At 37.8% G+C, this 576,716-nt stretch overlaps 1 pseudogene; it reads right to left on the bottom strand.

Annotated features, from left to right (window-relative positions):
- Positions 1-171,437: 171,437 nt before the first annotated feature.
- LOC149142204 (glucan endo-1,3-beta-glucosidase 12 pseudogene) lies at positions 171,438-180,856 on the bottom strand (annotated as a pseudogene).
- Positions 180,857-576,716: the final 395,860 nt, after the last annotated feature.

Below are 576,716 nucleotides of genomic sequence, written 5' to 3' on the forward strand. Positions count from 1 at the left end.
ATCTAGTCACATATCACAGTGAGATACTTTCAGACATAGTACGAAATTATCCCACCTATGACAAAGAAATTTATTCCATTGTGCTAGCCTTTTGACAATGGAAGCATTACATTATGGGGAAGGAAATGGTCATCCACATAGACCACAGACCCATGTAGTTGATAAAGACAAAAGGGAAGTTGCAGAATGATCACCATCAGAAATGGTCCACATACCTGAAACAGTTCCATTTTAACATTAAGTACAGGAAGGGAAGCACCAATAATGTTTCAGACTTCCTCGGCCGACTACCAGTCATGGCGTTGACCACTATTCTTGACTCTTGTCGGCACAAGACTGCGGAGTGGATGCATCTTTACAAGAGTGATCCAGAATTCTAAAGCACATACTGGAAAATCCTAGAAGGTAAGCAAGTTCCAAATTTTCACCTCCAATATGCACTGTTATGCCACGTGGGACACATATATGTTCCTTCAAGTGAGCGTGCCAAGATGATTTGGGACGCACACTACAAGAGGGTCACTGCACATTTTGGGGTAGAGAAAATAGTGGCAGTGCTGTAGAAGTATTTTTATTGGTCTAACCTTCGATGAGATGTTTAGAAGTACATCATATCATGAACTATCTATTCATTTCCATTAGTCACAGTGATTAAATTTACTCTTTTCATGTTGTTGATAGAGTCTTAGGTCAAATGTTTATATTTTCAAATAAAATTTGACATCATTCTTGGTTGTCAAATGGTTCCAAGTCATTGTATAGGTGTCATTGCTACTCACTCCACTTATTCAAGGTCACAAACAACCATCATGGTCATTTCATCCTTTCCTATTATAGGTCATCAAATGAGTTAGTTGGTCACCATATAAGTCATGGTCTAGAATATGAATTTGATGGTCATCATTATATTAGTCACCAATATCAATTAGGGAGTCATGTCATTCATTATGGTAAACATCATGGGAGTTAGCAATTAGGGAATAAAGTTTTTCAAAAAAAATCCAAGTACATCTATGTAACATGGATATGTAACCTTCCTATTGAGGAAATAATGCTAGAGTACAAATCACATCATCAAGTCTTTCTGTCAATGTACACAAGATTTCATCCCACTATGAAGCCAAAAATCGAGTTTCTAAGTCATAAAGGAGCATCAAAGCATTTTAAAACTTATTTTCATCCTTCCAAAATCTCCAAGAGCTCCTCTCTACCAATTTGATACTTTCCATAGCCATCAGAATTTCAAATTTCACCATCACTGCTTCTCTCATCTGTTTGTTGCATTTCTGGAGGCAGTTGCTACGCTTTTCATTTGGAGACCAAAGGGAGGGAAAGCGGGTTCAGTTTTCATAACACATGATTCAAAGCCTCTTTATACTAGTAAGTAAAGCTTCACAAACCATCCATGCAGTTTTTTTCCTCAAAAAATTGATTGAAATCTATCCCTAGGGTTTCACTGTGTTTCTATTGTGTTTTCTACTTTCCATGGTATTTTTCTTATTTCGAGAAGAAATCCCCTGTTTTCAAAGCCTGCATACCCTTAACTACCCTAATTAAACACTCCTCATAATTCCACACAATAAAATTCACTCATTTCATCATTTTCCTCCACAAACCTAACTAGTTGTTGCACTTTTGGCTTAGGACTGTGTTTTTCCCTTTTCACCCCTTATTTCTTACTCATGTTGAGAAATTCTAGTTTCATTGTATCCCTAACATGTATCCCTACCCACCATAATTTCCTCAAAATTTTTCCTATCCTCCTCCTCCATTCCATTCTGTCAATTATTTGTGCTTTTAGCCCTATTTTGCAGCTCAAATCCCTTGCTCCTTGATTGAAATTAGAGTTTTCTGTTAAAAATGAAGCCAAAAATGGTGAAGGCCAGTGAAAGGAGGAGGTATAAGGGAGGAGAAATCTAAAGATATGAGCCAACTCATATGCAAGAGGTCAATGTATCAGAATTCATTAGAAAATCATTTGAGTAGGCAGGCTGCCAAGGGTTTTCTCTGAAGGTGCAAGAGGTAGGCTACCACCATGACTAACAAGCCTCTTTGCTACTAATTTCAAGAAGAACAATGCCACTATAGCAGGGATGAACTTTCTAGTGTCAGCAGAGGTCATAGCTTAAAAAACTATTATCCCTAATCAAGGTGAGATTTGGTTTAAGGGGATGGATTTAGACCCAGAGCACTACAAGATGTTTTTGAAACCACAGTACAAGGAGTCTCCTTATCACATTTTGTCTAGCAGGAAATTTTTGGACAAGTACAACACTTTGATGAATATTATCATGAAGTATTTTACTCGTGAGGGAAAATTTAGCAGGTTGTATCAATATCATATCAGGTTATTGATGCATTTCACTTCCATAAAGCCCCTAAACCTACCTAACTATCTGTTTAGAATTTTGGTGAAGATGACTGAGAAGGTGCAATCTAAAGGAAGAGATCATCAATAAAGCCTCTCTCATCTTTCTTTAGTCAAAATAATAGTCCTCCACCAGCTAGCACAAATAAACATGTCTTGGGAAGCTTTCTTGGAGGCAGCTGCTCTCTTTCCTATCTCCAACAGTCAAAGAGTCCAATCACTCCTTCATCATCATATAGACCACAAAGAGTTGAAACATCAAGCAGGGCATCAGTGACAAAAAATCATCCGAGGGAAGAGAATTCAAAGGCATAAAAGAGAGGTAAGAGGTTGGTTTTTACTCTTGAGCTAGAAACAGAGATGCCTAGTCCTAAACCTAGAACTAGGTCTGACGCAAAAAGTATACGTAAGGTGGTTGTCACTGAAGAAGTGCAGATGGAAGTCATGAGAGAGGAATCACCTAGAGATAGAGATGATTCACCCTTGCAACATCATGAAGAGGTACCTCCTAAAATATAGATGGTTGACCATGGAGATAAAGTAGCTTAAGACATAATCAAGGAGAAGGAGGCACCTATTAGGGAGCTAAAAGATGACCTTTCTAAAGCCAATTTCATGGTGGATTTCTTGCAGTAAGAGAATAGAAAATGAAACTAAGCCTAATGCAGCAGATTAAATCACAAGAAGACCCTCCATCATCTAGCAAGGAAGATATTTTCACAGAAAAGGATAAAGGTAATGTAATCATTAATGTGGAGTAGTTGGACGAGGAGAACATCCAGGTATAACCAAGTAGACCAAAAACTAGAGCAATGGCTAGAAAGGAACAACATGTAAAAGGGCCATCTCCTCCTCAAGACAAAAATGGCATAGATGGCACCATAGCTACTGAAATTTAGAAGGAAAAGGAATATTGGCATGACAGAGTAAATGAGCATTTGGAGAAGTTAGTGAAAAATGAAAACATGGATACCACTATGCAAAGAAATATGGCAAGGCACTACTATGCGAGGAACATGGTTTACAAAGTTAGGGTTAGAAAAATGAAGAAGAAGATCATGATAACCCTAAGGAAAATCAAGAAGATGGATAAACTTGATCTTAGCTAAATAATCATTAGCGGTTTGAATGTAGGACAAAGAGCAAAGAAAAGGAGACAAATTTTAAACTTTTGAATTTTTTTGGTGCACAGGCCAATAGCACCCTACAGAAATGCAACGACTAGTTGTTGTTCTTTTTCTCAGAGGGTTAGAATTACTATTTTCAAGCATGTGGAGGTAGTTAAATGCATAAGGGTACGAGAAAAATACTTGAGGATTCTTTAAGAATGATAATTTTTTAGGAAATGATAAAAGAATGCCATTTTTTCACCTTTCTGTCACTTCTCCATGACAGTCGCTACATTTTTGGACACTTAGTTTTGGGATGAACATTGAGGAGGTAAAAATCATGATTTTGGATGACTTAAAGGTCCCAGGGTATAGTAGACATCCTAATATTTCTTTACAATCCTTTAACAAATATTAGGACCTCTTCCAATTCATCTAAATATCAAACTAAAGTTGCTACTCTTTTGTTGAGGAGTTGTTGTGTTTTTGGGTTATTTGTGCGTTTTTGTTCCTTAAACTTTTTCACTGTATTGTAAATGGTAAATGTAAATTAGGTTGATGTAAATAGTTGTTACCTGATTTTACCTAAGGTAAAGGAGTTTGTTAGGGGTTACTAGAGTAAAAAATCTTGTAATTAATGTTTTCAGAGATAATCTCAACCAGTTAGCTAAAAAGGGGAAGTTGTTTTTGATTCCCCTAGGATTTGGTAGTGATAGGATAGCTTCATGAATCAGTTGCTATGGATAAAGATTCAACCACTTAGAGGGGAATTTTGTTTTGTCTTATATATGTATTAAAAAACAAGTTTAAAAGAAAGGTTGGATATTGTAAGCTCACACATTTGAACTACTATACTTAATATTGGTAGAAATAACACATGCAGTTGCAGCTATTTTTATGGGATTCTTGTGATGTGGTTAGTGACACTATTTTTCTCCCATTTTCTTTATGTGTTTGATGATTAAGTAGTTCTAGAAGCCATCCATATTTTTCTTGTGTTAATCTCCTAAGTTTTAAATAGAATACATTGCCTCCTATGTTCTGTTTTGTCTGAGATTGTCACATAAATGTTTTATCCTCTAAGAAAGTGATTCATTACGCTCACTTAACTCCTTCTATATGATTTCCTCCTCACCAAAATATGATGAAAAACTCAATTTGTGTCACTGAATACACCTACCTTGCCTCATTCAATGACTACAACTGATATTTTGACCTACTTGGCCTAGTTCCTAGACCTTGTTTATTATCTAGAAAACCCTAATCAAAACCCTACTGAGCTGATAACTAAATTAAAACCTTAGTATTCTCTAGTCACTTCCATTGTTTGTGAGGAAAATTTAGAGAGAGCCCTATCTAATTTGGTAGGGCTAGCTACCAAGTCCAAAGTTGATACATGGTTACCTCTTTAGTTTCCTTTCTCAGCCTTGGGAAAATTGAGTGTTAACACTGCTTGTGACATTACCAAGCCGACCATAAAGAAGCAAGGCCTCTATACTCCTCTGTCTACTACTAGTTGACTTTGGGAATCCATCTCCATGGATTACATGTCAGGACTTCCTTCTACTAAGCATGGAAATGAATTTTTTTTCGTGGTCGTTGATAGATTCTCTAAGATAGCCATTATGGCGGCCTATAAGAAGAGTATCACAATAGAAGCCACTGCTAAGTTATTTTTTGAACGAGTGTGGGAACATTTTGGTATCCCAAAGTCCATTATATCATATTGGGATAGTAGGTTCCTAAGTACATTTTGGTCAAGTCTTTGGTATATTATGGATACGAAGCTCATTAAATCCATAGCTTTCCACCGCCAAACTGATGGCCAAACAGAGGTCGTCAACCTAATGATCGTACACAAGTTACGTATGTACAACTCAAAGCATCCATGTACATGGGATGAAAGCCTCCCCTATGTCTAGCATAACTGCAACATAGCTCTCCATAGCTCAACTAGACACAACCCCTTTTAGGTGGGGTTGGGATTCTATCCACTATGTCCCATTGATGCGGCCATACATTTGTAGCTACTCAGGCAGATTCGGCTCATGTCCAGTCCGAAGTTAACTGGGCTAATAACTTAATTGAGCACATTAATCACATATTCCAGTAGGTTCATGACATATTGCACAGAGCCAATGCTAAGTACAAGCAGTGTCATGACTAGTATCGGGTGCCACACAAGTTCTAGGTGGGCGACAAAGTTTGGTTACATTTGCAAAAGTAGCGCCTTGCTGGGCCCTACCACAAGATTCACCTGCTCTGATATGGGCCTCACACCATCACAAAGGCTGTAGGGGACAATGATTTCAAGCTCAACATCCCACCATTCCTTGGCTTGCACCCAGTGTTCAATGTGGACTGCCTTCAACCATACTTTCCACCATTACTAGACACATTAGAAATTGCAGAACAACTCACACCAATAGAGTTAAACCAAGACTGCATGGAACATACCATAATTGATCGAATCATGAACATGTAGATCAATAACACTCGCCAACAGAAGATCCAACTATATTGGGTCAACAAAGCTGTCCAACTCTTGCACCAAGGCAAGTGGCTCACTAAGGACCAAGTTTAACCAAAGTTTCCCCATCTCATGGAGGCACTCAACGCAATGGGGACCATTGCTTCCTGAGGGGGGAGGGCTAAACCATGTGGGTCTTGGTGGCCACCCAACTATTCCACTTGGACCGCCATCGTTGTTTCTTTTTAGTTTCCTTAATTGTAGCACAATTTACTATTCTTGGCATTTTTTCAGGTCCTAAACTCCAGGAGCCGTTTTAAAGGACTAAAAGAATTTTTTTTAGGGAAAACAGAGAGGCTAGAAAAATCCCAAAATAATTCATTAATTTATTTTGGCTTCCTATTTGGGATATTCAAAATGAAGTATAATGATAGCCAAACAAAGATTATATGCCAAAGTTACGACCCTAGGAAGTTGATGTACCAATTTACCCAAACGGGGCCGATATATTTGGTGCTTCATCTCCTAGAGTCAGGTTTTTGGATGTTTAGGGTTTTCCATTGTTTTTCAATAATAAAAATTCCTTTGAGCCTCATTGTAACATAGTTCAGAGGCATGTAGCCACCACATCTCTTCTAAGTGATAATCTAGCATCGCCTAAGATATTTTATTTTTATTTTTTTATGTAAGTATATTTCAGTTATGTGATATTAATGAAATGAAGTTTTATTTATGATACATCTATGTGTATATGGGTATTTCTATATTTTGTTACGTTCTTGCATAATTTTAGATCAACTTCACAAAAATGCATGCCCAACCTTCATTTCAAGGCCATTCATTGTTCCTATGAGGATATTTTATCTTGAATTTATAAGGCATAATCTCAGTGTTGACCAAGTACATTTTGTACTTGCATGAAAAGTGTACATTTTCAAGCTAGAGAGGACTAGAGGGCCATTTTTTGTAAACAATAGACAAGCCCTTACATAGGTGTAAGTGATAATGAAGGAGTTTTGTTTTTAGAAAGGAAAAAAGTGGCAATATGACCCTCATGATATAATTTCTAATAAAAGAGAAAAAATTACTTGTGCACCTTATATTCATGAAAGGAGACCAGAAATTAAGAAAATGGAAAATCAAGAAACTTGGCCATGTGGCAAGGTGTAGCAAAGAATGGATATTGAAACCCCTATGGTAAAAGAGAATAGTCTTAAGAGGATTGATCTTGAACAAATAAATGTTGAGATGGAGGATTCCAAATCATAGAAGAGGACTAAAATTCAAATAGAGGATGAAGAAAAAAATGTAAATAGAACTAACAGAAGGACCTTTAAATAAGCTTGGTTTTCAAATGTAGTTGGGAAATACATGGCACACTACATCTTGTTCTATCACCACTTATTTGGAAGTATTCACAATATAAGAGACTCCTTCTTAATTTGAAACTTTGCAAAAGAATTATCAACAAACTAAGGAAAGGAGTTATAAAATGAGAATTAGTATGACATCAAAACATTAAGGCCCTATTGTAGGACACAAAATCTGAGGTGCTATCATTAAGGAAGAATTTAAAATTGGCTAGGACTAAGCACACTAAAACTAATAAGTTACCTCAAGTTGAAAAAGGAAAAAATCTATTAATAGGAGAGTTAGTTGAAAAAAATAAAGAGATTGTTTTTTTGCAGGAACAAGTGTAGATCAGACAATAGTCAATTAAAAATCATGTTTGCACCATTATGGTTCCAACTGAATCAGATAATCCCTTATAGAAATTGACAAAGGTAATGGAAAAGTTCAAAATTTTATAATTTGAACTTAAAAAACCCAAGATGATTTGGATGTTGTAAGGGAGAAGTTGAATGTAAAGGAGAGGCAATTGAACATAGAAAATGAAAACTTAATATTTCTTTAATTGAGGCTAGACAAATTGTTTGGGATGAAATTATTTGAGAAGCTCATTCTATATGGGAATATATTCATATAATTGCACAACATAATATTGTGATAAGAGGATAAAAAGGGAACATTGATCTATGCAAGAAACATGTACAAAAATAAGCACTCAAGACCAAGAAGATAATTAAGTATTTGAATGAAAAATACTTAATGAAATTAAGGGCGGGAGTCATAATCTTTTGGACCAAATGCACTAGTGACATTGTATTTTAACATGTGAGGGCTCAAAAACTTAGGTGAAGGCTCAGAAAATCATGTGAAGGTCAGGACCGCATGATGGGAACTACACCAAAGAATTAATTCCCTGCATCATAATTTTTCATGAAGTGAAAGAAAGTGGTTGGGGATATTGCTGAATCAAATTTTTGTTCCAGATGATAACATTCAAGTTGTCAAATTAAACCTTGGAATTCTGAGGCGGTGAACATTAATGAGGCTAATAACGAGGTGAAAAGATCAAATAAGTCGATACTAGCTGGGGCAAGAGAGGTAGCACATTTGAACCGTCGTATTGAGTTGATCCAAAGGAAGACTGGGTTTTTGTAGAATCAGATTATTTTAGATCAAAAAACCATAATGGCAGATCATGACAAAGTCAAGGTCACAAGAAATGATTATGAAAGAGAGGAAGTGTGAAACACTATAAAATAACACCCAAGGGACGATTAAGGAAAGAATTGATGAAATGAAGTCTTTGAGTAATAGAAGATTAGAGGAGACAAGGGAAGTTTAAGTTGGAACTAGGAGAAGGAGCACAAGAGTGGTGCCAAACCAAAGGCGTATGAAGGATCTCACAGGGGGAGTTGAGGAGAATTGAAAGAGATAGAGAAAATGATGATAGAAGGGGACTTAGGGAGTGGCCATGGAAAGGTGACATTATTATGGAAGAAGAGACTACGTCAAAAGAGCTAAAGGTGACAAATAGAGAAAAGGAGATTTTGTCCATGGGAGGGGGTTAAGTTGCAACGGGTGGCCTAGGGAGGGACCCCTCCGCTCATAGAGATGGTTCTTAGGTGATGCTATAATATCAACAATATTTGTAATGTCACACCCCTTAAAGGACGGATTTGTCAGTCCATATGGTAGAACTGTGTCGGGACAGTTCCCACTCTAAGAGATGTGGTAGTAGGACGAGATTATTCCATGTTTCTTAATGGAAGGATAGGGGGACCTTACCCCTAATTGTTACTTGAAATTAGGTAGAATTACTATTTTTAAGGTTGAAGGAGTTGGAATCACATTGAGGAAATGGGATGTCTGGTTGAAAAAGTATGAGCCACCCCACCCTACTAACCCTTAGAGTATCTTGAAGAAGGAAACAAGACCCGATATTTTCCACTGCCTGCCAAAGGAAGGAGCATGTACAATACAAAGAAAAGAGAAATTTTCATGGATAGGCATGGGAGCCAAACGTGGAGCAATAGTGGTGGTCATGTTTATCTTTTGGAGAGTACCGCTCTAGGGAGGGGGGATGTGGGTAACCCCTCCTAGTATGTTCAAAGAGATATAAGACAACTAGGACCTTTGTTTACCCGTGCGCCTACTATACCAGGAGAAAGAAGACAATCTCAGTAAGGATGAGGGTTCTAGATCCATGGGGATAGAAGAAAGATTGAGTGGTGCGAGGATGAGCCACACTTTTGTTTTATTGTGTAATAGTGCAACGACTTTTTTTTTAATGTTTTGTCTTCTCTTCAAGGTATGTTCTCATTGGCTTGATCTCACCATATAACTAGGAATATGAATTTTGTAATGTTTAGCTTAAACATTGTCCTAATGATGTGTTGCAAAAGACTTGATTTGAAAATTTTGGAAAGGTTCTATAGTTTCTCTCTCTAAGGGTAGAGAACCTCCATGGGTGATGGGTGAAGGCCCCCAATATATTTTCATGTACTCTATGTATATTTCCATGTTAATATAATGTGAATCTTTGTCAACAAAAAAACATAGTGCCCTAATGGGCCTCAGTGTTGTGGTGTAACAATGCCCTAATGGTCCTCAGTTCTTTGGCTTGACATCAACCTATTTGTGCCTTCTTATCTGTGATATGAGAAAATTATGACAGAGATATGAAGGAAATATGATAATCCTTATGACAGAGATATCATGATAGACTTATGACTATTCCACCACATTTTTATTATTAATGTTCTCTATACATAATTTCTTATGATGATATGGGGTGAATGCAATCTGAAAATTTTGAAAATGTTTTAAAACGCAATCATATACAAGAGAGACTTCTAGCCCTAAGAAAAGTAACAATGTTAGTACTCTATTTATTAGTAAATATATAACATTGTAAAAGTGTGTAAAATAGTAAAATAAATAATCTACAATTTGAATAAATCAAATTGGCGAAGAAATGAAGCTTGGGCATGCATTTTAGTGAAGTAAGGCAATTTTGTTCTGCTTCACAAAAATGCACATCTAACCTTCATTTCAAGGCCAAATTTATTGATTGAAAATGGAGAGTATTTATTTCCTCATAAGTAACATTAATACAATTAAATATTTTTAGTTTTTCACATATATATTTATTTTGTTCAAGAATACTCCAAATTGCATGGATTTCAAAGGGTAAAAGGCAGGGCTTGTGTGCCTCAAATAAATGCACACCAGGACCTATAATTAATTAGCAATGATATAATGATCATTCCATCCTATGGGTATGAGAAATTGTACCTCAGCCTTGTGGTAACAATGCCCAAATGGGGCTCAATCTTTTGGTGTAATAACAACCTAATGGGCATCAATTTTTGGGCATGAAAATAGCCTCTTTGGTCCTTCTTATCTGTGATATGAGAAAATATTATGACAGAGATATGAAGCAGATATGTTGAGCCCTATGATAGAGATATCATGACAGGCCTATAAATGTTCCACTGCATTTTTATTGCTAATGTTATCTGTGCATAATTGCTTAAGATGATATGGGGCGAATGCAATGTGAAAATGTTGAAAATGTTTTATAATGAAATTAACTACAACAAATACTTATGTCGCTAATAAAATTTACACTATTACTACTCTACTGTTTAGTAAAGATATAACAATGTAAAAGTGTTTAAAATAATAAACTAAACAACCTACAATTTGAATCAATCAAATTGGCCAAGAAATGAATCTTGGGTGTGCATTTTAGTGAAGCAAGGAAATTTCAACTTGCTTCAAAAAAATGCACACCCAACCTTCATTTCAAGGCCAAATTGAATGATTAAACTTGGAGAGTATTTATTTACTAATAAATAACAATAATACAATTAAATTTTTATTTTTTTAAATATACATTTATGTTGTCCAAGAATAATCCAAATGGCATGGATTTCATAGGGTGAAAGGTAGGGTTTGTCTGCCTCAAATAAATGCACATCAAGAGTTGTAATTAATTGGCAGTGATAGAATGATCATTCCATCCTATGGCTACGAAAAATTATGCCTCTATCTTGTGGTGTAACAACCCCCTAATGGGGCTCGGTCTTGTGGTGTAACAATGCCCTAATGGGCCTCAATTCTTGGGTATGACATTGGCATCTTTGGGCCTTCTTATTTGTGATATGATAAAATATTATGAAAAGCATATGAAGGAGATATGTTGAGTCCTATGATAGAGATGTCATGACAGACCTATGATTTCTTTGCTATATTTTTATTGTTAATGTTCTCTATACATAATTTCTTATGATGATATAGGGTGAATGCAATGTGAAAATGTTTTAAAATGCAATTATCTACAATAAATATTTCTATCCCTAAGAAAATTAACACTATTACTACTCTAATTGTTAGTAGAGATATAACAATTTAAAAGTGTGTAAAATAGTAAAATAAATAATCAACAACTTGAATCATTCAAATTGGCCAAGAAATGAAGCTTGGGCATGCATTTTAGTGAAGCAAGGCAATTTTGGCCAGATTCACAAAAAAACACTTCCAATCTTCATTTCAAGGACAAATTGAATGATTCAACTTAGAGAGTATTTTTTACTCATAAGTAACATTAATAAAATTAATTTTTTTTAAATTTTCACACATATATTTTTTGTTCAAGAATACTCCAAATGGCATGGATTTCATAGGGTAAAAGGCATGGTTTGTGTGCCTCAAATAATTTCATACTAGGAGTTGTACTAAATTGGAAGTGATATAATGATCATTCCATCTTATGGGTCTACGAAATTGTACATCAGCCTTGTGGTGTAACAATGCCCTAATGAGCCTCGATTTTGTGGTGTAACAACGCCCTAATGTGCCTTAGTTCTTAAACATGAGAATGGCATCCTTGGGCCTTCCTATTTGTGATAAAATCACATTTCCCTAATGGGCCTCAATATTTTGGTGTAATAGTGCCCTATTCGGCCTCAATTTTTGGGTATGACAGTGGCCTCCTTGGGCCTTCTTATCTGTTATATGAAAAAATATTATGACAAATATATGAAGGGGGTATGTCGAGTCCTATGAAAAAAATATCATGAGATACCTAGGACTATTCCACTGCATTGTTATTGCTATTTTTTTCCCTACATAATTTCTTATGATGATATTGGGTGAATGTAATATGAAAATGTTTTAAAATGCAAGTATCTACATTAGAGACTTCTAACCGTAATAAAATTAATAATATTACTACTCTACTAGTTAATGGTTAATGGCTAATTATAGGTCACCTATAGATGGTAATGAACCTATTTTCTCTATTGAAATTATGGATAGGTTTGTAATTTTAGTTTCTTTGGTTCTATTTGGATTTTAAAGTGATTGCTGAGTTGATTTGTCTTGTCAAAAAATCAAAAATGATTTGTCCCTCTAATCCTCTTGTTTTTGTTTTCCTAGGTGGTGGTAGTCTTAATTCTACCAATACTTTGGGGCCTTGGATTTTGGAAATTCCTAGATACAATCATGCCATGACTAACTATCCTCCTCCTAGAGTGCATGAGTTAAGGAAGGAGAATAAACAACTAGAGATTCAATTGGAAGGCATGCATAAGACCATGGTCTACATTATTCCATAGATGGAATCCCAAATGAAGAATAATGAAGAGTTGGAAGGGTAAATAATTCAAGGATCCTAGTTATTTAATGCAAGGTGTCGTAGTCAAAGGCTACTTTTTACTTTTCCTACAAAAAAAACCAATCTATATCTATATATATATATATATATATATATATATGGTTTAAATTCCTATTTATAAAATTTTTGGACCCACTTTTATATATTTTAAGTTTGCACTTTTAAGGATGAAAGGTTAGGATTGTATACAATATATAAATAATTTTTTTGAAAAGGGACTATTATATAAAAACATTCCTACTTCCTACATCCAATCCCATAAGCTTTACATATCAATCCTTTCACATCACTTACAAAATCGTTTCTAAAGAGAATAAGAAAGGTTTGTTTAGACTCATTATGTCCCTAAATTATGAAATTCCTCCGCCAGTAGTGAATTATCCAATGACCTTATTTTCTGAAGTTGCATAACATGTATTAGTTATAATTTTTCTCTTTTAGGAGAATATGATACTAGGATAGTAAATTCCATAGGGTTTTTGAGTTTGCTTCTACAACCAAATATTGTTTTGGATATCCCTTCTTACCTACCCAAGTCTATCAATTTTCAATTTGAGAACTACCATATTTTTGGCATTTTTAGATATCCATCTCTCTTCTTATATATGTTTTTATATGTACATTATGATAAGTTTCTCCATCTAGGTTTGAATATGTGGGATTCAAAGAATAAAATGAAATCTATGATTGAATGGACTAGTTTTGTTAGAAAGAAGGGAAACAATGCGGCATTTCTTATTATTTGTTATCATTCATGGCCACTATATATACTATTTTGAACAATCAATCGCTTCCAAGGATTTTTCCTGGAGCAAAAGAGTTGTTACATCTCATCAAGGACACCAAAGTAGGGGACTGGTATATTTTTGAAGATTATATTAAGATAAGACTGTATGGGGCTAAAGTCCCACCATATCATTTGCCAATATTTTTGCCTATGAAGATATTTTCTCTTGAATTTATAAGCGAGAGTCTAAATGTTGACCATGTTCATTTTGTTCATGCACATAAAGGGTATATTTTTAAGTTAGAAAGTACTATTGGGCCATTCATCATGAATAGTAGACAAGAGCTCCTGTAAGTTGAAGAAATGATGAAGGATTTTGGCTTTGATCAAGTAGAGAAGTGGAAATGTAACCCTCATAATATAATTTCAAATAAAATAGGGGATATAAGTTCTACAACTTATATTCATGAAAGCAAGCCAGAACTTGAGAAAATGGAAAATCAAGAAACATGTCTGATTCAAAGTCATTCCTCCAGCTTGGATCCCATCCACATCACATCAAAAACATGACAAACTTGTAGCATTACAATACTTGCTTCAAATCCAAATCTCATAGCAACATTATCTCCTTACAATTCAACATAATCCAACCCCTGATTACTTAGATGAGTGGTCATTTTATAGGGAGATGAAGGAGTTTTTGTCATAAATGGTGGCATTGAATGGCCTTCCATACTTAGAATTAGTTCTATGGAGGAAGGGATGAGAGGATAGGATGCATCTTAAATCATTCCTCATCCATTTTCGAGCTCATAGGAGTTGATAAGTGACGAAACCTTCTAGATGACTCCAAGAGATAAGAACATTCCCCAAACCCTATGTGAATTTCACTCAAACTCCCCCAACGTAGGTGAAAGGAAGCCTAAGTGCTCTACAGAGCACCCTAGCATGGACTTGACTGCTCTGTAATGCACTCTTACATGGGCCTACTTGCGTTGGTCCCTCTAGAGGTTATTTCTGGATGTCTTCAAGTCATGAAACTATCTCGGAAGGAGGCATTCAAAGGGGTGAATTGTTTAGGTCATGTAGCAACTAAAATTAGGGTTTAATGAGCCCTAAAACACTGATCTAGATGATGGGATTGATGTTCCCAAATGGATCTGTAACATTGTCTAGGGAACAAAATGTAGTAAAGAATAGATTTTCAAACCCTTGTAGTGAGGGAGAAAAGCTCGAAGAGAAATATACCTAAACAAATTGATGTTGAGATAGAAGACTAGAAATTGCAAAATAGAGAAAAGATTCAAAGAGAAGAAAAAGTAGAGGTACAAGCTAAATTAACAAAAGGACCCTCAAATCAACTAGGTTTTCAAATGCAGTTGGGAAAGCTTGAGTGCTCTACCTCCTCCCTTTTTTTCTGATTTGGTAGTATTCTCAATTGAAGAAACTCCCTCCACGAGAAAAGTGTTACGAAATAATAATCAACGGATTGGAGAAATAATTCATATGGTGAGAAGCAACATGGCGACTTAGGTAGAAGCACAAGAAACTCCAACTTTTCAAACAAGACTACTCTCTTCTATGGATTTATAAAGGCACCAATTAAAATTGTCCCTCATGAATCCACCTGTTCAATATCTTCCTTGAGGACCTGATTTTAAAACATTAGATCTATCCATAAATGTAGCTAACATCCCGCTTCCTGACAAGATTAATTTGCATAAATAAGTAGGGAAAATGATTTGTAGTTGCCTAATAAAAATAAATTTGAAAATAAGTAAAGCAGAAATTTTTTTGGAGAAAGTTTCAAATCAGCTCAAGTAAGAAAAGGAAAATTCTAGAGCACTACATGAGGACTATAAGAAGCTAGTTGTTAAATTGGGAATAGATCTAGAAGACATCAAAGCTATCAAAAACTTGTTGCAAACCACAAAGTATGAGATGTAGTCATTAAGGAGGAAGCTTAAAATTCCTGGGATTGAGCATGCTCAAATGAATGAACTAGCTCAGGTTGATAAAGAGAAGGAAGTGGTGATGAGAGTGTTAGTGAATAGAAACAAATAAAATTTTATTTGTAGAAACAAGTGCAGGGCCTAAACCAATGAATCGAAAGCCATTTTTGCACTATTGTGGTCCCAAGTAAGTTGAATGGCCCCTTAGATAAGCTTACTAAAGTTATGGCATAACTCAAAATTTCAGAGGTCGAACTAAAGAAAATTTAGGACAACTTAACTCAGGAGCAACTTGATATCAAGGAGAGGTAGCTAAATACAACAAAATAAAATAATGGTCAGTTGAACACCAAGAACAACGAAGCACAAGATGAGATCAAGGATTTAAAAACCAAATTGAAGGGCGATATCTCTATAATTGAAGCTAGAAAAATTGTTTGGGATGATATCATTCAGGAGGTCCATTCTAAATGGGAGTCTATTCATATGATTGCTCAACATAAGATTATTATGAATGGGTGTCAATCAAGCATTGATGCATGCAAGAAAACCATATATAAAGGAGCAGTGAAGGATAAAAGGATGATCAAATATTTAAATGGGAAATCTTCAACTCAACTAAGGGAATTAGATATCAGAGACAAAGCTAGAGTAATTATGGAAATAGGTAAAATTAATGAGAAAAAAATACTTCGCATTCAGGGTGAGAATAGATTAAAGGAGGTTCAAAAGTCAGTTCTTTGTTTGATTCCATATTTAACTAGAGGACTATATATGGTATATTAGTTGTTGGGACTAATAAGGAAATCTATTAGGTCCCTATAATACTAGGGATTACCCCATTACTATTGTATTTGTATCCCTTATTAATATTTTTGTGCCCCTATTGTTGCCATATTGTTACTATTGTGCCCCATAGAATCCCTCTATTGTTATTTTTGTGCCTTTATATTATTATTGTTAGGTCGGCTGGGTTATATTGTGACTCCTTAGAATCTTATATATAGAAAGGAGGTTTTTTCATTTGAATCATCAAGGAACCATTCATTTGTGTAATGTAAAGGAGGTTTCCCCCTTGAAGAGGCTGAATTATAAGGCATTGATCTATCTTTTCTATCTTTTTGTGAGCTAGTTTCATAACATTTGGAATCAAAGCCTTTGGATTCTAGGGTTCCGCTACTCCAAATAGGTCATCGTGGCATTTTCACTATAAATTTTTCTTCTGCAATGTTTCAGAAGAGAAAAAAAACCAATTTGAGATGGAATCACACTGAACCTCCGGTCCAAATTTCAAAGCTTTTCGAGCTATATTTGCGGAGATATGATCTGAGCAAGTTGGTCTTTTTGTAGACTCCTAAATTACATTCCGAACAGGTGACCCGGGGAAAATCATCATAACTTTCTCTCTGAGCATTGAATTGAAATTTAGTAAGAAGCTACAAAAAGACAACGAATTGTAGTTTCATGTGTATATTTTTTAGAGCCAAAGGTCAAAACATGGACACATGGCAAGTCGTACAATTTAGCTCTACTGAACTAGTCTATAATTAGGTCACTGTGGGAGATTTGGCATAACTCTTCCTTGGAGAATCCAATTTGGATCAGACTAGTGGCATTAGAAAGAGGACACATAGGGCTACTACAGATCACAATTTCAAAGCTGTGTGATCCGAAATTACAAAGATACATCAGAGGCAATATCGAGCTCCTACAAAGTGAAAAAAAGTGCGTAGATTTTTTTAAATTCTTGCTTAAGCTTGGTTTGAAAAATTATTTTGAAGGAATTCAAAGGGCATAGTAGAGAATTATTATTGGTAACTAATGCCTTGAGGAATGAAAATGCAAACACCTAATAAGCAACCTAAAATCTCTTGCATGACTCATGAAGAAGAGGAAGAAATGCTACATGATATATCAGAATTACAAGACCAAGTGCAACAAATGTCACTCTCACAAAAGCTAATAGAAGATAATATAAATGGTGTGGAAGCTAAGATGAATGGCATGGAAGCTAATATGGACAATTTGAAGATATATTTGAACACAAATTTGAAGATAGGCATGGCAGATTTGAAGACAGATTTGACAAATTTTCTACAAGAAATACTCACTAATGGTGAAAGGGTAGTAAAAGAAACTCATGATGCAAAAAAAAGGAATGTTAATCTTGATTTCATAGACTCTAATGTTGGATTGAAGACCCACCATATTCCAAAAATCGATATGAGGAAGTTTGATGGCAAGGATCCCGCAACATGGATATTACAGATGGAGCAATTTTTCGATCTCAATAATGTGCAAAACACACAAAATGTATGTATTGCAACTTTATATTTGGAACCAAATCAGTTTGTATGGTATCAATGGATTTGCTCTCATAAACAAATTATCACTTGGGAAATTTTTAAGGAATAATTGACAGCACACTATGAGGATACAAAAAGCAACACTTTTTTTAGCCAATTGATAAGTCTCAAACAAAAGGGTTCAATAATGGAGCACATTGAGGAGTTCCAAAAATTGAACATAAGGGTAAAAAATATTCTAGAGGAGCATAGGATTGATGTGTTCATAGGGACATTAAAGGATAATATCCAACATGATGTTCTCCTTTGGGAACCTGATCCATTAGAGAAGGCATTCAGGTTAGCAAGAAAAATGGAAAGCAAAATTATGGCAACCAGGAAGCATACCACTCACAACTATAAAGATGGAAGTGTTGTTGCCCCTAGTCTTCCAAAACCTATAAGGTTAACACCACAAAAATTCAAAGAAAAAAGAGCAAAAGGGCTTTGTTGCAGTTGTGATAGCAAATACACTAAAGGTCATAAGTGTGTTGAGAAAAAATTATTCTACATAGATTGTGAAGAGGAAGAAGAAAAGGAGCAAGAAAGGTAAAAGGAAGAGGATATACTCCAGGAAAAAAGCCTAGATAAAGAAGAAATGAATCCGACCATATCTTGTAATGCATTGGCTGGAATTACCACTCCTCAAAACATCAAGATAGAAGGACAAATCAAGAAGAAAAAGGTAATAGTGTTGATTGATTCAGGAAGTACCCACAATTTTATTCATTGTAAGGTCACAAAAGAATTGAATTGCTTCCTATATCCAACACCAGAGTGTCAAGTGATGGTTGCAAATTGAGGAAAAATAAATTGCTTTGGAAAGTTCCATAATATCAAGCTATCCATGGGAGAATATGTATTGACTAGCTCAATGCTTTCCATTCCAATGGGAGGTGATGATGTTGTACTAGGAGTCCAATGGCTACAATCCTTGGGTACAATAGCTTTTAATTTCCAAGAAATTTTCATGAAATTGTCTGTGGAAGGAAAGGAATTTAAATTAAGGGGTATTGCATGGAATCCGGGAAAGATAATCATCTCTAATGGTATGACAAAGCTTCTAAAAAAGGAACAAAGAGGTGTAATTGCACAATTATGTTTGCTAGATGTTTCCACATCGAAATCATGTATTTCTCCAGATCTCCAAAATGTCTTGGACAATCATTACAAGGTATTTGAGACTCCCAAAGGTCTCCCACCTATTCGTGATCATAATCATGCTATTCATTTGATTCTAGGAAGTGTTCCTCCAAACATCAGGCTGTACAGATATCCCTATGCCCAAAAGAGTGAAATTGAACGTATGGTTGTATAAATGCTAGAGGTTGGTATAATTCAACCTAATCAAAGTTCTTTCTCTGCTCCAATAGTATTGGTGCACAAGAAGGATGGATCATGGTGCATGTGTTTGGATTATAGGGAGCTCAAAAAGCTCACTATTAAAGATAAGTTTCCCATTACTGTCATTAATGAATTACTAGATGAGTTGTATGGATCAATTTACTTCACCAAGTTGGATCTTCATTCAGGATATCATCAATTCAAAATAAAGACTGAAGACATTCTGAAAACAACATTTAGAACTCATGAGGGTCATTATGAATTTTTGGTCATGCCTTTTGGCCTTACCAGTGCACCTTCTACATTTCAAGGTTTGATGAATTCCATTTTCAAACCCTTCCTTAGAAAATTTGTGTTAGTATTTTTTGATGATATACTAATCTATATCAAGTCTTGGAAGGATCGTGTTGAACATGTTGATAGGGTGCTACAACTATTAGAGGAGAAACAATTATATGCAAAAAGATCCAAATGTTTCTTTGGACTACAAGAGGTGGAATATCTAGGTCATATTGTATCTCATGAAGGAGTTAAGGTAGACCCTAGAAAAATTAAAGCCATTAAGGAATGGAAAATCCCCACATCCATAAAGCATCTGTGAGGATTTCTTGCATTGATAGGGTATTATCGCAAGTTTGTTAAGAATTATGGGAGAATAGCAACACCTCTAACAAAATTATTGAAGAAAGATGCATTTTCATGGACTCCAGAAGCAACAAAGGCCTTCGAACATCTTAAAGAGGCAATGTGCCAAGCACCGGGCTTAGCTGCACTAGACTTCAAAAAAACCTTTATTGTGGAATGTGATTCTTCAGGAAATGGAATTGGTGTTGTTTTAATGCAAGATGAAAGACCCATTGCTTTTGAAAGTCGTCCAATCAAGGGAAAGTTTTTACACAAAGCTATTTATGAGAAGGAAATGTTGGCAATACTACATGCACTTAAAAAATGGTGACCTTACCTAATGGGAAGATAATTCAAGGTAAAAAAGGATCATGATAGCCTTAAATACTTTTTAGAACAAATATTATCCTCTAAAGAGCAACAAAAGTGGGTCACAAAGACGTTGGGTTATGACTTTGAAATCATCTACAAAAAAGGGAAGCAAAATGTGGTGGTATATGCACTCTCAAGAAAGGATGAGGATGTGGAAGCATTATTGTGCGCCATTTCTATTATCCAACCAGATTGGATAAACGAAGCAAGGGAGGAATGGAAGAATGATGAAGAAGTGTGGGCACTTATTCGAAAGTTACAACAAGATTCCAGTACATCTGATACATTTATTTGGAAAAATGATTCGTTATGGTACAAAGATCGATTATACCTCTATAAGAATTCCCAACTCAAGCAAAAGATTCTTATGGAATTGCACACTTCTCCCTTATGAGGGCACTCATGATTTTTAAAAACTTACCACAAGGTTAAGAAGGAATTTCTTTGGAATGGCCTTAAATCAGATATTCAAAATTTTGTGGCAGAATGTTTGGTTTGCCAACAAAATAAAGTTGAAACAATTAAGACCCCGGGTCTATTACAACCTTTATCCATTCCAAGCCAACGTTGGGAGGAGGTTTCAATGGATTTTATCACAGGTTTACCCAAGTCTGAGGGAAAGAGTGTGATCATGGTGGTAGTTGACAGACTTACCAAGTATGCACACTTTTGTGCATTATCACATCCATTGAAAGCCAGTACAGTTTCTACTGCATTATGGAAACAATTCAAAAGCTACATGGAAACCCAAATATTATTGTAAGTGACAGAGATCCCATTTTCACTGGAAATTTTTGGACAAAATTATTTTCTTGTCTCGGTACTCAGTTAGCTCATAGCTCATCTTATCATCCTCAATCTGATTGGCAAACTAAGATAGTAAACAAATGTTTGGAAGGATATATTTGTTGCTTTGTATCTGATAAATAGACACAATGGGTCAAATGGTTGCCTCTGGCTGAATGGTGGTATAACACTTCGTTCCATACAGCAACAAAAATGACCCCATTTATGGCACTTTATGGATATCAGCCACCATCCATCACATCATATTTAAAAGAAAATTCCAAGGTTCAAGCAGTGGAGCATCACATCGAGCATCAACAACAAGTCCTCCAACTCTTAAAGGATAACCTCGTGTTGGCACAGAATAGAATGAAACAACAGGTAGATCAACATCACAATGAAAGACGTTTTGATGTAGGTGATTGGGTATTCCTATGGCTACAACCATATAAACAAATGTCCCTCAAGCAAGCTAAGAAGGATAATAAATTATCACCAAAGTATTATGGTCTATACAAGGTGTTGCAAAAAATTGGTACTATGGCATACAAATTAGAGCTTCCTGCAGCTTCTCGAGTGCACCCGTTTTTCCATGTTTCATGTTTAAAGAAGGTTATACATGACAAGCTCCCAGTTCAAACAATATTGCCAGAACTTGACGAGGAAGGAAAAATTATATTGGAGCCAGAAGCAGTCACAGAAACAAGAAATCGAAGAAGTGGTTTTAGTTAATCATTTTTCTATGTATGTAGCAAGAATTTTTAAGTCCACACCATCACGTTTGTTAACAACCTCTATCCCTAATAGCGAAGCCAATGCCTCTTTCTCCCCTTCAATTTCATGTGCCTAGATATATGAAAAAAAAAATTATTTTTAAATTTTGGAATTAAAAAAAAAATGAAAAGAAACTAAAACTAAAAATCAAAGAAAGAATTTAAATAATTACATCTATAAAATTAAAAATGACATACCCTATTTTGTCCACTGTCTACTCCATTCCCTCTGCTCGACATTCAGAGGTTGGGTTAGAAAATCCTGTCCGTGGAGGCAAGCCAAGAGAGATAATGTGCAAGGAAGGAGATCAAATAATATGCAAGGAAGGAAAAGAGTGCACATGAAGGGAAATAATTTGATCCAAGGCAACCAATTCAACCATCACATACACATAATTTGCCGCAATTTTCAGCAAATATTTATAATAATAAAACCATTCTGCATAAATACATGAATAAATATCTTGCAATTTAACCCTTAATCCACCCTTTTTTCACAAAACCAACAATTCCTTACTTTGTAGCTCAAATTTCTAGACCAAAAAGGGAGAAAAATAAAAATACCATGTAAGCTCCGTCTGAATCCTGAATTTTACTCTTTAGCTCCAATTTTTGGACCAAAAAGGGAGAAAAATAAAAATATCATGTAAACTCCATCTAAATCCTTAATATCCTTTAAAATCCACTGAAGGTCATCAAAATTCATGAATTTGTTTTACAATATTCGAGCGGCCACCATGAATATAAGAAAAAGAAGGAAATATCGAAACTATCCATCCACAACAAAACAGGTGGACTTTGAAGTTCCCGAATTGAGACCTAGGTGACAAACGTAGGAGCCTATTCTTTTCTTTCGTGACTTCGTGGCTATCAATAGTGAAAAAAATTGTCATAGGAGAAAAAAAGAGTCTGATTTTTTTTTTTTGGTTCAAGAGTTGTAAGGTAATTAACTTTTAAGTTTTGGCCCACGTGAATTTTAAAATTTTGACTATCCCATCGATGAATATTTTTATTCTCCAATCATTGACTTTAGCGGTGACCCAAGTCAAATAATGTGATCATGTAAGGGTGTCAAAGTCGGCGAAAATGGTGTCTAGTCTAGTCCCCTCAAGTTAATTTTTTCCATAAAAAAGTAGACATATAAATGTTACAAGAATATAATATTATGTTCAAATAAAATAAAAGGTCAATAGAACACATTCAATAGAATAACCATAATTGCAATAATCTACTACATTCACTATAGAGTAATTTAATTAGCTCTAAAATGATTGCGTAAAATAAGTTATAAATAAGGAATGAAACAAAATTGATATACACACTAGTGGTAAAGTGTGTTACATCGGGAAAAATGCTAATCTCAATTAATATATATGTTGTAAGGACAAATTCTACTCTATTCAAAATATCGTCTACCAATAATTCTTCCCCTACACTTATTGTTTTCATTACTGATAATCGAATTTGTTTGGTGTATTAATTTTTTTTCCTTGTTTACAATATTGAGAGGAGGTCATCGACATATGACATGGGTGATATAGAGCTACTAAATCACAGAGAGGAAAGTGGGTCGAAAAAGATATGCTAATGGAATCTGCATATACAATATAGGTAAAAAGACAAAGAAACCTCATCCAAAGGAGGAAGGTCTTTATGATTTCACAAATACTACAACATAGGAAAGATAAATTGATTTTTTTTTCCATAAGGCCTTTCACATCAAACTTATTGTTTGAAAATTCACACGAATGGTGATTAAACGTGATTCTATCATCAAGGGAAATGTTTGAAAATTAGGGTGGCCATGTGGGATAGGGATGTTGGATACTTTTCTTGTCAAAATTTTGGCTTGATGTATATACATAGGGTCACAAAATTATTTTTATTTTTCAAATCCAAATTAACATGATATCAATATGTCAAATATATGACAAAATTGAAGTTTTGTGCTGAATAACATATTCATTGAGTTGATATAATTGGTGTACTAAGCATTATTGGCTATGTTGTGTATTACAAGAGCCATTTGAGGCCATGGTAACAAACCATGTCATATCCAATGAGGATAGAATGAATGATGTGGGACATCAGGTACTCAAATTTTCACTTAACTTAGGAAAAAATGATATAATGGAATTGTGTGATACGCCCATCTATTTTCATGATATTATTAAAATTTATAGTGTATTATCCAATATTGACAAAAATATTGAGACACACAAATATTTCCTTTTACCCTATGAAATCCATGCAATTTGGAGTATTCGTGAACAAAAATCATTCAGTTTTCCTTGAAATGAAGGTTGGGTGTGATATTTGTGAAGCAAGCAAAAATTTCCTCGCTTCACAAAAATGCACACACTGGATTTATTTATTGGCCAATCTAATTTATTCAAATGGTAGATTTTTTAGTTTATTATTTTAAACACTTTTACATTGTTATATATTTACTAATGAGTAGAGTAGTAATAATGTTAATTTTATTAGGGCTAGAAGTCTCTGTTGTAGATAATTGCATTTTAAAAAAAAAATCAACATTTTCACATTGCATTCACCCCATATAATCATAAGAAATTATGTACAGAGAACAAACATTAGCAATAAAAATGGAATGAAATAGTCATACGTTTGTGATGATATCTCTATCATATGCTTTTCATGATATCTTTGTCTTAGGGCTCAACATATCTCCCTCATATCTTTGTCATAATATTCTCTCATATCACAGATAAGACGGCTCAAAAATAGCTGCTATCATACCCAATAATTGAGGCTCATTATGGCATTGTTACACCATTAGACTAAGGCCCATTACAACGTTGTTATACGACAAGACTGAGGCCTAATAGGGTGTTGTTACACCACAATACTGAGGCCCATTAGGGTGATATTACACCACAAGATTGAGGTACAATTTCTCAGACCCATATGATGGAATGATCATTATTTCACTACTAGTTAATTACATGTCCTAGTGTGAATTTATTTGAGGCACACAAACCTTGCATTTTACCCTATGAAATCCATGCCATTTGGAGTATTCTTGGACAACATAAATATATATGTGAAAAAATAAAAATATTTCATTTTATTAATGTTACTTATGAGTAACAAAATACTCTCTAAGTTGAATCATTCAATTTGGCGTTGAAATTAAGGTTGGGTGTGATTTTTTTTGAAGTAGGCCAGAACTTCCTTACTTCACTAAAATTCACACCTATGCTTCATTTGTTGGCCAATCCGATTGATTCAAAATGTAGATTGTCTAGTTTATTATTTTAAAGACTTTTACACTGTCATATATTTATAACGAGTAGAGCAGTAACAATTTTCATTTTCCTAGATCTAGAAATATTTGCTATGGATAATTTCATTTAAAAAAAAATTGACCTTCTCACATTGCATTCACCCCATATAATAATAATAAATTATGTACATAGAACATTAACAATAACAATGCAGTGGAACAATCATAGGTTTATCATGATATCTCTGTCATATGTTTGTCATGAGATCTTTATCATAGGGATCAATATCTCCTTCATATTTCTATCATAATCCTTTCTCATATCATAGATAAGAAGGCCCAAATAGGCCACTGCCATACCCAATAACTAAGGCCCATTAGGGCTTTGTTACACCATGAGATTGAGGCCAATTATGACACTATTACACCTCAATACTGAGGTCCATTAGGCCATTGTTACAACACAAGACTAAGGTACAATTTCACAGACCCATAGGTTGTGGTGATCATTATATAATTTCCATTAATTACATGTCCTGGTGTGCATTTATTTGAGGCCCATAAACCCTGCCTTTTACCATGTGAAATCCATGCCATTTGGAGTATTCTTGAACAAAAAAGATATATATGTGAAAAAGAATATTGAATTTTATTAATCTTACTTATGAGTAAAAAATACTCTCCAAGTTGAATCGTTCAATTCGGCCTTGAAATGAGGGTTGGAAATGTTTTTTTGTGAAGCACGCCAAAATTGCCTTGCTTCACATAAATCCACTATCAAGCTTCATTTATTGGCCAATTTGATTGATTCAAATGGCAGATTGTTTATTTAATTATTTTAAACACTTTTTCATTGTTACAACATTCTATGTTTTGATTCAACTTGGCTTATGTGAAAGTTGTGTATAAGTGGGAAATGTAGTTATATATGATCTTTGTCAGACATGATGTAAGATTATATTTTAAGGTTAGGTATTGTCTAATCATGTCCCATTTAAAATTTCATTACCAAGAGTGTAATTGGTTTGGCCTGGGAGTGCATAATTGTTCCCACTTGAACATTGGCAGATATGATGAATTGCCACATTGACAAACTTGGATAAAAGCCTTTCCATGATGCCTTTTAGTTCAAACTTATATGTTTAAAATGCACAAGAATTGTGATTAAATTTGATTCTTTTATCAAAGGAAATGTTTTAAAATTAGGATGGCCATGTGGGATAGGGACGTTGGATACTATTCTTGTCAAAACTTTGGCTTGATGTATATACTTAGGTTCGCAATTTTTTTTTTCAACTCCAAATTAACATGATATCAATATTTAAAATATATGACTAAAGTGAAGTTTTTTGTTGGATAACATATTCATTGAAATGATATAATTGTTTTACTAAACATTTTTAGTATGTTGTATATTATAAGAGCTAGACGAGGCCATGTCAACAGATTGTGTCATATCAAATGTGGACACAATGGATGGTGTGGGACATTAGGTACTCATATTTTCACCTAACGTAGGAGAAATTGATATAATGGCATTTTATGATATTATTAAAATTTATAGTGTATTATCCAATATTGACAAAAATTAATGCATGTTGTTGATTATTTTAAATGGAGATTGGAGCAAATGTAGAGATTGAATCTTCAACTATAAAAATAAAAAGATATGTACATGGATGTGAACATAAAATTGTTAAATCACATAGAAAACACTAGGTGTTAGAGGATATGACAATGGATCTTGAAGACATAAGAAATGATTGCACTGAACAAGTGGTTGGTTAGGACTATAATACAAGGGATGAATACTTTGAGGTAATTGTTGTTTTAGGATATTCTATATGTCGAAATAAACAATTTAAACGAGTGATTGTACAAAGGAATTACATAGATGATGAGATTCGAGTGGGTAGTATGCCTCCTACCATTGATTTGAATTCAATAGGATTTTTGGTAAGGAATTTCACAATTTGATTTAAATAATAAGTATTCTTCTTTTAAACATTGTTTTATATTATTTAAATAATTAATTTTTTTCTTAGTGATTACTTTTAGGATAAATTTTTTGGTTTAAAGTTTCTTGGAGCACCAAATTCCAACCTAGAGTCTGATAATCATTTATCTAATGATACATATAACAAAAATATGTTCCCATATACCACTTTGGAAGACGAGGAGTTGATGAAAACATGTAACATAACAAGAACAAATTTAAAGATTCATTATTTGCGTAAAGACAAGGGAAGGTGGAATACATACTCTATGAGAATGAATGTGAAGGAGATGAAGACTTTCCCTTGAGATTGCGATCAATTTACAAAATACATTTGATTTTAGACTATATTGCGCTTGTTCCAATGATCAACAACTAACTAGAGTGTATGAGGTGTTTTAGGTTTGGGGATACAACTACATGATACGACCCTCCAATATTCATGAAGTGAATCTATGCCTCTTTATTTTACAAAATGTCCATGTGGGATATAAACATGGAAACAATTCAAAACAAACCACTAGGAGATTAATTCCATATGATGGTCCATCATATTACAACGATGAATGGAGAAGGCTAGCAGAATATAAGCCTAATATGTCAGTATATGGTCTAAATTCGAATATGTATACAAATCGTCTTCAATTGGAAAGTTGAAAATAAATGAATAGATGTCATGTTATGTATATAGATGGAAATGTATACAAACACAAAAATATTGCAGGGTTTATAAATAATAGTAAGGGAACGGCCCCTATTGTAAGACCGAATTGTCAATTTATTGAGGTTATAAATGATAAAGCTGGAGATATGGAAAGAGAGATTGATAGATTGATAATGGTTGAGTCTATTATGGACCTTATCTTTGAGGATGAGTTATTGATTAATTACCACGTCTTTAAATGCATTCATGTAAGAAAGAAAAGGGAAGAAAAAGGTCTCGCTAAGGATGTTCTAAAGAGAAAAAACCAAAGAACAATCAATGAGTGTGGACTAACATTTTATAAAACTATGTTGTCAAAATTGTGTTTTATTTTAAATTATTATATAAAAAAGGTTGTTTATAAAATGATGTTCCATTATTCAATTGATATATATATATATATATATATATATATATATATATATATATATATATATATATATATATATATATATATATATATATATATGTGTGTGTGTGTGTGTGTGTGTGTGTGTGTTCATATATTTTATACTTTTATTTGTTAAGACATATTTCATTATATTTCTTTGAAATTGATACATTCATGAATTATCCAATTGTTTCCTAACATTAAATAATTATTGTGTTTGTTGATAGCTAGAAGATATTGTTGATACACCTACGAATACCCAAGATCAAACTAGGTTATTAATATTTGGATGGGATGATCCAAACCATCCTTCAAACCATACCAGGGTGAGAAGGGAAAGATTGAAGAGAACACTACCCGTTGAGAAATTTGAAGAGCTTATGAGATTATCAATACGTTGATGACATTCCACCTCACCTTAATGATGGTGATGATAGTGAAAATGCTATGCATGAATAAGGATTGAATGAAATTCTTACAGGTTTCCTTGGGTATGGAAATAATGATGACAATAATGATCATATGGTTGACAATAACGATGATATCAAGGGAAATTACCACCAACATAATCTTGATGATAACAACCTAAAAGACTCAATCAAGTAAGCAACTAAGACACTTGTGTTTAGATCAAATGAAAGTAGAACCTCAAAAGTTTCATGAACATTAATATTATTAGAAATCAGGTCACAATTTGGTTGGTCAGAGAAATGATTCACTACCCTACTTAAGTGAGTTGAAATATATTTCTTACTTTTCATTGTCAATTGGTGTACATAATTCGTAAACATTCATCAACTTCATTTATATTTCTTTAAGGGGATTTTAAAACCATATATTGTATATAAACAATCCTAGTATAGATTGACATATCAAACATGTTCGTCATAAGTTAAACATTCAATATATTTAAGCTCCAATAATCTTATAGGGCACTAAAAACTAAAATATTCCCTTAAGAGAATGTGTTGCCATCAAGTTGCAGAGAAGTGCATCAATTGTTTCTTGAGTTGGAGATTGAATACAAACAAATTCATTCATGTAAAAATTATTGCATTTTATACATAAATGAATATCCAGACAAGGTAGAATGCCTTGTATGCAAGGAGAAGAGATATCGTACAAATGTATAAGGTCCTATAGTTCCAATGAAGGTTTTATGTCACATGCCAATTATACCTAGAATTGAAGAAATGTTTCATTTCAAATAACTTACAAAATTGATGGACTAACATGAAAAGAAGAAGAATAAAAATGGATTCATGTGAATTTCATCAGAATCCAAAGCAATGAAACACATAGAGGAAAAATGGGTAAGATAATTCAAAGATGAACTCCATAGTATTAGGTTTGGTCCTTCAATTGATGGAGTGTGCCCATCTTCTTTCCTGAGCTCAAATTATATTTTTTTTTTTCCAGTTGGATTGATAGTATAAAATATTCCCCATGGATGAGTGATAGAAAGGAGCACATTATGTTGACTATCATGCTTCTAGGAAAACATGAAGTAAATAGAATGGAAGTTTATCTTGCTCTTTTTATTAATGATATGTAACTGTTGTGGAAAGGAATAAGAATGTATGACATATCATGTCGTGTGTCAAATAGTTCCTTCATGTTGTATGGTGTGCTATGTTGGACTATTCATGATTTCCCATGATTTAGTGTCTGTTCTGGTAAGATAAAATATTTACCTATTTACACATAATTTATTTTCATTCCAGCTTCATACTTATGTTTATACTATTTTATTATGTTATTAACATTATTTATTGAATTGTAGGGCTTCAAAAAAAGGGGATATTTGCATGTTCATGATGTGCAAAAAAAATTTAAAGGCATTATTCTAAAGATATATGTAAATTTATTTATTCAAACTATAGGGTTTTTCTACCACTATATCATAAGTTTAGAAATCACCAAAAGAATCAATTTGATGGAAAAGTTGAAGGTAAAGGCCCTACCCTGATTATGGGTTTTGGTGATTGTCTTAATAAGTATGAAGATGTTGAATCAAAAGCTTGGGAGGATTTTTTTGATCTAGGTGATTCAATTGAAGAACCAGAACAAGTTGTAGTTAATATACCAGAAGGAATGAAAAGGAATTCCATATTTTATGAGCTCCATTACTAGAAGGATCTATTAATAGCTCACCTATTAGATACTATGCACAAAATAAAAAATGTCATAGATTCTATATTTCAACATATATCAAGAAAATAGAAAGGAAACTTTCCATAAAGGAGAGATGTTTCTCTTTCACATACCCAATTTGATAGAATACATTTGTGGAAAATTAGGGAAAATGAAACATATGCAGAAGCTCCATGGATTTTCAAAAAAAAAAGGGGGGCTAGACCAACTAAAAAATGTAGTCCATTCAACAAGGACACCTACTAGCTATGGTTCATCATTGGAAAAATCCTTTACATTTGTTGGACATCTGACAAGATTTAAAACACACGATTTTCACAATTTCATGAAGGAATTATCATCATTTAACTTTTACTAGCAACATTGATTAAGTGGAAAATGTATTCTGATATTCTGTTGTGTGAGAAAAATTACTAATGACCTTTGATAAATTTGTTTGATAGCATATCATGCCATTGGAAATTGAGGGGGAATTCATGTCTTACCATTGACTTAAGGAATGTCATAAGTCGATTTTCAACATTTGCAAGGTATGTGATATGAAATGTTCACGTGTGAGAGACATAGAGATATTATATTTCCTTTTAGATTTTGATTAAAGGTTCATACTAATTTTCTATTCTTAATTAGGTGGGTGACCTCCAAGGAAATCCACGAATATGAAGTGCCAAAATGGTGGAAGGGAATTTCAAAAATTGCATGTGCATTTGAGAAGGAGCTCCCTACAAGTCCACTTACTTATACACCTAGTCGATGACATTGAATTTATGGGTGTCTTATCAACAAGTTGGATGTTTTTCTTTGAGAGGTATATGAAAACTCTAAAAATACATGTCTGACAAAAGGCACATTTTGAGGGTTGCATGGCTGAAGGGTATGTATTGAATGAATCATTTTTCTTCCTATGTGAATTCCTTGGTAAGTATTTTGAGTATGGGCCACTCTTTAGAGATTAAGAACAAGCATACACTATTATTGATGGAGAAAACCCACAATCTAATGGTGTTGAATTAGAAATTAGTAAGTAATATCATGATCGGTGTGGTTGTTTTCCTTGCAATCATTAATTTACTCTATAATTTATTTGTCAAATATACAACATGACATTTGGAGTTTGAAATAAGCATGTTGACATGTAATAGGTGCATATCAAAGTGTTATATTTGACAAGTTCATTTTGTACCACATGGACTTTATGGACAAATGGATTGATTTATATGATAAAAAGAGAGAAGAAGTGTTAGAACCAAGGAGACAATTTAATATATTGAACCCAAGTAATACTCCACTTCCCACTAATCTACTTGGGGAATGGGGAAAAGATTGCAAACTACAATGGGTTACTGAAAAAATTTAAAATCAAATAGAAGATGCAAGAATAGATTCAAACATAAATGAAGATGAAATCAACACATGTAGAGGATGTGAAAGAAAGGTAAAGTTGGAATCTTATAAAATGTTCTTTCTTTACAATTTTGACACTATTAAATATCTTAATATTCGTCATTATATTTGTTTTCACTGAAATAAATGGTCTTTCATAGGCGAGGAAATATCTTGCAATGTGGGCATATGGTCGACATTATCCTGTAGAAAGTGTATATGTAAAGATAAAATCCTTTGATTGTGGAATCATGGTTTATTTCAAGGAATCTAGTCAAGCAAGCTCAAAATATAAGAACATTATCGAAGGGAATCTACAATATGTTGGGAAAATCCAATAAATTATTGAGTTGGATTACTGCTCTTTTAAATGTTGTATTTTTAAGTGTAGATGCTATGAATAATTTACAGGACACAGAGACATGATACCCATAGTGGATTGTTTTCTATAGATTCCTCAAGATTCCTGCCAAAGGAAAAGGAGGCTTATGTTCTACCAATTCATTGTGAGAAGGTATTTCTTTAACTCTAACAAGAAGAGATAATGATCCTTAATCTATTAATTCATAGTTTATTTATATATATATATATATATCTAGAGAGAGAGAGAGAGAGAGAGAGAGAGAGAGAGATGTGTGTGTGTGTGTGTTTATTAAACAATAAAATTGTTATAACATAGGTCTAATATATGTATGTCATTCATGTGTAGGTATTTTTTTTTATATTTTGGACCCGAAATGGATATTTGTCATACATTATGATCCAATATTAAGGTAAGTATTTGACTGTGCATTAGTGGATATTAAGTAGAACAATGATCGCCAATAAAATGATAAAGATGAATTAGAGAACATCGAAGAAAGGGACATCCATGATGATGTTGAAGATGGTTATGTTTAGGCATGAGAACACAACAATCAAGAGTTAGATGATGTTATAGAAGACAACAATATGGATGGTATGGAAAATGATGATCCAAATAGATCTAGTAACAATATATATAGTCCATAGTCAAATTTCAATGATGATGAATATGATGAGGTCGAGATGAGGATGCTCATAATATTAAATACTTGAAATAACATGTGAACATTGACAATGATGCAATGAATGACATTGTTGCAGAAAATAATGTTAATGGACAAGACTTTCAAATTTTCATAATTATTTGTAATCCATGTTTAAAAAATGATGATTTTTGTGGTGCAAACTTTGAAATGCTTTAGTATTATTTGTGTTGATACAAATTACCTATTGCAATATCCTTAAAGTGTTCAATATTTGGTATGAATTAATTGTTGGCAAAACACACAAGATTACTTGGATAAGGGTTAGCATGGTTAGTGGTCATTTATTGGTTGACAATGGTTTAGAGGTGTTGTTAGCTTATTGGTTAGACTCAGATTGAACTAGGATGAAGAGCCTATTGAATAACAATACATTAAATATGAAACTTTTAAAAGATATAATTACTTATATCGTATATGTAAAACAACATAAATCTAAATCATTAGGCTACATGCATGCAAAATTTGTTCATTAATTTATATTATAAAACAAATTGAAATGTTTCACTAAGCCTAAGAAAATTTATTTTCTATGGAAAAATTACAAACATTTAATTGTATTAATGTTCTTTATGAGTAAAAAAATACTCTGCAAGTTGAATCATTCAATTTGGCCTTGTAATGAAGGTTGGGCGTGCATTTTTGTCGAGGAGCCCAAAATTTCCTTGCTTCACTAAAATGCATGCCCATGCTTCATTTCGTGGCCAATATGGTTGATTCAAATTGTACATTATTTATTTACTAACTAAGTAAAGACATAATGTCTTTTTCTTGATACTTTGGAATGCTAGAGTTGGAGTTGATAATTCATTGAGACATGAAGCCCTTAATTTTGTACTATTTTGTCAGTCTTAGAAGGATATTTTTTTTGGTGATACAAGGATATGTGGATTATATTCCTTGTGATGTTGATAAATAAAATATTATTATGCAACTATTTTGTTTTGATGCTACTAAATTTGTATCTCATGTAAGTTTTTATGCAATTTTCTTATTAATATAAAAAAACCATGTTGGAGAAGAATGGAGAGACCTTTCTAGGAATCTCACATCTCTGCCTGATTAATTGATTCAATGACAATCCCCTAGGCATAAGATAGGATTTTTTGTACTATTTTGGTTAAAAATTATACCTCCAACTCTAGCAACCCCCAGATTTCATTTTGAGGCACCTATGGTATTTTTTTCCATATGATGCACTAAGCATATTGTAGATTTGTTCTACTATGGAAAGAAGACATATTTTGTTTTTCAAATAGAAACTTATTACATTCCACAACACCAATTTCTCGGTTTAGTAAGATATCAACTTATAAAGGTCCATTACATTATCCAAAAATAAAAGAGTAACTAGATCTCTATGAGACCACAACCATATACAAAATCCATGGAGACATAAATGTAAGTCCTAAAAAAAGTCTAGAAATTTATTAAAAAATGCACGTTAACAGAAGATATAATGATATATAATGCATGTTAACATAAAATAATGATATATATAGTACTTTTTAAAATGTGTCTATGTAGATAGAACACCTAGAAATTGCTATTTTAAAACTCGAGCATGCTTGGGAGGATTCTGCAAACCCTCCTCTTCAAAAGAAGAGTGTCTCTTTCCTTCTGTGGACAACTGTGATTGTTCAAGAACTATAACAAACACATCCTTGGATCGTTGCTGGAGTTTTCGAATTTTCCTTTCATAATATTCTTTCATATCGACTTTTTCTTGTCTTAGCCTATTGAATAAATTTACATTCTTCTTATATTTATGTTGGTTCTCAGTTACATTCCTTTTGATATTTCCTTTGTATATTTCAGTTGATATCTACATTTGGCCAAGTCACTAGTGAGTTGTTGTACTTTATCTTCAATCTCTTTTTCCCTTGATTGTTGTTGATTTCCTAATTTCTTGATTGTTGTTGTTTTTCCCTCTCTAATTGTTGATGTCAATCAGAAACCTAGGATTTCAAATTTTGTATCTCCATGTCACTTCCCAAATGTTTTGTTTCAGCTGCACATGAGATCATTGTGTAACTTTGAAATTATTTTATCTCTCGTATCTAGCGCCTGCTTCAATGATTAAACAACTGATGGTGAGACATACAAATCACCCACAAATTTGATGGCGGAGATAGTGGTCTCTAAAACCTTCACTCATGATTTTAGCTTGTATTTCTCCATGTCCTTTGAAGGCATTTGTTTTATTCCTATATCCTACCTTGTAACTGTTGGCCCTCAGTTTTGGTCTATTTTTGCTTAAGGAAACCTACTTAGTCCTTATATTTTCCATCCATTTTCCATCACATCCATATCATTTTAATGTATTTTATGCATATTCAAGTGTTTAATTTTAATTTTGCAATTTCTAGAAGTTTTTATGAAAATTGAGTTTCAAGTGCAATTTTGGACTAAATCAGAAATTCCCGTAATAGCTATGTGATTGACATATTTGCAGGACACTTGGGCTCGAGCTAGATGCATGAATGGAAATCTTGGGAACTAGGACTGAGCTAACTCCACTTGGTTTGGTCAAAACAAGCTTTATTAGGCCCGGTCAAGGCTGGTCAAACATGACTAGTCACCAGAAAATCCCTAGGAAATAGGGCAATTTTGAGATTTTATGGGATTGACCATATTGCTTAGGATGAATTGGATGAGTTCAAATTAGATAGGTGGATATGAGTAGATATTATTGTTATAAATATTATAGATTAGTTTGTTTCATAAACTTCTATTTAAGCCAAGACTTTGAAGGCTTATGAAGGTAATTTATATGTAACTTTTGTATAATTTTATGCTGAGACACTTTGGAGTTTGAAGATAATTTGAAGAACTTGTTTCATTTCAATTTGTTTTTCATGCTTGGTTGATTTACTGAAGTTTTTGTAGCTGATATTTCTTCAAGTGTGCAAGGCAAGGGTGGAGGGCCCCCACACCAAGATAACTGCACTTCTTGGTTCAATTTTCATAGTTTTCATAGATTAGTTCTTGTTTCAAATGTATTTAGATGTGTGATTATTGCTAAATGAATATTGGTTTAATTCTAATCTACATATGAAGGGTCACACAGGAATTTAAGTTAAATTCCCCTTCTATTTGATCTTGAACTAAAACTGAATTTCATTCTCCTTTTCTTATTTGAAGTTATTTATGCATTTCTGGTTTGAAGCAATGGTGATTGTGATATAGTAGGATTGTGAAGAAGGACAATCTGGATCTCCTTAGTTAGGAGCCTCTTCTTTTATATCTTCTGCATCATAAACCATTGTTAATTAGTGCTCTTAGATTTATCTTCATGAAAGTAGTATTGTAGGGAAGGACAACCTGGTTCTCCTAAGTTAGGAGCCTCTTCCCTCATATATTACATAAATGAATTAGAAATTGTTAAAATAGGTTTATATTTGTAATATTTACTTCTTGAAATAATCAAAATTTATCTTCTAAACTTGATTATATTTGATGTCCATATACATTGGATTCGCCTCCAAGTTTTACAAACCCAGATTGATAATTAAATACTTGTGTTAATTTATGTTAATAAATTATCCCAACAGTAACTTTACCCTTACCCTTACCTTTATTTCCACTCTTAGTACTACCTTCTAAAAAATGTCGATATTTTACTATTTGAAGTTTTTTAATCTCCTCTTTTGCCTAGGAAATTTCAAGGTATCTCTCTATCAACGTATTACCTTTCCTATAACAAGTTTTCTCCAACTTAGTCACTCTTTTCTTGTATTCTTCAACCTATGATTCATGATTTTTTTTTTCTCTTGATCTTTAGATTTATTCGCAATTTCATGTTGTAAATATTCAATAATTTTATCTTTTTCATTCAATAACTTGTCTAATTTAGCCTCAGAAGTATCCTAAGTTTCCAATGGAGGTATATTGAGAACTTCTGGTCTTCTTGTCAACTCCTCTTCAAGTTCACTAATTTTTTCATCATATGTAGGCTAGACTTTTTTCAACTTTGCATGTAGTTCATATATATCCCTCATACCATCGTCGCTCATATTGAATACCTTATTACACAGTTCATCAATAATTTTATCCTTGGTGGTTAGGGATTTCACTGATTTTTGTATTTCCTACACAATTGTTGATTCCAATGCTGCAATATTCTTCATGAATTCAACAATATCCTTATCCTTTAGTTCGTACTTTTCCTTCTAGTTGTATATAGAGGAAGAATCCTCCATTTTAACTTGTTTTTAATGGAGCATTCTAACATATACTCAAAAAACAATTCTATTTTTGAAACTGTATGGTGGAATTTTCGCATTTAAACTTGGAGATGAAGATGTTGAATCACCCATAAAAGGGAAATTATATTGAGGTGCCAACTTCTTAGAAATAATTTTGTCTATTACAGAAAAATCATCATTACATATTTCCTTATAATGGTCCATATCTTCTTTCTCCTCATCTTCGTCCACATGCACATGTAAGTCTGCTAGAACACTAGCAACTATATCTTAAGCACAAAAAATTGTATCAACAAATTTTCCCACGCCTTCAACATGTGTCTATTTAGGTTCTTCCTCAATGGCTTTATTTGGTTTTTATTTCCTAATGTAATTTTTAGGACTTATTTCAACATCGGGGTGATACAAACCAATAATTTTCTGCAGTGTTCCCAGGAAACTGAACTTAATCTTATTAATTTTACTTTCTTACAAGGTATAATGTAATTTTTTAGCGAACAGATGAGGGACATCTATGGTTGTGCCTTCAACCCAATGAATATCTAGCCTGATTCAGTCACCAAAAATATCAAGCCTGTGATGATTCATAATTGTCTTTAGGACCACTTGAATTAAGGATTTGAATAGTCCTTGGGGAACATATTGAATTTTTAATCCATTCCTTGGAACATATACTATTTTCCCACATATTTTACTAGACATTTCAATATTTTCTACCTTAGGGGTTTTCATGGAGTTAAATATTTCTCCCCCCCTGCATGGAATTTTTGTTTCTCTTGTAACCATATCAAGATCCAGGTTAATCCTCTACCCCAATATTTTTAATTCCATGACTTTATCATCATAATTTTCTATGGCCTCATCTATCTCATTATTTTGAAATCAAACTATCCAAATATAAAATTATAAACCAGTGCTCTTCTAAGGATATCTAGGATACTCAGTGGACAATTGTTTGTATCTCTCCATGTGTCAGTACACTCTTTGAATTTTTTGACTGTGAACTTCTCTTGGGAACTATGTGTGTCAACTGTTTGCAGGGAAGAGGATGTCATTGTTTTAATTGAGGCCATCGTTGTCTAGGGTCAAGGAGCACTAGCTGATTGCACACTGAATGCAAGAATGCATGCTACATAGATCGTGAGGAATACACACTGAATAAATAGTGAAGAATGCACATTGAATGTAAAAAGGTGTGCCGAATACACCATCAGGAATGCACAAGGAAATGAGTTTTTTTCTAACTTATGGCTTTATTTTTCTGTAAATCACTTTTAGAAATAAAATAAAACTTTATTAAGTGAATGAAATTGTTGATAATATGGTTTAACTTTTCTCCTTTACTCCTATGTTTTCTCAGACACAAAATTAAAAATTCAATTTTAATATCTAGATATAAGATACAATTTATTAAAAATAGCACTTTTAAAAATAGGGTGGTAATATTTTGATGGCATGTAAGATCGTCATCACTTCTTTCTCATAGGTAGAATTGACCAAATTTCCATCATGCAATTTCTTATTCATAAATGATAGTAAATGTCCTTTTTTCATTAAAATAGCACCCAAGCATTTTTATAGTAAATGTCCTAACTAAGTCACTTCACCTAATCTTAAACTTATAACCCTAAAAAATATGTATAATATATGAAATCCCTAAATAGACCCTTGAAACCCTAGGTGTTATCTCTTGATCTATCCCTTGGCAACATTTAAACCTAATTACTATTTAAATTATACGATCATCCAACCTTACTTATAGGGGTCTAACTAAGAAATTACAGGTTTCAACTATTAAAATTCAAGTTTGATTTTTCTTAGTCCATCACCTTGTTCCCAAACATTCTTGGTGTGATTTGAGGCACAAAAACCTTGCCATTTACCCTTTTTTTTTTGTAAGCTTAGGTAGTACTCATTCTATTACTGGATCAAAAGAACATTACATCATTTCAAAAATGTTGCAGCCCGCCCACATGGGGAAACCGGGTGATAGTTCCATATATAGTTTTTGATTGCTGCCCAAAAGTAAAAGTTCCACAGTCTGATAATTTTGGCCAAATAAACAGAGCAATTCTGTGACTTCCTAATATTACTATTCTGCACTACTTTCTTTTCTCTATCTAAGGCATGCAAAAAGCTGTAATAAAAAAAACTACTAGAATTTCTAGACATATCTTAAGTCAAGCAGTGTCCATATCTGGTTGCTGGTCTGCGCCTTTCCCCGCTTCTGGATGGTCTCCCTTCAGCATCTGATGAATTGCATCTAGCTTCTCTTCTTGCTTTGCCATTGCAATTCGAATAAAGCTCAATTCTCTATGTATGTCAAGATTACCTTGGGCTAGATCCACCATCTCCTTCGCCACTTGCTCCAGGGCTTTAGCCAGCAACCCTTTCATTACCCAATAGATATGCAAAGATTGCTTGAATAATGACATTCGCCCCCTGGTATGACCAGGGTCATGAAGCAGAAACTCCCATTCTTCCATTTCCTCTGCAGACTGTTCCTGTAAGGACTCCTCTTCTAAATACTGCATGATTCTTCTCACAGCTGGATTGGAGTTTCGTTGGTAAGCCCTTTCAGCCCTTCGAATCCTATGATTCACAGTTCTCTTTGCTTTTTTGTCCTTATTCTGGTCATGCCTGGAGTGTTCGCCCTCTTCCTGCATCTTCTTATTCTGATCTCGGCCTCTTCTCTGCTTCGAGTCTTCTCCTCTGCCAGGGGTCCTTCCTCGTTTTCTCATACCGTAGCGGCGAACTTTCACCTCCTGCGAAGCAGGGCGGTTCTCTTCCATTTGCGGATGTTCATCATCAGTCAGTCTATCTTGGGGGTAGGGTCTCTCATTCCCCTCACCAGGGGCCAATTCCTCTTCCGAATCATCCTCAATGTCCCAAACCTTGAACGGTTGATCCTCAGTCAGAATCCCTTTTCCCTTCCGACTCTTTTCCTCCACCGCTGCATCATACTGCTCCGCTGCCCCTCTACATTTCTGCCTGGTTTCCATGTTACCCTTCGCTCTGGCGCAAAGGGATACTTGGTGCCCACAGGTTTTATCTTTTTGCTGCTGTCTCTCAACTGTAATCTCTAAGCCTCTCCAAATTGGGAAACAGCTGAATAAGCGTTCTTCCCTCTTACTTTGGATATATATCCTTTTCCTGTCCGCGTGGTACCTGCTTGGTTCAACTTGCGTCTGCTGCCGATAACTTTCTGGTATGTCGTTGCCTTCAGCCATCATTCCTTTATTAATTTCCTCTGTCATGAGGTCTGACAGACCGCTCTCATCTCCTCTAATGGCTCGAGCATTGATTGCTTCGTCTCGGTTGTATCCTCGGCCGTTCTCCACTCCGGCGTCGCTGTACTTCCTTGTAACTTATGATCATATCCCCTGTAATCTATCATAATATCCTTGTCCTGACTCGCTTGAGCCGTGTCCTTAATTCGGGACCTCCGCCTCCTCTTATTGGTCCAACTCATTGATCCGAGTGTTTCCATTTGTGTCTTGATCATGATCAGCATGTATGATATCCGCCGGCTCCTCCCATTCCTTATTCTCAGCCATGGCTCTCCACTGATTGTCAACCTTACTACCGCGCCCTCTGCATCCCCAATTGGCCAACCAGTCCGCGGCCTGATTCCCTTTCCTCTGAACATGGTTTATGATTTTATATTCAATTCTTTTAAAAATGTCTGCAATTTCCTGTACAATGCCCGCAGTCTGCCAACTGTTAGTGACTTTCTCCCAACCTCGACCATTGCTGAGCTTCTTCAGCATGTCCACCGTAATCTGCGAGTCTCCCGTGATTTCTAGATTGGTGTACCCATTTCTTACCGCAATTCGTAATCCTTGATGGAGAGCCCAGAATTCTACTTCGTTATTTGTCATTTCTCCTCCCCAGTCTGCGAAAATCCATCTTACCTGATTGTTGTTATCCCTGAAGATGCCACCAAAACCCGCTTCGCCCGGGTTCCCCTTCGATGCCCCGTCAAAGTTAAGCTTAACGAAGTTATCTCTAGGGTAACTGAATTTATCCGGACTTTGAATCCTCATACCATCCCGGGAAGTGAGCTTATGATGGACCATCTCGAATTTTAAGTTTAATTTGCTCAGGATTCCTTGCTCCATCTGGTCTGCCTTCCAATCCTCTCCATCCCACTTTTCTACCAATATTGTTTCCCGCATTAACTCGACTGCTCGAGCCCAAATTGTCTCCGGTTCCTTTGCAGAATTCTGGAAAATCCTACGATTTCTCTCCTTCCAGACCATCCAGAGTATAAATCCTAGTATGAGATTCCACGCCCTTTTTACTACTTTACATTGAAAAGCTTCCTTACTCCACTGAAAAACCAATTCATTGAATTCCCTTAGAGCTAATCCGGATTTGCTAAATGTTCGTTTGGTATCTGTCCACAGTTTCTTAGCAAATGGGCAGTGGATCAGCAAATGATCTCTGGTCTCCCCATCATTGTTACACAAGTAGCATTTCGATGGGCCATTGAAGCCTTTTTTCTGGATACGATCCCAGGTTAGGATCTTATTCTTAGAGGCTAGCCAGATGAATATGGACACTTTTGGCCACCAATTACCTTCCCATATTATTTTCCAATCCAAATTCCCTTCACCTCTATTTTGTGTATCAGTTAGGTAATAGGCCTCCTTGGTTGTGAACAAGCCTTTCATGGAATTCCCCCACCTAAGGATATCTTTGCCATCGCGAGCTCTGATTTTCCTAGATTCAATTTCTTTCCTGTAAGCTTCTTGAAGGTCCTGGTTGAGCTCTCGATCCCACTCCATCGGGTCAAACCAAACTCTCCAGCCTTCTTCCACTTCATTTGCCTTCCAGTAGTCTCTTACACAGGTTTTGTCTCCTTCAATTCGGTCCCGAATCTGATGGAGGTTCTGAATTCTGATCATTCTCTCTTTCTGTTGCCACCTGTCTTCCCAAAAATTGGCCTCCTCTCCACCCCGAATCTCCCAGAAGGTATGTTTTTCAACCAGATCCCTGTTCTGTCGGGCTAAGTCCCAAATTGTAGAGCCTTTGGGAGTTTCCTTCTGTCTTAAGATCTCCACTGGAGAGTCAGGCACTCTGTATTTTGTCTTCCATATGGTTTTCCAAAGATCATTTCCCCCCCTAAGCCACCGCCACCACAGTTTGGCGCCCAATACTCTGTTCAGAATTTCAGGGTCCCTCAGCCCCAATCCTCCTTTCTCCTTTCTATCCGTTAGCTGACTCCATGAGACTAAAGCCCATTTTTTCTTTTGATCAGACCCTCTCCATATGAAATTCCTTATGATTTCTCTGATCTTTGTACACACCCCTAAAGGGGCAGCCATAATCGATAAGGGGTAGATAGGGATGGCTTGGAGGACCGATTTTGCCAAAACTATTCTGCCAGCAATGTTTAAAACCCTAAAGGCCCAATTTGCAACCTTGTTGCTCAGTTTATCCAGGACACCTTGCCAATTTTTCATCCTTTTAGAGGTAAAGTCCAATACATTGCCTAAGTATTTCGTCGGTAATTCACCTCTCTTAAAACCCAAAAGTCTTATGAGATGGGTCTTCACCTGATCCACTGTGTTGAATATGAAGATGCAAGATTCTATTGATTTCCAAACCAGAAGCCTCCGCAAACAGATCCAAAATTTTCCTGAGATGCCTTACTTCTTTGACCGTTGGTTCTCCAAAAAGCATAATATCATCAACAAATTGCTGATGAGTTAGAGGTAGGTTATTTCCCCATAGTTTGAGGCCTTTTAATCTGTTTGCTTCTCTTTCCTGTTTGATGAAGCGACCCAGTCCTTCAGCAGCTAGAATGAACAGAAATGGGGATAATGGGTCTCCCTGTCTAATTCCCCTAGAAGCGTTGAAAGTCTTCGTAGGGGTTCCATTGACAAGAATAGAAAAGTTTGGAGAGGAAATCAGACTGTGGATCCATGCGATCCACCTCCTGTTAAAACCAAAGCTTTCCAGGACTTTTTCCAAATACCTCCAGTTTAATCTATCATAAGCCTTTGACAAATCTAATTTTATCATCATTCCTTTTTGCTTTTTTACTTTGAGGGAGTGAATAACTTCCTGAGTTACCACCAGACCATCAAGAATCTGTCTGCCCTCCACAAAACCTGTTTGTTCAGCTGAAATTAACTTTTCTAGGAGGGGTTTTAATCTCTTGGCGATCAGGGATGTTATGATCTTGTAAATGACATTACACAACGCTATAGGTCTAAAGCCATTGGCATCGTCTAAGTTGTCGCCTTTAGGAATTAAAGCATAAAAAGTAGAGTTAATGGCAGGCCATACCTTTTGGTACATCCTTGATTCTTCGACCAGATCAAGAATCTCTTTCCCCAAGAAGTGCCACCCTGCCTGGTAGAAATCCACCGTAAATCCATCTGGTCCCGGGGCAGTACCTTTCTTCATTGCTTTCACAGTTTCCTCAACCTCTTCTAAAGTCACAGCTCTCATCAGCGCCTTATTTTGGTCTTCAGAGACTAAGCTTGGAATGGCTGAACAGATCTCCTGAATTGCTCTCGTTCTATCAGCTTGAGGTTCAGTTAGAATTTCCTTGTGGTGGTCCACTAGGACTTGTTCAATCTCAGCTTGCTCCAACACCCTATTCCCATTCTTGTCTTTGATGGAAAGAATCCTATTTCCCTGTCTATGTTTGATCATGGCCTGATGGAAAAATTTAGTATTTCTTTCCCCCTCCCTCAACCACTTTATCCTTGATTTTTGTTGCCACAACACTTCCTCCTGCTTCCTTCTTTCTTCCAATCTGCCAAGAAGTACCCCTTCTTTGTTAATGCTTTCCTCTGTTCTGCCTTCCAGTATCATCTTTAGCTGAAGAGACTCCATTTCCCCTTCTAGTTTCTGCTTATCTTCCAGAATGTTACCAAACTCCTCCTTGTTCCATTTTTTAATTCTCCCTTTCAGCTCTTTAGTTTTAATTGGAACGTGTGCATTTTCCCTTTGCCCTGCACATTACATTGTCTCCACCACTCTTCGAATTTCTTAATGAATTCTGGGTCTCTCAACTAGAAGGCTTCAAGGCGAAAGGGTATCTTTCCAAGATTCCTTTTAATATCTACCTCTAGTCTGATCGGCCAGTGATCAGACCCCATGGATGGTATAATCTTGGCTTCGATGAAGACATCCTTATTCATGACAGCTTCTGAAACAAGGAACCTATCAAGCCTTGAGGCAATTTGGTTTCTACCCCCCCTCCTGTTGTTCCAGGTATAGACCCCATTAATAGTCTGCATATCTACTAATCTTAAATCCTCTATCATTTCATTGAATCGATCCATGAAGTGGTCCATCCTCCTTACCCCTCCTTTTTTCTCTTCTAAGGATCTGATTAAATTAAAGTCACCCCCTATGATCCAAGCAGCTTCAGGATAAAGTCTACGGATGCTTTTCATACTGTTAATAAAACTCTCCTTTTCCCCTGGGGAGGGGGGGCCGTAGACCCCTGAGATGACAACCCGTTCCTTAGTACCCACTATCCTACCCAGGCCCTTGAGGACTCTGCTCATGCTGGTCCAACTATCTAAGATGATCTCATTAGGATTCCACAGAATTGCAATGCCCCCTACAGAGCCGATAACATCTTGCCCTATCACTTCATATGGCAGTCTATTTTTGTCAAGTATTCCTTCAAGTTGCTGGACCGGGATTTTAGTCTCTTGTAAAATCATTATGCTAGGTTTCTCTTTTTTCAACTTTTCTTTCATATACCTTTGTTTTCCCTTGCTGTTCAAACCCCTAATATTCCAGCTTATAACAATCATTTAAAACTTTTGGAAGGAGGGGAAAAATACCTCTGACAGAGGTATCACTTTTCCTGAGTTTATCAACGTTTCTCCCACTGTCTGGATTGTTTCATTCATCGTCTTCCTACCTCTTTTCCTACTATTTTTGCCAGAGCTGCCCATTCCCGTCTGTTCATTCCCCTGTTCGCTCCCTACCATTACCTGTTTATCCAAGTTCTCCCCTTTTTTCTCCTTATACTTCTGGAATACCTCCTTATATAACTGTTTCTGCTTTTCAGGTATGAATCGATTGTCAAGATATTTCCACTCCTGGATTAACCTTTTCATGATTCTCTCCTCTTCAACCTCGCCTTCAGCTTGATTTTCCACCTCCATCTGAGATTGCATTGTTGTCTCCTCCACCTTATCTTTCGGTCCCTCTCCACTGATTTTTCCTGGGTTCTCTTCTTTACCTCTATCCTCCCCGGCGATTTCCATCAGAGAATTTCCAGGGTCTTCATCGTCCTCTAGATTTATTTCATAATCCTCGTTTTCGCTCTGCAACACCTGAAACTTGTTTTGACTGGTTGTATGACTAGGTTTCCCCTGTGGTTGGGTTTTTGGTCCCCCTTTATTTTGTCGCCTTTTCCTTGTAACCTGCTGAAAACCCCTCTCTGTTTCCTCCATTTTCTCTGCATTTCTCTGATTATCCGTCTGGCTTTTCTTTGAATCCTCCTCCTTATTCAGCGGGCACTGCCTATACAGGTGACCATATTCATGGCAGTTGCGACATCTAAAAGGGATGTGCTCGTAGTCTATTAACTGTTTCCAGACTTCATCATGATACTCCAGCTCAATGCTTTCTGGGAGGGGCTCTGCCAAGTTCATGTAAACACAGATCCTCGCGTAAGCATTATATTTGCCTCGTTTTGTAGCCTCTGCAATTTTAACAAAGCTCCCAATTGAGTCACCTATTCCTTCCAAAATTTCAGGATCCCAAAACTCGTCAGGAAGCCCAAACAGTCTAACCCAGACTGGGGCATCCAGCAGTTTTTCCTTTTCTGGGCTATATCTTTCCTCCCAGTATTTCATGAATAGTCCTGCATTGTTCATGAAATACGGCCCTTCTTCAAAGATCCTATTCTTGTCCTCAAGATTCGTGAAAATAGCTGTGAAGAAACCCTGAGCTCCCAGTTTTAAGTCTACATGTCCCCTCGGTCTCCACCTTTGGTCTATCCATCTGTATAACTCCTTCTCTGAAGGCCAGTACCCTATGAATTTACATATCAGGGCATGGTCTTTCATGTAACAGTTGTATTCCTCCAGTTTATTGTTTGGAATGACATATCGTGGTTGCTTTTGTGCCCTAGGTAGGCATTTTCCTCTCATCCGTTTCTGCCACAGATTGCCCATTACTGGGCCATAGTTTTCCTTCTGGTTATGCTGTGCTCCATCTGCGTTGGTCTCCCCCGTTACCACATTTTTGAAGGAGGGGATCTCTCCCCCCCCCTTCAACCCTTCCATTTCCTCTCAGAGCTTGCCGTTAGGTTTTAACCCTAGCTCTGCCAATGAGAAAAATCCGATAACTGAAAGGCCGTTTCAGCGAAATACGCCTTCCTAGCCTATCGTCTTCAGCCTACCTCTTGCTATCTCCTGCATATGCCTCCTGTCAGCCCTGTCTGCGCGCGTTGTCTGCAAACCCTCGTTAAGTTTTCGCCATTTACCCTTTTAAATCCATGCAATTTGGAGTATTTTTAAACAACAAAAACATATATGTGAAAATTACAAAATATTTAATTTTATTATTATTACCTATGAGTAAAAAAATACTCTCCAAGTTGAATCATTCAATTTGGACTTGAAACAAAAGATGGGTATGCATTTTTTTGAGGTAGGCCAAAATTACCTTGCTTCACTAAAATTCCACCCATGCTTCATTTATTTTCCAATATGATTGATGCAAATTATAGATTGTTTATTTAAATATTTTACACACTTTCGCATTGTTATATCTTTACTTAGACTTCAATTCCAAACAAGAAATAAGAAATAGTCCTATTTGTCTCCATTCTCCTTACCTATTTATCTTCAAACCCTAACTAGGCCACTTGACCTAATATTAAACTTAAAACCTTACAAAACATGTACAACATAGAAAAACATTAAAATAGGCTTTGCAAACCCTACATTCTATCTCTTTATTTATCCCTTAGAAACATTTAAACCTAATTGCTCCTAAAGTAAGGTCATCCAAACTTACATATAAAATTTCAACTAAGAAACTACAAGTTTCAACTATTAAAATACAAGCTTGATTTTTACTAGTCAGTCACCTTGTTCCCAAATATTCCTGGTGTGCATTTATTTGATGCACAGAAGCCTTGCCTTTTACCCTTTGAAATCCATGGCATTTGGAGTATTATTGAACAACATAAATATATATATGAAAAATAAAAAATTATTAATTATATTAATGTTACTTATGAGTAAAAAAATACTCTCCAAGTTGAATCCTTCAATTTGGCCTTAAAATGAAAGTTGGTTGTGCATTTTTGTGAAGTAGGCCAAAATTGCCTTGCTTCACTAAAATGCACACCCAGGCTTCATTTATTGGCCAATCTGATAGATTCAAACTGTGTATTTCTTATTTAATGATTTTAAACACTTTTGAATTGTTACAACATTCAAAGTTTTTCTTCGACTTGCCTTATATGAATGTTGTGTATAAATGGGAAATATAGTTATGTAGGATATTTTTCAGATATAATGCAAGGTTATATCCTAAGGTTAGGAATTGTCCCATTATGTCCCATTTCAAATATCATTACCAAGAGTGTAATTGGTTTGACCTAGGAGTGCATATTTGTTCTGACTGTGATCATTGCCAAATATGATTAATTGTTATTCCGACAGACTTGGATTTCAGTGTATAACATTTCCTTTATGGAATTTCTATGCTATGTTGCATAAAATGGTTTTATATTTAGGTTGGAATGATAATTATCGAACAACCAATTATGTACAGGTCCTAGTGTGCATATTCTTGCACAACAAAAATTTATAAGTGAAAATTTAATGTTAATTATGAGTAAAAAAGTAGTCTCAAAATTGAATAATTCGATTTGTCCTTGAAATGAAGGGTAGGCATGCATTTTTGTGAAACATGGAAAAATTGCTTTGCTTCACTAAAATTCACACCCATACTTCTTTTTTTGGCCAATTTTATTGATTCAATTTGTAGAATGTTTAGTTAATTATTTTACATACTTTTGAATTATGATATGTTTACTTTGACCCTTAAATAATTATGCTTTAAATTTCATTCAACATTCTAAGTTTTGCTTCAACTTACATTATGTGAAAGTTGTGTATAGATTTTTCTTCAGCTTATTACTGGGAAGAGCAATTGTCCTTTTAATTTAGAGCAATAGTTCTAACTCTTCACATTAATTGTCAATTCGAGTAGGTTTTGTTATTGCAAGGTTATTACACAAGATATAAGTAAAGGAAAATGATGACTAGTGCTACTAAATCTCAAAATCAGTTATTGTAATCACACTCTCAGAAACAACATTCTCGCTATTGCAATCTCAAACCTTGTTCACACTCTCAATAAATAAACACACAATGTAGAATAAAACCACTCTTTCACATTGTTAGGTTCCTATACTACTAGTGTAGCCCATTATTGTTATTGTTGTGCCCATGTAGTCCCCACATTTTTATTATTGTGCCCCATAGAATCCCACTATTATTATTGTTTTACCCTTACATTATTATTGTTATGTAGGCTCTAATTATAATTTGACCCCTTAGACTCCTATATATAGAAAGGAGGTCTTGTCATTTGTAGCATCCAAGAATTGTTCACTTATGTAATGTAAATGAGGATTCCCCTCAAACAGGATAATTTTTAAGTCGTTGATCTATCTTTTTGTGAGCTGGTTGCATAACATTTGTTATCAGAGCTTTGGATTTTAGGGTTTTGCTGCTGCAAATAGGTCATCGTGAAATTTTCACTATAAATTTTTTCTGCGAAGTTTAAGAAGATGTAATGTTTACTACGAGGAATTGAAATCCTAATGAAATTTGTGTAAAAATTTAAGATTGGTTCATTATAGTTTCAGAGATATTATCCAAAGAAGTTAGGGTTTTTGCATGCTCTAGAATTTATTTTCAAATAGGTGACCTTGGGAAAATATTCATATCTTCCTCTATGAGCATCACATTGAATTTAGTAAAAAGTGGTAAAAAGAGAACTTTAGTACCTTGTGTATCATTTTCATGGCTGAAGGTTAAAACAATGAAACTTGACACTCCATACAAGTTCACTGTATTGAACTAGTTCATAATCAGGCCATCGTGGGAGATTGGACATAACTTTATCTTGAAGAATCCAAATTTGGTTTGACCTATGGCATTGGAAAGAAGACTCAGACACTACCACAAGACTATATTTAAGAACTTGGAGATCCAAATTATAGAGATACAACAAATTCAATACCAAGCTCCCACAAAGCAAGAAAAATGTGTGTATTATTTTAAAATTTGTATAAGTTTTGTTTGAAAAGTCAGTTTGAAGTGATTCGAGGGGCATAGTGAAGCATAAATATAACTATTTTATTCCAAAAAGACTCGAATAAAGAAAATGAAAACACCTAGTAAGCAACCATAAAGCTCTACTATGATGGATGACGAAGAGGAATCAATGTGACATGATATATCAAAATTATGAGACGAAGTGCAACAAATTTCACTCTTGCAAAGAGTAATAAAAAATGAAAATGAAGCTAATATGGATGGTTTAAATAATGGTTTAACATAAGACATGGAAGGTTTAAAAGAAAACATGGAAGGTGTTATCACTCAAATTTTCCTTGAAGTTGTCAGAAGAAGGAAAGGTGTCCAAGGTAAACACAAACCAACGTTTAGGTACAGAATCTAGCAAATTTGTACTCAGAGAGGGCTCTCTCTTTATGATTTAGCTTTGTTTATAGGATATTAGGCTAGTTATGAAATCTTGGGGGTTTTTATTTTGTTTGGTTGTGGAATTCAAGAGCAAATGGATAAAACGAAGTATCTCAGGCCATTGAGCTATGGAATCAACTGAGGTTGGCTTAATTGGATCATTTTGATTCAAAAAAGGAGGGCTTCACAGGGCAAGATAGCTAAACAAGGGACAAATGGTAACTTGAAAGGGTGAAATGGTCTTGAAAGGAAGGAAGGGAAATTAAGAATCCTTCAACAGAGTTTCAAGATGAGGGAAAGTGGGTGATCATTAACAAAAAGCAATTAAGAATTTCTCGCTAAATGGCCACAATGATAAACTAAGAAGTAGGGAGCAATTAAGAATTCCATACCTATGATAGCTTAGAAGAAACATAAAGAATATAAACGATTTTAAAGACAGAATGCAGTAAACCATTTTCTAAAATATACATTTTCGTTTATTATTCAGATATGAAACACATATGAAATATTTAAACTAGAAAACAGTAAAAACATAAGATATAGAATACTTATTTGTCCATTGTTTGACACATGAATCCTGTAAAAGTCCTTTTCTTTATTACTTCTTCCAGCCAGCCATACAAAAGTCGTTCAACAACACTTCTGTTCCAAAATAATGAGTCTACAGCAATGTCTAACAATCCACCCTCAGTACTCCGAATGAGGAAGTACTTATACAAAAATTTACAAAAAAATATCTCCTAACTGAGAGAGATATATTCTAGGAAGACTAACTATATTTTACATAAAAGTAGAGACATATGGTATCGAAGATAGAAACTAAAAGTGAAATGCTGGGTTGCTGTCCCTGTTTTTGTTGAATGAGCTGGAGGTAGGCCCTATGATTGTGCATCTTGTTGTCCTGCTCGAAATTCTGTGCTGGCTGATTGCCTTTCATATTTTTACTAATACTATTTTACTTGCTTTGATACTCTTTACCTGCTCTATTGTCATTCACCTTCTTTTACCAAAATTGACTATGGTAAATACTTCAATTTTACTTTTTACCAAGGTAAATCATAAAATGTTTGTCATATCTATCCACCAATCATCCCTTGGTATCCTAGTCCTTGTTAGCTTTCTATAGATTTCATCGGCCTCTGTGTATTTTACAAAATTTGGCTATACAAGAAACAAATGTTTCAATTCATGCTCAACATAAAAGAGGTTCTCCAAACTGTCATAAAGAACTCTGCCTGTAAGTAATGCTTTGGGTGCAGATGAACTAGCAGAGGAACTCACTTGGTTGTTTGCATACTAATTCAATTTTTTGATATAATCCTCATGTCTCATTAACTTATCATTGATAGCTAAAGGACTTGGAAGTCCTTTACTCTGTAAACTGTCAAACTTTTCCATAAATTCATCTATGTCTTCTTGCATGTTTTGACATTTTCTTTCCAAGTTCTGCACTAGATTTCTTTTTGTCAATACTTTCTTGATTTCTAGGATAGTTCTAGTTCTATCCTCAATATTCAGCTGTTCCAATTGGTGCCTATTTCTGCTGTTTAGAAAGTTTATCAACCTGATAGCTTCTTCAGGCTTTCCTCCTAGCTCTTCCTTCATTTTTTGAATCTCTGTAAGAGCAACTTTGACTAAGTAAATTTGTTCAAAAATAATCTGAATTGATGACCAAACATCATTGATTGATTGAGTGATGTTGGTCCATAGAATTTTCCTAATATCTGTTAAAGGCTTTTCAAAGGTGAGATCCTTTTCCAGTGTTTTTACTTGTTGAGTCAAGCCTTTGTTTTTCCTCACTTCTTCAGCAAAATTGATTTTAGACACATCATACTTTTGTTCCAAGGTGAGAAATTTCTCCATTACCTTTTGCAATTCAGAAACTTGGAGTTTCATTTCCTCCATAGACTTTATCAATTCTTCAGTGCTCTGCCCTGAAGTTCCCACCTATGATGTAATTGTACCTGTACCTATTGCTTCAATAGTCTCAACTGTTTCCAGAGGGACATTTGGTGCAAGAGTTGTTGCAAGTCTAGAAGGGACTGTCGTGGAAAACACTGGTACTACATTTTGAGGCTGAGAGGTCAACTCACTTTGACTGCTTTGTAGTGTTTTCTCTAGTTCCTACTCTGTCTCCCTTAATTTCTCATTTAGCTTGAGGACTAAGTCCATAAGCTCTTCCTCATTCTTCTTTTCAATTACTTGTGCAGTCTATGGATGCATAAGTGGTGGAAACTTTAACTACTTTCTCAAGGCAGCTATGTCTTCATTTCTTTTCTTTATCAGGGCCTCTACAACTTTAACATCCTTTGGGTTATGACCCAATCAAATAATCAAATCCTCTAGTGATTTGATTCTATTTTCCTTTGCCTATGAGGAGGATCTTTCTAACTGTAATTGAGTCGTGGTATTGTTCAGTGAATTCTCCAATTTGTGTGCCATCATGGTCTTGCTTGTCGATGTGGAATAAACCATTCCCCCTATCTGCTTATGCAATTCTATTTGATCTATGGGGTGAATGTCTTTGACAAGGATCTCAAAATCAGTTTTGAGGTAGTCTGCAAGGGTTTGGGGATATTGTACTTTAGGCTTTAAAAAGATCATGTGCATTTTTCCTTCCTTTGATGTCATAAGATGACATCAACCTAGTTTGATTGGTAGGAGCCATCTTCAAATATTGAGTGTAAGTTTGGGCCTTTAGCTGTTCATTTTTTGCCTTTATTTCCTTGAATTTTTCTTTGATGTCTAAGATCTTGTTAGATGAAGACCTGAAAGATAAAACTTCAGTGATTTTCTATCTTTCAATCTCCTATCTTTGTGAGCTATAAGGTGTCCCACCTACTAGGCATGTATGCTGACTGTCTCCACCTTCTTTCCTCAAAATCCCTGTTGTTTCTTCAAAAAATTCCTCTTCTAAGTGTGGATTTAGCCTATGCCTCTTAGCACCAGGCGAGTCTAAAGGACAACTAGTAGGGGTAGCTACTTCCCTATCTCTTTTCAAGCTCTTTTCCTCATTCTGGGGAGTTTACAAAATTGGGGGATCTCCCATGTTAACTTGAGCTGGATTGGTCGGTGGCTAAGCCTGTTCTTCAGATATTTTAGGCTGCTTTGACATGTCTAATTGCCCTACTGTTGGAGTACTGGTTCCTTGTTCTTTTCCCTGTGATGGTTCTGTAAGGGGTGCACTAGCTTCCTGTGAGTGCCTCTAAGAAGCATCTGCTATAGAGGCACTAGTTCCTGGTGTGGGCTTCTGAGAAGTCCCAATCGGTATGTCAGGCGGAAAGAGTCGATTGTGCGGACACAACCAACCTCCCTAGGAGCCTAAGACTCTCTAGTGACAAACAAGACAAACAAGAGCAATCCTTCTCTAAACATGCATTTACTATATAAGAAATCAAGTGTTTAGATCCTACCTGTAATCCAACGTTGTTGTAGCAGTCCAGCTCCGCTGATCTGGATGAGCTCCTCCTTCACTTTGAAAACTGCATCCACTAACAATCAAACGATTAAATAGCACTTGAAAATCTCATAGAATAAAACATATTTAACACATAGACCAAGGAGTACATGAAACAACTCATAAATAACAAGTTGTTGAGAAGAATGGACTCATTTGCATTAATAGGTAACAAAAGGAACAAATACAACCTGAGCCTTGGTGTTGTGCAAGTCCCTCCCAGGGTCCATCAAGAGTTCTCCTTTACTTTGACAAAGCTCACCCACTTCCAAATAGAACAAGCAAAGATGGCAATCTCTCCTCACAAGCTTCTAAATGGGAGTCCTAATTCCAGCAGCATCTACCCATAGAAATGTATAGCTTCCAACCTCCTCTCCTTCTGGCCCAATGGCTGTATTTAGAGTGCTCAAGAGGAAGTTAATCAGGTCCACCATCAATGGGATAATCCCCTCTTTGGATGGGATAGCTCCCTTATTGATGGGATAAGTTCCTCTTTGGTAGGGGTGCATGAACCATCTAGAGGCGCTCAATACACGTCGAACAACCTTCTAGAATGCTCTAGAAATGACCACAAGTAACTTTTTAAAGATGAAACTTGCGCATTTTGACCTTTATAGGGGGACGCACCTGCCCCTTTACATACAGAGCGTCCAAAGACGCAGCTTTTGTGAACATTGGGTGCGTACCTGCAGGTAAGGTTGAGAGAACCTGCGTACCCAGAGATAAATACATTTATAAAGACTTTCTCTCTTTTTGGAGTTTGACATGGAGAGCAGAGGTATAAGACTTGCCTAAGAGGATAGCATGACTGTTGATAGAGCCATACTAACTGTAAATAGTCATGGTGACATTTTTTAGTGTAACAGATTGCCCCCTAAAGTGCGAAGCCTGTAATAGATTAGGGTTTTGTATCATCTAGGAAGGGTGAAGTGCTTTATCATTTCAAGGATTATCTTGTGGAGAGCCTGGTCAGAACCTGCAATTTTCAACACAAAATACATGTATAAGATTATATCATCACTGAGGTAGGCATTCCCATACTCAGATCAAAACTTTAACTAACAGACTAACTACTCTGATACAAGAATGATCTTGTAGTACATCATAATCATAGACTTTTGTAGACACAATATGGGCGCAGCCATCTGTTTATGATTAGTCTACTTAAATAATGAATACAAAACTCCTCGCAGCCTGGATGGTGGAAACTAGATCCAGGGTCTTCATTTCCGCTTCCCGAATTGGTACGATTCTAGCCATGCGAATAAATGAGTTGATGTCGAACATGGTAGAAACCACTTGATTAGCAGTCGATGATGTAAACTGTTAACAAGTGTGAGAGAGACCACCAGTAATGTCAATGGTTCTCAAAGTACCTAGTACAATCCATGAGATGTGAATGAATGAGTTGATGTCGAACATTTCACGGAATCCTTCGATCGAAAGTCAATGATGAAAACTGATGTCAAAGGCGAGAAACCTGCCATTGATGCATGCAGACTTCAAGGTACTGACGATTTCTAAGTCATCTTTCTAGATAATGTGTTGATGTCGATAGAAAGCGACCCGTTGCAAGCAAGCCCACAACACGAAATCATTGTTCAAGTTGAAGAAATGTTGCTGTAAGGACTGACTCGGGGATGGTCAAATGGATGACAAGTATTTTGCAGATGAAAGTTTTGCTTGCAGACCTCTTGAACACATAACGACACAACATATGGCTTGGTGATAAACGACTCAAAGTTAATCCCCGGAACCCGGTTGAAGTCTTTCAAAGTGGTTTTGATCAACTGTGAGGTAAAGGATTTCCCAACCCAGGTGAATGAAAAGTGTCGTGTTCAAGAGTGGTAATAAAGTTTCTTCTGAGACAAAAGATAACAAATAGGCTCATTCTTCTCTCTTTTCCCCCACCATTTCTGGCAAGTACCTCTTTATTTTTAACAAGCTTGAGGAGGATAACATATGCTTGATTATAAGCTCATCCTTCGGACGAGTCCAACCTAGTTTTGATTCGAACCCTAGGAAGGAGTGGTTCGTTCCTGTTTGTAATTGAACAGGTCCTTTACTGTGAAATGTTTAACGAGCCCAGTATAGGAGAAACTCGGCGTTTTTCAATTTTAGAGAGTCTGAAAAACTTAAGAAGACTCCAAGTTGAACTTTTTCGTAGATTTGTGTCCCTCAAGCCCGGAAAAGTATAAAATAATACCTGGGGGAACCGCTTGATCTTGCGACCAAGGAGTACTTTCATAATTAGTGCCACTGACCTGAAAAGTAAAAAGCGATCAAAGACACGTCGTTTTATTTCCGTATCGAGTTTGAAACGACAAAAACCCGGCAATCGTTTCCTGATTTTACGGTCAGAAAAGAGCTATAAGGGGACCGTCTTTTAGTTCCGTTTTAACGAGTGTAAAAGAAACGCTCGGCAATATTTTCATATTTTAGGAGTTAGAAAAGGGCTTAAAAGATGACTCTGATATTTTGGTTCGTGAAAAATGTCAATTTTCCCTCTAAATCCCTTTGTCCTGCACAAAAACGACACATTACTCATACCTGTTTAAGATAGGCAAAAATGCATTGAAAAATATCCTTCCAAGGTGAAAAATAAACAAACCTAGCATTCATTCATCCAAAAAACCTATAAAAAGACTTTTTACCATGTCATTTTTACCATTTTACTGTTGAGGTTGAAAAAAGGGCTTTTGGCAAGAAACTTCCGTGGTCGCTGCGGAGAATCCGACCGTCAGAATCGAACGCCGTCTCTTCCAGGTATTTCACAACATCCTCCTCTTCAATTTCATCTGATTAAAAGTTTGTTTTAGGTTTTAGTTTTGATTTTTGGGGGGTTTTGGGTTTCAAAGTTCGCTCTGCGGGGTACGCAGGTGCCCTTAGGGTGACCTGCGTCCCCCGACTTTTTCCTGTACAGGAAAAAGGTCGGGGGACGCAGCCCACCTTCAGGCCAGCTGCGTCCCGACGCTCTGTGTCCTAAACGCGGGGTGCGTCCCCCGCGAAAGGCGGAATTTGAAACCCCAAACTCCACCAACAACCATTTAAATTTTCCCAAATCAATTCTAATCATTGTTTCTTGGTGTGTAGGGCACTCACCATGTTGGATTGGAGAAAAAGAGAGCACGAGGATGTTGATTTAGCCGCAATTAATCATCAACCTTCCATTGATGCCATAAAAGCATGCGGACTATATAAATACTGGGCCATACCTGGCATGAGGGCTCAGGTGAGATTCTTGGAGTGGCTGGTTGAGAGATGGAACATTCATGAGCAATGCTTTTACATCGGAGGGCACCAGCTCGAGATAGAGCCCTCTGACATATACTTTCTCACTGGCTTGCCAAATAGAGGCGAGCAACTCAATCTAGCCGGGACTAGGCCGGGTGGCCAATCCCTTGCTAGTCTCCGGGCAGATTGGTGCACACCCAATGCACACCATGCGAAAGGCGTAGAAATCAAACACATCTCTCTGTGTGAAATTAAGGTTATAGCTTTCACGGTTACCAGAATTTGCGGCGCAGCCGCTTTACATATTGCCACCGGGTCCCAAATGCGGATGGCGATTGACTGTTTCCAAGGCACCATTTTCAACTGGTGTGATGCTGTGTCGGCCAATATGAAGGGCCAACTGACTAGGGCAAAGAACGGACAACTGAAGACCTTTGGATATGGGCCTCTAGTTGTGAGCTTTGCCTTAGAGAGAGTTCCGATGCTGATCCCTCAGCAACTCACTGTTGAAGTCTTGGGTCCTCGGGAGCCAAAACTGATACGATGGGTTACGGTGATGGCCCGGCATCCTGACGAGGGCACGGCGGTTGTTCGATTCCCTGATAGTTACTTTCACTGGTTAGAGGACCAGGTTTTTTCGATCCAGGACTTTTCGTATGCCGGAGTAGATTTTCGAGGTGATCCGGACATGGTTCTTCCACAGGGAGAACAATGGGATGACAGAGGTACTTTATTTTTCACACGTTTTCAAATTATATATATTTTTTTGTTTTTTATATATATCGTCTCAAAACTGACAGTAAAAATTTTCAAAATGCAGATGTTGGTCCACGGCGCCCAGCCAACCTCCGGCCTTTTGAGAGGAGACATCCAGTTGCACCGGTACCGGCTCCACAGGACGCGGCTGCAGAGTCACTAGCCGAGTTGGAGCAGGATCTAGAGCGTCTGACGGTGGATATACCTGAGACTACCATAGATGATATTCCTATCAGACTTCAGCGCTATGTAGTCGCAGTCCCTGGACCGTTTAGGAGGTTTCTGTGTAAGGTAGCCCGTGCAGTGGTGTCGTATAGGGAGCACCACCAATGATTGGCTAGTCACTTTTGTAGACACATATGACATTTTTGGCTTTTTGTACTTACCATTTTTGCCGATCATAAGGTGTTTTTCAACCTATGATCGAAGACGATGTATATTTTTTGACACACTCCTATCTATATATATATCACTATTACCGGCTTATCTTGTTTAACATATGTGATGAAATGTTTTTAAATTTACTTGCATGATTATCGTAAATGTCTGTCCAACATTCGAGAAGCAATTGCATCTGCTAATGTATTTAAAGACCTTGGAATATGTTGATATTCAATGTAATCAAATTCACGTTCCAAGAGACGCACTCTCAAAAACAACCTTAATAACACAGGATTTCTAATGGCATATACTCTATTAAGCTGTAATACAACAAGTTCAGAATCTAACCTCACTATCAAACGTCGAATTCCAAATGAAATAGATTCGGATAATAATTCAACCACTGCACTGTATTCTGCAATGTTGTTCGTTGTTTGACCGAGGCTTACCCCATGCATAGAAACTAACTCGTCAGAGGGCGAATAGATAACCCAAGCTGCGGAAGAGATATTCCGTGTACTACGACAAGCACCATCAGCAAATCCAATGTATGTTTGGAGAGGCGTCGACATCTGCAATATCAAGAGTAAAACCAAGATAAGCCAGAATAACGACGAAAAACACACTCTCTAAGCTAAGCACACTAACTAAGCTAACAAACACACTAGCTAGAAAGAAAACCTAACCTAACTAAAAATTCTCCATACCCACCATTTAAGCATAATACCTCTTTAGGTAAAGTCCATTTCTGGGTTTACCCAAAGAGTCCCCATCAAAATCTACCAGCTCATAAGCCCCTTTTGCTAGCTTTCGCTTTACAATGTAGGGTCCATGCCACATAGGAACAAAGTTTCCAGCACCTAGCTTATCGTTAGCTTGATCATATAATAGAACTAGGTCTCCCTCCGAAAAACTTCGAGGGGTCACATTTCTATCATACTGAGCTTTCATTCGCTTCGCGTGAGTCTCGATTGCCAATGCAGCGTCACGTCGAGTCTCATCTAATTTAGCTAAGTATAATAAACGTTTCTCCTCTTCGGAAGTAGCTGGAAGTAATTCGACAGCCATTTGAAGTGATGGGATTTCGCATTCAATGGGTAACACAGCTTCCAAGCCATAAACTAGCTGGAGAGGAGTGAACCCTGTTGAAGTTTTCACTGAGGTTCGATATGCCCATAGCGCTGAAAATAACATGTTGTGCCAATTCGACCGATGAATACCAATGGTTCGTCGGATCATGATAACCAGAACTTTGTTGATAGACTCAACCAAACCGTTGGCTTGCGGATAATAAGGAGTAGAGCTATCATGGCGCAAACCAAGCTGGCTTGTAAGCTTAGTCATCATGATGTTTCGAAAATGGCTCCCATGGTCAGTAATGATTGCTTGTGGGACACCAAACCTAGTTATAATATGATTGAATACGAAAACTGCAGCTGTTTTGCCGCTTGCGTCGAATGTAGGCATCGCCTCGGCCCATTTAGTAAAATAATCAACCGCGAGGATGATATACGCATGCCCCCCGGCCGAGTGAGGGTTACAAGTAATAAAATCGATACCCCATTTGGCGAATGGACCAACGGCAATTATAGGGTGGAGAGGAGCAGGTGGTGCGCGCATCTTGCGATCAAACACTTGACAGTTGTGGCACTTCCGGACTCTAATGATACAATCTTTAAACATAGATGGCCAGAAGTAGCCAGCGCGCAACACCTTCTGAGCTGTGGCATACCCAGACATATGACCGCCACATGCTCCAGAGTGACAATCATTCAAAACCCTCTCAGCCTCTTCGTGAGTTAAACAACGTCGAAAAACTAAGTCTGCCCCCCGGCGATAGAGTGTATCTCCAATAATTTTGTATTGCTGGGATTGAAACCGAATTTTTCGACGTTCGGACTTTGAAGCTTCAGGCCGAAAGGTTTGGGTTTGGAGATAGATGATGATATCCCCGTACCACGGATCTACAGTACTGATAAGAAACAAAGATTCGTCCGCAATGGACTCCTCTGCCACAGTTTCTGTGTCAGCACGCGGGAAATCACACATCAATTCCGCAAAAACCAAGGATTTCTTAGACTTGGACTTCTCGAACTCCAAGTCGAACTCTTGCAAGATAACGATCCATTTAGAGTGCTTGCCCCCCAGCAGTTGTTTTGTCAAAATGTAGATCATAGGGTTGCAATCCGAAATGACTGTAGTTTTACGGAGAAGAATGTAGTGACGAAAACGCTGGACAGCTTGAACGGCTGCCAGGGCCAATTTCTCCACATGCGAATATTTTAGCTCAGTGGGATTTAAGGTCCTACTAAGATAATATATCACATGTTCCGCTCCGTATTCATCTTCTTGAACTAACACCATTCCAATAGTGGAATGCGAAGCTGCGAGGTATAAGAAGTAGTCCTGGTTGTAGTTGGGAGGATGCAACAACGGCGCATGGGTCAACGCGTGTTTAAGTGCATCAAAAGATTGTTGGGCAATCTCATCCCAAAAGAATTGAGCATTCTGTTTCAACAACCGTGTAAAACCTTTAGTGACCTCGGCGTAGTTTGGAATGAATCGGCGTAAAAAGTTCGCTTTCCCTTGCAAACTTTGGAGTTGGCGCAAACTTGAAGGAGGAGGCAATTTGATGATAGCTTCGACCTTCGAGGGATCGACGCGAATGCCGGCTTTTGAAACAACAAATCCCAGCAATCGACCCGTCTCTATACAGAAAACACACTTGTGGGGATTCAACCGAATTCGATAATGCCTACACCTCATAAAGATTGCTCGTAAGTGGACAAGGTGATCAGCTCGATGTAAAGAATGAGCAGGCAAATCATCGAGGTACGGTTGCACAATGTGCTTGATGTCATGAAATGCATAAGACATCGCCCGTTGAAAAGTGGCCCCGGCATTCTTAAGCCCAAAAGGTAATTTACAATAAGCAAATGTCCCCCATGGACAAATGAATGTCGTTTTTGGTTGGTCGGCAGGTAGAATATTGATTTGATTATAGCCCGAAAAACCATCCATAAAGGAAAACATTTCACTTCCGGCACAATCATCAATAATTTGATCGATATAAGGCGTAGGATAGTTGTCTTTTGGACAAGCTCGATTTATATCCCTATAATCGATACAGATTCTTATTGTTCCTTGTTTCTTGTTGACCGGAACAATATTCGATACCCAATCCGTTAACGGGATCGGATAAATGAAACCTGCTTTCAACAGCTTCTCGACTTCTGCTTTAATCGCAGCCGCTTTCCGAGGGTGAATCTGACGCAACTGTTGCCGGACGGGTTTAGCATCCGGGTAGGTCTTGATTTCATGAACAACAATGGCAGGGTCGATTCCCAGCATTTCCTCGTAAGACCAGGCAAACACATCGCGGAATTCTTGGAATAGGGCCTTGTAAGTTTGGATTTCATCTTCTGTACATGCGGCACCTATATGAATGTTCTCCTCAATTCCGGGCTTCACTGAAATATCAATGGGAATAGTACGAGAAATATTCCCTAAATTCAACTCTGAATCAGAATGTTTCGTTGGATTCTGAGCGTCTTTGACATATTCAGCGGTAAAGATAGATGAAAAATCATTTTCAAAAGCATCATCCTTAGGTAAAAACGAAGATCTGTGATGGAGATCTTCCCATGGTAGATCGTCTACACTTAGGATTTTACGAAGTTGCTCGTCAGATGACACGACTTCGGGAAACGCTAGCCGTTCTAAGGTTGAGGTGAAAAGTGATTCTTCACTGACCACATTCATTTGGTCGATGTGGGTTGAACGCGAGTCGGTAAAAGACATGACAGCTTCATAAGCAATTTCATATGGACTCAAAGGCATAGCATCACCGAATGAGTCTATCTCAGATTCAGATGGGACAATCCAAGGATCATCGTAAATAATGTTTTTTGATGTAATCATATGAATTGATGCAAATGAAGGGTCTGCGTTGATTGGAGGGAAAGGAAAAGTTCCCAGTAAACCGGAATCTTTAACTAAACCTACGCCAACGTCCCTATAAGGGATTGTCGTCTTACCGACATGCTGGATACTCTCTGAAGAGGCTGGGTCGGATGAAAAGTATGACAGCTGATCAATGGTCACGATCTTACCGTTATATGGAAACTTTATTACTCTGAAGACCGATGAGACGACTGATGTCATAGCATATGACCAACTTCGACCCAAAAGAAGGTTGTAGTCTAGAGGGGCATCAACCACCTCCACATCCAGACTAACGGTTTTGCCTTCTACCCCTATAGGTAATTCCTGTAGAATACCAAACGGACGGAACCCATGGCCATCAAAGGCCTTAAGGATGGTCGGGGATTGGTTCAACGAAGGAGAACCAAGCGATCTCCAACATCGAATTGACATAATACACGTAGAAGCTCCCTCATCAATCACAGTCCGATGAATAGGCCTGTTTTTGACTATCACTGGAATTTGGAAAGCCATTTGATGGGGAAGACGTGGTGTACTATTTTCTAGATCGAAGATTATCAGGTTCGGGTCCTGAACATCAACAGCTCCGATAGCCGACAAAAGTAATTTTCGTTGTGCTGGGCATGATTGCAGCACTTCTAAAGCCGACATTGATGAGGGTGAAACAGCTAAGCCCTCAACAATGTTTTAATTCTGGGCCGCTCTCGCATGTGGATTGAAAGCAGACCTTCGAAGTACACCCTTGGCGGGCGGTTTAATTACTAAGTCTGGATTAGGTTTTTCGATCTGTAGTGGATCGGAACCAGGAGCTGAAGTTGATGGGTTAGAGTGAGAAGATTCTGCTTCCTTACCATCAACAGGATTCTTACTACCATAATCTTGCGATCGAGTCGCAATCCTCACATGAGACATCATCAAAATGGGTTCTTCACTGGCATTCGAGGAAGAACCTATCATCTTATTCTCCTGCTCCGGGAATGGATTTTTTAACACAGCAGGAGTGGGAGAACCTTTGACTATTTTCACAACCTCGGCCCGATGAGGGCAATCTCTCGTAAAATGATCCTCTTCACAAATAAGACAAGGATATCGAGGTTTGCGCTTTTCGTCATTGGTTTCCGACTTTTCTGTTTTCTCCTTCGGAGCCTTGTCTGCTTTAGCCTTCTTCTTTCCTTTCTTCTTTCCACCGTTTTTTGATTTGGCCGTAGATGACTCTACAGCGTGAATATCGGCGGTAAGTTCAGGAGAAGACTCTCCTGTCGGGGAATCAGGCAAAGTGATTATAGGAGTAGTTGAAGCCTTGGAAGACTTCTTCTTGCTCTTTGTATTCACGATACCAATCATACCATCAGCGGCATGAGATCCCGAAGGAGCAGCAACGATTTGATTCGATTTTGGAAGATCCGGAATCTTCTCGTGTAACGTACCCGACTGAGTGTAAACTAAGTCAAGGTATTGCGCCTGAGCAATGACTTGCTCCTCAGTAACTACTCCGGCCTTAGCTACATCTTCAGTAATCTTCGGTAATAATGATTTAACAAACCATTCAGCTAAGATTTGGTCCGGGATAAAAACTTTCACTAACCTTCTTCGACGTCTCCACTCATGAATGTGATCAGAAATATACGTGGACGTCGATTGTTTTAGTGAAGTTAATAACTCCGTGCCGTTATCGTATCTGACCGGCAACTGAAAGTGAGTTAAGAACGAGGTAGCTAACTGGCTAAAATTGTAAAAAGAGGCCCGTGGTAACTCAATGTACCACTTGGCCGCGAGACCAATGAGTGTACGCTGGAAAAGACGTAAGCGGATCGAATCATCCGAGATAGAATTTGAAGCACACCAGAGGTGGTAAGTCATCACATGATTGGACGGATCCTCTCCTGACTTACCTTCGAACTTGGGTATATCACTGGGCAACTTATTTGGCATTGGCGGCCAGAACTGAAGATATTGAATTGGATCATTCGTTAGGCGCGTCAAGTCTGGTAAATCCAAAGTTGCGATAAACGGTAACTGCCGGTTGGGATCTCTAAAACTCTGGGTCACAAGACCAGTCCCAGGAGGAGGATATCCAGGATAACTAGGAACAGGAGTCGCATTTGGGATATTATATCCTCCTGGAAAACCAGGATTAACCGGACCGTACTGGGGTTGTTGATAAGTGTACCCAGGATACGGTTGATACTGGTAAACTGGTTGTTGGAAAGCTTGCCCAGGTTGGTACTGTCCCTGGTACGGTTGGTGAACAAATTGAGGTTGAGTAGTGACAACCGTACTTATACCAGGCTGACCTGTAGGCATCTGGACCGTGGTTTGAATCGTAGATCCAGACAACGGTAAAGATGTCTGAGGAGTGGTTACAGAGACAGTAGAAACCGGAGTTGTCGATACTCCAGAAGTAAGTGCGACAGATGTAGCGGTAGTTGCAGCAGCCGTTTGAGATGGAGTACTAGGTGCAATTGGTGGCTGAGTAACTACTGAAGTTACAGAAGTTTGAACATTTGACTGGACAGGTTGCGGTTGCTGGGGTGGACCAGAAACTACGGGTTGTCCAGCTTGAGGTACCAACTGTAAACTTGGCTGCAACACCTGTTGACCCTGTGATGGATCCCACACTAACATTCCGGGGTATTGACCCGTAACAGGTTGAGGATACTGAGATCCATAACCAGATTGAGGATAGGATTGATAATTGTAAGGTATAGTTCCCATACTTGGAACATATCACTGACCTTGAGGCGGTTGATAACCTTGACTCGAGTATTGACCTTGAGGTTGATAACCTTGAGGTAAATACGGGTACTGGGGTTCACCTTGACCTTGAGGTTGATACCCTTGGGGTTGATACCCTTGAGGTTGCCATCCTTGAGGTAAATATTGATACTGAGGTTGACCCTGGGGTACATATTGAGGCTAGGGTTGACCTTGAGGCATGTATTGCACCATGGGTACATACTGACCTTGAGGTTGCCCCCCAGACACGAATGGTGTACCTTGAGGTTGCCCCCCAGGCGTTAACTGAGGCTGCCCCCCAGGCGGTAATTGGCCACCTTGAGGTTGGGAAACGGGAACTGAACCTGACATCATGTAAATGTCACCTACACCCAATGGTATATTACCACTGTTTCCAGCTAATAACCCATGATCAACGGGTTGAGGAGATGCCCCCGCAAAGGTACCAGAAAGTGATTGATACCCGGTGGGAACAGAAGGACCGCCGTGTAAAAAAGATTCAGGACTTTGAGTAAACACGGACGACTGACCAGACATATTTACAGGAGTATAAATACCTCCAGGTGGAAATGGAGTACGAGGTGTAGAAAAACCTACCCCTGAGTTGTCTAACAAATTGGTTAACGAAAGGTACCAAGTAGTACTCCTAGGAGGACTGTAAAAGATAGATTCACGCTCCCTGAGTTCAATAGTAAGTTGATCTTCAAGGTTAGAGACGCCTATTTCTTCCTCTGGAGCAAGTTCTTCTATAGCAATCAAACCAATAGGAAGATTTTCGGTGATAACTCGTTCTATTCTCGGTGAATCTGGAACATTAGAAGTTGGAGTAACAGGTTCAGATATTTCAAGTTCTTCGCCTGTATCACTAGCAGACAAAAAACTACCAACAAGCTCAGAAACTGTAACAGCTTCGGGATTATAACCTATCTCTAAGCCTTGGTAATCTGAATGGAATACCAAGGAAGATTCTCCTTCTTCAGGTGAACCTACTCTACTGCCACTAGGAGGAGTTACAAGGACCTTTAAACCTTCTAGATTACCAGGTTCGTCTCGAGGAGGTGATCCCCTAAGTTTACGGGATCTTCTCAACAATTCGGCCACAGAAACAACTTCAGGAGACTGGCCCCGAAGTCTACGGGACTGTCTCGGTAATTCTGCCACAGCTAAAAACTTTTAACTACTACACACGAAAACAAAGTAAAATCTCAAATCAAACCACCTAAAGTCTCTAAAGAACCAAAAAAATTTGAATCACACGCCTAAAGAATATAGGGCGTTAAACCAAGCACAAACAGTAGCCTTCCAGACTGAAAGCGCTAGTTGGTGATGAAACCCAACATCGTCGGATTCAGTACAGAAGTGGCGGGTGGAACAGTTACCCCGGCAACCTGCTTAATGAATAGACCGGCACAAGTTCCTCCACTTTAACCGTCTCGAGTGAAGTGAACCCCCCGGAAAATCCAAGTGAGTCTAGCCGACGTCTGCTCCAGGTACAGTGGGATCTTCCCTCCACCGTCACCTCGGTAGAATCCTAAAGATAATGGTCACTAAGGTTACCAACCGCAACAAATGCACCTGGGGGAACAGTCTACACTCCGACAGCACGCAAGGGCAGAGTATCAAGCTCAATCCCCTTGTCGGTTCCTTGACAATAATCCAAGGTTTACCGACAAGTGACCCCTGGCTCCTCGACAATGGTTAATCAGAGGTTTACCATTTGTAATACGTGCGTGTCTGGCGTCGTTCCCAACGAGGGGCGATTGATCCCCTCACTTGTTCGGACACGAGCTCGTGCTTCTCCTTTAAGAGGAGCTTTCCCAGAGTACAAATGAGACAATTGGATTTATTCTATCACAAGATAAGCTACTTGTTTGGTTTTGTTGTCTTGGAGAGTTAATTACTCACCTACACCAAGACACTAGCCTGATCTAAATTGGTGTTTCAGAGCCCTAGTAAATAAAAGTTACTACGTCGATTTTACTTTAAGCGTTAATTTTATGGTTTTTCTTAAAGACAAAAGGTAGCGGAAGTGAAACCAATGGTGTGTAGACTCGACTCAAACCACTACAAAGATGATCCTAAGATGATTTATGCTACTTTCCTTTTTTCAATGAAATTCTTAACTAAGAGAGTTGAGAGATGCAAATTTTATAGAAAACAACTTTCTTAGTAAAGACAATCAAAGAAACAATTCTCTCTATCTTTCCAAGCATACAAACATGACCACTCTTTACATGCACGAAAAACTCTTTTTCTTTCAAAATTCTTCAAAGCTACTTGAAACAAAACTTTTCAAAGGAGATGTTTTTGTATTTTCTCTTTTTAAATAAAGCATATAAATCTATTTTAAAGAAAATCAATCTTAAAAGCTATAAAATCTATGAAAACTTGACTCTCAAGCAAATCAAAAGAAATTTACTCTAAGCAAACCCAACGAGGAAAAAGCCTACAAAGATGATTCTAGGTTGTTTTACTTGACCAAAATCAAATCAAGGACCAGCTAATGCAGAATCAAAAGACTAGTCAAAATAAAACTCAAATCTTTTTGTTCTTTTTGTAAAATGGAATTCAATACTCAATCAACAAGCACTTCGAAATTTGCCAAAGAGACAACTAAATGGTAAGTTGCTCTCACAGGTAGACTTTATGACAGGTCTGACTTCTAAGAAGGCTGACAAAACCAGAGAGATCTAAGGCTTGACAACTTCTACCGTCAAAGTCACTACAAGACCTACTCAAAAATCAAACCCTAGGGCTTAAACTTCTATGAAATCCACTAAAACACAATGCTATCGAAACAAGTTCAGGTGAAGATCTTTGACAAGAGACTAATGAATCTGGGCAGTAAAAACTGAGAAAAAGCAAAATCTAGGAGAAAAAATGCAAAAAATGGAATTTTCTCAAATTTTAGCAGGGGACGCAGGCAACCCGTTAAAACAGGTGCGGGCCCGCTCTGTGCACACAGCGACAGTGCGTCCAGGGACGCACTGTGCAATACTCAGAGGGTGCGTCCTACTGGAAAATTCAAGAAAAACTAAAATGAATCTAACCCTAAGCTAACCCACCCAAAAACAAAGTCACAGAGCCAAAAACCAGAAAAATAAATCAATTTTCTCAGAGCAAAGTTCATACAAAGGAAAAGACTTTCACATCAATGGAGTCCCCAGCGGAGTCGCCAATTTGTCAGGCGGAAAGATTCGATTGTGCGGACACAACCAACCTCCCTAGGATCCTAAGACTCTCTAGTGACAAACAAGACAAACAAGAGCAATCCTTCTCTAAACATGCATTTACTATATAAGAAATCAAGTGTTTAGATCCTACCTGTAATCCAACGTTGTTGTAGCAGTCCAGCTCCGCTGATCCGGATGAGCTCCTCCTTCACTTTGAAACCTGCATCCACTAACAATCAAACGATTAAATAGCACTTGAAAATCTCATAGAATAAAACATATTTAACACATAGACCAAGGAGTACATGAAACAACTCATAAATAACAAGTTGTTGAGAAGAATGGACTCATTTGCATTAATAGGTAACAAAAGGAACAAATACAACCTGAGCCTTGGTGTTGTGCAAGTCCCTCCCAGGGTCCATCAAGAGTTCTCCTTTACTTTGACAAAGCTCACCCACTTCCAAATAGAACAAGCAAAGATGGAAATCTCTCCTCACAAGCTTCTAAATGGGAGTCCTAATTCCAGCAGCATCTACCCATAGAAATGTATAGCTTCCAACCTCCTCTCCTTCTGGCCCAATGGCTGTATTTATAGTGCTCAAGAGGAAGTTAACCAGGTCCACCATCAATGGGATAATCCCCTCTTTGGATGGGATAGCTCCCTTATTGATGGGATAAGTTCCTCTTTGGTAGGGGTGCATGAACCATCTGGAGGCGCTCAATACACGTCGAACAACCTTCTAGAATGCTCTAGAAATGACCACAAGTAACTTTTTAAAGATGAAACTTGCGAATTTTGACCTTTACAGGGGGACGCACCTGCCCCTTTACATACAGAGCGTCCAAAGACGCAGCTTTTGTGAACATTGGGTGCGTACCCGCAGGTAAGGTTGAGAGAACCTGCGTACCCAGAGATAAATACATTTATAAAGACTTTCTCTCTTTTTGGAGTTTGACATGGAGAGCAGAGGTATAAGACTTGCCTAAGAGGATAGCATGACTGTTGATAGAGCCATACTAACTGTAAATAGTCATGGTGACATTTTTTAGTGTAACACGGTACCTGTTCAAAAGAGTCCAGGTCAAGTCTCTTTTCTAGGTCTCTCATCACAATATCTACATTGACTTGATCACTATCCATCTCAGCAAGAGTTCCTTCCCTCTATTCATCCATATTGGCATATTGCTCAATTTCAGGGATTCTTTGATGAAAATATGGTGATAACCTATATTTCATTCTCTTATCACAAATGAAGCTATGTGGGTCATATCTCCAACCAAAAATTTTATTTAATTTCATGTGTTCTAGGATTTCTTCTGCTGCTTTGCCTACTTCTCTATTGTTGCAGACAAATGGGCCTAGGTGATCCTTAATTCTCAACTGTGCTTTCTTCTTGGCCTTGGTAAAGTGAATCTGATCTGAGTTTATCATTTGTCTATAATACTCCAATGCAAACAACCTCATAGGAACATATTTTGGTAGTTTGAATGGAGGAAGTTCACAACCATATATCTTGATCTCTATGTGATTCTGGTACAAGTACCAGTCACCTACCTTGTACTGTTTGGATAGCTAAAGGATTCTTTTGATTTCATCACTAATCCTAGGAGGAGGATTTCCTGTCAGCATGGTGGTCACTGGGTGGACAAACTGGTCAATGAATTCATTGTATGAATAAGGGCAAGCAAATGAATGGTGGAAAATAGAAGTCCAAAAAATGATTGATCTAGGATTACCCTTTGTATCAAGTTTATTTACAGAAAATGGGAACTTGTCAGACTGATAGTAGAGGATAAGGTGATAGATGAATGTGGAGTACTTGAATACTTTCTCATTTTCCAACCTCATGAACTGGTCATGGATTTTCTCAGCAATGAATGCAGCATAATTGTACTTGACAACAGGGGGCTGACCAGGGGTAAAGATGGACATCAAAACTAGGGTCAATTCATCTACATATTCACTAGTATTGAATCCCATGACTGCAGCTATCATATCAACTATAGTTTTTCCTGTCTCTATGAAGAAAGATAAGAAATAAGGTGGAGGATTTTTGAGTTGATGCTCCTTATCCACAAAATTCTGACAAAGGCGACTGTGTTCAGACTGGGTCAATTTAGATGATTTTTCTACAAAATCTCCAAGGGAAATGGGGGTGAGGGTTTGACTGGGATGAAACTGAAGCATCTCATTGATTGAGTCTGCAGTAATTGTGAAGAAGACAGTTTGATTGGGGGACATTATTGCTCTGTGGTTGGGATCATAGTTGGAATGAGACTGATGGATAATGTCAGGCAAAATGCATACAGAGGGGAGAAAATACATTGGAAGATTTGATTCCTAAACTCCTATGGCATCATAGCCATTCATGTGATTGTCCTAGCATTGGCAAAATATTTTCAAGTGGTTTTTATCAATATTCAGGTCTTTTATTTTAAAATCTGCGAGATGGTGGGGGCTAGTAATAGGTGGTACATTGAGGGCCACGAGGGTTTCCATTCTAGTTCTTGTGGATTCAGATAGGAAATTGGGGTTTTTATGTGAAATTGGTGAAACAGAGGGTCTTGAGAAGATTGAAATGTGAATGTAGCAACTGAATTTTTGGTGAAATTCGGGTTTTTCAAGCAAACTACAAAGGAAAGCAAGTATTCACAGGGGTTCTAGACAGAAACTGGTAAATACCTATTTTTTAATGATGCGCGTTGGAATGCAGGTTCACTAGGTGTGAATGGCAGACTCGGAGCGACGTTAACTGCAATTTTGAGGGTGGCTGACGGCTGGGTGTATGAGCTGGTTGACCTCGACGTTCAGTTTTCTGCATGCATGCATTTTTCAAAGATAAGGACAAAAAACTAATTGAATCTGGTTTTTATGCAAAGTCAACTTTTGGCGGGTTCGGGAATTGGATAGGCGGCATCAGCGGGAGAATGATTTGATTTTTTGTCATTAGCAGGAGGCGGTAAGCGGTTTTCATTGCACCGCTAATGGAGGGGAGGCAGTATTTGGGCATGACCGCACGATTCCACACGATTACTGACACGTGGCGATGACACTGTTTAGAAAACCGCTCACCATCGCGCACTAAATTTCAGTCGCGGAAGGCCGTGCGATATGCACGACAACTGTTGGATCTGAGGGGCTTGATCGGATGGCTATCAGGGAGGTGAGGTGGTGGAAGTTTAATGGAGGGTGGGCCCAACATAATTAAAGGTTTTTTAATTACATCATGGATGACAGGATTGGTTATTGAGTTATTAATTAATCCTGGTGACTAATTAATCCTCACTTAATATGGCGGGGTCAAGGTTCTTAATTAGTTATGGTTTAACTAATTAATCCCTTTTATTAATGTTATTATGGTTATATTTAACCGAGGGGCGGGATATATAAGAATTTGGGGATTTTGCATAGTTATAATAATACGGGAATGGGTAACCTTTATAGGGGAATTAAATAATAATAAAATTTAAAGTTAATATGACTTATGGAATGTGAAGTGTGCTAGGTTAAATGTTTCTGAAAATGTATTCATCATACAACATTTATAACTTATGCTAATTGAATATGAGGGTTTTTGTATATGGAGTGTTTTAATTTCCCTAAGTAAAATGGGATTTTACTTAGGAAAATGTTTATTAGGGAAATGAATGACTTATGAAGGGGGGTGAATATTGATGAAGAGCTTTAAGTACTTAGGCATTTATAAATTATTGGGTCGAGGGTCTGATCCCTCCAAAAGTCAGAGAAATGCTCTGAGCCCCTCTAATTTGATAGATACCTTGGCACTTAGGGGAAATTAGTGAAAATTTAGGGGAAATGAGTAGGGAAGTTAATTATTTTTTACTTTTCTTGCTTGATGTGCCTTCCATGTGATGTATGTCTTTGCCTTGTGATGAAAGTGAAAGATTCACACATTTAAACTTGTCATTCTCCACATATTATTCAGCAACCATCATCTACTTACCCTACCTACTTTAACCTAGCATTTTCACTTCTTTATTAGGGTGAACTTAGACTGGCAAACCCTTATCAAACTTTCTTTTCTTTTACATGGTGATGCCTATCTAAGTCTACACTTATTACATCCAAGGGCTCAAATTAAGCTGTTGAGCTCCTTTTTTCACTCTACCTATCTACTTATTTGCCAAGATTAAAATATTTGGTCAAATCTTTATTCTCTACTTCTAAAACATGAAACTGAAATATGAACTAGTCAAGTTTAAACTATTTGACTATTCATGAATTGTGGCATAGGTAACAAACTGCACACAATTTTATTCTTCAAGAGTAAAAAAATAGTGGCATTTACACTTGCACAGTTTCCTGGTCTTTCCTTTTGTGGAGTTCATTTTCTTTCATTTTTTGACCTCTTTTTTTTTTTTTCACCCCTTGATTTTACTTTTAGGGTATACCCTCTTTACATTTTTTTAATTTTTTGATTTTTTACAAATATGGAAAAACTTTGTAACAAGTAAAGGTATGAACATATTACAAAGCTAAACCAAGTCAATCATGATATATGACACCTATTGGTATAGGGGCATAACAGTGGCTCCACTTGGGGATGGGTTTCCCTGGTGGAAAGTCAAGAAAAATAGATTAGTGGCCTCTTAATGACTTTTATTGTACTCTACAATATTCTTTAGCTTGCTGCTTTATTGTATGTATGAAAGTGATACTTTTTAAGCTTAGGGCCTTCTCTTCAGGCTTCAACTCCAAAATCTTAATGTCCAATCAACACTATGACATTACAAAGGATATAATGTGTACTATGAAGAACATGGTAACATTAGTAAGTAGGATCAAAGTCATGCTTTAACATTTGACCATTGACTAGTCCTTCTTCTGCTTCTGTACCATCTAACTTTTTTAGAAAATATGCATTGTTTCCCTTAAAAGCATAGATGATGTATGGTCCTTTCCAAAGGAAGTCAAACTTCCCATGTTTCCCCTTATCCTCTCTTCTGGAATCCCATCTTGACACTTTATCTCTAAGGTAGAAATCTTCTGCCTTGGTTCTTCTGTCAAATATCTTCTTAAGCTTCTCCTGTAAAACTTGGGATCTTTGGTACACCTCCTCTCTGGTCTACTGCAAATTTATAGTCTAGTTTATCCTTCCTTTAATATCATTGGGTTCCACTTGAGATTCTTGGAGTATTTTCATGACAGGAACTGCTAATGATGAAGGAAATACAACCTCCATGCCATATACTAACTCATAAGGACTGGTTCCAATGGATTTTTTGGTTGTAAGCTTGTTTGCCCACAAAGCATTTATCAATTTTTTGTTCCAAGTTTTCTTGTTTTCTTCCAACAGTTTTTTGATGATATTAATGAGACTTTTGTTGGAAGATTCTACCAGTCCATTCCCTTGAGGGTAGTAGGTTGTGGAATGGCCCAGTGTAATGTGATACTTGTTACAGAAACTGACCATTTTATTTGACTTGAAAGCTGCAACATTATTAGTAATGATTTTAGTGGGGCAAACAAATTTGGACAATATATTGGTCTCTAGGAAACCTATGATCATTGTGTCATTGGCTTGTATAGAGGGGATGGCCTCTATCCATTTAGTAAAATAGTCAGTGGCAATGAGTATCCATTTGTGTTGGCTTGAAAAGGGTGGGTGGATTTCTCCAATGAAGTCAAGGCCCCATTGTTGAAAAGGTTTCTCGGTGGAAATGGGTTTTAGGTGTAAAGGTAACAATTTTCTTTTGCCTTCAAAAATTTGACATTTATGGCAAGAAGTTACAAATTTCTTCACATCTACAAACAAGGTTGGCCAATAGAATCCAACCCTTAGGATCTTATCTGCAGTCAACTTCCAATAGAGATGTCCACCATAGTCTCCTGCATGAAATTCTTGGAGAGCCTTATTAGCTTCATCTTTTAATAAACACTTCAATAAAATTCCTTCATGATTTTTCCAAAAAAGACTATTATCTAAGATAAAAAAACTTTGAAGCTTTCATTTTTAAAAGCCTATTCTTGGTTCTGGATAACCCTAAAGGAGCCTGTAGGTTTTGTAAAACATAAATTACATCAGCATACCAAGGTGAGTCTGAAAAGGCCTGGTTGATTTGTGGAGTCGCCATCTCCTGCTCGTTATCTAGTTCATTTATCTTAAGGGCTTGACAATTAGTTTTTTCCATGAGTTTGGCCAATCCCTAACCTTTTATTAGTTTTCTAGGTTTTATCTCTATATCATACTCTAACATGGTAGCAATCCATTTACCTCTTTTTCCATCAATTCCATCCTGAGTTAGGATGTCTTTGGCAACTGCATTAGGCACATAAGCTATCACATGAGAGTATAATATGTAAACTCTGAAGTCTTTAATGGCTTTTACCAGTGCAAAAGCTTGTTTATCCATTATTTTGTATTTTAATCATGCATTTATGAGTGCTTTACTAAAAAAGGCTATAGGTTTTTCACATCCTTGATCATCCTTTTGCAATAAAACTGCAGTTATGGTGTGTTCTAATGCCAAAGAAAAAATGATGAATTCTCTATCAAATTGAGGACTGGTGAGGACTGGTGTTCTGGTTAAGGCCATTTTAATTTCTTCAAATGATTGCTTAGCCTCTACTGTCCATTTGATACTTGAATCCTTTTTTAGCATGCTATTTAGTAATCTATTGAGTTCAGCTAAGTTAGAAATGAATCTTCTTAAAAAAATTATCTTTCCTAGGAAAGCTTGAAGTTCTTTAATACTTATGGGATGAGGTATCTGTAGAATAGCTTTGATCCTGGAAGGGTCAATTCAAATTCCATCTTTGGAAATGATGTGACCTAGAAGTTTACCTTCCTCTAGGCCGAAGAAGGAAATCTTTGGATTCAAAGAAATGCCATATTTTCTGCATTTTAAAAAGACTTTCCTGAGATGGTCCAAATGTTGTTGATCTGATTTAGAAAAGACAGTTAAATCATCCAGATATATAACAAGAAAATCATGAATTTCTTTGGCAAAGGTAATGTCCATTGCCCTTTGGAAGGTTGCTTTTGTGTTTTTTAGTCCAAATGGAATTTTGATGTACAAAAGGGTGCCCCATGGTGTTGTAAAAGTAGTTTTCTCTTGGTCATCAGGATGAACCAAGATTTGGTTATATCCTAAAATTCATCTAAAAGTGAAATTCTAGAAGAACCCACTACCCTTTGCAAAATATGATCCATTTTGGGTAAAGGATAATTATCTTTAAGAGAGACCTTATTTACATTTCTCAGATCAACACATAACCTTATTTCCCCAGTTTTCTTCCTAGTAGCTACCAAGTTATATACCCACTCTGAAAATCTAATAGGGGCAATAATCCCTGCTTCATACATACGTTTGATTTCTTTTTCAATTAATGGTAATAATACATGGTTGATTCTTCTGAGTTTTTGTTTAAAGGGCTTTTGATTTTCTTTCAGAGGTATTGAGTGTTGAATAATAGAGGTGTCATAGGATTTCAAATCTTCATAACTCTAGGCAAAGACATCTTGGGATTCCCTCATAAGTTCAACATACTTTAGCTTCTGATCAGGAGGTAAATATTTTGACAATTTTATCATTTTTGGATTGTCCTAAGTTCCCAAGTTGTATTCTTCAATATCTGCTTTTAATGGTTCCATTTTAGGTTTCTTGGGAATGTCATTGGAATCAAACAGATCTTCTAGGGGAGTCAATCCTTTGGGTAGATGATTTTCCTTTAGATGATAAACTCTGTTTCTTCTTCAATTATCTCATCTAGGTCCATTTTTTTCAGGTCTTGACTTCTTTTTGTGTGAATTTTGTGGGATGCATTGTTGGGTGTGGAGCCTGATTATCTTCTATATTCAAAGGTATCGCCACATAGGACCCCAGTTCGAAATGGGGGCGGCAACACCGCCCGTAAAATATTCGCTGCAGGGGGGGTCCAGGGGGGGTCCAGGGGGAGCTCTAATTCTCGGATGAACTCTGGGTCTTGGACTAGGTCAATTAACTCAGAATTAGATGAAGTCCTAAACAAAGAGGTTTCAAAATATTTGTTAAAGGGTTGGTCTTCGAGGTAAATCCATCTAACATGATAGGATGAAGATCTAAAGGTGGGTCGAGGACTAACATAATTTTCTTGTCTCCTAAGAATTCTAGGGATCATATTGGGGTTCTCAAACACTTGTGGTGGATTGCAATCAGGATTTGCTCTAGTCTAACGAGTGCTTTCTGAAGCCAGGTTTTTGGTTTTTGTTTTTGATTTTCTTAACTGATATCAAAACAGCTTCTATGACTTCTTGAAGATGCTTTATATTTAGGGTTTAAACTTTCTTAAAGATTTGTTTTGACTGAAGAATTGTCTTCCCCAGTATAGTCAGCACTATGTTATCACTCAGATTTTCCTTGAAGTTGTCAAAATAAGGAAAGGGGTCTGAGGTAACCATAAACCAACTTTTAAGTATAGAATCTAGCCAATCTGTACTCAGAGAGGGCTCTCTATTTATGATTTAGCTTTGTTTATAGGATATTAGGCTAGTTATGAAAGCTTGGGGGTTTTGATTTTGTTTTGTGGTGGAATTCATGAGTAGATGGATAGAACAAAGTATCTCAGACCATTGGGCTATGGATTCAACTGAGAATGGATTAACTAGATTAGTTTGATTCAACAAAGGAGGGCTTCATAGGGAAAGATAGCTAAACAAAGGACAAATGGTAACTTGAAAGGGTGAAATGGTCTTGAAAGGAACGAAGGGAAATTAAGAATCCTTTAACAGAGTTTCAAGATGAGGGAAAGTGGGTGATCATTAACAAAAAGCAATTAAGAATTTCTCGTTAAATGGCCACAATGATAAACTAAGAAGTAGGGAGCAATTAAGAATTCCATACCTATGATAGCTTAGAAACAAAAATAAAGAAAATAAACGATTTTAAAGACAGAATGTAGTAAAGCATTTTCTGAAATATACTTTTTCATTTATTATTCAGTTATGAAACACATATGAAATACTTAAACTGGAAAATAGTAAAAACATAAGATATAGAATACTTATTTGTCCATTGTTTGACACATGAATCCTGTAAAAGTCCTTTTCATTATTACTTCTTCCAGCCAGCCATACAAAAGTTGTTCAACAACACTTCTATTCCAAAATAATGAGTCTACAAAAATGTCTAAGAATCCACCCTCAATACTCCGAATGAGGAAGTACTTATACAAAAATTTACAACAAAATATCTCCTAACATAGATATATTCTAGGAAGACTAACTATATTTTACATAAAAGTAGAGACAGATGGTCTTGAAGATAGAAACTAAAAGTGAACTGCAGGGTTGCTATCCCTATTTTTGTTGAATGAGCTGGAGGTAGGCCCTATGATTGTGCATCTTGTTGTCCTGCTCATAATTTTGTGCTGGCTGATTTCCTTTCATCTTTTTACTAATACTTTTTTACCTATTCTAATACTATTTACCTGCTTTATCCTCATTCACCTTCTTTTACCAAAATTGACTATGGTAAATACTTCAATTTTACTTGTTACCAAGGTAAATCATAAAATGTCTATCATATTTGTCCACAAATCATCCCTTGGTATCTTGGTCCTTGTTAGCTTTCTATAGATTTCATCAACCTCTGTGTATTTTAAAGAATTTCACTGTACAAGAAACAAGTGTTTCAATTCATGCTCAACATAAAAGAGGTTATCCAAACTTTCATAGAGAACTCTGCCTATAGGTAATGCTTTGGGTGTAGATGAACTAACAGAGGAATGGCTTGGTTGTTTGCATACTGATTCAATTTGTCGATATAATCCTCATGCCTCATTAACTTATCATTGATAACTAAAGGACTTGGAAGTCCTTTACTCTGTAAATTGCCAAACTTTTCCATAAATTCATCTATGTCTTCTTGCATGTTCTGACATTTTCTTTCTAGGTTTTGCATTAGAGTTGTTTTTGCCAATACTTTCTTGATTTCTAGGATAGTTCCAGCTCTATCCTCAATATTTAGCTGTTCCAATTGGTGCCTATTTCTGTTGTTCAAAAAGTTTATCAACTTGATAGCTTCTTCAGGCTTTCCTCCTAGCTCTTCCTTGGTTTTTTGAATCTCTTGAAGAGAAAATTTGACTAAGTCAATTTGTTAAAAAATGATCTGAATTGATGACCAAACATCATTGATTGATTGAGTGATGTTGGTCCATAGAATTTTCCTAATATCTGTTAAATGCTTTTCAAAGGTGAGATCCTTTTCTAGTGTTTTTACTTGTTGAGACAAGCCTTTGTTTTTCCTCACTTCTTCAGCAAAATTGATTTTAGACACATCATACTTTTGTTCCAAGGTAATGAATTTCTTCTTTACCTTTTGCAATTCAGAAACTTTGAGTTTCATTTCCTCCATAGACTTGATCAATTTTTCAATGCTCTGCCCTGAAGTTCCCACCTGTGATGTACCTGTACCTGTTGCTTCAATAGTCTCAATTGTTTCTAGAGGGACATTTGGTGCAAGAGCTGTTGCAAGTGTAGAAGGGACTATCATGGAAACCACTAGTATTACATTTTGAGGTTGAGAGGTCAACTCACTCTACCTGCTTTGTAGTGTTTTCTCTAGTTCCTGCTCTATCTCCCTTAATTGCTCATTTAGCTTGAGGATTAAGTCCATAAGCTCTTCTTTATTCTTCTTTTCAATTACTTCTGCAGTCTGTGGATGCATAATTAGTGGCAACTTTAACTGCTTTCTCAATGCAGCTATGTCTTCATTTTTCTTCTTTATCAGGGCCTCTCTAGCTTTAACATCCTTTGGGTTATGACCCAATCCAATAATCAAATCCTCCAATGATTTGATTCTGTTGTCCTTTGCCTGTGAGGAGGCTCTTTCTACTATAATTAAGTCGTGGTATTGTTCAGTGAATTCTCCAATCTGTGTTCCATCATGGCCTTGCTTGTCAATGTTGAATAAACCATTTCCCCTGTCTACTTATGCAATTCTATTTGATCTATGGGGTGAATGTCTTTGGCTAAGACCTCAAAATCAGTTTTGAGGTAGTCTGCAAGGGTTTGGGGCTGCTATACTTTAGGCTTTAAAAATCTCATCTACATTTTGCCTTCCTTGATGTCATAAGCTGACATCAACCTAGTTTGATTGGTAGGAACCATCTTCAAATATTGAGTGTAAGTTTGGGCCTTTAGCTGTTCATTTTTTGCCTTTATTTCCTTGAATTTTTCTTTGATGTCTAAGGTCTTGTTAGATGAAGACCTGAAAGATGAAACTTCAGCACTTTGTTGTCTTTCAAGCTCCTGTCTTTGTGAGCTAGAAGGTGTCCCACCTACTGGGAATGTATGTTGATTGTCTCCACCTTCTTTCTTAAAAATCCCTGTTGTTTCTTCAAAAAATTCCTCTTCTGAGTGTGGATTTAGCCTATGCCTCTTAGCACTAGGCTTGTCTGAAGGACCACTAGCAGGGATAGCTACTTCCCTGCCTCTTTTTAAGCTCTTTTCCTCATTCAGAGGAGTTTACAAAACTGGGGGATCTCTGATATTAACTTGAGCTGGATTGGTCTGTGGTTGAGCCTGCTCTTCAGGGATTTCAAGATGCTTTGACATGTCTGATTGTTCTGCTGCTGGAGTACTGGTTCCTTCTTCTTTTCCCTATGATGGTTCTATAAGGGGTGCACTAGTTTCCTGTGAGTGCCTTTGAGAAGTATCTACTATAGAGGCACTAGTTCCTGGTGTTGGCTTCTGAGAAGTCCCAACTGGTACCTGTTCAAAAGAGTCCAGGTCAAGTCTCTTTTCTAGGTCTTTCATCACATTATCTACATTGACCTGATCACTATCCATATCAACAAGAGTTCCTTCCCTCCATTCATCCATATTGGCATATTTCTCAATTTTAGGGATTCTGTGATGAAAATATGGTGATAACCTATTTTTCATTCTCCTATCACAAATGAAGCTATGTGGGTCATATCTCCAACCAAAACTTTTATTTAATTTCATGTGTTCTAGGATTTCTTCTGCTGCTTTGCCTGCTTCTCTATTTTTGTAGACAAATGGACCTAGGTGATCCTTAATTCTCAACTGTGCTTTCTTCTTAGCCTTGGTAAAGTGAATATGATCTGAGTTTATCATTTGTCTATAATACTCCATTGCAAAAAACCTCATAGGAACATATTTTGGTAGTTTGAATGGAGGAAGTTCACAACCATATATCTTGATCTTTGTGTGATTCTGGTACAACTACCAGTCACCTACCTTGTATTGTTTGGATATCTGAAGGATTATTTTGGTTTCATCACTAATCCTAGGAGGAGGATTTCCTGTCAGCATGGTGGTCACTGGGTGGACAAACTGGTCAATGAATTCATTGTATGAATAAGGGAAAGCAAATGAATGGTGGAAAATAGAAATCCAAAAAATGATTTATTTGGGATTACCCTTTGTATCAAGTTTATTTACAGAAAATGGGAACTTGTCAGACTGATAGTAGAGGATAAGGTGATAAATGAATGTGGAATACTTGAATACTTTCTCATTTTCCAGCCTCGTGAATTGGTCATGGATTTTCTCAGTAACGAATGCAGCATAATTGTACTCGATAGCATGGGGTTGATCAGGGGTAAAGATGGACATCAAAACTAGGGTCAATTCATCTACATATTCACTAGTATCGAATCCCATGACTACAACTATCATATCAACTATATTTTTTCCTATATTTGTGAAGAAAGCTGAGAAATAAGGAGGAGGATTTTTGGGTTGATGCTCCTTATCCACAAAAGTATGCCAAAGGCGACTGAGTTCAAACTGGGTCAATTTAGATGATTTTTCTAGAAAATATCCAAGGGAAGTGGGGGTGAGGGTTTGAATGGGATGAAACTGAAGCATCTCATTGATTAAGTCTATAGTAATTGTGAAGAGGACAGTTTGGTTGCGGGACATTACTGCTCTGTGGTTGGGATCATAGTTGGCATGACATTGATGGATAAAGTCAGGGAAAATGCATACAAAGGGGAGAAAATACATTGGGAGATTTGATTCCCAAATTCCAATGGCAAAATAGCCATTCATGTGATTGTCTTGGCATTGGAAAAATACTTTCAGGTGGTCTTTATCAGTATTCAGGTCTTTTATTTTAAAATCTTTATCTGTGAGGGGCTAAAAATCTAAATCATGGTGGGGGTAGTAATACGTGCTACATTGCGGGCCATGGGGGTTTCCATTCCAGTTCTTGTGGATTTAGATAGGAAATTAGGGTTTTTGTGTGAATTTTGTGAAACAGAGGGTCTTGGGAAACTTGAATTGTGAATGTAGCAACCGAATTTTTGGTGAAATTTGGGTTTTTCAAGCTAATTACAGAGGAAACAAAGTATTCACAGGGTTTCTGGACGAAAACTGGTAAATACCTATTTTTTAATGATGAGCGTTGGAATGCAAGTTCACTGGGTGCGAATGGTGGACTCAGAGTGACGTCGACTACAATTTTGAGGGTGGCTGATGGCTGGATGTACGACCTAGTCAACCTCGACGTTCAGGTTGCTTCATGCATGTGTTTTTCAGAAATAAGGACAAAAAACTGATTGAATCTATTTTTTATGCAAAGTCAACTTTTGGCGGGTTTGAGAATTGGACAAGTGGCGCCAGCAGGAGAATTATTTGATGTTTTTTCGTTAGCGGGAGGCGGTAGGTGGATTCCATTGCACCGCTAATGGAGGGGAGGCGGTATTTGGGCACAAATTTGTGATTCCACACGATGAGTGACGTGTGGCGATGGCACTATTCAGAAAATTACTCACCATCGTGCGCTAAAGTTCGGTCGCAGAAGGCCGTGTGACATGTGCGACAACCGTCGGATCTGAGGGGCTTGATCGAACGAATATCGAGTAGGTGAGGTGGCGGAAGTTTAATGGAGGGTGGGCCCAACATAATTAAAGGTTTTTTAATTACATCGGGGATGACGGTATTGGTTTTTGAGTTATTAATTAATCCTCACTTAATATGGCGGGGTTGGGGTTCTTAATTAGTTACACTTTAACTAATTAATCCCATTTATTAATGTTATTATGGTTATATTTAACCATGGGGCGGGATATATAAGAATTTGGGGATTTTGCATAGTTATAATAATACGGGAATGGGTAACCTTTATAGGGGAATTAAATAATAATACAAGTTAAAGTTAATATGACTTATGGAATGTGAAGTGCGCTAGGTTAAATGTTTCTGAAAATGTATTCATCATACAACATTTATAACTTAGGCTAATTGAATATGAGGGTTTTTGTATATGAAGTGTTTTAATTTCCCTAATAAAAGAGGATTTTACTTAGGAAAAGGTTTATTAGGGAAATGAATGACTTATGAAGGGGGGTGAATATTGATGAAGGGTTCTAAGTACTTAGTCATTTATAAATTATTGGGCTGAGGGTCAGATCCCTCCCAAAGTTAGAGAAATGCTCTGAGCCCCTGTAATTTATCAATAGAACTTATCCTTCTTCTAGCGCTCAGGATCCTCCTTGGTTCAGATCTAGCTATGCACCATAAACCAATGACCAGTATTCTATATCTTGCTCTTCATAACATATTCAATCCTTGAGTCAATACCTTTGCCTAATGATCTCCTTCCCCTTTTATAGTCTTAGGCCTTACTGACTACCATGTTCCAAAACCATAGATAATCAATACCATGGACCCATCACTTCAGACGAGATACCATGGTCCAAAACCATAGGTCCAAATACCAAGGACTAACTGCCATGGACCGAAAAATAAGTTTTCCCACATGTACGCATTTTTTCTTGCATGAAAGTGTGTGCATACATATATTCACCTTTTGATCATTGATCCGGCATGTATACATGACTTGGTTAAGAGGAACCTGCATATATCTCTTTTTCTTTCATTCTGAGAGCCTGAACTGTGATTTGTCATTTGAGTGAGTTGCCATCAAGGACAACACCTATGTCATAGCGCCAAACCTGTGTCATAATGCCAACAATCTCCCCCTTTGGACCTGATGGCAACCCCAAGTCAGTCAAGGTCATTCTCCCCCTTTGAAATCAAGGGCAAAGGGTTACGCTCCCCTTGAGTACATGCCTTTGCTCTGTTCTGCTGTCCATGCTCCCCTTGACTGTAGGAAAGGTCTGCAAGAAGATGTTATACAAGAAGAAACATGACTTTATACATCATAAATGACCTTCCTATCACCAAATACTCATACATACATCCATCTTCCAACCATGTGGGGATATACCAATATTGACTCATGATAAAACAAGAACATTACATCATCCATCCCAGGCATAGTGGGGAAACCAAGATAAGTTGTTACATGACCTTGATAATAAAGGAAATACATGACATAGAGACTAAATATTTAAGACAAGACTATGATATTCATCAGCAACTAGCATCATTTTTCAATCATCATACAGACCAAAAACCATGATCTCCCTCTGCACCTGTTCCACTTGAAATAAAAACAGCTGTGAAATTGAACCAAGATCTTCTAAGATAATGCCAACAATGCATTATTAGAAGTATATGATCCCCCTAAACCTATGCCAGATGGTCTCTGTCACACACATTTCAGACTCTTTTCATCTTGAGTCTCGCCCCACTAATTTTCTTCAAACCAACATATACGTTACTGTATCCACAGAAACCTGTGTATGTACATGGATATGCTTCATGAAACTTCCGTACAACCATTGTTCTCTGAAACAAATAATTTCAACAGCAAGATGATGCATCAACTAATCCTAGCTTTTGTCTAAGATATTCAAACGTCTCCTTGGGCAGGGGTTTGGTGAGTATATCAACAACTTGTTCTTTGGAGGGGACATACTCCAATTTGACCTTTTGTTCAAGCACTTGTTCCTGGAGAAAATGATATTTGATAGGTATGTGCTTGGTCTTTGAATGCATGACTGGCTTCTTTGAAATACTGATTGCACTTGTATTATCACAAAAAATGGAGATAGGTGGAGTACAAGTGATTTGAATGTCTTGTAATGTTTGCATCATCCAAAGGAGTTGTGTGCAGCAAGATGCAGCAGCCACACACTCTACTTCAGCTATAGATAACGCAATTGAAATTTGTTTCTTGAGGAACCAAGATACTAATATGGAACCCATAAAGAATGCACCACCACTAGTGATTTTTCTATCATCCACGCTTCCTGCCCGATCTGCATTTTTATATGCATGAAGTGTGAGATATGTATCTCTAGAATACCATAAGCCATAGTTTTGAGTTCCTTGAAGATACTTGAAAATTCTCTTAACTGTCTGAAGATGAGTTTCCTTTGGATTTGTCTGAAATCTTCCAGCTATTCCCACAGCATGCATGATGTTTGGTCGGGTACCTGTTAGATAGATTAGACTACCAATCATGGATCTATAGGTTGGTTGATGTACTACTATTGATTCATCATCTGCACTAAGGTTGCATCCTGTTACCATAGGGGTACATACTAGTTTCGAATCCTCCATCCCATATTTCTTCAAGATCTGCTTGAGGTACTTGATTTGTGATAGAAAAATACCGTCTTTGTTTTTTTGGACTTGTAAACCAAGAAAACATGTGAGCTCACCAAGCAGGGACATTTCAAATTCTTTTTGCATCACCAAGGCAAAGTTTTAACTCATGTCTTCTTCATTGCTACCAAAGATGATATCATCAACATACACAACAAGTATTAGCAACTTATCATTGTAAATTTTTATATATAGATTGCTATCTGTTGATCCTTTTGTAAAACCTTGTTGATGGAGGTACTTATCCAAACGATAATACCAAGACATTGGAGCCTGTTTAAGGCCGTAGAGAGCCTTTTTGAGTCTGCATACAAGTTTTGGATCATTTCCAAGGATAAACCCATCTGGTTGCTCAATATACACTTCTTCTTCCAAGTCTCCATTCATAAAGGTAGATTTCACGTCCCTTTGATATACTTTGAACTTCTGAAAGCTATAAAGAGAAAGAAACATTCTTATCGCTTCAAGTCTATACCTTCTTGTTGAGCATACCCTTTACAAACAAGTCTGGCCTTGTTTCTGATAACATCTCCATTTTCATTCAGCTTGTTTTTGAATATCCATTTTGTCCCTATGACATTCTTGTCATTTGGTCTAGGAACCAACTCCCAAGTGTTATTCTTTTCAATCTGCTCAAGTTCTTCATTCATGGCCTTGACCCATCATTCATCTTTGCATGTTTCACTTATATTTTATGGTTCAATGGAGGAGAGTAATGCTAGATAGCTTGAAGCTTTTGAAATAGATCTTCTTGTTTGAACACCTACCTCTTTCTGCCCCAAAATTTGAGTTTTTGGATGATTCTCCTGGACGTACCTGGATGGAGTCTTTTCTTCTACCCTTGTCATTAGTCCTTTTGATGTAACATTTTCTTCGAAAATTTTTGAAGTATTTTACCGTAGGAGTCTTACCATACCAGAGTTCATGAGGAGTTTGAGTGTTGTTCACCCAGACGTTTGTCTTGTTGAGAATAGTAATGGTAGAAAATGTAGCTTCACCCCAGAAGGTTGCAGGAGTTCCAGACTCATCAAGCATATCATGAGCCATTTGTTGAACCATTATGTTCATCCTTTCTACTACTCCATTTTGCTAAGGAGTCCTTGGAGTAGAGAACTCCCTTCTTATTCCATGTTCTTCACAAAAATCGAAAAATTCATACGAGGTAAATTCCCCTCCTCGATCAGACCTGAGGCATTTGATTTTGTGATCTAATTCGTTTTCAACCAAGGCTTTGAATGCTTTGAACTTTTAGAAATCTTTGCCTTTATACTTCAAAAGTACTATCCAACACATCCTATAAAAGTCGTCAATGAACAATATGAAGTATTCTTCTCCTCGAGGTGACATTTTCCTAGATGGACCACATACATCTGTATGGATAAGTTCAAGTGGCTTACTTGATGATCCTTCCTTCTTAGGGAAATTAGTTCTGTTTTGCTTACCAAACTGACATGATTTGCATATTGTATTGTCTGGAATTCTAATGTCAGGGAGATCACGAACCGCCTGATATTTGCATGCTTTCCTTATCTGAGAGAATATTAGATGCCCCATTCTTTTGTGCCATAGCTAGTGTTCATCATTATTGCTTAGATAGCATTGTTGTTGTCCTCCCTTGAGTATGTATAAGTTATTTGGAGTTCTTATGCCTTTGATCATTGTTTCTCCTGTATCAAGCTCACAAACAATACATCCATTTGATCGGAATATTACCTCATTTCCTTGATCAAACATTTGACTGACACTCAATAGATTATGCTTTAAGCCATCAACATACATAACATTTCCAACTTTGACCTTTTCTTTCAAAAGAACAAAACCTTTACCTTTTATGAGTGCAGGGGTGTCATTTCCAAATGAGACCTTCCTTTCCTTTTCTAAGGCACTATATAACTGAAGTTTTTCTTTATCACCTCTCATATGTTTTGAGCATCCATTTTCGATGTACCATTGATTTTCCTGCCCTTCCGCATATAAGGCTATACCACATCTTTCTGGTTGCGGTTCTTTCTTTCTCCATGTTTTGGGACTCAATGAAGCTTGCTCCTTCTGAGTTATTTGCCGAAACCTACTCCTGCATTCATAATCTTCATGACCGAAGTTGTTACAAATAGAACATTCTATTTCATTTTCAAGAGCAGAAAAGTTATTGTAGGTCCTTTTCATGATCCCAGTCATACTCCTTTGTTTTTGATATTCTCTAGTCATGATGGTCTTGTAGGCAACACATTGAGCAGCTTTGTGTCCAAAGTTATGACAAGAGAAACATTGGCCATTGAAGAAATTCCGGCTATTATCAAACCTATCGACCAAATGATTGTAGTTTCCATTGAAATTCATTCTTGAGGCAAATTGAGAATGATTTACCTGTGGTTTTGTAGCTTCTATTCATCCTTGAAGTAGATTTCCCTCGATTTACTTGGTGATCTATGTTCATTCTTGAAGTAAATTGTCCCTGATTTACCTGGTGATCTGCATTGTGCCTTTTCTGTCGATTGTCAACCTGTTCACTTCTCCTTGCTGCTTCAAGATAACTTTTGGAGGCAGATGGCTTCTGTGCTTGAGATGCTTCTTCAGTATATCCAAGACCTGTCTTGATTAGAGGAGAATGCTGCACTTTGATAATCTCATCTAAAGTTTCAGATCCTTTAGCAAATCTAAGATTAAAAGCTTTTGTTTTCTCAATATCTTTTCTAAGTCCCACAATTTCACATTCTAACTTTTCATTATGTTTTTCCCTTTCAGCAAGTTGGAATGTCAGAGTATCTATAATCATATTCTTTTCTTCTAAAAAAATTTTATGTTTAGAAATTTCTTCATAAAAAGCTTCTTCATCTATAGCATCCAAGAAATCATGATCTTCAAAAGCCATCAAAATTCTATAATCATTACCTTGTTCATCTTCATTACTATTTGAAAATCCATCGCTGTCTTCATGTGTATAATAGCTCTTCTTACCTACATTCTGTTTTATGTTCCATCTAACTAGTTCCTTTCCTTTGTCAAGCTTATCTTTATGAGGACACTTGGCTGCATAGTGACCGACTCTTCCACAAGCAAAACATTTAAAAGGTAGTTTACCTCTGAATCCTCCAAAACCCCGTTGAAGGTTCTTGACAAAGTTTGATTCTTCCTCTCCTTTTGAAATATGTCCTGACTCATTGTATTCTCCTCTTCCTGAGGCTTCGAATGCAGATTATATCATGTCTGATGGTCCCCCTTTTCTCATTTCAAAAGCAGTTAGGATTCCGTGCAGCTGTGACATGGTAATGCTCTGTAGATTCTGCTTTTCTTCTATGGCAGAAACTTTTGATTCAAACTTAGAAGACAAATATCTTAGAACCTTTTCAACCAAAGTAACTTCTTTTATCTCTTCACCCAAGTTTTTCATACGAGTAACAATCTCATCTATACGTAAAAAATAATTAGCCACACTTTCATCATTGTGCATTCTGATATTTTCATATTGAATTTTGAGATTTTGTAGTTTTGCACGTTTTACTTGATCAGCTCCTTCATAGCTCAGAACGATCTTCTCCCATATTTCTTTTGTGGTTTTGAGTTGCATAACCTTGACGAATTCTGATTGAGATAAACTCCCGAATAGAGTATTGAAAGCCTTTGCATTTGTTTCATACTGCTTCTTACCAGCCGTATCTGTAGGAGTAGCTGATGGAAATGTGTAACCTGTTTCCACGATATCCCAAACTTCTGTACTAAGAGATTGAAGATAGGTCATGATTCTTACCTTCCAATAAATGAAGTTGCTTCCATCAAATATAGGTGGCCTAATAGATGCCTCATTTTCATAGTTTCTCATGATGATAGATCTTCCTTCAAGTGATCAAGATTCTTCTAAAAGGCCTACTCTGATACCAATTGTTGGAAATAATACTGAGTGGGGGGGGGTGAATGAGTGTTATCAAGTCAATTATTTTTTCATTTCATATTCAGATTTGTATACGCTACTTCAGTTAGTGAAAACTGTGTATAACCTGTAGACTTATAATTTAATTTATTCTTCAGATGTTGATCATTAATCTGTGTATTAGAACTTGTTGAAGCCCTAAAAATCAGGTCGACAACAAGGGGGATACCCGCTCGGTCCGGACCTTGGTTGACAACTCCTTATCCGTTTGGTATAGCGGTCTGACTGGGGATAATGGGACCAGTTTCCCAATCTATGAGTGTGTGTGTGTAGAATTGGATGTTGCTGATCTAACAGTTCCTATCTAAGATATTCTAATTCAAACTTTAATCCAATTCTATGATATTGTAATCTAATAAACAACACATCTAAATCTATACTAACTCGGGATGTAATTATTCTATTATGCGATCTAAAGAGATTTCAAATAACAACTGGTAATAAAGATCACTCAGCGATTATAAGAAAGGAAATCAATCAAGATGAACCACTTTGCATAAAAAGTTAAACGAAACAGTTGTGAAAAGCATATCGCATAATGAGCTATTTATACATTAGGTATAAATAAATAGCTATCACCGTACAAAAGTGCCAAATGATAACTCAAGCATTCATGCAATAATACATAAACAACTAAAAATTGTATATCACTTTAACATATAAGCAGAAATGGTCAAGAGATAAAAGTACCATTTATGACTAGTCCTACTCATAAGCTTCAAGCAACAATGATTTATCTCTCCTTGCTCTAACATCCACTAAGAGTACAGAAGTGCAACGTCAGTAGCAGATATCAAATGCAAACATCAACAAATCTTGATCCATTCATTCACCAAAACCTCCTCTGAGGGTGCAAAAGTGCATGTTCTGAGGACATGCTTTTGATAAATTTCTGGACCCTTATCTAAATGCATGAGAAGGGTTTAAATACTACTAACTAAATAACTTAATTACATAGATTCAGGATACGGTTTAAATGACCGCCCCTTTTATAAGAAAAACTATTTCTAAAAATTAAATTTAATATCTAACTATTTCCGCATTTTCTCCTTAATGTTGCGAGCATTCAATATTTGCCTGGGTAGAGTCGGCTGACTGTCTTCCGCTTTTGGTTGGGCTAAGAAAATAGAAATGGTAAGAGCTGGCACCATTTTTTCAGCAAAATCGATGATATACTTGATAGTCATCCTCTGGCTATGTGGATTTACTATGTATGCCCAATAATAATCCAAGTTCCACTTGGTTAATCCTCGAATTGCTTCTGCCTTTTCTTTCAGCTTTATGTTTCCAATTTGTTCTTTACCATTGCTTTCTTGCGTTTTCCGGGCTTACAAGTGACTGAGAAGTTAAAGGCTTTGCTTTTTGATCAATTTTCTCAGCGATGCGTGATTAGCACTAGGTGCTAATCGCGCATCGGAAACTTCCTCTGTTCTTTGATCTAGGCCTCTCTAATGTGTTTTTCACCTTTAGCTCCTTTTCCTTCACCGGGTATAAGCTTCAAAATTTGTAAACATACTGCTTTCGTGAGCTTCTGACCTTGAGCATTAAATCTCCTGTTGATATCAGCATTGTTCAACTACTCATTCAACCATGGCTGTGAATGAAAGATCAGTAATGGATAACTCAACAGCGCTCTGTGAATCTGCGGCTCTGTTGCATGCGGTATCCGCTTATGAGGGCATCTCTTCTCTATCTCTGAGCATTGGAGTTTTACCCTTTTCCTTCATGGCTTCCTGCACATTGTTTTTGTGTTACTTCTGTTTTTCGTTCCTTCAGTTCACACAGTGTTGTGGGGAAAAGTATCCGACTCGGAATGACCCTATCCCTACTCTAAGGGCGATAGTTCCTTAGCAACAACTGAAAGTAAAGCTTTGATATTTTCCTTTATGAAAGTACAGAGAAGGAAGAAAAGATTGACCAACCGATATCCTTCTCTTTTGTCGATCTTGTCTTCTCTCTTCGTCCCTTGCTCCCAGCTCCTTGTTCCCTTGCCGGCCCAGCTACACAAAGATCCTGCACAAACAAGAGAGGGAAACTACAAGAAACATGTACTCATAACTGATGCATGGATTAGAATGAATCAAATATACAGATAAAAACAATACATCATTGCAATACAAGTATATAGGAGAACATCAAAGCTTTATTGATAGAAGAAAAAGGTTCTGAGAAGGTTACAACCATAAATGGCTCCAATCCAGCAGCACCTCCCCAGCAGCAAGAAATCTCCTCTTCCCCTCTATAAAAGCAATCACCCAATAGCTCTAACTATAAACCAACAACACTTCCTTGCTTTGCACAAAATTCCAGCCTCCTTAGACCTCATAGAAGAGCTCTATATATAGGATAGAAGAAGAAAGGATGAGTCAGCTTGAGACTGACATAAAGCTGCCTTGTGTCCTTTCCCTCTTCAGTTAATCTTCAGTTCTTAAGTCCACTTGGAGATCCTTGCTTACACATGGAGATCAAGTACCTCTTACTCATCACAGGGCGAATCCCTTGAACCAAGTGTCAGTTTGGAAGCTTCCTGGGCAATTGACACCTTGCAGAATGACTGTGCCACTTGGCCAATCTCGCCCAGCGCAGGTAGCCTTCATTGGAGTTGACTTTCAGCACAGGTACAAGGAGGAGCAGTTGACATTCAGTGCAGTTGCTCAGTGGAGCAGCTGACATGATCCAAAAAATAGCCTGTTTTTGAGTGTTTTCAGGTGGAGAACTGATGGGAAGTGCTGTGGTTTGCTGACCTTGTTCTTCTAGGGCTAAGAACAACATGTTTAGGGACTGAGGATCCCTGTAATTATTGACATTTCATGCTCCATGCTGCGAGGCACAAAAATGTCTATAACAGTTGCCCCCTAAAGTATGAGGCCGTTTATCGGGTGAAATGCTTTATCTAGAGGGTCCGAAGTTCATTCCAGTGCTGAGGAGGCGCCCTGTAATACAATACAATACAATACATTATTTTTCATTTTGTTTTCATGATCTAGCTGAGGCGGGCATTCCCATGCTCAGCTTTATAAATACATTTTGGTACATAGAACAGACGATCGTCTGATGGTAGACTGATAATTCTCTGCTGAAATTATCATCCTTTGAATAGGATGATCATCTGCTGCAATGATGTACATGACAAATGCTTTTATATTTCCTGAATATATATCGCAGCCCGGATGGATGAAACTAGATCCGGGGTCTTCAAACTCGTTCGATGTTCACTCTAAGTACAAGTCGATCCATGTGAGAATTGCGCTGAAGTCGAACATGGAAAGACATTGCTTGATTACCGGTCAATGATGAAAACCGTTAACAAGCGCGAGAGGAATCACCGATAATGATAATGACCCTGAAGGTACTGCAGTACAATTCACGTGGCGTGAATGAAGGACTTGGCGTCGAACGCCACGCAAAATCTTCTGGTCGAAGGTCATTGGTGTATACCTGTCGCCGGAAGTGAGAAACTTGCCATTGAGGCATGCAAGCTTCAAAGTACTGATGGGGTTGTTCCTAGATCAACTTCTTGGATAATGAGCTGAAGTCGACAAGAAGCGATCTGTCAAAGGAGGGCCTTAATGAATCCCACATCAATGACACGGAACGGAGCTAATGATTTTAGTGGAGGTGAAAACAAACTGTGACATATGATTCAGGGTGGCGATCATGAATGGATGAAGGATAATGTATGGCAGTGGATGGGACACGGTCGACACTTTCAGAATGACCTCTCTTGAACATATAACGACACTGATGCGATGGATCGGTAGCATTACCCCAAATGTGGATGGTTTGGCGAGGACCATGGTGATGAGACCGGTGAATGAAACAACCCAACCCGGTGTGGTACGGAGGAAAAGTGTCATGTTCAAGAGCGACTTGCTACCATTAAACTTTGATGTTCTCCCAATTTTTCCCCAGTCATTTCTGACCAGTACCTCTTTATTTTTGTCAAGCTTGAGGAGGATAACATATGCTTGTTCTATAACCTGCCCTTCGGGCAAGCCCATTGCTATGATTTAACGAGTTTAGCGATAGGGAAACTCGTTCTCGTCTAAAGACAAGTTTGTCGCTATTTAATCATTTTAACGAGTCTAACGACAAGGAAAACTCGGTCCTTTTCATTTTTAGGGAGTCTGAAAAGGTACAGAAATTTAACTCCACAATTCCTTTTTCGTCATCTAATCCCTTAAGTCCGAAAAAGTATAAAACAATACAGAAGGGATGAATTTTCGATTGTTTTAACGAGCCGAACAAAACAAGCGCTCGATCTTTTTGTGCAATAATCCCTCAGGTCCAAAAAGATTAAAATTTAGAGGAGGGATAGCTCTTCCTGTCGTTTAACGAGCTGGAAGGCCAAAACTCGGCAAACTTTTCATATTTTACGAGTCAGTGAAAAGAGCTCAAAGAAGACTCGTCTTTTGAGGAACGAGTGATAAACAGGGATAGCAACTGATTCCAGGTACAGGTTGGAATTTTCCAATCACGGCAGTGTCACGAGGATGGCTAGGTGAAATCACTCTTCGCAGCTGTTTCTCAAAAGAGGTAAACACACAAATGGAGGTGAATGATCGGCCAAATGAAAAGTGGAGGTGACGGTGCACAAACACGACCAAGGCTCTTATGGCTGATGAATTTACGATCTCAAAAGGTTATTTACCGGTTCATTTTTTCTGAATGAGCTTGAACTCTGAAGGGAAGCCTGCTCATAAACTTATGTTTATTTTTTAACGAGCATGAACTATGCGCTAAAACTGCTCGGATCTTGCGTTTATTTTTTAACGAGCATGAACTATGTGCTAAAACTGCTCGATATACCAGTCATCGAATAAGAACGCCTCCTGTGAGATAGCTATTTTTTTTTTAAAGAGCTTTACCTCACGAAGCTATGCTCCAATTTTGGCAAGTTTTTACCTTTGCCCCACAGACTTTCTTCATGCAAGGTCGGAATCGGCTAATCCTACGAGTTTAAAGGGTTAGACCTACAGGTTTAAAGGGAGGACCTAAAAATTTAAAAAAATAAATAGTCGTCCCTCGCTCACATTCCAAAAGTTTGCATGCCCCCAGGTATAAAGTATAATTTCGAGATACCGCCATCTCTTACTTATTATCCGAAGAGGGTTCTATTTGCTGCCGCAAATCAATCTCTTTCTTCGGCGATGTCTATCATTGGGACTTACTCAAAGATGGTTACCCTCTGTCACAACAATATAATCCCCTTCTTTGGAGGCTGCCCCTACTTATCCTTCAAAACATTTGTTTTAATGGGTGAGGCTTGCTTTTCCCCAAAGATGGTTACTACTTGTTGCAATAAGGGAATTCCTACTTGGGCAGTACCCACCTATTTAGACAAAGGTGAATGACTCTTTTGCCAAACACATAACTTTAACAAAAGAATACTATTCCAGAACAACCCCTCTTCCACCGCCGGACGGGGTACGGACTAGTCATATTCTTCTGCGGAGATTCTACCTTATACCCAGGGTTTCTTCTGCCCGAAGCAAACCAGGGTGCATGCCCCCTGGGTTCCAGTCTTTCTTTCCGAATCACTCGCACTCATCGGGAAGGAGGACTGGGGGTGGAGGCGAATCTTGAGTGAACAGACCATTTAGGAATGGTATTTGACTATTTGCGATGCGAGATCCCGGAAACGAAGGTTGGTCTACGAGCTTGACCACCCTTCCTTCATGTGGAAAACACATTACTCTAAAGAGTGAGGAGACTATCGCTCCCATGCAATAAATATAGTCACTTCCAAGGAGTAGGTTATAATCCAAGGGTCCCTGGACGACCATCACGTTCATATTAACGGTCTTCCCTTTCAATGTAACAGGTACATTGGGGAGGATTCCTAATGGTCGACTGGTTCCTTTATCAAAACCTGAGAGATTTCTTAGCTCAGGTAAAAGCGCCGGGGAACCCAGTGCTTTCCAAGCAACAGAGGAAAGGATACTCACAGACGCCCCCTCATCAATGATAGTACCAGCCATAATCATTCTATAGATCTGGACAATGATTCTGAATGGTATACTGGCTGGTAGCCGGGGTCTGCCTAGTTGATTCCAATCAAAGGATACAACCAGGTTGCTTGGTGGTGGGACCGAATATACGGCCGGGTATGACCCTGATGATGTTCCTTCCTGCGATAAAGGAATGGGCGCATTGCCCTGACGCTCATCAGAGTCGGTGCTAATGAAAAGAACCTGGATGGTGTCATCCTTATTCTCTTCAGTGAGGGTGTCGCATGAAGATGACTCTTCGGCGACGGTGTCATTCGAAGATGGGTCTTCAATGACAGAGTCATTGGACGATGAAACCTCTGAAGGAAGAACCGGGTCAACTGCCGTATCAACCTTTAGACTTTCGTCTGGTCTGGATTCAGTAGGTTCATTCTCAATGACCGACACTTCAGCTGACCACTTGAGCGGGTCAGCTGGATTTTCAACTATCAAGGGATTAGGCGCGAGTTTTTGGTATCCAGGAGGAAGTCGTAACGGTGAAACCGGACGATCTTCCAAAACTCTCTTTGCCTCATCTAATAATGGACATTTGTGGATGGCATGCTCGCCTTCACACAATACACAGGGTGATCTTGGTCTCCCTCTTCGTCCTTCACTCTTGCTAGTTGACGGACTGCAATCAACATGACTATCAGAGGTTGATGCTGCCGGATTGTGCAACCTTGGGGACCAGTCTCTTAGTATCCGGGGAATACAAGGACAATCACGATGGAAGTGGGTCCCTTTGCAAATGACACATGGCGATTTAGGCCCGGTCGGTGCAGTGTGTGGGTTTTTGTCAGCTGTCTTCTGCTTGCCCCCAGTCACCTTCGCCATAGGCTCCTTCTGCTTCTTTTCTTTCTTCTTCTTTTCCTTCTTCTCCTTGGGAGGTTGACTTTTGCCAGCTCTACCTTGCGAAGATGAAGGATCAGAGGAAGTATTGTAAGAAGTGGAAGGCTGGTGGGTAGTTCTAGACTGTTCTGACTGTTGATTCGACTGCTCAGGATTAGTGGCGATCTGGACTACATTAGTTGAAAAGAGCCATACAGGTAGGCCAATTGTCAATCCTGGAAGTGACAATGTTGCCATATGAGGTGCACCAACATCTCCCCAAGAGGAGAAGGGATTTGGACTTCCGCCAAGGTTGCTTCCTTGGTTGGTGGGCTCCATACTTTTCAACTGAAAGATCAACGTGGGAATAACAGGTGATTATGTTCCGATTAAAATAAATTTTATTAACGACGCTTTTAGACACAAACTTGCTTTTTCATGTTTTAAGAGTCGAGAAAAAGCTAAAGATGACTCTAGTCGCCTTCGATGTATTAACGAGCCCGAAGTGACAAATGCTCGGATGGACTTTTTCAGTTATAGAGTTTGAAAAAGGCCAAAAGAAACTGCTCTGGAGATCTAGGCAGAGGGTGTGCCAAACCTTTCGTGAAACCACAGAATACGTTTTACGGTACGGGTGGTCGATCTTCGTGAATGCTGTGTTCACTGCATCGCGATCAGTAGGGCGGTCGACACGGCTTCCTATGGATAAAGGATAATTGCCTATAGGGGTCTCCCAATATACGCGACGGTACGCGGGAGCACAAGTCCGTATTAGTGCCACCGACTCTCAGGAGGAATCACCCACCTTCGTAGAGATCGACAGTCACTATGTTTAACGACGCCGGAACACGTCTCTACCTAGACCTCTAAATGTTTGCGTTATGTTACAAAGCGTTGTTATGTAAATTGGATTTATTTTAATGTTGATCTTGCTTAGCAGTTTGCCTTTAAGGATCACCACGAGATGTATATATACAACTTCCTAAATGAAATCTAAGATGAGAAGCAAAACTTTTCAATCTTTCAACTTTGAAAACCTTAATCTACTGAGGGAAAAGAGGATATCAACTTTTCTCACAGATCATAGAACACACACTAAATGCACTTTTCTTAAATCGTCAAGCACACAGTCAAATGCAAAATGCACAATGCAGATATTTCTTTTCTTTTTCCTTAATGTTGATGTAAGACAGAAAGGAAACTGTTGTATAACTTTGAATCTAATTTCAAGCGAAAATAAACAAGCTTGTCCAAAATCAAAAGACACCTTAAGATCGACTTGTTTAGACACTGGAAATGTATAGATTCAAACCATAAAATGAAAAACAAACAAGCTCAAACAGCCATGAACAGTAATAAAACTAGCTCTTAAGATCACAAAGACACTTTTACAGTTCAGGATCTAAGAGGCCACAGCTATACTAGTTTGCTTTTCACAATGGGAAACTCTAACTGAAGCAAGAAATACTGAAAGAACAATCACAGTTTCATCACACAACTGAGGCGGAATAATGTCAAGGAAAGTTGGTTTACAGCAAGTACAATGACAAGCAATCAGCAGCAAAATAGCAGTGAAAACAGGGCTAAGACACAGTGGGAAACCTCAGGAAGACATAGCCTAACTGGATCAGCGCAGGCTCTGGTCTGTCAAATTGACTCTCAGCGCAGTTCCCGAAGGGAGTACCTGCGCTGGAATGCAGACTGCCTGTGGACAGCCTGCACTGAGACACGAGAGTTGCATTTACAAGGATTTCCGGGTCATAAAAAGCTCAAAAATTCACTGTTTTTGCTGAAATAAAAATCTATAGGTCAAGTACAAGCTAAGGGATGATCAAGAGGATGAAAAGCTATCACAAAGAGTACAAGAGTCTTTTGTAGATCAGCTCTTCAAATCATGAATCTGCTCAGACAATGAGCAAGAGTAGCAGCCCCTCTACTTCGCTTTTGATATAGTCAAAAGCTTTTCGATTTGGTACTCCTTTCTCCAGGAAATGAATAGCAAAGATACTACAAACACCAACAAGATACTAGGCTCCCCAGCTGAGTCGCCAGTTTGTTGTGGGGAAAAGTATCCGACTCGGAATGACCCTATCCCTACTCTAAGGGCGATAGTTCCTTAGCAACAACTGAAAGTAAAGCTTTGATATTTTCCTTTATGAAAGTACAGAGAAGGAAGAAAAGATTGACCAACCGATATCCTTCGCTTTTGTCGATCTTGTCTTCTCTCTTCGTCCCTTGCTCCCAGCTCCTTGTTCCCTTGCCGGCCCAGCTACACAAAGATCCTGCACAAACAAGAGAGGGAAACTACAAGAAACATGTACTCATAACTGATGCATGGATTAGAATGAATCAAATATACAGATAAAAACAATACATCATTGCAATACAAGTATATAGGAGAACATCAAAGCTTTATTGATAGAAGAAAAAGGTTCTGAGAAGGTTACAACCATAAATGGCTCCAATCCAGCAGCACCTCCCCAGCAGCAAGAAATCTCCTCTTCCCCTCTATAAAAGCAATCACCCAATAGCTCTAACTATAAACCAACAGCACTTCCTTGCTTTGCACAAAATTCCAGCCTCCTTAGACCTCATAGAAGAGCTCTATATATAGGATAGAAGAAGAAAGGATGAGTCAGCTTGAGACTGACATAAAGCTGCCTTGTGTCCTTTCCCTCTTCAGTTAATCTTCAGTTCTTAAGTCCACTTGGAGATCCTTGCTTACACATGGAGATCAAGTACCTCTTACTCATCACAGGGCGAATCCCTTGAACCAAGTGTCAGTTTGGAAGCTTCCTGGGAAATTGACACCTTGCAGAATGACTGTGCCACTTGGCCAATCTCGCCCAGCGCAGGTAGCCTTCATTGGAGTTGACTTTCAGCACAGGTACAAGGAGGAGCAGTTGACATTCAGCGCAGTTGCTCAGTGGAGCAGCTGACATGATCCAAAAAATAGCCTGTTTTTGAGTGTTTTCAGGTGGAGAACTGATGGGAAGTGCTGTGGTTTGCTGACCTTGTTCTTCTAGGGGTAAGAACAACATGTTTAGGGACTGAGGATCCCTGTAATTATTGACATTTCATGCTCCATGCTGCGAGGCACAAAAATGTCTATAACACACAGGAGGAGAGAGTAATGATAATAAAAATTGACAAGAAAGCTTTAAGCTCTATGTATGTACAAAAACATGCCACCTGACATGAACTGACTCTTCGAAAAACACAAAACCTTCTTTCATTAACAACTGGCGTATCATTCATTAATTATCATTAAAGCGCATATCCAGTTCTTGGTTTATGGAAAGCTTTTCTTGAATGTTGAGCTGGGGAAAATCTGCGATGGAATGTTTTTGCGATTCGCATCACAACATCGCATATCGCATTATCACATTACCACAAATTTCATTAAGATGTGTTATCGCAGGGTTGCTCGATCGCGTTATCGCAAAATCGTGGATCACAGTATCGCGCTATCGCAAAATCGCAGATCGTTACAATCGTTAAATGGTTATGTGTTTTTCATGTGACATTGCGATATGCGATATCCGCTATCGCATATCGGATATCGGCTATTTTTTAAAGTTTTCCAATGTGAGCGTTTCTTAATGCATGCGATGCGATGGAATTCGTGTCGTGCTTTTGTAGTTTATCATTTTTACTCATAAGGAAATTTCCTATCATTCTTTGCGCGATGCGATGTTTTCTTAAGGAGTAAAATACATGAGCCTTAATTGAATTTTTTGAATTTTTTACTAAGGATCCCCACTTATCTAGTGTTATTGCTAATACTAAATAAGGAGGGGGGTTGTTATTGGCCAAAACAATTAACAATTCACTTGGAAGAACCAGTTATCTCTGCTTTTCTATTGAATTTTTTCAAACTTCCAAAACAAAAAAATTTTCAGAAAATTAAACTTTGTTATGGAAAGATAGAGTACATTACGCTCTAAACCGTCAATGATATCTTGTTTCAACCATTTTCTACTTTGACTATTTTCTTCCTCAGGCTAGTCCTTGTATTTACATCAGCCATTACTTGGTCTTGTAAAGATAAAACAAAGTCTCCTCTGTAAACTAGTTTTAAATATGCTCATTTGTCGTAGGTAGAGCCTCTACTGCCAGCAGGCGTTTATAGCCTCAACAGGGTTACCTGTTACCCAGCAATGATCCTATATCCTACTTAAGGTGGCCTACAACTTTCAAAGAAGAATCCATATCCACACTTATTGCTTTGATTTTCTTTTTATTCTTAAAGAACAATGTCTTGGTTTGGTAGCCAAATTATGACACAGTCATTCACTTGATTTATAACTTTGTTGAACAAGCTGGCTCATGATGAGACCCCTTGTCTTTTGATTGCAACAATCTTGAGTAATTTCCCTATTGTGGTGTACAGTATTGGCAAAGTCAGCAAGTTATAATATCTGTGATAATGATAAGCCGGCTCATGATGAGACCTCCTATTCTTCAAGATAAAGTGTATCCTTCTTGGGTTATTCCTCTAAAAGTTGCGATTTCCTTAACAGGGAGGAAGTCATTGTTTCCTTAAGATAGCTCTGGACGACAATAATAGAGTTTTTGGAAACAGCTGTTCTACAGAGAATCTTTATTTTGTTATTGATACCTTTCATTGTACTAAGATAAAACAATTTCTTCACTAAAGGTTGCTTTCATTAGATTTTTTGAAGTTGAAAATAGTATCATATCTAAGCTAAAGTTTTTAACTATATCTATCAATAATAAAGATCATTTTTCCAAAAGATTTCCTATTTATACAAGCGAAAAGTTCAAAATCTGAAAGAGAATTGGTGTCTTTTTCGTAAATGCCTAATGTAACCACTCACAACTGGTTTTATTATGAAAAAGAAAAACAACTATTCTACAAAAATAGAAGAATAATCTTCTATGGAAAATATTTCTTGAGAATTTGTCCATTAACAGGCAAAGGATCCCTCTTACCTACTAAATCTTGTAACACAAATGTTGATAGACCTACGACTTCTACAATCTGAAAAGGACCAAGCCACATCCTTTGAAATTTTGTATGTTTGCCCTTTTCTTCATGAGCCTTGTCCCACTTTAAAACTAAATCTCCCATCTGAAAATCTTTTCTGGTCATTATGTTCGAATCAAAAGAGGATTTTACTAGTGCTTGATAATGAGCATGCGTTTTCCTAGCTTGTTCTCGCTGTTCTTCTAATTTAATTATTTCCATTTGTCTTAGTTGTAAGGAGGAAGTGGGTACTTCATCAATGTATTGTACTAAAGACAAAGATGGAATTGCTAAGTGAGTCGGAAGAACCACTTCTTTCCCATAAACTAAATTAAAGGGATAAGTGTCGATAGAAGCTTTTTGCGTTATCCGATCTTCCCATAAAGCATATATCAAAACCTTGTGCCAATTTTTATGATTTTGATCAATTGTTCTTTTAATAATCCTGATTAGGTTTTTATTTGTTGACTCTGCTAACCCATTACCTTGTGGGTAGTAATTGGCTGAATATTTAAGTTTGAATCCTCTTTTAAGTGCAAATTCAGTCATTGCATTTCCAGAAAAGTATGATGCATTATCAAACATTAAAGCGAATGGCAATCCAAACTTGGTGATTATAAATTGACCGCTTTGAAAATAGTGTAAGCCTGTTTCTCCACATCTGAATAATTTAGTTCAACACCCTGTAAATTTGAGCTAAAAAACGCAATTGGAGCTTCCGCTTTTTCTTGATTTGCTTGAGTTAGAATTGCAGCATATGACTTATATGAGGCAAGTGTGTATAAAATAAAAGGCTCTGAAAAATTGGGATTTGCTAAAGATGGAGCATTAATAATAGCTTGTTTGATCAGGTTGAATGCTTCATGTTCATCCTGACCCCATTTAAAATTTGAATTCTTTTTAATCATGGTTTGCAAAGGAGACATGATTCGTGAAAAATTTGGAATGAATCTCTTTACAAAATTGATCTGACCAAGGAAAGATTGCATGGATTTTTTGTTATGAGGTAGGGATATTTCATAAATTTCTTTGATTCTGTCAGGATCAATGTGAATACCGGATTTTGACACTATGAATCCTAGAGGTTTCCCTTCACTTAGTGTGAAAAAATATTTCTTTGGGTTAAGTGAAATTCCATACCTTAAACATCGTTGAAAGATTTGTTTCAAGTCTTTGAGATGGTTGCTTCGCTTCTTCGAGTACACTATTATATCATCCAAATAAATTACTACAGATTTATTGACTAAACCTTTGAATGCGATGTCCATGGCTCTCTGAAATGTGACACCAGCATTAATCAAACCAAATGGCATCTTTCGATATGCATATGTGCCCCATTTAGTTCTGAATGTGGTTTTCAACTGATCATCAGGATGTACCAACACTTGATTGTATCCTGAAAATCCATCCAAGAAAGACATTAATTCTGAGCCCGCCACTGCCTGCAGTATCTGTTCCATAGGTGGTAGAGGAAAATTATCTTTTTGACAGGCTTTGTTAATGTTCCGAAAGTCAATGCAAATCCTAATATCTCCGTTTTTCTTTCTAACAGGTACCATATTGGAGACCCATTTGGAATGTCTGACAAGAAAGATTATCCTGGCTTTCAATAACTTATTGAGCTAAGTTTGTATCTGATTTTCTAAATTGGGGTGGATCTTTCTCAGCTTTTGTTGGACAGGTTTTTCATTATCGATCATGGGAATAGTATGTTGGATGATGGAAGTGTTGTATGTTTTCAGCTCATCATAGTTCTAGGGAAAAACATTTTTATATTGTCTCAAAAGACGAATATACGCTAGTTTCTCTTCAGGGGCTAGGTCGAGGCCTAGATTAATGTTCTGTGGTTTAGCATCGGTCCCTAGGTTTACTAATTCATAGTTCAAGGTTGAAATTTGGAGTTTTGAATTGGTAGACCTATTAAACTGATCTTTCAAATCGTACAAGTCTTCTAACTTGACCACCGACTTGGGTATAGCATTATTAGTGCTATTTTGTTGCAATTGTCGATCGTGCTGGTCTTCATCAATTATTTGATTGGAGTAGGATCCTTCAAACATGAGGAAATTTACGATATCAAGATCGTCATTGAATACCCTCCAATTTGTGATGTTGTCAGGAATGGACGGTCTAAAGATTAATTCTATTGAGATTCTATCTTGACTAAAATCTTCGGACGAAATAAGTTTAGAAGCTACATTAGCCAAAAGGTCTGCACTTGCGTTTTGGAGCCTGGGGATTGAAGAAATATTAAACACTATGAAATGCTCAGTCAGATCTTGTACTAAGGATTGGTAGTGTTTTAAATAACCTGATAAGAAATGTATAGTGTTATGTGCCTGTTTAACCACAATCTCAGAGTCTCCAAAAAACTTGAAGATACTTGACATCTAACCCGATTGCTTTGTACAGGCCTTGAACCAAAGCCTCGTATTCTGTTGTATTGTTTATGCAATCGAATTCGAGTCTGCATGTGAGCATGATTTTATCTCCTTCTGGACTAATCAGAACACATCTTGCTCCTGCTCCTTCGTTAGATCTAGAACCATGAAAAAATAATTTCCAAAACAAAGATTTATTTACAAGTTTATCTAAAAAATTGATACATTTCAAACTATCAGTTCGAGAAGAATTTTCGACTTGGGATAAAACAGAGTGTTCTAAATAGGGTGACGCATGAGCATTAAAATTGCCGAGGAAAGAATCTACCGAGTAATTACCAATAATGTTGTTGTTATACGCTACTGGTTCATTTTCTCCCTCTAACTCCGTTACTATGTACTTCTAGTGTAGCTCTCGTTCAACTTTTATTTGATTTGGTTTACCGTTGTAGGGCAGCCACATGTGCAACCATTCAGTTTCGAAGTATCCATGGAGTTTTTCTGACCAATCCCTGCTAAGAATTAAGCCATAGAATTCTGGGATATCAGCAACTAGAATGTCAATAACCTGACATACCTTCTGGTTGGATGACAACCTTATGGTTACTTGATTTAGTTCGCCAATCACTTCGACTTGAGATCAATCTAGCTGAACTATGCGCACTGCGGATTTCTTTGGTTGAACATTTAACTTGGCACATATAAATTTGGGTAAAATATTCGATGAAGCACCGGAATCTACCAAACAAGTGTGCACATTTTTATTGAATATTTCATAAGGAGAAACGAGGGAGTGTGAGATCTTGATCTTCCTCTAATTAGGGTGATGTTATTTGGATCAATATTATTGATCGCGTTAGTTGGAGGTCTTCCCATGTTATGGGAAGCTTGAGAAAGTACAGCGGCAGGCAAAGGTGCAACTGGCACAGCATGTAATTATTTCATCATTATCTTCTGCTGATGTTTCAACTTGCTCAGTTCGTAAAGGGTGATGTTAGCCCTAGTCTTCTTCATGTCTTCAATAATATTGTACTCCATTTCATCCGACACTATCAGTGTTTTAGATGGAGTCATTTCATCTGTTTGGACTGGGCTGGTTTGAGTCACTTTAGATATCATTTTCTTTGTCGCGACTTTATCCTTTATTGCAGAGCTTGCGCTCTTCGGCTTAGGGATAGTTTGGGGAGGATCAAGCTGATTTTTTCTTCGTGTGCTAACTGGAAATACTTCTTGATCTTCTTCTTGTGGGAGGATGAAATCCCACATTCCTTGTAATTCCACAATTTCTTCGTCATCAGTCTGCCCTTCAGTGGCAATTTCCTCTTCTTCTTCCTCGGATTCAACATTTGAAATGGCATTGGGTGGCTTTGCATCTGTTGGAGGACCTCTTTTAAAAACTCTGTAGGGCTTTTTTGAAGAAGTTTCTGCTACTTGCTTTTTTATGTCGACCATTTCATTAGACATGGTCTTTAGAACTTTCTGCAATCCTTCCAAATCAAATGGATCTTTTGCTTGTTTATTCTTGGAGTCTTCCTTGAAGGTGACTTTTTTGGATTTACGTTCCTCTATCGCGGATCTCTTTTCCAGGGCTATTATTCGTTTCTCTACTGCTATCGCTTCTTTCATGTTATCAGTTAAGGTTTTTTATTGGCCCTGTCCACGAAGATTGCTATGTTCAATGGTAGAGCGGTGATATACCATTCACATCGTACTTCTTTGCTGGGTTGGGAAGCAGTAGGAATTTTGTTGAAATGTAGATTGAAATCCTTGATAGGCTCTCTAGTTTCAGCTTTAAGATTGGATACGTCATTGATTAACGTTTCCGTAGACCTGTCATCACCAAACTTGGTTAGGAATTGGTCTTGGAAGATGTCCCAACTTGTGATGGATCCGGAGGGTAATGAAAAGTACCATGACCCGGCTATTCCTTGCAGTGTATAAGGAAAAAGCCGAACAACAACATCTTCATTAGTAACCCCATTGAGATTAATGGAAAGCATGAAGTTGTTTATGTGCTCTTTTGCTAGCATGCCTGCCTTGGGATTGAATTTAGGCAACCATTTCTCAGGATGGGCCAGTATTTGACTCAAGGGTGCAGGCATTAAGACTACCCCAAGGTTATTCCATGGAGACTGGGCCATTGTTGAACTGCTAACAGAGGAAAGTGCAGAATATGATACCTGCGGCTGGGAGGATGAGGATACTACGATTGTAGATGATTGAAGAGGGGTTGTGGGGGTTCCAGTGGACGAATGGACGATGATCTGGAGTGGAGGTGTGGATGGTTGACTCCGTGGTGAAGTAGTTGAGATGGACGATGTTGACAAAAGAGTCTCATTGTCAGACTCTTTAGGTGATTTCCTCGCTCTTTTCCTAGTGCGAAGAGGTAATTCAGTTGGCTGGATGCCAAACTTTTCACTCTTTAGCCTGGTCAGGGGATGAGCAGGGTTGTACTGTGAAGTCACGCTGCCTTGACATTTATCAGACCTCTGAGGAGAAATGGAAAATTGTTGAAGTTTGTGAATCAGGGATTTGACTTTAGGAAGTTCTATGGTAGGTTGTTCTGAAATATCAGGGTGTGTAGCAGCGGTTGATACTCAAGCGACTTCTGACTCTGGATTTTAAATGTAATGGAGAAGTTAGGGGAGATGATGAGGGTGATTTACTCTCAGAATGGTATTCAGATTTGGATTTACTTGCCATTCATAGTTCAACCCTCCTTCTAGCGCTAAATATGTTGAAGCCCTGAAAATCGGGTCGACAACAAAGGGGATACCCGCCCGGTCCGGACCTTGGTTGACAGCTCCTTATCCGTTTGGTATAGCGGGTCCGACTAGGGATAATGGGGCCAGTTTCCCAGTCTATGAGTGTGTGTGTGTAGAATTTGATGTTGATGATCTAACAGTTCCTATCTAAGATATTCTATTTCAAACTTTAATCTAATTCTATGCTATTGTAATCTAATAAACAACACATCTAAATCTATACTAACCCAGGATGTAATTCTTCTATTATGCGATCTAAAGAGATTTCAAATAACAACTGGTAATAAAGATGACTCAGCGATTATAAGAAAGGAAATCAATAAAGATGAACCACTTCGCATAAAAAGTTAAACGAAATAGTTGTGAAAAGCATATCGCATAATGAGCTATTTATACATTAGGCATAAATAAATAGCTATCACCGTACAAAAGTGCCAAATGATAACTCAAGCATTCATGCAATAATACATAAACAACTAAAAATTGTATATCACTTTAACATATAAGCAAAAATGGTCAAGAGATAAAAGTACCATTTATGACTAGTCCTACTCGTAAGCTTCAAGCAACAATGATTTATCTCTCCTTGCTCTAACATCCACTAAGAGTACAGAAGTGCAACATCATTAGTAGATATCAAATGCAAACATCAACAAATCTTGATCCATTCATTCATCAAAACCTCCTTTGAGGATGCAAAAGTGCATGTTCTGAGGACAAGTTTTTGATAAATTTTTGGACCCTTCTCTAAATGCATGAGAAGGGTTTAAATACTACTAACTAAATAACTTAATTACACAGATTCAGGATACGGTTTAAATGACCTCCCTTTTTCTAAGCAAAACTATTTCAAAAAATTAAATTTAATATCTAACTATTTCCGCATTCGCTCCTTAATGTTGCGAGCATTCAATATTTGCCTGGGTAGAGTCGGCTGACTGTCTTCCGCTTTTGGTTGAGCTAAGCAAACAGAAATGGTAAGAGATGGCACCATTTTTTCAGCAAAATCCATGATATACTTGAGAGTCATCCTCTAGCTATGTGGATTTACTGTGTATGCCCAGTAATAATCCAAGTTCCACTTGGTTAATCCTCGAATTGCTTCTGCCTTTTCTTTCAGCTTTATGTTTCCAATTTGTTCTTTACCATTGCCTTCTTGCGTTTTCCGGGCTTACAAGTGACTGAGCAGTTAGAGGCTTTGCTTTTTGATCAATTTTCTCAGCGATGCGCGATTAGTGCCTACATCGGAAACTACCTCCATTCTTTGATCTGGGCCTCTCTGATGCGTTTTTTGCCTTTAGCGCATTTTCCTTCATAAGCTTCAAAATTTGTAAACATACTGCTTTCGTGAGCTTCTGACCTTGAGCGTTAAATCGCCTGTTGATATCAGCATTGTTCAACTACTCATTCAACCATGGCTGTGAATGAAAGATCTGTAATGGATAGCTCAGCAACTCTATGTGAATCTGCGGCTCTGTTGCATGCGGTATTCGTTTATGAGGCATAGAAAATTTTAGGGGCGAATGTTCGCCCTTTGGCGAAATTAAGGGGTTTTAAATTTTTAGTGGGTGAATATTTTGTATCATAGTACATTTTTACAAATCACCTCAAATAGCCCACCTTATTTTAAGGGAGAGGGTAAAAAAGGTAAATTTAGCCCTTGAAATTAGGAGTTACAACCTTCCATTCACCCATTTTCAAGAATAGGTTTTATTTAAGTGAATCCTATGGGCCAAAGGCCCAAATACCATATTTATAAAAGAGGTATGGTAAATTAATAAAAATATAAATAAATGAGAGGTATGGTAAATAAATAAAACATTTTTTATATTTACTCCATAAGTCACCTTATATACATGCAAGGGTGTAAACAAATAAAAATATAATTAAAGTGGAGGGATGGTAAATAAATAAAACCTCCTTTTATATTTAGTCCATAACCCTCATTCTATTTATGAAGGCTCAAGAAAGTGGTTTTATTTAAGTGAATCCTATGGGCCAAATACCATATTTGTAAAAGAGGTATGGTAAATTAATAAAAATACAAATAAATGAGAGGTATGGTAAACGAATAAAACATTTTTTTATATTTACTCCATAAGTCACCTTATATTTACGAACACTCAAAAAATGCATTATATTATGTGCAAAATACTATGGGACAAATACCATGGACTAGATTGTTATTAATACCATGCAAAAAAACGTTATTAACCCTAATATTAGTATTAATAAGAATAAAAATGGCACATGGTAATGACCCATGGTATTCACCAAAATGGCACATGGTATTGACCCATGGTATTCACCTGGAATGTAGCCTATTTAAATGGGGGAATTAAACCAGCATAGATCCATCTTTACTCTGGATCTACTAACCCTCAAGATGCAAACTAGCATAGAGTGAAAAAATATTTGATCCGATCAAGAGTTAAAATGGATGTTGTAATATAATGTATGTTAAACATTTTAGCTTGGTTAAAACATAAAATAAAATAAAAATCAACTATTAATTTTATTCATTTTTATAAATTACTAATAGTAATTTTTAAGCTCCAGGTTTATGATAACCCATGGTATTGACCCATGGTATTCATGTGAGCATAGACTATTTAAAGGGGAAATTCTGTTATCTTAGATCCATCTTAATTCTGGGTCTACCAAGTGCTCAGAGGGATAAATAGATTTCATCCCCCTAAGAGTGGTAGATGTGGAGTTGAGATGAATATAGGTTGGTTTTTATGATAATGAAGATATTAAATGGACTTAGGAAATTATATTGTAAAAACATCTTAAGGTGAATGGTTAAAGCATAGACATTGGACAAGTGTATTTGTATACTTCTATTTTAAACTGAAACAAATCCAGGGCTAAAAGGAATGGATTGATTGCACTAGTCATCCTTCTATAACTTTCCAAAATATGCTAGAGTAAATAGATTGTAATTTTGGTAATTTTTCTAATTGCAAACGGGAACATACTTGTGTATTGGCAGAGTGGTTACGAGGTCCCTAGAAGTGATGAATTTGATTTTTTCTTGGTTTTATATATAGTATTAGGTTTTTTCTCATGCTTTCTGTGAATGGCACGGGTGAATTTTATCCTACACCCACTAGGTTATCAATATGTAATTTCTCTAATTTTGATTTCAAAAAATATTTTAAAAAAATGCAACGATTTCATTTGTGTATTCAATAAACACAAGATTTTATAATTGAGTAAAATATTCGCCACGTCTGGTGAGAGATTCGCCAAAAAATTATATATACATATCATATTATTGATAAAATCGCCTTCCATTTTTCCTATATACCATGGAGATTCGCCCATTTATTATATATGTAAATTTAGGGGGGTTTCTTAAAATTTTCCCTATTATGAGGGCATCTCTTCTCTGTCTCTGAGCATTGGATTTTTACCCTTTTCCTTCATGGCTTCCTACACATTGTTTTTTTGTTACTTTTGTTTTTCGTTCCCGCAGTTCACACATGAGGAGAGAGTAATGATAATAAAAATTGACAAGAAAGCTTTAAGCTCTATGGATGTACAAAAACATGCCACCTGACGTGAACTGACTCTTCGAAAAACACAAAACCATCTTTCATTAACAACTGGCGTATCATTCATTAATTATCATTAAAGAGTGTATCCAGTTCTTGGTTTATGGAAAGCTTTTCTTGAATGTTGAGCCGGGGAAAATCTGCGATGGAATGTTTCTGCGATTCGCATCGCAACATCGCATATCGCATTATCGCATTACCGCAAATTTCATTAAGATGTGTTATTGCAGGGTTTATCGATCGCGCTATCACAAAACTATGGATGACAGTATCGTGCTATCGCAAAATCACAGATTGTTACAATCGTTAAACGGTTATGTGTTTTTCATGTGACATTGCGATATGCCATATCCGCTATCGCATATTGGATATCAGTGATTTTTTAAAGTTTTCCAATGTGAGCGTTTCTTAATGCATGCGATGCGATGGAATTTGCGTCGCACTTTCGCAGTTTATCATTTTTACTCATAAGGAAATGTCCTATCATTCTTTGCACGATGCGATCTTTTCTTAAGGAGTAAAATACATGAGCCTTAATTGAATTTTTTGAATTTTTTACTAAGGGTCCCCACTTATCTAGTGTTATTGCTACTACTAAATAAGGAGGGGGGTTTTTGGTGGCCACAACAGAACCATATAAATAGTAACCAAGAACAGAAAAATAGACCAAACAATCACACACAAGAACACAAGATATAAGGTCGAAACCCAATGTGCGTGAAAATCACCCGCTGCAATTCGTCTCTATCTTCTTTCAATTAGAAACTTATTTTTACAATGTTTCTATATTGATGCAGTCTTATACCAGTACGCAGGCTTCTACCTGTAGAAGGCTACAACCTTCTCTCATTCTCCAGCTTCTCCGCGAAGGGAGCTACAACCCCCTTAGCTCTTGTACTAGCTGAGGTACTAGTACGTAGGTGCTGACCTATAGAAGGATGCAACCTTCTCTTTTCTTCTAGGGACCACATTTCATAAATTTTCACACTAGATCCATGAATAAAATTAATCAAACATCAAATATATCTGCATCAACCAATCTCCTTTTCTCTAATCAAATCTGAATCAAACAATTACTTCTCTGAAAGCTCTAACTAGAATATAGTAATTGTAACCAGAAACCAATCCTAAAACCAGAACACTGCAGCAATAAGTAGAAGTAGCTAAAACATATTTCATAAGACATACGCTACTTCAATATGTAGAACCTGCATGCATATGCTTCTGTAATAAGGCCAACAAGCATATACGCTATTTTGAATCACTGAACCAGCATGTACACGCGCCTTTGCTTTGCTGAACCTGTGTATAGATCTATAAAAGATAATTTACCCTGTTCACTTATTCATACATCAGTTATACCCAGATTATCAGATTTATAGATCAAGTCATGCGCCAAATATAACAGATCAAAATCACACAAAGATACTACTATTCAAGCCTTAACATCTTGACCCATCAATAAAACTTATCCTTCTTCTAGCGCTTAGGTTCCTCCTTGGTTCAGATCCAGCTACACCATAACCCAATGACCAGTTATCTAGATCTTGCTCTTCATAAGATATTCAATCCTTAAGTCAATTCCTTTGCCTAATGATCTCCTTCCCCTTTTATAGTCTTAGGCCTTGCTCACTACCATGGTCCAGAACCATAGAGAATCAATACCATGGACCCATCACTTCGGACGAGATACCATGGTCCAAAAACCAAGGACTAACTACCATGGACCGAAAAATAAGTTTTCCCACATATACACACTTTTTCTTGCATGAAAATGTGTGCATACGTATACGCACCTTTTGATCATTGATCCCACGTGTATACACGACTTGGTTAAGAGGAACCTGCGTATATCTCTTTTTCTTTCATTCTGAGAGCTTGAACTGTGATTTGTCATTTGAGTGAGTTGCCATCAAGGACAACACCTGTGTCATAGCACCAAACCTATGTCATAATGCCAACATATATAACAAGACAAAACCCTTAAGAAATAAGAAATGAATCTAACCATATCTTGTAATGCATTGGCAGGAATTGCCACTCCTCAAACTCTCAAGATAGAAGGACATATCAATAAGAAAAACGTAATAGTGTTGATTGATTTAGGTAGTACCCATAATTTTATTCATTGTAAGATAACCAAGGAATTGAATTTCTTCCTATAACCAACACCAGAGTGTCAAGTGCTGGTTGTAAATGGAGGAACTATAAATTTCTCTAGAAAGTGCCATAATATCAAGCTAACCATCGGGGAATATGTATTAAATAGTCCAATGCTTTCCATTCCAATGGGCGGTGTTGATGTTGTACTAGGAGTTCAATGGTTACAATCTTTCGGTAAAATAACTTATATTTTTCAAGATATTTTCTTGAAATTTTTTTGGGAAGGAAAGGAAGTTGAATTAATGGGTATCATAAGGAAACCAAGAAATATAATGAACTCTAATGACATGAAAAATATTCTAAATAAAGAACAATGGGGCGTAATTTCACAATTATGCTTTGTAGAGATTCAAACATTGAAATAATCTATTTCTTCAGATCTCCAAAAAGTCTTGGACAATCATTCCAAAGCATTTGAGACTTCCAAAGGCCTCTCACCTATTCGTGATCATGATCATAATATTCATTTGGTTCTAGGAAGATTTCCTCCAAACATCAAGCCTTATAGATATCCCTATTCCCAAAAGAGTGAAATTGAACGTAAAGTTGTAGAAATGCTAGAGGCCAGTATAATTCAACCTAGTCAAATTTCTTTCTCTTCTTCAGTAGTATTGATGCATAATAAGGATGGATCATGGTGCATGTATCCAGATTATAAGGATTTCAACAAGCTCATCATTAAAGATAAATTTCCCATTCATTTCATTAATCAATGGTTGGATGAATTACATGGATCAATTTACTTCACCAAGTTGGATCTTCGTTCATGATATCATCAAATTAGAATGAAGATTGAAGATATTAAGAAAACAACATTTAGAACTCATGAGGGTCATTACGAACTTTTGGTCACACCTTTTGGCCTTACTAATCCACCTTCTACATTTCAAGGTTTGATGAATTCCATTTTCAAACCCTTCCTTTGAAAATTTGTGTTAGTATTTTTTGATGATATACTAATATACAACAAGTCTTTTAAGGATAATGTTGAACATGTTGATAGAGTGCTAAAACTATTGGAGGAGAAACAATTGTATGAAAAAACCTTCAAATGTTTCTTTGGATTATATGAAGTGGAATATCTAGGTCATATTGTATCTCATGATGATGTTAAAGTAGACCCTAACAAAATTAAATCCATTAAAGAATGGAAAATCCCCACAATCATAGAGCATCTTCGAGGATTTCTTAGGTTGATAGGGTATTATCGCAAGTTTGTTAATAATTATGGGAGAATAACAACACCTATAACAACATTACTGAAGAAAGATGATTTTTCTTGGACTCTAGAACCAACTAAGGCCTTTGAACATCTTAAAGAGGCAATGTTCCAAGTAATAGTCTTAGCTACACCAGACTTCACAAAAACTTTATTGTGGAATGTGATTCATCAGGAAATGGAATTGGTGTTGTTTTAATGAAATAAATAAGACCCATTGGTTTTGAAAGTCGTCCAATCAAAGGAAATTATTTTCACAAACCTTTTTATGAGAAGGAAATGTTGGAAATACTACATGCACTAAAGTAATGACAACCTTACCTAATTCGAAGACACTTCAAGGTAAAAAAATATGATGATAGTCTTAAATAATTTTTGGAACAAAGATTAGCTACACAAGAGCAAAAAAAGTGGGTCACAAAGATGTTGGGTTATGACTTTCAAATCATCAATTAAAAAAGTGAAGAAAATTGTTGTTGCAGATGCACTATCAAGAAAAGATGAGGATTTGGAAGGATGGATTTGTGCCATTTATATTATCCAACAAGATTTGATAATCAAATCAAGGGATGAACGGAAGAATGACGAAGAAATGTGGATACTCATTCAAAAGTTTCAGCAAGATCCCAATATATATAATACATTTAGCTGGAAAAGTGGTTCATTATGGTACAAATATTTTTTATATATTTGTACTAATTCCTAAATACAAAAAAAACATTCTTTTTGAATTGCACCCCTCTCCCTTAGGAAGGCACTTAGGATTTTTAAAAAATTACCACATGGTGAAGAAGGAATTTTTTTGGGAGGGCCTTAAAGCTGATATTCAAAACTTTGTGGAAAAATGTTTGGTTTTCCAACAAAATAAAGTTGAGACAGTTAAGACCCCTAGTCTGTTACAATCTTTAGCCATTCCAAGTCAACGTTGGGAGGAGATTTCAATGGATTTTATCACAGGTTTACGCAATTCCAAAGGAAAGAGTGTTATCATGGTGGTAATCAATAGACTTGCCAAGTATGCACTTTTTTGTGCATTATCTCATCCATTTAAAGCCAGTACATTTGATACTACATTTATGGAAACAATTCAAAATCTACATGGCAAGACAAAGATTATTTTAAGTGACAAAGATCACATTGTCACTGGAAATTTTTGGATGTAATTATTTTCTTATCTAGGTACTCAATTAGCTCATAGCTCATCTTATCATACTCAATCTTATGGGAAAATTGAGATAGTGAAGAAATGTTTGGAAGGATATATTTGTTGCTTTGTATCTAATAAACAAACACAATGGGTCAAGTGGTTACCTTTGGCTGAATGGTGGTATAGCACTTCCTTCCATACTGTAGCAAAACTGATCCTATTTATGGCCCTTTATTGATATCATCCACCATCCATCGCATCATATTTAAGATAAAATTATAAGGTTCAAGAAGTGGAAGATCACATCGAGCATCAACAACAAGTTCTCCAACTCTTAAAGGATAACCTCACTTTGGTGCAGAATTGAATGAAACAACAGGGATATCAACATCGCAACGAAAGGAGTTTTGATGTATATGATTGTGTATTTTTACAACTACAACCATACAAACAAATGTCCCTCAAACAAGTTAATAAGGATAATAAATTATCACCAAAGTATTATGGTCCTTAGAAGGTGTTGCAAAAGACTGGTACTATGGCATACAAATTGGAGCTTCTTGCATCTTCCCGAGTGCACCTAGTTTTCCATGTTTCATACTTAAATAAGGTTATAGGTGACAAGATCCCAGTTCAAACAATATTTCCAAAACTTGACGAGGAAGGAAAAATCATGTTGGAACCTAAAGCAGCCATAAAAGCAAGCCAAAATTTCCTTGCTTCACTAAACTGCACACCACGCTTCATTTATTGGCCAATCTGATTGATTCAAATTGTATATTGTTTATTTAATGATTTTAAACACTATTGATGATCTAGGTGGATATTAGTGGCCACCCACCTATTCCATTAGACCTCCTAGTCAGTTACATCTATTTCCTTGTTCATTTCAACATTTACCATTTTTAGCAGTTTTTCAGGTCTTGAATTTCCGGAGTAGTTTTGACCCCCTAAATGGTGTTTTTTTTTGGGTTTGCGATAGGCCCATAAACATAGGTAGGGGACTGTGGAAAAACTTGTAGTACTCAATGAGACCTTTCAAACAAGGTATCATACACAACAAACATATATAATATGACAAAGTTATGACCTGGGGAAGTTGGAGGCCCAACTAACCCCAACGAGGCCCATAAACTCTTCGTGTTACATCTCCTGGGGTTAGGGTTTTAGTTGTTTAGGGTTTATCATGTTTTCCAATAATAAATAGGCTCTTGAGCCTCATTGTAACATAGTTCAGAGGCATTCTTATTTCCATTCTGTTTGTAAGCATATTTCAGTATTTGATATTAATGAAATGAAGTGTTACTTCTGCTACATCTTTGTACTTATGGTCATATTATCTGTAAATTGTTTCATTCTTGTTTAAATTCATATCATTTGAATTGTTATAAAATTCTAAGTTTTTCTTAATCTTACCTTATAATAAAGGCTTTTATAAGGGGGAAACATTGTTATGTAGGATATTTGTCAGACATGATGCAAGGTTATATCTTAAGGTTAGGAATTGTCCAATTATGTCCCATTTAAAATTTCATTACCAAGAGTGTAATTTATTTGGCCTAGGAGTACATATTTGTTCTGACTGTGATCGTTTCCAGATATTATCAATTTCTATTCTGACATACTTGGATTTCAGTGTATAACATTTCCTTTATGTAATTACTATGCTATGTTTCATAAAATAGTTTTATATTTAGGCTAGAATAATCAGTATCACAAAACAAATTAAGTACATGTCTTGGTGTGCATATTCTTGCAAAACAGAAATTTATAAGTGAAAAATTAATGTTAATTATGAATAAAAAAGTAGTCTCAGAGTTAATTATAGATTGTTTAGTTAATTATTTTACATACTTTTGAATTACGATATGTTTACTTTGAACTTAAATAATTCTTCTTTAAATTTCATACAACATTCTAAGTTTTGCTTCAATGTGCATTATGTGGAAGTTGTGTATAACTTTTTTTCAGCTTGTTGTTGGGAAGAACAATTGTCCTTTTAATTTAGAGCAATAGTTTAAACTCTTCACATTAATTGTCAATTCGGGTAGGTTTTGTTATTGCAAGGATATTACACAAGATATATGTAAAGGAAAATGATGACTAGTGCTAATGAATATCAAACTCAATTATTGTAATCACACTCTCAACAAATCAACATTCTGGCTGTTGCACTCTCAAACCTTGTTCACTCTCTCAAGAAATAAATAAACAATGCAAAATAAAACCACTCTGTCACTCTTATTTAGAAAAGAAGACCAATTTTCGAAACCATTCTCTCAAAAAATGTCAAAACACACATTCAAATGAAATGAACAAACCATCAAACTATAACAAGATTTAAATAACTTTCACAATAACAAAGGGATTGGTGCAGGACCTATGTTGTTACACAATACAATGGTTAAAATGATGAAATCATTAAAGTATGAAAAATAATAATAATAATAGTAACAATACAGAACACACAAACTCTCCAATAGAAATGTATGGCACCACCAATGATTGATATTGTATTAATGAAACATACAAAATTACAATGCTGGTGCTCTCCCCCTCTATCATCATCTATCTTTTTCTATATGTCTATCATGCACATGTAGAGAGTACACCTCTTTATAATTTTATATTGCAATGATAAGATCATCATGAGAATATTTTGATTCTCATGTGATATAATTGAGAATACACATTAACATTTTGAAAAAAATTTCCAAGGTTAGGAAAATTTTGTAACAAATTTTCCAAATTACAATAATTATCAATATAAAATCCTAACTATTTCCACTGTGCTATCCATAAACTTCTCATTTGATAGTTTAACTATATTTTCACCAGATATTTTCCAAATTGATGTTCATAACTAATTGAAGGAGGTCAACGCGTATGAAATAGATCTTCATGTGTAACAAAATGCTCAATGAGTCCTTGTCCTATCCTTGGCAAGGAAAAACTGGCAAGTGTAATCTTGCAACATCATCTCAACATATCATAAACCCTATAACAACCAAATTGTAAGTTTACAAGAAAAATATCCTAAAACAATAGTTCGCATTCCAAATTAATAGTAGAATTGGATCATAAGGATGACATATTAAAAGGGACATACCGAAGTTGATAATGGTTTTTACAGTGGTAGAGTATGGTCTCGAGAAAAAAAATGGTAAAGAAAAAGTAGGAAAGTGAGTGCAAAAAGATTCCAATTTCACATCCCAATATCTCTCCGCAACTTAAGTATCTGCATGTCCATATTTGCATGATTCCATGTCCCAACATATCCATCCCGCTCTACTTCAACTATTAGTTCTTATGTAACAACAACATCTTCAAAACATTATTGTGGAAAAATGGTTTGGAATTATTCATATTGCTCTCGAAATTGAATACAAACCGAAATAATGGTTGGCCTTTGATAACCTGCTTCCTCTAGAACTTCTTTACATCCATCATGAAATATAATTGAGATTACTTCCACCACTTCAACCAGGGTTTCTAATCCATTTTTTTTTTCTAGACTGAAGTTTCCCTTCAACCATGGTAATTTGTTTCCTTAAACTATCATTTCCTCCCTTCAATTTATTAATTTACTGAACAAGGAGGTAAATTTTAGATTTACCTGGTAATGAGACATCTTCTTGTTCCTTTTTGACCTCCTCCTATTTCTATTTTTTCTCATATTCCTTTGATTTAGGTGGAACAACATGAACTTCAAGTTCTAGAGTATGTTGTTTTACAAATCATTCTTCTTTATTTCCATTCTATTGTCCCTCAGACTCCTTAGGTGGAACAACATGAACTTCAGGTTCCAGGGTATTTTGTTTTACAAATTATTCTTCTTTATTTTCATTATGTTGTCCCTCGAAATCCATTGGTTCTACTATATCAGTACATTCCTCATATATTGGGGTAGCTGACGGTGTAACAATTACCTTTACTCTCTTCTTGGGATTATTTCCACCCAATCACTTCTTCAATTTTCTTCTTTTCACCATGGTTTATGCATGAGTATATTTTTTAGATGCTTTCTTAGATTCCCAAGACATTTCTATTTTAGGAACCCCTACTTTAGTTGATGTTGTTCTAGGTGACCTTGTTTCAACAGTCTCTGCTTCATACCCTTCTTCCTGAATAGGGAATCAATGATAACTATCCCCAGATTGTCTAATGGATATATCTACATGTTCTTTAGTGCATGCTATTTTTTCTTTAACGTATGAACCAGCAAACGTTCTTATGGAACTCCATCTCTTAGGGTTTCTGCAAAGGGGTCTAGGAGGTGTAACCACACTTCTTTGTCTAGGAAGTGTAGGTACTCTAATTTTTCTGGGAGATGAAATTACTCTATCTTTTGTTGTTGTTTCAACACTTATCTCTCATTCTTCACCTTCTAGCTTCTTCACTTTTCTCTTTTTCACCTCGGTTTGTACAAGAGTAGATATTTCAAATACTTGCTTAGATTCCTTGGGCATTTCTATTTTAGGAATTCCTACTTTAGCTGATGTTGTTCCAAGTACTTTTGTTCCAATAGTCTCTACCTTGGGCCCTTCTTCCTTAATAGGGTATCCATGATAACTATCCTCATATTATCCACTAGAAATATCCATGGGTTCTTTAGTGCATGTTATTTTTCCTTCAGCTGATGTACCAATAGACATTCTTATGGAACTTTATCTCTTACTATTTCTGTGGCGGGGTCTATGAGGTGTAATTGCTCTTCTTTGTCTAGGAAGTTTAGATGTTTTACTTTGTCTAGGGGTGTAACTTCTCTATATTCTAGTGTTGTTTCAACACTTACCTCTTGTTCTTCACTTTCTGGCTTCTTCAATTTCCTCTTTTTCACCACAGTTTGTACAAGAGTAGATTTTTTAGATACTTCCTTATATTTCCGAGCATTTCTATTAAAGGAATCACTACTTTAGCTAACTTTATTCCAGGTGCCCTTGTTTCAATAGTCCCTGCCTTAGGCCCATCTTCCTCAATAGGGAATCCATGATAACTATCCTCAAATTTTCAATTGGATATATCCATAGGTTCTTTAGTGCATGATTTTTTTCCTTTAACAGATGTACCAACATATGTCCTTAGGGAAATCTATATCTTATTGTTTTTGTGACGAGGTATAAGAGGTGTAACTACTCTTTTTTGTCTAGGAAGAGTAGCTACTCTACTTTGTCTGGGAAGTGTAACTTCTCTATCTCCTTTTGTTGTTTCAACACTTACCTCTTTTTCTTCACTTTCACTTTCCTTTGTTTCAGTGGCTAGTGCATGTGAATTTTCCAATAAACTAGTCTATGTGCTTCCCTACTATTGCAGTGAATGAATTATGATCAAATTGATGAGAGAATGGTTGGTTAAGAAACTCTTTGGATGTTTCTATACACACCGCCTCTTCCATAGTTGTAAATATTTTAGAAAATGATAGGGAAATTTTATCAGTTGTCCATTATGAAGATGTGTCAATAACTAAAAATTGTAATTAAATATTATCCCAAAACATCCCTCACAAGTAATTAACTTCTAAATAAATAAATCCACATCATCCCAAGGGTGAGGAATGGATGTTCTGTCAATACCTCTCCCCTTACTCCTTACTTCCTCTCCTCAGAATAAAAATGTTTCCCTATCTATTGGAACTACTATTTTCTTAGAAAACCAAGGATCCCTTGTCTAAGATAAACCTGTCACGCTAGAAACAATGTCCTCTATAATAAAAATTATAAATCCTCTAACCCCTGAATTTTTCTCCTACAGATCCCGTGTGAATTCCATATCAATCTGTTCACTGAAATTGTGTAACTTCTGAAAGTAGAATAACCACCCTACATTCCTAAATATTTTTAGGGATTCTGGATGGTGTAGCAACCAATCAATGGAGCATGGTTCATGATGAACTACCACTCCTCCAATGGTTGTTTGAGGTAATGTTACTGCTCAGAGCTACTCAGAGATTGTTACAGGGTGACACTTGGTCAATACAAACACTTGGGTAGAGAATACCAGTCGAATAAAATTTGGCAATGGGTAGGGAATAATTAAGGTTACCCTTTCAATGAATTCAACCTTTCAATGATAAACGACAACTACTAGTAATTATTTCCAATTAGTCACATTAATTTTCACAAATGATAGCAACAGTAGGGGTGGAAGTGGGTAATTATTGATTTAGGATACGTGTTTTGTGCATCCACCAGATTGTAATTACCAAATTTGGCTTATTATACACTCCTCCCCCCAACTTAATTAAAAAAGTCGTCCTTAACAAGTATAATAGAAAAATTCATATCCAATGCCATAATGAGGAAAAAAATACAATGTTACATAGGAAGCTACAAAGGAATATAAAATGGACGCTAAAAATAATGCCATAACCAGGAGAAAAATAGGATAATAGGATGTTACACAGGAAGTTATACATGGAACTACATTGAGAGCTAAAGACGAGGCTAAACTGGGTAATAGATATGGGACTAAATGTCATCGACTTTCATTTCACCTGTCTATGATCGACATAAAAAATCCCAAATTTAGCACCACCCTAATAAGGAGCACAATTTTTTTCAAAAAGGTGGCGAAAAGTACACTAAAACAGTCAGTGGAAGCAAAAAAGGGAGCTAAAGAGGAAGTTAATCACAAGGATTTTTTGTAGTGATAGAGGAAAAAATTAAATATTGATTGGAAAGAAACTCACATTAGGATTCCTTAGATCATACTCTTCCCATTTTAGGGGTCCCTCATGATCTATATGTCTTTCAGTTATAGGTACCTAGTTTCCCCCCCCAAAAAAGTAGTCCTTGAAAAGGTGGTGGAGGTTATTTACCTAATATACTTCTATAGTAATACAATATGGTAGAATCAAGAGATAAATTTCTCTATGAAGTTAGGAAAATTTTCGAGCGATGGGAGTTCTTATAATGGTCTGTAAACTGATGTGGATATTTCATTGGACAAAGTTTCACAATAGATAAAATAAACTAAAATCTATACTGTGAGGGTTAAATTTCTTTAAATTCCAGATCTTTTAACGATTGATTTTTTTTCTTATGCGTGAAATATATCTATGTAAAATGTACGGAATAAAAAATACAATTACACACCATCCATAATGAACACAAATATTTTCTTTGGGAAATCCTTATAGGATAAAACCTAGCTAAAAGGTAAGGCTACTCTACTCTCTTTTGTTTGGTATGGAAATAATGCAAGTATAAAGGCAAAGGCACTCTTTGTGGAGTGACCTTAGACTTGTGGCTTGTTAGGCTTCTATTGAACACTATATCCCTCTATTTTTATGTCTAAATTTCTCTTCTCTACTATGAAATGAGATGCACAAGTGTAGAATGGAATCCCTGCTCCACCTAGTGACTTGATATATAACATAGCTTAATAGCCAATTAGGGGTTAGATTTGATTTATTTAAATCTCAAACATAGTTAAAAATTTGACCCTTATGGAGTCTTATTCATAGTCCATCTGTGTCTAATCCTTTTTTCATGAGTAATTGGGAATAATATGGCACCCTCTTGAACCATGGTGGTCAAACTGTAAAGTCAACTTTCAAGAGGTATACCTTTGTCATATGAACTTTGTTTAATGTATTTTTTTCACTATTGAAAAGGTATTTGAGTGTAGAGTAACACCAAGAGATCTTGAAAAAATGACAGCTATTGGATCCCCCAATTTTTTTTTGAAATTCCTCAAAATGTCCCTAGAAGGTTCTTGACCCCAATTCTCCAAACTAGAACCTACTAGTGAGAATGTCCCTACAAGTTGATTCCTTTAGTTTTTCCACTATAAAAGCATTGATATAGATGAAAAATAATGTAATGATATGATTCATGTCATGTATATTTACTCTTGTGGTAGATATGAGGGGTTCATAATGGGTTGGAAAAGAAGATCAATTTCTCTCATCGATAGTTGATCATTTAACTTAGGCTTGGGACTTTCTCTCTTCTCTCAAGAAATAGGAGTGGAAATTCAGGTTCCAAATGTCTACAATACTTATATCATCAAAACGACCTTCTATGAATCCTTTTTATATTCGGATTGGATGTTTCAAGGTAATATAACTTTAGGAAGGATATTAATTTTTCTTGGATGGCCTCAAAACTTCGGAATCCTTTTTCTCATGTGCATCCATTAACATACTACTTTGACAAAAAATTTGACCATATAGATTTATTCAATGTTGATCCTATCAAACAAAAATGAAATTGGAGGATCAAAATAATGAGGAATGATCGATATGCAAAACATTTAGACACATTTTTTGTATCTAAGTTTCTACTTGCAAAGGAGGAGAATTTGATCACTTCCAAATACTATTGGAGACAAAAACTATTATCAAAATAATTTCTACTATTAATTAATCTTAGTTAATTGGCCAAAGAATATTTTCTAAGTTTGGTTTAAGAACATTCGAAACCTTATGATGGGTGGTGGCCTGGATGCAAGTGTAATGGACAATCGTTCAAATCCAGAAATGATTTCTGCAAGTTCAGGTGGAACTTCTACTTGGATTTCCTTTGGAGTCTCAGTCATCTACCTCCAAACTTGGCTATTCTTCTAAATTAGCAGAACTGCTTAATTTTAACCGCAATATGACAAACCTTTCAATTGCCACGGAATAAAAAGAATTCAAACTTTTTGGTTAATTCCTTATCGCGTCTGCTTTTTCCTTAAACATTATCACACTAACTCTCCACCATTGATCTTACCATTCAATTCGACGATTGTTGGATCACTTTCTCAACAAAACTAATCGACGATCCTCCACTGTTAATCAAAGCACACTTGATCCAACGATTAACAACGATATCTGAAAGAGATCTTGTGCAATGTTTACCCACCTGATAAAGTGATTTTCTCTCTCCAACCGAGTGCTATGTGTCAGTCGATAAATGGAATTTCAAAAGATAGCTTACCACTTTTTCTTCACCCGATAAACAAATTTATTGATAAAATTGTTTTTCTTCCTTGACTAACGCGCAAGCTTATTGGCACACGATGATCGTTAGATCTATTGGATCTGTAGATCAAACGGTTCTAGACTCCTTTGGTTAACACGATTTTGTCAAGTTTTCTTTCTCCGTTCTTCCAAACTTAACACCTCTGCTACATTTAACTTGTCTCAAACCATATTCTCTACTGTTTTTAATTATAACCAAATTATTTCAAAACATAGAAAACGAAAGATTGGTGATGCAATACGGATTTTACATACTCTAATTCAGAAGTCAAACATGAAATCAATAGAACTTAGAGATATTTCGAAGGAATAAAATGCCTCCAGGATTGACCAATTATACACAAATACATCGAGATACAGTTTTTGTAACTTAATCTTATACTACCTTATCAAGCCAAATCAGTCAAAATCCCTTTACAATCATTCAAAACTTACATAAATACCATTTGATTCTAACAATCAGATTCTTAATCCATGGATCGAATTTTCCTAATTTTATACAATATGTAATCTAGTTGATATTCTCCTTGAGAATCTCAACTGAATATAAACATCTTGAATTAATTATAAAATCGCTCAATCCCTAAATCCTAGCTCAATATCCTATCTAGAAAACTTTGTAAATTGACAGCTAAAGGATCCCACTCCTTTGCTTATAATTTTTTTTTGTATTTTTGGAATAAATTCAAAGCCTTTTGTCTTCAAGCCTCATTCTCCTGCATTAGACTCCTAAGGAGAAAACTCTTCATGGGCTCCTGTCCATGAGCTCTTCTATAAAATTGCCTAACTTCTGTAGCATGGCATCTATCATCCAAGTAGCTTCAGCAATTGGTTGATCCTTCCATTTGACCAAATACTGAAAATACTCCCGTACTCTTGTCTTCTTCAACAATTTCTTATCCAAAATCCTCTCTGGATTCAATTCCTTTGCTATAGGTAACTGTTTTACTCAATCAATCTCTTGTTCTTCTTCGTCCTCTATTGTATCATTTGCATTTCCACTTTCATACCTATACAAATCAGTAACATTGAAAATTGGAGGTATTCCAATATCAGGGGGTAATTCAATTTCATATGCACTTGCAGAAAATTTCCTCAAGACTCTTCATGGTCCAATTTTCTTAAACTTTATCTTGTTATACTCCCTTTTTGGAAATATTTCCTTCCTTAGATGTGCTAAAACCAAATCTCCAAATTCAAAATTAACTTCTCTCTTCTTCAAATTTGCTCTGCTCTTGTATTTTATGTTGCTATCCTATAATTGTTGTTTTACATGTTCATGTATTACTTAAGCTTTTGTAGAAAAATATTCTCCTTTAGCACTTCTCATTTAATCTTTTCCCCAGTCTCTCAATTCATACACTCCCCTTGGGTGCATTCCATAAACTATACGACATGGACTCTGCCCTGCACTCCTATTAGGAGAATCATTATAAGCATATTCTGCCTATGCCAATACTTGAACCCACTATTTTGTATGTTCACCGGCAAGACTTCTCAAAAGATTACCAAAGTTTTTGTTTACAACTTTAGTTCGTCCATTAGTATGATGATGATAAGCAGAACTAAAACTTAATTTAATTCTAAGCTTCTTCCACAATGTCCTCCAGAAATGTCCAACAAATCTGGTGTCTCTGTCTGAAACTATGCTCTTAGGTAACCTATGTAATCTTACAATCTCTTTAAAAAATAGATTTGCAATGTGAGTAGCATTACTGGTTTTATAACATGGACTAAAATGTGCCATTTTTGAAAATCTGTCAACCACAACATAAACTGAATCATGTCCCCTTTGAGTTTTTGGTAAACCCAAAACAAATTCCATACTTAACATATCCCAAGGCCTATCTAGAATAGGTAATGGAACATACAAACCTATGTTTTGGCTCCTTCCCTTTGCATACTGACATACTTTACAATTTTTCACATACTTTTCCACTTTAGCTCTCAGCTTTGGCCAGAAATAAAACTGGTTCAACTACTCATAAGTCTTGTCTGCACCAAAATGCCCTCCCAGTCCACCATTATGTTTCTCCTAAATCAAATTTTCTCTCATAGAACAATTTGGTATGCACAGCTGATTTCTTTTAAACTACAGTCCCTCTTGCAGGAAATAATCCAGCCACTTGCTTCTATCTAACATAACAGGATTTCTACAAGCTTGAAATCCCTCTTTAAATTCTAGATCTTTCTCATATAACACTTTAAGAAAATCAAAACCCCACGCTTGAATTTGACTTTTTTGAACTACAATGCTTTTTCTACTTAAGGCATCTACTACTTTGATTGATTGACCAGTTATATGTTTTAACACAAAATTAAAACTTTGAAGGAATTCTACCCATTTTGCATGCTTCTCATTAAGTTTCAGTTGTTGCATAATGTACTGCAATGCATGGTTATCTGAATATAGTATGAACTCCTTGGACATCAAGCAATGTCTCCACTTCTTCAAAGACTACACCACTTCATAAAACTCCTTATCATAAGAAGAGTATTTCTTCTTTGACTCATTCAACTTTTCATTAAAATAAGCAACAGTCTTGTCCTCTTGACTCAAAACAACTCCAATGGCTTCTCTATTGGCATCACACTTCACTTGAAAAGGTTTATTAAAATCAGGAAAAATCAAAATAGGCTTCTCAGTAATCTTCCTCTTCAATAGCTAGAAGTTCTTTTCTACTTCAACAGTCCATTTAAATGGTTGTCTGTCCTTCTTTATTGTGTCAATAATTGAAGCATTGATCTTACTAAAATTCCTTATGAATTTCCTATAAAAACTAGCAAGATCGTGAAAAATTCTTACCTCAGAGACACTTCTTGGTGAAGGCCACTCTATGATTTCTTTTATCTTCTCTAGATCCATCATTAATCCATCAACAGAAATAACAAATCCCAAATACACCAACTCCTCCTTCATGAATGAACATGTCTTTAAATTTAACAGTAACTTCTCTTGTTGTAGCCTCTGCAAGACATAATTCAGATGCCTCACGTGTTCCTCTTTTGATCTGCTATAAACTAATATATCATCCAGATATACTATTACAAATTTACTAATAAATTCTCTCAAAAATCCATTCATGAGTCTTATAAATGTACTAGGGGCATTCGACAATCCAAAAGGCATTACCATCCATTCATACAATCCTTCATTGGTCTTAAAAGAATTTTTCCACTCATCTCCCTCTCTAATTCTGATTTGACTATAACCACTTTTTAAATCTAACTTTGTAAAATATCTAGCTCCACTCAAACAATCCATAAAATCTTTGATTCTAGGTAAAGGAAATCTGTACTTGATTTTTATCTTATTGATTGCTCTTGAATCAGTGCACATTCTCCAACCTCCATCTTTCTTTGGGCTCAACACTCTTGGCACTGTACAAGGACTCAAACTCTCTCTAATCAGTCCCTTGTCTAACAGTTCCTAAACCTGTTTCATGATCTCTTCATTCTCTGTGGGAGTCATCCTGTAAGCTGCTTTATTAGGTGGATTTTCTCCTGGAATAAAATCTATGTGATGACTGATTTTTCTAATGGGTGGTAACTCATCGGGAAAATCATCTACAATGATATCACAATAACTATCCAGCATCTCTTGAATTTCAATTAGTAAATCAAAAACTCTTGTGGAAGTAATTATTAACTTGGGTTTGCAAACCAATGCAAAACTTACCTCATCTTCTTCCATCTACTCCAGTAACTCCTTTCCACTTAGAAAAAGGGTCTTTGAATCAGTTTTCTTTGATGTATCCTCTTCTTCCATTGGCAGCAATGTATGATTAACACCATCTTTGCTAAATGTGTATGTGTTCTTCTTTCCATCATGCATAACTCCTCTTTCATACTACCAAGGTCTACCCAAAAATATATGACACACATCCATAGGAATCACATCGCACAGGATTTTGTCTCTGTATTTATCCAACTGCAACTCCACGTCACATTGCTCATTTACTACCAACTGATATCCACCACTTCTGAGGAGACCAAATTATCTATAATACCATTGTCTATTATCATCTGACAACACTTCCCTTGAACCTTACACACAGTCCTAAACAAGGTTTTTCTTTGTGCTGGTTCAACACTTTCCTTAGCTAGTTTTAACAAAAAATAATTGATTACAAAAGATTCCCCTTTCTCTGGTACATTCTCTTCTTCTATTACCTTTGTTGTTTCCTCTTCAGTTTTTGCAACAATTTCATTCCTCTGATTCATTCCTATATTTTCTGGGCACTCATAAGCTCTGTGTCCCATCCTGTTACATATGTAACATATGATTTCTCTTCCTCTACCTCTGCCTCCTCTTCCTCTGTAAAAACTCCCTCTACCACTTGCATCACCTCCTGTGAATGCATGCTAACTTAAGCTGCTGCTAGCTCCATCTCTAGGTGTTGTAGATCTTCCTCTACCACCTTGACTTCCCCTTCCTCGGAAAGTACCTCTATTTCTAGCATACTTCTTCCTCATGAGTTTTTCTTCAACCTTCAATACCATCTAATAAGCCTCTTCTACTATTTTAGGAGACAGTACGCTTATCTCATCTTGGATCTCAATTCTGAGACCATTCACATATCTTGCAACCTTCTCATCTGTATCTTGGATTTGTCCTGCTCTTATACTCACTTTGTAGAATTCCTCTATGTATTCCTTTACTATCGTAGACCTCTGTCTAAGATTCTGCATCTATCTAAATAATATTTACTGATAATCACTTGGAAAAACTTACTTTTCAGTTTTTCCATCATCCTGTCCCAATTCTTAATTTGTTTTTTTCCAAGTCTTCTTCTTTCTGCCTGCACTCCATCCCACCAAAGTGTTGCATTCCTTTTTAGTTTTGTGACAACAAACTTCACCTTCTTTCCTTCTTTTGTTTCTTCATAATCGAAGAATTTCTCCATGTCATTTATCCAGTCTATTAATTCCTCGGGGCTTAAGCTTCCTATGTAGATTGAAACTTCAAGTCTAGGATTAGATGTGGATCTCAATACTGACTTAAAGAATCTCATTTCAGGAGTTACATCTGCAGGTTCTTCTTCTTCTGAAACTTTAGCTTCAGGTTCACTGGCATCTCCAACATCTGCATCTCTTCCTATTTCCATTGCTTCCAATCTAGCTTGCATCTGTTGCATAGCTTCCAACACTTTAGAATTTGCAATGGGTCTTCCTCTTCTTCGACCACCATCTCTTCCTCCAACTCTAAAAGCCATGTTGGATTTCTTTTCCTGATCCTTGAGACCCTGTTCAGTGTCAGTAGGCTACTCTGATACCACAAATGGTGGCCTGGGTGGAGGTGTAATGGACAATCGTTCAAATCCAGAAATTATTTTTGCAAGTTTAGGTGGAACTTCTTCTTGTATTTCCTTTGGAGTCTCAGTCATCTACCTCCAAACTTGGATATTCTTCTAAATTAGTAGAACTGCTTAATTTTAACCTCAATATGACAAACCTTTCAATTGCCACGGAATCAAAAGAATTCAAACTTTTTGGTTAATTCCTTATCGCGTCCACTTTTTCCTTAAACATTATCACACTAACTCTCCACCATTGATCTTACCTTTCAATCTGATGGTTGTTGGTTCACCCACTCAACAAAACTAATCGGAGATCCTCCACCGTTAATCAATGCACACTTGATCCAATGGTTAACAACGATATCAAATGGAGATATTGCATGAAGTTTACCCACTCGATAAAGTGGTTTTCTCTCTCCACCCGAGTGCTACGTGTCGGTCGAGAAATGGAATCACTTGGAATTTCGAAAGACATCTTACCACTTTTTCTTCACTCCATAAAAATCTTTACTAATAAAACCACTTTTCTTCCTTGACTAATGCACGAGCTTATTGGCAAGTGATGACCATTAGATCTATTGGATCTATAGACCAGATGGTTCTAGACTCCTTTGGTTCACACGATTTTGTCAGGTTTTCTTTCTCTGGTCTGCCAAACTTAATACCTCCGCTACATTTAACTTATCTCAAACCATATTCTGCACTGTTTTTAATCATAACCAAATTATTTCAAAACACAGAAAACGCAAGATTGGTGATGCAATACGGATTTTACATACTCTAATTCAAAAGTCAAATAGGAAATCAACAGAACTTAGAGATATTTAGAAGGAATAAAATGCCTCTGGGATTGACCAATTATACACAAATACATCGAGATACAGTTTTTGTAACTTAATCTTATACTACCTTATCAAGCCAAATCAGTCAAAATCCCTTTACAATCATTCAAAACTTACATAAATACCATTTCATGCTAACAATCAGATTCTTAATTCATGGATCGAATTTTCCTAATTTTAGACAATATGTAATCTGGTTGATATTCTCCTTGAGAATATCAACTGAATCTAGACATCTTGAATTAATTATAAAATCACTCAATCCCTAAATCTCAGCTCAATATCCTATCTAGAAAACTTTGTAAATTGACAGCTAAAGGATCCCACTCCTTTGCTTATAAACGTTTTTTGTATTTTTGGAATAAATTCAAAGCCTTTTGTCTTCAAGCCTCATTCTCCTACATCAATGGGTTCCAAAGAGAATATATTGACCTCCAATTTGCTGCCAACTTGAAGAGTCTTAAGAAAGTATTGATACTTTGGTCACAATTAAAAAACATAAATATGGTAAGGCACCTTTTGAGATGGAAATAAATCTTGAGGCATTGTGTATAAAGGAGTTTATGGGTTTTCTAAATGAGAAAACAAGATTAGATAGTGTTACCTTTAGAATAAAGTAGGAATATCCTTGCAAAAACAAAACACATTGTTAACGGCTAAAATTCACACTCTTTTGCCATAGTAGGGATATGAGAACACAAAATCCTTTCACATTTTGTTAATTCTAGGATAACAACGACACCATGCAAGAAGTATAAAGCACTGAAGGGACCTTGGCCACACATTTGAGGATATTGCCAAGGATGGCCTTAATGATTTTGAGTATATTTACAAGGATGAAAGTTTGACCACCATAGTTGAGGTTAATAGGATGACTTCTTACGTTTTGAGATTTACTAATAATGAAGATAACATCAAGTTAATGGAAGAAGTATATATGAAATAATTATAGCTTGTTATATGTGTTAGGATAGGTTGAGTACCTTCCAAACTTGAATTTATAATAAAATTCAATTAGTTATATTCAATGAGGTGATCCTTCTTTTCATGTTCGAAGGGTCTATTCATCTTTTCGTTCTCCAACTTTATTTATCTACATTTATATTTACAGGAAAAAATATTGAAGGATTATGTCCAACATCCCCCCCAACCCACAAAGTCGAAGGGGTGTTTGTAACCCCAAGCATCATTCTAATTTTTTCAAAATTTTCTCTTCCAATTGCTTCCTTGAAGATGTCTACAATTTGCCCATTAATGGAACACTGTATTAAATGAATAGTCTTGGTCTCTATAATATCAAATCAAATGATAATTTTTGTTGATGTGTTTGGTTCAATGATGGAATTTAGGAATTTTTTCCAACATGATTGTAAAAGTACTGTCAATGAGGAGGGGAGTAGATTCATTTGTTTCTCATGCAAATCTTCAAGTGTTTTCCTGAGACACACAATATCCTTTGTTTCTTCTACAACTATCACATATTTTTTCTCTGTTGTTAAATATGTCCAGACTAACTATTTGCATGACATCTGAGGAACAAATATTAATCCATGAGTCACGTGATAGCTTGGAGTTATCACTCCATTTTCTTTGTCTCTATCAGTCTAACTCTTAATATCTAATCAAACTAAATTCACCCACCTGTGAATATTTTATTCCAAAGTCTCGATTTCCTTTCAAGTAATTCAAATCACTTTTTGTATCAGACCAATTTCTTCCAAAAAAAATTGAAATATATAGTCTGGTAGTTGTGAGGTAGACGAGATATCCCACAAGCTCTCTATACCTTGTTGCATACTTAAATTCACTCCCTTCTTTTGATGTGAGCTTTAGGTTATTTTCCATCAGAGTATATCAAGGTTTTCATTTGGTCATGGCAATCATGTTCATTAATACTCCAATGTAATTTTTGGAGAGGAATATATACTTTGTATGTTGAGTCACTTCAACACCGAAGTAGTAGTGAAAGCGTCTGCAAATATGTCATAGTAAATCCCTTATTCAACTCTTTCTTTAACGATGAAATATAATTTTTTGGTGTTCCCTATTATTAATAAATCATCTGCATATATCAAAATATATACAACAAGTTTCATCAAATTTCTTGAAAAACAAAGTTTCATCATCGAGATTAGAGAGTTTGAAAATCAATTGTAGAAGATTCTTAGCTAAAATTTCATACCAGCCTTAAAGTTCTTGTTTTAGGCCATATAAGGATTTGATAAGTTTACATACTTTTTTTTCTTTTCCCTTTAATACAAAACATTCTATTTGATACATGAAGACATTCTCTTTCAAGTCTCCATTCAAGAAAGAAATCTTCACATCCATTTGATTAAATTTCCATCGATTTAGAGCTACCAAGGGAAAGAGTCTCTAGATGGTGGCCCATTTTGATGTGGGGTTAAAATTTTCTTCATAATCAACACCCTATCTTTGTGCAAATACTTTTTCCAATATATTTGTTTTGTGCTTCTCAAGGGAACCATATGATTTGTAGTTGTTCTTGTAGACCCACTTGTAGCTAATTGGTTTGGTTCTGAATGGAGAGTCCACCAACTTCCATGTTTCATTTTTTATGGGAGCATTATACTCCCTATGTATTTATTATTTCCATTCATCATGGGAAACAACTTATTTAAACGAATTTGGTTCAAAGTTAGTAGATAATTTTAAGTCATGGTCATATGAAACATCCATATAACCTACATCACCTCCATCTTGTTTGGTGGATGTTCTAGTGCTTTTCCTTTCGGCCTCATTAACATGAACATTTTCAAGTTATTTGGTGAGCCATTTTGGAGGAAATTTTTAAGATGATCCAAGTTGATTCACATATTGAGATGGGGTTCCATCAAGGTTAAACCTTCCAATCCTCTCAATCACATCACTCAAAGGGTCTTCTTGATCTGAAGAAGTGGTTGGAACTTCATGAACGATCGATAATGTTTCAAAAGGAGATTCCTTAAAGTGATACAAGATAGTGATCCCCCCTTCATGATGTGGAGTCTCATTATCAGCTTCATGATATATTTTTGCATGGTTGAATCTATCCAAGTGATTAAGTTTCCACCATATAGTGTTGTCAATCTTGGAAGATTCAAGAAAAAATGCATTTGTAGAAAGAAGAAACTTCTTTTTTACCTCATTGTAGAGACAATATGCAATGGTGATATTTGAATACCCCAAGAAGATTCACTTTCCAGTCCTTACATAAATATTTCTTCTTTGTTCCTTAGGAATCAAGGCATAATAGGTGGAACCAAATACCCTAAGTTGTCTTACCGAAATAATGTGACCATACCACATTTCATAAGGAGTTTATTTCAGAGTATTGGGCATGCGTTATATTATTTGTAAGACTATCCACATGCACTATAAAATGCATGATGTGTAACAGGGGGCAAAAATTCCCCTAGAAAAAAGTATTTGTCTAGGTTTTTTTTTTCATTTGGTTTTGGAAATTTTGGATGCAAGGTTTTTTTAAAAGTGATTTTATGGTGAAGTGTTTTTTCCCATGGTTTTGGATATATATATATATATATTAATCCCAAAAGAACATAATAGCCTGCTTAACACATAACTATTAGTAAACCTTTGGGGGTCTACAACCCATCCTCCTCTTTGTAAACTAGGTCACAACGAGTTGGGGAGTGGGGGGTGGTTTGAACCTTGGATATCTTAGTATTCATAGAATTCATATTACTTCAATCACTAATTAAGTTCCCACCCAAGGACCATGGTTTTATAGTTTTGGTTGAGGAACTACAATTGTATTCTAATCCATGGTAAATGGATTGGTGCAGTTCATGGATGCCATGAGATATATATGTTGTATTCTAACACTATAAATACTCTCTCTCTCTCTCTCTCTCTCTCTCTCTCTCTCTCTCTATATATATATATATATATATATATATATTAAAAAAATATTGTTGGTTTTCTTGGTTTTAGGTTTCTAGGATAAAATATATGTTTATGTGTGTGCTTTCCCTTACATATTTCTATTTTATTAATAATATGTTTGCATCAATTAATTGTGTAGGGTTAAAACTGAAATTTGGTATCAAATAAATTTAAGTTTCAAGGGGAGACCTTTGTGTCCAAGGGGCTTGACTTATTCCTATGGTAGACCATGTTATAATGGGAGATCTGGGGAAGGTATTCTTATGGTGAAAGGAACTGGTCAGAAGTTCAAACATACAGGTCTAAAAATTCAATGGGCACAGTCTTGAGCTATGAAATTTCAAAATGGAATATTTTTTGGTGGATGGAGATTAGTGGATCACAATGAATCTGAGTTTTGCATTGATGGGGACATCAACAAAAGACTGGACCAAGTTGGACTGAAAGGAAAAGAGTACAATACAATTGTTTCTCTTAGATTTAGTATTACTAAATATTTCAGGAGAAGCTACAAAAAAGGATTTGTGGGAAAAACTATGTGCTTTGTAGAAGGAAATTCTAATTGGTTTATGTGTTTTGATTTCTATGAACATTGTTTATATGGGAAGAAAAATTGGGTAAGATTCTCTTATTTTCTATGAGGTCAGATGAAATATTATAGTTGGTGCATAGTGATTTTTTTGGACTTATGTTGGTTCCATCATTGGGTAAATATTTGTACCATTTCTAATTTGTAGATGAATTCTAGGTAAATCTGTGTGTAGTACAAAAGGCAAAAGAATACTCTATACACACATCGACAGAATAGAGTTGTAGAGTTGTAGAAAGGATGAATATGACAATGATGTGGAAAGCAAGGAGCATGCTTAGGTTCACAAAGTTAGGACACAAATTCTAGAAGTGGACATTACAATTTATTTGATAAATAGATCACCCTCATTAGCATTTGTTGGCATTATGATATACGTGTTGCCCTTGATGGCAACTCACTCAGAGGTATGATATAGGTGGCAACTCAATTAGATGACAGATCATAGTACAACAGGCCAAGAGAGAGGTATACATAGGTTAACCTTGATGAAAGTGCGTATACACGTGGATGAGCTTAACAAAAGACACGTATACATACACACGCAGGTTCACAGAAGGAAAAGTGCGTACATGTCGGAAAACTAAGGTTTGGTCCGTGGTATTTGGTCCATGATATTTTGGTATTGGTCCATGGTATTTGGTCCAAAGTGTTGACCCCAGGTATTGGGTCCAAGGTATTAGTTCTACATGGTTTTGGACCATGGTATTGAGAGAAGCCTAAACCTATATAAGGAGAACATAATCAGGCCAAGGGGAATAGAGGTGTGATGAATATTTGATGAAGGGTCTGAGATCTAGTATATTGGTTATGGGTTTGTGATCTGAATCAAGGAGGCTCCTATGTGGTTGATAAAGGTTGATGGACTGAGATCTTGAAGACTAAAATGTATTATCATTATATGGTATGATCATGAGTAGATCTGAGTACTGACGCACATTTTATCCTTTATATCTTATTGTTTGGGTACATCTGAGGTTGTAAATTGTAGAAAACGTAAAAGTAATTATCTTTAGATCTGTACGCAGGTTCTCTCTGGTGAAAGGGTGTATACACGCCGGTTTGACACAGTCAAGTAGTGTATACATTATGAGATTTGATGTTTCAGGTTGTTGTTGGTTCTAGTGGTTGAGTTATAGGCTCTGGTCTATGTTCTGGTAACTGTGTTTTGATGACGAGGTTTTAGTGATTCAGTATTGGGTGATTCAGAGATTGATGATGCAGGTATAGTTGATGATTGTATTACAGTGGTGATTGTTTTGTATTTATTGATCCAGTCTAAAAATTCATGAAACGTGGTCCCTGGATGAAAAAGAGAAGGTTGTAACCTTCTATAGGCCAGCACCTACGAACTAGTACATCAGCTAGTACAAGGGCTAAGGGGGTTGTAGCTCCCTTCCAAGAGAGTTTGGAAAACGAGAGAAGGTTGTAGCTTTCTACAAGTAGCAACCTGCGTACTGGTATATGACAGCACTAGTACAGAATCATTGTAGAAAGAAGTTTCTAATTAAAGGAAGATAGAGACGAATTGCAACAAGTGGTTTTCACCCACATTGGGTTTCCACCTTACATGATGGTGTTCATGTGTGCTACTTATGTGTGATGATCTGTTCTATTTTATTGCTCCTGTTTACTGTTCATATGGTTAATAATGTTTTGATGCACTCATGAAGGATCGACTAACTGAATCATAAGTTTACTAGATATACACTTGTTTCATTACACACAGTTGCATATACACGCGGGTTGACTTAACTGAAGTAGCATATGTGAATCTTAATATGGAAATGAAAAAGTTATATTGATTTGAATACTGATTCACCCCCCCCCCCTCAGTATTATTTCCAACAATTGGTATCAGAGCAGGCCCTTCAGAAGAAGCTTGATCGCTTGAAGGAAGATCCATCATAATGGGTAGTCAAGAAAGAGAGGCATCCATCAGGCCACCAATCTTTGATGGGAGCAACTTTGTCCACTGGAAGATAAGAACCACAACATATCTGCAGTCGCTTGGAATGAATGTTTGGGGAATCGTGGAAGGAGGATACACATATCCATCAACAATTCCTACAGATACAGCAGAGAGAAAGCAATATGAACATAATGCCAAAGCGGTTACTGTCTTATTGGGAAGTTTGTCACAATCAGAATTTGTCAAGGTCATGTAGTTCAAATCAGCCAAAGAAATATGGGACAAAATAATTCTAAGCTACGAAGGAGATGAACAGGTAAAATGAGCAAAGCTTCAAACCCTCAGAATACAGTATGAAAATCTTAAGATGCATAGTAATGAAAGCATAGCTAATTACTTCCTGTGTATAAATGAGATTGTCAATTGTATGAGGAATATAGGTGAAGAATTTAAGGAAGTTTTCTTAGTTGAAAAGATTTTAAGATCCCTGTCTGCTAAATTTTATTCCAAAGTGTCTGCCATAGAAGAAAAGAAGGATCTGCAGAAAATCACTATGATGCAGCTTCACAGAATCTTAACTGCTTATGAGATGAGAAAAGGAGGACCATCAGATATGAGAGAAGCCGCATTCGAAGCATCAACAAATGAATCAGGATACATTTCAGAAGGAGAAGATGAGGTAAATTTTGTCAAGAATCTTGAACAGGGATCTGGAAGGTTCAAAGGTAAGCTACCTTTCAAATGCTTTTCATGTGGTAGAGTTGGTCACTACGCTGCTAGATGCCCTCATAATAAAGGAAAGATGTCTAAAGAAGGTAATAGAAGTTATTATACCCATGTTAAAAGTAATGACTCATTCAATAGTGATGAAGACATTAGACTTCTCATGGCACATGAAAATAAGGATGTAGAAACAAAAGAAGTTACCAGATTAAAGGAACAATTGGAGTCAGTAACCAGAGTAAGGGAGCAATTGCAGGATGTAGTAAAAGATTAGAGCATAACAATTCAAAGACTTGAATCAAAGATCCTCTCTCTAAAAGAAGATCTTAAAGAATCAAAGAAGCAGAATAGAGGAGCTCTTGAAGAACAAGAACATGAAGTGATCGAATTAAGGCAACAAGTGGAAGAAGGAAGAAAAATTGAAGAAAACATAAGGAAGAAGTATCTGGAAAAGGAAGAACAACATCAGGTTGAGGTAAATATCTTAAAAAGTAAATTAGAAGGAAAGGATAAACTTTTACGATTTCAAGATAGTACTAAGATTTTGGATGAAATTCTTGTCAGTCAAAGATCCCCTACTATCAAAACTGGTCTTGGCTTTTATTAATCTGTTGAAGGTGAATCTAGCTCACAAGGTGAGGCAAGAAACTCTAATGAGAATTCTAAAATTCTCAACAAGGAGATGAGAGGACAACCTCCTCAACAGCCAAGGAAAGAAAATCCTCAAAGAAAATCCTTTACTCCTAACTATGAAAGTGATAGACGATTATTCCCTGCATTGAATAATGTTGAATGTTATGTATGTCATAATCTTGGACATGTTGCAGCCAGATGCAGAAGTAGAATGGTTCAAGACTGTCACACAAGGTCATCACATTCCAGGTACTTCAAAGGATATTGTTTTGCTTGCAATATGTTTGGCCACAAAGCAATTGATTGCAGTTGAAGGAACATGAAACATGTAAGATGTTATGGATGTAACAAATTTGGACATAAAGCAAGGGAATGTAGGAGTAAAATTCAAACTCCAAAGCAAGAGGATTATACATCATCACAATTCCAGGAATTGAAGAAAACAGAATTAGAGACAGAAAGGTGTGACATAACTCAGTTAGCTGACATAACAAACACAGGGGAAACTAAAAGTGTAGACCTTCAGTATTCCATCTTGCATACACTAATATAATGAAGATAAGTCATGTATATACATGAGCTAGAGGCTGCAGAGTCACGTATATGGAGCTCAGAAGAAAAAGGCAGCAAAACAGACTCAGGAAATGGTTCAGTCATGGTACATGATGGTTGGCACAGGCTCAGGGGGAGAATATACTTCAAATAATGCATTGTTGGCATTATGGTTAGAAGCCATTGGTGATGATGCTTATGTGGCTAAATGATACATCTTTCTGGTTGATCAAAAGAATGGTATTGCAGGTTATAGGACTGGATGCTGATGCTTATGGTGCAGATCATATATGGTGTATGATGGTGGCTAATGATTATCATGGTCTTGAATGGATTGCTGGTCTTTGTTATAAAGACCTTGCATGTGCTGAGGGGGAGCATGGATGGATTGGTACATCTTGGCATATAAAAAGGGGGAGCTCAATCAGAGATTTGAACAGGTACTTAGGGGGAGTATGGATAACAGAAGGTATATCAAGGAAGAGAACAACTTGGTCTACCCTTTGCCCTTGATGTCAAAGGGGGAGAGTCACTTGGTGTGGTGGTTGCCATCAAGTCCAAAGGGGGAGATTGTTGGAATTATGATACAGGTGTTGTCCTTGATGGAAACTCACTCAGAGGTATGATACAGGTGGCAACTCAATCAGATGACATATCATAGTATAGCACATCAAGAGAGAGGCATACGTAGGTTAACCTTGATGAATGTGCATATACACACAGATGAGCTTAACAAAAGATGCGTATATGTACACACATAGGTTCATAGAAGGAAAGGCACATACATGTCGAAAAACTAAGTTTTGGTCCATAGTATTTGGTCCATGGTATTCTAGTATTGGTCCATGGTATTTGGTCCGAAGTGTTGACCCTAGGTATTGGGTCCAAGGTGTTGGTTCTACATGGTTTTGGACCATGGTATTGAGAGAGCCTAAACCTATATAAGGAGAACATCATTAGGCCAAGGGGAATAGAGGTGTGATGAATATTTGATGAAGGGTGTGAGATCTAGTATACTGGTTATGGGTTTGTGATCTGAATCAAGGAGCCTCCTATGCGGTTGATAAAGGTTGATGGACTGGGATCTTGAAGACTAACATGTATTGTCATTATATGGTATGATCATGAGTAGATCTGAGTACTGATGCACGTTTTATCCTTTATATCTTATTGTCTGGGTACATCTCAAGTTGGAAATTGCAGCGAAGGTAAAAGTAATTATCTTTAGATCTGTACGCGGGTTCTCTCTGGTGAAAGGGCGTATACATGCCAGTTTGACACATTCAAGTAGAGTATACATTATGAGATTTGATGTTTCAGGTTGTTTTTGGTTCTAATGATTGAGTTTTGGGCTCTAGTCTGTGTTATGGTAACTGTGTTTTGATGACAGGGTTTCAGTGATTCAGAGATTGATGATGCAGGTATAGTTGATGATTGTATTACAGTGGTGATTGTTTTGTATTTATGGATCCAGTCTGAAAATTTATGAAACGTGGTCCCTGGAAGAAAAAGAGAAGGTTGTAACCTTCTATAGGCCAGCACCTACGTACTAGTACATTGGCTAGTACAAGAGCTAAGGGGGTTGTAGCTCCCTTATAGGAGAGTGCAGAAAACGAGAGAAGGTTGTAGCTTTCTACAGGTAGCAGCCTGCGTACTGGCATATGTATAGAATCAAAAAGAAGTTTCTAATTAAAGGAAGATATAGATGAATCGCAGCAGGTGGTTTTCACCCACATTGGGTTTCCACCTTACATCATGGTGTTCATGTGTGCTACTTGTGGGTGATGATCTGTTCTATTTTACTTCTCTTGTTTACTATTCATATGGTTATTAATGTTCTGATGCACTCATGAAGGATCAACTAACTGAATCATAAGTTTACTGGATATACGCTTGTTTCATTACACACAGTTGCATATACACGCAGTTTGAGTTAACTGAAGTAATGTATGTGAATCTTAATATGGAAATGAAAAAGTTATATTGATTTGATAATACTGATTCACCCCCCCCCTCTCAGTATTATTTCCAACAGCATTGGATGAAAGGACTCCACATGAAGCATTGATTGGTAGAAAACATTATCTTCTTAGTGTATTTGTGATTCTATGTACAGCTTCCAAAGGATAATATGAGTAAGTTGGATAATAAATAAAAAAGTGTACCTTTATTGGTTAAAAAGTTGGTTTGGAAAGTTATAAGCTTTGGAACTCAAAAACTAAGAAGGTTGTGTATACTTGAGATTTGGTATTTAGATAATTCAAATATGTTTTCAAAAAAAACTTCGTACCAAGCTATAAATATGTAGAAAATATAGTGTTTTAATTAAAGGATGATGAATCAAACTCTACAAAAGAACATGAATTAGAAGAAGAGCCACAAAATTTGGCACTGAGGAGATTTTTTCGAGAAAGAAGGTGGCAATAAAGGTATACTCCACCTAATTTTTGTTCAAAATTTTCTTTGTTTAATTATCCTAGAATTCTTAGGGAGGTAGTGGATTTAAAGGATGAAAAAATGTAGAAAAAGGCCATGGTTGAAGAAATGACATCCTTGGACAAGAATGTAGCTTGGGGTCTAGTAGAGTTGCCAACTAGAAGAGATCACACTAGTAACAAATTGGCATTTAAAAAGACATTGAATGCAAAAGGTAGAGTGGAGAAATATAAAGCTCAATTAGTAGCAAAGGGTTGTTCCCAGGTAGATGGAATTGACATTGGTGATTTTCTTTCTCTTATTTCCAAGTTAACTTCTATTAGGTCTATTTTATATATTTATGTTTCTTTTGATATTGAAGTAGAACATATGGACACAAAGGAAACAATCCTACATGGGGATATAGAAGAGTAAATCTACATGAAATATCTAAAATACTTTGTTGTGAAAGGAAAGAAAGAGCTAGTATGTAGGCTGAAAAAATATCTATATGGGTTGAAGTGATCACCAAGGATGTGGTACAAAAAGATTGAAACTTATATACTTGGACATGGCTTCACAAGGAGAAACGTAGATCAATGAATATATTACAAATTATTTCATGATCTTGTTATTTATTTGGTCTTGATTGTAAATGATATGTTGTTGATTGTAAATCATAGGGAAACCATTTAGTAAGCGAAAAATAAATTGTCCTCTAAATCTGACATGAAGTAAATCGGTCCTAAAATTTTTATCTTGGGCATGGAAAATAAAAGAGATAAGGAAAACATGAAACTATAGTTAAGTTAGAGGAAGTATGTAGAGACTATTTTGAAGGTTTAATATGAACAAATGTAAAGAGGTAAATGTTCCTATTTTTGTAGGTGTAAAATTATCTACAAATTAGCTTCTCAAGACACAGAAAGAGGAAGAGGACATGCCCCATGTTCCATATGCTAGTGTACTTGTAGGCTTGATGTATGCAATGGTTGGTACTAGAGAAAAAATTGCATATGCACTAGGAGTATTTAGTAGATTTATGAAAAAACTAGGGAAGGAGCATTGTGAATCACTAAAGAGGGTTCTCAAGTTTTTGAATGGAACTACTAGATATGGTTTGTGCTATCAAGAAAGACTAGGATGTGATATAGTTTTGGACATACATGGCTTTGTTGATGAAGAATAGGTTGTGTTGGCATTATGGCTAAGTGTTGTCCTTGATGGAAATCCACTTGATAAATATCTTCTTGATTTCGTCTTTGCTATAATATGATGGTCACGGAACTAATGTAGATATCATGAATGTTGTTACAGGTATTTCAGAAATGAGGATTATGTTGGAAACCTTAGTACAAGTCTCACTTGAGAAAGATTGGGAATTGTGAAGCTTGAAAAGTATACACTACCCCTGTGAGGAAGAGTCACGTACATGCATAGGTTTTGTGAACAAAGATCGTGTACATAATTCGAACCATAGAAAACTAGATAGAAGGGGCTACTACGATGGTAATTTTCCATAGTAATTGTGGCAGAAATGTCCATCAATGAATACTAGCAACTTTACCAAAGGATTTTCCTAAGGTATTGGCAAAGGAAAATGATATATAATGATATGAATATTAAGGAGATAAGTGTGCAATGAAATATATTATTTGTGTGATCTTATTTGAAACAGGCATGCATCAGGGAGCAAGGAGAAGACTCAGATATGATAGATCTGAAAGTGTATTGAATACTAATGAATATACTTGATTAATCTGTTTATGTTTGTGAGATCTATCACGTATACATTCTAAGTAGAATTTGATCAAGGTTTGAATTGCTTCTTGATAATGATAGTTGATGATGTCTGTTCTATTTGCTATTGTCTATCAATGATGCTACAAAGTGTTGATCTATGATTAGTTGCTACTGTGACTCGGTATGTTAGTAATTCAGTGGGTGATGCAGTGATTTAGTTTCAACATTTAGTGAATTGAGATATGTATGCAGGTGTCATACATAATAAGAACATATATATGTAGGTATACTTCAGAACAATCACATATATATTATGAAGTTAATAATGATCAGGGTTTGCAGTGACAACACAATGTTTTTGTATTGGCTATATAGTATCAAATAGTGTGATTAATGAGTGAATGGTTGGATGTTTGACATGTGACAATATTATTTGGTATTGCATTGGTTGAGATTTTTTTCAATGATTGGTTTTCTTCATTATTCACTGGCTTGACGTTTCCGTGATTCAATTGGTTTATAGTGCTTCAGTGATTCAAATTTTGAGATTCAGTATTTTAGTTTGGCATATTGAGTTGGGCTTATTTTTGGTGTGTGTCTAGTGTGAAAATTTGATGAAATGTGGTATGTATGTTTTAATGATTGATTGACAGGTAGATCTAGTGTGAAACATTATGAAACATGGTCCACAAGGTGTTGAGGGTTGCAACATTTAGTGAGGGGGTAGGAGCTCTCTTCTGGTAGGAGTTGTTAAACGAGATTAGGGGGTTGTATCTCTCTTCCAGTAGGGGCTGGAAAATGAGTGGAGGTTTTAGCCTCTTGTAGGTGGGTGCCTGCATGTTTTTAAGAGTTTTCACTAGTACAAGATGTGAAACAAAATTTCTTTATATAATAAGAAAGATGAAAAATATGACAAAAAACATGGTATTCTCCCACATTGGTTTTCCACTTAAAATCCAAACGTTTATATGTGTTGATTTGTTTCTTATGTGCTATGATTTATCTATTATTTACTGCATAATGGATTGGTAATGAACTAATAATGCATTGATTAAGTTAAACATATGATGAAATTTCTTAAAACTAAGAAATATGAACATACATGGTTTTCATTAACTGAAGTCGCATACACAAATGGGCTGCATGAGTAACAATAACATACATAATTCTAAATGTGAAATTGGAAGTTAAACTGAATTTATAAATATTGATTCACCCCCCCAATATTTTTCCTGACAATTGGTATCATAGAAGGTCCCTCAAAAGAAGCTTGATCACTTAAAGGGAGATATGTCAAGATGAGCAATCAAGAGAGAGTGTCTTCTAACAATCCATCTTTGTTTATTGGAACTAAATTTATGTTTTGGAAATTTAGAATGATATCATATTTGCAGGCACTAGGAGCTGATGTATGGGATATTTTTGAATGTGGATATCAATACCGAACGTCCATCCCCTCAGATGATGGAGGAAAGAAACAATATGAGATAATGCAAAGGCTATAAATGTTATCTTGGGAGGTTTGGCTGAATCTAAGTTTGTGAAAGTCATGTAGTTGAGCACTACAAGGGCAATATAGGATAATATTATTCAAATCTATGATGGTGACTCTAAGGTTAAATGTGCTAAAATTCAAACATGTAGAATTGAATATGTCTCTTAGAATGCATAATGATGAAACCATTGCAACATTTTTTCTTAGAGTAGACACACAATGAAAGGTATTGGTTATGAAATAAAGGATACTTGTGTTGTTGAAAATATTTTGAGATCACTAACCCCAAAGGTTGATTCCAAATTCTCCGCCATTGAATATATGCAGGATTTGAAGAATCTCAACATAGAACAAATCCATGGGATATTGACAGCTGATAAGATGAGAAAAGGGGATATGTCAGATGCTATAGAAGCAACATTCAAAGCCACAAAAAAAGGGAAAGAAAAGGAAGTTCCTAAATATACAAGTTACGTTCAGATGAAGAAGAAGTGATTTTTATGAAGAAGATCCAAGTAGGAACTAGTAGGTTCAAAGGTAAGGTTCCTTTCAAATGCTTTTCCTATGGAAGAGTCTGTCATTATGATGTTAAGTGTACTTATAAATAAACTCACGAAAAATTAAAGAGTGTTTTAAAGAATAATGTCAAAAGAGGTTTTACTAGAAAGAGGCATTTTTATACTCATGAAGATAGTGAATTTTCTTCGAATAATGAGGATGACGATTCAAATCAAGATTTTCAATTACTTATGGAACTCAAAGAATAATGTGTATATGAGTGTGATTATGATGACTTTATGGATGCTCTAGAATAAATTAATAGACTCAGGGTCATAAACAACAACCAAGAGAAGGAAATTGATATGTATAAAGAAAATAACCTAGCTAAAGATATGTTTGGAGAGGCTAAATTAGTAGAAGAAACATTGAAGAAACAAGTCCAAGAAAGAGAAAAACATTGTGAAAATTTAGAACTTGAAGTTGTGGGTCTAGTAAAGGAACTTGAGAAAACAAAGGCTCTAAATATTATATTTTCTAAAGGAACTGAAACTTTAGAGGAGATCATTAAAGTTCAGTGTTCTCCACTAATTAAGAAAGGTCTTGGATAGAGCTCAAATCAAAATGGTGAAACATAATAACCTATAAAATATTTTGAAACAACTACAAAAAGCTATGTTAATGTTGTAATAGGAAGCAATCATCAAAATAATAAGACTCAACAAAAGAATGAAGGGTCAAACTATACTTAGGAAAAACAACCTTTCCATGAACAAAGGGCAAGCTACTAAAAAAGGTATTAGACTCCCACATATTTGTACTTCAATGGTCAAAGATTCACTTATAACAACTTTGGTCTCAACGTAGTGTATTTTGTTGCTTATAAAATGATTATGATTGGAGAAGCAAGAAAACAACATAATGCAAACAAGTCAAAGAAGTATCCTTATAATGCTTTCTCACTGCTTCAGAATGAAGTTGAATGTCCTATTTGCAATAAATTTGTTCATGAAGAAACTGAATGCAGAAGAAGGATGAATTGAACTTATCAACACGAGTAGAAGGCAAAACTTCCCAAGGTATGGAAAAAGAAAATTACTTCCTCTGAAATTCTTGGTCTAGCCTTGTATACAGGAGATCAAGAGAATATATGGTACATTGACAACGGTTGTTCAAAACATAAAAAGTTACAAAGATAATTCTTTTTCTTTCAATGAAATTAAGAAAGAAAATAATCTGACTATTGAGTCCCGATTTTTTCCATTTTTTATAATGTTCTAAGGCCTTGCTCCCCCCTATTTTGAACTCTTTTTGACCCTTCATGACTCTCCTTTTTCCATATCCTATGTGTTTTGACTAAATTGGTGTTGTGGGCTTTAAGATATGAAAATTACTCTAAAAAGTATCATTTCACTTTATTCTTGAGTATTTATGAAGTTAAATGATACCTAATCAAATTATCTACAACTTCAAGAGTGTTGACCGAATCCTATGCAGATCAACTATCTTCTGAAGCAGTTCTATGATTTCCTGCAGATAGGTCATGATTTCCTGCAGATTCATAGTTTTCCTATAGATATGTTGATTTCCTGTAATCGCTCTGATTTCCTGCAGCCATCTCGATGGTTGAGTATGTTCCGATTAGCCTCAAAGAGAACAGAAACATGATTTTTCAAGAAATCCATCTACATGGATGTTTTCCTATTGGCTGCCTCAAAATTGCCACCGAAACCACCCAAATCTTCAGACCTCTCATGGACGGCCATAGTGGGAAACAACCTCAGCAACCCAACGAGATCAGTTTGATCCATGCTTTCAGTCATGGATCAAACTCAGTATGCTTATTTTTATTGTCTTTTCCAGCTATTATTAGCAGATAGTTGCAGTATTTTAGTTTTCCTAATTCGGACAAGTTTATGCCTCTGTATTTGTATAAACACTTTTATGTTTCATTTGTACATGGAGGTTGATATACCAGACTTTGATACTACTATAATACTCATGTAAATTAATACAAATTTCATGTCTAGTTGATCTTGTTGTGCAAAATCCTTTAGCAGTTAAAGGAGTTATAAGGGAGGTCCCCCTTTACTCACAATTCCCATAGTTGTAGATTGCATTCTTGTAATTATTTTCATGAGTTGATCAAGTTATTACACAACTTTTGATTCCTCTTTTCTATTTTTTAGCAATACATGTGTGATGATTAAACGGTAAAACTTATGTGCTGAATATATTTGGAGTATTTGAGTAGGATTTAATCTTACATTTCAAATTGCTGAATTGATTTAATTGCTGTTTGATTAATCTATTATCTTTTTCTAATCAACATCAACAATTCTCAGAGCTTTAGAGGGATGATTAAATCCGCTCCATAGCCTTTGCTACTAAGTGATGATGGGAAAAAGGGATATATATAAGTTGTGTGTGTATGTGATTTTATTTAGGAAAACACTTAATGTATTAGCCTGCAAATATTTTTTGCAACATCTCACAAGGTTACCTACCCTTGGTTGATAATTTATGTCTGTCAAATTATAAGTCTATAATTTTCCCAAACATTTTGGAGTCATTTTGAGGGAGGTGCTAAGGTATGATACTAAAAGTATTTTAGTATGATTTCTTTTTGTTTTAGCCTTTCAGGACCGGGGGAGTCAAAGTGGTAAGATATGGGGTAAGGCCTACTCACCTGAAGAGATCATAATTCGCCAAAGCCATGCCCTGATTGTTTGCTAAGCAGAAGTTTTGATTTTTCTTTTTTAAATATGGGCCAATATAAATTAGTATTTTTAGTGGTGGTGTGAGCACCACTTCATTCACTAATAAACTGGTAGGGAAAAAGAAGTTTGTAAAGAACATGGGGGAATCTAAACCAAGGAATGGCAGTTCTGAATAGGGATCAACTGTTGGTACTAAGCAAATCAATACTCCACAATAGAGAAGAGTCCTTTTGACAAAGAATCCTCTATTTTTTCTCATCAATAATATCCTCTTATTAGGGGGACATCATCTTTTCTTAGTGGTCATCCTGAAGAGGAATTACTCTTCAACCCTATTCAAGAACTAGAGTTCCCGGCAGTTGACTCAGAAGGATCTATAGTTTACCATGGTCTGACTCCCTTTTCATTCAATATGGATCATTTAGAGGGTACTGGTAATGCAAGTGGGGAACATTAGAGGAAGGAAGAGGAACCATTTACGTTCTAATTTCTTATCAAATATTCTGCTAGGACACTCAGATGAAAAGAATTCCCCCCTTTTCTTTGCCTAATTTTCGTTGTACCTCTAGTGAAGATCTCAATGCTTTCTTATTTGAATTTGATGTATTGTGTAGGAGCTATGATTATTCTTCAAATGCTCAAAAGTTGAAGTTGTTTCCTGCCACATTAAAATATGCAGCTCTGAGATGGTTCATGGGAGTAACTGTAAATTCCATTTCGACATGGGATGACATGAAGAAGTTGTTCCTAAAAATGTGCCAGGATTATTGTAAAACCAAAGACATTAGGGAAGAAATATTTGGCATGATCCAGAAAGAGGAAGAAATCCTCGAAGACTTCCTAGAAAGATTCCAGTATAATTTGCAAAGATCCAAACTGAACCAGCTGAATAAGGAAACCCAGAGAACAATCCTACTAAGAGCCATAAGATCAGAATCTCTCAAAGTTTTGAACTTTATGGGAGAAGGTGATGTATCAAAATTAAGTTATGATGATGTGTGTGAGTTGTGCAAATGATACTCGAGGGGAAATTATAAGTTTGGAAAAGGATCAAGAGATACGTCTTCCCAATTCACTAAATCAGTCGTTGGGGTTGGAGTAACCAATGCTAAAATGGGAAACTTATATGAAATTTTTAAAACTAATATTCTTAACTCTTTGTCTTCACAGATAGATTTTTTTAGGCTAAGAAGAAGTAGGAGGAAGTGCATAAAGCATTGGTTGTGTTTTTCTCCAAGTGTAGAAAAAAACATCCCTTGAGGGAGTGTCCTGCAGACAATATAGAGGTATGTCGAATTTGTGAGGATGATCATTCTACTGATCAGTGTCCTTCTCTTCCATAAGTTAAAGCAACATAGCTAGTAGATTAGGAAGTTGTCAATGCACTCTATGCAATGACACCTCAAAATCCATGGTAGCCATGTCCTACATGTATGTCACAACAACATTCTCAATTTCCCTATGCCCAAAATCAAATGTGGAACATTCCAATGCCCTAGTAGCCCTAGCCTCCACAACAACATTGGTAGGGGTTTTTTCCTTACCCTACTACACTAAATTATCCCCCTCAAAACTTTTATTCACCACAACCCATGCCACAACAAATGGTTCAGCCACAACAACAACAACTTTAGTTGCCTACCCCACCAAATCAACCACGACCCACACAACTTCCTGCCCAACCAGTAACCAAACCCAACAATAAATTCATCCAATCTACTCACAATATTGGAGTGGCTAGCTATCCCACTTTTCCTACCTATTGTATTGCACCACAACCTCTACAAGAATTTTTTTTTCTTGTGCTGCAGAAATTTCTTGTGTCGCTACAGAAAATCAAACTTAGATCATGAAAAGTGGTGACTCAGCCTAGAAAATTTGAAGAGATTATAGAGGAAGACACTCTGGATACACCTGAAGTAGAAAACACACCAGAATCAACACAACAAACCGTTCCAAATTCATAAGAACCTTCATCGTCTCATACTGTCCAACCTTCTTTTCTTTAGAGGTTGGAGATGAAAAGAAACCATCCTAAGTTTGATCTTGTATCTAAAATGAGAAATGTATGCATTAAGATCCCATTACAGCAAGAAATTAAGGATATCCCTATTTATACCAAAATAATGAGGGAGCTATGTACCAAGAAACTAGGGAGACAAAAGAAGGAACCTTCTACAATTTAAGTAGGTGTAAAACTTGCAAGTCTTATGTCCACTGGATTTGTTACTGAGAAATATGCAAACCCTGGAATCCCTGTGGTTACCACATTTATCAATGGGTATCTGATAAGAAACACTCTAATCAATTTAGGTGCAACCATCAACTTCATCTCACATAGGATCCTTTGAATTAATTCCTACTCCTACCATGTTAGAATTAGCAGATAGCTCTAAGGTAAAGGCATAGAGTGTATTAGAAGACATTGTCATTTCACTGGATTCCTAGGAGTACCCTGCAGATTTCTATGTTCTTCAACCTAAGGCCAACTTGGTATGGTGTTACACAACATTTTTTACCGTCCCTGTACTCCCTGACTACGATCCTAGAGGACCTCTACAGTGTACCCGAAATGATTTCCCATCATGAAGAAACTCCTAGTATGTCCCTCTTCATGAGAAGAATAATTCCCCTTTGCATCATTTCCCAAGCATCTTCTTTCCATCCCAATTTACAAGACTGGAACTACTGACTAGTTTTCTCCTCACGCTGATTTACATATGTTAAAACTAGCCCTCGTGTCAATCGGATTGACTGAGCCCTTTTCCAGTCACCCCGGTCCTCTTTTGGAAGGTTTTTTTAGTAAGGAGCCAAAGATTTCATGTCTAGAAGCTTCGTAATGAAATTCTGGTAGATGGTTGGGCCAGATAGAGCTGAGGTAATCAATTTGGGCTCCTTTCCCCTATTAGGATGGAACAAACTCAAGAGATAAGACCTTCTCCCATGATGAGAGGAACCATCTCCCATCCATCCAAGCTATATAAACCTCTCTTTTTCCCAAGCAAAAGCTAGTTGGAGTTTTGGAGCAAGTGTGAATAATTAACAAGTTATTTATAAATTATAGCTTTCTCGTGTGTGTTTGAGGGAGAATAGTGTGATTTTGGTTTGGTTTGAGACTAGAGGGAAAGAGTCCTTAAGCTTCCATTTGTTGGGGCTATCCATGAAGTGCTAGCAGAAGTGTGGGAACTTGGATACATTGGAGGAGACCAACAATATCAAGGCACTAGTTGTAATCTCTTTTTTATTTATATTAATGCAACAATCGATTGATTTCTTGCATGAAGTGTCATTTTACATCTTTATGGCTTAATGTTCCTTGACCTATTTAGTAGGTTGAATACAATATTGCATGCTGTCACATTTTTTGTTGTTGTTGTTTTCTTGTTCAAGGTATTAGAAGGAAGGAAATGGAAGATAGTTGGAGTGAGGAAATAGGACCACCACCAAGTGGATATTATTCTAAGTGGTAGGCCCTCTTAATTGATTCTAGCTTAAGGAAATTTTCCATAAATTGTTTGATTCTGGGTAAACCTGCTCGCTCAGGCTAGAGGAATTGTTTGTGTCTGCACTGAGAATTTACCTACACCACAAATTGGTGACTCGACTGGGGAGCCAATCCTTCTGTTTGATTGATTGCCATTTTATGGTTTTGTGTGAACTTTTATATTATCAACGCTTTCCTTTAGTGTTCTCTGCTTTTCCTATTTTACTACTGTAAGCCTGAAATTTACAGTGCCAAGTCTGGTCTTAGCCTTTGAAAATTTTTATTTTTTTCCTTCAATCCTTGGTCAGCACATTTATTTTTCTGGTAGTTGCGTCGATCTAATTGTGCTAACCCCCTTTTGGCGCCTATTGTCAGTTAGACAGTAGCATCGATTTCTGTAGGTGAATATCAATGTTTCCCCTAAATCTCAACTAGTGTGTCTCACCCTCTTGATTTCTGCCTCTTAGCTTGTTCTGACTGTGTTCTCCCTGACTGGAAAGCTTCATTTAGCTTGGTTTGTGTGTTTGTTTGGTTTAGCCCATCCTCTGACATGTTAAGTCTGGCCCTATGTGAAGTTATTTTTTATTTTTTTCTTTGAATCCCTTGATCAATGGTACTTGTAGCCTGGCCAATCATGTCGATTAACCCATCAGTGCTAGTTGTAGTCTGGTCAGTCATGTCGGTCGTGCCGATCAATGCTAGTTGTCAGTTAGGTAGTCGTGTTGGCCTCTGAGTTAAGAAAAGATCATAATTTTATCCCATTCCAGTGCCAGTGTGTCTTGACCCTCAGGCTCTCTTCTTTTGCCTAGAAGTGACTAGGATGCTTTGTTTTATGGTTTTGATTGATTGATTGGCTTGAAGTTTCATTGCTTGATTTTTTGAGTTTGTTGGATGGCTTCTATGACCCTAGGGCATCTAGGTCAATTAATGTTCATATGTTTGCTTACTCATTATGTCAAGTTTCTGATTGGCTACTTCATTTAAGCCATCTTTCAGTCGCAAAATCTTCATTGCTTCATTTTCAATTGAATGAGTGAAAGAGTCTCATTTGTTCTATTATTTTGAGTGTCTCTTTCCTCTTTCTGAGCATAGATTACATTGGTTGGTTTGTCGATTGAATCATTTGTGTGTTTGGTTTGTGTGATTCAGGTAAGAAGTTTCTTTTAGTTTCATTTATCATGTTTTGGATTTGATCGATGCTTGTTGATTCAGAATTGTGAAAATTTTCATTAAAGTGCTTTATGTGAAAGATTCATTTTGCATTTTATGAAAAGAAGAACATCATTCTAGTTTACTTAAGCAAAAATATTGCATTAGTAGTGTCATTGAGAAGCTAGAATTGTATCATCATAGGATTTGGAAATGAAATGAACCTTCTTTTGTTGTTAAGGAAATATTACATGCATTTAGGACATGTATTAGTGAAATATTTCATTCTTTTATTGTTGCATTGATTGTGTGCTCTCTATCCCTGAACTAGTGTTAACTTTCATTGAAGAAAGATTTATTTTCTCATACAGCTACATATAGGAGTTTTCAGATGACAATGGTAGGGCCTTGAAATTGAAACCTAATTCAAGATCAACCGTTAAAATTTATTGAATTAACCTAAGGAAGCATTGAAAGTTAACACTCACATTTAGTGGTCTAGGCTAGAGACGTGTTTCGACATCCTTAAACCTAGAAGCTATCATTCGTTCTGGAATTAGATAGCGCTATTACAGACTTGTGCTCCTCATACCATTGTGTATATAAAGGGAGACCCCACTAAGTTTGCGATCCTTTATCTATTGGAAGCCGAGTCTACCACCTTGTAAATGTGATACACCAAACTTCGGGAGATTTCCTACCCATACTTCTCGGTTTGCCAGTAGGTATTCTATAGTTCATGGTTACCTAGTAATCCTTTATGCCTAGAGTACCCTGAGTAGTCATTTTTTATCTTTATTGACTCTTTAAATTTGAAAATATCATCGAGCACTTGTCATTTCAAGCTCATTAATTTCAAAAGAGACTAGAGTCGCCTTTCGTCCTTTTCTCGACTCTTAAAATATGAAAAGGAAAAGCTTTGTTTTAGTTTCTTAAAATTAACTGCCCACAAAATATTCTTGGTTAAAGTTATCTTCCTTAGTGTTTCTTTAAAAGTTGATTCCAATGGCAACATTCCAGAGTCTACCAGTCAAGAATTCCCCTTGGATGGGAATCTGTTTTTCCTACTTTGGGAAATGTTGGTGCTCCTTATATGGCAATGTTGTCCCTCCCTAGGTTAACCATTGGTTTACCTATCTGGTTATTTTTTACCTCGGTGGTCTCAAGTGTCCTGACCCCTACCCAACCATCTCCTTCATTTGAACCACATCATGTTGATTCTAAGGTTGACCTCTCACCTTCTTCCCTTATTTCTTCACCCTCCTCTTCGACTTCACCTAGTGAAAGTTTCAAATCCAGTAACCAAGAGGCTAAGAATAAGAATACAAAGACGAAGAAGAAAAAGACAGATAAGCGAGAGGCCAACCCTACAGTTGTTACTCCAAATGCACCTCCCATAGAAAAACCTTTCGATCCTCCACGAAAGGTAAAATTCCCTTGCAGACTATGTAAGGGAGACCATCTCCTTTGATATTGTCCTGACATTCCCAGAGTCTTAGAGGTATTTTCTCAAGGCTTGAATCGACCATCCCCATCGACCTATGGAGATCATGTCGATGCTACACCCTCGGCTAGCGATGGTAAGAAGAAAGGGAAGATTAGATTCCCCTGTAAGTTATGTGAAGGAGAGCATCTTCTTCACCTTTGTCCTCTTATGGATAAAGCTTCCAAAGTTTTGGAAAACCTTACAGCTCCTGAACCCCAACTTCATGTTGGTTATCAAAGGCTTTCTTCTAATCCTCTCCTAGTTGGTAAAGATATTAACTTGGATTCATCTCTTTCTTATCCTACTCTTCCTAAGCATAACTCTCTTGAGTCTATTGCTGAGCAACCATTGGTCAAAAAGAGTGTTGACTTGGCTCTACCTTAAGTTGTTCACTCTATTCTCGAAGAGAGTGGTGATCATACTGCTCATGTTCTTCTCATCTCCTTAGATTATCATGAGTTGAAGAGTGACCCTCCCATCTCAGTTGTTCAAGAGAGTCCTTCTCTTATTCCTGTAGAGCATGGAGGAAATCATATGATACCCCACCAAGTAGTTTTGTCCTTTCTTTTGATTGGAGTAAATTGACTTCTTTCTACCTTCCATCTTATGTGCCTTTCTAAATCACAGTACAATCCTATAATATGGTAGTACATGGCACTATATTAGTTGAAGGCGTGCCTGTTAGTTCTACTACTTGCCAAGCTTTGGGTTCCCCACAACTTATGCTTGTTACCCAGAATCTGTTGGCTTTCGACAAAGGAACCAGTCAACCCATAGGGATCCTTCCAATGTTCCCTATTACTTTGGGAGGAAATACCATTATAGACATGATCATAGTCCAAGATCCCTTAGATTTAAATCTTCTCCTTGGACGTGACTATGTTTATGTCATGGGAGCTCTTGTTTCTTCACTTTTCCATGTGGTTTGTTTTATGCGTGAAGGGGGAATTGTGACTACTGATCAATTGTCATTCATTGGTCACCAAGCACCTCCTTTGCAACCATCGTCCCCTATCATATCTTGTTTACAAGCAGTACCTTCCCCACCATAGGTCAATTATGTGGCTACCCGTTCCGTCTCTGCATTTGCTAATGATCACATAAATGGTATTTTACATTATGTACTGGGGGCATTAGAACCCAATCTGCCTTTAGTACCAAATGACATGTATTCCTCCCAGAGCATGGTTCTTCCATCTACTGAAGACCTCCTGGGAGCCATGTTCTCTTATGGGTCATGAAATGACATTGTGAGGATAGTTCTTGGTCTTGTGTGAACCTCATTAAAAAATGAGACAAGGAATATGAGGATAGTTCCTGGTCTTGTGTCAACCTCGTTAAAAGATGAAACAAAGTGTTGGAGCATGGTTCCTGGTCTTGTGTTAAGATCCTTAAAAAATGAAACAAGGAGTCCCAAGGATAGTTCTTTTATTGTGTCAACTGCATTAAAAAATGAAACAACTCCCTTTTCCAACTCGAGTCTTTGATTAAGATCTCGTACAATCCCAATCGAGTCTTTCCTAGATCTCAAAAGTGAACCCTCATTTCATCCACCTAGTTGAATGAAATGAAGCTTTGCGGGCATGTACTTTGAATTGAGTCATTATGCTGGGGTATGCAAACTTAACTCAAGCATAGTTTTACGTTTCATGTTTGTGTAAACACAAAACAAAATTCAAGCAGAGTTCTCCATGGTTCAAGATTGTGTAAAAATGAACCCACGCCCGATTTGCACCTCGTGGTTGTCATTTTTTAACAGCTACTCTCTACTAAATGAGTGTTGGTTCTTTCATTTCATCGCCAACATCTCTTTGGCCAATCATATGCTTTCACTTTGTTGTTTTTCCTTTCCTGAGGGACTATAGTGATGAGTGGTTTTATTAGCTAGCCTCTTGACCATTACATGCTTTGAGCAATTCCACCATTGCGAGAACTAGTTGCTGCCCTTTATACCACTTGTTCCTCCGGGACGAGTCACCTTTAAGCTCTTTTTTGACTCGTAAAAGGTGAAAATATTGTCGAGTATTTTTTCCCTTTTTGATCCGTAAAATATAATGAAAATGGGTGGTCCGCTTTCAAGCTCTTTTCCGACTCTTAAAACATGAAAATATTGCTAAGCCCTTATTGTTTTGAACTTGTTAAAGGTTTTCAAACATCGTTTACCCCTTTTTCGAGCTAGGATGCACTATTTATGAAAAAGGTACTGTTGAGCCTCAAAATTACTCTTTCCCTAGAAACTATTGTCATTCCTTTTCTTTTTTTTTTCCATAAGAAAGATGCATTCTCATCACTAATAAATGGTATACACTGTCTTTAGGAGGACATTTAGTGATTTATATGTTATGCTTTTTTATTTTTTGCTATTTGAATAAATTTTTGTGTATTATCTATGGAACGCATCCTATTCTGCAGCTAACCAACTTTTCGCAGCTACCTCCATGCTCTAACAGGTTCAAGGTGTCAGAAGGAGAAACTAGCCACATGGGCAACTTTGAAATCATCATGGCATGGACCCTATCCTATTCATTCAACCTAGGTCAATAAAGAAGATGGCATAAGACTACGGTCAATGGATAAGTGAGAAACAAGGAAACCGAGGATAATAGGACCCTGTTTCGTGGTTAATTAATGCGTTTCACAGTGATGGGAAGCATTATCCGGAGCAACTACCTGTACCTACGGGCTCCAACAACCACCTATACAAACGAATCCAATAGCCACCATGTCTTGGATTTATTTCTCCAACAGCCGAGAAAGAAATTCCGCATATTTGTCTTCTACATGTTTGGTTGTAGCATGCTTTTCTCCACAAACAGTTATATGATTTTTCTTATAAATACCTGTGTAAGGGACCAAAGAATTTAGTAATAGTTTTAATGTGAAATCGAAGTTCTATACTCTGTAATTTTTGGGCGTTCTGTCCCTGTTTTAATATGAGAAGACCACATGTTTTTATGAACATTTGAAGGAGTTTTCTTGGAGTTGATTGAGCAAGCGTAGCCTAATCAGTTGCAGAGGGCCTCTCCATTGAAGAAGGTTTCATTTTATTTATTTTTCTTCTTCTTGTTAACTGTGAATTCATCATTTTCTTTCTAAAACAGTGTTTATAATCATTTTCTTACTAACAGTGTTCATAATGTAATTTCTATCATTTTCTTACTAACAATGTTTATAATTTAGAGCAGTTTCCATTAGCTTGATTTCATTTTAGTTCTTATTAGTAGTTAGAAGATAGAACTCAATAGTGTAATCCTGTTTCTTCAATTAAAAACTAACCTTGTTTTAGGATGAGAGTGTTAGAGCCTAGATTGACCTCAGGCTGAAGGGAGGCAATTCTAGGGTAACCATAAACCATGCTTAACCTGGTAGCTAACCCTACCAGGTCGGGAGAGAGCTCTCTCCTTGTCAATCTCAGTCAAGATGACTGCAAATATGGATTTTAGGCTCGATATAGTAGCTCTAGGGTTTTTTTTTTGTTTTTGTTGGGTTTTGTTGCTGAATCAAATGGAGCAGGCAGCTTTGGGTCTGAGAAATCAAGTCAGGAATGCAGGGTGTTCTATGGGGCAAGGTAGGTAGGTGTTTTTGCACTTGGAATTGAGTGAGATGAGAGATATAAGACTGTTGAGGAGCTGAGGAGGGTATGCAAAGATCATGTATTCTCTTCAAACTGTAGAAAACATCAAAAACTAAATGGTTTCCCAAGGTAGAGCATTGTAACCAATGTATTCAACCTATCTATATTGATATTATTTAGCTAGAAGAATGAATAATATTGTGGCACACATAACACATGAGAAAAAATAATAATAGAAGAAGGAACTATGCAAAAACACTTTACCACAAGTATCCCAAAAAAATAGTTGCAAGTCCTGGCTTATTTCCTTACCAAACTGTTGTAAAGATGTACAATGTAGCTCAGAGCATCCAAGAGAGTCCAACCTTTGCTAATGACTAAAAAAATACATAATATAGACATCAAACCACCTATTCTATCCATCAGGGGTCAAATCCAAGAGATAAGGAACAAGAATATAGGCAGTGGAACAACTTGCCTCTATAAGCATGGAAACTGATTTCTCAAAATGATGAATCTACCCTCTAATGTCATTTTAAAATTACATTTACATAGCATAGCATCATTTACAATCATAAATTCATCCATGAAGAGGGAAAAAGTCAACTTGCAGAGAAACTAGGCGAAAACTGGATTTTTGGGCAAACTGGCTCTATGCATAGCGCCACTGGCTAGGTGCGTAGTGCCACTTCATAGCCACTTTTGGAGGCCTTCCCTTAACCAAATTGAGCCCAAGATAGCTCGTTGGAAAGGTCTTCCTATCCAATTTCTGGAACATCTTGAATTTTTGAATTTGGAGGCAATTTTCCCCCTCAAAAGTGACATATCCCAAGGCTTCTTCTGTGTGTCTAAAAAGAGGCAGAGAGGTCTTTGTTTGATAGTTTTTTGACCTTTTGGTGGCCAAGTTTTGCTCCAAAATTACTGAAATTTTCTAGGTTTTATTTTCTCATCATGCTGAATTTCGATATGTAAGCCATTTCTCCAAAAAGTCCTCCAGTGAAAAGCGTAGCACTGGTGGCGCTACGCACCTAGGGAAATTTTATGTGTTGGAAAATTTCAAAATTTCAAAATGACAAAAACTTATCAAAACTTGCCCAGATTTGGCACAAGGCACCACCATTAGTTGCTTTGATGGGCTAGTGAGGCTTCAGCCAAGATTTTCAACTTTTCTTGCTCCTTTTTGCTCCTTAAGGCCTTCCTCAACCTAGCCTTAAGCTTCTTGATTCTCGTATTGCAAATTTTGTTTTCGAGTCATATAATGATATGACATGTGCCGGAGCATTCTATTTTCCTTATTGGCCTTGTTGATCAGTATCTCAAGATGGATTTTTACCCTCTCAAGCTAAGTTTCCTGGTCATGTTCAATCTCTTTCTCAATGGAAGTCAAAGTGACATGGTCCTCTTTGTCATTTTGCTTCTTCAGTTTCAACATTTCAAGCTCCATTAGGCTTTGCTTATCCTCCAAATGTTTGTTCTCTTTCTTGTTCATCATCTATATCATCCTTGTGCATCTTCTCTTTGCCTTTTCTTTGCTGCTTATGTCTCTCCATGGAACTATCACTGAGTGTCTCTTCCTCATAGTCATATTCATTGTCTCTTTCCATTGTTTTCCCTTGGTTTTAAAAAATGTGATTATATATGAATGGTTTGTGGATAATACTATGGAATGGGATGAAGGAATGGAATGGGCAGATTGTATGGGGAGGGGTGTGGAAATGTATGTATGAACATGTTTTAGGGAGTTGAATAGGGTTTAGGGAGTGAGTAGGATAAAGTATGTAGGGTTTGGGAAATTTGTATGTGGGAATGGGATTTGGGGAAAATATATGAGGGAATGGGGTTTAGGAAATTTATATGAGGGAATGGGGTTTAGAGAACAACAAATGGATGAGATAGGAAAGTAATAAATGAGTGAGCTTTTAAATTTATGAGACAATTTAGTGAAAACTAAGGTTTTGACTTCATGAGTGAAATAGTCACCAAATATTTATGCAAAAACCATTTTCAACAAGAAAGGTAAATTTACTTACTTGCAAAGAGGTAACATGGAAAATTTTAGGCAAATTGGAGTGACTTGAAACGATTTGGGGCTTGGCTGCCAGGTGCGTAGCGCCAGTGAAAATTAACAAAGGAAAACCTTGCAAGATGCGTAGCGCCTTTTTACAGGACATTTTTGAAGGTCTTACATGTGTCAAAATTGGGCTTGTGATAGCTCAATGGAAAACTTGTCAAGTCTAATTTCCAGAACATCTTGAAGTTTTCAATTTGGAGTTCATTTTCCCTGTCAAAAGTCAAATATCCCAAGACTGGTCAAAATGTGCAGAATGAGGCTGCCTAAATGCAGAGTGCTATTGCAGTTAACTTTTGAAGGTATTCCTCAACTCCAAATTGATATCATGATAGTTCACTGGAAATATATTTGTGTCTACTTATTAGTTTACTAAACAAGCAAGTCACATTCCATCTAGGAGAAAAATTGATTTTACCAAGGTCATTCCAGAGGTGCAACAACCCTCTTGAGGCAAATGATGTTTTCGACATTTCTCCCAAACCATGAAACCTGTGTAAAAACTAAAAGAGGCTTTTCTTCTTGGGTCAATGTTGGACAAAAAACTCTCTCACTTTTTTCAAATTCATATTTTCTTGCTCAGAAACATAGTTTGAAGAAAAACCGTCCCTTATGTGTGGTGAATGGCTTGTTCCTTGGAATGATTTCGTGACAAATGATGGAGACCTAATGTTTGATGATATGAAATGGCCTCATACCTTCTGATATCCCTTATGCCTCCTCTGCTCAGGTATCTCTGATCCCATAGCTAACTCTAGCTCAGTGAGAGAGGAATTTAGGGTTTTAGTGCTTGTTTGTCTTTTGCTTTTGCAGGTGAATTGGTGCTTATAATGACTTGATTTTTTGAAGTGGTAGGTGCTTGGAAACATCATTATATGCTTAGGAGTAGCATTCATTATTGGCCACCTCATGCCCTTGCTGATCATTATTGGCATGTCATCATCAAATTTTGACCATGGTAGGACCCTAAATCCTAATGAGACCAAACCCTATGTAATTGATGGAATGAACTGCAAAATGAACATGAATCATGACTGAAAAGTATGGAAGTAGATCAGAAAATACATACCATGAGGGAAAAACTGAGGCAAACCCTAGCATCAGTGGATCCATGACCTATTGGAATGCAACCTCATCAAAATGAGACTCCTACTATGAAATGCAAAAGAGCAGATTTTGATCACTGATGGCAGTGTGAAGACACTGACACTAACATTGGCTCCATTGGGGATGGTAGCTCCTTTGGAGGTGCCAAGAACACCATAGAACAAGCAACCTTATCCATTGGGCATGGAGTCAAAAACTCAAACTGAAATTACATGACTGAACACTGATGACTCAAAGGAACAAACTGACTTGAAACTGACTCAATACTAAAAAACAACTGAAAAACTGGAAGATATGCTCAAAATGGAGCTTCTTCAATAAAACCTACTCTAACTATTCCATTCATCACCTGATCAAGTGAAATGAAACAACCAATGCAACCAAGTAAGTATTCTGGCTACTATTTGAATTCTCCGCAAGTGCTTCCTTATGAACAAGAAGAGAGAACTACTGAAAGGAAACTCCCATGAAAAATTGTAAATAGATCTGTTCAATAATATGGATTCTCTATCTGACTCTGAAAATACTGCATAAGGATCTTGAAATTCATGTGCATTGGGAATTAACTCATCCAATTGATTACTTTGCTTCTCCTCATACCATGAATGCAAACTTTCATCTAAGCTTTGTGACAAGACGCCTATTGAAAATGATAAAGAAACCAACTATTGCATCAAGTTTGTATCAATATTTGTTTCAAGCTCACAACTAGCTAATGGAGAAGGACTTTGACTGTATACATCATCCAACACATCAGCTATTGGATCATGAAAAACTTGAAAAGACAGTTGCAACCCATTTTCTATTGGTTCTAATGAGATTGCATGATTTTCTACAAGTTGTTCATCCTTTATTAAAGATGTACTATGCAAATTTCCCTTCAAAAACTGAAATGATTCAAAACAGAATGTTATAGAATCATCTTGCATCATTTGATCATATGTTCCAACTTCCAAGTATTCATCTGCAACCTGACATTCAATGGCATTCAGAGGCTGCAAATCTGGATATGAGAAGTCTTGAACAAGGATTTCATTGCCCTCTAGATGGTCCATATCAAAACTTATCGACAGTTGATTTCTAATTGCATGAAAGTTGTTTCTGATGAACTGAAACGAAGAAAAACAAAAAGGAAAATATCCTTCACTTACTTCAACATTTTCTGCACTTTCCTCCTCACTTCCATAGCTGATATGCAACGGTTGATCATTGTATTCAAGCTGAAAGTGAACTTCCTCCTTCCACAATCTAGCTGCTGATTTGTCGGCAAGACTAGCTTATGTTTGGAGAACATAATCATCATCATACTGATCAAACTTAGGGAAATCATCAATATAAAAAACATCATCAAGCATACATGTCATATCAATAGATCTCTCTTCTCCAGGTTGATCTATAGAACAATCATTATTAGATCTGTGACAACTGGGATAAGAAAGAGCAAAAAGCCTAATACTGACATCCTTTTCATCAAATTCAAAAAGGTCAAGAAAAGACTCAAAATTCAGTACATGTCTCTCAGCAATGATGTTGTCACATTCACCATCAAATCTTGGTAGATATAGGTAATGATTTTTAGGGAAAGCATGGAATATAGGAGGTAAAATGAGAGGCTTGTATGTATCTGGAATTTTACAAGGTGTAGGGGAATATACAAAAGATGTAGAATCAGTCTTGGTCTCTTGAGGCTCATCAGTTTGAAGACGGTCATCATATGATTCGGAAGAAGGGTCTTGATCAAGATCAAAGGCATGCAAACATTTTGTATTCATAATCTTCAAGGGGAAAGAATCAAATGCAGGTCTAGGATCTTTTCTCAAATACAGTATACTTTGTAAATATTTCTTCACATTCTCGGGAAACGAGAAGAAATAATTTATAACAATGAATACAATGTCTTGGATGAAATTCCAACTTAAATACCTGATCTTTCCATATTGTCCTTCCATATTTTTGCTGGTCAGGTTCATCCTCCAGTGGAGTCCTTGGATCTGTTCTCGAAACTTATTTCGAGTCGCCAAGTGAATGATTTCAGCCTTTTGGTGTCTGATCATTGTCCACCATCAACAATTAGATCTAAACTTGATACATTTTACTGAGGAACGTAAAACTATGTTCCTCAGTATGGTCGCCACTATGTTAGAGTCTAGTCACAGAATCCTTCATAACAGAAGCAATAGAGCTATTGAGACAAGGAGAAAGATGGTTTAAAAACAAGGAATTTCAAGGCGAATCTTGGAAAGTGATCCTTAGAAACCCAGGTATGGATGTTACAGTATTTAGGAAGGGAATTCCTATTTCAGCACTCAAGAACAAACGGGGTAATATGTTGTTGATATTGCAAAAATTCATTACATGTGAAAGAATATTTGGGTTTATGTATGTTTACCATATACGCTTATTAATTAATTTCATAGAAAATGGAACCATCAACCTTTACTTCTTCCTTCTAAACAATCTAAGAAGTATGGCTACAAATGTCCAAAAGAAAATTTAATCCATAGAAACAACTATGTATCATCGTTGATTAGTGAAAATACTAGTTGAATTCCATTTGAAAAGTATAGGGGATACCTGGGAAGATTTCTTGGTAAGAAATTTTTTCTAGGATGATCCAGAGTCACTTGAGGAGAGTCATGTTAAGAAAAATAGGAGGATAAATATCATAATTAACATTCAAAACAAATCTGGAACCTCCTCACAAAAGAATGATGCAGAGACAACTTCTAAACCAGAGCTTAGAAAGCAGACTAAACAGAAAGGAAAAATGAAAGAGAGAGCTGAAGAAATCAATGAAGACATTCTTGAACCTTCATCACCACAAGAAGATGAATAGTAACTCTGCAAAAGACTAACCAAGATTAGGGAGAAAATCAAGAAAAGGAAGGAGATAGGGAAGAGGAAGAAGGAAACAAGAGAGGAAACTATAAGCTTCCAAAACTTGAGAAGGAGCTTTACACTCTGATGTAAGGTGAGGAATGTAACATCAAAAGGAGCCCAATTCATAAACTTAGAGCAAGAAACCCCAGTTCAATCTCCTGACAGTATTCCACCTGAACATAGTCCACAAAACTCTCCTCCACAGAATTTTGAAGGCAGCCCAAGCAGAGCTTCTCCTAGAATAGATCCAGTACAGCAACAAGTCTATGACTACATAGAGTCATTAGAGAGGAAGAATACCTCAATTGATCCAAGATCCTCAACCAATCTAGAGCAACCTGTCAATCCACAATAACCTCTAACTAGCTCTCTCAAACAAGAAATCTTTGAGTTAGAGATTTTGAACATGCATATTCAAAAACAAAATGAAACCTTGAGGGAATAGAACAATCTGGATAAAGCCATTCATGACAACACAATGCTGCACCTAGGATTATGGTACAAGAAAAATAGCAAGATGAAGAGGAGAAATAGGAATTTGAGTAGAACACTTATCAACCTCAAATACAGACTTCTTATGAAGAAGGCCAGGATGGCAGTCAGTGCAAGGAGAAGTAAGAAAAGGAAGTTGGATGTGCTGGTAGAAGTGTCAGAATAGATGCAATAGGAGAAAGAAGTTCACATTTTTGAAAATTGCATGGGGACATGCAATTATTTTGTAGTGGGGGTATGTTAACCCTCAAAGTTACTCTTTCCCCAACAACTCTTCTTATTCTTTTTCTTTGTTTTTCCATAAGAAAGATGTATTCTCATCATTAATAATTGGTATGTATTGTCTTGAGGAGGACATTTAGTGATTTACATGCTACACCTTTTATGTTTCGCTGTTTGAATAATTTTTTGTATATTAGCTACGAAAATTAGCCTATTTTACAGCTAACCAGTTGTTCTGCAACTATCTCCATGCTCTAATAGGTTCCAGGTGTTAGAAGGAGAAACTAGCCACATGGGTAGCTTTGAAATCATCATGACATGGACCTTGTCCTATTCATTCAGCCCAGGTCAACAAAGAAGATGGCATAAGACTACAGTCAATGGATAAGTCAAACACAAAGAGACCGAGGGTAACAGGACTCTGTTTCATGGTTAATTAATGCATTTCACAGTGATGGAAAGCGTTATCTAGAGCAACTACCTATACCTATGGACTCCAACAGCCACCTGTACAAACGAATCCAATAGCCACCATGTATTAGATTTATTTCTCCAATAGACAAGGAACAAATTCCGCATATCTGTCTTCTACGTGTTTGGTTGTAGCATGCCTTTGTCCACAAACAGTTATATGATTTTTCTTATAAATACCTATGTAAGGGACCGAAGAATTTAGTAATAGTTTTAATGTGAAATCGAAGTTTTAGACTATGTAATTTTTGGGCGTTTTGTGTCCCTATTTTAATATGAGAAGACCACATGTCTTTATGAACAATTGAAGGAGTTTTCTTGGAGTTGATTGAGCAAGCGTAGCCTAATCAGTTGCGGAGTGCCCCTGCACTGAAGAAGGTTTCATTTTATTTATTTTTCTTCTTGTTAACTATGAATTCATCATTTTCTTTCTAAAATAGTGTTTATAATAATTTTCTTACTAACAGTGTTTATAATGCAATTTCTATCATTTTCTTACTAACATTGTTTATAATTTAGAGCAGTTTCCATTAGCTTGATTTCTTTTTTGTTCTTATCAGTAGTTAGAAGATAGAACTCAATAGTGTAATATTGTTTCTTCAGTTAAAAACTAACCTTGTTTTAGGATGAGAGTAGGATTAAAGAATGATAAGGACACATTGTTGGATAGTTTACTTCATTCACTGTTTTGCTAGTTTAAATTCTCAATTAAACTGATTAGTGTCATTTACTGTCTTTTCCATTTCATTTTTACTTTAAAATACTAACTCATAGTGTTAATGAATGTTTATGGAAAACCCTTCAAGTTGATAATTCATCCTTAATTAAGTGGTTGAACATTTCATCTATGCAATGAGTTATTTCTGTATCTTCGTATTTGCTTTCTCTTAGATTAATGAAGTACATAATTACTTAAAGTTCATCCCAATGAGACTTTCTCCAAAAATTGAGAGGCAGAGTAACCAAGTATTTCATTTAGTTTTATTTCTATAATTAGTTAGACATCAATTGAAAATTTCACTTTCAATTTTAATTCATTATTTGGAAATAATGGTAAAATAAGAATAGAAGCTTTGTTTTCATTTCTTTCTTAGCTCTGTTTTCACTTTTAGATTTTGAGCAGTCTTTAACAAAGTTAGATTTAATTTTGATAATTTACATTGTAAATCATTAGGAATTAAAAGACCAAAAACCCCTAAAACAACATAAAACATAAAAACAACGAAGTAAGAAGGGTTGGCTAGCACAAACAGTGCACTACACTTCATCAGTTTACGATACCTGGATTCATAATTTATGTAGAGAAATTTAGGACACTAAATTGACCAAATAGGTACTCCTTGAATGAAATGGTTAATCAGTTCTCTTGAGTATTTTTTTTTACCTTTTCGAGATCGAGAGACACAAATGTACGAAAAGGGACCATGTAGAGTTTTCTTTTCCATGTTTTTTTCAAACTCTCTAAACATGAAAATGATACCCAGTTACCCATTTTTTGGACTTGTTAAAACATTAAACGACATTGGATTCGTCGCCATGGTGAATGTGAGTTTCTCCTTCCTAGGGCTCATTAAACTTGATAGGTCGGATTCGTCCGAAGGATGAACTTACAGTTCAAGCATATGATATCCCCTTCAAGCTTGTGATAAAAAATAATTGGGTTACCTTCCAGAAATGGTGGGATGAAATTTGGAAATTCTATCAATCGTGTCGGCAACTCACTCTTGAACATGACACTTTCAGCTTTGTGTCGGGTTGGGATATCCTCCTTTTTATTTGACCTTCCTAGGTTGGGTCACTAATTTTATGCCTTCCATTTTATCTCTGCCACGTCATCATGACCACTGATCCTCTAGATCCAAAAGTTGCCAAACTCTGGAATTGTGTCACCGATACGTTCAAGAGTTAGTCCTTCTGCAGTTACACTTACTCCTGATTTTGATTCTTTATATCATATGAAATTGTTTGCATCCCTTTGTCTCATGTCGATGATGTGGGATACATTATGGCCCTCCTTCGACACGATTGCTTCTTTTTGACTTCAGGTCATTATCCAAGAAGCTAGCCGAGAGACTTCCTTCCAGCAACTTAGAGCTTGCATGCCCTAATGGCAAGTTCTTTGCACTCGATGACAAGTTCACATTATTAGATTTTGATCGAGTGATTTCATAGGTGTTCGACATCAGTTCCTTTATTCACATTCTGTGAACTGTGCTACCACTACCTTGAGAGCCATTTTCATTATTGGTGGTTTCCCTTGCACTTGTTAACGGTTCACATCATTGATCAGTAATCAAGCGACTTCCTAGCATGTTCGACTTCAACACATTCATTCACATGTTAGGATTTGTACTTTGATCGGGTCGTTTGGAGCGCAAGACCCTGGGCTAAAATTACACAAGTCCAGGATGCGAGGCGATGTGACATGATCATGTTGATATACATGTCTCTTTTAGATGGATGGCTGTGACCATACCTTGGTTTCATTATGATCCTTTCTATTGGATGGTTGTGCCCATACCTTAGATCCATTTACATGATCATTCTCTGTATGGCTATTTCCATACCACGATTCATGTATCATTATTTAGAGTTTTTAGTGATGTATATGTATCTATGATTTCTTGTAGGTTTTATGATGATGGACTCAAGTTCCTCGCTTCTGCTTATAAAGCATTTCTCCCCTCACTCTAGTTCGACCTTCATGTTGTAGGGGGCATCTATTACAGAACATTTTTTCAGCGTCTCTATACTCCCCATCTATGATCCTGGAGGACCTCTACAATGTACCTGACATGCTTTCCCATCATGAAGAAACTCCGAGTATGTCCCTCTTCATGAGTAGAATAATTTCCCTTTGCATCATTTCCCAAGTAGCTTCCTTCTATCCCAGTTTACAAGATCGATGCTACTAACTAGTTTTCTCCTCATGCCAATTTACAGAGGTTAAAACTAGCCCTCGTATCGATCAGATCGACTGAGCCCTTTTCCAGTCGTGCTAATCCTCTTTTGGAAGCTTTTTTAAAGAAGGAGCCAAAGTTTCCATGTCTAGAAGCTTCGTAAAGGAAGTCTGGTAGATGGTTGGGCCAGATAGAGCCGCGAAAATCAGTTTGGGCTCCTTTCCCCTATTAGTATGGAACAACCTCAAGAGATAATACCTTCTCCCATGATGAGAGGAACCATCTCTCATCCATCCAAGCTATATAAGCTTCTCTTTTTCCCAAGAATAAGCTAGTTGGAGTTTTGAAGCAAGTGTGAATAAACAGTAAGTCATTTATAGGTTATAGCCTTATAATGTGTGTTTGAGGGAGAATAGTGTGATTTTGGTTTGGTTTGAGACTAGAGGAAAAGAGGCCTTAAAATTCCATTTGTTGGGGCTATCCATGAAGTGCTAGCAGAAGTGTGGGAACCCAGATACGTCGAAGGAGACCAGCAACGTCAAGGCACCAGTTGTAATCTCTTTTTGATTTATATTAATGCACCTATTGATTGATTTCCTACATGAAGTGTCATTTTACATCCTTATGGCTTAATGTTATTTGACCTATTAAGTAGGTTGAATAAAATATTGTATGCTGTCACATTTGTTGTTTCTAATTTTAGACTTCTGTAATCCATATTAATAATAACAAAATATTTCAGAAAAAATCACATAGGAGTAATATCGTTGACGTGTTCCAAACCAACCAGTGTTGTTCATCTTTAGGACAAGATGATGAATCAGATCCAGGCAATGAAATAAATATATGAAGAGAGCAGCTAACTAATCGTTAGAAAAAACAACTAGTTTGACTAAGAATAATTAATTAATTATTTATTATTATTTTTTTTTTTTTTTAAGGTTCTTACCGAGATAAAATAAATAATTTTAAAATGCTATAATAAGAATATATATATATATATATATATATATATATAGATATATGTATGTATGTATGTATATATATGAATATAAAATATTTTGGAAAGTTTGAATTTTGAATAACATCAAATTAAATATATTTATATTATAAAAATTAATATTACTAAGGAGGTACTATTAGTGATTCGTATTTTAATAAATAAATGAACCAAGAGGGCAAAAGAAAAAAGGAAAAACTTTAGGAAGGAAACGGAAATAGGACCACCACCAAGTGGAATAGCATTCTAAGAGGTAGGCCCTCTTAATAGATTCTAGCTTAAGGAGATTTTCCATAGATTATTTATTTGTGGCTAGACCCACTCTCTCGGGCTAGAGGAATTGTTTGTGCCTGCACTAAGAATTTATTTGCACCATAGTGGGCATCCTTTGATCTAGGGGAGACCTTGGTTGGCTACGGCTAATGCCTACATAGGGTGTCGGTCTAGAAACATGACCATCGCTCAGGGGGCTAAAACTAAACACATCAAACTATACCCCCATCCCAAACCCATCCTAAAATCAGAAAATACCTATTGGTATGATGAAGAGCATAATTCAGAAGTTATTCACCCAGAATGGATAATAGCCCAAGCCATGAGCCTTAAGGAAAATTTAGAGGAAAATCTGATAAATTTTCATATTTCTAATTTTGATTTTTCACAACATTTAGAGGGATAGTCTTGTCCTAATATAGATATCATTACTAACATGCAGAACCCTTATAAATATAATACAACAGTTGAATTACATTCATCCCTATTATCTACATTTCCTACGTATTCAATGACTGAATATGAAGGTAAGGTAATTAAAATTTCTTCTGAAAAAACCCTAAATATCAATTCTTCCTTGACTCCTAAATAGGAGGAGAAATTAATTTAGACATTGAATGAATTTTCAGATACATGTGCTTGGGAATACATAGACATGAGGGGTATTCACCTAGATACATGCATCCATCATATCAACATAGAGGGAAATTCCAAGCCTATAAGACAACCACAAAGAAGAATGAACCCTACTTTAAGAGCAATTGTAAAAAATGAGTTGTAGAAATTGTTAAATGTAGGATTCATTTATCCTATTTCAGACAACCATTGGGTATCCCCACTGGTTATCATCCCTAAAAAGAATGGTAAATGGAAAATGTGTGTGTATTATAGGGAACTAAACAAAGTTACATTAAAACACCACTTTCCCTTGCCTTTTATAGACCAAGTGCTGGACACTTTAGCAGGGAAGAAGTATTTTTCTTTCCTAGATGGGTTCAATGGGTAACCCAAATTAGGATAGCCATAGAGGATCGGGAGATTAAAAGGGAGTTCGAAGTTTCCTTGGACATGCAGGCTACTACAGAAGGATTTTTTAGAAATTTACAAAGGTAGCATTACCATTGTTTAAATTATTGACCAAACAATCTGAATTTCATTGGAGTGATAAGTGTCAAGCTGCATTTGATATAGTCAAGGAAAAAAATTCTTTAGAACCTGTCTTGAGAGGTCTATATTGGAAATTACCCTTTCATATTTCAACTGGTGCCTATGATTTAGCTATAGGAGTAGTATTGGGCCAAAAGGAAAATCTCGTAACCCATGCTATATATTTTGTTAGTAAAAATTTAACTCTTGCAGAACTGAATTACACCGTAATTGAAAAAGAGTTCCTTGCTGTAATTTAAGCTATTAATAAGTTTAGAAATTACATCACTAGTTATGAAGTTTTTGTACATATTGATCATTCTTCTATTTGATATCTCATGAAAAAGAAAATCACTAAGGGAAATATTACTAAGTGGATTTTTCTGTTGCAGGAATTTGATATCACGGTATTGGACAGGCTGGGAAAAGAAACCAGGTAGCTGATTTCCTATCTAGGCTCAACCATGCAGGTGAGGATATTCCTATTAATGATAAATTTCTTGATGAGAATTTGTTTGATATTTCTATCAAAACACCTTGGTTCGCAGACATGGCCAATTATCTTGCTACAGGAAAGTTACCACCCTACTTCTCATCTAGTCTAAAAAAGAGAATTATTAGGAAAAGTGTTGATTACTCTTAGATAAAAGGAGACCTATTTTGTACTAAACCTAACTTGATTATTCACAGGTGTGTTAGAGAGAATTATATATATGATATCTTAAGAGCTTGTCACAATGAACCATGTGGAGGACATTTTGTAGATAAGCGGACAACCAATAAGATCCTCCGCATAGGTTACTATTGGACAAGTATTTTTAAAGATGCAAAGGAGTATGTTCGTAAATGTGACGATTGCTAGAGGATAGGGTGACCTATTCAAACTGATGAAATGCCTTTGCAGCCACAATTTCCCTTAGAACCATTCGAGAGGTGGGCTCTTGATTTTGTAGGGCCCATCAATCCTATGTCCAAAGGTAAGAAGTATATTTTAGTTTGTACAGATTATGTTACGAAGTGGATGGAAGCAAGGGCACTACCTAGAGAAACAAAGTGGTATAATTTCCTTTTTCTGATATTTTTTTGAGATTTGGGGTACGAAGGGAAATTGTTATTGACCAGAGTACTCAGTTTGTGTCAAAGCTTGTGTATGGAATTGTACAGAAATATCAGATTACTCATCATAAATCCACCCCTTACCATCCACAGGCCAATGGGCAGGTGGAATCAACAAATAAGGTGTTCGAAATAATCCTGACTAAGAAAGTGCAATTACATAAGAAGGATTGGTCTAATCGACTTTTTGATGCATTATGTGCCTACAAGATCACATGGAGAAACACCATTGGCTTCTCTTTGTATGATTTGGTGTATGGAAACCAAGTTTTACTGTTGATTGAATTTCAGATCAAAACTTTTAAGATGGTAGTAGATTTGGTCATAAACCTCGATGAAGCACAACGATAGAGAATCCTACATCTTAATGAGTTGGATGATATTAGGCGAGATGATTTTCAACATACGAATCTAATCCAACAACAAGCTAGATGGCATGACATATACATTAAGAAAAAGCAGTTCAAAGAGGGAGAGTGGGCATTGTTGTTTGATTCAAAATTTAAGAATTTTAAAGGGAAATTTAACACACATTGGCTTAGCCCCTATGAAATTGAAAAAGTTTTTGATAATGGATATTTCTAGGTCAAAAAAATTGATGATGGAAATGTTACCTTCTTAGTGAATGGGCACAGACTCAAACTATGTCAGAAGCCCTAATCTAAGGAGGAATTTGTGGAAGAAATTGCCAAGAAGAAAGAGCTGGAAATGGTGGAGAAGGGAATCATTCCTTTCACTACCTCTTCTTTATTTTCTTCCATAATAATCTAAGCTCAATGTGTTCCTTATTGTGCTCAGTAAACCATGAAAGGAATGTCTATTCATTATAGGTTTATTCCTTTTTCTAGACCCAATAGACTAATTACAGAAAAATAGCACCCTTGGAGTCTTCTTTTTTAGTATTTCAGACTTTTTAAAATTTAAATATGGCAAGCATGAATTGCCCTGAGCTCGTTAAAATCACAGGATAGTAGATCCTTTGGATCCTCGAAATAAATTTTTCCTTTCAATTAATTTTTTATTTACTCGTGTTGGACTAATGTGGGATCTCTTAAGGCCCTCCTTCCAACAATCTTGGCCCATCGACATTAGAAAATTATATGGGTTCAATATTAGAGACTTTTGATGCCTTGAAGCTTGTATAGCTCAATGATAGGCTATCTCGTCAACAACAATGGTGACTCATCATGGCTCCTTGAGTGTTGGATCCTATAGGGGGATCGAAAATAACTCATACATTCACATTAATAGGATGCATCAAAGGTATTGTTGTAGCATTTTTTGGTTTTGGTAATGTTAGCACTCAGAATTAACCTCAAGGCTGAGAAGACAAAATTCTGAGGTAACCATAGACAAAGCTTCGATCTGGCATCTAGCCCTACCAGACCAGAGAGGGCTCTCCCTTTGCCAACACAACGTGGCTACAATAAATGAAATCTTAAGCTAGCTATGGCGTGCGGGTATTTGTTTGAAAGTTTTTGGGTCGAAAACATCAAGAGAAAGGACCATTTGGGATATGGATTTGATTCCAGTTTTTTCCAGAAAACTAGGGGCAAAGTAAGTGTAATGTTCAGCCAAATCAAAGATTGTGAATGTAAGAAGAATAGGGGAGAAAGCCTGCTGCCCTGCAGGCATGAAATAGGGGATGGATCTACAGCAGCAACTTTAGATGAAAGAGAAGCATATGGTTACTCAATAGAGCATCTATCATGGGATGGATTCTGAAAAGATAACCACACACTTAACAACCTAATCATTATGAAAGGAGCATCATGGTATTGATGGATTTCAAACATTTCACTTAGAGAATGTTGTAACACAAAATCGCAAAAAAGACATAATGTGTAAATGAATTTACGAGGAAAACATATTGGACATTTAAGGACCGTGATGGATGCTAGGCTTAAAGGGTAAAAACTGCTTAATTAAAATGATATTCAACAAAACTTTATACAATCCAAAAGGCTCTTCCTTTTGCAAAAATCGAACCTCTATCTTTTAAAAATAATCCTATATATACTAAATCACAAATCTATTTTTTATTTCCTCAACATAGGAAATAAAAATTAAAATAAAAAATACAATTAATAATAAAATCCTATCATAAAACAATATTAAAACTAAACAAAATTGAATAAAACTCGCGTGAATTGTGGCAAATAGAGTTGCTTTGAAAACCAAAATCAATGAATTTTGGCCAAGATTTGCTTCCTTTAAGGGTGGAATTCCACAAAATCTACCATTTCACTGCCACCTTGCACTTGCCTGCATGAATTTTGGAGTTAGTTGATCAGCCTGTTGTTCTTGTTCTCCTAGAAAATGAAACTGAATATCTTCTTACTGATTTTGTAACCATTTGACAAACTGTTTTCACTTTTTCACTAGATGCTTTTGAAAATCTAGAAATGTTGGATTTTGAACATGATTCTCATCAACTGTTGAAAATATTGGGAATCAACTCCTAACTGACAAATATTATGCCCCCTGATCGCCATTTCTACCTCATTGTCCTCTCGATGAGCTTCCCAATACTTCATTTTAACTATAACCACCTGCTAAGGAAACAACAACATTAAGCGCATCGCCACTATCACTCTCAATCCAATCCAAGCCTTCTGCTTGTTACCAGTTCCCGTGCAGTCAAAATTTCCACTGCAGTCTCTACTCACTGAACCAGAACCAGCACCCTTAAATACCACTAGTCAAATACGATGAGTTCTCATATAAACTTTCCTGGATGCTACCACAAAATCACAAAAACTCCAGTCCAACCAAGTGGGACAATAGAAGTTGTTGTTCAAATAACATGTGGCTTTGTAATATTTTCAATTTCTACAACATTAGAACTTGTAAGTTCTATCCGTTTTTGTAAACGATGGGCGATGCATCCCAATGTTGAGTCCTATGTGCAGCGCCAAAGTGCTACACACAGCGCCATAGTCCAGAAGTGCAGTGCCACAACCAGAAGCGCAGTGCCACACTCTAGATTGGCTTGGCTTTCGATTTTTTACTTGTGTGTGTTGTTGTTGTGGTTGTAGGGGCGCGTGGAGTTTGAAGCTGAGTGTTTGAAATCATGAAGTTTGTAGTAGGCCAAATTTCATAATAGTAGGAACTTTAAAGGTGACTATGTTTGCTATAGTTGAAACAAGAACAATTTTTGAAAATGAGGTTACGCCCACAACAGTTGCTATGAGCTCTTTAGAGCCTCCCTTGGAGGGCCACCTTGTTTCAGTCACCATTATACTCTAAGTGACCTAAAGTTAATGGCTTCTAAAGAAAAGAAGAGAGCATCAAGTTGTGCATCAAACATATTAGTATACACAAGACCCATGTTTTGGTTAATGACACCATCATTAGGTCTGAACAAAGAATAGTCCAGGGACACCTTGCGAGGGGAATCTCTGTAGGCATAGTAGGGATTTGATCATAAAGGGAGATTGTGTGTGAGCAAGAAACTACAACAAGGGGCTAAGGAAAAATGCATATTTACTGTCAAATGCCCCTGTAGAGGGTGGAAATGATCTGGAAAGTATACTAAGTGCATGGGTGCTAGAAACCTTAATTTTTTTTTGGTCAAGTCTGGCTTTTTTTAGAGATGTCTGTACATTGCGCATTGCAGGAATGACAAGGGATGTAACATTAATTGTGCTCTCAGTCACTTCGGTTCCTACAACTATATATTTTATCATGGTGGCAGGGTAGTATGGCAATAGATTGTTAGTAACCCATGTGTCTGTCGTGCTCTAATACTGTGAAAATCCAAGCAAATCTAAATTGGGTATCCCAATAATGAGCTCAATGCCAGTGTGGGAAAACTTTTGAAGGACCTACACATTGGAGTCATAGATTATTATGTTTTTGAGAGCTATTGACTTCACTAGTTGGGCTACTTTATCTGGGGTTGGAAGGTCATCGCCTTCTCACCCATAGCAAACTCCCACCGTGCTTCCTCTTGTCAACCCTGCAAATGCCGAAGTTCGAGTAGCATACTCTGAAGCAGATAATGGTTCAACTGATAACTTTTACAACAAGCACAACTGACCAAAAGGAACATATGCAGGTAAATTGGGCACTTTGTACCATTGTATATATTCTTCTTTTCTTGATTCCTTGTTTTCATTTGATTTCTTCTTGATAACCTCAGAGGAGATTTTATCTACATCGAGAGATGGTTTGAAGGTTACTCCATCTGCCCCTTCATGGATTTCAAGAGCTTGTAGCGATGATGTTTCTTTTAAAATCAAATTAGAATCATCCTCTTTCAAAGAAGCATTTGCATCTTCCCTTCGTTGTCTGAACCAATCAAGTTGTTTCTGGACACCTAAGAGGAGCACGGATCTAGAGTCTCTCAAAAGAGTTTTGAACAGGACCTAGACCCAGTACCAATTGTTCACCTTCATTTTGCATTGCCTTTTGCAACCTTGGTTCCTCCATATTTGATCTATTAGCAACATGGAAATAGACCTCTAATGCTCTGTTCTCTCCTTCTCTATCACAATCCAGCCATGCTACTCATTATTTCTTGATGAGATATTAAAAAATGTTTATGATAGCCTTTATGGTTGATAAACATTCAAATGTTGTGCAACATAATTACTTTCATGAAACTGACATAATTCTCATCCACTGGTAACCCCGCAACACTGAAGCAACCTTGTGTTATAGACATATTTGGGCACTTCAACCCCAATATTATATGTCGATAAACTAGGGCTCTTCAACCCCTAAAAGATTTGTTTCATACCCAAAAAGAACATGGTCATCTAATTACATCATTCCCCAAAAGTTCCACCCGAAAAACCATCCAGAAATGGCCTAAATTGGACCATACTAACTACTACATTGGCCAGGTGCGATGCATACTGAGTGGTACACTACTCAGGTGCAATTCACACTGATTAGGCCTTCTATAGGGTGCGATGGGTGAGGATGGACAATGTCCGAGACAGTTTGCTAAGTGGATGCTCATGGGATCTTCTAGAAACTTCTCCTATGACACTTGCCTCTCTGAATTCACCCAGGGATGAGTAAGAGATCCAAGAAATCTCCAAGTGGAACCAAATGCAACAAGTGGAATGACACTAATAAAAAAACTAGGGATGACTCACACCCTTCCACACATCTATAAATGGATCCCTCATCTAAGAGATCTAGAGGTTGGAATATTGTAAGTTGCAAGGAAGTGCTAATAGTTTGTATTTGAGGAAAGAGAATTGTATTGTTGGTGTGATATTGCTATTTCATGAGGTGAAGAGGGATTGATGCTGGGAGGATGATGTCGGATCAGACAACTGGGTTGTAATTCTCCCTTCTATTTAATAAAGTTCTTAAAGTTTTCTTCCATATAATTTTGTACTTGTGAATGTTATCATTTGTGAATGCCATTGTATGCTCATTATGTATCTGATTTTGTAATGATTATGATATAATAGATCAAGATTCTTTGATAGTTCTTTGTTACTGTGTTTCTACAGGTACTCTCCAAGCAGGATAAGTACAGGGAGGAGTTGCAAGCTCTGTCAATGGGAGAGAGATCAAGCAAGGAGTTAAGCAGAAGTTCCAGGTTGGTTACTTTGTCTTTCTCTTATCTATTATGCATAGAAGAAATCATGAATTGCTTTAAACTGTTGTTTCTAGGGTAGCTGCCAAACCTAGAGGGCTAGTCGATCGAAAAGACACTAGTTTTCCCAGAAACAAAATGGCTAATCATACGCTTCCACTAGGTTGTTTACCATTTTGAGGAACAGTTGTGACGAGTGGCCTTGTTAGCCAACCTCCTCCTAGAAACGACCATGTTTTGAGAAGTTCCAAGCTTACCCGGAACCAATTTCTACCCTGAACACCACTCATTCCTCAAAATTGAGTCTCCTTTAAACCCTTTTCAGACTCGTTAAATATGAAAATATTGTCGAGCAATTGGCCTTTCCATCTCATTAAAGTGATTGGAAGTGCCAACTCTCTGGTATATTTTAATATTTTTCGGACCCGAGGGATTATCTCACGAAAAAGTTCGAGCGCTTGTCTTTTTCAGCTCGTTAAAGTGATAGAAAAAGTCATCCCTTTTGTATTATTTTATCCTTTTTCAGACTTAAGGGATTAACATATGAAAAAGAACTTCTGGAGTTTTCTTTTCATACCTTTTCAAACTCTCTAAACATGAAAAGGATCGAGTTATCCTTGTCGTTAAACTCGTTAAAACAATAGTGACAAACTTGTCCATTCTAGATGAGGCAGAGTCCCCTTTTCATCCCTTTTCAAAATCTCTAAACATGAAAAGGACCAAGTTATCTTTTTCATTAAACTCGCTAAAACAATAGAAACAAACTTGTCCATTCTAGACAAGACCGAGTTTCACTGTCACTAAACTCGTTAAAACACAGCGACAGGTTTACTTGAAGGGAAAATTATAGAACAAGCATATGTTATCCTCCTCAAGCTTGAAAAAAATAAAGAGGTACTGGTCAGCAATGACTGGGGAAAAAGGGAAGAAAACTTGAAGAAATTTATGGTAGCAGGTCGCTCTTGAACATAATACTTTCACTCCATTACCATTATTGAGTCGGGTTGGGTTATTCTGTTCACTAGTCATCTCACCATTGGTCTTTCACACCATCCATCTTTTGGGGTTAACACTACCAATCCATCTCAGTGTCACCGACATGTTCAAGAGAAGTCATTCCGTTGAGAAACCACAAACCCAGTTAATGCCTCATCCAATGCAATACCTTCAACCTTCATTTTTCATGACCGCTATTCCTGAACCTTGTGTCGTCAGATCGTTTTCACCTCCAAAAAAATCATTTTCTTTGTTTCGTGTCGTAGATGTGGGATATATTAAGGCCCTCCTACGATGAGTCACTTCTTGTTGACATCAACTCATTATCCAAGAAGTTGACTTAGAAACACCCCTTTTAGTACTTCGAAGCTTGCATGCCTCAATGGAAAGTTTCTCACTTCTAGCGATAGGTTGACATTAATGGCCTTCGACTGAAAGATTTTGCGTGGTGTTCAACATTGGATCATATATTCACACCACATGAATTGTACTGTAGTACCTTGAGGGTCATTATCATTATCGATGATTCCTCTCGCACCTGTTAACAGCTCACATTATTGGCTGGTAATCAGGCGATGTCTTTCCATGTTCGACTTCAGAACATCTCTTCACATGGATCAACTTGTACATCGGGTGAAGATTGAATGAGTTTGAAGACCCTAGATATAGTTTCATCCATCCAAGCTGTGATATATTTAGGGATATAAAAAACATCAAATGTACAAGAACACTGCACAGATGGTCATCCGGACCAAGGACGATGCCTCTACCTCTAAAAAATCACCAGTCTGCATATGCAGACGACTATCTATTCTATGTACATGAAATGAATTTATAAAGTTGAGCATGGGAATGCCCGCCTTAGCTAGATCATGAAAATTATATTATGATGATGTATTGTATTGTATCTTATACAGGTCACCTTCCAGTTCGAAACCTCGGATCGTCATGATAAAGCATTTCAGCCACATCAATATTTACGACTTCATGATTTAGGGGGCAACTGTTATAGAGATATTTGGGCATTTCAACCCCAATCTTATATGTCTATAAACTAGGGCTCTTCAAACCCTAAAAGAGTTGTTTCATACCCTAAAAGGACATGGTCATTTGATTACATCATTCCCCAAAAGTTCCACCTGAAAAACCATCCAGAAATGGCCTAAATTGGACCATACTGACTGCTACACTGGCCAGGTGTGATGCATACTGAGTGGTACACTGCTCAGGTGTGATGGATACTGATTAGGCCTTCTATAGGGTGTGATGGGCGAGGATGGACAAATGTCTGAGACAGTTTGCTAAGTGGATGCTCATCGGATCTTCTAGAAACTTCTCCTATGACACTTTCCTCTCTAAATTCGCCCAGGGATGAGTAAGAGATCCAAGAAATCTCCAAGTGGAACCAAATGCAACAAGTAGAATGAGACTAATAAAAAACCCAGAGATGGCCCACACCCTTGCACACATTTATAAATGGATCCCTCATCTAAGAGATCTAGAGGCTGGAATATTATAAATTGCAAGGAAGTGTTGATAGTTTGTATTTGAGGAAATAGCATTGTATTGTTGGTGTGATATTGCTATTTCATGAGGTTAAGATGGATTGATGCTGGGAGGATGATGCTGGATTAGAAAACTGGGTTGTAATTCTCCCTTCTATTTAATAAAGCTCTTCAAGTTTTCTTCCATATAATTGTGTACTTGTGAATGTTATCATTTGTGAATGCCATTGTATGCTCATTATGTATCTGATTCTGTAATGATTATGATATAATAAATCAAGATGCTTTGACGGTTCTTTGTTACTGTGTTTCTACATGTACTCTCCAAGTGGGATAAGTACGGGGAGGAGTTGCAAGATCTGTCAAGGGGGAGAGAGATAAAGCAAGGAGTTAAGTGGAAGTTCTAGGTTGGTTCCTTTGTCTTTCTCTTATCTATTATGCATAGAAGAAATCATGAATTGCTTTAAACTGTTGTTTCTAAGGTAGCTGCCAAACCTAGAGGGCTAGTCGATCGAAAAGGCACTAGTTTTCCCATAATCACCTTGATCATCTTCTTTGCACCGCAAGCCCTTCTGTATATAGTTTCAAAAGCATTTCTAGGTGAGATATTATCACTACAGACAAATACTTTGTTGCTGCTCAATTTAAACAACAGTTGTTTGGGACAACAGTTGTCTCATCAAATGAGTATCCATCTTCATTTGACCACATCTTCTGATCCAAGAACCTATTTTTGGAGTGTGATATACTGTTGCAAAGATATTTCCGAGATGCTTCTAATGGACACACTTATGACATGTTTTGTGTTGAAGATCATGTGCAAAACATATAATAAAACCAAACCTAGTAAGAGGTCCATTTTGATCATTGAAGGAAGGCTAAAGGACTGACTCTAATAGTGGCGCCATCGGGGATGGCAGCTCCTTGAAGGTGCCAAGAACTGTAGATATCTGGGAACTTTATATTAGTTCCACATACATTAGGAAATACGGTCAAACAACTGCAAACCCAAAACAACTTATACCAATCCATAAAACATACACATACTGCAAACTGTACATAGACAAATACCAAAAACTGAAATGATGCCTTGGGCAGCTTATTTATTTACAAATCTGCCCTACGCTGATGCAAAATTGATAGATCAAGTAATGTTGTAATGCCAGACCAACCAATCAAGTAACTGTGACAAGGATGTTGTTTAGAAGTGCTTGAACCAGGACACAAATGTAAATGCTGACAACCATCCATGCACAAACTGAATTTGGCTGTGTGGAAGACAATCAGACTTATCATTCAAACTAAAAAAATACTCCATATATGCCACAATAAGATCAAAGAAACAGACTATGTTTGCCTCCATAACTCCTCAACACAGACCTCCAAATGCAAACTATCAATGCAAACATCCACTTACAACCCTATCATTTCTTGTTTTGAAGGAGGGAGAGTTTCCAAGAACTTTTTGGGATCCCGAAATTCATGTGATTTAATTTGAACATCCAATAGTTCAATTTCCTTTTCTAATCTTTTAGAAACTAAACCAAGAAAACAATATTTACTTTCAGGTGTGAGTCAGATAGATTTCAAACTAAGAAACACTGATTTTGAAAAATTCTGATCAATCTGAAATTTTGCTAACTCATCCCTTAAAGTCAATAACATTTCACTAGATAACGGATTTGCCACATACCCTGTCATCGATGATTACCATCAACGTAGTGAAATCTAGATTGTTGGTAGTGAAGTCGAAGCTTAAGATCTTGAATAATTGAGTCATCAGGTAGATGATTTTAGCCTTCATATGTGTCTGATTGTTGTCCACCATCAGCAACCAGATCTGCAACTTGAACAATATTTCCCAGAGAAGCTCTGTCACCTCGTCCCCGACAATGGCGCCAATATGTTAGCACTTAGAATTAACCTCAAGGCTAAGAAGAGGCAATTCTGAGGTAACCACAGTCCAAGCTTCAATCTGGCATCTAGCCCTGCCAGACTAGAGAGGGCTCTCTCTTTGCCAACACAACGTGGCTGCAATAAATGAAATCTTAGCCTAGCTATGGAGTACGGGGATTTGTTTGAAAATTTTTGGGTCAAAAACAGCAAGAGAAAGGACCATTTGATCTATGGAGTTGATGCCAGTTTCTGCTAGCAAATTAGGAGCAAAGTAAGTTCAATGTTCAACCAGATCAAAGATTGTGAATGTAAGAAGAATAGGGGAGAAAGCCCGCTGCCCTGCAGGCATCAAAAAATGGATGGATCTGCAACAACAACTTTAGACGAAAGAGAAGCACAAGGTTACTCAACAGAGCATCTATCATGGGATGGATTCTAAAAATATAACCACACATTTAACAACATAATCATTATGAAAGGAGCATCATGGTATTGAAGGATTCCAAACATTTCACTTAGAGAATGTTGTAACAAAAAATAGCAGAAAATACATAATGTGTAAATGAATTTATGAGAAAAACATACTGGATATTTAAGCATCGTGATGGATCCTGGGCTTAAAGGGAAAAAATTGCTTTATTAAAATGATATTCAACAAAACTTTACACAGTCCAAATGCCTCTTCATTTTGCAAAAATTGAACCTCTATCTTTTAAAAATAATCCTATATATACTAAATTACAAATCTATTTTTTATTTCCTCAACATAGGAAATAAAAAATAAAATAAAAAATACAATTAATAATAAAATGCTATCATAAAACAATATTAAAACTAAACAATATTAAATAAAACTCTCGTGAACTATGGCAAATAGAGTTGTTTTGAAAACCAAAATCAGTGAACTTTGGTCAAGATCTACTTCCTTTAAGGGTGGAATTCCACAAAATCTGCCCTTCGACTGCCACCTTGCACCTCCCTGCACGAATTTTGGAGTTAGTTGATCAGCCTGTTGTTCTTATTCCCCCAGAAAATGGAACTGAAGATCTTCCTGCCAATTTTGTAACCATTTGACAAGCTATTTTCACTTTTTCACTAGATGCTTTTGAAAATCTAGAAATGTTGGATTTTGAACATGATTCTTATCGATTGTTGAAAATATTGGGAATCAACTCCTAACTGACAAATATTATGCCACTTGATCACCATTTCCACCTCACTGTCCTATAGATGAGCTTCCTAGGACTTCATTTAAGTATAACCACCTACTGAGGCAATAACAACATTAAGCCAAAATTAAGTGCAGTGCCACTATCACTCTCAATCCAATCCAAGCCTTCTACTTGTTAATAGTTCTCGTGCAATCAAAATTGCCACTGCAGTCTCTACTCGTTGAACCAGAACCAACATCCTCCAATCCCACTAGTCGAATATGACGAGTTCTCATATAAACTTTCCTAAATGCTACCACAAAATCGTAGAAACTCCACTCCAACCAAGTGGGACAATAGAAGTTGTTGTTCAAATAACATGTGGCTCTGCAATATTTTCAATTTCTATTGCATCAACACTTGTAAATTCTATCTGTTTTTGTATATGATGGGCGATGCCTCCCAATGCTGAGTAAAAGTAGGATGAGAGGGTTTACATATGGGCACCATTTTGATTTTTACATTTTGAAAACCCACTTTTCCAATGTTCTTTGCCTTTTTGAAAACCTTGTTTTTAATGCTTGATTCACTTTTGCTTTTGTAGGTGGATTAGCTCATGCTGACTTGATCTTTTGCAGTGTTTGTAGCTAGGCGGTATGGATTGATGCTTAGGAGTAGATAGGAATCAATATTACATATAGGAACATGAAATTACATCAGAGATGACAATAAAAACAAAATAATCTGTTTTCACCTCAAAGCATGTTTTGAGGTGAAAATTACATTAAGCTTTGAAAAGAATAACCTTTGACTTTCTAGATACTATGATTGAGTTTATTTGGCATCCTAATGTCTTTGTTGATCTTTATTGGAATTTAACATCAAATTTGACTATGTGGAAACCATAAAACCTAATGGGACGAAACCCTATGACCTAATGAAATGAAACTGCAGAATGAAAATGAACCATGACTGAAGACTATAGAAAAATGGATAAGCAAGTATATTTCATGAGGGAAAATTAAAGTGACCTCAACCATCAGTGGATCCATGACCTAATGGAGTGATTAAAATTTATAGTATGGGACTCTTACTATGCAAATGCAAAAGAGAAGATTTTGATCACTGATGTCAGTATGACAAGACTGACACTAACAGGTAAGTTAGAATCAATTAGCCAAAAAATGAAAATATTTTTCAAAAAAATGTTAAGTTAGGATATGGACAAAAAGAATATCGAATAAAAATGTGAGGAAATATTTTGATAAATATGTCCATATCAAAGAAAATGTTAGGATAGATGCCCTAAAAAATGAAGGCAAAAATAAAATGTTAGGTTAGAGAGAAAAGAAAAAAGTAATGAACTTTGAAAGTGTGCAAGTCCAAGTGCCACTACTTTTTACTTTATTATGAAAAATAATGTTTGTGTGCAGCTTGTCATAAATGCCACAACCCATGACAGTCAAATAGTTTAATATTGACTAGTTCATGCTTTAAATTTCATGTTTATGGTTAGAGAATAAAGATCTAGCCAAACTGTTTAATCTTGACAGATCAGTAATTAGTTAGAGAATAATAAAGAGCTCATCAGTTTAATATGAGCCTTTGGATGTTATCAGGTTAGAATTAGATAGTTTGCTTTTCAAAAGAAAAAGGAAATAAAGGGTCTGCTAGCCTAAATGCACCCAATTAAGTGAAGAAAAAAGGTTAGGGTAAGTAAAGGGTAGGTAGAAGAAAAGTTGCAGAAGTACAATGTTGATTAAGACATAAACACATTTATCATGCTTGATCATGTGTTGCAGTGTGCAGGAGCATTTATGAAGGTGAAAAGATGTTCACAAATTGATTTGGTTAACTTCTCCTCATTTCATTTCACCCTCCACTACATACTTATTAATTTCCTCATTTTCCCACATTTCTTGTTAAAATACCCTTTTCCCTTCATTTTCACCCTTTCCCTTGGTTTCACACCTTTCGTAGCAATATACCCTCCAGAGGTCATTTTTACCCAAAAACCCCTTTTTCCTAGTGTGAAACCCTTTCCCCTTGGAAAAAATCACTTTCCCCTTGTAATTTCCCTAAAAACCCATAAATATCCCTTATCTTAACTTTTGTTCCCCCCTTCACTTTATTTAACTTTAACTTCACCATACCCATAAAACCCCTTCTAACCCAAGTTTTATTAAAACCTCGCATTACTTAACAAACCTCTGCAAATTACCTTTTTCCTGATATAAGAACTCTTTTAACCCACCACCCTTGGTGTGGCTAAATAAACTCCACGATCGTTAACCTTGGTCCCACTCCATAAACCCGTGCATTATGTTTTAAGCCGCATATGCTTAAAGCCGTCTTATATCGTAAAATAATTACAAATACTTTGTAATTAACCCCTGGGCCCCACTAATCTCAGCGGTTGTTCCCTACGTGCATCTCCACCACGTGATAGACATCAGATCATCCGCTTCCAAATCCAACGACCCACAGTAATATCGTACGCTCCCTATCTCTGACCTTTACCCACCCGAGAGTACACGAAATTCGTGGTTTTGATTGGGCCCCTTGTGGTTATGTGGCAGGCCCACATTAACTCCCATGCCCTCAAAGAAAAACCACCCCATGGCCAAAAGCAGTGCGATGAGCCTCCGAAACCACTCCTCGTGTACGATAAAACCATTCACTGTTCACTTACCCCTTCCGCGCCAAATTTAAAAGGTTTCCCGTTTAAACGCTAAAACCCTCACTTTTGCTCTTTTCACCTGTTTACATAGTAAAACCTATTTAACCCTTCCTACGCCACCCTAAGCCTCTCCAACCTATTTTGACCTCCAATTATTGTCCAAATGCTGCCAGGAATTTGTCCATACACTATCCTATTCCCTGAAGCCATTACGACCCTCTCTGTCCGCCTGTGTTTTTTTAAATAATTGTTGTGTTTTGCAAACGATCATATAAAACTTGTTTGTTCCAGATTCACAAGGAAACGAATTAACCTTTATACAGTTATAGAACAATTATCATTTACACAGAGTAGAATTCATTTACACAATAATATTTAAAACAAAGAAGAAGTCCTTTAACAATGTAAACTTTGAAACGTGAACTGATACTGTTACCTGTTTTGTAGAGATAACAAAAAAGTGACCCGATTTTGAAAAGGGGTGATGCAGAACACACATGTTTTTTTTAGAGCATAGTTTTTGGCACTTTAATTTTTTTTCTGTACATTGCGTTTTAGAATGGTAGTGATTTTCATGCTGGTTTAAAAAAGTGGTTATTCTGCATCAGACCCTTTTTTTAAAAGACCTATTTTTTTACTTTAAATTTTCTAATGTATGAAATGTAAATAATTATTCATAAATTTAATAATTTTGGAAGTGGCTTTCTTCTTCATATTTTCTAGTTTTTATTTATTTATTTATTTTTAATTTTTTTTGCAGTGGGGTTTTTAGTGATTTGCATATTTAAAGAAGAAAGTCGATATTTTGCATTTTCGATATTCTACATATTTATACATCGTTAATTAAATTTTCAATCCACATGAAATAATTGTCTCTAAAAAAAATATATAAAAATATATATAAAAAATAAAAAATGTTAAAAAAAAATTATCTCATAAACCATAAAAGAATTTGGAGAAAAATAATATAATATATATATATATATATATATATATATATATATATATATATATGTAATTAAGTAAGTAAATATTGAGAAATTAAAAAAAAATATATTAGCAAAAACTAGGAAAAAAAATTAAAAAACTAGTAAAATTAATATTAAAAAAAAAAACAAAAAATGTAAAAAAAAATTATCTCACAAACCATAAAAGACTTTGGAAAAAAAAAACAAAATATAAATAAATATATATATATATATATATATATATATATATATATATATATATCTGATGATGATGATGATGATGATGATGATGATGATGATGATGATAATGGTGGTGGTGGTTAACGTCCGTTGAGACCAAATTGGTCTATCAGACCTACAATGTTCTTAGTTTTTAATTATTTGGCTCCTCGTCTTTCTTGGCGAGATTGGCGTTGTAGCTTTCTTTTTTTTCTCTACGATCTTCCAATTTCCTTTATCTTGCATCTCTTTCATCTCTTCTGGTTCTTGGGACATTGGTGTCTTAGCTTCGTGATCTATTGTGTTCGTCCTTTTGAAGATAGTCGGACAAGAAGTTTGGTCTAGGAGATCTACTTTGCTGTTAAATGAAGATTTATTTTGTGTGGTATTCGAATCCTCATAGCTGCTAATTTGTTGGGCGAGGCTTTCTCCCTACTTATCTTGAGAGTTGTTTCTTTCTTGCCCGATTTCTTGTGATTCAGAGTTTTCTCTAGAGTATTCTTCTTTGATGACAGTGTAGTGTTCTTTTTGTGTTCCTTCCCACCATGTAGATCTGTGGTGGTTTTTTCTAGCAGAATTTTTCTGGGAGGCTTTTGGGAAATTTTTGGCTAGATGGTCTGTCGCAAAGCAAGATCGACATCTAAAGAGGACACTTTCATAATCGAGTTTCTGGTTCCACACATAGTCTTTACTTGTTAGGTTTATTTCAGCTAGGAATCCGGCGCTGAAGTCCATTTCCACACAAATGCGTGCATAGGTGGTTCTGGCATACTCCTCTGTTTCTGGGCACCTGCAGTAAAATTTCCCAATTGCATTTCCAATGGCTTTTAGCGAGGAGAGATTCCAGAGATGCAAGGGTAGGCTTGGCAATCTCGCCCAAACTGGTGTTGAGGTTATGACTGCTGTAGAGGGATCGAATAATGGGTTCCATGGCTTCATGAATAGGCCTGATTTTTCCCAAAACCAAGGGCCGAAATCTAGAACACATTGTCTGCTTTCCGGATTTTCAAAATCTACTATAAAGAAACCCCTATCACAGGGGTAGATATTAATTTCATCAGAAATGACAGGCTTCCATACCTTTGAGATCCAATTGTGGAGAGCTGTCAGCCGCGGCAAAAAACCATTGAATCGGCAGATTAGGGCACTTTTGGAAAACTTCAAAGCCTCATCGAGTGAGGCTTGGACCACCTGGACAGTTGGAGCTGGGGCTTCACTGACGATATGGGCAGGAGCTTGCCCTCTAGAAGCGGATGAGCCAGTAGCTATTTTCGCGAAGCTGAGAGCCATATTTTACTTGCTCGTAGACCCCAGCCGCAGAGAAATAAGGCAGAAGATAAGATTAGATCTAGATCTAGCCGCAGAAGATTAGATCTAGAACCTAGCCGCCTAGATCTAGATCTAGCCGCAGAAGATTAGATCTAGAACACAAAATGTGCAAATAAACTTATTCACTCAAAATTTCAGATGCCGGTGATCTCACCTAAACAGTCAGTGCGGATCAGAATTATTAAGAACCAGATGCCCACTTAATGGATCAGGGTTACGAAGCGACACCACTATCAACTGCAGCAGCCGCAGCCGCACCCAGATTAGCAGCCGCAGTGCCGCACCCAGAATCGAACCGCAGTGTCGCAGAACCTATTACCCATGCGGTGAAGAGCCGCAGAACCTATTACCCACGCGGTGAAGAGCCGCAGAACCAATTATATATATATATATATATATATATATATATATATATATATATATATAAGTAAAAATAGAGAAATAAAAAAAAACATTAGAAAAAACTGGGAAAAAAATAAAAAAATAAAAATAAAAACAAACTAGTTTAAAAAAAATAGAAAATTAACGAAAAGAATTAAAAAACTAGTAAAATTAATATTAAGAAAAACAAAAATAAATTTAAATTATAAAAAAAAATACTTATTTTTTTATTAAAAAAAGAAAAAATGCAATTATTTTTTTATTAAACATACATATTTTTTATTAAAAAATGTTTTTATTAAATATTTATTAATAATTTAAAAAAAATTATTAAACATTTTTTTTTTAAATTCATTAAACAATTTTAATAAAAATTATTAAATTTTAATTTATTAAACAATTTTAATAAAAATTATATTACTAAAAAAATTTATTAAAAAATTTTAATAAAAATTAAATTTTTATTTTTTTTAATTTTGTTTTTATTAAAAATAAAATTTAAAAAAAAATTTGGCCCCCAGCCGCGCCACCACCGGGTGGCGGGTGGGTCATAGGAGGATTCCCAGAATCGCCCCACGGCCGGCCGAGAATCTGTGTGCCACGGCCCTCCTGCCGCCCGGTGGTGGCGCGGCCGGGGACCAAGGGTTTGCGTGCAGGCCCTGGCGCCTGGCCGCGCCACCATCGGGCGGTGGGAGGGCCGTGGGGCAATTACAAGAATCGCCCCACGGCCCTCCTGCCACCTAGTGGTGGCGCGACCGGGGGCCAAGTGTCTGTGTGTAGGCCCTGGGCCCCTGGCCATGCCACCATTGGGCGGCGGTAGGGTCATGGGGCGATTCCCCGAATCGCCCCATGGCTCTCCAGCCACCCGGTGGTGGCGCAGGCGGGGGCCGAGGGGCTGCGTGCAGGGCCTTGGCCCCCGGCCGCGCCACCACCGGGCGACAGGAGGGCCGTGGGGTGATTCCAGGAATTGCCCCACGGCCCTCCCGCTGCCTGATGGTGGCGCGGCCGAGGGCCAATTTTTTTTTAATAAAAACAAAATTTATAAAAAAGAAAAAATTAAAATTATTTTTTATTAAAATATTTTAATAAATTTTTTTAATAATTTAATTTTTATTAAATTGTTTAATAAATTAAAATTGAATAATTTTTATAAAAATTGTTTAATGATTTTTTTTTCAAATAAAAAAAATTACGTTTAAAAAAAATATATATTTAAATTTCTGTTTGTTTGTTTTTAAATAACTAATGTAAATTTAATAAAAAAAATATTTATTTTTTTATTTTTTTAAATCAAAAACACATTTTTTTTGTAAGTTGAAAATGTTTTAAATTATTTTTTTTTAATTGGAAAAGACCTATATTTTTTAAATTTCGATATTTTTTTAGTTTTTTTTTTTTTTCTAATAATTTGAGCTTATTTTTGACTTTTCAGTTTTTTCTAAATGCTTTTAATATTAATTTTACTAGTTTTTAATTTTATATTCTTTTGTTAATTTTCTATTTTTGTTTAATCTAGTATGTTTTTATTTTATTTTTTATTTTTTGCTAGTTTTTGTTAATGATTTTTTTAATCTTTCTATTTTTAATTAGTTAATTATATATATATATTTTAAATTTTTATGGTTTCTAAAACAATTTTTTTTTAGCATTTATTTATTTATTTTTTGTCTCATATATATATATATATATATATGTATTTTTACATTTATTTTTTTAAGTAATCATCATTTTAATATTAATTTCACTAGTTTTTATTTATTTTTGTCAATTTTCCATTTTTTTTTTTTAAATCTAGTTTGTTTTAAATTTTAAATTTTTATTTTTTTATTTTTTTGTTAATGTTTTTTTAATTTTTCTATTTTTACCTACTTAATTTTATAGTTTTTTTTAATGTGTTTTTTTTTTCTTTTCCCAAATTTTTTTATGGTTTACATATTTGTTTTTTTTTTCCATTTTTTTTTAAATGTTTTTTTACTATTTATTTGTTTAGTTTTTTAATTCTTATTTTTTATAGGTTAATTTTATTTTATTTTATTTATTTATTTATTTATTTTATGATTGGTTTTTATTTTTGATGTTTGATTTTTTTTTTGTTTTTTTTTTTTATTTTTTTTTATTTTTTTTTTATTTTTTTAGTATATATTTTTATTTATGTTTTGTTTTTTTTTGTGTGTTTTTTCGTTGTTTTAATTTTAATTTTAATTTTTATTATTATTATTTTTTGAAATTTTAATGTTTTTCGGAGTCATGATAAAATATTTTATGCTATTATTTCGAAATGTTGAAATTTCACTCTTGAAAAAAAAATTGTTACCCCAGCATCAACACTTTTCGTTTTGAGGGTGTTTTTTGGACAATTTTTGCACAAAAAATTGGTTTTCACTGCCATTTTTACAACATGTTGAAAATTTACCCTAGAAAAAAAAAGGTGTTATTCCAGCATCAACACTTTTCATTTTTAGCACTGCTTTTGATGTTTTTTTTTGGGTTTTTTGGCGAGAGTTCCCGTTTTGAGTTTATAGTTCCCATTTCAAAGTTTACATTGTTGTTTACACAGAAACAGTAAATGTTAAACAGATAAGGCAGATAAAAACATACAGTTAAAAGACAAATAGATGAAATATACAAAAAGATGATCAATATCAAATTACCATATGCTAAAGACATGTAAAAAACTAAATGATTTACTATTGAAATACACAGTAAAATCTTGAAATGTAAAACAAAAGTAAAAACCATAGTAAAGGATATTGACACGTTAACAAAGTCAAAGAGTATCAAATGAAAGTGTATCAGATGAAAGGTCGTAAGTAAAAATGGCATCCAGCGTGAAGACCAAACAACCAAGTAGCTTAAAGGGAAAAAGATCAAATACCAAAGCCAACATAACCTAAATAACAGGGACAACAAGTAGCAGTTCAATAGTTGTCTCTATCTTCTTGCATGAAGATATTTCCTTTTCCTTGAATAAATCTATTTTTGTAAGAATAGTTTAGGATATTTTCTTAGTTCTATTGTTGTATAAATAACTCTCCTCACAAGTTATTATGGTTTCATCATTGAACCAAGTTCACCATTGAACCAGGTTGACCATTGAACAAGAGTTGCACTCTTTATGAAGAATCTGTAAAAATTTGATGTACTTAGCTTTTCTAGACCCTTAATACAAAGAAAAGGATTTTGAATTCAGTTTTACATAATTTGTGCTTCCTGTAATTTTTTCAAGTGTTACACATTATGTTTTTCTTCATATTCTTATGTCTTACAGAGATACCTAGGTAGGAATAATTGTGTCTCAATATATTCCTATAAGCTTTTGAAGTGATAATCTATAAATAGAAGGGATTAATGAACTGTCTGTTTGATTAATTCCCTATGAATCAATAAATCATCAACATATTGTTGTAATCATAAGCATATTCTCTTGAACCTTCTGAACATCGGTCAGAGGTTTTCATACTTATGAATATCTAATTTTCTGTCTGAAAATTGTGATAATCATATTATTATTTTTTGTGCTCACCACTATTCAAGCTTTATCACTGTGTGAAATTTTATAGCAGCCCTCTCTTTTGGGATTAATATTATTCAAAAGGTTAGGAATTATAGTATTACATCTGTTTCATTCATTGGTCTTTCAAATTAAAACAAAAAAACCCCAAAACAATTATCTTAGATGCTCTAGCTTGATAGCTGACCATTATCAACTCAGAGGTACAACATCAGTCTAGCGTCATTTCCAGGGAATTGAATTCCATTAAGTTTTCTTGGAACAACGATTTTCATTCTATTCCTTTAAGGTGATTAAAGGTCTAGAAAGGTTAAAATCTTTCACCTGGCGACTTCACTAGCCCAAACTAGCACCTTTTAAGCACACCATATCTCATTTAGAATCTGACTTAGTTAATCCTCTGTCAGATCCTGAAAAACTTCTAAGAAAATCTAGTTCTAAAAGGAGAAATCAACCATCTTCTTCTTCCTCTTCAGCCTTGCAGTCTGAAGAGTTAGCATCATTTGATCCTTTTAGTAATATTCCATCTGATCCTAATTTGACACAAATACCTCCTAGGTTTTCTGAACTATTAGATAGGGGAGTTGATTTAGATTCAACTTTCCTCATTCATTCTTTTCAAAAGCATCTAGAACCCCCATTACCACCAGGATCATCTAAAACTGAGTTTGACTTGGGTGTTCATTTACCTGAATAGAAACCCACAAATTTCATATCCCCTACCACTTATTCATTCCCTTCCACTTCTGAACAACTTCAAGAGACCATCTCTGTATATACAAATCCACTCTTTGAAACAAAAGAGGATATTCATTAACAGGTCCAAAAGTTAGTTCTTAAGACTCCTTTAAAGTTATTCAAGAGATCCCCTCCTTCTTCACCTCCACATAGTCACACACCCCCTCAATCACCTTCTTCTTTCTCTTATTCATCTTCTTATTTTTCATCATCTTCTTCTTCATCCATACAAACACCTCATACACCAACTTCTACTATGGCATTCCAACCTATTGTATAGGCTAGATATGCAGCTTTAGTCTTACTTGCTAACCTCAATGCATTCCTAGCTAGATACTTGAAATACCTTCCTAGGTATAATGCAGAAGTTGGTCCCACTTCTAAGGACCATCTTCAAGCTTTTCTAGACTTTGTAGACAACATGAATATCAAACAAGAAAATGTTTACATGAGATTGTTTGTATAGTCACTTGAAGGAAATGTAAGGATCTGGTTTAGGGAGTTACATGTAAATTCCATTAGAAATTGGGAAGAGCTTACAAACATATTTAAAAGTGAAGAAAGATCCTCTTTACTTTCTGACTGAGTTTGAAGAACTTAAGACAAGGTTTGGTGAACCTGTATCAGATTTTATCAAAAGTTTCGATAAACTTTATCATAAGATTCCCCCTGATTGTAAACCCCATGTAGCAGCAGCTATGTCTAGGTTTTCTAAAGCCTTTGACGATGATTTTGTTGCAATGCTAAGAGAAATAACTTCAAGAACTCTTGAAGATATGCAAAAAAATGCTATAGAGGTGGAAGAAAATAGGTCTTCTTCAACTTCCTTGAAATTTAAAGAGGAAAAGGCCCAAAGAAAACTAAAATCTATTCAAGAAGCCTCTAGTTCCTCTAGTTCTTCTAATACTAGAACTGAAGATTCTAAAATAGATGAAATAACTTCTCTTCTTAGAAATTTATCTAATAGAATTCCGAAGATTGAGACTCAACCTAGTACAGTTCAACAAATATTTACTAGACCCCAAAATCAAAATCAAGGTCAGTATAGAAGGAATCCACTATTACAAATTCTTCAGAGACCTAGTAATGATCAGCAGGTTCCTACTCCTTTACTGATATATGACCAACAACCCGATGAAAATACTATGACTATTACTGAAGATATTTGTTATGTCCTTATAATACTAGTGATTCCCCCATTACTATTATTGTTCTATCCCTTATTGTTATTTGTGTGCCCCTATTGTCCCCATAGAATCCCTCTACTGTTATTTTTATGCCTTTATATTAATATTGTTAGGTCGGCTTGGTTATATTGTGACCCCTTAGACTCCTAAATATAGAAAGGAGGTTTTGTCATTTGAATCATCCAAGAATTGTTTATTTGTGTAATGTAAAGGAGGCTTCCCCCTCGAAGAGGCTAAATTCTAAGGCGTTGATCTATCTTTTATATCTTTTTGTGAGCTGGTTTCATAACATTTGGTATCAAAGCTTTGGATTTTAGGGTTTCACTGCTCCAAATATGTCATTGTGGAATTTTAACTATAACTTTTTTCTACGATGTTTCAGAAGCTAAAAGGAAAACCCATTTGAGATAAAATCGCGTTGAACCTCACATCAAAATTTCAGATCTTGTCTCACTATATTTGCGGAGATATGATCTAAAGAACTTAGGGTTTGTGAAAGTTCCAGAATTTCATCTAAAATAGGTCATCCTGGAATATTTGCTATAACTCTTTCACTAAAAAGTTGCAGAAGCTAAAAACAAAAACCGTTTGAGAAGAAATCGGTCTCAACCTTGGCTTTGAATTTCATACCCTATGTCCCTATATTTTCGGAGATATAATTTGAGGAAGTTAGGGTTTTTGCAGAACCCCAAATTACATTCCAAATAGGTCACCTTGGGAAAATCATCATAACTTTCGGTCTGAGCATCAGATTGAATTTTAGTCAGAAGTTATAGAAGGATTACAGACTTTAGTTTGCTTGGGTATCATTTTCAGAACCTAAGGTTGAAACAGTGACCCAAGGCACGTTGTACAATTTTGCTCTACTGAACTAGTCAATACTCAGGTCATCATGGGAGATTTGGCATAACTCTTCATTGGAGAATCCAACCTTGATAAAACTTGCACAGTTAGAATGATTACTCAGAGGGTTATCGCAGAAAGAAAGTTATGACCTGGGAGATCCGAAATTACAGAGATACATCAGATTCAATATCGAGCTCCTACAAAGTGAAAAAAAGTGTGTAGTTTTTTATTTTATTTTTGCATAAGGTTGGTTTGAAAAATTAGTTGAAGGAATTCAAAGGGCATAGTGAAGCATTATTATCAGTAATTGATGCCCCAAAGAAAGAAAATGGAAACACCTAGTAAGCAACCTGAAAGCTCTAGCATGGATCATGAGGAAGAGGAAGAAATGCAACATGATATATCAAAATTACCAGACCAAGTGCAACAAATTTCACTCGCTCAAAAAGTAACCGAAAATAAGATGGTTGGTTTAAAGAAAGACGTAGAAGCTAATATGGATGGTTTAAAGAAAGGCATGGAAGCTAAGATGGATGGTTTAAATAAAGGTGTAGAAGCTAAGATGAATGACACGGAAGCTAAGATGGATGGCGTGGAAGCTAAGATGGATGGCATGGAAGCTAAGATGGATAATTTAAAGAAAGGCATGGAAGATTTGAAAATAGATTTGACAAAGTTTCTACAAGAAATGCTTACTAATGGAGAAAGGGTAGTAAAGGAAACGCATGATGAGAACAAAATAAATGTTAATCATGATTTCATAGAATCTAACATTGGATTGAAGAACCACCATGTTCTAAAGATAGATATGAGGAAATTTGATGGAAAGGATCCTGGAACATGGATACTACAGATGGAGTAATTTTTCGATCTCCATAATGTGAAAAACACACAAAAGTTATGCAATGCAACTTTATATTTGGAACTAAATAAGTTTGTATGGTATCGTTAGCTTTGCACTCGTAAACAAATTGTCACTTGGGCTATTTTTACAGATGAAATGATAGCACATTATGAGGATACAAAAAGAAACACTTTTTTTAGCCAATTGATAAATCTCAAACAAAACGGTTCAATGATGGAGCACATTGAGGAATTCCAAAAATTGATCATAAGGGTAAAAGATATTCCAGAGGAGAATAGGATTGATGTGTTCATAGGCAATTTAAAAGGTAACATCCAACACGAGGTTTGCCTTTGGGAAACAGATTCATTGGAGAATGAATTCATGTTGGCAAGATAAATGGAAAGCAAAAATATGGCAACAAGGAAGCCTACCACTCACAATCATAAAGATGGAAGTGTTGCTTCCCCTAGCCATCCACAAGCTACAAGGTTGACACCACAACAATTGGAAGAAAAAAAAGCAAAAGGGCTTTGTTACAGTTGTGATAGAAAATACACTAAAGGTCATAAGTGTGCCAAGAAGAAATTATTTTACATAGATTATGAAGAGGAGGAAGAAAAGGAACAAGAAACATCAAAATAAGAGGATATACACCAGGAACAAACCCTAGAAAGAGAAAAAAATGGATCCGACCATATCTTATAATGCATTGGCTGGAATTATTACTCCTCAAACTATCAAGATAGAAGGGCATATCATGAAGAAAAGGGTAATAGTGTTGATTGATTTGGGAAGTACCCATAATTTTATTCATTGTAAGATAGCTAAGGAATCAAATTTATTCTTATATCTAACACCAAAGTGTCAAGTGATGGTTGCAAGTACAGGAACCATAAATTGCTTAGGAAAGTGCCATAATATCAAGCTATCCATGGGAGAATATGTATTGAATATCCCAATGCTTTCCATTCTAATGGGTGGTGCTGATGTTGTACTAGGAGTCTAATGGCTACAAACCTTGGGTACAATAGCTTTAAATTTTCAAGATCATTTCATAAAATTCTCTTCAGAAGGAAAGGAAGTTGAATTAAGGGGTATCGCAAGGAAAACAGGAAAGATAATCAGCTCTAATAGAATGTCAAAGCTTCTAAAGAAATACCAATGAGGCATAATTTCACAATTATGTTCACTAGAGGTTCCCACATCGAAATCATCCATTTCTCCAGATCTCCAAAAAGTCTTGGACAATCATTCGAAGGTATTTGAGACTTCCAAAGGCCTTCCACCTATTCATGTTCATGATCATGCTATTAATTTGATTCCAGGAAGTGTTCCTCCAAACATCAAGCCTGACAGATATCCCTATGTCCAAAAGAGTGAAATTGAATGTATGGTTGCAGAAATGATAGAGGTCGATGTAATTCAACCTAGTCAAAGTTCTTTCTTTGCTCCAGTAGTATTGGTTCACAAGAAGGATGGATCATGGCACATGTGTCTCGGTTATAGGTAGCTCAACAAGCTCACTATTAGAGATAAATTTCCCATTCTTGTCATTGATGAATTATTGGATGAATTGTATGGATCAATTTACTTCACCATGTTGGATATTTGTTCAAGATATCATCAAATTAGAATGAAAACTAAAGACATTCCAAAAACAAGATTTAGAACTCACAAGGGTCATTATGAATTTTTGGTCATGCCTTTTGGCCTTACTAATGCACCTTCTACATTTCAAGTTTTGATGAATTCCATTTTCAAACCCTTCCTTAGAAAATTTGTGTTAGTACTTTTTGATGATATACTAATCTACAACAAGTCTTGGAAGGATCATGTCCAACATGTTGACATGGTGCTCAAAATATTGGAGGAGAAACAATTATATGCAAAAATATCCAAATGTTTCTTTGGAGTACAAGAGGTGGAATATCTCGGTCATATTGTATCTCATGAAGGTGTTAAGGTAGACCCTAGCAAAATTAAAACCATTAAGGAATTGAAAATTCCCACATCCATAAAGTTGATCTATGAGGATTTCTCGTGTTGGTTGGGTATTATCGCAAGTTTGTAAGAATTGTGGGAGAATAGAAGCACCTCTAACAACATTATTGAAGAAAGATGCATTTCCATGGACTCCAGAAGCAACAAAGGCATTTGAACATCTTAAAGAGGCAATGTTCCAAGCACCAGTCTTAGCTGCACTGGACTTCACAAAAACCTTTATTTTGGAATATGATGCCTCGGGAAATGGAATTGGTGTTGTTTCAATGCAAGAAGAAAGACCCATTGATTTTGAAATTCATCCAATCAAAGGAAAGTATTTAAAAAAAGATATTTATGAGAACGAAATGTTGGCAATACTACATGCACTTAAGAAATAGTTACCCTACCTAATGGGGAGACACTTCAAGGTAAAAATAGATCATGATAGTCTTAAATACTTTTTAGAAAAAACATTATCTTCAGAAGAGCAACAAAAATGGGTCACAAAGAGTTATGACTTTGAAATCATATACAGAAAAGGGACGCAAAATGTTGTGGTAGATGCACTCTCAGGAAAGGATGAGGATGTGGAAGAATTTATTTGCGCCATTTCCATTATCCAGCCAGATTGGATAAACGAAGAAAGGGATGAACGAAAGAATGATGAGGATGTGTGGGTACTCATTCTAAAGATACAACAAGATCCCAGTACATCTGATACATTTAGCTGGAAAAATGATTCACTATGGTACAATGATTGGTTATATCTATGTAATAATTCCCAACTCAAACAAAATATTATTAGGGAATTGCACACATCTCCATGAGGAGGGTACTCAGGATTTCTAAAAACCTACCACAGGGTTAAGAAGGATTTTTTTTGGGATGGCCTTAAATCAGATATTCAAAATTTTATGGTGGAATGTTTGGTCTTCCAACAAAATAAAGTTGAAATAATTAAGACCCCAGGGCTATTACAACCTTTATCCATTCCAAGCCAATGTTGGGAGGAGGTTTTAATGGATTTTATCACAGGTTTACCCAAGTCCAAAGGAAAGAGTGTTATCATGGTGGTAGTTGACAGACTTACCAAGTATGCACACTTTTTTGCATTATTTCATCCATTTAAAGCGAGTACAATTTCTACTACATTTATGGAAACAATTCAAAAGCTACATGGAAACCCAAAGATTATTGTAAGTGACAGAGATTCCATTTTCACTGGAAATTTTTGGACAGAAATATTTTCTTGTATTGGTACTCAGTTAGCTCATAGCTCATCTTATCATCCTCAATCTGATCAGCAAACTAAGATAATAAAAAAATATTTGGAAGGATATCTACGTTTCTTTGTATCTAATAAATAGACATAATGGTTCAAATGGTTGCCTCTAGCTAAATGGTGGAATAACACTTCCTTCCATACTGCAACAAAAATGACCCCATTTATGGCATTTTATGAATATCATCCACCATCCATCACATCATATTTAAGATAAAATTATAAGGTTCAAGCAGTGGAAGATCACATTGAGCATCAACAACAAGTTCTCCAACTCTTAAAGGATAACCTCACCTTGGCACAGAATAGAATGAAACAACAGAAATATCAACATCGCAACGAAAGAAGTTTTGATGTAGGTGCTTGTGTATTCGTAAGGCTACAACCATATAAACAAATGTCCCTCAAGTAAGCTAAGAAGGATAATAAATTATCACCAAAGTATTATGGTCGGTATAAGGTCTTGCAAAATATAGGTACTATGGTATACAAATTGGAGCTTCCTGCAGCTTCCCGAGTGCACTAGTTTTCCATGTTTCATGCTTAAATAAGGTTATAGGTGACAAGCTTCCAGTTCAAACAATATTGCTAGAACTTGATGAGGAAAGAAAAATCATATTGGAACTTGAAGTAATCAAAGAAATAAGAACTTGATAGCTATGAAATCGATCAATTTCAGAGTATCTCATCAAGTGGAAGAACTTACCCGTTGAACATTCCACATGGGAGGATGAGAATTTTATATAGAAGCATCCAAAACTACTCAAGCGTTGAGGAAAACAATTTTTTGAAGGAGAGGGGCATGTTAGGTCCCTATAATACTAGTGATTCCCCCATTACTATTGTTTTTATATCCCTTATTGTTACTGTTGTGCCCCTATTGTCCCCATATTATTATTATTGTGCCCCATAGAATCCCCCTATTGTTATTTTTATGCCTTTATATTATTATTGTTAGGTCGGCTTGGTTATATTATGACCCCTTACACTCCTATATATAGAAATGAGGTTTTGTCATTTTAATCATCCAATAATTGTTCATTTGTGTAACGTAAAGGAGGTTTCCACCTCAAAGAGGCTGAATTATAAGGCGTTGATCTATCTTTTCTATATTTTTGTGAGCTCGTTTCATAACAATATCAATAACATGGATACTTGTTCTAATCAAAAAATTATCATTCCTCTCTCACAACAAAATCTGGTTCAAGAAGGTTAAGGATCCTCACAGGTTTCTAAATGCCATGCCTTCTCTGAATTTTTAATTGCAGAGTTGAACAAGAGATATGATCTTAGGCCTAGACCCATCCCTAGAAAACCTCCTAAGGAGACTCCAATAACTGAACCTCGTACCAAAGATGTTGAAACTAAAACAACTATTATTCGAACATTAAATAAATCATCCTATACTACTCAAAATGATAAAAATGCTTTGACTACATTTAATGTTGAAAAAGAGTTAGAAAGAGTTAAAATCCCAATTCCACTTTCAGAACTTTCCAAAAGTGGTGGGTATAAAAAGAAAGTCTCCAAATGGATACAAAACCTTGGTTGATGCTGAAAGTGATATAATAGTCTGTAAGATGAAAAACCAACAATTGTCTTTGGTCCTAGCTCAGATATGAGAGATGAGATAGTGCCTACTTTCTATGTAACTCTTAAGACAAATGATTCCATGTTATATAATTGTATGCTTGATTCTGTAGCACCACATAACCTCATGCCAAAAACTATCATGGACAATTTGAAACTTGACATAACTAGATCCTATCATGACTTGTACACCTTTGGTTCTAAAAGGGTGCCTTGCTTAAGATTGATTGAGGATTTAGTAGTCACCCTTGCCCAAATTCTAGTGAAAAGTGTAGTGCTTGATATAGTTGTCATGGATATCCCTCCTAAATTTGGAATGCTCCTTTCTAGGTCTTGATGTGCCAAATTAGGGGGAACTCTTCACATGGATATGTCTTATGCCACTATTCCAATTTATGGGGGAGAACAACTAAGGTTATATAGAGAGGTAAGATTTGTGCACACTATTTGCAAAATAGACTAGCTAAGGAACCATCCCATTTACGCAATTGATCAGGATTTTGGTTGCTTTCAACTCTCTTCAAACCAAATACATGAAACTAAAGTTAAAATAGGAGATGTAATTCAAAGTCCTGAACCAAATCAAATTGATGTCTGGAAACTATTTTTTGATGGTTCTTGTACAAAAGATGGAGCAAGAGCTGGGTTAGTTTTAATTTCCTAGAAAAAGAAAATATCACCCAATCATGCAAACTCAACTTCGAAGTTACCAATAATGTGGTTGAATATAAAGCTTTCCTTTTAGGACTCCAATTAGACAAAAGATTAAAGGTTCAAAACTTAAGTGTTTTTACTGATTCAAAACTTATTGTCAAACAAGTGAGAAATATTTGCCAGACTAAGAATCCTAGACTTAGGTCTTATCGAAATGAAGTTTTGGTTTCAGTTGAAAACTTCTTTGATGCTTTTAATTTGACTAATATTCCAAGAAATCTGAATATTCATGTAGATGCCTTAGCTGTTTCTACTAGTTCATTTAAAATTCCTAATCATACCAATGTACTCTATCAAATACAAGTCAAATATAGATCATCCTTCCCAGACAATCTAAAACATTGGCAAATATTTGAAGATGATGAAAATTTGAAATCTTTTCTGTAGGTTATAGATGATTTTTCAGTTCTACAAATTGATGAAGATAGAATAGAAATAAATGAAAATGATACTTCAAATTTCAATTCAAAAATTGTTGATCATGACATTATTCAATTGTCTAACAATTTTATTCCAAAAGACCTCATTCCTTCAAAAAATTTGTTTGATCAAAATGATGTCCTTCGAAACCCTCTATCCATTTCTTCACAAGATGACATAGAAGAAATTAATATTGGAACAAATGATGATATTAAAAACATCAAAATATGTGCATCTCTAGATCTTGAGATCAAAGCTCAATATCTTATGTTACTTCAAACTTATAAGGATGTTTTTGTATGGACATATGCTCATATAAAAACCTATGATACTTCATTAGTATAGCATAAGATTCCTTTAAGCTAGAAGCAGTTTCTTATCAACAGAAACTTAGGAGGATCAATCTAGCTCTTCTGCCAACTGTAGAAAAGGAAATTAAGAAAATTCTAGATGCCCAGATCATTATCCCTATTAGATATTCTAATTCAGTTGCAAATTTAGTTCCTGTTAGAAAGAAGAATGGAGAAATTAGACTCTGTGTGGACTTCAGAAATTTGAAAAATGAATCATCAAAGGATAACTATCCTTTACCCAAAATGGATCAGTGACTTCAAATGGCTTCATGAACACAAAGACTTTCTATGCTTGATGGTTTTTCAGGCTATAATCAGGTAAATGTTGATTCAGTAGACAGAGAGAAGACATCCTTTACTACATCCTAGGGTACATTCATGTATGCTAGGATGCGATTTGGCTTAACCAATGCTAGAGAAACATTTCAAAGAGCTATGGATGTAGCTTTTGTGGGTCAGGTAAATAAATTTATGGTCATTTATCTTGATGACATAATTGTTTTTTCTAAATCTGATCAAAAACATCTAAAGCACTTGATGAAGGTTTTTGATAGGTGTAGAAAATTCGGAATATCGTTGAATCCTAAAAAGTCTTTGTTTTCTATCAGAGAAGGAAAACTATTGGGCCATATAATTTCAAAAGAAGGAGTAGTGATTGATTCCAAGTGTGTGTCTACCATTGAAACATTGACCTTACCTAGAAACAAGAAGGAGATTCAAGCTTTTCTAGGAAAGATTAATTTTTTAAGGAGGTTCATCCCAAATTATGCTGAGATTGTAAAAGATATAACTGACATGCTCTGAAAGGATCATGAAGTTAAATGCACTATCTCTTCTAGGTATGCCTTTGATCATATCAAGAAATTTATCTCTGAAGCTCCCACCTTGGCCAACACTGATTACACTAAACCATTCATTATCTTTTCATTTGCCTCAGAAAGAACCCTTGTTGTTGTTCTACTACAAAAGAATGAAGATTCCCATGACCAACCCATAGCCTTTTTCAGTAAGGTTATGAGAGATGTCGAGCTTAAGTATGACATAATTGAGAAGCAAGTATATGCCCTTATTCAAGCCCCGAAGTCATTCAGGATGTATGTCCTACATTCTCCTATTACTGCTTATGTTCCTAACAGTGCTGTAAAAATTGTTTTAACTCAACCAGACACTGATGGAAAGAGAGGTAGACAGATCACTCAAATACTGGAGTTTGATCTAACTATAAAAACTACAAAGCTAGTAAAAGGCCAAGGGTTAGCTAAACTTATAGATGAATCCAACTGTAAAGTGTTCAGAATCAATTCTGTTTTAGAGGTACAAGGGAAGAATGCACAAGAACCTTCTCAAACTTCAGAAGGGTAGAGTCCACAAGAACCTTCTCAAACTTCAGATAAGAATAATCCACAAGAACCTTCTATCCTTGCAAAAGAGGAGAATCCACAAGAACCTTCCCTTCATCCTGAACAAAAGAATCCATAAGAACCTTTACCTTCAGATCAAATCACCCCTTTACACATTGATGATAATTTTTTGTTGTCAGATTGGTACCAAGACATTGTAAATTTCTTGATCCTTTTTGAATATCTAGCATCATTTTCCAAAAACCAGTGTAAAACACTCAAATTGAAAGAAGTCAAGTACTATATCATAAATGAAAATTTGTATTGGAAAGACCCTTTAAATATTTTGTTCTTATGTTTAACATAATCAAAAACTGAAGGAATAATTGATCACTTTCATATAGGATTTTGTGGAGGACATTATGCTTGGAGAGAAACATCATATAAGATATTAAGGAGAGGATTCTATTGGCCAACATTGTTCTTACAAGTAGGAGCAAAGGTCAGAGGTTGTGTTCCTTGTGAAATGTTTGTTGGTAAGAAAAAATTAGCAGATCTTCCACTGGTTCCATCAGTAGTCTAAGAACCTTTTAGCCAATGGGGATTAGATTTTATTGGAGAGGTTCATCCCACTTCAAGTAATTAGCATAGATGGATCATCACTACAATAGACTACTTCACTAAATGGGTGGAAGCAATTCCAGTGAGAAATGCTACTGATTCAGTAGTAATCAAATTTATTGAAGAGAACATCTTATGTAGATTTGGTTGCCCAACTTAAATTGTCATTGATAATGCAACAACTTTTTCTAGTGTTAAAATGATTGATTTTTTCAAGAAATATCAGATTTTGTTACATCATTCAACTCCATATTACCCACAAGGTAATGGCCTTACTGAATCTTCAAATAAAAGTCTAGTAAAGGTAATAAAAAAGACTAGCATATCATAAAAAGAGCTGGGACTCTCATTTAATTTATGCAGTATGGGAAAACAGAATTACTCCAAATAGATCTACTGGAAAATATCCTTTCCAGTTAGTTTATGGGAAATATGAAATCTTCCCTGCCAATTTGGCCTTCCTTGTTTTAAAATTCTTGTAGGATTCAACATATGAACCTGATGATTTTTCAAGGAGAATAAATCATATTATTGAAATAAATGAAAATAAAAATGAAGTTCAATACAAATTGAAAATGTATCAGAGTAAGATGAAGAGCTTGTTTGAAAGAAGAGCCAGGGAAAGGGACTTCAAGGAAGGTGATCTAGTTCTAAGATGGGATTCTAGGAGAGAAGAAAAGGGAAAACATGGCAAGTTTGACAACCTGTGGTTTGGACCTTTAGCAATTGATGAAGTAAAGGGAAACACCACTTTTGTTCTACAAAATCTTGAGAGGCCATATTCCACTTATCCTGTAAACGGAAGGTTTCTCAAACATTGCATTTAGTACTAAGAAGTTGAAGTAGATTCCATTACTACCATTGTAAAAATGTTGGTTTCTTTTACTTTTCAAGCTGTCGGTGTGTTTTTTAAAGAAAAAGACTCCATAGCTTGAGGAGATGGCACATGGATATGCAAGTTCTCTGCATTCTACAAGAGAAAGCAGTCCCCTGTTGGAGGCAATGTTCTAGCATTTTTTGGTTTTGGTAAGTTAGAATAAAATAGTCAAAAAATGAAAATATTTTTCAAAAAAATGTTAAGCTAGGATATGGACAAAAAGAATACTGAATAAAAATGTTAGGAAATATTTTGATAAATATGTCCATATCAAAGAAAATGTTAGGATAGATTCCGTAGAAAATGAAGTCAAAAATAAAATGTTAGGTTAGAGCGAAAAGAAAAAAGCAATAAACTCTAAAAGTGTGCAATTCCAAGTGCCACTACTTTTTACTTTATTATGAAAAATAATTGTTGTGTGAAACTTTTCGTAAATGCCACAACCCATGATAGTAAAATAGTTTAATCTTGACTAGTTCATACTTTAAATTTCATGTTTATAGTTAGAGAATAAAGATCTAGCTAAACTGTTTAATCTTGGCAGATCAATATTTAGTTAGAGAATAATAAGGAGCTCATCAGTTTAATCTGAGCCCTTGGATGTTATAAGGTTAGAATTAGATAGTTTTCTTTTCAAAAGAAAAAGGAAATAAAGGGTATGCTAGCCTAAATGCACCCAATTAAGTGAAGGCAAAAGGTTAGGGTAAGTAAAGGGTAGGTAGAAGAAAGGTTGCAGAAGTACGAAGTTGATTAAGGCATAAACTCATTTATCGTGCTTGTTCATGTGTTGCAGTGTGCAGGAGTAGTTATGAAGATGAAAATATGTTCACAAGTTGGTTTGGTTAAGTTCCCCTCATTTCATTTCACCCTCCACTACATACTTACTAATTTCCTCTTTTTCCCTCATTTCTTGTTAAAATACCCTTTTCCCTTCATTTTCACCCTTTCCCTTGGTTTCACACATTTTCCTAGCAATTTACCCTCCAGAGGTCATTTCTACCCAAAAACCCCTTTTTCTTATTGTGAAACTCTTTTCCCTTGGAAAAAACCATTTTCCCCTTGTAATTTCCCTAAAAACCCATAAATACCCCTTATCCTAACTTTTATTCCCCCTCCGCTTTATTTATCTTTAACTCCGCCATACCCATAAAACCCCTTTTAACCTAAGTTTTATTAAAACCTCGCATTACGTAACAAACCTTTGCAAATTACCTTTTTCCTGATATAAGAACTCTTTTAACCCACCACCCTTGGTGTGGCTAAATAAAACCTACCACTGTTAACCTTGGTCCCCCTCCATAAACCTATGCATTATGTTTTAACCCGCATATGCTTAAATCCCTCTTATATCGTAAAATAATTACAAATCCTTTGTAATTAACCCCTGGACCCCACTAATCTCAGTACTTGTTCCCTCTGTGCATCTCCACCACACGATAGCCATCAGATCATCGACTCCTAGATCCATTGACCCACAGCAATATCGTGCACTCCCGATCCCCGACTTTTACTCGCCTGAGAGCACGCGAAATTCGTGGTTTTTCTCGAGCTCCTTTTGGTTACATGGCAGTCCCACGTTAACTCGTGTTCCCTTGGAGAAAAACCACCCCACGGACAAAAGTAGTACGATGAGCCTCCGAAACCACTCCCTGCATACGATAAAACCATCCACTGTTCACTTAACCCCTCTATGCCAAATTTAAAAGGTTTCCAGTTTAAACGCCGAAACCCTCACTTTCGCTCTTTTCGCCCATTTACACAGTAAAGCTTGTTTAACTCTTCCTATGCCACCCTCAGCCTCTGCAATCTATTTGACCTATGATTACCATCCAAATGCTACTAGGACTCTGTCCATACACTATCCTGTTCCTTAAAGCCATTACATCCCTCTTTGTCCACCTGTGTTTTTCTTAAGAATTGTTGTGTTTTGCAAGTGATCATATAAGACTTGTTTGTTCTAGATTCATAAGGAAATGAATTCAAAACCCTTTATACAGTTAAAGGAAAATTATCATTTACACAAAGCATAAGTCATTTACACATTAATGGTTAAAACAAAGAAGAAAGCCTTTACACAGAGATAGTAAATGTTAAATAGAGAAGGAAGATAAAGACATACAGTTAAAAGAAAAACATATGAGAATATAAAACTACCATATGCTTTAGACATGTAAAAAACTAAATGATTTACTGTTGAAATACACAGTAAAAACTTGAAATGTACAACAAAAGTAAAAATCATAGTAAAGGATATTGACAGGTCAACAAGGTCAAAGAGTATTAGATGAAAGTGTATCAGATGAAAGGTCATAAGTAAATATGACATCTAGCATGAAGACCAAACAACCAAGAAGCTTAAAGGAAAAAATATCAAAGACCAAAAGCAACAGAATCTAAATAACAGGGACATCAAGCAGCAGTTCAATAGTTGTCTCTATCTTCTTGCATGAAAATGTTTCCTTTTCCTTGAATAAAACTATTTTTGTAAAAACAGTTTAGGATATTTGCTTAGTTCTACTATTGTATAAATAACTCTCCTTATGAGTTATTATAGGTTCATCATTGAACCAGGTTGACCATTGAAAGAGAGTTGCACTCTTGATGAAGAATCTGTAAACATTTTATGTACTTATCTTTTCTGGACCCTTAATACAAAGGAAAGGATTATGAATTCATTTTTACACAGTTTGTGTTTCCTGTAAGTTTTTCTAGTGTTACACATTATGTTTTTCTTCATATTCTTATGTCTTACAGAGATACCTAGGTAGGAATAATTGTGTCTCAATCTATTCGTATAAGCTTCTAAAGTGATAATCTATAAAGAGAAGGGATTAATGAACTGATTGTTTAATTAATTCCCTCTGAATCAATAAATCATCAACATCTTGTGTAAGCATATGCATATTCTCTTGAACCTTCTAAACATTGGTCAAAGGTTTTCATAATTATGAATATCTAATTTTCTATCTAAAAATTGTGATAATCATATTTTTTTTTTGTTTCTCCTCACCACTATTCAAGCTTTATCACTGTGTGAAATTTTATAGTAGCCCTCTGTTTTGGGATTAATATTATTCAAAAGGTTAGGCATTATAGTATTACATCTGTTTCATTCATTGGCCTTCCAAATTAAAACAAAAAACCCCCAAAACAATTATCTTAGATGCTCTGGCTTGATAGCTGACCATTATCAACTCAGAGGTACAACAGGTACCTTGGTCCTCACTTTCATTAGTGGTGATGGGCCTCACTTTGGTTAAAAACTGACCTAGATGGTTGGTATCCTGAGATTACTGTACATTCGACCTCAGCAACTATATCATATGCAGTAAATTGTACAAGAAAAGAGGAGAACATGGTTTCTTGTAGAAGGATTTCGTGCAGAGAGGTTTAGCAGTTGCATTTTCTGTTGAAAAGCAATTATTTTCTGATGAACAAATTTCTAGCAGAACATTTTCTTAAAGAATATGGAAAGTACTAATCATATTCATTATTAGTTTAGGCTACGTAATTGCACGATCTTGCATATGATATGGTTTCGAGGTGGTTTGTGATTCCAAAGTGAGTGCAGTTGTCACCCAAGGTACTCGACCGTTGTAAGGTAAGATCAAGTAGGTACGTTTGGTGTCAGAATAATTAAGGTAAAAAGGCAATGGTACGAAATTTTGAATTGCATGAATACAAGTCATGACCACCCTTGCGGAATAAGGCGGTGATGAGTCGTTGTGTCATAACACGAGTTCCCATTCCCAATTATTATTTCTATTATCTTACCAACATTTATCCCATAGAAAAGATCATGATGGAAATCATGGTCATGTTCCGCGTTGTTCAATGTTGCCTTATTACCCTACACCCTTCCTAAAATAAAAAAATTATTGTTATTATTCGGTTTCAATTATCTCGCTTGGTCTCAAAGGCATATCAATGAACTGATCGAACTTTGCTCTCTCCAATTCCTAGCCTCCACTGAACATGCGGCCCGCGGTCAGATTCGAACCTCAGGGTCCGACACTACTTGACGCTCACCCATAGAGTAAGAAGAGGTTGGAGAAGGCAGGATGGTTTCCTATGTTCTTAAATTTTAGCAGGCATAATTCAAAAGTGATGAAGTATTTTTCTCTAAATTTTAATGGATATAGGGCACAAGTGGGTAACATTAAGTTCAGATTGACGGAGGAACTGGTAGCCCGAGCTTGTGGAATTCTACAAGAATGAGAGCATTAGTTTAAAAACCAATGATTCAAAAAGGATAAGTGTGCACCCTTCCTCAGAAAAGAGCATGCAAACCCAGACTGAAGCGAGGGGATTCTGAAGGATTTTCTTGGAAGTAAGTACTAGTGTCTTTTGTTTCTCTTACAAAAGTATATCACCTGTGAAGGTTGCTTTGCATTAATTTTCCTCTTGCATATTCATCTCCTTGAACATTTCCGAGACATACCCTTGCATTTGCAATATTATCTTAGAATGTCTTTGTTGAAAATGTCTACTTCTGTTAAGGGGAGGGTGTCACATATAGAGACGAACCTCTATCATTATGGTCTTGTCAAAATTATCATGATAGAGGTTTTGAAGAAACAAAATAAAACATGGGAAGACTTTTTAGTGGAAAATTACTTTGTGGTTGATGAGAAAGAGCTCAATTTATAGGAAATCAAAGAGGCGGAACTAGCAGAGAAGCCGAGGAAGAAACCATGGACCTGTGGTTAGCTGATAGAGGAGATTAAGAAAGATGAGGAGCTGGTGGTAATCAAGGAAACTAAAGGGAAGAAGCCTAAGCTATCAAAAGGTACCCCTGCTCTTGCTATTCATTTTACGAGAAGCCAGGAAATGAAGCTAGAGATAAAGGAAACTCTAGAGGAGGAGGTACAACACATTGAAATTAAGAAGAATGGTAAGAAACCCCCAGGCTTGTCTAAGGGGATGAATTAAAGATCGAGTTAGCTATGTTCATTGACAAAGAAGTGTTGGAGACTACATATTTTCAAGATGCACAAGAAAGTGGGGAGAAAATAGTTGAAGGTTAGAGAGAGCGGGAAGAACCAAGTCTGCCTCAGTGCTCTTGAGGGCAACATGGGGATGAGGAAACATCTAAAAAGAAGTAGTCCCAGAAGGATATGGAGGAAGTTACCACCAGTATCACTAAGTCTAAATGGGTTCTTCAAAGGGGAAATGAAACTCTAAAACTTTTGTAGAAAGAACTGGAGGAGTGGAAAGAGAAGGATCAGAAGGCATGCCGAGTCATGAAGAAAAAACAAGTTCATATCAAGCACCTATACAAAAAGAATGAAGAATATTGAGGTAGGGTTCAAATATCTAAGTCCCTCAGGGAGACACTAGATCGCTTAGATAGAGTAGCTACAACATAGGGCACAAAATGAATTTGTCTTCTGATGTGCAATATTTTTGCTTGCATACGAGGCATGAAAGGAGCTAGGTGTGGGGGAGATGTTGAGTCCCTATTTTTTACATTTTCGATAATGTTCTAAGGCCTTTCTCCCCCTATTTTTAACTCTCGTTGACCCTTCATGACTCTCTTTTTTCCATATCCTATGTGTTTTGACCAAAAGGGTGATGCGGGCTTTAAGGTATGCAAGTTAGTTTAAAAAATATCATTTCACTTTATTCTTGAGTACTTTTGAAGTTAAGTGATACCTAATAGAATTATCTACAACTTCAAGGGTATTGACCGAATCCTATGCAGATCAACTTTCTTCCAAAGTAGTTCCGTGATTTCATACAGACAAGCCATGATTTCCTGCAGAGTCACTGATTTCCTGTAGATATGTCAATTTCCGGTAATCGCTTCAATTTCCTACAATGATCTTGATGGTTGGGTATGTTTTGGTCAGCCTCGAACAGAACAAAAACATGGGTTTTGTCGAGAAATTTGTCTACATGGATGTTGTCCTATTGGCTACCTCAAAATTTCCACCAAAGCCACCCAAATATTCAGACCTCTCATGGATGGTTGTAGTGGGAAACAACCTCGGCAACTCAATGAGATTAGTTTGATCCATGCTTTCAGTCATGGATCAAGCTCAGCATGCTTATTTTTATTTTCTTTTCCAGTTATTATTAGTAGATAGTTGCAGTATTTCAATTTCCTAATTTGGGCAAGTTTATGCCTCTGTATTTGTATAAAAAAATTTATGTTTCATTTGTAAAAGTAGGATGATATACCAGAATTTGATACTACTATAATACTAATTCAGATTAATACAAAGTTCATGTTCTGTTGATCTTTTTGTGTAAAATCCTTTAGAAGTTGAATGAGTTGTGAGTAAGGGAGGGCCCCCTTTACTCAAAACTCCCATAGTTGAAGATTGCATTCTTTTAATTATTTTCATGAGTTGATAGAGTTATTACACAACTTTTGATTCCTCTTTTCCAATTTGGAGTAGCACATGTGTTATGATTAAATGGTGAAACTTATGTGATGAATATATTTGGATTATTTGGGTAGGCTTTAATCTTACATTGCAAATAGCTGAATTGATTCAATTGTTGTTTGATTGATCTATTATTTTTTCTGATCAACATCAACAAATTTTCAAAGCTTTAGAGGGATGATTAAATCACTCCATGTCCTTTTCTGCTAAGTGTTGATCGAAAAAATGGATATTGAAGTTGTGTGTATGTGATTTCGTTTAGGAAAACACTTAAAATATTAGCTTGCATATATTTTGTGAAACATCTCGCAAGGTTAGCTACCCCTGGTTGATAATTTATGTATGTCAAATTATAAGTCTATAATTTGCCCAAACAATGACTTTTGGTAGTAATTCACCTGCTACTATTAAAGGAAAAGGATATGTGGTATTAAAAGAAAAGGTCAAGGATGAGAATGTATTATTTGTTGATGGGCTAAGACATAACTTGCTAAGTGTTAGTCAAATGTGTGATCAAGGGCACGGATTTATTTTTAGATCAAATAATTGCATTGTAAGTGTTAGGGTCCTATAAATATAGTGATCAAGGTATGATTATATAGCTATTTATCCCAATGGGATGTTGTAAATTATTTTTAATTTTAATTTTTTTAGTTGTTAAAAAGAAAAATAGAAAAAATAGAAACAACAAGAAAAGAAAAGAAAAAAAGAAAAAATAGAAAAAATAGGAAAAGAAGAAAAGAGAAGAAAAATAGAAAGAAAAATAGATAAAAATAAAGGGGAAAAGAGAAATATAAAAATAAATAAATAAAACAATAAATCCCCAAAGGGCGCTCCAGTTAAAATGTCACCTAAGTTGTTTTTTATCCTTAAATCTTCATTAAATTACCTAAAACATGTTTTAAATGTCAAATAAATGTCAACGGGATGTTTTTTCCTTTCGTAATAAAGTTATGGCACTTTTGGATGAATGAGATGGTCCTTGCCAAAAGCAACAATAGGGAACGATGTTTCAAGCCCCCTTGACCTTTTGAAGGTTAATGCAGTGGGTGGGGGGGGATCCGAAAAGTAGTTTGTTTGAAACTACCATAGACTACGTGGCTACCTGACTGGAATTTTGGGGGCCTCTTCTCCATTACCACTTACTACCTGACTCGCCCCCCCCCCCGCCCACCATCTCCTATTTTTATTTGCCCCCAATCCTGTTAGATCCCACTCCAATCATGCCATTCCACCACACCACTCCTGCTCCACTCATAGCATGCCAACGCATCCACCACCCCATTTCATTTTCCCATGTCACCTCACCCTCTTACGTCACATGACCATTGTCCAAATCTCCCGCCAACAGTCATGTAGACTTTTTTCATTAAACTCCCACAAACATTTAAATTTATTAATTGCGACACTCCAAAAACAATGATTTCACCATTGATATTCTTTCCCTTTTCACTTTAAAAACCTTTCCTTTCCCAACATTTATCCCTTTTCCATTTCATTTTATCAGTGCAGGTTCAGGCTCCGAGATCATTCAGTGCACCAATGCCTTCTCCAATTGGCATGCTCTTTTAGTACCAATTAAGCATAGATCGGGTAATCTCCTTTTGGGTCTTTATACAATCTGACATGTCGTCATATAAGGGAAAAGAGAAAATGGTGGTCGAGAGTCCAGTCCTACCCTATGTTCCCAATTTAAATGAGATGCCTTTAGTTGAAACACAATATAAGATAACATAAACTCAATGTGAATTTGATTTGTATGAACTTCATAATTGGGTGAAACATAAGTACTTAGATAATAGTGATGATTTAAGAATCTAGGAATCATTTCCACCTCAATTTTCCATTCCCTAGAGCCATAGTTTCCCAAAGTTCACTACATGGTGTCATATCAGGTACCTTCCCATCCTGAAAGTGGTAATTTCTCAAGACACTGAAAATCATGTTCTCCATTACCCCAGAAGCTATTTGTCAAGCCCTCTGGATTAATTCTCAGACTTATTTACACATTTTCCACTGATGCACTCATGGAAATATACAAAAATCTTACCTTCCCCTAGCAAGCCCATATTTTTGAATGTTTTCTGCCTAAAAATTTTGAATTGCCAAGAACAAATCCCCCATACTCTGCTTCTATTTTCCCTGAGATGTCAAGACAAGTTATTTTCATGGTTACTTTCTTATTAGGTTATCCCACAGACCAATGGGTAGATGAAGTAGTGTTAGGTTTCTTTTTATTATTTTTAGTTGGTCAGAAGCCATCACTCATTTTCAATTATAGTCAATACTTGTCAGATGTTATTCATGAGCAATTTCTAAAATTTAAGGCTAAAGATGCATTCAAACAGAAATCAATCTTAGTATATTTAATGCTATTTTATCAAGTAGATAGGTGAAATATCCAGTTACAGAAGATGGATGATCAAGGAAGTCCACTATTAGTCATTCACTAGACTTCTTTAGTTAGAAGGAATTCAAAAGATTATTCATTCAAAAATTTTGTAGATTATTTTTTACATACATCCTTGTGTCTTCTTAGCAGTGATATTATACCAAGGATTTCACCAGAGATCAAGAAGGTTTTTCATCTTACAGAACAAGTTAAATTTGGAGACTATTATCTCTACCAAAACTATACAGAGATTTGAATCTATGGGTGTGAGTTTCCTCCCTATAGATTACCAATATTTGTGTCAGTAATGATTTTTGCCTTGGAATACATTAGACATATGTTAAACATGGATGACATACATTTTGTATCAAGTAAAAGGAAGAAACAATTTAAATTGAAGGCACATGTTGGGACTTATATTGTAAATACCAGAGCAACATCAAAGGAAGTGGATGAAATACTAAAGAAAATGAAATTTAAGCTAAGCTTCACATGGTATTATGATCCATTAGGGATAATTTCAAGACTAAGAGTCAAGCAGAAGACCACACCATATGCACATACACCTAGGCCAAAGATAGAGTAGTATGCCAATCAGGAACAATGGATAGAGAACACACTACAGGAGGTTGAAGAGAAAATTGTCAGTCAATCATCTCTACAAACTCCTATTCCAAAGGATAAAGAAATCAAGAGACCAAGGGAAAGTATGTCCCCTATAGATTCAGAAGCTCAAGCTACAGACTTTCATGTTTTCAAGAGAAGAAATAAAGATCCAAAGACCAATACTAAGACTGATACTAGAAGTGATGCTTAGATAATACATATTCAAGAGGAATCCCCATAATAAAAGGGCCAATATGAGCAATCCACAATGGTTTTGACATGTATTCGAACTAATTCATTCCCATATGTTGAGGAGACAACTAAGTCACATAGGCCTTCTACATCTTAGATTGCAGTACAATAGAATATTTTTTCCATATACAGGGAGATCAAGAGAAAGAATGAAGCATTAAAGGATACACCATTTTCTGAGTTTTGGAAGAAAACTTCTACTATTCAACACGGGTTGTTGTCTGCACTTTATACTAAGAAGGGGTAGTTCCAGTTGGCCTTCTTGGAACAAACAATTCCAGTCCACAAAAGTGAAGAAGACTACAAAGCTTCAATTTTTTATTTTGATACCAAAGAGGTCAATGCAATCGATCAAATTGATTTTCATAAACGGGCAGGTGAAATGATCTATTCAACATTGAAAAGTTTAGCCATAGCTGCCTCAAAACTGCAGTCCTCCTTGAATAATATGCATTCACAACTAAAGATAAAGCAAATGTCATATTTGGCTAAATATACTAGAACCAAATCTTTGGAAGTTTAGCATTTAAGCTAGGACATCATCCTAGTAACATCAAAGGAGCTGAGGAGATAATTAAAAATAAAGATGTAGATATTTAAGATCTGAGGAAACAAATCAAGCTTCCAACCACAGAGCACCCTTAGGCCAAATAATTAACTAATTTGGAGATAGAAAAGGAAAAGAAGTTCAAATTAATAGTTGAACATAACGTTCATATTTAAAAAATGGAGGAAGACATGGATACACTGTTAAAAGAGGAGGAATGATTCACAGCTATAGGTACATCAACACAGTAAGAAGTATAGAAAATAACAGATACATTTAGTGCAGATTCTTCTGAAAATCTGGTCAAAACTTTGGGAGAACTATTAATAAAAAATAAGGAGAAATAGAGGTTAATGACAACATTGACATAAATGGAGGAAAAAAAATCAAAGATGATATGCATATCTGGAAGAAGTACAAAGGAATTTCAAATTAACTCAACAAATTGAAAAATATGAGAATGAATCTCTGACAACTCAAATGTTGGTATAGGCCAAGAAAAGTATATGACATAACATCAATGCAAATATTACCTAATTGTGGCCACTGTTTCAAATTATTTTTACGCAGGAGGAGCTAGTAAAAAGGGTGAAAACAATAGTTGAGCAAACAAAAGCTGAAATTGAGCACAGACCAAGGGAATCACACATAATTATTAATATGTTGAACTCCAATACTAGATATGAGTTAGACGATGTCTAGATTCAAGACAAAACATACAAATTTATGGAAGTAAAGAGAGTTCTGACAAAGAAGAACCTCATGATACAACTAGAGAATAAATGCAAAGAATTGGAGTTACAGGTAAAAATATTTAACAAAAAATTAATGTATTGCAAGAGAAAGGAATTCCAGCTCTTAAAGCCTCTAATTGAAAATTGATTCACCAAGGTCAAAGGAACAATAATTGGAGAAGATTTCATGGAAGGACTACAAGATGACCTCTGCATTCAGTGTGAATTCCACCATATATTTCTCAATAAACCAACTTTTCATACATATACAAAAGTAGATGAGAGATTTCAGAACATGGTAAATTTCTCCATTCCTAGTGAAGAGCGGTGGGATAAATTGTTGGAGCTCATTGAATAAAGGTAACATGAAAACTACAAATTAGGGAGCAGGAAAATAGAATAAGCAAAAAAGTAGCTACAGTTAGCAACAATTCTCCTTAAAGTCTGAATAGAACATCAGAAATAGTCCAAATTTCCTGTTACTTAGTTCTATTTTTGAAATATCCACATTAGTTTAGTAGATATTATTTTGAAGTCCAAATTAATTCAAGGCAAACTCTATAAATATTTTGTAAAAATATGTAGAAAGGGTTGGATTATGCAAGAAGGAAATATTTTTTTTGTGATTGTAAGCATTGAAATATATTTTGAAGTAATTGATTCAATAATACACGGGTAGTTTGGTTTCAAGATTCTTGTGTCAAGTAAATGGTGATGTTTCCCTCTTTGTAAATCAATTTTTCTTTCAAGTTTCACATGGATTTCCTTTGTTGATTGTTGCAAGAAGATTAAGAGTTGAATTTACTTATGGTACTCTGCTTTGGCTTGTTTAAACAATCTTAAATGTTTTATTTCTAATATTAAGTATAGAATTCATTTGTGTATTCTCCATATTTAATTGATCCTAATTCTTATTCATCTCATCCACACCACAACAACTCTACGAGATCCAGGAGTTTTCCTACCTCGCCTTGTTTCATCTCCTCTATTTATTCTAATTTATTACTGAAGTTTTTATGATTCCATGCCCAATGAAATTTTCTTTCATTTTACAACCAAAAACTTTAAAATATCCTATCATTTACCTTTCATACCTAGCATAAGATCTAAACACTAAGATTAAAAATCATACGAAGAGATCCCTCTATGAAGATGGAAGGGATAAACCCTAGCTTTAAAAGTGGTTTGTGATTACCTCCATAGTTTCCTTTTCAACCTAGGGAAACTACAAAGTGCTAACATTCTGGTGACCATACTGGGGATCATCCCTGGTAAGTTTGATCTCGAAATCTTAAACCTATTCCATGTGGGTGAAAGTTAGTTAGTATACCTTTAGGCTAAATTCTTCACCCAGAAGTTGTGATTTTACCTAGCTCTGACAAATTCCTTTGGAAATATGGCTCCTAAAAAGATTTATACTAGATCACATCTAGATCCTCATCCTCCTGAAGTTGTGAATGATCCTGAGAGTTTTATTAAGAAAAAGAATGAAAATGTCAAGTAAGAAATAACCCTTTTCTCAGGTCCCACTCACTCCCTGAAAGTTCTCCAACACTTGAGGATATTGATTCTGATCCGTCCTTTGAATTTAGTATTTTTAGAACGAACTTAGAAACGTTTGTCCTAGGAACAATCTTTGATGAATCCATTTTGAAACAATATATCTCAACGCAAAGGCCTATTATTTTATATTACGATAAATACATCGAAAAAAAGTTTGAAAAGCTTGAATATCTAGTAACTCAATTTAATCAGGCTACTCAAAAACCATTCATAGTTCAACAAATTGTTATTTCTTCTTATAATTCATAATTGACTTCCCCTTTGGTTTTCCATTTTTATACTATCCCCATCACATCTCTCATTCATACTCCTTTTATAGAAACTCAACAGGTTACAGTCCCACCTCCTTTATCACCTCTAACAGAAAGCACAACTATAGTTTCATCTTCCTCTCATATTCCAATCATGATAGCTTGTTATGCCACTTTGGTTCTGCAACAACCACTAGATGCTATGCCACTGAATTATTCACAATGTCTACCACAATTCGATGGCACTAGGCCCACTACAACTCAACAGCACATTGATAAGATGAATGATTTTGCAAATCTAGAAGATGTTGATGATGGTGATGTTCGAATAAGGTTGTTTGCTGAGAGTTTGACTGGTGAAGAAAGAAAATTCCATAGGGGATTAATAGCAGGCAATATTTCCAAATTACAACAATTTCATCAATTTTTTCTTTCTCATTGGGAGCCTAAAAAGAACCCACTTCAGATTCTTGCAAAAAATGAAAGTTTAAGAAGAGCTCCATGAGAGTTGGTTCAGTATTATTCATATAGATTTAACAACCTTTATAATTCAATTCCAATAGAAAAAAAAAACCCCTATGGGATTTTCTTTACTTTGATATCCAGATGGTTTTGATGCTCACATGGCCTATCAGTTGAGAGAAAAAAATCAACCACTTTAGAAGAGATGAAAAATAATACTATTAGTGTAGAGGCAAATTTGTTGGCCAAGAAAGAAAAATTGAGCGATGAAAAGAGAGTGACTATTAAAAAAGAACCTTGTTCATCATCACATGTGAAACTAGACACTCTAGTTAAAACTATCGAGGGAATGATTGAAATAATGACCTTGACAGATAAAGGTGCACCTAAAGAACCACAAGGGGGACCTTAGATTAGGAATCAAAATTTTAGAAGAAAACAACCCCAAATTAAATAAAGAGAGCCAAGAAACCTAACAGATCAACAACAAATTAGACCTCCTTTTTAAGAAAATTATGTTGAGGAAGAAAATGAGACAACAGATGATCCAGAAGAGAATCATATCAATCTCTTTGATGAAGGACAAATAGATAATGTTTTCTTGACCAAAGAGGAACAAGATTTGTTCTTATTAACATAACAATATGTAATGTATACAAAATTAGAAGATTACAAAAAGTGCTATCAGAATTCCGTTATGGAAGTACATAAACAATATAATCTGAGAAGTAAGAAAGTTGCAGCAAAACCTCCTAAAAAGATCCAAATTGATACACCTTCCACAAGTCAAGAAAAGGTTGACCCTCCAAAGGAAAACCCTAAAAAAAAGATACAACTTTTAAAGAGGAAGAAAAACCTCACGCTTCTTTTAACATTGAAAATTAATTGTCAAAGATTAGAATTACTATTCCTCTAGTTGAATTAATGAAAAAGGATGTATATAGAGGTCAAGTTATAAAAGCACTAAAGATAGAGGAGGGCAAAAATACTGTAAACATAAGTGATGATCAACCTAGATTGATATTTGGACTAGAATTTCAGGGAAAATCATAAGATGGTAATGTGGCACAATTTTATGTTAGTCTTAATATTCATGATTTCATTTTGCACAATTCCATGTTGTATTCAGGTCCTTCACATAATCTTATTCGCAAAGTGATTATGGAGGAACTCAGATTAGATATAACCAGACCATATAAAGATCTTTTCTCTTTTGATTCTGGTATGCTCCTATACCAATAGGTGTCATATTTCATGATTGACTTGATTAGCTCTGCAATATGTTCATAACCTTTTCTTGTTGCAAAGGTTTTCCATATTTTCAAAAAATCAAAAAATTTAAAAAAATGTAAAGAGGGTATACTCTAAAAGAAAAATCAAAGGGTAAAAAAAAAAAAAAATGGTCAAAAGAAAAAATGAAAAGAAATGAACCCCAAATAAAAAGGACCAGGAAAGTGTGCAAACCCAAATGCCACTACTATTTCATTTTCTGTAAATAAAGCATCATGTATAGCTTATTGAACTTTTTCCTCAATTGATGAATGGCAAAATAGCTTAATCTTGGCCAGTTCATGTTTGAATTTCCTGTTTTATAGATAGAGAATAAAAATCTGTCCAAACTGTTTGATCTTGGCAGATAAGTAGATAGGTAGAAAAGCTAAGGAGCTCAACTGATTAATCTGAGCCCTTGGAAGAAATAAGGGCAGACTTAGATAGGCTTATCATGCAAAGAAAAGAAAATTGATGAGGGTTTGCCAGTCCAAGTGCACCCAAAGAGAAAGAAGAAAAAATGTTAGGTACAATAGGGTGGGTAGGCAGTTTTGGTGTTGCAAAATGCGACTTGTGATTGATTTTGTCTCTCAAAATGTTCATCTTACTGTTATCACAAGTACCATGGCAGATTTCTGGATGCAGATCAAGCGAAGCATGACTAACTCCCCTTCTTACTTTCCCTAATCATTTACTAAATTCCCCGAGAGATATTAGGATCTTCTTGATATCCTGTAAACCACTTATCTCATTCCATTTCATAAATGGCCTAAGTGAATTCCTATTTTACTTAGGGAAATGGCCTCATTTCTTGTATAAATCCCTGTTTTTCCCCTTTTTCCTAAGTTTTGTAACATTATGCTTAGTGCGCATTCACTTTCAAAAGTTTCATATTAACAAATTAACATTTATTATATTAAATCCCTTCTAAATAAACCCCTTTGTGTATTATGTATTTATAATATAATCGTCAAAATGTTAAATATCCCGCCGGGGTTTACTATAACCATAGCACTGTTTTTGTTAGGGATTAATAAGTTCAATTGGAGCTTATTATGAACCCTTTCTGCCACATAAATCATGGAATAATTAACCATCCAGGTTAATTATAACCAAACCCCCAACCAATGATATTGCGCCCAAAAACATTAAAACCATTATATATTATATTGGGCTCCCGCGCATTAAACCACCTTCACCTCCATTGACCACCAACCATCAGATCAATGGCCTCGCATCCGACGGTTCAGATCTATATCGCACCCCCCTCCATCGCTGAAAGTTAACGCTCGGGAAACTGGCAGTTTCGCTCCCATACAGTGGACACACGTCACACTCCTGCTCTGCTTGCAGTCCCCCCGTTCCAAATCGCCCTAGCCCATAAGCGGTGCGGGGTAAACCGCTTACCACCCCCTGCTAAACAACAAGATGTCCCATCGCTCTGACGTCATTCGCCCAATAAGTGCTAAAAGATCCTCGCCAACCTTAATTTCGTTAAAAAATGATGAAATATTATTTTCATTGTAGTTCTCTTTGTTCAAGCTCCTATGCAAAATAATGACTGGAGCCACTGTACCAGCTTTTAAACTGCCACCCGGCCGAAGAGACCATGGCAACACACTCTACAATCCTTCATTCAACATGCAATTACTTAATTTGTCTCCTTAATCCAAGCATTTATCCATTTTACTGGTAACCTTGTAAATTTCAGTTCTTCGCTGAAAAATTCTGCCTATGAAAACCAAATTCAAGTAAAAGCAGTTCGCAGCTGCCATAAAGGGACACCAAAACCACTGTTTAAAGTCTGTCCTTTCCATAGAAAGCCCAAATTCCAGTTTGAATACACAAGAACCAAACATGGAGGCCCCCCCAGCTCTAAACGTTGCACCCATCAATGCTCCCCACAAAGACTTAGATTATCTGCCTCTTGCAGACAAAGATTTTCAAATAAAGGACTTAACCACTGATTATAATCATCTTCAGGCCTTCTACCAAATTAGGGATAGTTATCTAAGCAACTCTAATATTTTTGGACCGTGGGAATCAAACCTTCCCATGTAGTTCCTTCCCTCAGTCCATGTTTTCCCAAACATCATTCACCAATGCTGTGCCAACTATGACCCTATCCATAGAGCAGTTATGTCACCTTCCCAAACTGTCATTTTTTCCATAACTGTTGAATCCACCAATGATATGATACGTTTCCATTCCACTGAGCCCCTTGCTCGTCTTTTCATGGGTTTTTTTACTTGAACAAGCATCTCAATTACCCAAGTCAAAGATAACCCGCATTGCTCAGATGTTCATGATACCAATGCACCAACCTAAAGGCCCTCCTCCTTATCTGTGCGCCTTTTTTACTGAAACTGGTAAACTCATTGTTGACATGATATCCTTGATCTTGGGATTTAGGTCCAGTGAATATGTGGATGATATCAACCTGGTTCTATTATCAACCTTTACTCCAGGACAACCCCCTGCTATCAACTATGACTATGCCACTTTTATTGCCAACAAAATCCATGATCAATTATAAATTTTGATAGAGAAGGAGTCTTCAAATACACATCTTTTATATACCATCTGTTGTTATATTATCAACCAGACAACTTTCCATTTCCCATCAGGAAATTAGACTCAAAATGAAATCAGAGGTCTGTGATATTTTGGAGCTCAGTCTTCCATGATACGTGTGAATCCCCTTATACTTATAGTGAATTCATTGACTTATTTGTACACCCAGCCTCCACTCTATTGATAGGAGCTCCTCCTCCTAGGATCACTGGTGATATGAAGAAGATTCTGCAAATTTCTAAACAGTACAGGATAGGTGACTAGTACCTATACCAAAATTACACAGAGATCAGAATGTATGGGTGTGAACTTTTCCCTTTTAAGTTGCCTAAATATGTGCCCATGAGGTTATTTGCATTAGAATATTTTAGGTAGATCATCAATGCATACTTAACCCACTTTTGTAATGTAAAGAAGAAGGCTCAGCTAAGAATCGAAAACCAGTTAGGCCCTTATGTTATCCATTATAGGGATGCGTGGGAAGATGTTGAAAAGATCTTAGAAGACCACCTTAGATTGAAGAAGATTTTTCAGTGGGTGTAATATGACCCATATAGTTTCATAAGTGACAGAAGGGTAAGAAACAACCTATCAGTGTATATACATCATAGGATCCTAGAAATTGAACAGTATGCAAATCAGGAAGAATGGGTAGAAGGGACCTTAATAGAAGAAATTAGTGAACAGGGAAAGATGGAAAAAGTTATGAAAGATCTTGAAAAAACCCTTGACCTGGACTCTTTTGGATAGGTATCTTTCAAGCTGCCTCAGCAATCAAGAGTTGGAACATCCTCTTCTGGAACTTCTCAACAGCCTGCACAGAAAACCAGTACATCAGTCATAGGGACTTCAAAGGGTAAAGAGGTAGATACCACAGAGCATCCTATAATGACAGATCAACCAGAAATGTCAAAAGAACAGAATCTGGGGCAAATTCCTCCAACCCAAACTACAGCACCAAAAATTCCAGCACTTCAAACTCCTCTAAATGAGGAAAGAAGCAAGAAGAGAGACAAAGAAGAGCCCACACCTATCAGTGGACCTGCTAAACAACCGGAGCAAAGAGACAAAGACTAAATCCTCTGTCATAGGAGGAAATTATTGAAGAAACGACAGATAGTCTAAGAGGTGAGAGGGTAGTCAGCCAATAGACTTCCCCAACGATAGAAACATCAACTAGCTCCCATAGGCAGGAGCTAGAAAGGTAGCACAGTGCAGAGGTGTCGTCCACCAAGCCACAAAGCAAACAAGCCTCATACATTAAGAAAACTTTCACAGAGATAAAGGCCAGGAATGATCCTGTGAGAATTGAAATCTATAATCAATACTTGAAAATGGCCCCCTCAACCCAGCAAATACTGATGTCTGCCTAGGACATTAAAGAACGCAAAATGTTAATGAGTTATTTAAGCCAAAGGTATAGCAACCCTAGTCGGCAGCAGATGACATCAGAACAAACTTGGAGGTCCTAGCCAAAGACATTCATCCACTGGACCAAATTGAACTTCACAAATAGACTGGGGAAATGGTTTATTCCACACTAACTGACAAAGCAATGTTGGTCCACCAGTTACAAAGTTCCTTAGACAACACAACAACTCAGTTGCATTGGGAGAAAGCTTCTTCTCTGACCAAGGATAACATAATCAATTCCTTAGAAGAGATCATCATGGAACTAGGACATGACCCCAAAGATGCTAAAGGCATAAAGGCACTAATCAAGAAGAAGGAAGAGGACATTGCTACCCCGAGGAAACAACTGAAGCTACCTCCTTCAAGGCACCCTCAGACTGCAGAAATCATAGAGCAGAAATTAGAGGAAGACATGATGGACCTACTCAGAAACTCAATGAAAGATTAATTGATAAGTAGGCACTCAAAAAAGCATTAAAAGAGATGCAGGGAGAGTCGACCTCCCAGCCACATGAGGTAATCCCTACAGTCACAACTACAGTCCCCTCAACAATTGGATTAACATTGGCCCCAAATGTCCCAGCAGTCACAACAGAGGTAATCACAGGTACATCATCAGCAGGAGCAGCACTAGACAACAATACTAATATGAGCACAGAAGAATTGATAAAGGCCATGGAAGAGTTGAGACTCCAAGTGTCAGAATTGAAACGAGTGAAAGAGCAATTGGCAAAAGTAGAAAAGAGTTATGATAAATCCAAAATAAGTGTGGTAGAGAAAATAAGAGAGGTTAAAGCATTAGAGAATAAAGTGAGAACATTAGAGAAGGATATCACTATGGATAAGCCTATGGCAGAAATCAAAGGAATTCTTTGGACCAACATCAATCAATCCATAAATAATGTTTGGCCATTTATCCAAGTTATTTATGAGCAGATTGACTTAGTGAATGCAACACATGGAGAAATTCAAAAATAAAGAGCTTTATTAGGACAAATGCCTGATCAAGCCAACCAGCTCATACATTTTTTGAATAACAGAAATAGGGAACAACTGGAACAACTCGGCATCCCAGACAGGACAAGCACGATTTTGGAAATCAAAAGAGTTCTAACCAAAAGAACTTTAATCCAGAATTTGGAAAGAAGATGCCAGGATATGCAAGTAGAAATTATTTCTTTCATGGAAAGGTTTACAATTTTGCAGGATAAAGTGCTAACAAGTATTTTAGGAAATAATGATCGATTAATGAAGCACATTGATTATGTACATAGATTGAACAAATATGCTGCTGATCAAGTTAGTTCATCGACAAGTGCTTCAGGAGTAAAGGCACTCCCCACAGGCCAAGTTCTCTACGATAACTTAGAGAACTTATTTTATATTAAGCATGAGGTAAAAAATATGTTTCATCTCCAGCCTAATTTTTTCAGATATACAGAGACTGATGAAACTCTAAGGAAACTTTAGAAGCATAAATTTCCAAAGCAACAATGGTGGGAAGAAATGTTGGGGATTTTGTAAATTTCTCTTAGGTAAAACATAGATTTTGGGCTATTTTCAATGATAAGATAAGCAGAGATAAATGAGGCTCAAGTGGGTCGAAGTGTATTTGATCAAGTTCCAAGAACATCCGACAAAGATGGAGTAGCCAGCACAGAGTATCAGTGGAAGACAACTATAAACCGACTCGCAGAACCTACCTCCAGTACATCCGATAAAGATGGAACAGCCAGCACAGCATCAGTTTATCCTTTCCCTGTTTTCGAGACTGTTTGTCTCTATCTTTTGTAAAAAAGGGATTAGTCATCACTAGATATTATCTCCATCAGATATTTTGTAAAGATATTTTGTATAAATACCCCCCCAAACGAAGTATTTGGGGTTGGTGGGCATTCCTAGACTCTGTTGTAATACTGAACTTTGGAATAAAGAACTGTTGGAACCATCTGTTGTCTGGCCTACTAGATGAGGAATTGATGCAGAAGACTTGTCACAGAATTCTTGAATCAAACTCCAGATCAATAAGTCCCCTATATCTCATGTTTTACAGTTTTCTTGTTTGCTATATCATCTGTGTTTCATAATCTGAATGGTAAAGAAAAGGATTAATTTAGAATTTGCTTAAACTACACTCTATTTTTAGTCTTTATTATTCTCTGTGTTTTCTTCAAAATTTGTTTAACAGATAATTCTTAATTTCTCCTGTTTATTGATTCTCACATATTGACTATTTGCTAAGGAATTCTTAACTGCTCCTTAACAGTAATCATCCATTTTCCATCTTTCAATATGTTGAAGGATTCTTAACTACCCTTCACCCATTTGAGTCCATTCCATCTGATTTCAGCCTAACTTTGCTCCAGGTTTGACTACCTTGCTTTGTGATACCATCCTCTGTTAAGAAACCAAATCCAGAAAGCCATCCTTCTTTGACTCCATCATGCCTAATGGACTGAACTATTCAGTTTGCCTCACTGTTCTATTGAATTCCACCATCCAAACCAAAACAAAAAACCCTTGAACTTCATAACTAACCTAACATATTTCAAAAAAAGGCTAAATCATAAAGAGATAGCCCTCTCTGGATGCAGATTGGCTAGAATCTGTATCTAAAAGATTGGTCTATGGTTACCTCAGTCGTATTCCCTTTCTTACAACTTTGGGAACAATAGATTCAAATATATTAATATGCTTAGGTTTAATCAAGGATTTACATGTAACCCTTTCCAAAATCCCAACAAAAGTGTAGTCATGGATATTTTTGTGGCTGATATACTTCCTAAATATGGAATTCTATTATCAAAATATTTGGGGGCAAAGTTACAGGGAACCTTTGCAGATGGATGTTACATATGAAACTATTCTCGTTTTCAGACAACAAAGGAGGTTGTACAAGGAGACTCTAATGAAATATATGGTAAGCAGTTAGGACAAACCTCATAATTACCCACTTCATTCTATACGTTCAGACATGGATTATTTCATTTTATATAATGACATATGTTTAGAGGAAGAAGTGTGAAATATGGAAAGTCAATCAAAGAAAACATAGGATGTGAAGTTAAATACTGAAAAGGAAGATGATGATGATGAAAGCCTATGGCATATGGATTTTTATGGAGCAGTCAACAAGGAAGGAGAAGGGGCTGGTGTATGGATCATAGACACAAATTTAAGAAGATCACAGACATATTCCTACAAGCTTGCTTTCCAATGCACCAACAATGTGGCTGAATATGAGGCACTTATTTTGGGGTTGCAGTTATTGAAGAGATCAAGAGCCAAAATAATTTCAATACATGGAGATTCATAACTCATCATAAATCAAATCAAAGGTAAGTATTCAACTAAGCATCCTAGATTAAGGGCATACAAAAATGATGTCTTAGATTTTTTGCAGTTTTTTCCAGAGTATCAGTTGTCTTTGATTCCTAGAAATCAAAATGTGTTTGTTGATGCATTGGATACATCAACAAGCACATATAAAATTCCTTTCCACCCAAATAATAAATATGAGATTTAGGTAAAACATAGACCTTCTAACTTGAATAACATAAGGTATTGACTAGTGTTCGACAATGAAAAATAGTAAGACAACTTTTTGAAATTAAAGGGGGAATTTGAAAATTTGCATATTGATATAGAAAGCATTGTTGAAGATGATGGACAATAAGATAATTTGAATCAAATCAGTGAGAATTTTGATGAACATGAATTAAAGGTTGAAGTCTTGTCATTAAAGGACATTGTAATACCCAGAGGTTTGGTACCACTTGAAGGATTAGTTGATTTTAATGATGTGGCTCAAAAGCCCAAAATTAAACCTGTGGGAGCCAAAGTGGAGGATTGTAATATAGGGACTAAATACCATCCAAATATTGTGAAAATTTCCAAGTATTTACCTCCTGAAGAGAAACATAAATACATTGATTTATTGATAGGATACTATGATGCTTTTGCTTGGGGATACGAAGATTGGAAGGTGTATGATACCGATATTATTCAACATACTATTCCTATCAAAGAGGATTGGAAACCTTTCAAACAGAAGCTAAGGAGAGTGAATCTCATTCCGTTACCTTTAATTTAAAAAGTGGAAAGAAATAATTTTGGTGCTAAGATTATTGTACCTGTTATCACTGAAAATGCTGTAGTTAAAATTTTTTTAGCCTGGCTTAAAGAGTGGGTGTTTTCGCAGCGCCTGAATTCTTTTCAGCAGTTTCGCAGCGCTACCTGTTTGAGTGGTTTCGTAGCGTGCTACGAAACTGGGGATTTGTTCGAGTTTTCATTGAAGGCCCAGACTTCAGGGGTTAAACCTTGTATTCAAATGCATGAGAAGGATGGAAGCGAATGATTAAAGTGAATTATTAACTGGAACTACATCAGCAATATAAATCAAGGTGGTAATGGAGAAGTGGCTCAAGGCTTTGCTGCCTTTTCTAATACACCGGTTGCTTATTCTGTTTCCTCTTAGTCTATCATTTCAATGTTCACATAATGGTTGAAGAATGATTTGTCACCTTAAATACTGGTATTTGTGAGGTCGCTTTGGAGATTACAAATTGGGATGTCATTAATTGTCTTCCAAATGAAAGAGTTCTTTAATTCATGGAGAATTCATTAGAGGGCCAGATGCTGCCAGCAGACTCAAAGCGGTTGTTTGAAAAGCATGTTGTTTCTTTAGTTCCTTTCATTCTAAATCTCATACTGAATGTATTCGTAGACTGGAAAGAAAGGCTATTGAAGGCTTTTACACGAGCATTTGCAGAGTGTAACTCAAGTTCGACAATGAAGCTCTTATACCTCTCGTCAATTGAAAACATGTTTTTTTCATGATGTACGAGATAAGTCTTCTTCTAGTGTTTCTAAGAGAAATGGTCAATTTGTTTCCGAAGCTATTATGGAAGCTGAGGCATGACAAACCCAACGCATCCAATGCTGTATTAAGGGTTCTTCTTCATATTGGTCGTTTTGCTCCTGTAGATTCTATGCTGCTTGCAGAATATACGAAATTACAGCCAGTGTTACAAATAGGCAGCGTTGTGTTTATTTTTGCAGGGGATCACGTTTTTTTTAACTGAGATACACAGCACCTCTTTAATGCACGTTGGTTCATTATTAACGCACATATTGAAGACATGAAAGTGCTCTTTTGAAATGCGGTGATCAATGCCAGGTGTCAAGTAGTTTTATAATATTTTGATTGCTACAAGACCGCCATTATTAGTGGCACAAGAGCTGGTATTAGATTAACTGGTGCCGTTAAAAGATAAGTGCGCATTAAACAAAAACAAAAGAAGGATGATGCCATTCCTAGAAAGAGAGGAAAAATCGTTGTCGTAAAGACAAGGAAGCACATGGCGGAGCTCGAAATAGCAGAATTTCCTTTGTCAAGGTGGATGGTATTATTTAGATATTGTCTTCTACAAACGTGGTAACGTGCCGGTTACATGCTCCAGCTGGCGACCAAGAAATTTCTCAAGCTCCACAGAAGTTTTGGAGTTTAAAGAATTACCAAAGCACAAGTTAAATTCAGAGGGAGATTGTAAATATTTCAAGAACCATGGCTCTCAGAAGATTTGCGCTACATTAGATTACATTTATCACACTGTTGATAAGTATGCTATTAGTTCTACACTCTGTAGCGGAAGTGTTAGGAGGGCGATGTGTATTTTGTGGATCAGGGTGCTCACATTGCATTAGATAATGGAATTGTGCGAGCCACCATATCAAAACCAGCGGGGATAATTACAGGCATACTATTATGGGTAAATCAACTATAATTCAGGAGGACAGCCATTCACAAAAGGTCTCTGAACAGCTGATATCAGCAGTGGTTCCATGCTGGTTAATGACTACTAAAGATCCTAAAAAGTTGTTGAAGGTTTTCGTCAATGCATTGCCACAAATGTCACAGCATCGCAGATTGGCTATCATGAAACATCTGCTAGGGGTTGTAGGTGAAGAAGCAAGTTTGCCTATCCTTCTGTTATTACTAATTGAGATGATGGTTTCAAGAACTTTAATATCCTCTCAGAAAGCACAAAATCTTGAAGGCATACCGTTGGATTCAAAGTGGGAAATTGAGTTTTCTGTACAACTGAGTGGGCAATACACATCTAGAATATGGCTTCCAGCTTTAGTTAAGCCTTTTGCAAGGAGCAAGAACAGATGTATATATTCTGGACCTACTTCAACCAGAGTGCAAAGGAGATGATTCATTTTTATGGACCTTACAAATTGAAGCTACAAGTTTTATTACAAATTACCTGAGAAATTCTGAATTGGCTTTTGAGCTTGAAATTGCACATGATCAGGCAGCTTTGCAGGAAGCACTAGGAGCTCTTATGGAACAAGTAGTCTTACAATTGCAGATTATTGATAGAAAAACTAAAAAACCAATTGTTCCTTCTGGTCTCAAGAATGATGCAAGAGAAGCTGCATATAGTTTATTGAATACTGTCACAAAACTGATGGTTCCATCAGCTTACTCTAAGGGCATCACATCCTTGTTGAAACACTCAGATGCAAATGTCTGCGAAAAGGCACTTCGATTGCTTTGTGAAAATTTGAAAGACAAGGTTGGGCTTGTACAACAGCCGAGAATGAAGAGGAAAATGGTTACCTTGCCAAATGCCCAATGGCATTCTTTAGGTGAGGAAAGTGATGAAGCATTCAAGGAAATGATCATGGAGATTGTTGAGTTACTTAAGAGATCCCCAGAAGATTCCTCTGTGAGAGCAAAAATTGCAGCAGTTGCCACATTAGATGTCCTGGCAAAGAAATTTGTAGGGAACTTTCCCAGTACCTTTAGTGACTGTCTTAGTCCTGTTGTTGCAAATCTCACAGCAAATGATGTAGCCCTTTCCTCAGGTTGCTTGCATTGCATAGCTTCTTTTGTTACTGAACTTGGGCCACAAGCATTGGCTCATCTTCCTCACATTATTAAATATATCCTTAAGAAGACATGGCAGGTTTGCTTGTCTTCATATAAAGAAGCAACAGTGTCTAAGATGGCAGACTTTGAAGGGAACACAGCTTCTGGGGGAGCCTTTTTGATCTCTGTTCTTAGTGTTTTAGAAGCAATTGTGCAGAAGCTGGGCGGGTTTTTGAATCCATACTTGGAAGAAATTGTACTGTTTGAGTTTGTTTTTAGGAAAAGCTATTGACATTAAAGCCTGGTAGCTAAACAGGATTATTTTCAAATTGTTGTTCATTTGTGGGAATGAAGAGACCATTAATAAATGTAGCACAGTGTTAGCAGAAAACCAGTGAGGAGGACTGTGTTTTTAAATCACACAGCAGTTTCGTAGCGCGCTACGAAACTGCTGTAGGTGATGTTTTCAATGCAAAATGAACAGTTTGACCAGGATTGTTAGAGGAGAGACACTTGTACATCAAGGCAGAATACAGCTCATTTGGAGACATGGTATGGTATTTGGTAGCAGCGTTCAAAGTTATTAAAGAGTTGGGAACATACTTCTACACTTTCGGAAAGTGTTGGGAGACAGAGACCGTTTAAATAGGATCACACCTTCTGGTCATTAAATGAGCCATCAGCGCTTTTAAGCATCCTAAATCAGCATCCATTGCACCTGTAGCTCAGCCATATCAGCTTAACTGAAGAAGGACAGCTGTCACAGCATTCAAGAAAGCATCAAGCCTAAGAGGAGAAATGAAAGTAGTGTTTTAGTTTAACTAGGACTTTATGTAATTACATACCAACATGTTTGTAATTAATGCAGTTAGTTAAAGGCATGTAGGAGTAGTTAATAGGAGATTCGAACTCATTCTAGAGGGAGAAAATGTATTCCTATATATGGTGAAAATTAGAATGTAATAGGGGTTGGACTGTATATACAAAAACAGAGTTTTTTTTGAGCATATGTAAAGACTGTTACAGTAATGGTAAAACAGGTTGTTTCTTCTCAAGATTCTCAATGGATCACTGTGTTCAAATGTGATGATGGTTTAGTTTCTTAATGTTCTTTTTACAGCCTTGTTATAGCACAATCCCTCAGAATTCATATTATATGCTCTGACTTCCTGTGTGTTTGGCAAGCTGTGGGTTTTGGTGAAGCATGTTTGAACATCACTCAGAATTCATTTTTAATGCTCTGACTTCCTGTATGTTTAGCAGGCTTTGATTTAGGTAAATTATGTTTGAACATCTGATGATGCAAAGAGCCTTGACTTCCATGAGATGACTGTGATTTTGTTTATTAACTGTGAGAGACTCCATAGCCCAATGAAGACTAATTTGATGTATGTCCAGCCAGCTATATTTTTATAAATGTGTGAAGAGTTAGCCCTCTATTGTTGTGATTAATTTTCTATCAAAAGCCTGTGAGAGAGCCCTCTCTGATTAGGAAGGCTAATTCCTAGTCTAAAGTCTGGTCTGAAACAGTTACATGAAACCTTGCTTGGTTGCAGCCCCTAGTACTGGTTTTGTGATAACAGTACCTTTGAGATTTTCTCAATGGTTATCAAATCTAGTACCTGTGAGGAAAAAGATTGGAGAAATAAGGTTATTTCTGGATTTTCGAAATCTTAATAAAGTTTCTCTTAAATATAATTACCCCTTACCAAAGATGGATCATATTCTATAGAGGGTAGTTGGTTCTAGTATAATTTCATTGCTTGATATTTTTTCAAGTTATAACTAGATTTTAGTGCATCCAGATGATCAAGACACAACAACTTTCACAACACCATGGGAAATTTTCATGTATGTAAATATTACTTTTGGGTTTATGAATGCAGGGGAAACTTTTCAGAGAAATATGGACATTTCTTTTACATATGAAAATGACAGGTTCATTGTGATATATCTGGATGAAATCACAATGTTTACTAAAATAGATGAAGATCATTTGTTTCATTTGAAAATAATTTTTGAGAAATGTAGAAAATTTGATATTTCCTTGTATCCAAAAAAGCCTCTTTTTGGTATGGAATAAGTTAAACTACCAGGTCATATAATTTCCAAAGATGGTATTAGAATTGACCCAAGTAGAATTGAGGCTATCATGAAAATTGATCCCCCAATAAATAAAAAGGAAGTACAATATTTCATTGGTATAATTAATTTTCTGAGGAGGTTTATCCCAAATTTAGTTGAAATATGAAGATTTATTACCAACATGTTAAGAAAGGACTGTGAAATAAAATGGACTGTGCACTATGTCTCAGCTTCCACTCACACAACAATGAATCCTCAAAACTATATCATCACACTCCTTTGTTCCATTAAGCTCACGCTTAGGTCATTCAGTCTTTCTCCATACACATCGTTGCCAACATTAGATTGTTGAACCTCTCCATGATCATTGTGTTAACCTCTCCATGATCTAATAATTGAAATATTTAATTGGGAACCCAATAAACATATCAAAATCTTGACTATTGGCACCCTTCAATGCGTTCACAATGAATACACCTTTGCTACATTAATCACAAAGACCAGATTAACACTCCACTAACACCATGAAAACAGTTCAACCACTAACTCACATTCATTATGTTTTAAGACTAGATCAAACCATAACCATTTAAATTATTCTGTTCAAACCATTGGTAGACATCAAACCATTGGCTTAATGAGAAAATTAGATCCATATGTTGGAGAACAAAAGAAGAAGCTTCAACCAGATCCAAACCTTGGGAAATTCCATTATTTAAGCCCAAGGTATTTCCTTCACACCTGCAGGAAGTGTCACAAGCACAAAACTGTGAGGTTGGGAAGATTGTTGTGGACACAACATAAGAAGACTATGGCAGTAGGTCAGTTCTATTGGGTGACCATGAGAAGACTGCAACAATCTCTGTTATGCTTAAAAACATGAAAACCATATTTCCCAACACTGAAACCTCTTGCACAAAGCCACCTTAAATAATCATGCCAGTAACTTGCTGATCTCTACAACACTTGAATCAAGTCATGCACAAGGTCTCTAACATGTTTCAATCAATGCCAAGTTTACTAAATCCATGGTTGATATCAATTCCAACACCATCATTTCTAACACAAGTGTCATATGTCGTTGGAAATATTCCTAAGAGGACTATCCAACCTAATACTTTTCATGTCCTTTTGAACAAGTTAATTTTAGAAAAAAATCGACATCAAATATAGGTTACTCAGTAAAAACCAAGTTGTTATAAGCTCCCCCTAATCTCGACATCATTTAACATCAATGACTATATTTGACATCAATTGCAACAATTTCCAACTAGATCAACATCCATTTACCTTAGATTATAGCACAATTGTAGTTCCTTAACTATAACTAAAAATCCATGGGAAAAACCACCATCTTACACAAAATTTCTTTTATCAAAATCATGTGCTCAAAAATACCAAAAACATATGCAAAAAAACCACCCAAAAAAAATTTGGTGATGGAAGTGACCTCCCTGTTGTGCATTGTGCATTGCACAACGTATGGAGATATCCATGCAAATAACATAATACATACCCAACATTATCCCACTTTCTATTTTATTTTCACATATGGGGGTGTAAGAGTACATGATCAACAATTTAGGGCAATAATGCACATTGTTTCTCTACACCAATATAACTTCGCAGTGCTCACATATTTTGTTAATGAATGTGCAACATTATTCAAAGTATCGAATTTTCCCAGTAGCACCTTCTTGTCTTAAATGATATCTCCCACCAAGTGATATTATAAATCAATATGCTTTGTCCTTGAATGGTAAGTTTGTCTCTTTTCCAAATATTTCACTCTTACTGTCACAATCTATCTTTACAACTTTTGTACCAACCGAATACTTGAACGCAATCTTTTTAACCATAATGCTTCCTTTCTTGCATGAGTGGTTGGAACTTATTTAGCTTATGCATTTGTTAATTTCACTAAATATTGTCTTTTAATAATCCAACTAATTTCTCTTCCAAATAATTTAAACACGTACCAACTTATAACTCTTCTATGATCTAATCTCCAACCGGTTAGGAAAAATACTGAGAGACGGGGTGAATCGGTGTTTTTACATTCACTTTTACATCCAATTTCAGATTCAAAAGTTTGTACGCTACTTTTATTCATGCAACCCACATGTGTATGTGACTTTAGTGAATGAAAACTGCATATTTCAAATTACTTAATTTTCAAAACTTCCATCAGATGTTTAACTTAATCATTGCATTATTAGTTCATTGGCCTTCTATGCTTGTTCTTTTGCTTCTTGCATGGATGTTGATTCTTATTTTTGTCATTGGTACTAGCTTCTCCAATAGCTTTTTATTTTCTTGTAGATGCTTGAGAACTAGTTTTGAACCTTTCTAATTCCTTCCTTGCAGAAACTGCTTCAGCTTTCAATTTTTGGCACTCATCCTCAAACTCCTTATATTGTTTCGTCATTCCATTTTCATTTTTTCTTCCTCCTTCTAACTGAATTTTTAGATCTGAAATTTATTCCCTGAAGGCACACTCTTTTTCATCAAAAATATGTAGCAATATTCATTGATCCTTATTTTCAATTGTCAATCTTTGGATCTCTACTTCTAGGAAGTTTATCTTTGATTGCTCTTCATCTTTGTTACTGATATCTTTTTGCTATCTCTCAAGATTGATGCTTGATCTATCATTGCTATCACTAGGGATTTCATCTTCTTCTTCTAAGTGATTGGTACTTCCATATTATTCTTATGAGGAGGCTTGATTTACCACTATAATTTATCTATAAAATTTTGTGGATATTCCACTGGACAGTTTGTCACAACAAATTTAATAATATTATGTTAAAACTCTAAAAAGTCTACACTATTATAGTTTATTAAACTTTAAGATCTGTGGATTTAACTGTAATTAGTGCATGCATGTGAATGAAATTATGCATAAAAGTAGAAAATGATAAAATAAGCACACACACACACAAGACACAAGATATGCTCTCTGGGAAACCTTTTCGGGTGAAAACCCAACTGGAAGGTGTGGTCACTTCGCTCTCTTTCTTTGTCTAGAAATATGGCTACAAGTACAAATAAAAAATGCATGTGGCTTTTGGGATGCTACATTGCATAGATCCTCTATGTGTTCTCTACCTCCTATCTCTCCTACCTATATTTTCTCAGTTGTGGAACAAAATTCTCTCGAAAGAATGGAATGCCTCTTCCTCCTAGTGGCCCAATTATAACATAGCCCTATATCCTACTAGTGGTTAAGTTTAACTACATCAACTCTTAAATAGAGTTACAAAATAGACCCTTCTATAGTCTTTTTATCATAAACATGTACCTAGCCCCTTTTCCATAAATAATGGGGCTGACATGGCATCCTCCTGAATTATAGGTGTGAAAACAGGAATGTCAACTTTTAAGTTGCATAACTTTTTCACATGGACTCTGATTGACGCACTTATTGTACTGTTGTAAAGGTATTTGTGTGTAGAATAACATGAAAAGGTGCATGATAAAGAAACAAATTTTTACCAACAAAAAATGTCATATGATGCCTCAAAATGCTCCCTAAAGGTTTCAGACCTCATTTCACCAAACTAGGTCCCGCTAGTAAAAATAGTCCCGTGAGCTGATTCCTCCACTTTTTCCACTCCAAATTGATCAACATGGATGAAAAAAAATATAACGATGTAATTCAGATCACACCTCTCCATTTTGGGAGGCTTTTGGTCCCCAAAATCTTTTACTGAATGAGGTGAGGAAATATTTCCTCCACCTTCTCTCTAGTGTACCTTTTAGCTTTTCGTGGAAGTTTTCCCTTCAACCCAACCTTCCAAAGTTCATGCTACACCTGTCTCATAGTTCTAGACACCTTCTAGAAAATTGTATCTTCTATAAACTTTCCTTGAGTGTCCAGTGCCAAAACCTCCATAGAAGGTAGGACCTATTCCTCTTCCTGATCTAGCATGGAAGGCTTTATCACCCACCTTTTCCAGTATCTCAAAGGGACCATACCATAGATCCTTGATTTTCTTACCAAGCCCGTGAAACCTCTCCTTGTTTAGCTGTAGCCATAATTTGTCTCCCACCTTGAATGATTTATCTGTTCTGTGCTGATCATGCACAACCTTATACTTCTCCTGCAACATCTGTAGTTTTTTTGTATTGTTGGATGGATTTACCTGATATTTTTTATAGTTTTTTCAGCCTTCAAAGCATCTCCTATAAGATATTCCCTCACCCATCCTTTCTTCCCATATGCAATTTTTGGCCAATTTAATGTCTTTAAATTTTCAATCATAAATTGTCAACTAGGGTATGTGTACTAATGATGTAGAGGTGCACTATATGTGCTAGAAGTTATTCCTTATGCCGTTATGTTCTTGTTAGAGTATAAACTTAAGATTAGTATGGAGATGGTGTCATTGATTATCTTAATGTCTCAATCCCTAAAGTTATTAGCTAATTTCTTAAGAGTTATTCTATATTGAGTTAGTTTATGGATGATATGAGAGTGATTCTAAATTCTACTTGTATTAGATTATTTTGGATTTTTTTTTGTCTTAAATCTTTATGTTGCAACTTTGATTTGCTAAGTGCAAGAGAAATTTATTCTATCAAACTGTAAAGAAGTATTGTCTGAATTCAATGGTTAAGGAGAAGAATCTCACACTTTTACTTATTCAATTTCAATCAAACAAGATATTTTGAACAACATCTACACTATGAAGTAAACACAATTGGACTACACTAGATAAAAAGAAAATGAAATAACCATGTTGTACCAGATAAAAACGAATGTAAATAGCATATTAAACTAGGTATAAAGCAGATGGAAGTACTCAAGCATATACCGATTCACTGGCGAACTCATCATATTGCATTTCTCACACAAAAACAGAGTATTCAAGGAATGAAGAGTAATCTAATTGAAATTGGTTAAAGACCTATCACTCATCGTAGGGGGGCCTCCACAGGTCAGTACAAAATCTCCAATCAACGCAGCACATACACACATAAAACCAGTTCTATTGCAAATGAAAATTAGCAAAATGTTTCAAAATTACATCATCTAGCGCGCACCAAATCACAGTGCGGCCATAGTTTTTATAAAATGTCTTTGGCATAACAGTCATGAGCCATTTAAGCCTAAATATATTTATTCTAACTAACTATATCACTAAACCTTTGATTTTCTATTCTGAAAGAAAATCGATAAGGTTTTGATGAAACTCAGATTTTGTTCTCGTGACAATCCTGTGGTTCACTTTGGGGTTTGACCATGATATCCTGCACTCATCTCAATGAGCTGGTTCAAGGGGATAGGAAGGGATCCATGAGGGGACCATTCCTTATCCATCTGTATCCTTTTTTGCTGACATGGAGATTTTGAACCTTGTAAAAAATGGAGACAACTGCAGAAATATGGATTAGCTGCGGAAACAGACCAATTCTGTAGCCAATTGAATTCTTTAACAAAACAATAGGGTATATATTCAAACATGAAGAAGAAGACATATTATTGCTTACCTTTATCAAAACCTTGTGGATATGGCATTATTTAGGTGGTAAATATAGGAAAAGAGAGGAAACATAGGCAAAAAGTGGTGTCATGGTAAGACAATCTTCGGACTCTACATTCCCCCAAGTTGGAGGTTTTGTATGTCCTCATACACTTCATCATTGTCAGTCACTCACGCCTTCTATTCATCGCCTCCAGGTTTCACTATTTTCTTCTTTTTGGCAACTACTATCATCCTAGCTTTTCTCATGAGAATTTTGTATTTTAAGTTGATAATCTCTCTTTGAATTACCATATTTTACTTCTTCATCTTTTGTTCTTTTTATACCACAAGCTCAAATGAAGGATGAGATTGTCACTTTTTGCAATATGGATCTCACTTTGTGCCTTCAATGCTTGATTCTCATTCTTGAGATACATGTTCAATGTTTCTAATTCAAAAATCACTTGCTTTAAAATGTTTGAGGTTGAGTTTTCATGTGGTTCATTTAACTGCTTACTCTCTTCTCCAGGACTCTGAATTGTTTCCTTAGTTGTTGTCTCTTTTCTCTCCAACGAATTTATATAGTCATATATCTCCTGCTGAACAGGGTCACCACCCGAACTATGTATGAAGCTTCTTAGAGGTGAGTTGCAAGGTGGTGGTGATACTCTCGGTGATGACTCTGGTGACCCTTTTGGAGAACTTTCAGGGTTTTGAGTTGGTTCATTCTCAATTGGCTCATTTCCCTCGAGATCCATGTATTCTGTAGCTTTTGATATTGTCTGGTGGACTGTGCTCAAAATTGTGCTCCTCCTCAATCCTGAGGTTTGTAATCCTTGTACTTTTCTTCTTTTAATATCTGATTTTTCTTTTTGAGAAAGGGTCCTAGTTTGTGGTATTTCCTTTTCTCTTTTGCTAACTTTCTTCCTTATAAGATTCCCCTTTCTCATCCTTTGTAATATTTCTACTATGGGCAGCTCTTCTTTTGATAATTCTGGGTAAGTCTGGGTTTGTTGCTCTTTTACCCCTTCTATGGTTCTCTTCCTTCCTCTGAGGGTCCTACTGTTGCTGGCTTTTTTTGGGGATCTTTCTTCAAAATGGTTCTTAACCACGAAACTCTCCCAGCTATCCTCTATACTCCGAAGATGCAACTCAACCAATATCTTTATCAGGCCATGATGATACATGGTGTTTACTATAAACTGAATTCTATTTTAAATGTTTGTCAACGTTTTCTTGAGACTATTTAAGAGAAATTAAGGAAGATTCATCTGGTGATCTTCAAGAAAATGCATCATCATCCTAACATGGTAAAAATACATATACCTAAACATACCCTCACAGGTGAAATTTTTTTGAAGTATAAGCAATAAATTTCTCCATTTTCTCTTAAGGGTTGTGTTGGGAATACCTTTCTTGAAGATAGTGGTGTCCATATTTGGAATTTTGAGGAAGACCTTCCAATATTCTCCATTAATTGCCCTATTCTTGAACCATTTTTCCCTACTTCTTGGTAATTCTGTAGCCTCTGTGATCATGGACTCTGTTATGGTTATCTTAATGTCCTATTTCGACTTTAGTTCCATCAAATGAGCACACAAATTTCTTGGTCGCTTCCTTGTGAAAACCATTGAATTTTTCAATGAAGTGCAACCATTGTTTCTTTTGCAGTAGCTCCTTGGTCTGAGGGTATCCCTCCAAGAATTTCTTCCCTGTTGGCTCAGTTCGAACAATTATCCCCATTATGGAGGATGCTTTGCCTCAAAGACTTGCTACCTTGACAAGACAATGGTGTTGGTATGGTTTTGCTAAGTGGCAGAAGGATGGAGTGGATATGAAAGTTCAGAGGAGTGTAAGAACAGGTGGATTATAATAAGGGTTATAGGAATGAATTGGACTATTAGGTAGATTTAAAATGGTGATTTGGTAATTACTTCAATGGATTTGGAATTAGGATGTGACATGACTTTAAGTGGTAGCTTATGATATTTTGTTAAGTAGACATCACCCTTAAGTTACAATGATTTCATTTTATTTTTTGATAGCACTATGTCTTCTTAGTCATATGCAATATATCAATCCCTCTTGCTAAATTAAAGTAGCACATACCTTTGATCCACTTTTTCTAACCTTGTTTGTTGTTCTGAGATCTCCTACAAGTACTTTGCTTTGTCAGTTGTCCTTCAATTCAAATCACCAATTGTCCTTATAAGCTAAAAACAATTATTAGGCCGAAGAAACTTGTCATAGCCACAGTAACTTGTCCAAGCTGCAGAAAGTTGATGATTTTGTAGATGAGAAAGAAAAATTTTTTAATACAGGAACTTTATTATTTTCTTTTTGAAAGGAAAATTTGGAGTGCCAACAAAAATTGGTTTTCACTCTAAATTTTCCGTATAAACCTACCAACAACATGTTGGTTTTCATGTTTATACTTTATTATTATTATTATTATTATTATTATATTATATGTATATATATGCATATATATACATATAATTTACTTATTATTTTTTATTTTTATTTTTTAGAGAGTAAACTGAGTAAAAATTTCTAAGGTGGAAAAGAAGAAGAATTCTTCTTGATAATTTTCAATTCTAAATTATCTTGGAACATTTTAACAAAGTCCTCTTTTGTCAATGGATTTTGGTACAATCTGAGTCAATGTCCATTTACTAATAGAGGAATTTTCTCTTCATTAATAGTCCTAATTCTATCTGCACCATTGTCAAAAAGACTTTCAACTTCATAAGGTCCAAGCCAGTGGGTTTTGGAATTTCCCTTGAAAATTCTTGAAATTTGAATCAAAGAGTAATGCCCAATCTCCTGGATGAAATTTCCTTTCCTTAATGTACTTATCATTCCATCTACATCTTTATTGTTGAACTAGGCTAGTTCTCTAGAAGGCTTCTTGTATGATTTCATCAATTTCATTTAGTTGTCTCATTCTTTGCTTCTATGCTTATGATAAGTCAAGATCTAACTGGACTGATGTCTTATAGGTCTGGATCTGGAAATCTATTGGAAGTAAGACTTACTTCCCATAAACAAGTTCATAGGGAGTATGTCATGTCATATTTCTTCATGTAGTTCTGTAGGCCCATAAAGTTTCTAGAATCTTTTCCACCCAATCCTTCCTATGTAGATATATAGTCTTGGTAAGGATAGCTTCAATAACATTATTTGTGGACTCAACTTGTCCATTGGCTTGCGGATGGTATGGAGTGGACTTCTAATGTTTGATTTTGTATTGATCCAAAAGCTTCTGCAATAATATGGATGTGAATTGTGTTCCTTGATCTGTTACAATTTCTCTTGGAACACCAAAACAAGTAAAAATATCCTAAAAAAAAATGAAACTACAATAGTTTCAGTAGAAAAAGGAAGAGCTTTAGCTTCTATCCATTGAGTGACATAATTAGTGCATACCAGAATACACTTCTTTTGCTTTGAAGGTGGGTTGATTGTTCCAACAAAATCTAGTGCCCACTTCTCAAATGGTTTGATGAGTACCTATGGTTGCAGTGGCATTTCATTTGAAGGAATGGGTTTTCCCATTCTTTGACAACTGTCACGTCTTTTAACATATTCTTTGGTGTCCCTAAAAATGGAAGGCCAATAATATCCCAAAAGAAAGATTGTGTAAGCAGCCCTTCTGTCAAAAATATGTCCCCCACATGGCTCATCGTGGTAAGATTTAAGTATTTATGGTATTTCATCCTCTAGAACACATATTCTGATGATAAGATGTGGTCCTGTTTTATATAACTCTTCATGTATCCATGAATAAGATGTGCTATTGTGGACTATTCTTCTCTTTTCTCTAGGAGATAAATGAAATGGAATTTTTCCTGTTGAAAAATAGTTAGCAATATTTGCATACCAAGGTGATTTAGTAGATGCTGCAAAAAGATATTCATTAGGAAATCTATCCTCTATGGGTTGATCATTATTTTAATTTTGTATTCTAGATAAAAAGTCAGAAATTGTATTCTATTTGCCTGGCCTATCTAGAATGGTTATGTTGAATTATTGTAACGGTAAGAGCCATCTAGTTATTCTCCCATTATTGACTGGTTTATTCATTAGGTATCTAATGGCAGAATGATCTGTGTCAACAAAAGTTTCATAGCCAGTTATGTAATGTCTGAATTTGTTAATGGCATGAACTACAACTAAAAGATCTTTTTCCAGTCATAATGTAATTTAACTCTACAAGATTTAAATTTTTACTGGTATAATAGATTGCATAAGGAGTAAGATACTTTTGTCCCAACATAGCTCCTAAGACTGAATCTGAAGCATCTGTTGAGATATGGAAAGGCAATGTCCAGTTAGGTCCTTTTAAGGTAGGTGCTTCAGAAAGTATCTTTTTCAAAGTTTCAAAGGCAGCTTGACATTCAAAATACCAATTGAATTCACATTCCTTGGTGAGAAATGTAAAGAGTGGGGATGCAATTTTTGTGAAGTTTTCTATGAATCTTCTATAATATCCAATAAAGCCGAGAAAAATTCTAAGATATTTTTGACAACTTGGCACTGATAACTTAGAAATGACTTCAACTTTAGATGAGTCTACCTTGATTCCATCTCCTGAAATATGATGACCTAAAAAAATTCCTTCATTAAAAATCATGAAACATTTTTCATGGCTTAATGAGAGATTTGTTTCTTCACATATTATTAATATTTTTTCCAAATTTTCTAGTACTTCATTGAAAGAATCTCCATAAACTATGAAATCATCCATGTACACTTCCACACAATCATGAATAAGATAAGAGAAAATTCTTAGGCCTGCTCTTTGGAATCTTGCTAGAGAATTGCATAATCCAAAGGGAAGTACTCGGTAAGAATAAGTTCCCCATGGACAAGTGAACATGGTTTTATCTTGATCTTCAGGGGCTACCTAAATTTGGTTATATCCACTGAACCTGTCCAAGAAGGAAAAATATTTTTTTCCTGCTAATGTGTCTAAGTCCTGATCTAGAAAAGGTAGCGAGAAGTGGTCTTTTAATGTTGATTTATTTAGTTCCCTGTAATCGATGCATACTCTCCATTTTCCATTTTTTTGAAGAACGATTACTAGGTGTGAAAACCACTAACTGTCAGATATTGGATAGATGAAATTTACATTTAACAATTTCTGCAACTCCTCCTTAACAATTTTTTTTTTTTTTAATTTGGGTTCATTCTTTGTTGAGGCTGTCTAACTGATCTTACATTCTATTCATTGTAGATATTATATATGCGAGTTTTAGGATCAATCCCTCTCACGTCAATGTATTCCCATGCAAAAGAAGAATAATGTTTCTGTAAAATTTCTATCAATTGATTCGTTTGCTCTTCTTCCAGGTTTTCATTGACATTCAAGGTTTTTCGTGGAAAGATTTATATCAAGGAATTTCCAATGTTTTCCATGGAGAGAAATGATACTTGTTTAGATGAGAGATACTCATTATGACTATGATCATAATGTGAGGAAGACTCATTATTTTCTAGTAAATTTAGAATTTGGCCTTCCTTGTTTACTTGTTCAGTAGTGAAAATAGGTTGTATATCTTCTTCATCTTCTATCAATTCTTCAGTTTCTGTATCTATTGTTGTTCTTGTAGAAGGATATAATATAAATTTCTTTGTAGAATTTCCATTTGAGATAAACATGTCACCTAATCTACAACCGATGAAAGCATCAACTATAGCTAACCAAGGTCTTCCTAGGATTAATGGATATCCTCCTAAATTAATCTTGGGCGTTAAGACAATGAAATCAACAGGATATTCCCAAGAATCTAAGGATACACAAACAACCTCCAACACACCATCAGGTTTAATCACAGACCTATCTACTAATTGCAATAAGGTTGGTGTGTATTGAAGGTTAGGAAGCTTAAGTGTGTCCATAACATGTTTGCTCATTATGTTTATGATTGTTCCTAGATCAATTAGTGTGTTTGGTATTTTAGTTCCATTGATGTGAATTTACAATGAGGCTTCCTGGATCTAAGTATTTTTGAATTGTCGTCTTCCCCATCATAATGTCTACAATTTTTCTAACTAACTCAATTCTTTTTATGCTTTTTCTTCTTCTCCATGATATTTGTGTACTTAGTTCCTTAATTGATTTTGAAAAAATTAGTATTTATTTTATGGCTTGTACAAATATTTTTCAATTCATCCATCATATTGTAATCAGGTAAGATAATTTGTTTTTCTACTCCTTCAACAATTTTCAACCATTCGGGGAAAGGTGGTGTAATTGATATCGAGGGTTATTCTATAATGGGAGTGTTTATCGGAACTTCTTCTGTTTGTTTATTCCCCTTCTGAGGGAGAGAGGTCTCCCCTTCTTCTGATTCATTTTTGTGTTTCTGAAGACTGGATCTTGTTTCTTGAATGACAATAGGGGATTTTCTTGGTAATACTCTTCCAGACCTTAATTGGACATTATTAAGTCTAGTGGAGTTATTACATAAGTTTGAGGATTCTACCCCTCCATGTTTTACACTGGTTTTTGTGGTATTTTATTATTAGTATTTGGAAGTGGTTGAGTGGGTAATTGATTTAGTTTTTGTGGAAATGGTAGGGAGAGTTGTGGGTTTTGATTTTGAACTGGAATTTGTGGTAATTGGTTAGCTTGGGGAATTTGATTAGATGGTGGTATAAATTGTGGTGGAAGGTAAGATGGCGAGTATTTTTGATACTGATCATAGGATCCATACGAATTTTTCCATCCTTGATTCCAATGTTGTGACTATGGCTGAGCCCAAGTCTGCCAGGCTGAATTCCAATTATTTTGTGAAGACTGGGAAAATTGTTGTAGTCTAAATCCTTGTGATTGATTTGGTTGGGGATTTTTCCAAGGTATTTTGGCTATAAAGTAGAGAGGGTCTATTGGCTATGATATTCCTTCATCGTTAAACACAACCTTGAGACCTAGTAAGGATGGACATTCCTTCGTATCATGATTGTCTGCACATATGACACAAGTTTCTATGGATTGTTAATCTAAGGGACACTCTCTTAGAGTATGTTTCTTTCGAAATTTTGAAAAGAAGATAGATAATGTAACATTTTTAGAATTTTGCTTGTTTTGTATTTAAAGGGTGTCTAATGATCACTTAAACTCCCTAAAATATCTATTTTGAAGGTATCAAGCAAATTTTCTAATTCTTCCCTGCCAACTATCCTAGCTGCATATTTATTAATTCTTGACAAGATAGGGTCTCTAGGACTCCTTCCAACTCGTGCTGTACCCCTTGAGATATGTACACATAAATCACAAATATCTACAAATGGTAGTTGGGAAATATCTCCCTTCCCAGTTAGGTTAAGGAGATCGATCCAATCATCTTTAATAGCTCTGAGTAAGAGGGCTTTTAAGGTTTCTTCATCCAAAGTACCCATTTTTGCTCTTTTAACATTGTAAACAAACTTTTCTACTAAATATTCAAGATTTTCATCTTCTTTTTGTCTCATTTTTAAGACTTCATCTTTAAGGTTACTAGGCAAACAATAATCTCTATATTTACCTAATAAACCCTCTTTCATTTGTCCCCATGTTGTTATAGAATGCACTCCTAGACTCATGAACCATTTAATGTTGAGTCTTTTAATGTAGTAGGGAACAATTTTAACTTTTGAGCATCATGTAGATAGTCATGCGATCTGCATAATACTTAAAATTCTAAGAGAAATGTCTATGGGTCTTCGTTTATTTTTCCGTGGAAATTAGGAAGAATTGAGGGTGATATATTTTTCATTGTGAGGGTTGTATCTTCATCAAGAATAGGAAATCTAGAAGGATCTTGGTTTCCTCTGCCTCTACGCCCTCCTCTATTCCTATCTCCACCTCTACCTCTACCCCTTCCTCCAATCTTATTTTCCTCGCCATGGACATTGTGTACTTCTCCTTCCCCTTCTTCAACCATGATAGATTCTTCAACTAATATAGTGTTCTTCTAATCTTTCTAGTTCCTCTACCAATGGTTGTTCAAAATAAGTTTCGGATTCCTCTTCTTCACTAAGAACTTCTAATTTTTCTCCCAAATTTTTCTCACGAGTGGAGAATACAAAAATTACTCCTATAGTTGGGGATGTAGGATTTTCTTGAATTAAAGCTTTAGTAGAGGATGTGGGTGAATTTCTGGATTGGATTTCTAATTTTGAGATTTCAGGAAGCCTTTGTCAACCTATAAAAGGAATTCGAGATTGAGTAGGTGGTGTGCATTCTCGAAATCTATGTGAAGTGAGTGGAATTGTGGAAATTAAACATTTTCCTCATCCTACAAATATACCTATAGAGTCTTTATCCCTACACATATCATATTTTGAATTTTGAATTTTTAACTTCCATTTGTACTTCCCCGGCAATGATGCCAAAATGTTTGGCCAATTTAATGTCTTTAAATTGTCAATCATAAATTGTCAATCAGTGTACCTGTATTGATGAAGTACAAGTGTACTATATGTGCTAGAATTTATTCCTTATGTCATTATGCTCTTGTTAGGGTCTAAACTTAAGATTAGTATGGAGATGGTGTCATTGATTATATTAATGTCTTAATTCCTAAATTTATCAGCTAATTTCTTAAGAGTTATTCTCTATTGAATTAGTTTATGGATGATATGAGAGTGATTCTAAATTCTACTTGTGTTAGATTATTTTGGATTTTTTTTTTGTCTTGAATATTTATGCTGCAACTCTAATTCACTAAGTGAAAGAGAAATATATTCTATCAAACTGTAAAGAAGTACTGTCTGGATTCAATTGTTAAGGAGTAGACTCTCACACTTTTACTTATTCAATTTCATTCAAACAAGATATTCTAAACAACATCTACATTATGAAGTAAACACAATTGGACTACACTAGATAAAAAGAAAATGAATTAACCATGTTATACCAGATAAAAAGAAATGTAAATAACAAATTAAACTAGGTATAAAGTAGATGGAAGTACTCATTCATATAACGATTCACTGGTGAACTCATCATACTACATTTTTCACACAAAAACAAAGTATTCAAGGAATGAAAAGTAATATAATTGAAATTGGTTAAAGACCTATCACTGGTCGTAGGGGACCCTCCATTTATCAGTCTAAAACCTCCAATCAACACAGTGCATACACACATAAAACCAGTTCTATTGCAAACGTAACTTGGAAAACTGTTTCAAATTACATCATCCGACATGCACCAAATCATTGTGCGGCCATAGTTTTTATAACAAGTCTTTGGCATAACAATCATGAGTAATTTAAGCCTAAATATCTTTATTCTAACTAACTATATCACTGAACCTTCGATTTTCTATTCTAAAATCAAATCGATAAGGTTTCGATGAAACTCAGATTCTGTTTTGACAACAATCCTGTGGTTAACTTTGGGGTTTGATCGTGATATCCTGTGCTCATCTTGATGAACAAGTTCAAGGGGATAGGAATGGATCCACAAGGGGACCATTCATTATCCATCTGTATCCTTCATTGATGACTTGGATCTTCTGAACCTTGCAAACAATGGAGATAGCTGCAGAAATCTAGATTAGCTGCGGAAATAGACCAATTTTGTAGCCAATTGCATTCTTTAACAAAACAATACGATATATAGTCAAACATGAAGAAGAAGACATATTAATGCTTACCTTTATCAAAACCTTGTGTATATGGCATTATTGAGGTGGTAAATATAGGAAAAGAGAGGAAACATAGGGAAAACAGGGTGTCATGGTAAGAAAATCTTTGGACTCTACATGCAATATCCAAAGTGAATGTGGTAAATATAAAAAGCAGGTCTCAAATGGGGACTCTCATTTAGAAGTGTGGACTGCTATTTTATAATAATCTTGTATATATACTAGATCTTCATCCCAAGTATTTGGATGCTTCTAGTCATATCCCCTCAGAAGTTACACCAAAGTTCTGTTGACTACTTCTTTTTTCCTGTCCGTCTATGGATGGAATATTGTAGATATCTTCAACTTTGTGTCCATATTCTCCCACAATGTAGTCTAGAATGCACTAAGAATTCTTTTGTCCCTCTCTAAAATGATGCTGCTTGGTATCCCAAAGTGCGCCCAGACCTATCTAGAGAACAAGTTTTCTACTTCTTATATGCTGATGGTATTTTTACAGAGCATCAAAGCACACATATTTCTGAATTGGTCAACTACCACAAACAAGAAGTCATGTCCCTTCCTGGTTTTGGTAAACCTCCCACAAATTCTATGGAAATTCTTTCCCAAGGATGAGTAAGTACAAGTAAGGGATGACACAGACCATGTTTCCTATTGATAGGCTTGCTAGTACAACAAAGCATGCATCCTCTTATGAACCTAGCTACCTGGTCATGCATATTGGGCCAATACACATACCTATGCAAGTTAGTCATTTTCTTCCCTACACCAAAGTTCCCTACAACCTTGGAGGTGTGAGCCTCTCTAATCAGCTGCAAACACTCAAATTTAGGAACACATACCTTATCCAGCTAGTAGAGCAACCCATACTAGAGATGGTAGTCAATGGTATTGTTGCCATCATGCACATGACTCTAACTATAAAACTGCTGATACACCTCCTTGAATTCCTCATCTTTTGTATGAATCATGGTTGAATGACTAAAAGTTCATAAGAGTCCACAAAGTTATAATATTTTATGTGCATGTCCTTGAAATCATATCAACCAACTTGGTTTTGCTTCCCTTCTTATACTTGATCACCAAATGAAACTGGTGTAAAAACCCCATCCACTTATAATGCCTAGTCTGTTGTAGCTTTCTCTTGGCCTGCAGGCAATGTAATGACTAGCGATCTATGTGAATTATTGTCTCCTTTCCCATTAGATAGTGCTTCCACTTCTTAACAAATTGCACTATGGTATAGATCTCCTTGTCATATGTAGGGTAGTTAAGGACTTCCCCATGAAATACTTTAGAATAGTAGCATATAGGCCTTCCTCCTTGCTTCAAGACGACACCCATAACATACCCACTCACATTTGTCTCCACTTCGAAAGGTCGCTACAAGTTTGGTAATGCCATAACTGGTGCTTGAATATTCTTCTTCTTTAACTCCTCGAAAGCCCTCTGTCGAGATTTTTCCCACTGGAAACTCTTGCCACTTGTTGTTATGGCATGGAGCGGTGCTGCTACCGCTGAAAATGAGGCTATTAAATTCCTCGTGTATTGTGTTGCACCAATGAAACTCCTCACCTTAGAAACATTAGTAGGCACTGACCATTTCATGATGGCCTCTATTTCAGAAGGATATATCTTCAACTCTCTTCCAATGATCACATACCCTAGATAGACCAAGGACTGCTATGAAAACTTGCACTTCTTGAGACTTTCTAGCCATTGGTGCTTCTTTGATGTTTCCAGCACCTACGTCAAATGTGAACTATTCTCCTCCCAAGTAGCACTATATACTGGTATATCTTCCAGATAGACAATAACAAATGAATCTATAAAAGGGTGTAGTATATTATTCATTAATCTCATAAATGTAGATGGTGCATTACATAATTCAAATGGAATAACTAACCGCTCATATAAACATTGCCTAGTTTTGAAGGCAGTCTTCCATGTATCTTCTTCTTTGACTCGAACTTGATGATATCCAAACTTCAAGTCCATCTTGGTGAAATATTTTTCTTGCTGCAAATGATCTAGCAAATCATGTATCTTGGGTAGGGGATATTTGTTCTTCAGCGTGATTTTATTCAACACATTGTAATCCATGCACATCTGCCAAGTCCCATCCTTCTTTAGCATAATGATAATGGGTAACCCACATGCTGATATACTCGATCGAATGACACCCTGTTCCAGCAACCGCTTCAACTGTTTCTTGACCTCACTTTCTTCTATAGCAGACTATCTGTACAATCCAATACTTGGAGATCTCATGCTCCATTTCTCTCTTAGGTGGTAATTGTAGAAATTATGAAAATTCACTACAAATCTCGCTCTTATACCATGTAGAAAATTCTCTACAATTCCAACTCTATAGAAAATCCGCTTGTAGGTTAACCCGATAATGAAATATAAATCAAAGAAAAATACTATAGCCTACTTGTACTATCAAATTTTGCTTTGCAGAAGCTTAAAGATCAAGTTGAACACATATAAATAGAAGAAGAAGAATCAATGCACAATACACATGAAAATACTTTGGGGAAAGCCTCAGCGAAAAACCCCACTATCTGTATTATCATACAAGGTGGAAATACATAGAGATTATGCAAAGCCTTAGCTCTCACAGCTAGCCAGCTCTCAGTATAATCCTCATAGATAATCATAGTCAATCCTGGCTTCTCACAAGACTTCCTCTCTTCCCTCTAACCTCCTATTTCCTTGCATTGTTCCTCTGGGGTGATCTTCTCCAATCAAGTGGAAAACGGATCTCACACCCTTTCAGAACTGCGTAATCCTCAAGGAACTAATTCCTTCTGCATGCATGAGTTTTCTTTATAGGAAAACACATGCAACTGATAGTACACTATCCTTGTCTTTACTCTCAACTGAGTCTTTCTCAGAATATACATGGATGAGTTTCTGATGAGGGAATCTTTATTTAACTAGAGTACACTAGTTGAGTGCATGCATGCATTAACTGACTGTTAACTCACTATTAGTTCCTCAAACAGTTTGGAACTAATTTAACTGGACTTAAGTCAGTGAACTGAGTTAACTGATTACAATTCAAACATAACTCAATCTTATCTCCTTAATTTAAGGCTTATCTCCTTAATTTAATTGATAATTGTTGCATGACTTCATAAAGACTTATAACTTGAATTTATCCAACTAATTAATCCATAATGAATTAATTAATTATTACCAAGTAGCAGGTGAGACTAAATTCGATTTTAATTCACAATTTTAATTCAAGGACAATTAAAATTGGAATTTTTGGATTCTATTTTTATCATTTCTTGTTGCTAGTTTCAACATTTCCTCTCAACAAGAAAGGAATTCAAATCAATATTGGTCGTGAACCTTTGGAATGTTATGAATGCAACACTTCTCTCTAGTGTTTTTTCTCCAGCAACTCCAGAAACAAAAAAAACATTCAACCTGAATTAGTATGATGCATCTGTCATCAAAGTCTCTAACTGCTATTATCTTTGTCAACTGAAAACTTTGCGCTTCTGCCGAATCTGCCTTTCTGCACTATTGTCAATCCTTCTCTACGCTCTTCAATATCATACTACTCCAGCCTCTGCCACTTTGATCTCTGACTGCATCAATCCCACTGATTTCTCCCACTACTATGTACTTTGGGCTCCCATAGCAAGATACAATCCATGAGATAAAACCTCTCAATGGGCCCTGCCCAATTTCAGTCTTCTTGGGACTATCACTTCACATCGCCCCACCTCACACCTAGAGGTATGGATGCATGTGATCCCTTTGCCCACTTGGATCGAAATTTCCCCCTAATGGATGTATCATCATGAGTGGATCTCTTCACTCGGCTTCCTCTCTACTTCTCCAATTGTGGCTCCTCCACAATTGTCTGAGACTTCTTCTGGGACTGCATATTGAGAGGTAATTTACTCTCCCTCTCAACCGCCAAGTCTCTAACATTTTTCTTGCTCCTTAAGGCTTCACATGCATCTTGAACCTCAAGAGAATATAGGTTCTTAACTTGTGAACCAATCGGTTTCACCTGTCTCATGGTGATGTGTCTAAGGAAAACCTTTCCCTTACTAAAGACAACATTGTAGCCTTTGTCCTCCAACATCGCGGCCGATACCAAGTTCATCTTCAGTCCAAGCACATACTTCACATCTATCAAGGTGATAGGATCTCCATGCTCCCTATAAAAAGAAATCATGCCCACTCCTGAAACACTATACCTTTCATCGTCACCCATCTCTATGTGCATCTTGAGGTCTTTCTCCTCCAAGGTACCGAATAACTTTTTATCACCGGCCATGTGGAATGAGGCTCCACTATCAAGATACCAAACACAACCCATCATCGATGACACCATGCATGTGATGAGGGTAAAGTACATTTCGAACTGAGAGGCTAGTGCCTCACCTTTCGATCCTTCTGAGGATCCCTTCTTGGACTTCTTTGATGGGAAATTAGTCACATAATGGCCCATCTCATGACAATTAAAGCATCTCACTTTAGACCTGTCACTCTTCTTCCCTCCATGATAAGAAATCTATCTGGAATGGGAAGCCTTTCCCTTACTTTTCCTTGCCTTACTCGCTAAGGCCAGATTTTCTCCATCATCATCCTTGGATGAAGAACCATCTCGAGTGCTCCTCCTGATCTCCTCCTGCATCAGTTCTGACCATAGTTGTTCCCAATCTGGCAGTTTTTCTCTTCCATTCACAGAGTCCTGGTAGCTATTCCAACTCTTTGGAAGGCTAAGGAGAGTGAGGCTCACCATATCATCATTGGCAATAGTTATTTCCACACTTCTAAGCTCATCTTTGTAGGTGGTGAGCTTGTTCAGATATGTGGAAATAGTATGGCCCTTCTCCATCTTGATTCTTCAAAGCTTATCCTTGAGCGCCAATTTCCCCTGGTCGCTACTGTTCTGGTAGAGGTCCTTCAATGTCTTCCACATTGAGTATGGAGTATCCTTCCCATAGAGACTTGAGATAATATCATCTCGAACTCCCTCAAGGATGATCTATCTTGCCTTCACCACACACTTCTTCCACTCAGCCAACTCTTGTGCATTAGCTGAAGCTACCTTTCGGACATCTTGATCAATGAATTCCTTCAAGCCATTGTCTTCTAATACAACCTCCATTCTATCTTTCCATGCTATGAAATTCGAGCTACCTTCCAAGGTATACTCCAGTCTCAAGCCATAGAACGCCATTGGCCAACCTTGAAGTATGATAAGAATTCGATTTGCACCTACAACCCCAAACTTCAAACTTTGAATTCTCTTCTTTGTATACTATTCACAGCTCCGATAAACATGGCTCTGATACCATGTAGAATTTTCTCTACAAATCCAGCTTTGCAGAAAATCTGCTTGTAGGTTAACCCGATAATGCAATATAAATCAAAGAAAAATACTATAGCCTACTTCTACTATAAAAGTTTTCTTTACAGAAGCTTAAAGATCAAGCTGAACACATATAACTAGAAGAAGAAGAATCAATGCACAATAAACATGAAAATACTTTGGGGAAAGCCTCAGTTAAAACCCCCACCATCTGTATTACCATACAAGGTGGAAATACATAGAGATTATACAAAGCCTTAGCTCTCACAACTAACCATCTCTCAGTACAATCCTCACAGATGCTCACAAGAAATCCTGGCTTCTCACAAGCCTTCCTCTCTTCCCTCCAAGCTCCTATTTCCTTGTGTGGTTCCTCTGGGATGATCTTCTCCAATCAAGTGGAAAACTAATCTCACACACTGATCTCACACCCTGTCAGAACTGCGCAATCCTCAAGGAATTAATTTTTTTTTCATACATGAGTTTTCTTTATAGAAAAACACATGCAACTAATATTACACTCTCCTTGTCTTTAATCTCAATTGGGTCTTTCTCACAATAGACATGCATGAGTTTTTGATGAGGGAATCTTCAGTTAACTGGAGTACACTAGTTGAGTGCATGCATGCACCATCTGACCATTAACTCACCATTAGTTCCTCAAATAGTTTGGAACTAATTTAATTGTACTTAACTCAGCAAATTGAGTTAACTAATTACAACTCAAATATAACTCAATCTTATCTCTTTAATTTAAGGGATAACTCTTGCATGACTTCCGAAAGACTTCTAACTTGAATTTCTCCAACTAATTAATCCATAATGAATTAATTAATTATTTCCAAGTAGCTGGTGAGACTAAATTTGATTTTAATTCACCTTTTTAATTCAAGGACAAATTAAAATTGGAATTTCTAGATTCTATTTTTATAATCTCTTGTTGCTATTTTCAGTAGTAACCCTTTAGGCTCTCGGAACACATCCTCTTATGCATGTAACAACTCCAATTGTTATTTATGTTTCTTAATAGACCTTTTTAGAGATGCCTTACCTCTTATTGACTCCTCTTTAGATTGAAGTTGTATTAAAAACAATCAAACATACTTCTTGTTGGAACTAATCAATTTCCTGGCTTGGTTGGCACTTACCAGTGAAATGTTTGACTTTATTTTATGTTCATTGATGATGAAATATTTTCCATCCATGACGAGCCGATACTGGTTAGCTCTCCTCATGAATATTTCATCACACATGTACATGTATGGACTCCCAAACATGACTCCACATACATCAAGGCAACCACATCTAGATCTACTTCATCAATAAAATTAGCATCGATAGCAAATTTAATTTTGCATTGTCTTTTTACTTTCATCTATGCATCACTATTTACTAATCCCAGTGGATATGGGTTTGGATGATCTTGAACTTCCAGCCCCAACGTCTTGACCAACTCTACTGCAATGAGACTCTCCTGTAATCCTGAAACAAACAGAGCATCAATCTTTATCTTCTTGACCTATATCTTTCTATGGAAGAGTTTGGTCATTCTTTCTCTTCCTGTTGGTGAAGGATAATTAGTTTCACCTCCTTCCTCACTGATGTACAGATGATATTCTCATCCACATCCAAGATAATTTCAACTTGGTTTCTCGAATTAGTGGCCATGTGATTCTTCTTATTATTATAGTTCTTCATGGTCTTTGTGTTTAGCTCTATATGCAACTTCCAACACTTCGCCTCCATATGGTCATCAATGTTGCGGTGGTTGCTAGGATCTTTGAATTAGTTTGTTGTGGCAACCGTCTTTTTATATTTTCCCATTTTTTCTTCTTCTTCCCCCATTTAGAAGCTTCCTCTTTAGAAGTCTCCTATACACAAGGCTTGTCTACCAATTTGGGCTTGAAAAACATCACTTGCTCACATAGATGGTGGTGAGGACCACCAAAATACTTGAGGACTACATCTGGGTTCTTTGGAGATATACCCATTATTATAGCCATCTTTCTAAATTATGTGGTGTACTCCTGCATGCTTTGGCCCAAATTTTACCTACAGTAATGCCACCAGATCCAATTGTCCTCCACGTACCCAATGGGATAAAAATGTGACCTAATGAGGGTTTTGAAATCCTCCCACTTAGTCACTAGAGGTTATCCCTCCAACCTCAGGGTTTTTGTGTCGCTCTTCCACCAAGTCAGTGCATGGCCCTATAATTTCAACTGCACAAATGAGATTTTTGTCCCTTCCTTGATCTGATGGAGGCTGAAATTGTTGGCATTATGATACAAGTGTTGTCCTTGATGGCAACTCACACAGATGATAGATCATAGCGCAGTAGGCCAGTAGAAAAGAGTTGATGATCAGACTACAAAGGATGAAGAAAGAAGAGTATATACGCAGGTTCACTATATACCAAGTCACGTACATACACAGGTTATACGCAAGTTCAATATGTACCAAGTCACATATATACGCAGGTTCGCTATATACCAAGTAGGGTATACGTGTAGGATATACACGGTGGTTCACTATACACAAAGGTGTGTATACACGCGGGATTGCTGATCAAAAGTCGCGTATGCATATGCACGCACTTTCATGCATGGAAAAGGGCGTACATGTGGGAAAGCTTATTTTTGGGTCTGTGGTATTTAGACCTATGGTTTTGGACCTTGGTATTGAGTCCAAAGTGTTGAAACTAAGTATTGGGTCCCTAGTATTGGTTCTAAATGGTTTTGGACCATGGTATTGAGTAAGGCTTAAGACTATAAAAGGAGAAGAACATCATTAGGAAAATGCAATTGAGAAAGTCTTGAATATCTAATGAAGTATGAGATCCAGTATGCAGGTTATGGGTTCATGATGCTTTGCTTGATCTAAGCTAAGGAGGAATCTCAGCGGTTGATGGAGAACAAAGGATAGATCGGGGTCTAATGGCTTGGAATGAATCATCTCCATACAATTTGATCTTGTTTACTCTAGATCTGTATACTAACGCATGTAATGTTTTGTAAATGTTATGATCTAGGTATAACTCAAGTTTGGAATAGCTACAAATCATGAATGAATATTTATAGACTTATACGCTGGTTGACTATGATAAAAGCGTGTACATACGCAGGTTAGATACATCTAAGTAGTGTATACCATATGAGCTACGATCTTTGAAGTTATAGGTGTTTCTGGTTGTTGATGAGTTCTGATGACTATTTACTGGTGTCAATATTCTACATATTCAGATTGGTTGATTATGTTTAGCTTCAGTATTGATGGATGAGATCTATAATGGATCAAGACCAGAATGACTTATCTTTATGTGATCTGATGAACTAGATCTGGTTGCTAACACACATATTATCCTTGTATATGTAATAATCTGAGTATGTATGAAGTCAGGAAGTGCAACAAGTTATAAGTAAGTTATTGATGACATATATGCTGGTTCGCTTTGGTGAAGTTGCGTATACACGCTGGTTCGGCACTTCCAAGTAGCGTATGCACTCTGATGCATGATTTTTGATGATACAGTTGGTTATGAATATTGTTACAGAGTTCTGCTCTGTGTTCTGGTGACTGCATTTTGTTGACAGGGTTTTAGTGATTCAGTGATTGATGATGCTAATGTTGATTGATTGTGTGGTTCAATGATATTGATGGGTCCAGTATGAAAATTTGATGAAACATGGCCTTCAGATTATGGTGTTGTGCTTCAGGAGTATCCAGTCTGAAAATTTATGAAACGTGGTACCTGGAGGAAGAAAGAGAAGGCTATAGCCTTCTATAGGTCGGCACCTACGTACTAGTGCATCAGCTAGTACAAAAGCTAAGGGGGTGGTAGCTCCCTTCCAGTAGCAGCTGGAAAACGAGAAAGGTTGGAACATTTTAGTAGGCTGGCACCCACGTACTAGTAAATGGATTAGCTAGTACAAGAGCTAAGGGGGTGTAGCTCCCTTCCAGGAGAGTCTGGAGAATGAGAGAAGGTTGTAGCCTTCTACAGGTAGAAGCCTGCTTACTAGTATAAGACTACACCAGTATAGAACCAGAACCATTGTAAAAATAAGTTCTTATTAAAATAAGATAGAGATGACTTGCAGCAGGTGGTTTTCACCCACATTGAGTTTCCACCTTATATCATGGTGTTCATGTGTGCTTCTTATGTGTGATTATTTGTTCTATTTTACTGCTCATGTTTACTGTTTATATGGCTAATAATGTTCTGATGCACTCATTAAGGATCAACTAACGGAATCATAAGTTTACTGGATATACGCTTGTTGCACTACAAACAGTTGTGTATACACACGGTTTGCCTTAACTGAAGTAGCGCATATGAATCTTAATATGGAAATGAAAAAGTTATATTGATTTGATAATACTGATTCACCCCCCCCCCCCCCCTCTCAGTATTATTTCCAACAGAAATAAACTTCTATTTGCTGCAACCAATGGTTCAAATTCAAAGCATCGATATTGCTATGGTAAAACTTGATATCGCCTTTTGCTTCCATTTTGAACAAGGCTTGTTTTGCGATGCTCAAATTGGGTTGATATTTTTTGGGTTCTTTCTTCGGCTAGTTCTCCATGTCTTCCTGATCTCTTGATCCCCCTTCTAATTTTTCCTCTACATATGAACCCCCGTCTTCTTCAAATATACCCAACTTATTACTTAGGGTTTCCATTAGAAGTTTTACATTGTGGCTTATATCCGTGATTTGTTGTTCGAGCCACAAAAGCCTTACCTCTACAGGATCATGAGGTTCATTTACATATTCGTCGGCCATGATTAGGGTTTTACGATTTTCAACCCCTTGACTTATATACCCTACAAATATCCACAAATACCCAAAGAAACCTACTCTGATACAAAATGATTTGTAAATTTTCATGGATATTCCACTGGATAGTTTGTCATAATGTATATAATTATATTATGTTAAAAATCTGAAAATTCTACACTATTATAGTTTATTAAACTTTCAGATATGTGGATTTAACTATAATTAGTGCATGCATGCAAATGAAATTATGTAGAAAAGTAGAGAACAATAAAATAAGCATACACACACACAAGACACAATATATGCTCTATGGGAAACCCTTTCAAGAGGAAACCTAGCTGGAAGGTGAGGCCACTTCACTCTCTTTCTCTATCTAAAAATATGATTGCATGTACAGAGAAGTAATGTGTGTGTCATGTGGGTTGCTACAATGCACAGATCCTCTCTGTGTGCTCTACCTCCTATCTCTCTTGGCTATCTTTTCTCAGCTCTGGAGAAAAATTCTCTCGAAAGAATGGAATGCCTCTTCCTCCTAGTGGCTCGATTATAACACAACCCGATAGCCTACTAGTGGTTAAGTTTGACTACATCAAATCTTACATAAAGTTACAAAATAGACTCTTTTAGAGTCTTTGACATCACAAACACATAGCTAGCTCCTTTTCCATAAATAATGGGGCTGACACTGCATCGTCCCAAACTGTAGGTGTGAAAACAAGAAGGTGAACTTCTAAGAGGCATACATTTTTCATACGGACTCCAATTGACATGCTTCTTATGCCATTAGAGAGGTCTATGTGTGTAGAATAGCATGAAAAGTTGCAGGGATAAAGAGGCAAAGTTTTACCATAAAAAATTGTCATTTGATGCCTCAAAACACTCACAAAATGTTTCAGACCTCGTTTCACCAAACTGGGTTTTGCTGGTAAAAACGGTCCCGTGAACTGATTCCTCCACTTTTTCCACTTCAAAAGCATCAATATGGATTGGAAAAAATATAATGATCCAATTCGAATCAATAATATGTGTTGAATCCTTTCCATTTTTCTCCATCTCTGAAATCTGCAATTTTTCTCCAAGATACAAACTTTGCAACTTATCCAACATCTCTTTTGCAATCTCACAGTGTCTCACAAAAAGAATATCAGATTTCGAAATCCAATTCAAAATAATCATTTTATCTTTATCATTAAATTCATCTCTATCTCCATATTGTATTGAAAGAAAAATATTTTCATCAAGAGACAGAAAATATGAATCCAATTTCATCCTCCAAGTTATAAATTTACCTTCATGAAGTACTAGAACTCCTTTTTGATCCATTTCTAAAAATTTGCAAATTATACCAATACTCACATATCCACTCCCTAGCAATAAAGATGCAACTAAGAGCCAAACTTTGATACCAATGTTTGGAAACTACATCACTACTTGGGGGGGGGGGGTGTTTCCGAGAAAACTAATGTCTTTTCGACCTGCTAGTCCCACTAAGATTGGTATCTATCTTAGAAACACACAATCAAAGCAATTTTCAATTTCCTTTATGTATGATAGATAAGAGAGAAGCAAAGGGGACCAACCTAGATCTTCTGCTTGACTCCTTTCTTGATTTCTCTCTCCCTTGATAGAGCTTGCAACTCCTCTCCCACTTGTCCCGCTTTAGAGAATACCTTTAGAGACAAAGTAACAGAACACCATCAAAGCATATTGATTTATAATATCATAAACAATGCAGAAAAAGAAATACATTGACATACAATTGCATTCACAAATAACAAGATTCACAAATACACGATTGTATGGAGGAAAGCTCAAAGAACTTTATTAAAATATAAGGGAGAATTATAACCCAGCAGTCTGATCCAGCATCATCCTCCCAACATCAAAGCCCTCTTCACCTCATGAAAAGCAGGATCACCCAACAATGCAATGTCTCTTCTCAAAGATAAACCAACAACACTTCCTTACAAATTACAAAATTCCAGCCTCCAGATCTCTCAGATGAGGGATCCATTTATAGATGTTTGTAAGGGTGTGAGTCAGCTCTAGGTTTTTGATTAGTGTCATTCCACTTGTAGTTCTTGGTTCCACTTGGAGATTTCATTGATCTCTTACTCATCCCTAGGCGAATTCAGAGAGGCAAGTGTCATAGGATAAGTTTCTAGAAGATTCCATGAGCATCCACTTAGCAAACTGTCCCAGCCATTTGTCCATCCTCGCTCATCGCACCCTACAGAAGGCCTCTTCAGTATGCATCACACCTGGCTAGTGTAGGAGCTAGTATGCATCGTACCTTGATAGTGGAGCAGTCAGTATGGTCAAGTTTTGGCCAGTTCTGAGTGGTGTTTTAGGTGGAACTTCTGGGAAATGATGTAATCAGTTGACCATGATCCTTTAGGGTATCAAACAACACTTTTAGGGGTTAAAGAGACCTTGTTTTATCGACATATATGTTTAGGGTTGAAGTGCCCAAATATGTCTATAACAGTTGCCCCCTAAAGCATGAGATCGTAAATCTTTTGATGTCAGGTGAAATGCTTTATCATGAGGATCTGAGGTATTCGAACTGGAAGGTGACCTGTATAAGATACAATACAATACATCATCATCATATTTTTTTCACGATCTGGGTGAGGTGGGCATTCCCATGCTCAGCTTTATAAATTCATTTTCATGTACATAGGATAGATAATCATCTGTGGTTGCAGACAGGTGATTCTTTATATGTACAGTCATCATCCCTTAGCTTGGATGATCATCTGTGCAGCTTCTGTGTACATTTGATGTATTTATATTCCTGAATATATCACAACCTGGATGGATGAATCTGGATGCAGGGTGTTCAAACTCGTTCAATATTCGCCCGATGTACAAGTTGATCCATGTGAAAAGATGTCCTAAAGTCGAACATGGAAAGACATCGCCTGATTACTAGCCAATGATGTGAGCTATTAACAGGTGCGAGAGGAATCGCCGATAATGATAATGACCCTCAAGGTACTAAAGTACAATTCACTTGCTATGAATATATGATCCGATATCTAACACCACGTAAAATCTTTCGGTCGAAGGCCATTGATGTAAACCTATCGCCAGAAGTGAGAAACTTGCCATTGAGGCATGAAAGCTTCAAAGTACTGAAGGGGTTGTTTCTAAATCAACTTCTTGGATAATGAGCTGATGTCGACAAGAAGTTACTCGTCGTAGGAGGGCCTTGATGTATCCCACATCTACAACATGAAACGAAGCAAATGATTTTTCTGGAGGTGAAAACGATCTGATGATACAAGGTTCAAGAATGCCGATCATGAAAAATGGAAAGTGAAGGTATTGAAGTGGATGAGGCATTAACTAGATGGTGAATTCTCTGAATGACTTCTCTTGAACATATCAGTGACACTGAGATGGATTGGTAGCGTTAACACCAAAATATGGATGGTACGGAGGATCAGTGGTGATATGACTGGTGAACGAAATAACCCAACCTGACTCAATCGTGGTGATGGAGTGAAAGTGTCATGTTCAAGAGCGACCTACTACCAATAAAATTCTTCAAGTTTTCTCCCCGTTTTCCCCAGTTATTGCTGACCAGAACCTCTTTATTTTTTTCAAGCTTGAGGAGGATAACATATGCTTGTTCCATAATTTTCCCTTCGGGCAAACCCATCGCTATATTTTAGCGAGCCTAGTGACAATGAAACTCGTTCTTGTCTAGATGGACAAGTTTGTCGCTATTGTTTTAACGAGTTTAACGACAAGGATAACTCAGTCCTTTTCATGTTTAGAGAGTTTAAAAAGGGATGAAAAGGAAACTCCAGCAGTTATTTTTCATATCATAATCCCTTGAGTCCAAAAAAGATTAAAATAATACAAAAGGGATGAAAAGGAAAATCCAACAGTTATTTTTCATATCATAATCCCTTGAGTCCAAAAAAGATTAAAATAATACAAAAGGGATGACTTTTCCGATCACTTTAGCAAGCCGAAAAAGACAAGCACTCGATCGTTTTGTGGGATAATCCCTTAGGTCCAAAAAGATTAAAATACAGGAGGGATGGCACTTCCAATCACTTTAATGAGCTAGAGAGGTCAATTGTTCAATAAGTTTTTCATATTTAGTGAGTCCAAAAAGAGCTTAAAGTAGACTCGTTTTTTGAGGAACGAGTGGTGTTTAGGGTAGCAAACGGGTTCCGGGTAATCTTGGAACTAGTTCCAGGTAATCTTGAAACTTCTAAAAACATGGTGGTGTGAAGAGGTTGGCTAACAGGACCACTCATCGTAGCTATTCTTCAAAATGGTAAACAATCAAGTGGAAGCGTATGATCGGCCAAACGGATGGAGGTGATGGAAAGAACACAACCAAGGTTCGAAAGGTAGATAGAATGGCAATCCAAAAGGTTATTTACTGAAGGTGGGTTCATTTTTTAACGAGCTTGAACTGTGGGGGCACATATGCTCAATGGCAGGTTTATTTTTTAACGAGCTTGAACCTTGTGGAAACATTGCTCATACCAGTAGTCAAAGATGTCTCTCATTGGTAGGTTCATTTTTTAGTGAGCTTGAACTCTACGATAACATATGCTCATTGCCTTTTTATGTAGGCTATAAATGACCAAACTACAAAGCTAAAAATACTAAAAAGCTAAGGAACTACTGAGGTTTGGTAGGATGGTTTCATTAGCAGTTTAGACAAAACACTTCCTTTGCTTCATCCGCAACATAGACAAAGGTGAATGGTGGATCAAACCATTCACCTAACTAGGAAGTTGACATTATAAAAAGATAAAAAGCTAAAAAAAGAAATTGGTCACTTTTTGCTTGCATAAAAAGGTTTGCATGCCCCCAGGCATTAAGGAAAGGAGAGTCTCTAGGTAACCATATGGAAGTCACTGTGGTTAGGCAAGAAGTTTTCTGTCAGCGATTAGACCGAAACACTTCCTTGGCTTTGTCCCCAGCATGAGTGGACAAAAGTGAATGGTGTGAGATCACACTTCCAATCACATAACCTATAGGGAAACCTATCTTTTCACCTGGGTTCATCTAGATGGACAATGGTGCATGCCCCCTAAACTTTGTTACTTTCACCGGACTACTCGCCGCAATCAGGTGGATGGAATGAAGGTTGAATAGGCACTCTTGATGCAAAGAGACCATTTAGGGATGATGTTTGACTTGGTGCTGTGTTTGAATTGGGAAATGAAAGTTGGTCGATAAGCTGGACCATTTTGCCTTCATGCGGGAAACACATCACTCGAAAGAGTGTGGAAGCAATAACTTCCATGCTATATATATATAGTCATGTCCAAAAGGTAGATTGTAATCTAAAGGTCCTTGGACTACCATCATGTTCAAGTGAACGGTTTTCATTTTCAAAGTTATGGGCAACTTCAGAAGGATCCCTAATGGTTGACTGGTTCCTTTATTAAAGCCTGAAAAACGCTGTGTCACAGGCATAAGCGATGGTGAACCAAGCGCTTTCCAAGTAGTTGAGGAAAGGATACTCACTGAAGCCCCTTCATCTATGATAGTTCCAAACACAATCATTTTGTAAACTTGTACTATGATCCGGAATGGTACATTAGATGGAATGTGGGGTCCTGCTAGTTGATTCCAATCAAAGGAAATGACTAGACTGCTTGGAGGGGGTACCAGATAAATGACTGGATGAACCCCTTGAACTGGGGAATTTTCCTCCTACTGTAAAGGAATGGGTGGATTTCCCCCATGTTCATCAAACTTTGTATTAACAAAAAGAATTTGAACAGTATCGTTCTTATTCTCTTTAGAAATTGTATCATCTGAAGGTGGACCTTTTGAAGGCAAGCCTAGGTCGACTGCCATCTCGACCTGCTGACTTTGGTCTGGTATGAACTCAGAAGGTTCACTCTCAATGATAGGTGTTTCGACTGATGATTGCGTTACGTCAGTTGAATTTTAAACTAGCGAAGGAATTTATGGGAGTTCCTTGTATCCAAGTGGAATTCGTTGTGGTGAAGCAACATAGTTATGCAAGATTCTCTTGGTCTCATCCAAGAAAGGACAATGGGGAAGGCGATGGTCTCCTTAACATAATTTACATGGAATTTTGACCTTTCCTTTCTGTCCAGGAACTTCATTTTCACTAGTTGATGGTGTGCTATCAACATGATCACCAGAGGTTAATGACACCGGACGATGCGAACAGGGAGACCATTCTCTCAAGATCCGTAGAATGCAAGGAAAATCTCGATGAAAATGGTTTCTTTTTCAAATTAGACAAGAATATTTAGGAGATTTAATGTGTGTATTTTCACCAAATAATTCATTGTTGCCCCCTTGCTTAACTAACTTCTTCTTCTTCTTCTCCTTCCCTTTCTTCTTCTTCTCAGCCACTTGGTTACTAGTATCACTATTTTCACCAAGTGAAGAGGACGAAGGGGAGGGAGAAACAAACGAAGTAGAAGGTGAAGGGTCACTTTTGGTATCAACTAGTTGCTTATTCGATTGCTGAGGAATTACGATATTTTGAACGAGAAAGGTTGAGAATAGCCATACTGGCAGACCAATTGCAATTCCTAGAAGGGACAATGTGGCCATATACAGAGCACCAATATTTCCCCAAGAAAAAAATGGACTAGGATTCCCATCAAGAGGGATTCCTTGATTGGTGGACTCCATTATCTCAACCTAAGATCAATGAAGGAAGAGGGATGTTATTCTGAATTAAATACATTTTAATGACGCTTTGACACAACTTTGCTTTTTCAATTTTTAAGAGTTGAGAAAAATCTAAAGATGACTCTAGTTGCCTTCGATTTTTAATGAGCCTGAAGTGACAAGTGCTCAGATGGACCTTTTCTTTTAAGGAGTCAAAAAGGAACAAAAGTGACTACTATGGAAATCTAGACAGAGGGATTACCAAACCAATCGGAAAATTGCAAGATACACCTTGGTGGTAAATTAAAGAGAAATTACCAAGGACTTATGTACGGAAGTCAATCTTCCTGAATGTTGTGTTCAGTCCATTGTGAACGATAGGGTAGCAGACACGGCTTCCTAAGGATAAAGGATATCAACCCATTGTGGTCTCCCAATATATACTCGACGGTACGGGGAGAACAAGTCCGTACTAGCACTTGTCATATCAAATAGGAGGAATCACCCAACCTTCGATGAAAACGATAGTTACTAGATTTTACGACGCCAGAACACATCTCTAGCCTAGACCTCTATATGTGTTGCGTTAGGTTCCAAAGCATTCCTAAGTTCATTTGAGATTTATTTTAGAGTTGATCTTGTTTAGAAGTTTGTCTTTCAAGGTTCACCGTGTGATGTAGATGTAAAATTCCTAAATATGCAATCTAAAATGATAAACAATCGTTGTTTTCTTTTAGCAATGAAAATTCTAGCTACTAAGGAAAGAAGATTATGATTCTTTCAACAAAGAGCAAAGAGCACACACTAAATGCACTTTTTCTAAATCATTTTTCGCACATAGTCTAAATGCAAATGCAAATGCATGTATTTTTTTTTTGTTTCCTTAATGTGAGAATGCCAAAAAGGAAAACTAAGTATAGATCTGAACTATTTTCTTCAAAGCGACATTTCGACAATTTCTTTTCAAAATCAAAGGAAGACTAAATGACACTTTTCAATTTCAAATAGAAAACTATTTTCGACACTTCAAATATTAAAAACTCAAATCAAATACAATGACAAAAGTACAATCGACTATCTAGAGGAGGAAGACTTTATGACACTCTTCTTTTTTACTCAAAATGATAATTACAACACTTTTTGCACCAAAATGACAGTTTGATTTAAGCTACTTTTTGAGGAAGGATAGTAAATGATGGACAAATACATAAAAACATTTACTAATCCTAATCAATGGAGGCTAAACTATGTAAAGGAAGGAGGCTTCAACAATGAGATACTGATCATAAGTAGCAAAACAACTAAATAGAGCTGAAAACAAGGAGAAAAAACCCAAATTTCAAAGAGAGAAATAGTATTACTCAATCATCGCACCTAAGCTTCACAAAAACAGGGATGCATGTCACCTACTACACATGGGAGGTGCGATGCATACTGGTTTCCAGTTATAGATAGTGCAATGGGCCAGAGAGCGTAACTAAGGTGGGTTTTAGCTCAAATTTGCAGCTGAGTTCAGTGATTCAAGTTGAGCTACTATGAACAGTAAAGAACAAAGTACAAGGGTATGATCTTAGGAGGTTATTAAGCTACCACAAGGGTGTTTAGAATGCTTGTAAGTCAGATGTTTAGTTCATAAACTAACCCGAAAATTGACTGAAGCAACATTCATCTACTTTGCAATTGCATAGCAAGAGCAGTTCGAAGGCTATCTAGCTAACTTCTCTGGGTTTTTGGTTAGTGTCATTCCACTTGTAGTTATTGGTTCTACTTGAATATTTCATTGATCTCTTACTCATCCCTAGGTGAATTCAGAGAGGCAAGTGTCATAGGAGAAGTCTCTAGAAGATTCCATGAGCATCCACTTAGCAAACTATCTTAGCCATTTGTCCATTCTCGCTCATCGCACCCTACAAAAGGCCTCTTTAGTATGCATCACACCTAGCTAGTGTAGGAGCTAGTATGCATCGTATCTTGATAGTGGAGCAGTCAATATGGTCCAGTTTTGGCCAGTTCTGAGTGGTTTTTCAGGTGGAACGTTTGCGAAATGATGTAATCAGTTGACCATGATCCTTTAGGGTATGAAACAACACTTTTAGGGGTTAAAGATCCCTTGTTTTATCAACAAATATGATTGGGATTGAAGTGCCCAAATATGTCTATAACAGGGCGGGGTGAACCAGTAGTGAAGGGACTTATAATTTTTTCTCCAAATCATTACTCTTTAAAGATGCATAAAATGAAACACAAAAGCAGAGATCAGAGCATCAAATATAAACATGAAACCATGAAATAAATCAATAAAAAGGACATGGATATGTCTGGTGGAAAACCCTCTCCAGGGAAAACAATAACCTGTTGCTACTACACTGCTCAAATATTCATTATGCTAAGAAAATTCTTTCCATAGAGTTACAATCGACTACTACCAAATGGAGATCTCTTTCTCATGCGGATATTCGGACTAGAATCTGTTGGAAGCTATCATGACCAACGATCCTCCCTTGGTTACTCCTGAACTATCAATCGACTCTATAGGCTCCTATCTGCTAGAAGCCTCCATGACCAATGAGCCTTACCTAGTTTCTTCTAAACTATCCTACTACCACTAAATTTAGAAAACTACTCAATTATATTGAATTCACTGGAGTCCTCCATCTTCAATCCTCTATGTGGCTCTCATTTCATACATTTTCGTACTGGAACTAAAAACTTCTCAACATGAGCACTACAAAAACGTATCATCAAAGCACACAATCTAAAACCAAATCCACACAACAAACTTCAACACAATCTCACCAACACTGCAAAAAATAACATCATCAATTCATTGGTTAGAACCATCTGCAACAAATAAAAATTCTCACAACTTAATGCTACAATCAACCATTAAAATGGAGAACATGTTAGGAGAAAACATTCTCCAAACACACCTGCAAAAAAAACCCTATTTCACCTCCTCTCTTGCTGCACAAAATGTTGGCTGAAACATACATCAATTAATTGATGCAACACATGCAAACAACTTCATAAATTCTACATCATACAAATCTCACATCTTGCACACTCTCCCCAACTCTCACACTCACTCAACAAAACAAGAGAATCAACCATATAATCAATGAGATTCCTCTAATATATGGATGAACTGAGGTGCTCAACTCAATAATTACATAAAACTACAGAGCTCCACAAACTCTATTCATATGCTTGATTTGATCTAGATTCATATCATTGACTTGATTAAGCCAATAACTCCACTTCATAAGGAATATTTTGAATGTTAAGCACTTTCTAGAACATGGTTAAGGCTTCCCAACTAGGGAAAATTTTAAGGATAGAAGATTATCTTAAGTTTTAAAAACATTGGTGAATCTCACTAGTCCCTAATATGCAAAACATAAAATGTTTATTGATGTATCTAAAAAAGTATTCAAATTTATAATGTTTTTATATATACTCTCTCTATAATGTTGGTGATTTTTAAGGTAAAATAATTTGATATTGTAAAATTTGGACGAATAGTTTTTATAAAAATGGAAATTGGCGAATGTTTTTTTTTGGAAAAATCATGGAAAATTAGCCCACCTGTGAATATTAGCCCCTAAAATTTTCCATGTTCCCAACCTTTTTCAAAAAAATTCTGAACACGAACCATCACCAAAACACTTAATTTACCTGAGATGCATAAGGGATACAAAGAAATTCTAGCTGAATTATCCATTGCATGCATAAAACTACTTTATCTTGGTTGCAACCACATGCATAAGCTTATCTCCATGTTATTGGAGTCTTTCAATCCCATGTAAAATCCTAGCTCCATGTACTTCTGGTAGAGGATGGGAGAAAACCAATCAAATCCCCTTAGATCCTGCCCAAAATTTTTCTAGATTTTTACAAGCCTTTATAGTACCTTTGGAAGCCACTAACACGTCTTCAATACTTCACCAAGTCACTGCCACATCACCATCATCATCAAAAGTCAAACTAGGTTGATTTGGATGCCAACCAACAAATACACTAACAACTAGGCCATCAAATTTCTCTACAACAACTCCAACACCAGAGGTAACATCTCTAGCACCTATAGCATCATCTCCAACACCTGCAGTAGTAGCAGCATCAAGTCATCCAAATACCACCAACACCTGTAGAGCCACCTCCAAAATAATTAGTAGTGACATCACATGTAAAAAACCAACACAACACGTCTTAAATCCATCTCTAATCAGCCTCCAAATCACCTCAACTAAATCATGCCACAACCAAGTTGACATCAATGCCAACCAACAAAACTAGCCAGCTTAACATTGCAACAAACCAAACACTCATCACACATCATCATTGGATTGAAATAAGCATATGACAAGTAGTACCATGACCCTATTGACATCAATGCCAACAAGCTCCCCTTTTGGTATTGATGTTAACCTCAATTTGATTTCCAACATCTGAGGTTGAACTTCATACACTCCCCAAAATCTAAAGCTCCAACTCTGAAAATGGTCTCCAACAATCCAAATTCTCCCCCCCTTTGATATCAATGGAAAAAGGGCATACGAACGCTGAAGAAAAATTCCAATAATGTGTCGAATGAGAGAAATGTCTTATGTCATACTCAACATCATGTAGATGAAAACCAAGAAGTCTTTCCTACAAGATAAGCACATGAAACATGAAACTCTTCTCCCAACACCTCTAGCCAATACCATGCAGCCACTCAAACCAAACATGATCCACCTAAGTATGTAATGGGGATGCAAACACATTCTCTCTATTGTTGTAGCAACACATCTTTCTACTGCAATAAGCCTCCTTGCCAAGTTTAAGAGACGACTCTTCAAGAACTAGACTGCAACTAACTTTGGATAATGATATATAATGAAGTGCCATACATATACAATGCTTCATGGAGAAAAACATGGTTGTGACAAATACATAGGATTTACTTATGAATCCTCAATCAACCCTTCTATCACCAATCAATGTCACTATGGACCCAAGTTTACATCAAATACCCAATGTAATTGTTGGGTCCCTATAATACTAGTGATTGCCCCATTAATATTGTAGTTGAACCCCTTATTAATATTGTTGTGCCCCTATTATCCCCATATTGTTATTACTGTGCCCCATAGAATCCCTCTATTATTATTTTTGTGGCTTTATATTATTATTGTTAGGTCGGCTGGGTTATATTGTGACTTCCTTAAACTCCTATACATAGAAAGGAGGTTTTGTCATTTGAATCATCCAAGAATTGTTCATTTATGTAATGTAAAGGAGGTTTCCCCCTCGAAGAGGCTGAACTCTAAGGCGTTGATCTATCTTTTCTATCGTTTCTTGAGCTGGTTTCATAACATTTGGTATCAGAGCTTTGGATTCTAGGGTTTCGCTGCTCCAAACATGTCATCGTGGAATTTTCACTATAACTTTTCTTTTGCGACATTTCAAAAGCTTAAGAAAAAACCTATTTGAGAAGAAATCGCACTGAATCTCGAGTCTGAATATCAGATCTTTTCGTGCTATATTTATGGAGATATGAGCTCAGGAAGTTGGCCTTTGTGCAGACTCCTGAATTTCATTCCAAATAGGTGACCTGGGGAAAATAATCATAAATTTCTCTCTAAGCATCGGATTGAAATTTCATAGGAAGGTATAGAAAGAGGACAGAGTGTAGTTTCTTTTATATCTTTTTTAGAGCCAAAGGTCAAAACAGGGACATGTGGCACGTCGTACAAGTTTGCTCTACTGAACTGGTCTATAATCAAGTCACTGTGGGAGATTTGACATAACTCTTCCTTGGAGAATCCAATTGGGATCAGACTGGTGGCATTGGAAAGAGGACACAGAGGTCTACTACAGGTCGTAATTTTAGAATTGGATGATCCAAAATCACAGAGATACATCAGAGGCAATATCGAGCTCCTACAAAGTGAAAAAAAAGGTGTGTAGATTCTTTTAAATTTTTTCTTAAGATTGATTTGAAAATTTATTTTGAAGGAATTCAAAGGGCATAGTAGAGCATTATTATCGGTAATAGATGCCCCAAGGAAAGAAAATGCAAAGACCTAGTAAGCAACCTGAAATCCATTGCATGACTCATGAAGAAGAGGAAGAAATGCTACATGATATATCAAAATTACAAGAGAAAGTGCAACAAATGCCACGCTCACAAAAGCTAACAGAAGCTAAGATAAATGGCATGGAATCTAAGATAAAGGGCATGGAAGCTAAGATGGATGATTTGAAGATAGATTTGAAGACAAATTTGAAGACAGACATGGCATATTTGATGACAGATTTGAAAAATTTTCTACAAGAAATACTTACTAATGGTGAAAAGGTTGTAAAGGAAACTCATGATGCAAACAAAAGAAATGTTAATCATGATTTCATAGACTCTAATGTGGGATTTAAGACCCGCCATATTCCAAAAATCGATATGAGTAAGTTTGATGGCAAGGATCCCGCAACATGGATACTACAGGTGGAGAAATTTTTCGATCTCAATAATGTGCAAAACACACAAAAGGTACGTATTGCAACTTTATATTTGGAACCAAATCAGTTTGTGTGGTATCAATGGCTTTGCTCTCGTAAACAAATTATCACTTGGGCAATTTTTACGGAAGAATTGATAGCACATTATGAGGATACAAAAAGCAACACTTTTTTTAGCCAATTGATAAGTCTCAAACAAAATGGTTCAATAATGGAGCACATTGAGGAGTTCCAAAAATTGAACATAAGTGTAAAAAATATTCTAGAGGAGCATAGGATTGATGTGTTCATAGGGTCTTTAAAGGATAATATCCAACATGATGTTCGCCTTTGGGAACCTAATTCATTAGAGAAGGCATTCAGGTTAGCAAGAAAAATGGAAAGCAAAATTATGGCAACCATGAAGCATACCACTCACAACTATAAAGATGGAAGTGTTATTGCCCCTAGTCTTCCACAACCTATAAGGTTGACACCACAACAATTGGAAGAAAAAAGAGCAAAAGGGCTTTGTTACAGTTGTGATAGCAAATACACTAAAGGTCATAAGTGTGCTGAGAAGAAATTATTCTACATAGATTGCGAAGACGAAGAAGAAAAGGAGCAAGAAAGGTCAAAAGAAGAGGATATACTCCAAGAACAAAGCCTAGATAAAGAAGAAATGAATCCGACCATATCTTGTAATGCATTGGCTGGAATTACCACTCCTGAAACCATCAAGATAGAAGTAAAAATCAAGAAGAAAAAGGTAATAGTGTTGATTGATTCAGGAAGTACCCACAATTTTATTGATTGTAAGGTAGCAAAAGAATTGAATTGCTTCTTATATCTAGCACCAAAGTGTCAAGTGATGGTTGCAAATGGAGGAACAATAAATTGCTCTGGAAAGTGCCATAATATCAAGCTATTGATGAGAGAATATGTATTGACTAGTCCAATGCTTTCCATTCCAATGGGAGGTGCTGATGTTGTACTACGAGTCCAATGGCTACAATCCTTGGGTACAATAGCTTTTAATTTTCAAGAACTTTTCATGAAATTTTTTGTGGAAGGAAAGGAAGTTGAATTAAGGGGTATTGCATGGAAACCAGGAAAGATAATAAGCTATAACGGTATGACAAAGCTTCTAAAAAAGGAACAAAGGGGTGTAATTGCACAATTATGTTCTCTAGATGTTTCCAAATTGGAATCATCTATTTCTCCAGATCTCCAAAAGGCATTGAACAATCATTCGAAGGTATTTTAGACTCACAAAGGTCTCCCACCTATTCATGATCAGGATCATGCTATTCATATAATTCCAGGAATTGTTCCTCCAAACATCAGACCGTACAGATATCCCTATGCCCAAAAGAGTGAAATTGAACGTATGGTTGCAGAAATGCTAGAGGATGGTATAATTCAACCAAGTCAAAGTTCTTTCTCTGCTCCAGTAGTATTAGTGCACAAGAAGTGTGGATCATGGCACATGTGTCCGGATTATAGGGAGCCCAACAAGATCACTATTAAAGGTAAGTTTCCCATTCCTGTCATTGATGAATTACTGGATGAATTGCATGGATCAATTTACTTCACCAAGTTGGATCTTCGTTCAGGATATCATCAAATCAGAATGAATACTGAAGACATTCCGAGAACAACATTTACAACTCATGAGGGTCATTATGAATTTTTGGTCATGCCTTTTGGCCTTACCAATGCACCTTCAACATTTCAAGGTTTGATGAATTCCATTTTCAAACCATTCCTTAGAAAATTTGTGTTAGTATTTTTTGATGATATACTAATCTACAGTAAGTCTTGGAAGGATCATGTTGAACATGTTGAGAGGGTGCTACAACTATTGGAGGAGAAACAATTATATGCAAAAAGATCCAAATGTTTCTTTGGAGTACAAGAGGTGGAATATTTGGGTCATATTGTATCTCATGAAGGAGTTAAGTTAGACCCTAGCAAAATTAAAGCCATTAAGGAATGGAAAATCCCCACATCCATAAAGCATCTGCGAGGATTTCTTGGGTTGACAGGATATTATCGCAAGTCTGTTAATAATTATGGGAGAATAGAAACACCTCTAACAACATTATTGAAGAAAGATGCATTTTCATGGACTCCATAAGCAAAAAAGGCCTTCGAACATCTTAAAGAGGCAATGTGCCAAGCACCGGTCTTAGCTACACCAGACTTCACAAAAACCTTTATTGTGGAATGTGATGCTTCAGGAAATGGAATTGGTGTTGTTTTAATGCAAGATGAAAGACCCATTGCTTTTGAAAGTCATCCAATTAAGGGAAAGTTTTTACACAAAGCTATTTATAAGAAGGAAATGTTGGCAATACTCCATGCACTTAAGAAATGGTGACCCTACCTAATGGGAAGACACTTCAAGGTAAAAATAGATCATGATAGCCTTAAATACTTTTTAGAACAAAGATTATCCTCTGAAGAGCAACAAAGGTGGGTCACAAAGATGTTGGGTTATGACTTTGAAATCGTCTACAAAAAAGGGAAGAAAAATGTGGTGGCAGATGCAGTCTCAAGAAGGGGTGAGGACATGGAAGCATTGTTGTGCGCCATTTCTATTATCAAACCAGATTGGATAAACGAAGCAAGGGAGGAAGAGGAATGGAAGAATGACAAAGAAGTGTGGGCACTTATTCGAAAGTTACAACAAGATTCTAGTACGTCTGATACATTTAGCTGGAAAAATGATTCTTTATGGTACAAAGATCGCTTATACCTCTGTAATAATTCCCAACTAAAACAAAATATTCTTATGGAATTGCACACTTCTCCCTTAGGAGGGCACTCAGGATTTTTAAAAACTTACAACAGGGTTAAGAAGGAATTTTTTTGGGATGGCCTTAAATCGGATATTCAAAAGTTTGTGGTGGAATGTTTGATTTTCCAGCAAAATAAAGTTGAAAAAATTAAGACCCCGGGTCTATTACAACCTTTATCCATTCCAAGCCAACGTTGGGAGGAGGTTTTAATGGATTTTATCACAGGTTTACCCAAGTCTGAGGGAAAGAGTGTCGTCATGGTGGTAGTTGACATACTTACCAAGTATGCACACTTTTGTGCATTATCACATCCATTTAAAGCAAGTATAGTATCTACTGCATTTATGGAAACAATTCAAAAGCTACATGGAAACCCAAAGATTATTGTAAGTGACAGAGATCCCATTTTCACTGGAAATTTTTGGATAGAATTATTTTCTTTTCTTGGTACTCAGTTAGCTCATATCTCATCTTATCATCCTCAATCTCATGGGCAAACTGAGATAGTAAACAAATGTTTGGAAGGATATCTTCGTTGCTTTGTATCTGATAAACAGATACAATGGGTCAAATGGTTTCCTCGAGCTGAATGGTGGTATAACACTTCCTTCCATACAACAACAAAAGTGACCCCATTTATGCCACTTTATGGATATCAGCCACCATCCATCACATCATATTTAAGAGAAAATTCTAAGGTTCAAGAAGTGGAACATCACATTGAACATCAACAACAAGTCCTCCAACTCTTAAAGGATAACCTCGTGTTGGCACAGAAGAGAATGAAACAACGGGCAGATCAACATAGAAGTGAAAGAAGTTTTGATGTAGGTGATTGGGTATTCCTATGGCTACAACCATATAAGCAAATGTCCCTCAAGCAAGCTAAGAAGGATAATAAATTATCACCAAAGTATTATGGTCGATACAAGGTGTTGCAAAAGATTAGTACTATGGCATACAAATTGGAGCTTCCCGCAGCTTCTTGATTGCACCCAGTTTTCCATGTTTCATGTTTAAATAAGGTTATAGGCGACAAGCTCCCAGTTCAAACAATATTTCCAGAACTTGATGATGAAGGAAAAATTATATTGGAACCGGAAGTAGTCATAGAAACAAGAATTCGACAGCTACGAAATCGATCAATTTCAGAGTATATTATCAAGTGGAAAAACTTATCCACTGAAGATTCCACATGGTAGGATGAGAATTTTATACAGAAGCATCTATAACTACTCAAGCATTGAGGACAATACTTTTTTGAAGGAGAGGGGCATGTTGGGTCCCTATAATACTAGTGATTACCCCATTAGTATTGTAGTTGCACCCTTTATTAATATTGTTGTGCCCCTATTATCCCCATATTGTTATTACTGTGCCCCATAGAATCCCTTTATTGTTATTTTTGTGGCTTTATATTATTATTGTTAGTTCGGCTAGGTTATATTGTGACTCCTTAGACTCCTATATATAGAAAGGATGTTTTGTCATTTTAATCATACAAGAATTGTTCATTTATGTAATGTAAAGGAGGTTGCCCCCTCGAAGAGGTTGAATTCTAAGGCGTTGATCCTTTTTTTTATCTTTTCTTGAGTTGGTTTCATAACAGTAATGGCCTAAATAAATAATATACAAAATGAAACATGACTTGGACACCCTTTTATCTATACATAGCTAATGAAAAAACATACTAGACACCGTGGGTCTCTCTATGAGAAATATGCCAACAAGATGGAACAATAAAGGTACATGGATTTTACATATTCACATAAGTATGCTCTCATCTATGGATTCTCAATACAATAATATGACATAAAATTCTTGGTCTCCATGAGCAAAAGTGTATGCTTCATACAAAAACATCAATAAGAATGAAATACATGGTGTGTGCATCAAATCATAAGACCTACATGAGCAATGACATAAGCTCTCAATATGTATCAGCAACAATAGAAATACTATCCAAGACACATTCTATTGCATGGCCCCTCAACACCTTGGCCATCACTATCCCAACAATTAAGATCCTGTAGAAAAATAACGATAACCACTAGCAACCGCCATGATCCACATAGGCACTAGCAACAAAAAAACTTGGCAATGGCAACATATAAATATCTCATAGAAGAAGAATCATATACATCATGAATATCAATGGGGCTCAACAATAGGAAACATATAATAGCATAAACATAAATCCCAAGCAGCAAATCAATAAGAAACAACAACATCACTTGCATCATATGAACCAATACATCCAGTGAAATCAAGCAACAATATCAAAGCACTAATCAATGCATCAATAACAATGATAAATGATTTTTCAATATAGCACCATCAGCAACACATATTCATTTTCTCCTCAAACCATGTCTTCAACACACTCTCTCAGTGTATGAGCAGCAATATAAATCATCATGATCCAAACATATGAATATCCAACACATCATAGGCAACATCATAATCTCTCTTCATGCAACAACAATATATGATTCAGTGATCCAAATACATATCATCATCAACATGTATCATACATCCAGAAGTAAAAGACATAATAAATAATATGCATACTCTAGATGAACTAACTCTAACTCACCATTTGATATTCATGGCAGCAATACATTCATGAAAACACATGACATAAATATGATCTAGTAGTATGATCATCATCAATATACCAACTATGTCATGAAAAACATATGATTTTGCAGCTATATGGGGATAGCAACAAACTCCTTCATAGTGAGCATAATGCCAATGATTTGTAACTCTATTAGGAGGAAATGATGCTCCCCCTAAATTTGTGATCCTCCATCACAACTTGATCATGCACATAATATAACCATGCGGTTTCCATACCTCTAGAAACATTAATTATAAATTTAGCATGTAGCTACTCCTGAAACCATCAATAACAATATAGTTGATCCAACTATAATCAAAATGGAAAGAAATAGATCAAAAATAAAAATGCACTTCAAACCTCATGAACTCCCCCTGAACTCATGTATCTCCTACAATATGTAGATTTGTCTTCATGTAGACTTAAATATATGGTTGCACATCCAAGAATTTACATCCAGATCATGATGCAACCATATGCTCCCCGTGAGACCATGGAGGCCTGAGTTTCTTATGGGAGTTTCTTGCTACTCTTTTCTCCTCCAAACTTTCATCTACTGATCCTTCTTCTTCTTGTGTGGTTGGCCTTGCATATTATCCTCTCTCTAATTGGATCTCCTGTAACACATGGGCAACTTGCAATCCTTGGCCTTATGGACAATATTTTCAAACATAAAACATCTTATGTAACCAAGAATTGAAGAATAGTATGATATATTTCATTGATCTAATTTCTATTCCTTCCATGTGCCCTACAATTAATAGCCCTGTGGCCAAAATCATTGCATGAGAAACAATAACCATAAAAGGGACTATTATACCTAACAGATGGAGATCTTATTTTCATGAATTATTGAGATTGCACCTCCTTTGGTTGCTCCTTTTGGTGAGAGAGTTTGATCTCTCAATTTCTACAAATTGTTGCAATATGTCCATGTATTCCATAATTATAACATATTCCAATTCTACTCTTGTTTTTTGGCCCTTTTTGGGCATGGAATCCCTCCCAAGGCATGGTTTGGGGCTCAAAGACGATGTTTTGATCCAATCTTGTTGTAAAGCTCTGTGAATTGTGATCGCAAAGTGTGAAAAGTATGATAGAGTCACAGGGTTGTCCACCCTAGTTTTGTAATGTAATGTCAGCTAAATAGACCTACCCATAGTCTGTGAACCATGGGATTGTATAAATAGAGTGAGGCTCTAGGGAGAAGAATAACAAGTCTAAGGAAGAGAGTCTAAGTGACTAAGTGAAGTGCATCTTTGGGTCATACAGTAGGAGAAGTCTTTGCCGCTGGGTGCGCAAAGGCCTATTAGTTCGAATCTGAGTGCACAGACCCCTGCAGCTAAGTGCGCAGGGCGAAGGCAAGTCTGTAATCAAAGAAGGAATTAATAAAGAGAAGTTTTATCATAATTTTGTGTATCTGTTCTTGGGTTAATTCATGTTTGATATAATTTGCAAATATACTATTTATTTACTACGCGCACCTGTATGAATGGTTTATGTTTTCAAGTATAACTTAAAGCATACAAGTAGGCTAAAATAATCAACTAACAATGGAATACTAGTAAGATCTTGGGTAATAATGTAGAGCGTGATGCTCAGCCCCGGGGTAGGGATGCGCAAAGGCAGGAGATTAGGCTATGAGGTAAGGGAAATTGCGTGAATCAACTTGCGAGCAGGGTCAAACTGCGGACCACTTGAACTCATTAGACATCTCTAGGGTGCAGAAAAATGGTTCTAGCACCCTCCCATACTACTTCGGGTGAGACCTCAGTCCACGCTTCACGGACTATTGCCGAAAGGTCTAGTAGTACTGTGATTTGTTTTGATAACTTAACTTTGAACATGGGTCAGGCCCCAATAAGCCAACAAATGGTTTTGTTGCTGGGAACGAGATCTGCATAAGAGATGTATGATGTCATATCACTGGAATCCGACAAAGAAAGGAATTGAAGAGTGGTTGGACAGAAAGATTCACGAGTTCGTAGTGCAAGAAAATAGGTATCCATGGTTATCAAAGGAAGAGTTGTTAGATTGCTACTTATATACGAAAATCCATGAAATTTTCTTTGAATCCTTCCCCTCCGAGTTGTATGAGTGGATCGTGAAGCTAGTAGATAGTTAAGGAAGTTGTAGGCTCGGCAAACCTATTGTGTGGACTCCATAGTTGTTGTGTAGACTGGAAGCATCGGAAGATAAAATCGTGCACGATGTGGACCATTGGCTCGATTGAATTATAGGAGGATTTATCACTGAGTTCACAGTAGATACTTCAGTCAGCTATAGTGAGGCAGAACGATGTTTCCTCAAAGGACCGCAAGGTAAGTACGTTAAATCTTTGAACATTTGGATTAAAATGCTACTATGTGAAAATCAAGTTATGTGAATAAATTAATGTTTAGGGCTACGCAGAGTGGGAAGATCTACAGAAATGAAGGTAGCGAAGAACTAGAGTCTAGCCCCTTGATTTCACCTCCATGGGAAAGCGAGGAAGAGCTCGTGAAACTTTCACTAAGAAGTGTGATCAGTTTGATAAAGCAGCGAATTGCACACATACCACCCCCACCTACACCACCACCTGTTTCACCATCGTCACCCCCATCTTTTCCCACATCACCTCTGCCACCACCATAGTTCAACATGGCGAGCGCAATAAATTTCCTGCTGTTCAAAGGAGTAGGGAACGAAGATCCAGACCAGTTTTGGTTTGTGGTAAACATTGTATGGAAAGTGCAAGGAGTCACGGATGAAAATATAAAAAAGCAATGTTGGTCAGTGCCTTGCAGGATCGCGCACTAACATGGTACATTAAGTATTCCAATGACAATCCAAATGCAGGGATCGCGGATATCCAAGCTACCCTAAACAAGGAAGTTAGCAGGCCAAAATCAGAGACACAGTCAATTATTGGATTTAAGGAAATCATGATGCTTCTAGTTGAGACCCCCTTGGGAGCTAGATCGAAGGCTGAAGTGTATGATTCGTGAAGCCAACATGACCTTGATGGATGGGAAACATCGGCCATGGTTTGTAGCATCACTAACGCCACATCTAAGGAATGCATTGTCACAACAGAAGTTATCCACTTAGGCCAAGGCCTTGGATATCGAAATGAGAGTGCATGAGACCCTGATACAGGGTCTTAACCTAGGAGTCCACCAGAGCCACGTGCAGTTGAAAAACTTGTGCCTTGATATGTAGAGTTTGAAACAAGATAAGACGGCTCGCCCAGAAGAATGCGAGGAGGTATGGTGCATAAAGTATAAAGGATAGGGACATGACAAGAACCATTGTCCAATATTGGTAAACTACCTGGTGGGAGGAGGACTAATGACATTGAGACCAGAGGCACAAAGTAGGACCAAGCACGACACCTACATTATGGTGCGTGATTTATCAGATAGGAGGAAAGCATGCTACATATAACTGCCATCTATTACAGAAGTATACGTAGACAACGCAACAGTTGTTCTTTAGTTTCTATAGGTCAGTAGGCCACGATGAGTGCACCTCTAGAAGTTATGAGTTAATGATCGATCGGACTCCTAACTACAGAGTTCAGACCAAAACACAGGCCTTTGATCAAAATGCAGGGATGGAGCACACTAGGTTTCAGGGGCACGGATGAGGTCGAGGTGGAATGGGACAAGGAAGGGGTCACAAACAGTTGATCTATTAAAATTGTGGAAGGCTAGGGCATTATGCCCATGATTGTACAAATCCAACAAGACCATCATGCTTATATTGTACCTAGTTTGATCATGAGACAGAGGACTGTCGCAGGCTGATAGCGACGTTGCACGATAAAGGAGCACTCCAACCTCCCACAATTTAGATTCTGCAAATGATGAGGTCTGAGCTACGCGAGGAAGACCCGAATGTAAATATCATGCTTCGAAGTGCTATCACGATAGGAGATGACAAAGGCAAGCAGCCTGAAGAGAGTGCCTGGGTTCGTAAGGCTCCAACAAAGGAACCAGAATTTGATTTGGATCGCACTAAGGAGACATTCATGGAAGCTAAGAAGAGCTTCGCAGAGGCCTCCACTTCAGGTAGTAAAGACAAACTAGAATCGGAAATGGACCCATCAATGCTCACTACCTTTTGGATACATGTATGAAGTTTTTGCACAATAACAAAGCTATGAAGGGGCTGTAAGAACTCATAACTAGATGTACTGGGACTGTGCTCGGAGAACCGCGCATAGTCCGGAAGCTCAGAAGGAACACGACGCAAACAGGAATGAAGATGGGATTCACCGCGAAGATTGGGGAATATGAAATGGATCAAGTGATTTTGGATCTAGGATCAGACACGAACGTCCTGCCAAAGCAGGCATGGGAGCACATGGGCAGACCCATGTTGCAATGGTCTCCTATTCAATTGTGAATGGGGAACCAGCAAAAGATCCTACCTGTGGGGAGATTGCAGGGAATAATGGCGGATATCGAAGCTGCGATGTGCTTGCAAATTTCAAAGTGATATAAATTTTTGATGACATCAATCCCTATCCCATGCTATTGGGAATAGATTGGGCCAGTGACATGAATGGAGTGATAAATCTAAAGAAGCGTAAGATTATTTTTGAGAAAAATTCATTATACGTTGTGGTACTGTTAGACCCTACAGAAGGATCGCGCTACATAGAGTCGGTGCGTGACAATGACAACGACAATGATTTGGACTGTATTTACAAGATAACCACATGGGAATAGGACTGGGTGAATCCAACAGTGGATGGCAGGATTTCATGGGAGCACAAAATCTCCTACACCTTAGATTCAGATGAGGAAATAAAACAATGGCAGAACTGGTTACATGAGGTAATGACGCTCAATTGCAACATGATGATAAGATCACTGCGCTACGTGGAAATAGATAATATATCTACCTATGTATGATGGGTTGACAGAGGTGGATGATTTCCTAAACAAATTTGAAAGAGAAGTGCTAAAACAGCAACGGTTCAATGCTCTGAAATGGTTAATGCACGCTACACCCGCAAGGTGGTGGGGTACGCATCAAAGAAGTTATGAAGACTGGTGGGAATGTAGAAGGATGATGCACCTACAATTTGGGAAGCCTCAGATGTAGATAAAGATCGAGCATGATAGATGAAAAAACCTGCGCGCCCACCTTTCCAGATGGGTAAAGACGTATGGTGCGCAACCTGCACGAGCAAAAACCATCCTCACGATAGGAAACATGCCCGACAAAAAGGAATGGGCATGAAGAGGGTGCAAACAACAAGCAAGAAGTATGATAAGACTGAGAATGCAGAAGGTTATCCACGTGGAAGCCTTTGACAAAGTATGTGAAGCATTGAATGCAGTCCACCATGTGAAGCGAACTAACTGGGACCTGCGCATACCTAGAGTACTATGGGCTTATAGGACAACGTGCAAGAAACTGACGGGAAAAACACCTTTCTAGTTAGTTTCTAGCGTGGAAGATGTCATGCCAATGGAGTATATTGTACCTAGTCTATGCATAGTAGTGCTCATAGGTACGATAGACTGCAAAGCTCTGGAAGAAAGCCTAGCACAATTAGAAGAACTTAGTGCTGTTGAATGACAGTAAGTTTGAAAAATTTTCGGGAAAGTTCAGAATGAATTGGCTGGGACCATACATGGTTAAGGAGGTCACAGATGGAGGTGCGGTCCAGCTAGTCAAACTAAATGGAGAACCTTTCCCAGGCAAAGTGAATGGTAGCCGCTTGAAGCCCTACACGGGTGGGCCGACTATCTGACTAGCTAGCAGAAGCACAGTCTTCATGCTCCAAGGATCCAAACAAAGGCGCGAGACTATAAAAGTATGGAGCAGATACTGGTACAAATGTATTGTAGCAGTTTGGACACAGAGGTCTCGGGGTAGCATATGCAGCAGATCTAGCAAGTAGCAGCTCAGCGTGCTACTGACCTCTATGCAGTTTGAGAACAGTTGGAGGGACTTCGTGCAAAGATCGTTGTGCCAACATAGTGACTCAAGAGCAAGTCACAATGTTTGTGCTGGGGGCCTATTGAGCATGGAATCCCCCCCAAGGCATGGTTTGGGTCTCAAAGCCCAACTTTTGACCCAATCTTGTTGTAAAGCTCCCCGAATTATAGGCGCGGAGTGTGAAAAGTATGATAGAGTCACAGGGTTGTCTGCCCTAGTTTTGTAATGTAATTCCAGCTAGATAGACCTACTTGTATAAATAGAGCGAGGCTCTAGGGAGAAGAATAAAAAGTCTAAGGAAGAGAGTCTAAGTGACTAAGTAAAGTGTGTCTTTGGGTCGTAGAGTAGGAGAAGGCTCTGCAACTAAGTGTGCAAAGGCCTAGTAGTCCACAACTGAGTGCATGGATCCCTGCAGCTGAGTGTGTAGGGCGGAGTCGAGTCTGTAACGAAAGAAGGAATTAATAAAGAGAAGTTTTATCATAATTCTATATATCTATTCTTGGGTTAATGCATGTTTGATATAATTTGCAAATATACTATTTATTTACTACGCGCACCTGTATGAATGGCTTATGTTTTTAATTATAACTTAGAGCACACAAGTAGGCTAAAATAATTAACTAACAGTGGAATACTAGTAAGATCTTGGGGAATAACACAGAGCGCGATGCTCAGCCCCGGGGTAGGGCTGCGCGAAGGCAGTAGATCGAGCTGCGAGGTAAGGGAAAGTGCATGAAGCAACTTACACGTAGGGTCGAACCGTGTACCACTTGAACTCGTCAGACATCTCCAGGGTGTGGAAACCTGGTTCTAGCACCCTCCCATAGTACTTTGGGTGAGACCTCAGTCCGCGCTCTACGGACTGTTGTCGAAAGGGCCAGTAGTACCAAGATTTCTTTGACTAACTTAACTCTGAACTTGGGTCAGGCCCCAATAAGCCAAAAACCTTCTACGCCTGTTGTTCTTATTCTTGCTTGGTTTTTGATTCTTATTTTTCTCACTTCTACTAGGTGCTCTGATAATTTCTTATTTTCTTTTAGATGCGTGAGCACTAGTTTTGAACCTTTCTAATTCCTTCCTTGCAAAAATTGCTCTAGCCTTCAATTTTTCGTACTCATCCTCTAGCTCCTTATACTATTTTCTCATTCCATTTTCGATTATTCTTCCTTCTTCCAGCTCAGTTTTCAGATCTGAAATTTCTTCCTTGAAGGCACACTCTTTTTCATCAAAAATTTGTGCCAACATTCATTGATCATTATTTTTAGTTGCAAGTCTTTTGATCTCATCTTCGAGGTCCATTATCTTTGATTTCTCTTCATCTTTGTTGTTGATCTCATTTTGTTGTCTCTCAAGATTGATGCTTCATCTATTTTTTTTATCACTAGGGATTTCATCTTCTTCTTCTAAGAGTTTGCTACTTCCATCTTCTTCTTCTAAGAGATTGGTATTTCCATATTCTTCTTGTGAGGAGGCTCGATTTACCACTGTAATATGTGATGAATCCTTTCCATTTTTCTCCATCTCTGAATGTTGCAATTTTCCTCCAAGATATGAACTTTGCAACCTTTCCAACATCTCTTTTTCAATCTCACAGTGTCTCACAAAAAGAATGTCCTATTCGAAATCCCATTAAAAATAATCCCTTTAGCTTTATCATTAAATTCATCTCTAACTTCATATTCTACTGACATAAAAATATTTTCATCAAGAGACAGAAAATATGAATCCAATTTCATCCTCCAAGTTGCAAATTTACCTTCGTGAAGTACTATAATTCCTTGTTGATCCATTCTAGAAAATTTGTAAACTTCTTCCAAAATTCCCATATCTACTCTCGAGAAATTACGCTACAATTCAGAGATCGACTCTGATACAAATTGTTGGAAACTATATCACTAATGATAGGGCGGGGTTGTGGGGGGCGTGAATCAATAGTGAAGGAACTTATAATTTCTTCTCCAAATTATTACTCTTTAATCATGCATAAACTGAAACACAAAAGGAGAGATCATATCATCAAATATAGACATTAAACCATGAAAGAAATCAATAGAAAGGATAAATATATGTCTAGTGGAAAACCCTCTCCAAGGAAAAAACCACCCACTATTTTTGTGCCTCTCAAATATTCATTATGCTAAGAAAATTCATTACATAGAGTTACAACTGGCAACTATCAAATGGAGATCTCTTTCTCATGTGAATATATAGACTACCATCTGCTGGAAGCCACCATGACAATTGATCCTCACCTGATTACTCTTGAACTTTCAATCAACTCTAAAGATTCCTATTTTCTAGAAGCCAACACAACCAACGAGCCTCACCCAGTTTCTTCCGAACTATCCAACTACCATTGGATTGATAAAATTTCTCATTTATATTGAATTCACCACAGTCCTCCAACTTCACTCCTCTATATGGTTCCCATTTAATACATTTTCATACTGGAACTGAGAAATACTCAACATGATCACTACAATAACGTATCATCAAGGCACACAATAAAAAACCAAATCCACACCATAAACTGCAACATAATCTCACCAACATTGCATACGATAATTTGATTAACTCATCATCTAGAACCCTCTTTGCAATAAGTAAAACTACTCACATTTCACTCAAATAATAAATTGGAGAACATGTTAGGAGAAAACATTCTCCAAATAAACCTACAAAGAAACTCTATTTCACCTCCTTTCTTGTTGCACAAAATGCTAGCTAAATCATACCTTAGCTAATTGCTACAACACCTACAAACAACTTCAGAATTTCTACAATATACAACTCTCAAAGCTTTCAAACTCTTCTCCACTCTCACATTCACTCAACATACTAAGAGAATCAACCATAGGATGAACCAAGGTGCTCAACTCAATAATTACCTAGAACTACTAAGGTCCACAAACTTTTTTCATATGCTTGATTTGAATTGGATTCAACTCATTAACTTGATCAAGCCACTAACTCCACTTCGTAACAAATATTTTCAATGTTAATCACTTTCTAAAGCATAGTTAAGGCTTCTTTATCATTTTCATAAAATTTCTAAACATGAATCATCTCCAAAACACTTAATTTACCTGATATGTATGAGGAATCCAAAGAAATTCTAGCTAAATTGTCAACTGCATGCGTAAAACTATTTGATCTAGGTTGTAACTACATGCACAGGCTTGTCTCCATGTGGTTGGATCCTTTAAACCACATGCAAAATCCTCTCTCCATGCGTTTGGGGTAGAGGATGGGAAAAAACCAGTCAAATCCCCTTAGATCTTGCCCAAACTTCTTCCATAGCTTGACAAGCCTGTGTAGGACCTCTAGAAGCCACTGACACCTCCTCAATACTTCACCAAGTCACTGCCACATCACCATCATCATCATATGTCAAACTAGGTTAATATGGATTCCAACTAAAAAATACGCTAACACCTATGCCATCAACCTTCTCTACAACAACTCAAACACCTGTAGTAACATATCTAGCACCTGTAGCAGCATCTACAACACTTGAAGTAATAACATCAAGTCATCCAACTACCTCCAACACCTATAGAGGAACCTCGAACACAAGTAGTAAAAACATCACTTGTAACAAACCAACACAACATGTCCTGAAGCCATCTCTACTCAACCTCCAAATAACCTCTACTAAATCATGCGAGACCAAGTTGAAATCAATGCCAAACAACAAAACCAACTAGCTCAACATTGCAGCAAACTAAACACTCATCACACATCATTATTGGATTTACATACACATATGACAAGTAGCACCATGACCCTGTTGACATCAATGCCAACACTACAATTCCAACAACCCACACCAAAAATAAGCCCAAACCAATATGCCAAAATGAAATACTAAATCTCGAAACATGAATCACTAAAGCACTATAAATCACTTAAACATCAAGCCACTAAATATTGAAGTAAACTAATAACTGAACTGGATCTCAAATAATGCAATCAAATTAAATCAATGCAATACCTAATAATATTATCACATGTCAACCATTCAACCATTCACTGATTAATCACACTTTTGGATACTAGAAAGTCATTACAAAAATAATGTGTTGTCACTACAAACCCTGATCATTTTAACTTTAGAATATATATGTAATTGTTCTGAAGTATACCCGCATATATACACACTTACTCTGTATAACACTTGCGTATAGATTTGTTGTAGTACTCAACAACCCCCCCATTATAATTTATTTTAGCTATGTAATAAATAACGGGGACCCTTTTGAACTTTAATAAAATTATTTAGTCCTAATAAATATAATACTATTTTAAAAATTTTGTAAATAACCCTCTTTTATAAAGGTTTCATATATCAAAATTATATATCAGAAGACTCAAACCATGAAAATATTATTAAAACCTGATAGGCCTTTTGTTTCTTAAAATAATGTATATTGAATTAACTATATTAGATCATTCAAATATCATAACAATCCTTATAGTAAAGTTATGATAAAACAATCCTCGATTGAATTTCCCTGATATCTAAAGCATAAAATGGGCGCTTCCTTTATATTTAAATACTTCAAAGTAACATCGGCCCCACAACACTACCACCTCACATATCGAAGGTCTCAAATATTGTAACTTTCATTAAAGTGCCATATCAAAATCTCCAATGTCACAAACATCTGATACCCGATATCCCCGGTACTAAATGTTTTCGCTATTAACAAACTCTTTATAGCGTAATGTTCTGATGTATTACACTCCCGATACTTGATATCTTCGATATTCCTCCCCTATGATATCTAAACCCTCTAGTATTCTCACTTTACTTATATCGAGACTTTATATATCAGATGGCACATTTTAAATCCCTGATATTACAAAATGCCAATATCAAATCCCCGATATATCTGCCTGTCTACACTTATAACCATTTAATCTTTGATAAATATATATCAGAAGTCTCGGATACTGTAAGTTTTAGAGTAAAACCATGGGATTTATATGATAAAACTCCAATATGTTGATGTGTCCATCGCCCACGTGAATCCACATTTTTCATTTAATTTCCAAAGAGTGGAAAATTTATGATTCTCGAAGTTATAAAAAAAAATTCATTTCGAATTAATATTGTCATGATTCACCTTTTAAAGATAGAAATTTGTATGGAAATTCCATATTTGTGTAAAGATCTTTCAAGTGAGAGAATTATCACTTACTACTATGTTTTACATTGTAGGCCAATCTAGATAAACTGAATTTAGAAGATATGTTGAGGGTAACCAAAGCAAGAAAGAAACCGTTTGCTCAGCAACAACCAGTTGCTCCACCAATTGAAAATATTGACACACCAGGGCTATTTTTAGACACAGTTTGTTCTTTAGATGTTGGTAGTACTTCATGGGAGTATATTTATCAGTTATTAGAAGAAGAGGGACCAGGGTTACTCAAAGAACTATCACAACTAAATATTTCGCTACGGTTTCTAATACCACTTACAACGATGTTCCAAACTCATTTCTACACAAAATTACTGCTCATCCCAAGTTCCTACCCTACACAAATATGATTCGGTGGGTTGGGGAACATTTAAACATTGTAGACAAGAAATTCATAACAAAGAATGATACAATCATCAACTCTTCCATTGGTAGTGATTTCAGCTCTATGTATCATTTGCCTACTCCTTAGCATAAATATGAAAAACAGTTCATTGAGAAGTTCGTGAGTGGAATTGATCATCCATTAGAACCCATAAAGGATTGGAGGAGAGATCCCAATAAGCAGAAGCATGAGGAAAAGGGCATATATTTAAGAGACTCCCTTGCAGGACCTTATTGCCAAATTTTTGCCATGGTGTGTAGACTTTTCTCCTATCCTAATACTTAGAATTTCCCAGTTCAATGGACTCCTTTAATAGATTCTTCTTTGGAAGGATATATATTGGACTAGGGAAATATTTTATCTCATAACTTGGCAACTCACATTCTTGATTTTAGAAGAAAGCATATAGTTTAAAAAGTTATAATTCCCCCTTTTTATATGAGTGCATATGTTATGGATGCCCTGTTCTATAATATGAATTTTTCCACCATGGTAGGGAAATGGAATTTAGAGGATCCTACTCCTATTCACATATACAATAATATCCTCTAGTATTCTAAGTATCAACCCCATTTGTATAAGATCTACCAGGGTGTCATGTGTTGGCATTATGAGACAAGTGTTGTCCTTGATGGCAAATCACACAGATGACAAATCATAGTACAACAAGTCAGCAGTAAGGATTTGATGATCAGACTACAAGAATGAAGAGAAAATATATATACGCCGGTTCATCGTGACCAAGCCGTGTATACACGCGGGATAGAAATTACAAAGGTGTGTATGCGTATACATGCACTTTCATGCAAGGAAAAGCGCGTATATGTTGGAGAACTTACTTTTGGTCCATGGTAGTTAGTCCTTGGTATTTGAACCTATGGTTTTGGACCATAGTATCTCGTCAGATGTGTTGATCCCAAGTATTGGGTCCATGGTATTGGTTTGTTATGGTTTTGGACCATGGTATTGAGCAAGGCCTAAGACTATAAAAGGCGAAGAAGATCATTAGGCAAGTACATTTGAAAAGACTTGAATATCTGAAGAAGGATGAGATCCAGGGTTGATGATGCATTGCTTGATCTGAGCTAACGAGGGATCTCACCGGTTGATGGAGAACAAGATCTAAGGAGAGATCGGGATCAAATGGTTTGAAATGAACTATCTTTATATGGTTGATTATGCTTATTCTAGATCTGCATACTGACGCATGTAATGTTATAAGTATGACTAATGTCTGGCATAGCTGCAAAGTTATAAGAAAATATTTTTAGATCTATACACGGGTTGGCCTTGGAAAAGGCGCGTATGTATGCGGGTTTGATTCATCGTAGTAGCGTATACATTTTGAAGTTTGATGTTTGAATTTGCAGTTGGGTTTGATTGTTATTGCAGAGTTCTGTTGTCTGCTCTGTGTTCTGGTGACTGTGTTGTTGACAGGGTTTTTAGTGTTTCAGTGATTTAGAAATTGATGATGCTGGTTTTGATTGTTTTTTGCTTCAATGATATTTATGGGTCCAGTATGAAAATTTGATGAAATTTGGCCTTCAGATTATAGTGTTGTGCTTCAGGAGTATCCAGTCTGACAATGTATGAAATGTGGTCCCTGGAGGGTGAAAGGAGATTGTAGGTTGTCGCCTACGTACTAGTACATCAGCTAGTACAAGAGAAAAGAGGGTAGTAGCTCCCTTCCAGTAGCAGCTGGAGAACGAGTAAATATTGGAGCATTCAGTAGGCAGGCACCTATGTACTAGTAAATGGATCAGCTAGTACAAGAGCTAAGGGGGTTGTAGCTCCCATCCAGGAGAGTATGGAAAACGAGAGAGGGTTGTAGCCCTCTGTAGGTAGAATCCTGCATACTGGTAAAGGATTGCACCAGTACAAAATATTGTAACATGAATTATCTTATTGAAAGAAGATAGAGACGACTTGCAGCAGGTGGTTTTCACCCACATTTGGTTTCCACCTTATATCATGGTGTTTATGTGTGCTTCTTGTGTGTGATGATCTGTTCTGTTTTACTGCTCCTGCTTACTGTTCATATGGTTATTGAAGTTCTGATGCACTAACTAGAGATCAACATTCAGTGGATTAACTGAATCATAAGTATTTTGGATATACGCTAGTTGCTTTAGACTCAGTTGCGTATACACGCGGGTTCCCTTGAATGAAGTAGCGTATATGTATCTAAGTATGGAAATGAAAAAGTTTTATTGATCTGATAATACTGATTCACCCCCCCCCCTCAGTATTATTTCCAACAATTGGTATCAGAGCAGGTCCTTTGGTAAAAGCTTGATCGCTTGAAGGAGATTCGTGGAACTATGGGAAAGAAGCTTAAGAAGAAAGCACCTAAGGAGAAGAATAACTATGACAGTGGGAGAATCGATTGGGGATTAAGTGTAAGAAGCTCTTCAGATTCAGAATCAGATTCAGAATCATTTCAGAATGAAGATGAACTATCAGGTATGAATTTGCTATCCTCTGACGTTCCAGCTATCTATCCATTTGGAAAAGATGATGAAAGTGATAGCGAAACAACTGAATTTTCTCTTATGGGTGAACAAGAAAGATATCAAATAGAGGCAGAATTTAAAATACCTTCAGATAAAATCAGAGATCAACAAGATCTATTGAACAAAAGGGAATGCGACTTCAAAGAAGAAGCTACCAAACTAAAGGCCCAACTAGAGGAAGGAAACAAGGTAAGGAAGTTATTTAAGGACAAATATCAAAAGTTGCAGGATGAAGTAACTTCACTAGGAGATGAAGTCAATGAAAGAAGCACAACCATAAAGAAACTCAGAGATAGATCTAGTTACTATGAAAGTCTTGAAGCCACGATCTGCTCGCTAAAAGAAGATCTTGAAGAATCAAAGAAGCAGAATAAAGATCTACTCCAAGCTATTGAAAAACAGGTAAACGAAGTTATCAACTTAAAATATCAGATGGAATGTGCCGTCAGAATTCGTCAAATGCAGCAGGATCTGAATGAAGAACAATAAAAGGAGATTCTCAAACTAAGGCATCAGTTGGAAGAAGGAAGGAAAGCTGAAGAAGACATGAAGAAGCAATGTCTAGAAAAGAAAGAACAACTTCAAGTTGAGGTAAATATCTTGAAAGGTAAATTAGAAGAAAAGGATAAACTGTTATGATTTCAAGATAGTACTAAAGCCTTGGATGATATTCTTAGTAGTCAAAGGTCTCCTGCTATCAAGACTGGTCTTGGTTTTCCTGAAACTTCTGAAGGTGAATCTAGTAAGACAAGGGACTCTAATGCAAAATCTGAAATGCTCAAAAAGGAGATGGAAGGTCAATCTCATCATCAAGCAAGGAAAGAAATTCTTCAAAGAAAATCTTTTACTCCTAACTATGGAAGTAATAGTCGGCCATTTACTCATATGAATAATATTGAATGTTATGAATGTCATAATCTTGGACATGTTGCAGCTAGATGCAGAAGAAGAATGGTTCAAGATCATCACACAGAAAGATCATCACATTTCAGGTACTTTAATGGATATTTCTTTGCTTGCAATATGGTTGGTCACAGAGCTGTTGATTGCTACAGGAGGAATATGAAACATGTAAGATGCTATGCTTGTAACAAGCTTGGACATATAGCAAAGGAATGTAGGAACAAAGTACAGTCATCACACCAAATGGAGAAAACATCATCACACTTGAAGATATGGAAGAAGAAGGAAGTACAGTTAGAAAAAGGTGGCACAACAAAATGTACTCAAACACAACACAACACAGACATAACAGACTTAGAGGGAGCTGAAAGTATAAAACTTCAGTGTCCTGAATCTCATACGCAAGTTTCATAAAGAGAAGTCGCGTATATACGCGATTTAGACACTGTAAAGTCGCGTATATGCCAGTCTGAAGAAAAAGCAGTAGGAACGGGCTCAGAAAAAGTGTCTGATATGATTCAGTCCATTATTTGCTCTATTGGTTAATAGTTATAGTCTGTTGAGGATGTGTGGAAATGTCTTGATACTTGTAAGATGTTTAGAAGTATTTTGATCCTAACTTGATGATGATGATGTTTTGATGTTTATTGCTGATATATGCATGATCAGATCTAATAGTAAACAAATGGCACAGGTTGAGGGTGAGCATATGACTTTAATACTGCATTGTTGGCATTATGGTTAATAGTCCTTGGTGATGATGCTTATATGGCTAAATGATATATCTTGCTATGATGTGGTTATGAGTTGTCCATATCATATGATTCTTGGGGTTACATAGTTGATGTGAAGATCATATTTATGGATTGATTCTTAGATGGTGCATATATGATGCTTACATGGTGATCTTCATAAGGTCAAGGAGAAGTACAAAGCTTGAATACACATCTTCATTACTTGATGATGAGTCACTCATATGCTGTTGTCGTCATATGGATAAATATCATATAACTCAGTTATGATGTAGGATTCCTATAGTTCTTGGTGCTCATGTGGATGAGGATTGTTGATGTTGATGATATAAAGAAGCCTTGACAAATGATCTTGAGCTCAAGATACATAGTGCTGGATACATGCATGATTACTCAAAGTTGCATTGTTGGAGACATGATGATGATGAGTTCTACCTATATGATGATAGGTTGATACTTACATATGTTGATTGATGCAGATATTCCCAAGTGATGAAACATGGATGATCTTGATGGCTATGGTGTTTTACACATATGATAATGTGAGTGATTTTATGATGATGAGTTGTTATCTATCTACAGACATACCCTGTCATAGGACATTTACAGGTTGTTGATCTGGAATTGGTTGTACGCGAGTTTCATAAGGAGTATCCACGTATATACACAAGTTTCTGTGGATACAATCGCATATATGTTGGTTTGAATAAAATCGGTGGGCCAGACTCTAGGTGAGAAGAGTCTGATACGGGTCTGATAGAGACCATCTAGCACAGGTTTAGGGGGAGCAGATTAACTTCTAATAATGCGTTATTGGCATTACCTTAGAAGCTATTGGTTCGTGTACACAAGATGTTTTGGTTAGAACAGGTGTAGAAGGAGAACAGAAGGAAATCTTGGGTGCTGATCTGAATGATGATGGACAGATGCTGCTGCTATTAGTTATTGGTGACTTTCATAAGTCTTGTTCTAGATATTTCGTCTTGATGTCATGTATATCTTTTATGATGTCAAAGGTCATGTAACGGCCTATGTTGGTTTCCCCACTATGCCTGGGATGAATGATGTTATACTCTTGTATTATCATGTTTAAACCTTTGATATATCCCCACTTGGTCGGGAGATGGATGTATGGATGAGTCTTTGGTGATAGGAAGGTCATTTACGATAGAGTCATGTTTTTCTTGTAGAACATCTTTTAGTAGACCTTGCTTACTGTCAGGGGGAGCATGAATGACACACTTTAGCAGAGCAGAAAATTCAGCATGTACTTAGAGGGTGCATGGTTAGATTGGTACATCTTGGCATATACAAAGGTGGAGCTCATTCAGAGATTTCAGCAGGAACTCAGGGGGAGTATGGACAACAGAATGTTTATCAAGGAAAGAGAATATCTTGGTCCGCCCTTTGCCCTTGATGTCAAAGGGGGAGAGTGATTTGGTGTTGTTGCCATCAAGTCCAAAGGGGGAGATTGTTGGCATTGTGATTCATGTGTTGTACTTGATGGCAACCCACTCATAGAAGATCAACTCACTAGATGAATCTTCAGAAGAGATATCAGATGTGACTAAATGCATGGGTTGCAGGACAGCTCAAAGGAATCAAATGATAGTTCTAAGTGTGACAAGTTAGCTTTGCCATCAAGTCCAAAGGGGGAGATTGTTGGCATTATGAGACAAGTGTTGTCCTTGATGGCAAATCACACAGATGACAGATCATAGTACAGCAAGTCAGTAGCAAGGATTTGATGATTAGACTACAAGAATGAAGAGAAAATATATACACGTCGGTTCATCGTGACCAAGCTGCGTATACACACGGGATAGACGTTACAAAGGCACGTATGCGTATACACGCACTTTCATGCAAGGAAAAGCACGTATATGTTGGAGAACTTACTTTTGGTCCGTCGTAGTTAGTCCTTGGTATTTGAACCTATGGTTTTGGACCATAGTATCTCGTCAGATGTGTTGATCCCAAGTATTGGGTCCATGGTATTGGTTTGTTATGGTTTTGGACCATGGTATTGAGCAAGGCCTAAGACTATAAAAGGAGAAGAAGATCATTAGGCAAGTGCATTCGAAAAGACTTGAATATCTGAAGAAGGATGAGATCCAAGGTTGATGATGCATTGCTTGATCTAAGCTAAGGAGGGATCTCACCGATTGATGGAGAACAAGATCTAAGGAGAGATCGAGATCAAATGGTTTGAAATGAACTATTTTTATATGGTTGATTATGCTTATTCTAGATCTGCATACTGACGGATGTAATGTTATAAGTATGACTGATGTCTGGTATAGCTGCAAAGTTATAAGAAAATACTTTTAGATCTATATGCGGGTTGGCCTTGGAAAAGGCATGTATGTATGCGGGTTTGCTTCATCGTAGTAGCGTATACATTTTGAAGTTTGATGTTTGAAGTTGCAGTTGGGTCTGATTGTTATTGCAGAGTTCTGTTGTCTGCTCTGTGTTCTAGTGACTGTGTTGTTGACAGGGTTTTTAATGTTTCAGTGATTCAAAAATTGATGATGCTAGTTTTGATTGTTTTGTGCTTCAATGATATTTATGGGTCCAGTATGAAAATTCGATGAAACGTGGCCTTCAGATTATAGTTTTGTGCTTCAGGAGTATCCAGTCTGAAAATGTATGAAATGTGGTCCATGGAGGGTGAAAGGAGATTGTAGGTCGTCGCCTACGTACTAGTACATCAGCTAGTACAAGAGCAAAGGGGGTAGTAGCTCCCTTCCGGTAGCAGCTGGAGAATGAGTGAAGATTGGAACATTCAGTAGGCAGGCACCTACGTACTAGTAAATGGATCAGCTAGTACAAGAGCTAAGGGGGTTGTAGCTCCCATCCAGGAGAGTCTGGAAAACGAGAGAGGGTTGTAGCCCTCTGCAGGTAGAAGCCTGCGTACTGGTAAAGGACTGCACCAGTACAAAATATTGTAAAATGAATTATCTTATTGAAAGAAGATAGAGACGACTTGCAGCAGGTGGTTTTCACCCACATTGGGTTTCCACCTTATATCATGGTGTTCATGTGTGCTTCTTGTGTGTGATGATCTGTTCTGTTTTACTGCTCCTGCTTACTGTTCATATGGTTAATGAAGTTCTGATGCACTAACTAGAGATCAACATTTAATGGATTAACTGAATCATAAGTATTTTGGATATACGCTAGTCGCTTTAGACTCAGTTGCGTATACATGTGAGTTCCCTTGAATGACGTAGCGTATATGTATCTAAGTATGGAAATGAAATTTTTTTATTGATCTGATAATACAGATTCACCTACTCGCCCACCCCCCCGCTCTCAGTATTATTTCCAACATCATGTTGTTGATTCATCAAATTGTCTTTCACGAAAGGTCTCCTAACATTTACCTGGAAGTAGAGACAAATTTTCTCAAAGTTGGGAATTGATTTGGTGAAGAGTGGTTTACCTACATTTGGGTTTATGGAAGTCTAGCTAATCCATTTGTTTTTCCCCTGTATTCTTGATAAACTGCTAGCCCGTGAAATAGCCTACCAAACGGTAGGTAATGGAATTTCTAAAGTGCTCAAAGAATCCAATAAGAAATTATGGCCTACCTTTCCTTTCCATTGTTGTATGTTCACATTAGATAATTTAAAACATGCATCTATTGAGGTGAACTCTATTTTATATTTTAAGTTTTGTATTATCCCTAATAGGCAATATGATCCTCATGGAACTGCTAAAAATTTTGCTGCTCAATTAAGTGTAAGGACATTCTCTCATGAACCTAATCAATTTGATTATGTTTTTGAAAAATCTTCCACCTATGCCATAGGTTCCAAACAGATTTTAGAGAAGCTAGCTCCATAGGAAATTAATCAGTTTACACAATACATGGAAGCAAGGCTATACCATTTACCCTTGGATTTGTTTAAAATTCCATAGGAAAGCAAAGTTTAGGAAGCAGTTACAGTTATTTATTCTAAACAGACTATAAATATCCCTAATCCAAAAAAGACAGGGGCTTCTTCTTCTACCCAGATTGAGGGACAACTACCAAGTTCTAAGTTTGAGGAGATTTGGGAACACTGTACCTAGGCTATAAAAGGAAATAAACTTGATATTTTGAAGACTCCATCACAAGGTAAGATCTTAGACATTTCAAAGATTGTAGAGATAACCCTGATTACTATTGGGGCTTCTGACACACGTTTAGAGGTTGAAGATGTAGATATTATACCAATATTCCTGACCTCTGAGGTCATCTTAGGGGTTGAAGAGATTCCTCCTCTCGACATATTATACAATCCCAAACATAAGGTCTTGGTCAAAAGAAAAAGAAAGAAAAGAAATATTGATAAATCCCAAGCCTTAGTCCCTGAAAACATTGATTTTGAAGTATTATGGAAAGGTTCATAGAATACTCCTTGAGAGGAACTCGGAAGGCTCACACAGTTCACGGGAGATTATGCTTCTGCCACTATGGAAAAATCTATCGAGATTCAACAACTTCTAAAGGAAAAGTATAACATGATAATGTAATTGGAACAAGGCCTTGAGAATGAGAAGAAAATGATTCCTCAGCAATGGAAAGGACAACTTTTAGAGCTTCAAAATTATTTCAACGCCCTTAAAGTTCAATATGTCTCTGATTTAAATGCTCGAGATGCCTAGATTCAATAATTACAACAGAAGATTGAACAATTGAAAGTCAATCCTGAGTTGGAAGAATTTAAAAAGAAGTAGGAGAATTAAATACCCTCCTTTCTTAACAACAGGTCATTTACTGTTAGAAGTTAACTATGATTCAAAATTTGTGTCAAACATCCAATTCATTTGTAGACCAACTATCCGACTTGAGGACATATTTTTATGATATTGAGCAGAAGATTGTGGGATATATAAGATGGCAAGAAAGTGATAAAGGGATATCAATCGACCTACCAAGGATTGAATAATGACATAAGGATATAGTCTTCAAAGAATGGGAAATTTGCTTGAAACAAACAGAAAAAATGATATTCCACACAAGGGACATCTCCAATGACCTTATTGAAGTTATCAATGATAAATTATTTCACGAAAATCTTATTTCGGACTACCTTAAGGGGACTCTTCCCAATATTAAATTGTTAACTAATGCATGGTAGGATGTGTCAAAGAAAAGGGCCAAGAAGATTGAAAATATCTCTAAGATAGGCTTTGAATGCCATTGGAATTTCTTATTCAAGACTCATAGCCAATGGTAAAAGTTTAGATGTTAATCTAACACAACCACTCATATGTTGCTAGCACTCAAGGACGCTATATTTACTGGTAAAATGTGCATTCAACCATGGTCTCCACCTAAATTGATACCTATGATAGATATCTATGAACTGTGGCACGCATGGGAGGGTAATATTCTTCACAGTCTTAGCTCGGATGTTGTAACAAAATCTAAAATTGTCTTATAGTTGTATTTTAAGTATTGTTTGTTAAAACCACTTCATACTTTTATTCTTCTTTTCTATATATTTATTTTATTTGAAAACTATAATTTCCCTTCATTTTGAATGAAGAAGGGGTTCTGAATTTTGTAGAGAAAGCTTTTGTTTTCACTATTGTAACTCAAGTTATCTTAATAGAAAGCTAAACCAATATTGTTTTTCGCATGAGCAGAGATGCAATACATCAGGTACTATTATTTTTCTATTTTTCCTTTTCTTAAGAATTAAATGGTTGTTTGATTATGTTTATCATATATATGTTGTAAGCAGTCATACATCTTTCACTATTGATATGTGTGATTGAAATCATATGTTATATGCATAAACAACGATATCATATATGTGTAACGATTTAATCAACTAATTTAACTAATTATTTAATTAAATTAGTTATCATAAATTGCTTTAACCTCATATTAACTTGATAATATATATTTTCATGTTGTATGTGAGATTATCTTAAATCACACACACACACACACATATATAAGCTTTCCTGAGATGGATATAGATATAGATAAATAGTTAATTAAAATACTTCTTTATTATCAACTTTAATCACATCATAAATCTCACATCTATATACTTCATTCATTTTCTTATTTTATATGTAGGGAAATTGGTCCCATAAAATTTAGTCGGAGCCACTATCCCAAACAGAAAGGAATCTCCTCTAAGGTCCTGACAAGGTGTTTTTACCCGATGTTGAGGAAAACATTTCATGCCTTCAAAAAGATCTCAATTCACTTAATGTTGAAACTGAATCATTGCATCACCCACTAATTTACTAACATACTGAGTCACAGTAGCAATTAATCACATATCAACACTCTATAGCACCATCACTAATCAATATTCTAATCCACAACCAAATCAAACCAATCAACATTCCTAGACATAGATCATCATGATGAAGACATCAGTGAAAAGCAACAGAAAATAGAACAGAATCAATTCAAACCCTATTCAAATCCTATTTAGAATGTATACACGACTGTCTTTAATCATATCTATGTATATACACGCTTATCATGCATTAGACCTGCATATGTATTTCAACATAATGAACACTATAGCCTAAATGAGACATCAATCTAATTTTATTCTTTAAGAATATATACGGGACCTCTACCAGGAATATCTGTGTATGTACGCGACTATATAGAACCAAAATTACTTACATATCCTCAAATTAATGAAGAATACTTCATTACAAATCACCTATCAAATATAGGTCTGTGTGCACATATTTTCAAAGGCTACAAATCCTAGAAGATATATATTCATGATCATACCATCCCTATAGCTATGGATCTAACAAACATAAACAGATCAACCAATTATATTCATTAGTATTCAATGCACTTTCATATCTATCATATATGAGTCTTCTCCTTGCTCCCTGGTATGCACTTGTTTCAGATGAGATCACACATGAATAATCTATTTCATTTCCCACTTAGTTCCTTGATCTCCATCTCCTTATATAACTTTTTCCTTTGCTAATACCTTAGACAAATCCTTTGGTAAAGTAGTTAGTATTCGTTGATGGGATCAAATAGATGTTTATGACATAATTAATATGGGAAATTACCATGGTAGTAGCCCCTCGTATCCTGTTTTCCATGGTTGGATATTGTATGTGACCTTTGTTCATAGAACCTGCGTATGTACGTGACTCTTCTTCACAGGAGTCGTGTATACTTTTCAAATGTCACAATTCCCATATTTTCTCAAGTAAGACCTATACCAACGTTTCCAACATACTTCCTCATTTCTGAAATACCTATATCAACATTCATGTTATCTGCATTAGTTCCATGACCGTCATATTATAGCTAAATTGACACCAAGAACATATTTATCAATCAGGTTTCAATCAAGGACAACACATTATCCATAATTCCAACAACTTCCCCCTTTATACTTGATGGAAACTATTTTGGTGTTTGGAAATCACCTGCAAACACCAAGTCTTCTATCCCCCTTTGATATCAAAGGAAAAGGGCATAATTAGTCTAAATGAAGTTCCTTCCCTTGTAGCACATTGTAAGATTGACCTGCTGATATGAGTCACGAAATTTGCATACTAAAAATTCTCCCCCCTAAGCATATGATATCCCTTCTAAATATATACAATAAAATTAAAAGGATTTATTACTCAAATCCATGGCTATCCATAAATAAATATGACCTTTCCTATCACCAATGACTCTATGCTCCAAATGTTACATCAATCACCCAAAATAATGGGATTATATACATGACATGACTTTGGCCCAATAGCCCATATATGACTAAATTTGTAAGGATTACAACATGGGTCTTTCATGACCTTTACAAAAAGAGTCATACATGACATTCATGAGCAATAATCTCTGCTCTATGCAACATCTTTCCATAAACAATGATTTCAATAGTGAAGTATCTTGTGTATCAGAACCATGATACTCATCAGTAACCGTCATTCTCCAAATAAGCATTTGCATCATAATCATCTAACAACAACAACATAAAATAACAAGATAACAATGACATGAACATCCTCAAGATCAACATGAGGCGAAATAAACAATACCAAGCAATAGTAGTAGCAATAATAAAGTGTCATCTATAACTTCATCACATCTAATCTGAACAACCATGAGATGGTGACTGCAACATGTATATTTTTCAGTAGTGACAACAACAATAACCATATATCAATATCAACAAAAATGATATGAACTCATCATTGTCAACATAATGCAACAAGGAGCACTCAAGAAACCATTAGAAGCATAGAAGATTCCCCCCCTGAACTTGTGCTAACTTTTTATCATAAATTTTGATCGCAACATATATTTCTCACCATTCAAGAGATATATCAATAGTATTAATAAGACTTTGCAACAACTCAACATTCATGATGACCCAATATCCTAAGCAGCATAAGGGCATCACCAACATACTGCAACAAACCAAAGACAATAATGAATTAATGGAAATATATGAGCAACTCCTCTTGAATTTTCACCATTCATTTATCACCACACGAAACCATACATGATTGTCTACGTCAAAAAATGTGTGCATACGTGACTTTCATGCATAAGAATCGTGCATAAAATGTAAAATCATTATTTTTCATAATCAAAACTCCATTTGAACATGACATGTTTGTTCCTATTAAGATAGAAAAATTAACAGAGTGAAGAGGTAGGGATCATTCCTAACTTTTGTCTGAGATATTCAAAGGAATCATGTGGAAGAGGCTTGGTGAATAGATCTACAACTTGTTCCCTTGAAAGAATATATTCCAACTCGATTTTTTGTTAAAAAACTTTGTCTCTATGAAAATGGTATTTGATTGGGATGTGCTTTGTTTTTTAGTGCATGCTAGGATTTTTAGAGATACTTATGGAACTAGTGTTGTCAAAAATAATAGATATAGGCTGAGGAAAAGTGACTTGAATGTCTTGTACTATTTGGATCATCCATAGAAGTTGAGTACAATAAGCTGCAAAAGTAACATATTTAGATTTAGCATTTGATAAAGAAATAAAACTCTATTTCTTACTGAACCAAGAAAATAAGCGAGGTCCAAAATAGAATGCTCCTCCACTACTACTTTTGTGGTCATCAACATTACCTGCCCAATCTGCATCTATGTAAGCATGGAGTGAAAAATATTTTTTTTTGAGATATCATAGGCCAAGATCTTGATTTCCTTGCAAATACTTGAATATCCTCTTGACTTCTTTGAGATTTGTTTCCTTAGGATTTGCTTGGAATCATCTAACTATTCCAACTGCATGCATAATGTTTGGTCTTGTACTGGTAGGATAAATCAAGTTTCCAATCATAGATCTGTATTCGAGTTGATTAACTATAGGAGAGTCATCATTTTGGTTGAGATTGCATCCTGTTACCATTGGTGCACATACAATTTTGCAGTATTCCAATTCATATTTCTTCATAATATTCTTTAGATACTTGGTTTGAGAAAGTAAGATACCATCCTTATTTTGATGAACTTGAAGACTAATAAAGTATGTTAGCTCACCAACTAAAGACATTTAAATTTCTGTTGCATGGCTAAAGCAAATTCTTGACTCATAGATTCAACATTGCTTCCAAATATGATGTCATCAACATAAACCACAACTACCAAAAGTTTGTCATTTTCATATTTGATATATAGATTTCTATCTGCAACTCCTTTTGTAAATCCTTGTTTATGAAGATACCTATCGAGATGATAATACCATGCACGAGGATCATGTTTTAACCCATATAATGCCTTCTTAAGGACACAAACAAAATTTTTTATCATTTCCAAGTATGACTCCTTCAGGTTGTTCAATGTAAACTTCTTCTTTTAGGTCCCCATTTAAAAATTCAGATTTAGCATCCATTTGATATATCTTGAAGTTACAAAAACTAGAAAATGCAAGAAACATTCTTATGGATCCAAGTCTTGCTATAGCCACAAATGTCTCTTCAAATTTTATCCCTTCATGTTGAGCGTATCCTTTTCATATAATTCTTTCTTTGTTTCGTATTACTTCTCCATTTTCATTCAGTTTGTTTTTAATACCCATTTTTTCCCTGTTGTGGAGGTAAATCCTCTTTGCGGACAAAGACGATCCCTACTAGCCCAGACCGGGTCTAGCAACAATCACACAATGCTATCACACAAGTTCCTAATTGCAAATACAAAGTAGATGGTGAGAACCTACTTGGATTCCAACGCTAGTGTTCGTAGAAGAGATGTCGCCCTCGTTCCTTTGCCTTGGCCGGTCATAATCCCCACGATCTCCGTGATTGGACACCTGCACATGAAAAGAACAACACGAAAACAAGCATAAAATCTAGTAGATGCAATTATATATCAGTCAGAAAAGATATAACTCAACATCAAACATAAGACAATGAGAGTGGAACCATAATGATAGTCATCTATTATTAATAAGTAACAAAGAAGAATACAACCATTGTTCTGACGTCAAATCCTCCTTTGGCTGGGTGATCAGCTACAAAAGTCTTGCAAAGCTTGTTGGGATGAGGAACAAGCCTCTCTCTCTTTGGGTGACAAGAATCTCGTTACTTAGATTTGGCCTTATGGGTGCAAAGAAGGCTCTTGCAGCTTCAAACTCTCTATCACTATGCTGGGCCAGAACTACTGTAACTAGCTTGCTCAAGGAATAGAGGCAAGCTTTTATAGATAGAGAAGAAAAGGATAGGATCAACCACATTATTCATGGGATTGGCTTTATCACTTGGAAACTTCCATGAAAGGTGGAAAACCACTTTCCCTTCTATGGAGATCCGAAGCCAAACCATCCTAGCTCAACATAGATTCAGTTGGTGAATGGGTTGAAGAGAACCTTCGGGAGTTTGTTGGTTGCAAACTTTACTCAATTCGGTTGGCGCGACTGTGACTCTGAGACAGAGCACCAATAGCGTGCCCTTTTTAGAGGATTTCCCTCATTGGCACGGGCAGTGAACTGTGGACCCGCGCTAATGCAAAAAGAGTTGTTTTCATGAGTATTTTGCAGGAGATGTCTTTAGGGAAAATGAAGCTCATACTCAGAGGAATGTAATGCAAGTGGTTTCAGGTCATGTCACTTCTCATAGGTCCTGGAATGAGTCCTCCAGTGTACAGGTGAGGGGTAACAGGGACGGTGACAAATGGTGACAAATTGCTGTGTAAGAGATGCCCCCTAAAGCATGAGGCCCGAGAGAGAGAGGGGTGAAATTCTTTACAAGAACATGCGTGACTGAAAACACGGCCGCCGGAGAACCTACGTAAAGAAGTACAACTGATAGCTCAAGTACATGATGTATGTGGTATGGGCGCAACCATCCATAATAGAGTACATAACGATCTAGATCCAAGGTATGGACGTAGCCATCTAGAGAGGATCGATAAATAGACTCAGGCATGGTCGCAGCCATCCAGTGAACGAGTCATGTAATGATCATAATAAGCCACAAATCGCAGCCTGGATCCCAAGAGACAAAATCCAGGGTCTTGCACTCCATCTTGACCGGAACAGAGTACAAGTTCAAGCATGCGAATACATGAGTTGAAGTCAAACATGCATGAACATCGTCTGATTACCAGTCAATGATGAAAACTATTAACAGATGTGAGAGGTACCACCAATAATGACAATGGTCCTCAAGGTACTATAGGTACAATCTACGGCATGTGAAAACCTCTCGTCGAACACGAAGAACCTGCCATTGAGGCATGCAGGCTCCAAGGCACCGAAGGGAGTCTCTAAATCAGCTTCCTGGATAATGAGCTGAAGTCGACAGGAAGTGACCCTGATCAAAGGTGGGCCATAATGTTTCCCACATCATTGACACGAGACAGAGGAAAGATGTTGTGGTGATTCAGAATTATGTGAGATATCAGAGGGAGGTTGTAATTCTGCAGAGGTCAACTTCTCTTGAACATATCGGTGGCACGATAGTGGACTTGGCAGTATTTGACACCAAATGAGCAGAGGTCATGGTGACAAGGCAATGAGCAGATGAGAGGTCAAATAGGATAACCCAAACCCATGGAGGCTAGTGTAAAACAAGATGAGATGTCCCCACCCAGACACGAATGCAGACTAGTGCCATGTTCAAGAGCGACATACTGCCAACATGACAATGATTATGGATCCATTTTCCCCACCATTTCTGGCGAGTACCCCAGTTATTTTTAACAAGCTTGATGGGGATAGCATATGCTTGTGGGCGTCACTACGATAGAATCCGATGTCATTGAGTTTTAACGAGTCTGACAAAGGAAGAACTCGGCATCTTTTCATGTTTAGAGAGTCTGAAAAGACAACAGAAAAGTAAACTCCAGGGGGGTCCTTTTTCGTAAAGTTGTGTCTCTCGAGCCCGAAAAAGTATAAAACAATGCTCGAAAGAACCGCCCGACCATTACGATCGAGGAGTACTTTTCATGAGTAGTGATATTGATCTGAAAAAGTAAAAAAGCGATCAACATCACGTCATTTCGTAACCATTAACGAACCTGAAATGACAAGGGTCCGACGATCTTTTCGTTTTTACACGGTCGGAAAAGGGTTTAAAGACGACTGCCTCTTATTTATGTTTAACGAGTCAAGAGGGGAAACTCGGCAATCTTTTCATTTTTAGCGAGTCAGAAAAGAGCTGAAAGATGACTCCATAGTGACTTTTTCGTGTATTTACCGAGTCCGAAAAAGTATAAAATGCAACTCGTTTCACCATCGAAGTTGCAAAAAGGACCTGCCATAGCACCAAAAGCAAGAGTAAAATCCATTTTCGACCAAAAATATATTAAAATATTCAAAAAACAACTCTTTAACCCTAATTACAAGTCAAAAAGTCTATAAATATGGTGAAAATGTAAAAAACAAAATTACTTTTACCTTTTACCTTTTGCATAGTGGTAGTGGTCCATTTGGGGTGTAAACTTCGAGCAGCGATTATCGCCAATCCAGGCAACCATTTGAGATTCTGCCAGTTCCAGGTAAGAGGCGCTTCCTTTAGCTCCATTTCCATACTTGTTTTATGCATTTTGTTCCTAAATTGAGCCTCGGCAAGGGGGATTTTAAAATTTAGGGTTGCGCCCCATTGGCGCGGGTATCCGGCACGGGTCCGCGCCAATGGGGTGATTTACCCAAAGGTACCGCGCCATTTGCGCGACTGTTTTAGAAACAGTCGCGCCAACCGCGCGACCTAATTTTTTACTTAAATTTTCCCATCATTTTCGAAATTTGACTGGTTTGCAAGTCTACCAGGGTTTCATTAATGATTTATTCATCCTTGTGGGTGCAGGAAACAAGAAAAAATGGTGGTGGAATGGAAAGAAAGGGAGCATGATGCCATAGATGCCTTGGCCATAGCGGATGAGGGATGTATGAATGCTTTGAGAGAGTGTGGTCTCAAAAAGTTCTTCCTCACCTCTTATCTGCGATCTCAACCGGAGCTATTACAGTTCATAGTGGATGCTTCGGATGTTGATGACCAAGTATTCCGCTTACGGGATCAGACCTTAGAGCTGGACGTATCTGATGTGTACTTCATTACTGGGCTCTCACGGAGAGGGGCGAGCCCCATTTTGACCGGAAGCAGGCCTTCCGGGGAGAGGATAGGTGAAGTGAAGGCTCGTGTGTGCCCAGAGGCACAATTTGGGAAAAACAGTGCTAAGGTGGATATCGCCACCATCCATGACTTGGCTCTTAGAGTAATACTATTCACTATCACGTGTGCAGCTGGGGTACAGGCGCCCCATGAGGCAAGCAAGAATCATCTGTTACTAGCGACAGAATGCCTTAGCCCCACCATTTTTGACTGGGCTACAGCGGTGACTACAAATATCAAAAGGTAGCTTACAAAGTGTAAGCACGGGGGAGTGAAACAGTTCGGGTATGGCTCGATTGTGGTGTCATTATTCTTGGAACGATTGCCACTTTTTCAGTACCAGGGAGCTGTAGTGGCGGACCCATTGCTACGAGAGCCTAGGATGGCTCGCTGGGCAGCATTGATGCTCAGAGGAGGAGGGGGCCAACAGATGTCATGGAGGCTCGAGTTCTTCATATGGCTTCGCCATCAGCTGATCGTGGTAGAGGATTGGCCATACGCAGGAACCAACTTCATGGGGGATCCAGACCTCCCACTGCCAGAGGGGGAGGAGTGGGAAGAGGAGCTAGGTATGATCTTCTCTTTTTGGTGTTTTATGTATTTTCATTTTTTTTTGTCAATACATGCATGTTCTGATGACAATTGTATGTATATGCAGATGTGGGCCCGGAGCGACTAGCCGGCTTGTCTCCTATAGCGCGGAGAGACCAACCTGCAGCTGACCTTCAGGCAAGGGGAGCCGTGGGGGAAGAGCTAGTGTAGAATCTCGAGGGACTTACCCAAGGGATTCCAGGCTATGCTAGATTGGCGGACGTGCCCTTTTCATACTAGAGGCACACATTGGGGGTACCGACCCACATCCATCGTCTGTTGAGACGCTTGGTGGGCGCGGTGACGTGCTATCATGAGCACCACCACAAATAGACTCCTAAGCTTCTTTTATGCATATTTTTGAGGGACATGTTGTCCGAGGATGTATCAGGATGAACATGTATTATTTTTTGGGTTTTGTAATGCACGCGGTGCAAACATTATGACACACATATATATACATATGCCTATGGTTTATTATTGTGATTTTATGTGCTTACTTGTATAATGTTTTGATTATAAATTACGCAAATGTCTATCTAGTACATGATTGGCCAATGCATCAGATAATGTGTTTAATCGTCGTGGAATATGTTGATATGTGATAAAGTCAAAATTCCTTTCTAACAATTTAACACGTAAGTACAACCTTAAAATGTGACGGTCTCTGACGGAATATCGCCCATTGAGCTGACGGACAACAAGTTGAGAGTCTAGGTTAACAAGCAATGTACGAATACCGAGATTAATTGCCTCGGCTAATAATTCAATAACAGCGCTATATTCAGCAACATTGTTTGTAGTACGGCCTAAATAGACACCTTGAAGATCTATCAACTCACCGTGAGGATCGTAGATCACCCACGTCGCAGAGGACAAATTACGAGTGCTGCGGCAGGCACCATCAGCGAAACAAATGTAAGGTGCACCCGACATCTGCACAAGAAGAAAAAAGACACAATAAGGGGCAATCACGCTTTCACACCAAACCGAAAACATGAAAACTCACACACACACACACACACACGCATGAAGCGCATGAATCATGCATAGTACTTTTTCAAGTACAGCCCATTGCGAGGCTTATCAAGAGGATTACCTTCGTAGTCAACTAGCTCGTACGCCCCTTTTTGCAATACTCTCTTTACAATGTAAGGGCCTAGCCACATGGGCTCGAGCTTGCTTGCCCCCAGCTTGTCATTTTCTTGGTCATATAGCAGGACAAGGTCTCCCTCAACAAAGGAACGAGGATGAATGGTATGGTCAAAATGAGTTTTGAGTCTCTTCTTTTGAGCTTCGATGGCTAGGGAGGCTAAACGATGGGTCTCGTCTAACCGTTCGAGATAAAGAAGTCGTTCCTCTACCGGAGTAGTGTTGGGAAGAAACTCGACGACTATTTTCAACGAAGGAATTTCACATTCTATAGGAAGGGTAGCCTCCAGTCCATAAACTAGCTGAAATGGAGTGAAACCGGTGGCATCCTTCACAGAGGTCCGGTAGGCCCATAAGGCGGGAAACAACATCAGATGCCAATTAGACTTATGCATGTCAACAGTACGTTGAAGCATTGTAACCAAAATCTTGTTCACCGCTTCAACCTGGTCGTTAGATTGAGGATAGTACGGGGTCGAACTATCATGCCATAAACCTAGTTGGGTTGTCAATTCAGTCATCATGTGATTACGTAAATTCTTTCCATGATCTGTGACGATGCCTTGTGGAACTCCGAACCGCGTAATAACATGATTGAACAAAAACTGTGCCGTTGTATGACCATCTTCAGTTAATGTGGGCATCGCCTCAGCCCATTTTGTCAAGTAATCGACGACAACGATAATAAACCCATGCCCCCCGGCCGAGCGAGGCTTACAGGTTGTATAATCAATGCCCCATTTTGCAAAAGGTCCTATGGTCACTACAGGGTGTAGCGGGGCCTGTGGCGCACGCATCTTCCGTTGGTAAATCTGGCATGCATGGCATGAGTGGACAGCGACAATGCAATCATTAAAAATGGAGGGCCAGAAATAGCCAGCGCGAAGGATTTTTTGAGCTGTGGCATATCCGGACATATGGCCACCACAGGCACTAAAGTGGTAGTCATTCAGGACTTTCTCAGCCTCCTCGAGGGTAAGACATCGGCGAAGAACGGAGTCAACGCCGAGACGGTACAGGGTGTCCCCTATGATCTGATAGGGTTGAGATTGATGACGGATCCACCGCCGCGCATCTTTGGAGACAGTGGGGTGGAAAGAGGACGTTTGTAAATAAACAATAATATCCCCGTACCAGGGATCGAGGGTGCTGATCAGAAAAAGAGTTTCGTCCGGGATATGATCCTCTGAAAGAGAGGGTGCAGAAGGAGATGGAAAAGAACAGAGTAATTCAACAAAGACCAGAGACTTCTTTGACTTGGCAGTAGTAAATTCTAAGTCAAACTCTTGGAGGATTACGATCCACTTTGAGTATTTTCCCCCCATCAACTGACGCGACAAAATGTATGTCATTGGGTTGCAGTCAGATATCACGGTCGTGGTGCGCAACAGGATATAATGCCGGAAACGTTGGACGGCGCACACAGCGGCCAATGCCAACTTCTCAACGTAAGCGTAGCGAGTTTTCGTATCTAGGAGGTTGCGGCTGAGGTAATAGATAACATGCTCATTGTTGTCATCATCTTCCTACACTAGAACCATGCCGATAGTGGTATCGGCGGCAGCTAGATAGAGAGTATAATCACGATGGTAGTTCGGAGGTCTCAATAATGGAGCAGAGACAAGGAGGCCCTTGAGTCGCTCGAAAGACTCCTGAGCGATAGCATCCCAATGGAACGGTGTGTCTCACTTCAGTAATCGTGTGAAACCCTTAGCCACCTCGGCATAATTCAGAATGAATCGTCTGAGGAAATTTTCTTTGCCCTGCAAGCTCTGCAACTACTGCAAAGAAGTAGGGGGGGAAGATTCATAATGGCCTCGACTTTGAGGGGATCCAGACGGATGCTTTCTCGGGAGACGATAAACCTGAGTAGTCAGCCCGATTCAACGCAGAAGACACATTTGTGAGGATTGAGCCGAATACGGTAGTGTCGACAGCGGAGAAATATTTCGCGAAGATGGGAAGGATGGTCCCGACGCTTGACTGAATGAGCTGGAATATCATCCAGGTATGGCTATACAATGTGACGAATGTCATGAAAGGCATAGGACATTGCATGTTGGAAGGTAGCGCCGTCATTCTTTAAACCGAAAGGGAGCTTCTTATAGGCAAAAGTGCCCCAAGGACAGATAAAAGCCATCTTATGTTGATCAGCGGGTGCAATGTTTATCTGGTTATATCTAGAGAAACCGTCCATAAACGAGTAAATTTCGCTTCCTGCACACTCATCAATAAGCTGATCAATGAAGGGTGTAGGGAAGTTATCCTTAGGACAGGCGCGATTGATATCACGGTAATCAACACAGACTCGAATATTGCCCTGCTTTTTGCTCACAGGGACTATATTAGAAACCCAATCCATCAATGGAATGGGGTAAATGAAACCAGCCTTGAGAAGCTTTTCGACTTCTGCTTTGATGGTTGCAGCCTTTCGGGGGTGCACAGGGCGTAAGCGCTAACGAACAGTCTTAGCACCTGGATACGTAGGTATCTCGTGCACCACTATACTAGGGTCGATTTCGGGCATCTCTTCGTAGGACCAAGCAAAGACATCACGAAATTCGTGAAATAAGTCAGTGCAGAGTTGAACTTCCTCTGGAGTGCAAGTGACTCCAATATGAATGTGCTCGATAATTCCTGGTTTCACAGAGATGTCGATGGGTTGGGTTTGCGTAATGTTTCCCATATTGCCCTCAGAAGATACTTGGTAAATTTGAATAGGTGTTTGAAGGGGCGAGGATGGGATATATGAAGCAAACAGTTCGAGACATGCGATCATTTCCTGATGGGAAGGGAGAAAAGAAGAGCGGTGGTGATGATCTGACCAAGGGAGCTCTTCAAGAGACATGGTCTCTATGATGGTTTCATCGGAAGGAAATATTTCCTTTAATGGATCCGAAGTAGCATCATCTCGAAGCCAAGGGAAGTGAACATATGAGTCAGGAACACCGCTTGGAGGAGCAGGTTCAGGAGGGGGAGCCGATGCAACAATGATTTCGACGTAGTTGAGCTCGGCGGGACTCAACGGCATCATATCTCCCCAGGAGTCTATCTGATTAGCGGGAGGAAGAACCCACGGATCAGAACGTACGGAAATCATGTTAATAGGGGCAAGATTCAGAGGTGGAAGGGGAAAGACACCCATAAGAGCGGGATCCTTAAAGAGTCCGGCTCCCACACTCTCGAATGATTTAGAGGTATGCTCCACGAACGGCACATTAGCTTCGGAAGAAGAGGCGAAGAAGGAGAGCTGGTCCACCGTGACAATCTTCCCTTGATGAGGGAAATGAATGACATGGAAAAGGGAGAAAGTCACGGCTTGCATGGCGTAGGTCCAGCTATGTCCAAGGAGGAGGTTGTAGGTAAGATTAGCGTCGACAACTTCGACCTCCACTTCTATCGTCTTCCCTTCCAAGGAGATGGGCAAGCGTTGGAAGATACCATAAGGACGAGACTCTCTTCCATCAAAGGCTTCTAGCGTCGTAGGAGACTGGCTCAATGTTGGAGAACCCATAGCTGTCCAGCAAGCAATAGACATGATGCAAGTTGAGGCACCTTCATCAATGACTGTACGATGAATCGTCTTACCATTGATGACAACCTGTATAAGGAAAGTGATTTGGTGAGGTAGTCTCGGTGTATAGCCCTCGATATCAAAAGAAATCAGATCCGAGTCAGCCGGGTCTATGCCACCGATGGCCGATAGCAAGGACTTCCTCTGGGAGTGGCAGCTCTGGAGGACTTCTAGAGTGGACATAGTAGACGGAGCCTGGGCTAAGTCCTCAACAATGTTGTAGTGTTGAGCAGCACGAGCATTCGTGTTGTAAGAAGACTTCCGGAGTACCCGTTTTGGAGGGGGTCGGATCGTCGTCTCAGTGCTAGGTCTTTCGATGTGGAGTGGACCAAAACTGGATGGAGGAGCACTGGAGGGGACCTCCAGCTATTTCCTGGCATGAGATGGATATTCGTTCGCTCGAGTAGTGACATGGATGGGAATCGTTCCAGCCATGAAGACTTGAGAGCCGAATGAAGAAGAGGGTTGCGATGGATCTGCCACCATTTTATTTTGCTGAGAAGGGAAAGGTTCTTTAAGCACAGCAGGAGTCCCAGGAGCACCTTTCAATAATAGACTAACTTCGGACCGCCTGGGGTAGTCTTTAGTTTAGTGATCCTCATCACAGATAAGACAAGGATACTTAGGTTTACGTTTGGCTCCTTCCTCGGGTGGAGGTTTAGGGGAGTCCTGTTTGGGCTGTTCGGATTTATTCTTGGCTTTCCCTTTCTTTTTCCCTTTCGAGGATTTATCCACCGTGGTGGACTGAACGACGTTAACCTTGGAGGTACTTCCAGAATTAGACTGACCCTAAGAATCATTTCCATTAGAAGCATTCTGTTTTTGCTTCCCAGGGTTCGCGGATGATTTCTTTGAAGATGCGTTTACAGAGCCAATAACTCTGTCAACATATGGTTTTGGCAAAGCTTTGGATGTTCTGGGTCTCGGGGTGTCTGGAAAATAATCATATAAAGTACCTGACTGAGAATATACCAAGTCAAGGTACTGAGCACGCGCGATAGCTTGCTCTTCAGTTACACAAGCTCCCATGGCGATGTCTCGTGCAATTGCAGGGACAAAGGAATTCGTGAACCAATCGGTCAGGAGCTGATCAGGAATCTAGAATTTGATCAAGAGACGACGCCGTCTCCATTCATGTATATGATCCGATATATGCGTGGCCATGTCCTGTTTGAGAGATGTAAGGAAATGTGTCCCTGTCTCATACCGAATGGGTAACTAAAAATGAGTTAGGAATTCCATAGCCAGCGAGTTGAAGTCTTGAAATGTTCTGCGATTCAACTCAATATACCACTTAGCAACCGAGCCGGTGAGAGTCCTTTGGAAGAGGCGGAGCCGGATGGAGTCATCAAGCCATGAGTTGGATGAGCACCAAAGGTGATAGGTCATGACATGGGTTTGAGGGTCCTCACCAGCTTTGTCGTCGAATTTCGGGCAATCACTGGGTATCTTAGTCGGAACTGGTGGCTAATATGGATTATGAAGAATGGGATCATTCATCAATTTGGACACATCTGGAAGTTCCAACGTCGCTAAGAAGGGTAACTGAGGATTAAAGGACATTTGTGGCTGTGGAAGAGAGGTAGTACCAGGGTTCCAACCAGGTGGTGGTTGCCCCCACGGACTTTTTCCAGATGGACCTGGCCCATAAGGGTTCTGCCCATAGGGATTTTGTCCATATTCTGTCCATATGGATTCTGTCCATAAGGATTCTGCCCATATGCAGAAAGTTGACCCTGGGTCTGCCCCCCAGCACCCCATGGATTAGCAACTTGACCTGCAGGTGCAACATACTACTGCTGATAATTCTGGTAAGGAGTGACCTGCATCTGTTGATAATTTTGATAAGGGGTAAATTGATTTTTCCCCTGGGGTTGCTGGTACCCATACGTTTGCTGAGCTCCATACTTAGCCTGATAAGAAGGTTGCGCTTGGTAAGAAGGTTGGGGTCGTGGCCCACCTTGCATTTGATAACCAATTTGGGTTTGGGGCCTAGAAGGATGTCCTTGAACAGGTTGAGCTTGGACCATCTGGCCGGAAGGTTGGCCTAGTTGGGTTTGGGACGGACCCGTTTTCCTAGAAGGATGACTAAGCTGGGCAGTGGGTTGGCCTTGCTATGTAGAAAGCTGACCCGCTTGCCCAGAAGGATGACCAGGCTGAGCAGTGGGTTGGCCCTGTTGTATGTAAGGCTGCCCCCCTTGCCCAAAAGGATACCCCTGTTGGACTGCCGGTTGACCTTGTGGAATATAAGTTTGTCCAAATTGTCTAGAGGGATAACCCTACTGGATACCAGGTTGGCCTTGTTGGATGTAAGGTTGTCCTGATTGTCCAGACGGGTAACCTTGCTGGGTACCAGGTTGCCCCGGATAACCAGAAGGTTGACTCAGATAAGTAAACGATGGACCACCAGCGGCCGAAGGTTGTCCCTAATAGGCTTGTCCTTGTGGGCCCCAGATTGTCCTGGGTAAGGTTGGCCATAATATTGCTACCCTTGGGGGGTTTGCACATAAGATGGTTGGCCTTGGTTAGGCGGTCCTTGAAGCTGTGCAGGGATTGCTTGGCCTCCATGGAAAGAGTTGGTACTAGGGTCCCAAGCAATGGATAACGGTACCGAAACCTCAACGAAAGGTTGAGTAGGAAAGGGTTGAGAAAGTTGAAGGTATTGACCAGTAGAATCATAATAAAATAATGGACCTTGCACATTCGGATCCTGAACAGCTTGTCCAGAAGCATCATATGGCCCCCCTCTTGGAACGGGACTAGAAGAGGGTGGAGCACTTTGTGCAGGGTGGACAACTCTAGGCGAGAGTGCCGACTGGCCATTACTCACTTGACCGTGAGGGGGACCAGCACCACTGTTCAAGGTTGAAGACGCTGTTACAGTACTAACAACCGGAGTTGAATGCGCTACACAAACAGTTGGATTTGTCGGAACTGAAGTGACAGGTGTAGTGTGGACTTGTGAAACAAAAGATCCCGTGGTGGGAGTGATATGGGGATCCCACATAGTCGAAGCAGGAGTCCTGGCACTTACCCTATCCCTCAATGACTGGTAGCGTGGGGGGAGCGGAGAAGTAGCTGGGATGGGAGTGTCGATATTTGACAACACAGGTGTCTCACTCACTCTAGGATATGTCTCATCCATGCGAGAGGTAAACATTGGAGACAAAACACCAGGGGGGGTAAAAGGAATATCGTCCTCGTCAGGCTCCCAGATGGGGTTCCAATGAATTTCGTAACCTTCGTCGTCCGGAGCGCGAGAGTTGATCGGTTGGATACTCAGGATAACAGGAAGAGTATCACTTACAACCGGTACCTCAGGAGCAATGGAAGACGGAGACCCTTGATCAGTTGAAACGGGAGTCGACGGTTCAGCCAGGATGACAAACTTCAAACGAGACGTAGGGAAGTTCTAACGATAAAGGACCCTACTCAAACTAACACACCCAAGATCTAACCAAGTAATGTTTAGCGTGGCCAAATGAATTTTAAGACGCAAGGACACAACTTGACCTTTTCATGTTTTAAGAGTTGAGAAAAGGACAAAAAGGTGACTCTAGTTGCCTTCGAATGTTTTGTGAGCCCGAAGTGACAAACTGCTCAAGTGAGCCTTTTCTTTTAAGGAGTCCGAAAAGGATCAAAAGCGACTACTCTGGAGAACTAGGCAAAAGGGTTTACCAAACAAATCCGTAAAACTGCATATACACCTTGGCAATCATATGAAAATCAAGGACTTCCCGTACGGCAGTCAATCTTCCCGAATGTTGTGTTCGGTGCGTTACAGCTTGTAAGGCGGCAGACACGGCTTCCTATGGATAAAGGATGATAACCTAGTGGGGTCTCCCCTATATACGCGACGATACGTGGGAGCTCAAGTCCGTGCTAGACCACTATCGAGTCACAAAAGGAGGAATCACCCAACCGTAGTGTGAAACAACAGTGACTAGGTTTAACGACGCCGGAGCACGTCTCTAGCCTAGACCTCTATTTAGTGAGCGTTATGTTCCAATGTGTTTTTAAGTTCATTCAGTTCATTTTATGGTTGATCTTTAGTTAAGTTTCAGTTTCCAGGCCCTACCGTATGTGATCTCTCACAATTCCGTGAATGCAAGCTATATGCCAAAGAATATCATTTCGTTCGATGAATACTAACTACGAGAGAGTTGAGAATTTCTCAAACAAAATGACCACAATCAAGAAGCACTCTAATGCAGCTAATGACAAATAAACGAAACTTTCCTTGTTTTAAATCACTCAATTAATGAAAAGCTTCTAATTTCAATTAACTAATGCAACGCAAAAGAGATTATCATTTTTCTTTTCAATGGAAAAGTGCACTAAACAAATTTTGAGAGACAGTAACACCGAGAAAAAGATCAATTTCACTCAATGGAAACACAATCTAATCCCCAAAACACCAAAACAGTCCTTCAAACCAAGAAGAAAACACAAAGACCTCTATGAGCTATGTGATCTAAGCCCAAACGAAGCCAAGTGAAAACCAAGCGAAAAAGAAACAAATCACTTGAAAAAAGCTTTAACAACTACCGAGCAAATGCAAAAGGTAATCACAAAGTCGACTGGACGATCAAAGAACCCAAGACTCCTACGGAAGGCTCGATGCACCAAGCCACTAGATGCCCTAGGGCTAAAAGGTGTAATCGATAGAAAAAGGCAAACACCCGAAGGATGAAGGTCTAAAACCAGTCAAACCAGGATCAAACACACTCCAGTAATTGAAAAAGACACAGCAAGACACAAAATCCAAGCTCAGAGGGCTTAAGGACAAGCAAACTGAAAAGTTGACAGGCCTGGCGTGACTGTCAGGCAGCAACTCGTGCTTTTATAGGATTGGCGCGGGTTGTCTTTGATCAACTTGTGCCGATAGCACGACTGTAAGGCTAAAAAGCGCGTTAATCAAGTTTTCTAAATCAAAAACAAAAGCAAGCGACCCAGGGCTTGAAGACAGTATCTAGGCAAACCAGGAAGCAAGAAACAGCAAGAAATCCAACCCAGAAAGCTATCTAAGCAATCCAAGCAAGAAAAACCAAAGAGACAAGACAAACTCCAAGTTGTTTAGTCCATAAACCAAACCAGAGATTGACTGAAGTGGCATTGATCTACTTCACTAATGCAAAGCAATAGTGTTTCGAAGGCTACCTGGCCATACTTCAGGCTCCGTCTAAAGTTTACAAATCAAACAACAAGATCTCCCCAGCGGAGTCGCCAAATTGTTGTGGAGGTAAATCCTCTCTGCGGACAGAGACGATCCCTACTAGCCCAGACCGGGTCTAGCAACAATCACACAATGCTATCATGCAAGTTCCTAATTGCAAATACAAAGTAGATGGTGAGAACTTACTTGGATTCCAGCGCTAGTGTTCGTAGAAGAGATGTCGCCCTCGTTCCTTTGCCTTGGCCGGTCACGATCCCCACGATCTCCGTGATTGGACACCTGCACATACAAAGTACAACACGAAAACAAGCATAAAATCTAGTAGATGCAATTATATATCAGTCAGAAAAGATATAACTCAACATCAAACATAAGACAATGAGAGTGGAACCATAATGATAGTCATCTATTATTAACAAGTAACAAAGAAGAATACAACCATTGTTCTGACGTAAAATCCTCCTTTGGCTGGGTGATCAGCTACACAAGTCTTGCAAAGCTTGTTGGGATGAGGAACAAGCCTCTCTCTCTTTGGGTGACAAGAATCTCCTTACCTAGATTTGGCCTTAGGGGTGCAAAGAAGGCTCTTGCAGCTTCAAACTCTCTATCACTATGCTGGGGCCAGAACTACTGTAACTAGCTTGCTCAAGGCATAGAGGCAAGCTTTTATAGATAGAGAAGAAAGAGATAGGATCAACCACATTATTCATGGGATTGGCTTTATCACTTGGAAACTTCCATGAAAGGTGGCAAACCACTTTCCCTTCTTTGGAGATTCGAAGCCAAACCATCCTAGCTCAACATAGATTCAGTTGGTGAATGGGTTGAAGAGAACCTTCGGGAGTTTGTTGGTTGAAAACTTTACTCAATTCAGTTGGCGCGAGTCTGACTCTGAGACAGAGCGCCAATAGCGTGCCCTTTTTAGAGGATTTCCCTCATTGGCGCGGGCAGTGAACTGTGGACCCACGCTAATGCAAAAAGAGTTGTTTTCATGAGTATTTTGCAGGAGATGTCTTCAGGGCAAATGAAGCTCATACTCAGAGGAATGTAATGCAAGTGGTTTCAGGTCATGTCACTTCACACAGGTCCCAGAATTAGTCCTCTAGTGTACATGCGAGGGGTAATAGGGATGGTGACAAATGGTGACAAATTGTTGTGTAACATTCCCAATTACATTTTTATTGTGAGGCCTTGGTACAAGTTCCCATGTATGGTTTTTTTTTTATGTTTGATCAAGTTCTTCATTCATTTCCTTGACCCAACATTCATATTTGTTTTCTTGATTCATATTTTGAGGTTCAATTGTGGATAATAAGGCTAAGTGACTAGATGATCCAACAAAACTTATTCTAGTTTGTATTCCTACTTCTTTATCACCTAGAATTTGAGATTCAGGATGATTTTTTTGAACATACCTTGGAGTTTTTTTTGACACACCTGCATTTTCATTTCCTTCTTCTGGTTCTTCGCTTTCTTCTTCTCCTAAAATTCATTTTATTTTAGTAGGGAGTTGTTTGTCATTTGATTGTGCTTCTCTTTTGGTACTTGTGGATGCTTCATCAATCACAACATCTATACTTTCAAAAAAAGATTGGATCCTTGTATTATAACATTTATATCATTTTACTTTGGAAGAGTATCCAAGAAGGATTCCTTCATCAGCTCTAGATTCAAACTTTCCAAGATTATCATCATTTTTAATTATAAACCATTTTATTCCAAAGTTTCTAAAGTGTTTAAAAGTTGTAGGTTTACCATACAAGAGTTCATACGGAGTTTTATCATTGTTTACTCAAACATGTGATTTGTTAACTATATCCATGGTTGCATATACTACTTCTCCCTAGAAGGTGTGAGGTGTTCCTAACTAATAAAGCATGGCGTGCACCATTTGTTGAACTATTTTGTTCATTCTTTTTGCCACTCCATTTTGTTGAGGAGTTTTCTCTATGGAAAACTTATTTTTGATGCCATAATGCTCACAAAAATTGAAAAACACATCTGACATAAACTCACCTCCTCTATCATATATAAGGCATTTGATTCTTAATTCCTTGTCATTTTCCACCATAGCCTTGAATATTTTAATTTTTCCAAATGCTTCATCTTTATACTTTAATAAACCAACCCAACACATTCTTTTAAAGTCATGAATTCATTTCATGAAGTATTGTTCACCGCGAGGATACTTATTTATCATAGGTCCACATAAATTAGTGTGAGTAAGTTCAAGGGGTTTACCTGAAGTGAATTCTTTAGCTTTAAACTGAATTCTGGATTACATACCAAATTGGAATGATTTCAAATATTATTTTAAGGTGAAAATATGTCTGGTAAGTCATGAAATTCTCCATTCTTGCCTAATTTGTATAGTTGATAAAAACTAAGGTGTCCTAATCTTTTGAGTCAAAGCTAGCTTTCTTTATATTTTCTAAAAAAAAAATGTTCTTTCTCGACTTCTAGGATACAAAAATTGCATAGAGTTCTGGTTCCCTTGATTATTGTCTTACTTGTATCCAAATTTCTTATTGTTAGCACTCCGTAGTTTTCCTAGGTTGAAAAGGAAACTACACAGGGAACCACAACCCATTTTTAAAGAAACTGGGATCTAGCCCTTCCAGCTTCAGAGAGGACTCTCTCTATATGATTTTTAATATTAGTTTTTAGATATTAGGCTAGGTATGAAAGGTTAATGATAGGATTTATAAAGTTTTTGTTTGTAAAATGAAAGAAAAGTTCAATGGCCATGTAATCATAAAATATTCAGTAATCGATTAAAATAAACAGAGGAGTTGAAATAGGGCGAGGTAGGAAAACTCCTAGATATCGTAGAGTTGTTGTGGTGTGGATGAGATGAATAAGAATTAGGATCAATTAAATATAGAGCATACAAAGATGAATTCTATACTTAATATCATAAAGAAAACATTTAAGATTGTCTAAAAAAGCAAGAGCAGAGTACCATAAGTAAATTCAACTCTTAATCTGCTTGCAACAACTAGTAAGGAAAACCCATGTGAAATTTGAAAGAAAAACATATTTACAAAGAGAGAAACATCACCATTTGCTTGACACAAGAATCCTAAAACCAAATTGCCTCTATATTAATATATTGATTACTTCAAAATATATTTCACTGTTTACAATCAAATAATTATTTTTTTCTTGCATAATCCAACCCTTTCTAAATATTTTTAGAAAATAATTATAGAGTTTGTCTTGAATTAATTCGAACTTCAAAATAAAATTTATTAAAAAATAATATCTACTAAAATAATGTAGATATTTCAAAAGTAGAACTAAGTAATAGGAAATATGGACTATTTCTGATGTTTTGTTTAGACTTTGAGGAGAATTGTTGGTGACTGTAGCTAATTTTGTGCTTCTTTTGTTTACCTGCCCCTCAACTTGTAGTATTCATGTTTACCTTTATTCAATGAGCTCTAGCAATTGATCCCACCACTCTTCACTAGGTGTTAGTGCCAGTCTTACATGAGCTCTTACTGGGATTGGTTTGGTTAGATGTTTTGCACATGATATTAAGCACAAAACATGTCACAAATGTTTCCATTAGAAGAAGCTTAGAAAAATATTTCCAATGGTATATCACACTCTTGTAACCGGTTTCTGGATCATAAGATATGATCGAAATGAATGATTGATTCTTGGTTATGCATGTTTTGAGGTCAGTTGCTACACACAGGGACAAGTTTACTACAAATTCAGTTTGGACATGAATTTTACAAAAGTGAAAGAGGTTTTTGTCGATCACATACCAAATAACAAAAACCTCCTTCACTTTATGCAAATGTGCTATTATGTGGGAGATATGTAGTGATATTTGGAGCCTGCATTAAAACAAAGAAAATTTTTCATTTATTTTACTATAACTTTAGTCATTTTAGTGCGGTGCCATTTTACAACAGATGGAAAGTAATTTTACAAAACCCAAGGACATTTTTTTTAACCATGCACCATATAACAAAAAAAAAATCAGTTCATTCACAGGTGTCATGAATTGGGATATGTCACTAGATATTTACAACTCATTTTCACAGATTTAAATTTTTAATGATTTCCATTTTTAGAGATGATTTTGTGGCACAGATTACGAGAAACTGGAAATGAATTTCCAAACTTTGAGAGAGGTTTTTCTCCATAATGAACTTATCTACAAAAGTATCTTTCATTTTTTTAACAGGTGCTATGGTTTAGGAGATACAAGTTCATCTTCAACACCTATTTTCAGAAATTTGGTCCAAGTTTAATGTAACTAATTCTATTTTGAAGAAAATGGTTGAGGTCAATTCCATTAGTACAAGGATGAGAAAATGTATATATTTTATGAATTTCATAGTGTAGAGGTTGGATTTTTGTATCAGAGAGGATGTCTTGGCTTTGTGTAAATTTTTTCCTAAATATCATTTTAATAAAGCAGTCTTTTTCCCTTTGGATCTAGGATTCATCACAGTGCTGATGTTTAGTATGTTTTTCCTATAATTAATTTACACTATATTTTTTCTGCCTTGCAATAGCATTATCTAAGTGATATGTTAGGAATTCATCCGTAATGATGCTCCTTTCATGATGACTTTGTTGTTAGTTGTAATGGTTGTCTTAACAAAATTCATCCGTGGCTAGATGCTTTGTTGAGAAACCTTGTGATTCTCTTTCATGATTCATCCTTTGTCTAATACCTGCAGGGCAGTGGGCTTTCTCCCTTATACTTCTCACATTTACAATCTTCACTTGGCTAAACATGGCACTTGATTTGCCCCAAGTTTTCCGGCAAGAACTGACATTGATTCCATAGTCCAAATCATCATTTCTCTTGTTGTTTCGACCCAAAACAAATCCAATCAAATCCTCTGAGCTACTATACCTAGCCTAAAATCCATATTTGATTCAGTCACCTTGACTGAGTTTCACAAGGAGAGAGCCCTCTCCTAACCTGGTAGGGCTAGCTACCAGGTTAAGCATGGTTTGTGGTTATCCTAGGATTGCCTCCCTTCAGCCTCAGGTTGATCTAGGCTCTAACACTAGGAATGGATAAATTTACCATGTTCAAAAATCTCTCATCTACTTATGTATATGTCTAAGAAGTTGGCTTATTGAGAAATAGATGGTGGACTTCATACTGAATGTAGATGTCATGTTGTAGTCCTTCCAGGAGAGCTTCTCTAGTTATTATTCCTCTGACCTTGGTGAATTTGGAAGTATCTGCAACTATGTTGCATAATTGGTCTTTATAGTTTTATAATGGCATTATTTTTCCATTAGAGGCTTTCAAAGTTGTAAGTCCTTTCTCCTGCAATACATTAAATTTTTTGTTAAATCTTTTCACCTGTAACTCAAAATATTTGCATTTATTCTCCAGTTGTATCATGGGGTTATTCTTTGTCACAAATATATTTACTTCCATAATTGTGCTTGTTCTGTCTTCAATCTGGACTTCTTCTAAGTCATCTCTAGTCTTGGAGTTCAACATAATAATTATGTGTGCTTCCCCTCATCTGTGCTCAATTTCAGCTTTTGTTTGCTCAACTGTTGTCTCCTCCTGCTAAAAAATAATTTGAAATGATGGCCATAATTTTGTAATATTGGCATTGATGTTATGGCATATACTTTTCTTGGCCTCTAACAACATTTGAGTTATCAAATATTGATTCTCTTATTTTTTACCTTATTGAGTCAATTTGAAATTCCTATGTACTTTTGCCAGATATGCATTATCGACTTTGATTTTGTTTTCCTCTATCTTTGTTAATGTTGTCATCAACCTCTCTTTCTGCTTGTTTGTCATTGATATTTCTCCCAAAGCTTTGATTATATTTTCAGAATAATCTGCATTGGATGTCTCTGTTGTTTGTTGTACTTGCAACTCTTAATTGTTACTTTTTTTTAAAAGTTGCTCCATGTCTACCTCCATTTTATGAATCTAAATGTTATGTTCAACTATTAATTTGAACAAATTTTCCTTTTCTTTCTCCACATTAGTTACTTCTTTGGCCTGAGGGTTCTCTGTGGTTGGAAGCTTGAGTTGTTTCCTCGGACCTTGAACATCTGCATATTTATTTTTGATTATCTCCTCAACTACCTTAATGTTACTAGGATCATATCATAGTTTAATCACTAAATATTCCAAAGCTTTGGCTCTAGTATCATTGTCCAAAGATGACATTCACTTTATCTTTAGCTGTGAATGCATATTATTCAAGGAGGCCTATAGTTTTGAGGAAACCATTGCTGAACTTTCTAGTGTTGAATATATCATTTCAGCTACTTGTTTATGAAAATCAACTTGATTGATTGACTGGAACTTTTCGGTATCAATTGAAAAAAATGAAGCGTTTTAATCTTCTCCACTTTTGGGGATTGGAACTGTGGGTTCCAAGAAGGCCAATTAGAACTATCCCTTCTTAGTATCAAGTGCAGACAACAACCTGTATTGAGTAGTGTTATCGGGAAATCTAGTGTCTATGCAGAGCTGCTAGTCCCACTAAGACAGGTAGCTATCTTAGAAACAAACAGATTAAAGTAACTTGTTTTTCCTTTACGAGGGAGAGATGGGAAAGAAGTAGAGAGTACCAAACTCAGTCTTCCTCTTGGCTCCTTGCTTGTTTCCTTTCCCCTTTGACAGAATCTCACCATTACTTCCTTACTTGTCCAGCTTCAAAGAGAACCTGTAGATTCACAACAACATAATACCATCAAAGCATAGAGATCTTTCACTGTAAACAATATAGGATCAGATATATATTGGGCATACAAATGCACATAACAAACATAATATTCAGAGATACACAAGAATATGGAGGAAAACTCAAATAGCTTTATTAGTAAAATTCATAGAAGAGAGGATTACAACCACTTGGTCTGACCCAGCACCATCCTCCTAGCTTGAAAGCCCTCTTCACCTCAAACAAAGCAAGATCACCCAACAATGTCTTCAAAGAGAAACCAATAGCACCTCTTTGCAAATTACCAAATTCCAATGTTTGGATCTCTTGGATGAGGGATCCATTTATAGATATTTGCAGGGGGGTGAGTCAACTTCTAGGATTTTGATTAGTGTCATCTCTCTAATAGTTCCTGGTTCCACATGGAGATTTTAGATGTCTTACCCATCCCTACGAAAACTCAGAGAGGCAAGTGTCAAATGAGCAGTTTCTAGAAGATTCTCTGGGTTTCCACCTAGCAAAATACTTGTGCCATTTGCCTGCTCTCGCTCATCCCACCCTATGAAAGGGCTTTCCAATATGCATCACACTTTTTGCATGTGGAAGGTGAGATGCATCACACCTTTAGCACTGGGAAGTCTGTATGGTCCTGCTTTGACCAGTTCTGAGTAGATTTTCATGGAAAACTTCTGCAAGGTGATGTAATCAGCTGGCCTTGCTCCTTTAGGGTATGAAACAACACTTTTAGGGACTTAGAAGACCTTGGTTTATGGACATATGTGATTTGGGTTTCAGTGCCCAAATATTCCTATAATAGTTGCCCCCTAAAGCATGAGGTCATAAATCCTTTGATGTCGGGTGAAATGCTTTATAGTGAGGATCCAAGGTTTTTCGCACTGGAAGGTGACCTGTAATAAGATACAATACAATAAATTATCTTCATATTATTTTCATGATCTGGCTAAGGTGGGCATTCCCATGCTCGGATTGATAAATTCATTTTCATGTACATAGGACAGACAATCGTTTGTGTGCAAACTGATGATTCTGGTAGAGCCATCATCCCTTAGTTTGGATGATTATCTGTGCAGCAATGATGTACATTTGATGCCTTTATTTTCCTAAATATATCGCAGCCCGGATGGATGAAAATAGGTCGGGTGTCTTCAAAAATCGTTCAATCTTCACCTGAAGTACAAGTTGATCCATGTGAATAGGTGTCCTGATGTCGAACATGGAAAAACATCACCTGATTACCAGCCAATGATGTAAGTTGTTAACAGACGCGAGAGAAATCACTGATAATGATGATGACCCTCAAGGTACTACAATACAATTCACATGGTGTGAATACATGAGTTGATGTCAAACACCACGCAAAATCTTTCGGTCAAAGGCCATTAGTGTAAACCTGTCGCTGGAAGTGAGAAACTTGCCATTGAGGCATGCAAGCTTCAAAGTATTGGAAGGGTTGTCCCTAGGTTGGCTTCTTGGATAATGAGTTGATGTCGACAAGAAGTGACCCATCATAGGAGGGCATTAATGGATCCCACATCTATGACATGGAATAGAGCAAATGATTTTGTGGAGGTGAAAACGATCTGATGATACAAGGTTCAGGGTGGCGGTCATGAAAGAATGAAGCGTGAAGGTATTGTAGTGGATGAGATACAAGCTGGGTAGGTGAATTCTCTGAGCGATTTTTCTTGAAAATATCGATGACACTGAAATGGATTGGTAGCGTTAACCCCAAAAGTGGATGGTATGGTGTGTTAGTGCTTGAAATTTCACCTCAGGCTGAGAAAGGTAAACCTCAAGGCAACATCAAACCACTTAGCCTCATAGCTAGCCCTACGGGGCTGGAGAGGGCTCTCTCCGGTCTATCTCGGTGAAATCTTCAATGGATGAGATGACCAATAGGGTAACACTGATTTTAGGCTAGTAAACTGATCAAAAAGGTTGATTTGGGGTTTTTAGGGTTTTTGGTGGCAAATTGAGGGGATGGCAATTTTGGGTGCGGGGATTGGACACAGTTTCTGCAGGGGGTTCTTTGGGGCGAGATAGGAGACAGTATTGATGCCTTAGATTGAGGTGAATGGATGAGAAAGACAGGTGAGGAGCTAAGGAGAGCAAACAATAACTTTGAATTCTCCTTAAACAGTAGAAAACATTGAAATTAAACAAACTTAAAAGCAGAGCATGACAGTCATGAATTCTACTTTAACACTTCATTTGTTTAATGTGCAGAAGGAAAAGAAAGGATATGATTCACATAACACACTTACAAGTACATAGAGAAACACACCATCAATACATGTAACCACAAGAATCCCAAAAAGAACTGCAAAACCCTGGTCTTCCTTAGCCAAAAATTGCAGAGATACAGTGAATAATACAATGATAGCTTTTCCCTCAAGAGTCCAACCATGAAAATGAGCAAGAAAGTACATAATATAGATCATCTAACCTCTTTCCCTACCTCCATGGTTCGAGCTCACTATCCTAGGAGCTGTTTCAACCACTTCTAAACTAAGCACTACAAACTAGGCAGTCAAAACAACTTGCCTCTATAAGCTAGGAAACCAATTCATTCATTTAATTTTCACCTTTTTCATGAATGAATCTTCTAGAAGAGGTAAATAAGTGTAAAAGTGTCATAAAAGTACATTAATTAAATAAAAGAAGATAATAATCCACCCCAAAAAGTCAAACAGGGTCAAACTGCGTTTTTCTGAGCTGTACACTGAAATTTGGAGAAATTTGCCTGACGGGTCGCGCGTCTCTGCCTAACGGGTCGCGCGCCTTTGGGACAACTTTTGGGGCACTTTCAGGTGTCCAAATTGAGAAAGCGTAGGCGTGTTGGAAAGGTCTATGAGTATACTTTCCAACCCAACTAGAATTTCTGAATTTGGTGGTCATTTGCCCCTCCAAAATTGCAATCTCCCAAGACTGCTTTCTGTGTCTCAAAAATGTGGCAGAAAGTCATTTTTTGCTTGTTTTTTGACTTTCTGGAGGCCCAAAACTTCATAAAATCTCTTGTCCATGGATGAGCATATGTAACTTCTCATGAAAAATCTGGAAATGCTGAGTTTTTTCCAAATGGAGCTGCCAAGATGAAGGGTCGCGCGGGGGGTGAGACCCGTTAATGGAGAAAACCTGTAAATTGCCTGAAAAAACCAAAATTTACCCAAAATGCTCAAAATTTCTTGGGATTTGTGCTGTGGCTAGGCTATTTAGTGCCTTGGTCCTTCAGTAAAGCCTCAGCCAAGATATGGAGGGGATCGGGCCTCTTTCTCCTTTTTTGTGCCTTGGCCAACCGCCTTTGGAACACCTTCATCTTTGCCTTGCACACGTGCATCCGTGCCCAATAATGATTCTTCATGTTTCTCAGTAATTTCTTATCTTGGTTGGCCTTAGCCAACAGCCTCTCCAAATGAGCATTGAGCCGGATAAGCATAGCCTCTCGCTCAAAAATCTGATGTTTCAACTGTTTTGAAATGCTGTTTCAAGGGGACAAGTAGCACAAGGGAAATGTTAGGGAGGGGGACTTTTGAGGGGACTTAGGGAAAATATATGTAAGAGGGAATTTAGGGAAGAAATTATGACATATACAACATCACATAATCATAATATGCAAGGGTTTTATGGGAAGTAGGGTTTAGGGTTATGTTATTGATTTTTAGGGGTAGGGGTAGGGTTTTAGGGCTTTTAGTATTTTTGGTAGGGAGATTGGGTAAAAATGATAAGGGAGGTGATAACGGAATGTGGGGAAAAAGTGGGGACGAAAAGGATGACCTTGAGCACAGCAAAACAAAACCCTAGCTTTACTTGCACTTTGACCTTTTTAAGCACAATACACATGAATTTCCCATTTCATCTTGATGGCATTTGACACATCTTCCATGCTCATTTTTTCTTTACCAAGCAAAATCACCATGATTTAGAGGCCTACCTGAAGAAATTTAGGAGAAAGAAGTTGATTTGTGGATCACTGGAAAATTTCTGTAGGTGAATCTTGATGGGTCGCGCACACTTCCCAACGGGTCGCGCGCCCTCAATGGGTCGCACCAGTGTAATTTTTGCACTAGCAAAGGCACCCTGATGGGTCGCGCGCCAGGCTCAACGGGTCGCATTTTGAAGGAGGATTTTGGAGGTTTTCCCGGTGTTGAAATCAGGCACAGGATAGCTCGTTGGAAAGATCTTTGAGTCTACTTTCCAACCCAACTGGAATTTTTCAATGTGGAGTTCATTTGACCTGTCAAAAATCAAATCTCCCAAGACTGGTCAAAATGTGCCAAATGAGGCTTCCTCAAGGAAGAGTGCTGTTGCAGTCAACTTTTGAATGCCTTCCTCAACCCAAAATTGAGCTCATGATAGCTCATTGAAAATATCTTTGTGTCTAGTTATCATTTTATCCATAAAGAAAGTTATTTGACCAACCCGGCTAGGAGAAAACTTGAATTTCCCAAGGTCACTTTAGAGGTGCCTTTGATTCTCCTAATGCAATGGTATTTTTGACATTTCTCTCAAACCATGATGCTGGTGCAAAAAGTGAAAGAGGTTTTTCTTCCTTGTCATGCGTTGGACAGAAACCTCTCTTAGTTTCCCAAAATTCATCTTTTATTGCTCTGGAACATCATTTGAGTGCGACTTGTCCCGATGTGTGAAACAACGAATTTTGTCGAAATGGAGTGAAATGAAGGGGATAGGGGGCTTCTAAATTCTTGGGGAAATTTTTGGAAGTAGGGAGGAATGTTAGGAAGCAGGGGAAAGTGGAATCTCAGATATTTAGTGAGGGGAAGGGGTCCAAAACGGAAAAACACAGGCCAAACCTAGAAAATTGCCAGGTTGTAGCTAGAAACTAGGGTTTGTGCAAAAATGAGGAATTTGGCGGATCTAAGGGATGGGAAGTGTTTGATAAGGTAATTTAAGGATATGGGAAGGTGTATGAACATCAAGATACAAGTTTTTCCGATGATTTGACCGTCCAAGAGAGATTGCCTTCAAAACCCTAGGAGAGGGAAATGACCTTACCTAGGCGCAACTGAAGCATGGACAAGGTGTAAAAAGACTCATTAGACATTGAGATGATAATGAAAACCCTATGAATGATGATAGAATCAGCTGAATAGTGACATGGACCAACGTTTGGACAACTTTTAGAAGGAGTGAAGGCAAACCCTAGACCTAATGCCTAGTGACCAAATTTTGCTTGAAGACTCACTGAAATGACAAAATTTGACCTTGACACTTCAAAATCACTTTGTAAGAGCACGTTTGATCACTGGAGGAAGGCTGGAAAGACTGACACTAACATGGTGGACCAATGGCGATATGACCGGTGAACGGAATAACCCAACCCAACTCAATCATGGTGATGGAGTGAAAGTGTCATGTTCAAGAGCAACCTGCTACCAATAGAGTTTCTTCAAGTTTTCTTCCCAATTTCCCCAGTCATTTCTGACTAGTACCTCTTTATTTTTGTCAAGCTTGAGGAGGATAACATATGCTTGTTCTATAATTTTCCGTTTTGGAAAACCCATCGCTATGTTTTAATGAGCCTAGCAACAGTGAAACTCGCTCTTGTCTAAGTGGGCAATTTTGTCGCTATAGTTTTAACGATTCTAACGACAAGAATAACTCGGTACTTTTCAATTTTAGAGAGTCTGAAAAGAGACGGAAAGAAGACTCCAATATTCCTTTTTTGTAACATAATCCCTTAAGTCCGCAAAAGTATAAAACAATAGGAAAGAGATGTCTTTTCGATATTTTTAACGAGCTGAACAAGACAAACGCTCGATCTTTTTTTGTAATAATCCCTTAGGTCCAAAAAGATTAAAATCTAGAGGAGGGATAGCACTTCCAATCACTTTAACAAGCTGGAGAGGCCAATCGCTCGACAACTTTTTCATATTTTACGAGTTAGATGAAAAGAGCTTAAAGGAGACTCATTTTTTGAGGAACGAGTGATGTTTTCAGATAGAAGCTAGTTCCAGGAAAGGTTTGGAACTTTCCAGTCATGGCAGTGTAAAAAAGTGGCTAATAGGATCACTCTTCGCAGTTGTTCCTCAAAAGGGGTAAACAATCAAATGGAGGCGGATGATTGGCAACAACGGAGTGGAGGTGATGGTAAGAACATGACCAAGGCTCAAAAGCTGATGACAATGCATTCACAATGGTTATTTACCGGAGATGGGTTCATTTTTTAATGAGCTTAAACTCTGGTGGAACATATGCTCATTGCTAGGTTTAATTTTTAACGAGCTTGAACTTCGCGTAGAAATTCTCGTGATAATGGTCATTGATATTTGATTCACCGTTGACACTATGTTCTTTTGACGGTCGTACTACCTGTTCAATTGCTCCATCAAACTGATTAGAAATGAGGACATACACTTGAAAAATGAGTTAAAAATCTAATACCCTTCTTAAATTACGTGAAAAGTAATTTAAGAATAGTTTTTTACCCCTCATTTTACCATTCCATTTGGAGTTGTGACTGTTGGAGCTCTGGAGGCGATCCCATTGATGCAGCCACAATACATTTCACTTGGCCTACCAACACCGGCTGAGCCACGGATGTAGATATGGGTCAACCTTATGGCTAGACATGCTGGTCAACCACAGGCTTCATTCTCTGATGCATTCTTTGAGTGGTTCAACCGTCAGCAGATGGTTTATGCCAAGTATCCATATGCTGGGATGGATTTCTAGGGTGACCCAAATTTGGTACTGCCAGCTGGCGAGCAGTGGGGTGTCATAGGTAAAAATATTTGATGACATCTCTATTTATTTCTTTCATAATTTTCTCATGTTTTTTAAATGTTTATCAAGACTAATCAAAACTCATGTGATTATGCAGATATTGGGCCAGTACGACCAGCAACGTGTCTGAGAGGAGCAGCTGTCGTTCCAGTAGGAGAGGCTGTAGGGAGGGCCATTCTTCATGACCTGGATGTATCCGAGACCCTTGCAGTGTTGCAGGAGCGGATCGAGGGTCTCACTCTTGGTATTTCGGATGTGAGGATTGATGAGCTTCCTTTGAGATTACAGCGTCATACCGTTGGTGTACCGGCCCGATGGACCAGGCTCTTACGCATGATTGCACAGTTGTTGACTAGTTATCATGAGCGCCATTAGACTAGGGTGCCCCCTTGCATTCTGAGTTTTTGGATCATATGATTGATTTTGTCCTGGACGCAGAACACTATGTAAAAACTATAAACAGTATATATATATATATATATATTATTTTCGGAGCTTTATTTTGGTTAAGTTATATTGTCCTGATGTAGTTTATTGATAAAATGTTGTTCTTTTACAAATGTTGTAAATGTCTATCTAACACATAATTTGCTAATGAATCAGTTAATGTGTTTAAGTTTCTGGAAATATGTTGATATTGAATAGAATCGAACTGCCTTTCCAAAATCTTGACCCTTAGGAACATACGATAGATGGCTGGATTCCGAACGGAATAGACGCCTGTAAGTTGTAGAATGAGTAGTTGTGAGTCTAGCCTGTTGAAAAGTCAGCGTATGGCATGCGTGATGGCATCAGAGAGGAGTTCTATCAACATGCTATATTTAGCGATGTTTTTCATTGATTGACCAATACACACCCCTCTGAAACTCACTAACTCGCCGCTTGGATCAAGGATGGCCCAAGCTACAAAAGATAGGTTCCACGTACTACGACTTGCCCCATCGGCATATCCAACAAATGATTCCAATGGGTTCGACATCTGTAAAAAAATTCAAAAGTGGATTACCTAATCAAAACGATCACTCTTAACGAAAACAAAAACATAACAAAAGCATATGAAGAGGTTACCATGCTGAGTCAAGCATAGTAACGCTTAAGGTACAACCCGTTTCAGGGTTGCGATAGTGGAATCTCATCATAATCTACTAGCTCATAGGCTCCTTTTGCTAATACATGCTTAACAATATAGGGACCCATCCATAAAGATTGGAACTTACCTGCTCCCAATTTATCAGATTCCTGGTCATAGAGCAAGACGAGGACACCTTATGAGAAAACGTGGGGTTTGACATTCTTGTCAAATTGCGCTTTGACTCATTTCTTATGCGCTTCGTTAGCCAAGGCGGTGTCACGACGAGTTTCATCCAGTTGGATTAATTCTAAGAAACAAGCTTCTTCCTCTGAAGTTCTGGGGAGGAGGTCAACTGCGAGCTTGAGAGACGAAATCTCACACTAAACTGATAAGATCACTTCCAAGCCATACACCAGTTGAAAGGGAGTAAACCCGGTCGCATTTCTCACCGATGTCTGGTATGCCCACAAGGCTGAGTACAGGATTAGGTGCCAACTTCGTTTATGGACTCCAATCATCCTTTGCAGCATGCGTTTCAGGACTTTGTTGATCGCTTCAACTTGCCTGTTCGCTTGCGGATAATACAGAGTAGAGCTGTCATGGGACAGTCCTAATTTGGTAGCAAATTCAACCATCATGTGATTGTGAAAATGTGAACCATGATCTGTGACTATAGCTTGCGAGATGCTGAACATGGCGACTACATGATTGAAAAAGAAAAGAGCGGCTGTTTCGCCGCTGTTGTTTAATGTAGGCAGCGTCTCGACCCATTTCGTAAAATAGTCAACTGCGACTATGATGTACCCATGCCCCCGGCCGAGGTGGGGTTACATTGCATGAAATCTATGCCCCATCTGGCGAATGGCCCAATAACAACTACTGGCTGTAGAGGTGTGGGTGGTATTCTGGTTTTGCAGTCAAAGATTTGACAAGCATGGAAACTTCTGACTGCGGTTATGCAATCTTTGAACATTGTTGGCCAGAAGTATCCTGCTCGTAAAATATTTTTTGCCATATCATAACCAGATTGGTGCCCCCCACATGCGCCTGAATGACAATCATTCAGGACTTTTTCGGCCTCCTCATGGGTGAGGCACCTTCGCAGAATAGTATTGACACCACAACGGTATAGTGTATCACTAATGATCATGTAGTCTTTTGCTTGGTATCGAGTACGTTGTTGTTCTGAGCGAGAGGTATTAGACCTATATGTTTGGGTTTGGAGATAAATGATTATATCTCCATACCACGGATTGCTTGAAGATATCATAAACAAAGATTCATCCACGATTGTTGCTTTGGATGTTGAATTGTTGGATGATGATGGGAAATCACATAGTAACTCTGCAAATACTAAAGATTTATTTGATTTGGATTTTACAAATTCCAGATCAAACTCTTTCAAAATTGCTATCCATTTTGAATATTTTCCCCCAAGCAACTGTCGCGAAAAGATGTAAGTCACGGGGTTGAAATCTGACAAAAAGGTAGTTTTTCGAAAGAGAACATAGTGTCAAGATCTTTGTATTGCTTGAACAGCTGCGAGAGCTAGCTTTAAAACATATGAGTATTTTCTTTCTGTATCATTTAAGTTTCGACTTAAATAATAAATAGGATGTTCGATTCTGTTGCCTTATCGAACTAAAACCATTGCAATGGTTGTATCTGTTGTAGCCAAATACACGTTAAAGTCTCTTTGATAATCAGGAGCGTACATTAATGATGCTTTTATTAAGGATTCCTTCAGAGCATCAAAGGAAGCTTGTGCAACCTGATCCCAGTTGAAGGGTACTTATTTTTTCAAGAGACGTGAATAACCTTTAGCAAGTTCAGCATAATTCGGAATGAACCTCCTCAGAAAGTTTTCTTTCCCTTGGAGTTTCTGAATCTGAAGCAATATTGAAGGTGGAGGCAAATTGATGATTGCCTGAACCTTGCATGGGTCAAGATGAATTCCGTCCTTTGACACTACAAAGCCATGTAAATGACCAGAACTGATGCAAAACACACACTTGTGCGGATTGAGCCTTATTTTGTAGTGCTGGCAACGTAGAAATATTTCTCTCAAATGTTGTGGATGATATGTCCGCTTTTGCGAGTGAGCCGAAAGATCGTTGAGGTATGGTTGAACGATGTTCTTGATGTCGTGGAAGGCATAATTCATTGCCCTCTGAAAAGTTACCCCTGCATTCTTTAAACCAAAAGGGAGCTTACGGTATGCGAATGTGCCTTACGGACAGATAAATACAGTCTTTGACTGGTCCTGTGGGCAGATATTTATTTGATTATACCCGGAAAATCCATCCATAAACGAAAATATTTCACATCCAGCGCATTCATCAATTATCTAGTCGATGAAGGGTGTAGGGTAGTTTTCCTTTGGACAAGCTTGGTTCACATCCTTGTAATCGACGCACACTCTAATTGTTCCTTGCTTTTTCATCACAGGAACAATGTTTGATACCCAATCAGTTAGCAGAACTGGGTAAATGAAACCAGCATGGAGAAGTTTTTCAACTTCTGCTTTAATGGCAGCGGCCTTCTTTGGGTGCACCTGCCGAAGCCGTTGTCTTACTGGTTTGACATCTGGATACATCTTAATTCGGTGTTCAACTATGCTCGAGTCAATTCCTGGCATTTCTTCATATGACCATGCAAAAACATCTCTAAACTCGTGAAAGAGAGCGTAATATATTTCTAGTTCTGAAGAAGAACAAGATTTGCCAACATGAATATTTTCTACAATATTTGGTTTTGTCGAGATATTTATGGCAATAGTTTCTTCAATATTGGATAGATTTTTCTCGGAATCCACCGTATTTACAGTATTTGATAGAAAATAAAAAAATCATGGATGATTAAGGTCATTGGAGTAATCTTCGTTGTAATCCGGAAGATGGAAACGATGGTGGTAATCTCCCCATGGTGCCCCCTGTATGTTCATTGACTGAACAATTCCTTCGTCTGTAGAATGTACATGCGACCAAGGATTTGAAGAGGTACCATACTTCTTAGACCTATCTACCCAAATGCTTGATGAGCGTTCATTGGGGTTTTCCTCCCATGCCGAGAACATTGATTGCTACAATATTTCTATTGGGCTTGGAGGCAACACCTAGTGACGATCCATGCTAATATCATTTTCAGACATCTTTTGAATGGATGATACCATATTGTAGGTTCCCACTATTGCCACTTCTTCCATGTCGTTTGGAGGCAGTAGGGAAAAAGTACCCATCAATGTAGGGCCTTTTAGTAGGCCTACTCCGATATTTTGAAGTGACTAAGAGCTTCCGTGGATCATCGGAATGCTTCCCGTAACTTGTGAACTGTTTGGGAGGAATGTCTGTTGATCGATGATTGTAATTCCCACTTGGAAGGGAAATTCAATCTTTCTGAAGTATGTCGACATAATGGTAGCCATAGCATAAATCCAAGGCCTTCCCAGTAGGATGTTGTAGTCGAGGTTTCCATCAATAACTTCCACATCAATTTCTACTTTTTTCCCCCCAGTTCGACTTGTAAGTTACTTAAAATCCCGTATGGAGTGTATGTTTTTCCATCAAATGCTTTTAATGTTGTCGATGATCACAACAAGGTTGGTGAGCCTAAAGTTTTCCAGCAGCTCATTGACATAATGCATGTAGATGCCCCCTCATCAATAATTGTTCGATGAACAGCTTTGTTGAGGGCTTTCACTTGAATGAGGAAAGCGAGCTAAGCTGGTAACTACGGGTCATATACTTTATGATTAAATGCCACAAGATTGGAATCCGCTGGGTCAATCCCACTTATTGCTGATAGTAAAGCTTGCTTTTGGGAGGGGAAATTTTGCAGTACCTCAAGTGTTGACATAGCGAATAGCGATTGGGCCAGGTCCTCTACTATATTATAATTATGTGCTACTCTGGCATGAGGATTAAATGTTGATTTGCATACTACTCCCTTTGGCAGCTTTATCGTCAGCTAAGGAATGATTAGTGGCACAACTTCGGTCAAAGTTGTTGTCGAACTACTAGGTTGATCAGTAGCCTTGTTGTTCGACAGCTGTGGATTCCCGTAATCTTTATTCCTTGTCGATATCAAAGCATCATTTTGCTATTTTGAAATGGAAAGCATAAGGACTTGGGATGGGGAATCATTGTCACTAGCAACCACATTAGTTCCTGGGTTTGGAAACGGATCAGTCAATACCGCTGAGGTTTTTGAATTCTTAAAGAATTTCTTAACTTCGGCTTTATATGGACAATATTTCATCCAATGATCCTCATTGCATATGAGGCATGGCTGAGTGGGTTTATCTTCCCAGAAGGGTTTGCAGAAGATTTTTTAGGAGACGAATCATCCTGTTTCTTATTTTTTCTCTTCCCTTTCTTCTTGCCCCCTAGTTGCTTCGGTTCTTTTCCTTTATCAGTCGACACGGCATTAATCTCCGAGGCTAGAATTTATTTGAATTTTGATCAGAAATCTTACGGGCTTTCTTAGATGTAGCCTTTGTCAATTTCTTGCTCATCGTACCTATCACGCCATCGCCAACATGAGAGTCTTTGTTTGATTTAGGAGGAGGAGGAATGGAAAACTCTGGTCTGGGAGCATCGGGGATTTTGTCGTAGAGCGTTCTAGACTGAGTATAGATCAAGTCTAGATATTGTGCATGAGAAATAACTTGCTCTTCAGTGATGACCCCTCCCTTTGCCACATCTTCTGTAATGGAAGGTAATAATGACTTAATAAACCATTCAGCTAGCAGCTGATTAGGAACATATGTTTTCACCATTCTACGATGACATCGCCATTCATGAATATGATTGGATATGTGAGTGGCCGTCGTTTGCTTGAAATTGGTAAGAAGCTTTGTTCCTGTTTCATACCTTATTGGTAATTGAAAATGGGTTAAAAAGGTTGTGGCAAGGGTGCTAAAGTTATCGAATGAAGCTCTAGGCAACTCAATATACCATTATGCCGCCGAACTAGTTAATTTTTGCTAAAAAAGGTGAAGCCGAATCGAATCATCATTGAGAGTGTTGGATGAACACCACAGATGGAAGGTCATCACATGATTCGATGGGTCTTCACCTAGATTTCCATTAAATTTAGGAATATCCAACAGAAGTTTATGAGGAATTTCCGGCCACCAAGGGGCATAACCGATTGGATCGTTCGTTAGCCAATTTAGATCTAGTATATCTAGGGTCACCATGAAGGGCAACTGTTGGTTCAGGTTCAGTGAAGCATACCCAGGATAAGATGGGATCACTTGAGCAGTGGGTCTTTGCATACCAACATAATGCATTTGATGCTGATAACTTTGATAAGGTGGTTGGGCATAACCAATCTGAGACCATTGGTTATAACCGTTTTGAATATACAACTGCCCATTACCTGCAAATTTTTGCTACTCAAGTCCTTGGTAAGCTTGTTGGAATTGCGGTTGTTGATATTGCACCAGCCATGGTTGTGAAAGCATTTGTTGTTGTCCAATACTAGACATTTGACCAAGATGAGGGGTAATAGTACCCGTTTAATCCTAAGTCGCTCCAGTTAAGGAGCCACTAACTGGAGATTGTGGTTGTGTCGTAGAGACAAGAGGCTATTGTACAACAACCAGACAAACTTGAGGTTGGCATATAATGAGCAATGCTTGTACTTGCAACCCCATCAAAATAGCTGGTGTAGTAGGGATGTTCGACACAAGGAGACTCAGTTGCATTGAGAATACAACTCTTGGTTGTTGAGGCAGTATTGGCATCCAATCACTAGATGTGATTCCAATTTGACCTGTATTCGGTTGTGAACTCTCATATGGCAGGAATATAGTGCTCAAGGGAATGATTGGCCTTTGGATACTAGACTGCCCAAATTGATGTTGTGAAGGATCAATTTGTTGAGATTCAACATAAGATATTCCAGATACTATTCCGGATGAACAAATGAGAACAAACCATACTGTCGAAATAGTCCCTAGGTGGACTCCTTCTAGCGGTTGAGAGCTAGTTGGGATAGATGGTACACCAGAAAACATCGTCAGAGTGGTGGCAGGAGGTTCTGCTACCATTGTATCAAACGAGATAGTCCTAGATGTCGATGTTTGTCCAAACATATCGAGTCTATCCAAAAGACTTCCCAGTGCTTCTACAGGAACTTGTGATGAAGGGGTATTAACTTCTGAAGTAGAAGGGTATAGGTGGATCTCAATCCCAAAATGCGATGGAGTACTGGATGGAAGATCCTCCATAATCTCTTCTATAGCAATCAATCCAGGTGGAAGAGGCAGACCGTCAAGTCCGTAAAATATTTCTGGTGCTGAAGAAGGAATAGATTCTGCAGTCACAGATGTTGGAGGGGTAACACCTCTTGAATCAACCCTGGATGGAGCTGGTTCAAGGATAGAAGTGTTTACTATTACACTAGGATCAGTTCTGATGTCCTCTTGTAACTGTGGAAATTCTTCTGTAGAGGCGGGGATACCAGAAATGGTTGGAGTAACTAGAGTCTCAGAGGATGTTGAAACACCAATTTCAAGCAAACCAGGAGACTTTGACCTAGTTAAACGAGTTCGCTTGACCCGGAATGGTTTGGTTTCCGGAGTCAAAGATGGTCGACTCATCAGTCTCCGTGAACAATGGGGTTTTCATTGACTTTCTTCCATGATTGTGGATTTATTTGAACAACTCAAAATAAGAGAGGAAAATGTTATTCCATATTAAATGAATTTTAGACTCTTTGAAACAACTTGCTTTTTCACTTTTTAAGAGTCGAGAAAAAGCTAAAGATGACTCTAGTCGGCTTCAATTTTTAATGAGCCTGAAGTCACAAGTGCTCAGATGGACCTTTTCCTTTAAGGAGTCTGAAAAGGAACAAAAGAGACTACTTTGGAAATCTAGACAGAGGGATTACCAAACCAATCACAAAACTACAAAATACTTTTTATGGTACGATAGTCAATCTTCCTGAATGTTGTGTTTAGTGCATTGCAATCGATAGGGCAGCAGACACGACTTCCTAAGGATTAAGGATATAGCCTATTGTGGTCTCCCAATATATACTCGAAGGTACGTGGGAGCACAAGTCTGTACTGGCACTTATCGTCTCAAAGAGGAGGAATCACCCAACTTACGATGAAAGCGACAGTTACCAGGATTTATGATGCCGGAATACGTCTCTAGCGTAGACTTCTAGATGTTGTGCGTTAGGTTCCAAAGCATTTTTATGTTCATTAAATTTATTTTACAGTTGATCTTTCTTAAGAAATTTTCCTTTCAGGTTCACCACGTGATGTAGATATACAGTTCCTAAAATTCAACCTAAGATGATAAACAGTCATTTAATCTTCTTTTTGCAATGAAAGTCCTAGCTACAAAGGAAAGAAAAATGAAATCCTTTCAACATAGAGTAGAGAGCACACACTAGATGCACTATCCTAAATCAAAATCAACAAGCAGTCTAAATGAAAATGCACGTGCATGTATTTTTTTCCCACTTTCTTAATGTGTGAATGAAAAAAAGAATGCTAAATACAAATCTGAATTATTTCTTCTTTCAAGGTGACAATATTAACGATTTTCTTTTCAAAGAAAATGACAAGAAGGCAAGACGACACTTTGCGATTTTGAATTGAAAACTGATTTCAACACTTGAAATACTACTAATTCAGATCAAATACAAGAGTAACAGTGTAATCGACTATCAACAAGAGAAGTATTCTTTTCCTTGACTGAAAATGACACTTGCGACACTTCCAAATCAAGAGACGACAATTCGATTAAGCTAATTCTTTGTAAAAGAGAATTGTAAATGGTGCACAATACATAAAAACATTCACAATTCTTTGTACAATAGAGATTGGATGATGCAAAAAAGGGGGTTTCAATAGTGGTCTACTGATCACAGACAACAAATCTCCTGAATAGAACTGAAGACAGTGAAGAGAAAACCAAAATCTAGAAGCAGATCTAGTCTTGTCTGATCATCGCACCTGCAACATAGGGAAACAGGAATGCATCCCACTTACTGCACATAGGAGGTGTGATGCATCCAGATTTCCTAAAGGAGAGGGTGCGATGGTCAAAGAACGAGACTTTAACTTGGTTTTTGATCACAGTTTTCAGTTTAGTCCAGGGATTTAGGCCGAGCAAATGATAGTCAGTAACTACAAAGTATAGGGATGATCTAATGAGGTTACTCAAGCTACCTCTAAGGCACTTAGGATGTTTTCAAGTCACTTGTTCATTTCATAAAAAAACCCAGAGATTGACTGAAGCAGCGTTTATCTACTTTGCACTTGCATAGAAAATGTATTTCAAAGGCTAGCTGGCTTGACTTCAGGCTCTATTTGTGGTTTATGAATCAAAAAAATAGAGACAAGCAATCAAACTAACCTCTCCCTAGCGGAGTCGCCATTTTGTTATCAGGAAATATAGTGTCTATGTAGAGCTTCTAGTCCCACTAAGATGGGTAGCTATCTTAGAAACAAACATATTAAAGTCACTTGTTTTTCCTTTACGAGAGAGACATGGGAAAGAAGCAAAGAGTACCAACCTCAGTCTTCCACTTGGCTCCTTGCTTGTTTCCTTTCCCCTTTGACAGAATCTCGCCACTAATTCCTTACTTGTCCAGCTTCAAAGAGCACCTGTAGATTCACAGCAGCATAATACTATCAAAGCATAGAGATCTTTCACTGTAAACAATATAGGATCAGATATATATTGGCCATACAAATGCATATAACAAACATAATATTAAGAGATACACAAGAATATGGAGGAAAACTCAAATACCTTTATTAGTAAAAGTCATAGAAGAGAGGACGACAACCACTTGGTCTGACCCAGTGCCATCCTCCCAGCTTGAAAGCCCTCTTCACCTCACACAAAGCAAGATCACGCAATAATGTCTTCAAAGAGAAACCAACAACACCTCTTTGAAAATTACCAAATTCCAACCTTTGGATCTCTTGGATGAGGGATCCATTTATAGATATTTGTAAGGGGGTGAGTCAGCTTCTGGGATTTTGATTAGTGTATCTCTCTGATAGTTCCTGGTTCCACATGGAGATTTTAGATCTCTTACTCATCCCTGGACAAACTCAGAGAGGCAAGTGTCAAATGAGCAGTTTCTAGAAGATTCTCTCAGTTTCCACCTAGCAAATTGCTTGTGCCATTTGTCTTCTCTCGCTCATCGCACCCTATGAAAGGGCTTTCCAATATGCATCGCACTTTTTGCATGTGGCAGGTGAGATGCATCGCACCTTTAGCACTGGGCAGTCTGTATGGTCCTGCTTTGACCAATTTTGAGTGCATTTTCATGGAAAACTTCTGGGAGGTGATGTAATCAGTTGACCTTGCTCCTTTAGGGTGTGAAACAACACTTTTAGGGACTTAGAAGCCTTTGGTTTATGGACATATGTGATTGGGGTTGCAGTGCCCAAATATGTCTATAACAAGTAGTCACAATTTTCTTCCAGAAATATGAATATGTTGTAGCATTTAATGCATAATTCTTTCTCTTGATCTCTCTATATCTGGAAAAAATATTTTGTTGTGTTGCAACCTGAGATGTAGAAGACCTTGGTGTCTCAATTGTCTCCTCAACATAAAGGAGTGAAGTAGTGGGAATACCTGTCAAAACCATTGTGGCTTGCTCCTGTGAGCCCTTTTTCTTTTGTGGATTCCTCTTGAATATTTATTATCTGAGCATCACTTCTAGTATCAGTCTTAGTATTGGTCTGTGGATCCTTCTTTCTTCTCTTAAAAAGATGAAAGTCTACAACTTGAGCTTCTAAACATATAGGGGGCATGCTTTCCCTTAGTTTCTTGATTTCTTTATCCTTTGGAATAGGAGTTTGTAGAGATAATTGACTGAAAATCTTCTCTTCATCCTCCTGTATTATTTTCTCTGTCACCTGTTCCTAATTGACATATTTCTTTATCTTTGGCCTAGGTATATGTTCATATGGTGTGGTTTTCTGCTCGACTCTTAGTCTTGAAATTATCCCTAATGGATCATAGGATCATGTGAAGCTTAGCTTAAATTTAGTTTTCTTTATTATTTCATCCACTTCCTTTGTTGTTGTTATGGTATTTACAATATAATGCCCAACATGTGCCTTCAATTTAAATTGTGCTTATTTTTATTTGATACAGATGTAGGTCATCCATGTTTAACATCTATCTAATATATTCCATGTGGAATTTTCCAATAGATGCACAAGCTTCTGTAATCTACAAAAACAAGAGACAAGAATCTACTTCTACTCTTTACAGCAGAAGCCCATAAAGATCAATCAAAATAATAATCGACAAGTGGAATACAAATCAATGACACATAACATAATAAATATCCTCAGAAAGCCATAGCTCAAAACCCCACTATTTGTATTGCATTAATCAGAAATCCAAGATGATAATGCAATGCTTTTTCTCACAATAACAATCTCAACACTCAATAAAACCAATCTCCCATCTTGTGAGCAAGCTCAAGCCAAATCTAGGCCTTCTCTCTGCTCTCCAAGCCTCCTATTTCCTTGCGCCCTTGGTCAAATAATTTGGATAAATAAAATATTCTCTACTCAACCTTGAGCTTAACCTACACAACTATTTCCTATCCTCTGCCTGATGACTTCCTTTGGCCAATACTTAGCCATATTTCCAAGCCTCTAAGCTTTTAATTCTTTGCACAATTCCTGAGAGAAGTAACCTGTATTTAAAGGGAAATTCCTCAGTTCCTAAATGCGTGCACTATCAGTTAAACTTAGAAAAATCTAAAATAAATAGTACACTGTCCTTGCACTCTAGTCTCAACTGGTCTTTCTCAGAATTGACATGCATGAGTAACGATGGAATATTTAGTTAACTGGAGTAGCAATAGTTGAGTGCACTAATGCATCAATTGACTATTAACTCACTATTAGTTCCTCAAATAGTTTGGAACTAATTTAACTGGACTTAACTCAATAAACCGAGTTAACTAATTACCAGTCACACTTAACTCATCCTGGACCCCTACAATATAGGAAGAACATATACATGACTTTATAAAGACTTCCAACTCGAAATTCCTAAGTTAATTAAGTTAATAAAACTTAATTAACCATTTACAAGTTTCTATGAGAAAAGAATTACAATTTAATTCAAGGACAAATTAAATTGGAATTTCTCGATTCTATTTTTAACATTTCTTTTTGTTATTCTCAACACTCCCTCTCAACAAGAAAGGAATTCAACTTGATCCCAATCCTAAACCTTTGGAATGTTTTTCATACAACATTTCTCTCGAGTGGTGTAGCTCCAACAACTCTAGAAACAAAAAACATCCAACCTGAATCAGAATGATGCCTTTGTGATCAAAGTATCTGACTAGTATTGCCTCTGTTGACTGAAAACTCTATGCTTCTATTGACTCTTCCTTTCTACACTTGTTGTCAACCCTCTCTATGCTCTTCATTATGTGACTACTCTTGTCTCTGTCGCTTTGATCTCTGACTGCATGAATCCCGCTGATTCCTCCCACTACTATGTACTTTGGGATCTCGTAGCAAGGTATGATCTATGAGATAAAACCACTCAATAGACCCTGCCCAATTTCATCCCTCTTGGTACTATCACTTCAAATCACCCCACCTCACACCAGGAGGTATGACTGCATTTGATCCCTCTGCCCACTTGGCACGAAATTTCCCCCTACTCAAGGTCTCTACATCACTGGATGCCTCCACTCGGTCTTCTCTCGGCTTCTCCAATAGTGGCTTCTCCACAATTGTCTAAGACTGCTTCTTCTCTGCTTTAGTGTATCTCTCCACTTCGTCTCCTCTCAACTTCTCTAGTTGTGGCTGCTCTATAACTTCCTGAAGCCACTTCTAAGGCTTCTTCTCGGGCTACATGTTGAGAGGGAATTTACTCTCCCTAGTCTCTAAACTTTTCCTTTATCCTCAAGGCTTTGCATGGATATTGAACCTAAAGAGCATACAGGTTCTTGGCTAGCACACCAATCTATTTCATCTGTCTCACCATCACAAACTTTTCTAGAAAAAGAGATTATTTTAAATCAGCGATATCTCCCTCATTCGAACTGTGATTCGATCGATTTTTTTTTAAATTTGGGTATTTTATCATAAAGAATCCAAATATGATATTTATTTCTAAAAAAATTTCACATCTTCTCTACAAACCAACCCAAAATTCAAAACTTCAAAATGTCCTCTATTATATTGTTCTCAGCTCCGATACCATGCAAAATTTTCCTATAGATTCACAAGCTCATGTAATCTACTAAAATAAGAGACAAGAATCTACTTCTACTCTACAACGAAAGCCGATAAAGGTCAAGAAAAACAATAATTAACAAGAGGAAGACAAATCAATGAACATAGCACAATAAATATCCGCGGAAAACAATAACTCAAAACCCCACTATCTGTATTGCATTAATCAGAAATCCAATATACAATGCTTTTTCTGACAAGAAAAATCCCTGAACTCAGTATAAACAATCTCCCAGCTTGTGAGAAAGCTCAAGCCAAATCCAGGACTCTTCTATGTTCTCCAAGTCTCCCATTTTCTTGCGGCCTTGGTCAAAGAATTTGGATAAATACAATATGCTCTGCTCAAACTTGAACTTAACCTGCACAAGTATTTCCTATCCTCCACGTGATGACTTCCTTTGGCCAATACTTAGCCAAATTTCCAAGCCTCCAAGCATATAATTCTTTGCACAATTCCTGAGAGAATTAGCTTGTATTTAGAGGGAAATTCCTTAGTTTCTGAATGCATGAACTATCAATGCAACTTAGAAAAAACTAAAACAAATAGTACATTTTCCCTACACTCTGGTCTCAACTGGGTCTTTCTTAGAATTGACATGAATGAGTTTCTGATGAGGGAATATTCAGTTAACTAGAGTAGCACTAGTTGAGTGCACTAATGCATAAACTGAATATTAAATCACTATTAGTTCCTCAAATAGTTCAGAACTAATTTAACTGTACTTAACTCAATAAACTGGGTTAACTACATTCAACTCATCCTAAAACCCTATAATATAGGGAGAACGTATACATGACTTTAGAAAGACTTCCAACTCCAAATTCCTAAGTTAATTAAGTTAATTAAACTTAATTAACTATTTACAAGTTTCTATGAGAAAATAATTACAATTTATTTTACATTTTAATTGAAGGACAAATTAAATTGGAATTTATGGATTCTATTTTTAACATTTCTTGTTGCTATTCTCAACATTCCAAGGCAAAAATCCTTATTGGTACAAATACTAGTAATTTATAGGGAGGAAGCTCACACCCATAGATTCAAATCTTTGTATAGTTATGGTAGAGATAACAGTCTCCAACGTTATATTGTTTTGTAAGATGAAAAGCATTCTTGGTATTTGGTGAAATCCTTGGTATAATATCACTACTAAGAAGACACAAGGATGTATGTAAAAACTGATATACAAAATTGTTGAATGAATAATCTTCTAAATTCCTTCTAACTAAAGAAGTCCAGTGAATCACTGACAGTGGACTTACCTGATCATCCATATTTTGTAACTAGAACTTGAACCTGTCTGCTTTATAAAATAACATCAAATATAGTAAGACTGGTTGGTGTTTGAATGCACCTTCAACCTTAAATTTCAGAAATTTCTCATGAATAACATTTGACAAGTATTGACTGTAATTGAAAATGAGTGATGGCTTCTAACCAATTGAAAATACTGACAAGAAACCTAAAATTACTTCATATACACATTGTTCTGTGGGATAACCTAATAGGCATATAACCATGCAAATAACTTGTCTTGACATCTAAGGGAAAATAGGAGTAGAGTATGGGGGATTTGTTCTAGGAAATTTAGAATCCTCAGGCATAAAAAAATTAAAAAATATGGGCTCACTAAGGGAAGGTAATATTTTTGTATATTTCCATGAGTGCATCAGTGGAAAATGGGTGTAAAGAAGTTTGAGAATTAATATGAAGGGCTTGAAAAATAGATTCTGGATAATTGAGATCATGATTTCATTATTTTGAGCAATTACCACTTTTTGGATGAGGAGGTGCTTGAGATGACACCAGGTAGCGAACTCTGGGAAAATATGAGTCTGGGGAAAGGTAAATTGAGGTAGAAATGATTCCTATATGCTTAAATCATCACTATTATCTAAATACTTATGTTTTGCCCAATTATGAATCTCATACAAATAAAATTCACATTGAGTTTCTGTTATCTTATACAGTGTGTCAACTAAAGGCATCTAATTTAAATTGGGAACATAGGGTAGGAATGGAATCTCGACTTCCTTTTTCGCTTTTCCCTTATGTGACGACATTTCAGATTATAGAGAGGCCCAAAGGAAATTACCCGATCTATGCTTAATTGGTATTGAAAGAGGATGGCAATTGCAGAAGGCACTGGTGCACTGAATGATCTCTAAGCATGAACCTACACTAATATGATGAAATGGAAAATCGATAAATGGTTGGAAAGAAGATCAATGGTGAAATTACCATTTTTGAAGCGTCACAATGAATAAATTTAAATGTTGGCGAGAGTTTAATGACCAACATCTACATGACTATTGGCAGGATATTTGGCCAATTCTCATGTGACGTAGGGGGCGAGGTGACGTGGAAAAATGCAGTGGGGTGGCGAATGTGTTGGTGTGCTATGAGTGGAGCAGGAGTGGTGTGGTGGCATGGCATGATTAGAGTGGGAGCCAATGAGAACGGGGACAAATATAAACAGGAGATGGTTTTCGGCGGAGGTCGTGTGGTAAGTGGTAAGGGAGGAGAGACCCATGAAATGCCTATGGGGCCACCACATAGTCAATAGTAGTTTAAAAGAACATGCTTTTAAGACCCCCCCCCCCCAGCATTAACCTTTGGGAGGTCAGGGGGCCCAAAACATCGTTCCCTACCATTGCACAAGCACAATCTCATTCATCCAAAAGCGCTAGAACTTTACTACAAAAAGATAAAACATCTTGTCAATGTTTATTCGACATTTTAAACATATTTTCGCTAATTTAATGATGATTTAATGATAATCAAAACAACTTCAGTGAAATTTTGACTGGTGTGCCCTTTGGGGATTTATTTTTATATTTCTCTTTTCCCCTTTATGTTTATTTCTTTTTCGTTCTATTTTTTTTCTTTTTCTATTTTTATTTTTCTTTCTATTTTTCATTTTAACAACTAAACAAGTTAAAATGAAAAATATTTTACAACATCCCATTGCGATAAATAATTAGACAATCATACCTTGATCACTATATTTATAGAACCCTAACAGTGGCTCCAATGGGGACGACATCCTCCCTGTGACATGCCAAGAACATCGTAGACTAGTAGCCTTCTCCATTGGGAATTTATTGAACCTTCAAACAACTGAAAATGACTTGATTAACTGAAAACTCATTATATATGGTAGCAATTTGTTATACAATAATTTGTCACACTCCCTGTCTCATACCTTGAGTTGTCAAACTTTTCCAAAAATGTCACTAAGCGACAAAAGCTATGAATGAATTCACCATGAAAAACATTGATCAGAGCATCCCTAAAGAAAAGAAAAAGAAATTCAAGTAATTGTTATAGCATCATTTATCACCCTTGTATACTTGATGCTCTGAGTCATGGCCTTGGGAAACACTTTCCCCTTCATACTTGGTCCATTTACTAACAAAAATTATTTTAAATTCCATACGTGGCATTGCCCTTCAAAAAGCACTTGCACACGCGGGCCGAGCTATACCCAACCTGCATATATAATTTTAAATATTAACAAAAATATAAAATCCCTGTTTTATGGGCAGGGTTTATTGGTTATAACGGAAGCTCACCTACAGGAGCCTGTGGCCTAGTTGTATCCCAACTAAAACAACTGCTTCGTCGTGATATAAATACACCTCATGGGAAGGCCTAAAGGGAGAGAGAAATATAGGATGTTGATATTATATCCAATTGGTCGTTGATCAAGTCTGATCTATCCTTGTGCCTCCTGCACTCCTAGCTATAGGAAACCCATGTTTCCTCATGAAGATGTCCATCTCCTTTATATGGCAGCTATGTGTATGCATTTGAAAGAGGATTGTTGAGGCTTGGGCTGGACAGATCCGGAGGAAGGTTTCACTTGGAGCCATGGTCGAACCAGGTTGTATTCTTCCACATTCTTTGCAGGCATCAATAAAGAAGCTCTGTCTTATTCCTGATGTGATGATATTTATGCTTTAACTCATGTTATGATCTAATTATGTATGATCTCATATTTTATATGTATATGCTTATATGATCTAACATTCATATCTTGAACATGATTTGAACTACTGCTAGTATATATTCTTTTCTAGAATGAGCCACAGGTTTTGAAGCATTGGAGGAAGCAAAGGGTTTGGACCCTATGAGAACATCCTCAAACGTAGGACCTACGGGTACTATCCCTTCAACCCACTTTAGTATTTTAAGCATTAGGATTGCTTATTTGCTTGCTTCTTATTGGTGTATTCCCTTTGATCTATTGGGGTTCTCAACCCAAAACCTAGTGTGATTCATCTCGTAATAGAATTTGCGACTCCGCTGGGGAATACAATCTTGTATTTCCTTGTTTGGGTTGTTTGTCTCTTGATATGGGCCCTCTTATTTGGTTTCTTGGTTTTTCCAATATCTTTAACTTGTTTTCTATTTGGGAAAAAAGTCTGGTCTTCTCGATCAGGCCTGAATTTTTATTTTTCTTTGCTGCCTTAAGTGGTTTTTAATTCATAGAGTCGTGTACACACACGCTTTTGTCCAAAGAAACATGCGTATATGTGGGTTTCCTTGAGTAAAGTCGCATATACACGTATGTCTATCACTACACCGTCACATATACACACGTTTCTATCACGGCACAGTTGCGTATGCTTGGTTTTGAATGAATTTTTCAAATTCTAAGTCCAGTAAATGGTTTTCCCTAATTTTTATTGCTTCTGTTTATTCATTGATTGTATAGAAGAGTCTTGCTTCTTGCATACTTTCAGTTCCCTGTCTCTCTTTGTGGAAAAGCCTAGTCAACCTAGGGTTTGCTTTTTGGTGAATTGTTAGTTTTTGTGTTTGGGTTCAAGGCTTATCAGTGAATTTATTGGTTGTTCTGAGATTTTGGAACAGGGAATTGGTCTTAATTCACTTATAACCCATCTTTTACATTGCTTTGCCTTGAATTTTTGCAAGTTGATATATTTGGTTTTTTCTTGGTTTTTGAGAAAGTCCTTCTTGCAATCTTGAAAAGTTTTTGTTTGTCTTCTTGAAATCTTTCTTGTTTTCTGGAGTTTTTATGCTACCGTTTAAATCATTTTGTTTGAGTTTTCGGGGTCTTTTCACTTTAAGTCTCATTATATTAATGATTCCTATGGCTTGTGAAATTTGAGGTTCTTTATGCTTGAATATTAATCTTGAAGCCTTTAGTAGTTTTTGTTTTCTCAATAAATCTTTGTGCCCTTAATAAGAAAAAAGATAAAAGCATATTTTTTGTTTCCTTTCTTTTCCTTTTTGGTTTTGTTTTTGGTCTTCTTATCATTTTTGAGCAAGTGTGGAGTCCTTTCATTAGGTTGAATTGGCCTGATTTTGGGGAAAAGTTTTTGATTGAATTTGTTCCTCCTTTTTGTCCAGTTTTGGCCTCTTGATCTCTTTGAGAAACACATTTTATTGCTCTAAGAGAAATCCTTAGAATCTTGCATTAATAATTTTTAGTCTTTTTGTTGGTTTTGAGCGTGTGTTGTGAAAAATAAAATAAATTTTTTCTTTCTTAGTTTGTTCGTAGAACCTTGTAGAAATCTCTTTCATCGAAGAAAAAATATTTGCATATGCATGTAGCCAGGTTTTCTATTGCTTTTTTTCTTGCGTCAAATAACATCATAATTTACACTTCCATTTTTACTTGACATAAGAACAACCATTAAAATCAATCACTAAAACTAAAACAAACTAGAAGTTTTGATTTGTCATAGTTACAACAACTAGTATATGTCTTTTAGGTCCTTGGAATAGGTGTGTGGAGAGTTACCTCTCTAAGGCCACTCTGAATTTAAACATAGAATTTGATTCAAAGAGTGAAATCTAGTGTCATTAAGTTGTCCGGGAAAGCTCTTCTTTTCTGGGAGTTAAGCACGAGGGCGAGTGAAGGCATGGAAGAGATATACCGCTTCTCCTACTTGTTGGACTCCTCACCAAAGACTGTCTCGCCCAACTTCTGATACGAATTGGTGACCTTAGTTTCCATTCTAAAACACCATATAGGTGACTGTAGTGGGGAATACCCATGGTACCTAAGGTAGATGTTTTATCACTATCATTAGTACTTCTCGAGGGTGCCCTTGCGAAGATCGGGTACTTGCACTGGTAAAGTCTTTTGTTTTTGGGTTACCGTAATTGTTTCTGTTACCTTCACTGGTAGGCTTGGGCCGTAATTATCCCAAACTATCTTCAGAAGGTCCTAATCTTCACTATCTTGTATTTTGGTGTCCAATTTTAATCACTTGGAGCGGAAATACCTAAAAGTAGCTTGATTGGTTATATCTTTAGGGACATTTTAGTGAATTCTCTTTGTTCCTAGATTGCCATATATTTATAATTTTTTGAGCCTTTACAAGTTATATTAATAATTAAAAGTGGTTGATCGACCAATTCATCAGTCTAGAAGGCTTCATGGGCTCCCACGTATGAGTTCCGAGCCTTCTTCTAGAAGAGATAGGAGCAATTCTGCTGGTGATTTTCAATCAGTAGCAATAAACGCATTGGAGATTGACCCTCCACTTCAGGCTATAATTTCATAGGGTGGACCTAGTGTAAGTCATGATTTGGAGGGGAACACTCCAGTCCTTTCTAGGGTTCTCTTCCAGTTAGAAGACATAGTTGAGGTTGAAGAGATTCTTGAATCCTTTATGACACTTTCTTCACCTCTTCCTACCAATTACCTAGACATTCTATTATACATTGGGACCTCGACTCATAGGCTGGAAAGCCTTAGTTTTTATCATCCTTTTCCTTCAATGGCCTCTACCAGGAGTACACATATAGCGATCAGTGCTACCAGTGTGCATACTCCTCTTTCAGTTCAAGGAGGAGGTACTATTTCTATATCTACTATCACTCATAGTACTGCAATATTTGGCTCTACCTCCATTCCATATTTAAGTTGGGGCACCCAATATTTTGCTTCCCACATTAGTTCCTTCCCCTTTGGGATGCCTTCTAGTGAAATTAACTCAATTCCCCTAACTGTCTCGTTCACTTTTTCCACAACTATGGTGTCTATGGCTAGTTGTTCACCCTCTTTCCTAGGTTTTCCTTTTGGAAGTGGTCATATACCTCATTCTAACCCTTCTTTAGGATCAATCCCTTTCTCCACTCAAGGTCAAGGTTATAATCTGTTGAGATTGCAACAAGATGATGAAGCTTAATGAAAAGAGTCGCCTTCACTAAGTGGGCCTGCAGGCTATTTTTGGCGCAAGTCTATTTTTAGACTATGTCTATTTTTAGACATATGGATCATGTCTATGTTTATGGATGATTGATCAAGTTGGGAAAAATAGATGGACTTCTATTTTTGATGAAAGTGTGAGTGATCAAGTCTATTTTTAGACTGGCTGTCAAAAATAGAAAAGTCAAATATTATTATCTCACAATAATATTTGGACTATAAACTTAATCTTATTCTCTTGGAGCACTTCAGTTTGAGCTACGGAAGTGGCACATGCAGCTGTCAGAAGGAAATTTATTTTTCTTATGAGTCAGTTGAGTTGTTGCATGCATGACTTCAGTTAGAACTCAAGTGAGTTGAGTTTAGTGGACTGGAGGTACAGTTGATGGAGTTGTGTTCAGTTTAACTTAGTTAAACTGGTTGTAGTTAGTCTAACTGCAGATAGACTAATGATGAGTTGTTAAACTAATTATTAACTCATAATACAACTAAAGAATACATCAGTTAACTCAGTTGCATGTCAGTGCATGTTCAGTTCAACAGGGACAGGTGGTAGAGAATCAGATTGCTATTAGTTGTGACTATAGTTGTGCACCAGATCTTGCACAATCAAAGGATTGAGTATGCCAATGAGTTTGCTCACGTATTTGGCCCACATTTTAGCCTTTGCTCACGTCCACAAAGAGTGAGTGACTATTTTGCAGGTGAAAATCGAGTTTGGGAAGCAATTCTCATCAGTTCTTGAGCGGGTATTGAGCAGGGGAGGCAGGCAAGCAGTGGAAGAGATTTGGAGATCAGATCTGAGCTGTATTGTGTGTAACAGAGGTGGAGATACTTGTGAGAAGTATTATGCTGTGTAATGTTACATGACTCAATAATTAATATACAGATAGTGTGTGGTTTTTAGCGAGATGCTTTCCCCGTGATACATACTGTGTTAATGTGTGAATGCTCTTGATGTTTTATTGTTATTGATGCTGCTATATTCTTGATCAACGTAGAGGAGCTTATGTATTGTGTATGTTTTTCGCATTAGTACATGATCAGGATAATCTCCATTGAATATGTGTTAAATTATTCAAAATTTCTACATGGTATCAGAGCTAGATAATTGTAGAAAAAGTTTCTACATGGTATCAAAGCAGCTTGATTTGTAGAAGATATTTTTACAGGATATCAAGCGAGGGTTGATCGGAAGCAGTTGAGTTGGTTGCTGGTGGAATTCGAATTTGCAGCAGTGTTTTCTTGGTGACAACGCAGCAATGTCTTTCAATGGATTGCGATTGGAGTATGCTCTTGAGGGCAGCTCAAACTATATTGCATGGAAGGACAGGATGGAGGCAATATTGGATGATAACGGGCTGAAGGAATTCATAGATACGGATATCCCAAAGCCTACTGATGCTACTCAAGCTGATGCTTGGCAAAAGAAGATCGCAAAATGTCGAAGAATTCTGTTGTAGGGCGTGAAGGATCACATTGTGTCCAGCCTCCATGGAAAGGCTACTCCATATTTGATGTGGAAATCATTAACAGAATTATTCCAAAGCAAGAGCGATCAGAGGAAGCTGGCGCTCAAAGATAAACTCAGAAACATCAAATGCGAGAAGGGAGACAGTATTCCCAAGTATCTCACGAAGTTCACTCAGTGTCGAGATGAGCTGGGAAGTGTGGGGGTTACTGTCGATGATGAGGACTTGGTGAGCTTGGCTCTCCTTGGTCTTCCGAAGAGTTGGCATTCCTATCAGGACTCTGTCAATGGTCGGGAGAAGTTGCCAGGATGGGAAAGACTATGGTCAGATCTTGTGCAGGAGGAGATCAGGCGGAGTACCAGGGACGGATCTTCGTCAAAGGGAGCTGATGAAGAGAATTGTGCTTTGGCTGCCAAAGCAAAGAAAGGGAAGAGCAAGAAAGCTTCTCAGTCTGGTGTGAAAGGCAAGAAGCAGGATATGTCCAAAGTGAAGTGTTTTCACTGTCACCAGCATGGACACTATGCCACAAATTGTCCGCAGAAGAAGAAGAACAAGCAAGCTGCTGGATCTGCAGGGGGAGAGGCCTTAGCTTCTCAGTTTGAGCTTGATTTTTCATTGATCGCATGCTTGGTTTCAAGTGTGATGGGATCAGTGTGGTTCCTGGACAGTGGTGCGTCTTTTCACATGACGGGAGATAGAGATTTGTTCTCTGATCTGGAGGACAAAGATCTTGGAGTGCACATCGAGATGGGCGATGATGGTAGATACAGTGCGACCGGTATCGGTACCATTTCCTTTGAGAGGGAGTCTGGTAAACCCTTTGTATTGAAGGAAGTCATGCATGTTCCAGGATTGAAGAAGAATCTCATCTCAGTGGCGATGTTAGAAGACAAGGGGTATGATGTTGTTTTCAGCGAGGGAAAGGCCTTCCTGCGCAGCAAGACAACTGGTGAGACCCGGAAGATAGGGGTTCGAGTGAGGAACCTTTATCAGTTGCATGTAGATGGATGCGCAACAATGGCAGGCAAGGCAGAAGGATTGGTGAGCCGGGATGATGGCGAGTTGTGGCACAGGAGATTGGGTCACCTTCACCATGGAGCCTTGAAGATACTGCAGCAGATCACTACAGGGCTTCCTAAGGCACACTTGCGCAGTCAGATCAGTGCAAGGGGTGTACTTTGGGGAAGTTTGTGAAAGCCACCTTTCACGAGAAGGATAGTCGCGCCACGACGATCCTTGAGAGAATTCACACAGACGTGTGTGGACCTTTCTCAGTTGCTTCGACAGCAAAACACAGGTATTATGTTATTTTTGTTGATGATTTCTCTCGTAAGTGCTGGATCTTCTTCATGCAGAAGAAGAGCGAGACATATTCAAAGTTCTGTGAATTCAAAGCACTGGTCGAGAAGGAGTCGGGGAAGAAGGTGAAGGCTCTTAGGAGCGATAATGGTGGTGAATACATCTCGGACGAGTTCAAGGATTTCTGCAAGGCAGAAGGGATTCGTAGAGAGCTCATAGCTCCCCATAACCCACAGCAGAACGGGGTAGCTGAGCGGAAGAACAGAACGATTGTGGGTGCTGCACGGGCAATGTTGCATGATCAGGGCCTACCCCTTCACTTGTGGGCGGAAGCATGCAATACAGCAGTTTATGTGCAGAACCGTTGTCCTCATAGGATACTTGGCATGAGTACACCCGAGGAGGCTTATTCTGGTAAGAAGCCTGATCTTTCTCATTTGAGGATTTTTGGTGCTAACGTTTACATGCATGTGACGAAGGATGCCAGAAAGAAGTTGGAGCCGACTGCAGAGGTTGGGATATTTGTGGGGTACACTGATACGCCCCACAACTATCGTGTGTATTTGCCAGACAGTGGTAAAACTGTTGTGCAACGGGATATAAAATTTCAGGAGGAGAAAGCCATGAAGTGTTCGCTTGAGAGGGAGCTACACTTGCATGCAGATGAGGAGCTATGTCTATTTTTAGACATATGGATCATGTCTATGTTTATGGATGATTGATCAAGTTGGGAAAAATAGATGGACTTCTATTTTTGATGAAAGTGTGAGTGATCAAGTCTATTTTTAGACTAGCTGTCAAAAATAGAAAAGTCAAATATTATTATCTCACAATAATATTTGGACTATAAACTTAATCTTATTCTCTTGGAGCACTTCAGTTTGAGCTACGGAAGTGGCACATGCAGCTGTCAGAAGGAAATTCGTTTTTCTTATGAGTCAGTTGAGTTGTTGCATGCATGACTTCAGTTAGAACTCAAGTGAGTTGAGTTTAGTGGACTGGAGGTACAGTTGATGGAGTTGTGTTCAGTTTAACTTAGTTAAACTGGTTGTAGTTAGTCTAACTGCAGATAGACTAATGATGAGTTGTTAAACTAATTATTAACTCATAATACAACTAAAGAATACATCAGTTAACTCAGTTGCATGTCAGTGCATGTTCAGTTCAACAGGGACAGGTGGTAGAGAATCAGATTGCTATCAGTTGTGACTATAGTTGTGCACCAGATCTTGCACAATCAAAGGATTGAGTATGCCAATGAGTTTGCTCACGTATTTGGCCCACATTTTAGCCTTTGCTCACGTCCACAAAGAGTGAGTGACTATTTTGCAGGTGAAAATCGAGTTTGGGAAGCAATTCTCATCAGTTCTTGAGCAGGTATTGAGCAGGGGAGGCAGGCAAGCAGTGGAAGAGATTTGGAGATCAGATCTGAGCTGTATTGTGTGTAACAGAGGTGGAGATACTTGTGAGAAGTATTATGCTGTGTAATGTTACATGACTCAATCATTAATATACATATAGTGTGGGGTTTTTAGCGAGATGCTTTCCCCGTGATACATACTGTGTTAATGTGTGAATGCTCTTGATGTTTTATTGTTATTGATGCTGCTATATTCTTGATCAACGTAGAGGAGCTTATGTATTGTGTATGTTTTCCGCATTAGTACATGATCAGGATAATCTCCATTGAATATGTGTTAAATTATTCAAAATTTCTACATAATCCTTTTCAAGGATGGATTAACCCTACTTTTAGTGGTTTAGGAGTTGGGAATCCGTTTGCTTTTGGTCAATAGGGGAACATGCCTTACTCCTCTGTAAGTACCTTTCAGGGTTATTCTCACTTCGCCAATGCGTGGAACCCTTACCAAGGGATCTCCTCTCCATTTAATACTTCACTTGGGGGAAATTTTCTTGGTTATGGTAACCTTTCGGTAGGTGGTGGTCAAACTCCGAATTTTTCTGGATGACAAGGTTTTCCTTATGGTTCAGTTTCTTCTATGAACAATCATTGGAAACCTGGTGCCTCTATAAATATAGGATATTATTTTCAAAATGTTGGGAATCCTACTCATGGTGGGTGGAATTCTCAATCTCCTCGATGCTTACCATTCCTGGCAACCTTAAAGTTTCCAGATCTCTCAAAATAGACAAACTATCCCATCCAATATAATCTGGCATGGCCTCCGATTCCCACCAAACTTCCATCGGATATTCCAAAATTCGAAGGAAACTTTTGGAAGGATCCAGCTGACCATATAGCAACATTCCATTTATGGTGTTCATTTAACTCCCTAATTGACGATTCAATTAGGTTGAGATTGTTCTAACAAATGTTAACTGGAAATGATGCTAAGTGGTATATATAGCTTAGTGGGGTACCTTTGCTTCATTTGGTGAATTGGCTATTATTTTTTTGAACCATTTTCAATTGCCCATTAGATATGGTGATGGAACTGAGCTATTGGATAGTTTCCAACAAGATAAGGAAACTCACATTTTTTACCATATTCAGGAATGATGAAGAAGGAAGAGGCTCATCAAAGCCTATATTCCTAATGAATTCCTTCTCGAATGGTTTTTAAAACCTCTACAATCATAAATTTATAAGGAGTTATCACTCTCCAGGGTATTCACTGAAGAACATGCTATCTTTAGAGCCCATCAGTTAGAACTTGTATATTCTCAGTCTAGGATTCTTGAAAAGATTTTTCCTAATTCTCCTCGATCCAAGATCGAGTTAGCCAAACCGAAGCTAGGTCCCCATTCCGATGGGATATTCAGATCAATTGATAAGAGCATGACTAGTTTGTTAAGTCAATTACAACAGTTGTCTTTACAAACTACTTCTTCGATTCAGGCATCATCGTTAGTGCTTATGCCTTCTCAAACGTCAACTATTAACGCAGTCCAAACTTCTAACCATAAATGAAATCAACAATCCAATGGGAAGAAAAAGGGATGTGGTAGGAAGAAAGATAAGGATGGGAATGCTAATGCGAACAAACCTAGTAATAATAATGGGGAGGGTAAAAAGGAGTCCAAAAATAAAGTTAAGTTTCCTTGAAAATTGTGCAATGGAGACCATTTAACTCATCTTTGCCCCAAGATTCAAGATTCTTAACACTTGTTAGTGCAACAAGGTTCTTCTAACTCCTAGGCTATTCTGACTAACCCTTTTCCCTACGGACAAAAAACATTTGTTGGCACAAATGCTAATATTGGAACCGCCACAGGGGGAAACCAGGAAGGGGAAAATCCATTGAATGTATACATGATGAGCTCTCATGTTGATGTTGCTACAAGATCACATGATTATGGTGAAACAAAATCCTCTAAGGCTAAGGCCGCTCTTGATGTTCCAGAGTCACTCCATTTTGAGATGCCCATAGTTGAGCCTATACCTTGAATGCCGAAAGGCTCTGCAAAATGTACGATCATCAACCCTAATTCAAAGGCTACCCAGAACTACATCATTGTTGAAGATCTAGATCAAATTCCTTATGTGATGTCTGTGTTAGAGGTACTCTAGTCATGTCCATCATAAAGGATTACGCTGCTGACTACGATCGGGACAATAGATTCAAAAAACTCTCTTATTATTACATTTGACATGTCAAATATTAAGAAGAGACCACCTCATCACATGGATTTCCAGATTAAATCTACATATCAAAAGACCAATATCTTTTGAACTATAGTTGATGAGGGAGCTTCCACATGTGTCATGTCGATTTCATGTTAGAAAGCTATTAGATCTCCTCAAGATGTTCCTTCACCTACTCCCTTGACTGCATTTGATGGTAATTATAATAGGTTGCATGGAATTATTCTAGCCTTTCTTGTTTGTGTTGGGGGTAAGGTGGTCAATATCGAGGGGGAAATAGTTGATGTGAATTTGGATTATAACCTTCTATTGGGATGAAATTGGATTTATGAAATGGATGCCATTGTATCATCATTATTTCTCATCCTATGCTTTCCCCATGAAGCGAGAATTGTTACTATGTATCAGATGGATTATTCTACAAAAGAATCCAATGCATCGTCTGATTCTTTCGTTCCCTTAATGAACAATCCCAAGTAGCCTGTTGAGAATTTAGGAGTCATAATGTATTCCTTGTTGATGAGTATTTTTTATTTCCTTATCCTATTGCTCAAATAAATTCCATTTCATCATATAAGGCCCCTTCTTGAAGAGAGTTCTTCAGAACTCATTACTTTTTAGATCCTTGGCCCTTACACTTTTCTACAATGACATTAGAAGAAGAGAAAGTGGGTGGAATGGCATATCCCATGTCTGTAGCTGAAATTTCTTACCAATTTACAGTTAACATTGCATATTCTGATCATATTCCTCTTTCATTGGAGGATTTGGACAGAGATGTGGCTCTATCTTGGACTCTTGACTTTGCTTCTTCTATGGACTGCCTTGATACTTTTCTACCATCTGAGGAAGCAATCCTAGAAGCAATGGCAAGTATAGAAAGACTGTGGGATGATTTGCATCATTGGTCATATTTTCTCCTAGACTTTGATGAAGTAGAATCAAGTTTGTGTAGCCCTTTGTCAATTGATGGCGTTCACACAATTTTAAACCCTTTGGCTCCAACACAATTTTTTTACGAAGATAACATGTCTATCATTTTGGAAATGGGTTCGATGAACATCTCGAGGGATCCCAATATAATTGAGAATGTTTTCATCAAAGTTGAATGCTCCCCTAAAGCAATTCAGATTTATACCAATCTTTTTAAAGAGTTTCGTGATGTGTTTGATTGGTCTTATAAGGAAATTCTTGGAATTAATCCATCAATAGTCCAACATGAGATCAAGACTATGCAAATACGAAGCCTATAAGGCAAAAGCTTCGGCCGGTAAACCCTAAGAAAGTGTCAGCTATCAAAGCTGAGGTTGAGAAGCTGCTTAAGGGAGGGTTCATATATCCTATTCCATTGACTAAGTGGGTATCAAATCCAGTCCCAGTTGATAAACAAAAGGAACGATCTATTCATGAATAGACTTTAGGGATTTTAATAAGGCTTGTCCAAAAAATAATTTCCCCACACCTTCTATTGATCATATTATCGATGAATGTGTAGGAAATGAGATTTTCTCTTTCATGGACAGTTTCTCAATTTATAATAAATTTACTATCCATCCTGAAGATCAACATAAGATAAATGTTATCTACCCATGTGGTACCTTTGCATACAAAAAGATGCCTTTTGGCCTAAAAATGCTGGAGTGACTTTTCAACGAGCCATGTCCTATGCTTTCCATGATATCAAACATATCATTGAAGCTTATTTGGATGACCTAGCTACTCGTTCTCGAAGGAGAATTTATCATCCTCATCATCTTTGATTAATTTTGGAGTGATGTCATCATTATAAAATATGGTTGAATATGAATAAATGTGTTTTCTCTGTCACGTCTAGGCGGTTATTAGGATTCATAGTGTCTAATGAAGGGACTTGCGTAGATCCTTTCAAGGTTGAGCAATACTTCAATTGCCTCCCTTGTCTACCATATGTCAACTTCAAAGTCTCCACGGAAAGCCAATTTCTTGAGGAGATTTATCGTTAATTATTGTGAGATCACAAAGGGATTTATGAGATTGATGAAAAAAGGAGTTCCATTTATATGGGATGATTTCGCTCAGTGCTCATTCGATGCTTTGAAAAAAGGATTGATCTCTGATCCTTTACTGCTTCCACCCGATTAGAAGGGATATCCTCTTATATATTGCTACGAAAAAATCAACCATTGGTATGGTTCTAGTTCAGGAAGACGATGCTCTCCATGAGCACATGATTTATTATCTGAGTTGAGGCCTGGTAAGTCTTGAATTATGATACTCTACTATAGAGAAATTAGCTTTGGCAACTATTCAAGTTGTCCAACGACTTTGTCACTATATTCGTCTTAGAAAAACATTTTTCTTAATGGATGTAAACTGATTTCAGTTTGTTCTTAGTAGGTGAGTGATTGGGGGCAAATATAATAAATGGATTTTTATTTTACAAGAATTCGATCTCAATTTCGTGTCAGCCAAATCTAAGAAATCTTTAGTATTTGTGGAATTAATCTTAGAGTTGCATTGTGAAGAAGAAATTGTTTCTGAGGAACCATTCCCTGATGAACACCTTTTCCTTATTTCTTCCCAAGATCCTTGGTATGGAGATATTATAATATATCTTCAGACTTCAAAGTTTCCTCTCACTTTTTCAAAGGATGAGCGAAGGAAATTGTGTCACTTAGCTAAAAGTTATGTTATTATCAATGACACTTTATATCATTGCGGGGTTCATTCAATCCTTAGATTTTACTTAACCTTAGAAGAAGCTGAGTCAGTGCTGAATGATTTCTAGAGTGGACCTTGTAGTCGTCATCTATCTGGGCTTGCTACAACCCAAAAGATCTTGCGTGCAAGTTATTTTTGGCCTTTCATTTTCAAATATTGTGTTGAAGTGGTAAAATAATGCCATCCTTGTCAGCTTTATACTCATAAAATGCGCGCTCATCTAGCTCCGCTCTTTCCTGTTATTAAGGTCAGTCCATTCGGCAAACTGTCATAAGTATATTATTGTAGCAGTGGACTACTTTACTAAGTGGTCCAAAGTTATGCCCACGCTTATGAATGATGTTGAAACAACAACCCTATTTCTATTCAACCAAGTCATTTCTCATTTCAGTGTTCCAAAGGAGATTGTCACTGATCATGGCAGTTTTTTCCAGAACAAGATGATGGCTAAATCAGCTCTCAAGTTGGGTTTCCGGCAGGAGAATTCATGATCCAGGTGGATTTTGGTGGCCACTCACTTATCCCACTTGGACCCTCACCACTGTCTCTTTCAGTTTTTCAGTTTCCTTAATTGTAGCACAATTTACTATTTTTGGAAATTTTTTAGGTCCTGAACTTTCGGAGCCATTTTGAGGCCCTAAACGATGTTTCTTTGGGAAAATGGCAATTATTGTTTACTATGGAAATCATGCCAACAACTGTATTCCTTGGATAGATATTTCCAATGAGGTATCATATGCATCAAACAAAGATAATATGACCAAGTTATGACCCCGAGAAGTTGGTTGCCCAACTAACCCCAACGAGGCCCATAAACTCTTAGTGTTACATCTCCTCGGGTTAGGTTTTGGTTTTTTAGGGTTTTCTCTTATTGTTCAAAAATAAAAAAGGACCTTGAGCCTCATTGCAACATAGTTCAGAGGCATGTCGCCACCACATCTCTCCTCAGAGATAAGCTACCATTGCCCGAGCTATCTTATTTCCATTCTGTTTGTAACCATAGTTTAGTATTTTTATATTAATGAAATGAAGTGTTTTTCTGCTGCATATCTATGTTTACGATTATATATGTAATTTTTTGAGTTCTCGGACATCTCATTACTCGGTATGTCATACCGATACGCTGTGAAGATTGAGAAAAAGTTTAAACAAAAGAAGCGAGACTTTCAAACCGCTTATATGAAGCAATGGAAAGACCTCCCCAAACCATAGAGTAAGATACCATGCCAAGATGGGGTGACCCAAGACATGTCATCAAAGCCGCAAGAAAATCACACCACCACGAATTTAAAGAAGGATAGAGGAAGGTGGTGTGAGTTCCATAAGAGCGCCATTCACAACACAAGTGAGTGTCGGGACAAACAGTTGCACGTGGTCGAGTTGAAGGCTTCAAAATTAGATGCATGTTTTGACCCTGAGTTAGAACCCAAAAAGAGAAATGATAAAGGGAATCATATTATTGATGCAAAGTCCAGTGCCATTGTTGCCACCACCAAGATCCAGAAGAATGAGCCCGAAGATCCAAAGGAGCAGGAGCACCTTTTCCACTCACAAATGTGGGTGAAGAGTTTGCCGCTGCAATTCATTGTCGACAATTCCAGCCAAAAGAACCTCATTTCAATATAGGTCATGAAGCAGCTAGGCCTACTAAGCATACCACACCCACAACCGTACAACATCGGGTGGCTTCACCAAGGATGAGATCTCTGAGTTAGCTAGTAGTGTCATCTTCCCGACAACATCAAGCCATTCAAAGATGAGGTATTGTGTGATGTTGCTACTCTCGATGTTTGTGATGTATTATTAGAACAATGATACTTGTGGAAGCGACATGATTTATATGAGTCTAAACCTCGCTATTTGATTATTTCTTTGGGTAATACATTATACAAGATACCAGAGGTAGCCCCACCTACCACCACCTCTTTGATCTCTGCTAAGAAATGTAGCAAGTCCATCTCCCAGACTAGGAAATTTATTTTTGTTGTTGCGCACGGGATCCCCCAAGGGTAGTTTTAGGGCTAAGAGCCCATATTTTGGTCCAACTTTGTAATTACAATGTAAAGACTCCACATTTTGTGGGCTTGAAGCCCGTAGTTGTTAAAGAGTCATAGGGTTGTCCACCGTTATTTTGATAATGTAATGTCGGTTGTATAATATCTACCCATGGTCCACGGACCATGGAATTGTATAAATAGAGCAAAGCACTGAGTAGATAAAAAAATAAGTGAAGCATAATATAGAGATGGAATAAGGATGTATGCACGATAGCTTTGGAGTAGAAGTCTAAGTTTGGGTCATAGCATAGGTAGAGGCTCTACAGTTGAGTGCACAGAGGCCTAGTAGTCCGCAGCTAAGTGCGCAGGGTGAGTCGAGTCTATAATCATTTGGAATTATTAATAAATAGAAGTTTCTATCAATTTTGCATCTTTATTTCCTATTTTATGCATTTGTTATATTTGGTATGAATTTCACTTCTAATGATTATATGATGCGCGAATGTGTATAACTGTATTGGTTAAGTGAACGAAAGTTAGAATATTGTTTACGCGAAGGTAATTAAGATCTGTTAATAAGATAAGTAAGATACTTGGAGTAGTTTGGGAAACATCATAGTTTGCTTCCCTAGCGACGTGAAAGCATCTCAACCCCTGGTTATGGATGCACGAAAGACATTCGTAACAGATTGTGAAGGTAATGGAGGTTAGAATAGAGTGCAGAGTGACTTGTGTGAAGGCAAGGTCTAGTTGGAATAAAATGACATCACAACCATCTCAAGGGTGTAGAAACTTGGTTCCAGCATCCCCCCATACTGCTTCGAGTGAGACTTTAGTCTGTGCTCCATGGGCTGATGCCGAAAGGGCCATTAGTGTAGGGATTTGTTTGGCTAACTAATGTTGAACCTAGGTTAGACCCCCTTAAGCCAACAAATGGTTCTGTTTCCGGGACTGGAATCTGCATAGAGATGTGTGATGTCGTATCACTAGAATCCAACTAAGAAAGAAATTGAAGGTTGGTTGGACAAAAGAATTCACGAGTTCGCAGCATAGGAGAGTAGAAACCCGTGACTGTCAAAAGAAGAGTGGCTAGACAACTACCAGTATATAGAGATCAATGAAATATTTTTCGCATCCTTCCATATTGAGCTATACTAGTGGATCTTGAAGCTAGCAAATACCCAAGGAAGATGGAAGCTTGATGGTCCTATTATGCGGACCCCAGAGCTAGTAGAGAGATTGGAAGCATCAGGGGATAAGATCACGCGCGTCATTCATCATTGGCCCGATCGTATAATAGGAGGGTTTTTTATTGATTTCGCAGTTGAAACCTCAGTCAGCTATAGCGAGGCAGAGCGACGCTTTCTCAAAGGAACGTGAGGTAAGTACATAAATTCTTTTAATACTTGGATTAAAATGTTGTTGCGTAAAAATTGGGTTATGCAGTTACCTTGATGTTCTGGGTTACGCAAAGTAGAAAGGTTTATAGGAATGAAGGAAATAAGGGTCCAAAGAATAGCCCCGTGATTTCACCTCCACGAGGGGATGAGGAAGAGCTCGTGAAGTTCTCTCCACAAAGTTCTATTCACTTGATAAGACAAAGAATTTCACAAATACCACCTCCACCCACACCACCACTGGATTCATCTCCATCACCTCCATCTTCACTCGTACCAACTCCACCACCACTGCAATTTAGTATCGCAAACATAGTGAAGTTTCCTGTGTTCAAAGGTTTGGGAAATGAAGATCCAGACCAATTATGGTTTGTTGTAAGGGCTTTATGGGAAGTGCAAGGTGTTACAGATGACCATATAAAGAAAGCAACACTCATTAACACCCTGCAGGATCGCACACTAACCTGATATATTAAGTATTCCAAAGATAACCGAAATGCGAGTCATGGATATCCAAACAATTCTAAATAGAGAATTTAGCAGGCCTAAGTCTGAAGCGTAGTCGATTGTGGGATTCAAAGAGATCACGATGCTACCAGGCAAGACTCCTTGGGAACTAGATCATAGGTTGAAATGTACGATTCTCGAAGCCAATATGAATCTGACAGATGGATAGCATTGCGAGTGGCTTCTAGCCTCGCTACTACCACATTTAAGGAGTGTGCTATCACAGAAGAAGATAACAACTCAGGCAGAGGCTCTGGAGATTGCCATGAGACTACATGAGACCCTGATGCAAGATCCTAATCTGGGAGTTCAGCAGATTCACACGCAGCTAAAGAATTTGTTCCTTGAGATGCAAAGCTTGAAGTAGGATAGGACGGTTTGACCAGAAGTGCATGAAGAAGTATGGTGTGTGAAATGTAAGAGTCAGGGTCATGAAAAAGACCACTACCTGGTATTCACAAATTACCTTGCAGGAGGAGGACCGATGCCTCTAAGGCCAGAAGCTCAAGCACGACCTAGAGTGGTGCCTGCTTTATGGTGCACTATCTATCAAGTAGCCGGAAAGCATGCCACGAATAACTACCACTTGTTACATAAGTATACGCAAACTCTACAATAGTTGTTCTATAACTTTTGTAGGTCAGTGGGACATGACGAACGTACTTGTAGGAGCTATGAATTGATGATGGATAGAACTCCTGCCTATAAAGTTCAGGCCAAAATGCAACCCTTGACCAGAATGCAGGAATGGCGTGGACAAGATTTCAGTGGTAGAGAAGAGGCTGAGGTAGAGGAGGACCTGGTAGAAGTCAGGGACAATTGATTTACTTCAATTATGGAGGGCTAGGACACTATGCACATGATTGCACTAATCCAAAGCGCCCTTCATGAACGTATTTCACGTTGTTTGACCATGAGAAAGAAGATTGTCCTACATTGATAGTTAGATCCATGAAAAAGGAGCGCTACCCCCTCCCTCGGCTCAGAACCTGCAGATGATGAGTTCTGAGCAGCACGAGGAAGATCTAAATGTAAATATTATGCTCTGAAGTGGAATCACGATGGGATATGACAAAGGGAAACAACTAGAAGACAATACCTAGGTTCGCAAAGCCCCAGTGAAAGAAGCTGAGTTTGATTTGGAGCGTGCTCAAGAAACCTTTATGGAGGCTAAGAAGAGCTTCGTTGATGCCTCCACTTCAGGAAGCAAAGATAAACTGGAGCCGGTAATGGACCCATCCGTGCTAACAACTTTCTTGGAAAACTATATGAGGTTACTGCGCCACAGTAAGGTTGTGAAAAGGCTATAGGAACTTATCAATAGATGTGCTAGGACCGTGCCAGGAGAACCACGTGTAGTCCATAAGATCGAAAAGCATAAGACAAGGATAGGGCATGAAATGAGACTAACTGAGTAGATCAAAGAATATGAGATGGACCAAGTCATTATGGATTTTGGATCAGACACGAATGTTTTACCGAAACAGACATGGGAGCGAATGGGGAGACTTGCGCTGTAATGGTCTTTGATTTAGCTAAGGATGGTGAATCAACAAAAAATAATATCCATGGGGTGATTGCAGGGAATAATTGTGGATATTGAGGGAGCGAGTGCACTGGAAGATTTTGAAGTAATAGAGATTGTTGATGACAACAATCCTTACCCCGCGCCCTTAGGGATTGACTGGGCCACTGATATGAACAGGGTAATTAATCTGAAGAAGCGCAAGATGATCTTTGTGAAGAAGTCACTATGCGTAATAATACCCTCAGATCTTACTGAGGGATATCGCTATACAGAACCAGTCCGCAACTATGAGAGTGATGATCATTTGGACTACATCTACAAGATAAAAACATAAGACTAGGTGAATCCCACCATGGATGTATGTATTACATGGGAGGGAGAGAGTTCCTACACTTCGGATTCCGACGAAGAAGTAGAACGATGGTAGAATAGATTACACGAAGTAACTACGTTGAATTGTAACATGATGACCAAGTCGTTGTGCTGTGTGTCGACAGAAGTCAGAGGTCTGCCTACTTATGATGGTCTAAATGAGGTAGATACCTTCTTGGATGCATTCGAAATGGAGGTGCTGGAAAAGAAACGCTTCTAGGCCTTGGACTAGGTACTGTGCACTACACCCACAAGATGGTGGGGTGCGCACAAAGGAAGCTTTGATGATTGGTATGAATGTAGGAGAATGATGCGAGTACAATTTGGGAAGCCTAAGGTGTGACTGAAAGACAAGTATGATGGGCAGGATGATCCATGTGCGCATCTGGCCAAGTGGACGCAGGCCTGTGGAGAAAATCCAAAACCTGAGTAGGTGCACCTGTTATGTCATACCCTAGATGTTATACCAATGAACTGGTATATAGAAATAGAGCTCCGCCATGGGACAGGTGAATCGGCTATCCTGCGTGAAGGGTTCATGATGACCTTCAGTTTTGAGGATGGGTGGGACAATATTGATGAAACGTTACAAGAGGTAAAAGAAGCCATGTTTAGGATACCACAGGAGCTGGTAGACTTGATTCAGCTTGAATGGGCTTCTCAGCTGAGTCGCGTGATGGAATGTTATAATGTAACTGTTCAAGTGGAGGATGAGGATCCGCGGAATATTAACATTCTAGAAACAAAAATCCACAGTGAGGTTCACTGATCACAGATTAAGAACCCTGATATAACCACGTCAGTGAAAACTATGTAGGTAAACATTAGTACGGAGGCAGAATCCAAATTCGTGAAGATCAAAGACTACTAGGACAACGTGATGGTGGATAAGGTCACTAAATTACTCCACGAATATCAGGACTTATTCTTGACCAAGCTTACAGATGTGAAAGGAATAATCATAGATCTAGGATTGTTGAAGATGACGTTAAAGCTCGACGTGAAGCTAGTTAAGCAGACGTCTTACGGCTTAAATCTGAAATACAAGGAGAAGGTCCACGTACAACTAGACAAAATGCTCGCAACAAGCATCATTGAGCCTGTGGAAGAATCCTATTGGGTAAGCCCAATGATGTTACAAGAGAAGATGAAGAAGGATGAGATAAGGATATGCGTGGATCTTATAAATTTGAATGGTGTTTGTGTGCATGATCCATTCCCAACCCCGTTCACGAATGAAGTGTTGGAAAATGTAGGAGGTTAGGAAGCATATTCTTTCACTGACGGGTTCTCAAGGTACCACCAAATCAAAATCATGTTGGAGGATAGGAGCAAGAAAACCTTCACGACTGAGTGGGGTTGCTTTCAATATATTTTCATGCCATTTGGATTGAAGAATGCCCCTGCTATCTTTTCGTGCATGGTTGTTACGACATTCAAGGAATATATTCATAAGTTCTTGGAGGTCTATTTTGATGATTGGACTATATTTGGGTTAGTTAAGTGCCATGTAGTGAGCTTGTGCTTGATGCTGGATACCTGTCAAAGACACGAAATCATGCTCAATCTCAAGAAGTGTCTATTCCTCATTCCTTTTGGGAACCTATTGGGGCATGTGGTTTGCAGACAAGGGCTGATGGTAGACCCCATGAAGATCGCAGTGATTCTGAACTTCGAAGCGCTGAGAATTTTGAAACAGCTGCATGCCACTCTGGGCCATATGGGATATTACAGAAAGTTTATCAAAGGTTATGTGCAGATCATCGCGCCAATGGAAAAATTGTTGAACAAGGATGTCACGTTCTGCTGGAACGATGACTGTAAGAAAAGCCTTGATATATTGAAAGAAAATATGGTTATTGCGTTGATTCTAGTCTTCCCAAACTAGAAGAAATATTTCCATTTACATGTTGATGCATCATATACAGTGCCAGGGGTAGTACTGGCACAGGATGGTGGAGAAGGCTTGGATCACCCTATTGTGTTCGAAAGTTGCAGATTATCCAAAGTAGAGAAGAACTATTCCACCACTGACCATGAGGGACTAGCTATGGTATATGCGCTCCAAAAGTATCGAAACTACTTGCTAGGAGGCCACTTTAAGATGTATACAGATCAGTCCATGCTAAAGTACCTAGTCAATAAGCCTATGTTGGGGGGCCACATTTGCAGCTAGCTTTTATTGTTCCAAGAATATGATTTTGAAGTTGTTGTGAAGCTTGGATTATTGAAGAGGGGACCAGGTCACCTGTCACATATTGAGACAGGGGAGGAACTTGTTATTGCCTAAATCTACCTCAGGCTGAGAAAGGCAGGTCTAGGGTAACATCAAACCATGCTTAACCTGGTAGCTAGCCCTACCAGGTCGAGAGAGGGCTCTCTCCTTATCAATCTCAAAGAAAAAAATGGCAAGTAAGGCTTGAGTTGACTGGTATGAATACTAATTTTAGGCTAGGTATATGCTCAAAGGAATTTTGATTGATTTTAATGTTTGGTTGTTGGATCAAATGAGGAAGGCAGCTTTGGGTTCGGGAAATCAACACAGATTTGTAGAGGTTTCTGTGGGGAAAGGTAGGCAAGTGTTTTAGCACCTTGAAATGAATATGATGGTGAGTCTAGAGACTGGTGAGGAGATGGAGAGGGCATGCAAATGTCATGAATCCTCTTCAGACAGTAGAAAACATGTAAAACTAAATAAACCCTAAGGCATAGCACTGAAATACCAATGAATTCTACCTTTTACAGTTGATTCATTTAGTTATGCTGAAAGAGAGAGATGATGGCACACATAAACATAAGATCAAATAAATTACATAGAAGAAAACAATGCTACATCACATTACCACAAGAATCCCACAAAATGCTGCAAAACCCTGGTTTATTTCCTTGCCAAACTGCAAAAGTGATGTACAAAATAGCTCAATGCATCCACAAGAGTCCAACCTTAACAAATGACTAATAAAGTACAAGATATAGGCATAAAACCACCTATTCTAGCCATTAGGGGTCGAATCCATGACTCAAGGAGCTGTTTCAATAATATCTAAACTAGGAACTGAAAAATAGGCAGTGGAACAACTTGCCTCTAAAACTATGGAAACTGATTCATTCAATTCAAAACCACCTATAACTGATGTATCTACCTCCTTAAGTCAATTTTCATCATTTTTACATCAAAGTACGTCAATTTACATCATGAATTTTACCATGAGAGAGAAAAAGTCAAACTGATAGAAAACTAGGTGAAAATTTTGAGTTTTGAGCAAAATTGGCAAAATTTTCTCCTATGTGTAGCGTCGATGATTCTAAGCATAGTGCTTTTTCCAGGCTAGTTTTGGAACACTTTCGGAAGTCCAAATCAGGTGCAGGATAACTCATTGGAAAGCGTGGTGAGTCTAATTTCAGGTACAACTTGAATTTTTTTATTTTGAGTCCGTTGTTCCCTCCAAAATTGCAATCTCCCAAGACTGCTTCCTGTGTGGCAAAAAAGTGGCAGAGAGGGCATTTTTTGGGTGTTTTTGGCCCTTTTGGAGGTCCAAATATGTCAAAACTTCTCATCCATTTCTGAGCATGCATAAATTTTCATGGTGATTCAAAAAATGTAATTTTTTTTGCAAACGGAGGGCCCCATCAAAAGTGTAGCACCGGTGGCGCTACGCACCTGCTGAAAAAACCTGTTTTTTGCCTCAAAGATTCAAAAATGACAAAAACTTCACCAAATTTCTTGAAATTTGGCATGAGTGATATTTTTTATGTGCTATGCTGGGCCAATGATGCTTCATCCAATATCTTGTGCTTGTCTTGCTCTTTTTTTACTTTCAAGGCTCTCCTTAACTTAGCTTTTAGGCTTCTTATCCTTGTCTTGCAAATTTTGTTCCGGCCCAAATAGTGATAAACCATGTGGTGAAACATGTTTTTCTCCTTGTTAGCCTTGTCGAGTAGCTTCTTAAGGTGGATATTCACTCTTTCCAACCATGATTCTTGGTGAGCCTCTATTTCTTGCTTTAGTGAAGTTAGCTTGATTTTCCTTCTTTTTGCCAATTGCTGGTTTTCCCTTATGGTTTGCAGCTCCATGATTCTTTGTTTGTCCTCTAATTGCTTGTTCTATTGCTCAAGGTACTTAATGACCCATTTAGCCCTCTCAAGGTCAAGTGATAGGCTTTCGATCTCAGCTTCTTTCTCCTTGATGATCTCATCCTTGAGCTTTGAGCTTTGGGAGCCCAAATCAGTGTCCTCTTCCTCAATCAAAATGAAATCCCTGTCTTGGCCTTCAGAAGGCCCTTCATCATGCAATGGTTGCTTTCCTCTATCCTGTACCTGCTCTACTAAAGAAGAAGGCAAAGCCCCTTTCACCCGAGGTGAAGATAGCTTTTTCCTGTTATCTAGTGAAGAGAACAAGACCCCTTCCACCCCTGGTGGAGATAATACTCGTTTGGCAGCTGCAAATAGTCTCCTTGTGCCTTTCCCATAAGTAAAAAACACTGGAACACCTATAGTTTGAGTCTCATGAACATCTGGCTAATTTGAAGGCCCGCCTTCCTCTTGAAGCACAGATGGAGTCACCTGAGGGCTTTTGAAGACCTCATGTGCAATGAAAGTATCCCATGAAATATTCAGCAAGCTTACCTGATGCAAAACAAAAATTTTAATTAATGAGAAATGGTAAATGCTACTGAAATACTGAGGAAGAGGTTTCCTTTGCACATAATGAGCCATCTTCTCAATATTCCTGCATATAAAGTATGGAAGATTCATCATCCTCACTCTTGTGAAATGCATCAACAATCTGACATGGTATGTATATAGACGGGAAAACCTTCCCTCATAGGTGAAATATTTGGTGATGAGCTTCATGAGTGGAGCATAAGTATCTTGCAAGAATTTTAAAGTAAAGACCCTATTGATTTTCCTTCGATAACTAGCCTTGATGGAAGGCTCATAATATTCTCTGCCCACATGCTGCCCCTTATTCCACTGTTCACCCACATTAGGGATGCCTGTTGTTGCTGCTATGGTTTCAGGTGTCAAGTTCAAAGAGACACTGGCTAGGTTCACCTGGCCATTGTGAAGATGAAGAACAAATAACCCTGCAAGCTCATGGTGATATTGCACCCTCTCCACCATTTCACAAAACTGGTAACAAGACTGATGTTTGAAACAGGTTACTGCAAGAGGGCAAGCAAGTAACTCTGTAAGAGTGTTGGGCTCCTCCCAGATATGTTTTCCTCCTCTATGTGGTTTTCTGGGTGCATGAACCTCTTGGGAAGAATCACTAATAGTTTCATCATCCCTTTCATATGCTGAGTCTTTCTACATACTTGCAAATTTTGAGTGAAAAATGATGAGTATGAAGAGATTTTTAAGGTAGGAAGGTGAATAGGGTGACTGTTGTATTTCCTTTCGAGAAATGAGGGATTGACCGATAGTATAACTATAAATGAGGGTTTTGATGGTGGAGGGAATGGAATGAGGGAATAGGAAATAGGATTAGGGTTTTGGGAATGTATAGGGTTAATGTTTAGGAATAATGTATAGGGTTTAGGGTTTGGTAATAGGGAGTGAATGCCAATGATTTTGGGAGAGGGAAAGGGGAAGGAATTTAGGGAAATTTAGTGGCAAGGGAAGGGAATGGGGTGTGGAAGATAATCAAAGGGGAATTAACAGCAGAAAACAAAACCCTATGCAACTTTGGCAAGACAATTTTAGTGACAGCTAGGGTTTGTTTTTTAGACACATAAATCACCACCAAAGATGAAAAAATCCCTTGCTAGACCAGATGTGAGGCTTTACTTACTTGTCAAGAGGTTACTTGTGCATTTGGAGGTAGAGGAGGGCGATAAAATTTGATTTGGAGCTCAACCAGCAGATGCATAGCGCTGCCTCCCAGGTGCATAGCGCACTTTCTATGCGTAGCGCACGACCAAATTCCAGTTCAAAACCTGCGCCAGATGCGTAGTACCAGTGCCTAGATGCGTAGCGCCAGCAAATTTTCATGGTTTTTGCTTGATTTTGCCTCTTTCTCCCACAAACCTGATTTTCTCCTTTGGCTCACTCTTTTTGCACAGAATTAAGACTTTCAAACATAAAGAAGAACTTTATATCCCCTTGGTTTTAATTTTGTATTTACAAACACACTTTTCTAAAGTGTCTTCAGTTTGTTTTTAAAAGCTATGTTTTTCATTTTGCAATTTGACTCTTCTTGATCACTTGAAAAATTGATGCATTGATGTTTTTGTTTCTTGCAGTAGCTAGAGTTGGCAAGGTGACCAAGGGCAGTAGCTCTGAACTTATTACATATAAAAAAAACATTACATAAAATTTTGTACATAGAAATCAAAACTCTGTTTTCACCTCAAACAAAGTTTTCAGGTAAAAATCATTTATTGAGTATATCATCATTGAAATTTTTATTTTGTGAACTTATTAGACCTCCTCATGTGCCTTCTGACCATTTATTGAGCTTTTTGCTAACCATGGTGACAAAACCCTAGACCTAGTGAGACCTAAAACCCTAAAAATGATTTTGGTAAATGGAATGAAATAAAATGATAGTAAATGACCTAAACATGTGAAAATAAGCTAGCAAGTAAATAGCATGAGGGAAATTGACAATGAATCACTACCATTAGTTGATCCATCACCTAATGGAATGCAATTGATTGGATGGGACACCTAATATGCATGCAAAAAGAGAAATTTGATCACTGATGGAGGGAAAAGCAACCACGCAGAAGATTCTACACGCCGGGTTGTGGTGGCCAACCCTTCATCAAGATTCAAAAGCATATTGCAAGGAATGTGATGTATGTCAATGGATAGGAAGACCATCGTGGAGGGATGAAATTTCTTTGAATCCACAAATGACATTGCAACCTTTCAAAAAGTGGGAAATAGATTTTGTAGGACCTATTAAACCTCAAGGAAAGACATGTGTGAGGTATATTATCACTGCGACGGAGTATCTGACTCATTGGGAAGAAGTGTAGCTGGTGAAGGTTTGCATGGACATGACTGATGTACAATTTTTATTTGAACACTTATTGACGCGATTTGGATGTCCAAAGATCTTGATGAGCGATCATAGTACACAATTCTTGAACGAGATGATCATCACACTAACAGAGGAATTTTAGGTGTATCACTAGAAGAGCACACCTTATCACCCACAGGCTAACGAGACAGTGGAGGCATTCAAAAAAGTGCTTGAAAACGCATTGACCAAGGTATGCAATGCACAATGAAGTGATTGGGACCTGCACATACCTACAATGTTATGGGCTTATCGAACGACATGCAAGAAACTCACGGGACAGACACCTTTTAGGCTTGTCTATGGAGTGGAAGTCATAATGCCTATGGAATATATTGTGCCTAGTCTGTGCATAGTAGCGCTCACAGGTATGATGGATCATGGAGCCCTCGAGGAGAGGCTCATGCAGCTAGAAGAGCTCGAAGACGAATGATTTTTGGCAAGTTTTCACTAGTAGGTCCAAAAGCAGTGAAAAAAGGCTTGGCATGATCGACATATTAAGTTGCACACCTTTAAGGTGAATGATTTGGTATTGTTGCATGATAGTAAGTTTGATAAATTCCCAGGAAAGTTCAAGATGCACTGGTTAGGGTTGTATATTATTAAGGAAATTACCAATGGAGGCACCGTACAGTTGGTCAAGTTAAACGGAGAACCCTTCCAAGGAAATGTGAATGGCAGTGGCTTGAAGACATACACTAATGATCTAGAGATGTGACTATATGGAAGTGGCATAGTCTTAGTGCTCTAGGTAGCTGAAAGGAGGTAGGAGACTATAAACTACTCTACCTGAGAACTGTGCGATTTCAGGACTGCGTGCATTAGCGAAGTGTCACAAGGTTTGCGACAGTGCAAAGACAGTTGTGCTGCCACACAAGTCTACCAGAAGGTGACCATTACAGTCACTATTCATGATGTGATTATTGGTTTGAGGCCAAATGGAGCATGCGGTAGGCATTTAAGGTGAACTTTATGGGATAGATTCTTCAAAATATGTTGCCAATCTAGCATTAATGGACCGAATGTGGGGGGAACGGTTGAATTCAAATTCGAAAGGTGCTATAAATTACAAGTGGTTGTCCAGCAAACAACACTTGGCAATTTGAGAACTGAGTTGTTGCATGCTCAGGTATTCATGAACCAAGACTTATTCGATATTTTAAAAGCGAATTCGTTGTTTGAGCAATTACCAGAGACACTGAGAGAACTATGGAATAACACTGTGTTAGCACCTGAAGAAGCCATGGACATAGGAGTAATGGCAGCCGAGGAAGCCTCATAGGAAATTACGGAAGTAGAAACCCCATAGAGCACTGGAATAATTGTTGAGGTCCCTAAATCACCGCACACATCGAGACCTAAGAAGGACCAGCATGCCATGATATCAGTGTGCGTCTCACCCAAAAATCCACTAATGACCAAGCTGACATTGGAGGAAAAGAGGAAGGCCATTAATATGGAGGCCGATGAGGAGGAAGAGTTTGAAGAAATCCTGGTGGAGGAGGAGGATGTAGAGATGGAAGTCGAAACCCAGGGTGTGGACCCTATCACTAGGCTACCAGGATATGTTCCTCCATGCAAGGGTAAAGCTAAGGTTCCAAAGGATATATATGATAGCAAGAGATCTCTACAAACTCCCTTGCTCCCAAATGATTTTATGTTTAAAGGAGTGCACTTGGGATGGGTTCCCGTACTGAAATTTGAAGATTGGAACCTCTCGGACCACGAAAAGTTCTCACATTTAGGGATTGCGAAGCTAATGCACCAGAAGATAGATGTGCCATCTGGAATGATAGAGTTGGAGCTGCAAAAATGGATCAGAGGTGTTGACAAAGTAGGGTTGCTAAACATGCTCTGGGTTCCACATTACCATCGTGCCCTAGTGACCATTTTCATCATAAAACAGTTGCTCTACTTGGTGCATGATGGGTGCTTGTGGCTGGAAGAGCCCATCCCCATTAAAGACCATCTGATTCACTGGATAACACAACTCCCTTGTGCAGGGGAGGACCCAACAAACATTTTGGAGGGAAAAGGAGGCGAATTGGCCCTAGTGGAGGCAATGAAGAAAAAGTTTAAGCTGGAGAAGAAGAAGCAGCAAGGGTATGCCATCTCTAGCATAAACAACCTTGCAGTCAAGGTCACAACATAGATATTAGCAGGAAAAGTAATGCGAAAGTGTCACATGGATGAGGTGCTTGCGCCAGTGGTTGCACTAATAGCGCAATGCGCAGAAGGAGTCCAGTTCAACTGGGAAAACTGTCTATGCGGTGAGTTCCTTGTGAACTGTCGTGAGGTACAGGGGCAAGGAAAAACATTTCATTACACATGCCTCCTATTGTCGATAGTACTGGTGGCATGGGAGTTTCCCAAAGATAACCAGTTCTCATTGATCACGCAGGACCTTCAAGAGGCAACGAAGTACGCTTTGTTGTCGGCGACCAGGGACGCGCAAAGGATAAGGGAGAGCAAGATATTTTGGGTTCTTATGGAGATGAAAATATAGATGGGGATCTATCACAAGCCACGGTTATCACCCATAGTCTACGACAATATGCAGAGATTTGTAGAATTCAAAGCAGACTTCCACCATGTCTTCATTAGGGTATGGAAGGACCCTATGAAGACGTGGCATGAGTTACCATACTTAGCGACTGACAATTTAATTTTCACGGTCCTTGACTCTTGGCCTCTGGAGTGGCGTGCTCCATATGAATCCACAGTGGAAGCAAAGAAGTTTGTCGTGTAGCGGAAGAAAGAAGAGACAAAACCGCAGATGGCAGAATTGGCGGAAAAGTGTAGGAAATAAGAAGCAGTGGCTAAGGTGTAGAATTTCCCATTGTAGATCACCAGATAATGCAATATACTAAAGAAAAATACTTGATCTACTTCTACAAACAAACTTGTAGAAGCTTAATCAATTTTGAGCAAGATCATATAGAACACATATAATAGAGAATGAGAAATCAATCACACATGAACAAAGAATACTCTGGGGAAAGCCTCAGCTAAAAACCTCAATCTCTATGTTATCATACAAGTGGAAATATCTTTTGATTACACAAAGATTTAGCTCACAAGATATCCAGCTCTTAGTACAATCCCTCTGATGCTCATAGACAGTGAAAGGCTTCTCACAAACCTTATCCTCTACCGTCCAAGCCTCAAATTTCCTTGCACAGTTTCTCCTGGGGTCCAGTACTACCACCTGTGTGAATTCACCTCTCACACAACTCACCAATCTCAGAAATAACCACGCAATCCTGAAGGAGATAATTCCTTCTGCATGGATGAGTTTCCTATATAGGAAAAATCCTCCAATTGATAGTACACTATCCCTTCCTCTAATCTCAATTGGGTCTCTGACTGAACTGACACACATGAGTTATTTATAAGAGAATATTCAGTTATTTGAAGTGCAATAGTTACATGCATGCATGCATTAACTAACTGAGCTCACAATCAGTTCCACAAGCTGTTGGAACTAATCTAACATGACTTAACTCTGTTAACTGAGCTAACTAATTACAACTCAAACTACTACTCATCCTGATCACTTTAATTAAGGGATAACTTCCTCAATCAAAGGGGAAACTGTTGCATGTCTTCACATAGACTTCATGTTTGATTTTCTACAACTAATTAACTCAAGATGAATTAATTAATTATTTTTCAAATAGCTACTAAGATCAAATTCGAATTTTAATTCTCAATTTTAGTTTAGGGACTAACTAAAATTGGAATGTATCTCGAAATGCTATTTATAGAAATGATGTTTTTAGCATTTCTATTTTATCATTCCTTGTTGCTATATCCAATAGTGGTACCTGAAATGCAATTTATAGCAATGCTATTTATAGAATTTATATTTTTAGCATTTCTTGTTGTTGTTTTCAACACTCCCTCTCAACAAGAAATGAATTCAACACGAACCTGATCTTGAACCTTTGGAATGTTCTGCATGCAACATTTATCCCTAGTGTTGTTGCTATAGCAACTATAGAAACAAAAAAATATCCAACGTGAATCAGAATGATGCCTCTGTCATCAAAGACTCTGACTACTATTGCCTCTGTCGACTGAAAACTCTGCACCTCTATGCTCTTCAGTATCTGACTGCTCTAGCCTCTGTCACTTTGATCTCTAACTGCATCAACCACATTGATTCCTGTTGCTGCATCCGTGTTGCTGTTGCTCCTATCTCCTAGCATGCATCTGCACTGCACCTCCTCTCATCATGTTGCATCATGCTGCCCGATGTTGCACTGCAACTCAGTTACTGAGAAGTAAGTAACTGATCTCCCAATTGACCTCCTTGTTGGGCTAGAAACATCCTCTAATGTTGAAGCTTCCTTTTCCGCTTCATTCACATCTATCTCTACCCACTCAGTCAGTCCTGCTACTCCTCATCGGGGCTCCTGTAGCAAGGTCTAATCAAAGAGGTTGGGTACCGCAAAGATCCTACCCCTATTTCAGCCTTCATGGGACTGTCACTCCAGATTGCCCCACCTCCTACCTGGAGGTATGGATGCATGTGATCCCTCTGCCCACTTTGCTCTAAAGTCCCCGCTACTGGAGGTCTCTGCATGAGTGGATGCCTCCACTTGGTCTCCTCTCAACTTCTCCAGTTGTGTCTGCTCCACAACCTCTTGAAGCTACTTCACCAATTGTGGCTCCTCCATAATTGTCTGAGACTTCTTTTGGCACTGCATGTTGAGAGGTAATGTACTCTCCCTCTCAACCACCAAGTCTCCAACATTTTCCTTGCTCCTCAAGTCTTTGCATGCATCTTGAACCTCAAGAGCATACAGGTTCTTGACTCGCAAATCGATCTACTTCACCTATCTCGTGGTGATGTGTCTAAGGAAGACCTTTCCCTTACTGAATACTACATCATAGCCTTTGTCTTCCAGCCTCACAATCGATACCAAGTTCTTCTTCAGTCCTGGAACATACTTCACATCTATCAAGGTAATGCAAGCTCCATGCTCCCTCTGAAAAGAAATTGTGCCCACACTTGAAACACTATACTTTTCATCATTACCCATTGCTATGAGTATTTGAAGGTCTTTCTCCTCCAAGGTACTGAACAAACTCTTATCGCCGGTCATGTGGAATGAGGCTCCACTGTCAAGAAACCAACCACAACCCATCATCGATGAAATCATGCATGCGATGAGGGTAAATTCCAATTCAAACTATGAGGCCAATGTCTCACCTTCAAATCCTTCCTTGGATCCCATCTTGGATTTCTTCAATGGAAAATTTGTTACATAATGGCCCACCTCATGACAATGAAAGCATCGCACTTTCAATTTGTCAATCTTCTTCCCACCATGGGAAGAAATCGATTTGGGATGAGAATCCTTTTCCTTCCCTTTCTTTGCCTTACTCACTAAGGCAAAATTTTCTTCATCCTCCTTGGATGAAGAACCATCTCTAGTGCTTCTTCTTATTTCCTCCTACATCAGATCTGACCAAAGTCATTCCCAATCTGGCAGTTTCTCTCTTCCATTTACCGAGTCTTGGTAGCTATGCTAGCTCTTAGGAAGACCGAGGAGAGCAAGACTCACCATGTCATCATCGGTTGTCGTGATCCCTAAACTTCCAAGCTCATCCCTACAGGTGGTGAGCTTTTCTTTCAGTGCTAGCTTCCTCTGATCATTGTTGTTCTGACATAGATCCTTCAATGTTTTCCACATTGAAAATGGTGTCTCCTTCCCATGGAGACTCAAGACTATGTGGTCTTGAATTCCCTCTAGAAGAATCCTCCTCACTCTAGCCACACATTTCTTCCATTCTGCTATCACTCAGGTTGTCCCCCAGGTCGGAGTGAAGGGATATGGCCGAGGTAACCACAAACCAACTTTGGACTGCAGGTTCTAGCCCACTTGCAGTCAGAGAGGGCTCTCTCTTTATGATTTAGCTTTGTTGATGATGATTTTAGGCTAGCTATTGAGTTTAGGGATTTTTGTTTGTGTTTTGTTTGTGTTTTGGTGGGAAGATTGATGTTTTCAAGTAAAGAGGCAAGTGTAGTGTGAAAGTTTCAAACCATTGGGCATGGAGTCAAGGAAGTAAGACTGCTGGTGCGTTTTCTTGGTCACAAGAGGAATAAGGAGCAAGGTAGCTACACATGGAACAATTTTCCAAGTTTTAAAGGATGGAAAGAATGCTAAGGAAGGAGAGGCAATTAAGAATCTCTCAGTCAGCTTAACAGAGAAAAGTGGATGAGCTCTATCTAAGGGCAGTAAAGAATCCCTAGATAACTGTCAAACACATGTGAATTAGAGTAAATATGAGCCACAAGGAATTCATATTCATGTCCATTTCATTTTAGATGAAAAAACATAAAGAAATAGCAGAAATTGAGCCTAGAGTGCAGTTAAACAAGTTCTAAGCTAATCTTTCTTTTTGCTATTTAGATGGTGAAAAATGAAAACAGAGGTAAGAGGCACTTATTGATTCATGTTGCAGCACAAGAATTCCATCATTCAGTCTCCAGAGACCATTAACAACACATTAGGCAGTCATTCCTCCAATCTCTTCAACAATCTTTGATTAAAGAAAAGTATCAGACATACAGTGCGAGTCTCTAATGAAAAGTTATCAGTCAACCAACCCTTGAAACAATATAGAGGGTGGTATATATAGGGAAAAAATTCTCCAAAATTGATTATTATAGCTGTGACCTAAACAGGTCTGACAGTAAATGATTACTTTAACCTAAATTTATCATAAATAAATGCAAGAAAATATCTATGGGCTGCGCTGAGGGCAGCCGTATCAAAACTGAATTAATGCGTTGTCCTCGGTGTCTTGGTGCAGTGCTTCAACAATAACTGCACATGGACTTCTGCTCCATTGTAGTTCGGTGGCTTTAAGTGCTTTAGCTGTGATTTGAGAGCTGGGATGGGCTTACACCTCCTGATTTGACTCTGCTGGAGGCCAATCAATGCTGACCTACTTTGGGAACTGAAGATTTCCATTAAAAAATTTAACTAATACTCTTTGCCGCTTCATCTCTCCTATGATACTCTTTGACAAATGAATTGGGCTAGTTTCTCTCTTGTTGTGGGTCAAATCAAAACTTAATAGCCGTTGTTTGACCCTCTGTTTCCTTTAGCATCGTCTTTTGTTCATCTTTGCATGCCTCGTGAAGAAAAACGGGTCATTCGGCGCCTTTTAGGCTTGCTGGGGGCTACGCAATGAGGGATTTTCCACTTCGTCCCTTTTCCAGTAGCCATGCGCGATTAGCGCTAGGCGCATGAAAAACTGCCTCGGAATTTGAATCCGGGCTTCCTAAGCACGATTTTCGCCTTTCGCCTAAAAAATTGATGATGATGTCAGCATGACGTTAGCGGGTGGGACCATGGTACGGCGGATGACGTGGCAGGATGATGTCAGCAGGGTGACGTCAGCATGTATGGTGGATGAGGTGGCAGGGATGACTCAACAGGAGGCCGATGTTGTGCAGGTGATGTGGCATGGTGACGAGGCAGACACGTAGAACAGGATAGGTTACATGGGGCGCACGTACAGAAGGTGGAAAGCGGTTTCATCGGACCGCTTTCTGTACGGGGGCGGTATCCGTCAGAGCCCCTCCGATGCAATAGAAGGCGGACAAGTGTCTTTGGTACGGCGGAGAAACCGCCTCGCCATCGGAAGCTAACGGTCGAGCAGCGGGGCACCTCCGAAATCGCCGAGAGCCGTCGGATGGGGAGGGCCCGATCCGACGGTGGACGGAGCGCGGAGCTGGCGGGGGAATAATGGACGGGCGCGCGAATATTCGGTTTTTGATATAGCGCGGCGGGGAGGGTGAAAACTTAGGAAAATGCGGGTTTTCGTGGGTGTTAAACGAGCGGGGGTTGAATGTATATGAACAAAACTTTAGGATAAGGGCGAAGAAGTGGGTTTTGTAGGTTTAGGGTTAGGGGAAAAGGTTGTTAACATGACCAGGTGTCACACCAACTCCTGTTAGGACACGGATGGGTTCATGATAGTCCCAGGTGGACTATTATGTCCTAGAACTGATAAATACATAGCTATAGTGCTAGAGGGTGGGGTATGTATATAGGGGAGTTATTTAGCATAGATTTAGTAGGGGAAGGGGAAATAGATAGGGGGCTATATAATATAGTCAGGAGTTAATATGGAGATGATGAGAAAGTGCTAAAGTAAGGAACCTTAGGCCATTTTGGGGGAATAGAACTTTGTAACAGAAGAATGGAAATCCTTGAGTGAGGCAGATCTTCACCAAGGCCAATGATGTGGAAAATGATGACTAAGAGGCATCAAGCAGATCTTGATCTCTTCAAGGAAGTTAGTGAGTGATTTGGGGAATAAGAGGAAGGGGGAGTTAGTTATGTCCAGCTTGACTTCCTCCAGATGAAAAACTGCATCATGACTGTGATCTGAAAAGATATAACACTAAGAAACACAAATTTGATCATGAATCATCATTCTGCAACCTCAAAAACTACCTACCCAGCCTACCTTCCTAACATTTTTTCTTCTCTTTGGTTTGGGTGCACTTAGACTTGCAGACCCAGCTTTACAATTTTTTTTTCTTTTTTCTGTTCTCCTATCTAAGTCTACACTTATTTCTGTCAAGGGCCCAGATTAAGCAGTTGGGCTCCTTTGATTCTCTACCTATCTACAAATCTGCCAAGCTTAAGCGGTTTGGACAGATATCATTCTCTATATTCTAAAACAGGAAATTGAAACCTAGGGAGACCAAGTTTAAGCTGTTTGGCCCTCCCTTTTATAGAACATTCTTTTAGAAATGGTTAAGTCCTCAAAATTGGAATTCAGCAGTGGCATTTGGATTGGCACACTTTCATAGTATCTTCTTTAACCTCTTTTTGGAAATATGGAACACTGCAGCATGCAAAGTATGACATATTTGGCATGTAAAATGTCAATCATGAAAAATGAACACCTGTTGCAACAGGAGGCCAACACATTCCACCAATTCTTAGGCATTAGCAGCTACTGGCTTGGGGACTTCTTGATTAATGAAGTCCTTCAAATCGTTGTCCTCTAATACCACTTCCATGCGATCCTTCCAGGCTATATAATTCGAGTTTCCATCAAGGGCATACTCGAGCCTCAAAATGTTGAACGCCATTGGTGAAATTTGAGATGTGATAAGAATTCAAATTCCATAATCAAGAACTTCAAACTTCAAACGTATCCCTTATTTGTATACCGTTCTTCACTTTGATCACCTTTGCTTTGATACCATGTATAATTTCCCACTGTAGATCACCAAATAATGCAATATAATAAAGAAAAATAGTTGATCTACTTCTACAAACAAACTTGCGAAAGCTTAATTAATTTTGAGCAAGATCAAATAGAACACATATAACAGAGAATGAGAAATCAATCACACATGAACACAGAAGAATACTCTGGAGAAAGCCTCAGCTAAAAACCCTGATCTCTATATTATCATACAAGTGGAAATATCTCCGGATTACACAAAGCTTTAGCTCACAAGCTATCTAGATCTTAGTACAATCCCTCTGCTGCTCATAGATAGTTAAAGGCTTCTCACAAACCATCTCCTCTACCTTCCAAGCCTCCTATTTCCTTGCGCAGTTTCTCCTGGGTCCAATGCTACCACCTGTGTGAATTCACCTCTCACAAAACTCACCAAACTCAGAAATAACTACGCAATCCTGAAGGATATAACTCCTTCTGCATGGATGAGTTTCCTATATAGGAAAAATCCTCCAACTGATAGTACACTATCCCTTCCTCTGATCTCAACTGGGTCTTTGACTGAACTAACATGCTTGAGTTATTTATGAGAGAATATTCAGTTATCTAAAGTGCAGTAGTTACATGCATGCATGAATTAACTAATTGAACTCACAATCAGTTCCACAAATTGTTGGAACTAATCTAACTAGACTTAACTCAGTAAACTGAGCTAACTAATTACAACTCAAACTACAACTCATCCTGATCATTAATTAAGGGATAACTTCCTTAATTAAAGGGGAAACTGTTGCATGTCTTCACATAGACTTCATGTTTGATTTTCTACAACTAATTAACTCAAGATGAATTAATTAATTATTTTTCAAACAATTGCTAAGATCAAATTCGAATTTTAATGCTCATTTTTAGTTTAGGGACTAACTAAAATGGGAATGCATGTTGAAATTCTATTTATAGCAATGCTATTTTTAGATTTTATATTTTATCATTCCTTGTTGTTATATCCAACACTGATACCAAAAATGCTATTTATAGCATTTCTTGTTGCCATTTTGAACATAAGGCCCAGGTGGCGCGTCACGCTGCGAGGTTGGTAGAGCAACGGAAAATAGCAAAAGAAGAATGCGAAGGACAAAAGTCACCTTTGCCTCAACCAAAGGTCGATACAGAACAAGGTGGTGCGGACCCACAGACAATGTCCACCTAGCTAAAGCTTCCATGACCATGAGAGCAGGTAGGGCCGTGAAAGAAAACAAAGGCCTCGAAGACATCTTTCAACCCTATCACCCTCACTGAAGGGGATTTACATGATATCAACAAAATGGTGAGGGATGTCACCACAGAGGCCCTCCAACATTTTGAGGAATAACACCAGTTGGTATTGGGGGCTCTCTGGACACAAATACAAGAGTTGCAGGTGCACACTCCACAGGCTGGCATAGTGTCCACCAACCCCGCAATCAACACTTTAGCTATTGAGGAAATGTTGCGCACCAAGATGACCAACGCAATAGTGCTACTAGATGGAGCACTCATTACAGAGAATGAGGCCGACAAGCCTATGTTCAGCAGCTTGAAAGGGTCAGATTAAACATGGTTGTTCATCTCTATAAGCACCCAAAATATCTTGCTCTCCCTTATCCTCTGCGCATCCCTAGTCACCCACAACCAAGCATACTTCACTGCCTCTGGAAGGTCCTAGGCGATCGACAGAACTGGCTATCTTCGGGAAACTCCCATGCCACCAATACTATCAACAATAGGAGCCATGCGTAATGAATGTTTTTCCCTGCTCCTGTGCCTTGTAGCAGTTCGCGAGGAACTCACCACATAGATAGTTTGCCCAATTGAACTAGACTCCTTCTGCGCATTGCGTTTCTAGTGCAATGCACCACGGCGGTCACAACAACAATGGAGGCAATTGATAGTATAGTGTCATACTGCATGAATCTATTCGAACAAGCATTCAAGGTCCTCACCACCATGCAGGACGACCCAAACATAGAGTGCCTAGAGGTAGAGACGCGCGAGCTGAAACAAAAGTACGATGAGGTAAAAGGGACCATGTAGACAGTTTCCCTTACACAAAGTCTTGCAAGGATGCAGTAGGCAAAGGCGCTCAAGGAACAAGTGGATGCCACTCGACGCAAAGAAGCAGTCTTGAAAGCATGCCTATAACCATGGACTAATGAGGTGTATACAATTACAACATCCATTGAAGCAAAGCTCGCGCAACTGCAAGCAACTCAGGAGAGGATTCAATGCAGCAATTCAATAGCAACAGTCATCGAACAACGCATGGGGGAAGTTCAGTAGGCAGCAACTCAGTGCACTGCTGAACTTGCAGTGATCCAATTAGAGTTGGGAGGTCTTCGCGCTAAGATCTTCACACCTACAAAGTGACTCAAGGGTGAGTCACAATTTTTGTGTTAGGGGCATATTGGGCATGGGATCGCCCAAGGGTAGTTTTGGGGCTAAGAGCCCAGATTTTGGTCCAACTTTGTAATTACAATGTAAAGAATCTGCATTTTGTCGGCACAGAGCACATAGTTGTTAAAGAGTCATAGGGTTGTCAGCCCTTATTTTTATAATGTAATGTCAGTTGTAGAAGATTTATCCATGGTTTGTGGACCATGGAATATTATAAATAGAGAAAAGCTCTAAGTAGATAAAAAAAGAAGTGAAGCATAATACAAAGATGGAATAAGGATGTATGAGAGATAGATTTGGAGTAGAAGTCTAATTTTGGGTCATAGCGTAGGTAGAGGGTCTACAGCTGAGTGCACAAAGGCCTAGTAGTCCGCAGTTGAGTGCGTAGACCCCTGCAACTGAGTGCACAGGGTGAATCAAGTTTGTAATCATCTGGAAGTATTAATAAAGAGAAGTTTCTATCAATTCTACATCTTTATTTCCTATTTTATGCATCTGTTATATTGGATATGAATTTCACTTCTAATGCTTATATGATGTGCGAATGTGTATAACTGTATTGGTTAAGTGAATGCAAGATAGAATATCTGTTTACGCGAAGATAATTAAGATTTGTTAATAAGATAAGTAAGATACTCGGCTTAGTTTGGGAAACATCACAATTTGTTGCCCTAGCAGCGCGAAAGCATCTCAGCCCCTGATTAGGGTTGTACGAAAGCCATTGGTAATAGATCACAATGGCACTGAAGGTTAGAATAAAGCGTGAAGCGACCTGCGTGAAGGCAAGGTCTAGTTGGAATAAACCAACATCACAACCATCTCAAGGGTGTAGAAACTTGGTTCTAGTATTCCCCCATACTGCTTCGGGTGAGACTTCAGTCTGTGCTCCGCGGGCTGATGCTGAAAGGGCCAATAGTGTAGGGATTTGTTTGGCTAACTAATGCTGAACCTGGGTCAGGCCCCCTCAAGCCAAAATTCTTTCTGGTTCGCTCTCAAAGTAAGGGGAATATTGTAGACACATCCATGGCCCCCAGGAAGGGTTCCTCCATGTAGAAGAAGTAGGTGGATATGGTCATGAAACAATACATGAACATCTTCTCCTCACCCGTAGGGGTACCATTGCACTGTCAATTCAAGCATTCGTTTGATCTGACTCCCAGAGAAACTATACCTAACGGACCAATATATCGTTGTTGCATTGTGGAAAATTCCAAGTATAGCAGTGACATAATCAACATTGGGTGGCACAAAAGTTTCAGGTGAATGACAAAGTCTGGTTGCATTTGCAGAAATTATGCCTTACAAGAGCCCGTCAGAATCTCAGAGCACTTCGATATGGTTCTTACACCATTACCAAGATCGTGGGAAACAATTCTTTGGAGCACAACATTCCCCAATTCCTTGCCTTGCACCAAGTGTTCAATGTGGATTGCCTTCGACCATGCTTCCCATCATTACTAGACACATCAGAGATTGCAAAACGCCTCACAAGGGACCAAGTTCCGTAGAAGTTTCCCCATCTCATGGAGGAACTCAATGCAATGGATACCAATTCTTCGGGGAGTAATGATATAAATGGATGTTGGTGGCCACCCGCCTATCCCACTTGGATTTCCACCACTGTCTCTTTCAGTTTTTTAGTTTCCTTAATTGTGGCACAGTTTACTATTTTGGCAGTTTTTCAGGACCTAAAATTCTAGAGCCGTTTTGAGGCCCTGAATGATTTTTTTTTGGAAAAATGGAAATTAATGATTTCCATGGCAATCACAACAGTAGTTTTATTCCTTAGAGATATCTTTCCAATGAGGTATCATATGCGTCAAATGGATATAATATGACAAAGTTATGACCCCGGGGAGTTGGCTGCCCAACTAACCCCAATGGGGCCCATAAACTCTTGGTGTTACATCTCCTCGAGTTATGTTTTTGGCTGTTTAGGGTTTTTTCTTATTTTCAATCATAAAAAAGCTCTTGAGCCTCATTGTAACTCAATTCAAGGGCATGTAGCCACCACATATCTTCTCAGAGATAAGCTACCATCACTCGAGCTATCTTATTTCCATTATGTTTGTAAGCACATTTCAATATTTTTATATTAATGAAATGTAGTGTTTTTTGGCTACATCTATGTGTTTATGTTTATATCTGTAATTTGTTTCGTTCTTGTTTAAACCTAGATCAATTCATCTACTTACTATCCTCATACCAATGGTCAAGTGGAAGTCGTGAATAAATGCATAAAATTTATCATGCAAAGGATAATTAATAAAGTTCGATCCAATTGTCATATCATGTTATATCCTGCACTTTAGGCATATAAGATGTTGGATAAGAGCGCAATAGGATTCATTCCTTTTCAATTAGTTTATGGTTTCGAATCAATCCTCCCTATGGAATGTGAAATTCCTTCTCTTAAGTTAGTTGTAGAGCTTCTTCCAAACACTTCCAGTCTTAAATAATTCCTTGTTTATTTGTATCATCTTAATGAGAAAGTTCGAGATGCAACCATAATTAACGAAGCTCATAAAAAGAGAGTGAATATCTAATATAATAAGGTTGTACATTCTAGGTTTTTCTCTAAACATGACCTTGTCCTGGTGTATGACCAAGACAAAGACGCCTTGGGGGAAGTTAAGTTCAAACCCATGTGGTGTGGTCCTTTTATCGTTGAAAAGGTCTTGAAAAAAGGAGCTTATGAATTGGTTGATTTGGATGGAAATGACTTAGCATAGCCCAGAAATGGGCTCTATCTTAAGAAGTATTATGCCTAGGCTTCTGCCTAGAATTTCTTGGTTGTAGATATTGTATATATTTGTGTATATATGTATATAGGTTTCATAGTGATATCAATATTTTTTTATCGCTTTGACAGGTATCGATGCATGATCCAGTATACCTAGGGTTCACTGATGGTTCCAGTCGACATACCTGGAATTTGGCTTCTGCGGCTGGAGTGATTTACTATCCATCTGGTCAATTGTTGGTTTCAAGAGGCATATGTATCGACCATGCTTCAAACAATGTTGTTGAATATATTGTTGTTATTAGCTTACTATCCGAAGCAATATCTTTTGGTATTGATTTGTTAGTAGTATACTGGGATTCACAACTAGTGATGTCTGAGTTAAACAACATCTATCATGTGAGAGATCCCTATTTATATCGCCTATCTTTGAGAGTACGTTTATTACAAATTTCATTTAATTTTACCACATTTATTCATATTCCACGGTCATAAAACTAATTTGTTGATTCCATAGCTAATCAAGCATTATATTGGCATATTAATCATTCATCACATTAAAATAATAAATAATAAAAATCATATGTATATATGGTCGTCACATCAAGAAACCGTCTATATATATATAGAAGTTATATGTTCAAAATATTATACTAAATTGGGGAAAAATGTTCTACAAAATTAGGGCTTAAACCCTATCACGTCTATCAAAAATATCAGGACATATTAATCTAAATACATGGTCCCTACGTTGGATGCGCATCTCAGAAGAAGACAATGACAGTAGCTACCCATCGGAAAAGTCGTAGCCAATCTCATGGTACTCCTACCACGTGTCTCTGCATTGCCTCAGGTAGATCCTCTACTATTTCCATAGGTACATAGTGATTCAATCTCTCCAAGTTCCTATGTATGGCATGGAGAACTCTCTCAGTCTCAGTTGTGGCACCATCTGCATCTCTTCCACGATGACTATGCCTGGGTAGACCCTGCGGTCTTACCGGTTCCACATCTGTATGATGATCAAACATTTTTTTCAGAATTTTTGTCTCATGAAAATGAATTTCAATTCATAATTTTGAAATCTAAAAAAATCAAATAACATTAAAAATTTATTTTTTTTACCAATGGCACCCCATGCAGCACAGGGTGGAAGGACTAGATCTGGATCCCTTCTGAAATCCATGCCTGCATAAGGATATTCCTCAATGGCAATGATGTTTTCTTCCCACCAAAGGAAAATCTCATCATCAAATGCCATTCTAGGGACCTCCCCACCCCCTAGTCTCTTCATTAAGTCATCCCATCTACCTATCCATGGATCTCTTGGGCTGCTGATGGTGGAAGTCACTTTGGCTCAACGTCTTGGTAATCTCTCAAAGAAGAAAGTACAAAGAATAGTACCATACCCAAAATTTTTGGTATTACTCTTCTTGATGGAAGTAATTTGTTTTTTTGGATTGGTTAAGAGGGTTGTGCACCAGTCAAAAATTGTGGTAAGGAAATATATTGCTAAACTCATTTAACATAAGAAACTTGGTGCAATGAGGTTCCTCCTACCACCCTCACAATGGTAAAAAGGAGAATCCTTAGGGGAATCCTTTCCACGTGCTTGATTGGGATCTACTTCCTTACCTTCTCGGGGTTTCTGGGACAATAAATACAAATATAATCATCCATACTAAGGCTTCCTTAGGCCTTCCCTTGCAAATTGATTGGATCTCCTCTTTGGGAAAGCTCAGTAATGAAGTATATGTCTTATACTTCAATACACAGGAGAATCTGATCAATCATGAATGCATCTTCTTCTGGATCCTAGTTGTTGATGAGAATTTTCAACAACCTTGTATAGGTGTTCATATTTAGCATTTTGAAAAACCTCAACAATCCACATCCTCCCAGTGCATCTAGTGTTAATGGATCATTCATAACTTCATTATCTACTGTACTATGTTGTATTTCCTTCCAACTAATTGTTATAATATAGTTTCAAGTATTTTTTTTTTTAACAAAGTCGTCTACTTGTGTATTATAAAACATCAGTTCAGAAATCTAGTACAAAAAGGGACAGCTCCGAGAGCTGAGGTTCAAAATTGGGTGCGCAGACCCATAATCCTCAAAGCTTCTCTTGATTACACATAAAACTAAAAACCAACGGCTATATTGCCTGACGAACGAGCCTCCTAGCCAACTAAATTTACAATGCATAAGTATTATGGAGAGTGCTGTGTGACCGAGTCATCCGGGAGGTGTTCCCTCCTGCTTACTCTAGTTGAGGCTTCAGCCTGCTGGCTTTCGGTGAGGGAACGAAGGTGGTCTATGGCAGCTTCCATATGAATGCAGCGATCCTTTAAATCTTCGATCTCTTTCTTCCTTTTCTCCAGCTTTTTGCGTTTGGAGTTTCTGTCAGCGTGGTAATCCTCAGTCAGCTCCTTCACTTGCTTGTTCAGGGCATTGATCATGACTACATGTGCTTTGCACATGTGACACTCCTTGTTGTTGAAAATATTGCCCATAGAGTTTCTGGGCTGGGGCTGATTGGCAGGTTGATTGTGCTGCTCGGCCATCTTGTTTGGAACAGGTTCTACAGTGCCTCGAGAAGTTACAGGAGTTATGGAAGGCGTAAGGTTGTTGCTGCCGGGCCTGATCAGAAGAATGTCAACTGAATCCCAGAACGGATAGGGCGTCTTCGAACGGTGCTTGGTGTTAGAGAGAGCAGTGTGAGCGGAGGGAGTCTGATGTTTGCTGCCAACCGAGAGGAGCTCGGTGGGTCCTTTAACCCCGATACTGGTCTTGCAGCCTTGAAAGAGGCCTTTTGACCGCTGTCCCCGCCTCCAAAGAGCTCTTCGCCTCTGTCTCAGATTGCAATGGTTTGTGGAAGCGCTGAGAGGCTTGCTGTGATTTATAAGAGCGAAGCGGGCTTGCTCACGTTTGTAACATGGGGTGGTGAATCTGATCTTGGCTATCGTGAGATCCTCTGAGTTGATTTTTACCCGTCCTTGAGGTCTGAAGCCAGCATGGGCGTGATCACGCCCTCTGATTTTGTCTGAGGTGTACAATGATGAGTTCCTGCCTTTCCCTGCATTCCTCGATTCCGGAGGCCGATACTTTGTCCTATATCCCCAACTTCGGCAGTCGAGAAGGATATGGTTTGTAGAGGATCGAGTTTGCGCAGGCCAGCAGTGTTGAAGCGGATGCCTGAGGTGACTGTTAATCTGGTGCAAATGGATGGCATATTGACTATGGAATATCTTTGTCATAGAACTCATTGTTTTCCTTAACCTTACCCGTGGGTCTTCCCGTGGCCTTGTTGGCCAGCTCGTCCGCTGCCGAATTGAAGCTTCTTAGGACGTGCTTGTAGGTCACTTTGTTGATGCCCCTGGTTTGATCCATTATTCTTTCTTTGATTCTGTTTAAGGCAATTTGGTTGAAGTCTTTCCCAGTATTCATGGCTGCTATGAGAATTGCAGAGTCCCCTAACACTAAGAGATCATGAATGCCCAGCTTCAGGGCAATGGAGGTCCCCAATAGGAGGCTGTATGCTTCAGCCTTATTGTTCGACATGGTACCCAAACTCCACTCATAGGTGACGATTGTTTTCCCTTGAGGATCTCTAATTATTCCCCCTGCTCCAGCTTTGCCTGGGTTGTTTTTTGAGGCCCCGTCAAAGTGGAGCGTGGACCTCTTTTGCTTTTGGATCCAACTATTGACTTCCTCCTTTGTCCCTCTGAGTTTCCATTCCTTCTGCCCTGTTCCTTTTATTGGTTTGCTTTTTGTTTTTAGCTTGTGGTTGAATCTTCAGACCCATTCCTTCGCCCTCTCATCTGTGTAATCCGGGTCAGCATGATGGATCCCATTAGCTTCAATAGTCTCTGTTATGAGCGCAGTTGTTTTAGCCAGAATACTTGATACACTGGGTTTTTTGTCTTTGAATATACTTTCGTTCCTGGCTAACCATAATTGCCAGCAGAGGTTTGAAGGGATGCTGGTCCATAATCTCTTGGCGAGGGTCATGTTCTTGCTTGCATAAGGGAAGAGTTTCCCCCAACCTTTCTGAAGTAGAGAGACCTGATTGGGTAGATCCCCTATATCAAGAGGGCTAGTTATGAGTTTCCAGCAGGACGATGCTATTGGACACTCAATGAAGAGATGATTGATGTTTTCTTCCGCCTTCCTGCACATAAAACAAATTGAAGGACCCTGAATACCCTTTTTCCTAAGATTTTCTGCTGTTAGGATTTTGCCATGAAGCAAGGTCCAATTAAAAAGTTTGATCTTCGGAAGACTTTCAATTTTCCAAGCTGCCTTGTAGGATTGCCAATTGTTGGGTGCTGCTAGGTTTTGTAGCGCCTTGTAACCTTCTTTAACTGTGTAATTGCCTCCAGTTGGATCCCAAGCGTAACTATCCTCTCTCCCTCTGCTTGAAGGGGCTGCCCCTGCAAGAGATAGCTTAAGATCGTTCCATAGGTCGTCTAATTCTTCAGGAAGGTGCATATTTTTCCATCCTTTCCAGCTGTTTTGATCCCAAAGTGAGATGTCGAAGAGGGTTTTAAGGTTAGCTTCAGACATCCACAGCTGCAGTGGCCTCAGATTGATGGACTTTTCCTTGGCTTCCGAGCCCATTATTCTGTCCCTCCATATGCTGATATGTTTCCCATTACCTGGGACTTTAGAGATATGAGACTTGAGGAGAGGCAAGGTTTTTTTGATCAATTTCCACACAGGGGTGCATTGCCTTTCTGTGATTACATCAGAGAGGATGTTGCTATTGCTCCCACTCAGATATTTCTTTTTGAGAACCTCTGCCCACCAGGATCCCTTCTCTTTTAAGATTCTCCAGGTTAGTTTAAAGCCCATTGCCAAATTTGCCAGCCTGGGTACTCTAATTCCTAGTCCACCATTTTCTATGGGGAGGATGACCTTTTCCCATTTTACTAAACTGAATTTTTTCGTATCTTGCTTTCCTCCCTTCCAGAGGAAGCTTCTTAGGATCAGCTCCATATGCTTGTGAATGCTTGATGGGGTGAGGGTAATGGCAAATTGGTAGATAGGGAGGGCTGAAAGGATTGCTTTGATAAGGATTGTTCTACCCGCCAGATTGAGCCAATGCATCCCCCAACCCTGAAGTTTCCCTCTCAGCTTCTCAATTAGCTTGACCCAAACTTCGCTTTTGATTGTCTCTTTGGCCAGAGGCAGTCCTAAATACATAAAGTGGGACCAGCTTGATTGAGCTGGGATTTCCATAATTATAGAGATCCTTTGGGTTATGTATCTAGGAACATTCCAAGTATATATCATACATTTGTTGTTGTTTAATTTGCCCCCCGAGGCTTGGAGGAAGAGGTCCAGGATGGCCTTGAATCTCCTGGCCATGAGGCTTGAAGCACCGCCTATTAGAAGGGTGTCATCTGCAAATAGGGAGTGATTGATCCCTTTGGCTCCTCGGATGATGTCCACTCCTGTTATTTCCTTTAACCTTCGCTTGTTTTCCAAGTGCAAACTTAATGTCTCTGCCATGATGATATAGAGGAAGGGGGAAAGAGGACAGCCTTGCCTCAAGCCTCTTGTGCTCTTGAAGGCTCTGCATGGCCTACCATTGATTAAAGGAGCTGTCCAATTTTGGGAAACACATTCCATAACCCTGCTGATGAAATGCTCTGAAACCCCGAAGTTTGCAAGCACAGTCCTCAGAAATGTGTGGTTTACCCTGTCAAAGGCGTTCGCCATATCCAACTTAATTATCATACCCTTCTCATTTCTAGCAACACTGCTGTGTATCGCCTCCTGAACCAGAATTACATTATCTGTTATGTGTCTCTTGGGGAGAAATCCTCCTTGGTTGTCCGAGATGAGTGAGGGAAGGATTTTTTTCAGCCTATTTGCCAGAATCTTTGAGATGATTTTGTATGAGACATTGCATAATGAAATAGGTCTGAACCTGTCAAAGGATTGAGGGTTGGGCTCTTTTGGAATTAGAGCAAGATGCGAAGATTTGATACTGCTGCCCATTTTACTTTTTGAGTGGAAATTTCTCACCATTCTAAGGAAGTCTTTCTTGATGATATCCCAGTGTGTTTTGTAGAAGCTCACCGTGAAGCCATCCGGCCCGGGTGCTTTGTCGAGAGGCATGCTATTGATTGACCACTCAACCTCCTCTATTGAGATTTCTTTGTCCAGTTCACTGTTTTGGGCTTCTGTGACCTTCCTCTCAATGATGTTGGCGAAATCTGTGTTTTCCTGATAATGGGGATCAGCTGTGAGCAGAGATTGAAAGTGGTTTGAGGCAGCCTCCTTGATTTCCTCTTTATCCGTTAGCTCTTTCCCTTCAAACATTATCCTTTCAATGTTATTTCCAGCTCTCCTTACTTTGAGACAGTTATGGAAGAACGAGGTGTTTTTATCCCCAGAATTGAGCCAGAGACATCTTGACTTTTGCCTTAGCTCTTCCTCTTCTTTACGATGCTGAATGTACAGTGCTTTATACATCTCCCCTTCTTTCCTTTGGTCTTCTTCCGTTTCTTGGACTGCCTCTTTTTCCTGATTCCATTGCTCCAGTTTCATTTGCAATTCGTTTTTTGCCTTCCTTTCCTCCTTCACGTGATTCCTCGCCCAATTTTTTATGGCAACCCTTAGCAATTTGATCTTCGTTTCCCAAACGAAGTGCGGGGAGCCTGTTATCTCTGACCTCCAGATTTCTTTTATCATGGCTTTGAAATCTTCGTTGGCGTCCCAGACTTTGTTGTATTTGAATGGCAGCGGACCCAAATCTTCCTCTTTGTCTAGATACAACGCCACGGGTTTGTGATCAGAAATGAATCCCTGAATGATTGTGCTGTGAATCCTCGGAAAGTTGGCAGCTGCTCGCTCCTGAACGAGGATTCTATCAAGTCTTTCTTTGATATTGTTCCTGCCTGTCCTTTTATTTGACCATGTATAACGGCCATTTTGGGGAGGAATGTCTATGAACTTGTGAGTTTGTATGATATCCTCCAGTTTTTCTCTATATGGGTCAATGTAAAACTTCCCTCCTAGCTTCTCCTCTGCATTCCTTATTAAATTCAGGTCTCCTCCTAGGAAGATATTCCTCCCTTGGGTGATCTCAATATCTGCTGTCAAAGAGTCCCAACAATTAGCTTTGTCTCTGAAGTGTGGTGGTGCATACACGTTATAGATTGTGTATTCCTCCTTCAGATCTGTGCTTTGCATATCAATTCTAATCCACCATCTGTTTTGTTTGTTGTTTATGAGGTTCCAATTACTTTTTTTCCATATTACTCCTATACCTCCTGAGGCTCCTAATGCACTCATGGCTATTCCTTCATACTTTCTATTTCTTATCAGGCTGTTTTGGAATTCTTGATCACTGATTTTGGTCTCCTGGAGTAGGAGGAAGTCTGGTTGTTCTGCTTTAATAAGGTCTCGGACTGCATTTGCTTTCAGGGAGGAGCCCATCCCCCTACAGTTCCAAGAGACCAAAATCATCATTTACCTGATTTATTGTGGATCCCGCTTTTCTCCTTCATCTTCTCGCCACTTCCCTTGTTCCTGTCCAGGTATGTGTCTATTGGTTGTTGAGTCCCTGTAGTCATTTCTTTAGCTGCATTCTCATCTCTTATTTCCTTGTTTGATTTTCTTCCTACTTTTCTTGGTGGATCCGTGGCTGCTATGTTTTCCTTTGTTTTATTTCTCGTTAGGATCCTTTCCACTGTTTGAGGTGGGGAGGCCTGGAGGGGAGAAGAGGGGGAGGTTCTGGGGCCCTTGGGGGATGGAGGGGGGGATGAGGGTTCCTCTGAAGCTAGGGATTCAAAGGGATTGGAGGATGAGGGGATGGGGTGGCCCGGGCTTGAAGGATGAGTGGAGAGGGTTGGAGGTTCAGAGGAGGGCACTGCTGATTCAGGGGGAGGGTTTGACTTCTTTTTTTTCCTGACTATTTCCCATGCTTCCTCAGGGGTTTCATTATTTCTATTATCTTCTGATCTAGATTTAGGGCACCTATTAGCAAAATGACCGTACTCATGACATACCTTACACTTGAAGGGGAGCTGCTCATAGTCCACCTGCTGAATGTGCATCCACTGATCCACTTTGAGTTTGATTGCCTCTGGTAAGCCTTTGCCAAAATCTACTTCTACACAAATCCTTGCGCATGCATGCATATTCTCCTTTGGCTCCGATCTATCCACGTATTTCCCTATTGCGTTTCCGATGGCCCGGACGGATTCGTCAGCCCAACAGTGAAGCGGAAGATGCGGGAGGTGAACCCAGACAGGGACTGCATTGGGAACGTCCATTTCTGGGTCGAAGTCAGGGGTCCAGCGGTTGAGATAAAGGCCTCTGGTGTCCATGAAATATGGTCCATTCCTGAAGATGAGGTTACGATCCTCCACCATTTCAAAAAGGAAGGTAAAGAAGCCCCTTCCACAAAACCTTATTGCGATCTTTCCCTGGACCATAGCATTCCAGTTTCTTTCAACCCAGTGCTGAACCGATCGAGGGGAAGGCCATAACCCCGTGAACTGGCCAACCAGGCCGCGTTCAGCCAAGGCCACAGCAGATCTCCTTGGAAGTGCTGGGGGAAGAGGGACTTCCGGGATTTCATCAAGCTTCTTGACAAACTTTGAGGCTGAAGGCCGAATCCTTTCCGAGTTATTCTCTGGGATGAGAGATGCAAAGGCTTTCTCCAGTTCAGCCTGCTCTAGAGAGGGTGGATCCATCGAGCCACACAGGGGCACTCGACGACAGGCGAGAAGAAAGTAGGAGGAGAGGGCAGGAGGCCCTGAGAGGAGGGAAGCAGCGGGAGGCTGCCGACAGCTGCAGAGCTGCCAAGCGCGATCGAGAGGACAGGGCAGGAGGCCCGAAAGGGAGGGAGCAGGAGGTCTCAGGCGGAGGGGGCCCGCAGCAGGCTGCTGCAGCCCAGCAGCAGAGCTGCCAAGCACGGGCAAGGAAGGAGGTCAGGGCCGTGGCCTGGAGCGGGAGATCGCCATCCGAAACTTGAAACCGGTTCGAAAAAAATCGATTCCACTTACATCGGAATTTCTGGTCTGCCAAAAGCATATAGTTTCAAGTATTTTGATCCATTAAAATCTGTGATTTAAAATCTTTGACTTCGCGCATGTAGGTTCACTTCATACACAGTTGCGTATGGGGCTTCCAAATATGTGACTTCTATATATCGAACCTGTGTATGCGTAGAGTAAAAATCCAAAAATAAATTTATTACAGTAAAATTATTGAAAAAATACTTGAAATGCATGAAATTTCATTGAGAAATGGAATTAGGAGATTTTCTAGAAGATTGATAGTTATAATGGCAGAGAAACTTGGTGGATTATGAATGCTATATTTTTCTCCGGATCTCTTTCACTCAATTGTCTAAAACAAAAATGAGGCTTGGTAAGTCAAAAGGCCTATTTATAAGTTGTAATTTCAAAAACTTTAAAAAACCCACTTTTGTTTTGAGTATTGGGATAGGTTGTTTTTCAGGTTAAACTAGAAATTTTGAGACATTTTTTACCACTTCGATTCCATGATCGCTGACCCATCATGGTAGGTATCATTTTCATCACTGGAATATAGGTTAGGGAAGATCATTTTTTCTGTTGCATTATGCATTCTAGCCTCCATAATGCAATATGTTGCCATAGGGTTGACCACATTGTGTTATGAGCCTTAAACCATTTTCACTCACTGACTTATAAAATCATGACAAGATGGTAGAGCCAACCTTTACATGGGCTTCCTAGTTTGATCCTTGCTAGCATATGTTGCCCATGCTACAAATATTGTGTAGGCTTGGGATTCCTCTTTAGTCTCACCATCACTTTTGCAATGAAGCTTCATTCTCCTTCTTCTTTGTTATCTTTTTGGCTTTATACCCTATAGGATCCCACATGTTGAGTTGTACTTCCTCATTGCATGTTTAATATTTGTATCTTTTGGCCTTAAGACAGCTTCACTTGGACTTGTGTATAAGCCACTTTTTGACCATGTCTTTATGAAAAATCAACCTTGCAATCACTTAGCCTCTGCAACTTGACACCTTATTTCTATGGAAAGAACATTCCTTTAAGTGTCATTGACTAGTTTTGTCACCTTGCATTAAGCATAGGAATGTTCCACTCCAGGAACTAGCACATAGGCATTTGGACACTTGTTCTTTCCACTGTACCATAGGAATTATTTTATTATTTTTCAGGCTTTTTCAATATGAAAAAGACAAACAAAATTATATGTTGCAAAAAAGAGTGGGAACAAGACTTTACTTACATAATTGATGGCAACAAGAGTCAGTTGTGTTGACCTTGAAGAAACCACTCCAAGCAATTCTTTCCTCCATCAGGATGGGCTTTAGTTTGACTTAAGAGAGCCATAACCTTGTCATTGAGTCAGTACTCCTCCGATTGGTTATCTCTTCCAATCGTAAGGAGAGTTTTTGTATGCCTCCTGCATGAAAAACTTATACAAAATTATCATATGATACCATACAGCCACATTTGAGTCATGGTTGTGTTCAAGGGAAGTAAACATGAGTTGAACTTTCTGCGGTGTGTTGTTGGGAAAAGTATCCAATTCGGAATGCCCCTATCCCACTCTAAGGTGTGATAGTGCCTTAGCAACAAATGAGGTAAACTAATTGAGTATTCTTCTTTACGAAATGTAAATGAGGAAGAAGGATCTAACTAACCTGTGTCTTCAACTAGTTTGTCGATCCAGATCGCTCCTCTCTTCAGTAGCTCCCAGCTCCTTGCTCCTTCACCGGCCCAGCTTCATCGAATTCTTGTAAGATCACAAGAGAGAGAAACTACACGAAGATACAGATATACATTCATAACAAGCTCAAGATCAGATTAAGCTAAACATGTAAGCATAACAAAACATCATTGGTACACCGCATGTAGGAGAAACTCAAATAGTTTATTGATATGATAATAAAGTCCAAGAGGAGATACAACCAAGTGAGTTCCGATCTAGCATCTACCTCCCAGCAAAGGAATCCCTTCCTCTCCTCCAACAAAGCATAAATCACCCAATGTACTAATCTCAATCTCAAACCAACAGCAATTCTCTGCAAAGTACGAAATTCCAGCCTCCGGATCTCTGGGATGAGGGATCCATATATAGATGTAAGCAGAGAGGATGAGTCAGCTTATGTTTTGACTTGTGGCTTCTCTCTGTCAGTTCTTGCTTCCACTTGGAGGTTGAGAGCCTCTTACTCATCACTAGTCGAATTCATTGAGGCAAGTGTCACTGGAGAAGATTCTGGAAGCTTCCATGGTCTTTCCACCTCATTGAATGAGCTTGCCATTTGTCATTTCCCACTCAGCGCACCGTGGTAGTGCATCCAAGTGCGTTGCAACGCACCTAGCCAATGCATTTGGGTGCTTTGCAACGCAGGCAGCTAGTGGAGCTTCTGAATTGATCCTGAATTCACTGTTTCTGAGTGGTTTTTGGTGGAGAACTTCTCGGAGAAGCTGTCATTGGTTGACCTTGTTCCTTTAGGAGTTGTAACAACATCTTTAGGGACTTTGGATCCCTTGAATTATGGACATTTCATGCTTATAGCTATAAGCCACAAAAATGTCTATAACAGTTGCCCCCTAAAGTATGAGGCCGTTTATCGGGTGAAATGCTTTATTAGGAGGATCCGAAGTTCATTCAATGCTGGGAGGAGACCTGTAATAAGATACAATACAATACATTATTTTTCATACTGTTTTCATGATCTAGCTGAGGCGGGCATTCCCATGCTCAGCTTTATAAATTCATTTTTATGTACAAAGGACAGACACTTGTCTGATGATAGACTGATGATCCTACTGAAATCATCATCCTTTGGTAGGATGATTGTCTATGCTGCAATGCTGTACATGTCAATGTCTTTATTTTTCCTGAATATATATCGCAGCCCGGATGGATGAAACTAGATCCGGGGTCTTCAAACTCGTTCGATCTTCGCTCTAAGTACAAGTCGATCCATGTGAGAAATGTTCTGAAGTCGAACATGGAAAGACATCGCTTGATTACCAGTCAATGAGGTAAATTGTTAACAAGCGCGAGAGGAATCACCGATAATGATAATGACCCTCAAGGTACTGTAGTACAATTCACGTGGTGTGAATAAAGGACTTGGCGTCGAACACCACGCAAAATCTTTCGGTCGAAGGTCATTGATGTATACCTGTCGCCGGAAGTGAGAAACTTGCCATTGAGGCATGCAAGCTTCAAAGTACTGAAGGGGGTGTCCCTAGATCAACTTCTTGGATAATGAGCTGATGTCAACAAGAAGCGATCCATCAAAGGAGGGCCTTAATGTATCCCACATTAGTGACACAGAACGGAGCAAATGATTTTGATGGAGGTGAAAACGATCTAATGATATATAGTTCAGGGTGGCGGTCATGAAAGAATGAAGGATAATGTATGGTAGTGGATGGGACACGGTTGACTTCTCTAGATGACTTCTCTTGAACATATCGGCGACACTTGTGTGATGGATTGGTAGCATTTACCCCAAAGGTGGATGGTATGGCGAGACCATGGCGATGTGACCGGTGAATGAAACAACCCAACCCGACTCAGGCATGGAGCGGAAGTGTCATGTTCAAGAGCGACTTGCTACCAATAAAGTTCTTTGAGTTTCTTCCGAATTTTTCCCCAGTCATTGCTGACTAGTACCTCTTTATTTTTGTCAAGCTTGAGGAGGATAACATATGCTTGTTCTATAATTTTCCCTTCGGGCAAACCCATCGCTATGTTTTAACGAGCCTAGCGATAGTGAAACTCGTTCTCGTCTAAAGACAAGTTTGTCGCTATTTAATGTTTTTAATGAGTCTAACGACAAAGATAAATCGATCCTTTTCATTTTTAGAGAGTCTGAAAAGGTACGTAAAGTCAAATCTGAAAGTCCCTTTTCGTCATCTAATCCCTTAAGTCTGAAAAAGTATAAAAAAATACAGAAGGGATGAGTTTTCGATAGTTTTAACGAGCCGAACAAAACAAGCGCTCGATCGTTTTGTGCAATAATCCCTCAGGTCCAAAAAGATTAAAATCTAGAGGAGGGATAGCATTTCTGGTCGCTTTAACGAGCTGGAAGGTCAAAACTCGGCAATCTTTTCAAATTTTACGAGTCAGATGAAAAAGAGCTTAAAGAAGACTCGTCTTTTGAGGAACGAGTGATAAAACGGGTAGCAGTTGATTCCAGGTACGGGTTGGAATTTTCCAATCATGGCAACGTCACAAGGATGGCTAGTGAAATCACTCTTCGCAGCTATTCCTCAAAATGGGTAAACAATCAATATGGAGGTGAATGATCGACCAAATGAAAAGTGGAGGTGACGGTGCAAACACGACCAAGGCTTTAATGGCTGATAATGTTACATTCACGGTGGTTATTTACCGGAGGATAGTTCATTTTTTAAAGAGCTTGAACGCGGGTTGAAACACTTGCTCGATCTTATGTTTATTTTTTAACGAGCATGAACTATGTGCTAAAACTTCTCGATCTTATGTTTATTTTTTAACGAGCATGAACTATGTGCTAAAACTGCTCGATAACATGGTCTAGTTTTGATTTTTTACCATAAATAGCTTTGCCTTTTCAAAGATAGTACTGTACCCTCAATTGCTTGTAGATATCAGAAACAAATTCTCGTCCACGATTGATTCTTCGGATATTTCATCGTTGGACGACGATGGGAGATCGCACAATAATTCTGCGAAAACTAGAGCTTTCTTTGATTTGGATTTTACGTATTCCAGATCAAACTCTTGAAGGATTGCTATCCATTTTGAATATTTGCCCCCCTGCAACTGTCGCGACAATATATAAGTCATGGGGTTGCAATCAGACAAAATGGTAGTTTTTCGAAAGAGGACATAGCGTCGAAACCTTTGTATCACTTGAACAGCTACAAGCGCTAGTTTTTCAACATAAGAATATTTACTTTCTGTATCATTTAAGTTTCTACTTAAATAATATATAGGGTGTTCGATTCCATCGACTTCTTGAACTAAAACCATTGCGATGGTCGTATCTGCTACAGCCAGATACAGGTTAAAGTCTCTTTGATAATCGGGTGCATACATTAATGATGCTTTTATTAAGGAATCCTTTAAAGCATCAAAGGAAGCTTGCGCAACCTGATCCCAGACGAAGGGTACCTCCTTTTTCAAAAGACGTGTATAACCTTTAGCGAGTTCAGCGTAGTTCGGAATGAACCTCCTCAAAAAGTTTTCTTTCCCTTGGAGTTTCTGAATCTGAAGAAAATTTGAAGGTGGAGGCAGATTGATGATTGCCTGGACCTTGCAAGGGTCGAGACAAATCCCATCCTTTGAGGCTACAAAGCCAAGTAAACGACCAGAACTGACGCAAAATACACATTTGTGCGGATTGAGTCATATCTTGTAGTGTCGGCAACGTAGAAATATCGCTCTTAAATGCTGCGGATGATCAGTCTGCTTTCGCGAATGAGCCGGAAGGTCGTCGAGGTATGGTTGAACGATGTTCTTGATGTCATGGAAGGCATAATACATTGCCCTCTGAAACGTCGCCCCTTCGTTCTTTAAACCAAAGGGTAATTTTCGATATGCGAACATGCCCCACGGACAAATGAATGCAGTCTTTGACTGGTCCTGTGGGCGGATATTTATTTGATTATACCCGAAAAATCCATCCATGAATGAAAAATTTTCACATCCAGCGCATTCATCAATTATCTGGTTGATGAAGGGTGTAGGGTAGTTGTCTTTTGGACAAGCTTGGTTTACATCCCTATAATCGACACACACTCTAATTGTCCCTTGTTTCTTCATAACAGGGACAATATTCGATACCCAATCGGTTAGAGGAACCGGGTAGATGAAACCAGCATGGAGAAGTTTTTCAACTTCTGCCTTAATGGCAGCGGCTTTCTTGGGGTGAACCTGCCTGAGCCATTGTCTTACCGGTTTGACATCTGGATACATCTTAATTTCGTGTTCAACGATACTCGAGTCGATTCCTGGCATTTCATCATATGACCAAGCAAAGACATCTCTGAACTCGCGAAAAAGAGCGTTATATATTTCCAGTTCTGAAGGAGAACAACCTTTGCCGACATAAATATTCTCTACAACATTTGTTTTAGTCAAGATATTTATGGCTATAGTCTCTTCAATATTGGATAAGTTTCGCTCAGAATCCACCGTATTTACAGTATTTGATAGGAATTCAAAAACTGTAGGGTGATAAAGGTCATCTTGAGTATATTCTTCATAATCTGGAAGAAGGGAACGATGGTGGCAATCATTCCATGGTGCCCCTTCAATCAACATTGATTGTAGAATTCCTTCGTCGGTTCCATGCACTCGCGACCAAGGATCTAAAGGGGTACCATATTCTCTAGACCTATCTACCCAAATGCTTGATGAGCGTTGATTTGGGTTCGCCTCCCATGCCAGAAACATTGATTGCTACAATATTTCTATTGGGCTTGGGGGTAAAACCATTGCATGATCCATGTCGATATCGTCTCCTGAGATCTTCGTGGAAGATATCATATTGTAGGTACCTATCGACACTACTTCCGCCAAGTCGATTGGAGGTGGAAGAGCGAAAGTTCCCATTAGTATAGGATCTTTTAGTAGGCCTACTCTGATATTCGGAAGTGAATGGGGGCTTCCATGGATCATTGGAATGCTTCCTGTAACTTGCGAACCATTAGGGAGGAAGTTTTGTTGGTCGACGATCGTAATCCCCCCTTGAAAGAGGAATGCAATCTTTCTAAAATAGGTCGACACAACAGCTGCCATGGCATAGATCCACGGTCTTCCTAGTAGGATGTTTTAATCAAGATTCCCATCGATGACTTCAACATCTATTTCTACTGTTTTTCCCCCTAGTTCAACCTTCAAGTTATTTAGGATACCATATGGGGTATATGTCCTTCCGTCGAATGCTTTTAATGTTGTCGTGGATCGTGACAAGGTTGGAGATCCTAAAGTTTTCCAGCAACTCATCGACATAATACATGTAGATGCCCCCTCATCAATAATTGTTCGATGAACAGTTTTGTTGAGGGCTTTCACTTGGATAAGGAAAGCTAGTTGAGATGGTAACTGAGGATCGTATCCTTTGTGGTCGAAGGATACAAGATTCGAATCCTTAGGATCAACCCCACCAATGGCTGATAACAAAGCCTGCCTTTGGGATGGGCAATTTTGTAGTACTTCAAGAGTCGACATAGCGGATGGCAATTGGGCCAAATCTCCCACTATGTTATAATGTTGCGCTACTCTGGCGCAAGGATTAATGTCGACTTGTGTACTACTCCCTTTGGCGGTTTTATTGTTAATTTAGGAATGATGGGTGGTACAACTTCTGTCGAAGTTGTTGTCGAACTGCTTGGTTGATCTTTTTCCTTGCCGTTCGACAACAACGGATTCCTGTAATCTTTGTTCCTTGTCGAAATCAAAGCATCATTTTGCTGTTTCGAAATCGACAACATTAGCACTTGCGACGGGGAAGCATTTCCACTATCAACCAGATTTGTGCCTGGATTTGGAAACGGGTCAGTTAACACAGCTGAGGTTTGCGAACTCTTAAAGAATATTTTAAGCTCAGCTTTGTATGGACATTCTTTCGTCTAGTGATTCTCATCACATATCTGACACCCGAAGGGGGGTGGTTTCCTATCTCCAGGAGGGTTTGAAGAAGTTTTTTCAGGAGATGACTCTCCTTGTTTCTTCTTCTTCCCTTTGTTTTGTTTCTTCTTGCTTCCTGGTTGTTTGGTTTCTTTGCCTTTATCTGCTGATACGACATTTACTTCCGAAGCAAGAATTTCGTCTTTTGCATTTTGATCTGAAATCTTACGGGCCTTCTTGGAGTTCGCCTTTGTTGATTTCACGTTTGTCGTGCCAATCATGCCATCACCGGCATGAGAGTCATTGCTTGATTTAGGAGGAGACGGAATTGAGAATTCCGGTCTAGGGGCGTCAGGTATTTTTTCGTAGAGCATGCCAAACTGAGTATAGACCAAGTCTAGATATTGCGCACGAGCGATAACTTGCTCTTCCGTTACGACTCCCCCCTTTGCCACATCTTCTGTTATGGCAGGAAGTAATGACTTGATAAACCATTCAGCTAATAGCTGATCGGGAACGTACGTTTTTACCATCCTACGACGACGTCGCCACTCATGTATATGATCAGATATGTGAGTGGTCGTTGTCTGTTTGAAGTTGGTTAAGATTTCTGTTCCCGTTTCATACCTTATCGGTAATTGAAAATGGGTTAAGAAAGTCGTGGCTAAGGTGCTGAAATTGTCGAACGAGGCTCTAGGTAATTCAATATACCATTTTGCCGTTAGACCCGTTAACGTCCTCTGAAAAAGGCGAAGCCTTATCGAATCATCGTTTAGGGTGTTTGATGAACACCATAGATGAAATGTCATCACGTGATTCGATGGGTCTTCACCTGGATTTCCATTAAATTTAGGAATATCTTAAGGAAGTTTGTGAGGAATCGCAGGCCACCAAGGGGCGTAAGCAATTGGATCGTTTGTTAACCGATGTAAATCGGGTAACTCTAAAGTTGCCACGAATGGTAACTGTTGATTCAGATTAGGTGAAGCATACCCAGGATACGATGGAATTGCCTGAGCAGTTGGCCTTTGCATACCAGCATAATGTAATTGATGCTGGTATGACTGATACGGTTGGTGGACATGACCACTGTAAAGTGGTTGACTTTGACCATTTTGAATGTACGGTTGTCCACTGTTCGCAAAGATCTGCTGCTCAGAACCTTGGTATACTTGTTGGAATTGTGGTTGTTGATATTGCACCAACCACGGTTGCGAAGCCATGTTCTGTTGCACTATACTAACTGCTGGACCAAGGTGTGGGGTAATTGTACCCGTTTGGACCTGGGTCGCCCCACCAGTAGGCGATTGTGGTTGAGTCACAGGGTCAAGGGGTTGTTGCATTACAACCTGAAAAATCTGAGGTTGACACACAACAGGCAACATTTGAACTTGCGACACTGTCACAATAGCTGGTGTAGTCGGGATGTTCGACATAGGTACACATTGTTGCATAGAATACACAACCCTTGGTTGTTGGGGTAGTATAGGTACCCAACCACTTGATGTAACTCCAGTATAACCTGAATATTGTTGTGAACCCCCCTATGGATATCCTCCCAGAGGGGGTAATGAAAGGGCATACTGCCCCCCATACGGTGGCAATCCGGAACTCAAGGGGATTGTCTGCCCTTGGGGACTAGATTGCCCAAATTGACCTCCAAATGGATCAATTTGGCGAGTCTCAACATAAGAGTTTCCGGATATTATTCCGGAGGAACAAATAGGAACGGACCACACTGTCGAAATAGTCCCTGGGTGGACTCCTTCTAGCGGTTGTGAGCTAGTCGGGGCAGATGGTATGCCGACAAACATTGTCGGAGTGACGGCAGGGAGTTCTGCTGTCGCTGTGTCATTTGACACAGTCCTAGATGTTGACGGTTGTTCAGACATTTTGAGTCTATCCAAAATATTACCTAGCGATTCTACAGGAACTTCCACTGGTGGTAGACTAACTTTTGATGTCGAAGGAAATAGAGTGACCCCGACTCCAAAATGTGTTGGAGTACTTGCTTGCGGATCTTCTACAATTTCCTCTATCGCAATCAAACCAGGTGGAAGGGGAAGACCGTCAGGTCCGTAAAATATTTCTGGTGCCGAAGAAGGGGTTGAATCAACAGCGACAGATGTTTGAGGAACAAGACTCTCTGAACCGGTTACAGATGGAACTGGTTCAGTAACACAAGTGTTTGCTCTCAGACTAGGATCAGTATCACTGTCCCTCTGTGGCTGTTGAACTTCTTCTGTAGAGGCAGGGTTTCCAGAAATGTTTGGAGTAACCAGAATCTCAGATGTTGTTGGAACACTTGTTCTAACTTTGATAGGAGATTTCGAACCGGTTAAATGAGTTCGCTTTGTCCGTACTGTTTTCGATTCCGAAGACAAAGACGGTTGACTCGTAAGCCTCCGCGAACGACGGGGTTTCAATTGACTTTCTTCCACGATTGCGGATTACTCGATCAACCAAAATACAAAAAGGGGAAAGTGTGTTTCCGAATTAAATGAATTTTTAGACGCTTTAGACACAACTTGCTTTTTCAATTTTAAAGAGTCGAGAAAAAGCTAAAGATGACTCTAGTCTCCTTCGATGTTTTAACGAGCCCGAAGTGAAAAATGCTCGGATGGACTTTTTCCGTTATAGAGTCTGAAAAATGCCAAAAGGAACTGCTCTGGAGTTCTAGGTAGAGGGTGTGCCAAACTTTTCGCAAAACCGCAGAATACTTTTTAAGGTACGGGCAGTCAATCTTCCTGAATGATGTGTTCAGTGCACTGTGATCAGTAGGGCGGCCGACACGGTTTCCTAAGGATAAAGGTTTTATGCGTATAGGGGTCTCCCAATATATACTCGACGGTATGTGGGAGCACAATCCGTACTGGCACTATCATCTCTTAGGAGGAATCACCCAACTATCAGCGAGATCGACAATCACCAGGTTTTACGACGCCGGAACACGTCTCTAGCTTAGACCTCTATGTTGTGCGTTAAGTTACAAAGCGTTGTTAAGTTCATTCAATTTATTTTAGGTTGATCTTTCTTAGAAGTTTTCCTTTTTGGATCACCACGAGATGTATGATACAATTCCTAAATGCAGTCTAAAGATGATAAGCAAGCTTTTATATCTTTTCAACAATGAAAATCCTAGCTACAAGGGGAAAAGAAAGATACAATCTTTTCTCAAAGAACATAGAGCACACTGTAAATGCACTTTTCCTAAATCAAAGCATGAAAACTATCAAAATGCAAATGCACATATGCATGTATTTTTTTTCACTTTCTTAATATTGATGCCTAAAAAGAAAGCTGTTGTACAAATTTGAATTCGATTTCAAGTGAAAACATAAACAAGTTCCTTTTTCGAAATCAAAAAGACAATTACGACACTTTATGATTTACTTGTTTTGACACTAGAAATGCATAAATTCAAACCAAACGACAAAAGTAAAAGTGTAATCAACTGTGAACAACAAACAAACTCACTCCTAAGATCAAAACGACACTTACGACAGGTCTAGATCTAAGGGCGACAGTATGACTAGTTTACTTTTGTAATGGGAAATTGCAAATGATGTAACAAATACACAAAGAACAAATACAGTTTCTTTATACAACTGAGGCGGAATTGAGGCAGAGAAAAGGGGTTTCAGATAGGTACACTGACTGATAACAGGTTGCAAAAACAGAGATAAAACTGAGCAAAAGGAAGCAGGGAACCACAGCTGCACAAGGCAAAGGCTGATCAGCGCACCCTCAGCACAGAGAAACTGAACTTTAGCACAGGTATCCTTCATGGGACCTGCGTTGAAATGCAGAACCTCTTCACAGAGCCTGTGCTGAAGTAGAAACGAGAGTTGTTTCTGGATCCTGGGTTACGGTTTGCAGTTAAATCTACAATTTTTGTCCGAATCAAAGCTATCAATTAGGTACAATTAGGAGGATGATTTAAAGGAGGACTAAGATCTATCACAAAGGGCTATTAGAGTACTTGTGGATCAGTTTGTTCAGATCATAAAAAGAGGCCCAGTGAGTGGACTAGAGTGGCAGATCTCTACTTTGCATTTGAAAATGGAAAATGCATTTCGATTCAGCACTCCTGAGTTTATGAGAAGAACAAAAATAGAAACACAAATAAACTAAACTAGACATGTTCCCCAGCGGAGTCGCCAATTTTTTGTTGGGAAAAGTATCCAATTCGGAATGCCCCTATCCCACTCTAAGGTTTGATAGTGCCTTAGCAACAAACGAGGTAAACTAATTGAGTATTCTTCTTTATGAAATGTAAATGAGGAAGAAGGATCTAACTAACCTGTGTCTTCCGCTAGTTTGTCGATCCAGATCACTCCTCTCTTCAGTAGCTCCCAGCTCCTTGCTCCTTCACCGGCCCAGCTTCACCGAATTCCTGCAAGATCACAAGAGAGAGAAACTACACGAAGATACAGATATACATTCATAAAAAGCTCAAGATCAGATTAAGCTAAACATGTAAGCATAACAAAACATCATTGGTACACCGCATGTAGGAGAAACTCAAATAGTTTATTGATATGATAATAAATTCCAAGAGGAGATACAACCAAGTGAGTTCCGATCTAGGATCTACCTCCCAGCAAAGGAATCCCTTCCTCTCCTCGAACAAAGCATAAATCACCCAATGTACTAATCTCAATCTCAAACCAACAACAATTCTCTGCAAAGTACGAAATTCCAGCCTCCGGATCTCTGGGATGAGGGATCCATATATAGATGTAAGTAGAGAGGATGAGTCAGCTTATGTTTTGACTTGTGGCTTCTCTCTGTCAGTTCTTGCTTCCACTTGGAGGTTGAGAGCCTCTTACTCATCACTACTCGAATTCATTGAGGCAAGTGTCACTGGAGAAGATTCTGGAAGCTTCCATGGTCTTTCCACCTCGTTGAATGAGCTTGCCATTTGTCATTTCCCGCTCAGCGCACCCTGGTAGTGCATCCAAGTGCGTTGCAACGCAACTAGCCAGTGCATTTGGGTGCTTTGCAACGCAGGAAGCTAGTGGAGCTTCTGAATTGATCCTGAATTCACTGTTTCTGAGTGGTTTTTGGTGGAGAACTTCTCGGAGAAGCTGTCATTGGTTGACCTTGTTCCTTTAGGAGCTGTAACAACATCTTTAGGGACTTCAGATCCCTTGAATTATGGACATTTCATGCTTATAGCTGTAAGGCACAAAGATGTCTATAACACGGTGTCTCTTGAATCATTTTCAGTAGGCAATACCCGGTTTTTCAGAGTTATGTTCATTATCACATCAACTATTTGGTCCTTTTCTTGTGCTAGTTAAGAAGGTCTCCATTGACTTCTTGCTGGTAGGTTTTCTCTTATTGAATTTGACAAATTGCTCTGAGATTAGGCCTAGAGCTGCACCTTGGCCCTATTTCCATCATTGATAGGTGACCTTGTACTCAACATCGATCAGTATCATGGGCTTTTGGCTAAGTGGTTTCCCTTGTGTTTGATGTCAACTTACATTATCATATATTGGGATTCGTGCAACACCATGGTTTCCATTTGACTCTATTGGTGGATTCCTCACCTCTGTGTTAGCTTTCATTATTGGTTGGCTTAGAGGGTTTTTGTTGTGTGCTAGACACATCTTATGTATGCCAAAAATGTGCTTTGGTATGGTTACTTCATCTTTCTTCATCTGATTCCTTCCAAATTATTGGCTTGCATGTTACACTCACATTGGATTGATGTGGGATGCCTTAATGCCTTCCTTCTAGCATATATTTTCCCATCGAATCCAATTCATTTCTCTAGGTGTTATCGGGAAAACTAGTGTCTATACAAAGCTGCTAGTCCCACTAAGGCTGGTAGCTACCTTAGAAATAAACACACTAAAAACTACTTTCGTTTTCCTTTATGAGAAAAAGATAAGAGAAGAATAAGGAGACCAACCTCTGTCTTGCGCTTGGTTCCTTGCTCGATTCCTCTCTCTTCTGGAAGGTCTTTGCCACTCGCTTCCTTGCCTACCCAGCTTCAAGGAGTACATGTAGAATCAAAGCAGCATAACACTATCCAAGAACATAGATCTATTATCATAAACAATATAGGATCAGATGTAGATTGACCACACAAATGCATAAATCATAAATCATACAAGAATGTGGAGGAAAACTTGAATAGCTTTATTGATAATCAAGAAAGAGCAAAGAGGATTACAACCAATTTTTCTGACCAAGCATCATCCTCTCAACAAGAAAGCCCTTCTTCACCTCATGAAAAGCTTAGATCACCCAACACTATGATATTTCACCAAGGAACCAACAACACTTCCTTACAAGATACAAAATTCCAGCCTCCGGATCTCTGGGATGAGGGATCCATATATAGATGTCTGCAAGGGAGGTGAGTCAGCTTTTGAGATTTGATTAGTGTCTTCTCTCTTATAGTTCTTGATTCCACTTGGAGATTGATGATATCTTACTCATCCCTGGTCGAGTTCAGAGAGGCAAGTGTCACAGGAGAGGTTTCTGGAAGATTCCATGCTCCTCCACCTTACAGATTGACCCTGCCATTTGTCCTTTCTTGCCCATTGCACCCCATAGAAGGGTTTTTTGACATGCATCGCACCTACTGTGTGTATTCAAGTGGGATGCAACACACTTTGCCTATGGAGCAGGTGAAATGGTCTAGTTTTGACCAGTTCTGAATAGTTTTTCATGGAGAACTTCTGGGAGATGATGTAATCAGTTTACCTTGTAATTTTAGGGGTTGGAACAACACCTTTAGGGACTTAGGAGCACTTGGTTTATGGACATTTATGCTTGGGGTTGTAGTGCCCAAAAATGTCTATAATAGTTGCCCCCTAAAGCATGAGTTCGTTAATCTTTTGATGTCGGGTGAAATGCTTTATCACGAGGATCCGAAGTTTTTTTTTCGAGCTAGAAGGTGACCTGTAATAAGATTCAATACAATACATTATCTTTATTTTAATGATCTAGCTGAGGCGGGCATTCCCATGCTCAGCTTTATAAATGCATTTTCATGTAAATAGGACAGGCAATCGTCTGAGGGTAGACTGATGATTCTGGTAGAGCCATCATCCCTTAGATTGGATGATTATCTATGCAGCAATGATGTACATTTGATGTCTTTATTTTCTTGAATATATATCGCAGCCTGGATGGATGAAACTAGATCCGGGGTCTTCAATCTCGTTTGATCTTCACTCAAAGTACAAGTCGATCCATGTGAGAGATGTTCTGGAGTCGAACATGGAAAGACATCGCCTGATTACCAGCCAATGATGTAAGCTATTAACAGGTGCGAGAGGAATCACCAATAATGATAATGACCCTCAAGGTACTGCAGTACAATTCACGTGGTGTGAATAAGGACTTGGCGTCGAACACCATGCAAAATATTTCGATCAAAGGCCATTGATGTAAACCTTTCGCCGGAAGTGAGAAACTTGCCATTGAGGCATGCAAGCTTCAAAGTACTGAAAGGGTTGTTCCTAGATCGACTTCTTGGATAATGAGATGATGTCGACAAGAAGCGATCTATCATAGGAGGGCCTTAGTGAATCCCACATCAATGACACAGAATGGAGCAAATGATTTTAATGGAGGTGAAAACAATCTGGTGATATACGGTTCAGGGTGGCGGTCATGAAAGAATAGAGCGAAAATGTATTATAGTGGGTGAGACACAGGTGAATTCTCTGAGCGAATTCTATTGAACATATCGACAACACTGACATGATGGATTGGTTGCATTAGCCCCAAATTTGGATGGTGTGATGGAACCATGGTTATGTGACCAGTGAATGGAACAACCCAACCCGACTCGGATGGGGAGTGAAAGTGTCATGTTCAAGAGTGACTTGCTACCAACAAAGTTTCTTCAAGTTTTCTTCCCAATTTTTCCCTAGTCATTGCTGACCAGTACCTCTTTATTTTTGTCAAGCTTGAGGAGGATAACATATGCTTGTTCTATAATTTTCCCTTCGGGCAAACCCATCGCTATGTTTTAACGAGCCTGGCGATAGTGAAACTCGTTCTTGTCTGTTATGGACAAGTTTGTCGCTATTAGGTTTCAACGAGTTTAATGAAAAAGATAACTCAGTCCTTTTCAATTTTAGAGAGTCTGAAAAGGAACGTAAAGGAAACTCCAAAAATCCTTTTTCGTCATCTAATCCCTGAAGTCTGAAAAAGTATAAAATAATACAAAAGGGATGAATTTTCGGTAATTTTAACGAGCCGAACAAAACAAGCGCTCGATCTTTTTGTGTAATAATCCCTCAGGTCCAAAAAGATTAAAATCTAAAGGAGGGATAACACTTCCGATCACTTTAACAAGCTGGAGAGGCCAATGGCTCAACAATCTTTTCATATTTTACAAGTCAGTTGAAAAGAGATTAAAGGAGACTCGTTTTTTGAGGAACGAGTGATAGATTCGGGTAGCAGCTGATTCCAGGTAAGGTTTGGAATTTTCCAATCACGACAGCGTCACAAGGATGGCTAACAAGATCACTCTTCGCAGCTATTCCTCAAAAGGGGTAAACAATCAAGTGGAGGTGAATGATCGGCCAATACAGAGTGGAGGTGATGATGAGAACATGACCAAGGCTTCAAAGGCTGAAGTAATACATTCACGATAGTTATTTACCGGAAATTGGTTCATGTTTTAATGAGCTTAAACGCTCGGGGAAACACTTGCTCATTGCTTATGTTTATTTTTTAACGAGCTTGAATTCCACGTTAAAACTGCTCGATTAATCCAGTCACATAATAAGGATGTCTCATATATAAAAACGACATTATTTCAAAGCTTTGCCCCGCATCCTTTCTTTATGCAAGTTAGGAAACGACCAATCCTATGAGTTTAAAGGGTTAGAGGACCTATAAATTTAAAAAATAAATGGTCGCTCTTTGCTTGCACGCCAAAAGGTTTGCATGCCCCCAGGTATAGCGAAGTAGAGTTTCCAGGTTACCCCTCAATTTGCAGACAAAACATTTGTTTTATTGGGAAAGGCCTACCTCAACAGAGGTATCTTATTCCAGTCTAATCCCATTTTCCAAAATGGACGGGTGTGTCAGGCCAGTCATATACTCTCCGCAGAAACCCACCATATACCCAAGGTTTTCCTGTCAAAACAGGCCAGGGTGCATGCCCCCTGGGTTTCAGTCATGCCCTCCAAATCACTCGCGCTCATCAGGAGGACGGATTGGGGATTGATGAGACATTCCTTGCATGAAAAGACCATTCAGGGTTGGTATATGACTATTTGCTATATGTGAACTGGGGAATGAAAGCTGGCCTACGAGCTTGACCACTCTTCCTTCATGTGGAAAACACATTACTCTAAAGAGTGAGGAGACAATGGCTCCCATGCAATAAATATAGTCTCGTCCAAGGAGTAGATTATAATCTAGGGGTCCTTGGACTACCATTACGTTCATGTGAACAATTTTCCTTCTCAATGTTATCGGCACATCGGGAAGTATCCCTAATGGTTGACTGGTTCCTTTGTCAAAGCCTATTAGATTTCTCATCTCAGGCAAAAGTGATGGCGAACCAAGCGATTTCCAAGCAGTTGAGGAAAGAATACTCACAGAAGCCCCTTCATCTATGATGGTACTGGCCATGACCATTCTATATATTTAAGCAATGATTCGGAATGGTACACTAGCCGGTAAACGGGTTTGCCTAGTAGATTCCAGTCAAAGGAAACAACCAGGTTTCTTGGAGGTGGGACCAAATAAACGATCGGATATGACTCTGATAAACTTCCTTCCTATGGTAAAGGAACAGGTAGACTGCCCCCTTGTTCATCGGAGTCTGTGCTTACGAAGAGAATTTGAACAGTGTCATTCTTGTTCTCTTCGATGACTGTATCATCTGAAGATGGACCTTCTGAAGGCACGACCGGGTCAACTTCCGCCTCAACCTTTTGACTTTCATCTGGTATGGATTCAAATGGTTTATCTTCAATGATAGACACTTCGGCCGACCACAAGGGTGTGTCAGACGGATTTTCAACTAGTGACAGACTTGACAAGAGTTTCTTGTATCCAGGAGGAAGCCGTAACGGTGAAACCGGACGGTCGTCCAACACTCTTTTAGCTTCGTCTAAGAAGGGACAATGGTGGACGGCGTGATCGCCTTCACACAATTTACAAGGAAATTTATATTTTCCTTTTTGTCCAGGGGCTTCACTTTCACTAGTTGACGGTGTATGCTCAACATGATCGTCAGAGGTTGATGACACCGGATTGTGCAAACGAGGAGACTAGTCCCTTAAGATCCAAGGGATGCAAGGACAATCTCGATGATAGTGGTCTCCTTTGCAAATTACACATGGTGATTTAGGCCTGGTCGGTGCAGTGTGTGGATTTTCGCTAGACGATGCTTGGTTGCCCCTTTTCGCCTTTGGCTCCTTCTTCTTCTCTTTCTTATTCTTCTCCTTCTTCTTCTTAGTTACTTGATTTTTGGCTTTACCAGCTTCATCAAGCGAAGAGGAAGGAGGAGAGGAAGAATTGGACGATGTAGAGGGTTGGGGGGTAACTCTAATATCGTTTAGTTGCTGACTTGATTGTTCAAGAATCACGGTGTTCTGAACGACAAAAGTTGAGAAGAGCCATACGGGCAAGCCAATTATCAATCCTGGAAGAGACAATGTGACCATATGGGGTGCACCAACATCTCCCCAAGAGGAGAAGGGACTAGGATTTCCTCCAAGGGGAACTCCTTGGTTGGTGGACTCCATTTTTCTCAACTTAAGATCAACGTAGGAAAGGTTATGATTATTCCATTTAAAATAAATTTTAGACAATTTGACACAACTTGTTTTTTAAATTTTTAAGAGTCGAGAAAAAACAAAAGATGACCCTAGTCGCCTTCGATTTTTAATGAGCTTGAAGTGACAAGTGCTCAAATGGACCTTTTCCGTTAAGGAGTCTGAAAAGGAACGAAAGGGACTACTCTGGAAATCTAGACAGAGGGATTACCAAACCAATCACAAAACTGTAGAATACTTTTTAGGGTATGGCATTCAATCTTCCCGAATGTTGTGTTCAGTGCATTGCGATCGATAGGGTGGCAGACACGGCTTCCTATGGATAAAGGATAAAGCCTATTGTGGTCTCCCAAAATATACTCGACAGTACCTGGGAGCACAATTCTGTACTGGAACTTATCATCTCAAAGTGGAGGAATCACCCAACCAACAGTGAAAACAACAGTTACCAGGCTTTACGACACTGGAATACGTCTCTAGCCTAGACTTCTAGATGTTGTGCATTAGGTTCCAAAGCGTTTTTAGATTCATTAAATTTTATGGTTGATCTTGCTTAAGAAATTTTCCTTTCAGGTTCACCGCGTGATGTAGATGTACAATTCCTAAAATGCAATCTAAGATCATAAACAGTCGTTTAATCTTCTTTTTACAATGAAAATCCTAGCTACTAAGGAAAGAGAGATGTCGTTCTTTCAACAAAGAGTAGAGAGCACACACTATATGCACTGTCCTAAATCAAGCCAACAAATAGTCAAATGCAAATGCACATGCATGTATTTGTTTTCAGCCTTCTTAATGTGTGAATGATAAAAAGAAAGCTAAGTGAAAATCTGAATTATTTTCCAAAGCGACAATTACTAACAAGTTTCTTTTCAAAACAAAATGAGGACAATGACGACAATTTGTTATTTGGAATTGAAAACTTGCTTTCGACACTTGAAAAACTACTAACTCAAATCAAATACAAGAGTAACAGTGTAATCGACTATCAAGAACAATCGAATTCTCTTTTATGACTGAAAACGACACTTGCGACACTTTCAAATCAAGAAACGACAGTAAAATTACGCTACTTCTTTGTAAAGGAGAACTGAAAATGTCTCAAAAATACATAAAAACATTTATAGTTCTTTGCACAATGGAGGTGGAATAACAGCAAGGAAAGGGGTTTCAACATAGGTGTACTGACTACAGACAACAAAACTCCTAAATAGAGCTGAAAAGAGTGAACACAGAAACCAAAATTTAGGAACAAGGCCTTGTCTGATCAGCGCACTTGTAACACAGTGAAAATGAAATGCAACGCACCTACTACACTCGGGAAGTGCGATGCATTTGAAGTTCACAGAACAGACAGTGCACTGGACCAGGGACGAGACTTTGATTGGATTCCAGGTCACAGTTTGCAGTTCAGTTCAGGTATTTAGGTCGAGCAAGTGGTAATCAATAAATCAATCACAGGGGTAGATCTAAGGAGGTTACTAGAGCCACCACGAGGGCAATTAGAGAGCTTGTAAATCAATCGTTTACTTCATAAACAAAACCCAGAGATAGACTGAAGCAGCATTGATCTACTTTGCACTTGCATAGCAAATGTAGTTCGAAGGCTAGCTAGCTTGACTTCAGGCTCCGTCTGTAAGTTTATAAAGTAAACAAATGTAGATGAACAAACAATCTACTCGCTCCCCAGTGGAGTCGCCATTTTGTTATCGGGAAAACTAGTGTCTATACAGAGCTGCTAGTCCCACTAAGGCTGGTAGCTACCTTAGAAACAAACACACTAAAAACTACTTTTGTTTTCCTTTATGAGAAAAATATAAGAGAAGAATAAGGAGACCAACCTCTGTCTTGCGCTTGGTTCCTTGCTCGATTCCTCTCTCTTCTCGTAGGTCTTTGCCACTCGCTGCCTTGTCTACCCAGCTTCAAGGAGTACCTGTAGAATCAAAGCAGCATAACACTATCCAAGAACATAGATCTATTATCATAAACAATATAGGATCGGATGTACATTGACCACACAAATGCATAAATCATCAATCATACAAGAATGCGGAGGAAAACTTGAATAGATTTATTGATAATCAAGAAAGAGCAAAGAGGATTACAACTAATTGTTTTGACCCAGCATCATCCTCTCAGCAAGAAAGCCCTTCTTCACCTCATGAAATGCTTAGATCACCCAACACTATGATATTGCACCAAGAAACCAATAGCACTTCCTTACAAGATACAAAATTCCAGCCTCCAGATCTCCGGGATCAGGGATCCATATATAGATGTCTGCAAGGGAGGTGAGTCAGCTTTTGAGATTGATTAGTGTCTTCTCTCTGATAGTTCTTGATTCCACTTGGAGATTGATGATCTCTTACTCATTCCTGGTCGAGTTTAGAGAGGCAAGTGTCACAGGAGAGGTTTCTAGAAGATTCCATTCTCCTCCACCTTGCGGATTGACCCTGCCATTTGTCCCTTCTTGCCCATCGCACCCCATAGAAGGGTTTTTTGACATGCATCGCACCTATTGTGTGTATTCAGGTGGGATGCAACACACTTTGCCTATGGAGAAGGTGAAATGGTCCAGTTTTGACCAGTTCTGAGTAGTTTTTCATGGAGAACTTCTGGGAGATGTTGTAATCAGTTGACCTTGTTCTTTTAGGGGTTGGAACAACACCTTTAGGGACTTAGGAGCCCTTGGTTTATGGACATTTATGCTTGGGGTTGTAGTGCCCAAAAATGTATATAACACTAGGAATGAGGTCTAGAGTCATTTTTCAATACCTTAGCGTTTGTAGTCATTAGTGGAAGACTCCTTCACTATCAGAATTGAGAATACATCAATGTCTCCTCATTGATAGATTATCTCAAGTGTTCAAATTGAACTCATTTATTCACACTTGTTAGATTGCACTGGGGTAGCTTGACTCTCATCATCATTATCAATGATTTGTCTTGCATTTGTTAATGATATACATCAATGACTGGTAATCAAATGATTTCTCACATGGTCAACTTCAGGTAATTTATTCCCATAGTATAGAAATGTACCATGGTGTTCGGTGAAGACCTTGGGTTGCATCAACATTTTTTGGTTCACTTGTTAGTTCCTTCAGTTTTTTTCTAGTGACACCATCCAGCTTATATGTTGTAGTTCATCATAGTAGCATTTTATATGTTAGCACCTGAGTTGCATGCAGTACCATTATTCCACTTTTTGACTTGGTAATTTGAGGATCAGTTATGTGACATCAGTGAAGATATATCTCCTTCATTGATCAGTTATTTTATATGTGATATTGTGACATGGCCTTGATATGTACTTTTGCGGCTATGATTAGATAATCCACTATGTATTTCTCAGTTTCCTTTGTACTTGTATACATATTGGATCCTTTATACACTTTATATGTGGAAGTGCTTTACTATCTCTGAGCATGGGTATGCCCACCTCAGACATGAGCTTTATTTTTTATCTCTTCCACTAGTTTGGTAGGCTAGAATCTGGTGATCTCCTCCCTTTGTCCTCACATGATTCTTTCGATACACTTAATACATTTTGGCCATCGTGTACCCGTTCTAACCTCATATATTAGGGGGCATCCGTTATAGCATCAGTTATCACCCTTGTATACTTGATGATCTAAGTCATGGCCTTGGGCATCCCTTTCTCTTCAGACTTGGTCCATTTATTGAAAAACATTATTTTAAATTCCATACACAACATTGCCCTTCAAAACGTGCATGCACGTGCGGGTCCAACTATACCCAACTCCTTTATATAATTTGAAATAATAAAAAAAATATAAAATCCCTATTTTATGGGTGGGGTTTACAGGTTACACTGGAAGCCCACCTATAGGATCTCGTGGCCTAACTATATCCCAACTGAAACAATTGTTTTGGGGTGTCATAAATACACCTCATGGGAAGGCCTAAAGGGAGAGAGAAATATGGGATATTGATATTATATCCAATTGGTCCCTGATCAAGTCTTATTTATCCTTTTGCCTCCTACACTCCTAGTTATAGGAAACCCTTATTTCCTCATAGAGATTTCTGTCTGCTTTATATGGAAGATGTGTTTATGGATTTGAAAGAGGATTGTTGAGGCTTGGGCGGGACTGATCTGGAGGAAGGTTTTGCTTGGAGTCGTGGTCGAATCAGGTTGTATTCTTCCACATTCTTTGTAGACATCAATAAAGAAGCTCCGTCTTCTTCTTGTTGTGATAATATTTATGCTTTAACTCATGTTATGATCTAATTATGTATGATCTCATGTTTTATATTTGTATTCTTATATGATCTAACATTCATATCTTGAACATGCTTTGAACTACTACTAGTATATATGCTTTTCTAGAATGATTTGTAGGTTTTGAATCATTGGAGGAAGCAAAGGGTTTGGACTCCAAGCAAACATCCTCAAATGTAGTACCTACATGTATTATCTCTTCATCCCACTTTAATAGTTTAAGCATTAGGATTGCTTGTTTTCTTGCTTCTTTTTGGTGTATGCCCTTTGATCTATTGGGATTCTCAACACAGACCCTAGGGTGTTTTATCCCATAACAGTAATTCTAGAAACGCTTGTCAAAAATCCCTATTTGCAAGCCCAACACTACTTTTAGCATGAAAGCCCATGCTGGTATCCTTTGGTTTAACTAGTGACTAGCACTGGTAGTGCGACTTTGGATAGGAAAATCCGTGCTAATCCTATTCAGAAAGTTTCTCCAAAAATGTGTTGAAAATGGCAACAAGAAATGCTAAAAATAGAAGTTCTAAAAATAGCACTGCTATAAATAGTAGTTCGGGTACTAGTGTTGGACATAGTAGCAAGGAATGAAAAATTGAAGTGCTATAAATAGCATTGCTAAAAATAGCATTGTTAAAAATAGCATGTTCAGTTAGATTCCAATTTTAGTTAGTCCTTGAACTAAAATTGAGAAGTAAAATTCGAATTTGATATTAGCAGTTGTTTATAAAATAATTAATTAATTCATCTTGAGTTAATTAGTTGGAGAAAATCAAACATGAAGTCTATGTGGGGACATGCAATAGTTTCTCCATTAATTGAGAAATTTATCCATCAGTTAAAGAGATAAGGATGAATTGTAATTAGTTCGCTCAGTTAACTGAGTCAAGTCCAGTTTGATTAATTCAAACAATTTGTTGAATTAATTGTGAGGTCAATTAGTTAATGCTTGCATGCATGTAACTGTGCACTTTAGATAACTGAATATTCTCTCTTAAATAACTCATGCATGTCAGTTCAGATAGAGACCCAGTTGAGATCAGAGGAGGGACAGTGTACTATTAGTTGGATGAATTTTTCCTATAAAGGAAACTCATCCATGGAGAAGGATTTACCTCCTTCAGGATTGTGCAGTTACTACTGGGCCAAGTGAGTAGTGTGAGGTGGGAATTCACATCTGTGAAAGCACTGGACCCCAATAAAAAATGCACAAGGAAATAGGAGGCTTGGACGGTAGAGGAGAATGTTTGTGAGAGGCCTTTGACTATCTATGAGAAGCACAGGGATTATGCTGAGAGCTGGTTGGCTTCCAAGCTAAGGCTTTATGTAATTCTGTGACTATTTTCCACTTGTATGATAATACAGAGTTGGGGTTTTTAGGCTGAGGCTTTCCGTGGGTTATTTCTTCTGTGTTATGTGTGATTTATTTCTCATTCTCAGTTATGTGTGTTCTCATTGATGCTCAATTTGATTAAGCTTCCACAAATTTTTTTGTAGAAGTAGATCTTGTATTTTGCTTTAGTCTATTGCATAATATGTTGGTCTATAGTGGGAATTTCTACATGGTATCGGAGGAAAGGTGATCAAGGCAAAGAACAATATACAATAAGGAGAAGTTCAAAGTTTGTGGTTCCTGAATATAGAAATCGAGTTCTTATCACATCTCAATTTCACAAATGGAGTTCAACGGTTTAAGATTCGAGTATGCCCTTGATGGCAGCTTGAATTATATATATCGGAAGGATCGCATGGAAGCAATCTTAGAGGATAACGGTCTAAAGGAATTCATTGATCAAGAAGTCGCTAATTTGACCGATGCTACTCAATTGGCGGAATGGAAGAAATGTGTGGCTAGAGCAAGGAGAATCCTTCTAGAGGGACTTCAAGACCACAAAGTCTTGAGTCTCCATGGGAAGTGTAGGTTTTAACCCCATACAAAAATTACTTGCATATGAATTCTAAAACACAAAATATAAACAATGCAAGAGCATAACACATAAAACCAGGACTACCAGCTTGATTTTTCATTATGTTCCTTTCAATGTTATAATACATATTTATACATACTGAAGCATCCAATACCATGGAACGAAAACCATTGCATCCAATACAATGGACCGAAAACCATTGCATCCAAAAACATGTGTGAAAATCATGCACAAAACCATAGGTGGGTCTGCCCAACCTAACATAGGTTCCAAAACCAAAATTTTCTTGGGCGCTGCCCCGGACCCCATAGAGTGGGGTTACCTGCACCCCTAAAATCCCCTATGACGCGCCCCCCCTGCTACGTAATCGGCGCAATGATGGGGGGGCTCCACCGCCCCTCTACCCCCCTAGTTAACTACGTGGGCTAGTCGTGGAAAGAATATAACACAACCCAACATTCTCCAACTTGTTGTTTTCTTTCCACGAGGGGCCACAAGAGAGATTAGTCATTTATCTAGCCCTGCAACACCCATTGTTTCTCTACACCAAGAAAACTTCTCAGAGCTCATAGATTTTGTCAATGCATCCGCAATATTCTTCAAAGTGTTCACCTTTACTAGCAACACCTTTTGTCTTCTATCATATCCATCACAAAGTGATATTGAACATCAATTTGCTTTGTCTTTGAATGATATGTAGGGTTCTTTCCCAAGAAAATTGCACTTTGGCTATCACAGTCTATCCTTATAGCTCCCTGTACTAACACCATACTTGAATAGAATCTCTGCAACCAAACTGCTTCCTTGCTTGCTTGAGTGGATGCCATGTATTCTGCCTCTGTAGTTGATAGTGCCACTACAGATTGTTTCTTACTCATTCAACTGAATGCACCTCCAAATAGGTTAAACACATACCCACTTGTAGATATTCTCTGATTCAAATCTCTAGCCCAGTCTGCATCAACAAAGCCATGAATATGCAACACTATGTCCAATCCTGGTCTTCCTTGGTAGCACAAACTATAATCACTAGTGCCACGCAAATAGTTGAAAACCTGCTTCACTGCTGTCTTATGATCCTTTCCTGGTTTTGACATAAACTTGCTCAATAATCCCACTACACGTGTAATGTCTGGTCTAGTACAGACCATTGCATACATCAGGCTACCGACTGCACTTGGATATAGAACATGGGACATGTCCTCTTCCTCTTCTTGTGTCTTGGGACACTGTTCAGCAGATAACTTTACACCTACAGGAACAGGAACCTTCACCAGTTTACTATCCTGCATATTAAATCTCTGCAATATTGTCTCGGCATACTTCCTCTTGTTTAACCAGAGCTTCCTCTTTGCCTGATCTATTTTAATTTCCATGCCCAAAATATAGTTCGCAGCACCAAGATCTTTCACGTCAAATTTGGAGGACAATTGGGTCTTCAAATCCTGGATAATTTCTTTGTCATTTACAACTAGCAAAATATCATCCACAAACAAGACCAAATAAATAACACGATCACCAATTAATTTAAAATACACATAGTGATCTGCTTTGCTTCTGGTGAAGCCAAGTCCCCATATAAATGTATCAAATTTCTGATACCACATCCTTGGTGACTGTTTTAACCCATACAAAGAATTCTTTAACTTACATACCAGTTCTTTCTTACCCTTCAACGCAAAGCCTTCAGGTTGCTTCATGTAGATTTCCTCTTCCAGATCCCCGTGAAGAAATGTTGTCTTCACATCCATCTGTTCTACCTCAAAATCAAAATCAGCAGCAACAGATAAAAGTAATCTAATAGAAGTTACCTTGGCAACATGAGAAAAAATATCACCAAAATCAATTCAAAGAACCTGGGAATAACCTTTTGCTACCAACCGAGCTTTGTATTTCTCCACCTTTTCTTCTGCATTTGTCTTCTTCTTAAACACCCATTTGCTGCCAATGGGTTTCCTTCTATCTGACAACTTCAATAGATCCTAAGTCTCATTTTTGTGCAAAGATGCCATTTCGTCAACCATGGCCTCTTTCCATAGTTTTCCATCCTCTAAATCTACTGCTTCCTTCATAGTTCTTGGATCATCATCAGTAATAGATAAAGAAAATTTTGAATAGAAAGTAGATGGACTATACCTTTCTTGCTGCCTTCTTTCTTGAACTGATCTTCTCATGCCCGGAGTTTGTGGCTCTTCATCTTCTGATTCCTCCTCTACTGTAGAGTCTGATTCTTCCTCCTTTAGCTCAAACTCTATCTTCTCAGGTTCCTTTGGTTGGACTTCATGTTTAATAACATCCTTTACATCTCTAAACACCACATCTTGGCTATACACAACCTTCCTTGTTACTGGGTTCCAAATCTTTTAACCCTTTAAACCATCCTTATACCCAATAAAGATGCACTTTTCAGATTTACTATCCAACTTGGTTCGTTTCTCATTTGGAATATGTACATATGCATCACATCCAAATACCCTCAGATGTGAAAGAGAGGGTTTCTTACCAGTCCATACCTCTTGTGGAGTCTTATCCTCCAACGTTGATGAAGGTGATCTGTTGACCAGGTAACATGATGTCTCCACCGCCTCTGCCCAGAATTCCTATCCTAACCCGGCACCACTGAGAATGCTTCTTTCCCTTTCCATCAACATCTTGTTCATTCTTTTTGCAACTCCATTTTGTTGACGTGTATATGGAGTAGTATTTTTTCGTGCTATACCACACTTCTTACAGAATTCTTCAAAATCCTTACTGTAAAACTCTCCACTGTTATCTGCCCTCGGTACCTTTATCTTCTTCTCTGTCTAGTTTTCCACTAGAGCCTTAAATTTTTTAAACCCGTCAAAGACTTCAGATTTCTTCTTAAGGAAATATATCCATGTATTCCTTGAGAATTCATCTATAAATGATACATAGTACACAGACTTACCTAGTGATGGAACCTTCACAGGTCCAAACACATCACTATGCACAAGCTCTAATATCTGTTTCACCCTGTTACCACCAGAGGGGAAACTAACCCAATTATGCTTCCCATATACACAATTTTCATAGAAATAAAAATCTGGAGAGCTATTACTCATACCTTCTACCATACCTTTACCATGAAGTACTCAAAGGCCCTTCTCTCCAATATGTCCAAGCCTTTGATGCCATAGCATGGTCTTCTCTCCAGAGACCACAAGATTTTCTACTCCACTTTCAGGAACCACAAAACTGTTGCACCCATCAACAACAGTGCTACCTTGCAACTTGTACAGAGTTCCAATCTGAACTCCCCACATCAATACCAGTTCTCCCTGAACCATCTTGCAAGTATCCTTCTCGAACACTGTCTTTACACCTGCATCATCCAACTTTCTTATAGAAATCAGATTTCTAGCCAATGTAGGAATATGTAGAACACCCAGAAGTTTTCTAACCCTTCCACCTTGCAACTTCAACTTTACTTTTCCATGACCAACGATTCTAGCCTTCCTAGCATTGCCTAAGAATACATCACCACCATTGTACTTCTCATACTCGCAAAACCACTCTCTATGGGGAGTGAAGTGAAAGGAAGCGCCTGAGTCAATCAACCATGCCTCATGATCCACATGTGTACTTGAAGAGCCCAAGTACACATCCCCACCTTCATCTGAGGTGGTTTTCACCTCTGCAGAAGGAGCATCATTAGATCCCTTTCCTTTATCAGGAGCTTTAGATTTACAGTCCATTTTGTAGTGCCCTTCCTTTCCGCATTTCCAGAACACCACCTTTACAGGTTTTCTTGGAGATTTAGATCTCCCTCTAGATTTATATCTCCCACTCAATGACTTATTTTTGTTTCTGTTCTGGGACCATCCTCGTACAGACAAGGCATCACCATTCTGGCTCTCCATATTTTTCCTTCTTATCTCCTCCGTCAGCAAGGATGATACTATTTCATCAAACTGCAAGGTAGTTGCATTGCTACCTATTGTAATAACCAGACTATCCCATGAATATGGTAGAGAACACAACAAACTGATGCACTTATCTTCATCTGAAATTTTAATATCAACAGATGATAACTGACTTACCACAGTATTAAATGTGTTCAAATAATCTGTCACCAAGTCTCCATCTTTCATCCTCAGGTTATACAACTTTTTCCACAGGAATAGTTTATTCACCAGAGACTTAGATTGGTACAAAGTCCCTAACTTGTCCCACAAAGCCTTCACCGAAGCTTCCCCTGATACATTCAATAATACTGAATCCAAGACACACAATCATATTGTGGTTTTTTACTTCCGATCCAAATTCTTCCATTCTTCATAAAAAATTCTCATTGTTTTAGTACCTGGATCTACCATAATCCACTAATCTTTATCCACCAACAGATCCTCCATCTTGAGTTTCCACAAATCAAAACTCTGACCATTAAATTTCTCAATTTCTATCTTTCCATTGCTCGCCATCTTCTTTCACCACCGGAATCGATCCCGTAGATCTCCCATTGAATAGGGTCTACCACAGGCCCGAGCGAAACTCCTCAGCAACAAAGGCATCCCCTTGAAGCCAAAACAACTCTGATACCAAATGTAGGTTTTAACCCCATACAAAAATTACCTGCATACAAATTCTAAAAGATATAAAATAAACAATGCGAGAGAATAACACATAAAACACATTATACACATAGATTTTCCCCTGGATCTCAAAACCGAGACTACCAACTTTATTTTTCATTATGTTCCTTTCAATGTTATAATACATATTTATACATGTCGAAGCATCCAATACCATGGATCGAAAACCATCGTGTCCAAAAACATGTGAAACAATCATGCACAAAACTATAGGTGGGTCCGCCCAGCTTAACATAGGTTCCAAAACCAAAAAATTTCGGGGTGCTGCCCCGAACCCCATAGAGTGGGGTTACCTACACCCCTAAAACCCCCTGTAAACTGCCCCCCCCCCCCCCCGGCTATGCAATCGGCGCAATGAAGGGGGGCCTCCGCGCCCCCTCTAACCCCCCGGTTAACTACGTGGGCTAGTCATGGAAAGAATATAACACAACCCAGCAGGAAGGAGATACCGTTTTCAATGTGGAAAACATTGAAATATCTATACCAGAACAACAATGATCAGAGGAAGCTGGCGCTGAAAGAAAAGCTTCAAAAAATCAAGTGTGAAAAGGGCGACATGATCTCTACATATCTGAACAAGCTCACCACCTATAGGGATGAGGTTGGAAGTGTAGGGATCATGACTGCTGATGATGACATGGTGAGTCTTGCACTCCTTGGTCTTCCTAAGAGCTGGCATAGCTACCAAGACTTGGTTAATGGAAGAGAGAAATTACCAGATTGGGAACACCTTTGGTAGGATCTGATGCAGGAGGAGATAAGAAGAAGCACCAAAGATGGTTCTTCATCCAAGGAGGATGAAGAAAACTGTGCCTTAGTGAGTAAGGTGAAGAAAGGGAAGGAGAAGGATTCTCATCCCAAATCGAGTTCTTCCCATGGTGGGAAGAAGTTTGAAAAATCGAAAGTGTGATGCTTTCGTTGTCATGAGGTGGGCCATTTTTCTACAAATTGTCCACTAAAGGAATCCAAGATGGGATCCAAGGAAGGATCTAAAGGTGAGGCATTAGACTCACAGTTCGAGTTGGATTTCACCCTCTTCACATGCGTGGTTTCATCCATGGTGGGATTTGGTTGGTTTCTTGATAGTGCAGCTTCTTTCCACATGATCAACGACAAGAGTTTGTTCAATACCTTGGAGGAGAAAGATCTCCAGATACTCATAGCGATGGGTAATGATGAAAAGTATAGTGTCTCAGGTGTAGGCATGGTTTTTTTTCAGAGGGAGCATGGAGCTCGCATTACCTTAACAGATGTCAAGTATGTACCAAGATTGAAGAAAAACTTGGTATCGATCGTGATGCTAGAATACAGAGGCTATGATGTAGTCTTCGGTAAGGGAAAGGTTTTCCTTAGACACATCATCACTAGACATGTGAAGAAGATCGGTTCATGAGTCAAGAACCTGTATGCTCTTGAGGTTCAAGATGCATCCAAAGCCTTGAGGAGCAAGGCAAATGATGGAGACTTGGTAGTTGAGAGGGAGAGTACATTACCTCTCAACATGCAGCGCTAGAAGAAGTCTTAGACAATTGTGGAGGAGCCACAATTGGTGAAGCAGCGTCAGGAGGTTGTGGAGCAGCCACAACTAGAGAAGCCAATAGGAGAATGAGTAGAGAGATCTACTCATCTAGAGACCTCCAGTAGGGGGAAATTTTGAGCCAAGTGGGAAAAGGGATCACATGCATGCATACCTCTAGGTAGGAGGTGGGGCGATGTGGAGCGATAGTCCAAAGAAGGTTGAAATAGGGGCTGGATCCTTGAGATACCCAACCTTTTGGATTTGACTTTGCTACGGGAGCCCTGACAAGGAGTAGCAGGACTGGCTAAGTTGGTAGAGGCAGATGTGGATGGAGTGACAGAGAGAGCTACAGTGCAGGAGTCCCAGGACCGTGCAGAGCTAGCAAGCTGCAGTAATGCGAGAGGCACAGGAGTGTTGCACCAGTGCAGGATGGCACAAAGAGGTGTGCAATGGTGCGAGTTGCATGGAGTGTTGCATCAACTAAGAGGTCAGAGAGGGATCACTTGTCAGTGGCAAATGGAGCTTCAACACCAAAGTATGTTTCTAGCCCAACAGATAGGTCAGTTGGGAGTTTTTTTTGTTTCTATAGTTGCTGGAGCAACCACACTTGGGAGAATTGTTGCATGTAGAACATTCCAAAGGTTCAGGATCGGGTTCGAGTTGAATGCCTTTATTTTTTGAGAGGGAGTATTGAAAATGGCAACAAGAAATGTTAAAAATAAAAGTTCTAAAAATAGCACTATTATAAATAGCAGTTCGGGTACTAGTGTTGGACATAGCAGCAAGGAATGAAAAATGGAAGTGCTATAAATAACATTGCTAAAAATATCATTTCGGGTTAGATTCCAATTTTAGTTAGTCCCTAAACTAAAATTGAGAAGTAAAATTCGAATTTGATCTTAGCAGTTATTTGTAAAATAATTAATTAATTCATCTTGAGTTAATTAGTTGGAGAAAATCAAACATGAAGTCTATGTGGGGACATGCAATAGTTTCTCCATTAATTGAGGAATTTATCCATCAGTTAAAGAGATAAGGATGAGTTGTAATATTGAGTTGTAATTAGTTGGCTCAGTTAACTGAGTCAAGTCCAGTTAGATTAATTCAAACAATTTGTTTAATCAATTGCAAGTTTAGTTAGTTAATTCTTGCATGCATGTAACTACTACACTTCATATAACTGAATATTCTCTCATAAATAACTCATGCATTTCAGTTCAAACAGAGACCCAGTTGAGATCAGAGGAGGGATAAAGTACTATCAAATGGATGAATTTTTCCTATAAAGGAAACTCATCCATGGAGAAGGATTTATCTCCTTCAGGATTGCGCAATTACTACTGGTCCAGGTGAACAATGTGAGGTGGGAATTCACATGTGTGGAAGCACTGGACCCCAAGAAAAAATACGCAAGGAAATAGGAGGCTTGGAGGGTAGAGGAGAAGGTTTGTGAGAGGCCTTTGACTATCTATGAGTAGAAGAGGGATTATACTGAGAGCTAGTTGGCTTCCAAGATAAGGCTTTGTGTAAAACTGTGACTATTTTCCACTTGTATGATAATACAGAGTTGGGGTTTTAGGCTGAGGCTTTCCTCGGGTTATTTCTTCTGTGTTCATTCTCAGTTATATTTGTTGTCATTGATCGTGCTCATTTTGATTAAGCTTCCACAAATTTTGTTGTAGAAGTAGATATTGTATTTTTCTTTAGTCTATTTCATAATCTGTTGATCTACAGTGGGAATTTCTTCAAAATGGAGGAGAAACTTCTCTTACTAGAAGCCTTGAGAATGATGAGATGGTTATTGTTGAATGAGAATATGGTTGATTTTTCCCATTTTCAGTCCTTGATCCTACCTTTATGGATCTTCCCCTTAATATGTGGACCTTCTTCCCCCTTTTATGGATCCCTAACTCCCTCTTCTTCCCTATAAATGCATTCCCTTACACCCTAAAATGGTTGGTTAGACTAGATTGGTCATGTTGCTGCAAAATTGTGCCTACTTTCTCTCGATTTGTGAAGGAGAAAGGAGAGCTTCAGAAGTCTTGGCTTGGACTTGGAAACCCATCCTGAAGGAGGCTTCCAACATCAAGGAAGTGGTTGTATGCTTCCCTCTTGTGTTTATTATCAATACAATGCATGTTTACTTTCCATAAGCATGTAAATGACTACTTGCTTAGAATGATGCTCCTTGATCTGTCATATGGTTTACATTAGAATGCATATGATATGTTATTCCTTTGTTGTCTTTGTTTGATCTCTCTTGTAGGTATTTGTTCACAAAAAAATAGAGAGGATTGAGTTTTCATGTGAGGATATCATGATCGACATCAAAATGAGACTGCATAGGAGTGAGGTATGCCATATTTCCTCTCTCATGTCATTTAGATTTAAACTAGGAGATTTTTGCATGTATTTTTTTCAGTTGTTGCTAGGTCCACTCATTAGACTAGAGGGATCACTTCTATCCATAGAAGGGATTGCCTAGATAAAAAATTCGTGACTTCACTAGGGATGGGTTTCCAAGTCCAAGCCAAGACTTGTTAAGCTCTCCTTTCTCCTTCACAAATTGGCAACAATTAGGCATAATTTAGTAGCAATATGACCAATCTAGTCTAATCAACCATTTGAGGGTGTAAGGGAATTCATTTATAGGGATGGAGAGGGAGTTAGGGATCCAAAAAAGGGGGAAGAAGGTCCACATATTAAGGGGAAGATCCCTGAAGGTAGGATCAAAGACTCAAAATGGGATAACTCGACTATATCCTCATTCAACAATAACTAATTCGTCATTCTTGAGGCTTCTAGTAAGAGAAGATTCTGCTCTGTTTTTGGAGAATCTCCCTGAAGATGATAAGTGCAAATGTTCCTATCCAAAGTCATGCCGCTAGTGCTAGTCACTAGTTAGACCATAGGATACCAACATAGGTTTTCCTTCTAAACTAGTGTTTGGCTTGCAAATAAGGTTTTTTGACAAGCTCTTCTATAATTACTTCAAGGAATTTCTTCTTCTTTTCTTCATGGATGCTCTGATCAATTTTTTTCATGGTGAATTCATTGAAAACTTTTGTCACTTTGTGACATTTTGGGAAAAGTTTGAGGGCTCAAATTGTTGACACCTAATCTTCATGATTTGGTGAATTTTATGTAAATAATTAAATTAGGAATGTGAACAGTCATCGGGATATGAACTGAACAGTCACTCCCTATTGTATATAACAATGACCTACCTATGGAATAATATGAATCAGTTTTACTGCGTTTGGAGAGTTACTGCCTGGCTTGACATGGTATCAGAGCCAGTTCTCAAAATAAGTCGTAACTCCCTTCATTTTTTGGCTACTATGGGCTGTACGCTGGTCTGAGCACTGTCCTCAACGCCTCTGTCCTCTGAAGGATTAATTTGGTGAACGATTACTTGGTGAATGATTAATCGGTCCAGAGCGGAAGGTAAGAGAATGCCTTTGTTGAATTGACATACCACTGGTAACATAACTGTTTTTCACACTGCCTGAAATACGTTTTCTGCTTTGAGTATTTGTACAAATGATTGCCATTGTTTCAAATGAATGACTATGGTATCAATGCGTTTCAAATGAATGACTGTCGTATCAATGCGTATCAATGAATGACTGTGGTATCAAATGAATGAATGCGTATCAACACTATAGAAGAATATGACACCTCTTAAACTGTGAGAGACCAGGATCTTGTGCAGCGTATCACTAAACTGGAATCCGCAGCACATGCCTTCTATGGTCTATTCCAAGAGACTTGTAAAATTTTATACAACGCTGTCATATTTTATGAAAATTATGCAACCAATGTTTACAGGAACAGAACAACAGATACAAGTTTGGAATGGTTGGGACAACACGTACAGGTATGATGAGTGATTTCATGGGCAACAAAACAGAGTGGAATCTGTTTCATAGAAAATAAAAATGCAGAGCTGCTGTTTTAAATAAGTTTGAATGTTGTTTTAAATAAACAAAATGGAAGCGTAACATTCCAATGTGTGAGAATGTGGGTGAATAGTATCAATGCGCAGTTTTTTTAAGTCATATAAAACATTTGAATGGTATAGTTACAGCATGTTACCCTGCTGCGTTGTATAATTAAAGCATTGAAGTGATATGTAATATATAAATATATTACATTTTAAAACATTGAAGTGATATGTAATACATAATATTTGAATGAAATGTTGGATGCTTTTATCAAACATTGGAGGGATTTGAAGAAAATAAGTTTGGAGAAAATATATTACATAAAGTTGTAGTGTAAGGAAGAGATTTGAAATCTTTTTAGAATGCCCTTTTGAGTACAATTTCACAGTATATTGGCAGAAGTATTTTTTCTATCAGCAGAAGTATTTTTTTTACAGAATGCATTCAATCATATCCATGGTAGGAATAGTTCTCACTGGCAAGGAGAACTATCCTGAATGGTCCCGGATGATAAAACACACCCTCATCTTCAATGAGTTGTGGAAAGGAGTGTGTGTCGGAGAAGGAGACAATGACCCAGTACAACCTACCTCAGACAAAGAGCTCGTCATTTGGGAAAACAAGAATAGCAAAGCTTATGCATTAACCGCAGCATCTGTAAATGAAGAGGTGAGTCGCCATATTTCATCATATTCAACTGCCTTTGAAGCCTTACAAAAGCTGAAAGAACTCTATGACTCACATTCTGCACTTGAAGTTGTTCAGCTCATGATTAAACTCTTCACTCTTGAACTGAAAAATATGATCCTCTTGCTCTTGCATCTGAAGTAAAGTATATAATGCATGATATCAAATCCACTAAGGTTGAGATGGATATCCCTCTTATTGATTTTCTCAAGGCACTCTATCCTACTTACTCCAATTATCTTGAGTCTTTGCAAGCAAATGGAAATCTCAAAGATATAACCTTTGACTCTCTTGTGAAAAAGTTTTCTGAAAGAGAGAAAGCCTTTGGAAAGAAGATAGCCCCTGAATCTTCTGAAGAGACTGTGTGCCTTTCTCATAAAGAAAAGCATCCTCCTCAAGATTCTACAAGAGGAATAGGTGGACGAAGAGGAAGAGGAAGATATTTCAGAGGTAGGGGGGCAGACATTCTCAAGGAGAAAAGGTAGATCTGCACTACATTCGTTGCAAAAGAAATGGATCACATGATGCCTCTACATGCAAGCTACCATGGGACAAAATTGAGCAGAAAAGAAACCAACAGAAAGGTAAAACTGATGATACAGACAAAGGTAAAGCACCTAAATCCGCTCACTATATTGAGGCACAATGTAACATTGGAGTAAATGAAGATTTGTTTAATGCTTCACTTGCTTCTTCGAAAAATGATTGGTTGCTTGATTCAGGAGCAACCTTTCACATGACTCATAGAAAAGATTTTTTGAAGATTTCACTGACAATGTTAATGGAGCAGTATACTTTGCAGATCAATAAAAAATCAAGCCATCAGGGCTTGGCACAATTAGGCTTAAACTACCTGGTCTCCCAGACTTTCTTCTGGATCATGTTCTATATCTCCCACAGCTCAAGAGAAACTTGTTGTCCTTGGTCCACAGCCGCCAGCAAGGTCACTCCATTCATATGTTTGATGGCAAGATTAAGGTGAGAAAAGCATCTAACCACTCACTTTTCATGAGGGGGATAGAAGAAGAAAGGCTTCTCAAGCTCTAGGGTACCTCTACTCGTGCACAACATTTCTCATACAACTCTCATTATGAAGAAGGTACACTTCCATCAAGTTTGTTATGGCATGCTAGATTTGGACATTTAAACTATGACAATCTCTGCTTATTGAAGAAAAATGGTGTTGCTAGTTTTCCTACAATTCCTAGGAAACATAAGCAATGTGATGCTTGCATTCTAGGAAAGCATAGCAAATAGTCTTTTCATCATTCACATTCAAGAGCACAAAGGAATATTGAACACATTCATTCAGATTTATGTGGTCCAATGCCTGTTCCTTCTGCAAATGGAAATAAATATATCATGACATTTATTGATGATTACACCAGAATGTGTTGGGTTTATTTATTGAAGAACAAATCTGACGGTTTTCAGACATTCAAGAATTTTCATAAATGGATTGAAAATGATGCACAATCTCATATTGGGTCTATTTTCACTGATAATGGAAAAGAATATACATCAAATTAATTTGAAAACTATCTTCGCCAACATGGGATAAAACATCAAACAACTATGCCTTATAATCCCCAACAAAATGGTGTAGCTGAAAGAATGAATAGAACAATCTTGAATATGGTACGATCCATGCTTTTCTTCAAAAATGTAAAGATAATGTTTTGGGCTAATGATGTTCTATGTGCTACATATATAAAGAATAGATGTCCATCTAATGCTATAAGAAACAAGACTCCTTATGAATTGTGGTATGGACATGTTCCTTCGGTAAAACATCTCAGGGTCTTTGGTTCCACCTGTTATGCTTTGATACCAAAGGTACATAGAAATAAACTTGGTGCTAGAAGTCGTAAGTGTATCTTCTTGGGGTATTCAAACACCTCCAAAGCATACCGCCTCTATGATGAAGTAAATAAAAAGTTTGTTGTATCTAGAGATGTAATTTTTCTTGAATCACCCAAATCTGACAATGTTGTTGAGCGGCAACTTGATCGCTTGGATAGATTCGCAAAAACGAAATCATTTCAAGAATTTGATAATCAGATTCCACATCTTGAAGGGGTGATTCCTATTCTAGATCAACATGTGGAATCTTCTTCTGAAGAACACTCTCCCCTGAATGAAACTCCAACAACGGATGATGCTCTAAGTGATGTATTGATAGAATTGGGAGACTCAATCTTGATTCAGTCCCAACTCAATCAACAGAACAGCCTGGACCATCTTAGAAAGGTCCCCCAAAGTGGCTAACAAAGACACTTGAAAGTGTTCATCCTGATGAAATTGGAAAAACAGGAACCAAAAATTCAAACTGGCAAAATGGAGGTGATGTAGATGACTCTAATGCACCTATTGATATGGATGTTTCTTATGATTGTGAATTGAACTTGTCTACAGATTTTGAACCAACTTCCTTCAAATAAGCTGCTTCTCATGATGAATGGAAAGAAGAGATGCAAAAGGAGTATGATGCCCTAATAAAGAATGACACTTAGAAGTTGGTTGATCCTCCATTTGGAACCAAACCAATTGGCTGCAAGTGGGTCTACAAGAACAAGTACAAAGTTGATGGCTCACTTGACAAGCACAAATCTAGGCTTGTGGAAAAACATTTTGCATAGAAGGAAGGGGTCGATTATGAGGAAAATTTTTCCCCCACAAAAAAATGGGCCACCATCCAGACACTCTTTGCACTAGCAACTCAAAACAGTTGGAAAGTCCATCAAATGGATGTAAAAATTGCCTTCTTGAATGGAGATCTAAAAGAGAATGTTTTTATGTCCCAACCTGAAGGATTTGCTGTGAAAGGACATGAACATAAAGTATGAAAACTTGTGAAGTCCTTGTATGGCCTCAAACAAGCACCGCGAGCCTAGTATGAAAAACTAATTGAGCATCTTCTGAAACTCAACTTCAATCATTTTGATCTTGATGATGCAACTTTATTTGTCAAGAAATTTGGAAAAATAGTTGTATATCTTTTGGTATATGTAGATAATATTTTAATGACAGGGAACAATGAAAGCTACATTGCATCCATAAAGAAGGAATTGGGGAAAAGTTTTGAAATGACTGATTTGGGCTATGTTCATTACTATCTTGGCATTGAAGTAACCCAACATCCAAAGTCCATATTTCTTTCTCAAAAGAAATACATTGGAGATTTGTTAAACAGATTTGGCATGACAGAGTGCAATCCTCTTACTACTCCAATGGAACAAAACTTAAATCTCACATCTATTTAAGGAAAGGAATTTGATGATGCAACAAAGTATAGATATCTTGTAGGAAGTCTCATCTACCTCACTACTACCAGACCAAAAATTTAATTTGTTGTTGGAATCCTCTCTAGGTTTATGCAAAAGCCTTGTGAGGGACATTGGTCTGCTGCAAAAAGAGTTCTAAGGTACTTGAAGGGAACTCAAGACCTTGGGATCAAGTATACACAGGTGGACGACTTCAACTTTATTGGATACTCTGATTCAGACTTCGCTGGAGACAAAGAAACTGGGGTATCTACTTCAGGATATGCTATGAGTCTTGGATCAGGAGCTGTCTCCTGGAGATCACACAAACAATCAGTTCCAGTAGATTCCACAACAGAAGCAGAATACGTGGCAGCAGTTGGAGCAACGAAATAAACTGTGTGGCTGAGGAAAATTCTTGAATACTTGTAGGTAAAACAAGTACAATCAACCCCACTCATGATTGAAAATACCTCTGCAATAAAGTTGGCCAAGAACCCAAAGTTACATGATCGAATGAAGCACATCAATACTAAATATCATCTGATTCGACATCATGTTGAGGCCAAAACAATTCATCTCAGTCATTGTTCCACAAAAGAGAAAATTGTAGACATCTTCACCAAAGCACCTAGAAGGGAAAAGCTTGAATGATTCAGAATGATGCTTGGACTCACCAACATCCCTTCAGATTAAGGGGGGGAATGTTGACACCTAATCTTCATGATTGGGTGAATTTTATGTAAATAATTAAATTAGGAATGTAAACAGTCAGCAGGAGATGAACTGAACAGTCACTCCCTATTGTATATAACAATGACCTACCTATGGAATAATATGAATCAGGTTTACTGCCTTTGGAGAGTTACTGCCTGGCCTGACACAAGGTATGAGACAAGGAGTGCGAAAAATTACTGTATAACAGATGCCCCCTAAAGCATGAAGTCATAACAAGAAGTGATGGATGAAGTTATTTACAAGTCAAGGAAAGGACTTTGGAGAACTACCATCAGGAGACTTGCAAGTCAAACATAATACAACACATATGACATCTCTAAGTAGGATTTTAACAATACATGAAACCAAGGCATGGGCGTAGCCATCCGACTAGAAAGGATCATGTGTATGGATCCATGGCATGGATGCAACCATCTGACTAAAATGGATTATGCTTGGATTTGGTTTCATTTTTACACAAGCATGAAACAAAGATAAAATATGCTTGAGATGAGTAGTCTTATTAGCCAACCTCTTGACCTTTACATCTTTTTAGTAGTTCCATCATAACCGAAACTAGTTGCTATCCTTTTATAGAACCTGTTCCTCTAGGTGGAGTCATCTTTCAGCTCTATTCAAACTCCAAAAATATAAAAAAATTTCCAAGTACTTGTCATTCCAAACTCGTTAATGTAAATGAAATGACGTCTACTCAGTATAAGTTTAACCCTTTTCTGGACTGAGATAGAATATTTTACGAAAAACAAATACCTTGGTCACATGTCTCTAAGAGGTTCTTCTGAATATTTTTTCTACCTTTTCGGATTCAGGAGACTATCTATTAAAATGGACTTTTGGAGTTTCCTTTTTGCATATTTTTCAAACTCTCTAAACATGAAAAATATGTCAAGTTACCCCTCTGTCGAACTCATAAAACTAAAATGATGCAGGACTTGTCACGATGACGACATAGAGTTACTCCTTCCTAGGGCTTGTTAAACTAACTAGGATGGATTCATCCGAAGGATGAACTCATACGACAAGCATATGATATCCTCTTAAAGCTTGCAAAAAAAATAATGAGGTACTCACTAGAAATAGTGGGGAAAAATGGAAGTAAACATATATCCTATATTTTGTATAAAGGCAACATGTCGCCCTTAAACATGACACTTATCTGCATCTCATGTTGGGTATGGGTTATCCTCACTTCATCACTTGTCTTACTAGGTTTTGGGAAAAACATTTTACTCTCATTTGATTACAATTTCACCATGACCTCTAATCCTATTTTTTAGTCAAATGTTGCCAAACTCTAGATTCGTGTGGTTGATATGTTCGAGAGACGTTTCATTTGCAAATTAAAATCTCTTATACCCCATTTGACCTTCTCTTCTACAACCCTAAATCACTCTCACTAAATTTACAAAGTTATTTATTTCATGTCGCGTATGCAGGAAACATTATGTCTCTCCTTCGATGGATCACTTCCTATCGACTTTAGCTCATTATCGAAGAAGATGATATAGAAACTCCATTTCACTACCTTAGAGATTCCATGTCTCAATAGCAGGTCCTTCACATTCGATGATAGGTTCACATCATTGGCCTTCGATCGGATGATTCTACGATTGTTCGACTTCATATTCCTTATTCACACTCATGGATTTTCCTATTGTACCTTCAGAGACATTTTCACTATTAGTGGCTTCTCTCATACCTGTTAATGCTTTGAATCATTGACCGATAATCAAGTGGTTTCTACCATGTTCAACTTCAACACATCTATTCACATGGTTAGATCTGTACTTTGGTTGGATTGGGACAAATATGAAGACCCTGATTTCATATGATAAATCCAAGCTGCATGGATATATTTAGTATTCCTGATTGTATACATGATCCTTTCTAGTCGGATGCCTACATCCATGCCATGGATCCATACTTATGATCCTTTCTAGTCAAATGGTTGCATCCATGTCGTGGATCCATACACATGATCCTTTCTACTTGGATGGTTGCACCCATGCCATGGATTTGTGTATTGTTAAAATCATACTCAAAGATGTCATATATGTTGTATTATGTTTGATTTACAGGTCTCCTGATGATAGTTCTTCAAAGTAATTGCCTTTAATTTCCAAGCACTTCAACCATCACTTCTTGTTTTGAATTCATGCTTTAGGGGGAATCTATTATATAGTAACTTGTTGTACTCCCTTTCTCATACCCTAATTTGTTAAACTTTTCCCAAAATGTCACAAAGTGACAAAAGATGTCAATGAATTCACCCTGAAAAACATTGATTAGATCATCCTTGAAGAAAAGAAGAATAATTTCCTGGAAGTAATTCTAGAAGAGCTTGTCAAAAAACCCTATTTCCAAGCCCAACACTACTTTTAGCAGGAGAACTCCTCTTGGTATCCTTTGGTCTAACTAGTGACTAGCGCTGGCCATGTGAATTTGTATAGGAAAATCTATGTTGATTCTCTTCAAGCAGTTTCTCCAAAAATGGAGCAGAAGCTTCTTTTACTAGAAGCCTCAAGAACGATCAGTTTCTTATTGTTGAATGTGGATATGGTTGAGTTCTCCCATTTTTACTCCTTGATCCTACCTTTAGGGATCTTCCCATTAATATGTGGACCTTATTCCCCCTTTTTTGGATCCCTATCTCCCTCTCCTTCCCTATAAATGCATTCATTTACACCCTCAAATGGTTGGTCAGACTAGATTGGTCATGTTGTTGCTAAATTGTGTTTGATTTCTGCCAATTTGTGAAGGATAAAGGAGAGCTTCAGAAGTCTTGGGTTGGACTTGGAAACCCATCTCGAAGGAGGCTTCCAACATCAAGGTAGTGGTTGTATGCTTCCCTCTTGTGTTTCTTATTAATACAATGCATGCTTAGTTTCCATAATCATGCAAATGACTACTTTCTTAGTATGATCCTCCTTGATCTGTCATATGGTTTACATTAGAATGCATATGCTATGTTTTTCCTTTGTTGTCTTTGTTTTATTTCTCTTGTAGGTATTCATTCATAACAGAATAGTGAGGATCAAGCTTTGAAGTGACGAGATCGAGATCGACATAGAAAAGCGGCCACATAGGAGTGAGTTAGGCCATTTTTCCTCTCTCATATCATTTTGATTTAAACTAGGAGATTTTTGCATATATTTGTTTCAGTTGTTACTAGATCCACTCATTGTACTAGAGGGATCACTTCTATCCATAGAAGGGATTGCCTAGATAACAGGAAGGTTTGAGAAAGTTGTTAGGAGAAATACCTCCTAGTGGTGACAATATTTCCATGAAAACTATGATGAGAAAAAAAGAAATGTGAACCATGATTTTAGATACTCTAACTCTATGCTGAACACCAACCATACTCTAAATATTAATATGAGGAAGTTTGATGGCAAGGATCTAGTAGCATGGATACTATAGATGGAGCAGTGCTTTTATCTACACGATGTCCAACACACACAAAAGGTATACATTGAATATTTATATTTATAACCCAATCAATTTGTATTGTATTGATGGATTTGTTCTCGTAAAGCATTTTCCACTTGGATAATTTTTAAATAGGAACTGATAGCACATTAGGAGGATACAAAGAGGAATACCTTCTTTATCGAAATGATAAATCTCAAAAAGCAGTGTTCAGTTGGGTAGCACATTGGGGACTTCTAAAGATTGAATATCAAGGTAACTGATATTCCATGGGAGCATCTGATTGATGTCTTCTTAAGGACTTTAAAGGATACCATACAACATGAGGTTATCCTTTAGGAACCTAAGTCATTGGAGAATGCATTCAGGGTTCTAAGAAAAATTATGGCAACAAGGAGGTATACCACTCACAACTATAAATATGGAAGTGTTGCTACACAAGTTTGACACCACAACAATTAGAGGAAAATGAAGCAAAACAGCTTCGTTATAGTTGTGATATAAAATACACTAAAGTTCATAAGTGTAATGAGAAGAAATTATTTTACATAGACTATGAAGAGGAGGAAGAAAAGGAACAAGAAATAGCAAAAGAATAAGGTATACACCAAGAACCAACCCTAGGGGATACAAAAGAAGAAATGAATTTGACCATATCTTGTAACACATTGGTGGGAATTACAACTCCTCAAACTCTCAAGATATAAGGATATATCAAGAAAAAAAACATAATAGTGCTCATTAATTCAGGTAGTACTCATAATTTCATTCATTGTATGATAGCCAAGGATTTGAATTTCTTTCTATATCCAGCATTAGAGTGTCAAGTGATGGTTGTAAATGGAGAAGCTATATATTTCTCAAGGAAGTGTCATAATATCAATCTAACCATGGGTGAATATGTATTGAATAGTCCAATGCTTTCCATTCCAATGGGTGGTGTAGATGTTGTATTAGGAGTCTAATTGTTATAGTCTTTGGGGACGATAACGTTTAATTTTCAAGAAATTTTCTTGAAATTTTTCTTGGAAGGAAAGGAAATTGAATTAAGGGGTATCGAAGGGAAACATGGGAAGATAATAACTTCTAATTGCATGGAAAAGTTTTTGAAGAAGGAACAATGAGGGGTAATTGCACAATTATTTTCACTATATGTTCAAACATCTAAGTCATCCATTTCTCCATATCTACAAAGAGTCCTCCAAGGTATTTGAGACTCCCAAAGGCCTCCCACCTAGTCATGATCATGATTATGTTATTAACTTGATTCCAAAAGTTCTTCCTCCAAACATTAGAACTTAGAAATATCCTTATGCCCAGAAGGATGAAATTGAATTTATGGTTGTAGAAATAATAGAGGTAATTATAATTCAACCTAGTCAAACTTCTTTCTCTTCTCCAGTAGTATTGGTGCACAAGAAGGATGGATGATGGCGTACGTGTCTGGATTATAGAGAGCTCAACATGATTAATATTAAAGATAAGTTTCCCATTCTTGTCATTGATGAATTGTTAGATGAACTACATGGAAAAATTTACTTCACCAAGATGGATCTTCATTCAAGATATCATCAAATTAGAATGAAGACATATTAAATTTCGAAAAAAACATGTAGAACTCGTGAAGGTCATTATGAATTTTTGGTCATGCCTTTTGGCCTTACAAATGCACCTTCCACATTTCAAGGTTTGATGAATTCCACTTTCAAACCCTTAAAAAAATTGTGTTAGTATTTTTTGATGATATAGTAATCTACAAAAAGTATTGGAAATTTCATGTTCAACATGTTGACGCTAGTGCTCAAACTATTGGAGGAGAAATAGTTATATGAAAAACCCTACAAATCTTTCTTTGTGGTGCAAGAAGTGGAATATTTGGGTCATATTGTACCTCATGAAGGTGTTAAGGTATGCCCTAACAAAATTAAAGCCATCAAGGAATGGAAAATCCCCACAACCTTGAAGCGTCTTTTATGATTTCTTAGGTTGATAGGGTATTATCACATGTTTATCAAGAATTATGGGAAGATAGAAGCACCTCTAGCAACATTACTGAAGAGTGATGCAATTTTTTGGACTTAAAAAGAAACTAAGGCCTTTGAAAATCTTCAAGAGGCAATGTGTCGAGCTCCAATATTAGTTACATCATACTTTAGAAAAAAAATTAATGTGGAATGTGATGCCTCAATAAATGTCATTGGTGATGTTTTAGTGCAAGTAGGAATACACGTTGCTTTTGAAGTCATCCAATCAAGGGAAAATATTTAAAAAAACATATTTATGAGAAGGAAATGTTGGTAATACTACATGCAATTAAGAAATGAAACCATTACATGAACATGATAGTCTTAAATACTCTTTGGAACAAATATTATATTTAGAAGAGAAAAAAAAATGGGTCACGAAGATGTGGGGTTATGACTTTGAAATCATATACAAAAAAGGGAAGAAAAATGTTGTTGTAGATGAAATCTCAAGAAGGGATGAGGATGTCGAAGAATTTCTCTATTCAATTTATATTATCTAACATGATTGGATAACTGAAGCAAGGGATGAATGGAAGAATGATTGAGAGGTATGGACACTCATTCAAAAGATGCAATAAGATCCCAATGCGCCTTATTCATCTATTTGGGAAATTGATTCAATATGGTACAAATATTTCTCATATATATGTAAGATCTCCTAATTTAAGCAAAAAGTTCTTTTGAAATTTCACACCTCTCCCTTATGAGGGCAGTCAATATTTTTAAAACCTAACACAGGGTCAAGAAGGATGTTTTTTGGGATGGCCTTAAATCTGATATTCAGAAGTTTGTGGTGGAATGTTTTGTTTTCCAACAAAATAAAGTTCAGAAAATTAAGACCCCAGGTTTTTTACAACCATTAGTGATTGTAAATCAACATTGGGAAGAGGAATCAATGGATTTTATCATAGGTTTACCTAGGTCCAAATGAAAGAGTGTCATCATGGTGGTAGTTAATAGACTTACCAAGTATTCACACTTTTGTGCACTATATCATCCTTTCAAATCCAATAGAGTCACCACCACATTTGTGGAAATAGTTCAAAATCTAGAAGGAAACCTAATGATTATTGTAAGTGATCGAGATCCAATTTTCACTGGAAATTTTTGGATAAAATTATTTTCTTGCCTTGGTACTCAATTAGCTCATAGCTCATCTTATCATCCTCAATTTGATGGGAAAAATGAGACAGTGAGCAAATGTTTGGAAGGATATATTTTTTTCTTTGTATCTGATAAACAAACACACCAGATCTTATGGTTACCTTTGACAAAATGATGGTCTAACACTTCCTTCCATACCACAACAAAATGACCCCATTTATGGTGATTTATGGATATCATTCACCATTCTTCATATCTTATTTAAGAGACAATTTTAAGGTTCAAGCAGTGGAAGATCACATTGAGCATCAACAAGTTCCCCAACTCTTAAATAATAACTTAACTCTAGAACAAAATTGAATAAAACAATAGACAAATCAACATCGCAATGGAATAAGTTTTGATGTGGGTGATTGGGTATTTTTATGAATACAATCATACAAAAAAATGTCCCTCAAACAAGCTAAGAATGATAATAAATGATCACCCAAGTATTATGACCCTTACAATATGATGCAAAACATTGGTACTATAGCATACAAATTTGATTTTCCTTCATCTTTGTGAGTACACCAAATTTTACATGTTTCATGCTTAAATAAGGTTATAGGTGATAAGCTCCTAGTTCATACTACATTTCCAAAACATGAAGAGGAATGAAAAATCATATTGGACCCTAAATAAATCACAAAAGCAAGAATTTGACAGCTACAAAACAAATCAATTTCAGAGTATCTCATTAGGTGGAAAAAATTGTCAAACCAGGTAGTAACTCCTCAAAACCATTTTGTTATATTCATTCAGGTTAGTCTTTATTATATACATGAGGGAGAAACTGTTCATTTCATCTCCCAGTGACTCTTCATATTTTCCATTATTTGTTTACATCAGTTACACTTATTCACCCAATCCTGATGATTAGGTGCCAACATTCCCCCCCTTAATTTGAAGGGATGTTGGTGAGTCCAAGCATCGTTCTGAATCTTTCAAGATTTTCTCTTCCAAGCGCTTTGGTGAAGATGTCTACAATTTTCTCATTAGTGGAACAATGGCAGAGATGGATTGTTTTGGCCTGAACATGATGTCGAATCATATGATATTTAGTATTGATGTGCTTCGTTCGATCATGGAATTCTTGTCCAACTTTATTGCTGAGGTATTATCAATCATGAGTGGAGTTGATTGTACTTGCTTTACCTGCAAATATTCAAGAATTTTCCTGAGCCACACAATTTCTTTGTTGCCTCAGTTGTTGCCACATATTCTTCTTCTGTTGTGGAATATGCTGGAACTGATTATTTGCATGATATCCAGGAGACAGCTCTTGATCCAAGACTCATAGCATAACCTAAAGTAGATACTCGAGTTTCTTTGTCTCCATCGAAGTCTGAATCAGAGTATCCAATCAAGTTGAAGTCATCCACCTATGTATACTTGATTCCAAATTCTTGAGTTCCCTTCAAGTACTTTAGAACTCTTTCTGTAGTAGACCAATGTCCCTCACAAGGATTTTGCATAAACCTGGAGAGGATTCCAACAGAAAACGAAATGTCTGGTCTGGTAGTAGTTAGGTAGTCGAGACTTCCTACAAGCTGTCTATACTTTGTTGCATCCTCAAATTCTTTTCCTTCAATGGATGTGAGATTTAAGTTTTGTTCCATTGGATTAGTAAGAGGATTGCATTCTGTCATGCCAAACCTGTTCAATAGATCTCCAATGTACTTCTTTTGAGAAAGAAATATGGACTTCAGATGTTGAGCAACTTCAATATCAAGATAGTAATGAACATAGCCCAAATCAGTCATTTCAAAACCTTTCCTCAATTCCTTCTTTATGTATATAATGTAGCTTTCATTGTTCCCTATCATCAAAAGATCATCTACATATACCACGAGATATACAACTATTTTTCCAACGTTCTTGACAAATAAATTTTCATCATCAAGATCATAATGTTTGAATTGAGTTTCAAAAGATGCTCAGTTAGTTTTTCATACCAGGCTCGCGGTTCTTGTTTGAGGCCATACAAGGATTTCACAAGTTTGCATACTTTATGTTCATGTCCTTTCATAACAAATCCTTCAGGCTAGGACATAAAAAAATTCTCTTTTAGATCTCCATTCAAGAAAGCAATTTTTACATCAATTTGATGGACTTTCCAACTGTTATGAGCTGCTAGGGAAAAGAGTGTGCGGATGGTAGCCCATTTTGCTGTGGGGCCAAAAGTCTCCTCATAATCAACCCCTTCCTTCTATGCAAAAACTTTTTCCACAAGCTTGCCTTTGTGCTTGTCAAGTGAGCCATCTGCTTTATACTTTTTCTTGTAGACCCACCTGTAACCAATTGGTTTGGTTCCTAATGGAGGATCAACCAGCTTCCAAGTGCCATTATTTATCAGGGCATCATACTCTTTTTGCATCGCTTCTTTCCATTCATCATGAGAAGCAGCTTCATTGAAGGAAGCTGGTTCGAAATCTGTAGACAAATTCAATTCACAATAATAAGAAACATCCATATCAACAGGTGGGTCAGAGTCATCTACATCACCTCCATTTTTCTGGTTTGAGTTTCTAGATCCTATCTTTCCAACCTCATCAAGATGAACACTTTCAAGTGTCTTTTTCAGCCACTTTGGGGGACCTTTCTCAGATGGTCCAGGTTACTCCATTGATTGAGTTGGGACTGAATCAAGGTTGAATCTCCCAATTCTATCAATCACATCACTTAAGGTATCATCCATTGTTTGAGTTTCATGCGGGGGAGAGAGTTCTTCAGGAGAAGATTCCACAGGTTGACCTAGTATAGGAATCCCCCCCTTCAAGATGTGGAATCTCATTATCAAATTCTTGAAAATGATTTTGCATTTGTGAATCTATCCAAGTGATCAAGTTTCGCTCAACAACATTTTTAGTTTTGGATGATTCAAGAAATATTACATCTCTAGATACAACAAACTTTTTATTGACTTCATCATAGAGACAGTATGCTTTGGAGGTGTTTGAATACCCTAGGAAAATACACTTACAAATTCTTGCACCAAGTTTGTTTCTATGTACCTTTGGTATCAAGGCATAATAGGTGGAACCAAAGACCTTGAGATGATTTACCGAAGGAAGGTGCCCATACCACATTTCATAGGGAGTATTTTTTCTGATAGGATTAGATGGACATCTATTCTTTATATATACAACACATACAACTGCATCAGCCCAAAACATCAATTTTACATTTTTGAAAAACATCATGGAGCGCACCATATTTAAGATTGTCCTATTCATTCTTTTAGCTACACCATTCTGTTGGGGATTATAAGGCACAATTGTTTGATGTTTAATCCCATGTTGGAAAATATAGTTTTCAAATTCATTGGAAGTATATTATTTTCCATTATCAGTGCGAATAGAGCCAATATGAGATTTTGCATCATTTTCAATCCATGTATGAAAGTTCTTGAATGTTTAAAAAGCATCAGATTTGTTCTTCAATAAATAAACCCAACAAATTCTCGTGTAGTCATCAATAAATATCATCATATATTTATTTCCATTTGCAGAAGGAACAGGCATTGGACCACATAAATCTCAATGAATGAGTTCAAGGTTTCTATGTGCTCTTGAATGTGAATCATGAAAAGACTGTTTGCTATGCTTTCCTAGAATACAAGCATCACATTACTTAAGTTTCCTAGGAATTGTAGGCAAACCAACAACACCATTTTTCTTCAACAATTGAAGGCTATCATAGTTCAAATGTCCAAATCTAGCATGCCATAACAAACTTGATGGAAGTGTACCTTCTTCATAATGAGAGTTACATGATAAATGTTGTGCACGAGCAGAGGTACCCTAGAGCTTGAGAAGCCTTTCTTCTTCTATCCTCCTCATGAAAAGTGAGTGGTTAGATGATTTTCTCACCTTAAGCTTGCCATCAAACATATGAATGGAGTGACCTTGCTGGCGGATGTGGACCAAGGATAACAAGTTTCTCCTCAGCTGCGGGAGATATAGAACATGATCCAGAAGAATGTCTGGAAGACCAAGCAATTTAAGTTTGATTGTGCCAAGCCCTGATGGCTTGAGTTTTGATTGGTATGCAAAGTATACTACTCCATCAACATTGTTAGTAAATTCTTCAAAAAAATATTTTCTATGAGTCATGTGGCAAGTTGCTCTTGAATCAAGCAGCCACATTTTTCTAAGAAGCAAGTGAAGCATTAAATAAATGTTCATTTTGATATTACATTGTGCCACAACATAATGAGCGGATTCTGGTCCTTTACCTATGTCTGTGTCATTATTTTAACCTTTCCTTTGGTTTCTTTGCTGCTCAATTTTGTCCCAAGGTAACATGCATGTAGAGGCATCATGTGATCCATTTCTTTTGTAGCGTATGCAGTGAAAATTTGACTTTTCTCCTTGAGAGTGTCTACCCCCATTGCCTCTAAAATATCTTCCTCTTCCTCTTCGACCACCTCTTCCTCTGGAAGAATCTTGGGAAAGATTTTTTTCTTTATGAGCAAGGCACACAGCCTCTTCAGAAGATTCATGGGCTATCTTCTTTCCAAAAGCTTTCTCTCTTTCAACAGATTTTTTCACAAGAGAGTCAAAGGTAATATCTTTGAGATTTCCATTTGCTCGCAATGACTCAAGATAATTGGAGTAAATAGGATAAATTGCCTTGAGAAAAGTAATAAGAGGAATGTCCGATTCAACCTTAGTGGCTTTGATATCATGCATTATAGATTTTACTTCGGATGCAGGAGCAAGAGGATCATTATTTTGTAATTCAAGAGTGAAGAGTTTAATCATGAGTTGAACAACTTCAAGTGCAGAATGTGAGTCATAGAGTTCTTTCAGCTTTTGTAAGGCTTCGAAAGCAGTTGAAAATGGTGAAATATGGCGACTCGCCTCTTCACTTACAGATGCTGCAATTAATGCATAGGCTTTGCTATTCTTATTTTCCCAAATGGCAAACTCTTTGTATGAGGTAGGATGTTCTGGCTCTTTGTCTCTGTCTCCAACACACACTCCTTTCCACAACTCATTGAAAATGAGGGTGTGTTTTATCATCTGGGACCATTCAGGATAGTTCTCCTTGCCAGTGAGAACTATTCCCACAATATATTTGATTGAATTCTTTGTAAAATCTGTGTACTATTGGGAAAAAAAAATCGCTCTTCTACTGGTAAAACAATTTTCACTTTTTGTGTAAAAGAGAAAAAAATGCACTGTAGTAAAATATAGTCCTAATGTATAGATCAGAGGTAGCATGACAGCGTATGGTGAGGTCTTCAAAACACTTAAATATCAGCGTGATACCAATTCAAAAAGAATCTGTCCCTTTGAATTCTCTCCATATAGGGCTTTGTACTATCTTTGTCTTTAATGCTAAAGATGAAACCCAACAATAATAAATTAAAACTGATTATTATAAAACATTTCCCAAAGAAATATTCAGATCAGCTATGCACTCTCAAAAAAACTTCAAATATCTTCCTCATAATTTTTTTTTGTAGGTTATAATAGATAGTAATTAGCATCAGAGTATGGAAAAAATTGCTTCATAATATGCTAATTCGCTATGTCTGACTTTCACAATTGCCACACATAATCATTCCTTGAAACCTAAATCTTTGGGAGGCTCCAATGATGCCCAGGCACCGAGAGAAGAGTTCAATGGGATTTCAAGAGCAGCCTGCCATTGTGTAATGAATATGAAGGTATTCACATTAGTTGATGTCATCCACAAGAGTTTTGGATCATCAGCGCCCCTACAACCGAACGAGTTCTCCACGCTGGTGAATGTTAGGTAGGACTTCAATGGTTACAACACCCAACAACTTACTCAGCTCCTCATCATTGCGGATAGCAAGCTGAATACGTCTTGGAAATATACGATTCTTCTTGTTACCCTGGGGAACATTACCAGCAAGTTCCAAAACCTCAGCAACTAGATATTCAAGAACAGTGAAGTGGTATGTGTAAACACAGTGGGTATTCAAACAATAAGCGAGGTGGATGGTAAGGCTGAAGGGTATCACCACAGAGGTTCTGAGAGGTTTTGTTTTGCAGAGTAGCAGCAACATTCATGGGGATTTACAGGAGGTTGTTTTTTAGGAGAGAGGGTCGGAGGGCTCCACTCTCACCGTATCTCCACCAAACTTGCATACGGAAATGAGGATTAGGCAGACATTGTAGACCACTACGTTTCCAACCAGGAGGTTGAGGTTGATACTAGTTGTCACTAGGATTTCAACTATACCGTCGAGCTGGCCGACTGTTCAGAGGGAATATAAATTGCATATGACAGTGGGTACAAGCCTCAGGAGCATGGTAGAGGAGTGAGTTCTACAAAATAGATAGAACATAGGCAGGAAACTGACACCAGGAGTTACACAAAAGCTAATTTTGGGAGCTGGCTCTGATACCATGTCAGACCAGGTAGCAACTCCTCAAAATCAATTCGTTATATTCATTCAAGTTTGTCTTTATTATATACATGAGGGAGAGACTGTTCATTTCATCTCCCGGTGACTCTTCATATTTTCCATTATTTATTTACGTCAGTTACACTTTTTCATCCAATCCTGATGATTAGGTGTCAACAAAAATTACTTGTTGAAGACTCCACATGGGAGGATGGATATTTTATTCAAAAGCATCCAAAACTACTCAAGCATTGAATAAAACACTTTTTTGAAGGAGAGTGGCATGTTAAGTCCCTATAATACTAGTGTATCCCCCGTATTGTTATTGGTGTGCCCCATAGAAGCCAAGTATTATTATTGTTGTGCCCTTACATTATTATTGTTATGTAGGCCCTAATAATATTTTGACCCCTTAGACTCATATATATACCAAGGAGGCCTTGTCATTTGAATCATCCAAGACATTTTCATTTATGTGATGTAAAGGGAGGTTTCCTCTTTGAAGTGGCTTATTGTCTACTTGTTTATCTATTGTTTCTTACATTTCTATATTATTTTGATATGGATACATAACATATTTGGCCACAAGGTGGTTGATTACAAATATCATGCAAGGAGTAGAAGCATGTGTTGGGTGTGGAGCTTGATTATCTTCTTTATTTAGAGGTATCACTACATTGGACCCTAGTTCGTAATGTGGAGGCAATATCGCCTGTAATATTTGCACTGCAAGGGGGGTCTAGGGGGGTGGTAGCGATCTTTAGGAGCCCCCCCTAGTGGGGGATCAGGGGGCAGCGCCCCTGAAGCTAAAAATACATGTAAAATTCCCTTATAAACTGTTGTAATTTTGTAGTCAATATGGGTCATTCATTAGACAGAGATCTGACAGTATACGTTATATTGACTTTAGGGTTTTTTACCCTAGAAGGAAACCCCTCGCTATATATGAGGGAATTGTATTGTGTCTATGTAGATTTGTATTCTGAGTGAGAAAGAGAGAGGAGATTGTGTGAGAGTGAAGAGGGAGTTAGAAAAACCTATTGTAGGTTGTATCTCTTCCATTTGCTAGATAATATAAAGGATGGACCCGATATTTCCCTTGGACGTAGCCCAAATTGGGTGAACCACGTATATCTGTGTCTCTCTTATTTTATGTATTTTCTGTGTTTATATTTCTGCAATATATTTTATGTGTTCCATTGCTCTGTAATTAATTTTCTAACAACTGGTATCAGAGCCGAAGGTCTATTTGGCTGATAAACTTATAGGAGAGAAGGGTTCCTAGTTCGAGTGGGAGCAAAGGTGAAAGATGGTAGGTTTAGGGTTGAAACGTTTAACGGCCAAAACTACCAACTGTGGAAGATGCAGATGGAAGATAATATATACCAGAAATATTTGTACCAACCATTGAGCGGAAAGGAAAAGAATCTGACGAGTATGACAGACACAGAATGGGATATTCTCCATAGAAAGGCACTTAGAAAAATATGTATGTGCCTAGTAGTGTCGATAGCGTTTATTATTTCAAAGGAAACAACAACAAAGGGTTTAATGTCAGCATTGGCCAAACTATATGAAAACCCCTTGGCCTCAAATAAGGTATTTCTTATGAAGCACTTATTTAATATGAAAATGCCAAAAGGTGGATTTGTTGCTGATGATTTAAATGAATTTAAGACAGTTACCAGTCAGTTAAGTTTTGTAGGGGTAATTTTTAATGACAAAGTCAGGGCTCTGTTATTTTTTTTTCTCAATGCCATAAATTTGGAGTGGTTTAGTTATGGCCATTAGTAAATTTGTCTCTATATCTACTACTTTAAAGTTTGATGATGTTGTTGGTGCAATCCTTAGCAAGGAAATGCGATGGAAAAGCTCCAATGAGACATCAGGTAATGCTTTTACTGCAGAGAGTAGGGAAAGAAAAATGGAAAGAGGAAAGAGCTCAAGATATCACAATAAGTCAAGGAAAGGTAGATCCAAGTCCAAATCGGGGATAGTGTGTTGGAAATGTGGGAAGAAAGGACACCTAAACAAAGACTACAAGTCTCAAAAGGGAAAAGAAGGAGACACGCAACAAGAAAACAATCATGAAGAGAACGTGACAGGTGATGTGTTGCAATATGCTTTGATTATTTCATTAGAAAATATTATTGATGCCTAGGTGGTAGATTCAGGGATCCTCATTCCATGCCACACCTGATAAGAAACATTTTCATGATTATGTTCAAGGAGAATTTGGACAGGTTCGATTGGGCGATGATAACCCTATAAAATTATTGGAATGGGTACATTTTTCATAAAATAGCAAAATGGAAATAATTTTTTATTGAAGGAGGTAAGGCACGTTCTAGATCTGAAGGAAAATCTAATTTCAACAGGGAAGTTGGAAGGTGAAGGTTTTGTAACTACTTTTACAGACAAAACCTAGAAGGTCACTAAAGGAGCCCTGATAATATGAAAGGAGAAAAGGTTGGTACATTGTATTTATGCAGTGGTATTTCTAATTTTGTTAATGCTTTAACCTATACAGGAGAAGATATGACATTGTGGCATCATAGGCTTGGGCACATGAGTGAGAAGGGAATGCATATTCTTCACTTAAGAAATTTGTTGCCAGGTTTGAAGCATGTTGATTTAAAATTCTCTGAGGATTGTGTTTATGGAAAACAGAAGAGAGTCAGATTCCCCATAGTTGGGAAAGAAAAGAAGAGAGAAAATTAGATCTTGTGCATACAGATGTATGGGGACCTGCTCAGGTATCATCTCTTGGTGGATCTCATTATTATGTTCCTTTTATTGATGATGCAACCAAAAAAATCTGGATTTATTGTATTCAAAATAAATCTGATGTATTTGATACTTTCAAGAAATGGAAATCTTTGGTTGAAAATGAGACAGGAAAAATGTTGAAGTGTCTCAGATCCGAAAATGGAGTTGAATATTGAAACAAAGAATTTGATAGGTACTTTTTAGATAATGGAGTTTTAGAGAGAAGACTGTTCCAAGAACACCATAGGAAAATGGTGTTTCAGAAAGGATGAACAGGAGAATCATGGAGCGTGCAAGGTGCATGAGATTGCATGCAGGATTGCATTTACAATTTTGGGCAGATGTTGTAGATATTGTTGTTTATCTAATAAATAGAGGGCCTTTAAGTTCCTTGGATGGTGGTATTCCATAGGAGGCATGGACAGATAAAAAGGTAAACTACTCATTTTAAAGACTTTTGGTTGTGAAGCCTTTGTCCACATTAATAAAGCAAATAGAACAAACCTTGAGGCAAAATCAAAGAAATGAAACTTTATTGGATATGGTGTTAATGATTTTGGTTATCGCTTTTATGATTATGATAAACACAAAATCATTAGGAGCAGAGATGTCTTATGCAATGAAAAGGTTTTGTATAAAGATCAGTTGCAAGAAAAGAAATAGGAAAAAGAAAAAAGAGAATACACAGTGCTTGATGAGATCACAGAAAAAGTGAAGGTGCCTGAAAATCATAATGATCAAAAGCTAGAATAACAACAACAACCACAAAAAAAACAAGCACCCCAACCACCTGAAAGTGGTGTTAGAAGATCTACTAGGATAAGTAGATGCCTTGAATGATACTCTCCTTCATTATATTATGTATTTTTTACTGATTTTGGTGAACGAGAATGTTATGAAGAAGCAGTGCAGGTAGAAACCAAGAAGAAGTGGGAGCAAGCCATGAAAGAAGAGATGGACTCCTTATCACATAACCAAACTTGGGACTTACTCAGGTTGCCTGCAGGTAACAAAACATTGCAGAATAAATGGGTTTACAGGTTTGAGGAAGAAGATGGAGATAGAAAAAGGTATAGTGCTAGACTTGTGGTGAAGGGGTTTGCACAAAAAAAGCATATAGACTTTCATGAGATATTTTCTCCTGTTGTTAAAATGACTTCAATCAGAACTATTTTAAATCTAGTAGTAGCTGAAGATTTTCATCTTGAGAAGTTAGATGTAAAGACAACCTTTCTCCATGGGGATTTGGAGGAAGATATATATATGCAGCAACCACAAGGATATGAGGTAAAAGAGAAGGAAAAACTAGTGTGCAGGTTGAATAAGAGATTGTATGGCTTAAAACAGGCTCCAAGGTAGTGGTATCTAAAATTTGACAGGTTTATGTCGGAACAAGGTTATACTAAATGTCACTCTGATCATTGTGTTTATCTCAAAAGGAAAAATGATGGAAGCTATATTATATTGTTATTTTATGTAGATGACATGCTTGTTGCAGATTCTAACATGCAGGAAATAAATGTGCTCAAAAGAGAATTAGCACACTCATTTTCAATGAAGGATTTTGGTGCTGCAAAACAAATCCTTGGTATGAGAATAACTAGAGATAGGAAGAATCGAAAATTAACATTGTCTCAGAGTGAGTACATGGAAAATATGTTGACAAGATTTAATATGCAGAATGCAAAACTAGTTAGTTTACCTTTGGCTAGCCATTTCAAACTAAATAAGGAGGTGTGCCCCAAGACTCATGAAGAAATGGCTTATATGTCTAAAGTTCCATATGCATTAGTAGTTGGAATCTTAATGTATGCAATGGTCTACACAGGGCCTGATATTGCACATGCAATGGGAGTTGTAAGCAGGTACATGAACAATCCAGGAAAAGAACATTGGATGGAGGTGAAGTGGGTTCTCAGGTATTTAAGAGGTACCACAAATCAAGAATTATGCTTTGGTGGTTCAAACATTGCTCTACAGGGATATCTTGATGCAGATATGGCAGGTGATAGAGATAACAAGAGGAGCACAACATGCTATGTGTTTACTGTAGGTGGAACAACTGTCAGTTGGGTTTCAAAATTGCAAAGTGTTGTTGCATTCTCAACAACAGAAGCAAAGTATGTTGCTAATACAGAGGCTAGTAAAGAAATGATTTGGTTACAAAGGTTTCTCGATGAATTAGGTAAGAAGCAAGAGTTGGGCAGGTTATATGGTGACAGCGAGAGTGTCATACATCTTGCAAAGAAATATGCATTTCATTCCAAAACAAAACATATATAGGTCAAGTATCATTTCATATGGTTAGTGTTGGAAGATGGAGAGTTGAAGCTAGAAAAGATACACACTAGCCAGAATCCTATAGATATGTTAACAAAAGTTATAACCAGGGAGAAACTGAGATTCTTCTCAGTTTCAATTGGCATTCAAGTATGATGAAGAAGATGCGAAACAAACTGGTCCAAAGTGGATTCATTTTCCATTAAATGAAGCAATGGTGGTGTTGCTATAATCAGTCTCCAAGTGGGAGATTGTTGGATGTGGAGCCCAATTATCTTCTTTATTCATAGGTATCGCCACATTATACCCCAGTTTGTAATGTGGTGGCAACACCACCCATAATATTTGTGCTACAAGGGGGGTCCCATGGGGGTGGCAGCAGTCTTTAGGAGCCCCCCCATGGTGGGGGATCGAGGGCAGCGCCCCCGAAGCTAAAAATAGATGAAAATTACCTTGTGAAATGTTGTAATATCATAGTCAATATGGGTCGTTCATTATGTGGAGATGTGATGGTAGAAGTTATGTTTAATTTAGGGTTTTTTGCCCTAGAAGGAAACCCCTCATTATATATGAGGGAATTGTATTGTGTCTATGCAGATTTGTATTTGTGTGAGAAAAAGAGAGGAGATTGTGCGAGAGCAAAGAGGGAATTACAACGGATTTGTTGTAGTTTTTATATCTTCAATTTGCTGCATAATTTAAAAGGAAGGATTGGTTGTTTCTTGTGGACATAGCCCAAATTGGGTGAACCACATATATATGTGTCTCTCTTGTTTTATTTAATTTTTGTGTTTATATTTCTGCAATATATTTTATGTGTTCCATTGCTCTGTAATATATAATTTTCTAATAGCATGACTTATGCAAAGTAGAGATATGACATGTTTAGCAGGATATTTGATCCTATAGTCTCGTATCTTAGTCATGTGAGGTGTTATACTTATGACAACTTTGGTCACATGGCTAGAGATTACAAGCTAACCAAGTTCTCAAGGAAAATCAGGCAAAAGGGGCAATAAAACCAAAATAGCCCTAGCATAGAAAAAGGGAAGAATGTGTATTCAAAGAAGAAACCTACTAATTGTGTTAGAAGAAGGAGAAGAGTAAGTGAAGTAGAAGAGGGTAGTCTCCACTACAGTCTATTATTACATGATGCATATACATAAAATACTACAGAAGAGCTATGAAGGGTGCATAGCCTCAGGGGGAGTATATGGAAACAATATCAAAGCATGATGAGTAGATGCATATGAGTAGCAGTAGTAGCATAGTGTGACCAAGAGCCTAAATGAAAGATCAGGTCCATAGGATCAACAAGAAAGAAATAAGTTATAATGAGATATGGGGGAGTTGTAAATCAACTAGGGTTTCAAGGCTTTATGTCATTTTCACTTTACTTTCACTCGGTTTCTTTTAGCGGATGCATATATTGTATTCATTAGTGAAAAGGCATGCACATCAACCTTATTATACTTGTTCATGATCACCATTTGTCAAGTTGGTTGAGAAACCCTTACATTAGTCATGTATGGGAGAAATAGTGTTATTGGGCATGCATATTAGTGGATTATATATTTATTCCATGTAAGAAAATTTGTGTGTAAGATATAGCCCTGTACCATTTTTTATTTTATCATTAGGTCTATTGGTTGCATAATCATGGTGAATGGAATGCATATAAAAGTCATACTTCTGTCATGTATGGGTTGTTGGGTATTATTGTTATAGACTTCTACCTTCATTATTAGGTCATGTATCTCATTGTTTATCATTGGTAATGGTGATTATAGAGTCGTTGGTCTAACTAGGTGTTGTGTCTTGCTTGTGGCAAGGAGGTATAGGATACAACAAACATAGTGGACAACATCAAATACCTATGTACACCGTTATGTAGAAGTTATTTGTATGCTTAGTAGATGTTCAGGGGGATTATGTTCTGCATGAGGAAGGTCATTATTGGCCTTTTTGTTATAGATTTCCATTGGTTGTAGGAGGTATTATATTTTCTATGGTTCTAATGTCTATGTTGTAGAAGGTGTTGAATTTGATTATGCTTATCATAAAACAATTGGTATAAGTAGATTTAAGTTGGTGTCAACACGATGTTTTAGTGAGGAAAGGTCACCTTTTCCCGTTGATGTTAAAGGGGGAGATTGAGCCAACCACTAGAGTGAGAGTTCGACTAGCCAACTTGAGGAGATTGTAGATTAGTGAAGAATATTAGTTTGGTAGTGTGGCTAAAGGTTGCAATCAATTCCAAAGAGGGATATTGTTGGTAGCATGGTGTTGACATTGATGTAAACCATGGATTTATTCATCTTGGAATTGATGTCAACAATTTAGTGACATTGTCCATGACTTGGTTTAGGAGTTCTAGTGGTCAACAGGTTCTTGGCATGATGATTAAAGGTGGCTTGGTGCAGGAGGTTTCAGTTCCAGGTAGTGGTTTTCATGTTTTAAAGCATAATAGATATTTTCACGGTCTTCTCATGGTTACCCAATAAAAATGATCTACTACCATAGTCTTTTCCTGTTATGCCCACATTAGTTTTCCCAACCTTGTAGTTGTGTGCCTACGACGCTGCTTGTAGGTGTGAAAAGGAAATACCTTTGGCTTAAACTAGTGGCATTGAACAAGGTTTTGATGTGATAGAAGATTCTTGTTTTGGTCTTCAACGTATGGATCTGATTTAATCATCAAGCCAATGATTTGATGTCTACAAATGATGTGAACATAATCATTGAAATGGTTATTGTTTGATATGGTCTCAACACATAATGAAGGAAAGTTAATGGTTGAGTTGGTCTCATGGTGTTAGTTGAGTGTTGATTTGGTCTTCATGATTAATCTAAAAAAGGTGTAGTCATTGTGAAAGCATTCAAGGTTATGTGTAGTGGTGAGTTTTATCTGTTTGTTGGGATCCCAATTAAATATGTCAAGTATTGGGTCATGGAAAGGTTACACACAATGATAATGGAGAGGTTAGATAGTCTGAGATTCAAAATGGTGTGTATGGAAAAATACTGAATAACCTATGCATGAGGCTAATGGAGCAATGGAGTGCGATGATAGAGTTTTGAGTATTGATTGCTATGTGAGTGGAAACTAAGAGGCAGTGAATAGTTACCTTAACCAATGGAGATTCTACACTTTGCATAAGTTGTTGTAGAGATCAGATGCTATAGTGCACATGATGGAGAGCATCGAGTCTAGTGCATTGGTAGTTAGCTGAGACAAAGTTTGAAAGGTACTAGTGTGCATGGAATGAAGTAGAGGTCGTCATAGGGTATGGAGAGAGCTCCCAAGACGCAAAAATATTGTTGTGTTGTAACATTTTTATGGTTGTAGGGGTTTCATTGATTTTGACCAGTGTTTGTTGCTATAGTTTTTTTGGTGTAGCTGTTGTGTGTAGGGTGATATTGTTTCAGTATAGTTGAATTTGTTATATGTATTTCCTTGTATTAGTCATAGATGTCATGTCTTGATGTTGTGTAGAATATTTATGCTAGATTTTGTATGTTAGAGTATGGTTATCGGGGTGATGAGAGAATTGTATATAATGATTGTATGAGAAGATTATGAGTGGGTTTTTGTACTATAGAGAGAGTTTTGTTGTAGAGGGTTTTGGAATAGTAGATATTGTATTGTTGAGGAGAAAATATTCTTTATGGGTCTAGTATGAAAAATGTGAAATGAGACCCACAATTGTATGAACAACATATAGTGATCCCTAGTTTTAAAATGCATGAAATGTGGTCTACAAGAGATTGGAAGTTGGGGCCTTTAGTGGGCGAGTTCCAGCTTGTTGATTTAGGGAGTGGTGGCTTCCTTTGGGTTGTGGCCTAAAAAATTTAGAGGTGGTGGAGGTAGGGGCCTCCAGTAGGTAGTGGCCAGCATAGTTGAGGGAGTGGTGGTTTCCAACAGGTGGTGGCCTACAAAGTTGATAAAGTGGCTTCCATTAAGTAGTGACGTAGAGAAAGCAGTTTCTCATGTGCACCACAACTCGGGGATTGCACACTAATGGTGGGCAATGATATGATGTAAGAACATTTTGATAATAATAATAAGTTGAGAAAAGCTTATGATGGTTTTTATCCTAGAAGGGTTTCCACCTAACATCTGGTGTCCCGATGTGTTTGACCAGTATTATGTGCCTTGATGTTTATATGTTTATTATTATTTACTTTTGCACATGTATTACTGCTCTTATGATCTCATGTGTTATAGTCAGATCTATTTATATTATGTGTCTAATAGGTTGATGATTCAATGTTTGTAAATAAAGGGTGAAAAATTGTAAAAATTGATCCATCGGTACAATATTGATCACCCCTCCCTCTCAGTATTTTAAAGCTCCCAACAATCTGGTCCAACTCCTAAGGAATGAGGAGAAAAGTTGTTATGAAGTGAAGGAAGTTTTGCAAGGAGAAATGACTTCAAGGTATTCCAGTATCCAGACTAATTTGGGGATGCACTAAGACATCTGGCCATATGCATTTAATAGTTGATCTTATTAAATGAGGTGGATGTTGGATCATCCATATTTATCTCAGCTTCAAAAACCCTAGACAGGTGGTAGAATGAGGTGGCACCCATGTGGAAAGTCGATGGCATGGTAGTATGAGGACAAAATAGGTAGCGGAGCCTTGGGACTTGTGTTAAGGAGTGACTTTTCAAGGTTCCATAGTGCTTGGATGATAGGTAGTGAAGTGAAAATTGGAGCTCATGTGGCCAATGATGGTTGATAGACAAAAGAGTTCACATCTTGTGATGGTTTTGTCTATCAGAAAACCAGTTGATAGTAGATAGGGATCAATTTCGGTTGATGAGAAATGAGCATAAAATTGAGATTTCCCCATCATATGCGATATGTAAATTTTACAATAGGTAAAGAATTTTTTTATCAGATTGCCGGTTTGCAGGCCCTACATACCAATAGGTGATGAGCGGTGAACGACAAGCAACATGCCAACATGACATGGAAACACATTTTAGACATGATGTGGATCGTTTGATGACATGGCAACATGTGAAGGAGACACACGATGATTAGATTCAAACCTTTTAGGTAGGAAAGTGGTCTATTTCTTAGTGACATGTGGTAGTGACATAGTGGTGATATTGCATAACTTGTGGTAGAGAGATGATGTGGAAATTTTCATTTAGCTGTCACAAGTGACATAGTTGAATTAAGTAACCATGTTGTACGACAACACCTAGGGAACATGTGGCATGGAAACTGATTTGGGTGACCACTTTGCATGGATACACCCAGGGAATAGGTGACATGGAAACTGAGTTGGATGACTACATAGCATGATAATGCCGAGGTCATACTTCGAATCCCCTCGCCCCTTTTAAGGCTCAAAAAAGAAATGGGGCCTTGAAGTTAGGTATTTATCATCGAATTTGAACAAAGTGTTAGATCATTGGGTGTGCACCAAAAAGTTGGGGGTCTTTTAAATCATATATGTTGAAATTACATACCCCCCCTTGCTAAATCTCAAATAGGTGGGGGGGCCCAAGGTCATGTCTCTGTCGTCGATTTCAATTAGGTCACTTGGCACACTCTAGAATTTATTGGATAGTTAACCATTGAATTATTTGTATTGGTCTAATGTTAAGTGACCTTAGGGCTTAAGCCCTTGGTTTGGGCCAGTGGTCATATGCACTTGGGAGTTAACTACTAGGGGTTACAAGACAAATATTTAGTATTCAAGTGCCAAGATTTCATTAAAGTACTAAAGCCTATTTTAGACACCAAATTTGACAAAAGAAGTTGAAATGAATTAAATTTGGTATGGAAAAATCTATAAAGAGTAGGAACTATAGTTGACTAGTAAAATCATAGAAGCTCAATTTTTGTGAGGAGAAGAAGTGGGAACCAAACTACAAAACTTGAAGAGAAGTATATATAAGATAGATTAGTAGATAAGTGATGTGGAGTATGTTACTTGTGAAAATTGGTGAGATATGGAGCTAATGTGAGGTTGAAGATTGCATATATGAAGTGAAAAGAATTGAATCAATGAATTAAAGGAAGAAAGGTCATTGCAGAGGATAGTGCAACAGATCTAATAATTAGACAATTGGTTCAATAATATTTTAATTAAAATGGCCAGGGATTTGATTTTAAAAATGAGGTGAAAAAGGGATCTGATGGGCATAGAAAGTAGGTGCGCATAGACCATGGGATTGGAGTCTCCTTTAGGATGGTGCCTCTAAAGGTCAGGGGGTTGGTGCCTCTAGCAAGTTAGTGCTTGCAATTCTGAGCGGGTTGGTGCCTCTAGCAAGTTGGTGCTTGTAATTCTGAGGGGGTCGATGCCTCTTATAGATTGGTCCTACAAAATATCATGTAAATTGAAGTTGTGCCTTGCATTTACACTATAATTAAAAGAATATTTTTGGTTTTCTCTCATATGTATTTCCACATAAATATCTTGTGTTCAATATCTTATGGGAATGGTACATCGTTGTATTGTTAAATGTATTTGATCAGTTAATGATTGTGAAATTTTTTATAATATTTATTCACCCCCCACTCAGTATTACCTTGATTCTCAACAATTGGTATTTAAGCAAGTTGCTTCAAAAACAACCTAACAACTAGAAGGTAGATATAAATGGAATTAATGAGCAGTTAGGATGGATTTTTCTCAAACAGATCACCCACCTTTGATGGGACAAATTATGCACTTTGGAAGATAAGGATGGAATCTTATCTAATGTCTCTTGATTTTGATGTATGGACATATGTTGAAGTTGGATATGCAATTACAAAAACTCATCCAACATATTTAGATGAAAGAAGGACTTACTCAAACAATGCAAAGGCAAGAAATGCAATCCTGTTTGGTCTTAATCAATCTAAACTTATGAAGGTAATTCATTGTAAATCTACCAAGGAGATCTAGGTTAAACTCCAAAACAACTATGAAGGAGACACTAAGGTAAAGAAAGCTAAATTTAAAACACACATAATGAGGTTTAAAATTCTAGACATGAATGAGGATGAAATTATTGCAGAATTATTTCTCAAAGTTGATGGAGTATCTAACATGATTAGAGGCATTAATGAAAATCTTGATAAAAAGGTTGTTCAGAAAATATCGAGATCTCTTCCCATGAGACTCAATGCTAAGGTCTCTACCATTGAGGAGATGGACTTGTACACTCTTACGATGGAATAAATACATGAAATTATCACAACATATGAAATTAGGATTGGAAAAGAGAGGTTAAAACCAAAGGAGGTTGCCTTCAAAATCTTAAAGAATACTAAAGAAGATAAAGATTGATCTAGTCATGAGTAAGATCCAGAGGTAGCTCAATTTTTGAGGAAGCTAAAAGGTGGATATGGTAAGTATAAAATTAAGTTTCCTCTTAAGTGTTTTGATTGTTGTAGAGTTCGTAACTTTTATTCTAAATTTCCTTACTAAAATAAAAAAAATAAAGAAATGGAAATAAATCAAAAGAGTAGAATTACATCCCATAAATATAAGATGGGAATGTATTAGAGAAAGAAGAGCTTCCATACCAAAGAATATAGATGTTCATCTAAAGAGATCAATGAAAAAACATCTGATGAAGAGTATGATGAAGGTATTCTCATGGGCATAGAAACTGAATACAACTACAAAGATAATACAAACATTGAGGAAGAAGTTGAAGGGGTAGTTGACCTTGAAGCAACACTAATTAGTGCTCTAGACGCACTGAAGAATACCAAGAGGAATAACATACAATTGAAGGAACAACTATTGAAGGAAAAAGAAGGAAATAATTATTCTAATGAAGAATCCATTAATATTCAAAGTATTCAGTTAGAAGAAGTAAGATGAATAAAATAAATTCTATTTCAACAACTAAAGGATAAGCAAAAGAGTCATGACAAATTAGAGGATGAGAATACATATGTAAAACATGAGATATCCAAGAAGAATGAAAATAGAGATCCAAATACATATCAAGAAAATATCATATCTCTGAAAATCCAACTTGAAGAGGCAAAGAGAAAATAGGAAATCCTCACAAATAAGCTAATTGAATGGGAGGAGAAAGACCAAAAGCTAGAAACATAGGATTTTTCTCTAAGAAAATATTTAGAGAAAACCCAAGCCAAAACAAACTTGAATCCCAGATTTGCTAAAGGATTATAGACACTAAATAACATCATCAACATCGAACTGTATCCAACAATCAAAGTGGGTCCAGGTTACAGATATTCCCATGTCATTACGAAGGGTGAGTCTAATTCATTGTCCCCGAAAAAGGAAGATCCCCTCAACTATGCAAATGAAATTAAAGGAAGGCTCAATAATATTAATAAAGGCACTAGAAAAATGAATAATAAACAAAAGAAAGACCCCATCACCTCCACGAATAGAACTAAAGGAAAATTGAAATATCATCAAGAAAGTGAAGGTTCAACATAACCAGTCCTCTGCGAAGACCATATGCTCTTAGGTACCCAAATTTCTTTTATGGTTACTGTTACTCGTCATAACTTCATACATAAAATAAAATTAATGGAAGAAGTATATATGAAATAATTGTAGGTTGTTATACATGTTAGGCTAGGTTGAGTAACTTCTAAATATGAATTTTCCATTAACATTTAATTAGATATATTTAATGAGGTGATCTGTCGTTTCAAATTCCAAGGGTCTCTTCATCCTTGCCTTCACCTAATTTATTTATTTACTTTTATACTTACAAGATAAAAATACTGAAGGATTATGTCCAACATCCCCCCCCCCCCACCCCCGATTCATTGGAAAAGAAATACCATATCACGTGCAGTCATATTTGGGCATCAAAAATGAGGAAAAAATGAAATGGTATATTGAACATATAATAGGGGAGTAAAGGGTTTTTATATGTTGTATAGAAATATGTGTATTATAAGGTATTGTTTATACAATACTACAGTAATATTAGGTCCATAGTAGCCTAATATTCAAACCTATGGCCCTAGTATTGCCATGCAATTAATGGTAATGTTAAATTCTTAAAGTAAAAGTAACATGTTAAATTCGTGGTAATGTTAAATTATTAATTCATTTTCATCCTTTTACTTAATCTTTTAATGTGACCATGAAATGACTCAGGATTTTTAAGAGTGGTTCCAACTTCATTGGATTTCATATGGAGAAAGTATAATTTTAGTTCTTACTCAAAATCCAATAGAATTATTAGTTTTTCAAGATTTCAAGATTGGGGGGATCGCAATATTTCCATCAGATTTTGTCACATATGAGGCTATGTAACTTGTATTTAATCAAGAGAACCAAGCCCTTTATGTACCTTTATGTTAGTGAAATTGGTTGTAAAACTCCTCTATCATGACCCTACTAAAAATTTACATGTCACTCAAACAAAATATTTACTTGACATGCTACATTTTTTCTATCTTATGTTAATGTTTAAAGGGTGATATTAATGATGAATATCCCAATATAGACAATGATGCTGATGATATGTAGGTATTTGTTGTAGCATGATTTTTTTGGATGATATAGGCCATGAAAAACCTATTTTTCTATTATGTATTTTTGGTTCAAAGATGGAATGCACTCGATTTTATTTAGGTTATGTTCACCCTTACATGCTATATAAATGAGAACTTGAAATTTGTGGACCTGTGGTTGATGAATATTACAACTACTAGATGAATGATGTTATATGGTTTAATCCATGTTTTTATCACAAATTTGTCATTCTACATGCTTTTGTTGACATATATGCATCAAAATATATGAAAATATATATTATATAAAATGAACTCCCAAAATCGCTCCCAATTTGGGAGCTTTTGAAAATGTCACTCGTCACTCCTACTTCCACTATCGATTCCCACTTCTACTCCCACTTCTCACTCCCAAGAAACCATGCTGTAATACATACATGCATCACATTACTAATACCTCTATGATATATTTCTAGTGTGCGTGTTAATATTTTTTACATGTAACTCAGCTAGTGATCCTCCCAATGACGGGGCAATAGAGAAGAAAACAATTATGTAGCCTTCACTCTTTCCTTACGTTGGTGATGAACAGGTTGAATGAAAGTGAAGGAGACAATGATACTGAATATTTCTTTCTAGAGGGCACATGCATTCCACAAAATATAGTGAAATAAACTATCGTTTGGAAGAGGGTGCATGCATGATAAGGGAAAACATGTCACACCTTCAATTAATTCCAGTTTAGATGTTGTCTCAAATTTAGCAATTTTAGTTATATATTTTTTATATTATTATAGCTTTTATTTTTTTATTTTTAGCATACATCATCTATTCTTACTAAGAGGGTGCAGATCCTTATTCAATTAGAATATTTATGCATGAGAAATTCCCATCTTAGGTAGATGACATGTATCTCAAGGAAGGGATGCATGCTTGCATGCTCCAATTCATCTTTTGATGGGGACACACTTACATGGCACTCTTACCATGCAACTATGCTGCACTAGGTGATCATGTTAGGGCTATGATTTGAAAACTTCCAACCATATAATATTTTTCATGTGTCCATATTCATTGTACTTTCTCTCCTCTTCTTATTCTATAAGTGAGATGCAAGGTGCACCATTGTGTTGGTTATTGCGGTTTTGTTTTTAATTGTTGTATAATATCTTTTTCAGTATTCAATAAAAGATAGATGTAATTGAGAGTGAAAATATATGTATTTTCCATTCAAATTTTCCAAGGTTTGTATTTGTAAATCAACCAACTTATATCTGCCTCTTTTTTATTGAAACTTTCAAGTTCAGCTACCTAGTATTTAGGTTATTCTTTCTAGGTGCTCAATTTGATTACCATTGTTAATAAAAATAAAGGGATATAAATATAAATGGGTATAAAAAGTGTTAATGAAAAAATGGATACATACGATATCTAGTGAAATTAGGGGAATTTTTAAATTGGGAAGGTGTATTGGGTTCATATCGGTAGGGGGTTAAATAAAGTGATTTTAGAGGTATTCTCCAATATGTAGTGAAATAAAGGGTATTATTTAGTATTACACGAACACACGCACTATGTTATAGGTTCATTGAGTGAAGCCCCCATGGGTGTTTGTAAGCCCAAGCATCATTTTAAAATTTTAAAACTTTTCTCTTCTAGCTGCTTTGCTGAAGATGTTTGCAATTTTCTCATTAACGGAACAATGTATTACATGAATAGTATTAGCCTCTATGATACCAAGTAAAATTATACTTTGTGTTGGTGTGTTTGGTTTGATCATGGAATCTAGGATTTTTGGCCAACATGATTGCAAAAGTATTGTCAACAAGAAGAGGAGTGGAATTCACTTATTTCTCAACAAATAATCTACATATATCACAAGATATACAACAAGTTTTGTAAAATTTATTGAAAAAATGAGTTGCATCATCGAGATTAAAGTGTTTGAAAGTCAATTTTATAATTTCCTTAGTTAAATTTTCATGCTAGGCTTGCAATGCTTGTCTTACGCCATATAAGGATTCGATAAGTTTGCATACTTTTAGTTCTTTTCTCTTCACTATGTTAGAAAATTATATATTACAGAGCAATCAAACACATAAAAATATTGCAGAAATATAAACACAAAAAAAAAACATAAAACAAGAGAGACACATATATACATGATTCATCTAATTTGGATTACGTCCACGGAGAAAAAACGAGTCCTTCCTTTTATATTATCCAGCAAAATGAAGAGATACAACCTACAACAGATCCGATGTAATTCCCTCTTCACTCTCACATAATATCCTCTCTCTTTCTCGCTCATAATAGACATCCACATAGATGCAATACAATTCCCTCATATATAGTGAGGGGGTTTCCTTATAGGAAAATAAACCCTAAATTAAACATAACTTATACCGTCAAATTTCCGCCTAATGAATGGCACATATTGACTACAAAATTACAACATTTTGTAAGGAAAATTTACATATATTTTTAGCTTCGGGGGCGCTACCTCTGATCCCTCCCAAGGGGGGACTCTAAAGAATCGTCCTTTTCCCCCCTGGACCCCTCCGATGACACGCAAAAATGGGCAGCGTTTCCACTCCATTATGAACTGGGGTCCAATGTGGTGATACCTTTGAATAAAGAAGATAATTAGGCTCCACACCCCCACACACTATAAGACCTTCTAGTTGAGCCATGAAGACAATCTATTTTAATTCTCCATTCAAAAATCAGTATTCACATACATTTGATGAGCTTTCCATCCATTCTAAGCTACCAAGGAAAATAGATTCTGGACGATGACCCATTTTGATATAGGGTTAAAAGTTTATTCATAATTAAAACCTTCTCTTTGTTCAAATCATTTCACTACGAGATTTGTTTTATGTTTTTCAAGTGAACCATTTTATTTTTAGTTGCTCGTGTAGACCCATTTGCAGCTAATTGCTTTGGTTCCGAATCGAGGGTCCAACAACTTCTATGTTCCATTCTTTATGGGAGAATCATATTCTCTATGCATTTATTCTTCCCTTTCATTGTGAGAAGCAATTTATTGAAAGGAAGTTGATTCAAAGTTAGTAGGTAAATTAAATTCACAATCATATGAAACATCCATATCATCTGCATCGCCTACATCTTGTTTGGTGGAACATCTAGTTCCTGTCTTTTTGAACTCATCTAAATGAATGGTTTCAAATGTTTTGGTGATATATTTTGGGGGAAATTTTTGATATGGCCCAAGTTTCTCCATTGATTGAGATGGGGCTGCATTAAGGTTTATAATTTCAATCCTCTCAATCACAACTCGAAGGGTCTTCCTGATCCTAAAAAGTGGCTAGAACATCACAAAGGAGCGATAGTGTTTCAAAAGGAGATTCCATAAATCGATCCAAGATAGGGATCCCCCGTTTATGATGTGGAATATCATTATCAAATTCATGATATATTTTTGCATGATTGAATCTATCCAAGTGATCAAGCTGCTACTGAATAATGTTATCAATCTTGGAGGATTGAAGAAAAATGACATCTCTAGAAAGAAAAATTATTCTTTACCTCATTGTAAAGACAATATGCATTGGTGGTATCTAAATACCCTAGGAAGGTTCACTTTCCACTCCTTGCATCATGACTGCTTCTTTGTTCATTGCGAATAAAGACATAACAAGTGCAACTTAAGACCCTAAGATGTCTTATCGAAAAAATGTCATTTCATAAAGAGTATGATTTCTGAGAGTTGGGTATGTATTATATTATTTGTGTGACTATACCCATCCACATTACGATGCATGAAGTGAGACAAGCAGGTCATAGGGGGTGACTATGCCCCTAAACTGTTTTTTTGGCTAGTTCTTTTGTGTGTGTGTGTTCATAAATTTTTGGCACATAGTTTTGGTAAAATCTATTTTGTGGTGCATGGTTGTTTTTCCCATGGTTTTTTAGTTTTGGTTAAGGAACTATGGTTGTATTTTAATCCACGATAAATGGATTATTGGTCCATGGATTCCATGAGATATATATGTTGTATGGTAACACTGTAAAAATGAATACCAACACACACATACACATATTCAAAAAATCTTTCCATTTTCCTCATTTTTATTTTCTAGGATACAATCTTAGTGTTTATGTGTGTCATTTCCATCGCATATTTTATATTTTATTAAGAATATGTTTGCATCAATTAATTATGTAGGGTTAAAACCAATATTTGGTATTGATCAGTTTTGGCTTCAAGGGGACACCTTTTTGGTTGGGGGATTTGGCTCAGGTGTTAGGTATACCTTGTTATATTAGGAGATCTACTTAAGTGATTCTTATGGTGAAAGTAAATGGTGAGAAGTTCAAATATAGATTTCAAAAGATTTAACAGATAAAGTTTTGAGCTATGGAAGCTCCAAATGGAGAATTTTTTGGTGGATAGAGATTGGTGGGTCACAGTGGATATGGGTTTTCTAGTGATGGGGATGTTAACAGAAAACTAGAGAAAGCTAGATCAAAAGGAAAAAAATACAATATTATTATGTCTCTTAGATTCAATATTACTGAATGTTCCAAGCAAATCTACCAAAACAAATTTACGAGACAATTTAAGGTATTTGTATCAATCTAAGTCCCTAGTGGACAACTTAGTGTGTTGATATTAAGATTTTAAATGAGGATAAGGGAATAAATTTGTTATGTTCTCTACTAGATCCATGGGTTGGTCTAGTTGCTGTCATAGGTCATAACATAACTACTTTAATATTTGATAAGATAATATCATCTTCATTATCAAAGGATATGAGATGGAAAAAATGGAAAGTTAGAACAAATATGCCTTGTATTTAAGAGTATCTTCTGAGAATAGAAATAAAACTAATTCCTTGAATGGGAGATATAAATAAAGATCAAGATCTAAATCTCCAAGAAAATTTATTAAGTTATGTTGGAGATGTGGAAAAGAAGGGAATCATAAGAAACATTATAGATCCCAAAATTGTTGAGAAAGAGAAAGTATATGAAGATGTGCCTTTTTTAGAAGGAAAAACCTTCTCAGATAAAAGAGGGGATGTGTAGTTTCCCTCTTCAAGTACACATGTAAATCATGATGCATGAAATATCAAATTAAGTGTATCCTTTAATATGACTCCTCATAGGGAGTGGTTTTGAGATCATGAAAGATATGGTGTCAATGATGTTTTCCTAAGAGACCACTCGAAAACCATAATTTTAGGATGGGTAAATATCAAGGTGAATCTCATGGGTGGAAGGATTAGAACACTCCTTCGTGTTGTGCACATCACAAGATTAGATATAAATTTGTTTTTGTAAGAAATATGAGAAATGCAGGTGTAGAAACAATGTTTGAAAAGGAAACCTACAAGATGGTTCGAACGGAAATGGTATTGTTAAGGGAGCTTTGATTGGAGCTCTATATAAGCTACTGGTAAGTACTATTAGTGATGGGTTCAACAATTTCATTGTTCTTGAGAGTGGAGCAGAAGAAGAAAAACTCCTACAACTTATGAAGAAAATACTAGGTTATGGAATCAAAGACGAGGACATACTGGAGAAGGGCCTTTGACTACTACATAATAATGGTGTAGTATAATCTATGTATAATTGCTCTACAAGTTTTGACTTATGTGAACATTGTTTATATGGGAAGTAGAATTAGGTAATATTCTCCTCTTTTTCTATAGGGTTAGAGGGAATATTATAGTTGGTGCATATTTATGTGTTTGGACGTATGTTGGTTTTATCATTTGGGTAAATATGTGTACTATGTCTCATTTATATATTACTTCTTAAGGAATACATGGATTTATTTCCCTCAGAAGAAATTTGAGATATTTGACGAATTCAAAGAGTTTAAGGCTCTTATGGAAAATCAGATAGAGAAACATTAAGGTGTTAAGGATGGATAATGTTGGAGAATTATGTGGATTTGAATTCAAATAATTCCATAAGTAGTGTAGTATAGAAAGGCACAAGACTACTCCATACACACATAAAAATAATAGAGTTGAAAAAAGGATGAATAGGATGGTGATGGAGAAAGCAAGGGGCATGCTCAATGGTGTCAAGTTAGGACAAGAATTCTGGGCAGAGGAAGTGGACACTGCATGTTATCTAGTAAATAGATCACCCTCATTATAATTGGATGACAAGACCTCACATGAGGTATGTATTAGTAAGAAACCTTCTCTTAAACATCTTAGGCTCTCTTGTTTTGATGCTTATGTACATCTTCTAAAGGAGAATAGGAATAAGTTAGATAAGAAACAAAAAAAGCGTATCTTTATTAGGTACAAAGATGGTCTAGAAGGTTATAAGATTTGGAAATGAGAAACTAAAAAGGTTGTGTATAGTTGAGATGTGGTATTTAGACAAGTCAAATGTGTTTCCAAACAATAAATCCTACCAAGGGATGAATAACTATAAAATATAGAGATTGAATATAAGGATGATAAGTGAGACTCTACAAAAGAACATGAATCAAAAGAAGAACCATATACTTTGGCACTAAGGATATTAGTTGGGGAAATAAGGAGGCTAGAAAGGTATACTCCACTTAATTTTCATTCAAATATTTCTTTGTTTATTGTTGATGATGATCCTAGAACTATTAGGTAGGCTAGGTATTCAAAGGATGGGAAACTCTAGAAAATGGCCATGGTTGAAGATATGATAACCTTGGACAAGAACGAGGCTTGGGATCTAGTGGAGTTTCCAATCAGAAGAAATCCCATTGGAAACAAATGGTTGTTTAAGAAGAATTTAAATGCAAAAGGTCGAGTGGAGCATGTTGGGTAATTTAATTGTACTTTAAATTACTTGCATTAAAATTTCAATCCAAGTTCATACACTTTCATGGTACACTACACTATATGTGTTAGGAGATTAAATTTTTAATTTAATGCTAAAGAATAATTCTATTCTATTGGAAGAAAGAAATAAATTATCAAAAAATGCAAATCTTAATCTAATAAATATTGAGAGTAAAAAAATTATACTTAGGAGATGAAATCTAAGTAGAGCACACACACTTGCTATCAAAAGTAAAGGCGATAAAGATGAATATTTCAGCTAGTGAAGGCAATAATAATCTATTCTAAGAAAACAATAAATTTCTAATCTAGAAACGTAGTAAATCTGATCTAACTATTGCAAACTAGTAAAGTGGTAAGCTGATTCTAAGAAAGAAATTAAATTATGACAAAAAGTAAAGACAATTTACACTATGAAAGCATTTAAATTATGATCTATGAAAGATAATGATAATTTATACTATGAAAGATTTTAAATTCTGATCTATGAAAAGTAAAGATATTTTACACTATGAAAGAATTTAAATTTTGATCTGTGAAATATAAATACAAGTTACACTACAAGTATTCTATGAAGGAAATGGAAATCGTCTAAAGAACAAATGAAAACTGTTTATGAAAGATATGCATCAATACAACTATGAAAATAAATGAAATCGATTTTGAGAATATGAGGACTATGAAACAATTTTGAAATCTTCAGAAGGTGTGTTGATGCAAAACTTAGAATTGATTTGTTCTTAAAACCATGGTATGCCTACAAATTTTGTGCTAGAAATCCAAGTTGTGCAACATAATTGAGTATGAATGTGAAAGGTAATAAAAAAGAATGAGAATGAAATAACTTTAGGCAAGTAGATGTTTTTGTGTTTTGAATTGAGTTCAAGTGCTTGAGACCTATCAAAACATGTAAACCAATGACAGAAAATCTACAAATCAAAATGGTGAATGAAAAAAGAAAATGAAACAAGGTAAAAGGAATAATTATACTACAATTCTTGTACGCAATAGGGGGACATCCTATTGATGAACAAGATTTAGAGATGCCCAAAAAACTTGATTATTTCTGGCTTAACCTTCTCATCAAAGCATGATAGTAACAAAATACAATATTTAATTATGTCAAGATAGTGCATATATAACCATAAATTTTAGATAAGAGAAACAAAATATGCCCTATGGCTTCTTAATGAATCATATTTATAATGTTTTTACAACAACCAACTAAGAAAACTATTGTTAGAAACCTTAGCAGTTAAAAGATGACTAAGTGTCATATTCCTATTGAAGATATGATTTCTATAATTCATTGATGAGTAAGTGAGTCATATAAATATTTTCTTTACACATCATCATTCATTTGCTGATATTTTTCTACTTGAAGATTTATTCATGCTTGCTTGAGGTTGATCCTCTACCAATTAGTATTGATACATGTTCCATGGGCCACACAATGGTTGAGTACATGTTTAATTGTGGTCAAATGATGAGCACTTTCTTGCGCCCAATAGATGGAACAACATATAGGATCTATTTGATACCTTCCCATGTGCTTGACCTGGCCTATCCACCTCAAAGTCTATTTGAACATTGGCCATAAAATGTTGTCATGGTTGCATAATATTTCAATTCTGTAACCTTTGCAAATTAAGCCGATTCTATAAAGTAAATCATATAGAACTATAAAGATATTGGAATTCTTATCTTGTTGTATATTCTATAGATTTGATGGCTTATTATTCATGGAAAGATAGTAGGATGATGTAAATAAAAGTGAATTATAAGGATTTGTATGAAATATGAGTGAAAAACTAAGTAACAGTTTCTCAAAAAGATGTTATTCCTTTGGCCCAACATTCCCCCACACTTAAGGTGTTACATATCTACATGCATATTGGTGGAAAATTTTCAAAATTTTGACAATATTGAGCTTTAGAGTACATTTTTAGAGGCTTGGATCAATATATCCAAACAACTCTTAACACATTTCTTCTTCATGGAAACTAACCACTAGGGATTTTTCATTAACATCATTGATTTTAACACCTTAATTTTCTGCTGAAGTATCTTGTTGATCCTCTTAAGATTTGAGTTCTTATGCTTCCAGTGGCACATTCACTTAAACATTTTATGGTTATGTTCCTTGAGAATTTCATTTTCATTTTTCATATGCTCTTCTAAGATTTATAATGCAACTATTTCCTCTTTTAATTCTATGATGATATATTGCTCCATAGAGAAGGGAACATCATCGTTATGTGCAAGAATATAAATAGTATGAAATGGATTGTCACTATTGAAAATGTGCTAAAAAATAAGAGAAGGTTCCTTTACTTTTTCATAGTGTGCCTATTTTTCCAAAGTATAAAATTAATAATATAATTGATGTTGAATTTCATCAATCTCTGGAATTTTTGTTTCAAGTGCTAATGGTGGTTATGATTCCTTGAGCTTTGTGATTTTCAAAGTTTCAGATGAAACACCATTATTTCCTTTTTAATGCTTTTGGTGATTCTACTGCATTTATTTCTGTCTTCTGGTTCCTTTATCTCTTGAAAACCTTTCTTCTTAATGTTCTTTTTCTTTTGTTCAACAATAACCATAGAACTAGGTTTCTTTCCTTTTGGATTATTCTTTACTACTTTTGTCACTTTTCTCTTTGATTCTTGTGCATTTTTATTTTGACCTCTAACTGCCTTTTCATTTTGCTCCTTTTTTCTGCCTTTTTGGTATTTTCCATTTTTTAACCTGTCGTGAGCTAAGGTTTTCGTTTTCATTAAGAACGTCTTCATTTCCATATTTTGGTGAATCCTTTGGCGCTAGAATTTCTCGTGTCTTTGAGAATCCAACTTTTTTTGGCTCTTGAATTGGTGGTTCATCTTCTTCTGTATTATTTTCTTGAGGGTTAGGGTTTGATGAAACCCTACCTCTCTTCCTTTTTCTTTTTTGAAATGTTTCTTCTTCCTCTTATAACTCAATGAAATTATTTTTAATTAAGAAATATCTCCATTTATAATTCCTATATTTCAATTCCACCTCGATGAGGATTTGAATTAGGAATAAATGATAAAGGCCCCTACCAATATTTATGGAATTCCTCTATATATTGGTTATATATTTTTATAAGACTATTGAGAAAATAATAAGACAAATTTATCTTCTTCGCTTTTATAAAATTCATTAAAATTCAAATGTGATATAACATAATGGTACAATTTCTACCTTTGTAGATGATAAAATTTTGAAGAATGAACAACAAGTTCCTCCATTTCCTTCTAAATTATGATAGAGGGATTCCTTTATTCCACAATGTAATTTCCATGTTGGGATTCCTCAAAAGATATATCCACTATTCATATATGAGCTTCTAACATTTGAACCAATTTTCACCAGATCTTGGAAGTCTTGTGGCTTCAGCTGAAAATGACTGTGATTTTTAGTCTGATATATCCTATCTCCACTTCCACTTCATTAAATTCCCTTATGAATGCCTTGGTCACCTCAACATCATGCCCTTCAACTTTCTCAAAAATTCTTAACCATCCTACCTTCTTTAACTACTTTATGACCCTCGAGTATGCTGCTAGGACTCCTCATCATTTTTGGGTAAGGTGAAAATGTCGGTGTTTGCTATACTACAATAGATCTTTGTTGGCCCCTATGCTCAAAGCTGGTGTCTCAACCCTGTGGATATTTTTATGCCAATAAATGGTTCAGTTGTTGGGACCCTAAAATTTCAGAAACAAGTTTGGAATATGGTAGCGAGGCTCTTTAAGAAGTAGCCACAAGACTACTGGCACGAACAAGAGTGCTGGTTCGTCTGTCAACAAGATCAAATCTACCGATGAGGTGTGGGGAATTTGAAGGAATAGGTCATATACTCAGAACCATGTAGCAATCAATACAATATCTTATCGTGCAAGTTTCTAGAGGAGTTTTACAACTGGTTGTGGAGATTGCAAGCAAAAGGAAAAACTAGTGGAAAAAACCCATCTCGCCATGCCTAGACTCAAGTAGATGTTATCAAGCTACATCGCCCTGACATAGATCTGACATGAGCTATAGATTTTTGGGTGCAGACCATGCTAGAGGGATACATTATTGAGTTTGTAGCAAAGAGTCATCAGTATTTTTCTGAAGATGAAGCTATGTTTAGGTAGAGATTGAGAGGAAGAATATTGAAGGAAATTACATTGTGGGTTAATATTCTAATGGTGGAGGAGAACTTGTTGGTATTTTGGAACCCGAACGTGGAAGCTTAACTTCGTAGTACTGGGGGAAGGATTTAAATGGATGGATGATACCAAACAGGGGAGTGTGAGAATGTCACAAGAATGGATGCAGATGAATTTCAAAAGGTTAGGGATCTGAGGGCACAAAGAAGAGCGTGGATATGTAAGAAATTATGGGAGAGGGTTCGAAAGGTAATTAAGAGGTAGCAAAAGAGTTTACACCAAGCAAGAGCGATGTGTGGAAGTTGGTCTAGCGAGAAGAGAAGAGATGACCGTAATGACTATGGATCAGGAAGGTGATAGGGACCCACCCTCACCAATAGAAATGTAAATGTCGAATGGAGTGGGCTACTTAGGCTCTAAGGAAGGCTTCGATGATGACATGCCCTTTTCTATAAGAATACTATTTGTAGAAAATGATGCATCCGTTGGAAGTTACGATTTTCCTCCCCAAATCTCAGGTAGTATAACCCACAACCTTTCCCTAGTACTCTATCATAATATTTATAATTTTATATCTAATTTAATAAAAAATATAAGAGTTCATAGTGTGCATGATAACTACAAATCTACTACTAGTAGCAGTGGAGCTAGTAATAGTGGTACAAACCTGTAAGGATCGTTTCGGCTCGGGTTGTGGGGATTTGTAATCCTCCCACAAGTTCAATCAAATATGGTAGGATCATTCTTGAGGTATTCTGAGTTCTTTGGTAAAGGGAACGATGATGTAGAGCAACATTGGTATCTGTATGAAGCCATTTGGAGGGCTTGCCAGACACCTAATTATGTAAATTTAATTGAATTCCAAACCACTCTCTGAGAAAGAGCATTGAGATGGTTCATAAAGTGGTTATAACTACACCAAAATCCAACTATAGATGATTTCAAGAGGGAATTTGTGCAAGAATTTAAGATTCCTTAGGCCAACCAACAAGGGCTATTCGAACTATGCGAGATAAAGCAATGGGAAGGAGAGACCGCATGGGAGATGATGCAAAGATTCAAGGATATCATTGGTAAATTGAGCTACCTGATAAACCCAAATCATCGATGAGACTGGTTCATTAAATTAGTGTTTCCCCTTACATGTACAACATTGACTCATCAAAAAATTGACACATTGCAATACGCTCTGGGGCAACTGACTTAGATTGAGGTTTTGGATGGATATCCACATGAGTATTGGGGGCGAGAAACACCTTATGATACATCCATATTAGGTCAACAACATCAAATTGCGAACCTAACAGAGAAGTTGAGGGATTTGTAAATGACATGGCTGATGTGACACGGCTAAATTGGGCCCAAACATGAAACCTACACCAATGGGACCACCTGGATCTATACCCGCTACAAGAGTTGCACAGATAGGGATGCAAGGATTGTACACAGGGCACAACCAATTTCATGTGTTCCCAAATCAATAGAACACAGCAAAAACTAAGTACTACAAGACATGCAGAGGATATGGGCATCCCCCTCATCTTTGTCTGATCATACAAAAAATACTTCAATTTTCCAAACAACACATTTTTTGGATTTTATGCTTCAAAAACTCACCATACTGATTAATGTAGGGCACTTGATGCCCTAGATGATCGGTTGGACTGATAGGCCTTTGGAATCAATGAGACTCCTCGAGGACAAGGAGGAGGAGGAACAAGGGGAGGTAGGATAGGAAGAAGAGGCTCGGTTCATTGTTATAACTATGGTCAGGAAGGGAATGTTGCATGAAAGTTCCCACTACCCAGAAGACCATGGTGCTCTCATTGTAGGGTTACCACACATGCAATGAAGGACTGTTCAAAGTTTATTTCTATATGGGAGGAACACAATCGCCAACATGGGGAAAACTTAATCAATGTGGAACCAAGGTTTCAAGAGACAACACCCCTCTCAAACATCAACATAGTCACCCGTGGAGGCAAAAATACTAGAGCTAACATAAGATCCACTAAAAAACCAATGATTATAAGACCGGTTTCACTAAACAACCCAAGATTATAAGCAATATTACAAGAAAGCCATAGAGACTTTAAACAAATTAACACTAGGTGGAGTGTCGCAAGAGGAGCAATCAGGATCCCTTAAAGCTAGGAGTCAGGACCAACTGTAATCCAATGCTTGACCCATAGAAGAATGATTCATATTATTTCTGCAAATCGTGAATGACTATCAAATGTTGGGAGAGTTGCAGAAAAATCTGAAATATGCTATCAAGGATGGGGTGGCTGAGGGAGAAATCATCTCTACAAACCTACCTGAAAGGAACTCTAGGAGGGCGTGAAGGAATAAGAAGAGAATGAGAAGGGAGTTTCGTATTGATGCTTAGATTATGAGTTTCCAAATTAAGGAGACCATATTGGATCTAGGCTCAGAGGTTAACATTTTTCCAAGAAAGACTTGGGAATCTCTGGGAAGACCTAAGATGACGTTTTCACCAATGAAGCTATGTATGTTGAATCAATATTGTATCCTCCTGTTCAGATGACTAGAGGATATGGAAGTCAATATGGTGGGCGTGAATACCTATACGGACTTTGAAGCAATGGACATAATGGTGGATAAGTACCCGTACCCAACGTTGCTTGGGATAGATTGGGATTTTGAGAAGTATGCCATAATTGATTTAAAGAATGAACTAATGACTTTTGAAGTAGAAGGGTTTAGAGTAATCCAACCCCTAAACCATATTCAATGACCAAGGTTCACAAAACTGACAGTTGAAAGGGAAGAACCAAAATTGTTGGATCAACTGCATCAACTAACAATAGGAAGAAGGGAGGATTACATCAACCCAACGACAGAAGGGTCCATTAGCTAGTGAAGAATTCAGAGTTCCGAGGTTAGTGCGGAGACCACCTGGGATGATTGGAAGTAGGGTGGATATGAAATCAATACCAGGTGTTGCACCACAATCTATTGGATAGAATGGATTGCCACTAAGGTACGTGAATTCCCTATTTTCAATGGTATAGATTTAGTCAATTATTTTATCAATAGAATTGATGCAATTGTTCTTGAAGAACACAAAGTGCCTCTACTAAATGTTGCCTTACAAGCAATGTTTACGAGGTGGTGGGGAGTTCACCTCAACCATCTCAGAGAACGGGAGAAGATCAAAAAAATAATGGAAGTCAAATTTTGATAGTCAAGAGAGTACCCTTAGGATTTTGGGAAGTACATGGGGGACTCTAACCCTTGAAAACATTTGCAAGAATCTAAGGAAAGATGGAACAAGGAACAAGTTCCAAAGGAGTTGTGGGTGCACAATTTTATACACACCCTAGGGAAATTTCCAAAATCATTGTATTTAAAGGAAGAAATAGGGAGATGGACTGGAGATTGGGATCACTTGGATGATCATTTAGTCAACATATTTTCCTTCTGAGACAATGAAGAAAGTTTGGCTGAGGCATTGCAGGCCATCAAGCGAGTTCTGTTTGAAACATGCTAGCTAATGGAGGGATGCATATATCAAAGCACTCTAGAGCATATATATGAATCCGAATATCATGAGGTCATAGCTTGTGGGAAGGTGGATAGAGAACCAGACGAAGATGATCTGGTGGAATTATGACATATGGAATTTAATGAAACTAAGGGGGAACGAGACATCAAGGATGGAGCTATGATCAATGCTCCGCACCTACTCCCATTGAATTTGTGAAAACATAACTTTGGGACTGACGACAAACCGAAGTTAGCCTCGACTGGAAATTATTGGGATGAGCAGACAACAAAAGGGATATTTAATCTCTTGAAAGAATATGAAGATTTGTTCCCCTCGTATTTTATGGAACTAAATGGGATTAAGGGAGAATTAAGGGAGATGAATATCATGCTTAAAGCATATGAAAAACCAGTAAAGCATCAACCATAGTTACTGAACCTGAAAATTAAGGAGAAAGTGAAGAAATAGAGAAATAAGATGTTAGCTGTAGGGATTATATTCCCAGTTGATGAAGCAGAGTGGGTAAGCCCAATCATTATATAGAATAAGAAGGATGCTACAGAAATAAGGGTTTTTGTGGACTACTGCAGTCTAAAAAATGCATGTGTTCATGGTCCTTTTCCCACTCCATTCAGTGATGAAGTTTTAGACAATGTGGCAAGGAATGAAGCTTATTACTTTATAGATGGATTCTCCAGTTATCATCAAGTCAAGATTGTAGAGGAAGATGAGAAGAAAACCACTTTTACTACAGAATGGGAGTCTTATGCATACCATGTTATGCTATTCAGGATCAAGAATACATCCATGGTGTTCTCAGGGATTATGATTACTCATTTAGAGATTATATTCATAGGTTCTTAGAATTTTATATGGATGATTGGATAGTTTATATTTTGCCGAAGAAACACTCCAATTTGCTCAGAATCATGTTTGATCAATGTAGAAAACTATATATCTCATTAAACTTGAAGAAGTTCATATTTCTAGTCCCCTTTGGGATGCTCTTGGGCTATATAGTCTACAAGGAAGGAGTGTGTGTAAACCCTGCTAAGGTTGTGGAGATCATGAACATGGATCCACCCACAAGTTTTAAACAACTCATGTCCACCGTCGGCCACATAGGGTAATACAAGAGGTTCATCTGCAACTACACCTTGATTACTGCACCAATGGAGAAGCTACTAATTAAGGCCAAACTGTTCGCATGGCCAGAAGAATGTGATGTTGCACTTCATATAAAGAAAGAGAAGTTGGCAAGTGCACCAATACTAGTTTATCCATATTGGAACAAAAAATTTCAAGTTCATATTGACATCATAGTTATTGAATTAGGATCCATCTTGGCTCAACCGAGAATGGCAACCATGATCACCCCATTTACTTCTCTTGAATAAAGTTATCTACAACAAAGAAAAACTAAACCACAAATGAGCCCGAGGCTCTTGCGATGGTGTATTCGCTTCAAAAGTTTTGACATAACTTGCTGGGAGGTATGTTCAATTTTTTCCCTGATCATTCTACATTGAAGTATTTAGTGAAGAAACCCATACTTGAGGGTACAATTTTTAGATGGATTATGTTATTCCAAGAATTCAAATTAGAAGTAATTGTTAAGCCAGGTTGACTGAATGTGGGGCACGATCACCTCTCGCAGCTAGAGTCAAGTGAAAGTGGAGGATCCATTGATGATCAATTGTCAAATGCCGATCTATTTCAAATTGAAGCGGTACCAAACTACTTGGAGGATACAGAACCATTTCTAGCTACAGGAAAATGTCGGGAGGAATACACAACAAAACAAAGGAGGCATATGGTGGTTTGAGCTGCAGATTATCAATTTAGTGTGGCAAAACTATACAAATTGGGCCTTGATCAAGTGTTTAAAATATATGTCCTTAACCACAAGAGATAGGATGTATTGTGGGAGTGTCATTCAGGGGTTGCGGGAGGTCATGTTTGGGGAAATTCCATGTTACACAACATTTGGTCACTGTCCCTGTAATCCCCATTCCTTAATCGTGGAGGACCTCTACAGTGAACCATACATGCTTTCCCATCATGAAGAGACTCCCATTATGTCCCTCTTCATGAGCATAACATTTCCCTTTCGCATCATTTCCCAAGAATTTTCCTTTTACCGCAGTTTACAAGACCGATGCTAATGACCCATTTACTCCTTGCACCGATTTGCAGAGTTTAAAACACAGCCTAGCATCTTATGACACAAATGAGCCTTTTATCAATCATGTCGATCCTCTTTTGGAATTTTTTTTAAATATGGAGTCGAAGCTTCCAAGTCTAGAAGCTTCGTAAAGGATGTCTAGTAAATGGTTGGGCTAGATGGAGCCGAGGAAGTCAGTTTGGGATCCTTTCCCCTATTAAGATGGAACAAAACAAAGAGATAATCCCTCTTCCATCATAAGAGGAACCATATCCCCTCCATCAAAGTTATATAAACTCCTCCTTTTCCAAGCTGAATGGGTCTTTTTTGGAGCTTGAATAACCACCAAGATATCTATAGATTATAGCCTTCTAGTTTATGTTTGTGCAGGGAGAATAGTGTGTTTGGTTTGGTTTAGAACTAAATCAAAGAAACCTTAAAACTTCCATGGTTGTGGCTATCCATGATATGCTAGCAGAGGTGTGGGAACCCTGATACAGTGGAGGAGACCTACAACGTCAAGGCTTTGGTTGTAATCTCTTTCTGAACTTATATGAATACAACTATTGATTGATTTCCTACATTAAGTGTTATCTTACATTTGATGGCTTAAGATTCCTTGACCTTTTAAGTAGGTTGAATGCAATTTGTATGCTATCACGTTTGTTGTTGTTGTTTGTTTGTTTGTTTCAGGTATTCGAAGGAAGGAAATGAAAGGTAGCTGGAGTAAGGAAGAAGGATCATCACCAAGAAGAATAACATTTTAAGAGGTAGGCCCTCTTATTTGATTCTAGCATAAGGAAGTTTTCACTAGATTGTTTGTTTGTGGCTAGACCCACTCTCTCGGGCTAAAGTAATTGTCTTTGTCCACATCGAGAATTTACCTACACCACAAATTGGCAACTCCATTGGGGAGTCAATCCTCTTGTTTGATTGATTTCCATTTCATGATTTGTGTGAACTTTTGTAGTATCACCTTTTCCATTTGGTTTTCTCTGCTTTGCCTAGTTTACAGCTCTGAGTCTAAAATTTACAGTGGTAGGTCTGATTTTGGCCTTTGATTTTTTTTTTTCTCTTGAAATCCTCGATTAGTGCATTTAATTTTCTGACAGTCACGCCGACTAGTGCGATTTGTTTTAAAACAGTCACGCCATACCCCCTTGTGGTGCTTGTTGTAGGTTAGGAAATCGCTCTAATTTCTATAGAGATGAAGATCAGGGTTCCTCCTGGATCATAGCAAGTGTGTCTTTCCCTCTTAATTTTTCCCTCTTAGCCTGTTTTGCATGTGTTCTCCTTGACTGGAAAGCTTCATTATCTTGGTTTGTGTGCTTGTTTGTTTTGCCTTTTCCTTACTGATTTTCGAGTCTTTGGATGGTTTGTGGCTTTAGGGAATCTAGGTCATCGTCCATTCAGCTGTTAGTGTGCTCAACAAGTCAAGTTGTTGGTTAGTTGCTCCATGCATTTTGTTTTTTAGTCCTTTTATCTCTTTGATTTCAATTAAACAAGTTTAAAAAGTTTATTTTGTTCTTCTCTTGATTAAGCATCTATTTTTAGGCATAGATTACATTGCTCATCTTGCTTTTGGTTGAGTCTTTGTGTCATTGGTTTGACAAGAATTCTCTTTTTTTGCTTTGTATTTGATTGATGTTGATTGTTTGGAAATTTTCATTGATGTGTATCTGAAAAATTCATCTTATCATTCCATTGAAAATACATAATTCTAGTTTGCTAAATCAATATGTTACATTAGCTAGCATCATTGAAAACTATAGTTGCATCATCATTTGCATTCAAAAAGAAATGAATTCTCTTTATTATTGAAAGGACTACTTGAAGTGAATTTGATAGGAAAGATAGGAAGTGGAAAGAACTTTCATTATTTTGTTTTCAAAATAAAAGTAGTTAAAAGGTCATCTACTTTCAGTTTCTTTTTTGTTGCATTGATTGGTTTCTCTACTCTTATTAGTGTAAACATTCATTTAATTGAAAGGGTTTTGTCTCATTAACTGCATATAGAAGTTTTTTCGAGTCACATCGATAAGGCTTGAAACTGAGACATAATTTCAAGATAAACTTTAAAATGTATTCAATTAACCTAAGGTGAATTTGAAACCTAACGCTTACATCTAGAGGGTCTAGGCTAGAGACATGTTCCAGCATCTTTAAATATAGCAGTTGTCATTCACTTCAGCACTAGACAATGCTAGTACAGACTTGTGCTCCCTGTACCGTTGTGTATATAAAGGGGTACCCCACTAGGTTTGCAATTATTTATCCATTGGAAGTTGAGTGTGCCACCTTGTAAATGTGATACACCGAACACAACATTCGGGGAGATTGTCTGCACGTACTTCTCGGTTCATCGGGAAGTATTCTGCAGTTCACAACTACCTGGTAATCCTTTTTGCCTAGATTACTTTGAGCAATCATTTTGATCTTTTTGACTCCCCAAATATAAAAGAGCACTGAGCAGTTGTCCTTTCGCATTCGTTTCAAACCGAAAGTGATAGAGTCATCTTTGCTTTTTTCTAGACTCTTAAAACATGAAAAAGCATCAATTTGTTTCAGAATTTTAAAATAATTATTTCCCACGATCGCATAACATTCCTGTTAGTCTTTTTCTAGATAAAATTGTGTGTATACCTTTAAATACACTTTAAAAACCCTGAAATTAATCTCTTTTTCCTTGTTGTTTGAGACAAAGTCATCGTGGTTGAACCATCAAGTTCACCCTGTTCCTCTTCCTCTCCTCTCTCTGAAAGATCATCTGAGGAGCCTCTCCCTGAACTTCCGTAGTCACTTAAGGATCAAGATTTTGAACTTGGAATTGTTCTGAGCATTCAACCTTTGTCATCACGTACTTCTCCTCCCTCAAATACTGTGTCACCTTATGCATATCGCCCGGAATCTTTGGATAATTCTATCCAAACTCCTGAGAGTTCTCTGACCTCTGAAATTTAGTTAGGACTGGTTGTTTATCCCATAAATCCTTTGTTCAATCCTGTTGTGATATCATTGCAACTTCCATATAGTACGTACAATTGGCCATGTATTCCTTTGCAATTATCCCCTAGAACATCTTCAGTTGTTTGTCATCATTTTTTTCCACCCATGGAATCAGAAGGCGAGATCCCAGTCTCCTCTCTAGGTCACTCAAAGGTGTCTACTACACACACTCCTCACATTGTTTATGAACAAGGATATCCATTCCCTCCTAAAGGTTTCCCTTACACGGGAAGCATTTCAACTAGTGTTTATCCTGAGTTACCTCATGATTACGTTTCATTAGCTCGAGGTGTGTTGCAAAATTCCTCATACAATCTGAATGCTCGCACCACTCAACATTATAATATTGTTGAGGATTTGGCTCAAGTGCCTTCAGCTTTGTCTTCTCTCGAGGTCCTTCAAATATCTCCATCTCAGCGTAAAGAATTACTATCATCTATTGGAGATATTGATCCAACTTCCTCTAATCTCATTTGTTTTGATCTGGAAAACCACATTCTACATTTACCTCATGAGATTGCCTTTCTCATTCAGGTCATCATAAATAAGAAAACCATTCATAGGACCATTATTGATGAAGGTACCTCTACTTGCATCATGTTTCTCTCTTGCTGCAAGGCAATTGGTTATCCTACCTTGAACCAATCCCCTAACACTTTGGAAGCTTTTCAAGGACGTGATTCTTGACAATACAGTGTCCTTCCTAACCTTGCCATTGCTTTGGAGGGTAAGACAATACACATCAAAATATAGATTGTTGACACTAATCTTAACTATAATCTTCTACTCAGACGAAGTTGGATCCATCCCATGCATGCTGTAGCCTCCTCCCTTTTCCATGTGATCTGTTTTACCCATCAAGGTAAGATTGTCATAGTTGACCAACTGTCCTTCTTTTCCTATTCCTTCTTGGATGACAATGTTCCTTATGTTAAGCACATTAGTGCTCCTTGTGAGAGTGTGGGGCTAGTAATTTTTTAAGATCCTGCTTTGATCGGTATATTTCTACTCCCACCTCCGCATGTTTCCTTCGTCAACATGATCTCTGTCAAGTCTGATCCTTGGGTCGTTCCCTCGCTAGATATTGTTGGTACATGGGGTGATGTTATGTCATTAATCCCTGCCGAAATTAGTTATGTGGACATTATTTCGGCTTCTACTTTGGTATCTACCAATTATTCTGTTTTGAATACATTACTCAACATGTAGTCTCAGTCCCCATGGCTTGGCGCTTCAAATTCTCCTGATCCCTTAATAGAGACCTTTCTTACTGATGAGAGTATTATGGAATTCATGTCTCTAAAGGAAGTACCTTGGCGTGATACTCATCATTGTTCCTTGTTCTTGCATAGCCTAACGACCATGTCTACTTGTCTTGAGAATTTCTCTTCTCCGCTGCCTATTGACATGTCAGTTTATCCTGATATTGTCAAGATCTTTCAACTAGAAGCACCATTACCTCCTCATAGGTTTAGGTTTTTTCTCCCTCCCCTCATTTTTACCAATTTACCATTATCGCAATGGGGTTGTCATCTTATGACTCATAACCCTCCCTTGCCCAGGGAGCATGGGGGCACAACCTTATATGAGTTCTACTCTATTATTTGGCTGATTCGATGCTTCCTGCTCATGTCAATGGTAAAACTCCGATTTTCATCTTTGTTGATTGATTACCCAAGTCTAAGCGTGGATTCTCTAAAAAAGTACTATGCTTGAGTCATCTTGCATGGCTATGTTTTTACAATAGTGTGTTATTCATTTTTATGCAGTGTGGTTTGGTGTTAGGTCCCTATACTACTAGTGTAACCCCTTATTATTATTATTAGTACAACCCCCTTATTATATTGTTGTGCCCATGTAGTACCCATATTGTTATTATTATGTCCCATAGAAGCCCACTATTGTTATTTTTGTGCCCTTACATTATTATTGTTATGTCATCTCTAATTATATTATGACCCCTTAGACACCTATATATAGAAAGGAGGTCTTGTCATTTATATCATCCAATAATTGTTCATTTGTCTAATGTAAAGGAGGTTTTCCCTTGAAGAGTCTTATTTCTAAGGCATTGATCTATCTTTTCTATCTTTTTGTGAGCCGGTTTCTTAACATTTGGTATCGGAGCTTTGTATTATAGGGTTTTGCTGCTCCAAACAGGTCATCATGGAATTTTCGCTATAAATTTTTTTCTACAATGTTTCAGAAGATCCAAGAAAAACCAATTTTAGAAAAAGTCGCGCTAAACTGTAGGTCCAAATTTCAGATCTTGTCTCTCTATATTTGCGGAGGTATGATCTGAGGAAGTTAGGGTTTTTTCAAGCTCCAGAATTTCATCTCAAAGAGGTCATCATGGAATGTTCGCTATAATTAGCTTTCTGCGAAGGTATAGACTTTAAAATTAAAACCCATTTGAGAGAAAATCATGGGGAAGCTCGGGCCCAAATTTTAGATCTTGTTTCTCTATATTTTCGGAGATACTGTCCAATACATTTATGGTTTATACAGACTCCCAAATTAGATCCCAAATAAGTGACCTCGGGAAAACCGTCATAACTGTCTTTCTGAGCACCAGATTGAAATTTCGTAAGAAGTTACAGAAAGAGGATGGACCATAGTGTTTTGTTAATATTGTTCAGATCTGAAGGTTAAAATAGTGATGCGTGGCACTTCATACAAGTTCTCTCTTCGGAAAAGGTATATAATCAGGTCATCTTGGGATATTGGGCATAACTCTTTCTTGGAGAATCCAATTTCAATTAGACTGGTGGAATTGTAAAGAGAACGTAGAGGAATACTATAGGTTGCAATTTTAGAATTGGAAGATCTGAAATTACAGAGTTATATTCGTCTCAAGATCAAGCTCCTAAAATCAAGAAAAGGCAATATGAGGAAGTTTGATGGCAAGGATCTAGTAAATTCGATACTACAGATGGATCAATATTTTGATCTACAAGAGGTGAAAATGTTACAAAATGTATGCATTGCATCTTCATATTTAGAACCGAATCAATTTTTATGGTATAAAGGGCTTTGTTCTCGTAAACCACTTGTTACGTGGTCAATTTTCACGGAGGAAATGATAGCACATTATGAGGATACAAAGAGAAACACCTTCTTTAGCCAATTGATAAATCTCAAACAAAAGGGTTCAATGGTAGAGCACATTGAGGACTTTGAAAAATTGAATATAAGGGTAAATGATATTCCAGAGAAGCAGAGGATTGATGTCTTCATAGGGAATTTAAAGGATAACATTCAACATGAGGTTCATCTTTGGGAACCCGATTCATTGGAGAAGGCATTCAGGTTGGCAAGAAAAATTGAAAGAGAAATTATGGAAACAAGAAATCCCACCACTCACAACTATAATTATGGAAGTGTTTTTTCTCCCACCCTTCCACAACCTACAAGGTTTACACCAAAACAATTGGAAGAAAAAAGAGAAAAAGGGCTTTGTTACAATTGTGATAGAAAATACACTAAAGGTCATAAGTGTGTTGAGAGGAAATTATTTTACATGGATTATGAAGAGGAAGAAAAGGATCAAGAAACATCAGAAGAAGAGGATATACACTAGGAACCAACTCCAGAGAAGGAAGAAATGAATCCGAGCATATATGGTAAAGCATTGGCAAGAATTACCACTCCTCAAACTCTCAAGATAGAAGGACATATCAAGAAGAAAAAGGTTCAAGAAGTGAAAGATCAAATCGAGAAAGAAGAAATGGATTCGACCATATCTTGTAATGCATTAGCCGAAATTATCACTCCTCAAACTATTAAGATAGAAGGACATGTCAAGAAGAAAAATGTTCAAGTGAAAGATCACATTGAGCATAAAGAAATGAATCCGACCATATCTTGTAATGCATTGGAAGAAATTACCACTCCTCAAACTCTTAAGATAGAAGGACATATCAAAAAGAAAAAGATTCAAGCAGTGAAAGATCTCATCGAGCATCAACAAAAATTTCTCCAACTTTTAAATGATAACACCACTTTGGTGCAGAATCAAATGAAACAACGGGCATATCAACATTACAGTGAAATAACCTTTGATGTAGCCGATTGGGTATTTTTATGGCTACATCTCAAGAAATCTATTTATGAGAAGGAAATGTTGGAAATACTACATGCACTTAAGAAATGGCGACCTTACCTAATGGGAAGACACTTTAAGGTAAAAATGGATCATGATAGTCTTAAATACTTTTTAGAACAAGATTATCTTTAGAAGAATAAAAAAATGGGTCACAAATATGTTGGGTTGTGACTTTGAAATCATCTACAAAAAAGCGAAGCAAAATGTCATTGTATATGCACTCTCAAGAAAGGATGAGGATGTGGAAGCATTGTTCTCTGCTATTTCTATTATCCAACTAGATTGGATAAATGAAGCAAGGGAAGAATGGAAGAAGGATGAAGAAGTGTGGCAACTCATTCAAAAGTTGCAAAAGGTCCCAGTTCAGACAATATTGCTAGAACTTGACGAGGAAGGAAAAATCATATTGGAACCTAGAGCAGTCACAGAAACAAGAGCTCGATAACTACGAAATCGATCAATTTCAGAGTATCTGATCAAGTTGAAGAACTTACCCACTGAAGATTCCACATGGGAGGACAAGGATTTTATAAAGAATCATCTAGAACTACTCAAGCATTGAGGACAACACTTTTTGAAGGAGAGGGGCATGTTAAGTCCCTATACTACTAGTGTAACCCCTTATTATTATTAGTACAACCCCCTTATTATATTTTTGTGCCCATGTAGTACCCATATTGTTATTATTGTGTCCCATAGAGGCCCACTATTTTTATTGTTGTGCCCTTACATTATTATTGTTATGTCGACTTTAATTATATTATGACCCCTTAGACTCCTATATATAGAAACGATTCCATGTCATTTATATCATCCAAGAATTGTTCATTTTTGTAATGTAAAGGAGGTTTCCCCCTCGAAGGGGTGTATTTCTAAGGTGTTGATCTATATTTTCTATCTTTTTGTGAGATGGTTTCTTAACATTTGGTGTGTTGTTTTTCAACAACTGTCTTGCTTACTATGTCTTCACCTACTTTGCAAATGTCTGTGAATCCTCATATCGGTTTCGTCGATGGTGCTTGCCGTAATACTTAGAATCTATCCTCCGTGGCATGGGCCATTTATGATCCCCATGGTGAGCTGATTGATCTTCAAGGTATTTGTTTAGTTCGAACAACTAATAACATTACTTAGTATAGCACAGTTATTGAACTATTGTCAGAAGCCATTGCTTTTGACATTCAAGAATTGGTTGTCAACCTTGATTCACAACTTGTTGTTTTTTAGCTCAACGAGAAATATTCCGTCAGTAACCATCAGATATTGAGAATGTATTTACCTATTTGTCTCTTAGAAAGAAATTTTGTTTACATCACATATCATCATATTCCTAGGCATATGAATACATTAACAGATGCATTAGCTAATTATGTCTTGGATAGACATTTGCGAAATATGTGAAAAACCAAAAAATTTATACCATAGTAAGCAAGAAAATATAGCATATATATATGTCGATAACGTTTTAGTGTCATACATCAAAACCCCAAAAAATAATATATGTGTTCAAAAGTACATTCGTGGCTCGCAGGCCTCAAAACTGTAAAATGCTAAACCTGTGGACTACTCAGCATGGTGCTCATCATAACATGTCATTACTCATACTACACAAGTCAGTAGTCGGTGGATCTGGTCTCATACCTCCACTGTGTTTCATTGATACCGGCATGGGATGTCACCTACCCAGACATACTCTGGGATCCCTTTGGTGAATCCCTTAAGGTTCCGCGTGATTTCCTCCTCATTATTGACTCCCTCCTAATAAGGAGCGTGTTGTGAACAACAACAACCCCCCTCTCATTTAAGTGTCATCTGAAATACTAAATGTGTGGGGACCCTTAGTTAAAATTTAGAAAAAGCAAAACTAGTGCTTAAATTCCTTTTTCGTAAATAAAGTTACTATCGTAAGCTTAGGAAACTCCTTGGAATACTTAAAAACTAAGTTTATGATAAGGGAAAAATATTTAAATCGCATCGTAAAATGGTAGTAGAACGCCACCATTCAAGTGCAATCCCGGCATGTGCAAGATTGTGGTATTGAACAACTATCGCATCGCAATGAGAAAAACTTATAAGAAAAACTCTAGATTTACCGATTTTCTATAACGCCGATCGCAAGATCGCATATCGCAGGAAACAGGGTAACGAAATTTGTCATACATAAAACTTCTGGGATCTGCGATATTGCGATATTACGATATAGTGATGGTTTCGATGTTAGGTCAGATCAACGTTGCGATGTTATATTTTTGCAATTCTATGATATTGCGACGTTGCGATATGCGATGGTGCGACTTGCGATGTTGCGAAGCAAATTGCAAAATCGCTCCATCGCATATCTTTCGGGCATGATATTCAAGAAAACCTATTTTCCATAAGCTAACACATGATTATGCGCTTTAAATGCTAATAAAGGAGTTAGTTATCAGTTATTAATAAAATATGAACGCGTGCTTTTCAAAGAATCACTTCACGTAAAGTGGTGTATTTGGTATGTCTACGGCATTTAAAACTCTCCCATCACCCTTCCTAGTCATTCATTTCCACTTCACTTTTGAATTACAGGAACGAAGAACAGAGAATGATAAAAAACAATACGCAGGTTGAAATGGGAAAGAAAAACAAAGCCCCGAGCTCTAAATAAAAGGAAATGGCACCTTTGTATACAGACACGGCTTGTAATAGAGACGCAGGAATAGCTACGTGGGAAGGCATGTACAGTCTGCTCGAAGAGGAGAATCCTAGAGTAATGAAAGTTACTGTTATCACAGGCTCACAGAGTTCTTCTGAAGCATCCCTAGAAGAGCTAGAGTGCTCATTTCTACATCGTATAGCAGCAAGGCCCAAAATTCTCCCATACACAGACATGATCAAGTGGATACTTGATAGCGCAGAAATCAAAAATAGACAATTCAAGGTTCATGGTCAAGGGCTCATCGGATCATTCACTACGTAGGATTTAAAGCTCATGTATTGTCTGCCTGAGCCACAAGCAACTTATAACATGAAATTCATAGAAAAATTCATGAAGGAGAACCAGAACCTATCAGAAACCACCAAGGACTGGTCCAGGAAAGACAAACCGCTCGAGAAAGATAAACACGGTATGTACAGTACTGGTTCCCTCACCTCCCCATATTGTTTTGTTGCTGCCATGCTCTGTAGATTATTTGGGATGCCAGATATCAACAAATTTTCGTCAGAATGGTTACCATTACTAGAGGTTGCCACAAATTCCACTATTGTAGATTGGGCCAAAATTTTATCTGATAACCTAATCACGGCTATTGTCAGTTACCGGTCCAAAAGATCTACATCTCAAAGGATTTATCCTCCTTTTTACCTAGCCACATATGTTATGTATTCAATATGTTATGTTTCTAAGTTCCCTGTTATGGGTTGGAAGTGGACAACTCAAGACCCCTTACCCATCCATGTCTATCATAAGATATTGTGGGACTCTCAGTTCACTCCATATTTCTACCAGATTTGTCACGGACTTATGCTGCCCTTCTATAGAATGTTGTATGATAAAGAACCCCCGAGGTGCTCACGTGAAGCACAGATAGATATCCTCCCCATCGCAAGATGGTTCGGAGAAGAATTGTTCACTTATGTTAGGGTATTTGGAAGTACTGCACCCCCTCATGTTCTACCTTTGTATATCCCTGATAAACTCCTAGCTCGAGAAATTGCATATCAAACCTGTGCAAAAGGCGGCCTAACTAAAGACTTAAAGGATAAAAACAAGGCTATATGGCCACAGTTTCCTGTGGCTTGTGGGGCCTTTTCACTATTTGATGCAGGTCACGCGTTCACTGAAGAACAGAATATGACATGTTTACAACTATTTAAATTCCCGGGAAGACCATTTGACCTGAATGAGGTTGCCCAGAATTTCACAACTACAGTTAAAATAAAAGTGTTTGTTGGGAAAAAGGATTTATTTGATGATATATTCCAACATAAAACCTCACTTCAAGAGATTTTGCACGAAGCCCAATTGCAATTATCTCCAGAAGACTTTCAAAAGTTCATGGTATACAGAGAAAGAAGATTAGCCAGTATTCCTCTAGAAAAGCTACGACTGTCTGCAAGAGAACCGACTCCAAGCGTTAGGCTCAGTGGGAGTTCAAGCACTAATGGATCTAAATCCAAGTCTGAACAAGGAATGACTGAACACTCTAAAATATCTGGAAATGACCAAGATAGGAGCGAAGAGTCAGCTAAGGATACCGCTCAGTCAATGGAACTTCTACAACAACAGGTTATTGCCTCACCGCAAAGAGATCCTCCTCCTCTCATCATTGAAGCAACACCAGTCACGACCGAATTAGATAAAGAATGGGAAACCTTCAACGAACTGATCAATCTTGAAGGACAAGCCCTAAAAACACCTGTGAGCAATACACAGGTAGCACAGGAAGTAGTCACAACAATAGTCAGCGATGTCTCAGATACGGAGCATATTCCTATTGCTCCATATTCTAAGCTTATACTTAATATAGAATAAATTCCACCTCTGGACATATTTTATAGTCCCCAACATAAAGCAGTGGTAAGAAGACAGAGAAAGAAAATGAAATAGAAAATACACTCTCTCAAGATGCAGAACAATTAGACGTCTTGTGGAAAGATCCCACCAGCAATCTGACTGAAAATATCACCAAACTGTCTCAGATCGTAGGAGCGTATGCCTCTGCGACTATTGATAAAGCATCGGAAGTACAGCAGTTGTTGAAAGAACGGGAAGATCAAATACAAGTACTGCAACTATAATTGCAACAAGCCAACACCAATAATGAGGCACACAAACAGCTTGAAAAGTTGCAGGAATACTTCCAACAAATGCAGATAGGTTATCAGAAAAGTTTGGAAGAGAAGGGAAAACAGTTACAGGACTTACAAAATATGCACAAGGACGACCCTAAGCTTACAGAGTTTATTTTGGAATCTATTTCCTTGAATGAACAATTACTGTAGCAGCAAGAAGTGTTGGGCCAAAAGATATCACAGTGGAAATATTATTGTGAAATTAGTGATAAAATCACTAATCAAGTGGTCGACTTACGAAGTGACTATGATCTAATTGATAAACGGGTGACTGAGTACTTGGCTTGGCAGGATGAAGATGATCGAAAAGAGCAGGCGCACCAAGGATAAACGAAAACCATAAAGAGCTGCTCTTTAACCAGTGGGACGATCAAATCAGGGAGGCAGAACAAGCAGCAGAAACAGTAGCCACGGCAGCAAGCATTCTTATTGACTGTGTAAATGAGAATTTTCACAGAGAAAATTTTATCATAGAAACCACCCCTGGATATTTACCGAATAAACTACAACTAGAGGCAAAATGGAAGCAGAGAGCGCAAGAAAAGGGGAAAGCAATCCAAGCACCGAACATGTTAAATTGGCAATGTTACTGGACATATTTGGTAAAGCCGCATAGTTAGTGGATGACTGTGAAGTGTATCATAAATGCGGCTGAAAATATGGTACTAGCTCTCATCGATTCCGTTTTCTCAGCCCAGATCAAAGCAGAAGTCAGCTAGCCAACTCTCCTTAAACCAATGCTGAATACATGCAGTTTTAAATACCAGATACAAAAGTAGTTTAGTTCTTAATTTAATTTTCACTTTAAGTTTTGCTTAGAAAAAGGGTAGTCATTTTAAACCGCATCCTGAATTTTTGTAAATAAGATATTATTAGATTTAGGAAGTAGTATTTAAACCCTTCTCATGCATTTAGAGAAGGGCCCAGAAATTTATCAAAACGCATCCTCAGAACATGCACTTTTGCACCCTCAGAGGAGGTTTTGGTGAATGAATAGATCAAGATTTGTTGATGTTTGCATTTGATATCTACTACTGATGTTGCACTTCTGTAATCTTAGTGGATTTTAGAGTAAAGAGAGATAAATCATTGTTTCTTGAAGCTTATGAGTAGGACTAGTCATAAATGGTACTTTTATCTCTTGACCATTTCTGCTTATATGTTAAAGTGATATACAGTTTTTAGTTTTTTATGTATTATTGCATGAATGTTTGAGTTATCATTTGGCACTTTGGTACGGTGATAGCTATTTATTTATGACTAATGTATGAATAGCTCATTATGCGATATGCTGTTCACAACTATTTCGTCTAACTTTTTATGTGAAGTGGTTCATCTTGATTGATTTCCTTTCTTATAATCGCTGAATGATCTTTATTGCCAATTGTTATTTGAAATCTCTTTAGATCGCATAATAGAAGAATTACATCCCAAGTTAATATAGATTTAGATGTGTTGTTTATTAGATCACAATAGCATAGAATTAGATTGAATTTTGGTTTAGAATATCTTAGATAGGAACTGTTAGATCAGCAACATCAAATTCTACACACACACATAGATTGGGAAACTGGTCCCATTATCCCCAGTCGGACCCGCTATACCAAATGGATAAGGAGCTGCCAACCAAGGTCCAGACCGGGTGGGTATCCCCCTTGTTGTCGACCCGATTTTCGGGGCTTCAACATATTTGGCGCTAGAAGGAGGGCCTGAAACATGTTTTCTGTTGGTGTTTGTTTTCAATTGTAAAATTCGAATTAGGATGCCTTCTTTTAAACTTCCCATCTGGAGTTGTATCCATGTTCGTGCCTCTTCCAACACTCCACCCGAAGTGGTAAGACTCTTGTCTCAGGTAAAATTCAATGGTAAGAGAAATTTTTCTGCTTTTAATCATGCCCTTCAATTTATTCAAAATGTTTCAAATTCAAATTTTCAAGTAATTGATGAAAGCATTTTATGCAGAATTTTTACTCTCACATTTGTAGCGGAATCTAGAAACTGGTGTAGAACCCTCCTAGTTGCCTCAATTCACAGCTGGGACCAATTTGCCACAGCTTTCATTTGTAAATTTGATTGCTATGATTACAATCAGGTATATGATGAAATTGAACATCTATGCAAAGAAGATGAGTCTGTTAGAGATTTTAATATTCGATTTCATCTTAATTGTTTGAAATATGATTTTGAGAATGGACTCATGAATGAAGAATCATTAGATTGTATTGATCATAATTATTCTTTGCCTCCTATCCCCGATCCAGTAGGAATTAGTCCAAGCTTTGTTCCATTTTCTTCTAAAATAAATGAGAATTCCAATTTGGATGTGCGAATAAGTCATGATGAAGAAATTTCCCAAAGTTTAGGGGACATGTCTGATCCAATACAAGAAGACAAAAGCGGCAATGTTGGAAGAAAGCCCTCCTTGGAATTAGAAAGCAACTTTGAGACAAAGTCAGATAATATGATCGCAACTCAACAAATGCAAATGCCAAGGTTAGAACAACAAAGTAATCCTCTTCCAAAAAACATGAGCACACAAAGGTATGATCTAAAACCTGAAGTCTACGATGAATGTGATGAACAAGAGTTTTCACAGGGAGATATTTTTAAATGCATTCTTGCAGAGTCACATTTTTCTCTTTATCCTGATATTTTTAATGATGATAATTTTCCCCCCCTCAGTATTAACGATAGCTTAGAAAGTACAGAGGATCATCCAAATGAATCACCATTAGGTTTTCAAGATAGATAAACAGCTATAGAACACCCTTTTGTCATTTACAAACATGAACGGCTTGACCCTCCTTGTTTGAATATACTGGATGAAAAAGAGCAATATAGGGAATCTTGTGAAGTCATTTATGATAGCTACTTTGATGTTGAATATGTTGATTTATCTTGAGTAAATCATCAGAAATCTGAGAATGAGAGATATTCTAATTCAAGAATTATTTCAGTCGATCCTCATTCCAAAGTATCAAATCATCTGCATGATTTCACTACCCAAGAGAGTATTCCAATCTATGATTCATATCATGAACAAACCTGCACGCCTGCTCACAATCATAATTCGTTTTCTAATTCACAAGATGGAATTCGAGACTTGAATCCCATAATTTTGGCCAATCCTTGTGAAAGAGAAAATATTACAAAACAATCCCAATTGTGTTATAACACTAGTTGTACAGATAGTCATTCCATTCTTTTTCGTTTGCACTCATTTTGTATAAAACCGAATTTTGCTTTAAATTTTAATTTTCAGACTCTTGATAGATTACTCTGGCATACTGAGCACCTTACCGAAAAACATTCGAGTAATGTTCTACCATTTTGGAAAATTGAAGTTTGTCAAAGGAATGTAGAACTTTTTCAATTTCAATTTCAATCAATATCAGTTTTTCTTGAAAAACTTCTATCTTATCCAAAACAACATCAACAAAAGAAGGTACTTTTGGAGAATTGCCAACAATTCAAGTTAATTAATAATTGTCCTTTTGAGAAATTTCCATTCATTCTTCATTGATTCATTCAGAGAGATATATTTGGAAACTTTCCTTTCATTAGAAATTGTCAAAGGCCTAACTTTCACACATAACAAAAATAATCGGATACAGGCTATTAAATCCAAAAATTCATATTCTCAACCTAGCTTGTCATCTTTCCTATTGAACAATTACCAATCCATAATGGAAACTCATCCTGATTTTTATGATCCAATAGGTATCCAATTGGAAAGAAAATTTCATAAGAAGGAGATTTCAGGCAGAATTCTGACAATAATTACGCTTTCTAATTCCAAATTTAACGTTTTCAGTTCAGTAAAAAATTTATTCCTAATACTGATATTTGAAATGTATACACATGTAGGAATAAAAATGGAAAGATGGTTACACTGGAAATATCATTATACCTAGGCAATTTTGTGTGTATAATTAAAATAGGAGTAGAATTAATTTAGCTAGGTTTTCAGATGGATAGTTTATTTTTAATAGTTTGCGGCCAAAATAAAAGAAGTAATTAGCCCTATTCATTCCAAGGGAATAGTTCCCTCTAATTTCCTTAAAAATGTTTTTCCATAATAAAATCTGTTGTTGTTAACAGCATTTGACATTTACTAAAAGATACCAATTCTCTTTCAGATTTTGAACTTTTCGCTTGTATAAATAGCAAATCTTTTGGAAAGCTCATCTTTATTATTGATAGATACAGTTAAAGACTCTATCCTAGATATGATACTAGTTTCAACTTCATAAATTTTGACGAAAACAACCTTTAGTGAAGAAATCGTTTTATCTCAGTACAATGAAAGGTATTAATAACAAAATAAAGATTCTTTGTAGAACAGTTGTTTCCAAAATACTCTATTATTGTCATCCAGAGATATCTTAAGGAAACAATGACTTCCTCCCTGCTAAAGAAATCGAAACTTTCAGAGGAACAACCCAAGGATACACTTTATCTTGAAGAATAAGAGGTCTCATCATGAGCCGGCTTATCATTATCACATATATTATAACTTGTTGACTTTGCCAATACTGTACACCACAACAGGGCAATGACTCAAGATTGTTGCAATCAAAAGACAAGGGGTCTCATCACAAGCCAGCTTGTTCAACAAAGTTATAAATCAAGTGAATGACTGTGTCATAATTTGGCTACCAAACCAAGACATTGTTCTTCAAAGAATAAAAAGAAAATCAAAGCAATAAGTGTGGATATGGATTTTTCTTCCAAAGTTGTAGGTCACCTTAAGTAGGATACAGGATCATTGCTGGGTAACAGGTAACCCAGTTGAGGCTATAAACGCCTAATGGAAGCAAAGGCTCTACCTACGACAAATGAGCATATTTAAAACTGGTTTACAGAGGAGACTTTGTTTTATCTTTACAAGACCAAGTAATGGCCGATGTAAATACAAGGACTAGCTTGAGGAAGCAAATAGTCAAAGTAGAAAATGGTTGAAACAAAATATCGTTGACAGTTTAGAGCGTAATGTACTCTATCTTTCCATAACAAAGTTTAATTTTCTGAAAAATTTTCTGTTTTGGAAGTTTGAAAAATTCAATAGAAAAACAGAGATAACTGGTTCTTCCAAGTGAATCGCCAATTGTTGTGACCAGCAACAACCCCCCTCTCATTTAAGTGTCATCCGAAATACTAAATGTGTGGGGACCCTTAGTTAAAATTTAGAAAAAGCAAAACTAGTGCTTAAATTCCTTTTTCGCAAATAAAGTTACTATCGTAAGCTTAGGAAACTCCTTGGAATACTTAAAACCTAAGTTTATGATAAGGGAAAAATCTTTAAATCGCATCGTAAAACGGTAGTAGAATGCCACCATTCAAGTGCAATCTCGGCATGTGCGAGTGTTATAGACAATTTTGTGCCTTACAGCAACAAGCATGAATTGTCAATAATCCAAGGGATCCAAAGTTCCCTAAACATGATGTTCCTACCCCTAGAGGAACAAGGTCAGCAAACCAACAGCTCTCAGATCAGTTCTCCACCTGAAAACACTCAAAAACAAGCAATCCTGAAATCAAAGCAGGTGCTCCACTAGGGTTCTGCGCTGAAACTCAGTTGCTCCATAGTGTACCTGCGTTGCAAAGCAAGTGGAACAAAGGCCACCTGCGCTGAGCGAGAAAGGACAAGTGGCACAGTGAGTCATTGCTTTGGAATCTTCCAAAAATGACACTTGGATCAGGTATTTCGCCTTGTGATGAGTCAGAGGCTTTGTTTCTCCAAGTGGAAGCAAGGTTCACCAAGTGGACTCAAGAACTGAAGATCAACTAAAGATTAACTGAAGAGAGAGAGGACACAAGGCAGCTACACATCAGTTGCAAGCTGACTCATCCTTTCTCAATTCATCTATATATTGAGCTCTCTCCTATGAGCTCAGGAGGCTGGAATTTTGTGCAAAGTAATGATATGTTGTTGGTTTCATTATCGAGTTATTGGGTGATTGTTTGAGAGAGGTGAAGAAGAGCAATTCTTTCTGCTGGGAGGTGTTGCTGGGTTGGAGCCTTCAATGGTTGTAATACTCTCAGAACCTTTATTTCTTCATTAATAAAAGCTATTGAGGTTCTTCTATGTGCTCTTGTTTCAATTATATATTGTGATGATTGTATGTTTGGTTTACACTAATCCATGAACCAGTTATGATTGCATGCCTCTTGTAGTTTCCTTCTTTGTTATTCTGCAGGATCTCATTGTAGCTGGGTGAGCAGAAGGACAAAGAGCTAGGAGCAAGCGGCCAAAGAGAAGAGTTTGGATTCGACATTAAGCGCAAGGCAACGGTTAGTGCTTTCTCCATTCTCTTTTGCTTTCATAAAGAAGTAAACCTTAAGTAGTTTGTTTTACAGTTGTTGCTAAGGAACTGTCACCCTTAGAGTGGGATAGGGTCATCCGAGTCGGATACTTTTCCCTACAAAAAACTGGCGACTCCGCTGGGGATCGTATCCGTTTGATTGTGTTTGTAGTATTTTGCTATTCATTTCCTGAACGAAAGAGTACCAAATCGAAAAGCTTTTGACTATATCAAAAGCGAAGTAGAGGGCAACTACTCTTGCTCATTTTCTGAGCAAATTCATGATTTGAAGAGCTGATCTACAAGGATCCTTGTAAGCTCTTAGTGATAGCTTTGCACCTTCTAAATCATCCCTTTGAGTGTGCTTGACTGATTGCTTCTGATTTGAGCAAAAACCGTGCATTTTTGAGAAAATTATGACCCGGAAACTGTGAAAACGCAATTCTCGTTTTCCAAAGCAGGTAGTACACAGGCTACCTGCTTTGCAACGCAGGTCCCGAAGGGGCTACCTGCGCTGAGAGCCAGTTTGGCTGTGCAGAGCCTGCGTTGGCCCAAATTTGCTTAGTGTATTTGGGGTTTCCTCCTTTCTCTTGCCTGTTTTCACTTAGTTTTGCTGCTAGGTGTCAGTCTTGTGCCTGTTTTGAAACCAATATTACTTGCCATCATTCTGCCTCTGTTATATAACGAAATTGTACTTGTTCTTTGTATTTCTTACTCATTTACAATTTCCCATAACGAAAAGTAAACTAGTCATGCTTTTGGCCTCTTAGATCTGAACCTGTGTTAGGCATTTTGCTGGTCTAAAGAGTTAGCTTGTTTGCTGTCCATAGCTGATTAGTCATTTTACTTTCGTTAGTATGGTTTGATTTCAAGTATTTCCAATGATTAAGCAAGTGAATCTTAAGGTGTCTTTTGATTTTGGACAAACTTGTTTACTTTCGCTTTAAATCGAAATCAAAGTTATATAACCACTTTCTTTTTGTATCCATCCACATTAAGAAAGGGAAAAGAAAATACATGCATTGTGCATTTTGCATTTGACTGTGTGCTTGACGATTTAGGAAAAATTTGCATTTTAGTGTGTGCTCTATGATCTGTGTGAAAAGATTTGCCTTTCTTTTACCTCAGTAGTTAAGGTTTTCAAAGTTGAAAGATTGAAAAGTTTGCTTCTCATCTTAGACTGCATTCAGGAATTTGTTATATACATCTCGTGGTGATCCTTAAAGGCAAACTGATAAGCAAGATCAACATTAAAATAAATCCAATTTACATAACAACGCTTTGTAACATAACGCAAACACATAGAGGTCTAGGTAGAGACGTGTTCTGGCGTCGTTAAACATAGTGACTGTCGATCTCTACGAAGGTGGGTGATTCCTCCTGAGAGTTGGTGGCACTAATACGGACTTGTGCTCCCACGTACCGTCGAGTATATATTGGGAGACCCCTATAGGCAATTATCCTTTATCCATAGGAAGCCGTGTCGACCGCCCTACTGATCGCGATGCAGTGAACACAGCATTCACGAAGATCGACCACCCGTACCGTAAAACGTATTCTGTGGTTTCGCGAAAAGTTTGGCACACCCTCTGCCTAGAACTCCAGAGAAGTTTCTTTTGGCCTTTTTCAAACTCTATAACTGAAAAAGTCCATCCGAGCATTTGTCACTTCGGGCTCGTTAAAACATCGAAGGCGACTAGAGTCATCTTTAGCTTTTTCTCGACTCTTAAAACATGAAAAAGCAAGTTTGTGTCTAAAAGCGTCGTTAATAAAATTTATTTTAAGCGGAACATAATCACCTGTTATTCCCACGTTGATCTTTCAGTTGAAAAGTATGGAGCCCACCAACCAAGGAAGTAACCTTGGCGGAAGTCCAAATCCCTTCTCCTCTTGGGGAGATGTTGGTGCGCCTCATATGGCAACATTGTCACTTCCAGGATTGACAATTGGCCTACCTGTATGGCTCTTTTCAACTAATGTAGTCCAGATCGCCACTAATCCTGAGCAGTCGAATCAACAGTCAGACCAATCTAGAGCTACCCACCAGCCTTCCACTTCTTACAATTCTTCCTCTCATCCTTCATCTTCACAAGGTAGAGCCGGCAAAATTCAGCCTCCCATGGAGAAGAAAGAAAAGAAGAAGAGAGAAAAGAAGCAGAAGGGGCCTATGGCGAAGGCGACTGGGGGCAAGCAAAAGACAGCTGACAAAAACCCACACACTGCACCGACCGGGCCTAAATCGCCATGTGTCATTTGCAAAGGGGCTCACTTCCATCGTGATTATCCTTGTATTCCCTGGATACTAAGGGACTGGTCCCCAAGGTTGCACAATCCGGTAGCATCAACCTCTGGTAGTCATGTTGATTGCAGTCCATCAACTAGCGAGAGTGAAGGACGAAGAGGGAGACCAAGATCACCCTGTATATTGTGTGAAGGCGATCACGCCATCCACAAATGTCCATTCTTAGATGAGGCAAAGAGAGTTTTGGAAGATCGTCCGGTTTCACCGTTACGACTTCCTCCTGGATACCAAAAACTCGCGCCTAATCCCTCGATAGTTGAAAATCCAGCTGACCCGCTCAAGTGGTCGGCTGAAGTGTCGGTCATTGAGAACGAACCTACTGAATCCAGACCAGACGAAAGTCTAAAGGTCGAAACGGCAGTTGACCCGGTTCTTCCTTCAGAGGTTTCATCATCCAATGACTCCGTCATTGAAGACCCATCTTCAAATGACACCCTCACTGAAGAGGATAAGGATGACACCGTCCATATTCTTTTCATCAACACAGACTCTGATGAGCATCAGGGCAATGCGCCCATTCCTTTATCGCAGGAAGGAACATCGTCAGGGTCGTATCCGGCCGTATATTCGGTCCCACCACCAAGCAACCTAGTTGTATCCTTTGATTGGAATCAACTAGGCAGACCCCGGTTACCAGCTAGTATCCCATTCAGAATCATAGTCCAAATCTACAGAATGGTGATGGCTGGAACTATCATTGATGAAGGGGCATCTGTGAGTATCCTTTCCTCTGTTGCTTGGAAAGCACTGGGTTGCCCGGCGCTTTTACCTGAGATGAGAAATCTATCAGGTTTTGATAAAGGAACCAGTCACCCGTTAGGGATTCTCCCCAATGTTCCAGTTACATTGAAAGGGAAGACAGTTCATGTGAACATCATGGTCGTCCAGGGACCCTTGGCATATAATTTACTCCTTGGACGAGACTATATATATTGCATGGAGGCAATAGTGTCCTCGCTCTTTAGAGTCATGTGTTTTCCGCACGAAGGAAGAATGGTCAAGCTCGTAGACCAACTTTCATTTCCAGGATCACGCATTGCAAATAGTCAAATACCATCCCTTAACGGTTTATTCACTCAAGGAATGCCACCGCCCTCGGTTCTACTTCCCGATGAATGCGAGTAATTCGAGAAGAAAAGAATGGGGACCCAGGGGGCATGCACCCTGGCCTGCCTCGGGCAGAGAAAACCTTAGGTATAAAGTTAATTTCCGCAGAAGAATGGACTAGTCCGTACCCCGTCCGAAAAAGGAAGAGAGGGTTGTTCTAGGATAAAATTCTTTTGTCAAAGTTATGTTGAAGCGGAAGAATCGCTCCCTTTGTCTAAAGAAGTGGGCTCTCCTAAGGAGGGGATCTATTTGTGGCAGCAAGAAGGCACCATCTTTGAATGTCAAGCCTCACCCATTAAAACAATATGTTTTAAAAGAGAAGTAGGGGCAGTCTTCAAAGAAAGAGAGGAAATTGCTGCAACAAGTAGTCACCATCCTTAGCAACCTAATGATAGACATCGCCGAAAAAAGAGTTTAGTTTGCGGCAGCGAACAAAACCATTTTTCGGATAATAAGTAAGAGAGGCAGAATCTCAAAATCATCCTTTATACCTGGGGGCATGCAAACCTTTTGGAGTGCAAGCACGGGACGACTATTTATTTTTTAAATTTTTAGGTCCTCCCTTTAAACCTGTAGGTCTAACCCGTTAAACTCGTAGGATTAGCCGTTTCCAGCTTGCATAAAGAAAGGATGAAGGGCAAAAGTTAAAACCTGCCAAATTGGAGTAATTAGTGAGGTATCGCTCCTTAAATAAGATTACCTCACCTAAAGCATTCCTTGTATTAAGACTGGTATAATTCGAGCAGTTTTAGCAATGTTCATGCTCGTTAAAAAATAAACGCAAGAATCGAGCAGTTTTGTACAGAGTTCATGCTCGTTAAAAAATAAACACAAGTTGTGAGCAATCTTTCCCTACAGTTCAAGCTCATCCAGAAAAAATGAACCGGTAAACAACCTCGAGAAATGTAACCTTTGAAAGCCATATTAAAAGCCCTTGGTCGTGTTTATATGCCATCACCTCCATCCGTTCATTTGGCCAATCGTTCACCTCCATATGTTTGTTTACCCATTTTGAGGAACAGCTGCGAAGAGTGATTTCACTTAGCCATCCTTGTGACACTGCCGTGATTGGAGAATTCCAACCTGTACCTGGAATCTGCTGCTATCCCTGTTCATCACTCGTTCCTCAAAAGACGAGTCTTCTTTGAGCTCTTTTCACTGACTCGTAAAATATGAAAAGTTTGCCGAGTTTTGGCCTTCCAGCTCATTAAAGGACAAGAAGAGCCATCCCTCCTCTAGATTTTAATCTTTTTGGACCTGAGGGATTATTACACAAAAAGATCGAGCGCTTGTTTTGTTCGGCTCGTTAAAGAAATCGAAAATTCATCCCTTCTGTATTGTTTTATACTTTTTCAGACTTAAGGGATTAGAAGACGAAAAAGGAATTGTGGAGTTAACTTTTCGTACCTTTTCAGACTCTCGAAAAATGAAAAGGACTGAGTTTTCTTTGTCGTTAGACTCGTTAAAATGATTAAATAGCGACAAACTTGTCTTTAGACGAGAACGAGTTTCCCTATCGCTAGGCTCGTTAAAACATAGAGATGGGCTTGCCCGAAGGGCAGGTTATAGAACAAGCATATGTTATCCTCCTCAAGCTTGACAAAAATAAAGAGGTACTGGTCAGCAATGACTGGGGAAAAATTGGGAGAACCTCACAGCATTAATGGTAGCAAGTCGCTCTTGAACATGACACTTTGTCCTCCGTATCACATCGGGTTGGGTTGTTTCATTCAGCGGTCTCATAACCATGGTCCACGCCACACCATCCACAATTGGGGTAATGCTACCAATCCATCACATCAGTGTCGTTATATGTTCAAGAGATGTGGTTCTGTAAAGAGTCAACCGTGTTCCACCCACTGCCATACATTATCCTTCATCCACTTCATGACCGCCACCCTGAATCATACATCACAGTTTGTTTTTCACCTCATCACAATCACTAGCTCCTTTCCGTGTCACTGATGTGGGATTCATTAAGGCCCTCCTTTGACGGATCGCTCCTTGTCGACATCAGCTCATTATCCAAGGAGTTGATCTAGGAACACCCCCCTCAGTACTTTGAAGCTTGCATGCCTCAATGGCAAGTTTCTCACTTCCGGCGACAGGTATACATCAATGACCTTCGACCAGAAGATTTTGCATGGTGGTCGATGCCAAGTCCTTTATTCCCACCATGTGGATTGTACTGCCGTACCTTGAGGGTCATCATCCTTATCGGTGATTCCTCTCGCGCTTGTTAACGGTTTACATCATTGACCGGTAATCAAGCGATGTCTTTCCATGTTCGACTTCAAGAAATTCTCACATGGATCGACTTGTACATCGAGTGAAGATTGGAAGAGATTGAAGACCCAGGATCTAGTTTCATCCATCCGGGCTGCGATATATATTCAGGACATAAAGACATTTGATATGTACATCATTTCAGCAGACGATCATCCTTCTCAAAGGATGATAATTTCGGCAGAGAAATATCAGTCTACAATCAGACGATCATCTGTTCTATGTACCAAAATGGATTTATAAAGCTGAGCATGGGAATGCCCGCCTCAGCTAGATCATGAAAAATGTATGAAAAATAATGTATTGTATTGTATCTTATTACAGGACACTTCTCAGCAGATTGAATGAACTTCGGATCCTCTCAATAAAGCATTTCACCCGATAAACGACCTCATACTTTAGGGGGCACCTGTTATAGACAATTTTGTGCCTTACAGCAACAAGCATGAATTGTCAATAATCCAAGGGATCCAAAGTTCCCTAAACATGATGTTCCTACCCCTAGAGGAACAAGGTCAGCAAACCAACAGCTCTCAGATCAGTTCTCCACCTGAAAACACTAAAAAACAAGCAATCCTGAAATCAAAGCAGGTGCTCCACTAGGGTTATGCGCTGAAACTCAGTTGCTCCATGGTGTACCTGCGTTGCAAAGAAAGTGGAACAAAGGCCACCTGCGCTGAGCGAGAAAGGACAAGTGGCACAGTGAGTCATTGCTTTGGAATCTTCCAAAAATGACACTTGGATCAGGTATTTCACCTTGTGATGAGTCAGAGGCTTTGTTTCTCCAAGTGGAAGCAAGGTTCACCAAGTGGACTCAAGAACTGAAGATCAACTAAAGATTAACTGAAGAGAGAGAGGACACAAGGCAGCTACACATCAGTTGCAAGCTGACTCATCCTTTCTCAATTCATCTATATATTGAGCTCTCTCCTATGAGCTCAGGAGGCTGGAATTTTGTGCAAAGTAATGATATGCTGTTGGTTTCATTATCGAGTTATTGGGTGATTGTTTGAGAGAGGTGAAGAAGAGCAATTCTTTCTGCTGGGAGGTGTTGCTGGGTTGGAGCCTTCAATGGTTGTAATACTCTCAGAACCTTTATTTCTTCATTAATAAAAGCTATTGAGGTTCTTCTATGTGCTCTTGTTTCAATTATATATTGTGATGATTGTATGTTTGGTTTACACTAATCCATGAACCAGTTATGATTGCATGCCTCTTGTAGTTTCCTTCTTTGTTATTCTGCAGGATCTCATTGTAGCTGGGCGAGCAGAAGGACAAAGAGCTAGGAGCAAGCGGCCAAAGAGAAGAGTTTGGATTCGACATTAAGCGCAAGGCAACAGTTAGTGCTTTATCCATTCTCTTTTGCTTTCATAAAGAAGTAAACCTTAAGTAGTTTGTTTTACAGTTGTTGCTAAGGAACTGTCACCCTTAGAGTGGGATAGGGTCATCCGAGTTGGATACTTTTCCCTACAACAGCGAGATTGTGGTATTGAAAATCTATCGCGTCGCAATGAGAAAAACTTATAAGAAAAACTCAAGATTTACAGATTTGTGATAACGCCGATCGCAAGATCGCATATCGCAGGAAATAGGTTAACGAAAATTGTCATACATAAAACTTATGTGATCTGTGATATTGCATATCACGATATAGCGATGGTTGCGATGCTAGGCCAGATCAACGCTGCGATGTTATATTTGTGTGATTCTACGATATTGCGACGTTGCAATATGCGATGGTGCGATCTGCGATGTTGCGAAGCAAATCACAAAATCGCTCCATTGCAGATCTTTCGGGCATGATATTCAAGAAAAGCTATTTGCCATAAGTTGACACATGATTATGCGCTTTAAATTCTAATAAAGGAGTTAGTTGTCAGTTATTAATAAAATATGAACGTGTACTTTTCAAAGAATCACTTCACGTAAGGTGGTGTATTTGGTATGTCTGCGGCATTTAAAACTCTCCCATTACCCTTCCTGGTCATTCATTTCCACTTCACTTGTGAATTGCAAGAACGGAGAATGGAGGACGATACAAAACAATAGGCAGGTTGAAATGGGAAAGAAAAACAAAGCCCCGAGCTCTGAAGAAAAGGAAATGGCACCTTTGTATACAAACACGGCTTGTAACAGAGATACAGGAATAGCTACGTGGGAAGGCATGTACAGTCTGCTTGAAGAGGAGAATCCCAGAGTAATGAAAGTTACTACTGTCGTGGGCTCATAGAGTTCTTCTGAAGCATCCCTAGAAGAGCTAGCGTGCTCATTTCTACATCAGATAGTAGCAAGGCCCAAAATTCTCCCATACACAGACATGGTCAAGTGGATACTTGATAGTGTAGAAATAAAAAATAGACAATTCAAGGTTCATGGTCAAGGGCTCATCGGATCATTCACTACGCAGGATTTAAAGCTCATGTATCATCTTCCTGAGCCACAAGCAACTTATAACATGCAATTCATAGAAAAATTCATGAAGGAGAACCAGAACCTATCAAAAACCACCAAAGACTGGTCCAGGAAAGACGAACCGCTCAAGAAAGATAAACACGATATGTACAGTATTGGTTCCCTCACCTCCCCATATTGTTTTGCTGCTGCCATGCTCTGTAGATTATTTGGGATGCCAGATATCAACAAATTTTCATCCGAATGGTTACCATTACTAGACGCTACCACAAATGCCACTATTGTAGATTGGGCCAAAATTTTATCTGATAACCTAATCACGGCTATTGTCAGTTACCGGTCCAACAGAGCTACATCTCAAAGGATTTATCCTCCTTTTTACCTAGCCGCATATGTTATGGATTCAATATGTTATGTTTCTAAGTTCCCTGTTATGGGTTGGAAGTAGACAACTCAAGACCCCTTACCCATCCATGTCTATCATAAGATATTGTGGGACTCTCAGTTCACTCCATATTTCTACCAGATTTGTCACAGACTTATGCTGCCCTTGTATAGAATGTTGTATGATAAAGAACCCCTGAGTTGCTCACCTGAAGCACAGATAGATATCCTCCCCATCACAAGATGGTTCGGAGAAGAATTGTTCACTTATGTTAGGGTATTTGGAAGTATTGCACCCCCTCATGTTCTACCTTTGTATATCCCTGATAAACTCCTAGCTCGAGAAATTGCATATCAAACATGTGCAGAAGGCGGCCTAACTCAAGACTTAAAGGATAAAAATAAGGCTATATGGCCACAGTTTCCTGTGGCTTGTGGGGCCTTTTCACTATTTGATGCAAGTCACGTGTTCATTGAAGTACAAAATATGACATGTTTACAACTATTTAAATTCCCGGGAAGACCATTTGACCTGAATGAGGTTGCCCAGAATTTCACAACTACAGTCAAAATAAAAGTGTTTGTTGGGAAAAAAGATTTATTTGATGATATATTCCAACATAAAAGCTCACTTCAAGATATTTTGCGCGAAGCCCAATTGCAATTGTCTCCAGAAGACTTTCAAAAGTTCATGGTATACAGAGAAAGAAGATTAGCCAGTATTCCTCTAGAGAAGCTATGACTGTCTGCAAGAGAACCGACTCCAAGCGTTAGTCTCAGTGGGAGTTCAAGCACTAATGGATCTAAATCCAAGTCTAAACAAGAAATTCCTGAACACTCTAAAAGATCCGGAAATGACCAAGATAGGAGCGAAGAGTCAGCTAAGGATACCACTCAGTCAATGGAACTTCTACAACAGCAGGTTATTGCCTCACCGCAAAGAGATCCTCCTCCTCTCATCATTGAAGCAACACCAGTCATGACCGAATTAGATAAGGAATGGGAAACCTTCAACGAACTGATTAATATTGAAGGACAAGCCCTAAAAACACCTATGAGAAATATACAGGTAGCACAGGAAGTAGTCACAACAATAGTCAACGATGTCTCAGATACAGAGCATATTCCTATTGCTCCATCTTCTGAGCTTATACTTAATATAGAAGAAATTCCACCTCTGGACATAGTTTATAGTACCCAACATAAAGCAGTGGTAAGAAGACAGAGAAATAAAAGGAAATTAGAAAATACACTCTCTCAAGATGCAGAACAATTAGACGTCTTGTGGAAAGATCCCACCAGAAATCCGACTGAAAATCTCACTAAACTGTGTCAGATCGTAGGAGAGTATGCCTCTGCGACTATTGATAAAGCATCGAAAGTACAACATTTGTTAAAATAAAGGGAAGATCAAATACAAGTACTACAACTACAATTGCAACAAGCCAACACCAATAATGAGGCACACAAACAGCTTGAAAAGTTGCGGGAGGACTTCCAGCAAATGCAGATAGGTTATCAGAAAAGTTTGGACGAGAAGGGAAAACAGTTACAGGATTTACAAGATATGCACAAGGACGACCCTAAGCTTACAGAATTTATTTCGGAATCTATTTCCTTGAATGAATAATTACTGTAGCAGCAAGAAGTGTTGGGCCAAAAGATATCACAGTGGAAATATTATTGTGAAATTAGTGATAATATCACTAATCAAGTGGTCGACTTACGAAGTGACTATGATCTGATTGATAAACGGGTGACTGGGTACTTGGCTTGGAAGGATGAAGACGAGGGAAAAAGACCAGGCACACCAAGGATAAATGAAAACCATAAAGAGCTGCTCTTTAACAAGTGGGACGATCAAATCAGGGAGGCAAAACAAGCAGTAGAAACAGCAACCACGGCAGCAAGCATTCTTATTGACTATGTAAATGAGAATTTGCATAGAGCAAATTTGATCGCAGAAACCACCCCAGGATATTTACCGAACAAACTACAACTAGAGGCGGAATGGAAGCAAAGAGCGCAAGAAAAGGGAAAAGCAATCCAAGCGCTGAACAGGTTAAATTGGGAATGTTACTGGACATATTTGGTAAAGCTGCATAGTCAGTGGATGACTGTGAAGTGTATCATAAATGCGGCCGAAAATATGGTACCAGCTCTCATCGATTCTGTTTTCTCACCCCAGCTCAAAGCAGAAGTCAGCCAGCCGACTCTCCTTAAACCAATGCTGAATACATGCAGTTTTAAAGACCAGATACAAAAGTAGTTTAGTTCTGAATTTAATTTTCACTTTAAGTTTTGCTTAGAAAAAGGGCGGTCATTTTAAACCGCATCCTGAATTTTTGTAAATAAGCTATTATTAGATTTAGGAAGTAGTATTTAAACCCTTCTCATGCATTTAGAGAAATGTCCAGAAATTTATCAAAACCTTGTCCTCAGAACATGCACTTTTGCACCCTCAGAGGAGGTTTTGGTGAATGAATGGATCAAGATTTGTTGATGTTTTCATTTGATATCTGCTACTGATGTTGCACTTCTGTACTCTTAGTGGATGTTAGAGAAAGGAGAGATAAATCATTGTTGCTTGAAGCTTATGAGTAGGACTAGTCATAAATGGTACTTTTATCTCTTGACCATTTCTGCTTATATGTTAAAGTGATATACAGTTTTTAGTTGTTTATGTATTATTGCATGAATGTTTGAGTTATCATTTGGCACTTTTGTACGGTGATAGCTATTTATTTATGCCTAATGTATGAATAGCTCATTATGCGATATGTTGTTCACAACTGTTTCGTCTAACTTTTTATGCGAAGTGGTTCATCTTGATTGATTTCCTTTCTTATAATCGTTGAATGATCTTTATTACTAGTTGTTATTTGAAATCTCTTTAGATCGCATAATAGAAGAATTACATCCTGGGTTAGTATAGATTTAGATGTGTTGTTTATTAGATTACAATAGCATAGAATTAGATTGAAGTTTGAATTAGAATATCTTAGATAGGAAATGTTAGATCAACAACATCAATTTCTACACACACACATAGATTGGGAAACTGGTCCCATTATCCCCAGTCGGACCCGCTATACCAAATGGATAAGGAGCTGCCAACCAAGGTCCAGACTGGGCGGGTATCCCCCTTGTTGTCGACCCGATTTTCAGGGCTTCAACAGAGCGATATCAAACTTCCGAGAAACATGCTTGGTGATCAGGGATGTCCCAACTAATTGCTTTAGTCCTACATCGTATTTACAAAATCGAAATGTCATGAACGCATATATTTCAAAAACAATAAAAAAATCAAAAATTAAAATTGTTTTTCTTACCTCCATCACCATAATCTTCTCCCTTTGGGAGTGACATATCTCGATCACCATGAAATTCGGTACCACTGTAGGGCCAATGCTCTACTACGATCAGCTGACACCTTAGCCATGAAAAGGCAAGCTTGTATGACATATGCTGGACCCCGGTGATTCTAGGCATCAGTTCACTCCAACGGATCATCCGTGCGTCTTGTGGTAGTGGCGAGTTCACCTCTACAAGATGATAGTGAAATAGTGGGATCCACTCCAAAAAGAAGGTGACTAGAATGGAACCATATCCAAACTACCTCAGTTTTCCTACCTTGGCTTTGTATAAATGGTGTTTCATGTTTACCTTTATGGCTTCCACCCAGTTGAAGATAGTTGGTGCTATAAAGTCTATGGCATAATGGAATTTGGACTTATTGTACTCATGCAATGCCTGAGCCCAAGGAACTCTATTTATGGTCAAGAGAAGTGTTTTCAATACAAGGTCATTAACCTTGCTGCTTTTTGATTTCAATGCTTCTGGGAAGTGTTATGCAAGCAACATGTTCACACTTGCCCAATGGGCCTGGCCCCATATAGGTTGATTGGTTCCCCCCTTTGGGATAGACCAGTGCTAAAATATATGTCAGAAGTTTCTAATTCCAGTTCTTGGTCTTGGATCACAAAACTTTCCCAGTTAGTGTCCCAAAGACTGATCAAATATTGCAACAGTTCGGGTTGATCCCGAAGACCTGGTGTGAGGAAGAATTTGAGGAGCCCACAGTTCCTCAGGGAATTTAAACAATTTGGGTCTTCTAATTCCTGTGAATCAATTGCCTCATGCTCACGTTCTTTCCAATCGACCATTTTTTGTTGTGTTTTACCTACAAAAATCATAAATTCAAGTCAACATTTATCCTTGACTGAATAAATTCATATTCAAAGTGGAGAAATGAATCCAAAAATTGAATTTTTTATATTCATGGCATCAGCGCGACTATTTTAAAAATAGTAGCACCGAAGGAACACTTGATTGTGTTAATGACCCTCGATCGGTGCGATCATGTGCTTGGAAATTGCGTCGATCGAGGGTGATTTTTTTTACTAATATCTCCTGTAGAAATCCAAAAAAATGGTTAAAAATTGGAAAAACAAGCATGAAAATGAAGCTAAGGGTCTTAGCTCTTACCTGCAACTGATGGATCTTTGAATGGCCTCCTGGATCTGCCACAATCTGCTCATGAAAATCTACAGCACAAATGGGTGAAAATTTCTCCACACAAGATAAAAAGTTAAAATGGTAAAACATTATTAATTTCCCCCTTTATTCATTTTTCATGATATATGAGGGTTTTAAAAGTATTTTTCATCTATTTTACCTCAGAAATTGGATAATGCGTTTGCCTCTTGTGCAAGGACAGGTGACAAATTGTCGATGATGGTAATAGAGTTGGGTTTATGCTCTTTTCTCGAATCGTAAAAACTCAAATGAAAAGATCACCGAGTATTTTTCCTTTTTTAACTTGTTAAAAAGAATAAAAATGGGGGCTCTGTTTTGAAGCTATTTTCCGACTATTTAAACACGAAAAGGTTGTCGGGCTCTTGTCATTTTGAACTCGTTAAAGGCTGCGAAATGTCATTTACCCAGTATACATTTACCCCTTTTTCAAGCTGGGATAAACTATTTACAAAAAAGGTACTCCTTGACTGAAATGGTCAAGCGGTTCTCTCAAGTATCGTTTTCTACCTTTTCGGGCTCGAGAGACACGAATGTATGAAAAGGGACCATGTGGATTTTTATTTTCCATGTCTTTTTCAAGCTCTCTAAACATGAGAACAATATCAAGTTACACCTTTATCAGACTCTTTAAAACATTAAATGACATCGGATTTGTCAACATGATGAACATAAGCTTCTCCTTCCTAAGCATCATTAATCTGCTAGGTAAGATTCATCTGAAGGATGGACTTACAATACAAGCATATGCTATCCCATTTAATCTTGTGATTAAAAAATAATTGGGGTATGTGCCAGAAATGGTGGGGGAATTTGGGAAATTATATCAGTTGTGATGGTAGCTCACTCTTGAACATGACACTTTCTACTTCTTGTTAGGTTGGGATATCATCACTTCATCATTGACTTTCTTGGGTTGGGACATTCATTTTTGCCTCCCATTTGATCTCTGCCACATCATCATGACCTTTGATCCTGTGAATCCAAAAGCTGCCAAACTCCAGAGTCATGTCGCCAATATGTTCAAGAGTTTTCCTTATGTAGTTACATTCAGTCCTAATCCTCTGTATCAACATAATCATTTCATCTGTTTGTCTCGTGTCGATGATGTGAGATACATCATGGCCCTCCTTTGACATGGTCACTTCCTGTCGAATTCATCTCATTAATCAGAAAGTTTCCTAAGAGACTCCCTTCCAGTACCTTAGAGCTTGCATGCCCTAATGGTAAGTTCTTCGCACTCGATGATAAGTTCGCATCATTGGCTTCGATTGAGTGATTTCATGGGTGTTTGACATCAGTTCCTTTATTCAAATTATTTGGATTTTGTTGCTAGTACCTTGAGAACCATTGTCATTATTGGTGGTCTCTCTCGTGCTTGTTAACCGTTCATATCATTGATCAGTAATCAAGCAACCTTCTAGCATGTTTGACCTCAACACATTTATGCACATGTTAGAATTTTTACTTTGATCGGGTCGTGTTGGAGCGCAAGACCCTAGACTCAGATTACAAAAGTCTAGGTTTCAAGGTGATGTGACATGATCATGCTAATATACATGTCACTCTTAGATGGATGGTTGCGACCATACCATGAGTTGTTATATGTGATCCTTCTCATTATTGGATGGCTGCAACCATACCTTGGTTTCGATATGATCCTCTTTATTGGATGGTTGCACCTATTCATTGGTTCCATTTACATGATCTCTCTCTAGATGGCTACGTACATAACATGATTCATGTATAATTTGTCAAAGCTTGAGTGCTGTATATGTATCTATGCTTACTTGCAGGTTTTCCGATGACAGACTCTGGTTGCCCGCATCTAATTGTAAAGCATTTCACCCCTCACTCTAGTTCGGATTTCATGCTTTAGGTGGCATCTATTACACAACATTCTATCATTGTCCCTATACTCGCCATTCCTCAATCATGGAGGACCTCTAAATGTGAACCCTATATTCTTTCCCATCATGAAGAGACTCTCATTATGTCCCTCTTCATGAGAAAAACATTTCCCTTTTGCATCATTTCCTCAGAATCTTCCTTTTACCCTAGTTTAGAATACCAACACTAATAACCCATTTCCTCCTTGTGCTAATTTGCAGAGTTTAAAACTAGGCCTAGCACCATATGGCACAAATGAGCCTTTTCTCAGTTGCACCGATCCTCTTTTGGCAAGTTTTTTAAATATGGAGTCGAAGATTCTAGGTCTAGAAGCTTCGTAATGGAAGTCTGGTAAATGGTTGGGTTGGATGGAGCCAAGGAAGTCAATTTGGGCTCCTTTCCCCTTTTAAGATGGAACAAAACAAAGAGAGAAGCCCTCTCCCATCATAAGAAGAACCATCTCCCCTCCATAAAAGCTATATAAACTCCTCCTTTTCCAAGATGAACTGGTCTTTTTTGGAGCTTGAATAACCAACTATATATCTATAGTTGTAGCCTTCTAGTTTATGTTTGTGGAGGGAGAATAGTGTGTTTGGTTTGTTTTGGATCTAAAGGGAAGAAGCCTTAAAACTTCCATGGTTGGGGATATCCATGAGATGCTAGCAAAGGTGTGGGAACTTATATACATCAGAGGAGACCTACAACATCAAGGCTTTGGTTTTAATCTCTTTCTAAACATATATGAATACAACTATTTATAGATTTCCTACATTAAGTGTTATCTTACATTTGATGGCTTAAGATTCCTTGACCTTTTAAGTAGGCTAAATGCACTTTGTATGCTATCATGTTTCATGTTGTTGTTTGTTTTCTTGTTTCAGGTATTCGAAGCAAGGAAATGAAAGGTAGTTGGAGTAAGAAAGTAGGATCATCACCAATTGAAATAATGTTCTAAGAGGTAGGCCCTATTATTTGATTCTAGCCTAAGGAAGTTTTCACTAGATTTTTTTTTTGTGGCTAGACCTGCTCTCTCGGGCTGGAGGAATTGTCTTTCTCTACATCGAGAATTTACCTACACCATAGGCCACTGCAATAAAGGTACTGTAGGTAGGGCTATGGTGGGCCACAATCTTCAGGGATGCAAAGGAATATGCCAAAAGGTGTGACATTGCCAAAGGGTTGGGAAATCATCACACAGAGATGAACTGATGTTGCAACTAGTATGGGCACCACATATATTTGAGAAGTGGCAAATCGACTTTATAGGACCTATTAATCTGCCATCACACCACTCCCATACCATATATATGATCAGCTCCACAGAGTACCTTACCAGATGGGCGGAGGCCACACCGGTTAAGGATTATATTGCGGATATGTTGCCAAATTTATTTTTGATAACATTATCACCAAACTTAGGTGCACCTAAAGTCTTACTATTGATTAGAGGACCCATTTCATAAATGAAACAAATTCTTCATTATTTTAGAACTTCATGATACAACACGATAGGGGTAGCCTATATCACCCTCAAGAAAATGGTACGGTGGAGGCTTTCAATAAGATCTTGGAAAGGGGCCTAACCAAGATATGCTCATCGAACAAGGACGATTGGGATGAGTGGGTTCCAACAACTCTATGGGCCTACCACACAATTTTTAAATTCTTACATAAACATGTGCCTTTCCATCTAGTAAATGGACGGAAGGTTGTGGTACCCGCCGATTTCACTATTCCTAGCCTTTCCATTGCATAGGCCATTCATATGGCAGAGGAAGATTCAATTATGAAGAGGCTGGAGGAACGTTTGGAACTATATGAGGCTTGGTTCATGGCATATTTCCATCAAACGATTGAAAATCAGAGGAAAAAGGCATGGCATGACAGGAATATTAAGAAGAAATCATTTATGGTAGGAGGAAATGTTCTACTATATAATAGAAAATTCTTGAAGTTTCAAAGGAAGTTATAGATGCATTGGTTAGGAAATTTTATTATTTTGGAAGTGAAGGAATCAAGTTTTGTTAATCTTGTGCAACTAGATGGTGTTCTACCGCCAGGATGAGTGAATGGCGCATGCTTGAAACCTTTCTAGGGATCAAACAATTCCAATCGAAATTGATATATTTCCGAAAGGAGATCATAGGTAGGATTAGGTAGATTTAGTTAGTTCTTTATCATGTATTAGTTGTGTATGTTAAATTGGTTGTCTAGTTATTTCATTTGAGGTTGTTATAGAATAAATCTCACACCAGGTCTCTTCTAGCTGTGGAGATACTTTTACCCCACTACAACTACTTGTGGTTAGGTGAGGGTCACACGTGTTAGGTGTCATGTTCATAATAATTAGGTAATAATTTCCAATGTCAGCTTGAATTTGTGTTAAATATTTCCCATAGAACCCATAATATATTCCTAAGCACTTCCCATCATGATGCCATAATTACCCATCAAATCCACCTTTCCTTTTTAGTTTTGCATCATCTGAGTCAGGTACAACTCATCCATCAACAATGTTAACATGATTGAGAATTCATAGGGAAATTTTCCATATTAATTAGTTAGGAGGTCTAGTCAAGAACATTGTGTCTAGCTTTTGTACTTAATCTACATGGAGATGATAAGTTTCTTAGAGTCCAGAGCTGAGGTGGTAGAGTTGCCAAGTTTAGAGTCTATTCTTAATTGTTGGCTTTGTGGGTCCTGACCCAAGTTCAAAGATAGTTGTGCCAAACAAATCCCTACACTATTGGCCCTTTCGGCATCAACCCGCAGTGCATGGACTGAAGTCTCACTCGAAGCAGTATGGGGGGATGCTGGAACCAAGTTTCCTCACCCAGAGATCAGTGTGATGTCATTTTATGCCCTAAATCCACCTTCACAAAAATTGATAAGAATTTATGGCTTATCAATATAACTCCCTTTAATCAGCCTCTAGATCTCCATGAAGGTCTACGATTGCCTTCCACAAACCTTGAACAGGCTAATCAGCTACTTACGTGCATTAAATATTACTCTTAATCCAACAATTAATCATATTGGCCTAAGTGTTCGATAACATTAACATACAAAAAGATAATCTTCGTGAAAGAAATTAACATCAATTTCATTCATATAAAATCATAAATCAAGTAAACTCACACATTGATACAATATTATTTCATAAACCTGTCATTTGTCACAACACAAGCGCATTCGTTCATAACAAAAATAAATAGAAGAAACACAGGAATTTCTACAATAATCTTCTTAATTTATAATTAATTCAAGCTTACATAATCAAGACCTCCCTGCGCACTTAGCTGCACGAGTCCATGTACTCAACTGCGGACTCTACTCTAGGCCTCTACGCACACATCTATAAAGCCTTTCTTCCTACTCTTCTACACTAATTCTCTAGACTTCTCCCATAGAAAAATATCCTTACTTCTGCCTTAGACATCCTAAGACACACAGATTTATACAATCCCATGGCCCATGGACCATGGGTAGATCCTCAAAAATCCAACTCAACTTGCATAAATAAGAGTAAAACCCTTTATGACTCTTCAACTATCTATGCGCTCCATGACCTCAATTTACGGAGACTTTACATGTTTATACAAAAAAACTTGGGCTTTTGCCCGAAATTGACCCTAGTGGACCCCATCCTAATAGGCCCCCAACACAAAGATCATGACTCATCCTCGAGTCACTCAGTTGGTGCGAAGATCCCCCAGTTCCACTTGTATAACTGCTACCTCAGCCACCCGGCTTGATCTGTTCAACCAGCTACTTTGTGGGTGGTCCTGCACTATCCTGCTAGATTCTATGTTGCGTTCTCTAGAAGTTTGGCCAATTTCTCCTTAATATTGGTGGATACAATGTATGCCTCATCCAACTACAACCCCAATCTGGCATTGAGAAGGATCTATTTCCTCCACACTTCTTCCACTTGTGTAAGCAACTGCTTCGCATCCTACAGCTTGGAAAGGCAATGTGTTGTAGCAACAATGCGTGCCGTCACCCTTACTTCATCATATTACTTTTGGAGCTCGCAAACTTCTATATTTAAGATTTGTAGGGTGGGATCTTCCTGCAGGGCCATGACTACCTACATGGCCTACTCAAACAGCATGGTGCAGACCACCACCACAGTATCCACTATTGCGACTCCATCTTTCGTAGCGGCTTCGCGTTGTTCCCCTACCTCTAGCGGGGTTGAAGGCTATGACTTAAAATCCAGTTTAGTTATCTTTAGGTTTAGCTCAAACTAAACCCTAGCCACTTTTGCCTTAGCATCGTGCATGCCTACAATTAGCGTTCTGATCTTCACCTCCAATGATGCTTCCTCTAGAATATGAAATTCAAGCACAATTCTACATGCTTCTGCCACCGTGGCTACTAGTTGGGTGCTCTATGCCTGGATTTTATCCTTGGCCTTTAGTTCCTTTGTCTTCTCAATGAACATATGTTCATTGTTCACCCGATACTCACTAATCAGGCTGAGTGTGCACTACTCTAAGCTCTGAACTTTGTTGTCACACCTCCCTGCAGTGTGTGAATGTAGAGACCAATATTCTTCAAAGAACTTACGATGACCTTGTCATCAGCCGCCTCCATGCTCAAGGCTCCATCTGGTAGTGCGACTGTCGGGATATCCAGTAATTGAACCATCTCTATTACCTGAGTGGTCCCCAATGCCAAACTCATTGATGCAACACTAATATGCCTTGTGCCTACCTGGATCCAAGTTTTCTGAAACTGCTGCTCATGCAGATCCTTCTGAATGGTACTCAAAACCTACTGTTGCTACTGCTCGAAATGTTGTAGCAGTTCTGCAGTGGTATCACACACCTTCTCTGCAATCTCCTCAAGGTCACCATCTGTCAGAGTGATTGGGTCCAGTGATGGCTTGGTCACTTTTGATTTCTTCCACGACCCTTCCTTTCCTTGTTCCGTATACCTTTTGATCAGGAAGCAGATGCTCTGCTCCTCCTGGGCACTGCTGCCCTACTCTGATTGCTCCTCCTCTTCTATTTGGGGTGAAGGAGACTTACCATTGCACTCGAATTTGCACTCCTCTTATTCGTCCCTCTGCTTCGTGACACGCTCCGCTTCCACTTGGTCCTTCCCCTCTGTTATAGACATTTTTGTGCCTTACAGCATTGAGCATGAAATGTCCATAATCTAAGGGATCCAAAGTCCCTAAACATGTTGTTCCTTCCCCTAGAGGAACAAGGCTAACAAACCACAACAATTCACAGAAGTTCTCCACCAGAAACTGCTCAAAAACAAGTCAATTCAGGATCAATTCAGTGGCTCCACTAGCTGTCTGCGCTGAATGTCAAAGCCAACACTGGCTACCTGCACTGCAACGCAGGTAGAAGAACTACCAGGGTGCGTGAGCGAGATTTGCCAAATGGAAAGTTCATTCCAAGAGGTGTCAAAACCCGGGAAGCTTCCAGAATCTTCCTCAATGACACTTGCCTCAATGAATTCGACTGGTGATGAGTAAGAGGTTCCCAATCTCCAAGTGGAAGCAAGAACCTCCAAGTGGAATCAAGAACTGACAAAGGGAGAGGACACTAGTCAAATCTCAAGCTGAATCATCCTCTCTCCAAACATCTATATATGGATCTCGCCTCCATGAGATCTAGAGGCTGGAATTTTGTTATTGCAAAGAATTGCTGTTGGTTTGAGATTGGAATCATTGGGTGCTTAATGATTTGAAGGGGGTGAAGATAGGAATTCCATTTGCTAGGAAGGAGATGCTGGATTGGAGCCCTTTGGGTTGTATCTCTTCCTGAACCTTGTTATTCATCAATAAAGCTATCTTGGTTTCTCCTATATATTGATGTATCTTTGATGTATGATTGCATTAGTATGTTTAGTTTACTTCTAATCCTGAACTAGTTATGAATATGAATCCATGTCTTGTGTAGTGTTCTCTTCTTGTGATCTTGCATAAACCTCTTGAAGCTGGGCGAGAGAGAAGGAAAGTAGTTGGGAACTCTCCAAGAGAAGAGAAACCGGATCGAGGGACAAACGGAAGACACCGGTTAGTCCATCCATCTCTCTTCATTCTTAATTCATAAAGGAAGAATACTAGAATAGTTGTCCCTGTTTTTTGCTAAGGCACTGTCACACCTTAGGTGGATAGGGTCGTCCTGCATAGGCATTTTTCCCCACAACAAATTAGCGACTCCACTGGGGAGATTTTTTTAGTCATTTTATTTGTGTTTCCATCATTGTTTGTTTCCTAGACTCAACAGCAACAATCGAACTGCATCTGCTATTCTCAGATGCAAAGTAGACAGTTGTTGCTTTGATCCAACCACTGGATTTGTCTATGATCTGAACAATGGATTCACAAATGATTTGATGATCCTTTGTGATAGATCTTAGTACCCCTCAAAGCATCCCTTTGATTGTACCTTGCTTGTTGCTTTTATTTGGCCTGAAACAGTAGATTAAATAGCAATCTGTGACCCAGAACCCAGTGAGAAACTCTCGTTTCTCCTTCAGCGCGACAGCTGTGAAGAGGTTCTGCATTTCAACGTAGGTCCCGTGAAGGCTACCTGCGCTGAATGTCAAAACCCCTGTGTTGAGGTTGCGCTGAACCAGTTAGGCCTTGTGCAGTTGGGGTTCTCTGCTCCGTTTTGCCTTGTTTTGATCTCTGATTTTTGCAGCCTGTAACCAGCATAGGTACCAGTCTGATAACTCCTTTTCTCTGCTTAAATTCCACCTCCTTTTGTACAAAAAGACTGTGAGTGTTTTTATGTGTTTGTGGCGTCATTTGCAGTTTTCCTTTGCAAGAGTGAAATAGTCATCCTGTAGCCCTTGATTCAGATCTGTTGATTGTGATCTTAGAAAAGAGTTCATTGGTTGTTTGCAGTTGATTATACATTTGCTCTTGCTTATTGGTTTGAGTTTGTCTTTTTTAAGTGTCGAAACAAGTATTCATTTCGAAAATCGTTAAGTGTTGTAATCTCTTCTACCCTCTCTGATTTCAAAAAAGTAAACTTGTTTGTATTTGTCATTTAAAAGCAAATTCAAAGTTGTACAAAAAGCTTTCTTTGTAGGCATCAATACTAAGAAAGCGGAAAACAAACACCTGCATTGTGCATTTGCATCTTGATAGTTTGCATGTTTGATTTAGGAAAAGTGCATTAGAGTGTGCTGATTGCTCTTTGAGAAAAGATGGTGTCTTTCTTTTCCCTTAGTAGCTAGGATTTTCATAGTTGAAAAGATATAAAGCTTGCTTATCATCTTTAGACTGCATTTAGGAATTGTATCATACATCCCGTGGTGATCCAAAAAGGCAAACTTTTAAAAAATATCAACTTAAAATAAATTGAATGAACTTAACAATGCTTTGCAACATAACGCACAACATAGAGGTCTAGGCTAGAGACGTGTTCCGGCGTCGTAAAGCCAGGTGACTGTCGATCTCGTTGATGGTGGGTGATTCCTCCTGAGAGACGATAGTGCCAGTATGGATTGTGCTCCCATGTACCGTCGCGTATATATTGGGAGACCCCTATAGGAATATAACCTTTATCCATAGGAAGCCGTGTCGGCCGCCCTACTGATCGCAATGCACTGAACACAACATTCAGGAAGATCGACTGCCCGTACCCTAAAAAATTTTCTGCGGTTTTGCAAAAGGTTTGGCACACCCTCTGCCTAGAACTCCAGAGCAGTTCCTTTTGGCCTTTTTCAGACTCTATAACAGAAAAATTCCATCCGAGCATTTGTCACTTCGGGCTCGTTAAAACATCGAAGGAGACTAGAGTCATCTTTTGTTTTTTCTCGACTCTTTAAAATTGAAAAAGCAAGTTGTGTCTAAGCGTCGTTAAAATTTATTTTAAACGGAATAATCATCACCATTCCCTCGTTGATCTTCGAAGTTAGTCTCTTTTCATCGTAAGTTCTTGTAGAATCGCTAGAAAATATTTTGGATAGACTAGATATGTCTGAACAACCGTCGACATCCAGGACTGTGTCATCCGAAACAGCAGCGGCAGAGCCTCCTGCTGCTACCCCAACGATGTTCGATGGTATACCATCTGTCCCGGCAAGTTATCAACAACAAGCCGGAGTCCCATCAAGGACTGCTTCGACGACATGGTTAGTTCCTATTTCTTCATCCGGATTATCATCTGGTATTTCTTATGTTGAAACTCAACAAATTGATCCAATGTGTCTTCAAAGGCCAATCTGCCTTTTAAGTACTGGATTGCCACCATATGGAGGGCAGTATGCTTTTTCATTGTTCCCTCCTGGAGAACAACCATATGGGAGTTTACAACAAAGTTCAGGTCAAACTAGAATTACATCCAGCGGTTGGGTACCAATACTGCCTCAGCAACCAAGGGTTGTATATTCAATACAACCAGTCCACCCTGTGTCGAATATTCCCACTATACCTGCTATGGTTACTGCGTCGCAAGTACAAGCGCTACCTGTTGTATGTCAACCCGAACAGCCTCAGGTCACAATACAACAGCCTCTTGTCTCAATGACTCAATCACAACCTCAGGTTAGTGCCTCCTTATCTGGAGCGACTCAGGATCAAACAAGTACTGTGACTCCTCATCTTGGTCAATCATCCAATATTGGTCAACAGCAAATGGTTCAACAACCATAGCTGGTTCAAACTCAACAACCCCCATTCCAGCAATCATATCGAGGACCTGAGCAACAAGTCTTTGTAAGTAATGGGCAATCGCATTTCCAAAGCGGTAATCAACAACCATATTATAATGGTTATGCCCATCAACCTTGTCAAAGTTGCCAGCATCAAATACATTATGCTGGTATGAAAAGACCGATTGCTAAGGTGGTTCCATCTTATCCTGGGTATGCTTCGCCTAACCTGAATCAACAGTTGCCCTTTGTAGCAACTCTAGAATTACCAGATCTAAACTGGCTGACGAATGATCCAATTGCTTATGCCCCTTGGTGGCCAGCGATTCCGCATAAACTTCCGTCAGATATTCCTAAATTTAATGGAAATCCGGGTGAAGATCCGTCGAATCATGTGATGACATTTCATCTGTGGTGTTCATCAAACACCCTAAACGATGATTCGATTAGGCTTCGCCTTTTTCAGAGGACGTTAACTGGTCTAGCGGAAAAATGGTATATTGAATTGCCTAGAGCTTCGTTCAACAACTTCAGTACCTTAGCCATGACTTTCTTAACCCATTTTCAATTACCGATAAGGTATGAAACGGGAACGGAACTCCTAACCAACTTCAAACAGACAACGGCCACTCACATATCTTATCATATACATGAGTGGCGACGTCGTCGTAGGATGGTAAAAACGTACGTTCACGATCATCTATTAGCTGAATGGTTTATCAAATCCTTACTTCCTACAATCACGGAAGATGTGGCAAAGGGGGGAGTCGTAACGGAAGAGAAAGTCATCGCTCGTGCACAATATCTAGACTTGGTCTATACTCAGTCTGGCACGCTCTACGACAAAATACCTGACGCCCCTAGACCGGAATTCTCAATTCCTCCTCCTCCTAAATCAAAAAATGACTCTCATGCCATCGATGGCGTGATTGGCACAACAGACACGAAATCGACAAAGGCTACATCTAAAAGGGCCCGTAAGATTTCCAGTCAAAATGCAAATTAGGAACTTCTTGCCTCGGAAGTAAATGTCGCGTCGACTGACAAGGGCAAACAACTGAAGCAACCAGGGGGCAAGAAGAAAAAGAAAGGGAGAAAAAGGAAACCCCCTGTGGGGTGTCATATATGCGATGAGGATCATTGGACGAGAGATTGTCCACATATAGCTGAAGTTAAGAAACTCTTTAAGAGTTCAAAAACCTCAGCAGTATTGATTGATCCGTTTCCAAGCCCGGGTACCAAACTGGTTGCTAATCAAAATGCTTCCCGATCCCAAGTGCTTATGTTGTCTATCTCAAAGTAGCAAAATGATGCTTTGGCAAGGAATAAAGATTACGGGAATCCACAGGTGTCGAATAACAAGGCTAATGAACAACCTAGTAGTTCGACAACAACTTTGACCAAAGTTGTGCCACCCACCATTCCTGAACAAATGATAAAGTCGCCAAAGGGAGTAGTGTACAAGTCGACATTTGATCCTCATGCAAAAATAGCACAGAATTATAATATAATAGAGGACCTGGCCCAATCGCCATCCGCTATGTCAACGCTTGCGGTACCGCAAAATTTCCTATCCCAAGAGCAAGCTTTATTATCAGCAATAGGTGAAATTGACCCAATGGACTCCAATCTTGTGGCCTTTGATCATAAAGGATATGACCCTCAGTTACCAGCTCAACTAGCTTTCCTTATTCAAGTGAAATCCCTCAACAAAACTGTTCATCGAACAATTATTAATGAGGGGGCATCTACGTGTATTATGTCGATGAGTTGCTGGAAGAATTTAGGCTCACCACCCTTGTCGAGATCGTCAACGACGTTAAAATCATTTGATGGACGATCATACACTCTATACGGGATTTTAAGTAACTTGCAAGTTGAACTAGGGGGGCAAAACAGTAGGAATTGATGTTGAAGTAATTGATGGAAACCTCGATTACAACATCCTATTGGGAAGGCCCTGGATATATGCCATGGCCGCAGTTGTGTCGACCTACTTCAGGAAGATTGCATTTCCCTTTCAAGGAGGAATTACAGTCATCGACCAACAAACTTTCCTCCCCAACAGTTCACAAGTTACGGGAAGCAATCATTCACTTCAAAATATTGGAGTAGGTCTCCTAAAAGACCCTGCCTTAATGGGTACTTTTGCCCTACCGCCTGCAAGTACTCTGGCGGAAGTGGCCACACCGGAAACCTACAATATGAAATCTTCTATATCTAATGGATTCGGAAGATTCCTAAACATTTTGTCAGCGTGGATCATCGCCCTAATAGAAATACTGTAAATACAATGGGCTCCGAGGACAGTTCTAATCTCGTGTCAACCTCGTTAAAAAATGAAACAAGGAGTCATGAGGATAGTTCTTTTACTGTGTCAACCTCATTAAAAAATGAAACAATCTCCTCTCCAAATCTCAAAGGTAAACCTTCATTCCAACCACCAAGTTGAATGCAATGAAGCTTGGGGGGCATGCACCTTGATTTGCATTGTTATGCTGGGGGCATGCAAACTTATCATCGAGCAGTTTTAGCACACAGTTCATGCTCGTTAAAAAATAAACGCAAGATCTGAGCAGTTTTAGCACATAGTTCATGCTCGTTAAAAAATAAACATAAGATCAAGCAAGTGTTTCACCCGCGTTTAAGCTCATTAAAAAATGAACTATCCCGGTAAATAACCACTGTGAATGTAATATCATCAGCCATTAAAGCCTTGGTCATGTTTGCACCGTCACCTCCACTTTTCCATTGGCCGATCGTTCACCTCCATATGTTTGTTTACCCATTTTGAGGAACAGCTGCGAAGAGTGATTTCACTAGCCATCCTTGTGACACTACCGTGATTGGAAAATTCCAACCTGTACCTGGAATCAGCTGCTAACCTGTTTTATCACTCGTTCCTCAAAAGACGAGTCTTATTTAAGCTCTTTTCATCTGACTCGTAAAATATGAAAAGATTGTCGAGTCCTTGGCCTTCCAGCTTGTTAAAGGGACAGGAAGTGCTATCCCTCCTCTAGATTTTAATCTTTTTGGACCTGAGGGATTATTGAACAAAAAGATCGAGCGCTTTTTTTATTCGGCTCGTTAAAACTATCGAAAACTCATCCCTTCTATATTGTTTTATACTTTTTCGGACCTAAGGGATTAGATGACGAAAAAGGACTTTTGGAGTTAACTTTATGTACCTTTTCAGACTCTCTAAAAATGAAAAGGATCGAGTTATCTTTGTTGTTAGACTCGTTAAAATCATTAAATAGTGACAAACTTGTCTTTAGACGAGAACGAGTTTCCCTATCGCTAGGCTCGTTAAAACATAGCGATGGGCTTTCCCGAAGGGCAGGTTATAGAACAAGCATATGTTATCCTCCTCAAGCTTGACAAAAATAAAGAGGTACTGGTCAGCAATGAATGGGGAAAAATTGGGAGAAACTCAAGAAAACTTTGATGGTAGCAAGTCGCTCTTGAACACGACACTTTTCCTCCGTACCACAATCAGGTTGGGTTGTTTCATTCACCGGTCACATCCATGGTTTCGCCATACCATCCATATTTGGGGTAATGCTACCGATCCATCGCATCATTGTCACCATATGTTCAAGAGAAGTCGTTCAGAAAAGTCAACCGTGTTCCATCCACTGCCATACATTATCCTTCATCCTTTCATGACCGCCACCCTGAATCATATGTCACAAATCATTTTCACCTCCATCAAAATCATTAGCTCCGTTCCATGTCATTGATGTGGGATTCATTAAGGCCCTCCTTTGACGGATCACTTCTTGTCGACATCAGCTCATTATCCAAGAAGTTGATCTAGGAACAACCCCTTTAGTACTTTGAAGCTTGCATGCCTCAATGGCAATTTTCTCACTTCCGGCGACAGGTATACATCAATGACCTTCGACCGAAAGATTTTGCGTGGTGTTCAACGCCAAGTCCTTTATTCACACCACGTGAATTGTACTATAGTACCTTGAGGGTCATTATCATTATCGGTGATTCCTCTCGCGCTTGTTAACGGTTGACCTCATTGACCGGTAATCAAGCGATGTCTTTCCATGTTCGACTTCAGAACATTTCTCACATAGATTGACTTGTACTTAGAGTGAAGATCGAACGCGTTTGAAGACCCCGGATCTAGTGTCATCCATCCGGGCTGTGATATATATTCAGCAAAGATAAAGACATTGACATGTACATCATTGCAGCAGATAATCATCCTACTCAAAGGATGATAATTTCATCAAAATTATCAGTCTACCATCAGACGATTGTCTGTTCTATGTACAGAAAAAATGAATTTATAAAGTTGAGCATGGGAATGCTCGTCTCAGCCAGATCATGAAAGCAGTATGAAAAATAATGTATTGTATTGTATCTTATTACAGGTCTCCTCCCAGCATTGGATGAACTTCGGATCCCCCTGATAAAGCATTTCACCTGATAAACGGCCTCATACTTTAGGGGGAAACTGTTATAGACATTTTTGTGCCTTACAGCATTGAGCATGAAATATCCATAATCTAAGGGATCCAAAGTCCCTAAACATGTTGTTCCTTCCCCTATAGGAACAAGGCTAACAAACCATAGCAATTCACAGAAGTTCTCCACCAGAAACTGCTAAAAAACAAGTCAATTCAGGATCAATTCAGTGGCTCCACTAGCTGTCTGCGCTGAATGTCAAAGCCAACACTGGCTACCTGCACTGCAACGCAGGTAGAAGCACTACCAGGGTGCGTTGAGCGAGATTTGTCAAATGGCAAGTTCATTCCAAGAGGTGTCAAAACCCAGGAAGCTTCCAGAATCTTCCTCAATGACACTTGCCTCAGTGAATTCGACTGGTGATGAGTAAGAGGTTCCCAATCTCCAAGTGGAAGCAAGAACCTCCAAGTGGAATCAAGAACTGGCAGAGGGAGAGGACACTAGTCAGATCTCAAGCTGACTCATCCTCTCTCCAAACATCTATATATGGATCTCTCCTCCATGAGATCTAGAGGCTGGAATTTTGTTATTGCAAAGAATTGCTGTTGGTTTGAGATTGGAATCATTGAGTGTTTAATTCTTTGAAGGGGTTGAATATAGGAATTCCATTTGCTGGGAAGGAGATACTAGATTGGAGCCCTCTAGGTTGTATCTCTTCCTGAACCTTGTTATTCATAAATAAAGCTATCTTGGCTTCTCCTATATACTGATGTATCTTTGATGTATGATTGCATTAGTATGTTTAGTTTACTTCTAATCCTGAACTAGTTATGAATATGAATCCATGTATTGTGTAGTGTTCTCTTCTTGTGATCTTGCAGAAACCTCTTGAAGCTGGGCGAGCGAGAAGGCAAGTAGCTGGGAACTCTCCAAGAGAAGAGAAACCAGATCGAGGGACAAACGGAAGACACTGGTTAGTCCATCCATCTCTCTTCATTCTTAATTCATAAAGGAATAATACTAGAATAGCTGTCTCTGTTTGTTGCTAAGGCACTGTCACACCTTAGGTGGATAGGATCGTCCTGCATAGGCATTTTTCCCCACAACACCCTTGGCCTCCTCCCTCTGCTTTTCAACCAACTGCTAGACCTTCTTCTTTGCAACTTCCTTCTTCTTCTTTTCTACAGATTTTCGGGTTCCCACGACTAGATCGGATGGAGTGTGCCTATCTATTGGAAAGTTCTTGATGACCTCCTTAATAGTGTCTTCTATGGCAAGGTAAGGTAGGCCAAATCATTTTTGTTGTGGATCCTTCTGCACTCGTATGTATATGCAGTGGAGGTTAGCTTTAAATTTCGTGTACTCTGAAAGCTGCTCAAACATAGTTGGTAAAAACTATGCCTTCTTGTTGATGGCCATGCAAATTCTCACATCCATCAACACCCAGAAGACTTTGGTTTCTTTAATGCGCGTGGTGTCCTTTTTTTCCCATAGGGATGCAAACTATGCAGCCTCTAACAAATATTTCTCCACGAGAAGAAACTGACTGTCCTCCAGAAAATCCCAAGTGATGAGCACAATGGAGAGAAACAACCACGAATAGTGGAATGTCTTACTCTCGTCCTGTGCCTCTCAAAAATTCTCAAGGAATGCACTTCAAAGGTAGTGCACCCAGTTGAAATGCACACCATCCGCGCACTGTGCAGCCAAGGAAATCAATTTTGTCGAAACCTTGTCCACACAACATTTCCTCATAACTTTTCCCACAGTGATCTGCGTGGAAATATTCATCACAGGGTCAGTGACAGAGGTGATCGAGTACTTGCACGGCTTCTTAACGAGTTTGAACTTATCCTTCATCTCTTGAGCAAGCTCACGCTTGCTCGTCTTTCCGCCAAACTCCTTGGCCAGATTCAACACCGAGTGTGGCAACAGCGTGATCCGATGGATCAACATATCAGTGATAGGGATCAGTGCGTTCAGCCAAAAACAATAATCATGTACTAGGGTCAGCAACTGTTTGATAACTATGAAGTTGATGTTGGAGTAGTGGTAGTGGTGTACCCACAACAGGTTCAGTAACCCTGACTAATTCACTCCACAAATCCACTCCATAGGCTCCAATGCAGTGACACCTGACTCCTTGTAAAAGAACCTCTTCATATAAATCTTTGTTGCCAAGTGGGGTAACCTCTCAAGGTCCGCCAGATCCCAGTCTTCCAGCTTGAGATGGGGAATCCGTGCCAAGCGTGGACCTTCAAAAGTGAGGTTTTTTGGTAACATGGGGTGTATTGAGGAGGAATTGTCCTACATCTAGGTCCTTAGGGACCTTCACTTTTCCCTTATGTGGAGGAATATAATCCAAAAACTTGGATATAGGATCCACGCCCTTGGTGTATATGTCCTCCGCTCCCTCTTCGGCCTCCAAATCCACTACTTTCCCCTTATCCTTAGCGCTTGGTTTTTATTACTTTTGGGATTGTGTAGCAGCATGCTTCCTTGGTGACTCGCGCACTAGAATGGGCTTCTTTTTCTTGTCCTTCTCGAGTTTGGGGACTTCTCTCACAAGTGTGGGTTTCGGCTTAGGAAACCTCGACATTATAGGCACAAGTTCCAGAGCCTCCATGATCATCACCTCTAGAGCAGCTCCCTCAGAGACAACAGCTCCTCACGTACTAGCAGTCTCACCTGGTCAGGACATGGTGCTGAGAATATATCGTTGGGTATCCTCGAGTAACTTATCAAATATAGAACTGGCAACTAAATCAGTGAAAAGCTAGGGATTCATAAACAATCGATAGCTCAACACCGAAATTCTCAGGATCCACAGTGCTTTTTGCTAGATGGCCACACGTAATTTATAGATGAATTTTAATTCAAAGTTGATCATTCCCCCAAAATCCATCCATAAATGCTGAATTGGCAACAGATTTCCAAATATTTCAGCCTTAAATGCCTTAAATGATGCCCCCCCGCTCCTCTTAAACCTCTCCTAGCAGTCAATTCATGAACAATGACTGTAACAAGTATGTTTTGGCTACGATGCGCACTCTCTCCCCCTATAGCATAGCTCCCTTCACGCTTCTTTTGGTACTATGACATCATTTGTTTTCGTGTAGCCCCTCTGCCACGTAGCTCTACAAACTGGGCAATGTAGTTTGTAGTCTCGCGCCTTCTTGCAGCTACGTGGAGCATTAATACTATGCTAGTATCATTTAGTCATTGGGCTGGATCCCTAGTGTATGGCTTCAATTAGATTCCATTTACCCTTCTCGGAAATGGGTCTCCATTCATCTTTGCGAGTTGAACTGCTCCACCATCTGTAATCTCTTTCATAACATATGGCCCGAGCTAGTGCATTTGAAATTTTCCTGGAAACTTATCAAACTTACTGTCATATAATAAAACCAAATCATTTACCTTGAAGGTGCGTAGTTTGATTTGTCGATCGTGCCAAGATTTTTCACATTCCTTCTAAACCTGTTGATGGAATCTAGCCAAAAATCTATCTTCCTCAAGCTCCATTAGCTGCATGAGCCATTTTTTAAGGCTCCATGGTCCGAAATTCTTGTGAAAGTCATGATGCGTAAACTAGGCATGATATACTCCATAGGCATGAAAACTTCCATGCCATAGATAAACCTAAAAGGTGTTTGACCAGTAAGCTTTTTACAAGTAGTTATGTAAGGCCATAACACTGCTAGTACACACACGTCCCAATCATGCAAACCTTTGTCAGCACATTCTCCAATATCTTATTAAAAGAATCAACCATTCCATTGGCCTGAGGATGATATGGCATACTCTTCTGATGGTAAACCTGGAACTCATCTGTCAGTGCACTGATCGTTTCATTTAGAAAATGCATACTGCAATCACTCATTAGTACCTTTGGGCAACCAAACCTATTTAACACATATTCTAATATAAATTTTTCTTTTTTTGCCCCTATACAATCCTTCACAGGTTGTGCCTCCACCCATCTGGTCAAATATTCGGCTGCGGTAATGATATACCACGCACCTGTCTTCTTGCCTAGAGGCTGAATCGGTCCTACAAAATCAATTGCCCATTTCTCAAATGGCTGCAATGACCCCTGTAGATTCAAAGGCAGGTCATCCCTCTGCAATGGCCTACCTATTCTATGACATGCATTGCATGCTCGACAATAGGCTTTAGAATCCTTATGTAGCATCGTCCACCACAACCCAGTGTGCAAAATCTTTTGCATTGTTTCTTTTCCTTCATAATGCCCTCTCAAAGCTCCTCCATGAGCTTCAATGAGGATATTGTTTCATTCAAAATTAGGCACATAACATCGAAGTATCTCATCTGATCCCATCTTATACAAATGCCCTGCAATTACAGCGAAATCTTCCACACACACCACCAATTTTTTCTTTTGTTGACTGGTGTATCCTTTTGGATGTGTTCCTATGGTCAATAAATGGATAATACCCACAAAGTGATTATCTGCTACACGCACAACGAAGAGTTGTGTGTCAGTAGCCCTTCCTCCAAATTTGTAGGCTCTTTTCCCATTTTAATGTGTGACAAATGGTTTGGCCCTACATTTCAATCTTCCTGGCTTCACAATTACTTCAAAATCATATTCTTCAAACAACAACAACCATCTGCATATTCCCCCCCCCCAGCACATGCTTATTTACTATATATTCAATGCATAATGGTCTATGTACATCTTGAAATGTTCACCTAGCAGGTAGTATCTGAGCTTCAGGAGCACATACACCATAGCCAAGCCTTCACGCTCTATCGTCAAATAATTCTTTTCAGCCTTTGACAACTTCCTTCTTGCAAACGCTATAGGGTGATCCAACTCTCCTTCACTGGCCTGTGTCAGCACTTCTCCAAGCGTAATCCTTGAGGAATCCACATGAACATGAAATTCCTTCTTCCAATGTAGGAAGACTAGGATCGACACGGTGACCATTTTCTCCTTTAATACATCCAGGTTGCATTGACATTCTTCATCTCAATAGAATGTAGCATCCTTCTTCAGTAGATTTTTCATAGGCGCAATAATCTGAGCATAACTCTTGATGAACTTACGATAGTACTCAGTGTAAACCAGTCTTGCATGTATCTGTTTAACACTTCTCGGTGCCTCCAAATTAATTATTACTGTGATATTAGCATGGTCCATCGTAAGTCTTTTCCTACATACCACATGACCCCACAAGATTCTGAAAGGGATGCAAAACAAGAATTTCTTCATGTTTAGCGCAATGTGATACCTTCAGTATGTATCCAACCTCAAGCGCAAACTGACTACATGGCACTTTACTAGCCCAAACACCATCCAATCATCAAAATATACCTCCAAGAACTTGTGAATAAATTATTTGAATGTCACGATGACTACGTGTGAGAAGATTATCGGTGCATTCTAAAGTCCAAAAGGCATCATTTTATATTAGAAACATCCCCATTCTGTCACGAAAGTGGTCTTACTCCTACCTTTTGGAGCAATCTTAATCTGATGGTATCTAGTGAACCCATCACTGAATGAGTATGCCTCCTGCCCTCCAAGATTATCCAGTACTTTATCTGTGAACGGAGTTGGAAAAGGATCATGAGCACAAGCATCATTAAGCTTCCTGAGATCTATGAAAATCATTTTTTCATCTTTCTGCTTCTTTTCTTAAACGACCATTAGAATCACCCAATCGGCTTCCTCCACCGATTCAGTAATACCTACTATAAGAATATTTTCAAACTTTAAGCAAACCTTTTCCTTATATTTGGGATTAAGGCTATATGGTGTTTTCTTAACGGGCTTTGCGTTCGATTTAAAAGTAATTTTCATCACCCCCAAATCTCCTATGATACCTTTTAAGTCTGAAAATTTGGTAGGGAACAAATCCGGATATTCACGGAGAAACTCAATGACCTTGTCTACTATGGCATCATCCTAGTAATCTCCAATTTGCAAATTTTGGCTCCACCTATGTGCCAATGTTCACCTGTCTAGTCTTCAATGGTGAGGTGATGTTTGGATTCTCTATCTATGGTCCCTCAACTTTGCGGTGGCCTTCAACCTCTGAGATGTTAATATTCCTTGGTTCCTTATCATCTTCTTCAGTAGTCACATTATAGCACTCCAGTGCATGGCATAGCTGGGTGCTACAATCTAGCTGAATCAACTCTAAAGGATCCTGTGGTATTCTGAAGATTGTTGCCTTAACCTCCTGCAATTCTTCGTCAATGATTTCAAATCCATCCTAAAATCTAAAGGTTATAAAAAATCCCTCTCATAAGATGTCCCATTCCACAACACCATGGCAGAGCTCTGTTTCTAGGTGCCAGTTCATAGGAATGTTTTTGAAAGTGTGATACAAAATATGCACCCACTCTAGTTGCAGTTCTGTCCCATAAACCTTAGTCCATTTTGCTAAATGATCACGTGGATTATTTCTTCCATAATATTTTTCAGTTAGCCTAACTTTTGGGTGACCAAACCATAATCACATCATTTTTCTATACTCACGCCATTCATCAAAAAATCTCTATGCGTACCCCATCACCATGCAGGCGTAGTGTCAAATCCAGTGCTTGGGAGTGATGCTTCTCCATTGCTTCCCTTTCACATACATCCAAAAATTTATCTACGTCAGTTAGACCATCATAATAAGGAAAACTTCTTACCTCATAGGATACACGGCGCAACAATTTAGTCATCATATTACAACGCAACGTAGATACTTCATGCAACCTATTCTATCAGTGTTCCAATTCCTCATCAAAATCTAATGTACAGGAACATTCACGGTCCCATGCAATACGTCCATCAGCTATCGGATTAACCCAATCTTGGTCTCATGCTATTATTTTATAGATCTGTTCCAAGTCATCATCGCTTTATTCATAGTCGTGGATTGGTTCAGTATAGCGTGGTCCTTTTGCAAGGTCCAATGGTACTACTATGCGGAGTGATTTCCTTTCAAATGACATCGTCTGCTTCTTCAAATTGATTACCCCGTTCATGACGATATCCCAATCAATTCTGAGAAGCGCGTGGTATGGATTGTTGTCATCAACAATCTCTATTACTTCAAAATCAGCCAATGCTCTCTCACCTTCTATATCTATAGTCACTTCATGCAATCTCCCCATAGGGATAATCTTATGTTTAATTTCCATTCTCAGTTGAATCAGAGACCGCTGCAGCGCAGGTCTCCCCATTCATTCTGATGTTCTTTTAGGAAAAACATTCGCATCCAACCCTATATCCAAAATAGCTTGATCCATCTCATACTCTCGTATTTGTGCATTGAGCCTCATCTCACACCCTATTCTTGTCTTGTGTTTTCCTATCTTTCTAACTATGCAGTGTCCTTCAGGAGCACCTTCCTTACCAACAAACTTATTTACCATTTCTTTGAGCCCTTTCACTGCCTTTCTCTTGTGCAACAACTTCATACAAGCATCCAAGAAAGTGGTAAGCATGGAGGGGTCAACTTCTTCAGGTAGCTTCTCCTGACTTCCTAAGGTGGAAGCCTCATCAAAACTTTTCTTGACTTCCATGAACATTTCCTTTGCATGCTCCAGATGAAACCCAACCTCCTTTTATAGAGCCTTGTGAACCCACTCTCTTTCTTTAGGCTCCTTTCCTTTATCATCACCAACGATCATTCTACTTCGCAGCAAAATATTCACATTGGGATCCTCCTTGCAGGGCTCGACCCTCATCCTCTGTAGATTCTGGATAGGATGTTGAGGTTGCACCTTCTTCTCCTACATCTTAGCTATTAGTATAGGGCATTCTTCTATTGTGTGGTCAAACTGAGTGTAGTATAGGCACAACAGTTGCGTCTAGCTCATACACTCCCATGAGTAGTGTCCTGACACTCCACAATTGTAGCAAATAACTTGCCCTCGACTTCAACCAGGTCGTCCTCCTCCTTGGCCTCATCCTCACCCCTAATATCCTCTGTGCGCTCCCCCAAACACCTTGATCCAGAGGCTGAGTTTCTTTTTTCATTCAATACGGAAGTTACGCTCATCGTGGCCCACCAATTTACATAAATTGAAGAATAATTGTTGCGGCATTTGTACAAATTTTTGTAGTAACTGACAATTTTCCATTACATGTTTTCCAGCTACCTCATAGATAGTGCACCATAGTGCAGGCCTTGTGCTTAGTCCCATAATAGCCTCCTATCTCATGGGCGTCCCCCTCCCCGTAATATAATTCACCAAAATAGGGAAGTGATCTTTATCATGCTCCTGGCTCTTACATTTTAGGCATCAAACTTTGTCGTGCACCTTTGTCCGAGTAGCATTTTCCTTCTTCAAGCTCTGCAACTCCAAGTAGAGGTTCTGCAACTCCGCATGGATCTATTGAAATCCTAGAGTAGTGCCTTGGATAGGTGTTTCATGTAATCTCATTACGATCTCTAGTGCTTCTGCTTGAGTCCCTATCTTCTGCTGTGATAAACCAACCCTTAGGTGGGGAAACATTGAGGCTACAAACCATTCGCAGTGGTGACTATCCGTGAGATTCATGTTAGCTTCGTGGATCTGGAACTTCAATCTCTAATCCATCTCCCAGGGTGTTTTTCCAGGCCTCATCATGATTTCCTCAAATCGAACGACTGATTGTGATTCAAACTTGGGCCTCTCAAATTCCTTATTCAGAGTAGTATGAGTGTCCGCTAATGATGCTAATGGGTTATCGGTGTAGTACTTAATGTACCATATCAACGCGCGATCTTGTAGAGCAGTAACCAACTACGTTTTCTTTATATGATCATATGTAATATTCTGTTCCGTCTAGACATCCTTTGCAATGAACTAAAATTGGTCTAGGTCCTCACTTCCCAAGCCCTTGAAAATGGGAAAATTCATGGTATTTCACATATTGAATGGTGGCAGAGGTGGTGGTGGTGTGGGTGAAGATGTTTGTTGTGGAGTTGAAGGTGGAGGAGGTGTGGGCGGATGAGGTATTCACGAAAAACCCTGCTATATCAATTGTATAGTGCTTCATGGTGTGGCTTGTACCGCTCCCTCATCGTCACCCGAAGGAGGCTCTATCAATGGAATGTATTTAAGACCCGCTCTTTCTTGATTTCTAAAGATTCACCCACTTTAAATAGATCCAAACATCAAGGTAGTGGCATAACCCGCTTTTCACACAAGAGCATTTTAATCCAAGTATTCAAAGATTTCAAATAATTACCTCACGGTCCTTTGAAAAAGCATCGCTCTGCTTCACTGTAGCTAACTGAGGTATCAACCACGAATTCTGTCACAAATCCTCCTATGACTCGATCAAGCCAATGATCGATAGCACTGGCGATCTTATCTTCAGAAGATTCCAACCTTCGTGCTAGCTCCGAGGTCCACACTATTGGACCATCAAGCCTCCACCTTCCTTGGTCATCTGTCAATTTAGCGATCCACTCATGCAACTCGATCGGGAAGGTGCAGAAGAAAAATTCATGTATTTATGTGTATAAAAACATGTCCAACCACTATTCTTTTATCAGGCATGGATTTTTGTTCTCTTGTGTCGTGAATTCATGGATCTTTCTATCCAACCAATTCTTAATTTCTTTCTTTGTTGTATTCCAGTGATGCAACATCACACAGCTCTTTATGCAGATACCAGTCCTGGCAATGGAACCATTTGTTGGCTTAGTGGGTCTTGGCGCAGATTCAGAGTTAGTTGTGCCAAACAAATCCCTACACTACTGGTCCTTTTGACATCAACCCACGGAGCGCAGACTGAAGTCACACCTGAAGCAGTAAGGGGGGATGCTGGAACCAATTTTCCTCACCTAGAGATCAGCGTGATGTCGTTTTATGCCCTAAATCTTCCTTCATGTTAATTGATAAGCCTTTATGGCTTATCATTATAACTCCCTTTAATCAGCCTCTAGACCTCCACGAAGGTCTACAACTGCCATCCACAGACCTTGAACAGAATAATCAGCTACTTACACACATTGAAGATTACTCTTAATCCAACAATTAGTTAGATCGATCTATGTTCGATAACTTTAACATACAACAAGATAATCTTCGTGAAAGTAGTTAACATCAATTGCATTCATATAACAATATAAATCTAGTAAAGTCACACATCAATACAATATTATTTCATAAACCCACCATTTGTCACAACATAAGTGCATTCATTCATAACAAAAATAAATAGATGAAACATAGGAAATTTTGCAATAATCTTCTTTATTGATAATTAGTTCAAGCTTACTGAATCAAGACTTCTCGTTGCACTCAGCTGCAAGGGTCCGCGCACTCAGTTGCGAACTCTATTCTAGGCCTCAATGCACACAGTGGCAGAGCCTTTCTTCCTACTCTTCTATGCTAATTCTCTAGACTTCTCCCATAGACAAACTTCCTTACTTATGCCTTAGACATCCAAAGACACACTTATTTATATAATCCCATGGTCCGCGAACCATGGGTAGATCCTCAAAAAGCCAACTCAACTTACATAAACAAGGGTAAAACCCTTTATGACTCTTTAACTATCTACACGCTCTGAAACCACAATTTGTGGAGACTTTACATATTTATACAACAAAACTTTGTCTTTTGCCTCAAAACTTGGGATTTTGTCCAAAATTGACCCTAGGGGACCCCATCCCAAGACTTCCTGTTGTGTTAAGAACAAGTTCAAGCCCCTTGTGATTTATGTATATCAACATTGTTATAACACAATTATGAAGGTTGTGATCTCTATCCCAGAGGTTTAATTTGACAAAAGAGTCATGAAGATAGAACCTCTATATGGTAACTATGATAAGGCAGTGCTTGTCAACAATGACCTCTCAGACACCTTCCAATTTCTAGCACTGGAGTGAGAGGTGTACATTGAACTAGTGACCAAGGCTGATGGAATTCAATCCATTAAGGTAGAAGATGATTCCAGGGTGATTCAATGGTCAACGTTGCTAAACCTGAGGAGTCTTCCTTTGTCTGGGATGACAGGAGCAACTATGCAGTGTATCAAGCTTCTTATCAGCTAGATGCATGGAGGATCATTATGGCTCGACAAGGAGTACCTAATACATGTCATGGACCTTTAGAGGCTCACAAGCCTATCTTCTCCTAGGGTCGCTCTAGCGACAACATTTCAAATAGATTCCAAGCGAGAAAAGAAGATGGGGGATGAGAACTACTACAACAAGTACAATACCCGGAGAGGGGAAAGGGTGCAAAGATAAAACCAATCAAAAAATTAAATTTTAAATTCGCTTGTTCCATTATTTCAGGGAGGCTCATGTAGAATTTCTCGCAAAATGAATGCACATTAGATACTATTTCAGTGGAAGATAACTGTATTTAGGGTGTACAAGTAAACTGGAGCATTTTTCTACTTCACGAGTTGTTTGAGGCCTGTGAGGATGTATACAAGAGAGCCACCCACTTCATCTATGGATATCTTGTTGTTATGCTAGAAATGTGGAAATGGTGCCCACCAGAGGGGTGATAATTGGCTCTAATAATAGAATATAATTCATTGGATCTTAGGTATACACCTTAGTGAACCTCAGGGGACCCAAGAAGCAAAGAAATTAACAAGGCCTCCTTTATTGGATGGTACCACAAGATGTTGGAAGTCGTCAAGGCCATAGAAAGAGTCCCAAAGTTGTTACTTGATGATTACTCATTGAACATATGGTTTGGTGTCAGTTATGTCCATGTTTGGATACGGCCGAAATGTATCCATCCAGACATGTTTAAAATGAGGGCTCAAAATTTCATGTTGATTGAAGAATATTTCCACATGGAGGTTAATTCCTAGATGGGGATCATCGGAGAAGTACGAGAGGGGAAGCACATGTATTTGTTTGGAGGGATGGTGCCAACACCACTATTGGGGGAGATATATATGGAATCAAGGAAGAGGATGGATAATGAATATATGGAACCAATCATAAATAAGCTCCAAACTCAAATGAATTCCATTTAGGAAACCATGGTAAACATTGGAGTCTCGGTAAGTGCCTTCCCCACTTTCTCTGAATTTCAAAGTTTAAGGTTGTATGAGTATGTTGCTAGTGCTCCCCTCATTACTTTTCTCCTTGTACTAGTTCCCCATTCTTAGTATGAACTAGTGATCCCAAATCCCCATAGTTCGAAAGCTACAAAACCTCCAACCCGGTCAAAGAAAAAGAGCATGACCACCTCCACACAAATTGTCGATCTCATAGATGAAGAAACTCCATCATATACTGCATCACCCATTATCGAAGAACATCCACCCTCCACTTTTGGCACGTCACCCTAATAACATAGCCCATTACCTCGTACAACATCAACTTCTACCACCATATTAGAAACCTTAACCCCGAAGACATTGCTAGGAACAAAGATGAAAATGGAGGTAGACTTTGTTGTCCAGTCCATCATAGTAATTACCAACGAGGAAGTCACGCCACAGTCCATGTAAACTTTATTATTGGGTTAAGGTCCACTTATGGTGACAAAATGCATCATTAAACCTCCAATTACCACTACAATCCATACATAATCATTACCCTTTCATATTCCTCCGTCAGTACCATCTCATTCAGCTCCCACCCATATAAATCACCCAATTGTACAAACCTCGCAACATCAACCTCACCATAGGAGAATTCTGAAAAGTATGTTTCCAGTGGAAAAGTATTGCAAGATCAATTTCTCGATCCATTGTTAATGGCCATGATGATCTCTAGGGTTGGTCTTCAACCCAACTATTTAATTGTATTCAACAAGGCACACATCAGGTAGAGGCATTGCACAACATCCTAGCCACGGAGAATGCACAAAAAAAACAACAAATTCTCATTCTCATTGGAGAACGTGATCACCTGATCCAAGAGAAGAAACATCTCCAAATTCAGGTTTATCAAATCATTGAAAAGTTTTTGGTCTTATGGCATTCGATCTCAGAAGTGGTGGTTAATTCCATAGAGGATTTTTCTATGTGTAACTTCATCAAATGTTGTGATCAAATTCAAGTAGCATGTGTTGATCTCATATCAACGAATCATGAGCTCAAACAAAATCTTACTGACGCCCATAGGGCACTTCCTAACCCAAGCACCTAGTACACAACTTAGATCAAGAAAAAACTTGCATACACAGTAGACCTAAAAGAATAATGTATCAACACCGCAAAAGAAGCTCACACACTTCTATAGCAAGTGCATGACTAGTTTGGCTATTTGGAAAAGAAGAACTAACCTCATACATGTGAATTGAATTAAATAAATTGTGGAATAACATGTTTAGAGTTTTATTAAAGACAACATTTTAGACTCCTGTGTTAGAAGTCTGAAACATTGGGTTTGACAAAACTCTGAACAACTTATTCCATAATTTCTTTAAGAGCCAACCTGTCTACCCTCTACACAACCATGTCAGTCACTTTCTCAATGAAGACTATGCTATGAAGGATAAGAACCAATGGAAATAAATCTTGGCACAGGTCAACGAACTTGAGAACTAGATACATCATATAGAAGATGAACCCATAATGACCAAAGAGATACTTGGGGACCTGCGGTCACCTGCACAAAATCATTTGGAAACATTGAAATAGCTTAATGAAGAAACAACTGGGAATTGGAACTCTCTACTGGAGAAATGACCAACCCAATCCACGGCTGAAATTGCAACCGAGTTCCTATCTCAGGCTGCTACTTTCGCAGGCACTTGGAAAGAAACCCTCAACAAATACACCTAGTTCAAATAGGTGGCCATTGATTTAGTCCCTGAGTTGGGCCCTTCATTTGAAGGGACTAGCCAAGGGGAAGAAACATAGGAAGCAACACCAGAGACATTGACGACACCATAAGCATCATCAACTCCAGGGGCATCAACAACAACAACAGATTTTAAGGAGAGAATCCATACAGGTGAGTTAAATTAAAAAATATATATATTTGGAATAACTTCTTCAGAGTTTTGATTAAACAGAGGCAACAAAGGATTGACTTGGGGATAAGTCAATGAACTGTGGTTGGGGCCTATTGGGCCCTTCATTTTGAGGAGGTAAAGAACATTTATGACAGGTTGGAAGGTTGATGATATTTTGTGAAGATAGATGTTGGGAAGTTGTAAGAGAGACAACCGACAAGAAGGAAGTAACTCGCAAAGAACTGTCAGTTGCAAAGGAGTGACAGAGGAAGGTATCCATAACCGAGCAGAGAATAATAATGACAACCAAACAACAAAAGAAGTCAAGCGAGGAATAAGGCATAATCTCCAAGAAATATATTGTAGTCCAAGTAGGGTTAGAAATATAAAGAAGGGTGTGGGGAAAGAGAATGAAGAGAGAAGGTACCAAATTGTTGTTGTAGATATCTTTGAGCTACACTGTATCTATTGATGCTTATGCACCTATCTCTTATTATAACCTTATAACGTTGATATTAGGCTCTTGATCTAGATGTAATATTTTGTTTCCATATGAGTTAATAAAAAATGGGTTTGTTGGGATATCTATGTAGTGCATGAAAGGTTATCTGACTTCTTAAAATTTTTAATAGGATCATATGTCTATCATATTTCTCTTATGCATGTTCATGATCTGTTGTGACTAAGTTGTCTGACTAATATAGTTTGGCTCCCTGACTTTTGTGTTCCTCCTATGACTTCTCCACAGTACTAGAATTCCAACCCCTTCTAACTAAGGCCGTGACACGCCTCATGTGAGACTCCTTTTCCTTTTTTGGGTAAGGTGAAAATTTTGACGTTACGCTAGATTACAATAGAGCTTTGTTGGTCCCTATGCCTGAACTTGGGGTCTCAACCCTATAGATCTTTTTATGTCAACATCACTCCTTCAGGATAATGGCATACTACAATACCCATTATAGTTTGGAGTTTTAGTCCTCAGAATACACCTTCAAATAATTTTTACAGGAAAGATTATGGATGGTAATGGCATATTATCAGTGGCTTTGGTGAAATGGTTGAGAAGGGTGGTGGATTATTATGGATTTAGATGTTATCAAATAATAATAGGACTATATAGACAGTGATAGATATCAACCAGATTTTCTATCCACATAATGATTAAATTAACAACTTAATCAAATATCAAATATTTTATATATATTTAATGATGTTTATGTGTCTTGAATGGAATAATAACATTAGAATTTGAATGGATATTAGTATGTGTTTATTTTCTAGTAGCATACAAGGCTACAACAATTTTATATCTAATAACTATTTCCAATGTTACATTCTTAATTTCATAAAGAATTCAAATCATCAAGCAATTATACTTAGAAAATTTCAACCATTATCTTCAACAGAGTAGTAGTAATCACAGTGAAAATAATAAGACAACAGACAACAAAATTTTCTTGGCACAAAACCCCACAAGGGGGAAAACCTGATATGCTTTCCTTATGAGAGAGAGAGATCAATTCATTAAATTGTACATCAAAATATTCTAGTCAAAGTTCAAATGTTGACCAAATTAAATGCCTAGCAAAAAAGAGTCAAAGGAGAGGGAAAGTTAGTGATCTTCTCATAGTAAATAGTCCGATTAAAGGGGCCAAATTTTGGCTTGTAGTAGCAGGTTAAAGGGATGAAATTTGCTCTGCAATTCCATAGGCAAGTTTTTGTCAAATTATAGGTTTGACCTATGGTCAACCCTTGGTCAACGCCCAAAAATAGAGACAAAATTTGGTCAATGAATAGTCAGCGATCCAAAGAATATTCGATCATAAATCCATAGTCAAATATTCAATCAACAACAGAGAAACAAGCCATATCAACATTGGTCAACATAAGTAAAACAAAAATCCAACTCGTTGGTCAAAGTCTCCTTCTTCTCCTTTCCATGTGCGAACAAATTTCCTTACTAGAATAGGTCAAATGAGTTTGTGATGATCAAGTGAACTCAAATGAATGTCAATTTATAGGAGTCACAAAAAATGGGTTTTGACCTTGGGTCAAACCACTTCAAATGGTGGGGTCAAACTTTTAAGTTGAGTCCAACTTGGACAACTAGAAAATAAATAATTTCTATCTTGATTTTGATGATGAAAATATTGACCGTGACAAGTTTTTTTCAACACCCCTGCTTAGCCAGGGAGGCTCTTTTCATTCTCTCTCAAGATCAATCTCCCTTACTGTTGATGGTTTGAATTGAACTCATTAACATTGGGGAAAAACCACCCGGTCGGGTCCCCAATTAGACCCTTTTCCATTTAGAATAGTGGCTCCAACTCGAATTATGGGACCAATTTCCCTTTAACAAACTTATGTTAATTAAGATGGATTGTGGTGATAATGAATGTATTACAACTACTAATATATTATGATATATTACTTTAAAATTACTATAACTTAATGTAATACTTGGGTAAGCTAGAAACATATGTGTTAGAAATATGTCGTAATCAACATAATAATATAGATTATTATGAAATTACGATATTAATTTGATTGAAAGGAATGTAATTTAATTAAATAGTTAATTTAATTAACTTAGTTGAAACATCACATATGACATAAATTTTGTTGTTCACAATATAACATAATTTTCTACCAAACATGTGAGTAGTGATCATGAAAGACTACCATGAATACATATATGCAAACACTATTAATGAACAATTCCTTTCAAAGAAAAGAATCAGAAGCAATGGATATTAGTACCCGAGAAACTGTAAATATTATCGTTTTGTAACTGCAAGCGGTTCAACTTTATATTAAAAAAAAAAACTCAAAATATAGTAGTGCAATTTAAGTTCTTTCTTCACAAAATCGGAACCCAATTCTCCATCGCGGAGAGGTACATTTATAATCTCAATACAAAAATGATAAAAACAAACCCTTCCATGAATCTCTTAATAGAAACAAATAGTAAAAGACTAATAAGGAAATTTTCGTAACAATATTTGAACTTAGGATGAGAACTACCCAATAGTGAGTTTCCACAACCTGTGTATGTCTAGGAGACTAGTGAGATCTAGAGGTTTCTTAGGCTTGATCCTCATATGGCTAGTAAAAATAGCAGACTTTAACAGTGGAAACATCTTCACAGAAATATTGGATAAGAAACGAAGTACTAACCAATGGATATGGGGTTTTACAAGAAATTGCAATAATGCTTAAGGTCAATTTTACACAACTATTCAATTCTCTCAACCATTGTTGTACTATGACCTAACCAAGTTTTAAATAATTCCTTGGCATTTTGAAGTGAATCTTGTGAATAGTTAGGAATCATATTTGATTGTACCAAATTATTTTTGACTGATTCAATTATAGAATTAGAAATATCACATACCTCGTTCACGACAACTTCAGCTTGTTTCATTTTGATTTCCTAATCTCGAAAAATTATTAACTTTTGTGCTGCATCAATTTTAGGCATATTTTCTTCTCTACCTTTTTCACTTTCTTTCCAACGAAAATTAGTTAATTGCTCATTCACTTCATTAAAATAGTTCACCATCTCATTCACTTGATCAACAAGAGAACTATCTACCTTACATTGATTGCTAATCAACATAGGCTTATTGCAAAAGATCTTCTGCCGATGCCTGAGTAAAAGAATTTAACTCTTTGGCTCCTTTATAAAAATATTTTACCTAAGGATTGAAACTCAACTTCTCTATCTTTTTATGAATTTCTTTAAGCTGATTATCTTTCATCTATGTCTCCTTGTCACGTTGTAATTTCAATTTATCAATTTTTTTTTTATGTAACTCTGCTAATTGATTCTGCCATTGTTCAGTAATTTTCTGTTTCTCTACATTAAATGCTTGTACCAATGAGATAATATTTTCATCTTTCTCTTTTAGAAGTTCTTGGACTTATACTTCTTTGTCGATTGTGGTCGAAGAATAGGATCCTATAAATTGGGTAATATTTCTAATTCCTTCGTTGGTATTGCAAAGGAACCTTTCCGTAAAAATTTAAAAGAAGATACCTTGTCAAGTACTAATGACTAAGTTTGATCAAGCTTTGTTTTATTTCGTTAGCTTGATCATATAAAAGCACTAGGTCTCCCTCCGAAAAACTTCGAGGGGTCACATTTCTATCATACTGAGCTTTCATTCGCTTCGCGTGAGTCTCGATTGCCAATGCAGCGTCACGTCGAGTCTCGTCTAATTTAGCTAAGTACAATAAACGTTTCTCCTCTTCGGAAGTACCTGGGAGTAATTCGACAGCCATTTGAAGTGATGGGATTTCACATTCAATGGGTAACACAGCTTCCAAGCCATAAACTAGCTGGAAAGGAGTGAACCCTGTTGAGGTTTTCACTGAGGTTCGGTATGCCCATAGCGCCGAAAATAACATGTTGTGCCAATTCGACCGATGAATACCAATGGTTCGTCAGATCATGATAACCAGAACTTTGTTGATAGGCTCAACCAAACCGTTGGCTTGCGGATAATAAGGAGTGGAGCTATCGTGGCGCAAACCAAGCTGGCTTGTAAGCTCAGTCATCATGATGTTTCGAAAATGGCTCCCATGGTTAGTAATGATTGCTTGTGGGACACCAAACCTAGTTATAATATGATTGAATACGAAAACTGCAGTTGTTTTGCCGCTTGCGTCGAATGTAGGCATCGCCTCGGCCCATTTAGTGAAATAATCAACCACGAGGATGACATACGCATGCCCCCCGGCCGAGTGAGGGTTACAAGTAATAAAGTCGATACCCCGTTTGGCGAATGGACCAACGACAATTATAGGGTGGAGAGGATCAGGTGGTGCGCGCATCTTTCAATCAAACACTTGGCAGTTGTGGCACTTCCGGACCGCAATGATACAATCTTTAAACATAGATGGCCAGAAGTAACCAGCGCGCAACACCTTCTGAGCTGTGGCATACCCAGACATATGACCGCCACATGCTCCAGAGTGACAATCATTCAAAACCCTCTCAGCCTCTTCATGAGTTAAACAACGTCGAAAAATTAAGTCTGCCCCCCGGCGATAAAGTGTATCTCCAATAATTTTGCATTGCTGGGATTGAAACCGAATTTTTCGACGTTCCGCCTTTGAAGCTTCAGGCCGAAAGGTTTGGGTTTGGAGATAGGTGATTATATCCCCGTACCACGGATCTAAAGTACTGATAAGAAACAAAGATTCGTCCGCAATGGACTCCTCTGCCACAGTCTCCGTGTCAGTACTCGGGAAATCACACATCAATTCCGCAAAAACTAAGGATTTCTTAGACTTGGACTTCTCGAACTCCAAGTCGAACTCTTGCAGGATAACGATCCATTTAGAGTACTTGCCCCCTAGCAGTTGTTTTGTCAAAATATAAATCATAGGGTTGCAATCCGAAATAACTGTAGTTTTACGGAGAAGAATGTAGTGACGAAATCGTTGGACAGCTTGAACGGCTGCCAGGGCCAATTTCTCCACATGCGAATATTTTAGCTCAGTGGGATTTAAGGTCCTACTGAGATAATATATCACATGTTCCGCTCCGAACTCATCTTCTTGAACTAACACCATTCCAATGGTGGAATGCGAAGCTGCGAGGTATAAGAAGTAGTCCTGGTTGTAGTTGGGAGGATGCAACAATGGGGCATGGGTCAACGCGTGTTTAAGTGCATCAAAAGATTGTTGGGCAATCTCGTCCCAAAAGAATTGAGCGTTCTATTTCAACAACCGTGTAAAACCTTTAGTGACCTTGGCGTAGTTTGGGATGAATCGGAGTAAAAAGTTCGCTTTCCCTTGCAAACTTTGGAGTTGGCGTAAACTCGAAGGAGGAGGCAATTTAATGATAGCCTCGACTTTCGAGGGATCGACGCGAATGCCGGCTTTTGAAACAACAAATCCCAGCAATCGACCTGTTTCTATACAGAAAACACACTTGTGGGGATTCAACCGAATTCGATAATGCCTACACATCATAAAGATTGCTCGTAGGTGGACAAGGTGATCAGCTCGATGTAAAGAATGAGCAGGCAAATCATCGAGGTACGGTTGCACAATGTGCTTGATGTCATGAAATGCGTAAGACATCGCCCGTTGAAAAGTGGCCCTGGCATTCTTAAGCCCAAAAGGTAATTTGCAATAAGCAAATGTCCCCCATGGACAAATGAATGTCATTTTTGGTTGGTCGGCAGGTAGAATATTGATTTGATTAAAGCCCGAAAAACCATCCATGAAGGAAAACATTTCACTTCCGGCACAATCATCAATAATTTGATCGATATAAGGCGTAGGATAGTTGTCTTTTGGACAAGCTCGATTGATATCCCTATAGTCGATACAGATTCTTATTGTTCCTTGTTTCTTGTTGACCGGAACAATATTCGATACCCAATCCGTTAACGGGATCGGATAAATGAAACCTGCTTTCAACAGCTTTTCGACTTCTGCTTTAATCGCAGCCACTTTTCGAGGGTGAATCTGACGCAACCGTTGCCGGACGGGTTTAGCATCCGGGTAGGTCTTTATTTCATGAACAACAATGGCAGGATCGATTCCCGGCATTTCCTCGTAAGACCAGGCAAACACATCGCGGAATTCTTGGAATAGGGCCTTGTAAGTTTGGATTTCATCGTCTGTACATGCGGCACCTATATGAATGTTCTCCTCAATTCCGGGCTTCACTGAAATATCAATGGGAATAGTACGAGAAATATTCCCTAAATTCAACTCTGAATCAGAATGTTTCGTTGGATCCTGAGCGTCTTTGACATATTCAGCGGTAAAGATAGATGAAAAATCATTTTCAAATGCATCATCCTTAGGTAAAAACGAAGATCTGTGATGGAGATCCTCCCATGGTAGATCGTCTACACTTAGGATTTCGCGAAGTTGTTCGTCAGATGACACGACTTCGGGAAACGCTATCCGTTCTAAGGTTGAGGTGAAAAGTGATTCTTCACTGACCACATTCATTTGGTCGATCTCGGTTGAATGAGAGTCGGTAAAAGACATGAGAGCTTCATAAGCAATCTCATATGGACTCAAGGGCATAGCATCACCGAATGAGTCTATCTCAGAGTCAGATGGGACAATCCAAGGATCATCATAAATAATGTTTTCTGATGTAATCATATGAATTGTTGCAAATGAAGGTTCTACGCTGAGTGGAGGGAGAGGAAAAGTTCCCAGTAAATCGGAATCTTTAACTAAACCTACACCAACGTCCCTATAAGGGATTGTCGTCTTACCGACATGCTGGATACTCTCTGAAGAGGCTGGGTCGGATGAAATGTATGTCAGCTGATCAATAGTCACGATCTTACCGTTATGTGGAAACTTAATTACTCTGAAGACCGATGAAACAAACGCCGTCATAGCATATGACCAACTTCGACCCAAAAGAAGGTTGTAGTCTAGAGGGGCATCAACCACTTCCACATCCAGACTAACTGTTTTACCTTCTACCCCTATAGGCAATTCCTGAAGAATACCAAACGGACGGAAACCACGGCCATCAAAGGCCTTAAGGATGGTAGGGGATTGGTTCAATGAAGGAGAACCAAGGGATCTCCAACATTGAATCGACATAATACATGTAGAAGCTCCCTCATCAATCACATTCCTATGAATAGGCTTGTTTTTGACTATCACTGGAATTTGGAAAGCCATTTGATGGGGGAGACGCGGAGTACTATTTTCTAGATCGAAGATTATTAGATTTGGGTCTTGAACATCAACAGCTCCTATAGCCGACAAAAGTATTTTTCGTTGTGCTGGGCATGATTGCAGCACTTCTAACGCCGACATTGCTGAGGGTGAAACAGCTAAGTCCTCAACAATGTTGTAATTCTGGGCCGCTCTCGCATGTGGATTGAAAGCAGACCTTCGAAGTACACCCTTGGTGGGCGGTTTGATTACTAAGTCCGGGTTAGGTTTCTCGATCTGTAGTGGATCGGAACCAGGAGCTGAGGTTGATGGGTTAGAGTGAGAAGATTCTGCTTCCTTACCATCAACAGGATTCTTACTACCATAATCTTGCGATCGAGTCGCAATCCTCACATGAGACATCATCAAAATGGGTTCTTCACTGGCGTTCGAGGAAGAACCTATCATATTATTCTCCTACTCCGGAAATGGATTTTTTAACACAGCAGGAGTGGGAGAACCTTCGACTATTTTCACAACCTCGGCCCGATGAGGGCAATCTCTCGTAAAATGATCCTCTTCACAAATAAGACAAGGATATCGAGGTTTGCGCTTTTCGTCATTGGTTTCCGACTTTTCCGTTTTCTCCTTCGGAGCCTTGTTTGCTTTAGCCTTCTTCTTTCCTTTCTTCTTTCCGCCATTTTTTGATTTGGCCGTAGATGACTCTACAGCGTGAATATCAGCGGTAAGTTCAGGAGAAGACTCTCTTGTCGGGGAATCGGGCAAAGTGATCATAGGAGTAGTTGAAGCCTTGGAAGACTTCTTCTTGCTCTTTGTATTCACGATACCAATCATACCATCAGCGGCATGAGATCCCGAAGGAGCAGCAGCGATTTGATTCGACTTTGGAAGATCCAGAATCTTCTCGTGTAATGTACCCGACTGAGTGTAAACTAAGTCAAGGTATTGCGCCTGAGCAATGACTTGCTCCACTGTAACTACTCCGGCCTTAGCTACATCTTCAGTAATCTTCGGTAATAATGATTTAACAAACCATTCAGCTAAGATTTGGTTCGGGATAAAAACTTTCACTAGCCTTCTTCGACGTCTCCACTCATGAATGTGATCAGAAATATACGTGGACGTTGATTGTTTTAGTGAAGTTAATAACTCCGTGCCGTTATCGTATCTGACCGGCAACTGAAAGTGAGTTAAGAACGAGGTAGCTAACTGGCTAAAATTGTAAAAAGAGGCCCGTGGTAACTCAATGTACCACTTGGCCGCGAGACCAATGAGTGTACGCTGGAAAAGACGTAAGCGGATCGAATCATCCGAGATAGAATTTGAAGCACACCAGAGGTGGTAAGTCATCACGTGATTGGACGGATCCTCTCCAGACTTACCTTCGAACTTGGGTATATCGCTGGGTAACTTATTTGGCATTGGCGGCCAGAACGGAAGATATTGAATTGGATCGTTCGTTAGGCGCGTCAAGTCTGGTAAATCCAAAGTTGCGATAAACGGTAACTGCCGGTTAGGATCTCTAAAACTCTGGGTCACAATACCGGCCCCAGGAGGAGGATATCTAGGATAACTAGGAACAGGAGTCGCATTTGGGATATTATATCCTCCTGGAAAACCAGGATTAACCGGACCGTACTGGGGTTGTTGAGGTTGTTGATAAGTGTACCCATGATACGGTTGATACTGGTAAACCGGTTGTTGGACAGCTTGCCCAGGTTGGTACTGTCCCTGGTACGGTTGGTGAACAAATTGAGGTTGAGTAGTGACAACCGTACTTATACCAGGTTGGCCTACAGTCATCTGGACCGTGGTTTGAATCGTAGATCCAGACAACGGTAAAGATGTCTGAGGAGTGGTTACAGAGACAGTAGAAACCGAAGCTGTCGATACTCCAGAAGTGAGTATGGTAGATGTGGCGGTAGTTGCAGCAGCCGTTTGAGATGGAGTACTAGGTGTAATTGGCGGCTGAGTAACTACCGAAGTTACAGAAGTTTGAACACTTGACTGGACAGGTTGCGGTTGCTGAGGTGGACCAGAAACTACGGGTTGTCCAGCTTGAGGTACCAACTGTATACTTGGCTGCAACACCTGTTGGCCCTGTGACGGATCCCACACTAACATTCCAGGGTATTGACCCGTAACAGGTTGAGGATACTGAGATCCATAGCCGGATTGAGGATAGGATTGATAATTGTAAGGTGCAGTTCCCATACCTTGACCATATGATTGACCTTGAGGTGGTTGATAACCTTGACTTGAGTATTGACCTTGAGGTTGATAACCTTGAGGTAAATACGGATACTGGGGTTGACCTTGACCTTGAGGTTGGTACCCTTGAGGTTGATACCCTTGGGGTTGATACCCTTGGGGTTGCCATCCTTGAGGTTTCCATCCTTGAGGTTGATATTGATACTGAGGTTGACCCTGGGGTACATATTGAGGCTGGGGTTGACCTTGAGGTATGTATTTCCCCATAGGAGCGTACTGACCTTGAGGTTGCCCCCCAGACACAAATGATGTACCTTGAGCTTGCCCCCCAGGCATTAACTGAGGCTGCCCCCCAGGCGGTAATTGGCCACCTTGAGGTTGGGAAACGGGAACTGAACCTGACATCATGTAAATGTCTCCTACACCCAATGGTATATTACCACTGTTTCCAACTAATAACCCATGATCAACGGGTTGAGGAGATGCCCCCGCAAAGGTACCAGAAAGATATTGATACCCAGTGGGAACAGAAGGACCGCCGTGTAAGAAGGATTTAGGACTTTGTGTAAACACGGACGACTGACCAGACATATTTACAGGAGTATGAATACCTCCAGGTGGAAAAGGAGTACGAGGTGTGGAAAAACCTAGCCCAAAGTTGTCTAAATAATTGGTTAACGAAAGGTACCAAGTAGTACTTCTAGGAGGACTGTAAAAGATAGATTCACGCTCCCTTAGATCAATAGTAAGTTGATCTTCAAGGTTAGAGACGCCTATTTCTTCCTCTGGAGCAAGTTCTTCAATAGCAATCAAACCAGTAGGAAGATTTTCGGTGATAATTCTTTCTATTCTCGGTGAATCAGGAACACTAGAAGTCGGAGTAACAGGTTCAGATATTTCTGGTTCTTCGCCTGTATCACTAGCAGACGAAAAACTACCAACAAGCTCAGAAACTGTAACAGCTTCGGGATTATAACCTGTCTCTAAACCTTGGTAATCTGAATGGACTACCAAGGAAGATTCTCCTTCTTCAGGTGAACCTACTCTACTGCCACTAGGAGGAGTTACAAGGACCTTCAAACCTTCTAGATGACTGGGGTCGTCTCGAGGAGGTTCACCCCTAAGTCTACGGGATCTTCTCAACAATTCGGCCACAGAAACAACTTCAGGAGACTGGCCCCGAAGTCTACAGGACTGTCTCGGTAATTCCGCCACAGCTAAAAATCTTTTAACTACTACACACGAAAACAAAAATAAAATTTCAAATCAAACCACCTAAAGTCTCTAAAGAACCAAACAAATTTGAATCACACGCCTAAAGAATCTAGAGCGTCAAACCAAGCACAAACAGTAGCCTTCCAGACCGAAAGCGCTAGTTGGTGATGAAGCCCAACATCGCTGGATTCAGTACAGAAGTGGCGGGTGGAACAGTTACCCCGGCAACCTGCTTAATGAATAGACTGGACCAAGTTCCTCCACTTTAACCGTCTCGAGTGAAGTGAACCCCCCAAAAAATCCAAGTGAGTCTAGCCGACGTCTGCTCCAGGTACAGTGGGATCTTCCCTCCACCGTCACCTCGGTAGAATCCTAAAGATAATGGTCACTAAGGTTACCAACCGCAACAAATGCACCTGGGGGAACAGTCTAAACTCCGACAGCACGCAAGGGCAGAGTAGCAAGCTCAATCCCCTTGCCGGCTCCTTGACAATAATCCAAGGTTTACCGACAAGTGACCCCTGGCTCCTCGACAATGGTTAATCCTAGGTTTACCGTTTGTAATACGTGCGTGTCTGACGTCGTTCCCAACGAGGGGCGATTGATCCCCTCACTGGTTCGGACACAAGCTCGTGCTTCTCCTTTAAGAGGAGCTTTCCCAGAGTACAAGTGAGACAATTGGATTTATTCTATCACAAGATAAGCTACTTGTTTGGTTTTGTTGTCTTGGAGAGTTAATTACTCACCTACTCCAAGACACTAGCCTGATCTAAATTGGTGTTTCAGAGCCCTAGTAAATAAAAGTTACTACGTCGATTTTACTTTAAGCGTTAATTTTATGGTTTCTCTTAAAGACAAAAGGTAGCGGAAGTGAAACCAATGGTGTGTAGACTCGACTCAAACCACTACAAAGATGCACCTAAGATGATTTACGCTACTTTCCTTTTTCAATGAAATTCTTAACTAAGAGAGTTGAGAGATGCAAATTTTATAGAAAACCACTTCCTTAGAAAAGACAATCAAAGAAACAATTCTCTTTATCTTTTCAAGCATACAAACATGACCACTCCTTACGTGCACGAAAAACTCTTTTTCTTTCAAAACTTTTCAAAGCTATTTGAAACAAAACTTTTCAAAGGAGATGTTTTTGTATTTTCTCTTTTAAATAAAGCATATAAACCTATCTTAACAAAAAACAATTTCAAAAGCTACAAAATCTATGAAAACTTGACTCACAATCAAATCAAAAGGGAAATTACTCTAAGCAAACCTAACGAGGCAAAAGCTCACAAAGATGATTCTAGGTTGTTTTACTTGACCAAAATCAAATCAAGGACCAGCTAATGCAGAATCAAAAGACTAGTCAAAACAAAATTCAAATCTTTTTGTTCTTTTTGTAAAATGGAATTCAAGACTTAATCAACAAGCACTTCGAAATTTGCCCAAAGAGACAACTCAATGGTAAGTTGCTCTCACAGGTAGACTTTATGACAGGTCTGACTTCTTAGAATGCTGACAAAACCAGAGAGATCTAAGGCTTGACAACTTCTACCACCAAAGTCACTACAAGACCTACTCAAAATCAAACCCTAGGGCTTACACTTCGATGAAATCCACTAAAACACTCAATGCTATCAAAACAAGTTCAGGTGAAGATCTTTGACAAGGGACTAATGAATCTGGGCAGTAAAAACTAAGAAAAAACAAAATCTAAGAGCAAAAATGCAAAAAATGGAATTTTCTCAAATTTTAGCAGGGGACGCAGGCGACCCGTTAGCACAGGTGCGGGCCCGCTCTGTGCACACAGCAAAAGTGCGTCCAGGGATGCACTGTGCAGAACTTAGAGGGCGCGTCCTACTGAAAAACTCAAGAAAAACCAAAATGAATCTAATCCTAAGCTAACCCACCCACAGACAAAGTCACAGAGCCAAAACCAGAAAAATAAACCAATTTTCTCAGAGCAAAGTTCACACAAAGGAAAAGACTTTTCACATCAATGGAACTCCCACTGTGGTCGCCAATTTGTCACACAGAATCAGTCAATAGTGCGGACACAACCGACCTTCCTAGAAGTCTAAGACATTCTAATGACAAACAAAACAAAGTAGAACTATCCTTCTCTAAACATGCATTATTATATGAGAAATCAAGTACGTGGCTCTTAGCTTTGTCCAAACGTTGTTGTAGAAGTCCAAGCTTTGTTGATCTGGATGAGCTCCTCCTTTTCTCCAAAACCTGCAATCACCAACAGTCAAACCATTAAATAGCACCTGATTATAACATAAAACAAAGCATATTCAACATATAGACCAAGGAGTACATGAAATAACTCATAAACAACAAGTTATTGAGAAGAATGGACTAATTTGCATTAAAGGTAATCAAAAGGAACCATTACAACCTGAGCGTTGGTGTTGTGCAAGCTCCTTCCAGGGTCCACAAGAGTCTTCCTTTACTTTGACAAAGCTCACCCACTTCCAAATAGAACAAGCAAAGATGGCAATCTCTCCTCACAAGCTTCTAAATGGGAGTCCTAATTCCTGCAGCATTTACCCTTAGAAATGTATAGCTTTCAACCTCCCCTCCTTCTGGCCCAATGCCTGTATTTATAGTGCTCAAGAGGAAGTTAATCAGGTCCACCATCAATGGGATAATCCCCTCTTTGGATGGGATAGCTCCCTTATTGATGGGATAAGTTCCTCTTTGGTAGGAGTGCATGAACCATCTAGAGGCGCTCAATACACGTCGAACAAACTTCTAGAATGCTCTAGAAATGACCACAAGTGACTTTTTAAAGATGAAACTTGCGCATTTTAACCTTTTCAGGGGGACGCACCTGCACCTTTACATACAGAGCGTCCAAAGACGCAGCTTTTGTGAACATTGGGTGCGTCCCCGCGGGTAAGGTTGAGAGAACCTGCGTCCCCAGAGATAAATACATTTAGAAAGACTTTCTCTCTTTTTTGGAGTTTGACATGGAGAGCAGAGGCATAAGACTTGCCTAAGAGGGTAGTATGACTGTTGATAGAGTCATCCTAACTGTAAATAGTCATGGTGACATTTTTTAGTGTAACAGCTGGGGACTATAGAAAATATCCAAGGGAGGAATTTCTTCAATATTGATAGTAACCTTTGATGTGGGGAAAGAAGGAATAATTTCAATATCCTTCTAATCATGAACATAAGATTTATCAGTAATTTCTTATAACCTTCTATATTTTTCATAATTCTTAAGAGTATTCTAAACATCAACTTGTTGTGAAGAAATCACAATTTGAGACACAATAGTTTGAACCTTGACCTTTGGATTTAGAGTCATACTGAACTCATTCCATGTCTCATTTAATTTAGGGTTAAAAATCAATTCTTCTACCTGAGGTGGAGAAGAAACTATAGAGACCTCTGGTTGAACTTGTAGACGAATCACAGACTATGAAGAACTATCATGCGGAACAATAGACACTTATGAATTTTCCTGAGATAGGTGTAAAAAATCTAGTGGAAGATTGGCTATTCTAGAAGTTTTATATTGAATAAAATGAGTTTTCTCCTCTACAGTCAATTGTTCATCCACTCATTGTAGTATTGTTGCATAGGAGGAATATTGTGCAAACATATCATCTAACTTGTCTTCTTCATGGATGAATTGTCTGATTCCTTGAGATGCATTAAATTTTTCACAACTGAATCGGGATCATAATGTCTATTTGGAATAGTGGGCAACTAGAGAGCTTGAATAGCTAATATTTCTTTCTCAGCATGATGGTAATTGGCCAATGCAAATATACCAAATCTTACAGGAAAATAGGCCATGCCCTTTTATTTGACTCTTTCAACACTTTAGTAATACCATAACCCATTGTCTGGTAAGACACTTCCCTACTAACTAACTTATCCAAGATAAACAAAGGTAGAAAATGAGGTTGTGCAAGGCTGCCCCAAAATCTTATGTAAGTGAACAACTCTTCACCAAGCCAATTTTTGACCTTTTGGAGATCATCCATAGCTTCCCGTGACATCCTAGGTGGTCGAGACTCAAAAATGGCTTCATATATCAGAAAAATTACCCTGTGACAAATCTGGTATAAATGTTCAAAGTATTTGGATTCCCATAAGATGTCATGATAAATGTGAATAGGCTTTGGATCCTAGATAGTCCATTTCCAACCCATAGCAAGAAAATCCATAGAAAAACATAGTGCATCCATAACATAAGTGGACATGTAGAAAGGGGGAAGATTATCTTCAAAAATACTTCTAACATGCCAGAAAGCTAAGATATGTGTAGCTAAGCTATCATAAAGAAGGGCAGCCTAGTAAAATATAAAACCTTCAGAAGCCCCAGCGGTTAGAGGTACCCAGGTGTCTAGGAAATTTAACACATTACATAGAGCATTCAATCGACACATCATGGATGCGACTTGGGAAAAAGGAGAGGCAAGGGAATCAAGTGAATACTTACTAGATTCCTCTATTTTATGCTTATTTGGGTCTCTTCGCCATTGTCTAATTTTTTTTGGTGGGTGCCCACGCTCCTTTATAAAAACCTAGGTGTACTCATTATATATACAATGAGGTTTTGGAAAATTGTATATGCTTTGAAGATCCTTACTGGTGAAAGAACCAATCACTGTTCCCTTTTTGGTCTGAATGTGTCTGCCAGAAATATCCAAATTCTCAACTACCCAATGAACCATGTCTGTGTAAGGCAATAACTACGGTCTTCATCCAATTCTGTGAAGAAAAGAGTTGGCAGCATCCCTTGTAGTGGCTTCCGAGACAAGAGTTCTATCATCAATTATGACCATTCTAGTGGTGACCTTAGGCTCCTCATCTTCAAAATACTAATAAATTGCTTCCTAAGAGGGAAGCCCAACATCTCTGGTACATACGATATCTGAAAATAGTCCTACTCCTAGATTTTATCATCAACATCTTCAAAAAATGGGCCCACAGATTGTTGTTGTGGTGCCTTTTTGTTAGCTCTATTCCCTTTCTCCATTTATTATAAATATTAGGAATCTGAGTTCATGCATATAAGACAAACACACAGGTTTAGCATAAAAACTATATACAGCAACTCACCACTACGTAAAAACGGAAACACAGCATAAAAATCCTTTATTAAAAATCAATTCAAAAAACCAAAGATTATTTAATGAGAGACTTTATTCATTTGAGACCCATCATTAATAAATTAAATCACTTCTATGAAAAGATAATGGACCATGTGAACATGCCACATCAGATATCAAAACGAAGATATCAGAGGGGAAATTAAAATACTTACGATAAATGACTTTCCCAATATGCAAAGATCTGAGACATAAGCTCTGAGATGCAAGGCCCCGATATATGAAGTTCTGATATACAAAAAATCTGATATAACATTTTTCCAGGATATGAGGTCTGAGATGCAAGAGATATGAGATACATAAGCTATGAGATGTATAAGTTCTTATATTAGTTAGTAACTCATAACTATTTTTCTCCTAAGTTCTCTTTTAATAAAAGTTACGATATAAAGAGTCTCGATAAACGAAGGTCCGATATGAAGGAAAATTTTAAGGATGGAAAATTTTCTTGAAGTTTAAAACATTGGCGAATCTCACTAATCCCTAATATGAAAATTATAAATGTTTATTGATATATTTGTAAAATTAATCAAATTTATAATTATTTTATATATAGTCTCTCTATAATGTTGGCGATTTTTAAGGTAAAATAATTTTATATTCTAAAATTTGGGCGAATCATCTTTTATAAAATTGGAAATTGGCGAATCTTTTTTGTGGAAAAATCATGGAAAATTAGCCCACTGGGCGAACATTAGCCCCTAAAATTTTCCATGTCCGATATATAAAAATATCAATTATAGATAAACCATCTCATAAGCTTGGGAAGTCATATCTCGGAAAGGAAAGATATCGTAATGTTTTATTAAAAGGTTCGAATAAATCCATTCCAAGAATATTTATCCTGATTGGGGAATTTACTTTAGTTTTTCCTTAAAATATTTCAAGGAATTTTAAATTTAATTTCCTTTAAGTCTAATTTTAAAAGAAAAAACTAATATGATTTAAAAACTATAAATAAAGGCCCCCATTATTCATTATGTCTAATAAGAAAAATGGGGGGTTTTTGTTTGCTACAACAATTGGTGATGCACTGGGAGAAACAATTGTCTTTGAATAAATTAATGAAGTTCAAAAGAAAAAGGAATAAATAAGAAAAGATTAGAATTCCAAAGTTTATATTTTCTATAAAATTCTCTATGAAAACCGGAAAAAAAAGAAGAAGAACAAGAACAAGAAGTTATTATTTGCAAACTCACAACCTATTTATATGAAGGACATAATTATTATTTAGTAGCCATTTGTTAATATCATATATATTGATGAGGTAAAGACTATTTATATGTTTAGCATTATGATAGAATTTTATGTCACATCTAGTGCCACTACAACCACCAGGAATCCATAGCCTCAACAGGATTACCTTTTAACCAGGGTAATACCAATATCCCCATCCATTAGTTAAGAGTTTTAGAGAAATTCAGTTCAGATGTTTTTGTTATTTATTTTTCCTTGAAAGCTATTATCTTGGCTTGGTGATCAAATATTGACAATGACATTCACAAGTAATAATGATAGTGAACAAGCCATCTCATGATGAGATCTATTGTCTTAAATATTTTGACTATAATCCATTACCCTGGCATGGTGACCAGATTTGGTAATCTCAATACCATTAATACCCATCATCATGGTAATTTGGATCTTAATGATACCCCTTATCTTTCAAGTTTAATATTTTTGAATTACACTCTAAAAATATTTAATTAGTGGATGGGGAGGTAAATCTTCTCCTTAAGAGCTGAGGATGACAAATAGAGTCATAGGAAGCTAAACCCTATTTCATAGTCTTCACCTATCTCAGTAGCTGCTTGAAGTTATGGCGTCCAAGACAAAATATCCCTTTTATGGATTTTAGGTTATGCGTGTTTCACAAAATAATAAAAGCAGAATCATTAATATCAAAGATTCTAATATTTATGAAATTATAAAAAATAGCATAATAATAATTTTATTGATAATTTTCCTTTAAAATGAATTTCATAAAAATGATTAGAGAATATATTAATACATACTACCCAAGCACAAACCAAAAGAGTGGAATTCAACAAAAGTATCTAAAAGACAAACTGATTTATACATATGAATATTTACAAAAGTTAGCATGTATTTCTAGAAAAATATTTCTTAAGGATAAGCCCATTTACAGGAAGAGATTCTTTCCTTCCCTACAAATCTTGGAGAATGAAAGTAGATGGGCCAAGTTTTTCCACAATCTGAAATGGTCCTAGCCAAAGTTTTTGAAATTTTGTGTGTTTACCTTTTTCTTCATGAGCTTTGTGCCATTTTAGTACAATATCACTGACTTAAAAATATTTAATTCTAGCTAAACTTGCATCAAACCATGATTTAATAGTATTTTTGTGTTCAAAATAAGTGTGTTTTTCTTTATCCCTCACTTCTTCTAATTTCAATAATTGAGGTAATCTTAGATGAAGGGAAGAACATGGTTTCTCTCTAATATATTGAACTAGGGATAATGAAGGAAAGGAAACATTATGGGGCATAATACCATCTCTTCCGTAAACAAAATAGTAAGGGGAAGTCCCTAAAGAATCATTATGAGTTATGTTATCTACCCATAAAGAAAAAATTAGTGCTTTATGCCAATTCTTCTGGTTTTCATCTATGGTTCATTTTATAATTCTAAAGAGATTTTTATTCATAGATTCTACTAATCCATTCCCTCAGGGATAATAATCTGTGGAATAATTAATATTAAAACCTATTTTTAATGCAAATTCAGTTATTAGGTTTCCAGAAAAATAGGATGCATTCTCAAACATAAAAGCACTTGGAAGGCCAAACCTAGTAATAATATTTTGATCAATGAATTCAATTACAACTTCATAATTTACCACTTTTAAAGGGACCACCTCCACCCATTTAGAAAATTAATTGGTAGTAGTGAGAATGTATTTATTCTTCTTAGATGAGAGAGGAACAATCCCACCTATAATGTCTAACCCCATTGTTCATGTGTTTGTTCAATATTCACTGGTTGCAATGGTAATGCTTTTTTTTCACTTTTCCTGAAGCAGATTGAAAAATATTGCATTTTCTAAAATATGCATGTGTATCCTTGAATAAATTTTCCAATAATATCCGTCATGGAGGGTTTTATCAGCATTAGTATCTCCACCATAGTGTCTACCAGCTGGTCCATCATGCATTTCCTGCAAAACTTTTTTCAGCTTCATATTTTTCAAGACATCTAAGCAAGATAGAATTGTAATTTTTTCTAAATAAAATATCATTCAAAAGTTGATATTTATTTGCTTTCAGTCTTAATTATCTTTTATTTTTAGAATCAAGTTCAACTGGTGCATAGCCATTATTTAAATAGAAAATGAGATATGCATATTGGGATTTAGTGTTAACAAGACATACCTCTGAAACTTCAATATTTTCACCTGTATCAGCTTCAGATGTATTCTCAGATGCACCAACTACCAATTTGCAAAAACCTTGTCCTTTAACAATTTTCCAAGTTTAATTTGAAGGTTGTATTCTTGTAAGGACATGACCCAGTTGGCTCTCCTTTGACCTAATTCACTTTGAATAAGTAATTGTCTAATAATTGGGAATGGTACAATTAGTTTTGTATGTGACATTAAGAGAAAAGGCCTAAAAGTTTTGATCGATTTAAATACTACAAAAGATTTATTTTCAACTTCTGAGTAGTTTAATTCTTCTCCCTGTAGAAAGCAACATGAGCTTTGACTTGTTCTTGATTATTTTGAGTCAACGCTGCTACATATGAGTGATCGGAGGAAAAAGTACATAAAACAAATTCTCTAGAATAATGAGGAGAAGATAACAAAGGAGCATTAATAATAGCTTGTTTGATGGATTCAAAAGATTTTTTTTTTTTTTTTTTTTCAGTCTAGTCCCATTTATAAACTGCATTCCTTTTAAACATATTTTGAAGGGAAATAACAATTTGCAAGAAGTATGGGATAAAACGTTTAACAAAATTTATTTGCCCAAGAAATGATTTCTTTGACTTTTTATTATGGGGAAAATGTATTTAAGAAATGGCTTTAACCATTTTAGGATCTATGGAAATTCCATATTTTGAAACAATAAATCTGAAAATCTTTCATTTTGTCAAGGCAAAGAATGATTTCTTGGGATTAAGTGATATTCCAAAATTTCTACATCTTTCAAATATCTATTTTAGGTCATGAATATTATTACTTCTCTTTTTAGAATAAATTGTGATATCATCCAAGTAAACAAATACTGATTTATTTATCAGACCTTTGAAAGCTATGTGCATGGCTCTTTTAAATGTTTCTCCTGCATTTATCATACCAAAGGGAATTTTTTGATATGCATACATTCCCATTTGGTTCTGAACGTTTTCTTGAACCTATGTGGAGGATGATCCAGAACTTGATTATAACCAAAAAAGCCATCTAAGAAGGACATAAGTCTGGAACCTGCACCTGATTATAGGATTTCTTCAATAGGAGGAAATGGAAAATTGTCCTTCTTAGAGGCTCTATTCAAGTTTTGTAAATCTATACAAATTCTAATATCCCCATAATTTTTCCTAAAAAGAACATGGTTTGATACCCATTGGGAATGTCTAACTAGAAATATGATTTTAGCCTTGAGCAAGTTATTTAATTCAATTTTAATCTATGACTCAAGATTGGGATGAATTTTCTGAGCTTCTATTGTATTGGTTTAACATTTGGCAACATTGGTATTGCATGCTAAATGATAGAAGTATCATAATTTTTTAACTCATCATAACTCCAAGAAAATACATCTTTATATATTCTTAATAAATGAATAAAAGCATGTAAGTTTCATTAGGAAAGAGTCTAAGTCCTAGATTAATGTTTTGTAGTTTTTCTTCGGACCTTAAATTAATGGGTTCAAATCTTAAAGTACTGCTTTGGATATTGAAATTAGTTATTTTTTAAATCTATCTTTCAAATCATTCATATCTTCTAATTTCACCAGAGCTTTTTGTTTCCAGGAAAACTAGTGTCTTTTCGATTGACTAGCACTCTAGGTTTGGCAACTACCCTAGAAACAAACAGTTTAAAGCAATTCGTGATTTCTTCTACATATAATGGATAAGAGAGAGACAAAGGAACCAACCTGGATCTTCCTCTTAACTCCTTTCTTGATCTCTCTCCCCCTTGACAGAGCTTGCAACTCCTCTCCATGCTTATCCTGCTTGGAGAGTACCTGTAGAATCACAGTAACAATGGACCATCAAAGCATCTTGATCTATTATATCATAAGCATTGCAGAATCAGATATACAATGAACATATAATAGAATTTACAAATAATAACATTCATAATTGCACAATTGTATGGAAGAAAACTCAAAGAAATTTATCAAATAGAAGGGAGAATTACAACCCAGCTGTCTGATCCAACATCATCCTCCCAGCATCAAAGCCCTCTTCACCTCATGAAAAGAAAAATCACACCAACAATACAATGCTCTTTCTCAAATACAAACTATCAAAACTTCCTTGCAAATTACAAATTTCCAGCCTCCCGATCTCTCAGATGAGGGATCCATTTATAGATGTGTGCAAGGGCATGACTCATCTCTGGGTTTTTGATTAGTGTCATTCCACTTGTTGCATTTGGTTCTACTTGGAGATTTCTTGGATCTCTTACTCATCCCTAGGCGAATTCAGAGAGGCAAGTGTCATAGGAGAAGTTTCTAGAAGATTCCATTAACATCCACTTAGCAAATTGTCTCAGACGTTTGTCCATCCTCACTCATCAAACCCTACAGAAGGCCTCATTAGTATGCATCGCACCTGGCTAGTGTAGAAGTCAGTATGCATCACACCCTGATAGTGGAGCAGTCAGTATGGTCTAGTTTTGGCCTGTTCTGGATGGTTTTTTAGGTGGAACTTTTGGGGAATGATGTAATCAGTTGACCATCTTCTTTTAGGGTATGAAACAACTCTTTTTAGGGGTTAAAGAGCGCTGGTTTATCGACATATAAGATTGGGGTTGAAGTGCCCAAATATGTCTATAACAGTTGCCCCCTAAAGCATGAAGTCATAAATCTTTGATGTCGAGTGAAATGCTTTATCATGAGGATCCGAGGTTTTCAAACTGGAAGGTGACCTATATAAGATACAATACAATACATCATCATAATATAATTTTTTTTATGATCTAGCTGAGGCGGGAATTCCCATGCTCAGCTTTATAAATTCATTTCTTGTACATAGAATAGATAATCATCTGCAGTTGCAGACTGGTGATTTTTCATATGTAGGGTCATCATCCCTGGCTTGGATGACCATTTGTGTAGCTTCTATGTACATTTGATGTCTTTATATCCTTGAATATATCACAGCCCGGATGGATGAAACTAGATCCGGGGTCTTCAATCTCGTTCAATCTTCACCTGATGTACAAGTCGATCCATGTGAAGAGATGTTCCAAAGTCAAACATGGAAAGACATCGCCTGATTACCAACCAATAATGTGAGCTATTAACAAATGTGAGAGGAATCACTTATAATGACAATGACCCTCAAGGTACTACAGTACAATTCATGTGGTGTGAATATATGATCCAATGCCAAACACCATGCAAAATCTTTCAGTCGAAGGCCATTGATGTCAACCTATCGCCGGAAGTGAGAAACTTGCCATTGAGGGATGCAAGCTTCAAAGTACTGAAAGGGATGTTTCTAAGTCAACTTCTTAGATAATGAGCTGATGTTGACAAGAAGTGACCCGTCGTAAGAGGGCCTTAATGTATCCCACATCTACGACACGAAATGAAGCAAATGATTTTCTGGAGGTGAAAACAATCTGACAACACAAGGTTTAGGAATGGCTGTCATGAAAAATGGAAGGTGAAGGTATTGCAGTGGATGAGGAATTAACTGGATTGTGGTTTCTCAGCTAAATGATTTCTCTTGAACATATCGGCAACACTGAGATGGATTGATAGTGTTAACCCCAACAGATGGATGGTGTGGAAGACCAATGGTGAAATGACCGGTGAATGGAATAACCCAACCCGACTCAATCATGGTGATGGAGTGAAAGTTTCATGTTCAAAAGCGACTTGCTACCATAAAATTCTTCAAGTTTTCTTCCATTTTTCCCCAGTCATTGCTGACCAGTACCTCTTTATTTTTGTCAAGATTGAGGAGGATAACATATGCTTGTTCTATAATTTTTCCTTCGGGCAAACCTGTCGCTTTTTTTTAGCGAGTCTAGTGACAGTGAAACTCATTCTTGTCTAGGTGGAAAAGATTGTCGATATTGTTTTAACGAGTTTAACGAAAAATATAACTCGGTCCTTTCCATGTTTAGAGAGTTTGAAAAGGGATGAAAAGGGGACTCTATATCGTCTCGGGTGGACGAATTTGTCGCTATTGTTTTAACAAGTTTCATGACAAGGACAACTCTGTCCTTTTCATCTTTAGATAGTTTGAAAAAGGATGAAAAGGAAACTCCATCAGTGCTTTTTTGTAGCATAGTCCCTTAAGTCCGAAAAATGATAAAATAATACAAAAGGGATGACTTTTCAATCACTTTAGCGAGCCGAAAAAAACAAGCGCTCGAACTTTTTCATGAGATAATCCCTCAGGTCCAAAAAAGATTAAAATATATAGGAGGGATGGCACTTCCAATCACTTTAGCGGGTTGGAAAGGCCAATAGCTCGATAATCTTTTCAGATTTAATGAGTCTAAAAAGAGTTTAAAGGAGACTCATTTTTTAGGAAGGAGTGGTGTTTAGGGTAGCAACTACTTCTAGGTAAGCTTAGAACTTCTCAAAACATGGTGATGTGAAGAGGGTGGCTAATAAGACCACTCATCACAGATGTTCCTAAAAAATGGTAAACAATCAAGTGGAAACATGTGATCGGCCAAAACAATGGAGGTGATGGGAGGAACACAACCAAGGCTCAAAAGGTTGATAGCATGGCAAGCACAAAGGCTATTTACCGAAGGTGGGTTCATATTTTAATGAGCTTGAACCGGGAAATGAAAGTCAACGGTGACAATTTTTCCTTCATATGGGAAACACATCACTCGAAAGAGTGTTGAAACAACAACTTCCATGTTGTAAACATAGTCACGTCCAAGGAGTAGATTGTAATCTAATGGTCCTGGGACTACCATCATGTTCAAGTGAATGGTTTTCCTTCCTAAAGTTATCGACAACTTAGGAAGGATCCCTAATGGTCGACTAGTTCCTTTATTAAATCATGACAAATTCTTTGTAACAGACATAAGCGATGGCAAACCAAGCGCTTTCCAAGCAGTTGAGGAAAGGATACTCACTGATGCACCCTCATCGATGATAGTACCTGACACAATCATTTTTAAACTTGTACTATGATCCAGAAAGGTACATAAGAAGGAAGGCGAGATCTTGCTAGTCGATTCCAATCAAAGTGAGTAGACTACTTGGAGGGGGTACCGAATAAACGGGAGAAATAACCCCCTGAGTAGCGGAAACTGGGGGATTCTCCTATTGTTGTGAAGGAACGGGTGGAATGCCCCCAAGTTCATCAGACTCTGAAGTAAAAAAAAAAAATTGAACAGTTTCGTTCTCACTCTCTTCGGGAAGCGAATGGTCTTCTAAAGGTAAAACTGGGTCAACTGTCACCTCGACTTGTTGACTTTTGTTGGGTATAGACTCAGAAGATTCACTTTCAGTGATAGGTGTTTCGACCAACGGTTGAGTTATGTCAGTGGGATTTTCAACTAGTAAAGGACTTGGGGAGAGTGTTATAGACAATTTTGTGCCTTACAACAACAAGCATGAATTGTCAATAATCCAAGGGATCCAAAGTTCCCTAAACATGATGTTCCTACCCCTAGAGGAACAAGGTCAGCAAACCAATAGCTTTCATATTAGTTCTCCACCTGAAAACACTCAAAAACAAGCAATCCTGAAATCAAAGCAGGTGCTCCACTAGGGTTCTGCGCTGAAACTCAGTTGCTCCATGGTGTACCTGCGTTGCAAAGCAAGTGGAACAAAGGCCACCTGCGATGAGCGAGAAAGGACAAGTGGCACAGTGAGTCATTGCTTTGGAATCTTCCAAAAATGACACTTGGATCAGGTATTTCGCCTTGTGATGAGTCAGAGGCTTTGTTTCTCCAAGTGGAAGCAAGGTTCACCAAGTGGACTCAAGAACTGAAGAACAACTAAAGATTAACTGAAGAGAGAGAGGACACAAGGCAGCTACACATCAGTTGCAAGCTGACTCATCCTTTCTCAATTCATCTATATATTGAGCTCTCTCCTATGAGCTCAGGAGGCTGGAATTTTGTGCAAAGTAATGATATGCTGTTGGTTTCATTATCGAGTTATTGGGTGATTGTTTGAGAGAGGTGAAGAAGAGCAATTCTTTCTGCTGGGAGGTGTTGCTGTGTTGGAGCCTTCAATGGTTGTAATACTCTCAGAACCTTTATTTCTTCATTAATAAAAGCTATTGAGGTTCTTCTATGTGCTCTTGTTTCAATTATATATTGTGATGATTGTATGTTTGGTTTACACTAATCCATGAACCAGTTATGATTGCATGCCTCTTGTAGTTTCCTTCTTTGTTATTCTGCAGGATCTCATTGTAGCTGGGCGAGCAGAAGGACAAAGAGCTAGGAGCAAGCGGCCAAAGAGAAGAGTTTGGATTCGACATTAAGCGCAAGGCAACGGTTAGTGCTTTCTCCATTCTCTTTTGCTTTCATAAAGAAGTAAACCTTAAGTAGTTTGTTTTACAGTTGTTGCTAAGGAACTGTCACCCTTAGAGTGGGATAGGGTCATCCGAGTCGGATACTTTTCCCTACAACAAACTGGCGACTCCACTGGGGATCGTATCCGTTTGATTGTGTTTGTAGTATTTTGCTATTCATTTCCTGAACGAAAGAGTACCAAATCGAAAAGCTTTTGACTATATCAAAAGCGAAGTAGAGGGCAGCTACTCTTGCTCATTTTCTGAGCAAATTCATGATTTGAAGAGCTGATCTACAAAGATCCTTGTAAGCTCTTAGTGATAGATTTGCACCTTCTTAATCATCCCTTTGAGTGTGCTTGACTGATTGCTTCTGATTTGAGCAAAAACCGTGCATTTTTGAGAAAATTATGACCCGGAAACTGTGAAAACGCAATTCTCGTTTTCCAAAGCAGGTAGTACACAGGCTACCTGCTTTGCAACGCAGGTCCCGAAGGGGCTACCTATGCTGAGAGCTAGTTTGGCTGTGCAGAGCCTGCATTGGCCCAAATTTGCCTAGTGCATTTGGGGTTTCCTCCTTTCTCTTGCCTGTTTTCACTTAGTTTTGCTGCTAGGTGTCAGTCTTGTGCCTGTTTTGAAACCAATATTACTTGCCATCATTCTGCCTCTATTATATAACGAAATTGTACTTGTTCTTTGTATTTCTTACTCATTTACAATTTCCCATAACGAAGAGTAAACTAGTCATGCTTTTGGCCTCTTAGATCTGAACCTGTGTTAGGCATTTTGCTGGTCTAAAAGAGTTAGCTTGTTTGCTGTCCATAGCTGATTAGTCATTTTACTTTCGTTAGTATGGTTTGATTTCATGTATTTCCAATGATTAAGCAAGTGAATCTTAAGGTGTCTTTTGATTTTGGACAAACTTGTTTACTTTCGCTTTAAATCGAAATCAAAGTTATATAACCACTTTCTTTTTGTATCCATCCACATTAAGAAAGGGAAAAGAAAATACATGCATTGTGCATTTTGCATTTGACTGTGTGCTTGACGATTTAGGAAAAATTTGCATTTTAGTGTGTGCTCTATGATCTGTGTGAAAAGATTTGCCTTTCTTTTCCCTCAGTAGTTAAGGTTTTCAAAGTTGAAAGATTGAAAAGTTTGCTTCTCATCTTAGACTGCATTCAGGAATTTGTTATATACATCTCGTGGTGATCCTTAAAGGAAAACTGATAAGCAAGATCAACATTAAAATAAATCCAATTTACATAACAACGCTTTGTAACATAACGCAAACACATAGAGGTCTAGGTAGAGACGTGTTCCGGCGTCGTTAAACATAGTGACTGTCGATCTCTACGAAGGTGGGTGATTCCTCCTGAGAGTCGGTGGCACTAATACGGACTTGTGCTCCCACATACCGTCGAGTATATATTGGGAGACCCCTATAGGCAATTATCCTTTATCCATAGGAAGCCGTTTCGGCCGCCCTACTGATCGCGATGCAGTGAACACAGCATTCACGAAGATCGACCACCCGTACCGTAAAACGTATTCTGTGGTTTCGCGAAAAGTTTGGCACACCCTCTGCCTAGAACTCCAGAGAAGTTTCTTTTGGCCTTTTTCAAACTCTATAACTGAAAAAGTCCATCCGAGCATTTGTCACTTCGGGCTCGTTAAAACATCGAAGGCGACTAGAGTCATCTTTAGCTTTTTCTCGACTCTTAAAACATGAAAAAGCAAGTTTGTGTCTAAAAGCGTCGTTAATAAAATTTATTTTAAACGGAACAAAATCACCTGTTATTCCCACGTTGATCTTTCAGTTGAAAAGTATGGAGCCCACCAACCAAGGAAGTAACCTTGGCGGAAATCCAAATCCCTTCTCCTCTTGGGGAGATGTTGGTGCGCCTCATATGGCAACATTGTCACTTCCAGGATTGACAATTGGCCTACCTGTATGGCTCTTTTCAACCAATGTAGTCCAGATCACCACTAATCCTGAGCAGTCGAATCAACAGTCAGAACAGTCTAGAGCTACCCACCAGCCTTCCACTTCTTACAATTCTTCCTCTGATCCTTCATCTTCACAAGGTAGAGCCGGCAAAAGTCAGCCTCCCATGGAGAAGAAGGAAAAGAAGAAGAGAGAAAAGAAGCAGAAAGGGCCTATGGCGAAGGCGACTGGGGGCAAGCAAAAGACAGCTGACAAAAACCCACACACTGCACCGACTGGGCCTAAATCGCCATGTGTCATTTACAAAGGGGCCCACTTCTATCGTGATTGTCCTTGTATTCCCCGGATACTAAGGGACTGGTCCCCAAGGTTGCACAATCCGGTAGCATCAACCTCTGGTAGTCATGTTGATTGCAGTCCATCAACTAGCGAGAGTGAAGGACGAAGAGGGAGACCAAGATCACGCTGTATGTTGTGTGAAGGCGAGCATGCCATCCACCGATGTCCATTCTTAGATGGGGCAAAGAGAGTTTTAGAAGATCGTCCGGTTTCACCGTTACGACTTCCTCCTGGATACCAAAAACTCGCGCCTAATCCCTCGATAGTTGAAAATCCAGCTGACCCGCCCAAGTGGTCAGCTGAAGTGTCGGTCATTGAGAATGAACCTACTGAATCCAGACCAGACAAAAGTCTAAAGGTCGAAACGGCAGTTGACCCGGTTCTTCCTTCAGAGGTTTCATCGTCCAATGACTCCGTCATTGAAGACCCATCTTCAAATGACACCCTCACTGAAGAGGATAAGGATGACACCGTCCATATTCTTTTCATCAACACAGACTCTGATGAGCATCAGGGCAATGTGCCCATTCCTTTATCGTAGGAAGGAACATCGTCAGGGTCGTATCCGGCCGTATATTCGGTCCCACCACCAAGCAACCTAGTTGTATCCTTTGATTGGAATCAACTAGGCAGACCCCGGTTACCAGCCAGTATCCCATTCAGAATCATAGTCCAAATCTACAGAATGGTGATGGCTGGAACTATCATTGATGAAGGGGCATCTGTGAGTATCCTTTCCTCTGTTGCTTGGAAAGCACTGGGTTGCCCGACGCTTTTACCTGAGATGAGAAATCTATCAGGTTTTGATAAAGGAACCAGTCACCCGTTAGGGATTCTCCCCAATGTTCCAGTTATATTGAAAGGGAAGACAGTTCATATGAACATCATGGTCGTCCAAGGACCCTTGGCATATAACTTACTCCTTGGACGAGACTATATATATTGCATGGAGGCAATAGTGTCCTCGCTCTTTAGAGTCATGTGTTTTCCGCACGAAGGAAGAATGGTCAAGCTCGTAGACCAACTTTCATTTCCAGGATCACGCATTGCAAATAGTCAAATACCATCCCTTAACGGTTTATTCACTCAAGGAATGCCACCGCCCCCGGTTCTACTTCCCGATGAATGCGAGTAATTCGAGAAGAAAAGAATGGGGACCCAGGGGGCATGCACCCTGGCCTGCCTCGGGCAGAGAAAACCTTAGGTATAAAGTTAATTTCCGCAGAAGAATGGACTAGTCCGTACCCCGTCCGAAAAAGGAAGAGAGGGTTGTTCTAGGATAAAATTCTTTTGTCAAAGTTATGTTGAAGCGGAAGAATCACTCCCTTTGTCTAAAGAAGTGGGCTCTCCGAAGGAGGGGATCTATTTGTGGCAGCAAGAAGGCACCATCTTTGAATGTCAAGCCTCACCCATTAAAACAATATGTTTTAAAAGAGAAGTAGGGGCAGTCTTCAAAGAAAGAGAGGAAATTGTTGCAACAAGTAGTCACCATCCTTAGCAACCTAATGATAGACATCGCCGAAAAAAGAGTTTAGTTTGCGGCAGCGAACAAAACCATTTTTCGGATAATAAGTAAGAGAGGCAGAATCTCGAAATCATACTTTATACCTGGGGGCATGCAAACCTTTTGGAGTGCAAGCACGGGACGACTATTTATTTTTTAAATTTTTAGGTCCTCCCTTTAAACCTGTAGGTCTAACCCGTTAAACTCGTAGGATTAGCCGTTTCCAGCTTGCATAAAGAAAGGATGAAGGGCAAAAGTTAAAACCTGCCAAATTGGAGTAATTAGTGAGGTATCGCTCCTTAAATAAGATTACCTCACCTAAAGCATTCCTTGTATTAAGACTGGTATAATTCGAGCAATTTTAGCAATGTTCATGCTCGTTAAAAAATAAACGCAAGAATCGAGCAGTTTTTTACAGAGTTCATGCTCGTTAAAAAATAAACACAAGTTGTGAGCAATCTTTCCCTACAGTTCAAGCTCATCCAGAAAAAATGAACCGGTAAACAACCTTGAGAAATGTAACCTTTGAAAGCCATATTAAAAGCCCTTGGTCGTGTTTATATGCCATCACCTCCATCCGTTCATTTGGCCAATCGTTCACCTCCATATGTTTGTTTACCCATTTTGAGGAACAGCTGCGAAGAGTGATTTCACTTAGCCATCCTTGTGACACTGCCGTGATTGGAGAATTCCAACCTGTACCTGGAATCTGCTGCTATCCCTGTTCATCACTCGTTCCTCAAAAGACGAGTCTTCTTTGAGCTCTTTTCACTGACTCGTAAAATATGAAAAGTTTGCCGAGTTTTGGCCTTCCAGCTCATTAAAGGACAAGAAGAGCCATCCCTCCTCTAGATTTTAATCTTTTTGGACCTGAGGGATTATTACACAAAAAGATCGAGCGCTTGTTTTGTTCGGCTCGTTAAAGAAATCGAAAATTCATCCCTTCTGTATTGTTTTATACTTTTTCGGACTTAAGGGATTAGAAGACGAAAAAGGAATTTTGGAGTTAAATTTTCGTACCTTTTCAGACTCTCTAAAAATGAAAAGGACCGAGTTTTCTTTGTCGTTAGACTCGTTAAAATGATTAAATAGCGACAAACTTGTCTTTAGACGAGAACGAGTTTCCCTATCGCTAGGCTCGTTAAAACGTAGCGATGGGCTTGCCCGAAGGGCAGGTTATAGAACAAGCATATGTTATCCTCCTCAAGCTTGACAAAAATAAAGAGGTACTGGTCAGCAATGACTGGGGAAAAATTGGGAGAACCTCACAGCATTAATGGTAGCAAGTCGCTCTTGAACATGACACTTTGTCCTCCGTATCACATCGGGTTGGGTTGTTTCATTCACCGGTCTCATGACCATGGTCCTCGCCACACCATCCACAATTGGGTTAATGCTACCAATCCATCACATCAGTGTCGTTATATGTTCAAGAGATGTGGTTCTGTAAAGAGTCAACCGTGTTCCACCCACTACCATACATTATCCTTCATCCACTTCATGACCGCCACCCTGAATCATACATCACAGTTTGTTTTTCACCTCATCACAATCACTAGCTCCGTTCCGTGTCACTGATGTGGGATTCATTAAGGCCCTCCTTTGACGGATCGCTCCTTGTCGACATCAGCTCATTATCCAAGGAGTTGATCTAGGAACACCCCCCTCAGTACTTTGAAGCTTGCATGCCTCAATGGCAAGTTTCTCACTTCCGGCGACAGGTATACATCAATGACCTTCGACCAGAAGATTTTGCATGGTGGTCGACGCCAAGTCCTTTATTCCCACCATGTGGATTGTACTGCCGTACCTTGAGGGTCATCATCCTTATCGGTGATTCCTCTCGCGCTTGTTAATGGTTTACATCATTGACCGGTAATCAAGCGATGTCTTTCCATGTTCGACTTCAAGAAATTCTCACATGGATCGACTTGTACATCGAGTGAAGATCGGAAGAGATTGAAGACCCCAGATCTAGTTTCATCCATCCGGGCTGCGATATATATTCAGGACATAAAGACATTTGATATGTACATCATTACAGCAGACGATCATCCTTCTCAAAGGATGATAATTTCGACAGAGAAATATCAGTCTACAATCAGACGATCGTCTGTTCTATGTACCAAAATGTATTTATAAAGCTGAGCATGGGAATGCCCGCCTCAGCTAGATCATGAAAAATGTATGAAAAATAATGTATTGTATTGTATCTTATTACAGGATACTTCTCAGCAGATTGAATGAACTTCGGATCCTCTCAATAAAGCATTTCACCCGATAAACGACCTCATACTTTAGGGGGCATCTGTTATAGACAATTTTGTGCCTTACAGCAACAAGCATGAATTGTCAATAATCCAAGGGATCCAAAGTTCCCTAAACATGATGTTCCTACCCCTAGAGGAACAAGGTCAGCAAACCAACAGCTCTCAGATCAGTTCTCCACCTGAAAACACTCAAAAACAAGCAATCCTGAAATCAAAGCAGGTGCTCCACTAGGGTTCTGCGCTGAAACTCAGTTTCTCCATGGTGTACCTGCGTTGCAAAGCAAGTGGAACAAAGGCCACCTGCGCTGAGCGAGAAAGGACAAGTGGCACAGTGAGTCATTGCTTTGGAATCTTCCAAAAATGACACTTGGATCAGGTATTTCGCCTTGTGATGAGTCAGAGGCTTTGTTTCTCCAAGTGGAAGCAAGGTTCACCAAGTGGACTCAAGAACTGAAGATCAACTAAAGATTAACTGAAGAGAGAGAGGACACAAGGCAGCTACACATCAGTTGCAAGCTGACTCATCCTTTCTCAATTCATCTATATATTGAGCTCTCTCCTATGAGCTCAGGAGGCTGGAATTTTGTGCAAAGTAATGATATGTTGTTGGTTTCATTATCGAGTTATTGGGTGATTGTTTGAGAGAGGTGAAGAAGAGCAATTCTTTCTGCTGGGAGGTGTTGCTGGGTTGGAGCCTTCAATGGTTGTAATACTCTCAGAACCTTTATTTCTTCATTAATAAAAGCTATTGAGGTTCTTCTATGTGCTCTTGTTTCAATTATATATTGTGATGATTGTATGTTTGGTTTACACTAATCCATGAACCAGTTATGATTGCATGCCTCTTGTAGTTTCCTTCTTTGTTATTCTGCAGGATCTCATTGTAGCTGGGCGAGCAGAAGGACAAAGAGCTAGGAGCAAGCGGCCAAAGAGAAGAGTTTGGATTCGACATTAAGCGCAAGGCAACGGTTAGTGCTTTCTCCATTCTCTTTTGCTTTCATAAAGAAGTAAACCTTAAGTAGTTTGTTTTACAGTTGTTGCTAAGGAACTGTCACCCTTAGAGTGGGATAGGGTCATCCGAGTCGGATACTTTTCCCTACAACAGAGAGTTTCCTATATCCAGATGGAAGTCGCTACAATGAGGCAGGACAGTTATGAAAGACTCTTTTGGCTTCATCCAAAAAAGGACAACAGGGAAGGGTATGGTCCCCTTCACATAAACTACATGGAACTTTGACCTTTCCTTTCTGTAAATTGACTTCACTATTACTAGTTGATGGTGTGTTGTCAACATGATCACCAGAGGTTGATGACACCTAACAGTGTGACTAGGGAAACCATTATCTCAAGATCCGAGGAAGGCAAGGACAATCTCGATGAAAATTGTCTCCTTTACAAATTGCGTAAGGAAATTTGGGTTTAGGAGATTTAATGTGCAGATTTCCACCAAATGATTCATGGTTGCCCCCTTGGTAAATCGGCTTCTTCTTCTTCTTCTCCTTCCCTTTCTTCTTCTTCTTAGCCACCTGGTTACTAGCATCACTATTTTCAACAAGCGAAGAGGAAGAAGGGGAGGGAGAAATGAACGAAGAAGAAGGCGAAGGGTCAACTTCAGTATCAACTGATCTCTTTTTTGATTGCGGAGGAATCACAGTATATTAAACCACAGAAGTTGAGAATAGCCATATTGGCAGGCCAATTGTAATTCCTGGAAGGGACAATGTGGCCATAGACGGAGAACCAGTATTTTCCCAAGAAGAAAATGGACTAGGATTCCCCTCAAAAGGGATTCCTTGAGTGGTGGACTCCATTATCTCAACTTAAGATCAACGCAGGAACAGGGATGTTATTCCAAATTAATAAATTTTAATGACGCTTTGACACAACTTTACTTTTTCAATTTTTAAGAGTCGAGAAAAAGCTAAAGATGACTGTAGTCCCCTTCGATTTTTAATGAGCCTGAAGTGACAAGTGATCAGATGGACATTTTCTTTTAAAGAGTAGAAAAGGAACGAAAGTGACTACTCTGGAAATCTAGACAAAGGGATTACCAAACCAATCGCAAAACTGCAATATACACCTTGGTGATAAATTAAAGAGAAATTACCAAGGACTTATGTACGGTAGTTAATCTTCCTGAATGTTGTGTTCAGTGCATTGCGATCGATAGGGCGGCAGACACGACTTCCTATGGATAAAGGATATAATCCTATTGTGGTCTCCCAATATATACTCGATGGTATGGGGAGCACAAGTCCATGCTAGCACTTGTATCAAGGAGGAGGAATCACCCAACCTTCGATGAAAACGATAGTTACTAGTTTTTATGACGCCGGAACATGTCTCTAGCCTAGACCTCCAGATGTGTTGTGTTAGGTTCCAAAGCGTTGTTAAGTTCATTGAAATTTATTTTAGAGTTGATATTGTCTAAAATTTTTCATTTCAATGGTTCACCGCGTGATGTTGATTTGAAATTCCTAAAAGTTCAATCTACAATAATAAACAATCGTTGTTTATTTTGAGCAATGAAAATCCTAGCTACTAGGGAAAGAAGATTACAATTCTTTCAAACAAAGAGCAAAGAGCACACACTAAATGCACTTTCCTAAATCATTTTTTGCACGCAATCTAAATGAAAATTCAAATGCATGTATTTGTTTTTCATTCCCCGTAATGTGAAAAATGAAAAAAAGGAAAACTAAGTATAGCAAAGATCTGAAATATTTTACTCAAAGCGACATTTCGACAATTTCTTTTTCAAAATAGCAAGGAAGACTAAATGACACTTTTCAATTTAGAATAGAAAATGCTTTCAACACTAAAATATCAACAAATCAAATCAAATACTTGACAAAAAGTTCAATCGACTATCCAGGGAAGGAAGACTCCACGACACTTCTCTTTTTGACAGAAAACGACAGTTATGACACTTTTTTTTACCAAAACGACAGATCGATTTAAGAAACTTTTCGACAAAGGATTGTTAATGATGGACAAACACATAAAAAAATTTAATAATCCTAATAAATGGAGGCTGATCTATGTGATACAAGGAGGCTTCAGTAATGAGGTACTGTTCATAAGCAACAAATCAACTAAACAAAACTGAAAACAAGGACAAAAACCCCAAATTTTAAGAATGGAAATAGGGTCAGTCAGTCATTGCACCCAGGCTTCACAAAAACAGGGATGCATTGCACTTGCTACACTCAAGAAGTGTGATGCATACTGGTTTATAGTGACAGAGAGTGCGATGGGCTAGGGAGCACAACTGAAGTGGATTTTGGCTCAAATTTGTAGCTGATTTCAGTGAGTTAAGCTGAGCTATGATGGAAAGTAAAGAGCAAAGTACAGAAGAATGATCTTGAGAGGTTACTGAGCTACCAAAAGGGCATCTAGAATTCTTGTAAGTCAAATGTTCAATTCATAAACTAAACCAGAGATTGATTGAAGCAACATTCATCTACTATGCAATTGCAAAGCAAGAGCAGTTCGAAGGCTATCTGGCTAACTTCAGGCTCTGTCTATAGTTTATAAAACAAACAACAACAACAAACAAACATATATTCGATCCACAGTGGAGTCACCATTTTGTTTCTAAGAAAACTAGTGTCTTTTCGATCGACTAGCCCTCTAGGTTTGGCAGCTACCCTAGAAACAAACAGTTTAAAGAGATTCATGATTTCTTCTATGTATAATGGATAAGACAGAGACAAAGGAACCAACCTAGATCTTCCTCTTAACTCCTTGCTTGATCTCTCTCCCCCTTGATAGAGCTTGCAACTCCTCTCCATGCTTATCCCGCTTGGAGAGTACCTATAGAAACACAGTAACAAAGGATAGTCAAAGCATCTTGATCTATTATATCATAAGCATTGCAGAATCAGATATAAAATGAACATACAATAGCGTTTACAAATAATAACATTCACAATTGCACAATTGTATGGAAGAAAACTCAAAGAACTTTATTAAATAGAAGGGAGAATTACAACCCAATTGTCTGATCCAACATCATCCTCCCAGCATCAAATCCCTCTTCACCTCATGAAAAGCAAGATCACACCAACAATACAATGCTCTTTCCCAACTACAAACTATCAGCACTTCCTTGTAAATTACGGAATTCCAACCTCCCGATCTCTCAGATGAGGGATCCATTTATAAATGTGTGCAAGGGTGTGAGTCATCTCTGGGTTTTTGATTAGTGTCATTCCACTTGTTGCATTTGGATGCACTTGGAGATTTCTTGGATCTCTTACTCATCCCTGGGCGAATTCAGAGAGGCAAGTGTCATAGGAGAAGTTTCTAGAAGATTCCATGAGCATCCACTTAGCAAACTGTCTCGGATATTTTTCCATCCTTGCTCATCGCACCCTATAAAAGGCCTCATCAGTATGCATTGCACCTGGCTAGTGTAGAAGTTAGTATGCATCGCACCATGATAGTGGAGTAGTCAATATGGTCCAGTTTTGGCTAGTTCTGGATGGTTTTTTAGGTGGAACTTTTAGGGAATGATGTAATCAGTTGACCATGTTCTTTCAGGGTATGAAACAACTCTTTTTAGGGGTTAAAGAGCCCTAGTTTATCAACATATAAGATTCGGGTTGAAGTTCCCAAATATGTCTATAACACTTTTGGCAATGAATTTTCTTCCAAGGGTGTATTAAGATTTCTATCATGTTAATCCTCATCAATAATTTGATATGTTATCAAGGATAGAGGGTTGAAAAATCAATTCAATAGGAAACCTATTAGGACTAAAGTCCTCAGGAGGAATGATCTTAGAAGAAACATTGGCTAATAGATCTACACCTTTATTTTGAATGCTTAGGATAGGGATATATCAAATGCCAAGAAATGGGCAGTTAAGTCTTGAATCAAAGACTGATAATGTTTTAAGTGATTTAAAATACAATGAATATTATTTCTTACATGTTTAACAACAATTTCAGAATCACCAAAAAAATTGAAGAAATTTAACATCAAGACTAATAACTTTCTGTAATCCTTGAACGATTTCTTCGTATTAAACCACGTTATTGGTACATTCAAACTCTAGTCTGCAGTTAAGAATAGTTTTTTCTCCATTTGGACTTACTAATATGAAACTAGCTCCCATGCCATCATTGGATTTAGATCCATCAAAATAAAGAGTCCAAAAGAAATTATCAAGGTTATTTACAAATAATTCTACAATATTTACACACCTAGATGAGTCTGTTTGTGAAAAAATTCAATCTGTGATGTAACAAATTCAATAGGGAAAGGAGAAAATTGAGAAGGAAAACTACCAAAGAAAGATTCAAAAGAATAATTTCCCAGTATATTATTAGTGAAATCTACCAACTTATTTTTTTCATCAAGTTCATTCATAGTATATTTCATGTGTTTCTGCCTATCAACCTTGATCTGATTAGGTTTTCCATTGTAAGGAAGCCAAAGATGAGACCAGTCTGTAGGGAAATAGCCATGTAAATTTTCAGACCAATCCCTACCTAGAATAATACCATAGAATTCAGGGATATAAGCCACCAGAATGTCTATGATTTGAAACACCTTTGAGTTGGAGGATAATCTAATTGAAAATACATTCATATCTCCTAGAAACTTAACTTTTGTTCTATCAAGTTGAACTATTTGTATGACAGATTTTGTGGGTTTTATATTCCATTTCAAACATGTCGAATAAGGCATAATATTGGAAGAAGCATTCGAATCTACCAGACAATTATGAAAGTTTTTGTTGAAAAGTTAAAAAATTCAAAGAAAAAGAGGTGTATGTGAATTAGACCTATCTCCAACCAAAATCACATCAAAAGGATCGAGTTTGTTAGAAGGGGTATGGGGAGGCTTATTGTTTCCTTTGGAGGCTTTAGTGGTAACAACAATCGATGGTACTGGGGAAGCATGAACCACATTCAACTAATTAAGTAATAATTTATGTTGTTACTTTAACTTACTCACCTTGTATAGGGAAATATTAGCCTTGGTTTTCTTCATATCCTCAACTATGTTATAATCAACAGTATCCGAGACTATTATGGTTTTTGATGTAGGAGAAGTGACAAGAGGAGTTTTAGGAGTATTCGATGTCGATTTTGAAGATCTATTAGAAGAATTTTTTGACGTATGTTTCTCATTTGATGAGATATTTGGAATTTTTTAATATTTTGTGCTATATCTACAGGTCCTTTGATTCGAGTACTAATAGGAAGAGCCTCGTATTCTTCTTCTTTTTCTAAAGTAGTAAGGATAAAATACCATGGGCCATTTTCTTATGTCACTTCTTCTTCTTCTTCTGCTTCTTTTGCTGATATTGTTCCTTCCTCCTCTTCTTCTTCATCTAGATCTATAGTAGATATATAAGGATGTGGTTAAATTTGAATAGGCTGATTTCATTTTATTGATCTAAAACGTCTTCTTGTTGAAGTTTCAAATACTTTCTTCTTCAATTCTACCATTTCATTGGAAATAGTTTTGAGTACTTTTTGTAAACCTTATAGAACATAAGGATCTTTGAAAATCTTCTTTTTAGTGAGTTTTCTTTCTTCAACATCAAATTTATTCTCAAGGGCTAATAGGTTTTCCTCAACATCTAGAGCTTCTTTCATATTATCACTAAGTATTGTCTTTTGATCTCTGTCAACAAACAGAGTGATATTTTAAGGCATGGCACTAATATACCATTCGATTTGAACATTAACACTGGGTCTGGATGTAGTTGGGATCTATTGTAGTGGCTACTACCACCCTCCAAAATTTTTCCTTAGCTTCGTTTTGGAGCCTCCCTACCAACCTTTCACTGCACATTGTCTTGCTTCGGCAAGTATACAAGCTTCAGTGTTTTTCTTGCACAAAGGCAGCTTGTTGATCACAACTTGATGCATTCCCCTCACAGGTTGTTCATTCAGGCTTGGTCCAGCTGCAGGCTGAGCATCTCCCTAAAGAAATTGTGTAATTATGGAGGGAAACTAGCCTTTCCTCCAGAAATTGCGCAATCCTGTCTGGCAACCTGCTGGTCTCCAGAATTGCACAATTCTACCTGTCAACCCTCACTGTGAAGATTGCACAATTTTCCCCAGTAGGGCTGCTCAGCCCGAAATTTGCGTAAATCTGGGTAGCAGTCAGTTGCTCTGCCCATAAATTGTGCAAATCTCCTAGGCAGTGAGCCCAACTCCCAGCCAGAAATGCGCATTTCTTTCAAGCAGTTTAGCAGCTCCATGCATGAGTAGTTGGGTTGACTAGTTCCACCCAGGACCAAGGAAACTTGGCTTGTGTGCATGTCTTACTTTTTTGAATAGCAAAAGGAAACATGCAAAAGGCACCCCATGATTCAGGGAGCTATTTTTAGCAGTTGGAGGTTACATGTAAAGTTGTTTTAGAAACTTTCCTCCAAGTGTCACTTTTCCCTAGATTTGTGGCATGCACGTCATGAGATCAAAACTTATTTATTCAACACATCAAAGCTCATTCTTTCACATCGATATTGGAGCTCTGACATCCCAGCACATCTAGTACTCTTCGACACATCCAACTAAGCTATTCATGGGTAAGTGGCCTCAACTTGTCATTTTCATCATTTCTGTTACTTTTTATGTTTCCACTTGTGTGAGTGTTGTTTTCTTGAGTTCTTTCAATGCTTGCTATCGTTTACATGGTTATTAGCTTGTCCTAGCACTATTTCAGTTTTCATTGTTATCTCACTGTTGTCGCATGCATGAATCTGTTTTGCATGAACGGTCGCCAATTTGACGAATCGCTTCACCCACACGCATGTTGATCTATTTAGTAAATATTTCATTCATGTTTGCATGCACTGTCAATCACTTCTGCTTTCACTTAGTGTCGCCATACATTCACTTTCATATTTTCTTCCAGTTTCTTGTTGGCAAGTCTGGCCAACCTTGGCTTGGACTCTGCCTTCATTGAGACAACATTGCACAATCTGGGGAAGGAAGGCTATGTCTTCCTCTCTAGAAATTCCCATTTTTGCCTAGGCATTGTCCTCCAAGACTGTTTTGCACATTTCTAAGGGACAGTGACTACTGGCCTAGAAAATTGCCCAATGTAGTCCCTGAGCCTGCAATCACTCTTAGCTGGAATTGCACATTTTGCAATCCCAGCAGCCAGAGGCTAGTTTGGATTGCGCATTGCACAAATCAGTAGCTAGTCTTACCTCCCAAACATCCTAGACTACCTTTTGCATAGTTCTGGAAGCTAGTCACCTAGCCTCCCAAAAGAAATTGCACAATCTTGCCTATCAGTTCCCCAGGTATGAGTTATTTCATTCCCAAAATTTGCTTTAGTTTTCGCTGATAGATTTCCTGTAATGCATCTTGCTTGTCTGCAAATATTTTAGGTGTTCATCCACCTCTTAGTAGTCCTATATCAATGGCTTCCAAGAGAGGGGGATCACAAGACACTAACAGGAAGGTAGCTCGAGCAGCAATTTAACGAGTGTCTTCTAGTCTACCGATTTATGAAGATACAAAGTTGTTTCTAGACAAGGACATCAAACTCAAGTGGCAAGAGGTCAATGAAGCATTTGTAGGAACTTTTGAGGAAGACCTCAAATACCATCAGGTGTATGTGAACATTCACAAGTTCGGCTTGTACCGGATTGCATGCAGATACCCTGCGTTCCCATGTGTGGACATAATACATTGATCATCTCTCACACTAATCCCAAGACAATGACCTTAAGTAGTGTCAACGGGACAAAGCTTGCAACCTTCTGGGCAAAAGACTATGATGAGATGTATCAGATGTCAAATCCTGTGACTATCATGAAGACTCCCTTCAGGTTACCCAACAACAGTTCTAACTCTAGAGAAATTCTGAAGAACTGGGTAAAGGAGCCAGCTTGATTTAGGTTGACACCCAACTAGATCTATAATATGAAGATTGTGGAAGGCGTATCAATACTTGGTTATATTTTCATGTCAACTATATGGCCAAGAAAGAATGGAAACCTTCCCACAGAGTTGGGTGATCACGCTGGACCAACTAGCTAGAGAGGGAAAACCATGTAACTAGTCCAGCATGCTGGATCATCAGCTAAAGGAACAAATATCAAATGATTGACATTCACCCAAAGGTATGCATGCAGAGATTCACATGTCCACCCACATCTTAGATGCATCCTGTGCCTGACAGGAGTTCTTGGGCTTGGAGTGGGCATGTTCACTGGCGAAGACTACTGTGAACACATATGTCAAGTTGTTGTCTGATCATTTTGTCACCCCAGTCTACAAGATGATATTTGAATAGGATCCACCCTGCATGT

The sequence above is a fragment of the Pinus tabuliformis genome, chromosome X (genome assembly GCF_031772625.1).
Source record: "Pinus tabuliformis cultivar Carrire ecotype Pingquan chromosome X, CPIR1, whole genome shotgun sequence".
In the NCBI taxonomy this organism is placed as follows: Eukaryota; Viridiplantae; Streptophyta; class Pinopsida; order Pinales; family Pinaceae; genus Pinus; species Pinus tabuliformis.